This window comes from Grampus griseus (genome assembly GCF_964374135.1).
Source record: "Grampus griseus genome assembly, chromosome: 14".
Classification (NCBI taxonomy): Eukaryota; Metazoa; Chordata; class Mammalia; order Artiodactyla; family Delphinidae; genus Grampus; species Grampus griseus.
In genome coordinates, this window is record NC_139008.1 from 40,991,482 (window position 1) to 41,479,068 (window position 487,587).

At 47.3% G+C, this 487,587-nt stretch overlaps 1 protein-coding gene across 1 annotated transcript; it reads left to right on the forward strand.

The window, feature by feature from the left end:
- Positions 1-27,083: 27,083 nt before the first annotated feature.
- SLC24A3 (solute carrier family 24 member 3) lies at positions 27,084-487,264 on the forward strand (the record flags this gene model as incomplete). The annotated part of the gene is made up of 17 exons (XM_082669843.1): positions 27,084-27,534; positions 92,271-92,399; positions 296,363-296,439; positions 358,509-358,583; positions 361,787-361,871; positions 362,216-362,319; positions 429,345-429,419; positions 438,915-438,940; positions 445,450-445,503; positions 450,065-450,198; positions 452,119-452,279; positions 453,040-453,304; positions 460,878-461,044; positions 464,122-464,236; positions 465,597-465,709; positions 485,534-485,599; positions 487,115-487,264. 17 exons carry the CDS (start codon positions 27,084-27,086, stop codon positions 487,262-487,264), a joined length of 2,247 nt encoding a protein of 748 aa, XP_082525969.1.
- Positions 487,265-487,587: the final 323 nt, after the last annotated feature.

Consider the following 487,587-nt stretch of genomic DNA (forward strand, 5'->3'; position numbering starts at 1 on the left):
TCTGTTTGATTTTGATGTAATAGTCAAAGTAGTCCTTTTCTATCTTCTTACATAAATACATGGCAAAAGAATTCTTTGCGCTAGAGAGGGACTTCCAGCAGCCATCAGAGAGTAAAAGGCTTGTGTTTCCTATCACAGCAGAATACAGCCCTCAACATCCCCCTGGGGTGGAAGAAGTATCCTGCTTTCACGCCTTGTGATAAGGGCTGACCCAGCCATGTTCCTGGCTGTATATGCTGTGGTCTGGGGTGTGCCTACCCACAGTGCTGCTTCCTCAGTCCCTTCCATGCAATGGGCATTTTGGGTTACTTTTCAGGGGGTGGGCCTTTATCCAGTATGACTGGAGTCCTTATAAGAAGAGGAAATTAGGACAAGGATGTGCACAGAGGGAAGACCATGTAAAGACACAGGGAGGAGAAACGACCATCTGCAGGCCAAGGTAAAAAGATTAACTTCTGTTGTTTAAGTCAGCCAGTCTGTGGTACTTTGTTCCGGTGGCCCTAGCAAACAAATACAGTGCAAATCAATCAGCAGCTCCGAGGCCTGGGTTTTGACTGGTCCTTGTCAATTGAGGCGTTGGAATTCCTGTGAAAACAGTGGCTGGTTTACTTGTGAGAGCAATAGATTGAGTATTTAACCTCAATCTTCACCTATATTTACACCCTCATCATGGCTTCATCCTGAGCAGTGTGTACTTTCCTGCCCCTTGATTTTGGCCTTGGCCATGGTACTTGCTTTGACTAGCAACATGTGGGCAGAATGGGCACAGTGCCAGTTTCACACATAGACCATAAGAAGCTTTCTGTTTCCATTTCTCCTCTTGCACCCCTGCCATTTCTATGACAATAACATGACTCAGCCTCAGAGCCTATGAGAGTGAGGGAGGTAGAACAGAGCCTTCCTGGCTTAAAGTAGAGCCATCTGGTCAACCCAGCCTACATCAGCACACCCCCACCAACCTGCAGACGCAGGAGTGAGCCCAGATGACATTAGCAGATCTTCTTTCAGACGACTACCAGCCACATGAGTAACACTCGTTGTTAAATGGCACCAAGACGGTGTGGTTATTACATAGCATTTCATGGCAATAGCTAACGTATACGATGAACACGTGACCTGGGATTGTTCAATCAAGATAGAAACCAAAGATATTTTTTTCAGCATTGGGAAGAGTTGTTCTTTCTCAGAGGGAGCACATAGCCTGGAAATCTTTGACAGCCACCTTGTACCCAGCTTGCAGATGATACTGAGGAGCTAGAACAGAAGAATGAAAGGAATCTGTGTTCTTATCAGCGTTGTTGAGCCACGAGATCAAATGAAACATAAGTCTTGAACTACCTCTAAAATACCCAGTTACTCGAGCAAAGAAATTCCCTTGTTGTTTAAGCCCAGGTGGTTTAGATTTTCCATTACTTCAAAAATATAGACTCAGAACTTCTGGTTTCAGCTCCAACATGTAAAGAGCTTGGAAGTCATCACTCCTGTTCTTACAACAGAAACATTCTGAGTAAACTGGAAATAAACAGATTTTCTCAGACCCATCAAGGATTTGAAATCAGAGGGTAAACTACCACCCCCAAATTTGGAGAGATGGTGAGTGAACACAGAGACTCTGCTTACCTGAAGCAGAAGGTGCTGGAGACATAAATGGGTAGAAACACTTACATGATGATTTTGATGAATTGCTGGAGGTGAGCATGGACTAGCTTGAGAGTGAGAAACTTCTGGAGTCTGAAGTCTTGGTGGGGGGCCCATGCTTTTGAGGACCTACTTTCAGGAACCCTACCAGGTTCTTATGAAGCCAAGAAAGATCCCTTCATGGCTATGACAGGAGGAGGGGAAAGCATTGTGAAATACGCCCAGAGAGTTCTCCAAAGCAAATGCTTACTCTTGAGGGGGAAAGATTTTACCAGAACCTAAGGGAAGGGGAAAAAAGCTAAGGAACCCTTGTGAAGGTCACAGCCCAGGCACATAGGCCTCTGAAAAGACTGAGATTTAATCAAATGATTACAGCATGCTTCCTCTCCCCAGCACCTTAGCACCACATCAGTAGGGCTCCAGTATAACACTGGATTACAGCTGATAGAGCTGCAAGGCACAGACTCTATTCAAGGAGCCCAAAGGCCACAGGAGAGATAAAAACAAAGATGCCAGACAAATATGAAGCCTCTGACATCTACAGTTACAGCAAACATTAAACACAGCCCAACTCTTAGATTAACACAGAACCTTACACTAAAGGCTTTTACCTCAGTTCTTATTACCCAATACATCATGTTCAACATTTAATAAAATATTACAAGGTATGCTAAAAGGCAAGAAAAAACACAGCCTGTAGAGAAAAAGGAAGCATTAGAACCAGATGCTTTTTAATTCCCTGGAATTAAAAATAACTATGATTAATATGTTACAGGCTGTAATGGAAAAACTAGACAACACTCAAGAACAGATGGATAATGTAAGCAGAGAGATGGAAACTATAACAAATAATCAAAAGGAAATCCTACAAATCAAAAGCACTGTAATAGAAATGAAGAAAGCATTTAATGGGCTCATCGGTATACTCAGCACAGCCAAGGAAAGAATCAGGTTAAAAATGTGCCAGTAGAAAGTTCCCAAACTAACATGAGAAAAAAGAACAATAACAACAAAAAAAAAGGCAGAACAAAATATTCTAGAACTGTGGGGAAGTTCCAAAAGTTATAGCATATGCACACTTGGAGTACCAAAAGGAGAAGAAAGACAAAGAATAAGATGAAGATGAAATATTTGAAGTAATAATGACAGACAAGTTTCCAAAATTAATGAAAGACACAAAACCACAGACCTAGGATGCTCAGAGAACACCAAGATAAATACCAAAAAAAATCTACACTTAGATAGACCATATTTAAATTACAGAAAACCAATGATAAAGCCTTGAAAGAAGACAGGGTGGCAGTGGAGGGGTCTTACCTATAGAGAAACAAGGATAGGAATTACAGGGGACTTCAGAAACCATGCAAGCAAGCAGACAGTGTTGTGAAATATTTAAAGTGTTGAAAGAAAAAAAAATATAGAATTCTATATCAAGCAAAATTATCCTTCAAAAGTGAAGGAGAAATAAAGATTTTCTCAGTAAAGCAAAAACTGAGGGAATTCATTGCCAGTGAACCTGTCCAGACAGAAATGTTTAGGAAGTTCTTCATGAAGAAGAAAATTATATAAGTCAGAAACTTGGATCTACATTAAAAAAGGAAAAGCATCCGAGAAGGAATTTTTAAGAAGGTAAAATAAAAACTTTCATTTTTCTTGCTCTTTTTTTCCACCTTCATCCATTCTGCAGACCCCCAACCCCCAGACTGGCAATCACCAATCTGTTTCCTGTGTCTGTAAGTTGGATTTGTTTTAGAGTCCACATATAAGTGAAATAAAACAGTATTTGTCTTTCTTTATCTGACTTATTTCACTTCACATAATGTCCTCAAGGTCCATCTATGTTTGCTTAAATGGCAGAATTTCTTTCTCTTTTTATGGCTGCCTTTTCCTTCTGTTTTATCCACTTGTCACTTAGTTTATTTCCATGTCTTGACTATTGTAAATAATACTGCATGAACATGGGAGTCCAAATATCTTTTCAAGGGACTGATTTTGTTTCCTTCAGATAAATAACCGGGAGTGCCAATACTAGATTATATGGTAGTTCTATTTTTATTTTTTTGAGGAACTGTCAGACTATTTTCCATAGTGGCTGCATCAATTTACATTTTCACCAACACTGCACAAGGGTACCCTTTCCTCCACACCCTTGCCAACACTTGTTGTTTCTTGTGGTTCCCCACCCCTCCACCTGCAACCTGTGGCTTGTAGGATCTTAGTTCCCGGACCAGGGATTGAACCTGGGCCCCAGCAGTGGAAGTTCCAAGTCCTAACCACTGGACCGCCAGGGAATTCCCACGTTTCTTGTGTTTTTGATGATAGCCATTGCATTGTGATTTTGATTTGCATTTCCCTGATGATTAGCAATGTTGAGCACCTTTTCAAATACTTGTTGGCCTTCTGTATGACTTCTTTGGGAAAATGTTTATTCAGTTCCTCTGCCCATTTTTAAATCAGATTATTAGGGTTTTTTTTCCTATTGAGTTGTGAGTTCTTTATATATTTTGGATATTAATGCCTTATCAGATATATGATTTGCAAACATTTTCTCCCATTCTGTAAGTTGCTTTTTCATTTTGTTGATGTTTTCTTTTGCCATGCAGAGGCTTTTTAGTTTTATGTAGTACCTATTTGTCTTATTCTTAATTGATATTAAAGTATAACTGTTTAAATAATAGTAACAAAGTATTGGGTGATTATAGTATATGGATACATGAAATGAAGGACAGCAATGTTATAAGGATGAGAGGGAGGAATTGGGAATATTCTGTTATAAAGTAGCAGCACTACATGTGAAGTGATGGTAGCGTTATTTGAAAGTGAACTTAGATTAATTGCAAATGTTTATTGCAAACTCTAGGGCAACCACTAAAATTTTTTAAATAACATAATCTGTATGCTAAGAGAGGAGAGAAAATGGAATAGTATAAAATGCTTAATTAAAACCAGAGAAGGCAGGAAAGAGGGGAAGAAAGAAAAGAAACAAAAACAAATGTGATGAATAGAAAATAGTTATAAGCATGGTAGGTATTAATCTAACTATATCAGTAGTCAGTAAATGTGAATGTTCTAAATACCAAATCTAAAAGACAAAGATTGTCAGAGTGGATAAATAAACAAGATTCAAATATACCTTGTCCACCAGAAATTCTCTTTAAATACAAAGGCTCATAAAAGTCAAAAATAAAGGGATAGAGAAAGATATATCACGTTAACATGAATCAAAAGAAAACTGGAGTTAACTACATTAATTTCAGGTAAAACTGACGTCAGTTCAAGAAAAAAATGTCAACTATAAATAAGGGCATTACAAAACAATAAAGGGGTAAATTTCCCAAGAAAGCATAGTAATCCTGAGTGTGTATGCATCTAACATCAAAATATGTGAGGCAAAAATTAATGGAATTTCAAGGAGAATAGAAAAATCCACTATTACAGTTGATGACTTCAGCACCCCTCTTTCTGTAATTGATAGACAAAGCAAGTAGAAAAGCAGTAAGGACGTAGTTGATCTGAACACCACCATCAGTCACCTTGACATTTATAGAATACTCTTTCCAATAACAGCAGAATACACAACCTTCTGAAGCCTACGTGGCCCTTACACTGACTGACCATGTCCTATGTCATAAATCACACCTTAACACGTTTAAAAGAATATAAATCGTATAAAGTATGTTCAGACCACAATGGAATTAAACTGGAAGTCAATAACAGAAAGATAGCCCCCAAATCCTGTAACAGTTGGAAATTTAAAAAAAAAACCAAAACACTTCTGAATAACACACAGGTCAAAGAAGAAATCTCAAGAGAAATTTACAACTATTTTGAACTAAATGAAAAAGAAAATACAACTTGTCAAAAATACACATTCCTCACTGTCACAGCCATCATGCTAGACTCCGAGAGAGTAGCCTGTGCTCTTCCAAGAATAAGGGTACTTCTTCAGTAAAGCTGGCATCTAATCCCCATGTAAGGATCTGACTCAGTCACAGAAATGATACGTTCCCTTCTGAGGTGGCTAGGGCACACAGACGGTCCTTGGTAGATCTGAGGGTCAGGCACACTGTGGTTGAAAAACTTCAGAGAATAAGCTTTTGGAGAGCTTGTTCCATACAGAATCTTCAAATGCTGTCTCGTTTTTTTGTTTGTTTGTTTTAATAGACACCCTAACAAAGCTATAAAACTTTTCAGATCGTAAATTTAAAATATTCTAAAAGTGACTTTGCATCCCCCAAAGGTCTGAGCCTCTAGTCTGCTAGTGCTTACTTAGGCATTTTGAGTTCATTTGGGTTTCACAGGAAATGTGGGCACAAAGTGTAAGGATACATCAAAGTTTAGCTTTGACCTCAGTACTAGGCTCTGCTTTGCTTTTTGGCTTTTCCAGGTCGTAATCTTCGGAGGTCTAATTCATCTATTTCACCACTCTATTTTGTAACCCTATCTTGTGTTTGATCGATGATCATGTGATTGTATAGAGACCACATATCTAATCAGGAATGATGCCACTTTTCCAATGCTGATTGGAATAAGACACATCTTTTAGATTTATCTTTCATATTTGAATATTTTTTTCCAGATATAGACAAGCATTTCAGATGTAGCTGTAGCTTAGAGCGAAAAGTCTCCAAATTTTGAAATTCTGTTGAAGTATAAATACTTTACTTATAAGAAGGTATTAATAAGAGAAATAAAATACTGCCTGCCTTATCAGTAAACTAAAGATGTCATCACTAGCCATTGCAGCCACCCTCCCACCACACCTCAGGGTGAGCCCTGAGGGAACTCAGGAAGGAAACAAAGAATACCTGCCATCTAGCAGCCATCAGACTGCAACCACACTCCAAGGGTGCAGCTTGAGGAAACTCAGGATGTAAAAACATAGATAGCTGAGATGCATATCAAAAGAAAGATTTCAGTGAACCCAGGCTGTCGCATCTTCCCATATATAGAAAAGTGCTAAATTCCTTAACTTGAGATGTCTTGTTTTCTTTAATTAACAGTCATCTTTTGATGTTCAGACTACCTGCCCTTTGTTGCAAAACTCCCATGTATCCTGGCTCCCCCATTCCCCTCCTCAAAGCAGTTTTCTCAGGGTTACTTGAGAAGTTGCCTCCTGGGCTTGAAGTCCTAAGAATGTCCACCGAATAAAACATATGTCCGCCGAATAAAACATAACTCTCAGATTTTAGGTTGTAAATTTTTTTAGTCCACAAATGTATATTTATTGTTATAAGAGTAAAGTGTTGTAGTGATTAACGATCACTGAGAGTCATTAAACTTATGTATAAAAGTAATTAGTATTTTCAGACATTTTAACAAGAAAAGAGATTGGTAATTATTTGAATTTTTAAAAGAGAGGGTTTTAGCTAAGTAACTGTAATATGGCCAACCTTTTTATCCTTTCTGAGCAAATGTTTATAACAATTTGAATAATAATTGTATTAGTATGTTTGAGCTGCCATAACAGGATACTAAAGACTGGGTGGCTTAAACAGGAATTTATTTTCTCATAGTTCTGGAGGCTGAAAGTCCAAGATCAAGGTGCCAGAGGGTCAGAGCTCTCTTCCTGGCTTGTAGGTGGCCACTTCCTTGCTGTGTCCTCACATGGCCTTTCCTCTATACATGTGTTCCTGGTGTCTCTTCCTCTTTTTTTTTTTTGGTGGCACCATGTGGCATGTGGGATCTTAGTTCCCTGACCCCGTGCCCCCTGCAGTGGAAACTCGGAGTTTTAACCTCTGGACCACCAGGAAAGTACCTCTTCCTCTTCTTATAAGGACCCTATTGGATTAGGGTCCCACTCTTATGACCTCATTTAACCTCAGTTATTCCTTAAAGATCGTGTCTCCATATACAGCCATACTGGGGGTTAGAGCTTCAACATGTGTATTTGGAGGGACACAATTCAGTCAATAATAATAATATAATGTAAGGGAAATAATAATAATAAAATGTTGTACCAGCATCCATAGCATTAAATGAAATTAACTTTATGAACTGTATTCATTTTTAGTTACTTAATGCCATATAAACTACAAGAAAAAGTCTTTTATGGGACTTCTCTATTTCTTATGATGACAGATTAAAAGCAGAACTTTAACTTTGCTACCTCAAGATTCACAGGGAAGAAAAAGATTCAAAAACTGTGATAAAACATCTTCAATCCAAATGTAATAAAAAAGAAAAGAAAGAAGAAATACTTTGAAGATTGTGAGACACATTGTTGTTACTTATAAAAATTCAAATCAACAGAATCCCAAGTGCCTTAAGAAGAAAATTCTTTAAATTTTTGAGTTAATAGGAGCTTAAGTTGTAAACAAAATATGTTAAGATAATTGTTTTAGATTGCAGTCATTCTCAGTAACTGTAGATGAAGCCATGGATCCTATGTGCAAAGTTCCTTCAAGAATATTATAAAAACCTTTTACTGAATTAAAAAATGCTATACTCAAAAAGATCAAAAATTATTTAATGTGCCACTTCTATATCTTGCATCAGGCATTTGAAGTTGAGTGGGATCAGTCCTCTGAGTTTATTCTTCTCTTTTAATATTGTATTGGTTATTCTGGGTCTTTTGCCTCTCCATATAAATTTTTTTGTTGTGTTTTTTGCGGTACGTGGGCCTCTCACTGTTGTGGCCTCTCCCATTACGGAGCACAGGCTCCAGATGCGCAGGGTCAGCATCCATGGCTCACGGGCCTAGCTGCTCCGTGGCATGTGGGATCTTCCCGGACCGGGGCACGAACCCGTGTCCCCTGCATCGGCAGGCGGACTCTCAACCACTGCGCCACCAGGGAAGCCCTTCTCCATATAAATTTTGAAATCAGTTTTTCAATATCCAAAAAATAACCTGCTGAGATTTTTGATTGGAATTGTATTGAATCCATAGATGAAGTTGGGAAGAACTGACATTTTGACAATATTGAGCTTCCTATCCAAGAATATTGGAATATCTCTTTATTTATATAGTTCTTTGCTTTCACCAGAGTTGTGTGGTTTTCTCACATAGTTCTTATGCATTTCTGTTAGATTCATGCCTAAGTTTTTAATTTTTTGAGTGCTGTAAATGCTACTGTATTTTGAATTTCATATTCTACTTGTTCATTGCCGGTATATAGGAAAGTGATTGACTTTTGTATATTAACCTTGTATCCTGCAACCTTACTATAATCATTTTTTCCAGGAGATTTTTGTTGTGTATCCCTTCAGATTTTCTACAGACACCATCATAACATCTGCCGGAAAAGACAGTTTTATTTCTTCCTTCCCAATATGTTTACCTTTTATTTCCTTTCCTCTTTTTTATTGCATTTGCTAGGATTTCTACTATGCTGAAAAGTGCTGAGAGTGGTGAAAGTGGACATCCTTGCCCTTTTCGTGATCATTGTGGGAAAGCTTATCGTTTGTCACCATGAAGTATGATGTCAGCTTCGGGGTTTTTTGTAGATATTCTTTATCAAGTTGAGGAAGTTCCATCTATTCCTAGGTGGCTGATATTTTTTTTATCATGATTCGGTGTTAGATTTTGTTCAGTATTTTTCTGCATCTATTGATATGATCATGTGAGTTTTCTTCTTTAGCTTGTTGATGTGAAAGATTATATTTATTTATTTTTGAACGTTGAACCAGCCTTGGATACCTGGAATAAATCCCACTTGGTGATGGTGTATAATTCTTTTTATACATTCTTGGATTTGATTTGCTAATTTTTTTGAGGATTTTTGTATCTGTATTCATGAGAGATATCAGCTTGTAGGTTTCCTTTCCTGTAAAGTAGTTGTCTGGTTTTGGTATCATGGTAATGCTGGCCTTGTGGAATGAGTTAGAAAGTCATCCCTCTGTTTCTATCTTCTAGAAGAGATTGTAGAGAATTGGTATAATTTCTTCCTTAAATGTTTCATAGAATTCACCAGTGAATCCATCCAGGTCTGATATTTTCTGTTTTGGAAGGTTATTAATTATTATTATTTAAACATTTAAAAAATAAATTTATTTTATTTTTGGCTGCATTGGGTCTTCGTTGCTGTGTGCGGGCTTTCTCTAGTTGCAGCGAGTGGGGGCTACTCTTCATTGCGCTGCGCGGGCTTCTCACTGTGGTGACTTCTCTTGCTGTGGAGCACGGGCTCTAGGCATGTGGGCTCAGTACTTGCAGCACACAGGCTCAGTAGTTGTGGCTTGTGGGCTCTAGAGCGCAGGCTCAGTAGTTGTGGCGCATGGTCTTAGTTGCTCCGCAGCATGTGGGATCTTCCCAGACAGGGATCAAACCCATATCCCCTGCGTTGGCAGGCGGATTGTTGACAACTGTGCCACCAGGGAAATCCCAGGTTTTTAATTATTGATTCAGTTTCTTTAATACATATAATCATATTCAGATGGTCTATTTCTTCTTGTGTGGACTTTGGCACATTTCAAGGAATTGGTCCATTTCATCCAGGTTATCAGATTTGTGGGGATAGAGCTGTTCATGATGTTCCTTTATTACCCTTTAATATCCTGGGATCAGTAGTGATGACCCTTCTTTCATTTCTGATGTTAATCATTTTTCTTCTTCTGTTTTTTCTTAATCAACCTGGCTAGAGGCTTATTGATTTTATTGATCTTTTTGAAGAGCTCATTTGATTTTGTTGATTTTCTCTATTGATTTCATGCTTTCTATTTCATTGATTTCTGCTGTCATTTTTTTTCTTTCTTTCCTTCTGCTTCCTTTGGATTAAGTTCATTTTCTTTTCCTAATTTCCTAACGTGGAAGGCTTTTAGATTATTGATTTTAGATTTTTCTTATTTTTTAAATGTAAGCATTCAGTGCTATAAATTTCCCTGTAAGCACTGCTTTCACTGTATCCCGCAGCTTTTAATAAGTTGCATTTTAATATTCATTTCGTTCAAAGCATTGAAAAAGATTTTTTTCTTGAGATTTCTTCTTGACTCATGTATTATTTGGAAATGTGTTGTTTAATCTCCAGATATTTGGGGGACTTTCCAGCTATCTTTCTGTTACCAATTTCTATTTTAATCCAGCTGTGGTCTGAGAGCTTACTTTGTGTGATTTCTGTTCTTTTAAATTCATTAAGGTGTTTTTTATGGCCCAGAATGTGATCTTTCTTGGTGAATGTCCATGTGAGCTTGAGAAGAATGTGTATTCTCCTCTTGTTGGATGAAGTAATCAATAGATGTCAATTATACCCAGTTGACTGATGGTGCTGTTGAGCTCAACTACGTCCTTACTGATTTTCTGTCTGCTGATCTGTCCATTTCTGCGAGAAGGGTGTTGATGTCTCCAACCGTAATAATGGATTCATCTCTTTCTCCTTACACCTCCATCAGTTTTTGACTTGTCTATTTTGACACTCTGTTGTCAGGCACAAACACATTAAGGCTTGTTACATATTCTTGGAGAACTGACCCCTTAATCATTATGTAATATCCCTCCTTATCCCTGATAACTTTCCTTGATCTGAAGTGTGACTGGTCTGAAATTAATACAGCTACTCCTCTTTCTCCTTATTAGTGTAATCATGGTATATCTTTCTCCATCTCTTTATTGTTAATCTATGCATATCTTCATATTTTAAGTGTGTTTCTTAGAGACAACATATAGTTGAGGATCCACCCTGACGATCTCTTTTATTTGTTATATTTAAACCATTGGCTTTTAAAGTGATTATTGATACAGTTGGGTTAAGATCTACCATATTCGTTATAGTTTTCTATTCGTTGCTCTGTTACTTTGTTCCTATTTTTGTTCTCCTCTCTGTTTCTGATGTTTGTGGGGTTTAGTTAGCATTTTATATGACAATTTTTTTCCCTTTCTTGGCATATCAGTTATACTCCTTTTGGTGGTTGCTCTAGAGTTTGTAATATACATGTACAACTAATCCAAATTCACTTTCAAATAATGCTGCCCTCCTTCACAGTTAGTGAAGATATCTTACGGTAACAAGATGATCCTAATCTTCCTGTTCATTCCTGTATCATTGCTCATTATGACAGTAATTCACATATATATTAATATATCTCACAATCAAGTACATTGTCGCTGTTATTATTTTAACGAACTGTTGTCTGTTAGCTCAATTAAGAATAAGAAAAAGAAAAGGTTTTACTTTACCTTCACTTATCCTTTCTCTGGTGCTCTTCCTTTCTTTATGTAAACCCAAGTTTCTGAACTATATCATTTTCCTTCTCCCTGAAGAACTTCTTTTAACATTTCTTGCAGGGCTCATCGACTGGGAACAAATACTCTCAATTTCTATTTGTCTGAAAAAGTCTTTCTCCTACACTGCTGAAGGATAATTCTCTAGTGTTCAAAATCCCAGGTTGGAGTATTTTTCTTTCAACAATTTAAATATATCACACCACTCTTGTCTTGCTTCCATGGTTTCTGAAGAGAAATCAAATGTAATTCTTATCTGTGCTCTTTTATAGGTAAGGTGTTTTTTCATCTGACTTTCAAATTTTTTCTTTCTTTTTGATTTTCTGATATTTAAATATGATATGTCTTAGATGGTTTTTTGGCATTTTTCCTGCATGGTGTTCTCTGAGCTTCCTGGATCTGTGATTTGGTGTCCAGCATTAATTTGGAGGAAATTATCAGTCACCATTGTTTCAAATATTTCTTTTCCTTTCGCTCTCTCTTCTCTTTCTGGTATTCCCATTATGTGTATGTTACACCTTTTTGTAGTAATCCCACAATTCTTGGATATTTGGTTCTGTGACTTTTTCCAGTCTTTTTTCTATTTGTTTTTCCATTTTGGAAGCTTCTACTGACACATCCTCAAATTCAGAGATTCTTTCCTCGGCTGCATCTGGTATACTAGTGAGCTCATCAAAAGCATTCTTCATTTCTTTTATTGTGTTTTCAATCCCTTGCATTTCTTTTAGATCCTTCCTTAGAATTTCCATCTCTCTGCTCCGTTGCCCATCTGTTCTTACATGGTTTCTACTTTATACATTAGAGCGTTTTCTGTATTAATCATGATTGTTTTAACTTGGTCTGAAAATTCCAACATCTTTTGTCATACTCAGTTTGATTTTGATGTTCATTCTGTCTCTTCAAACTGCATTCTTTGTGTTTTAGTATGTCTTGTAATTTTTTCTGGATAGGCACGATATCCTGGGTAAATAGAACTGCCATAAATAGGCCTTTAGTAAAGTGGTGGTGAGGTGTAAGGGGAGGGGAAGCATTCTACAGTCCTGTGATTAGGCTTCAGTCTTTCAGTGTCCTGTGTCTCTGACCTGTGACCTTTGTAAGTGCTCCTCAGTTCCCGCCCCCCACTCTCTTAGGTGGGACAGATGGCTAGAGTGGGGTGGAGTTGGGTATTTCCTGAGTCGTCTAGGCTCTGATAAATCCCCGATAGTTTAGGCTCTGATAAAATCGTTTCTCTTGAGGACAAGCCTGATTAAGAAGAACAGAATGCTCTGTCATATTTCAAAGGGCTCCTTTTCCCCTCCCCATGCTAGAAGCATGAGGAGATTTTCATTTAGTATCACTGTGAAGATCTAGTCAAGCCCCAGGAGGTAAAAATCACGAAAGTGTAAGATCCCTCCTGTGACTACCCCACCCCCTGGACTTTTTAACTCTCAGACGTGTCCACCCTGAGCCTCCAGTGGTTCATCAATTACAGTTTGTATTTTCTACCTCGGTACTGGGTCCCTTCGAGGTTTGTGCTCAGGGATTTCTGCTCTGGTAAGTTGTGATTTTCTATATTTGCCTGTCTGTTTCTTTAATTTTGAGGCCAACAGTTTGCCCTGTGACCTCACTTCTCTTAATGGTTCTTAAAAGAGTTGTCGATTTTCCAGTTATGTTATGTTAAAAGACGTAAGTCAAATTGTTAGGAAAGAGTGACAACTTCCAATCTCCTTATATGCTGAACTGAAGACTGGAAGCCCATATCCATGTAGATTTCAGGATCAACTTGTTTTTCCTTTTTTTAAAAATAGATTTATTTATTTATTTTCCATCTTTGTCTGTGTTAGGTCTTCGTTGCTGCACGTGGGCTTTCTCTACTTGCGGCGAGAGGGGGCTACTCTTCATTGTGGTGTGCGGCCTTCTCATTGTGGTGGCTTCTCTTGTTGCGGAGCACGGGCTCTAGGCACGCGAGCTTCAGTAGTTGTGGCTCGCGGGCTCTAAAGCACAGGCTCAGTAGTTGTGGCACATGGGCTTAGTTGCTCCACGGCATGTGGGATCTTCCCAGACCAGGGATTGAACACGTGTCCCCTGCATTGGCAGCAGCTTCTTAACCTCTGCACCACCAGGGAAGTCCAGAATCAACTTGTTAATTTCTGCAAAAGGGCAGCTGAAATTTTAACAAGTATGGCTTTAAATCTGTAGATCAATTTAAAGAATACTGCCATCTTAACAATACTAAGTTTTCCAATCCATGAACACAGGCTGTCTTTCCATTTCTTTAGGTCTCTTTAGTTTCTTTCAGTGATGATTTGTGGGTTTCCAAGGACTTGTTTTGCTAAATTTATTCCTAGTGTTTTATTCTTTTTGAAACTATTGTAAATGGAATTGTTTTAAAATTTTATTCTCAAATTGTTTATTATGATGATGGAAATTCAATTGATTTTTGTATGTTGATTTTGTATCCTGCATCCTTGCTAAACTCATTCACTAGCTTTAATACTTTTTGTGCAGATTCCTGCCAATAGAGATACTTTGCCCTTTTCAATCTGGTGCCTTTTATTACTTTTTCTTGCCTGAATGCTCTGGCTAGGACCTCCAGTATCATGCTGAATAGAAGTTTTGAGGGAAGATATCCTTTTCTTTTTTCCCAGTCTTAAAGGGAAAGCTTCCGTATTTTACTATTATGATGTTTCATAGGGTTCTTCATAGATGCCCTTTGTTGTTTTGAGGAAGTTCTCTTCTATTTGTAGTCTGTTGAGTATTTTTATCATGAAGGAATGTTGGATTTTGTCAAATGGATTTTTGAATGTCAAACCAATCTTGTATTCCTGGGATAATTTACACTTGCTCATGGTATATAATCCACTTTGTATGTCAATAGATTCAGGTAGTTAGTATTTTGTTGAGGATTTTTTCATCTGTATTCATAGATTTTTTTTTTTCCCCCGGTGATGTCATTGTCTGGTTTTGGTATCAGAACAATACTGGCCCAGGGACTTCCCTGGTGGCGCAGTGGTTGAGAGTCCGCCTGCCGATTCAGGGGACGCGGGTTTGTGCCCCGGTCTGGGAAGCCGTGGAGCGGCTGGGCCCGTGAGCCATGCCCTCTGAGCCTGCGTGTCCGGAGCCTGTGCTCCGCAATGGGAGAGGCCACAACAGTGAGAGGCCTGCGTACCGGAAAAAAAAAAAAAAAAAAAAAGAAAGAAAAATACTGGCCTCAGAGAATGAGTTGTAAAATTTTCCCTCCTCTTCTATTTCTGTAAGAGTTTGTAAAGCATTCATTAAAATTCTTCCTTAAACATTTGGCAAAATTCATCTGTGAAGCCATCTGGTCCTGAGCTTTTCTTTGTGAGAAGTTTCTTCATTACTAATTTTACCTCTTGTTATAGGTCTATTCAGATATTTTATTGATTCTTGAGTCAGTTTTGGTAGTTTGTGCCTTTCTAAGAATTTGTGTATTTCACATGGATTATCTGATTTCTTGGTATACAATTGTTCACAGTATTTCCTTATGATTTGTATTTCTGTGGTGCTTGTAGCAGTATCACCTCTTTCGTTCCTTATATTAGTAATGTGAGTCCTCCCTTTTTGAGTTTTCTGGTCAGCTTAAAGGTTCATCAATTTTGTTGATCTTCTCAAAGAACTAAAAGAATCTTTTAGTTTTATTGATTTTTCTCTATTTTCATAATTTTACTTATTTCCACTCTAATCTTTATTATTTCCTTCCTTCTTCTGGCTTTGAGTTTAGTTTGCTCTTTTTGCTTTTTGTAGTTTCTTAAGATAAGATATTAGATTATTTATCTGATTTCTTTATTTGTTTTTAAAAAATATAGGCATTTACAGCTGTAAATTTCCCTCTAAGACTGCTTTAGTCGCATCTCATAAGTTTAGGTATGCTTTTGTGTGTGTGTGTGTGTGTGTGTGTGTGTTTTCATCCAAGTGTGTTTTCTATTTTGTGTGTGCGTGTGTGATTTCTTCTTTGACCAGTTGGTTATTTAGCAGTGCCTTGTTTAATTTTCATCTATTTGTGAATTGCCCAATTTTCCTTCTGTTATTGATTTCTAATCTCATTCTATTCTGGTTAGAGAACATACTTTTCATGATTTTAATTCTTTTAAATTTGTTTAAACTTGGTTTTTATCCTAACATATGGTCTATTCTGGAGACTGTTCGACGCATAATTGTGAAAAATATATTTCCTGCTGTTGTTGGGTGGAGTGTTCTATAGATGTCTGTTAGGTGTAGTTAGCTTATAGTGTTCACATCTTTTATTTCCTTGTTTATCTCCACTATAGTTGTTCTATCCATTATTGAAAGTGGGCTACACAAGTCTTCTACTATTATTTTTGATTTGTCTACTTCTCTATTCTCTTATGCCATATTTTGCTTCATGTATTTGGGGTACTGCTGTTAAGTGCTTATACCTTTACAATCATTATATCTTCTTGAAGGATTGACACTTTTTATTATTATAATATGTCCTTTGTCTCTAGTAATAATTTTTTTGCCTTAAAGTCTATTTTATTTGATATTAATACAGCCACTGAGCTCTTTTTCTTACTTTTGCATGGTAATCTTTTTCCCACCCTTTCAGTCTCAGCCTGTTTGTGCCTCTGAATCTAAGGTGTGTCCCTTATAGAGAACATATAATTGAAGGATACTTTTTATTTCATCCATTCTGCCCATCTCTGCCTTTGAACTGGAGAGTTTAATCTATTTCCATTTAATGTAATTAGGTAGGATTTATATCTGTCATTTTGCAATTTTTTCTCCCATTTTTCTATTTTTTATACTTTTTGTTTTCTATATGTCTGATGTTTTTGTTTCTCTATATTTTCATTATTGGAGTATTTTGTGTTAAATAGATATTTTCTAGGGTTTCATTTTCTTGTCATTTATTCTACTTTTAGAAAAAGTTATTTTCTCAGTGATTGTTTTGGGGACTATAATTAACATCTTAACAATATCTCAGATTCATACCACCTTAAATTCAGTTGTATATAAAAATTTTGCTCTTATATAACTCCATTCCTTCCCCCAGTGCTGTTATTACATCTTTATACATTGTGTTACCTTCAACACAGATAGCTATAGCTTTATACAGCTGTCTCTTAAAACATTTAGTATAAAAAGGTTACAAACATACATTTATAGTGTCTTATATATATATACCTATGTAGTTATCTTTATCATGCTTGTTATTTTTTCACATGAATTTGAGTTACTCTCATGTGTCCTTTTATTTTAGCCTAAAGGAGTCCCGTCAGTATTTCCTGTAGAGCAAGTCTGCTAATGAAGAGTTTCCTGTTTTGTAAAAATCTGGTAATGCCTTAATTTCTTCTTTATATTTGAAGGATAGTTTTGCTGGTTATGGAATTCTTGGTGGACAATGCTTTTCTTTTAGCACTTTGAGTTTGTCATCCCACTGCCTGCTGACTTCCATGATTTATGATGAGAAATCAGTTGTTAATCTTATTGAGCTGCCCTTGCATGTAATGAGTCACTGCTCTCTTACTGCTTTCAGTATCCTCTTTGTCTTTCAGCACTAGGAAGTTTACAGCTCTGACTTATCCTTCTCCTCCTACTTGCTCAGAGCCTCAAGTCAGCCAGAAGTGAGAACTCAGGGCCTTCTTGGGTCATTCCACAGCATGGGTACAGCCCTGGGCATGCACACTGTCCTACACATGTGTGTGGCTTTCCATAGTCCCAGGAATACTGGAAGTTTTCAAAGCCCTCTATGAACATCTCATTCTGTATTTTTTGTTTCTAAGCTTTTGGTTAACCTAATGTTTGTCCCTTCTGTTAGTCACTGCCATAGGCAGCTATGATGTTAAACAATTGTCACTGATTGTTTTCAGCAAATTTCCACAGGTAGGAAGCTGTTTGTCTTTAATGAACTCTAAGTCAGGTCAAATAAAGAGAGGTCTTCTCTGAACCACCAGGCATGTCCAGTAATGACAACTGCCCCTTCCACTGGCTGCTAGGCTGCTTGTTCTCACTGTGACTGTGGGCTATTTGTTTTAAGGCTACAGTGGAGCTGAGACATGGGGGTGGGAACAGGGCAAGTTAAAAGGCTATGAAACTTGCTCTTCTTATTTAGCTTCAGTCATTTTTTCTTGACTAAATGCCCCTCCCCCAAGATTGCTGGTTAATTTTCAGAGTCCTGAAAAAGTTGATTTTAATTATTTTCCCAGTGTTGGCATTACTGTTATGGAGGGAAAGATTTTTGGACATATTCCCTTTACAATTCTTCTGCTCATGGAACTTTAAAGAGCCAGTGAAACACTGCCCAGGTGAGATTTTGCAGCACAGTAGAACATCTCAGTAATCGTATTACATGTGATGATTACTATAATGAGGAACTCACAAAGATCAAAAGCCTTTATGCTGTGACCACCATGGGAGAGGTTAGCAGTTCCTCCTACCAGAAAGTTGAATTTCCTGTTAACTGTATACCACTATGAGTGATGATATAATAGCTCTCTATCTTAGAGAGAAGAAACTGAAATTTTTATGATTAAGGAAAAAGGCTCCTGGGGGTTTTGACATTCTCCTAATCCTACATATCATTGGAAAACCCAGAAATATCTCCTGGTTCCTTTCAGCCCTGTTTCTAGCAAAATATTCACTCATAGTTTTGGAACCAGAGATTGTTGCTTAGGAAGGAATAAGCATGATTGACATGTGGAGCAAGGAGCCCTTGTTGTAACTTCAGTGCCTCTGAGGTTTCTCTTAAATACAAAGAGAGAAGAATGCATGTTTTAAGAACAAAACCAAACACCTTTGAAGCATGAGGTTTTCAAATTGGTCACCAATAGTATAATACCCAGTAAGTCTGACCAAAGACTTCTCCAGGAAAACTATTTCAAGTGATCAAAGAAAAAAAGGTGTCTATCAAAAGAATTTGTTAATACTAAACAAAAAAATGGATGACTTAAAAATAAAAAATGCCATCTATTTCATTGTAAATAATTACCTCAGCTTGACTTACGCACTTTACTAACACTAGGTTTGGGATCATGTAGGCAGTTAGTTATTAGATTTTCCCACTCTGAACAGCATTCTTGTCCTTTAAAGGCACAATTCTAAGCCTTATAATCCTTGATTCCTTAACTGGTAGATTCATATCTATGGAGAGGTTGTGAAATCTTATCTAGGAGATCTTGAAGTTGAGTGTTGCACTTGCAGCTCCCTGGGATTCCAAGATAGGATAGAACTACAGCATGTAGAGGGGCCCTTTTGTTTTTCTGTCCCTGCCCCTCATTTATTATTTGAACATAGCTCCCCTCCCTTCTCAAATTCCCAGCCTGCTCATGCACACTTAAGTCTCCTCCAGTATTTATTAAATACCTCAGGGAAATGGTAAGTAACTTTTTATAAAATGGTTGAATACCACAATAATCATTGATAGGGACAAGATCCACCAATGGATGCTAAAATTAATGGGTGAAGTTTTGAGGAGAAACAAGTTCACATAGTTTCAAAGTCTTACCTCCCTTGATATAATGCACTGAGAGTTCACCATCATTTCATTGCCAAAAATGTTTGACCTCATGCAAATCACGAGAAGACATTAGACAAACCTAAATTGGGAAACAGTCTACAAAATAAACCATCAGTACTCCTCAAAAGTGTCAAGATCATGAAAGATAAGGAAAAACTGAAGAACTGTCAGAGATTGGAGGAGACTAAGGAGAAAAAAAATAACTGAGTGGAATTTGGGAGACTGGATAATTCTATCTGGAACAGAAAAAGGATATTAGAAGAAAGAGTAGATAACATTTGAATAAGGTCTGTATTTTAGTTAGTAGTGTTATACCTGTGTTAATTTTATAGATTTGATTATTGTACTATAGATACCCAATGTAATAACCTTAGGGGAAGTTCAGAGGGGTCTACAAGAACACCGTACTATTTTTGCAACTTTCTGTAAGTTTAAAATTTGTTCAAAATAAAAAGTTAGAAAAAACATTGCACACAATTTTTAGCATGTCAAAGGACTATTTTTTCCATTCCTTTGATCATTTTTTGTCATTCTACTCAAAAACTTGATATTTTTGGATATAATATTCTAATGAGAATATAACTAATGCAGACGATGGGTGGAAACATTTTGAAAGAAACTAAAAAGTATTATACCAACGTAAGGTGGTATTCTCAAATTCTTATGCTGCTTTTTCAGTTTAATTTACACCCTGTTTTGTGTTTAAAATGCATTGTGCACTGGTGGTGTTGTGAACTCACATAGTTTACAACAGGCGTGGGATTTAACTTAGAAATTCTTCTTTGGAATACTTTCCAGATTGGAGGGACTCGCTATTCACAGCTGAACGTTTAATGGTGTAGCTGGAATTTTTATTCCTTAGGGACTTCAGAATCTATTGCTTGTAGACTAATTTAAATGCTCAAACATTAGGAATTTGGTTTTGTTGGTTTTGTATAGTTAAGAAGTGTTTAAAAGCAAATGAGACATGGAAAGTTGAACAAAATAAAATGGTACATGCCATCTTGAGAGTTATAATTTGTAGTTAGCCATAACTAGGGGAAGTTATGAAGTCCCAGTCATCTCATCTAAGAGGAAGTACCAACCGAGTCCATGCTTCTCCATCTTAACGTGTACAGAAATCTTCCGTGGATTTTGTTAAAATGCAGATTCTGACGCAGCAGGCGCCCAGTGGGCTCCGGGATTCTGCATTTCCAACCAGTTCCCAGGAGATGATCCTGCCTGTCGTCACAATCCTGACGACATTGTGAGTGGCAAGAACCTAAATGGCTGGAAAGGACACGCTATGTATGAGTCCTGTCTACTGCAGGTGTACATTTTCAAAGTGGATTTAGTTTTAAACAAGTGAAACGTTTAAGTACCTTCAGGCAGTGCAAGCGATAGCAAAATTTTGAGGAACTCTCTCCAATGAAACAAAGTCTGGAGGAAGGGAGTGCTGCGTGTGACGCCCCAGTCACCCCAATGTCAGGCGTTGCCTGAGCAGAAACTCGGAAGGAAAGAGACTGGATTCAGTCTGAGATGAAGCTGAACCAGTCCACGCCCTACCCGTAGGGTGGAAGCAAACACATCCCCAGGAGCATGTCTACCACCGCCACCAGGGGGCGCGCCGCCACAGCTTTTCCAAGCCGGCGGTGTGGACCGTTAACCTCACCTTGGGCGGCGCGGGGACGAACCGAGATAAGGAAACGGATACAGCACCTTACGGTGGTGGTGGGGCCATCCTACTGTCTCAGAACCTGACTCTGGGTTTCTCCGGTGACAGGGACTTGGTGATGGGTAATGTGTGAACAACTCTTAGGATGTTACACTGGCGTTTGAGCTGGGCATGAATTGAATCCAGTTCCAATCTGCGGTTAGATTCCAGGTGTAAGGGAGGCGGGGTTTGCGGTGGGGACCCTCACGCGGATAACACAGGGCTGTTAAAATGAAAAGAGCGACTGACTTCGGCATGTTTTTCTTTTGAACGTTGTGTGTCTTCAGAAGGCCTCCTGGCTGCAAACATCCTGCCGAGGAAGGGCTGCCATCATCTTTCTAGTTCTCATCGAGGGAAGAAACGGCCTGCACATAGATCTGTGGACCAATTCGATGCACAGGTCCGGCTTCCTGAAAAGGCCGACCCCCCCAGGGTGGGCTGCTCTCCTCGGCCATCTTCCGGCCCCTCAGAAACCAGCAGGGGTGTAGGGCAGCCAGAGAAGCGCTGAGAGCATGGCTCACGCAGGCAGACGGGGCCAGTATCAGACTGTGTCAGTTCCCTTAATTTAAGTCAACTTGTCTTAACTACTTACACATGAACAGATTCTTTTAATTGTTCCTTATTTTTTAAATTAGAAAAATAGGACCTGCTGATGCCAGAAAAATAATTCTAAAAATAAAAAACAGTATAAAAGTGAAAGTCCCTCCTCATTCACTAACCTCCACCCCAAATCCTGAAAGCCCACCTCTAGAAGTAACCATTACTGCAGACATACACTCAAGTGATTTTGCTGAACTTGGCAAAAATGACATTATACAATTCATAAAGCAGCTTGCTTTTGCCACGTAAGATGCATATTGTAGTCTATCAGGATGAGTTTTGAAACTTAAAAATGATCAAACGTTTTACAGATCTGTCTTTTTGATTGAAAACAGGATTCCTAAGCCTAATGTTTATATGTTAACAAAACTATGCCCCCAGGGCGCTTCTTAGCTCCCCCTGCCACACTCAGCATCCTGTCTGCCCTAGTTTACAGTGACAAAATAAAATGAGTGGGGTTTACATACATGTTTTCTTTCCGAATTTCTGATAGAATGAGCAAATTGCTCAAATTGTGAATGCTTAATTTTTGTCCTCTGAGGATTTAAAATTTTAATCTCTTTATTATTTTCCCTGGCTTTGGATTTTTTTTTTAATAGGACTTTTTTTTTTTAATAGCACTTGTGTGAAACAGGAGACAGATGTAGCCATAGCTATAGGATATGCTTATTTACTCTCTGTTTCTTCCAAATAACCAAAATAAGTCAATTAAAAATATTGACAAAAAGGGGGAAGGTAATATATTTTTCCTTTTTAGATTTTCTCTCCAGGATCCACCAAAAGAACATGCCAAGCTGTCCCTTTCTTTTGAACAACAGAGCTCAAACTTGAACACAGAAGAATCCCTGGAAGCTTCTGAATGATGGAGGTTTCCAGGCCTCCTGAATCCCATTTCCTCAGGATGGCCTGGGAATGGATGTTATTAACAAGATCCCTTGTACTTTTTATGTCTGCCCACATTGGATTGAAAGGATCCTTCATGGCTCTGCCCCAGCGGGGGGCGGGGGGCAGGGGAGGGAATCTTTCCTGACGGTACCTTAACTCTACTTTCCTCCCATTTAGAAGAAACAGGGGATGGGAAGAATGTACATGAACTGGGTTGTGCTTTTTCCATTAAAAGCTGTCTCCAAATTTTATGCTCACCTTAGGAATTCCTCTAGGCTTGTCTTGAAAAGCCTAACCCCCTAAGTTTGCCAGGTGACCGGCTGTCCTGCAGTTACCCCTGGGTGGTGTAACCGGTTTGAGAAGCAGTCCATGACTGTTTCAGTTTCAGCTGACGTTCCTTCTAAAACGAGCCAGTCTAGGAGGTCACTTGTCTCTGATCCAGAGGCAATGGTTTGGTTATTCTTGGCTTACGATGAACTTGGAAAGGAGCTGAAGCATCAGGTAAAAAACAACCTCCACCTACGCAGCGCGAGAAAGAAAGAATCACAGCTCTCCGCACCGCGTGGAAAGATCCCACAGAAACAAGGCTGAGCAAAAGCTGCCTCCGTTCACCTGAAGTTCAAGGACAGGCACCCATGACCCAGGGTGAGAGAGAGGCGGGAAGAGGCGTTACCTTCAGAGGGTTATCGCCTGGTGGGGGGTTGGCACGAGGGGGACTTCAGGGGGGCAGAGAACGTCCTAAGTCATGATCTGGAACCTAAGTACATTGTCCATGCATAGATAAAGTCATTGAGCTAAAGGTTAAAGCTGTGTGCAGGTTATTATACATAAATATACTTCAGTAAATTAAAAAAAAGATGGTGGGCAGCTCTGACTATGACAGTGGTCCACTAGGAAAAAAGTATCTACAGTCACATCCACGTAGTGAGTCAAAATCACTCAACAAATGCCAGTCATTGGGAAAAAAAATAAATAAACATTGGAAACAATTATAAAGTAACTGATGCACTTTACTGTACACGTGAAACTAACACAGCATTGTAAATCAACTATACTCCAATAAAAATTTAAAAAAATAAAGCAGTTTCTTTTAAGTCCGTGTCTAACTGAACTATTAAAAATCCCGTGAGCCCCACCTTGCTGAGAGGGTGCTCTCACACACCTCCTGACCTGGAGTGTGGACACATGCACCCACAACTAGGAGTGAACGTTTTGTGCTCTTTGAAATGCCGACAGCTCAGGAAGCGGCTAAAGGAGCAGTTTTACCAGCTTTTTGATGAGGGCATCAAACAAGGATGGGGAAGGGATAAGTGGTCAGGCGCCCCTTGGTGAAGCTGGGGTTTTGTTGGCATCTGAGTGACTGATGTTGACCAGACCAGGCCTGGGATGGGAGGCCTGGGAGTTTGTGTCTAGGCAGACATGAAGGGGGTGCCACACCCGCGGGCTGTCCCAGGGTCACCCATGCAGGAGTCTCTCCCTGTTCTCCCATCCACCGACAGTCGGCCTTATTGTGTTTGGAGGTGTTCTATGAACACTTAGCGTCTGTCCTCTTTGCTCGGGTTTTGTCTCCCTGTGTGAGAGGCGGCCACAGCCAGGAGGCTGACTTGTTGCCTCACCAAGCAAGTGGCTCCCCTGATCTTCTCCTCTCCTCCGTCCCCTCCTCCATTGGTGGCTTTGTCTGGTGTTATAGAGGCACAACCCTGCCTTGTGGAAACTGCTCTGTCAGGTCTGGGCGCTCTTGGCAGGGGAGGCTGGAGCCTGGGAAGGAGGCCGGAGGGCACAGAAGACCCTGGTGGTCTGGGCCTCACTCACTGGGCTGACATCAGCACGTGCATGTGGTCCTTGGTGACCGAGGCAGAGCGATGAGAAAGACAAACCCTTCTGTGCCCTCGTAACCGGTCCAAAGTCTCTGCATGGAACTAAAATTGGAATGATTTTAGGAGGTAACAACCGGGGGCATGGACGGTGACCCCAGCATCCAGCCCAGGGTGCCAGGCCGAGGAGGCGCCGTGCATGGCTCTTGGAAGGGTGCAGGCCCTGGCACATCTTGGGGTGTTGCTTCTCTTTCCAAGCAAGCGAATTCTCAGACTAATGTATCAGGGCCTGGAATTTTCTCCCTGAGGCTCTTTGCACAAAATGTGAGATCAAATGCAAACAGATTAAGAAATAAAAGGCAAAAGCTGCCGCGGGATTGATGAGGCTCCTGATGGTGAAAGATAAATAGCACATGAGTTATTTCAGCTCCCGTTCCTTCCAAAATTCCGTTTCCTGGGGGAGCTTCCAGAGACTGGGAGAGGGCAGGGAGGACAAAAATAACTGTTTTCCTGGGACGAGGAGCCCACGGGGGGTTCTGTCTCCCTCCTCCAGTGCTGCCAGAGGACTTGACAGCCTGCTGCCCCCAACCCTACCCCCACCCCCCAAGCATGCCTGCTGGAGGGAGGGGGTGCTTCCCTCCTGCGTGGGGAGCCATCCCTGTGCCGGGTGAGGGACCCACCGGCCGAAGGTGCTGTCAGGCTGGGGACCGGAAGTGCCTATTTTTCTTCGCTGGGTGGTTGGCTTCTCAGGGGTCTTTGTCTCTGCTACACCCCACTTTGCTCTGAAACCTGTCAAAATGAATATGAACTAAAAATCATTACTAGGCACCCCGGGAGTGATCTCTCATCTCTCTGTCTCCCTCCCCTCCCCCAACCTTCCTCCCTTTCTTCCCATCAGTGCAGGTGCGGAGAGCATTTCCAGGGAATTGCCAACTCCTGGTTTCTCCCCTCCTCCCTCCTGCTCCCTCCCCCGACACCTCTCCCACCCCCAGATTACACAATTCCTTGTGCCTGTGGCTCATTCCCTAACCCAATTAGTTCCAGATTGCCTCTCTCACTTTTAGTTTTCCTATTTACATGAGAAAAAGCGATTTGAGTGTCTTTCCCGGTTAGTTGAATAAAGGATAGTATTCCAAACTCCTAAACTTTCCTGTCTATGTCTCTGAATGTTGACGGAGAACCACCCTCCCCCACCTTCAGCCTGGGCAAACTTCCACGGTTTAAATCCTCCTCGGTACCTGGTAACCAACCAGAGTGGGAGTGGTAACCAACCAGAGTGGGAGTGAAGGGTCAACCACAAGGGGGTCGTAGGAGAGGTGCATCCCGGAAGACACCAGGCCGAGAAAGGAGTAAAGGAATGATACGCCCAGGAAGCGAGATCTTCCAGGCTTGTTGGGTGAAATGACCCCTCTGTGGTAAGGAAGCCACCCAGGAAGGACTGTTTTGTGCTTTGCCATCACCTGCTGTCCCCAGATGCTGTTGGGTGTCATCTGGGAGGCGTGGGCCAGGAGGTCACCCACAGGTGGGAACACACTTGGACTCTGTGGGTCCTCCCAAGACCTAGGAGCGGAGAAACCTGTACAGAGCTTCCCTCCTTCCTCCTCACCTCCCTGACCATCTGCATGCAGCTAGATTTCCTGATGTGACCGGACTCCATGGAGAAAGTCACCTGGATTTCAGTGATCCTCTTTTGAACAAGCCCTTCTGTTTTCAGCCCTACCTCCTCCTTGGGGCTAGATCCACCATCCCAACCAGCAGCCCAAGCCAGGTACCAGGGAGGAAGCCGGAAACCCCAGGAAGGAGGGTGGGTGTGCCTGAGACCACTAGGTGTCCTCTCTGCACAGGGCACCTTCTGCAGGGCTGCAGGTGACGGCTGGAGCAGAACTGGGGGCAGAGGAGTGGGGGGATTAGGGCTCTGACCTCAGGGGTGGGGGCAGGCAGGGGCCTCCTCCCGAGGTTGGCTGGGGACCCTAGGGCCGCCTTGACCCGGGACAGGGCCAGCTGCCCACCTTCCCTCAGCCACAGCCCTGGGCTTGGTCCAGGACGATCGCGAGTGAAGTGTGAGCCCGGGCCAGAGGGGGGAGCCAGGACATCCTCAGTGAGCCAAGAGCCTCCGGGGAGTCCTGTTCCAGATCCCGAGCCGGGCGCGCAGGGGGATCCCCGCAAGGGGGCGGAGGGAAATCCAGGAGGCCCGCGGGAGGAAGCGAGCCCGGCGGCCGGGCGCGCGCACCCAAGCGCACTCGCGGCGCCCCTCTCCGGGCACAGGGTTGGGAGGGGGCCGGAGAGACCCTCGGCTCCTCTGAAAGTTTCGGGCGAACCCTTTTTCCCAGAAAGCTGCCTCTCGGCTGCGCGTGTGTCCCGAGAGGGGGCCTCCCGCGCCGGCACGAGCGCAGGACCGCGCGCGGGGGCTCCCTCCCCGGCTCAGTCTCCTCCCCACGCGCCCCCTCTCCGCCGAGCTGGCCAGCGCCGCCGCGTCGCCGCCGCTGCCCCCCGCCCGCGCCCGCGCCCGAGCCCGAGCCGCCGCGTCGCCGCAGGCTGCCGCCTTGCCCCGAGCTCCCGGCGCGCTCGGCCCCGCTCGGCCCCGGCCCCGCGCGCGGACCATGGAGTAGGCGGACGGCCCCGCGACGCGCTCCCGCAGCCCGCGAGGCCGGAGCAGCCCCGGTGGCCTCGCCCGCCGGCCGCGTTGGCCCGCGGCGGGTCCTCCTCCCGCCGGTCCTCCCCGCTCCTCCTCCTCGGCTGCCGCCGCCCCCGCCTCCCGGCCGCCCCCGCCGCCCCCGCCGCGCCGCCGCCCGAGGCCGAGCGCGGACGCCGAGCGTGGGAGCCATGGAGCGCGAGGAGGACGGGGACCCCGAGCGCCGGGAGGCTGCGGCGCGGGCCGGCGGCGACAAGGAGGAGGAGGAGGAAGAGGAGGGACTGAGCGACAGCGACGACGAGGACGAAGACCGGGAGACCCGCGGCGGCCGCGAGGAGGAAGAAGAGGAGGCGGCGGCCGCCGGGCGGGAGCGCAGCGAGGACGCGCCGCCGCCGCCGCCGAGCGCGGAGCTGCCTCCAGCCGCCGTGCCCGCCGCGGCCGCCCGCGACCGGAGCGGCCGCCGCCCGCCAGGGCCCCAGCCGGGGCCGCTGCCCTGCCGCCCGAAGAGGATGCCGTCGCCCGACGAGGAGGAGCGCGAGCGTCGCCGGAGCCGCCGGAGGGACCTTCTGCTGAGCCAGATAGGCTTCCTGGCCCTGGTGGCGCTGCTGCTCTGGTCGCTGTCGAGCATGCAGGACCACGACGGTGAGTGCTCGCCGCCCGCCCCGAGTGGGCGCTGCGGCTCCGGCGGTGCCGGGCTCCCCGGCCGGGCCGGCGGGCGGGGGTGCCGGGCCGAGGACGCCCCCTGCCCCTCGGAGGGGCCCCGGAGGCGAGGACCACGCGGTGGGGCCGCGGCAGGCACGCTGGGCGCCTAGCTGCCCTGGGAACCCTCACCTGTGCCTCCCGGCTCTGCCCTTCCTGCCACGAGCTGGAGGGACTGGGGGCGGCGGCGGGGACGGTTCCCCTAAACGAGTGCCCGGTGGCCAGTAATAAAGTTGTTCTGGTGAGCTTTGGGCCCCTGTGCGCCGTGACCACCTGTGTACTTGGCTTGTGGAGGGAGGGCCGGTTGACTGGTGAGCATACAGTTCTCGAAACCTCTCAGGCGGGATGGACCGGGTAGGAAGCTCCATCCCCGCCTTTCCAGAACAGGTGCGGGGAACTCCTGATAGGAACAAAGTGCTGGCCCCCGGCTAGGGTTTGGGACCGGTTCTCTTCCATTGACCACTCGCTGGGAAGACGGATCCCTTTTGTGGACTTGCAGCCGGGGAAGAAGCCATTAGGCTGGACTGTCCCTCATTCTGTTCACTGCTCTGAGGGTGCCCTGCGGTGGGAGCCCCCTTTACCCACAACTTTTGTCTTATTTTTGTCCTTGGCCTTTCTTGAGCTGAAATAGACCTGGTGGAGGAATGTGCTCAGAACAGTTGTCCACGGTAAAGAGTTTGGACCCTGGGTGTGCAGCTGTCAAAGAAACGGAGGAAAGTCTTGGAAGAATAACTGTTGTAAAACGGTTTTATGTCCCGGCCATTCAAGTGGCACGGTTCCTGGGAAAACAGCCATGGAAATGGTCGTGAGGAAAAGCAGTCCCAGATACAGGCTTTGGTGTTAAGATAGACGGAGCTCCAATACAAGGTGTTATGAAGTGCAGAATGAAGGCATTTGGACAGTGATGGTCAAATATTTTTAAGGGTGCTATCAGTTAAAATAGGGACCTCCCCCAGTTGAGTGTCTCGTGCCTGGTGGGGAAAGCAGATGGTCGGTCTTGGTCCAGGTCTTAGCCGACTTCAGCATATATGGTAAAAGGAGAGAGCCTGTCCTGGTCTTCAGTGGAGCCCTTGAGACTCCCGGGTTCTCTCCACTTCTCCTGGATCCCAGACTCTCTGGCCATGAGGACTGCCATCAGGAAGGTGACCGTGCCGGGTGAGGGAGGCTCGACCTCTCCAAGGGCAGAGTCTGACCTGTCGAAAGCAGTTCCTGGCCGATTCTCAGAAAGAGGCTTTTCATTAACCCCCTTTTCATCTTCTCAGTTTTGATGAGTGCAAAGCCAGTCGGTACTTCATGCCACCTTTGGAAAGGGGAGTTCTAAGTCACTTACATGCCGGCCATTTTTCTGCAGGTTGGGGTTCTCTGAGCCATCGAATTCCACCACTTTCAAGGCTACAAAAGACATTTTTCTGGATAGAGGATGTGACCCAGGTGGTTAAGTCCGTCAGTGGCAGGGGGCTGCCTGGGCCCTGGGAAAGCTGGGATGTTCGGAGGGAGGGGGTGTCAGACACTCAGCAAGCTTGAAACTTGGTGACTAGATGTCATTTGGAGACGGACAGAAATGTTCCTGTTAGGGACTCATGCACAGCCCTTTCCTCCATACCTTCCCTTGATCTGTCTTCTCCTTCCTTCCATCCACATTCTTTTTCTTTAAATTTTATTTTATTTTTCTTGGCTGCACCATGTGCTGCTCAGCATGCGGGATCTTAGTTCCCCGACCAGGGATCGAACCCGTGCCCCCTGCAGTGGAAGCACAGAGTTCTAACCACTGAACTGCCAGGGAGTCCCCATCCACATTCTCCTTCTGCCTCTCCACCCTCTCCCATAAATGTGGCGCGTGAGAAGACCCCCAGCCCAGTAACTGAAGATAACAGTGAACGTCAGTGGGGGGAGTGTGTACCATCGGGCCGGCGGATGGCATACTAGTTGTAATTCTGTCTCAGATCACCTTTTCTTCCACTAGATACTGATAATTTCATTACACGATGCACAGCAAGATTTCGCAAGGCCCAGGTTTTTCGAGATAATTTTTTAAGAAACTGATTAATGTGTGTGAATCTGCAAGTGATTATTTTGCTTGAGGGGTTGCCATTCAGCATACTTAACCATGTGAATAATGACTTTTACCCCGGAAACGTGGGGGATGCTGTACTTGAGGGTCCTTCAGTATGGCTAAAGTGTTTGGAATTTAGCCTTGTATTAAAGGCACCGTGACTTGGAGAGGCCAAGTGATTCGCTTAAGGTCACACAGCAGTTGGGGAGCAGAGGAAGAAACCAACGTGAGGTGACCTGGCTCTTTGATCCCACCTGTGTCCCCTGGTATTCATGCCACCATCTGGGTGCAGCTTTGTAATATTTATATAACCACATGGGGGGGTACCTTCATAATTATCAAAGGTGATATTTTTATTTATTCACCTTGAAAACCATGCAGTGATTAAGTGTTATTTCTCAGAAGCCTCTTTTGTAACATATATTGAGTTTTCTTTTTTTTTTTAATAAAAAGGACAGTTCTTTTACCAAACCAGAATAGAGATGTGTGGAAGTTATGTTATATAATCTTGTATAACATTTCTAATTGTATGGAATCGGAGATCCCTTTCAGGACATCTAACCAAACTCAGTATAGATTCTTTCCTGCTCAGATGGGACAGGAGCATTGTTAAGCTTAAGTCAGGAAGAATTAGCGCTGGAATCAAGAAAAATGTTAATTCTCACAACAACAAAAGCAATAATAATATTAACCAGAATTTGGCAGGCTCTTAAGTGCCAGGCCCTGGGCTAAGTCCCCTTTCTATGCGTTGCCTCCTTGAAGCTGCAGACACTTGAGCTTCCAGTGGTGGACAAGGAAAGAAGAGCCCTCGGTGCCCTATTTAGTTGTTGTTGATGAAGATCTTGGTTTTGATCTGTTTTCAGAGTCAGTTGAAATAAGGTGTCAGATTTGCTAACGCGATTTTCTTTTATTTTTTTGCAGTGTGAATGGATCACTTTGTATGTTTTGAGTAGTTTAATAAAAGTGTTTAATTTTTCTTTGCAGTAAGAAACCTGGTCCTCTTTTTCCGTAAGTGGTGTGGACAAAGCCCAGAGGTCCTAACTTGGGAGTAATTAGAGACATCCCCTCCTAAAGGTCCCTAGGGTGGTGAATAGTGAAGAAGGACAGTCGTACACAGGTACATACGTATAAATTTTGAGGTACTCTTTGGCTCAGCTGCTGTTGCTACATAACATCACCCCCAAATAGTGGTGTAAGACGACTCTTTCATGTTTTTACTCAAGGATACTTTGTGTCAGGGACTTGGTCAGGGCCTGGTGGGGATGCCTCTGTTCCGTGATGTCTGGGGCCTCAGCTGGAGACACTGAGGGCCTGGGGGACTTGGCGGCTGGGTCTGCAATCGTTTGGAGGCAACATCACTCCCGTGTCTGGGGTTGATGAGGGTTGTTGGCTGGACCCTCAGCTGGGCTGTCAACCGGACACCTACGTGTGGCCTCTCCACGTGCCTTGGTTGGACTTCCCCAGAGCGTGGCAGCTGGGGTCCAGGAGAACAAGGTGGACGTGCCTGGCATTTTTATGTGTCAGCCTCAGGTGTTGCGTAGTGCCACTGCCACTATTTTCTGTTGGTTAGGGCGGTGACATGTCAACCCGAGTTCGAGGAGAGGGGACATTGATGCCACCACTTACTCCATGGAGGATTGTCAGGATACAGGGTAAGGTGAGCACATGTGATGGGAGATGCTGTTGTGACCATCTTTGGAAAACCAGGATCTTAAAAGGATGATAACTTAGGAGTGATTGTAGACATTCCCCAAGATGGTAAGAGGCAAATAATACATACATACATACACACACACACATATACGTGTGTGTATGTATATGCGTGTATGTGTATGTACGTATGCTTATATGTGCATATGTGTATTTATGAGTGTGCATGTGTGTATATGTACGTGTGTGTATATGTGTGCATGTGTGTATGTGTATATGTATATGCGCATGTGTGTATGTGCGTCTTTGTACGTGTGTGTGTGTGTGTGTGTGTGTGTGTGTGTGTACAATTTCTATTGAAATACCATCCAATCATGCTGCTCGCCTTACCTGGTTGGGTCCAGAGATGATATTTGAAGAGCGGCTGCAGTGGGGATTTGAACTGCACATTTCAGTGGCAGAGCTGAGAGCTCGCATTTAGCTTTGTGGCTCCCCGCCCCTCAGAAGACCCTGACCATGACCTTTCGGTCCCTCCTGTGGCTTCCTGGGAGGGCTGGCTGGACTCTCCAGCTCTTTCTTCCCTCCCTGCCCTCCCCTGACCGTGCATCACCACTAAGGCCTTTCTTCTGCTCCTCAGAAGGGGGATGCTTCTGGCCCTAGACCTCTAGCGCCTGCTGGTCCCACTGTTACCACCCCAGCTAGTTCAGCCTGCATCCTTCACTTCCAGGCCCAAGAGCTTCCGGACTAGACCTGGTCCCCCACTGGCCTGTTTGCTCTCTGAACACACTCTGTTTTACCTTTGTAGCATTTTGTTGGCAATTATGTGTTTCTTTGGTTATGATTTGAGTACCGTCTCCTCTTCACCAGAGTCTAAGCTCCAGGAGGTCAGGGATCCTGTGACCTTTCCTCACCTTTGTCACCCCATCACCCCACCCAGAGTAGATGCTCAAAAGGCATTTGTTAAGTACGGAAGCTGCTTTGATGTCTGAGCGACAGTACCTGTGATAAAACCTAGCGACTGCATATCAGAGGCCCACTTACAGGCGCACTGTATTTTCATGACTTCTAGTTCTGCCTCCAATCCAGCAAATTCAGTGTTGTTACCCATTTTTCATGGACTGACCCTGAGCTGAGAAAGGTGAGAGCCTCCATCAGAGCCCCTTCATTAAGTGGCAGGGTTTGAATTCAAGCCTGCCTGCATCAGAGCTGCGTGCCTCTGCGTCCCTAGCCCCAGCCTAGGAGGACTCGAAGAGAAAATGGGAATCACACTGCCTTTTTCAGTTGACTCGGGAGTAAAGGAGTAACAGAAGGTTGCTTTCATAGAAGCAGTATTTTAGAAAAACATTCCTTTTCAACCTTTTCTATTTTCTGCCTAAACATATATAGATGTGTCTCCTTCCTCCTGGCTTTTCTTAGCTGCTCATCAACCCAGATTTTTCTCAAAGATTTCCTCCCCTTGTGAGCCTTAAATCCTTGTGGGAAGATTTTTTTTTACCCTGGAGGGTTGGCAAAGCCAAAAGAATTGCAAAACCAGCCATTTGCTAAGGATTCCAAGGCCTGGTGGAAGTTGGCTGATAGGATAGGATTTTGGCAACGCTCTTTTTCCTTAAGGAGATTTCTCTTCCTTGAGCAAAACAATTTCAGAGGGGGAAATAACAGTATGTAGACTTTTATAATGAGGGAACTAAGGTCCGGGGAGTTCAGAAAATGTCCCTGAAGTCGCAGAGCCAATGGGTAGTCCTGCCAAGAAGGGAATTCGAGTTTTCTCGCCTCTTCCTGCCTTCAGTTTCTGTAGAGCTTATTTGGCAGTGGTTTTTGTTTCTCGTTTGCAGTGGTCTCAAACATGGTGTCCTCGTGTGGGATTTGAGAATTTCAAGGATTGAGGATTCAGTGGAAGAAGGTTTTCTATGAGTGAAGCGGTGGTGGGTATCTTTGGGCAGTTTAAACCATGGAGTCATGATTTCCCAGACTTGGATGGCATCTTCCAGACTTCCTCCTCCTGTTAGGTCTCAGTCTACCTGCTGTTCTCTCTTCATCCTCATCCCTGGGCTGGTGATGCTCTTCACTGTTGTGCGTCCTGGGGGCTTCACCCTCCCTCACTGGTCTTCCCAACCCTGCCCCCACCTTTGTAAACGGTCCCTTATGAAATTCCCTTAACAGCAGCAGTTTCTTCCCAGACCCAACTGGTGTAAGATACAGGGACCTTCTCTCCTTCATTCAGTAAACATGTGGCTGGGGTGACAGCTGTGTCTGAGACGGATACCCAGAGTATCCTCGTGGTGCTCAGACTTTAGTGGGAAGAGAGGCATTGAACGACTAATTTTCAAGAATTATGAGAAATACAACATGGCATGGAGGAGATGCTGGTGATCAGGAGAAGCTGGAACCTGGAAAATAAAGGAATTAGGTTGGTGAAGAATGGAAAACAAAAACAAACTTATAGAAAAATAGGTAAAGGAAATGGGAAGGGAATTTGCAAAACCAACCAAACAAATTGCAAATGGCCAAGAGGCACAAGTAAAAATCCTCAGCCTTGATAGTAACCAGAGATATCTAAATTTTAAAATTATGGGTTATCATTTTTCAATATCAGACTAGCAAAAATGAAAATGAAGTGTTGGCAAAGGTGCAAGGGAGACCACTTCTCTCATTTACTGCAGGTGAAGATGTAAATACATTGGTACCCAGCATGGTGGGAGACTGCAGCAGGTTGATCAGGTGTTAGGCACAGACCCTCCATGAAGCCTCAGCCTTTTAACGAGATCCATGTGTAGAAAGGGGAGAGGTGGGATGAGAATGCTAGTGCAGGGGTATTTGAGACTTGAATAGAAATGCAGCTTGCCTGGGCCCGTCCATGACCATGGAGCAGGTTGGTCCTGACCCTGTGAATCTAGAGCGTAGAGTTTAGCTGAGTGTTCCAGGGAACAGGGGAAGGGCCCTCGTCATTTCTGGAGCTGTCCAGACCCATACAAGTTGCTTATTCAAATGGTGAGATCCAGCCATTATTCTCGCTTGTCAGTCACTCTTCATTTCTGGGAGAGGGGGAACAGATAAAGTCAGCTCATCAGTGACCTAGTTCAGGGGAATTTCGCATTGCAACTTTGTATTTTTCTTTTCATTTTTCTCTTTGTGCTTTCTGCATTGTTTGGCCTGAGCAGAAGTCATTTTCACTTTGGTGACATGAAACTGAACTTGTGAAGGACAGGAAGTAACAAACAGGTTTCTTGTGCAAAATTTTGACCTAAGAACAAAGGGCATGGGCGACCAGTAGAAAGGGGGCGTCACAGTGGACATCAAGAACTCACAAGCACCATTTTTTTATATATTCTTTTTCAGATTCTTTTCCATTATAGTTTATTCCAAGATATTGAATATAATTCCCTGTGCATTACAGTGGGACCTTGTTGTTTATTTTATAAATAGTAGTCTGTATCTGTTAATCCCATACTCCTAATTTATCCCTCCCCCAGCCCGTTGCCCCTTTGATAACCATAAGTTTGTTTTCTGTGTTTGTGAGCCTGTTTCTGTTTTGTAAATAAGTTCATTTGTATCTTTTTTTTTAGATTTCACATATAAGTGATATTAAATGATACTTGTCTTTCTCTGTTTGGCTTACTTCACTTAGTATGATAATCTCTGAGTCTATCCATGTTGCTGCAAATGGCATTATTTCATTCTTTTTAATGGCTGAGTAGTATTCCATTGTATATATCGACATCTTTATCCACTACTCTACTGGACATTTAGGTTGTTTCCACGTCTTGGCTGTTGCAAATAGTGCTGCAGTGAACACTGGGGTGCATGTATCTTTTCGAATTAGCATTTTCTCCAGTTATATGCCCAAGAGTGGGATTGCTGGATCATAGGGTAACTCTGTTTTTAGTTTTTTTTATTAGTGCCATTTTTAAGAAAGAACATGAAATACACATTTTTGGGCATTTTGACTTCGATTACTGGTAGGACATCTAGGTGGAATATAGCTGATGATTGAAAGTCAAGATGATAAGTAGTTGCTACAGATAAAGGTCTGTGAGGTTATGCATGGGGGTGAAAATCGTACCTTTGGTTAGTTCTGTGGGTCTCAATCTTCTGTGCCTGTTGTAATCACCGGGGAACTGTAAACCTCACGTCTGGGTCCTGCCCCCCCAGGGATTGTGATGTTACGCTCCAGGGTGTAGCCTGGGCATTGGGATTTTCCTGGAACTCACACATGTGTCTTTCTTGGTTTATTCCTTTATTTTTGGTATGCAGTTTTGGGATCACACACTCATGGTGCCTCCTAAGACAGGGGGTGTGGAAATAACAAAACAAAGGTTTGAGACATTGTGGACTTGAAAATATATTAATTCTATCCCCACACTTAGAAGATCTTTAGGTTGCATCAAGGGTTTGGGTTGGAGCACATTTGCTTTAGAATTTTGAAGGCATGGCTCTTCCAGCCTCTGGTGTTGCCTCTGAGAAGTCTGACGCTGTCCTAGTTTTTAACTGTTTTGTATGAAACCTGTTTTTTCCCCTCTAAAAGCATGTGTGCTCTTTGCTTTGTTCCTGATGTTCAGTCATATCACAATTAGATGACTGTTGAGGTTCTGTTTTCACGCATTTTCCTGGGTACACTTGCTTGGTTCTTTTAATCTGGAAACTTAGTCCTTCAGGTCTGGGAACTTGTCTTTTGTTATTTCCTCCATCCTAAATTCTCCCTTTACTCTTTCTGGATTACCTATTATTTGGGTGTTTGACTTCCTGCATTGATCTTCTGATTTTCTTATCTCTTCTCTCCTGTTTCTTTCTCATCCTTTTACTCTAATTTCTTTAGGTTTTCTTAGCCATACCTTCTAATTCTTATGCTGAGCTTTTGATTTCTGCTGTCATATTTTTAACTTCCAAGAGCTCCTTTTTCCTCTGAAAATTATTTTTAGTACCATCCTGTTCTGCCTCATCAATACAGTATAATTTCTTATATCCCAAAGTGTTTGTGTGTCTGTATGTGTGTGTGTGTGTGTATATATATATATATATATATATACACACACACATATATATATTTATTTATTTATTTATTTTTTGCAGTACACGGGCCTCTCACTGTTGTGGCCTCTCCCGTTGCGGAGCACAGGCTCTAGGCGCGCAGGCTCAGGAGCCATGGCTCACGGGCCCAGCCACTCCGCGGCATGTGGGATCCTCCTGGACCGGGGCACGAACCCGTGTCCCCTGCATCGGCAGGCAGACTCTCAACCACTGCGCCACCAGGGAAGCCCCCCAAAGTATATTAATAGTAGTCTTCGAGGTTTTCTTTTCTTTGTATGGACTCTCTCCAAGTTGCTGTTGTCTGTTTGTTGTTATTTTTCATATTATGTGCTTTCTTCTTATGTCAAGGGATCTTTGGCCTCTACTCATATTTAAGTGAGGCCATTAACAAGAGGATTGGGAACTATGCACATAGGAGGGTCTGCTCATGGTGCCTCTGTAAGGTGATCTGACTGGGCCGTGTCACTGGGCAATGCTCCTTTCTCTAGTTTTAGATCTTTATCATGGGGTGGTGAGATTTCCCAGAGGAGGGTCACCCAGTGCCCTGTCCTGTGGGCAAAGACCTGGTTACTTCCGTGAATCCAGTGGAGATGAAGTGGGGGTTGTGTGTATGTAGGGGGTCGTTCAGCAGAAACACTTCTATACTCAAGGGCAGTTGTGAGTATGAAGGAGCTGACAATTTATTTTGATACATTGCAGGACCATCCCAAGCTGCTTGAAGTCTCCCTCCCTCCCTCCTCTCCTCCCTTCCTGCCCTCCTCCTTTTCTTTCTTTTAACTCTTATGCACATGAAACTGGTAAGAATTGTTGCCTCCTGGGATGGCTAATGGTCAGGGTAGGGGGAAGGCATAGTTTTTTACCATATCCTTTTTTATTAATTGAATTTTCTGTGTAGGGATAATTGTAGACTCACTGCAGTTGTAAGAGAGAATACAAAGAGATCCCTTGTATGTTTCCTCCGATAGTAACATTCTTGCAAAACTTGAGTATAATGTCATAACCAGAGTAGCAACAGTGATGCAACCCACGAACTTTATTCAGATTTCCCATTTCTTTTTCCAGTGCATGTGCGCCCACGTGCGTGTGTGTATTACATTCTATCCAGTTTTATCACCTGTGTAGGTTCCTGTAACCAACCCAGTCAAAATATTGGACTGATTCAACATCACAAGGATAACTTGTGTTGCCCTTTTATAACCACACACACTTCATGTACCTTTTTGTACAAAAGGAACAGTCATGTTAAGTAACTCCTATCACCTACTCCCAAAATAAAGCTAATTAGAAAATTATAACTTTAATAATTAAGGGAGAGATTGAAGACGGCAGAGGAGTAAGATGTGGAGATCACCTTTCTCCCCACAAATACATCAGAAATACACCTACATGTGGAATAGTTCCTACAGAACACCTACTGAACGCTGGCAGAAGACCTCAGACTTCCCAAAAGGCAAGAAACTCCCCACATACCTGGCCGTGTGGCTGACAGAGTCTTGGAGCTCCAGCCTGGTGTCAGGCCTGAGCCCCTGAGGTGGGAGAGCCAAACTCAGGACATCGGTTCACCAGAGACCTCCCTGCCCCACGTAATAGCAAACGACGAAAGCTCTCTCAGAGATCTCCATCTCAACGCTAAGACTCAGCTGCACTCCACGACCAGCAAGCTACAGTGCTGGACATCCTATGCCAAACAACTAGCAAGACAGGAACACAACCCCACCTATTAGCAGAGAGGCTGCCTAAAATAATAATAAGTTCACAGACACCCCAAAACATACCACCGGATGTGGTCCTGCCCATCAGAAAGAAAAGATCCAGCCTTATCCACCAGAACACAGGCACCAGTCTCCTCCACCAGGAAGCCTACACAACCCACTGAACCAACCTCACCCACTGGGGGCAGACACCAAAAACAACGGGAACTACGAACCTGCAGCCTGCAAAAAGGAAACCCCAAACACAGTAAGTTAAGCAAAATGAGAAGGCAGAAAAATATACAGCAGATGAAGGAGCAAGGTAAAAACCCAGCAGACCAAACAAATGAAGAGGAAATAGGCAGTCTACCTGAAAAAGAATTCAGAGTAATGATACTAAAGATGATCCAAAATCTTGGAAATAGAGTGGAGAAAATACAAGAAACGTTTAACAAGGACCTGGAAGAACTAAAGAGCAAACAATGATGAACAACACAATAAATGAAATTTAAAATTCTCTAGACGGAATCAATAGCAGAATAACTGAGGCAGAAGAACGGATAAGTGACCTGGAAGATAAAATAGTGGAAATAACTACTGCAGAGCAGAATAAAGAAAAAAGAATGAAAACGATTGAGGACAGTCTCAGAGACCTCTGGGACAACATTAAATGGACCAACATTCGAATTATAGGGGTCCCAGAAGAAGAAGAGAAAAAGAAAGGGACTGAGAAAATATTTGAAGAGATTATAGTTGAAAACTTCCCTTATATGGGAAAGGAAATAGTCAATCAAGTCCAGGAAGCACTGAGAGTCCCATACAGGATAAATCCAAGGAAAAACATGCCAAGACACATATAAATCAAGCTACCAAAAATTAAATACAAAGAAAAAATATTAAAAGCAGCAAGGGAAAAGCAACAAATAACATACAAGGGAATCCCCATAAGGTTAACAGCTGATCTTTCAGCAGAAACTCTGCAGGCCAGAAGGGAGTGGCAGGACATATTTAAAGTGATGAAAGAGAAGAACCTACAACCAAGATTACTCTACCCCACAAGGATCTTGTTCAGATTCAACGGAGAAATCAAAAGCTTTACAAGCAAGGAAAAGCTAAGAGAATTCAGCACCACGAAACCAGCTTTACAACAACTGCTAAAGGAACTTCTCTAGGCAGGAAGCACAAGAGAAGGAAAAGACCTATAATAACAAACACAAAACAATTAAGAAAATGGTAATAGGAACATACATATCGATAACTGCCTTAAATGTAAATGGATTAAATGCTCCAACCAAAAGACATAGACTGGCTGAATGGATACAGAAACAAGACCCATATATATGCTGTCTACAGGAGACCCTCTTCAGTCCTAGGGACACATACAGACTGAAAGTGAGGGGATGGAAAAAGATATTCCATGCAAATGGAAATCATAAGAAAGCTGGAGTAGCAATTCTCATATCAGACAAAATAGACTTTATTAAAATAAAGACTATTACAAGAGACAAAGAAGGACACTACATAATGATCAAGGGGTCTTTCTAAGAAGAAGATATAACAGTTGTAAATATTTATGCACCCAGCATAGGAGCACCTCAATACTTAAGGCAAATGCTAACAGCCATAAAAGGGGAAATCGACAGTAACACAATCATAGTAGGGGACTTTAACACCCCACTTTCACCAATGGACAGATCATCCAAAATGAAAATAAATAAGGAAACACAAGCTTTAAATGATACATTAAACAAGATGGACTTAATTGATATTTATAGGACATTCCATCCAAAAACAACAGAATACACTTTCTTCTCAAGGGCTCATGGAACATTCTCCAGAATAGATCACATCTTGGGTCACAAATCAAGCCTTGGTAAATTTAAGAAAATTGAAATCGTATGAAGTATCTTTTCCGACCATAACGCTATGAGATTACAGGAAAAAATCTGTAATAAATACAAACACATGGAGGCTAAACAATACACTACTAAATAACGAAGAGATCACTGAAGAAATCAAAAAATACCTAGAAACAAATGACAATGAGAACATGACGACCCAAAATCTATGGGTTGCAGCAAAAGCAGTTCTAAGAGGCAAGTTTATAGCAATACAATCCTACCTCAAGAAACAAGAAACATCTCCAACAACCTAACTGACACCTAAAACAATTATAGAAAGAAGAACAAAAACCCCCCAAAGTTAGCAGAAGAAATCATAAAGATCAGATGAGAAATAAATGAAAAAGAAATGAAGGAAACAATAGCTAAGATCAGTAAAACTAAAAGCTGGTTCTTTGAGAAGATAAACAAAATTGATAAACCATTAGCCAGACTCATCAAGAAAAAAAGGGAGAAAACTCAAATCAAAGAATTAGAAATGAAAAAGTAACAACTGACAGTGCAGAAATACAAAGGATCAGAGAGATTACTACAAGCAACTCTATGCCAATAAAATGGACAACCTGGATGAAATGGACAAATTCTTAGATAAACACAACCTCCTGAGGCTGAACCAGGAAGAAATAGAAAATATAAACAGACCAATCACAAACACTGAAATTGAAACTGTGATTAAAAATCTTCCAACAAACAAAAGTCCAGGAACAGATGGATTCACAGGCGAATTCTGTCAAACATTTAGAGAAGAGGTAACACCTATCCTTCTCAAACTCTTCCAGAATATAGCAGAGGGAGGAACACTCCCAAACTCATTCTACGAGGCCACCATCACCCTGAGACCAAAACCAAAGATGTCACAAAAAAAGAAAACTACAGGCCAATATCACTGATGAACATAGATGCAAAAATCCTCAACAAAATACTAGCAGGCAGAATCCAACAGCACATTAAAAGGATCATACACCATGATCAAGTGGGGTTTATCCCAGGAATGCAAGGATTCTTCAATATATGCAAATCAATCAATGTGATAAACCATCTTACCAAAATGAAGGATAAAAACCATATGATCATCTCAGTATATGCAGAAAAAGCTTTTGGCAAAATTCAACACCCATTTATGATAAAAACTCTCCAGGTGGGCTTCCCTGGTGGCACAGTGGTTGAGAGTCCACCTGCCGATGCAGGGGACACGGGTTTGTACCCTGGTCCAGGAGGATCCCACATGCCGCGGAGTGGCTGGGCCCATGAGCCATGGCCGCTGGGCCTGCGCGTCTGGAGCCTGTGCTCCGTAACAAGGGGGGGCCACAACAGTGAGAGGCCTGCGTACCACAAATAAAACAAACAAACAAAAAACTCTCCAGAAAGTAGGTATAGAGGGAACTTACCTCAACATAATAAAGGCCGTATATGACAAACCCACAGCCAACATCATTCTCAATGGTGAAAAACTGAAACCATTTCCAGTAAGATCAGGAACAAGACAAGGTTTCCCACTATCACCACTATTATTCGACATAGTTTTTGAAGTTTTAGCCACAGCAATCAGAGAAGAAAAAGCAATAAAAGGAATTCAACTCAGAAAAGAAGAAGTAAAACTGTCACTGTTTGCAGATGACATGGTACTATACATAGAGAATCCCAAATATGCTACCAGAAAACTACTAGAGCTAATCAAAGAATTTGGTAAAGTAGCAGGATACAAAATTAATGCACAGAAATCTCTTGCATTCCTATACACTAATGATGAAAATTCTGAAAGAGAAATTAAGGAAACACTCCCATTTATCATTGCAACATAAAGAATAAAATAACCTAGGAATAAAGCTACCTATGGAGACAAAAGACTTGTATGCAGAAAACTGTAAGACACTGATGAAAGAAAATAAAGATGATACAAACAGATGGAGAGATATACCATGTTCTTGGATTGGAAGAATCAACATTGTGAAAATGACTCTACTACCCAAAGCAATCTACAGATTCAGTGCAATCCCTATCAAACTACTAATGGCATTTTTCACAGAACTAGAATAAAAAATTTCACAATTTGTATGGAAACACAAAAGACCCCGAATAGCCAAAGCAATCTTGAGAAAGAAAAACGGAGCTGGAGGAATCAGACTCCCTGACTTCAGACTATACTACAAAGCTGCAGTAATCAAGACAATATGGTACTGGCACTAAAACAGAAATATAGATCAATGGAACAGGATAGAAAGACCAGAGATAAACCCACACAGATATGGTCACCTTATCTTTGATAAAGGAGGCAAAAATATACAATGGAGAAAAGACAGCCTCTTCAATACGTGGTGCTGGGATAACTGGACAGCTACATGTAAAAGAATGAAATTAGAACACTTCCTAACACCAAGCACAAAAATAAGCTCAGAATGGATTAAAGAACTAAATATAAGGCCAGACACTATAATACTCTTAGAGGAAAACATAGGCGGAACACTCTATGGCTTAACATCACAGCAAGATCCTTTTTGACCCACCTCCTAGAGAAATGGAAATAAAAACAATAAAAATTGGGACCTAATGAAACTTAAAAGCTTTTGCACAGCAAAGGAAACCATAAACATGCCGAAAAGACAACCCTCAGAATGGGAGAAAATATTTGCAAATGAAGCAACTGACAAAGGATTAATCTCCAAAATATACAGGCAGCTCATACAGCTCAATATCAAAAAAACAAACAACCGAATCCAAAAATGGGGAGAAGATCTAAATAGACATTTCTCCGAAGAAGATATACAGATTGCCAACAAACACATGAAAGGATGCTCAACATCACTAATCATTAGAGAAACGCAAATCAAAACTACAGTGCGGTATCACCTCATACCAGTCAGAATGGCCATCATCAAAAAATCTGGAAACAATAAATGCTGGAGAGGGTGTGGAGAAAAGGGAACCCTCTTGCACTGTTGGTAGGAATGTAAATTGATACAGCCATTATGGAGAACAGTACGGAGGTTCCTTAAAAAACTACAAATAGAACTACGACCCAGCAATCCCACTACTGGGCATATACCCTGAGAAAACCATAATTCAAAAAGAGTCATGTACCCCAATGTTCATTGCAGCACTGTTTACAATAGCCAGGACGTGGAAACAACCTAAGTATCCATCGACAGATGAATGGATAAAGAAGCTGTGGCACATATATACAATGGAATATTACTCAGCCATAAAAAGAAACAAAGTTGAGTTATTTGTAGTGAGGTGGATGGACCTAGAGTGTGTCATACAGAGTGAAGTAAGTTAGAAAGAGAAAAACAAATACCGTATGCTAACACATGTATATGGAATCTAAAAAAAAAAAATGGTTATGAAGAACGTAGGGGCAGGACAGGAATAAAGACGCAGATGTAGAGAATGGGCTTGAGGACACGGGGAGGGGGAGGGGTAAGCTGGGACGAAGTGAGAGAGTGGCATGGACATATATACACTACCAAATGTGAAATAGATAGCTAGTGGGAAGCAGCTGCATAGCACAGGGAGATCAGCTCGGTGTTTTGTGACCACCTAGAGGGGTGGTATAGGGAGGGTGGGAGGGAGATGCAAGAGGGAGGAGATATGGGGATATATATTTATATATAGCTGACTCACCTTGTTATACAGCAGAACCTAGCATACCATTGTAAAGCAATTATACTCCAATAAAGATGTTAAAAAAAAAAAGAATTAAGGGAAATTCCACCACCAGTAATGTTGTTCTACTCCAAAGACTGCTTATAAGTTTTGGGAGGGGAGACAAGTGTAAAGAAGGTCAGTTTGCATTAGTGAAGTTAGGTCGGACTTTGGTGGGTGGTTCTCAATCCCTGCAGTTCGATTACTTTCAGGTACAGTAACCTGAGCTAACTGCCAGATAAAGGCCATGCACGGCTAGCTAACAGTTTCCTTGATGAATAATTTTTTCTGTCATTTGCACAATATTTCCGAATGAATGCTCTGTGAAAATAGTTCACTCAAGTACTTTGTTCCTCCAAGTAGTTTAGATGCTCTTTGAAACACTGCTTTCACCATTATTTGTTGGCTGTTGTAGAATATTGGAGATGGAAATCTTTGGGACCTTGTATTTTCACATCTGATTTTATGTTTGAGGAAACTCATGTGAAGGAGAATTTAAATTGGGGCCAGAACCCTGGTTTTCTGACTCGTTGCTTAGTAAATACTTAGGAAAAAAATAGCAGAAAGGTCACATCAGAAATATATTTAATGCAGATTGCCTGGGTGAAATTATTTCAAATTCAGAAATGTTTTTGAATTGCTGGCATTTTGCTGGGAATTATATGGCATGCAGTGTGGTCACTAAATGGGGAAAATGAGGGAATTTTTGCGTGAGCTACTTCCTGTAGCAAATAAGAGACTTGTTTACTCAGAAATATTGGTTCTCGGGGCACTCTTAGCTTGCTTTAGGAGGCAGTTAACATTTTGGCTTACCTTCTACCTGGGTAGTCACCTCATATAGCCGTGAGAATGATTGGTCGTTTTGGAAATTAGTATCCATTGATTTTTCTTGTTAGGGGTCTTTGAGTTTACAAGATTTCCACTATTTTCATCCCTGATGTTGTAATTCTAGTCTGTGATCTGAACATGAGTTCCAAAGAAAGCAAAGTTTCCTAGGACCTTAACAACCCTGGCTTTGAAAATCTGATAGTAATGACCTGCTGTGTGGGATTTTATGGTTTGATCCTTTGAAATCACAAATGTTTGTTGGCGTATGTGCAGAAAGAAAACTCATTGAACCTACTTTTGATAAATCTGGGCATGAGGACAGGTCAGTTTCAGTGTTTTCCAACATTGTGGTATACTTCCTCTCTTACATATTTTAAAATTGATGTAATACTGTACATAGTGTCTTGAATCCTGCTTTTAAAATTAAAAGCAACTAACATATAGTGGAACTGACTGACAGGATGCAGAACAGAAATATCACCCCTCAAAACTCCCTCAAACTATCCCTTTGTAATCACACCCTCCCCCATCCCTAAACCCCTTGTTTTCTGTTCACTATAGTTTTTAGAATGTCATACAAATGGAATTCTACAGTATGTAATGTTTTGACACTGGAGTCCTAGTTTGTTGAGACTTTTTATCAGAGGTGGGTATTGAAGTTCATCACATGCTTTTTCTGCATTAAATGGTTTGATCCCATGGTTTTTCTTCTTCAGACGGTTAATATGGTGACAAGGGTGTGTTTTTCATGGTATATCTTCCTGGATTTGAATTGATCATATTTTCTTGAGGACTTTTGCATCTGTGATCACCCAGGATATTAGCCTAGTTTTCTTTTCTTGTACTATCTTTATCTGGTTTTGCTGGGCCCATACAATGAAATAGGAGGTATTTCCTTCTCTTTTATTTTCTGGAAAAGGTTGTGTAGTGTTGGTGGAGTCTGCTTTTTAACTTATCATAAACATTTCTCTATGGCATCAAACTTTAAAATTAATTTTTAATGTCTGCATATTATTAAAAATCACAATATTTCTTAGTATTATGTGACATTTATTATATATTATATATTTATTACATATAAATATATGTGTATATATATAATACTTATTACATATTAAGTGACATCTATTGAACACTGTTCAGTGTTTGGGGCACTGTTCTAAGTGCTTTACCTGTACCAATGGAGTTGGTACAATTATTATCTCCATTTTACATTCAAAGAAAAGTAAGGCACAAAGAGTTTAAGTCAGTTGCTCAAGCTCACAAAATTTCTATGTGGCCAAGTAGGATATGAACTCAGGCTGTTTGATTCCCCATCTCATGGTTTTGACTATGACATTGTACCCTCTGATTATATCAGAATTTGTTTTTTAGGCCTCCCTTAGAGATATTTAGGTATTTTCCATGTCCTCACTGTGATGAATCTTCTTGTCCTGACGTGTTTGATAATCTCTGACAGACTCTTTAGGTGGGATTCCTAGAAGTGCTGTTTCAGTGTCAAAGTGCGTGCCTGTTGTAAAGGCTAACACACACCGCTGTATAACTTGCCAGGAATTTGAACGAGTTAGAAATTCCAACAGCCCTATTTGAGAGTGCTCAGTTTAGTGTTCTCTGCCAGAATTATTATGGTTATTTTATGTATTTTAAATTCAGTTTGATTGCAGAGAGACAGTATCTCATTGCTTTAGTTTGCCTTCTTTACTAGTAAAACTGAATATTTTTAAAGATCATTATTGGTCATTTATATTTTTTTCCTTGTGAGAAAAATTTGTTCCTGTCAGTTCTCCATTTTTTTTCCTAGTGGAATAACCGTGTTTTTCTTAGTGATTTGTTTGAGTTCTTTATATATTCTGTATATAAATCTTTTATCCTATCTCATAAGTTTTGCCTGGATTTTTGGCATACAGAAGAAATTATTTTTATCTAGTGAAAATGCTCTCTCTTTTCCCTTGTATTATTTTCATTGTTTTATTCTCAGATCCAGGATCTCAATTATATATATATATTAAAAAAATAAATTTATTTATTTTACTTATTTTTATTTTTGGCTGTGTTGGGTCTTCATTGCTGTGCGCGGGCTTTCTCTAGTTGCGGCGAGATGGGGCTACTCTTTGTTATGGTGCGCGGGCTTCTCACTGCGATGGCTTCTCTTGTTGCGGAGCACGGGCTTTAGGCACGTGGGCTTCAGTAGTTGTGGCACATGGGCTTCAGTAGTTGTGGCACGTGGGCTCAGTAGTTGTGGCTCACAGGTTGTAGAGCACAGGCTCAGTAGTTGTGGTGCACGGGCTTAGTTGCTCTGTGACATGTGGCATCTTCCTGCACCAGGGCTCGAACCCGTGTCCCCTGCATTGGCAGGCGGATTCTTAACCACTGCACCACCAGGGAATTCCCTCAATTATATATTTATATCACATAATCCTTTATGTCTTCCCCCCTATTTTTATGGTTTAATTTAAAAAAAAAATTAACCCTTTACTTCATTTGAAATTTATCTTAGCAGAAGATGGAGATTTAAACATATTAACAGTTTTAACAGTCAAATTGTTTATTGAATAATACTTCCTTTACCCACACGTCTGTGGTGCCCTCTTTATTCCATGCTTATTCTCTTATGTACCAGAAGCAGTTTTTGTGATGTCTGTTTGGTTCTATTTTCCCATTAATTGTTGTAGTTTATTCACATGTTAATTATCTGATAGGGCAAGACTCCTTGCCTCTTGTTTGGGGGTAAAAAATCATTTGCTATCATCACTCGTTTATCCTTCTGGGTGAACTTTAGAATCTCTGTTACATTTTTTCCAAATGCCTCTAGGTTCTGACAAATCTATAAAAATTTGTGGAAATATGGCATTTTATGGCATTGATTCATCTCATTCATAGTGTGCTTCTTTATTCAATCAAGGCTTTAAAAAATACCTGTCAAGATTCATGGTTATTTCCCTCTTTCTTACATTTATTTCTGCAAGTTATTCTGGTATTAATTACTTACTGTTGCTATTGTTTTATTTTTATATGTTTTTTGGAAATATTTTTTCTTTATAATTTCTTCTTAATTTTCTTCTTTATATTTTATTTTTAAATGTTAAGCTACGCAAGTAATAATAAAACTTATAATTTGCTCTTATAGGGAATTTTTAAGATTCATGCTGTAGTTGAATAGTTTTTTAGTGTTGGCTGTTGGTTAATCTAGTTATTTTTCATTATGCTATGGAAGTTTCCTTTTATTCCTAGTTTTCTAAGGATTTTCAAAAAAATCAGCCGTGAATGTTGCAGGTAGTCAAATGCCGTGTTAACATTTATTGAAGTGTTTAAGGTAACATGATTTAAGTAAATATCCATATTAAGCCGCTCCTGAAATAAATCCTAGATAGCCATAATATATTTTTTCTCTTAAAATGATGTTAGATTTGATCATATTTTCTATAGATTTTTTGCTCTTATATTCATGACATAGTGACATATAGCTTCTTTGTCATGATTTGGTGTTATCATTACACTTGCTTTACAGACCAAATGAATGATTTCCATGTTTTTCTACATTCTAGAATATTTTATGAAGCAGGGAATGATCTGTAACTTTAAAATTTGAAAGAACACTTTGTAGTACTGTCTGGCCTGTAGTTTCTTGAAGATAATTTTGTACAGACTTTTCAATTTCTTCCATTGCTACTTTTCTGTGTAGGTAATTTGTTTTCCCAGAGAAATGTCCGTTTCATAAAGATTTTTTAAATGAACAGAATTATGCATTGCATTTAAAATTTTAACTTGCTCTGTTGGTGATTATGTGACATTTTCTCATTGCTAACTTATATGTTTCTCTTTTTTCCTTGATCAAATCTGACTGTATTTGGTTTATTTTATTATTTTTGGAAGATCCATCTTTGTGTATCTTTATGAGTATTGCTTTTTCTCCTATTTTATGAATCATCAATTACAGCTTTAATAGTTCTTTAAAATCTTCTGTTCATTCCTTTGGTTTGTTTTCTAATATCTCGACTTCACGTGTTTTATTTCTATGTTTTTATTTTTTGCTGCTAATGATGTATTTGCCTCTGAGAGCAGCTTTAGACTCATCTTAAAAGTTTTAAAATGTTATGCAGTCATTCCTGTACTTTTCAAATAGCCTTGTAATTTTATTTTTTCCATAATTAATTATTTGGGGGAGTGCTTTTTAATTTCTAAGTTGTCAGGGTGCTTTTATGTATCTATTTTTAAATACCAGTCTCTAATTTTCCTTCATTTTGTCGAGAGAATAAGACCTTTGACTGGAATATGACCTTCTGCTACCTGGTAGTTTAAGTGTTTAGGTGGATCTTTATTCATATAATTTTGATCAGCTGATAGTTCTTCCCAGGGGCAGTAAAACCTACAACCCCAGTTTGTATCCTTCCCATGATTCTTCCTGTCTCTCTTCTTTTCTCTTGTTCTCCAGGAGGCAGTATACCTTCATCCCTCCCTTCTTCCCTGGTTGAGTTGCATTTCCAGGAATTGGGGGTCTGTGAGTAGATATAGAAACATGTATTCTTGGGATGGGGGTGCCCTTGAAAGCAGTTCCTTTCAGCAGCTTGTTTCTGAGAGAGAGGCTCACACCTGGCGGTCCCTGTGCTTTTCCAGGTCCACCTGTCACGTCCCATTCTTGTGTTTCAGGGGCTCATCCGCACTCATCGTGCTTTATGTATCGCTGTATTTTTTTTCGGTGGGAACTCAGGAAAGGGTGAATCACATGACATTGACTAATTACCATAATATCCCAGAATGCCTTTCGGATTTTAGCTTAAAATTTCTAGTTTATTACGAAGAAGTTTAATTCATGGATAGAGGGCTGCAGCAACAGGTAGCTTGATATATTAACCAACTGGTCATTGTGTTTTCCAGGTTCACACCTCTTTCACATATTTTACCTCACTTAATTATTTCCACAGAACCCTGGGTTAGGTACTAGTACCCTCGCTTGAGTCAAAGTGACACGCCCAAAGTCTAACACACAGGCAGAGGTAGTTTCCACTGTGCTAAACATCTCTGAAGAAAGAGGTTATTGAAGATTCCCTGTTGGGGAGTTCAACCAGAAACTGTCCCAGTGTGGTGGTCAGAATAATTCCCCCTCCCTCTCAGAGGTGTCCGTGACCCAATCCCCAGAGCCTGCGGATGTGTTCCGTCCCGTGGCAAGGGGGAATTAAGGTTGCAGCTGGGGTTAGGGTTGCTCATCAGCTGACTTTGAGCTGGGAGATGATCCTGGGTTATCCAGGTGGACCCATTGTCATCACAGGGGTCCTAATCCATGAAAAGAGGAGGCAGGAGAAGTCAGGGAACGTGCTAGGATGGTGATACCATTACCGACTTGAAGGTGGAAGGGTGCCAGGAGCCAAGGAATATGGGCAGCCTGGGATCTGGAAAAGGCAAGGAAAGGATTTCTCCCCTAGAGCCTCCAGAAGGAGCACGGCCCTGTCGACACTTTGAACTTAGCCCAGTGAGACTCCTGTTGGACTTCTTACCTCCAGAAATGCAAGCTTTGGGTCTGTTTCAAGCCACTAAGTTTGTGGGAATTTATTACTGCAGCGACAGGAAACTAATACACTCAGCATATCAAATAATGGCCATGATCTGACTTTCTGAAAAGTGAACAGGAAGTCCCGGAGTGGTCGACTCTGTATGTACCTCACACAGGCATTTACCTGAGCAGGTGCTGTGTCCTCATTTGATGTTCTATGTAGGTGTTTTCTCATTATGTTGTGGCCACCTCTCCCCCTACAATGGGACCGTCAGCTTTCTGGGAGCAGGAAGAGCCTGGTATGGAGGAGAAGCTCCATAAATATTTGTTGGATTATTTCTTTTTGCCCAAATGATATTGTACCAACTAAATGAGACCTGATTTGCATCCCAGATGGAATATGGCCAACTATATAAGTAACAAGTAAAAAGAAAAAAGAAATTGAGTTAAAATTATCCAGGATCAAATGTTAATTTCCATGCTCTTTCTAGTATTCAGTCATATGCATAAATATTTTTATATATTCCTCACACGCTGAATGATCCTCCCATACAGTAAGATAGGTGGTCATCATAAAATAAATACAATGCTGTACTTTGCATTTTTGACTTACAGATACGATGTTTCATGTTGCATTTTTGGGACTTAACATACTTTAAATAAAGAGAACTGTCAATTTTTTGTAATTACCGTTTCACAGACTGGTTGACATTCCATTGAGTGTGTAGAATAGTCCACTGAATATATACATATATAATTAATTTATTGTTGGTTATTGAAAATGCACCGTTTTGCATGAGTCTGTGTCAAGTCAGTGTGACTCGCTAGTTATTACTGTGGTTGTAGTCGTCCGGTAGGCCTGGGCTAACTGGTAGACCTGCGGACAATGCTTGTGGAGTTATATGCCTTCCACATGTTTCTGTATAGAGCTCTGTCCACAAGGGTCCCTGTCTTAGAATGCTTTGAATGGCTCTTAAATTTTTGTTTAATTTATTCATAAGGCATTCTCTGCCTGGCATCAAGCATCCCCACTTGTCTCAACCTCAGATTGACCTTCTACCGAAAATTTTCCCTCATCAGAAGTCCCCAGAACCTCTACAGGAACTGGAGGCAAAAGCAGACTGCTAATGGGACAGTGATGACAAAGAAGAAATACCCACTTGGAACGCACATCGAGAGGGTTATGAGTATCAGATGAAGGCATCGCCTTAAAATATGTCACATGATGACCTTCACTTTTTTAAACAGACGTTTTGTTTCCCTTATCTTCTCTTCTTGACAGTTGCTTTGGTTTTCCTACATGCCAACTGCTCCTCTGATAACAAAATAAGAAGGAAAAACAAAATTTTAACTGTTGACTCAATTTCGCAAGAGCAGTGAACAGTCCGGGAGTGGGGGAGGGGATCTCCCCAGGCTCTCTCTGGTTGTACACGCCAGCAGCGTGCACTGAATTACAAACAACAGCTCTAAGCCTGTGAGGAGAAGGATGTCTCCTCCGAGGCAGATCTGGACAGTTGTTTCGCCTAAGATGGCAAGAACATCATCTTTCAATCTCGAGCCAAGAAAGCCGTAAATGAGCACATCTTGTCCTGCCTGGGAAGGGATGCTCCTAAAGGCTTCTGGGGTCCCACAGTGTCTCTTGATGGCTCTTTCACTTTGGTGTTTGGTTTATAAACGTTTTTGAGTCCATCGGGAGGTGGGGTGGGAAGGAAAGAAGGAGGAAAGGGAGGTGAGAGGTGTGCTTGCCTGGGAGCACTCTTCTGATGAACCTTCTGAGTGTCAGCACAGAATGAAGGTTTATTTTAGGAGACAGCAGGAATGAAATCTTTTTTTTTTTTTTTTTTGTGGTACGCGGGCCTCTCACTGTTGTGGCCTCTCCCGTTGCGGAGCACAGGCTCCGGACGCGCAGGCTCAGTGGCCATGGCTCACGGCCCCAGCCGCTCCGTGGCATGTGGGATCTTCCCGGACTGGGGCATGAACCCGTGTCCCCTGCATCGGCAGGCGGACTCTCAACCACTGCGCCACCAGGGAAGCCCGTGCATTCACCTTTTTAAGTGAATTGTTATTACTGAAGAAATTCATGGGTTACTTCCTGCTTGTGAAAATTTAAGACATCACAGGTAATGCTGGTGTTGTCTTGAGCCCCCTGGGTCTGTCCCCAATATCTGCAGCCGTGTCCAGAAGCCACACCGTAATTGGTTGGGCATGTCTCCATTTATGTACCTTTTTCTTTCTCTGTAGTAAATGGGTGGTATTTCATTGTAGTTCAGTGACCTCAGTCTGTATTTCATTCTGTGCCTGGCTTATTCTCATTCAACAATGTTAGAGATTGGTCTACCTCCTTTTCCATGGCAGAATAGCATGGCAGGGTATCCTGTGCAGGCTGGGACGCCTTCCTCACCCCTCCCTGCTCTGCTCTCATCTCAGGGAGCTGCACTCCCCAGCTCCCTGGCCCTCTCCAGGCAGGTTGGGCAGGAGAAAGTGCAGGAGCCAGCGGAAAAAAGAGAGAATCTTCCCCTACCGGCTCGCCTCCCCTTCCCCTCCCCCACTCAGGCAGCCTCTCTGGCTGTGACTTTCTTCCTGCTGGAAGCTCCTCCCTTCCTGGCCGGGCTCCTGAGCTCTGATAACACCTGCTTCTCCCTCTGCCCCTCCCACCCTACGGATGCTTCAGCCCCCAGCTGTTGCTAATCTCTGGGTGCCCCACCAGCCCCTTCAGCCTTGTACGGCCAATTCTCTGTATTAAATTCCCTCCCCTTGAAACACCTGGTGTGGCTTGTTTTCCTGTCTGTTCTGACTCATTCATCCGGATATCACAGAGATGATTTTGCCTTTTAGCTCTTCCCATCGTGTTGGACATTTGAGTTGTTTCCATTGTTTCTTCCCATCACAGTGCTGGAGGTGAACTAGGTGACAGCAAGCAGTGGGGTCGCCAGCTCAGTTATTCACCTTTTCACAGGGAAGTCTATTCAGGTAGGTCCTGGATCTCAAATGCCTCCACGTCCCTGCAGTACATAGTGAGTTACTCTGCAGAGAGAAGAGTTGCCAAAGTAGCTGTTGAAAGAATGAACGAATTTCCATTTGCAGATGGAGCAAGCATTGCCTAATTGACCTCAGATGAAACACCCCCAGGCCTTTGGCTCTGTTCCATGGCCTGGTCACCTTGAATGGAGTCCAAGGGCCCCTTGCCCTAGAGAAGCTGATCCAGGACCCAGGGTCTGTTGCTTTGTTCGGGATCCAACACTGTGTCTAGGGACAATGGTGTGGCTGGTGTAAAAAGAGAGCTACAGAGAAAACGCCTCCATTTCTCTACGACAGGGCTTAGGAAACCAGGTGTCTACCGTGATTTGGGAGAATGTTGTGACTTTGAGGGCGGGTGTGGGTGTTAATAGTGAGCGATGTGGGTTAAGACCAAAAAATAACTCACGGGGGCAGCAACCAGCTCATGCCTCTAGAAGCTTTGGGTCTCCGTCCCTCTCTAGAGAGGCAGTAGGCTGGCCCGTATTTCATGGTAAGCTTCTCTACTCCACCCCCACATATTTTTATTGATAAGAAAAAAACTTACAATGAGCATCTAGGGCATATTGAAAGGCCAACCTATGTGACAGAAGGCCCATAGCCAGGAAAGCAGGTGAGGAGAAGGAGAGAGGGAGAGTCCCTTGGGGATGGTAGGTGCTGTGGCTCAGTGTCTGCAGGTTAGTAAATCTTACTTTTTTTTTTTTTTTTGCGCGGGCCTCTCCCTGTTGTGGCCTCTCCCGTTGCGGAGCACAGGCTCTGGACGCGCAGGCTCAGCGGCCATGGCTCACGGGCCAGCCACTCCGCGGCATGTGGGATCTTCCCGGACCGGGGCACGGACCCGTGTCCCCTGCATCGGCAGGCGGACTCTCGACCACTGCGCCACCAGGGAAGCCCAGTAAATCTTACTTTTTAAACATAGTTGAGCCAGTAGAGTTTTCTGCTGTTCGTCCTTAGGCTGTTATTCCCCAGGGAGCTCCCCAGACAGTTCCAAATCCTACGATTAACTTTAAAAACGAATATTATGTGATGCTTGGCCTGAAACGATGATAGTTAAGAAATTATGGCAACACGACAAACACTGGATGAGCTCAGCCCTCATACCCACCCAGGGCAGTGATCACACGGGGTCCCCTTTTGGGGAGGATTCTTTAAACTTTGAGTTTAGAGCCCTCCAGGTTTCCAGAGCTGCAGGCGTTCATTCCTTTTCCTTGTAAAGCAGAGTTCTTTCTGTGGTAGAAGGGGAGGGTGCGGGGTTAGGAATCGCGGTGTCCAGTGTTGCTGGCCCGGCAGCGGTGAGTTCTGGCTTGGTGGTGGATGGGGTATTGGTTTGGTCAGCCGGTGATACCGTCTGCTCCTCTAACAGCTCGGCCACTTGCCTTCACCCGCCTGGTCATCTGTAAGTCATCCTGCAAAGGGATTTCATGAGAATTACCTTCGGAGAAGGCCTGGCATGGGAGTCTGTGTTCTCCGGGTCCAGCATCTGCTCAGGTCACTTGCGAGCTCAGCTTTTCCAGTCTCTATGAGGCATCCGGAAATTGGCGGGGCCAGGCTGGAATTTGGGGTGCACCTTTGACCCCTCACGCATTCTCCTCTTGTGGTACCTCCACCTCTGGTTCTGTGTCACCTCAATACACATGCAGGGTAATTTGCACGAGAAATTGATGGCGGAGCCTCCGTGTGTGGCCGAATTCAGTTGGGTTGAGGTCTGCCCACATGAGAGGAAGACTGGGCAGGGTGGAGAGATGTGAGTCACCCAGTTCTCACGTGGGGCTCTGATTTCGACCCCTTCTCACCCGTTTCCCACCGCCACCCCTGCTTTCCCTCCCAGCCTCACTGCGCCTGAATTAAGCCCAGGCCTGAGTCTTGCTTTCCTTGATTTCACTTCCAGGGTCTAAGCCCCTCCCACATTTCCTTCACTGCCTTCTGTGTTCAACCCGAGTCAGAAATGACAAGGATGGTTTCAGTGCAGAGAGAGTGTGATTCATTTTGTTACTATTAAAAACTTTAAAAAGTATATTAAACTTCAAAATACGTACGGACACACAGAAAAGTGTATCTACGTAAGTGTATAGCTTGATGAATTTTCACAAACTAAACAGCAGCTCCCAGATCAAGAAACAGAGCAGGAACTGCACCCCTGAAGCCCTCCTTGTGGACCTTTCTGGTCACCCCAAGAGTCACAGCTGAGCCAACTTCTAACAGCATAGTTTTGCGTGTTTCTGTGTTGTTTCACTGTAGCCTGTGTATATATTCCTTTGCTGAACGTTATGCTTGTGAGATCCATCTACATCACTGTGACTGGTTGTAGATTATCCATTATCATGGCCACTTAGTATTCGATGGTGAGAATTGGTGGGCATTTGAGTCATTTCCAGCGTTTGTCTCTTGTAAGTCGCGCTGTTCAGAACATTCTTGTATGTGCCTTTCTGCCTTTCTGTGGTCACCGTGTGCATTTTGATGAGGTCTGTGCCCCCCAGCATGGAATCATGGGGTCTTGGGACGTGCCTGTGTTTGGCTTTTGTAGATCCTAATAAGCAGGTTTCCACAGTGGATGTGCCTTTGTAACGTGTACCTTGGATTTTAAAGCAAAGTGGACAATTGAGCTTGAACTCTGTGGTCCTGTCTGTTGGATTGAAAGGCTTTGTGGGCAAAGCAGAGCCAGGAGGGGTTGGAACTTTGGGATGGAGGAGTCTCAGAACTTCTCAGTTCTGAGAGTTGTGTTCCTGTCTCTCTCTTTCTCTCTCTCTCTCTCTCTCTCTCTCTCTCCACACACCCGTGTGGGAGGACAGCTCCTGAGGTTGGGATGCAGCCTGGCAGCCACAGTGTGGAGTGGAGTGTTAATTACACGGGTGCCCCTGTGATTGAAATCACCGGAGCTCTTCAGGGAAAAGCTTATTTAAGGAGAGAAACAGTAGAGTCTTCCCAAGGTCATGGCGTCTGAGATGGGAACTGCCTGGGCACCCTCAGGGGAGTTGACGGGGACGCCTCCTCCTCCCCTGTCCCCCCCACCCCATGTCCCTGCTCAGGGTCCCAGGGTGCTCCCCCGGGACACCTGTTTGGGGGCGTTTCTCTGGGACTGGAGGCTGCACCTCAGGTGGGTGACTGTCCCCACGCATGGGCTGCTTCCCCGGCGAGGTCTGCAGAGGCCAGCTCAGACCCTAGGGGTCTCGGTCACAGTGCTGTGTGTCCTGGGGGCCCACAGGCCATGTGGCCCTGGCCCAGGGCTGGACACGGGGCTGTTCTGGGGGGTGGCCCGGCTGGGTAAGCAGGCCCTTCACCTCTGCCCTTGACCTCTGCAGAACCCAGGACTGGAAGCTGCCCCTTGGACGCTGGGAGGCACCTCAGTCCCTGGGGTGGGGGGTCCTCGTCCACCTCCTCCGTCTCCTTTCTGCCCCTCCCAGGACCTGAGAGACAGTTTAATGAGGCGTGAAGATGGTGGTTTTAAGTGCCCGTTTTACGTTCTTCCACCCATCCGATGTCTGAGAAGATTCTGTTGACTCGTGTTAATAAAGCACGAATCTGTTCATTTTCCCCGGAAAATCATCAGAGGCCCACACGGCTGCTTTTCGGGGCTTTGGGTCACCCCATGATGACTGCTGCTGCCACCTGAGTTTTCTATAACTGCAGCTGAACGCAGAGGCTGGTGGCATTTCCATTGGTCACCGCGGCCCTAACTGGAGTGGATCTGAGGCTTCTGGAACTTGGAAGCAGCATGCAGATCCTCAGAACTGCGTCGACCAACCCCTCGGTGAGCAGACGCTTCCAGGGCTCTCCTGGTTCTCGGGTGCTGGGAGCTCCAGGGACGATGGTGGCCTGAACACGTGTGTGAAGGCCTGCAGCCAGGCTCCAGGACACCAGGGAAGCCCGCCCGGGTGCCGCCTGCAGTAACATCCTGCTCGGCGCGGAGTGGAGGAGTTACAGGGTGTCCGCTCGCTCTGGTCGTCAGGGCCCGATTCCCGGGCGAGTGAGTTATGAAGGAGGGAAGTAGGTAAAGTGGAGTGAGGGGGGAGGCAGGCTGAGCTGGGGTCAGCTGATCCCACAGGGAGCTCCAGAGCAGCTACATCCAGAGTCGATCCTGTCTGGGGGCACAGGGGCTGCCTTTACAGCTCCCATCAGCCACTCACTGGCCCCTGGTGGCCCCTGGCATGGGGCGCGGGCTTACCTGTCAGGTGAGGCAGCTGCTCTGGAGAAGGGGCAGGTGAGAGCCATTCACCGCAGCTGGGGTGGTGTGCAGGGGGCTGGGCAGGTACCAGCAGTGAGCCTTCACCCCCCATGACCTGGCCGGCGATGGGCCATTGCCTCTCCCAGCCCTGTCCCTGGGAACCGGGCCTCCTGGACCCGCCAGCCTGGGTCATGCCACTTGAACGTGTCTCTGTGAGGCTGCTAGGACCTCGCAGTACGTTTCCAGAAAGCAAACCATGTGGATCCAAGAAGCCCATGCACGGGGACAAAGGAGCGGATGAAGTACGCGGGCCTGTCACAGCTGACAGCCCTGCATTCTGCTTAGTCCGTGGGCTCTGAGGCACAGGGATCTGTGCAGACACCCAGCGGGCCTTGGAGACTCCATCAGGTACCACCAGGACCACAGCTCTGCTGCCGGCCCCCACTGCCCCCGTGTCGCCCCATCTCAGGCTGGGGACCCTCTCTCAGGAGGGCCTGGCTCCCCTTCGGGCCGTTCCACCGTTGTTGCGATCTTGAGGGTGGGGCTGGTGGTGAGGAAAATCTCTCCCAGGTCTCACTCAGGTCCGGGCAGGTCTGAATTCCAAAAGCTGAGAAAGTGTTCGCAGGTGGGTTTGCTGAGCCTGCCTGGGGTTCCCAGGGCCGCACTGATGAGCGGTAACAGCTGCATCCCTTCTTGGCTAAGATGCTCCTTCCAGACTCACCTGGTGGCTCTGAATTCAGGGCTTTTGGCGCAAGTAGCTCTCATTGAGTGCAGTCGGGATGAATAGTGAATCAGCATCCTGGACGGTGGGGGTCATCTTACTGCAGAGTGGCTGCCCTTTGTCTCTCTGGCAAAAGGGTGCTGAGAAATGAATGTTAAGGGCTGTAGAAATGCTGAATAATAAGTGAACTTGATCCCACCAGGCAGCAAGCTCTGAAAGGCTCCCTTTGATTGACCCAGTTATACCGTCAAGGTCCTGAGACCGGTGCTTTGGGAAAAGTGATTGGCTCCAGCATCTCCCTGCGTGCCATGATGCTATCAGATCTCCTCTGCAGACTTTCATCTCAACTGGGAGTTTTAGGTTTTGAGAATTAAAACTCAAAGGATTTCCTGGAAAAGGAGGAGGAAGGGAGGTGACCTGTGGGATTGGGAGTGGGTGTCCTGGAGTCCCAGATCTGAGAGGAAGGTTAGTTTACATCTCAGAGGGAGCGGGGGACAGCTTAGTCTAGGAGCCAGTCTGCATGGGCCCTGATGGAGTAAATAAAAACCCCAGTTTTTGTAGGTGTTCAGCTTCATTCATCCATGTACTCACCTGTTGAGTCAACAGACAGGTGTGGGATGAGGTCAGTTTTGCTAGCGTTGTGTTCAGGGTGTCCCAACAGATGGGGGTTTGGACGACAGAGGCCTGGGCTGTGGGGAGGAGCCGTTCTTTCCCAAGACTTTGTTGCCAGCAGCTGGGATTGCAGCTGACATTTTCTGCACAGTCCAGTGTTCAGAAAGGATGGGTCGGTTTTTAATTTTCTTTCTAAACTCATGGGCTAAGTTCCATCACTCCTTGTTAAATAATAATTTTCAGAGATGGTAGACCTCTCATACAGGTATAAAATGAACACATGTTAAAGATTTGATTCCATTCCTTAGGAATGAGGAATCTGGTAAGATGTTACAGACATTTCAAAGGAGAATCCACAGAGCAGACGCAGGGATAGATCAGGAAGATTGGAATGAATGTGCAAAACTGGACCCTTCCTCAGTCGGGGAGAGAAGTCAGGTGAACCTAGTGAACAAATTTGCATGTGTAGGCAATAATTATTTCGCATCACTATCAATTTACAGAGCTGTAAAAGAACTCAAGGGCAAAGAAAAGGTAGGATCAAACATCCAGGAAAGGTGTGTACTAGACAAGAAGTGCAAATTTTCCCCTATACTATTCTAAGTGCAATTTTTAAGCATTAAACTTACTCAAAAAGTGCCTTTATTGTTCCTTTTTAATGTATAAGTAGCAATAATAAAAATTTTTTGTTTTTCATTTGGGGATGCTGAATGTCTGTTTTTGTGATACTAAAGCAAGGTTATTACTCTCCAAATAACTTGAAGAGTTATCTTGGAAGAGAATTACTGAACTTACCCTGTGTGGTTTCCTGGGACCTAAATTAATGAGTAGAAAGTGTGATTTATAATTTTACCTATATGATCTATAAGATACTGGGTATATTAATAACGTTGGAATGGTGAATCTGTGAAACAGAAATGAATTGGCTCAAATAACATAGAAGGTTTCGAATCATAGTTGTTGGGGGGTCGGAGGTGGGAGGTGGGAAACATCTATATAATTCCAGAACACAGTTCTCCCCCAAATAATTGAGAATTTCTTCATCCATTAATTTTTAGTCTCTGAAAACTGTAAGTATAATTTAATTGAAACCAACACTTTTCACAGTTCAAAAGGACCCGGGATCCTATATGCTTCTATCTTGTCTGCCTTTATGGAGTTTATCCTGAAAAGCTGTGTATTGTTATGAGAAATGGGAGTACTGGGGCATTTCAGGCAGGATTTTGCTTGCACGGCCTCTTTTGGCTTATTGTGAAAGCATTTCTTCTTGACCCTCTACTGCAGCCCTTGACATTGCTGTGAGAAACCCAGCCCTTCTTTTCTTGACCCTTCACGGTCCCTGTTTTTCATCTTGGGGGCTATTCTCTGTGTCTTTCATTGGCCTCTCTTCCACCCTCCTTCCATTTGCTCCTAAGATGCCACCCCAGGTGCTGTGTCCATCTCTCCCAGCCACCTCCCCCTGACGCTGCATCCTCCTCCAGAGAGCACCTCCCCACCCCAGTTGACATGATCACAATCTTCAATCTGCTCAGGAACCCCACGCCAACATTTCCAGCTGCCACTGGACATTTGCACCTGAATATTCTTACACTTCATACTCAGTATGTCTAAAATGCAGATAATCCAATTTGTTCTAATGAAATGTTGCTCTTCTTTGAAAGTATTCTTCCACCCACTTACCAAACGCTGTCAATTCTTTCTTCCCAGTGTCTCTCCTACCTGACTTTTCCTTTCATTACCTTGTTGAGCCCTAATCTAGGCCCTCCCTTCCCCGGTGAGTCATTGCCATGACTTCTGCGTTGATCGTCATTCAGTCAGTCTTCCTTTAGTGCCGTGAGTGGACACCATGAGCCAGACCCTGACCCAGCTGTGAGGGCTCCAATGCTCAGGGTCCACTGAGGAGACAGACACCAGAGAGATACACTGTTAAGTGTGTCATCATAAGCCGAGATAAGAGCTAGGGGGTGTCGACGAAAAATGAATCAGTCCATCTAAGAAAGAAATGGAAAAAATTTTTTGAGCCAAATTTGAGGATTATAGCCTGGGAACAGCATCTTAGAAAGCTCTGAGAACCGTTCTGCCTGTTAGAAGTCAAGGTGCCGTTATAGAAGTTTTTTTGAGACAGAGGGCATCAATGACGTATTATTGACAGTTTACATAATCCAGGTTTAAGCATCATCGTGGTGGGTCATGTGACCCTGTACAACATCAAGGAGGAACGTTATCTTTTAAGGAGCGAGTTGTCTTGTGGGTGCTGGGAGAATGTTGCGCTTTATGGTTGAGCAGGTGTGTCTGCTGATGGTGGAAGTCTGGTCGATGCATAATGCAGATCCACAGTGCACAGTGGGGGAGAGAAGAGGCCAAAGGGCAGAGAAGAATTTTTTACGTGTAGATTTTTCTCGTCTTACCATAAAATATGAACTTTATTTCACAAAGGAAGTTGCTGCAAGAGCATGTAGTGGGAAACCCTGAATTAGCCTGGAGGGCCAGATAAGGCTTCTCTGGGGAAGTGATCACCGAGAGCATCTAAGAAACGGGTCGGCACTGAGTTCATGAAGGCAAGGAGCCCAGTGTTTCCCACGTCCTTGGGGTGGTTGGAGACTGAGCATGAAAGACCCACGTGCTGCATTGAAGCGAGTGGGGCAGAGGGATGTGGGGGAAGGCAGGGCGGGCTGGTGCTACGATGCAGCAAGAATTCAGGTGTCTACATGGATGGACCTTGAGGGCATTATGCTAAGTGAAATGAGACAGAGGAAGACGAATACTCTATGATCTCACTTACATGTGGAATCTATAAAAGCCAGACTCATAGAAATAGAGAATAGAATGGTGGTCGCCGGGGGCCAGGGGGAGGAGGATATGGGGGGATGTCGATCAGAGGGTACAAACTGCCAGCTGTACGATGGATAAGTTGCAGAGAGCTAATGTACAGCATGGTGACTATAGTTAACAATACCATATTACATGCTTGAAAGTTGCTGGGAGAGTTCTCACCATACACATACCACACACACACACCTATGTTAGGTAATGAAGGTATTCACTAGCCTTATTGTGATAACCTTTTGCAGCATATATGTGTATCAAACCATCCTCTTGTGCACCTTAAACGTAGTGTTATATGTCAATTATATCTCAGTAGAGCGGGAAAACAGAAAAAGAATTCAGGTGTCTGTTGTCAGAGCAAAAGGGAGTCTTCGAACGGTTTAAAGCAGGAAGGAAATGACACGCCCAGAGAAGCCCTTCATTGTGACTGCTGTGTGGTGTCCAGAAGACACGAAAACCTGAAAACCCTCCTGATCCAAAACAATAGGGAATGCTGGATAATATTATAGGCGAGCTGAACTTATTAGGAAGTAAGAGATGTCATTGGAACTGTCCATAGAGAGACGGTGGAATACTCAGGGAGCATCCTGGCCCTGACGGCTTAATCTTCTCTGCTGGCGTTGACCTATCTCAGTAAACAAGGGAGAAGGCAAGGCTGGGGGTGTAAGTGGATTGGGGAAGTTTTCTGAGACCCTGACATGAAAGAGGAACCCTGTGATTAGTACAAAAGGGACCATGATACGTCTCCCCACGAAAGAAAATGCTAGGAAGTTTGTCTCTTCTGACCTGGGCTTTGGATGGGGCTGGGACAAGTCTTCTCCAAGAATATCTTACCATGGAAATACCCCAGATTGGTTTGGGACTCTTTACATGACCTGGAACCTCATGCCAAGAAATTAGCAAAATAATGAGTCTCACACTGGTAATCACCCTGGGATTTCTAGAAGAAGCATCACAGTTTTCTCTGAAATTCGAAGTAGAATTAAACCCTAAAGAATGTCATATGACAGAACGTGTGTGTGTGTGTGTGTGTGTGTGTGTGTATAAAGAATTTGAAAATGTTTTAGATTGTATAAAGCAATATTGACCCTGTAAGTAGATCAATTTGGGCAGGTAATCAGAAAAACATTTTAAGTCTTTGTACTTTTGCCAGAAAGAGTGACTATGTTGATTGATTACAATGTTATTAGTTTATTAAGTTAAATGTGCATGTTAAAAGTTATGGGGATTACTAAAATGATAAGAGTAGGATATATGATTTCCAAGCCAATAGATGTAGGCACACACTACCCAAAAGACACCATTGGGTTGGATAAGATTGGGTATTATTATTCATTAAAATAGATTTTAAGGCAAAAATTATTCTTTGGGATAAAGAGTCAGTGTTTACTGGTGATATGGTTAACTGAGAAAATGTAATAATTCTAAACTTCTAAGCACTTAATAGTCTCAAAGTAACAGAGCAAAAACTGATGGTTTTCAAGAAGAAACTGAGGAATCTGATGAATTTAGAATCACATTGAGAGATATTAATACAATTTTCTAAGTACAGGAAGTCCCCTGCATACAAACGAGTTCCATTCCGAGAGTGCATCCTTAAGTCCAGTTTGTTTGTAAGTCCAACAAAGTTAGCCTACGTACGCAACTAACACGATGGGCTATATAGTACTGTACTGTGATATGTTTATAATACTTTTCACACAAATAATACATTAAAAAACCACAAAAAATAAAACATTTTAAATCTTACAGTACAGTACCTTGAAAAGTACAATAGTACTGAGCTTCTTAGCAGGACTAACTACATCACCACTGCTTTTATGCTTGCGTCTGGACATCCTGGGCTTGAAATAAAGATACTGCACTACTGTACTCTATACAGTACTGCACAGTAAAGTACACAAAAGCACAACCACTTGTAGAGGATGCATGCATGTGACAGTGTACGCCAGACACGTGAACTAACTTATGTGATGGGACATGTGAACGCACGTTCGCATCTTTGAAAGTTCGCAACTTAAAGGTTCGTGTGTAGGGGACTTAATGTGACTCATTGATCAAATAATAAAAAAGTCATTAAGGATAGGGAGGATTTGAACAAAGGTTTTATCTGATGGACATATATAGAGCACTATTCTCAAAATATATAATACACATTATTTTCAACATATATAAAATAGAACATATATAAGAATTTACCTTGTATCAGGCCATAATAAAGGTCTCAAAAAAGGTCACAGAATTGACATCATGTAGATTAAATTCTTTGATCAGGGAGACATGTATAACCTTGTTACATATAGTATGTTACATTATATTGTATTACATTGTATTTTATTATATCAGAAAAAAGGGAGAGTAAAAATAAATGAGTTAATTTTCAGTTTAGGAAGTTAGAGGAAAGAACAATAAATAAACCCAAAGCATTATAAGGAAGGAAATAATAAAAATAAGAGTAGAATTAATGAAATAGAAAACTGAGCTATAATCAATAGAATTACCAAAGCCAAAATTTGGTTCTTCATAAAGAACAATAAAATACACAGACTTATTGACAAGCCTGGCCAGCACAAATGAATAATATTAGGCATGAAAAGGGGTGCATAGATACAGCTATAGCAGAGATTAAAAAGAGTGACTCTCAAGATATTAGGAAACTCAGATGAAATTAGCATTTTTCAAGAAAGATGTAACTTAACAACTTGACTGAAGAAGAAACTGAAAACCTCAAGAGCTGTGTAATATTAAAAATGTAATCAGTAGTTTAAAATATATTTATTCATGTGTTTAAATGCATTAATGTGATTTTCCTCACAAACAGATAAGAGAAACGCGATCATCTCCACAGATACAGGAAAATATTAAAAACTTCAAACCTATTGCCTGTTTCTATCTTTATTTCTGTTTCTAGCTCTGCACACCAGGATTAACGGCAGGTAAAAAGTATCAAAACCTTAAAATAAGTATGTAATCATTAAGAAACATTCAAAGCTCTTCCTTTAAAATTAGGAATAAGCAAGAGTTTTCTTTATCTCTTATGATCAACTTTTTATCTGAGATTATAGCCAATGTGATGTCAGGAAAACAGTCAAAGGTGAAGGCATTCTAATGCAAGAAATAAACTTAGTTACAAAACTTATGGTTACCAAAGGGGAAAGGGTCGGGGGGTTAAATTGGGAATTTGGTATTAACAGATACACACTAGTATATAGAAAACAAACAAGGACCTACTATATAGCACAGGGAACTATATTCAATATCTTGTAATAACCTATAAGGGAAAAGAATCTGAAAAAGACTATGTGTGTGTGTATATACACACACATACATATATATATGTATCTGTGCGTGTATAAGTGACTCACTATGCTGTACACCTGAAACATTGTAAATTAACTCAACTTCAATAAAAAAAGAAGATTGAGATCAACTTGGAAATCACTTCAAAAAAAGAAAGAAACTTAGTTACAAATATTGTGATTTTCAGATTATTAGAATTAATGAGAAAGGACTTCCAGATTGTTGGATAGAAGCTCAATATACAAAAATCAATTTCCTATCTATTCATCATCCACATATAAATAGAACAACATACACCACTTAGAAAGCAAAGCCGATGCCCACACTCAGGTACTGTCTCCCTCTGTGAAGTTTCCCTGACCAGGCCACCTTCCTGCTTAGATGCAGAAACTGTTCCTTGTACATCTTGATGCCCATCCTCACCAGAGTTCCTTCCTCAGTTACTTGGCTTCATAGTTTTCTGACTAAAAGAAAATTAAAAAAAAAAAAAATGTAAATCCAATTTCTGCAATGTCTTCAGCTCTTTCTAGAGATCTGTGACTTTCCCAGTACACTCTTTAGGAGGCAAGGGTATAATTGCCAAGGCAGTAATTTTGTGGATGAAAATATGAGGCACATAGCCACAGAAATGTTCGTTCCTGGAGGCAGAAGATGATTCCCTGTCCTGTCCAGCACGGTAGCCAAGGGCCACAGGCAGCTAGTCAAGCACTTAAATGTGGATTGAGGGATCTGTAAGTGGAAAACGGCCACCAGGTTTTGAAGACTTGGTTCAAAAGAATGAGAATATCTCCTTAATAATTTTGTATTGATTAATGTAATGATAATACTTTTGATATACTGGGTTAGTTAAAATGAATTAGTAAAACTGATTCTGTTTTCTCTTTTACTTTCTTAATGTGAATACTAGAAAATTTGTTACCTGTGTGGCTTGCATTTGTTTTTTTTTGTTGTTGTTCTAGGTTTCTGATTCCTGCTTGTGTGGTTTGGGGTTAGTGCTTCATTTTCTCTCAGGCTTTTTTTCTCTTTTATTAATAGGGGTGATGAGCGTCTCATGTACCATAGACAGTTGAGAATATTCAGTGGGAGAAGCCCATTCCCCAAATGCGTACTTGATAAATGGTAAAGGTTTATACCTGCACCGAATGGTTTTGTTTCTTGTTTGTTCCTTTTTGTTCCAGAGCACAGCTTAGTCCCAGAATGAGGGGGCAAAAAAGGTCCTGGAGAAAATTGACCACATTGCTGGCATCTTGCTTATTTATCAGAGGCAGAGATCAGGACCAAGCTCTAGGCAAAGTTTTGCTATTTGTCTTCTTTATGAGCTACTTTTAGAGAGAATTCTGTGTGCCTGACATCCTTTTAATCCTGCCAGGGTTGTACAGAATGGTAACAATGACCATGCAATCTTAAAACTCAGTGAGAAAAATGATGCTGGTTTTGTGAACTTTGACGTTTTTTGTCACATCGTGAAAAACTGTCTTACTGTTGGTTATAGATGTATAGTGAAATGAAGAGTAAAACTAGTATTTAGTACACTGAACTAAAAATATTAGAAATATCAAGAATTAAAGTGTTTCATTTCTTTGTAAAGAAGCATAAGAGCCGTTGAAATAGCGCTGACAGTATGGGCTGAGCATCTTTTCTACGCCTTGGTGAGCTGTTCCACCACTTCCTGAGTTTGGATCAGCCCCCAGTATTTTATCTTCTGCATGTTCCGTGTCATGAAGCATCTCCAAGAGTTCCTTTAACGTGAAGCTTTTCGCTGGCCTCGCTGCCTCCAGGACACCTTCATCCTTTTTGTCCCAGCCACTCTCTTCCTTTGTGCTGCTGAGTTTGTCTTCTCTGCGTTCCTCTGGCTGCACCTCTAGAGTTTCTCCAGCCCCATGAGTGTCAGCATCCCCTCGCTCAGCATGTCTCCTTCGGGGCCTTCTTTTGATTATGCATCTTGTAAAACATCACATGGGTTTATCACTGTGAGACAAGGGGCAACACCACCACGCGATGTGCGGTCTGTTGGTGGCCCGAGTCACTGATGCAGTGGCTGATCGTGGTGGGCTCTGAAAACAGTGACGTGCTGGCCGCTGAGCATGGCATGCCTGTTAGTTACATACTGACTGTGGACCCAAGAGCTAGCAGTGAGTTTGCGCTTTCAGCAATTCCTCATGGCTAATACATCGTGGTAACGGAAACTCGAACTGTGTTGTTGGGTCACAGGTGTCATTCAGCTAAACTGTGGCACCTGAAATTAGTGCCTCTGCGAACCATGCAGAATGAGGACTACCTGTTGCTGGCATGCTCAGAAGGTTATTCCTCGGGGGAGAGACACACCGTGCCCTTGATCTTTGCCTCTTGTCTCGTCTCATCTGGAAGGCCATCCTTCCTATTTATAGTTCTCAGACCTTATCTTGTGGACATGCCGTGTGTGCAGGGGGGATGTGTGGGGGTTGGTGATCATTAAGTCTTTTGACAACTATGTGCTCCGTGTCCATCTGTGCTGGGTGCTGTTAGGCGCTGGCGTGTTTTCTGGCAACTGAAAGTACCTTAAATTGCTCTCATTTTTGGTCTTTGGCAGCTAACTTTCCAGCATATTTTCCGAGCACCACTTACACCATTTGCTCTAGGTTTTAAAGTGACTTCTCACTGGCACAGGTGCCCACCGTCTTGATGCCGGGATGCACACACTGTAGGAGCATCGCGTTCCTGAGGTGGGGGTATGGTCTCGGCATGCCAGATGGGATGGTCCCCTTTCTAAATCCAACAATCAACTACTGGACACAGTCTCAACTTGCATAGTTGATGGTTAATTATTCAAAGTATGTGTCATCCAAGCCAATCACATTTCTCAGCATCTTCTTTCTTGTGTTTTTAATTGAGCTGGGAATTATGGCTACCACACTCTAAAGGGTGTGTTATGGTTTATTCAGAATCAAATGTCTTTGTCTGGAGAGTTAAATTCCATGGAAAAACTACTTCAACCAGAGCAAAGGTGTGGCCAGAGGGAGAGGTTTATGATCTTAGAGCTTTAAAAAAAAAGTTTCAATCCTTTTGAGAGTCTTTGCCATTAAATACATTAAGTAGTTTTGACAAATAATGTATTTGCTTAAGAAATTGAAAATACGTTTTATTAAACATAAAATAATTTGGTTCCCTGCACCGCTGGCTCCCAGTGGTGCAGGGAACCAAATGCTTATTGAGTTAGAAGGGTGCCAGGAGCTTTTATGTATCATCACGTGCAATCCCCGTAAGAGTTCTGTAGAATAGGAACCACGATCTGCATTTATACAGTTGGGGAATCTTTGAGACCTGGACAGGTGGATTAAGATGCCCAAGATCTTCAGTGGTAGAGCTGAATTTTCAGTTTTGAGTTTGTCTGATTCCAGAGTCTTTATTTATACTTTTCCATATAGAAAGGATTGTAAATGTCTAGCATACTAGTCACCATTCTCTCATCCTAGTCACATTACAGACATCACTAATTGAGAACCGATATATTCTGCCTGCCTTATGCCATGCTGCTGCCCATGAAGATGCTGAATGGTTCTTAGAATGGAAAATCCATCTCGGCCCCTAACTGAAGGGTCATGTGAGCAGAGAGATTTTAGGGATGTCCAGACTAGGGAGGCACTAGCATAGCTGCTGGTGGGCAGCTTTCAGGCCAATTTGGTCTCTCACTACTATTGAGACAAAGGTGTTCCTCCCTCCTTCTAGTATTTTCCCTTTGCTCACTATTTCTATATTTGGAAAACTAAGGGAGAGCTAAAGTGCTCCCGGTGGAATAAGCCACAGACAGGAAGAAAAACAATTATGAATTTAAATCCTGTCTGTTGAGCCTGTGTCTTGATTTGGGTTTCCCTAAAAGCAGACCCTCAGACAAGGACTTGGGCACAGGAGGCGAGCCAGGACTTCCTCCAAGAGAGGGAAAGAGGAAAGTGAGACAGAGCGGGAGGACACACTGATAAGAGGTGCTGTCTTAAGCAGAATGCTGCCGTGGACAACTGGTCAACCCTGGACGGCTGGTAGGCTGTGTGAAATACGCCTCAGGGACAGGAAGCAGGGGTGTTTAGCCACCATATCCAATCTCCTACTGGGGGAGGGTTGCTCACATTCCTCCCCTTCCCCAGAATTAAATCTTCTAACACTTGTCCCTCAGCATCAGCGGGGGAGTCATTCCAGGACACCCCTGATACCAAAGTCCACGGACGCTCAAGTTCCTTATCTAAAATGGTGGAGCACAGTCAGTCCTCCGTATCCAAGGATGCAGAACCCGCAGATTCAGCCAACTTTGGAATCCACAGTTGGTGAATCCGCGGATGTGGGGACCTGTGGCTACGTACGGAGGGCTGACTGTACTTCTCAGCTGCTTCTGTGTTGATTAACCTCCCCTGGCACTGGAGAGGGCCCTCAGGCAGAGAAGCGGCAGCTGCAGGCAGTGGGCGGGGAAGCCGGGGGCCATTGCATCAGGGATACTCACCTGGGGGCCTGGAGGGGTGGGCTTTCCCAGTCTGCCCTAACTGGCTTCTGTTGGGCGATTTTCCCACAGAGTGGACAGAAAGTTAAGCTGATCCCATTTCCCTTGTTTTAGAAAGTCACGCAGATTCTTTATATTTTGAACCCTTAATGCCATGGGATGTACAGACCCCAAATGGCCTTTCTGTGTGGCCAGGCTACATTCTTAGTGGTTGCAGCCCAGCAGAGTGGATTTGAAATTTATGGTGGTGGTTGATTCCATCAAAGACAACACAGAGCGCTCCTAATAAATTCCTTGTTATCTTTTACAACTATCTCGGGCAAGCATTGTTCCTCTCAACACCATGTCAGCCAGAGTGAGTGTTTCCCCGGACAACCATGAATTGAAGGCTAAAGAGTTTTGGGGCCAACGTAACTAGCTTTGAAATGGAGCCAAAGAGTCTTTCACCAGTGGAAGGGGCAGATCTGAGGCAGGGTGAACTCAGATGACCTTTGCCTTGAGGAGACCCTTAGCTTCGGGAAGTCCCTGAAATTGTGGGTGACACAAAATCTTAGCCACCAAAGCTTGGAGGAAGAAGAAAAAGCAGTGGTGGTGACAGGGTAACGATGTATTTGTGGTAATAGGCGCTAATTAACCCAGAGGGCTGATTTTAATCATTGCTGTCATCTGTTGAAATCAGCTAGCTGACAGAGTGGTACAGATTCATCTTTTCCAATAGGCAGATACTCAAAAACTGCTCTATTTTTCCTTTCTACCTCTCCTCTTAGATTAAAAAAAGCCTAAAATTAGAATAGGGACACATTTTTTCCCAGAATCCCCTTACAGTTTCCCTTGAGTTGTCTTGGTACATTCTCCTGTGTGTGGCTTTGCTCACTGCATTGGGTGAACTAGACAGAGAGCAAGTCCAAATTTCTTAGGTGACAGTTTTTTTCATGGCTGCCATGATAAACTTCTCCGGATCTTCTAATAGAGCTTCAAGCATGGGGGCAGGGTCAACATACACTCAGCATTGTTGATAGCTGTGTTGATAGCTCTGTGTTACATGCTAAAGAGATGCATGAAGAGGTGGTACTTGATGTCACAATCTCATGGGAGCTGTGTGTGCGTTTAGATTTATAGAATTAGGCAATGGGTCCTTTGCCTCTCGGAGTGAAGCAAGGCCATGTGGAAACATCTGGAGCAATGCCTGGATGCTTGGTCTCCCCCCGGGATTAGGCAATAGTGCTGGTCCAACAGGCACCCCGGCAGTGGACAGAATGGTATCATTTATGGACGGCATCCCAGCATTTGCCCCTGCGGTCCACGGGCTCATCCGCCCTTTCCTATAAGAGTGGGTGGAGGAGTGGGACAGACCTGAAGCTTCCCCTCCCCTAGGTGTCCGTCCAGGTGTCCCAGGGTCCAGGTCATGTCCTGGGAAGTTCAATCAGCGACCCCACATGTTGAGCGTAAGTGATCTGCCTTCGTTCGTTTGAGGACTTGGTCGTTTTTAAGGCCTTCTCACCGCAGGAGAGGCATGAAATGGTTTCAGACTGCAGGGTCTGATGAAGGCGTGCAAGACGAATCCCGTGTCAAGCGTCTCCCTGGCACAGCCCCAGCGCTACCCCTGGGGCCTGAGCTCTCTGAGCAGCTGGGTCAGAATCCTCTGCACTTCTCAGACCCTTGAGGCGCACCACCTGGCATCCACTTCCTCCATTGTCTCATGGTTGGTAATTTTGAGTCATCGGCATCTTTGCTGATAGGAACCGTGTCTGTTCATGCTCCGTGGCCTTCCAAGGTCTTGGTTCAGGTTCCACCAGCAAGAAGCTGTGTGACGTCCTGCGTCTCTGCCCCAGTCCTCCTCAGTTTCCCCATCAGACTCTTCTCCTCAGGCACGTCACCTTGTCAAGTGCGTACCATGGGCCCAACCCAGGGTGGCAGGAAAAGGAGCCGAGAGAAGTATGTGAAATGTTCTTTTCCTCAAGGCTGCTGGAATGGATGGAGAAATGAGGTATTCACATGTGAGAGAAACACAGGCTCTGACTCTCCAGGATAAAATAGCGAGAGCGGCCCGGAAGTGGGAGGGCAGAGAAGGAAAGGCCTCGAGTGCAGCAGGAGGGATGCAGGCTGCCCCAGCTCCAGGTGTGCTGTGGGCTTGGAGGGATGCAGGCTGCCCCAGCTCCAGGTGTGCTGTGGGCTTGGCTTAAGGGGAAAGATAAGCCAGGGCTGCTGGATAAGCCGAGCTTCACCGTCATCCTCCCTCCAGTGCACGTGGTCTACGTCTGTGCCCAAGGGCCTGGAGGGACAGTATGGAGCGGTGGGGAATGGGGTGAGGGCAAGAGGGCTTTCCTCGTCCAGAGGGGCAGAGGTGCCCCGCTAAGTGCCTATGTGGCAGGGACTCAGGCCTGCCTTGCCAGGTCTTCTGGTTTTTCCAAAGAAGCTGGAAATCTGGCTTTTTGTATGAAATCGGGGAGCTCTTGCGACACTGTATGAACCAAACTAAACGTATCTGCTAATCTTCAGCAGGATTGTGACCTTTGGCTTTTGCTGTCCCAGCGTGTCCTCTTACAGGGTGACATCGCCGGGGCAGCCTGATATCCATCTGCTCTTTTTTTTTAAACATCTTTATTGGAGTATAATTGCTTTACAATGTTGTGTTAGTTTCTGCTATACGACAAAGTGAATCAGCTATATGTATACATATATCCCTATATCTCCTCCCTCTTGCATCTCCCTCCCACCCTCCCTATCCCACCCCTCTAGGTGGTCACACAGCACCGAGTTGATCTCCCTGTGCTATGCGGCTGCTTCCCACTAGCTATCTATTTTACATTTGGTAGTGTATACATGTCAATGCTACTCTCTCACTTTGTTCCAGCTTCCCCTTCCCCCTCCCCGTGTCCTCAAGTCCATTCTCTACGTCTGCGTCTTTAACTGGACACCAACCAGCCTGCCTTTGTATGGTCACCCCAGATGCCCCGGATCCCAGGGGGAGGTTAGGTCATGGGGACCCCACTCCATCCTCAGTGAGTAAAGGCTGGGGAGAGATGGTTCACCTGTGGGGAAGCTGCCTTTCCCGCCTGCACTGGGCTGCTTGCTGTCTTGGGCTAGGATTTCAGGCAGTTGGGTGGGGGGGTGGGGAGCATGGTTTTGGGGACAAAAGCAGTGAATCCAAGTGTTGTGGAGTCTGTCATTCCTCAGCAACAAACTCAGCAGCTCTCCTTCCAATTTAATAAATCTAGACCCTTGTGGCTCATACAACAAGCATGATGACAAGTAATAATAACTCATAAGGAACATTTTTTTTGTCTTCCTGACTCATGCCTTTAGTATGGGAAATCTAGGCAGGAGTGGCCACAAGCGAATGTTCCCTGGAGCTGGAAGGCGTGATTCCAGAGACCGTGCTGCATGGGCGGGGAGATCTTCAGGGGTCCAACAAAGAGGAGGAGAAGTCGTGGGGAGAGACCTGGGCTCCCTGGATGTGCCAGGTTTCTCCAGGGAAGCGTGGTGTCAGGAGGCTGGATTCTGGAGCCCACTGCCTGGGTTCAGATGCCTGCCATGCTGCTTACTAGCTCTGTGACCTTGAGCAACTTACTTAACCTCTCTGTGCCATACTCCTTTCATCTTCAAATGCAGATAATAATTTAAAAAATCTCTCTCTTTTTAAGTTTTTTGAGGAACCTCCATATTGTTTTCCATAGTGGCTGCATCAATTTACATTACCATGAACAGTGTACGATGGTTCCCTGTTCTCCAAACCCTCGCCAACAATTTTTATTTGTGGTCTTTTTGATAATGGCCATCTTGACAGGTGTGAGGTGATAGCTCATTGTGGTTTTGATTCGCATTTCTCTGATTATTAGCGATGTTACGCATCTTTTTATGTGCCTGTTGGCCAACTGTGTGTCTTCTGTGGAAACAAATTATTCAGGTCTTCTGCCCATTTTAAAAATCAGATTTTTTTTTTGATACTGAGTTGTACGGGCTGTTTATATATTTTGGATATTAACCCCTTATCAGTCATATCATTTGCAAATATCTTCTCTTATTCAGTAGGTTGTCTTTTTGGTTTGTGGGTGGTTTCCTTTGCTGTGCAAAAGCTTTAAAGTTTAACTAGGTCCCATTTGTTTATTTTTGCTTTTGTTCCTTTTGCCTTAGAAGACAGATCCAAAAAATATTGCTACAGTTTATGTCAAAGAGTGTTCTGCCTATGTTTTCTTTTAGGAGTTTTATAGTTTCTGGTCTTATATTTAGGTCTTTAATCCATTTTGAGTTTGTTTTTGTGTATGGTGTTAGAGAATGTTCTAATTTCATTCTTTTACATGTAGCTGTCCAGTTTTCCCAGCACCACTGATTGAAGAGACTATCTTTTCTCCATTGTATATTCTTGCTTCCTTTACTGTAGATTAATTGACCATAGGTGCATGGGTTTATTTCTGGGTTCTCTGTTCTGTTCCATTGATCTATGTGTCTCTTTTTGTGCCAGGACCATATTGTTTTGATGACTGTAGCTTTGTAGTATAGTCTGAAGTCAAGGAGTGTGATACCAACAATTCCACTCCTGGGTATTTATCCAAAGAAAATGAAAACACTAATTCAAAAAGATACACACACCCCAATGTTCATAGCAGCCCTATTTACAGTAGCCAAAATATGGAAGCAACCTAAGTTGTCCATCAACAGATGAATGGACAAAATGATGTGGTGTATATATACAATGGAATATTATTCAGCCATAAAAAAGGATGAAATTCTGCCATTTGTAGCAATGTGGATGGACTTGGAGGGTATTATGCTCAGTGAAATGAGTCATACAGAGAAAGATAAACACTATATGTTATCACTTATATATAGAATCTAAAAAATAAAACAAATGCATGACTATAACAAAACAGAAATAGATTCACAGATATAGAGAACAAACTATTGGTTACTAATGAGGAGAGGGAAGTGGGGAGGGGCAATATAGGGGTAGGGGATTAAGAGGTACAGGCTACTATGTCTAAAATAAGCTACAAGGTTATATTGTACAGCACAGGGAAGATAGCCAATATTTTGTAGTAACTTTAATTGGAGTATAATCTATAAAAATATTGAATCACTGTGTTGTACACCTGACACTAATGTAATATTGTAAATCAACTCTACTTAAAAAAAAAATACCTCCCACAAAGGGTTGTGAGAATGAAAACTGCTTAGAAGACTACCTCATGCGTAATAACTGCCACAGAAGTATTTGCTATTAATTATTATTAGTGTGCATCTACAGAAGAAAGAATGCATCTGCTCTTTCCCATCAGTAGTAAATGCCTTTGATTCACTGGGTGGGGATCCACGGGCAACATTATTTCTAAGGGGTGGAAGTTCACCCACTCTCCTTAACCCAATAGACTCTCCTCCTGGTGTGTATGTATCTCCTCTCATGAGCACCCCATAAAGTAGGGGATGTATGTATTGTCCCTCTGTCATAGGGTCTCAGGGAAGGTGAGTGGTTTATTCATGGTGACCCATCACTTTAACCTTTGTTGCCTTTCAGCAGCTACTTCTGCTGGGAGTCAGCTGGTCCAGATGGTGGAGAGGTGCTTTCTTTAGGGTGACTGTGGGTGGTACCCCACCCTTGCCCCACTGGGCCTGTCCACTGGTTGAAACAGAATGATGGCCAACCAGGTAGGGAGTGTTGTTGAGGAGGGAGAGTGGACCTCCGTGGATGTCTGTCTAGCCTGTTCCTTTTCATCTTTATCCTCGCTACATGGCCCAGTGTGTAGGTGAGGAGAAAAAGCATGGTGCTGTCGGATGGGGCCAGCACTGGGGTTCGCACTGAGATGCAGCCACTGACCAGCATGCGGCCTTGGACAAGTAATTGTCCTTCCAGGGTTTTATTTAATTTTCTGAAGAAAGATGACAGGATCTGCAATAATATTGGAGCCGTGAGCTACACGTGGCCACTGAGCAGTTCAGCTGTATGCCACGTGTACAAGACACAATGGCTTTTGAAGGTTTGGTACAAAAAGAGAGTGTAAAACGATTAATTGATTATTTTGATCCTCACAATGGGCTATTATTCAGGCATTAAAAGCAATGAAGCACTGACACTGCTTCAACATGGATGAACCTTGAAAACATTAAATCAAAAAAGCCAGTCCCTGGACTTCCCTGGTGGTGCAGTGGTTAGGAATCTGCCTGCCAATGCAGGGGTCACGGGTTCGAGACCTGGTCCGGGAGGATCCCACATGCCACTGAGCAGCTAAGCCCATGCACCTCAGTTACTGAGGCTGCACTCTAGAGCCCACGAGCCACAGCTACTGAGCCCGCGCGCCTAGAGCCCATGCTCCGCGACAAGAGTAGCCACCGCAATGAGAAGCCCGCGCGCTGCAACGAAGAGTAGCCTCCACTCACCGCAGCTAGAGAAAGCCCACGCACAGCAGTGAAGACCCAACGCAGCCAAAAATAAATTAAAAAAAAAAAAAAGCCAGTCCCCAAAGACCGCACAGTGTGTTATCCCAATGATATGAAATGTCCAGAAGGGGCAAATCCATAGAGACAGAATGTAGATTAGTGGTTGCCTAGTGGGCAAGGGGGCGATGGAGAGTGACTGCTAATGCGTGTTTTCGGGGTGATGAAAATATTCAAGAATTAGATTATATTGATGGTTGCACAACTCTGTAAACATATGGAAAACCGTTTCACTGTACACTTTAAGTGGGCGAATTTTATGGTATGTAAGTTATATCTCAGTTAAGGTGATGAAATAGTTTTTATACTTACTGCATGGCGAAATGATATTTTGGATATATCAGGTTAAGCGAAACATACGATTAAAATTAATTTCACCTGTTGCGCTTTACTTTTATAATGTGTCTGTGAGAAAACGTGCAATTGCATACGTGGCCTGCAGTGTATTTCTGTTGGACTGCACTGCACTCACATTCTCAAAGGACCTTCCTGGTTCCAAAATTATTTTCTTCCACGAAACCCTCCCAGGTTTGGACTTCTGATGACTCATCTAGTACCATGGCTAAAACCCAACTTGAAAAAAAAGTTCATTTGGGTCTTTTTTTTTAAACCATTTGCAAAAATAGGTTTTTAGAGAGAAATCCTGGAAGGAGACGCAGAGTCACGTAAGGTGAGCCAGCGAGCCGGGCTGTCACTTTCTCCTGCCCCCCGTGAGCCTTCCAGAGCCATCTGTGACTGTGGACAGGGCTGTTGAAAAAAATTTACAGTCTGAGCCTCAACAATGGTTTCCTCGATCGATCCTCCTCTTGGAAAATTGACTCTGGGACCGCCACTGCCCAGAGGAACAGGCAGTAAATCTCTGGTTGGCAAAAGGGCTTAAACAGTTGCCTGGCTGAGCCCGTGTGCCTGGTTTCCTCACGTCCTTATGGCCCAGCTGGAGACCCCCAGAGTGTTCTCTATCCCCTAAAAGGCTCATTGTCAAAGCCCGAAACTTGACCTCCAGTCTCACCTCCAAGGAGGGCTGAAGATGATCTCGGGAAGTGTCTTTTTCCTTTAGTTGTGTCCTCTGGGGATGATTTATTGAAGGCCCATTCTCTCACCCGCCTTTTGCTGGGTGCTGGGAAATTCAGAAGTCAGAGTTATAGCGCTTCGTGGAAAGACCTGGCTCCTGCGAGACCTGGGAAGTATCAGTGCAAAAAAGCCCTTGTGCACGGCCTGTATTTTCCCCTGTGAGCTAGGTCTTGCCCCTTTGCTCATTCAATGACCTCTTTAAGACTGGAAGAGTCTCTGAGCCCTGCGGCCACAGGCCCTGTCAGCTCTGCCTTCTGCAGCCTCTGCACAAGGGTAGGTCCCTGTTGGGAGCGTTGAAACTCCTTTACCCTCTTTGTACCTGTTTTCATTTAAACAAGGGATGCCAGTGTTCACAGTTTTGAGCTCCTGGAGACCGGCACCCCTGTGCCACCTGCTCCCACCAGCTGTCACCCTGTGTCCTTTGATGGGCTGCTTCCTGCATCGTGATCTGTTCTCGCCCCTTTCAAAGTTTGGGCAGGGGCGTGGGGAAGTGAAATCCTTCTGTAAAAACCACTTTTAACATTTCTTTAGGGAACAAGGCAAGAGGAAACTTCTTTAGTTCCTGGGCTTCTTTTGAATTAATTGAATTCAATGACAGAGAAAGAGTCATTGAAACAGTCATGATGAGGAAGATAGGAGGGTGAACGGTTTCCTGTAGCTTTTCCACTAAGTCTGAGCTTTCCAGAGACCTCCAGAAAAGAATAAGCAGGCCTGGAGCTTGCACAGGGGGGTAAAGCACAGGAGCAGAAAATTCTCCAGAGGCTAGGGTGGTCTGTGGGATGCTGAGTGACTAACGTTGAGGTCCTATCTCGTCCTGGCAGTAATTCACCAAAGGAACATGCCGTTCCTCTAGATTTCCATTTTAACATCCGCACAGGGATAGGACCTGTTTCACAACTGAATTAGAGTCAGGTACGTTCTCCCGTCAGGGTGATATCCAGAGGAGGGCTTGGAAATAGAGCTGTTCAAAGACAGTTGGGCTCTGAGCCGAGTCATTTCCTGGCTCTCCCAAGACACGACACTCTGCTGATACAGCTTTGCTACTGAGGGGAAGCCCTCCAGACCCCTCCGATGAGAAGATAGGTCCGGCCGAGGTTCTGGAAGAGGAAGTGAAACAAGTGTGGGGCTTGGGAGATGACGAAGAGCTGGGATGTGTTGCCTCAGGTGGCAGGCGCGGAGGCTCAGGCATCCACGTGTGCTGGTTCCGGAAGGGACGCTGCCTTGAGACTGTCTTCTCAACGACGGGTGTTTGTGATGCACTCGCCCACGGTGTGGGTACCATGCCACCCGGGGCCTTTTAGGCGTAGTAGATACGGTCTTGGAAGCAGAGCACAGCAGAGCCGCAGGACCCCAGCCGAGGTGCTGCCTGGCCGGCCCCCTCTGGAGGGGTTCCCTGTACACATGGATCTTGGCCGCGTTGCAATAATCTTTCTTTTTATCACTCTCAGATACTATGTAGGGGATGCCATGAATATTCACGTACCTCTGGGACCTTCTGCAACATTACTTTCGCCTCAGCATTTTAAATGAAAATACCCGTCCATACAGACACATGGAAGGAACTGTGCAGTGAACACTCGCGTACCCGCCACCGAGATTTCCCCGTTAACGTTCTGCTACACAGTATTTGCTACTTTTCCTTTGCCACAGTAAAACCACGATTCTCCCACCATGTTTTACTTTTATAAAACCAGCCCTGTCCCTCCCATGTCTCCGACGGAAACGTCAAGGGGAAGATTATACAAAGCAGCATCTTAGTGAGGCTGAGGCAGGAATCCAGGCATCCTGAGCTTAGGGCGGTAAAGGGAAAGGAAGGATTCCCAGCGTGGGAGCTACCAGGCGAGGTGCCAGGCCAGGCTTTGCTGCTAAAAAACCAGAGGGCATCTAAGATCTGTGTCCTGCCTGGAACGTCCCCAGGCCGACCTTGGACTGGGTGCTGCCTGCCATCTACTTCAGGACTGGGACCTTGGGCAAGTCGCTGGCCTAGGGTCCAAGAGATTGGTTTCTCACAGGGGAAGTGGGAGTAAGAACACCCACCTCCCAAGACTGTTGTAAGATGAGTGAGGCGTCGAGAAGCAAGACAAGGGCCCCGGTGGCACCTGGCAGGAGGTGGGCCCGCGCAGGAAGTCAGACATCCCGAGTCCGGGTTCACGTGCACCTCTGTGTGGCACCCCGCGTGCTTTGCTCACGGAGGGTCCATTCGTTATGCTGCGGAACTTACAGCTGTATTGTGTCTAGAGATAGTGATAGTAGCAAGAGCAGTAGTGATTGTAAGGTTAAGGAAACCTGAAGCAAAGACAAAAACAACCAGAGATTTTAAATGTCCCACTTTATAGCTCGGGCTTTCTCTGTAGACATTTGTGGAAAGAGCTGTTACATCTGACTCCGGAGAAGAGAATTTTCTGGTTTATTGCTTCTCATAAAAGGTGGAAGCATGGAAGCTACGAGAGCGCTGCCCTCTGCAGCCCTTTGGAGACTCTGTGGGCCCCAAGGCCCCGGGCTTCCTGACTGTGGAGGACACGGAGCCAGGAGCTCTGTCCTCCTGAGTTAGGTGACCTCCCCAGCCCGGACGGACACACTTCTCTTACTCGGTGACTTCCCGCTGATCGTCTGGCAGTGGTGACAGCTCACACCTGTCATCAGAAAGGGGAGGGTGGGAGGGAGGGAGACGCAAGAGGGAAGAGATAGGGGAACATATTGTATATGTATAACTGATTCACTTTGTTATAAAAAAAAAAAAGAAAGGATGGGATGAGCTCAAGTCACAGATGCAGTGTTTCTAATTGAAAATCCCAGCAGGGTGGCCCCGCGAGAATAGGCTTCCCGAGCACCTGGGAGGCTCTGTCCCCTCCCGGGGCTCGTCCCAGGCTTCAGGCGCCTTGTAAGTCAAATGACACCGTTCAGGGTGCCTTTTGTGGCTTCGAGGAACTCTTCTGAGGAGGAGAATCCTCTTGGAGAGATGGGGATTTATTTTGGGATCCTCATCCTTTTCCATCCTTCTCTATTGCAGTTTTGAGCTGAGGGCTGCTCGGGCGGGCTGTCAGCCTGCCGTGGCGGGGGGGACAAGGGGATGTGTGAGAACAGGTGCCGTCACTCACGCCGCAGGGTGATGCTGAGGTGACCTGACGAGTAGTGGATCCCTGAAGAGGGGGACAGTGAAGAGCGCTCACTGCCTTTATTATTTTTAAAAATTTTTGGTTTTTTACGATTATTAAAGGTTACTTTCCATTTATAGTTATTATAAAAGATTGGCTCTCTTCCCCGTGTTGTACAATACATCATGGAGCCTGTCTTATACCCAGTGGTTTGTAGTTTCGGAGGTACAAACTATTGGGTGTGAGATAGGCTCACCACCTTTACTAAAAAGCTTTGGTCTAGGTAGGCTGGTATTTGGGACAGGTCTCATGTGTGTAAGGCCAGCTTCTAGGAAGAGGTTCATGCAGTATGAGGTTGGAAAGCTGCAGAGCCAGAATTTGAACCGAAGTCCGATGTTTCTCAGGACAATACTTAGATCTTAACACAAGGTTTCATCTGATACGTCAGTCATGACACTTCTTGCTGTCCAAAGCAGAAGACAATTCAAAATGCCTAAGGCATTGGGGGATTTATTGGAGGCTGTTTCTGCAGGTAGGCTGGTGTCATCAACGGACCAGCAGTGTCACCAGGGGTCCAGTTTCCTTCCCTCCCCTTTCTCCCTTACGTGAGTACACGATTCCGGAAGAGATGGATATGGCCCTTGGTCCCAGAATCCCTTGTTGCATCACCCCTTCTCAGCCGGTGTGCGTGTGTGTGTGTGTGTGTGTGTGTGTGTGTCTTTTTATTGACCGCCTCTCCCTTGTTCTCTGCTTCCTTCACTTTTAGAAACAGTGGAAGAGGACTTTCACTTTCCCGTTTTCTCTCTGGCTCCCTGACAGAGGACTTACTGGCCTTGGCTGGTGGTGGCTGAGATGGACGGGATCTCTCAGGCTTTGGGACAGAGAGTGGGCCGGAGGGGGAGACAGGCGTGCGCGGTGCCAACCGCACAGAGTGGGATGGGGAGCCCTCGGCTGGAGGCACGTAGCGGGTGGGCCCCCAATACTGAATGTTGATGATCATTTTCTGCTCTTCTTAGGGCTCTAGAAAATAAAGCCTGATTCCTTAGGCAAATCCTGAATCAACAGAAATTCACTGGGAGGGAGTCACGGGATGAGAGCAGGGGAGGTGCTGCCATCGGGCTGAAATGACAGAAGCAAACCGGCCCTCGCTTAGGTGGCAGGCGGTGGCCTGGAAGGTGGTATGCGTCAGCCCATCCCCGTCTGGCCATTCGTGGGATCGTTCCCTGCCTTCCCCTTCCTGTTGGTGGGTCTCTGACTCGTGCTGGAAACCAGGGGCTGGGGGGCGTGGATGCTGCTTTCTCTCTGCTCAGCCTTGTTGCGCTCCTGAGGTGGGCGTCAGTTTCCAACTTGGAACGCTGCGAGCAGTGGGCTGAAGAGTAGGAAAATGTGAGAACCAAGTGACTCTCCACCTAAAAGAAACCCACGCTGCCTGTCCCCTCTTTAGTCCTGTGCTCTCATTGGGAAGCGTCCAGAGAATATTTTAGTTCTGGCGTCAAGTTCCGTGGTGAGAGAAGAGGGAGAAAAGGAAAACATCATTAGGAAATCTACACGTGGCCCTGGACCAACCACATCTTCCCACTTGCTTCAAGAGAGACTGTTTCCAAGATGAGGCCAAGGTTACCTTCGGTAGCTGGCATCACTGGGTGTCCCTCGAGACACCCCCTCCATCCCCCTTCGGGTTCAAGCCGCAGCTGCAGCAGGCAGGGCAGTGTGGGTTCAGACTCTGCTGCAGTGACGGTGCCACCTCAAGCATGGGCCACGTGTCTCTCCGGCTCGGGGTGTTCCCGGTAGGTGGGAGCTGATGTGGCCCACCCAGAAGTGCAGCCTGGAGTTTGGGAGAGTTCATGCTCCTGGGGCTACCCTCAGGGCGTGATGCGAGCCACAGCCCTCATCCTGCTGGAGGACAATTTTGGGAGGAATCTTGGGTGCGCCTCCGAGCTTCCAGTGGGATCGTGCCCTAGTTGCCATGGCAGCAGCCATCATATACATCCTCCATTTATAACTTCCCTTATAGCTCCTGTTTCCCTTTCCCCATCTTGCTTTCCACGTGCCCTCACTCCTTCATCCTGGGATCCCCTTCAGAATAAACTACTTGTGCTCAAGTCTTTGTTTTGGACTTGGCTTTAAGGAAACACAAACCAGGACGCCTCCCAACGTGGCAAATGCTGCATTGCAATCTAAATCATTACTACAATTTCACAGTGACATTTGAGGGTTTCCCTTGTTTGCCTGGGCCGGCCTCTGGGTATTTGGGGGGGGGTTGTTGCACAGACTCTGTATCTCCACCATCAGGGGCCAAGCTTCACTCCTTGCAGAGAAAAGAAAGCTCTGGGTTTGGCTCTGCTCACCTTTGCGTGCTGGCTGCATTCCTGGACTCCCAGCGTCCATGCCCTCCTTCCAGTTTCAAGCTCACTGGGAGAGAGTGGGCTAGGCTCTCTCCTGGGAGCTCTGTTTTGATTGGCTTGTCTCGGTTACAGGCACACCTGGGAACCAGTCATCATGACCTGCAGGATGTGGGGCTTTGATTGGCCAGGCCCTTAGTGAATGAGTGAGAGATGCTCCACTCAGACCAGGAAGACAGGGTATGGGGGAGGGGTCGTTCCCCAAGGAAATTCCGAGGTTGATTCAAATTAGGGGAGAAGGGATGTCGGCAGGGAGGGGTGCAGGCACCACACTCCAGTTTAGCTTAAAAAATTAATTCCGTGATGGAGATATTGAATCCCTCCTCTATGCAAGTACTGGGGGCCAATAAAAAAAATGGGTGTCATCAGGCAGCTTACAGTCTAATGGAAGAAATAAGAAACGTATACAGGTGTTGGAACAGCATGTGTCATCTGAAGCTGCTATCTCCAAACTATTGGAGAATGGATATTGATTTAGAAATTATGCATCATTAATACTGTAATATATATTATGTATACACATACTTAAGCCTTGTATCTAACTTTGTATTTTTCTGTTTAAAAGAGGGAATTCCCTGGTGGTCCAATGGTTAGGGATCCGTGCTCTCACTGCCCAGGGCCCAGGTTCAATTCCTGGTCGGGGAACTAAGATCCCACAAGGTGTGTGGCCAGACAAAAAATTTAAAAAAAATTAAAAAAATAATAAAAGAAAAGAGGGACCTCAACATTACATAAGCTTCAGGCTCTACAAAACCTGGATCTACCCCTGACTTTTTTTTTTATTTGCGATACGTGGGGCCTCTCACCGTTGTGGCCTCTCCCGTTGCGGAGCACAGGCTCCAGACGCGCAGGCTCAGCGGCCATGGCTCACAGGCCCACCCCTGGCTTTTATATATCAAGAAACATAAAGTTAAGAGGAAGAAAATAAAGGTTTTATTAATAGAGCAAAACATTTCAATTTTACTGGAGTATTATAATTATTAATATTGTTACGGTCTGTGAGTACTGTTTTATTGAGGACAACATGATTGAATATATTTAGATCATTTTTGAAAATATTAGTTCCACATTTTGAGGAACAGCCAGTTGGAAGTCTGTTTATTTTCATTTAAGGTTCAGTTCAATATTGACATTTAATGGCTGTCCTAACTGAAATAGATAATTCACCAAGATACATAGATGCAAATGGAAGAAAAGCATCATAGACGTACCTACTAAATCAGGACATTAATTTTTCAGTTTCACCCACCAATTATACAAAAACTTTCGTTCACGTCTTCGCATTTTTCCTGGTTTCAATCCATTAATCATGCTACTTTTCAGAAGGTGTTGAATTTACATATTTTTAACAAATGGATTCAGAACTCATTGAAACTCTTTGTGTGTGGAATGTTTTTCATCAGGTGACGTACTTCTGCTTCCACGTTTTAAGGTGGAAAATATGATTGCTTTAGACGCTGATTTCTGTCAATTTTGGAGGGTAACACAATTTCTTGATATTTGTTTTCAGAATGTTCTCTCCATAAAACAAATTTCTTTAGGAAAGTAGGTGCTTTTTCACCTGGTTGTTAAAATGTCACCTTGAAGGGTGTGTGTGTGTGGAATATACCTGCGAGGTGCACCCTTAGCTGGTGGCCACAATGTCTTCTCGGAAAAGGTGGGCATCTTTGCAGCAGTTGTCTTATTGTAAGAGAGAAATGTGTAATTCATCTTTAAGTTCAAAGAATTTTTTTGAACTTAAAACTTTAAGTTCAAACAGTTTAAAAGAATTCTTTGCCAAAAGATAGTCGGTGAACATCCGTATGGTAGAAAAAGATTGCATGATTGTGCCCCCATCTCATTTCAACATAGTGTTGTAAAGATTTTACTGTCTCAAATAATATCTGTGAATCTGCTCCACTGAGTACACGTACAGGGCCCTATGCCGGACACTCTGAGAGCAAGTGAGCCCGGAGGGCCCCACGTCCACCCTGCGCTGTGCCTTCACGCCCCTCGCCTACCCTGGGTGACAGTGCCCTTCTATTACATTAATTATGGGACATGCTGGCACAGGGGCTCAGTGGTGGTGCTACTGTCAGCCTGCATTATAAATATTAAATATGTAATAAGATTGGCACGTGATACAGACGTGGGGCTTCTCATTTTCTTCCCACTCTTCAGCAAGTCATATAGCCCAGCCTCCTGGGGTACAAAACTCTCCCGGAGATTTTTAAAAAAATCCAAGCTCAAGGACTTTAGTGGTCAGATTATTCAAGCCCTTCAGTTTTCAGATGCAGCAACTGAGTTAAAGTGATTCAACTTCCCAACAGCCCACAGCTAGGGACAGATCTGGCCCTAGAATCCCAAGTCACCAGATGCCCAAGATGGCGAAGTCCTGAGACCAGAAGCCCAGTCCCCAGGGTCCTTGGAACACACCCATTTGCTTTAGTTAGTAGAGCAGTGAAGAAAGATGGAGCTGTTTGGAAAAGAGGAAGCTCTGAAACCTGGCTGCTGAGAGCTGGTCTTCTCTCGCTTTTCGAGGCAGATGCAGGAGGAAGCGTCTCAGGGCGGCCAGCCAGCTCCGTTGATGCCGGAGCACGCCTCCTGCAGGGGCTTGTGCTCAGCAAGGGGCCTTCCCGCTCCCTGAGGACGGAACTTAGAGGTGGAGAGATCAAGCAGAGCGCTGTCCTGGGAACTTGAAGGTGCTCAGCGACCGATGTCTGAACAAATGGGAAAAGAAACACCCAGCCCAGCAATGGGCTGCAGAGCTGCCTGGACCCTACTGTGCACACAAGTCATCTGTTTAAATGCAGAGTCTCACGCGGGGGGTCTGATGCCACATTTCTAACAAGCTCCCAGGGAAGGCTGATGTGGCTGGTCCAGGGGCCACACTTTGAATAGCAAGACTATATAACGCAAACAGTTTTGTCCGGGAACTCCGAGCACTTGGGTTCTGTTTTAGGTTTGCCACTAAAATTCCCAGACCTGTCATTTAAACTTAGCCTCAGATCAAGGGGCATGACCCCTGAGGGAAGACGTAGGGGTCTTTCCTGGGAATTGGGCAATGACTCCCCAGCCCCACCTTGAGGCAAGCGCTGTGCCATTGTGGCTGTTGGACACCCACCGGGTTTCAGGCAGGGGTCAGGGGGAAGGGGCACAGGGAGGAGAAAAGCCCAGACAGCCTGAGTCTCCTGGAGCCTGGGACAGGTCGGGGTCGCAGGGCGGGGGGAGCAGCGGAGACAGTCAGTGATGCGTCCATCTGTGATGCAAGCTCTGAAGGAGAAGTAGCTCTGGGGCCTTGTGCTGAGGGGACATCCTGGAAGGTCAGGAAGGCTGAGTGGAGGAAGGGGTTCTCCCTGGGCGCGGCCGGGGTCTCTCTGGGCTCCCCTACCTTGGCCTCCAAGTCTCACAACCAGACCTGCTTTGTTTTGCCCGACAGCCATGGCAGAACCTGCATCCGGGGCCAGTTCGGACTCTCGCCTTTGGGCTGGGTGCTTTGGGCTGCCCTTGTTCCCAAGGCTGCTCTGTCATGGGCTCTGCTGGCCTCTGTGTCCCGGGGAGGGTGTGTGGCCTGGGCTGTGAGGGTTGGTGTCAGGAGGGAAGGGGAGGCACAGCAGCAGTCAGGACTTCTTGGGCTGCCCGTTCCCTCCCGTCGGGGGACGGGTCATGGGACCGGCCCCCTCGGATGCAGGACACGACTGGACAGCACTTGGTCCACAGCGTGACCCAGAGCCCCGGCAGCCTGCTCCCGTTCGCCATCGGGACCCCAGCAGTGCTGGGCAGGGACCTTCTGCCTACGCCCTGCAGCCTCTCTCTGCCTCTTGTGCTTAGAAACATCGTCCTTTGGCAAATAACACTTGAAGCTGTTTCCTGGGGCCTGGGAGCAGCAGCTCAGACTCCACTGTGCTCCGTGCAGAGTCCTGCTCCGCGGCTGGGCGCTGCATTTCTCACCAGCCCCAGGAGATGCTTTTGCTGCTGCTGACCTTGCGCTCTGTGCAGGAGCCCTGCAGAGGGCGGACATGGGTGGAAGGGCCCATATCTGTGTGCAGGTGGCCAGGGGTTACTGTTCCCTCTTCCCATTAGAGGGACCGAGAAACCTCAGCCTTCCAGAGGGTTTTCCTCGAGTGGAGGTGCGGCGCCTTGATACTGGGATGCGGTTTAAGTGCAGCCTGAGAGCTGCGGCTTGTGATTGCCATGGCGCAGCCGGAGGGCAGGAGATGGGGGACCCGCTGGGCAGGGCGTGAAGATGCAGAGAGAGGAGAGGTTTACCTGGAGTCTGTGGCCTCCCCGCAGCTTCGAGTTCTCTGGATCTGCCCTTCTCTGTATTTCTGGAAGCTTTGAGGCTGTGGAGGGACCCAGTGCCCAGGACGTTCAGCCTCCGGCTTCTTCCTCTCCTGGCGGGTTTGGAGAGCTCGCAGCCTCTCCACAGTCTGTGCTCCTTTCCAAGGACCCAGAACCACTCAGAGCCACACTTTTCCTCCAGCTGGAGAATCCGTGTGAAGATGCACAGGCAAGAGCCAGCCCTGCCCTCCTCCTCCGCTCACCCACAGAGGGTGAGAACCTCGGCGGGCGGGGGGTCAGGATGGTGGCCGTAGGGAGAGGCCGCTGGAGGGGCAGCTGCGCCCCACACGTTTGCTGGAGAGTCTGCAGAAGGCGGTCTCAGGGCTGCAGGCTGATGCAAACCCGCCCTCTGACCCCGGGGTGAAGACCCGGGGCGCCCAGAGTGGGGACAGCTGTGTAAACTGCCGGGTGGGGTATTTATAGCCCTGCTGCGCACTCTGAGCCTGCGCCGGCCTGAGGGCTGCAGCCGGTCCTGCCGCCATGGGCTCTGTCACATGTTCTGTTCACTGAGTTTTCTGGACCTTCTGTCCTCAGGGTTGCATTAGGCTCTGCAAGACTCAGTTTCCTCACCTGCTGCCCTGATCCTCTGGGTGGTTCTCTCCATCCCAGTTTTCAAGAAGAAATGCTGTGTTCCAGATCTGGGGGAGGGGAGAGCTAACACGACCCTTCAAGGGGGCGTGGTGACCCCAGGAGGCCACTTCCCCTGGGCTCCTGAGCTCTGGGACGAGGTGGGACGCGCACAGCTGGGCTTTGGAGTCAGATCTGGGCTTGAGTCCCAGCTCGCTGCTTTACCCCATCAGTGAAATGGACGAAACTCTGGGGGGAGCACGGAGTGAGAAGGTGCAGGACGACTGCGGGCACACGGGCAGGGGCACAGTTCTGATGCTGCTGCAGCAAACCTGCCTGTCTGCAGACCCTCCTCTGAACGGGGTCCTTCCCTCCTCAGAGGGTGGCAGCTCCACCTCTCCCCTGGGCCTGGGACCCTATGTGGGACGAGGGTGCACATGGGAGAAAGCATGTTAGTCTTAGGGTGAAGCTGGGACATGGGGCACTGAAGGAAATCCATTCTTGGGGTCAGAAAGCCTTGGGCTTTCCAAGCCCTGGTCATGGAGAGGCGGAAGGGGACAGGGAGACAGAGAGAGAGAGAGAGAGGGAGGGAGGGAGAGAGCAGGAGAGGACGAGGGCACAGCTCTGTAATGGAAACTTGGCTCCCAGCCTCACACTCTCTCCTTCCTTAGCGCGTGTGCTCGAGTCTCAAGTTGAGAGCCTCTTCCCCTCCAGCAGGCACCCCGCGCTATCTCCACGGCCCACCCCTGCCGCCCTGCTCGGAGCTGGTGACATGTGACATGTGAGCCCGCTGCCTCCCTCTTCACCGCCCCCACCCGCTCCCTGACTAATTAGGCCAGCTCGCCACTTCCAGGGCCTGGCGGGCGGAGCCAGGCACGCGGTGGATGGGGGCCAAGGGCTTTTGTTGACATTGCTCAAGTGTAGCTTCGAGGAGCATCTCCTGCCGAGCCAAGAAGTCCAGGGAAGCCGGGGGTGATGAGGGGAGAGCAGCGGGCGCCTCCTCCAATGCCCTCTGCCTTCCCCACTGCCCACCCACTCCTCCCTAAATCCAAGACTGTGAGCCTCCATGTTGGGACCAAGGGGCCAGCTGAGTCTCTGAGAAATCCACGCTCAGCTGAGCATCCTGCATCCAGTGGGGTTTCAGGACTGTTTTCTTTTGTGTGTGTAATGCTTTCACGGGGTGACGCTCCTGACTTGCCACTGTTCCTAATAGTTTCTGGGGAAGTAGGTCCAGTGAGACTGTCTCCACCCCTCACCTCGTATAAGGTGCAGGCTGCATAGTGGATCTGTCTTGCTATAGCTGAGTAATATGGCCAGACGGATTTCATCCTCTGCAGGGATCTACCAAGAATGTGGGTTTTGGGGTCACTAGACCTGGTCAGATCCTGGTCAGATCCCCATTCTGCGCCTCTTTGCTTGCTGTGTGACCTTGGGCAAGTCTTTTAACCTCTTTTGTGCTTCGGTTTCCTTATTTGCAAGTGGAGTTAATAGTTCAGAATAAGATGTTAAGATGCAACATGGCGAAGAGTGGCAAGTTCTTCGCACATAATAGACACTCAATAAATGGCTGTCATGACACTCAATAAATGGCTGTCATGATGATTATTAACTGGCAGTGGCTGTGGCCATGGGTGGGTTCTGAGTTTAGGCAGATCACTTCTACTCTGACTTATTTACTCCAAAGGTAAGTTGACCCAAGAACCAACTGCCCTTTCCTACCTTACCAGCAGTTTTGTTTTTTTCTTTTGACTTTTTTTTTTTTTTTTTTGGTCTGCGTTGGGTCTTCATTGCTTTGCACGGGCTTTCTCTAGTTGCGGCGAGTGGGGGCTACTCTTCGTTGCAGTGCTCGGGCTTCTCATTGTAGTGGCTTCTATTGCGGAGCACCGGCTTTAGGCGCATGGGTCTCAGTAGTTGTGGCATGCAGGCTCAGTAGTTGTGGCTCACGGTCTTTAGAGCACAGGCTCAGTAGTTGTGGCGCACGGGCTTAGTTGCTCCGCAGCATGTGGGATCTTCCTGGACCAGGGCTCGAATCTGTGTCCCCTGCATTGGCAGGTGGATTCTTAACCACTGCGCCACCAGGGAAGTCCCTCACCAGCAGTTTTGTGAGGACAAAGAGAATGCGGTGTAATATCGTCACACGGTTCTCAGTGGGAAGTAAGTGAATGCAGTGCTTTGCTTTCATCCTTCTCATTTTCTCAGACTCTGGTCTCCACATCTGTATATCAGTGGTCAGTGGTCATATATATTTTTTTGAGATAAAAGTTTGTACGTTTTGGAATCCAGAGGCGCTGCCTTAATAGTCTCTGATTCCTGAAGCTATTGAATCATCATGTAAAAAAAATCCTCTAATTTTCTGCTACAATAGCTGGCTTTATTTTTATATCTCTTAATTGGTATCAGCTTTTCTCTCAGAATTACAGAACCATGGAAATTTGGCGTAAGCAGAAACTTTGCAAGTCACTGGAAGGGATGCTTTTGCTTCTTTGCAGATTTTTGGAATCTTCCTGGAAGGCAGCTATGCTCACCACTATACAAACAATGCACATTGGGATCTTCCTGAATGTTAGGATTGCAGCACCACAGAACACTTTTCTTTACCCCAGATTACAAGAAGAGCAGAACGGCCAATCTGTTGGTCTCGTGTAGGCTGGAAGATGCCATCGGCATCCTGCCCGCGTCACTTTGTCCTCATGTCTTCAGTGCACGTGGGCACCGTCCAACTTTCAGCACCTGCGTCTCATTATCTAAGGCCTTTTGCTGGGTACCAGAGCCCACTTTGGTTGGAAGTGCCAGGGAATTAATGTCCCCTGGGAACAGCCTACATTCAACTCATGGCAGACCAAGAGCAGGTGGATAAATACCCCAGCTCCCTCACCCCTTGGGTGTCTGAGTTGCATGTCTCCACTGGCCCCACAGAGATTTCCAGAGGGGTCAAGTGCTAGTTCACCCATTTTAGCAACTTGAAACTTGAAACACACCTCCACTGGCTGGCTCCCTGGCCCTGTCCCACCACGGGTGCTTCCCGAGATCACCCCCCCATGTAAACCACCTGTGCTCAAATCCTTGTCCTCAGGGGCTGCTTCTGCGGAAACCCAACCTGAGACAAATGGGGTGTCCTTCTCCACACTCTTAGATCCTTTATGATAATATGGTGTAATATTAGCATTTTAGGTCTGCCTGTTGAATTTTAAGGCAACTGACCTTATTCCTTGTTTATGAGTTTTTTGCAATTTTTTTCCTCTGCTTGTCGCTGTCCTTAATCCTAAGAATTAACCATTCAGGTGAACAGGAGTACACAGATGCCTTGCTTTGACCTTGAAATATCTTTGGGATTGTCCTCACAATTATGGCTATATCTGGCCATCATGTAGGTTTCTGTATTTCAGAGTCTTAAGTTATTGCTTGTTCTAGTTGGGCCCCACGTTCTACATTTTTTTGAGAATAAACCTAGGGGCTGTCCTAGCTAATGTGTAAAAGTTGTAATTAGCTACTTGATGATTTTACATGTGGAGCAGGTTCCATTTGACTGAGGAAGACCTCAGTTTGTGAGCTACGGATGTTACTGTGTGTCCTGTTGGCTTTAGGTGAGATGCCTACAAGCACTGTGATTTCCAGAAACTTCCATGAGTTTTACTTTATCCATCCACGAAGTGGGAATGGTTACTCTGACACATACTTACTGAGTACCTCCTCTGAGCCAGCAGTGATTAGGTGTCAGAGAGACAGCAGTGGGCAGAGAGACAGTGCCCAGGCTCCCTCTTTCTTTCCTGAGCATTGTCATGAGGTTCCAGTTATAAAATGAAAGTGGTATCATTTAGGAAACTAAAATCCCCATGGAAATTGAGGAAAGGGTATGATGACCTTCAGCTCTTCATTGACCAATTCAGAACACTGCTGGTGTGGCTCGGTGGGGCGCACCCTCTGGCCTTTTGCGAAGGCCGCTGGGCCCATGAATTAGAACCTTGTCTTGTTCTTAGATCCATTTTCTGACCACAGCAACTCTGGACACTCGAGAGGTAGCCAAAGCCTCATGTCACATCTTTCTTGAGTTCCAAGCCACTAGAAAGAGCCATCTGTGCTTGGTGTTTCCACATCCCAGTGACCCTCTGAGGTCCCGCTCTGTTGTGTCTTTGCATTTGTCTTACGTGACTGGTCCACGGCAGTCAAGGCCATCGGCCACTTTTTCCTTTTTGAAATTCTCTTTCTGCTTACCTTCTGTGACACCACTTCCCTTGCTCTTTTCCTTCCTTTCATGATCTTTTGCTGAATGCTTTGACTCTACCTGCTCTGAAGGAATGCTGAGTTTCCCATGGTTTCTTCTTCCATTCCCTTCTCTTTAGGAAACTGCATCCGTACACATGCCATACTCTTCCCTATTTTCTTAGGATTCTCCTGATGTTCTGTGTAGCTTAGCTATCCACCCTGCGGTGTCTGCACCCACATTACCCGGGCAGCACGCTGCCCTGTGGATGGTCCACAGACACTTCAGGTCCAACACGTCCTAAGCAGAAGTCACCATATTCTCCCCCGACAGGCCCTTCCGTCTCTGTTCTTTCTCCTGGCACGTCCATCCCCATGGGCATCTCAGCCGGAGACCTCAGCCCTAGTCACGCATTCAGTGATCGACTTTCCCCTTGTTCACGCTCTCATCTCGTATTTACTGAAATCTTGTTATGTGGGATGCACTGGCCCAGGCTCTGGGCGTGTTGTTGTGGTGTCTTAGCCTGGGTGACCCCGAGAAGCAGATCCTGAGCAGGTGGTCAGTGGCAGGTGGTGTATTTGGGAGGCGGTTCAGGGAAGTACTGGTCAAGGAGTAGATGCTGGTGTGTAGGTGCCAGTCACCCTGACTTAGCGGACCCAACCGTGCCCTTTTTTCCCAAGTCCACGTTCAGTGAGATCACGTTGGTAGCTCGAAATTGGCCATGATGGGAATATTCACACCATGGAAGTTGTCCAGTGGATACAAGACCAGGACTTTTTCCCCTGGAGAGTTGGTTGTTCAACATTTCTCAGCATGTTATTGGGTGCAGGGAATTAAGACAGGAAAGGACAGCGACCAATAAAGTGCGTTTTATCAGGAGAGTCACCTTGTAGACACCTGGAGAGTCATCCCAGTGGGGAAAACTGGATTCTAGGGTAGAACACACACTTCAGAGTCATCCCACTGGAGCGTGAGGTGTTTATACACCGCCCCCTCCCAGCCATTGGCTGAGGGCTGCCGCTGTGGGAGCCAGTAGGATCCAGGAGCCGAGGAAGCCCTTGGGAGGTGGGGGCAGGATGGTGAGCGACGGTGGTGAGAGGTCTAAGGGGTGTTGGCCGGACTGAGTGCCGATGGCTGAAGGCGCTGGGCACCCAGCCTGGGGACAGGTGACACCCAGCTGTTAGTGATGTGTGGCTGTGACCTTTTTCTCCCCAGACCTTGATTTCATGGACCTCATTGGGCAAGACAGACAGTGGACCGTGGGCAGGAAGTTAATGCAGGTGAATGACTCGCTGACTTCAGAAGATGCAGGGCCGCGGAGCAGCAAGAACTGCACTGAACCAGGTAAGACGGTGGCTGCGCTGGGGGCTTTGCGCTGCGGGCCGGGCCGCCGTTCTCTCTGGTGGAAGCCCAGGAAGAGCTGGATGCTGTGTTTGTCCTTTGGGTTCTAATCCAGAGAGACTCTGAGGATATTTAGGGGCAGGTGTCTAAGAAACTCAAAGGCAAGATCCCAGGGGACAATTCAAGTGTGTTTCTGCCTCTGTTTTCTTTCCCTCGGACAGTGGGGGAGAAGGTGAGTCAAAATACCGTTATCAAATGTGGATGCTGGGGCTGCCCAGAGGATCCCTGAGTCAGCAGCAGGATGGGTGAGGACGTTCTGTGGCATCTTCGCTTTGATGCCTGGAATCGTCTCTGGCTGGTTGTTAATCGGAGCCTTGTTTCTGTCACAGTCAAGGCACAGGTGTTGAACCAGATCCTCACCTGTGATGTTGAGCTCCTTGGAAGAAGTGAACGTTTGTTTATCAGCTATTATGTTTGATAGCTATTGTGCCTTTCCTCGGAACATTTGATATCTGTTTCTGAACTTAAAGGGAAAACTAACATAGGGGGATGAAGAGGACCTGGAATGTTGAGGACTCAGCTCAGGAAACGGCAGGTACCCTCTGGACGGCTGAGGTCCTGCTCATTTAGACCAGGGGTCAGCAACCTTGTCCCGGGAAGGGCCAGACAGCAATATTTTTGGCTTTGCAGACTCGTTACTGCGTCTATAGTATATTTTAAAAGATTTTTATAATTCTTTAAAAATTTAAAAACCATTCTTAGCTCGCGAGCTGTGGGATGTACCAGGCCTGTGGCCACTTTGTCAACCCTGACACGGAGTTCTCAGATCTTGGGGGGGGTCTTCCTTCCCTGGCTGGTGGGGTCTTGGGTCTCAAGTGTGTGGTGAGCTCGACCACACAGTGATCCCACATGCAAAGGCCGGCCTCGTTTTGAGTGTCATCTTAGAAGGACATACACCATCTTCATTGCAGCCCGAAGAACCTTAGTCCTCGGAGGACAGAAGGTGAAATTGTGTGTCTGCGCTTTTTTAGGAAGGTAGATAGAGGTTCCCTTTCCCACAGTTGGAAGAACTAAAAAGAGATGACCCCCTCCCGGCCAAAAAACAACCTACAGCGCTACATGATCTCTATCCCTTAAGCTAGAGAATGTAAGGTTCCTGCGGCTGTTATTAATGCTTGGGAGGAATACTCTTGGAAGTGAGTGAAGCGTGTGGCAGCTGCGTGAGCTAGAAATGAAAACTGGGGACAGAGGTTTCAAGTGTCCCACTGTGCAGACAGAGCCACCTGTCTTCTGAGAGCTGGGCATGCAGGGGCCTGGCCTGAAGGGCAGGTCATTGCTGTGCCGGGAACCCTGTTTGCTGATCTGGTCTTACAGCCGAAGAGTTGTCAACATCTCTGCAACTAGTAGGCAGGCGGTGACTGGGATGTCAGAGACAGGAGATTCAGTACTAGGGGGCCCAGCCGTCGCCTTGGGTGTACCTTCGTATGGGAAAGAATGGAGTCAGACAGATACAGTGCCCCGCTCTCGGGATTGGGTCCAGCACTGCACAGGGCCAGTGGTGATGGAGGGCTTCTGCTTCCTGTAGTTGGGACTATGTGTTGGGGTGGTGGAGCTGTCTCTCTGTGAGTGGTGCTGTTTACTGTTTCAAGACATGCCATTCTCAGAGTGACAGGTGTAAGAGAATAAAGCACGTGAAAGCCATCGCAGGAGAGCAGTGACTCAGCCCACAAGTAGAACAGAAGATGTCCAGGTTTCTAAAGAGAGCTCGAGCCCAGCACCTACTGGTGTTGGCAGGGAGGGCACAGGGCAAGGAGGAGAGGAAAGCCTCCAGGAGGACAGTGGCGGGGGGCGAACGAGAGTTCCTCATGCTGCCGCGTAAGGCAGTTCCAAGAAGAACAAGGACGCGGGAGGAGCGTCCTTGCTTTCCTCATCTGTGGACCATGACCACGGGCACTGGGCTTGATTTCTGGGGTCCTTGACTCCAAACCAGATTCTACAGGGAAGATGATCATGCCTGAGACAAGGGTCCTGTTCAAATCCTAGCACATCAAGGGCCTGCCTGGAGCCTCTGTCCTGCATGAAGTCTGCTGTGACCGTTCTGTTTTCTGAATGTTTTTGGTAGAAAGTATCTGTAACTACGCTGTCCGATATGGACATTCAGTGGCCCCTTAAGTTCAAATTAATTTAAATGAAATACAATTAAAAATTCAGATTCTCCGTTGCCCTAGCCACACATCAAATTAGCCGGTGGCTGTGTGTGGTTCCTGGACAGCACAGGACATAGAACATTTCCGCCATTGCAGAAAGGTCCATTGGACAGGCTGGTCTAGAATGTCCATTTGTCTTTGAACGTATCTCCTGTCTTTCCAGCTCAGTTGCAAACATCTTGAGGACATACAGTGGATATGTAAATCCGAGAGCCCGTCTCTTACCTGGGTCTTGGGGTCGCACTCACCTGGGTTTGAATCTTGGCTGAGAAGCTGAGGGCAAGATAGTCAGACTCTCTGAGCCTTTGTGTGCTTCTCTGTGAGATGGAGATGATCATTCTGACCTTTCGCAGCTGCTGTGAGGGTTGGGAGTGACGTCATCAGGTGTGTGTACCCAGCTTGGTGCTGCGGATGGAGGGTCCACAGTGGGACCTCACTCCCGAATTTCCCACTGTCTGCTGGGGGCACCCGTCCCTCCATCACATGAGCATCAAGGAACTAAATACATCCTCCAGCCCCTCCTCTCGGGGATGGGCAGATGTGGCCTGTCTGGGTCAGTCCTCAGGCGGCCCAGGCCCGAGCAGTGGCCCGCTGGGTGGAGCGACTCAAGCACCATCTTGTAACAGAAGATCTCCCCGTGTTGTTGAGCTCAGTGCCTCTGAGGAGCCCTCTGTTTCTATAAGAACGTCATCAGGTCATCGGGACGTCCCCGGTGGTCCAGTGGTTAAGACTCCACCTTCCAGTGCAGAGGGTGTGGGTTCGATCCCTGGTTGGGGGAGCTAAGATCCCACGTGCCTCGCAATGAGGCCAAAAAAAAAGAGAACGTCATCAAAACATTGTCACCCAGTTGCCTCGGTGCTCTTTCCAGAAAGCTGTCAGAAGTCTGCTTCTTACCCTTGACTGAACAGATCTTTTATGAAGAAAGTTGAGCGCACTCAGAAGATCCTGATTTTGAGTTGAAACGGAATGGGATTCATCTTCTCTACCCCTAACCCACTGGAGGATGAGGGGACCAAGCTGGTGGGAGCCAAGGCCCAGCCACAAAACATTGCCCAGCTGCCCTGAAGAGGCCGGAGCGCCCTGTCCGTGGTGGGTGTTACCCGTGCTGGGACGGCGTGGGCTTCTGCTCCCAGAGGCTCCGGTGTGGGGCTGGGAGGCGAACCATCGGGACAGCCTCTTTCCTCTTGGTGACGGTGTCGCCGAGCGGGGCACGCTCACGGGGATGGTGTCAGGGCTCTGTCTGTGCTGAAGGCTGAGCGTTTCCACGGGGACCCGAGCGTTTGGGGGCCAGGCTGGCCGTGGGGGCAACAGTGTCCGGGTCACAGATGGGAGTTACTTTGGCTCTGGTTGTAAAGCGTGCCCAGTGCTGTTCTGACGTCACAGGGCTTCTCAGGCTGTGTTCTCGGAAACCCTGGCTGGAGAGGCCGTGGGTGTGAGTGAGGTTGATTTGGAGGCTGGCGATGGGGTGGCCTGTGTTCTGGGCCTGAGAACGGTTGGGGGATGGGGCTGGCTTGCTTCGCAGACGTTCATTTCCTCACCTGAGAAACAGACCTGGGACTGCTTTATCCCATCTGTCCCTTCTGTTGCACAACTGCAATCATTTCAGGCGATTTCAAGAATAGGAATTCACAAAATCTTCCACCCCCGAGATGCCCAGCTCCACTTCCCTTGGTAAATTACTTCTTTGCGTTCCCAGAATCCCATGTCCTACCGTCAGCCTCGTTTTATCCTTCTCCCCCATCCACTTTCCTCTCGCTGTCCATCTCCCTCCCCCTCCCCCTTCCCCTCCATCTCCTTCTCCCCTCTCCCTCCCCATCTCCCTCTCCCTCTCTTTGGTAACCAGGAGCCCTGCGGGACAGGGGCCTTATTCAGTGGCAGTTCTGTCTTTGGTGGGTGTGGCAACCTTGAGATGGCTCACTCTTCATATGACAGCTGCCACTTTAAAGACGTGTTGGCTGAATAATATTCCGTTGTATATATGTGCCACAGCTTCTCTATCCATTCATCTGTTGATGGACACTTAGGTTGCTTCCATGTCCTGACTGTTGTAAATAGAGCTGCAGTGAACATTGTGGTACATGACTCTTTTTGAATTATGGTTTTCTCAGGGTATATGCCCAGTAGTGGGATTGCTGGGTCATATGGTAGTTCTATTTGTAGTTTTTTAAGGAACCTCCATACCGTTCTCCATAGTGGCTGTATCAATTTACATTCCCACCAACAGTGCAAGAGGGTTCCATTACTCAACCATAAAAAGAAACGAAATTTGTAATGAGGTGGATGGACCTAGAGTCTGTCATACAGAGTGAAGTAAGTCAGAAAGAGAAAAACAAATACCGTATGCTAACACATATGTATGGAATAAAAATAAATAAATAAATGGTTCTGAAGAACCTAGGGGCAGGACAGGAATAAAGACACAGACGTAGAGAATGGACTTGAGGACACGGGGAGGGGGAAGGGTAAGCTGTGACAAAGTGAGAGAGTGGCATGGACATATATACACTACCAAACGTAAAACAGGTAGCTAGTGGGAAGCAGCCGCATAGCACAGGGAGATCAGCTTGGTACTTTGTGACCACCTAGAGGAGTGGCATAGGGAGGGTGGGAGGGAGATGCAAGAGAGAGGAGATATGGGGACATATGTATATGTATAACTGATTCACTTTGTTTATAAAGCATAAGCTAACACACCATTGTAAAGCAATTATACTCCAATAAAGATGTTTAGAAAAAAAAAAAAAGACATGTTGGGTTTTTTTGGTTTTTTTTTTTAAATGGCATTCTTCCCTTGCCTCTTCCAAGACATGGTTTTGGTGAAACTTTGTAAGTTTTTCCTCTAGATCCGTATGAAAAAGACTGAGCTCCAGGCTCTAATTTTTCTGCCATCGTTCCAGCCCTCTGTGAATTTTTAAGGTTGTTTTCTTAGCCTGACACTGCGATTTCATCTCAAGCCTGGAAACATTGTCTTTTGGCAAATAACATTTGAAACTGTTTACTCAGATGACCTATCATGAGAAACTCAACTTTGAATAAATTCGATCCATGGAAAATTAAGTTAGCTAAATGTAATACTGAGGGTGGCACACAACTGTAGCGGAGGTGGATTCTTGGGAATATTTATTGGTACACTCTGCAGAATTTTCTTTCTACACTTTTCAGTCTGTTTTCAGAAAAAAAATCTATCATCTTTTGGTTCTTAGTTCTTTGATATTTTAAGGAAATGATCTTTTCCTCAGAGTGCCTCTTTCAAAGAAACTTGGGAAGAAGGAAGCTATTTAAAATGATAGCCTTTGGGGCTTCCCTGGTGGCGCAGTGGTTGAGAGTCCACCTGCCGATGCAGGGGACACGGGTTCGTGCCCTGGTCCGGGAGGATCCCACATGCCGCAGAGCGGCTGGGCCCATAAGCCATGGCCGCTGAGCCAGCATGTCCGGAGCCTGTGCTCCGCAACGAGAGAGGCCACGACAGTGAGAGGCCCACATAACGCAAAAAAAAAAAAAAAAAAAAAAAATGATAGCCTTTGGCGTGGGCTTCGCTCTGAGATCACTGTATTTTCTTTCTTTCTTTTTTTTAAAATTTTATTCGAGTATAGTTGATTTACAACATTGTGTTAGTTTCAGGTGTACAGCAAAGTGATTCACTTATACATATACATATATTCATTCTTTTTCAGATTCTTTTCTCATATAGGTTATCACAGAATATTGAGTATAGTTCCCTGTGCTATAGAGTAGATCCTCTTTGGTTGTCTATTTTATATTTAGTAGTGTGTGTATGTTAACCCCATACCCCTGATTTATCCCTCCCCCATGTTTCCCCTTTGGTAACCATAAGTTTGTTTTCGAGATCTGTAAGTCTGTTTCTGTTTTCGTTTTCTTCTGATAAAGTGCTCGGCTCTCTCCCTCTGCCTGGCTTGTAGGGTTTGAGGTCTCTGGGGGTGGGGAAGCCACCCTGAGCCTTTGCTGCAGGACAGAGAGGCTGGTGGGCACTCGCCCCACGGGGCTGTGCAGGAATGTTTACTGGATCAGGTGGTTGTTTACCAGAGTGGCCAGAAACCACACAATCTAAGAGTCACATGTGAGCGTCCTAGAGGAGGAAAGTCAGAGGTGGGGATGAGAGAAGCAATACGGGGTGAGTCCAAGGGTAGGTGTGGACCATGAGCAGAGCCTGGAGGCCAGGCTCGGAGTGGCAAGCACGTGCAGGCTGGTCCAGGTCCAGGTTGTGAACAAAGGCAGGGTTGGGATCCTGCTGTTCTCGAGTTTAAACCATAACATCAGGGTCAGCTGGTTTAATACCACGGGGCTGGGCATGACCAATCTACAGAGCACTAAAGGTCCAAATCGCTCACCTTTTGCATGAACAAAATGAGACCCAGAGTGCATAAATGACCCCCAACTGTCCCCTGTGGATAATCAATGCATGTCAAAATAATCATCTAGAAAATATGACCTTTGCATGATCTAGAGGAACACGGTCCTGTAGAAATATAATGCAAGCTACAGATGTAATTTTAAAATTCCTAGTAGCTACATTATATACTTGAAAAGAAATAGGTGAAGTTAATTTTAATACTATATTTGATTTAATCAAATATTTCCAGAATATTAGGAATGACAATTTTCAGTCACCTCCGTGTTTTATCCCTGGGTTTGAACCCAGGAAACAACGAAGATTTTGTTTTTTAAGTTTTAAAGTGTTTACTTTATTGTACTAGCTCATATAACTTTCACTAACTTCTCTCTGCAGTTATAATTTTCATAATGATTCAAATAATTGCTGTTGACATTCTTAAGTGGAACATCTTAGAAACTCATTGAGATCTGCTTTTTAATCTGTGTCACATTCTTTACTGGATTAGGTTGTCGTAGCTGCTGTAACAAATAAGTCCTGCAGACCTTGGGGTAATATAAAAGAAGTTTCTTTCTTTCTTATGTGAAGTTCTGGTCTGTGGGTGGCCTTGTTGCTAGAGGTGGTCCATGGACTCTGGAACCTTCCATTTTGAGGCTCCCTGTCCTCACACTTCGCTGCTTTAAGGGGAAAGAACCAGGAGGGCTGTGCATAGCTGAGTTTTATGGACCAGACCCTCCCTCCCGCTCACATTCCATTGGTCACGACTCAGTCCATGACCATTTCTAACTGTAAGGGAGCCTGGCACATGGATTTTAGCCCAGTGCCCTGGAAGAAGAGAAAGCAGTTTTTTCCCCCAGACTTGTTTCTTATTGAAAAAACAAACCTCTCAATTCTCCTTTATGCCTATCTTATTTCAAAAGCAGTATACCCCCGTATAGAGAAATCGTAACCCAAACTTACATCTTCTGAGGCTGGCCTAGCTCTTGGTTTAAGCTTCATGATTCTCACCTGGTTAGGTGACACAATTCGATTCTCTTTTCACCTTGAGAGGATCACAAGTCAGGTAGAAATTGTCCCAGTTGTGTCTGTTTGCAAATTGCATCTTTTCTTTGTAAATGCAAGGAGCCTAGGAAAAACAGTGAGTGTTTGAGAATGCGTGAAGTCATTGGCGGTAATGTGGAAAGAGCTTGGGTTCCAGAGTAAATCGTAAATCTCAGTTTTGTCACTTTCGACCTATGTGATGCCAGGTGAGTTTCCTAAATTCTTTGAACCTCATTTCCGCCATCTGTAAAATGCAGATTAAGATGCCCGCGCATGAAGTGACATAGGTTTCGTAAAACAGCAAAACCTCAGTCCTAGTAGGTGCTCAATAAATCGTGGCTCCGTCATCTTTGTTACCAGAAGGATCCTTGGGGGTCTTGTTTAAGAGAAGAATGGATGTTCATCCTCTAAAAATGCTTGAAAACCCCTGATCTGGACTAACTCCTTGTTCCAGAGTGTCTGGGGTGTCCAGACCACCTGTCCAATCTTCCTTGCACCTTGGAATTGCTTCCCCTTGGGTCAGAGGGTGACGCATTCGTGCAGGGTCGGCCGCAGGTGAGCACGTGGTGACAGTGAGCACACCTGTGTGTGGAGGCCGCAGGCAATGGAATGGGGGGTGCTGGGGACACCCGCCGTGGGGTCGGCTCAAGCACCAGCCAGCTCCTGGCCCCACAGCTCTCCTCGGCTGCACCCTTGTGGTCTGTGGCAGCAATGGCCACTTCTTCCTTTGTGGCCAAGGAGCACATGTGGCCCTGGGTGCGTCTCCAGCCCTCTGGGGTTCATTCTTGCCTGGTCCCCACTCCTGAACTGCTTCTGCAGCAGCACCATGCCTGGGCTGACTGGGGGCTCTTTCCTTGAATTATGCATTTGGAACTTATCTTGTTCCACAGGTAATCTCGTTTCACTGATGAGGCCAGGACCGAGGTCTAGAGGCGTGAAGGGGCGTCTCTAGGGTCCACCTCTGGCTGGCAGCAGAGCGAGGACCAGCATTTGCATTTCCTGCCTTTTCTGACCTCTTGCCCCAAGGCTGGGCTGTGTCCCCTCGCCTTTTTGTGAGCGGAGTCAGCCTGAAGTCACATCTGCGTCTGGGGGTCCCCAGGAGGGCACCACTCTGTCCTCACCTGAGTGCTCTCAGCTGCCTGAGGGCAGCGGTTCTCACGGTGGGGCAGACCAGTGCCAGCAGCAGCCCTGGGAGCTTGTCAGAAATGCCCCTTCCCGGGCGCCACCTGAGCCCTGCAGGTCAGAACCTCTGGGGAGGGGGCCCGGCCATCCGGATTTCCTAGGCTCCTGTGGCGTGGCATGTGCACTGCGTCGTGAGGAACCTTGAGGAGACTTCAGTCCAGGCCCCACCCCAGGCCAAGGAAACCCGAGTTTCTGGGACTGGGAGCCAGGCATCGGTGGTTGGAAAGCTGCCAGGGATGCCAGGGTGCAGCTGAGGCTGAGAGCACGGCCTGAGGCCCCCTGCGTGCCCTGGACAGCTCTGGTCAGCCGGCCCTGGGAGTCTGGCCGAGGGGAGGGGAGCTGGGCCTCATCTCCTCCTGCCCCTCAACAAACAAACTAACTAACAAACAAACAAACAGACGGAGGGTGTCTGCCGCATTTAAGGCGCCAGGCCTGTCTTGTGGGGGCTCCTCACCCGTTCAGCAGTTCTCGTGAGTCACACGGATAGTCATTCATTAGGAGACTCCATCTCGGGGGTCCCTGGGTTTTCTAAGAGATCTTCCCCTGAGAAACACCAGGGTGGAGGTTTACTTGGCAGTGTTTTAAAATGTGTGTTCTAAGAGAGAAGTTTATAGCAACACAATCCTACCTCAAGAAACAAGAAAAATCTCAAAGAAACAATCTAACCTTACACCTAAAGGAACTAGAGAAAGAAGAACAAACAAAACCCAAAGTTAGTAGAAGGAAAGAAATCATAAAGGTCAGAGCAGAAATAAATGAAATAGAAACAAAGAAAACAATAGCACAGATCAATAAAACTAAAACCTGGTTCTTTGAGAAGATAAACAAAATTGATAAACCTTTAGCCAGGCTCATCAAGAAAAAGAGGGAGAGGACTCAAATCCATAAAATTAGAAATGAAAAAGGAGAAGTTACAACGGACACTGCAGAAATACAAAGCATCCTAAGAGACTACTACAAGCAACTCTATGCCAATAAAGTGGACAACCTGGAAGAAACTGACAAATTCTTAGAAAGGTATAACCTTCCAAGACTGAACCAGGAAGAAATAGAAAATATGAACAGACCATCGCAAGTAATGAAATGGAAACGGTGATTAAAAATCTTCCAACAAACAGAAGTCCAGGACCAGATGGCTTCACAGGTGAATTCTATCAAACATTTACAGAAGAGCTAACACCCGTCCTTCTCAAACTCTTCCAAAAAATTGCAGAGGAAGGAACACTCCCAAACTCATTCTACGAGGTCACCATCACCCTGATACCAAAACCAGACAGAGATACTATAAAAAAAGAAAATTACAGACCTATATCACTGATGAATATAGATGCAAAAATCCGCAACAAAATACTAGCAAACAGAATCCAGCAACACAGTAAAAGGATCATACATCCAGGGAAGCAAGGATTCTTCAGTATGCGCAAATCAATCAGTGTGATACACCATATTAACAAATTGAAGGATAAAAGCCATATGATCATTTTGATAGATGCAGAAAAAGCTTTTGACAAAATTCAACACCCGTTTATGATAAAAACTCTCCAGAAAGTGGGCACAGGGGGAACCTACCTCAACAGAATAAAGGCCATATACAACAAACCCACAGCAAACATCATTCTCAATGGTGAAAACGGAAAGCATTTCCTCTAAGATCCAGAGCAAGACAAGGATGTCCACTCTCACCACTATTATTCAACATAGTTTTGGAAGTCCTAGCCACGGCAATCAGAGGAGAAAAATAGAAGGAATACAAATTGGAAAAGAAGAAGTAAAACTGTCACTGTTTGCAGATGACATGATACTATATATAGAGAATCCTAAAGATGTCACCAGAAAACTACTAGAGCTAATCAGTGAATTTGGTAAAGTTTCAGGATACAAAATTAATGCACAGAAATCTCTTGCATTCCTATACACTAACGACGAAAGATCAGAAAGAGAAATTAAGGAAATAATCCCATTCACCATTGCAAAAAAAAGAATAAAATACCTAGGAATAAACCTACCTAAGGAGGTAAAAGACCTGTAACTCAGAAAACTTTAAGACACTGTTGAAAGAAATCAAAGATGACACAAACAGATGGAGAGATATACCATATTCTTGGATTGGAAGAATCAATATTGTGAAAATGACTATACTACCCCAAGCAATCTACAGATTCAGTGCAATCCCTTTCAAATTACCAATGACATTTTTTACAGAACTAGAAGAAAAAATCTTAAAATTTGTATGGAGACACAAAAGAATAGCCAAAGCAACCTTGAGGGAAAACAGTGGAGCTGGAGGAGTCACACCCTGACTTCAGACTATACTATAAAACTACAGTAATCAAGACAATATGGTACTGGCACAAAAACAGAAATATAGATCAATGGAACAGGATAGAACGCCCAGAGATAAACCCACGCACCTATGGTCAACTAATCTATGACAAAGGAGGCAAGGATATACAATGGAGAAAAGACAGTCTCTTCAATAAGTGGTGCTGGGAAAACTGGACAGCTACATGTAAAAGAATGAAATTAGAGAACTCCCTAACACTATACATAAAGATAAACTCCAAATGGATTAAAGACATAAATGTAAGACCAGACACTATAAAACTCTTAGAGGAAAACATAGGAAGAACGCTCTTTGACATAAATCACTCTTTGACCCACCTCCTAGAGTAATGGAAATAAAACCAAAAATAACTAAATGGGACCTAATGAAACTTAAAAGCATTGGAAAGCAAAGGAACTATAAACAAGATGAAAAGACAACCCTCAGAATGGGAGAATATGTTTGCAAATGAATCAACGGACAAAGGATTAATCTCCAAAATATATAAACAGCTCATGCAGCTCAATATTAAGAAAGCAAACAACCCAATCCAAAAATGGGCAGAACACCTAAATAGACATTTTTCCAAAGAAGACATACAGATGGGCAAGAGGCACATGAAAAGCTGCTCAACATCACTAATTATTAGAGAAATGCAAATCAAAACTACAATGAGGTATCACCTCACACCAGTTAGAATGGGCATCATCAGAAAATCTACAAACAACAAATGCTGGAGAGGGTGCGGAGAAAAAGGGAACCCTCTTGCACTGTTGGTGGGAATGTAAATTGATACAGCTACTATGGAGAACAGTATGGAGGTTCCTTAAAAAACTAAAAATAGAAATACCATATGACCCAGCAATCCCACCACTGGGCATATACCCAGAGAAAACCATAATTCAAAAAGACACATGCACCCCAATGTTCACTGCAGCACTATTTACAATAGCCAGGTCAGGGAAGCAACCTAAATGCCCATCAACAGATGAATGGATAAAGAAGATGTGGTACATATATACAATGGAATATTACTCTGTCATAAAAAGGAATGAAACTGGGTCATTTGTAGAGATGTGGATGGACCTAGAGACTGTCATACAGAGTGAAGTAAGTCAGAAAGAGAAAAACAAATATTGTATATTAATGCATATATGTGGAATCTAGAAAAATGGTACAGATGAACCGGTTTGCAAGGCAGAACTAGATGGATGTAGAGAACGAATGTATGGACACCGAGGGGGGAAAGTGGAGGGGTGGTGGTGGTGGTGGGATGAAGTGGGAGATTGGGATTGACATATATACACTAATATGTATAAAATAGATAACTAATAAGAACCTGCTGTATAAAAAATAAATAAAATAAAATTCAAAAGAAATAAAATAAAATAAAATGTGTGTCTATGAGCGTCAGGAGGGAATGTCTCTGCCTGGTCCTTAAGTGGCTCTGACCTTGCCTTCCTCACCCGGAGCCTCCCCAGCTCCCTCCCTCCTTAGCAGGGGCTGACCCAGGGGTAGGGCTGACCCACAGGCAACCATGGGCCTGAGGGCAGGGCCTCGGGGCACAGACTGCCTCTCCCTGCGGCCCTCCCATCCAGATCTGGATACCCTCAGGCCTGGGATGGCCTCTGGGAGCTTTGGGGTAGGAGGTGGCCCGGGGAGGGCCCAGCCTCTCTCCCCAGAGGCTCCCAGCAGCCTCCCAGGCCTCAGACTTTTTAAACAAGCTCCCAGGAACAACCGGCAGTGTGGCCAAGGGATGGGGGAGGGTGTGTCCGAGTTAACCTGCTGAGTATGGTTCCCACTGACCGCACACTTGGGCATCAGGCAGTAGCCTGTTTCTTCCTCCACCAGGGGCTCCCATGGCCACCCAACAGTTTGCATCCCCCGGGACTGGCCTGGGATGACAAGGTTCCCTTCCCACCTTGGAGAGGAAGGTTAAATGAGTCCACGTCTGGGTTATCATACTGGCGCTTCTGAGGTTCCTGATATAGTGTGAAACCATTAGTGTGGCTGAAATTTCTGTCATAGAACAAGAAAATCCCTGAATTAAAGATTAGCAGCCTTTTTTAGAAGCTTACTCAGAACGAAGTGGATGTGAGCCCAGCCCAGTGGCTTGTCCATCCTGGCCAAGACCTTGCACCTCAGCCCTGAGCCTGCAGCGGGATCTCAGGGCTCATGCCACTGGGGTCGGGGACGCTGGGCTGAGGAAGGGAGGAGAACAGGCTGCAGACCAGTGGGTCAGGCCACGCTGGCAGGAGTATGGGGAGGGGGTCTAAGGTCACTAAATAGGCACTCAGAGTACCCACCCTGCCTCAGCGTCATTGTGAGAACCAGAATGTAAGGGATACCCACGTTCTGTAAGCATCAAGTACCTCTGGGTGGAGTTAGGGATGTGGTCCAGGATCCTACAGACCCGGAGAGGAGTCCTGCTTTGACATCCATGGGCTGTGGGGCCCTGGACCAGTCATTTAACTTCTCCAAGCCTGGGCTTCCTCCCCTGCGAAGTGGGGATAATTCATGGCACAAACAGAAAGGGTTGCCATGGAGAGTCAATGGAATAAAGTGTGTGAAGAGCTTAGCACAAAGCAAATACCCAACTGTGAACGGATGCGCGTTTCTGGAGCACCCACCATGGGCTCAGGGCCTCAGTTAGTCATGCATAGGAGGATGTGATTATTACTCAGGCACTGATCAGGGCATGGACACTTCTCCTCTAGGAGGAGAGTAAAGTCAATCTGGCCTGTACTAATATTGTAATACCTAGGTGGAAAGTAAAAATATTCTTAATTTTTAAAGCATACATGTTGGGCACATGAACAGCCTGTTAGCATCAGCCTCTGCGTCCCAGGGCACCTTTCTTGGGGAATGGGAATTCCACTTATTCTGTAATCTTGTTGACTGCCCTGGGAAAATCCATAGAAAAGTCACCAGTGATGGGAATTTGGGTCTTAAGACTGAGTATGCAAGGTTGGGTGTGCAGAGTGGATATCAGCGGATAGAGGAAGAAGAAATAAAGGGCGGTGAGAAGGTGGGAAATCAGCTGGGCTTGTTCTGTGTTCATTTCTCTCCCCTTTCACCGTGGTGGGTTTGCCCTTTGGACAAGCCTTAAGTCAGCTCATCCAAAACAAGGTGATCTGTGTCCCATGGGAGACTGTCCTTCCATATTCCACAAACATAAAGTTTCCCTACTGCCTGCACCATTTAACCACAAATACCAGACCAATTCATTAAGTTAAATTATAATTTAATACTGAATTTAAAGGAAGGAAAGATGTCACACAGCAGGATCCATCCTTCTGCCAGGTGTTTTTTATCATTGACACTAGTTTCACGCAGAACCTTGGCCTCTTTGCAGGAATCATTGTGTGTTTGTGGCTCACAGAAGGATGTTTCCTTTTATGGGGCCCAGGACAAATAATGTGGTGCCTGGTGGATCTGCTTAGCGGTTCCCAAGTGTACACAGTCTCTCAGCAGTAGCTGTTATGAATCTAGAATTATTGTCTTTTCAACGCCACAGTGTCATCTGTTGTTAAAATTTTGCATCCTTTCTCTCCCCATCCAGTCTCAAGAATCTTGCCTTTAGGTAGTTTTTTCCCTCATTCCAGCATTTTATTATGAAAATTTGCAAACATACAGAGAAATTGAAAGAATTTTACAGCGAACACCCACAGACTCAGCACCTAAGTTCTATAATTTGCATTTCACTCTACCGGCTTTATCATGTTTGTTCATTTCTCCACCCCTGTATCCATCCATGAACCCATCCTATTTTAGTGAATTTTGAAGTAATTTGCAGAAATAGATACACGCCGTCTCACATAGGTTTAGCACGTGTGTCATTAAGTAGAGTTTATGATTTATTCACCCCTCTTTTTGGGTAACATTTATACACAGTGAAGTTTACAAGCCTTAAGTGTACCACCAGTGAGTGATGACATATGCAAACTCCCGTGCCCAGCTTCCACCAAGGTATAAGACATACCATCATTCCAGGAAGTTTCCTCATGTCCCTTTTCAGGAAATCCCCAGCCCAGCCCACCCCAACACAACCACTCTTCTGAGTTCTATTACCATAGCTGAGTTTGTGCTTGTTCTACAACTTTCTGTACATGAATCATACGCTATGTGCTCTTTGATGTAAGGCTTCGTGAGCAGCACACGGTTTTTGAGATGCATCCGTGTTTCTGTGTGTAGCTACGTCCTTGACTATACATGCACACACACGTACACACCATGCAGATAGACATGTATGCGTATAGATTACACATACACGTGTAACACACTTTCCACGCAAATGTTAATATGTTGGGTACATTTCTCCCCAGGAACTGCCTTGTAGGATTTTGGTCACTTTTCTTAGATACTTACTTTAGTTCCACTTTCAAAGAGACTTTTGTGATGTCTGGCAAATTAGTAAGAGCTTCGGTTGGCCAGGGGAGGTTAGTTATCGACAGGGCCAGTCGTCCCTAATGTCCCCTCTCACTTCCCTCTGGAGCAGAACCATGAACTGGACTCTACAACCTTGTGGTTGTAAGAAGGGAAGTGGGGGGGGGAGGGGAGGGGCCATCTCCCTCATCCTTAAGGCCTTCTAACCTCTCCAGAGGCAACACTGCACATTCAGTTATTCAGTGATAATAGGAGGTGGGCGAAGAAGGGCCATGAAGGTCCACAGAACGGTCTGATTCATTGAGTCAACAGCCATGCGTGTTCTGCTGTGGAAGCTGCTTCCCGGGGACCAGCATGGCATCCTTCCTTGCTGGAGCTGGGCATGCTTCTCATCACAAACAGCATCAGAGGGAGAAAGGGTTCCCTCTCTAAGCACCTGCACGGGGAACTAGATGCCTGGTTAGGGAAGGGGACCAGCTCCGCACTCAGGTGGGAACTGTGTGGGTGTCAGGGTCTTTGGAAAGGCCGAGAGCCTTGTTTCCCCAGACAAGCTCTGTCCCAGCAGAACCCTTTGTTGGCCTGGATCTTCGTTTGTCTCTTGGTGTTCCTTGTTTACTTGTCATTTCCTGACACACAAGTTGACTTGGAGTAGGTCCTCTGAGATGCACACACGACTATCCAGTGCTGGCCTACTCTGGGCAATCATTCATTTCTTGCTGTAACCGTCAAGTACCTTGACTCAGTCCTGGTTCTCTTAGAAGCAAATGCTGAGGCAAGGGTTTTGGGTGCGTGTAGTTTATTTGGGAGATGAGCCCAGGAAACACCTGGGAGCAGGGAGTGGGGAAGTGAGACAGGGGAGGGAGGGCAGGGTGGCCAGTGCCTGGCAAGTCGTCAGCCAAGTTACCACTGTGGCCAACGGGGTTAATGACCTGGGATAGAGTGTGGAAGACACCTCGATGTTCTCCCGCCCGGGGGTATTGATACACCGGCTCCTTTCAGTCACTGGTTGAGGGCTGTTCCCAGGTGCAGTGAAGCCCTGGTACACCCGACCTGCCCCTTACACAGGTGGAGCAGCGCCCAGGAGCAGAGACAGCCCCAGGGGAAGGAGGGCAGGTACTGGCACTTAGAAGTTGGGCCAGTGAGCACCCAAGAGCTAAGGAGATGGAAGGTGAGCAGGGCAGCAACAGCGATTGCTAAACTCCTACTTCCCTGTTTCCAAGGACATGGTTTCATGTTGTTGAACGGGTTGGAAAGCTCGTCCTAACCCAGCAAGGGCAAGTAGCGGCACTTTGCACTTCCTCTGTGTGTGCATGGGTTTGTCTTGCTAGGAGAAGCCCTTGGATTCATCCCATTCATTTTTACTGTATCTTAATGTGCTTGTACAAGTGCTGACTGCTTGCCAGGCCCTACTGCCACAAGCAACAGCTTAGGTGGACCCAATAAGGAGCCTTTCAGGCCTCGCCGAGGGCAGAGGGCTTTCGAGAAAACCAGGAGACATCCTTCCCTTCATCATTCATCTGACTGCCTCCGTGCCTGCGTTGGCCTTTGGGGGACCTCAGGGAAGCTCAGGACATGTCAAAATTGATAAAAGGGGAAGCCAAGAAATCCTACTTAAGCTCCTTCTGCAAGAAAACAGAGCCTTTGCCCACCAGGCAGACCTTTTCCTTTTGCAATCAACTAAAATAAAAGAATTCTTGCTAGAAGTGTTGCTGGGGCCTGAGTGCTGGAACGTATGTAAACTTAGGGTCGAGACTGAATGTGAACCCTGAATGGAAATGGGGAAATGTGGTGTCACGGTGCACGTGGGGCCCGTCCTTCGATCTCTGGCATATGTGTTATTTTAGGGGCATTCACTGGCTTTTCTGGCTTCAGAGTCAGAAGCCAATGTATCCATATCCCCAGGTAACCGTTTAATCCCTCACTGGGCTCTATCTTGTGTGAAATGGAATCCATACTTTGCACAAAATCATCTTTCAACGTGACTTGATATATTTAAAGTGGGAAACCCTGTAGCCCTGGTATTTGGGTCCTACGTGCTTTCGTATTCCTAGAGCCCCCCAAAGGTGGGACTTCCAAAAAAATACATCCAACTGAGTGATGTTCTTCAGCCCAAAGCCTGGCACAATGAGAGGTAATTCCTACCTGGAATTTGAGGTGTCTAGGTCCCTCGAAGGCTGAGAAATATTGCTTGTAGCCCCCGAGGAGGAAGGACTGTACCGTATGGTGTTTCAAAACATGCCCACAGGTGCTCTGATGTGTCTTTCAACATGAAATGGGCCTTATTCTCCTCCTCTTGAATACGACTGGCCTCCGTGATTCACTTCTAACAGATGGACTGTGGCAGAAGCTCTGTGATCTCCAAAGCTGGACCATCAAAGGCAATTGTTTCCACCCAGCTCATTGTCTTGGGCTGGTGGCTCTTAGAACCTGGCCACTATGCTGGGAGGAGTGCAGGCATCACCGAGGCCACGGGCAGGTGCTCCAGTTTCTGGCCCCGTCAAGGGCCTTGCTGATACTGGACAGCCAGTGCTGACACCAAGACGTGAATGGAGACACCCTCTAGATGACCCCAGCCTCCATCAGATGCAGACCCACGAGACCCCCGCTGAGGGAGAGCTGCCTAACTGAGCCCAGTCACCCCAGAACCAGGAAACATAATAATAAATGGTTGTTGCTCTTTTAACCTGCCAATTTGGGCTGGTTTATTATGTAGTCATAGTGACTGGTACCCGCGTCACTCTTGGTCATTATGTGAAAGAACTCCTGCTAAAGAACTTCTCCACTGTTGATCACCTACTTCTTTTGTCTGGGGCAGTGACTCACTTCTTGCTCCCCAGGATCGTGTCTTGGTGTCTGGGGGGAAAGAGACAAGGACAGGCGTGTTTCTCGGATTCCCCGAGTCACCAGCCGGCCACCAGCTTGGCGACGTGGAGGCGACATGAGGTTTCCAGCTGTTCCGACCTCAGCAGGTTGGGGGTCAAGGGCCTGGTTTGAGTCTGGTTGCAGGGGGTGCAGCAGCTGCTGTCTCTCTCCATCACTCGAGATCACAGCAGTGGCAGCTGCCATGGGGAAGCACCCCTCCGCGTCGTCCCAGAGCTCTGGGCTCCTGGGTAGGCTCTGCACACCTAACTGGCTTTTGTGTGGTGACCTCCATGATCTGGCCTCTGCCTGGGGAACAGCCGGCTGGAGGGTGTGCAGCAGTGTGGCTCCACGGCCCCATCTAGTGCTTCAGGCCTGTGGAGTGCGGGTCCCCATGCACCCAGCCAGGGGGCTTCTCTCTCATGTGCCCCCCCGCCGTGTGCCTCTCCTGGTTCAGCCCAGGAATGACTCCCCCATTTCTTCAGTGTCTTGGGGAGAAATGTGAAAATGCATGGGAGAGAACGTTGACAGTCTTGCAGAGGTGTTGCCACAAACAGAAGGTACTACTGAGGGATTAATAAGCAGGTCCTGGGTCAGGCAGGAGCAGCACACCTACGCGGCTGCTTTATCTGCTCTGAAAACCGTTAAGTTAGAGTCACAAACTCTCAACGCTCAGAGACTTTGAAAAATCACGTGGCCCAGCAGCCCATATAAGGCCTGAGTTCCCTTTGCAGCATCACTGGAAAGTGGTCCTCTGTCGTATCCTCGGATGTCCCCAGTGACGGGGAGCTCACTCCCCTCCTCCTGTGAGATGCCTTTTATTCCCTGGGCAACAGTGATTATTACAGTTGTCTTCCTTGTGCTGAACCAGAGCCCTCTTCCTTTTAGCCATTCTGACTTCTAAAAAATAAATCATATTCCTGTTCGGCATGGCATACCTGTAAGGTCAGCTTCAGGTTTTCCTTGTTTGGGTTTCCCTCCCTTCAGTTCTTCAGCTGCCCCCATCCTGCCTCCAGCCCCTGTGTGACAGGACACCCCCCCCTTCACTATCCTGGTTACCTTCCGGGCCAAACATTAATCTCCTCTTCAACTCTTAAAAGTTATGTTTGAGCAACACGTGAAGAAGTTGAACCTGATTCAGTCACGCTCAGGTGTTGGATATAATTATTTCAGATGCAAACCCAGCATCCCTGAGCTGGGGTTTAAAGCCATAGGTTCTTTCCAGAGACAAGGGAAAGGGACCGGGCAATGGTCAGGCGCCTCCTTGGAGTCAGGGCTGGGCTAAGTGTTCTACCTGCAGTGTCTCTGTAATGTTCCTACCATGCCCGTGAGTCAGGTATCCCTTGGGCAGCAGGGAGAGGGTGGCGGAGCTGGAGTGAAACCCACCACGCCCAGGTGCCCCTTCCAAGCACCTTGGCTCTTCACGGTGCTGACCTCCAGCTGGGAATGTCCTGTTGCTGCATCATTTCCACACGTGACGGTCCTTGCCTGAGAGAGGTAAACACTGTGTGGGCAGGCAGCCGGGCTGTCTTGTTCACTGTTACCTCCCCAGCGTCTAGAGTATTCCCTGAATGTCTCAAATATTTGCTGATGTTAATTCTTAGTTGAACAAATGATTGAATGAATGAACGGATCCTTGGAACTTCTTTGTGATGGTTGTTGTTTTTTTTTATATTTTATTTTGAAAGAACAAAAATTTTTAAACTCTAAAGGAAAATATAACAAATTTCAATGTATTTGTTCTGGGAATGAATAAATGTTAACATTATTTGCTTTCAGTTTTTTTCCACTTATAAGAAATACAACATTGCAGACCAGGTGGACGTTCTCTTTATTCACCTCCTCCAGACTTGCACCTTCAGAAGCAGTCATCAACCTTCTTTTGGTTGACCAACGTTTAATTTTTTGCCTCGTGGAGTAGTACATATGAGCAATAAATAATATTGTTTGGTGTGCTTTCACATTTACATAAATGTTATTTTACTAGACTAATAGTCTGCGATCTTTCTTCCATAAATCTATTTTTGGGATCTCTGTGTACGCACTAGTTCATTCATTTGAACTGCTGTCTTGTTTTCCATCATATGACTCTGTTGCCATTTATTTGTCCATTCCCTGGTATTACAGATGTGCGTTGTTTTCAGGTCCCTGCTGGCGGTAATTAATATTTTCCTCACCCTAAGTTTCAGAAAAGGGACCTTAGAGCCAGCAGTTAAGTGACCCGTCTAAGGCGTCACGGTTTTAACAGGCGCTAGAGGCAGAGAATGAACCAGACTTGTCTTCCGTCTCAGGCAGTGATCTCTCTCACGGTTCCACAGCTGTGTCCCTTCAGGAAAGGAGATGATAAAGTTGAAGGAAGTGAAAGAAAAGCTCCAGAGAGGAAATGACCATTTTTAGAGAATAGTGTAAATGTTTGACGCCAAATGAGGTCACCCCACGTATTTCAAGGCAGAGAACTGACCTTTGTGTGGTAGGAGGGTTGCCCCGGACTCGGGATCTTGTCTGTACCCTCCAGGGTGGCTTCCTGGGCAAACAAGACAGGATGAGTGTTACCACCACCTTGAAGCTGGCCCACATTTCACAAAAACAGCAAGAGGCCCTGGTGACTTTTATCTTCCAGCTCAGAGGGTCCCTGAGAGACCCCTTCTGTTTTGAGGGGCCCCATCCTTTTCTCCATTTTAACTGACTATAGTGTCACCGTAGAGTAGGTTTTGGAACCAGTTAACTTAAAAAGAGACTAATCATGTCTCTCCTCGTTGCCCGTTAAAAATGAGGGCTTTGAAAACACTCCTGAAGTTTTACAAATTTACCAAAAGACGGTCGAGTTTCTGAGACAGTAATGACCTTCTTTTCCCTCCTCGAGGATGGCATCACGGCCTTGAAGCCACCTGGCTCGGTTACTGGCTTTGGAGAGGTCCCGGGGCCATTTTCGTAACTTCCTGGAATTTCAGTCTCCTTGTCTTTCAGCGCAGATGCTGTTGATAACCACCTCCCTGCCAGACCAAATGGACCAGGAATGTGAGCCTCAGGGTTCCTCACTCGCTGGGGCCCTGCCAAGATCTTCTATCTTAATTTTTATTCATAATTTGATACGCTATTTTTTTATAAAGAGGGTCCCCCAAATTGTGTAAGCTTCGGCCCCAGAAGCCCTGGACCCGCCTCCTTGCATATAGGTTGCTGTCAAGACGCCTGTTGCATAATTAGTGCACAGTAATTGTGAGCCGTTGTCGGGATAATTATTTAATGAATAGTGTGTGCCGTGAGGGTAACCCCATTCCTGGAACTGGGTCGGGGCTCAGTTAGTGGCAGCTTCGGTTCGTCTGTTCTCAAGTTCTGCCGAGTTCAGCTTTCCTAGGGTCTCCATCTTTGAGAAGTATGTGAGAAGGACCAGAGTTACTTTCTCAGGTCTCTGCCACAGATTCTCCGTGATAGAATAGATGAACATCCTTTCATTCCTTAAGAGTTTCCCGCCTGTTTTCTCTCTTCTTTTCTCCATCCTCCGGCTCACCTGCGGGGTCCAGTTGATCCTGCGCCCCACGGGGAGGCAAGGAGACAGCTAGACAGGAACACCAAGAGGCTGAGTGTCATCTTCTTCCGTGCTCTTCTCTCTTCTTAAAAGAACGTGAGTAGGGCAATGCCTCATCTAAAAGCTAACGGCAAAACATTTTACAGGAAAAAAAAAAAATTTATGAGACAGTGCCAATTACCCAACAAAAGAGCGTTTCTGGAGAGGATGGGATTGTCAAGGAGGGTGCAGCAGTGATGAAAAGTTTATGCTTGGGCATCCTCAGTGCCTTGGCTTCTTAACTAATCCACACCCTGCAAACTTGGACCAGGATCTTTGGGCCCCGACTGAATTTTAAGACCTGATGAGTTATTTTTCTCTTTACTTCTTGAATGCAGTGTGACAGTTGTGTTTCTAAATTTAACTCTTCCTGTTTTGGTTGCTTGCAATATTTGTTCACAGAAGACCTGTGTGGGATGAGAGCAGCTCTCCACGTAGGATCAACACTGCCAGCGGCTGTCACATCCCCGGGGAAGGAAGCCTGGGGAGGGATGGTCCCAAGGGCCTGGGGATTAGTACCTCTTGGATGTCAACTTTCTTTCTTTACAATGATATATATATTCCCCCCCCACCCCGGGGTTAGTTCCTCACGCTCCCCAGTGCACCCCTTTTTCTTAGGGGGTCCTGGACACTGCCTCTTTCATGAGGAAACGTGAAGGTTGGTTGTTCTTTCTGTGTAATTCCGCAATGATGAGAAAAGATGGAACCTCAGTGAACAGGGTGTCTTGTTTCTCAAGCACTTTGCAGAGGAATTCACCCCAGGAAACGTCCTGAGGGCAGGTCTTGGTCTGGCAGTTCCTGCTCTTTTCCCAGAGTCCGCACCAGGCCTTGGACAGAGTGGGCTCGTCTTGGATGTGTGGGAGATGAATGAATGGACAGCATGCCTGTCTTTGGAGGCCGTGAGAGCCCAGCGTCACCTGTGGTCCCCAGATGGGATGGGTCAGAGGAGGGCAGCTCCGTGGATGAGGAATTGCCTTCGGTTGTCCGTCTTCCTGCTCGAAGACTCATAGGGCTAATTTAAATAAAACAAATAGTAACACTTGCCTGAGAAGTAGGTGCAGCCTGGTACATACTGAAAACGTGTTCCGTTTTCCAGCAATCTGGCCTGACTTGGAAAACAAACCTAGGGGGAGGGGCTCCCACGAGCTGCTAAGCTGAGGAAATGGGCCGCCTGTTCTCAGAGACTTTCATGTCGAAGCCTCTGAGAACTTCAGGAAGAAACCTGTTTGAGTTTAAGCCCACATTTTCCAAAACAATTGGGTAACAGAACCCCTTTCTGGTAATTCTTGTTAGCTTCCTTGGAGTCCAGGATTCCATAAAAAACACTCGGGGAGGTGCCCATCCAGGTGAATGTGAATTACGTTGCCAACTGTGCTTTTCTATCCAAGATATACAGTTCCAACTGTTTCCAAAATCAGGTTGTGTTCCTCTGGGATGTCTCATTCTGGACAACTGATTAAAATTATAGAGGTGCATGTCTTTGGTGCCCGGGAACCCTCTGAACTAATCACGTATCTGTGGTGACCAAGCAGATGCTGGTTTACTTACCCTAACTCAGCACAGGAATATTTGCATTTTTGTTGTGCCTGATTTTAATGGAAACCGAGAAATTTTGAAAGTGAAATGTCGTCATCTTTGTTTGTCATGATAGCTGTGTGACACAGAGTTCCCTCCAAGGGGTATAAAGAGGGACCTTGGGAAGCAGACAAGTGTTTCCCAGGTGGATGAGGGCCTGGTTAGTTCTCTTCCCTTCAAACGGGCAGACCGTGGTCTAAATTGCGGATGGATCATGTTAAGCAGATTTTACTTCCACGCTATGAGGTTTTCTGATGGACAAATAAACGCTCTGAAAGGGGAAGGTCTTTTCGAGGCGTGTTGGCCAACCCGATGTTACCAGCTCCTTGACTTTCTGTTTCTTCAGCTCCACGGCTGTAAGCATTGCCACAACCGCCCTTGCAAAAAGAAAGCTATTTAGACCGGGCGTGGTTTCATTTTGAAATTGCAGAAGGCTAAAGACACTTTTATTTCCATATGCATTTTGAGAGTCCAGAAATCAACCTTGGAGTTCAGCTTTGCATTCTCCAGACCACTAGCTGGGAGGGGTGGCATCTGGTTTCTTCCAAAAGCAGATGTTGGAGCCCCCATTGGCTGAGGGCTTGTTGGGATAGATTGTTTTACTTGATGCACCCTGCAGACCTTCGTTGAGCTCGTTTTTCATTAAAATGTCTGAAATCAGCTGTGTCATTTGGAACGTGGGGTGGGGTGCAAAAATACGGAACTGGGCTGCAGTAGGGACTTGATTTCATTGTCAAGGAGCCTGTATCGTGACCTGACTACCTCGTTTATCTGGTATCATCAAGGCATCTTTTCGAGCCTTGCACATCTAGGAACTCAACAGGTGTTTGTTGAATACTGTTGAATGAACTAAATGAAACATCCCATCAAATGTCAGACCATTTTAAAACGTGATAAGCATTTGATTGGTCTCTTTCTAAAGTAAATTCCATACATTCTTGCTTTGTGAGACCCAAGGCACTGAACGTAGATTGGACTTCCTCGGGATAAACTGGGGCCCTCATTTTGTTGAGAAAAGAACGTAAGCATCGGTGAAGACTTGAAATCCAGACACCCCCATATTCTAGCTGCAAAACTCAATCAGATTTCCTAATCTCAATGACTGTTGACGTCTTCATCTGTCAGGGGAGTGTCGGTGCCTGACCCCATGGTGGTGCTAGTAGATTAAATTAACTAATGTAAATGAAGGGCCTCACCGGGTGGCTGGCACGTTTTCTAGTCTTTTGCTTCTCAAAGTGAAGCCCAGGGACCAATGGAACAGCGTCATCTTTTGGGAGCTGGTTAGAAATGTGGAATCTCACACCCACCCAGACCCGCTGACTCAGGGTCCGATATTAACATTTCCCCAGGTGATTCTGTGCACATCAGAGTTTGAGAAGCACAGGCCTAGAGCTGCTCTTTCCTCTCCTATTTGGGAGAGAAAGCACTGAGCCAGCTTCAGGGAGTCAAGGGGCTTTCTGGAAGGGGGCAGGGTCCTGAGCCTCCTGAGAAGTGGCCTACGAAAGGAGAGTGGAAAGTGGGTTCTGGATTCTTCTCCGTGTAGGTGGGCTAAACTGAGATGGCCCTTTCTTGTTCATTTCTCAGCTGTCCACAAGCAGATGTAGGGTCATCGTTTGGGGGGTGTAGGGACAGGGACGCCCCTCCCTCCAGGAGAGCTGGGCTTCCCACCTGTGCCCCGTGCACCCTGTGCTCCGGGAAGATCCCGGGTCATCTGCCAGGTCAGGGGGGTGGGGCAGAGCATCACCCTCTCTCCGCTACAGCATCCAACCTGCCCAAGTCCTGACCCTGCACAGCGGGAGAGCCCAGCAGGTCCTGAGGGCCTGAAGCAGAGCCAGGTTCAATGCCAGAGGCAGCCCCGGGGGATGGGTCTGGCCTGCTTGGTCCTGGGGGAGCTGGTTCCACCTCCCGGCCACCTTACCCAGGAGCCTCGGCATCTAATCGCCGATTTTCTGTTTCTTGAGCAGGTGGGCCCTTGCTTTCACGCTGCCTCTTCTAACATTGTTCTACCTTGTTCTAAACTCATGCTTCTCAGTGTGGTCTGAGGACGGAGACGTCGGCATGGCTGGGGGTTTGTCGGCCACCAGAAGCTCAGGTCCACCTGGACCCACTGAACCTGAACGTGAATCTCACTCGTTCCTGACGATTCACGTGCACAGGAGAGTTTAAGCACCGGGCTAGTGTGTGCTTAGCAGTTACTAATTCTCTCTCCCTTTGTTAAACATTGTGTTTCAACAGGAATAAAGACTCAGAAGTAGAGAATGGACTTGAGGACATGGGGAGGGGGAAGGGTAAGCTGGAACGAAGTGAGAGAGTGGCATGGACATATATACACTACCAGATGTAAAATAGATAGCTAGTGGGAAGCAGCCGCATAGCACAGGGAGATCAGCTCGGTACTTTGTGACCACCTAGAGGGGTGGGATACGGAGGGTGGGAGGGAGATGCAAGACGTAGGAGATTACGGGGATATATGTATATGTATAGCTGATTGATTTTGTTATAAAGCAGAAACTAACACACCACTGTAAAGCAATTATACTCCAATAAAGATGTTAAAAGTATATATATTAAAAAAAAAAAACCAAACATTGTGTTTCAAATAAAAATGAGCGAGGAGGCTCTGCTTGAGAGCTTGAGGAACGAAGTGCAAGATTTCGGGGAAGGGATTTCGTGGATGCCGTCTCCTCTGTGTCTGGTCCAGGCCAGGCTGCTCCAGGACCGACCCGTGGTTACCTGGGAAGGAACCGTGCTGCTCTGGCCACTTGTTCCTCGTGCACGGCTGCCGCCCTCGGAACCCTGGCTGGAGACAGCCATCACCCATGTCACAGTCTTGGGGCCGCAGGAGTATAAACAGAGCGTGATGCCACCGTCCACTCTTACATAACCACCCTGCAGTCCTGCTCTCCAGATGTTGTAGATGGACCCACTGTCTGCCACTTAACTTACCTGTTTCTATAGCCGTGTTCAGCTTCTCCGGGGAAAGGTCCAAGGCAAGCTCCAAGGACAGCTGGGGGCTTTAAATCTTCCGGGAAAATGCCTTTTTTGAGTTCATTCTAAGCTGTGTTTATTTGCTTTCCTGGACTCTCTCTGAATTTTTTTTCTTCCTCCCTCTGTAATCTTTCTTCCCTCCCTCCCTCCCTCCCTCCCATTCCTGCCTTCCTTCCTCAAGTCCACAGTTTGGGGCCATTGGAGCCTCGGTTTTGGTTGCTCACGTATGCTCCTGTGAACTTGAGTTCAGATCTCGGAGGACTTTGGACGTGAACCTGACCCATGTTCAAGGGCTCAGGGCCAGAGGAGAACCGGCTGCACAGTGGGCAGCTTTGGGCTACCGGGTCCACCAGTGGTTTCTCCCCATGCGATGCATCACTCCAGGGCCACACACAGGTAATCAGGACGAGGTGCTGACTTACAGACAGACCCACCCCCTCCTGACTTTGGGGCTGGAGGGCCGTCTCCTGAGGGTGGGGGGCTTGGTCTGAAGGATGGGGGACATCTGGCTGCTTCCCTGCAGGGTGATGATCACTCTGCTGAAGGTGTGTGTATGCACGTAGCGGCCCAGAAGAGGGTGAGGACCACGGCAGGGGCAGGGGAAGAAAGGCTTCCAGGAGGAGGCGTCTGAGTTGACAGTCATCTCCAGAGGAGAACGATGGTTACATTCTGTCACCCCTGGGAAGACAATGGCGCGTGCAAGGAGGTGGGCGGTGGGATGAGCGCGGCCTGTTTCACATTAGCAACAGCACGCATTTCCCTTCTCGTTGCCCTGGTCAGCACAGAGCTCATTCTGCAGCATCGTCTTTCAAAAGGATGACACCGAAGAAAGGCAGTTACAGTCGCCTGGGGTAACCTTGGCCCATCTGAGAATGTGGCTGCCCGGGCTCCGTTTGTGGCATGAGGACTTTTTTCTCTGATTCTCTCTCTTTCCTCTGTCTTGAGTACTGAGTAATTTTGCACCCATTTCCTGCTCGTGTTCTAATGCACATTCCAAACACTGGAATAGCAAATGGACGTGATAATCTAAGAACAGTAAATTCAAGGTAGCCTACTGTCAGGATGGAAAATTACCCTGTGAACCAGGGCACTCGATTACTTGATGAAGGTGATGAGGTTATTTTTAAGTGGCAATGGATGTCTGTCCTTCCATTAAGTCACAGTATTGGAAGAGTGCTCTGGAGGCTAAGACCCAGGGCTCCGTTTTCCCTTTAAGCAAAGGGCTCCTTTCCTACTCCTGATGTATGTGTGGGACGCCGGCCAGCTGCCCGGCATGTGGACAAGTGGAGGGGAAGGCGTTCCAGGAATCCATCCAACGGTCCAGTAATATGGACGCTTAGAACAGCTTAAGTATATATAGCTTTTATATCTTTGGCTTTTTTATTTATTTTTCTTTGGCTTTTTTAAATTGTAAGAGTCATTTAAGAACACACACTTAGCCTAGAAAATCCACACAGTATCGGACCCTGTAGAGTAAAAGTTAAATTCCTCTTCGTGCACGTGTCATCTCCTCCACCTGAGCTCCAGGGAGACAGTCGTTGCGAACAGGGCGGCCGGGAGGGCAGGATCCTTCAGGACCTCTTTTTGTTAATTCACAAGTGCAGAGAGAGAGATTATTAAAACATAGGCGGGACACGTTTTACACTTTATTTTGCTGTTTGCTGAACTGCTACCCCTGATGGGTTTGTTTTCTTTTGTTTTCTGCTCGCCTTTTTGTCCAGACCGCGTGTGACACATGTGATGGGGAAGGGCCTGGGGTGCTGGTGAGCTTTATTTCAGCCCTTGCGTGAACTAGGAGATGCCACATACTTATACCATCGCTCAGCATCTCAGCGCCCCGCGGGCCACCCTCCGAGGTGGAAGGCAGTCAGAGCCTCCCCAGGAAGAGCTGGGGGGAGGCTGGTTTCCCCCATCCCGGGCATTGCACCTGCCTGGCACTGAATAGGCCCCAGGAGCCTGGGTGAGCCTGGAACCCAGCCCCGTTCTGGACCAGGGCCCATCTCAACTCTGAGGTGAGGCCTGGACTTGCCTCTTGGAGGCCTTTTCTTAGTTAACTTGACAAGTCCAGTTTTGAGATTGAACTGAGAATCGGGGGCGTGAAGTCTCCTGTGGCTGCGGTGTTCCGGCTGCTGGGTCCCAGTGGACACGTGGCAGCTTCTGCCCTCAGAGTCGGTCCTGGGGTTACGAGACGTGGGGCGAGTCGCTTTTGCGCTTGAACCTCTTCTGCCCTTTTCCAGCTGGCGACAGGGAGATGCCTCGCTGACAAGTTTAATCCCTCTGGGGCTTTAGAAACTTGCTGGGTGACCTCCCTGCCCCTCACTGGGAGATTCTATTTTGCAGAGGGTGGGTGGAGGGTGGGCAATGCTGCACAGGTGGGCCGAGTGATACAAGTTCAGGTATCGGGGCACAGGGAGGAAACCTCTTTCTGTGAGCATTTCCTGATGGTGTGCATGGACCAGTCACCTGTGCAGGTATCCAGCTCCCCTTTATAAAACCAGGCGCTGTTGAAGGACGACAGAAGCTTTTGACCTGAAAACTCTTTGCCCTGAGTTTTCCTCTGGTTTTGTTGCAGGGTCAATGGTCACAGGGCTGCAGACAGGCAGGTGTGCTTCCAGGGCCAGTATTTTCCGAGGAAGGCTGGAGTAAGGGAGCAGCTGTTGTCTGATGCTGTTCTAAGCATCTTCACTGGTGTTCTGGACACTTGAGTTTCCTCGCTTGAGTGAGGGTTTTCCCTGTCTGCTGGTTGAAGGGTGTTGCTGTGGAAGGTTTTTGACTGAGCAGGCAGCCTCGTCCTCCCACTGCCAGGCACACTGCCCATCCCACGGTCTCCCAAGAGGAGTGCCAGTGAAGGCTTGTCCTGACACAGTTTGGCGTTTGCCAAGCTGTGGCCTGTCGGTGTGTCTGGACACGGGCAGGAGGCTACATCAGATGTGTGATTTACACGTGGTATCTTCCCTGTGCAGAATCACGCGTCATCTGAAAACACTAACTACATGTTTCGGCCTTTGGTCAGAGGCCGCACAGGATAAAATGCTGAAGGAGAAATTTGCTTTGATTTTATGGGTTATGGGGCCAAGCAGGCTGGCAGTCAAGTCACCTGCTTTTGGGGCACCTACATTGTGTCCCAGCTGGAGGAGATCGTCTGTTTCGTTTTTGCCTTTTTGCAAAGAAAAGGGCCTTTGTGTCACTGTACTCATACCTGCTCACCTCACGCCTGTATCTGTTTCCTGCAGTTTTACACATGATTGGTTGGTTCCCTCTGTGCCCAGTAGACCTGTTTTTCCCTCTTTTCCACCAGACTAGGAATGTTTCAAATGAGAAATAGAAAGTAGGCCCTGGGCAGCCGCCTGGCAGTGGCCCCAGGGCTGGTTTTCCAGAGCGTGATGCTCTTAGGACCAGTTTTCAGGGCGGAGGGTGTGGTGAGCATCAGAGACTCCCACTCAGGTACAAAGTAGGAGGCATGCATGGGAGGGGTTTCCCATGTAGCACCAAATAGGAATAAGTGGAACGCTCTGGAGAGAGGTGGGGTCACGGTCCCACCCCAAGTAGGTTCAATGGCTGGGGGCGGCTCCTTGACCTTGCAGGGCTGAGGCCTCCCCTCTCTTCTGCTGTAGGCATGGTGATCTCACGGGAGGGGCTCTGTGCTCATAGTTTTACCATGATCACGCATGCTGGTGATTTTTTTGTCTGTGTGGATCCAGTGGCTCTGCTGGTAGGAGGGTTGCTACTCTGCTGGGTAGCACTGCAGCCAGAATCCCCAGTCCTCTTGTTCACGTGTGCACACAAATATTTGGAAGCGTGGGTGTAAGGGGTCCTACCGCTGCACGCTACCTAGGTAGCTGGGGAGAGAGGTGAGATGGAGGCTCAGAAGCAGCCAGAGGAGGTAAGCAGGTCTCCAGGGTTTATGTGAATCAAGAAAGGGAGCCTGCTGGGCTTCCCTGGTGGCGCAGTGGTTGAGAGTCCGCCTGCCAATGCAGGGGACACGAGTTCGTGCCCCGGTCCGGGAAGATCCCACATGCCGCGGAGCGGCTGGGCCCGTGAGCCATGGCCGCTGAGCCTGCGCGTCCGGAGCCTGTGCTCCGCAACGGGAGAGGCCACAACAGTGAGAGGCCCGCGTACTGCAAAAAAAAAAAGAAAGAAAGGGAGCCTGCCTGGAGCTGCCTTGGGGGTGGGGGGTGGAGCGCAGAGGACATCAGAGTCTGGCCTCCCGCGAGCGAGGACGTGGTCTGTTTGCAGGACAGGGCTTCCCTGTGTAATCTGAGCTACGGTTCATATATCAGTCAAATAAAAAAAATCCAATCTTGAAAATGTTCAGTAGTTCAGAAACTCTGAGATTAAGTCACCCCGACGGGAGTCGTAAAGCAGCGGGAAGCTGAGTTATCCTGACTGCCGGGAGGGGGTTATGACCCAACCTGAGGTCAGAGGAGGTTGCAGAGGAGAAGGTGAGGAGGACTTAAGCCTTTTAGGGACCCCAGCTCTCTTAGCGACATTCTGAAATGCGGACTTCCCTGCATCTTCTGGGGAGCGAGTGAGGCTGGGCAGACGCCTCCTTCACGGGATCAGAGTCACCTTGTTTCTGTGTCAGTGATGCTTGCGTTTCTCCTCTGCTCCCACGGTGACTCCTCCCTGACCTGCCATGTTTACAGAAAAGAAGCACAAGGGAAAAGGGCTCTTCGGGGCCAATCAGCCCCGCAAGGCCACCACCCTCACTGCTGTCAGCTGAGTGGTAGGAGAGACCTGGGTCCCGACTCACACCTGCGACCTGCCGGGAGCACCTGTCCATAGAAAGCAGACCGGGAAGAGCCACCGGGGCTGCCTCTCCTCCCTGAGTCACTGTGATGGGCTCACACCCCTTTCGGGGTCCTTCTTGCCCTTCCCTTCTTGTCGGGGAAATAGGATTGCTTTTCTGGGTGTGTGGTCCCGGCCGGTGTTTCCAGGACTCCTTTCTTCCTTTACGTTCCCGTGACCTCAGGCAGCCTGGCAGGGTGGTCAGAGCTGCTCTGGGTCTCAGGGAGCAGAGGCTGCCCGCCCCACTCAGGGTTCCTTCCCCCGTCCACTCCATCTACTCCAAGCACTGGGCCCCGCGCCTCGCGCTCACTCCTGCCCACTTTCCCTGGAGTCAGAGCCCACTTCGCTCCCCTGGTGACAGGCCAGAAGGTCAGGGGCCTTAGCGAGGGCAGGACGGCGGTGAGAACCAGGGGTGAGGGGCGGTCATGCCACAGCCACTCAGTTACAAGCCACCTCGAGGGGAGAGAGATACCCCATCTCCAAGGTGGTTTCTTTTCTCCTTTTGGGGCAGCCCCTGTGCTTACATATTGACCTTCCCTTTGTTTCCAGCCTTGTCTGGACCTCAGGGCGCAGCTGTAAAGGGTCCTGGTCTGGGGACATGAGTGTCCTCACAGCTGTTCCAGGGGCCCCCCTCGTTTGCTGTCGAGGAGTTCACCCCAGGGTTCTTCTTGGCCTCTTCCTGCCCTAGACTTGCCAGGTAGTTTCAGCTTCCTTTTGGGGAGTGGGAGATACTGGGAGGGACCGAAGAGGCTTAGTTCCTCATTCTGTGTGTGTGTGTGTGTGTGTGTGTGGTATTGTTAACATTTCTCTCAAGTCAGCACTTTACAGCAGAACCGCCTTAGAGAACAATCAGGGCTTCAGGCTTAGTGCCTCCTGGGACCCGCTCCTGAAATGCGGGTGTGGCTCTAAGGCAGGTTCAGCCTCAGCAGGTGCGCTCCCCCCAGCCCCACCCCCGCCCCCTCCTGCAAACCTGCCCCGTTGCAGGTGCTCCGCTGTATCTGAGGATGTGCTGCACTCACTGTTGAAAGTGCTGGGATGCTTTGCGGAAATGAACAAAGTAGGCTCCTTATCCTGGAAGCACTGATATCTGGAAGGCGAGAGGGGTTTAAAATACTCAGCAGTGACAAAGCGCGGCCCTGACAGATCAGAACTGGCTGCTGTGTCGGATGGAGCGAGAGCCCTGTTCTTGTCATTTGGATCATGGGGATGTGGTGCTGGGGGTGCTGGCGGGGTTTGGGGGAGCAGTTATGCACCACGTGGCACAGAGTGTTTTGATATTTTCACAACAGGTACATCAATCCATACCGTGTACACAGCCACCGGTGCCCGTTTGACAGTGGGGCATGGGACCCTGACACCTAAGGAATTGGTGCACGGGGCTCGCCAAGGGCAGCAGCAGCCCGTGGGTGGGGGGTTGCATCAGTGGGGACTCCCAGAGCTTCAGCCCACCAACTCCCGGGGGTGCTGGTTCTCCTGGGCCTGCCTGGCTCCAGGGCAGCAGCAGGGACGGACTGGAAAAGCAGGGTCCACCCAGCTTGCTCACCTGTAATTACGTTCACTTGAATCTGCCGGCATGTCAAGGCTGCACCTGGAACCCAACGTGTCTAAAGGAAAGCTGGCCCGGGGAAGTGCCGACACGCTGTCCTGTGCTGCAGCCGGTTCGTGGCTTTGTTGAGTCTTGTCGGGTGCAGAGAAGTCAGGCTGTCATTTGGAGAGGTGGTGCATGCGTGTGTTTTGTGTTCCAGTTAAAATATGGTGATTTACTAACAGCATAGAGGCCGAGTTACGAAATTAATGTGAGGGGGTGCCCACGTGGAGCTTCAAAGATGATTTCCACCTCATTTGGGAGATGGTTGCAGAAGCGCTATTGTGGAGCTCCTGGGTCTGGACATCTGTTTGTCTTTCTGGGAGGCATATTGCCCCTCATTTAGTCCGTGCTGTGGTCCTTCCACCTCGAGTGTGCTGCTCTTACGGATGCTGAGCATTTCTGGCTGTGTCCACATCCTGTGTCGGGGATATCACACGCGCATGATCTCTCTCTGTGTGTCTATACGTAAGTGTGTATATTTCCTCTGTGTGTTTTCCGGCACCATGAAGCAGTTCTCTAATTCCAAATGGATACTGACTGGGTGTCCTGCAGATTTGATCCAAATCCTGACACTATCCACCTGGAGACCGTCAGATCCCACAGGTTAAGGGCTCAGTCCACAAGACTGCCCCGCTTCAGACACAGGTCACAAGTCAGGGGTGTCACCTGTGCTTCTGACCCACTGGCTATAAATTGGAGGTTCCTACCACCCCCTTCTTGGGGAAACATTTACTTACGTTTACCAGTTTATTTTAAAGGATGTTGTATGCATCAATTATATCTCAACAAAAAGTGGGAAAAGGCTATTATAAAAGGATACAGATACAGCCAGATGAAGAGGTACACAGGTGAGGTCCTGCACAGAAGCTCCATCCCCATGGGACTGGGGTGGTACCACCCTGCCATACACGAATGTTTTCACCAACCTGGAAGCTCATCAACTCTTGTTGGAGTTTTGATAGAGCTGAATCTGCAGACCCCGCCTTCTCTTTCCCAGAGATTGGTGGGTAGGGTTAAAAGTTCCAACTCTCTAATCACTTGGTCTTTCTTGTGAGCAGCTCCATCCTGAGATTCTCCAGGGGCCCCACCTGACTCACCTCATTAGCCCCAAAGGGGCTCCTTAAGAGTAAGAAAACCACCCCCATCGCTCAGGAAATTCCAAGAGTTCAGGAGCTTTTTGCCAGGATAGGGACCAAGACCAAATGTATTACATTGAACATGTATTATTATTATTATCTACACATATGTGTGTGTGTCTATATATATATGTATATATACATATAAAACTTATTTGTTTGGCAAAATCATTTGAAAGTAAATTGCAGACAAACATCACGACTCTTTGTCTCTAAATAGTGGGGGCTGATCTTCTAAGAATGTACATCCCCATCCACGAACACAACGCCACTCAAGAAATGGAAGAGCCACCTCAGAACCTTTTAAAACAATACAAATAAAGTTTTGATCAAATTAAGACCTTGAGTCTCAGAAGCATGCAACATTATTAGTAATGTATTGAGCAGACATTTACCAAGTCATTGGTATGCGCAGGTCACTACACTAGGCTTGGAACTAACGAAGCAGAGGGCAGAGGAAAGACTGAATTGATAGGTACTGAAAATATGTGAGGGGGGGAAAAATTTTGAGGCTCATGCTAATGACTTCAGTCTTGGAAAATTGAAAGCCATGTGTATTTCCAGGCCGTCAGATCATCCAGGAATCAATACATATCATCTTAAGGGGTTAAGATTATCTTATTCCTTGGGTCTCTTAAGACATTTGTTACATTTAAATGTGTTTAAAATAACTAAAAGTGTGTCAGAGGACCGCAGAGAAAAGATGCCGTAGAGTTTCGTGTGGCTCCCTTCCAATATGTGAAACAAACACAGTTCCATTTTCTGGTCAAAGAAATCATGTCAATAATATCTAATATTTACCCATATTGATATTTTTCACAGTTGTCCCCAAAAGCCTTTTATTGTTTTATTTTTAAAATCAGGGATCTAGTCAAGCTTCACATATTGTGTGTGGTTGAGTCTCTTTAATCTACCTTATTTTTTTTTTTTTTTGCGGCACGCGGGCCTCTAACTGTTGTGGCCTCTCCCGTTGTGGAGCACAGGCTCCGGACGCGCAGGCTCAGCGGCCACGGCTCACGGGCCCAGCCGCTCCGCGGCATGTGGGATCTTCCCGGACCGGGGCACGAACCCCATGTCCCCTGCATCGGCAGGCGGACTCTCAACCACTGCGCCACCAGGGAAGCCCTAATCTACCTTATTTTGAACAGTTTCTTTCCTGCTGTTGACATTTTGACGAGTCTGGGCCTGTTACCTCATAGGGTAACAGGCCCCATGCTCTGGATTTGCCTGATGGGCCCTGATATGACACAGGGTGGACGTTTCTGACAAGAATTCTGCATAAGTGCCCTTCCCATTGCATCTCATTGGAGGCATGATGCCAAGGTGTCCCGTAATTAATTCTGATCGGTTGGTGATGGTGCATCCCCTGGACTGACATGTGGCATTTGTGTCACTGCCCTGCTTCCCAGTAGCCTTTATCCCTGTGGCTTTAGCATCCGCGGATCATCCTCACCTGGGTCAGTTACTATATCAGGGTCTGCAAAACGGTAATTTTCCTATTCAGTCACTTCTTCTACATGAGCTGGCCTTCTGCCCCAAAATGAGCCCTTCCCCCTTTAGCATCACCATGGAGTCTTTTTTACCGCCTTTTTTAAAACATTCATTATCATAGTTATTTTTAAAATATTTTTATTGGAGTATAGTTGATTTGCAATGTTAGTTTCTGCTGGATAGCAAAGTGAATGAGTTATACGTATACCTATATCTACTCTTTTTAAGATTTCTTTCCCATATAGGTCATTACAGAGTATTGAGTATTGACCTGTGCTATACAGTAGGTCCTTATTAGTTACCTGTTTTATATAGAGTAGTGTGTATATGTCAAGTCCCAATCTACCAATTTATCCCTCCCCCTCTTCCCCCCCACCCCGCCCCGTAACCATAAGATTGTTTTCTACACCTGTGATTCTTTTTCTGTTTTGTAAATAGTTCATTTGTACCATTTTTTTTTTTAGATTCCACATATCACATAGGCAGAACACTCTCTGACATAAACCACAGCAAGATGTTTTTTGACCCATCTCCTAGAGTAATGAAAATAAAAACAAAAATAAACAAATGGGATGTAATTAAACACAAAAGCTTTTGCACAGGAAAGGAAACCATAAATAAAACGAAAAGACAACCCACAGAATGGGAGAAAATATTTGCAAACAAAACGTTCGACAAGGGATTAATCTCCAAAATATACAAATAGCTCATGCAGCTCAGTAACAACAAAAAACAACCCAATCAAAAAATGAGTGGAAGACCTAAATAGACATTTCTCCAAAGAAGACATACAGATGGCCAAAAAGCACATGAGAAGATGCTCACCATCACTGATTATTAGAGAAATTCAAATCAAAACTACAATGAAGTATCTATCACCTCACACCGGTGAGAATGGCCATCAACAAAAAATCTACAAACAATAAATGCTGGAGAGGGTGTGGAGAAAAGGGAACCCTCTCCTGCACTGCTGGGAATGTAAATTTGTGCAGCCACTATGGAGAACAGTATGGAGGTTCCTTAAAAAACTAACCATAGAGCTACCATATGATCCGTCTTTTTTTTTTTTTTGACGAGCAAACTGCCCCAGTTTTGGCCACCGAGCCCATTCAAGCTGACACGTCTGCTGATAACTTTCCAGAGTCCCCTCACCCTGCTCTTTCCTCCAGAGGTTTCAAAGACCTGGGATTTCTCTCCACTTGCACCTACCTGTTCTATGAAATCCAGCTAGACTATAACAATTTTTTCTGTGATAACTGAGCATTGGTCTTAAAAATCTGACACCATCCCCAGGGCAGACCTGAGCCAGCAGCCATGAGCTCGTGGAAGTCACAGAGGCAAGCAGAGCCCTTCTCTGAGCTTGTTGGGATGAACCCTCCTTGTCAGCTAGAGCTGATGAAATGACAGTGAGGCACAAAACACGGGGGCACAAAGACCCCTCTTTGGATGAGTGACATGTTCCTTGGAGGAGGAAGATCATCTTTATTCTTCCAGCTATGAAGCATTGAGAAGAGTGTTGTAAAAAGAATGACCTGGAGCGAAGTTTGACTGTAAATTGCTAACTGGTGGGTGGAGGGTGAGCAGGTCGGTGACACAGAAGCCTTTGGATGGCCCAGCCTGGAGATGTTTTAGGAGGTTTCACCCAGGTTCGGGGTTTTTGCCAGGGTTGTTCATTTTTTTTATATCGAAGACTTTCTCTGGTCAGGGCACCTCAAGAAGCAACGGGATCAGGTCCTGTAAAGCCAACAGGACTAGACGTGCATATTCACGTGACAACATGCCACGATGCCAGCAGCATCTTTAGGCCTCTGTCGGTGCTCTCACTCTGCATCCCCCACCCCGCGGCTTTACCAGGAGGGTAACATGAAGGCTGAGGCCTAAGGGGGGACTTTTGCAACCACTTACACGTGTTATGGAACCTTCCATCAGAGGGGTCGTGGAAACCACACTTACCACGGGAGAAGCTAGAACCGGGGCCTCATTTGCCCAGAGGGCCGAAGAGTTGGCTTAGCTGGAAAATTACTCCTTTCTCCTGCTCTGTTCTAAGAATTATTTTTTACAGCTCAGCCAGCCATTTAATTGATGTTATTATCATCAACACCATCATTAGCATTCAAACAAGTCTACTAAATGAGGACCATTTGCTTTCTAGTATGTCGGAGGCAAGACCACCTTGCTCCCAAGATCTCTCAGCGCCAGATGAGACCAGGCACAGCGGGTTCCCCACATGATGCCTGGTGCAGGATCGGAGCTCAGAAAACATCGGTTTTGTTTATTGAACATATTTGGTTGCTGTGACAGTCTGGCTTTGGAACACTTCAGAATAATAAAAAATGCTCTTCCCAGGTCACTCAGTGGTTCCTCTTTTTTCAGTCATTTGAAATCTGGCTGTCTGCCCTGGTGGCTGATAACTTACAAATTGATGTCAGAGGGCTAATTTGACTGCCCCTCCTCCTCGTTAGAGGAGGGAAGTCAGCTGGAATGCTGCTTTTCTTGGTGTTAAGACTCCACTCAGATCCATTTGAAACCATTTTTAGTTTTAATGTTTTCCTTGAGGACTGATAAGATCCACAGTGAGACTGGGCAGCAAACATATCATCAAATCCAAGTTAAAAACCTTTTGACGTTTACCATGGGGCACTTTAAAAATACTTTTTTAATTAACTAATTTTTTAATAAGTTTATTTTATTTATTTATTTTTGACAGCACTGTGTCTTCGTTACTGTGCATGGGCTTTCTCCAGTTGCAGCGAGCGGGGACTACTCTTCCTTGCGGTGCACAGACTTCTCATTGTGGTGGCTTGTCTCGTTGCAGAGCATGGGCTCCAGGTGCATGGGCTTCAGTAGTTGTGGCTCACGGGCTTCAGTATTTATGGCATGTGGGCTCAGTAGTTGTGGTGCGTGGGCTCTAGAGCGCAGGTTCAGTAGTTGTGGCACACGGGCTTAGCTGCTCTGGGGCATGTGGGATCTTCCCGGACCAGGGCTCGAACCTATGTCCCCTGCATCGGCAGGCGGACTCTTAACCACTGTGCCACCAGGGAAGCTACCATGGGGCACTTTTGAAAAAAAATTATTTTATTCAAGTATAGTTGATTTACAATGTTGTGTTAGTTTCTGCTGTATGGCAGAGTGATTCAGTTATACATATATATATACATTCTTTTTCATATTCTTTTCCATTATGGTTTATTACAAGATATTGAATACAGTTCCCTGTGCTCTACAGTAGGATGTTATTGTTTATCCATCCTATATATAATAGTTTGCATCTGCTAATGCCAAACTCCCAATTCATCCCTCTCCCATTCCCTGCCCCCTTGGCAGCCACGAGTCTGTTCTCTATGTCTGTGAGTCTGTTTCTCTTTTGTAGATAAGTTCATTTGTGTCAATATTTTAGATTCTACATATAAGTGATATCATATGGTATTTGTCTTTCTCTTTCTGACTTACTTCACTTAGAGCATTAGAGTATGATAATCTCTAGGTCCATCCATGTTGCTACAAACCCATGGGGCACGTTCATTGCTCCAGTTGGTGGATGGGAAACTCTGCTTTTGAGAAAAGTTTTCTCTGATTCACAACAAGAGGTGTTACAGACCCACAAACCGAGTTCACAGTCGCAGAGCTCTGTGGCCCCGGCTGCCCTGGTCATCTTCCTTTCCAGACTCCACACTGTGCTGATTTGACATCTCCACTCATCCATTTAATCAAAGAAAACCAAGTTGTGGATTCACTAAAGGGATGCCCTTAGGCTATGTCTATAGAAGGCCCGTTATGCAGCTGGACATGGGGGAAAGTCAATGATCTTATTCTCCGGAGGATTTGAACACAGTCAGATATTTGCATTAATATTGTGACACATGCTGTCCCAGGGAACATCTCAGACTTTGGTTCAGTGAGCTCATCCTCCCTGTATGTTCACGTTTCAGTCTTTGCCCCGGCAGTTGACAGCCCAGGAGCACACTTTTTGGTTTTGACAGCTAGTGGAGGTGAATGGAAGGTGGGGCTTTTTTTTTTTGAGATGACACTGTCTCATTCTTAGCCCTGGGTGTCATCCTCTTGCATTCCTAAAATAACTTAGGTGGCCTTGAGGTCAAAGTGGGGTCCACCCCATCAAGAGAGGAGCCCAGACAGCAGCCTCAGCCCGTTTTCAGAGTCCACAGCCAGTCTCTAAGCCCTGCTCCCCCCGACCGCCTCCGTGGCCAAGGATGTGCAGCTGCCAGGACTGCGGGGGTTGGGGGTGTCTTTCCCTCTGAATGTGGTGCCCCTCCCTTGGAACATGAGCTCTCCCTTCAGCCTGGGAAACAACAGATGGGATGCTCCAGAGAGGCGACGGGGATAGTTTCAGGAAAGATCCACTTACCAAGAAATGGGCAGGACGAGAGGACCAAGAGATGGTGCAGCCCCCAGAGTTGCCATAATGAGGGGCCATCACTGCCTGGGCCTGAGGAGCAGAGGAGGGCAGGGCCCCCCAGCACTGGGAGCTGTGGAGGGGCTGCTTGACGGGAGATCTGGGCTGGGAGGGCAACAGGGAATAAGTGCCCTGGATGCTCTCCTTCCACTTTAAGCCCCTGCCAGTGGCCAAATCCACCTAGGAGCCAGAGGCCCTGGGAGCGGGGTCTGACCTTCTGGGGCTCAGAGCAGGGATGGGGGCCTAGGGACAGTGGATCGGGAGGGGCAGAGGGAGAATCTCCACCACATTCAGTTTTCCTTTTTTTTTTTTTTTTAAAAAAAGGAACACAGGGGCTTCCCTGGTGGCGCAGTGGTTGGGAGTCCACCTGCCGATGCAGGGGACGTGGGTTCATGCCCCAGTCCGGGAAGATCCCACATGCCGTGGAGCGGCTGGGCCCGTGAGCCATGGCCGTTGAGCCTGCGCGTCTGGAGCCTGTGCTCCGCAACGGGAGAGGCCACAACAGTGAGAGGCCCGCGTACCGCAAAAAACAAACAAACAAACAAAAAACACAGAACAAAGCTTGTTTCCTTTGTTTTATAGAAATGGATTCTGTGGGAAGCCAGGAAAAATAAATCATGCCAATAATTAGGTTTCTGTTTAGAGATTCACTAGAACTGGACTTTGCACCAGGAGAGAGCGGTGGCCTAACCGTTTCGTGAAGGTTTACTGTTCCCTCCATTTATTTTGATTAACATTTCTTTATTTCTTTAATTTTATTTTTTAAATATCCTATTAATATTTCAGTATACCAAGTATCAGATCATTTTGTTCTGTTCTGATTCACGCGATGGGAAGAGAATTTCTGAAGCCCTGCCCGCTCATGGTGGCTGGAGTCCGGGATCCTTGGAGATACCTTGAGCGGATACCGTCAGCTTCTCCAGCTTCTGAGAGGGTCCTGGTTGCCTCCCTGCGTCCTCCCACTCTGTGGCTGGGCTGGAGAGGCTGCAGAGGCAGGTGGCTACAATGGCTTTGTCCCCAAAGTCAGGGCACACGGGTCACCAAGAGAAAGACCTACTTTTTTTTCCCTGTGCAAGAGTCCTCCCAAGTAGAGATGCCACGGGTGGAAGGCACGAGATGGCGTGGAGGTCACAAGATTTGTTACCTGCACAGAACATGTTGTTCTGTCTCCATGACTGCTTATTCCATTTATATGTGGGTTTTTTTTTAAACTGAAGTAGAGTTGATGTACAATGTTGTGTTAGTTTCAGGAGTACAGCAAAGTGATTCAGGTATACATATGCATGTACATTTACTCTTCTTCAGATTCTTTTCTAGGTCATTATAAGATGCTGACTGTAGTTCCCTGTGCTATACCGTAGGTCCTTGTTGTTCTGTGGGCTTCGTCATCATCCTGTCCTGAGGATGGTACTGATTTGCACCTGTCTGCATCTAGCCTCGGGACCCTCTGCGCATTCTTGGCTCGCCATACTTTAATGGTCTCCTTGTGTATCCTTATTCTGTCCGCTTTTCTACAAGGTTGTGTAGAGACACGTTCATTCATTCCATCTGTATCTATTGGGCGTCCACCATGTGTCACCGTTATGTGTTCTGGGACCTATGGACAAGGAAGAAAAATTCCTACTTTCCTGGAGTGTCCATCCAGGGTGGGGGAGGAGCCGTGGGGACAAACAAAAAACAGATACAAGTAAATGTAAAGGATGCTAGAAAATGGTAGGTGCTGTGAAAAAAACCGAACCAGGTAAGAGGTTTCTGTGCGTCTTCGAGAAGGTGACTTTCGATCGGTCTCTGAAGAAGGGGCAGGAGGGAGCCTTGGAGACATGATGTGTCTGAGGATGAGCATTCCAGGCAGAGGGGAGAGCCCAGCATGCTTCATGCGTCCAGGAGACGGGCGGGGACGGGGCAGAGTCAGTGTGACAGGAGCGGGACGAGGTGGGAGGGAGGCGGGAGGTCAGAGGTCCTGACAGAACCTCATCACTTAGTGCCTTGGAGGCCAGTGAGGTCTTTGGCTTTTACTGTGGATGGAAAGCCACCTCTTACTCCAAGAAGTGACAGGACCAGGCTTATGTTTTGAAAGGATCGACCGGAATGTGGGTTGATTATATAGTGTAGGGGGCAAGGGTGGAGAGGGGCAGACCTGGGAGATGATTAAAATGGTTTTGGCTCTGAGCAGGGTGGTGACCAGGGAGGGTGTCAGGAGACATTGGGCTTTGGCTCCAGCTTGAAGGCAACAGGATGTCCTGAAGGGAGAGATGTGTGTGTGGGCGAAATAGAGAATCTGGGGATTCTTGACGTAAGCTGTTGCAGGAGTCGGGGAGCATTGGGGAGCAGGCTCTGTGGGGAGATGTTAATTTTGAGGCGTGTACTAGGTGTTCAGGTAACAGGAATGAGGAGGAGGCTGCGGTGTGCACCTGGGCAGGGCCAGGCTGGAGGTAAGAACTATAGGAACCCTGCAGCGTCTCCAAGCCATGGGATGGAGGAGGTTCCCCCCGCGGAGCGACCATGGACAGAGGGGGCCCCTCGGGGAGCCTGAAAAGGAGACTGGGAGCCAGCAACAGGGCAGGAGGCCCAGAGGATGTGGTCAGTCCTGGCAGCCCAGCACCTGGGAGGTAGGCGTGAGCAGGGGAGTTGATCATGGCTGATCCATCAGGTGACACCAGGGCCATCGGTGATGTGCACGAGAGCAGTCTCGCTACTGGTGGGTCCGAGTTCCCGAGTCAGTGTGTTCAGAAGTGGACGGGCGTGGGGAGAATTGGAGGCAGATCACATAAGTCACTCTTCTGAGAAGGTTTACTACAAAAGGGTGAAGGGAAAGAGTCTAGTATCTCATAGGAAGAACGGGAATGAGAAGAATTCTTACTTGCTAGAAAAAACCCAATATCCTTGTCTGCTGGTAGAATAGTCCCTGCTCACCTGGATGTAAACGTGTTGACTCTACAGAATCTTTTTCTTTTTCACTTAATACATTTATTCCTCTCTACGTCCTTCCACAAGTGTGCCTTCCCTCTCCTCAGCAGATCCAAACCGTCACCATTCCTCCAGGAAATGCACAGTAAGACATCCTTGAGTTCCAGTTTTCCAGATGTTCATCGGGTATATATAAACCATCTGACAGTGCTCAGCAGATAAGCCTGTTCTATTACTTTGATCATTGTAATATTTGATTGGTTGTATTCTATTATATAGCCACGAAGCTATTTTTTTTAAAAATTTATTTATTTTTGGCTACATTGGGTCTTCGTTGCTGCGTGCAGGCTTTCTCTAGTTGCGGCGAGCAGGGGCTACTCTTTGTTGCAGTGCGCAGGCTTCTCATTGAGGTGGCTTCATTGCAGAGCTTGGGCTCTAGGCGCGCAGGCTTCAGTAGTTGTGGCTCATGGGCTCAGTTGCACCGCGGCATGTGGGATCTTCCCGGACCAGGGCTTGAACCCGTGTCCCCTGCATTGGCAGGCGTATTCTTAACCACTGCGCCACCAGGGAAGTCCCTCACAGAGCTATTTTGTATGTACTGTTATTAAATTTGTTTTTTAGTATACAAGGCAACGGGAGCTATAGAGTCATTGTTTGAGGAACAGATGAGATCCCTTTTTCTAGATTTTCTACTCCAGAAATGGTTCTTGGACACAGCTGATTTACCTAGATCTGTTAGTTTGTGGTTGAAACCATGTTCATGAGTCCTGAGTCTGTTGTTTGGCCCATCCTGTCCACTCCATACACAGTACGTGCTGTCCTTTTACCTGTGGCATTTCAAGGTCAAGATTTTGACCTTGGCAGCTTGCAGGGACTTCTGTGATCTGACATATGTGAAATCTTGCTTGCTGTAGCTTGGAGGCCTGTCACGTGGCTGGACATCCCTTGAGCTGGTTGAGATCTGTGCTTTAGTAATCTGGAGTCTCTAAACATGATTTTAATTGAAAAGGGCTCCTTAACACACATCAGAAACCATTTTATCCTGCGTTTGTTGTAGCATGATTCTTGGGCTAACCAGATCACACGCTCGTATTTTGAAACATAATTATGCCTTCGTGCGGAACCGTCTTAGCTGTTTGCAGGGACAACGTGCTGGTGTCTCTCAGCCAAAGATTCCCGTGGGCAGGGCTGGCTGAGGAGGGTCTGTTGGGCTCTGGGTTTGGACATGCTAAGACTTTGCGGGGCTGGTTTCTCTTCACCCCAGAGGAGTGAAGGAACTTTGCAGAGCTGTAGCTTGGCCAGTTAGATGGCCCCCTATGGTCCAGAGCCTCAGAGTGGGTTGCTATAGACTGTAGTGCTGTGTCCCCAACATTTATATGTTGAAACCCTAATTAGGTTTAGATGAGGTCATGAGGTTGAAGCCCCCGTCATAGGATTAGTGCCCTTATAATAACAGGAAGAGATCAGAGCCCTCCCTCACACTGAGAGGGTGACTGTCTACAAACCAGGAAGAGGTTCAGAGGTTGCAGATTCTAAGTGCATGGCACCTTGACTTTGGACCTCCAGCCTCCAGAACTGTGAGAAATAAATATCTGTTGTTTAAGTCACCCAGGCTATGGTATTTTGTTACAGCAGTTTGTTATACCAAACTGACTATGACATGGGGGAATGCTCATTTTCCCCAAAGTCACACTTTAGGGAAAAAGGGCAACCAGAATCTTATGAATGTACTTAAAAATTAGCTCTCTTTAAAAACAAACAACCCAACCGAAAAATGGGCAGAAGAACTAAATAGACATTTCTCCAAAGAAGACATACAGATGGCCAACAGGCACATGAAAATATGCTCAACATTGCTAATTATTAGAGAAATGCTAATCAAAACTCACACAGGTAACATCTCACACTGGTCAGAATGGCCATCATTAAAAAATCTACAAACGATAAATACTGGAGAGGGTGTGGAGAAAAGGGAACTCTCCTACAGTGTTGGTGGGAATGTAAATTGGTAAAGCCACTATGGAGAACAGTATGGAGGTTCCTCAAAAAACTAAACATAAAGTTGTCATATGATCCAGCAATCCCACTCCTGGGCATATATCCAGATAAAACTGTAATTCAATGAGATACATGCACCCCTGTGTTCATAGCAGCATTAATCACAGCATTAATTAGTCAAGACATGGAAACAACCTAAATGTCCAGCGACAGATGAATGGATAAAGAAGATGTGGTACATATATACAATGGAATATCACTCAGCCATAAAGAATCATGAAATAATTCCATTTGCAGCAACATGGATGAACCTAGAGATTATCATACTAAGTGAAATAAGTCAGACAGAGAAAGACAAATACCGTATGATATCACTTATATGTGGAATCTAAAATACAGCACGAATTAATTTATCTGTGAAACAGAAATAGACTCACAGACATAGAGAGCAGACTTGTGGTTGCCAGGGGTGGGGGTGGAGGGATGGAGTGGGAGTTTGGGGTTAGTAGATGCAAACTGTTACATATAGAATGGATAAACAGCAAAGTCCTACCGTGTAGCACAGGGAGCTATATTCAATATCCTGTGATAAACCTTAATGGAAAAGAATATGAAATAGAATGTGTATATGTATGTATAACTGAATCACTTTGCCGTACACCAGAAATGAACACAACATTGTAAATCAACTATACTTAAATTTAAAAAAAAATTAGCTCCCTTTAAATAGGACTCAGCTTGAAGGGGCTCCAGTGGGACAAATCTGGGACAGTTTGAACACCAAAATATATAAGGACAGGAATGAAGTATAAACAATAAGAATCCATGATTCCATACTTACAATAAATAGATAAGCAAATAGAGAAACAGATGGAGAGGTAGACGCTAAACACTGACTGGTAAATGTAGAGAAGGTGCTGGGCTGGGAAAAATCATAATTTTGCAATCATCACAGTAAGGATTGGATCAGGTAACGTCATCAAATCTGGGATGCAGAAGCTGGGGGAAAGTTTTGATGAGGAAGAGGCTATTTACATGGTCTTAAAATGTACCCCCCCCCCGCCAGGTTGCTTATAAATAGCAAGAGAAAATATAGTAACTCTGCAGTGAATAAATCCAGTAGAATGTTTGACTGGATTACTGGAATTGACTGGATCAAAGTCAATGTCACCAATGAGACCAGGTGGTCCAGAGGTGATGCTCCAGAAGGAACGGTGACTTTTGCCTCCAACGTATTCTGGCCAGGAGTCCACAACCTGAATCTAAGTATGAGGAAGCGCCAGAAAGCCCTGAACAAGAAACATCCCCTTTAAATGAGGAATTGTGTCCTTCACAAAGGTCAGTGTTATGGAAGACAGAAAGGCTGTCCCCCGTGAGAGGAGACAGGGCAGATGGGGCAGCTACGTACAGATCTTGACCAGATCCTGTACTGGAGGAAAAATTGCCAAAGTTTGAGTATGGACAGTAGATTGGGTAAAAGAATCATATCAGTGGTAAACTTACCGAAATTAAGTGTACCTTGGTCATGTCGAAGCATGTCCTTATTGTCGGGAAAGAAGCATTGAAGTGTTTAAGGATACAGGGCCGTGATGTGTGCAACTTACTCTGGAACAGTTCAGAAATACTGATGGATGGATGGACGGATGGATGGATGGATGGATGGAAGGAAATAGATGGATATTGATAGAAATTATATAGATAGATAAAGTGATAATGCAAATAGGGAGCATATTAATAGGTGAATTTGGATAAAGGGTTTATGGGAGTTCAAGGTACTATTCTTGCAATTTTTCTATAAGTTTGAAATTACTTCCGGAATAAAAAAGTTTAAAAAAGTGCCCCTTTGTTGATGGGTTGATTGAGTCACCCATTCACACAGGATTTACGGAGCATCAGTCAGGTCCCATTTCCCGTGCAGTGAGCCACCCACGCAGACAAGCCCCTGGTTCTCATGAAGCTTCTGTTCTGGGGGAGGTGACAGAGTAAAGGAATATATAAAGAACACCAGAAAGTGTCAGGTGGTAATTGGTGCTACGGGGAAGGGAAACAGGGTCATGAGGTGGTGATGGGGTTGATGGGAGGGGTCTCGTTTAGGTCGGGACCGCCAGGGGAATGTAAACCTGCTATGGGAAGGAGTTGATGCTGTATCCACCCAGGGAAGAACTTTTTAGGTAGAGGGACCGGGCACTGCGAAGACTCACCTGTAGGACAGAGATGTCTGTGGGACAGAGAAGGACATTGGGACTGGGGATTAGGGACAGGCAGGAGTCAAAGCCTTGGAGGGCTGACCATCTGAGGCCTCACCAGCCATAGAAAGGAGTTGGGACTTTATTCTAAATAGGAGTGGACGCTGATGGCAAGTCGGAAGAATGGAGGTGACATTAATGAATTCATGTTTGCAAACATCGCTCTGGTTACCTCCTGGAGTACGAATTGTAGGGAAACACTGAGCAGGAGAGGAAGCCCGGGGGCCACATCTGCGGCCCCCACCAGGACCAGGAGAGGCAGCCCAGGCGTCCCTTCCCTTGTCCGTCCTCCCCACCCCGACTGGTGTGACTGTCTTGGAATACAGGGTGACTGTGTACGCACACGGTGTCGTTTATACCAAAACATGTCTTTAGTGCAGTCACTCAGTGCCTCTCAGCAACTCTAAAAATTGACCAGACTTCTTTTTCCAACAAGACTTTGGCAATGCCAAGAATGACAAGAATGCATCTCTCTCCAATTTTTTTTTTTCTCTTGAGCTACTTTCAGGCCAGAGTGTTGGGGAAGAATAAATAGAAACCCAGAACATGACTAAAGAGGCCCCGTTCCACAGGGAGAAAACCACCCAAGATTCCAGAGAAGTATTTGAGGGATCACGGGAGCCCCTAAAATAGGAGGGGTGACAAGGTGACATAAGTCCCGTGGGCACTCTGAGGCCTCTTGGAATATTTTAAAAGAAATAAAGGCTTTTAACCTGCTTCTACTGTGTACCATCAGCAACACTTTTCTAGAATCTGGAATCCCGAAGTCTGGGAGCTGGGACCGTTTAGGGAGGACACTCTTAAACAGCCCTTGTTTTTGCTCCCGGCGTCAGATATACCGGGTTTTTTCTTTAGCAGCCGCAGGTGCCTGGAGGACTGAGTTCCTGTGGCTGGTGGATGGCTGTTTTGTTGAGATGCGATCCTGTCAGCAGGTAGAAATGGGAGGCCTGGAGAAGGGGTCCTCCAGGGCAAGGGTGGTTCTTCAGCACGCGCACCTCTTGACCTTTAAATGTCAGGCCGTGTGTTTGTGGTGAGCGTGTGTATGTCTAGGGGGCAGGCAGATACATACCGGGACGGTGGATGTCTCTGGGAAGACATTTTCCTGGGACGTCAACAGTCCTAGTCAGATACTTTGATGGTCATGAAGAGTGGTACCCTTTTATCTTCCCTCTGCATTGGTTTTCTTGTTCTACAGCACTCAGTCCCCCACTACAACCAGGGTGCCCAAATCTGGGTGTGTGAAGCAGGTTCTGGTGGGGGCTTAAAGGGCCCCAAATGGATGCTGTATGTGTGTCTTGGGGGAGGTGGGGACTTGGCCTGTTGTAGAGCAGTGTGGGACGAAAAGAGAATTATACATTTCACCAACACGGTTTGTGGCATCAGTAAGAATCAGAGAACTCGGAAGGAATGGAATTTTTAAAAAAGAATAAATTTGTGTGTGTGTGTGAATTTGCATTTTGTTGAGCAAAGTATAACTGAGTCCAGTCTTGCTAATTTTTATTTTTAGCAGTATGAATAGGTGAATCGATAACTGAACGTGGTAATTTCAGAAGGATGGGGGGGAAGAAAGCAACGTTAGCATGACTACTGCTTACTCTTTTGTAACCCTTCAGTGGTAGTAAGTGATCCTCCAGGGAACATGACTTTGAGTTTTGAATGTAGTCACAAGGCCGTCGAGAAGGAATAATGTGGGATCTCACTGCCTGTTACCATCTATGGTGAAAGAAGACAACAAAAGAGATGGTTGCACAACCCTGTGAATGTACTGGTGGCCGAAGGGGATCGGTTCCAGGACCTGCCTTGGGTACCAAAATCTGCAGATGTCAAGTCCCTCATATAAAACAGTGTAGTGTTTGCATGTAAACTATGCTCATCCTCCCTATACTTTATTTTTTTATTTTTAAACTTTTATTTATTTTATTTTATTTTTTTGCTGCACCGCACAGCTTCTGAGATCTTAGTTCCCCGACCAGGGATTGAACCCGGATCCTCGGCAGTGAGAGTGCTGAGTTCTAACCACTGGACTGCCAGGGAATTCCCCGTCCTCCTTATACTTTAAATCATCTCTAGATTACTTATAATACCTAATGTAATGTAAATGCTATGTAAACAGTCGCCAGAGCGAGGCAAATTCAAGTTTTGCTCTTTGGAACTTTCTGGAGTTTTAAAAAAAAATTTTCAATCTATGGTTGGTTGAATCTGTGGGTGTGGAACTATATTAAAAAGGTTGACTTGCACATTTTAAATGGGTGGATTCTGTGATATGTGAACTGTGTTCGAATAAAGCTGTTAGGAAAAAAGGCAGCAAAAGAGAAATAGGTTTGACGTGAAGAAATCAAATTTTTAAAGGTCACACTGGGGGGCTTCCCTGGTGGTGCAGTGGTTGAGAGTCCGCCTGCCGATGCAGGGGATGCGGGTTCGTGTCCCGGTCTGGGAGGATCCCACATGCTGCAGAGTGGCTGGGCCCGTGAGCCATGGCCGCTGAGCCTGCGCGTCCGGAGCCTGCGCTCCGCAACGGGAGAGGCCACAACAGTGAGAGGCCCGCGTACCGCAAAAAAGAAAAAAAAAAAAAAAGTCACACTGGGGACAACACACACACACATGGGTGCGTGTAGTCTTCCATGTGATACAGTCTGCTTATTGTAAAGATTTGATATTGGCTGAAAGGTTCTTAAGCTGGACTCTGGGAATAGCTTTCAGAATCAGGGACTTAATGTCTTCGGTTTTCTCAACGGGGTCAAATGTCTTTTGAGGGTGGTTTGATTTTTGGAAACAGTTAAAATGATTCAAAGGTAGGTTTGGCAATTAAGCAAATAATCAAGCTGAGAAATTTCAACACAGTAAAATTAAAAAGTGCTATAGAGTAGAAGCAGATATCTTCTTTTGGGAGATCACATATACTGACTCCATAAATGAGAATCTTTTTCTCCAGTGAAATTAGCTGGTTTCCGAACACTGAGATCGGATGTCAAGATAAATAGGACCATCTTATGATTTGTGAACGACCCAGGCAGTTGTCTTAGTTGGGTTCCTCTGGAAGCCCACCCAGTCGAGCCAGTGCGGGGGGTGTTCCCAGCAAGTGAGCAGCAGCAGGTGGGCAGCTGGGGCTCACTGTCACCGGGCATATCTGGAAGCCCCTGGGGAACATCCCCAAGTCACCCGAGCCAGGGAGTGAGGAATCCACTGATTTCCATGTGTCGTTTGTTGAGCGCTGCCAGACTGCCCTGCACGTGAGCCGAGGTGCTCTCCCAGCCAGAAACAGAGCCTTCAGGCAGAGTGAGAAGTGCTAGTAGCAGTTACTAGTTTATTTCAGTCTCAATCAGCACTGTCCAATAGAACGAACTTTGATGAGCGACATGTTCTGTAACCTGCATTGCATGGTAAGATAGCCACTAAACACTTTGAAATAAGACTAATGTGACTAAAGAACTGAACTTTTAATTTTATTTAATTTTAATTAAAAACACATTTAAATTGCTACCTATCGCTAGTGGCTACCATCGTGGACAGTGCAGGTCTAAATAGAATTGTAGGAAACAAATCCATCATGGTCTCAAAGTCTCAGAATTAGCCATTAAGATTGGCTAGAATATAATGAGTGGTTCCTAAAGATGTATTTTCAATGCCTCTTAAATCTTCGGTCTTTTGCACTTTAGCTGGATAGGTTTTCAGCATCTGTTAGCTGACACAGGTGGTACTTTGTGTGCTCAGCTGAAGAGAATTGCTAATTAATGCAATTCAGGTCTTTCAATGACTGCTCTAGGAAGGTTCTATGTCTCTGCATCCCAGCTCCGAACACAGAGAAGGGTCACACTTGAGAGCCTCCGCTGATGCCTATCGGACTGCCTGGTGCTTGACTCCGCCCAGGTCAAGGCTGCCCAGGTAGATATTGTTGCGAGGGGGTTACTGGAATTATTCATTTGGTTTGACGCCTATAATTGAAAACAGTAGTGGTTTGGCAATTTTGTTCAGTCCTTTTTAGCTTCATTATATTGAGCAGCTCTTGACTTTGGGGATGGTGTGATTGAATATGTTAATCAGATCCCTGGGTTAAGGGCATTCAGAAGACTGTTCACACCTGTCTGAAAAGCAGACTGAATGGTCAACAATTAATTTTTATTGGAAACAGGCAGCAACAATACAGACCACAAATGACAAAGGTGAGGGATACCTAACTTCATGCCATCTTTCTCCCCTCCCTTGCCCAAGGCAGAGATTGCTAGTCAGTGCTCTTTCTTGTGGATCCAAGATAGAACCTCTGGGTCTTTCTTAACACTCCTGGCAGACACTGCAAGTCAATCAAGGTTAGTATCTTCAGTTAAGAATCAATGAGTCTCATACCTGACGGAAAAGAGTGGGTGATTCAGAGGTCACTTATATGTAAGAGACTTTTAATACACTTTTACTTGTTTTTTTTTCTTGACTCGGGGGATGGAGGGCACTAAATAGCCTATTTCCCCTGCCCTGGCCCTACCCCCTAGGCTAGAGCTCAGCAAACTACCCCTGTTTTTCTAAGTGAAATTTTACTGGACGTAGCCACGCCCAGCTGTGTATGTGTTGTCCATGGCTGCTCTTTTGGTACAAGGACACATTCAAGACCACATGGGCTGCAAAGCTTAAAATATTTACTGCCCATCCCTTTATAGAAAAGTTTTCTGGACCCTGACTTAGATTCTTCTTTTGAATTTTTTACGGGGAGAAAAAATCTCTGCTTCCTGTTGGCACGGGGAGGAGTTCGAGGAGCCTGTGCTTATTCCCTCCTGGACTGGGTGAAGCTGGTGAAACTTCCAATCTGCAGAATATATATAACTTGATACAATGGCCCCAGTGCAAACTTTTTAACCCCAACACATTGCTGTTAATGAATTACAGAGACAGAATTTCTGAGGCACACTCTGGAAGCTTGTGAGCTTGGGAGAAGTTGGCCTTGGGGTCACATGTTGGATCTGCCACTCAGTGTGTGGCCTTGGGCCAGTTGGCCCATCTGAGTCTCTGTTTTTCATGAATAGGAGAATGTTACATCACAGTCCTTATGAGTGGCTGTCGAGAGAACTTTGCAGGAAGGATTAAATAAGAAAATGGACTACAAGTACTATCCAAGGGCCTCACACATAGTAAAAGTCCATAAATGGGAGTTCTTCTCGAAGCAGCATATTTTAGTAAATAAGATGATGGCCTAGGAGAAATGGCTTGCTCCGAACAAGCTCATATCTGCCATGTGAGTGTCTTGGGGAAATAGTCTCCCTTCATACTTTGGGAACCCTATTGTATCTGTTAGCTATAGCTGTGTAACAAGCCACCCTAAAGCTCAAGTGTTTAAAATAATAAGCATTTACTGTGGCTCCTGAGTCTGTGGATCAGCTGGGTGGTGACACTGATCTGGGTCAGGCTCGACTGATGTCAGCTGAGTTGGTTCCTGGGCCTGTGGTCAGCTGGTGGTCAGCTAGGGCCTGGATGGATAGGGTGGTCTCATGTGTCTTGAAGCATCATTCCCACCGCATTCTCTCGGCCAAATCAAGCCCCAAGGACAGGCCAAAGTCAAAGGATAGCTCCCCCCAAAGATGGAATGAGTTGAAGAATCCTATTGGGAGGGGCATGGACAGGGATGAATGAGGAACTGGGAACATTTTTTGTAATGGATCATATTGGCTCCTTCACCAAGATGATAAAACGTCAAGAAATGGCAGACATTATGCCTCTCATCCAAACGAATCGTTTTGTCAAGCATCCAGATAGTTCAGCTACTACTGTTTAGCTTTATCTTAAGACAATGAGTATACAATCTCTGCCTTTAATAGAAAGAAGCTATGAAGGGAAGCTTTTGATGAGGAAGTTCTGCATGGCAAACCCCAGTTCTCCCTTGCCCTGTCCTCCCTCAGACTTGGGCCAGCAGAGCCTTTGATGGGACGTTAACTTGGGGTCTGCCTCCCGCAGTCTGTCATGTCCTAGGGCCGGCAAACCTCAGGACCCATTGGCTGGTTGCACAGCGGGTTTCCCTGACATTTTTACAAGCACCCCAGCCCTTGGATTCGTGTGCAGAGGAGCCCTCAAGCCCCCATGGCTCAGCCTTGTGCAGCTCCCTGAGGCTGTGTCTGCTCACTGCCGCCGAGGCCACTTGAGAAGTGAAAATCGTGGCTGGATGGGGCACCGTCTTGACCTCTGGGACCAGCCAGTCCTGGGTGACGTGCTGGTTTGATCTTACTGACTCTTCAGTTTCAGCCAGTTGTTCGGAGTTGGACTAACTCTTGAAAGCATGAGGGGCTCAAGAGCTTGGACTCTGGAGTCAACAGAACAAGGAAACCTGGCTCCACCACCTGCAGGTGTGACCTTGGGGAAGATGTTGACCTTGAGAGGCTGGGGGTCAAGACCTTGGGCTCTGGAGCCAGTAGAACAAGGTAACCCGGCTCCGCCACCTGCAGGTGTGACCTTGGGGAAGATGCTGACCTCGAGGGCTTTGGGTTTTACATTAGTAAGCTGGGAGCAACAACAGGGCTTATGATCTGGGGCTGCAGAGATGCCACGAGTTAGTGCTTGGGATGCATCTGACTTCAGTGTGTGGGGTAAGCACTCACTTGATGACAGCTCTTATTATCGAGATTATTTTTATGGGTCTGACTCCAGTGTAGTGAGCCCCTAGGCGATTTTTAAGTCTGTGTTATATGCCCAGTTTTGCCTCTTTGAAGGGGTCTCCACCTCCTTTCTTAAGCCGGGTCTGGGAGGCCCCATTTGAGTGGAAACATCCGTGGATTGCCATGAAAATGTCATTTTTGATTCGCACAGGGACTTTTGGGAAGGGGGTGGCTTCTCTTCAGCAAAGGGACGGCTGCCAAGCTTGCTGAATCGTGGAAAGGCATCCTTGGACCTGACGCTCCCAACAAACCAGACCCTGTTTGTCATTAATTTGAATGCTTCCAGAGCGTCGTATCAAACCCGCCCTGGTGTATTCCCGTGGGGCGCTCATCGGGCAGCGGCTACGGTTTGGAAAACCCTCTGCAGTCCTCATTCTTATCGTGTGGGCCACGCTGCGGGTAGGGCAGTTATTTTTTGTCTCCAGGTAGCTGTTTCATTTATTTTTCTCCCTGCTCAGCATCTGTGTGGGTGTTTGCATTGCAGAAGGGAGCTCGTAACTCAATATACTTGGTGAAAATCCATGGGGATATTTATTCCTACGCTGTCTCTGAAACCGTGTAACAATTTATAGGAGAACACAGTGTCAGTTCACTTAGTTAGCTGTTCAGAAATTCTGATATTTCCTGTTTTCTAAGGAAAACTAAAAGCAGGCTAGGAACACGGAAGCTACGGGAAGGGGTGGCCATGTTAGAAAAAACAGAAATGGCTTAATAAACATTGGTGTTCACGTTGCACTTGGCTTCCACGTGGTGTTTCAGAGAGACCCCGCCCTGACCTACCTGCTGGGTAGAGCTGTGTTCTTAACCCAGGGCTGTGAGGTTTGCCAAGCCCTGCGGGCTGAGGATCAGAAACCGTCGGGGGTGGGGACAGGGCTGGGCTGGAGACAGACTTTGTCGGGTCCTGACCTCGAGCTGAGTCGCTTGGACGAAGCTCTGAGTTAGTAACACCTTAAGTGTTCCATCCATCATGTGTTACCCGTGGTAGGTTGGATAGAGGAAGACAGAGGGATTCCACACAGAAATAAAGTGAGTTGTGAATAATCCCCAAATGAAGTACTTGTGACGGTGCAAGAAGCAACGGATGTTTGATGAAGCCACCTTCTAACCAGGACCCCCACCCCTGCATGTACTCTGCAGCCATCTCTTGTCACTGGGACATGGGGCACGAGCAGGACCCAGGGGGTGATCTCAGATCTTTAGGGTTAGGATGGTGTCTGTTATGGATTGAATTGTGTCCCCCAAAAAGCTATGTTGGTGTCCTAATCCCCAGCGCCTCAGAATGTGACCTTATTAGGAGATGGGGTCTTTGCAGACGTAATCAGGTTAAGATGCGGTCATGGGGGTGCACCCTAATCCAGTATAGCATGTGCCCTTGAAGAAGGGGCCATTTGGAGACGATTCGCTTTGCCACACAGCAGAAACTAACACAACCTTGTAAATCAATTAGACTCCAATACAAATTAAAGAAAAAATTCTGTACAACCAGCAAGGATCTACAGTGTAGCACTGGGAACTATAGGCAATATTTTGTCATAACCTATAAGGGGAAAGAATCTGAAAAAGAATATATGTATATATGTATATGTAACTGAATTACTGCTATACACCTGAAACTAACACACTATTGGAAATCAACTATACTTCAATAAAAATAAACAGGTAAATTAAAAAAAAATTAACAAATTTTAAAAAAGAAGGAGGCATTTGGACACAGACCCAAGGAGACGCCACGTGAAGGTGAAGGCAGGGATGGGGTGATGATTCTACAAGCCAGGGATGCCGAAGATGGGCAGCAAACAGCCGGAAGCCGGCAGAGAGATCTGGGACAGCGTCTCCCCACAGCCTCAGATGGAATCAGTCCCCCTGATGCCTTGATCTTTGACTTCTAGCCTCTAGAACTGTGACACCTCCAGATACCAACTTTGATGTTCTTCTCGTTGTCTCTGTTTCTGACCCTGCAGCCATCGGCTGCAGCTCACGGACACAGCTCACTGACCACTGTGAGATCTGTGCTCTGGATGGGGCCCTTCCTGCAAGAGTCACTTTGATGTGGTGACCAGCAAGGCTACTCTTGGCTAGAACCTAGGCTAGAACCCAGGGAGTCTGCCCAACGGGAGCCAGAGCACCCTCCACGCTGCATGGCTCAGAGCAGAAGGGGTCAGGGCTTCTGCTCAGGATGCTCTGTGGAATGAATGACACGGCCTTCTCTGGAAGGTTGTCCACACCACCCTAATTCCGCATCCTGTAGACCTGTGCATGTCATCTTGCACACATCGGGGACCCTCTGTTCTGGGGGGTGCTCGTCATGCTGTGTGGAAAAGAGACCTTGGAGAAGGAGTGTGATGTAGTGGAAATGAGCACAACATCTGGGCTTGGACTCCTGAGGTCTAAGTCTCAGCTCCATCCTTAACTGCATTAGATAAATTCATCTAACTTATGGGCTCTCTGGACTCTCATTTTCTCATCTCTAATAATATCTACCTTTGGGGTGTTTGTGAAGAGTACACAAGATAGTAAGTGTCGAAAAGCACTGTAAAGCTTTATATTAGTTATTACTGTTGTTATTATTATTGGATTATTGGTCTGCATCAGGTCGATATGGAAACTCAAGATGGGGCACCAACTTTACTTTGAACCTTCAAGAAGAGTTAAGTACCGATTTCTCTTTGTGGGTTTGGTTTTCTTTTGCCAGGTTTCAGATAATTTAGAAATATAATGCCCTATACAGTAAGTTAAGCTGATTAGCTCTCTGTTCTCCTGATGCTTAAAATCTAAGGCAGAAAATATTGGCAGTGACAAAGGTGATTGGGCCATTGGCCAGAGCTGGTTCATTAATTAATCTGCCTTTATATCTTGCTCAAGTACTCTGGGAAGCTGGGACGGAGCCATGGCGCCTATACCCTGCTCTAGGTGTACCCATCAAGATAAATTTCTGCTGAGTTGGCAGTGTTAATCTTTGGACATATCAGATAAGATCGTATTCAACTGTAGAACAAACATACATTGGAATATTGGTCAATTATTAAAAATTAGGTTGTTGAATGTTGAGTGACATGGGACCATATTTACGATAAATGTTTTAGGTGCAAAAAAGCAAGTTACAATATGGAACTATAGGTACCAAAAATTAAGAATGGGTTTCTGGTGGCAGAAAGAAGGTATTTCTGTTTTCATCTTTGTATCTGTTGGCATTTTTCAGGGAAATACTAATTCTGCCTCATGGTGGTGGTTTCTCTTGAATTGGGTCTTTTTTTTTTTTTTTGGTTTTGTTTTGTCTGTTTATTTTTTTTGTTGTTATTGAATTGAGTCTTGATGGATGCATAGGAGTTGAAAAGGCAGGAGGACCATCCTGAGGAATGGGAGTAGCGTTTGTGGAGGCATAGAGGAATGAAAGCCTATGGCCGGTTCTGGAAATGGCTGGGCCACATGCAGATGCTCAGCCAGTTAGGGTTTGCAGCAAGGTCTGGCTGGAACAGAGAAGGACTAAGGTGCATTGGGAAGCAGTGTTGGATAAGTCAAGTGAAGCCAGATGACGGAGGGCCTTCCAGGCCTGGTGGTAGATTTATCACCCATAAAGGGACAGGGGATTAGTATGTGTTGTATGCTTGTTACAAATGTTAGAGCATAAGGGGCCTTGGCCCTGCCATGTTCCCTAAATCACTGGGTCATGGACCTCACCTGGAACCAATACTGATCTTGAAGTATTTTGGACCTCAGTCCACAGTCATGGAAATAAGCCCTGGTTTCTGAGCCTGGAAGGAATCATGGTGGACTTCTCTTCTGAGCATTGGTTTCTGGGTTGGGGAAATCAGCTGAGTATCTGTGGGCACTGCCTCCTTCGGTGAATAAACAGGACATTGGTCGATGGTAGGGAGAGCAGTAAACATGTTCAGGCCACAATAAAGGGTATTGCTACATTATTGAAAAAGTTTTTGTGTGCCGTTTTATTGTTTTAAATTTAATGTTTTGCTCCCTCATTATTTTTGAAATTTAGTAATAAGGTTGAATTATATATCTGGCTGAGTTTCTAGCAGAACTGCCATTCCATCTCTGAACAGTATGTGCAAGCATTCTGAATCCTAATTTCTACACCTGTGGATAGAGTGAAACCAGTGTTACCAGTTACAGCTTTGCATATGCACAAGGTTTGGGCTTTGGTTGGGTTTTCCAAGAATCAGACTCTAATAGTAGGATTTGAATTTAACTAGTTTATTTAGGAGGTGATCCCAAGAAGCACTGGTAGGGGAGTGGGAAGTGAAACAGACAAGGCAAGGAAGCCAACAAGCAATATAATTATGTGTAGGTCACTTCTTTGGGCAACAGGGTTCAACCCCCCTGGGGACCACTGGGAGCCTGCAGAGGTACATGCAAGGTTGTCCCCCTCAAGGGGTGAGGACACTGGGGAACATTTATCAGCTAACCCATGTCCACCATTGGTTGAGGGTTACTTCTGCGGAATTAACTCCCCAGCACTCTTGGCCTTCTGCATGTAATGGGTTGAGCCTGCTCTGTGGCCAGAGAAAGCCCTCAGACAAGGACAAGTGGGTGCCAAGGGAATACGGGTGGAGTATCTACTACTCCATGTCACATGGAAGGCTTAACAATAAAAGTAATGGCCAGAAACTAGGTGCTTTTCCCCTAAGATTGGGTACAAGGTAAGGATGTCTGCTCTCACCACTCTTATTCAATATCATACTGGAAGTCTTAGCCAATGCAGTAAGACAAGAAAAAGAAATAAAATGCATACGCATTGAGAAGGAAGAAATAAAACTGCCTTTGTTCACAGAAGTCATGATTGCCTATGAGAAAATCCCAAAGAATCAACAAAAAACCTCATAGAACTAATAAGTGATTATGGTTAGTTTCAGGGTACAGGGATTCAAAAGCCAATTGCTTTTCTATATACAAATAACAAATAACTGGAATTTGAAATTAAAAACACAACACTATTTACATTAACAGCAAAATAATGAAATACTTAGGTATAAATCTAACAAAACATGTACAAGATCTATATGAGGAAAACTAGAAGACTGTGATGAAAGAAATCAAAGAACTAACTAAATGGAGAGATATTCCATGTTTATGGATAGGATGATGCAATAGCGTTAAGATGTCAGTTCTTCCGAACTTGATCTTTACTAGATTCAAAGCAATTCCAGTCAAAATCCCAGCAAGTTATTTTGTGGATATCAACAAAGTGATTTTAAGTTTATTCAGAGAGGCAGGAGACACAGGATAGCCAACTCAATATTGAAGGAGAACAACAGAATCAGACTGACACTGACTTCAGCCCTTACTATACAGCTACAGTAATCAAGGTAGTGTGATATTCACCTGAAACTAATTTAATGTTGTACATAAGTTATACCTCAATAAAGAAGATTTAAGTAAATTTCTGTTGTTTATTAAAAAATACACTGTGATATTGGTGAAAGAATAGGCAAATAGGTTAATGGAACAGAATAGAGAGCCCCCAAATTGGAAGCAACCGAGATGTCCTTCAGTATGTGTATTAGTAAGCAAACGGTGGTCCATTCACATGGTGGAATATTATTCATCAATAAGAAGAAATGAGCTGTCAAGCCACAAAAGAACATGGAGGAATTTAAAAGCCTATTGCTAAGGGAAAGAAGCCAATCTGAAAGGGTTACATACTGTATGACTCCAAGTATATAGTATTCTGAAAAAGGCAAAATTATAGAGAGAGTAAAAGATCAGTGATTGCTTGGAGTTCCAGGGGATGGAGGAAGGGAGGAATAAATAGGTGGACCATTTAACCCCATATATAAGATGTTTAGAGTGGTGAAACTCTTTTGTATGATACTATAATGGTGGATACATGACATCATTTGTTGAAACCCATAGAACTGTACAATACAAAGAGTGACCCCTGGTGTAGATTCTGGGCTTTAGATAATAATAATATATCAATATTGGTTCATCAGTTGTTATAAACGCATCATACTAATGCAGGATATTCATAATAGAGGAAACTGGGCTGAGGAGGGAATGGGGGGGCACATAGGAACTCTCAATTGTACATTCCACTCAACTTTTCTATAAACCTAAAGCTTCTCTTAAAACAAAGTCTATTAATAAATGAAAAAATAAAGCAAACATTTTATAGTCTGGAGTTTTAAAAGTATTACTATTTGTGAGTGATTAACTTATAAAATAAGTTAGAACAGTCCTGATCTTGCCCATAAAAAGTGATTCCAGGGTGAAGATGCAAGGGTGGCGTTGTCAAAATAAAAAATATTGTGGGCATGTATATGGTGCAGGAGTGACTTATGCTGAGCCCCATCCCAGCCTGTGCCTTAGAAGCAGACTTTAGATGAGTTAGAAATTGGCTTCATATGGTAGTGCTATTTTTAGTTTTTTAAGGAACCTCCATACTGTTCTCCATAGTGGCTGTATCAATTTACATTCCCACCAACAGTGTAGGAGGGTTCCCTTTTCACCACACCCTTTCCAGCATTTATTGTTTCTAGCTTTTTTGATAATGGCCATTCTGACCGGTGTGAGCTGATACCTCATTGTAGTTTTGATTTGCATTTCTCTAATAATTAGTGATGTTGAGCATCTTTTCATGTGTCTCTTGGCCATCTGTATGTCTTCCTTGGTGAAATGTCTATTTAGGTCTTCCACCCATTTTTTAACTGGATTGTTTGGTTTTTTGATATCGAGCTCCATGAACTGTTTGTATATTTTGGAGATTAATCCTTTGTCTGTTGTTTCATTTGCAAATATTTTCTCCCATTCTGAGGGTTGTCTTTTTGTTTTGTTTATGGTTTCCTTTGCTGTGCAAAAGCTTTTAAGTTTAATTAAGTCCCATTTGTTTATTTTTATTTTTATTTCTGTTACTCTAGGAGGTGGGTCAAAAAAGATCTTGCTGTGGTTTATGTCAAAGAGTGTTTTTCCTACATTTTCCTCTGAAAGTTTTATAGTGTCTGGTCTTACATTTAAGTCTTTAATCCATTTGGAGTTTTTTTTGTGTGTATGGTGTTAGGTAGTGTTCTAATTTCATTCTTTTACATGTAGCTCTCCAGTTTTCCCAGCACCACTTATTGAAGAGACTGTCTTTTCTCCATTGTATGTTCTTGCCTCCTTCGTCATAAATTAGGTGCCCATATGTGTGTGGGTTTATCTCTGGGCATTCTATCCTGTACCATTGATCTATATTTCTGTTTTTCTGCCAGTACCATACTGTCTTGATTACTGTAGCTTTGTAGTAGAGTCTGAAGTCCAGGTGCCTGATTCCTCCAGCTCTATTTTTCTTTCTCAAGAGGGAGGGGAGGGCTTCCCTGGTGGCGCAGTGGTTGAGAATCTGCCTGCCAATGCAGGGGACAAGGGTTCGAACCCTGGTCTGGGAAGATCCCATATGTCGCAGAGCAGCTAGGCCCGTGAGCCACAACTACTGAGCCTGCGTGTCTGGAGCCTGTGCTCCGCAACAGGAGAGGCCGCGACAGTGAGAGGCTCGCGCACCGCGATGAAGAAGAGTGGCCCCCGCTCGCCGCAACTAGAGAAAGCCCTCGCACAGAAACGAAGACCCAACACAGCCAAAAATAAAAAATAAAAATAAATAAAAAAAAAAAAAAAAGAGGGAGGGGATATGGGGACATGTGTACGCATATGGCTGATTCCCTTTGTTGTGCAACAGAAACTAACATGGTATTGTGAAGCAATTATACTCCAGTAAAGATCTATTAAGAAAAAAGTCAGCTTCAGACTTCTCATATGCCAAGTAAGGGTGGGGCTGTGAAGGGGAAGGGAGATGCTGTCTGTAAAGAGGTTAGACGACAGCCATTGGCACTCGGCTCCCTCACCCCTCGCCTTGCCTCCAGACCTCTCAGGGTGCTGTACACTTGCTTCTCTTTGATCCAGTCAAGGGCTGTCCATCTTTGGCAGCTGGGCTGCCAATTGACGACAGACAGCAACTCTGACAGGTCACAACAAGGTGGAAATGGATCTGGCTCCTCAAGGACATCTGTTCAGGCTCTGCTAGAAGCCAGGTTCTCCCCATGTGGGGCTTCAGTTTCACACTAGCACTCCAGACTTTCTTTACGGGTGGCAAAGGCGTTTCACACTTCAGACCGACCTCTTGAGGATGATTTGCTTTCTACAAGGAGAATTGGGAATTCCCAGCTGATTGGAAGGTTCTGTTCACTCTCATTTTAGCGCTTGAGGTAGAGTCTCCCGTATGTGCAAACGCAGCCGTATGTGGACGAGCAATCAGTCTGGGGTAGGGGCTGAGCTGTCACTGGGTTCGATGGTGCAGATATGGATGATTTCCATCATCTCAGAAAGTTCTGTCGGTCAATACAGATAAGGAATATTCCGTCTCACTCAGTAACGGCCTTTTTATCTCCTGCTTGCATCCGCTTCTTGCTGTGTGTGTGGTCACCACCCCAGTTCTGGCCCTCAGTGCCCATTAACGTGCTGATTGATGGATTGACAGAGCTGTCCCTTAGCAAGGCTGGCAAAATGCTATACCTCTGGCTTCTCAGATGGCACAGCTGTGCCTCTGCTGGGCACTTGAGCCCTTACCAGGACCCCAAATCATTTGTACCACCCTGTCTCCTCCCATTCCCCAGCATGTGCCTGAGTGCATGGCACGTGCACGCCAGGCTTCCTGCTGTCCTGTGAGCTCATCCTTCCCCTCCATGCCCCTGTGCAAGGTCGCATGTCACCCTCCACTCTTGGAGTGGTCTCCCTTCTCTCCACCTGTCCTGTGAAAGTCTCCTCCGTTCTGTGGCACACTTCTTAAATATCACCCCCTCAAAGAAGGCCTTCATGGCCACCCAACAAGATAGTTCCTTTCTCCGGGAAATTCTCTGACAATTTATTTTCCCTCCCTTGAGATACTGAGCACATCTTGCTTTAGGAAATTTATCTGTTTCATTACCGATCCTCACTTCCTCCTGGAATATACATCCCTTTGAGGACAAGTGCTCTGTCTCCTTCATCTGTGCAGACTAGCCCTCCGCTTTGCCGAGCAATACATATTTGGTGAATTAAAAGACCCTCTGGCCAAGAAACAATCTCCAGAGTTACTTCTCCAAGAAGCTGTTTCCTAAACCACCTTAGGAACAAGCCAGCACACTTCCGCGGACCCCACGTAGGGAGACCCTGCAGGACTCCTGTCTCACCCTGTCTCTCTGCCCCTAGACCAATATTTAGCCACACTGGTCATGTGTCCCCTTCTGCACACTAAGAGGATTAGCTTGTGTACCAGACACTGTTGATGCCCAGATTATGTCTCTCAGGCCTTATTCCTTACGTGTGTATTGCCCATGCTTCTCATTGCCTGAACCTGAATCTCTTTGCCTGAGGGTTTTTGGATGTTCTCCAAAGCCCGAGAAGACCACTCTACCTGCCCCACAAAGCAGACCGGAAGCTCCAGGGAATGAACATCCTTGGGAACAGTGCTCAACCAAGAACTGATGAGAGGTGGTGTGTAGATACCCCAGCTCCATCTTCTGTTGTGTGGACGGCTCTGAGCTAGTGCTGTATGTGGTTTCCAGGAGGATTGAGCTTCCATCCCCACAGCCCAGCTGGCTTGATAACTTGACCCTTTGTTGGCTGCCTTCCTCCCCCATCCTGCTTCCCCACTATCAGGGTTCCCTTTCCCTCCCAGTAAACTAGCTGCCTTGAATCTTTGTCTCAGGTTCTGCTTCCGAGGAACCCAATATCAGATTGAATGACTGCAAAGTCACCTTCATTTCTGACATTCTGGCTTCTTTGGTTTTGTCGTCCTTCAGTGGGCTCTGGTTGGTATTTTGTCTACACTGTTTGCTCCCTGTGAGGCATACGTCCCTAAGCTCTTAGCTGGAATGATTGCTTCATTCATGTCATAGGGCTAATCCTTGGGAGTGACATGTTCAACTGGGGACCCAGCCGGATGAGGAACATGCCTTGAGGCAGTGAGCACAACTGGAGGTCTCCAGGAATTCCAGAGAAAAGGGTGCGGTGACGTTCTTGGTGGCCCTAGCTCTACCTTAAGCCACGGATTATTGAGCATTACCAGCTCTGCTGTTTCTAGGGAATGAATTTATAGCTGGGGAATTGATATATGAAAAATGTGAAATGGTCTTTTAATGTTAAATATCTTTTTTCCTGTAGTTCACAAAAAGAACATTTAATTGAAATAGAACTTGGTGGAAGAGATTGAAGTTACTTTGCAGAATTTCTTTGACAGACTTATTTTTATCTGAATTTGCTCTTTCCTGAATTCATGCCCTTCTGTCCTCTCTTTTCATTCTTTTCCTTCCTTTTTCTCTGCCTCTCCTTTTACCACTATTATTTGTGCTACTGTATTTAGATGATGTTAAAATGTTTTCTTTTTAAAAATACATATACAAGTAACTTGATCTAACTGTTGAGCATTTGAACTAATTAGAACTTTCTAAACAGGACAAGGCCCTATCTGTGGCACACGTGCTGCTCTCTGACCTCCAAGGCTGTTGCCAGACATCAATAATCGATCACCATACCCTTCTCAACCCAGAGCTTGAAGAAGCCATTGCCGATTGATTGGCATTTGCACAGGAGATGAAATTTTCATGATTTAGTATAAATGATTAGAATAGGGAGACCAATTCAGGCAGATACTTGATATGCCTGTTCCTTTCATGTATCCTTTGATCGGAAATTGTCAGAAAAAAGGAGGGTTCCAGGACAGCTTCTCCTTGAGTTCTGTGGGTTGTGAGTCAGTCTTGGGTGCCGCACGGCACTAACCTGTTCATCACTTGGAGAGAAATCCAAGAAAGAGGAGAACTGTGAGCTGAGTTTTCCACTCTCCTCTGTCCCAGCCCCAGTGGCAGCTTATTGAAGATGTTTAACAATAAGTACAGATGGGATTCTTGCCCTTTCTCTCCTCCCATGGGTTTTATACATACTAATGCCCCCGGCTTTCCCCTTGATCAGGTCATCCCAGGTCCCTTGATCACTGTCATCACCTCCCTTGGATGCTTTCACGCTGGGCTCTCTGCGATGGTCCCCAAGGGCTCAGGCCGGGGCTGGCCTCCATAGCGTGTTTTGAGACATTTTCCCTGCATCCGTGCCTCATCGGTCTTCCCCAGAAACCGGGCCTTGGCGTCAGGAGCACCTCCCCCTGCTGCTCTGCCAGCCCCACTGCAGATGTGGGCTGACTCCTGTAGATTTGGGGGGATCGTGGCCTGCTTTTCAGAAGTCGCAGCTCACGCCTGCTCTTCCCTGTCTATCTCATCTCTGCATCGCGGGTTAAGCAGCATCTGGGCTGACCCACGGGGCTCAGCTGCTTGTTCTCTATCTGAGTCCAGACATGACTCAATGGGATCCTGGGCCTCTGACTTTCTGGCCACCCCCGTCCCTTCCTGCTTCTTCTCCCAACTTGTCCTTGTGTCCCAGCCTGGGAATCAGCTTGGAGAACTTCTCCAGTGTTTGCTGTGTCCCTGAGTTAACTGATTAAGCTTCTCACCAGCCCTCGTCCGGACATCAGCGCTGGTCGCTCGCAGCGCCCCCCAGATTCCTCTCCTGGGGTATTTGTCAGGGTCTTTTATGCCACTGACACTGACCAGAGGTTTGTCTTTGTGCAGCCCTCTTCTGTACCTCTCCCGAGGCTCCGGGAAGTGCCTCTTGTTCAGTGGCTCCGTGGCCGTGATTTCCCCTGGGTGATTGGTTGAACACTGTAATACCCAGAGATTCTGTGGGTTTTAACAGGCACAGAGTGTATGGAAGACTTCTTCAGACGCTTCACGCTCCTCTGGCCAGAGAGCGTGGCTTCAGAAAGTCGTACCCTTGGCATCAGTGCATCAGGAGGAAATGGTGCCCCGCAAGTTCCTGGATGTCTCGGGTTCCTGGAGGGCAGGAAGATGGGGATTGACGAGCACATGTTTTATTGAGGGAGAACTCTCGACAGGACAGGGCAGGGGAAGAGGCCAAGAGGGATGCTTTCTCAGGCCAGGCTCAACCTTGACCTGATGCAGGGGCAGGGGGGGAATCCGGTAGCTCAAATCACACCCAGGATCGTCCCTGCTTGAGTTAGGGGTCTGAGGGTACTTGTATCAGTCAGTCCTTGGACATCCCTGGGGCTGGGGAACGCAGCCTTCCAGGGGGCAGTTCTGAGGACAGAGTCCCAGCTTTAGCCCTGGGAGCTGGGGGCTGTGGTACTAGCCACCACGGCCACGGCAGCTCAGGAGGAAGGAAGCTAGCAATTATCGCGAGGCTGCTGTGAGCAGGTGTGTGGGGAAATTCCACATCCGTCCCGTCATTTCATTCTTAAAACGCCCTACAAACACAACGTTGTTTTCCCCTTCGTGGGATTCAGGAGCTTTCTAAGGTCTGAGAAATCAGGAGTGGAGGAGTCGGGATTTGAACCTAGATCCCTCTTTCTTGGTTTCTTTTCCCAAAGCCCCCAGTTGTCTATGCTGGACCTCACTGCTGAATTAATGCTGCACCAGGGACCCCAATTTCAACATGTGGATTCTCAGCCCTTGATGAGGAAAATCATTACATAGGAATCTCCTGGACACTTTTCCCAAAAGTCATCTTTTAAAAGTCTTTAAGGCTCTCTTTCAGACCTATTTGCTTTTATTTATATGGTCATCCATGTAGAAGTCAAAGCAAATTTCTTTGTCTGCTTCCCAAACAAGCCCACAGTATATTCAAATCACCAGTTTGGGAGGTGGGTTAGCTACAGGTGGGGAGAGATGGTTTAATCACAGCAATCAAAAAAAATTATTAAGTCTTGGGCCATTCAGTGTAGAAAACCCTACGGTTTAACACTCTGTTAGGCCCTGAGAATGTCATTATATTACATCCCAGAATTAACTGGAATTCATTTGCTCAGTTTCTCAACAGACTTAATTTATTGAGTACCTACCAGGTGTCAGGTACTGTGCTAGAGAGACACAAGGATTACTGACACATGGTCCTTGTCCATAAGGAACTTACATTGTAAAAACTGCTTAAAGAGGAAGCAAGTGTCTCCCCTGAGCAGGGTCCTTTATTACATTAACCTGACTAATATATATAAGCTGATAAGCTCATGAAAAGATGCACAGCATCGTTAGTCATCAGGGAAATGCAAATTAAATCTGCAGTGAGATACCACTGCACACTCTCTAGAATGGCTCAGATTTAAAAGCTGATAATGCCAGTTGTTGACAAGGATGTGGAGTAACTGGAACTCTAATCTGTGGTTGATGGAAATGTAAAATGGTGCAGCCACACTGGAAAACAGTTTTGAGTTTCTTATAAATTAAACATACACTTGCCTTATGACCCAGCCATTGTACTCTTAGGTAGTTTACCCAAAGAAATGAAAACATATGGTCATGAAAAGATATGCACATGAGTATTCATAGCCGTTTTATTCATAATAGCCCCAAACTGGAAAAACCCAGATATACATCCACTGGTAAATGGATAAACAAATAGGGGTACATACACGTAATAGACTACTACTCAGCTCTTAAAGGAATGAACCACCGAAACACACAACAACGTGAATGGATCTCAAAAACATCATGCTGAATGAAAGGAGCCAGACACCAAGGGGTACGTACCGTGTAATTCCATTTGTATAAAATTCTAGAAAATGCAAACTCAGAGGCAGGAAGGAGATCAGTGATTACGTAGGTGCCGAGAGGGCCCATGATGGAGGCACCAAAAGGGACACAAGGGAACTTTGGGGCTGATGGAATCGTCCACTTTAAGTGGCTGCAGTTTATGGCACATAAATTATACTTCAGTAAAGTTGATTTTTAAAAAGCACCTAGCAGCATGCCTAGCTCATAGCAAATGCTCAATAAATGGTAGATTTAAGGGAAAAAAATATATATGTGGCCCACCACCTGCCAGGTTCTCGCCAGCCTCACTCCTAAGATAGGCCACTTCTCCTTCTGTGGGCAGCAGTGGGATACAGAAACCCCCCACCGTCTTCCCGGTGGGGCAGAAACACTGACCCAGCTCCCCTTTTCGGCGGCTCTGAGTGGCGGACAAGGCTGCTTCCTCCCAGAAGCAAGAGTGTTCTCTTCCATTTTGGCATCCTGTGACTTGGAGTCAGACTTCCCAAGGCCTGGCCACAACCCCAGCCAGGCTGAGTAGGGAAACCAGCCAGCCCCCCGAGCCTCTGCCCCACCCGGGCATCCTTCCGGCCTGAAGGGAGGAAGCTGCATATGGTTCTAATCACCAGATTACAGACTCAGCCTTCACTTGGGTTGCAGTTCATTCTGGAGGCTCCCTCAGAGACTTATCCACTAGTTGCATTTCAGTCTGAGTTCAGAACAATTCACAAGCTAGGCCCTGGGTAAAATCCAATAGAAGGAGACCGAGAGGAGACGGAATAAGGGTGATGGCACGTTTGAACATAGCTCATCTGGGCTCTGTTTTCTTTACTGCTGAGATAAACAAGTGCAACTTGCCTTTCGTCCTTATAATGGGATCTGACCTCTCTGTCCTGAAGCTGCGGGGACCCCCAGGGACCGTCTGTAGCCACTGACCCAACTCCTCGGGGACCCCCAGCCCCTCTCCTCCTCCAGGGGTGCTTAACCCCGTTGGCAGTCTGGTGAAGGATCTTGTTTTGAATACACAGGATAAAATACCTAGGGCAACAGAAAGTATCAGTATTTTACCTATGTTGAAATACAGTTATGGGCATAGTGAATAAGCAACCTGGTGATGGAGTAATAATCTATGTGCTTCTTTATTCCCACGTTCAATAGCGAGATCTGGTGGAGGGTCTGATAACTACTGTCATTTTGAATTGCTGACGAGCATAAATGCTATCTTGAGATATCTGCACACTGTCATGGGCTGAAAAATACGTGACAGCTATTGGTGATAAAGGCAAAGAAATTGCTAATATACCATGTGGTTTGCTGCCCACATTCATAAGTAGAAGGAAATGCTGCATTTCAGGTAGAAGTTAGTTAAAAAGATATATTCCCCATTCCTGTTCAGGGTCCCCGACATTCCCTCCATAGACCCCTTGGTTAAGAACCCCTGGGACTAGGACCAAACTCTCCTACCTGCCAGGCCTTCCCACTGGTCTGCCACCACTCCAGCCATACCTCACCTCCTAAGTTAAAAAAAACATTGTGACAAAATATCTCAGACATAAAGATGTATAGGGAATAATATAATGAATATCCACGTAGCCATCATTCACCTAAGAAGTAAACTATTGCAGATACATTTTGAAATGCCCTTTGGATTTCTCACTGCTCACGTTTGCATTCAGTTCCCTGCCTCCCAGGGGCCACATTGTGTCTAGAAATGGGTGTTTGTGAACCTCCACATGTACCTCCAGGCTTTTACCACAAGCGTACATGTCCAGAAACAGCATCAAGTATCAGCGGCATGTGTTTGAACTTGGTATATAAGTCACTTCACACCCTGTGTGGCCTTCTGCAAATGCATTTCTCCCTCGATGGTACATGCGTGAGATTTGTCCATGTCAGTGTCTGAGGCTCTAAGTCACCGACTTTCAAAGCTGCATGGTACCCGTGGGGACCACTGCATCATGGTTTAGTTAGCTCTTTTCCTGTGGATGGACATTTGGATTGTGTCCAGCTTTTTGACATGACAGGGCCACACCGAACACTCTTGTGGGTGTCTCCTGGTAGGATCAATTTCTCGAGCAGTGGAATGGCTGGATGGTAGGGTATGTGCCTCCTTAGTTTTTATAGATTCCACCAAACTGGTCTCTGGCATGGTTGTATTGATAGATTTACACTGTCACCAGCAGGGGATGTGGGTTCCCATTGTTCTCCATTGTCATAAGTGCTTGGTATTGTCAGACTTTTTAATATCTGCCAGTCTGGTGAAGTGTCTAAGTGTGGCTTTAATTTGCATTGCCCTGGTTACTGGCTGGAGTGACATGAATGGTGTCCCCCAAAGACATGAGGTTCCAACTCCTGGAACCTGTGACTATTACCTTATAGGGAAAGGTTTTTACAGATGTGATTAAATTAAAGATCTCAAGATGAGGAGATTACCTTGGATTATCCACATGGACCCTAAACGCAATCACAAGTGTCCTTATCAGAGAGAGGCAGAGGGAGATTAGACACCCATAGGGTAGAAGGTGATGCAAAGATGGAGAGAGTTTGGAGTGATGTGGCCACAAGCCAAGGAGCACCAGCAGCCTCCAGAAGCTGGGAGAAGCAAGAAACAGATTCTCTAGAGTGAGGCCCTGCTGACTCCTTGACTTTGGACTTCTGGTCCCCAGAACTGTGAGAGGACAAATTTCTGCTGCTTTAAGGCACCTGATTTATGGTAATTTGTTATGGCAGCTGATCAAGTTCAGCTTCTGCTTAAAAGTTTATTCCACATTTGTGTGGTCTCTTCGGTGAATTGCTTACTCATAAATTTTTCCTGTTTGTTTCTTATGAACCGTAAGAGGACTTTACATAGTCTGGATATAAATTCTTTGTTAGTGTTATATTTTGTCCACGGCTTGTCTTTTCTCTGTTTGATGGTGGTTTTGATGCACAGAAGTTTTAAACCTTAATGTAGTCAGATGCATCATTTTTTTTCCTTTGTGGTTTGTGTTGTCTTTCTAAAAATGTTTTTCTTTTTAAAATGTTTTTCTTCCAGTTTTATTGAGATATAATTGACATGCAGCACAATGTAAGTTTAAAGTATACAACATACTGATTTGACTTATATACATCATGAAATGATTATCACAGTAAGTTTAGTGAATATTCATCATCTCATATAGATACAAAATTAAACAAATAGAAAAAAAAGTTTTTCCTTATGATGAGAGCTCTTAGGATTTCCTCTCTTAACAGCTTTCATATATAACATACAGCAGTGTTCATTATATTTATCATGTACATTACATCCCTAGTACTGATTTATCTTATAAATGACTCTGTTTCTGTTTGGTTATATTTGTTCATTTGTTTTGTTTTTTAGATTACACATATAAGTGAAATCATACAGTATTTGTCTTTCTCTGATTTATTTCACTTAGCATAATACACTCTAGGTCCAACCATGTTGTTGCAAATGGCAAGATTTCATTCTTTTTTATGGCTGAGTAGTATTTGTGTGTGTGTGTGTGTGTGTGTATCACATCCTCTTTATCCACTTATCTATTTGTGGGCACTTAGGCTGCTTCCATATCTTGGCTGTTGTAGATAATGCTGCAGTGAGTATAGGGGTATATATATCTTTTCAAATTAGTATTTTCATTTTCTTTGGATAAATACCCAGGAGTGAAGTTGCTGGATCACATGGTAATTCTATTTTTCAATTTTTTGAGGCACCTCCATACTGTTTTCTGTAGTGTCTGCATCAATTTACATTCCCACCAACAGTGCACAAGGGTTCCCTTTTCTCCACATCCCTACCAATACTTGTTATTTGTTGTCTTTTTGATAATAGCCATTCTGGAAGGTGTGAGGTGATATCTCACTGTAGTTTTGATTTGCATTTCTCTGATTATTAGTGATGTTGAGCATCTTTTCATGTGCCTGTTGGCCATCTGTATGTCTTCTTTGGAAAAATGTCTATTTAGGTCCTCTGCCCACTTTTTAATCCAGTTGTTTGTTTGTTTTTTGATGTTGAGTTGTATGAGTTCTTTGCATATTTTGGATAATAACCCCTTAATGGATGTATCATTTGCACATAGCTTCTCCCATTCAGTATGTGACCTTTTCATTTTGTTGATAGTTTCCTTTACTGTGCGAAAGTTAGTTTGATGTAGTCTCATTTGTTTATTTTTGCTTTTGTTTCCCTTGCCTGAGGAGACATATCCAGGAAAATATTGCTAACAGAAATGTCAAAGAAAGTATTGCCTATGTTTTCTTCTAGAATTTTTATAGTTTCAGGCATTATATTTAAGTCTTTAATCCATTTCGAGTTTTTTTTTATGTCTGGTGTGAGAAAGTCCACTTTGATTCTCTTGCATGTAACTGCCCAGTTAGTCCAACACCATTTATTGATGAGGCTGTCTTTTCCCTATTGTATGTTATTGCCTCCTTTATCTTAGATTAATTGCCCATATAAATGTGGGTTTATTTCTGGGCTCTGTATTCTCTTCCATTGACTTATGGTCTATTTTGTTGCCAGTACCATACTGTTTTGATGACTATAGCTTTGTAGTATAGTTTGAAATCAGGGAGTGTGATACCTCCAGCTTTGTTCTTCTCTCTCAAGACTGTTTTGGTTATTCAGGGTCTTTTGTGTTTCCATACAAATTTTAGAATTATTTGCTTTTAGTTCTGTGAAAAATGCCACTGGTATTTTGATAGGTATTGTGTTGAATCTGTAGATGGCCTTGGGTAATATGGTCATTTTAACAATATTAATTTTTCCAATCCATGAGCATGGTATGTATTTCTATCTGTTTGTGTCACCTTCAGTTTCTTTAAAAAAATTTTTCTTATCGTTTTCTGATACAGGTCTTTTACCTCTTTAGTTAGATTTATTCCTAAGTATTTTATGGCTTTTGAATTGATTGTAAGTGGGATTATTTTCTTAATTTCTCTTTCTAATAATTCATGGTTAGTATATAGACATCCAACAGATTTCTGCATATTAATTTTGTATCCTGAAACTTCACTGAATTCATTGATGAGTTCTAGTAGTTTTTTTGGTGGCGTGTTTAGGATTTTCTATGGATGGTATCATGTCATCTGCAAACAGTGACAGTTTTACTTCTTCCTTTCCAATTTGGATTCTTTTTATTTCTTTTTCTTGTCTGATATGTTGCATCTTGTTTAGGAAGTCCTTTACTACCCTGAGATCAGAGATACAAATATCCTGCTATTATCTTCTCAATGTCTCCTGCTGTTTAGGAACCTGGATGGCCCCTGCCTTTTGGGTGAGAGACACCAGCAGGGGAAGCAAAGCCGCCCGACATTCCCTCAGCCCATGGAGCACTGGCCTGGAAACTGGTGTAGCTTGCCTTTTTCACACCTTGATTTTGACGAATGCCCATGCAAATTAGTTTGATGTTTAGCTTTCAAAGCTATATCTACTTTTGTACTTTTTAACCATCACTTGTCATTTGCCACTTTTCAGTAACCACCACCGTAGGTCCAACTAAGGCAGATTTGCCCCTTCTTCTCAGCTGTGAGTCGCCAGTATTGTTCTCCCCCTCGCTCCAACTGTATCATCATTTTTGTTTATTATTTGTCATTTCTAAAATTCCAGTAATGACAGTTTTATTTCGTTTTTTCCTGTTGGTAATCCAGACCAAGTGCCATGACGTCAAATGCCTTCAAGGTGAGGCATGTGGTGTAAGAGGAAGGAGGTGGGTGTGTGAGCTCAGGGGTGGCTGCCTGGGGATGAGTCCCATCTGAAATCTGATATTGGCCACACACATTCCACCTACCCACCTCACCTGGGCACATCCCACCCACCCACCACACCTGGGCCCATGCCACCTGCCCATCACACCTGAGCTCTGGCTCTGTGCTTGATGACCTGTTACAGATCGCCACCATGTAAACTGTGACCTCATTTTGGAAAAAAAGAGAAGTACAACCTCTAGCACATAAGGTGACTCCTCTCGGTTCCCTTTGTAGCCTTAACCAAGTCATTAACTACTCTGCATCCTTTGTGAGCGTTAAATGGGATTAGAGACTAGCTTGCTTCTGAGGCCCCTTTCAGCTCCTAAAAGTGTCTGATGACCCTTAGGAAATCCAAAGGCGTTCACGTTCACAGACTTCTATCTTACTTTTGCAAAAAGTGTGGTAAAATATGTATAACATAAAATTTACCACTTTAACCGTTTAATGTATACAGTTTAGTGGCATTTATTCCATTTATAGTGTTGTGCGACCATCACCTCTTTCTAGTTCTGAAACATTTTCATCAACCTAAAGGGTGACCCGTACCCAGTCGCAGTCACTCCCTACCCTTCTCTGCCCCCAGCCTCTGGAAAACACCCATCTGTCTCTGTGGATGTGCCAATTCTGCATATTTTATGTAAATGGGATCATTTATATAAATATGTGGCCTTTTGTGTCTGTCTTATTTCACTTAGCATAATGTTTACAAGATATAATCCATCTATAATCGTGTATCAATATATGTATATATAATCATGTATCAATATAGGTATATATATTATCACGTATCAATATATCATCACATATAAATATCAGTATTGGCATGTACCAATACTTCATTTGTTTTTTTGGCTAAACTGAACAATATTCTGCTGTGAGGCTGTAGCACATTTTGTGTATCTGCTCATCTGTTGATAGACATTTGGGTGTTTCCACCTTAAGCCTACTTGTCAGTGGTGCTGCTCTGAACATCATTAGTGTACAGGTTTTTATTTGAACATCCCTATGGCCCATTTATTGAAGAACTGCCAAACTATTTTCCACAGAAGTTTCACCATCTGTATCTCTTTTTTATCCTTTCTCCCCCAATAAGAGATTCAGTCAAGTCGCCCCTGTTCTAAGATTCCTCTGTCTCTGTAAGCATCCTTCATGCCTGCCCACCCAGAGACTCTAGGAGACATCTGCTGTGAACAGTCTACATGGAGCTCCAGCACCTCCTCTCCCCATGGAGGGACCCATCGTGAGAGCCCCCCTCCCCACCCCCTACCCCAAAGAAAGCTGTCAATTCCTGTTGCCACTGCCTCACATGGGCATCTCGGGGGTGGGGGAGAGAACCTGCCCTTCCCTGTGATGTGGTGGGAGGTGAGCTTGTCCTCCACCCAGGAGGGATGTCATGGATGTGAGGCAGCTCCATGGATTTCCGTCATTGGTGCCCCTTGTCCTCAAGGAGCAGGTCCCACGCACAGGCTTCAGCAAATATGCAGTGAGGAGGTGGTGACCTGGTCACCTGTGGATGAGGATGTGTCCCCTCCGATGAGGTCCTGATTCTGCTCTCCGACTGTCTGCTTGGAGACAGGACTGGTGCTTTGGAGATGGCTTAGTTAGGGTTCCCACCAAAATCAAGGATTTGGATACAAATAGATTGTTTAGGAGGTGATCTCAAGAAACACCAGTCGGGGATGTTACCATTGAGGAAGCTGGGCTTAGTTCCAGTGAGGATCCCCTGGGAGATGGTGTCGAGCCACTGACAAGTGAGGAAACTGGGGTGTTTATCCCTCAAATCTTGTCCACATAGGTTGAGGGTCACCCCAGCATTTCTTGTCTGCCCGTGTAGAGGCTGCGCACCCACCTGGGCCCAGATAACATCCTCCGCCAGGGAGACGCGGGACGCCATGGGCATGGGTGGAAACTGTCCATGGAGACCTCCTGGGTGGTGCTGGCACTGCTGTGGGGAAGGGATGTTGAAGATAGTGCCGAGAGGGAGTCCATACCTGCGTGTTGGGACTGGCTCAGGTCATCATGTTTGAAGTCAGATGAATGAGAAGGTCTTTACATCTCAACCTGTGGCTGTTTCAACATCTCAACATGGGACTGTCTCACCAGGTCCTGTAAATGTCTGTACATATCAACATGTGAGAATCTCAACATCTGGATCTGGGAACGTGTCAGTGTGTCAACCTGAGACTGTCTCAACGTTGAATATCTTGGCATGTCAGTGTGCGAATGTCTCAACATTTCAACATGTGAACGTCTCAACGTCTTGACATGTGGATGGCAACCTGTGAACGTTTCAACAGTCTTAATGTACCCATGTCTCAACATCTCACCATGCAAATGTCACAACAGATCAGTGTGTGATGTTGACATGTGAACCTGTGTATGTCTCAACATGCAAATGTCTTGCAACGTATGATTGTCAACATTAACAACACGTGAACGTCACAGCACCTCGGCTCCAAAGAGTTGAGTGAGCCATTGTCTTCCTTCAAAACCCAGTCCCTCAGAACCCTGGTGAATACTAGCACATGGAAATCTTAACCCTTATGGAAGTTCTCTTCTTGTACAAACCAGCACTAGATTTTACAGGTGGAAAGATACTTGGTCAAGCTTTGTGACAGTCCGGTAGCTCTCCATGTATACAGAAATCAGGCTGCCGGCAAAATCACGTACTCCCAAATCCTTCTTGGGGGAAATGCCTTTCAGCCTCGTGGAAGAGACAACCCAAAGACCCATGCACTTTCCTGAAAGTGGCTGTAAATTGCTCTCACGATCCCACCCAGATAAGTGCAGATAAAATGAGGTCACAGATTAGAAGCAGAACCTCTGACACTTTAAAGCTGACCTCAGGGGGAGGAGAAGGAAGTCCTGTAGAAAGTAGACTCCCTTGGGAGGGAGAATTGACTAGGATGGGGGCCAGGGAACCTTCCGGGGCAGTCATAATGGTCGTCATCTTGATAGAGCTTTGGGCTACAAAGGTGTATTCATTTGTCAGAACTCAGCGAATGTTCACTTAAGATTTGTGCATTTCGTTGTATGTGAATTGCATCTTGATAGAAAAGTACCATAAACAAATATTGATTTGATATACATGCTGCAGAATTCAGAGAGAAGTGTGCTAATCTCTGCGATATAATTTGAAATACATTTTTTAAAAGACAGATTGGTAGATGGATAGAGGAATGGATAGATGGGTACCTGTGTGATAAAACAAGCCTTTTACGATGTTATGTTACAGGCTAGGTGGTGGGTAACGTTTCTCTCAACTTTCTGGAATATTTGAAAATTTTCATAGTAGAATATTCTGGCAGAAAGTAGGCTTGTTAAATGAACAAGTCCAGCCGTTGGGGCTGCTTTAGTCACATCACAGACTTCGAGAACGTTGCTCGATTGTGTCTCATTTTTATGCCTCATACTCATTAATGTCCTGAATTATTTTTAGAAATCTTAAAATTCGGATCCATGTGTATTTAAGATAGCAAAAGAGAATGTAATTACTATTGGAAATTTTCCATTAAAAATCTCTGCAAGGTCGATTCATCATGAGGGGTAACCTTTAGATACCTGGAACGTTCCACTTAAGTGAAATTGCTCATTCCCTGACAGTACAGGATGCATGAGATGCCATTTTAATTAGCATTTCTGCTTCATGGAGGATCACATCGTCTTATCTTTGACTTGGCTTCAGCGTTTCCAGGGCATTTTTACACGTACAGTTTCAGGGTTTTATGGAAAGGGCTTTGGGGCTAGAGTCGCCCGAGTTTGGATTCTATCTAGGTTGTCCACTTGCTCTGTGTGTGGCCATGGAGGCATTTCTTGATCTGTTTGATCGTGCTGCTTTTTTTTTTTTTTTTTTTGGGGGGGTACGCGGGCCTCTCACTGTTGTGGCCTCTCCCGTTGTGGAGCACAGGCTCCGGATGCGCAGGCCCAGCAGCCATGGCTCACGGGCCCAGCTGCTCCGTGGCATGTGGGATCCTCCCGGACCAGGGCACGAACCCGTGTCCCCTGCATCGGCAGGCGGACCCTCAACCACTGCGCCACCAGGGAAGCCCGATCGTGATGCTTTTACGTGACAAGCACACGATGAGACCTAAAATACAGGTTTCTCCTAAGACATAAGTCACATAATGCAGGCAAAGCCCATTAAGGAGCCTGACACGTAGTAGGCTCTTCACCGGGTGGAGCTGTCTGCCTCAGTTCCGTTCCCGAAGTCCCCATGACATTTCTGTGAAGCAGAACGAACACTGTCTTATGCGTTTCCCAGAGAAGACGGCTAGCATTTGGAGACATTCAGTTACCTGCAGACACCCAGCCATATGGGATCCCAGAGTAGAGGGAGGACTCGAACTTGTGTCTCTTAGTCCACTGCTGTTTCTACTTCAGCCAGTCTTCCCCCAAATCTAGTGAGATGATAAAGGAAGCAGAGGGAGGGTGTGAGGATGAAGTGAACTGGAAACTCCTGTGGTCTCAGGACACAGAGGATGTTGCTCATACTGCTGACGGTCGAAAAGAATTTTGTTGAAAGTTATTAACATCCATGGGGGAATGGTAAAAAGGCAGAGGCTGAAATTACACAGCAGACTTGTGCAGACTTTTCCAAAATGTTTAAACATTTGAGCCTCACACGTGTCACCCAGGTAGCTTGGTCTGGGACGACTACCGATCATTTGAAGTCACACTGTTCGCACCAGCCACTGTCTTCCCATCGTCGGGAGTATCCTGGGTGTGAGGACAGCTCCCACATTGTCACATCCGCCTGCTCTTCACTCCGTCCCCCGGGACCTTCACTGTCCTCCACGCCCTGCACTTCCCACCTGGGACCAGGCAGTGGTGAGGAAGCCGGGGGCACAGCTGAGGGCACTGGTGTTTGGAGACGTTCAGTGACCTGCAGACCCCGACCCTGTGGACGTAGACCTTCCAAAGGAGACGGAGGATTTGAACTCTCACCTCTGAGTCCACCACTGTTTCTGCTTTAGCCACTGGCAGTGGGTCAATGGCACCATGATGGCCTTCCAAAGGGCCCTGGGTCCTTTCCAGACGCCCTCTTCTTTTCTTCCTTTCCGTTGGCCAAAGCTGTTGAGTTTCCACACACAGCGACTGAAGAACAATTGTGTTACATACCAGACCATTCCCCTGGGACATCGCATCTGCCTTAGACCTGGTCGTCTTAGACAGCTTTATGCCAGACATTTCAGGGTTTTTTTTTTTTAGAATGTAAATTTTTTTAATTGAAGTATAGTTGATTTATGATGTTGTCTTAATTTCTGCTGCACAGCAAAGTGACTTTGTTATACATATATATATATATATATATTCCTTTTCATATTCTTTTCCATTATGGTTTATCACAGGGTATTGAATACAGTTCCCTGGGCTCTACAGTACGACCTTGTTGTTTATCCATCCTATACATAATAGTTTGCATCTGCTAATCCCAACCTCCCAGTCCATCCCAGACGTCTCAGTTTCAATGGAGGTTTGCCTATCTTCTTAAGTTCATCACCCAGAATTGGCTACTGGCTTTGTTTGCCGCGTAAAGGAAGAAAAAAGTGTCTACTTGAGAACGACGTCAACTGTTTGAGGGCCCCACCAGTGCTGAAAGGAGAGCCTGGAGCCCAGCGTGTGTGTCTGGTGGGGATGCCCATTCAGGGTGCTCTGTGGCATCACAGAGACCATGGAAGGAACAAAGTGAAACCAACCCCGGGAGAGGAGCGATGGCCAAAGAACACACACCCTCAAGGGGCTTATTGTTCTTAGAGCGTGCTGGGGAGTTATGACAGACTGTCTGGAGCCTGAACAATCGCTTATTTTGTATTGGATGTTTTAAAAAAGCAAAGGATTTTTTGTCCTTGTATATTACACATATGCCAGGAAAAATAGTTCCTGCAGAATGAAAACACCTCGAGGGTCAGTTTGCAACTTGAGAGGGGCCGTTGGGCCCTGTGGCCAAGATGCCATTTTCTCCTGAGTGATGCATATCCGGGGGGAGCACAGATGCGGCCAGGAGGATGGGCTGATGTGGGAAGGTCTCCCGTCTTCAGAGTGGGTGCTGCGGGTGCGGTCCTAACCTCACGCCTGGCCCGGAGGGACATGGGCTGCAGTGTAGTCGGCGTCCAAAACCTAACGGGCAACAGGACTAGTCAGAGCCACGATCTCAGGCGGGCCTGGTGTCCGCGTCTCAGGAGCAGTTAACGTGTAAAGCACACGTTGCCTCAGCGACCCACCCAGACTCCAGACCCCAGGCCCCAGACCCCAGGTGTTCTCTGGGCAGTGCTGCCATCTGTGGGGCTGAGAATGGGCCAAGTGGCGGGCTGTTGGGGGCATGGCACAGGGAGCAGCCAGTGGAAGGAGAACGGAGGAGCAGCCCACCTTGCCATCTGCCCGGGCCTCCCCAGAGACCATGGAGGGGCCCTTGGGCGGGTGCTCATGGTCTCCTGAGAAGGACACGCCCACACGGCACGCGGCAGGGCTGCTGCTGACACATGCTCTCCTGGGAGGCCTTGCACTTGACACCGGCAGCAGACGAGAAGGCTGCTCCCCCACTGGCTTCTTCAGCCTGACTTTCCTTCCAGCAGACTTGTGGGAACCACGGGAATCACTCAAGCAGCGAGAGTTTCTCAAAATGCAGTTTTAGGACCAACAGTTCCCTGGGAGTGTGGGAGAAATGCATGTTCTCAGGCCCCGCTCCACCCCTCCTGAGTCAGGAGCTCTGGGGCGGGGTGGGCCCAGGAATCTGAGTTTTCCCATGCTCTCTGGGTGAGCCTGGTTGCACTTCCTAGTTCGGGATCCACGGATGGAGAGGAACAGGTACGAGAGGGCCTTTAGGAAGAGTTGGGGCAGAATCTGGCTGGAATTGGGGGCACTGGGGGATTTCTTTTGAGTTGATATACAGAAAAGCACAAGGCTGCTTCCTAGATGATAGGTTATAGGTCAAGACAAGCAGTAATGTCTTTCTAAGGATGTTTTTGTTCACACTTTACATAAGAATGAGAAGAATTCAGTGGTTCGTTTCCAAGGCTAGTCTTAGTAACCCTGGTCTGTGAGGGGTAGTGCTAGGGCCCCGCCCCCAGCCCCTCCCTGAGGCTCTGTCACGTCCATAGCAAAGGTTGCCTGTTTCCTGATTCAGGGCCTACCTTGTGAAAATGAAGATCCTTTTTTTTTTCTTTATGATTTTTCCCTGACACATGGGTCCAGGTATTATTTATGATCTGGTTTTGCTCCCTGCCTCCAGGCAAGGACTACATTTAAGCCAATTCAAACGTTGCAAGTCTTAAGAATCACTGTCTCTTTGCTCACCCCTTCCAGGTTTGGCAGGGGCTTCTCTGGAACAGAAAATCCATCTCTTTCTACCTTCCCAGGCCTCCTGCTTAACTCACCCCATGATCTGTTCTTACTTTTTCAAACTACAAATTGACAGGGTCATCGTGTGTGTGTGTGTGTGTGTGTGTGTGTGTGTGTGTGTGTGTGTGTGTGTATTTATAGCGGGGCAGGGCTGCGGGGCAAGGGTGGGGAAGGGTGTCCACTTTTCCCCTTCCATTGCCAAGGGTCCTGATGTTCAGTGTGGAAGGTTAACTTCTTTAAGGCAAAGCAGTCATGGCGACCCCTTGTGATTAGTTGTGTCTTCTGTTCTTCATCTAATTGTTCCTAAAAGTTATCCCAACCTTCCAGAAATGAAAGTTACTGTGACTGTTTTAAAGGACAACTTTTAACTACCGCAGGCCCATGGCATACGTTTAAGCCAATAATTATCTCCAACGTGAATTACTTTCATACAGAAAGACCACCTCTGGAGATTTTTCTTGTCCTGTAGTTCCTTCATTTTAATGGGCTGTTGGGTGTGATTGTGGATCGTGGATTCAGATTCTCTTCCCCTCTACTGCCTCCCCACACATCCCTCATGACTAGACTTTTTCTGTCCTTCAAAAACCATGGTATTCATCAACTCTGCAGTCCTGGAGGGGACCCCAAATTACATATGCCCCTCTCTTCATGAAACCCTGAGTAATAGTGATGGAATCATTGGTCGCAGAGAGACCTTTGGTAACATCAGACTTACTTTATCAAAAGTTAAGGAAAACAACAGGAACCAACGATCGGGTTCCGTATTGAGGCAAATGTTTCAACTTGGTGAGAAATGAAGTGGGAAGAATTTGGAAGGTGAAAGGTCAGTAGAAGAAAGATAAAGGTCAAATGCCTCCCCTTCTTACCTGCCCCCCACCAGGTGTACACCCTGCACCCACCACCGTCCGTGGGTGTGAATGGAGAGGATGCTCTGTGAGGTCCCGGCGTGGCTCTGACCCAGCTCCCTCTCCTTTGACATGGGGGGTGGGCGTCGGCCAGCCCCCATCCAGGAGAACTCCCTGCAGAACAGAATGTTCTCTGCACTGTTCATCGCACAGAAGGTACTTGCCATACGCGTCCCATGAGCACTTGACCTGTGGCTAGTGCAACGGACGAGCTAAATTTTGACTTTTATTTAATTCTATTTAATTTACATTGAAGTGGCCCCAGGTGGCTAGTGGTTGCCACTCTGAGCGGCACAGAGCCTGAGGGAAGGAAGCAGAGCGGCCGGAGCGGTGCCAGCTCTTCCTCAGCCCCTGGATAACTCCTCGGGACGGTGGTACCAGAGCAGGCTCCCCACAGAGGAGGCTCTCCTCCATTTATGAAACCTGGAAGCTGAGAAGGGAAAATACCATGCTTTTGCAAAGAAATTGAGATAATTGAGGCTTGAAATTTTCACTGAGGTGAAACAGAGCTTTCCTTCATTATTAACAAATAGTCTTGGAATGAAAGCAGGGGACTCAACAGAAAGGCCTGCTTTGTTTTTCTTTTTTTAACCCTTCTTCATCCACTAGGGACAAATTGGAGAAAACTCTGGGAGTGTCCGGGAGCTTTTTCTTTTTTTTTTTTTGGACTAGGGAAAGGATGGGGCAAATAGTCGTCTGATTAGACACCCAGGTTCTCGGAGTGTCTGTGGTCTACCTACCTTCCGTTTTCCCATCTGCTGAGCTGCACCTTACCTGGGAAGGGAGGGAATGAGCACCAGTTGGTTTTGCCCTTGTTGGCTGTGTTCGGGAGAGGGTCTGGCGGGGAGAGGTGTGAAACATCCCCAGATCTGGAAGATCGAGGTAGCCCTGTGCCCATACCACTTGGCATTGGTGAGTTCAGCATGTTTGTCTAAGAAAACTGCTGTGCTTTGGAATGTTCTTTATCATGATTAACCAGCATCCGTCACTGGACATCTGCTGAGTAACAGGCTCCGTGTTTCATGCTTTGAGGTTCAGAAGAAGAATTAGTTATTACCACGGCACGTGGCACCATAGAGTAGGAAAGGTAAAATGCACACTCTTGGAATAAATGGCGGAAGAGGTAGCTGTCCAGGTGTTAGTTTTTCAGTAAAGAATAGGAATGTGAATGCGTGTGTGTGTGTGTGTGTGTGTGTGTGTGTACACACACATACATTTAACTAACACATTGGTGGCAGTCAGTGGGACAAAAATGTTATTGGAGGGAAGTCGGATTCCTTTTAAACTGAGAACCATCTTGGCTGGTATCTCTACTGAGAACAGTCTTCTAAGTGGTGATCATGAAAGCTGATAGGCAAGGTCCAGCCAGAGAGAAAACGGGGTAGACAGAGTTAAAAGTAGCCAGCTGGGGTCCAGAGACTGTGCTGGGAACCTGGCACCCTGCTTGCCTGTCCCTCCCTCTGACGTTGGCTCGCATCACCAGCCTTCCTGGCACACCCCTGTGGCCAGTGTCTGCACCGGCAGCCTCTCCAGCTTCGCTCTGGCTGCGGGGCTGGTGTGTGCCCTGTGTACACACCGCGGGCCACCGCCTTCAGCCGAAGCCGGGCCTCGGCCCTCCTCCTGCGTGCTAAGTGGGTTCCCACCCACACCCTCCGCAGTCCCAGGCCCCCCGCTATACCTCTCTCCCCGGACAAGCAGCCATGACAACCGTTGGCCCCGGGACCCAACCGTGTAGCCGAAGGATGCTTTATTGAAAGAAGAGCACTTAGTAAAAGTTAAATCTCTTCCGAAATAAAAATGGGGCCTGTGGTCTCTCAGTGTCCAGAAATTTCTCAGTCCTGACGTGGCAAAAGGACACAGCAGCCAGCTTTGGAAGGAGCTCTCGCTGGCCAAAGCTGGGACAATTTGAAATCAAAATAAATCATGACAGTAACAGGTTACAATCCATAGAATGAGATAGGAGTCTGTGAGTTCACATTTGAATAAGTGAATGGATGAATGAGTGAATGAGATGGAAATAACCCTTCCTTTGTGTAGGAGAGATGGTGGAATTAGAAAAATCACCATATGGCAAGCATCATCATTGTTTCCAGCAAGAACCATAAATAGTACTACAGCTAGTGACTAAATGCTTGTTAAACAGGATATTTACATAGTCTTAAAGTCTATTTCCACGGGATACTTACTAATTACAAAGGAGAAAATGGGAACTTGATAGTGAGGAAGCTGGCTGACCCTATCCTAACCGAATGTAGGGACAGGTTGGCATCGTGCCTCCTGATGGGATGCCGTGATGGGATACGCATCACTTCCGGGGTTGTCTTGTCACAAGAACTCATCAGGCAAACCCAAACTGAGGGGTAATCTACAAAATCTGGCGTGCAAGGGCATGAAAGCCCAGCAAGACAGAGCAGCCGTCCCAGTTTGGAGGAGGCTAAGGAGACAGTCCAGGTGAGTGCCCTGTGTGATTCTTGATTGAATCCCGCGCAGAACTTTTTCCTTTTCCTGTAAGACGCGAGTGAGATAATGAGCAAGATGAATCAGGTCTGTAGATTCGATCATAGCATTGGTATCATTGTTTACGTCCATATTTTGACAGTTTTGCGGTGCTTGTGTAAGAGAATGTCTGTGTTCTTGGGAAGTACACTGAGCGGTGTAGGTGTAAAGGGCATGAGACCTGCATTTGACTGGAAGGGGCACAGGGGACCTGCTGGGGGTGATGGGGTGCTCTGTCCCTTCGTTGGGTTGTGGGTCACCAGGGTGTCTGCATTTGTCGAAACGTACTAACTCTACACTGAACTTCTGTGCACTTTCCCATGTGCAAGGTATGCTTCACTGAAAAATTATATCAGAAAAAATTGAACACTTTTTAAAAGAGACAATTCCAAAATGTTTTAGTACGTAAAGCCATTGAGGTGGGTGAAAATCCTTCCAAAATTGCTACGTTAAAATTCTAGAGTTGTCCCTGATCCAAGCGTGTTGATTTTTAAAAATAATTCACCACTTCATGGTCATGTATGATTTCGCCTCCTAGCATTCAGCACAGTGGATATTAGCCAATTGTGATGATTGCCATCTTGACACTTCATCCTATTTGAGACCCGGAAGACGGGAAAGACATTTGTGATACTAGGGGAGGGACAGAAAGCCATCCCAGGTCAGAACTTTCCAGGTGCTCCCAACCTTGATGGAAACACTTCCCACCCTAGGAAACGCTCCTCCATCTGCCAGGCCAGCTGCGGGGCCTGTGGTTTGGAGCCTGACGGTCTGCTTATTGGACTTTCCTTTTAAGGGACCCCAGCCAGCTCCCCGCTTTGATTGCAAAGGTTGGAGAATGTATTTGTTGCTTTTCAAATCACCCTCCTGTGCCAGGAAGCTTCAGGATGGTGTCATCTCTCCACCTCCGAGTCAGATGGAATAAAAATTTCATGTCATCCTCGCCCAACGAGAGGACCGGGAGGGCGGGCGTGAAGTCAGGACTCTGAATCAGGAGCAGAGGAAGCAGAGTCGGGATCTCACCTGGACAGCACCTCACCTCCCTGTGCTCTGGCTGCTCAGAAAGGGAACCCGACTCCCACGTCCAGCCAGCACTCGGCTGCCGGGAGCCTGACAGCTCACTGTGGTGGTCCCTGTCCTATAGAACACGCTGGGGTTCCCAGCAGCATTTGACCCTCGTGACAGACGGTGACACTTGTTTCAGAGGCTCAGAGAGACCTAATCACTAGAGTCTGGGCTTTCTTCCCTCTTTTCTGAGGTTCTTCCTGGTACGTCACACAGCTTGTCTTAGCTTGGGTTCCCAGGAGCAGCCCTGAGCAAGGACTTAAATGTGGTCCTTAATTTGGGAGGTGAGCCAGGGAAGGCAGGGAGGCCCTGGAGGAGGAGGGAGCAGAGGTACATATACACCCTCTCCCTTAGTCATTGGTTGAGGGCTGTGGGGAGGGGAGTGTACATCATTCCATCCATCACACAGTTGGGCAAAGAGGTGTTGATGTTGATGGTGAATTCAAAGGGGCAGGGACTGAGGAGGTTGGGGGGGGGCACCCCAGGCTGTCTGTCAAGGGCCAGACCACATGGAATAGGCTCTGAGAGCTTTGAGGGGGAAGGAGCATCACGGCCTGGACTCTGAGCCAGATCTTGGCATCGGATCCCTCTGCCTGGCAGCCAGTGACTGAGCCGTGGCTCAGAAAGGCAGTGGGAGGGGAAAGGGACGGAATTCTCTGATTAATTCCTTAAAAGGGGCCTAGGCTTCCCAGGTGCCTGCGGTGGGTGATAACCACCCCCCACCCCCCAATGTGGGGCAGGCTCCCTGACAACACTCCTTCCCCTGGGGGGAAAGCCTCAGGCTGCCCCTGCTTTTGAAGGTCCTGGATTTCCTTACCCTTGAGGGTGGGACCCAGGACCCAGTTCTAAGTCCATGTCTGGAAGCCCAGGCGCATGACACTGACTGAAGTCCGTGGCTCTGCATGTCAGATCCCTCCTGTGCTGCGGTTGTATTTGCTCGGCACCTTCTACTTCCTTGAAGAGCCAGAGACTGAGGGCAGGCAGGAGAGAGCACAGAAGAGGCCCTGGAGGAGGCGAGCGCATGACCCCCTAGCATTCTTAGTCATTGCCACGTTGCACCCAGCCAAGGCGGCCCTCTGAGGGTGAGGGATGCTTTTGGAGGAAGAAGAGCAGATCGAAAACAAACAAAAAAAGGCTCATGTGTGAATAAAGGTCGTGACCTTGGCCTCATTGCGGTCCCCACCCAATTATGTCATGCGTATGTTTATTAAGAAAATGGTGAAACGAAACAAGGAACAAAACAACAGTCAGACATACCCAACCTCCCGCCTCAGAGAAGCTTCCTGTCTGTTTCCCAGCAGTGGAATCTCCTGGAGAAAATGGGCATTCCCTTCTCTGAGTCCCACTGGCCCCTGCGACACTTAGACCAGGAAGGATGGGCCCCCAGGGAGAATCAGCGAACGTGGGGCTTTCACTCCACGCGCTCACCACCACCGAGCAGGGGACTTGGGAACAACTAGCAAATTTCCACCTTTCTCCTTGGCAGCCAGAATCACAGATTTAATCAGGTGGCATCAGAAGGCAAATATTTGGACCTGTCTATGGAAAGTTCTTGTGCTGCACCATTTCCTGTGGTGGCCCAGGGCTGGTTGGGACCACAAGGGAAGTGAATTACCTAGAGAGGGCACATGCCTGACTTAGTTCCCAAGAAAGAGAGAGAGAGAGAGAGAGGGAATGAGAATGAGAGAGAAATCCTTTAGCTTTGTGACTTTTTGTCCCTTTTCATTAAAGGGAGATCCTGGCACCCGGCTCTGGTCGGGGGCCTACAGATTGGCTTCCTGCCCTTGTCCCACTTTGTCTTTTCAAATGGATGCTTTTCGGTCTGGTTTTTGTTTGCTGCTGGTGTTTAGTTCCTGAGAGAGGATCTGACTTATACAAGCTAATTTTTCCCTCCGCGAAGGCCAAAGGGAAGCCAGCCAGAGCAGAGGCCTCTTGCGGGGGCCCCTCTGGGTCTCGCCGGCCTCAGCCCCACTGTCACCTCCTCTGCAAAGGCAGGGCCTGAGCCGGGCAGTTGGATGGGGAGCCGGGGGTCTGGATGGAGCAGTGCACCATACTGGTTTATGGCATCAGAAGTTCTGGAAACCAGAAAGGACTGGGACTCAGAGAGAGACACAGAGAGGATGGACTTTGGCTTCTCAGAGAAGGGGGCCAGCCCTGGAGGGGACTCATGACTCTCTGACCCTCATCTCCAGCTCACCACGTGCCTTTGGAAAATCTGGACCTTGTTTCCTCATTGGAAGAAGAGCATGGTGCGTTGTGACCTCTAAACCCCAAAAGCAGAACCGGGGGGAAGACAAAGCCAGGGGCCCCGGGCAGAGGGCCTGGGCTGGATGTGCTGCCAGCCTAGGGCAAGTCACTTAACCGCGCAGAACCCCGTTGGTCCCCCTTGCATCTTCCCTGAGTGGCAGACGCATCTTGGGGGACCCTCGGAAAACCACCACTGAGGCCACGAGGGTGTCTCAACCCCCTTGCCTCCAGGGTTCTCTGCCCGTCCCTCATTGGGTATGTGTAGCCAGTAAACTCAGACAGCCTTCTGAGCGATCTGATTTATTGGAAGGTTTGAGGGAGGAGAATCACTTCTGAGGCTAAAACAAACAGGAGTAGATTATGCTCTTCATCTAAACTGTGTTTGAATTTGAAAGATGATACTTTGAGAATAATGCCTGTAAATGGATTCCGTGCCTGCCTTAAACCACTTGTGACAGGAGCCTGGCCACTGGTGTACCTGTTCTTCATCCCTCTGGTTGGGGCACCTGGGTGAACATTAGTTGGTGTATAAATACCCCAGCTCCCTCACCCCTGGGGCGAGAATAACGCTGAGGTGTGTGGTCTGTGCATTTTCCCGAGAATTCCCCGGGAACTGGGGTTAGGCCCCACTTACCCACAGTGATAACTGGCTTCCCGGCACATGCTTTACTGGCCACTCTCCCTTCCTGGGGTCACGTCCCCAACTCCTGCTGGCCCTCCTCCACAGGTTAGTCACTTGCATCGGCATCCTTGTCTCAGGGTCTGCCTCTGTGAGAACCTGAACTGAGACCCAGATTCTTGGGCACCAAATCCTGGCTTCTCCCATCTGGGCAGCAATGTTTCCCCCACTACCTTCTGGGTGCAAAGTCTCACCGAGCTCCTTAGAGAGAAGCCAAGCTGTCTTCCAAGGCTAGGGCCCACCAGTCTTAATAATACTGTGGTGCAGACCATGTAGCTAAGGTCGGGGAATTTCCTTTCTTTCTTTTATTCTGAACAGAAAGGAAAGTGACTATACTCCCTGGCACACGCCCCATCCGCCTCCCAGATCAGCACTGCTTCTTATCCATAAAGGGAAGCTGGGGAGGGCAGAGACCCAGGAGGAAACCCCACTGTCAGAGCTTCTGGCCTCGGAAGACCGGGCCCAGAGAGGTGACGGAGTTCACCAGGTTACTGCGGTTACTCTGCATGTGGTGTCACATTCTGTCAGGAAGGGCTGTATCAAACTCAGCTGCAGATGTCGCAGAGCGTGGCAAGTGTGCCGAGGCCACCTCTGTGCTGTGGCTTGGAAATGAAGCCATCTGTCAAGCCAGGAGGCCAGGCCGCAGGCCTTACTCCTCTGGGCTGGGCCTTGGCTGGGAGAGGGGGTACTACTGAGACAAGGGCTGGTGGCGGGTTCTGCACCACCTTGAAACGCTCCTGAGAATCAGAGAAGTTGAGAAAAACGCGTCAAAGTCTCCTGAGAAATGTTTTCCACGTTTGGCGGAGATGAACTAGGATTTGCCATGCGAGGGGGGAGGACCTTTTTAAGTAAAGCAAGGTCTCCAAAATTCTTAGGCCTGTTTAGAAGCTTCTCTTGTGTGTCTTGAAAGAGGTTGAAACAAAGAGAAGGTGTTGAGGACAGCCTGGCTTTCTTAGTTGAAACTGATTATTAAAGTGGGATCCTTCTAACCGAATACAAGAAGCGTATATGTGTGCACGTGTGAAAGCAAACGTTGGAAGAAAATATATGAGGGTGAGCGAAAGTGGGCAGATAAGGAGATCTCATGGAATACATTGTGGAACCCAATTTATATTTCCTGTCATTTTGTTTGTAATCTTATTTGTTGTTCATGAACTACCAGCATAGGAACAATGTTTTGGGTGCTAAGTGCAGTTTCCAACAAGAAGCCAAAAAGGGAAAGGAAAAATGGAGGCCTCTCTGCATTCGAGATTGCTGCTTGCTGGTTTTCTGGTGAATGATAGTCATAGAAAAATTAGGAAGGAGAATAAATTGGAACCATCATACACAACAAGGGGCCAGCATCCTGCCCGGCTTGCCTGTGACCCTGTTCTATCTGTGGGTCCTTAGCGTGGATAATTGTGAGCAGGCTGTCATTCTAGCCTTGCTGGGAGCCTGTTCCCAATTCATTATTTCACTCTCCTCCAGGAGCAAGCCAAGGGAAAGACTGTGCCCAGAACCAGAGTGTTCCAGCTTTTCTGAAAGGTCACGGCTGCTTTTTTTTCCCGGTCGCACCCAGTTCAGCAGAAATGCTTGGACGTCCACCCTGTCCCTGTCACCGGGGCTTCTAGCTGACTCCGTTTCTTTGAGATAAAACTTCCCTCCTGGTCCAGTAGCATTCACGGCTGACTTGGCCACGAGACAGAGGACCCTGTGTTCCTCATTATTGCTGGATGAGAAGTCCCGCAGGCCAGTGGCGATTCAGGGCCAGGCTGTCTAGGTGGGGCAGGCCTCAGTGTGCAGAGGATTGTAGAAGCAGAGAGATAATTAAATTAAGAGCGCCAGGTGCAGGCATTGAAAGATAACCATGAGTGTTAATTATGCAGCCCGGTTTCATAGGCCAGTGTCTAGCGGAGGAAATGCCATGGGCCTGTCTGTCACGTGGCAGTTTGAAAGGCTTTGGGGGAGAAACATTCATGGTTTCTAGAGAATTTGCCAGGGCTGCCTACTTGGGATTCTGGTGAAGCAGGGATTATGTATGAGTGGGAATGTGTGTGTTTTTTTCTATTTCACACTGAACCAAGGTGGTCCTTTGGTGTGGGACGTAGGAAGGGGGGCTTTGATCCACATAGAAATTTGAGTGTAGCAGGGAGAATGGTGGAGTAGGTTGTTTCTGATTTAGGCACTTCTGGAAGTATTTATTCTCTCTGATTTGAAATGAGTTTGGTCGTAGGGATCTGGGGCAACGTGTCCCCATCGTAGACGAAGCGATACATCTCACCGTGGCCTGCGACACACCCACTGTGTGGACAGTGAAGCGGCAGCAGAAGCACGGCCACGTCAGACACCGAATATTGAGCAAAAGAAGCCAGACCTTACGGTCCCTTCTGCCTGATTCCATTTTGGTGCCGTTCTAGATCGGTTAAACTGAGCTCTGGTGATGGACGTCAGGTCTGTGGCTGCACCAGGGAACTTTACAGGGTGACTGTATTGCTCTGTCTCTTTCTTGGACTGAGGGTTAGTTACGTGGATGTAAACATGTTTCAGAATACATTGGATGTGCACTTAAAATCTGTGCATTTCATTGCATGTAAGCTATTCGTCACTGACAGAAATGTGAAAAGACCTTCCAGTGCTTTGCCCTGACGTGGGTTTTGAACCCTGATCCGTCTTTCTCAGATTTCATGTTTGTGCTCCGTCCTCACCACGCAGCCTTTCCCTGTTCACTGAGTTGTTCAGAAAAGCCTTTCATTAGATGGAAGCAGAGTCTAATGCCTGATGCCAAACTGCAGCCTTCGGGCCAAATCCATTCACCTCCCATTTGTGTAAATACAGTGTATGGGAACACGCCCATTCGTGTGTGCTGCAGAGATCCCTGGTCCATGAGCCTGAAATATTGACTGTCTGTCCCTTTCCAGAAAAGGTTTGCAGCAGCTTGGTCTAAAGGATGGTTTCTTTTTGGAACTTCTCACTTCAGCCCTGTGTGGGCAGAGGTTCGGGACCGAGAACACTGGGGAAGAGTCAGGTACAGATGCCACAGTTTAGATCAGTGGCTTCTCACCCCCTGGAGTTTGCTGGGCATGCTGGGTGCCGGGGACCAGTAGTGGAGTACAGCTTGGCCTATATAAAGTTTAAAAAAAAAGTTGTCTGTGTTGCTTTTGTTAAGGAGGGAGAGATAAATAAGGCCTGGAAGCTGTCCATGGCCAGGGCAAGACTCCCATTTTAAACCCTCAGCCTTTGCCTGTAAATGATCCCTGCAGGGAAAATAGAGCTCAACCAACTGCTTTTGAGAAAAGTACCTGTGGTCTGGGTGAGACCTGATCGACGTGGTTGGCAAGATTTATTCAGCAAATGAAGTAACACGTTGAACAGATGACCTGATGTCAAAGTTTAGGTTTGAATTCGGGGCCCCATGAGTCACTTTGTTGAAGATGCTCTTTATTGTTGTCGATTGTTTACAAAGGTTTAAACTTCCTTTTCTGCTTTACCTTCTCCCCAAGATGAATGCTCGTGCCCAGGCGGGAACTCTCTGGCGGGCTTGGTAACGTGGCACACGGGTCCCCAAGCTGAGACTTTCTTCATTTGGCAGTTATTCTGTATTTCCTTCATCTGCCTGTTTCCTCCTTCTGTAGTTACCAGAAATAAGGTGTTAGGTCTTGGGGAAGAGGCATCAGTAGTTTTTTTAATGAAAAGAACTAAATGTGATCAGTATCACCTAAGCTTGAGGTTCAGATCTCTGTTCTCCTTAAGAAAGGAAGGAAGAAAGACAGAAAAAAAAATGTATATATGTGTGTGTGTGTGTGTGTGTGTGTGTGTGTGTATGTGTGTGTGTGTATATATATATATATATATATATATATATATATATATATGTATGCCGGGAGCTAATTATAGACCCCAAGAGTCCACCTAATTGGGGACTTAAAAAATCAAGGCAGTGTTTTAGTGGTACATTAGCCTGTTCCTTAATGGCTCCGGGTTACAATGGCTACAAGCAGGTGAGGCATAATTGTTGGAACTGGAAAATTACTGTCTAACTGAGAGACTTTCAGAAACAAGCAGATGAGTCATGCGTGGTGGAGATGTGCTCCACAGAGTGGAGTGGTACTGATTTGATCATGTGTCCTGTGCCTCTTAAGTGGGACCCATTCTTTTCGTCAGTCGCGTATACATAGAGCCTCTTATGTGTCGGGTGCTGTGCGGTGTCATTTTTTACTTCTTTAGAAATGAGGGGTTCCAGGGCATGTGCTCATACTCACACACCTCTCACTTACCTTTATTAACTGGAGCATAATCAAGGATTATCAGGTGCTCAACAGAACTCAGCCAGCACTGCTTCTACTGCATGGTAGTGTCTAAAATAATTTTTAAGTCTATACAAAAGCCTCCCTTCTCCCCCGGGGCCACTGCACCTGACAACAACAATAGTATCAACGGCCACTACACACACACACTCACATCATAATCTGATGGTTTTTTCCTTATGGCTTTCAGGTATGGGGGAGAATACGATATTTCAGATTTTTATAAAGTATTTCTTTTGTTAGTATTTGTTAGTGTTATTATAGAATTGCTAACAGTAACCCTGTGATCCTGTGATCCAGATGCTGGCTGGGTAGCATTGAATATGCATTCATTCATCCGTCCATTCATTAACTCATCTTGGTGGGACAGGTTGCCTTTTGCCAGGTGCCATCCTTGGGGCCAGGGAGTAGTTAATGAGCAAAACCAAACCTGGTTCTTGCCCACAGGGAGCTCACAGCATTGTCATAGGGGAGATAGGTGGTCATCAAATAATATTCAAATGTCTCTTTACCTGTTTACTATTGTATAGTATTGTGACACAGTACCGTGAGATCACACAGTGGTTTGGGGTCAGGAGGGTTCATAGAAAAGAAAGTGACCCTGGGGCTGGAACCTACAGGAAGAAAACTGACCAGGTGAAGGTTGAGGGAGGTTGTGCAAAGGCCCTGTGGTCAGGAGTGCGGCACATTGGAGGAACTGAAAGAGGGCTGCAGGGTGGGGAGGAAGGACACGGGTTCCAGGTGAAGCTGGAGGCTCGGCCGTGATGCGACAGTGCAGGTCTCTGTGGGTCGTGTTCGGGAAGCAAACTGGATCCTGAGAACAGCGGGAGCCGCAGAAGTGCTTTCACAGGGTGGATTCACGTCTGGACAAGGTGCATTTGGAGCCACATTTGGAAGGATTGCTCTAGCCGCCGTCTGGTGTGGACTAGAAGAGAAGGCTTAGCCTGCAGTGACAGTGATGACTTTCTGCCCATCTGTTTTTCTTCTCTCGCTTTTCCCCTGGATGGTGGGCTTTGGGCTGACTTAGTCCCTGGTGGTCTCTGAGGAGAAGGACGGGTCATGGGTATTTATTAAAGGAAGGGTGGATGGAATATTCTGGAATAGTATTCCTTGGGATCCGGAATGAGTAGCAATATCATATACAGCATTAATGGGTGAAACAGAGTAATTATGGTGCTGACAGGTAAACTGATGTCTGAAATGATTCCATTCACCAAACCTTGGCTGTGAAGGTTAAGTTCCTATTTTAAACCGGTTTTTCCTTTGACGTCCAGAATCAAGTGTAAGAGGTTTTACTTGGCAGCAGATCTTAAATGACAGAGCGCTGGGGAAGGATTTCCAACTCTTTGTAATTATGAGCCAGGCTAAGATCAAAATAGGTTAAGACACCCAGGTGATGAAAAGACCAAGGTGTGGGGGGAGGGGGTTGGGGGAGGGGAGGATAGAAGTACTTAACTCATCAGTGTCCTGCATAGATGTTGGCTGTTATTAACATTAGTACCACTATTACCAACAGGAATGTGCTGCATCGCTCTCCCACCTATTGTGTTTACTTATTCATTCATTCAATTCATCCTGTCACCAAATGTTTATTGAGCACCTACTATACCAGGTGTTATTATAGGTGTTGGAGAAGTAACACAGAGCAAAACTATCTTCTAGGTGCCATTAAGCTTATGTTCTGGTTGGGGGAGGTGAATAAGTAAATAAACACCAAATAAATAAATGCATTATCTGGCCAATGGGAATAAGAGCTGATTAGAAAAATAAAGCAAGAAAAAGGAATGGAGAATGATGGATAAGATGGTCCAGGAAGGCCTCTCTGAGGAGACACTGTTGAGCAAAGATGGGAGTAGAGGGCATGGACTATGCAGATAACCAGGAAGCTGGAGCAGCAGGTGCAAAGACCCTGTGGCAGGGGGTGCTTTCAGGACTTGAGAAGGAGGGAGGAAGCTAGCACGGCTTGGGGAGTGCTCTGTCCTTTGAGTGCCGAGCTTCTGTTGTTGTATAAGCACAAATCCTTAATAACAGGCGTGGGCCCCTCTTCTGGGTGGAGGAGGTGGGCAGCTCTGCTAGGAGTGATTGGCTTCCACTTTCAGTTTTCTTTCTTTGTTCCTTGGGGCTCTGATTCCACCTCCCTTCCACTGTTTTCACGCGGCTTAGGTCAGCAGCCATTCCTATACGAGGTGAAGTTTCCAGAAGAAATGTCTTGAGAGTTCTAGCAAGTCAAAAAATTATTGTGTCTCCTTTTTGACAATTTTCAAGATTGACGGAAGTCCCTATTTGTCTAGCGACATGGTGACAGGAGGGGCAGGCGTCCTGTTGAACACGGAACACAGAAAGAAGCAATGGGATTTGACGTGCTGAACTAGAAATGCAAGGAAAGACATCTTTGGAGGAAATGGAACCACCCAAGTGACATTTGAGTTGGCTGCTCTGCCTTCAGTAGATGATATTCCTGCCACGAGCTGGGTTTCTCCTGGGGGCCCAGAAGCATTCTTCAGTGTGTCAGCATCTCTGTAAACATGTCAACGATGTGTGTGATTCACTCCACGTGCATAAAGGCTGTGATTCTGGCTGATCGATCGGGATGCCAGGGCCCGCAAATGTGGGAGAAAATGCCACTTCTTATCTGTGGGTGGAAATGTGAAAACCAGAAGCTCTCCCCAGGATGGTTGTTACACAATGAACGATTGGAGTCCGTGAAAAGTTCCAGAAACTCGATTACTGTTGATGATGATAATATGATTAATTAAAGCCACGTAGAGATTAGTCTAATTTACCGCAGTGGGAGGAGGAAAAAAAATTGGTTTAAAAGGAAAAGAAAGTGAGTTTTTTTGTTTTGTTTTGTTTGGGTTTTGTTTTTTACCCCTGAGAGTCATAGTGATTAAAATTAAGCAGCTTCCTCATCTTTTTTAGCGGAGAACCTGGAGAGGCTGTTACCTGTGCCCTGGGGGCCTGCTGGCTGGTGGACACGTGATGTGGACTCACGTGTCTTTCCTGATGGGGACTGCCCAGGGCCTCGGTGTGACCAGAGTCTCTCTGTGCAGTGCCTTTCCCTCTGACCTTTCCAGGCAACGTAGAAATCTCTGGAACACACTAAGACAAGATAACTAAAGTGCACAAATGTGGAGGGGGAAAGAGGGTTTAATTACAGCCCCCCTCCGTCACCTGTTCTGTCTTTTCCCACCCGGAAATCCAGTGGTGAACAAACACGGCATATCGGGCCGAAGAGGACCAAGCCGGAGCCTCTTTGGCTGCAGCCAGTCCAGGCAATGGAGCTGCCGTTTGCTCGGGGCTCCGATGCTCTCAGTCGAGCAGCTGCCCCACGTCTCTGTGGCAAAGCCTGCAAAACTGTGAGCATTCAGCTCTTACAATTACCACTGACTCGGCTGCCAAAACATATTTTCCATCCTTTTCTGACAGAGGCTTCTGTTTAAATAGAGAGGGGAAGAGAGATGATGTCTTTTCAAAGTGATTCCAGCCCGATTCTCTGAGTGCAAGTGGTAAAGTCACCAAGTCCAGTTGGAATGAATTGATTTATCTTCTTTGGCAGCCCTGATCAGCACCCTCCCAAGAGGCTGGTCTATAAATGGGAGGTAATCATAATGATATACATATTTCTCTGGATGCTGCTTGGCTAATCCGGTTCATTTTTCGTAGATATTATCACTTCAGGCAGCTGCTATTCCATTGCTGGTCTTGAGTTCTTTGTTTAACCCTGTCCTTCAGGGAGAGAAATCTGGTGGTATTTTGAAGGCAGTTGAATTCAGAAAAGATACAGGAGGAGCCCACTCTCCTGTAACATTTTTCTATGGAAGTTGAGCATTTTTTTTTTTTTTTACTTCCACCTGGACAAAAATAGAATGATCGTTTATCCTGTGAAATGACATAAGCATGTACATAGCATATACATAATAATCAATTCACATGCGGGCTTAACATACCCATAATAATCAGTTCCCATGCATGTACCGATACCGACGTTCTCTGTCTATGTGTTGGATCTACGGGACTTCCAGTTGCATTTTATCTGTTTCGCCTGATCCGCTGGGTTAGGGTCTTCATTCGGGCGAAACCTGGTGTATTTGCATGACCTCCTCATTACCCCTGCTGACTCCTGCGTAGAAACCTTGAGAACCATTTCCCTCTTGACCTGTTTTAGCCACCAACCGCTTCCACCCGGAAGCTGACAGCTTTCTGCAGGTGTTGCTTATTAATTTCTTATGACCTCAGCACTTTCAACTGTTCAGTGCTTTGTCTTCCCTTTCCTTCGCGATTGGTCAGACCTCAAGGTTTCACTCGGTTTGGGATGGTGTCCTCATCCGTCTCTGTACTTTGCCCCCTCCCCACAGCATGCTTAATACACAGTCATTAAGTCAAACCTTTGTCCTTCCCCCAAATGGCCCGGTGGTTCTGTTAACCTTATCAGGGGGCCGTCCTGATCCAAGACTGCAGCCCTCACCATCACAGGCACCTTCTGCTTTGTATTGCCTCATGCGATGTGTTGCAAGCTCTGATATCAGGTATTTACTTGTTAATTTTTCCCCGTCCCCAGCAGAAGCTTGATGAGAGTAGGGATTTGATTTGTGTATTGCTGAATTTCCAGCTTAGGACAGTGGCTAACATAGCAGATACCCAGTACATTTTATTCAATGAAAATATAATAGCTTAACTACTCACAGACATAGATAACAAACTTATGGTTTCCAAAGGGGATAGCGGGGTGGGGGGATAAATTAGGAATTTGGGATTAACAGATATATACTACTATATATAAAATAGGTAAACAGCAAGGATCTACTGTATAGCATAGCGAACTATACTCGATATCTTGTAATAACCTACAATGGAAAAGAATCTGAAAAAGTGTGTATATATACATACATATATATATTCAGTTATATATAACTGAATCACTTTGCTGTACACTTGAAACTAACACAGCATTGTAAAGTAACTATACTCCAATAAAAAGAAAGTGAAGGACAGTACCAGACACTACTAGACTAAAAAAAAATGTATATAATAGCTTAACTAAGAGAAAAGAAAACATAAAACTTACCATATGCACAGCTAACATCATACTCAGTGGTGAAAGATTGAAAGCTTTTCCTCTAAGATCAGGAAAAAGACAAGGATGCCTTCTTTCACTACTTCAAATGAACATGACACTGGAAGTCCTAGCCAGAGTAGTTAAGCAAGAAAAAGAAATAAAGGCCATCCGAAGTGGAAAGGAGGAAGTAAAATTTTCTTTTTGCAAGTGATGTAATCTTTATCTAGAAAACCCTAGAGATTTTACCAAAAAAAAGGAATTCAGCAAAATTGCAGGATGTCAACACTACTCAAAGTAATCTACAGACTTAATGCAACCTCTTTCAAAATCCCCACAGTGTTTTTTGCAGAAATAGAAAAATACTTCCTAAAATTCATATGGAATCTCAAGGGACCCTGAAGAGCCGAAGTATCTTGAAAAATAAGAACAAAGTTGGAGATCTCACACTGCCTGATTTCAGAACTTATTACAAAGCTACATTAATTGAAACAGTGTGGTACTGGCATAAAGACAGGCATATAGAGCACTGGAATAGAATAGAGAGCCCAGAAATCAACCTCTGTACATATAGTTAAATGATTTTGACAAGGGTGCCAAGATCATACAATGGGGAAAGGAAAATCTTTTCAAAAATGGTGATGGGAAAAGTGAATATCCACATGCAAAAGAATGAAGTTGAACCTGTACCTTATACCATATACAAAAATGAACTCAAAATGGATCAAAAACCTAAATGATGTAAGACCTAAAACTATAAAACCCTTAGAAGAAAAGAGGGAGGGCAAAAGCTTCACAGCATTGGATTTGGCAGTGGTTTCTTGGATATGACACCGAAAGCAGAGGCAACAAGAGTAAAAGTAGATACACTGGACCTGTGCAGCTAAGGACACAATTAAGTGACAAGGCAACCTACAGAATGGAATAAAATATTTGCGAATCATATATCTGATAGAGGGTTACTATCCAGAATATATGAAGAACGCCTACAAGTCAACAACAACAAAACCCCCAAACAACCCAATTAAAAAATGAGCAAAGGACTTGAATAGACCTTCCTCCAGAGATGATATACAAATGGCCAACAAGCATATGAAAAGATGCTCAATATCACAGATCATTAGGGAAATACAAATCAAAACCACAATGAGATACCACCTCATACCCATTAGGATGACCGCAGTTAAAAAAAGCAGAACATAACAAGCGTTGGTGAGGATGTGGAATAATTAGAGCCCTTGTGCACTGTTGGTGGGAACGTAAATTGGTGCAGCCAATGTGGAAAGCAGTATGGAGGTTCCTCACAGATTAAAAATAGAACTACCATATGATCTAGCAATCCCACTTCTGGGCACATATTTGAAAGAATTGAATGTAGGCTCTCAGAGAGATATTTGTACACTCCTATTCATAGCAACGTCATTCACAGTAGCCAAAAGGTAGAAGCAAACAAAATGGCCAACCGTGAATGAATGGATAAACAAAATGTGTGTATCCACATAGTGGAATATTTTTCAGCCTTAAAAAGGAAGGAAGTTCTGACACCTGCTACAGCATGGATGAACTTTGAGGACATAATGCTAAGAGAAGTAAGCCAGTCATAAAGAGAAAAAGACTGTATGAAGGTATTCTAGAATAGTCACACTCATAGAAACAAAGTAGAATGGTGGTTGCCAGAGGCTGGGGAAGGGGGTGTTTAGTAGAGACAGGGTTTCAGTTTTGCAAGATAAAAGAGTCCTGGAGATCTGTTGCGTAACAATGGGACTAAACTTCATGCTTCTGAACTGTACACTTAAAAATGGTTAAGATGATACATTTTATGTTATGTGCATTTTACCGCAATTAAAAAAAAATCACCCATAATTCCACCACCAGAGTTGACCACTCAACATTTTGGTGAGTAACTGCATTGGGTTTATAGATTTTTCTTTCCTATGCAAGTGCGCATGCACACACACACACCATTCACTGTGTTGGCCCGACAATGTTGTAGGCACTTGGAAAGGGACAAATGGAAGGAGAGCAGACAGAGAAGTAATTGAATCATTACAGGGAAACCCGGCTGTGCTCTAGTAACTAAATGCTGAGAATGTTCTGCGGGAGCAGAGCAGGAAGGGTTTGCAAAGGAGGAGGCATCTGAGTTGGGTTTTAAAGTATGAGTAGGAGTTTTACGGGCAGAGAATGAGGATCAGAGCATTCCAGAAAGATGGAAAGGCTGCGAAGAGTTTGGGAAACAGTGAAAAGGTCTGTGGATGTGCTGAAGTATTGGGATGAGATGGGCAGCAGTGGGGCTGGGCCCAGTTTGGGGGCTCCCATCTTCTAGCTGTCAGCCAGGGTGGTATCCCCGCCGTCCCTGCCCCAGAGGTGGTTTCTTTCTTTTTTTTTTTTTTAATAATGAGAATGACGTTTTGGCTGTGACATGACATTAAAAGGATCCCCAGGAACCAGTTGTCACCGCATAAGCTGCGTAATAGCCTGTGATGGTGACCATTTACTGCTCTGAAAGAGGAAATTACCCATCACCTGTTGCTCCCAGAGGATTAAACTTTAATGTGTGTGGTATTCACCGAAAGGATAGTCTCCCCTTTTTGGTTGCTTTTCAAATCTACATACTTTAAAGTAGACCAAGAAGTGAGTCTATAGGATATATTAACCTTTATTGTCTAGAATGGTGCTACCTGATAGAGACATAATGTAAGATACAGGTGTAATTTTAAATTTCTAATAGTTACCTTAAATAAAGTAAAAGAAACAGGTGAAATCAACTTTAATATTTAACCCAGTTTATTACTTGTTGAAATAGTATTATTTCAACATGTCATCAATGTAAAGTCACTAATGAGGGATTTACAATCTCTTTTTTATTCAAAATCTCCTACACTTAACAGCACTTACCAGCCACAGTGCCGGCACTCAGGAGCATTGCCATTGGACAGAGTAGGTCTAGAACACGCAGTGGTTTAAGAGAAAGAAATCAGTGCCGTGCATTCTCTAACCCTTTGATTGGAATAAAACATGATCAGTAGCGGCATCCATTTTAGAGACTTTGCTCACAGCGCAGATCAAATTACTTCCCTGGCATTTAGGAAGGTTTAAGCTGATGGAGTATAATTTTCACTGACACTTCCGTTTGCCAGGATCATATGGTGTCTAAAAAATAGGCAGTCATGTCAAATCATGGTAATTAGTGCCAGAAAAAACTTGCCAGGGGTAGGCATGCAGACTCCATCACTTCCCCTTGGCAACCCTGCATATGGATGTTCTTTTGCATTTTCATCCCAGTCAACAGAACTGAATTCTGCTTCAGGATACATCCACGTTGGCCTGTGTGAGTAAGGGTGGGATTGAATTTAGCAGGGAACTTGGCCTGAAGGGTAAATGAGAAAGTGATCATTACTGTCACTGTTGGAGGTAACAAGCACGAGACACTTCGATATGTACTGTATGTCATGTGTGCATTTCACCCCAACTCAATAGAATCAGTGCTTTTCAGTCACAATGTAAGCACATTATCCCCGCTCTTCAAAACTTCCCTTGTTCCATTTCTTGCATATTTTTAACATACAGATTTGGAACTCTTAAATCATACATTATCCTTTTCTCATTAGCAAAGTTTCTTCTGCAAGCCGTATGTTTTTCTCCCCGCAAAATACAAATGAGTTGTTTTTCATCATAACCAGTTAGGTTCTTGCCAAAGGTATGAAATAATCATTTGAGATGCAAATCTTGACGCTCAGCCTTCCAATCAAGATAACAAACTAGTTGGAAACCACAGCATTTGGAAAGAAAATGAGACCTAAGCCCAGGAGTTTAGCAGTGTTTTCAAACTTTGAACAAAAACAAAATCCTGAAAACAGCTTATTAGACAACAAACATTTATTGTCTTCCAAAGAAGGACTGACTGGCTTTGTCTTTATCTCTTATTTCATTTTACCTTGAAAATATGTGCCTTTTTCAAAATGTTGGTGGTTATAAAGGGAAAGATGGTGCTTTTTAAAAAAGTGGTAGTTAAATAGATAAGGGAAACAAGGTGAAGACTGTCAAGTTTGAGGCTGGAGAAAACAGTGAGGCTGTTGCATCTGTTATGTAAGTTGGAAGCTTCAGGTAAAGAGCATAATTTGGAACTATCTTTGTGGTGCTGAAAAGGCTGTTCGTTCTTGATGCAATCTTATGAGAGCTTGAAGAAGGAGGAGTATTGCAGCACAGGCTTTGCTGTCTGAGGACCTCGGTCCACAGGAGGTGAGATTCCAGTAGGAAGTAAGACGCTAGTAGGAAGTGAGAAACGTGGCTCATTTTCCCTCACCTACAGAGGAAATCAACACCATTTTCTTAAAATATTGCTTTAGAAGAATGTAACCTACCTTACAGGCATTTTATACTTCTTTATTCTTTCTCTTAAATCTTTCCTTTATGCTTATTTCAAGAATTGGAGCCTTTTCTCTTCTCCCATTGGTAATCATTTCCTTTGGGCTTATGATTTAACTTCTAAGACTCCTAACTAACATGGCTTCATTACTGAATTTAACTTTAAAGTGCCATAATTTTTTTCTTCTTCTTCAAAGAGCCTGTTGGGATTTTGTTGAATCTGTAGATAAAGTTGAAGAGGATTGACATCTTAACAATAATCAGTCCTGCAACACATGAACGTGGTATATCTCTCTATTTATTTAGTAGCTTAATTTCTTTCAACAATATTTTGTAATTTTCAGTGTACAGATGTTTGCATTGATCTTGTATTCTGCAGCCTGCTAAATTAAATATAAATTTTAGTAGCTGTTTATGTATTACAGCTGTTTGTGTTAGTTCTCCTATATAGCGGATTGTGGTGTCTGCAAGTAAATACAGATTTACTTCTGTCTTTACAATGAGAGGCTTTTATTTCTTTTTCTTGCCTTATTGCAGTGGCTAGAGCTTCTGTAACATTGAACAGAAGTGGGGAGAGTGGACATCCTTGTCTTGTTCTATATTAGGGGGAAAGCATTCCAATCTTTCACCATTTACTAAATGTGAGCTCCAGGATTTTTCTAGATATTGCTTATCAATTGAAGAAGTTCCCCTGTATTCCTAGTTTGCTGACAGTTTTTTTTTTTAATCAAGAAGGATATTGGATTTTGTCAAGTGCTTTTTATGCATCTATTGAGATGATCATAAGATTTCTTGTTTTAATTTATTAATATGGTGAATTGCATCAATTGATTCTTGAATGTCAAACCAATCTTGACTCCTAAGATACATCTCATTTGGTCATGGTATTTTATCCTTTTTAAATATTGTTTGGTTCAATGTGCTAAAATTTTCTTTATAATTTTGCATTTATGTTTATGAGGGATATTAATGTATAGTTATCTTTTCTTATAATGTCTGTGTCTGGTTTTGGTAGGTAACAGATTAATACTGGCCTCATAAATTAAGTTGTATGGGAGCTGGAGGAGTTTGTGTAGGATTGGTATTACTTCTTTCCTAAGTGTTTGGTAGAACTTACCAGTGAAGCCATCTGGGTTTAGAGTTTTATTTATATTAAGGTTTTTAACTGTAAATTCAATTCATTTATTAATTATCTATTTCTTCTTGAATGAGCTTTAGTACCTTGTTTGTCAAAGAATTTTTCATTTCATCTAAGTTGTCAAATATATTGGCATAAAGTAGTTCAGAATATTTACTTAGTATCCTATTAATATGTATATAGAATCTGTACTGATGACACTTATCTCATTCCTGATTTGTAAATTTTATTGATAATCTCTAGAACCAACTTTGGGTTTCACCGATTTTCTCTATTGTTCTTTTGTGTGTTTCTTTTCTATTTCATTAATTACCACTCTGATATTTATTATTGTCTAACTTCTACTTACTTTGAATTTAATTGTTCTTTTTTAATCACTTTATTGAGGAATGATTGACATACAGAAATATCAGATGTACACAACTTGATGAGTTTGGAGATAGTTAACATCTGTGAAACAGTCACTACAGTCTATGTCATCAGCACATGCATCACCTCCAAAAGTTTCCTCCTGCCCTCTTTATTTATTTGTTCTTATTTTTTGTGTGATAAAAATACTTAACATAAGATTTATCCTCTTAGAAAAATTTTTAGTGTACAGTACAGTATTGTTAACGATAAACTCTATGCTGTACAGTAGATCTCTAAGACATACTCGTGTTACGTAGCTGAAACTTTGTACCCTTTGACTCATACCTCCCTGTTTCCTTCTCCCCCCAGCCGCAGGCAACCACTCTTCTACTCTCTACTTCTGTGAGTTTGATGTAAGTGGTATTACGTAGTACTTGTCCTGTAGTTGGCTTATTCCACTTAGCATCTTCTCCTCCACGTTCATTCAGTTTCCACAAATGGTGGGATTTCCTTATTTTTTAAGGCTGAATAATATTCCATTGTATGCAGATACCACATTTTGTTTATCCATTCATCTTTCAATGGATGTTTAGGTTGCTTCCTTGTCCTAACTATTGTGAATAATGTTGCAGCAGACATGGGAGTGCAGCTATCTCTTCAAGATACTGATTTGAGTTCCTTTGAATATATCCTTAGAAGTGGGATTGCTGGATCATATGGTCATTCTTTTGGGGGACCACAACAAACTAAAAAGCTGCTGCAAAGCAAAGGAAACAATGAACAAAATGGAAAGACAGTCTATGGAATGGGGGAAAATATTTGCTAACCATATATCTGAGAAAAGATTAATATCCAAATTTTATCCCAATATAAAGGGAACTCCTACAACTCAACAGCAAACAAAGAACAAAACAAAACAAAAAACAAACTACACAAATAACATGGTTAAGAACATAGGTGAGGGAACTGAACACACATTTCTCCAAAGAACACATACAGATGGCCAACAGGCACGTGAAAAGCATCACTAATCATCAGGGAAATGCAAATCAAAACCACAATGAGATATCAGCTCATACTTGTTAGGATGGCTACGATAAAAATAAACAAACAAGCAAAGTGTTGGCGAGGATGTCAGGAGAAGGGAACCTTTGTGCACTGTTGGTGGGAATGCTACATGATGTCACCACTGTGGAAAATAGTATGTAGGTTGTTCTTTGCCTACTTTTTTAAAGGTGGATGCCAAGGTGGTTGATTTGAAACTGTTTTCTTTTTCAGTATAGATATATAGTGCTACGATCTCCTCTTTGTGACATTCCACAAAGTTTGATATGTTTTTATTTTCATGAAGTTCAAAATGCCTCCTATTTCTCTGTATTCGTCTTTAACATGGGGCTTATTTAGAAATGTATTATTTTGCTTCCAAATATTTGGGACATTTTTCAGATATCTTTCTGTGATGGATTTCTAATTTAATTCCATTGTGGATGGGCAACAAACTTTGTATAACTTGATTCCTTTTACATTAACTGAGACTAGTTTTATGGCCCAGAATAGGGTTTATTTTGATAAACGTTCCGTGTGCTCTTGCAAAGAACATGCTTTCTGCTGGTGTTGTATGGCATGTTCTGTAAATGTCAATTAGGCCAAGTTGGTGGGTAAGATTAAGTCTCCTATCTCCTGACTTACTTTCTGTCTGCTTATTATATTAATTATTGAGAGAGGGGTGTTGAAATATCTTTGTTCTCTGTTTTATTTTAGATCGTTTCTATTACTGTATCTTTAAGGTCACTCATCTTTACTTCTGAAATGTCCAGTCTGCCATTAATCCTGCCCAGTGCCTTTTCACCTCAGACATTGTAGCTTTCATCTAGAGAAGCTCAGTTTGACTCTTGTTAATATCTTCCGTATCTCTCCATAACTTTCTGAACTATGGAAAGCGGTTTTAATGTCCTTGCCTTCCAGTTCTAACATCTGTATCAGTTTGGGGTTGGTTTTGACTGATCGCTTTATCTCTTCAGTATGAGTCCTATCCTCCTGCTCTTTTGCATGAGTGGTAATCTTTCACTGGTTATTCAGACATTGTAAATTTTACCTTGCTTGGTGCTGGGTATTTTCGTATTCCTGCAAATATTCTTGAGTTTTGTTCTGGGATCCAGTGGTGTTACTTGGAAACTTGACTCTTTGTCTCAGTATTGGCTTCTGGAGGAACCCAGATGAAGGCCAGCAGCTGCATGAGATCATTTAGAAGCATCAGGAAGGGCAGAATCAACTAAGACAGAAATCCCCCCCCCTTTTTTTAATTTATTTATTTTATTTTTATTTATTTTGGGCTGCGTTGGGTCTTCGTTGCGGTGCGCAGGCTTCTCATTGAAGTGGCTTCTCTTGTTGCAGAGCACGGGCCCTAGAGCGCAGGCTCAGTAGTTGTGGCTCGTGGGCTCTAGAGCGCAGGCTCAGTAGTTGTGGCGCACGGGCTTAGTTGCTCTGCAGCATGTGGGATTTTCCTGGACCAGGGCTCGAACCCATGTCCCCTGCCTTGGCAGGCGGGCTCTTAACTACTGCACCACCAGGGAAGCCCCTAGAAATCCATTTTTAATGTGATGTTATGAAAGAGGAAAGAAAGAATTACTGCTCTAAATCTCTAATCTAAAGATTAGACAGGGCTTCCCTGGTGGCGCAGTGGTTGAGAGTCCGCCTGCCGATGCAGGGGACACGGGTTCGTGCCCTGGTCCGGGAGGATCCCGCATGCCACGGAGCGGCTGGGCCCGTGAGCCATGGCCACTGAGCCTGCGCGTCCGGAGCCTGTGCTCCGCAACAGGAGAGGCCACAACAGTGAGAGGCCTGCATACAGAAAAAAAAAAAAGATTAGACAGAAGCCTTGAAGGAAATGATCACGAAATAATCAAATCCATGATGAACTCAGTAGGAATAAAGCCCAAAATGAAGAGTCCATTTCAGGAAAACAGATTTGCTTAGGTTTTCTCTCCAGGTATCTTTTTCCCGAGCATTATATGAAAAGTGAGAGATGAATCCAGATATCGGAGCTGTTATTCAACAACCTAAACTTTTCTTTAGAAACAAATGAGCCAGAGTACCAGAAGGACAGAAATGATGAGAGACCAGGCTCCAGAGTTAGGCCTCATAGGGAATGAGGCCAGATCCTCCAGGAGTGGCCCAGCGACACCAGGGGCAGCACTGAGAGGGCCAACATCCAAAGGAAGTTGTTAGCAAAGGGTGTGAAAATAAGGAAAAAAAACAAAAAACAAAAGAAAAGACCTAGAACATTGAAAATCTATGGGGTAGAAGGAAAGGATCAGAGAAGCTAGTTTCTTTGACAGATGAAAGCTTTTAAAATCTCGCTGTGTCCTTTCAGAGAAGGCCAGCGGTGAACTAGTTCCAGTTACAGTGTTAGGAAGGAAGGTAAAGCCCAGATAGGGGACCATGTGGTCCAGGATGACCCAGAAATGTGGCGTGTGTCGGGCTAAGCAGAAGCTAGAACAGTGCTGGCCAAAAAATGTTCCACATCTTCTTTATCTCTTCATCTGTCAATGGACATTTAGGGCGCTTCCATGTCCTGGCTATTGTAAACAGTGCTGCAGTGAACATTGGGGTGCATGTGTCTTCTCGAATTATGGTTTTCTCTGGATATATGCCCAGGAGTGGGATTGCGGGATCATATGGTAATTCTATTTTTAGTTTTTTAAGGAACCTCCATACTGCTCTCTATAGTGGCTGTACCAATGGGATTGACATGTACACACTACTATATATAAAAGAGATAACTAATAAGGACCTACTGTATAGCACAGGGAAGTCTACTCAATACTCTGTAATGACCTATATGGGAAAAGAATGTAAAAATGAATGGATGTGTGTGTGTATGCGTGGGTGTGTGTGTATATATATATAACTGATTCACTTTGCTGTACCGCAGAAGCTAACACACATTCTAAATCAACTATATACCCCAATAAAAATTAATAAAAATACAACCTCCCCAAAAAAAGTTCTGCAGTGGTGTAAAACGGTCCGTATCTGCACCCTCTGGGACAGTAGCCATTGGCCACATACGGCTATTGAGCCCTTGAAAGGTGACCAGTGTGACTGAGGAACTGAATTTCTCGTTTCATTTCATCACTGTGCTCTTAAGAACATGTGGCTAGTGGCTTCCGTATTAGACAGCCCAGATGTGGAAAGTGCACCCAGGGTAATTTGAGCTTTGAGACATCACACAAGACAGAGGAGGGACCAGAGGACTGGGGAAGGCCTGGTGTGGTTTCTCTACTTTTACATGAGAAGTATGACCTTGGCCCTGGCTTGTCCAGTGTTTTTCAAGTACTTGAGATGGTACCCCCACGGTAATGAACTTACTCAGCATCTTATGCAACATCTTACTGCCTGTTAAATTTGTCATTCATTGCTTCAATAAGCAGTTATTGGGTAAGACATGAATTCAGCTCTGTATGAGGACAAAGTTGTGAACAAAATAGACCCAGTATCTGTCCTCGTGGAAATGATAATTTAGCAAGAGGAACAGACATTAGACCAAGGATGGTACCATTTAGTTCATTTTAACTGTGAGAAGTACTCTTAGTACATAGGACAGATGCTGTGAGAACAGAGAATAGGGTCTCAGACTCATCTGAGAACAGCAGGGTGCTTTGTTGAGGAAGTGACCTTTAAGTAGGAATTAGTCCAGCAAAGATGACGCCGTGGGGGGCTAGGGAAGGGCATTCCAGGTGGAGGGAACAGCATGCAGATGGGTTCTGGGGAGTGAAGAACTTTGGGGTGTTCTAGGAACCATGAGATGCCAGTGTAGCCAGATTTAAGGAATTATAAATATTGTCAGGTGGTAGTGTCTTACCGACAAAAAGACCAAGTGGTTTTTACTGCCTTTTATCATTAGCAGTGGAATTCTTTAGTCAAACGAAAAATTGTGGGAAGTCTCCTAATCAAACAGATGAAAATGAAGGCAGCGTTCCTGTGCATCTCCTACACAGAAGCATCTCTGCAGAGCTTTGGGGCTCGACGTAACAGAGTTAGAAACACTGCAGAGTCAGCTCCTGTCTTTTCACAGGTGAGGAGACCGAGGCTCAAGGCAAGTGTGTAACTTGATTAAGGCCCGGCAGCTTGAGGAGGGCAGAGGAAACCAGCACCGTGGTCGTCTGCCTCCCGCGCCAGCCCTCCCCCCGCCCCCCCACCGCTGCTGTGTGTTCTTTTTGCTTTACTGCAAAGGAAAACGTTCTGAGCCTGTCACCGGGGATAACGTGGAACCCCTTTCAGAATTCAGTTCTATTCAGCAACTAGTTTTGAGGACCTGTTAGATGTGCCTGTGTCAGTTAGCAAAACAGGCCACGGTCCTTTGTGGAGCTAAATTTCCTGAGCTTGTGTTTAGACAGTGAAATCCTGGGCTGGATAAGCCCCTGGCCATTCTAGTGGTAGCAATCCTTAGGTTCTTGTGACACAGCACTGTGGGCAGAGAAAGATGCCCTTATCCACTTGCCCTGGTGAGGGTAAAAGTGGAGAAGTCAGTGGTCACCGAGTGGTACTGAGTCCAGGGATTGAGTAAGTAGACTTTGGATGGGCGTTACCAGGAAACAGGAGCGTATGGGGTCCCAGGCTTTCCCTGCCCTTCCACTGACCCCTCCCCATGCATTTGTTCATTTGCATCAGCCCAGGGTGAAGACTCAGGCATGAGTTTTAATCCAGTTCCAGGCAGGCTTTGATGTGTTGCCGCATGGTATGATGGGGCCCAGGGGTCAGGTTAGACAACCCATGGACAGTCAGGGGTGATCTGTTACAGGTATGAGGCAGTCATCATGCAGTGTCTGCCACACCTCACGGGAGTGATGACCGATGACCAGTTGAAGACGTGAAGGGCTGTCCCCCTTCATGGAGCTGTGGTTCTTTCCCCTGGCATCCAAGCTAGGTGGCCTCCCACTCCTGGTTTCTTCAAAGCCTATCAGGGTTGACATAGTCTTATTTATTTATTTTTTTAACATCTTTTTTGGAGTATAATTGCTTTACAATGGCGTGTTAGTTTCTGCTTTGTAACAAAGTGAATCAGCTATACATATACATATATCCCCATATCTCCTCCCACTTTGCGTCTCCCTCCCACCCTCCCTATCCCACCCCTCTAGGTGGTCACAAAGCACCGAGCTGATCTCCCTGTGCTATGCAGCTGCTTCCCACTAGCTATCTATTTTATATTTGGTAGTGTATATATGTCCATGCCACTCCCTCACTTTGTCCCAGCTGACATGGTCTTATTTTTAAAAGCCCACTCATTTTCTTCCACTTTCTCTCTCAGGGTCCTTAGGACAGAGATAAAAGAGGGTACAACACACCCCAAAGTGGTCCCCCCACCCCAGTGATTACTAGCCAGTGTCCCAGGCCATCCTCTGCCTGTGGGGTGCACTCTTGGCTGTACGTGACTCCCTCTGGGAGTCAGGAATCGCCTCTGCCCCCAGCGTGTCTGGAGTCTTAATTCCAAGGTCTGGTGTATTTCTCCATCACCTTGGTCACTGTGTCGCCCAGAGGCCCACTCCTGGCATCCTCTCCAGCATGGGGGCAGGAGTAGGGAGCTAGTGTGGATATAACTTAAACCAGGCTCCCAGTTCAGTGCTTCTTCCATCAAGCTCTTCAGGAAACCAGGACCCACCAGTACTACCAGAACATCAATCTCTAATCCATCTTTCCATTTCTTCTGTAAAGTTTACAGCTAGGAAAATCAGTTCATGTTTGAGAACACAAAATTTTGGTGAGCCTTCTATCAGACCTTCTGTCCTAGCTACCTCAAATTCCTTTTCAATTTGAGGTGGGCCAGACACATGTAACCAAAATGCCATTGGTACCCTGGCCACATCGATGGAAAACATAATTGAAACATAAAAGGCAGAGTGGCACCTTGGGTTTGACCATAATGGTGGAAGCAGAATTTCAGCGGCATATCACTTCACAATTGTTGTTTTCTCTACATTTTCATCAAAAAATCATCCTGACATAAATTACCTGATTTCTAGTAGTACGTTTGGCATCAGCACTGTTTCCAACTGGTTTAAAACAACATCCCAAACCTTGAAGTATTTGAAGAATTTAAATTTTATTTCTACTAAGGAAAATTAGGAGTGTGCACACCAGACAGTACATAAAATTTAGGTGTTTTTTCTTTTTGTAGAGAGAACTTCGGGTGAAATAATGAAATCGTTTTAACACATGGATTTGCAAATATATTCATGTTTGTTCAGCGAATGATTTCCTGTGCTGAAAGTGTGTATTAATAAATACAACGACAGCAAATGCAATTTCAAAAAAGAACCTCTGAAAACCTGATTTTGAGTTGCCTCATGGAACTTGCTGAAATCTTGTACCTGCCCTTCCTTCTTTGTTTCATTGCTTTGGAAAACTTAACAGTTCAGACTGAGAGGCTTACTGGCCTTCCACGATATTGGGGTGACATCACCCAAAGCACTCAGTATTTTAGCAGAATATCAGTGTTCTTAAATATATATGATTCGTGTGTGTGTGTGTGTGTGTGTGTGTGTGTGTGTGTGTGTGTGTGTGTATGAGAGAGAGAGTATTTGAATGTTGGTACCAAATCACACCCCATCCGGAAGATTCCATTCTCTTTGAAATTCCACCTGAGTATTCTTGTATTTGCTTACATGTGAGAACAATGGTGAAATGATAGAGGACTGGCAAAGTTGATTTAGAAACTGAAGGACTTGGAGTTCAATTTTAGAGCTTTTCTGCCTCTTCCTTTCATGTCCATACAAAGACTAAGAGAATTGACTTTTTTTTTTTGGCGATACGCGGGCCTCTCACTGTAGTGGCCTCTCCTGTTGCGGAGCACAGGCTCCGGACGCACAGGCTCAGCGGCCATGGCTCATGGGCCCAGCCGCTCCGCGGCATGTGGGATCTTCCCGGACCGGGGCACGAACCCGTGTCCCCTGCATTGGCAGGCGGACTCTCAACCACTGCGCCACCAGGGAAGCCCAGAATTGACTTTTTAAATTAATTTTTATTGGAGTATAGTTGATTTACAACGTTGTGTTAATTTCAGGTGTACAGCAAAGTGAATCAGTTATACATATACATATATCCATTCTTTTTTAGATTCTTTTCCCATATAGATCATTACAGAGTACTGAGTAGAGTTCCCTGTGCTATACAGTAGGTCCTTATTAGTTATCTATTCTATATATAGGAGTGTGTATATGTCAATCCACTTTTAGATCTTCATCCGGAGACCCAGTTGAATTCCGTTCAGAAATGTTTACTGAGAAGCCATTCTTTGCCTGTCCACTCTGCAAAATCAGGATGTGATGTGATTCCTACCTTAAAGGAATCTTGCATCTCACAGGGGAGAAAGACATGTGACAGATTTACTAGAATGGAGTGATGGCTGCGGTGAGCAGAGGAGGGTCGAGGTCCAGGAGTGTGGCAGAAAGAGCGAAAGGCAGCACGAAAGGGGCATGATTAAATTTGAGGGCCTAGGGCTACAGCAGGGTCCGTGGCATTCCCCATGTTCTCCGCGGCCAGTGCAGTCCCCCTGGCTGGAGTGAGGCAGTGCTATGGCCTCCCAGTGCGTGGGTGAGGTTATTTTGTTGCTTTATCTATTGTATGTGAGAAGAACCTCCCACCCCACTTCTAAGGTATGAAGTAGCAAAGATACAAGCACAAGCCTTGGGGAAGGCGGGGGATGGATCTAGTAAGAGATGGCAGCCGGCGGATGTGAAATAGTCCCAGATCCCCTCCACGGCCGTCACAGACAGCCACCACTAATCAATCATGGCACTCTTTCCTGCTCATCTCTGACAAGATGGTGAACCGGGCACTTTCTACCAGCCAGTGAGGTTGGTACCAGGAAGATACCTGTTGACTCTTACAGAGGGTCTGTTTCTGAAAACAGTAGAAAAGTGGGCGTTTATTTGGTTTGTTGATCCAGGGACAGTGGAGGCTCCCAGGGACCAGGGCTGGTTCCTGTCAGCGACTCCCTGGGTAGAGCAGCTTGGTCGTCCTGGGAGAGCCTTGGGCAATGGTGCCGAGAAGCTGCTAAAGAAGGTCCAGGGCCAAGAAGCAGTGACGGGTCCCTGTGGTCATTCCGTGAGATGATGGAGGCGGGAGATTTGGGGAGAGTGGAACGTGCCCTTCAGACGGCAAGCATTTGTCATTCTTTAGTTTCTCTGCGCCCCACTGTCCATCTTCCTCGTGGGAGTGAAGAAGGGGCCGGCTGTGCTCTGACGGTGCTCACTCCAGCTGCTTCAGGCATCCAGGGAGGCCACTTGGCAAAGGGGGGCTGCCTTTCATGTCAGAAACAAAGAAGGGACAACACAACAAAGTTGTCCTGGCTTGAGAAGAAAACTGCAGAAAAGATGCAGCAGAAAAAGGTCTTCCAGGAGAATAAATGAGTCGCAAAAGTGTCTGTTTTAGGAGTCTGGTTACTGGTAATTATCTCAGGCATGGGAAGAAAAAAAAAGGAGAAATCTAACCTACAACAGCACCAGTAATAATGAGAGTAATCATTTAGATATGTCAGTTCCCGCTGTGGTTCCCTTTCTCCGCCATGTTGAACCATATATATATGGATATATACTGAACCTTCTATAGTTTAGCAAGGAGATGTTGACAATGCTGTGTTTCTGTTGTGGTGTCTACACCCTGACTGACTCGGCAGAGGGTGTCAGTGAGATAGAGTAAGTCCTAGTGCCTCTTTCCACTTTCGTGGGGTTAGGGCACAGCAAGGCTGAGGACTGCTGATGCTTCCAAGGGAACCTTGCAGGTTTTACAGGATTAAACCTGTAAAGCCAGGTGCCAGGACGGGCCCAGGCCCTCCAGGTGTGAAGAATGAGGAGACGATCGGGGCAGGCCTGCAGGGGCAGCCGGGCCAGGCTCAGTGGGCTGAAGGGAGCAAAAATGTGAGTGTACATGTTGACATTGAGGGATCTGGGGGCAGGGTGGACCCATCAGGTGCAGGCTGGGCTGTGCGGCTCTTGGACAGGACAGGTGCCCTAAGGAGGAGAACGTCCGGTACCTGCTCTGACCAGTAAACCGGAGAAAGTTCAGGGCATGTCTGTGGTTGAGCCACTGAGTCAGAAGGATGCAGCCCAATGAAATCCAAATGTCTGCTTGGAGAAGAGGTTGAGGGAGAGACATTCCTTACACAACTACAGCCCCAGAGGGAAAACAACCCAAGTGTCAAGTTAGGAAATGATGCAATAAATTAGATCCATAGTATAAAATATTAGGCCACTAAATCATGGCTGTGAAGAATTTTAATAACATAGGAAAATGTTAATGATACTATATTAAGGTTTTCTAAAAAGAGCTAAAACTTTTTTTTAATAGTGGTACCATGATGTAAAAATATATATACATGCACACAATATATACAGAAGAGAGTGGTCTCGAATGTTGATGGGGATGTCTCTGGAAAGTAAGATTATGTTTCATTTTTATACTTTTCTGCGTCTTCCAGTTTTTGCATGTACGTGCATTATATCTCCAATCTGAAAAATAAAATATATGGACCCTTTTTTGAATGCTGGAATTAAGATGAAATTCATTGCACAGATACTCAATTATAGAACAAGACAGAGTGGTGAGAACAGGGACATTCTTTAGAAGAATGTTGAAAGGGGCCGGGGAACAAAGCAAGTGCCTTACAAGGAGCCAGGAGACTTTGTCAGAAAGCTTGTTAAGGCCCAGAAAAAATACTTACAAAGAAGCAAGCGATGTGGTCCCCCGAGGGGGAAAAATTAAACCACGCATTTGCCAAAAGGCATTAGACAACGTCCTTGAAGAAACTGATCCGCTGTGCAGTTGTGACCCCAAAAGATAAAAAAGGATGGAAGGAAAAAAAGGAAGGCATTGCTTTGCTGTGCGTCTCAGAACAGAAACTGCTGTGCTCTGTCCTGAGATGCTGTGTGAGACTCAGGCCATTTCACTGCAAGGACAGTCCGCGGAGGAGAAAACGCAGGCAGGGGAGTGGGAAGGAGGCAGCTGGGGGGCGGGTACTTTAATATTTAGCGCCCCCTCCCTGCCAGGTGCACACGCTCTCCATCTTTAACAGGTGAGTGGTCTGATTTCAAGCCTGAGTCAGCCCCCCTCCCGCCTGGCGCCCCCCCGTGGATCAGGGATGCAGAGGTTTTGTTGTAGGAAGAGTGATGGTCATTTGAAGACAGACTTAAAAGAGGAACAACGTTGGATCTGGAAAGACTAGAAGAATGTGTCAGATCGTGAAATGATGAAAAGGCGGGACAGCGGGAATACGCCACTTCCTCCCCTACGAGGCAGAAGATTATACGTCAGCGTTGCCATCGGGTCTGTGGCTTCCATGAAGGCAAAACCACATCCCGCCTTGCTCTCCATTGGAGCCCCAGCACCAAGGATCTTGTCTGTCACATAATAGGTGCTCAGGAAACACTGAAAATAAAGGGATAAAAGCATCCAGTGAACCATGAGTTGAAGGTACCTTAAGAGGTGACGCTATGAACAAATTCACTTATTCTTTCTACAAATATGTATTGAGTGTTTTCCTGTGCAAGACACCATCTTCAAAACCGATATGAGTGCATTACAAATTTGACATTGGAATGTGAAAGGGAGCGGAGGTGGGTGGTGTTTCTGGAAACACCTCTGCCCTTTTGAGGTGGAGTCTGGGAGAAGCCACGTGGTTCCTTCCTGGTTCCTTGGTCCCTCACGGTGGCCACGCATTGACTGACTTGCTTCTGAATCCCTTCCAGTTGGGTCGACTCTTGGGGGGGGGCGTGTCCTGGACCGAGCAAAGGTGGCTTCTCTGCTGGCTGGTGTTGGGTAGCCTGTTTGGCCCCGGGGTCATCATGGTGTGAATGACGTGACCCTCAAGCACATTCTTGCATCAGGGTGCTCCCAAATCCCTCTTCTCCCAGATGTGGTGAATCACCCCTGTGTCCCCAGCCAGGGCCTGGAAATGGTCCTTCTTCAAATTCCTCTTCAACAGAGAGTGTGGTGTTTTTAGGGGAACAGACACCACTCGGTAGCAGGAGTCTTCAGCATCCCCTGGTGCCATGTTCGTTGGCAAGAAAATGAAGTCGATTGTTTGGGAAACGTCAAGATATCATTGGACCTGGCGGCCTTGGCCATCACCAAGCAACTCGATGATGGCTTCGGCCCTATTTTGGGGTCTGGATCTTTCGAGGGCGTCAGTGGCGAGACGTGAGTTGGATTTTGCAGGGAGGGGAAGGCTCTGGCCATTGGAACGGCCTCATTTCAAGGCAGGAGTGAGTCAGGCGAGCTTGAAGTAGAGGGGACTTAAGGAAAATAAATAGGGAGCAATGGAGGAGTCACTGGGGAACATCGCATTTGCTTCACCCTCAAAGCTTTGGTCATGTTTCCATCAGCTTGGATGACTGTGGCTTATGGTTTTAAGAAGTGAAAACCCAAATGTTCTGCTTAGTGGCCTCCGATACAGGCTCTCTCTGGCAGCTGCGCACCGTGGCTTTGGGCTTGGGGGTGCTGACATTCCCTTGACACTTCCAAAATACCCACATTTTGTTTCTCATGTATTTGGTGAACTTCCTTTGTGTTCATCTCAGGATCTCACAGGGTGTAAGAAATGCACAATGTGGGCTACAGCAGGGTTGCCTTATGGCCCCTCCCTCCCCATACCTGTTCTTGTCGTGTTTTTAGCTGTGGGCGTGCATAGGGTCATAACCTCTCCTTCTTCTGCAACAGTGGGGGACACTTTTGAAGATATTAAATGACAGTATTGTTGAGTATAGCACTAGGCAGACTTCATCCCCCAGAAAGTAGGAATTTAAAGTATTTGGCCTGTGAATTTATCTCATGCTATTTTTGTTCAGACTCATCCAAGGCATCTTTGTTTCACGCCTAATGAAATGATTCAGGCAGAGGGAGTGACCCAGACAAAGAAAAATGCGCTCGTTGGGATGGCAAGACAGAGCCGAAAGCTCACAGACAAGACCTTCCTATAGGACAGAGATGGGGAAAATAATGAAGAAGATTGCGACCATCGCATTTCCCTCGTGGGTGAAATGCCAAGTTGGAAAATATAAAGGGGTGGGGGGAGAAAGAGGCAGGGAGAGCCACCCAAAGGCGACAGCTTGGCCATCCTGACCAGAGGAAATTATTTCAAGATCGCTCATGGCACAGTGCAGGGAGCTCACTTTGGATACTCTATTGGCTTAATATCTTGCAGAAATGGTTCACTGACTCACAGCCTGAGTCCCCTGCACTTCCCTGGGTGTGGAGTAACAGCTGGACAGCTTGCAAATCATTACCTGATCGGCTTCTAGCCACTCAACTCTCCCAGAAACTGGCCAGTTCATTATTTTGTAGGTGTCCTTCTCTTCAACTAGCCTCTGTTGAAGACACTGCAGTGTTTTCAGGATAAAAATAAGTGATAAGCAGGATTGAGCACAGTAGCTGATATGGGAAGGAACTTTCTAACTTGACGCGTGCTGTGGGAATGCGCCATCTTGGTATGAGAGCTCGATTTAGGGAGGTCAGCAGATGGCCAGCTGGGACCTTCCACAGTCTGTTAGCGCCTGAAGCAGTGTTCAACCCTGTTGCATTTTGGCCACCTCCTTAGTCATTGAGAGCAGCCCAACCCAGAGGCCTGAGGCTGGGGGAATTGGCCTGGACCTGTAGGTAGTGATGTTTTAAGTCAGACCCTTTTCTAAAAACACAAGAAGAAAATGGAAAAATGCAAACACGCGTTTGTGATGCTTCATGGGGTGTCCTGGGGAAAGCTAAGATGCAGTGAATATTTGTTGTCTAAATAAATAAATGGCACCAGACACTGAGATTCCCTGGTCTTTATGACAACAGGACAGTACAGAAGAACTGGAGAAAATACTGAAAGTTTAGAAAAATTTCCCAACTCCTCTTCAAAGGGAGGATTGCCAAGTTCCAGGTGGGCCCTTTGAGTTGCCCGGCCGTGTGTCCAGTATTTTAACAGAGTCCTGTCCAGGAAGATTCCTGAAGGTGCAGGTTCCAGCCACACTGATTGCCTCCTCTAGTTCCCGGCTTTGGTTTCTATCAAGGATTCGGACAGCCAATAATCACCTTTTACTTGTCCCTCAACCCCTCCTTCGCAGTACAGACTAACGACTACGTTTTGATTTGCAACTTCCTTTTCTGAAGCAAGTGAACAGAACGAAAAACCAAAGTCTCTGTGACATTCTCCTGTAGCTCCCTAGAACAGGAATAGTTTAGTCAGGTTCCCTGCTGGGATTGTTTAATGTAAATGCTTTAAAAGAAAGCAAGGTGGAGGCAATCCATAGGTGTGACTTCATAATATTTTAAAATTTCTCTTCGTAACGCTATTAACAAAATGAACCAGCAGATATCAAGCTGGGAAATGTTTGAAACAAATAGGACAGAACAAGAAGATTAATATTCCTAATATATAAGGAATTCATACAAATCAGTAAGAAAAACATTAAGACCCAAAACAGATACCCGAGTAAAGGACAAACACATCTTCAAAGAGGAAATGCAAATGGCAAATCAACATACAACAAAACGTCCAGGCTCACTGGTTTTCAACAAAATGCAAATTGAAATAGCCAGGGCACATCATCTCCCCCATCAAATTAACAGAGATGCTAAGACGATGGTCCAGAAAAAGGTGCAGTCAGGTAGAATGTTTTGTGCCACTCAGGCAAAGAACAAGACTTTCTGGAAAACAATTGGCTCGTACACATCAAGAGCCTTAAAATATGTGGATGTCATTTGACCCTAAAAGTCAGCTTCTTGAAATGTATCTTGAAGAGGTCCTCGGAAATGTGAGCCCTCGTTGGTGTGCAAAGACATTTGTAACAGACACGTGGTTTATTAAAACACTGATTACAAAAGACCTGAAATGCACCAAATTATGAGAACGGCTCAATAAGTATGGCTTTTCTGTTCCATGAAATATAGAGCCTTAAAAACGATGTGTGTGAAAAGTTTTTCATGGCGTGGAAAGACTCAGGATAGAACATGAATAGAAAAAAATAGGAAACTATCACCACATATGATTTCACCTATACTTTTAAAATGTTCCATGTAGAACAGAAACCTCAGGCCACATCCTTTCCTGCCGTGAGGTGCTTTTTCAGAACCGTCGAGACTCTGAGCCTGGGTCATGCAGCCAGTTCCTGGATGCTGTGAATGGCGCCCCCCACCCCACGACCCCCCCAGGGAGGCTGCTGTCAGCCCTTTTCTTTCTTCTCAGGAATTCCAGCTCTGTTCACATAGTGCGGGCAAAATCTTATGACAGACCCCAGGGCCCAGTCCCATGGAGCTCTACCTCAAAGTAGAGATGGAAACAAATATTTTAGCCATATTATCCATTTCCCCTTATTAAAAAAAATGTAAATAGCTATTTGAAATTCCACTTAAAAAAACAAAACCAGAAACACTTAGGATCAAAACGACCTTTCAAAACTAACTCTGGGGCCCTGTCCAGGGTCTTCTGCTTTCTCCTGGCATGGGGTGTTGTAACCCTGCACACGTTTCAGAGAATATGCTCTCATTTGTCATCAGATTCTGTTTCCAGGAGGGGAAACCTAGGATATATCATTTCAGCCACAAGTTCAGCTCACGGCTCTGTGAGCTTGGAGGTGACGCTTAATTCTTCTGAGCCTCCGTTTTCCCATTCGTAAAGACAGACAAACACAATAGCTAACGTTCTGTGTATCAGCCCTGGGCTGAACGTCTCACGTGTATTCACTCACCTCACCTCTCACCACCGCCCCGAGGTGGGCTGTGTGTGGAGCCCGGTGGCAAATGAGGAGACAGGCGCAGATGAGCAGAATAGTGTGCTGGGGTTCACACAGCTTGTTAAGTGGCAGAGCCTGGATTCTCGTTTAGGAAATGAGGCCCCAGAGCCTGTGTTCTTTTTTTTTTAAAGATTTTTTGATGTGGACCATTTTTAAAGTCTTTATTGAGTCTGTTACAATATTACTTCTGTTTTATGTTTTGGGTTTTGGGCCCCAAGGCACACGGGATCTTAGCTCCCATACCAGGGATCGAACCCTCACCCCCTGCACTGGAAGGCGAAGTCTTAACCACCGGACCGCCAGGGAAGTCCCAAAGAGCCTGTGCTCTTAACCGCCGTGGCCTGGCTGGTAGCATCTACCTCAAAGGATCCCCTGAGGATTAGGTGGAAGGTCATGTGACCCATTTCCCACTCACCCCCAATTCCAGACAATGATATCGGGGGAAGTCACACCTTGGTAGGGAAATTAACACTCCCTCCCTTTGACTGAAAAGACTTTTGCTGATAAAAGCCCCCCCTCCCCGTTTCACAGGTGAGGAAACAGAGGTCGGGAGAGTGGACTTGGCCATGGACACCTGGAAGTTGGCATCCTGTCCCAATGATTCCTAATCATGGCTCTTTGCTTGGTGCCATGATGCCTTCTTGATTACAGTAAATTGATAGTGCAAGAGAGACTTAAGCAAAAGATGGGATTTGAACAGTTCACTGATGAGAGCCTAGACTTAAATAGGAGGAGAGGAGAATAGGAATTTTAGGTTTGGAAATAAGAACATTCACTCATTCCCCTGTGTGGTGATTCTATTAATATTGAGCATTTACTGGTTCCTGAGCTCTGCGCTAAGTTTTTGAGAAACAGACACAAGGAGTCTTGCAAGGAGCTTCCAGACTAATGGGAGGGACATACAGATGCTGCACGGGGCAACAAGTGATGTAGCAAAGCTTTGCATAGGTGCCATCAACCCAGAATCCACAGGAGTAATCTTGGAGGACTTCTTGGAGTAGGTGACATTGAAGCTTAATTTTTTTGGGATGAATAGGAATTAGACAAGTGAGCGGAGATGGGAAAGAGCACAGTCTGGAGGGCAGCATGCACAAAGGCCTAAGGCTGGAGAGAATGTTAGGTGTCCAGGGAACTACAAGGAAATTCATGTGTATTAGACTGGAGAGGTAGATGGGGAAAAATACGTGAAGGACCTTAAATATTAACAAATCAGATTTTATCCTGAAGACAGTAAGGAATGTCCAAAAGGAAGTAAGATGGTCAGATTTGCTTGCTATAAAGAATTCCTCTGGCAGAAGCATAGAAAGTAGATCAGAGATGACATTTGACTAAATATGGCACATTATATATTCCTTCACAAAACCCGTGGATGTGATAATAACATAAATTAAAAAGGCATCAATGGAAACTAATATAATGTCATATGTGAAACATACCTCAATAAAAAAGAAAGGCATCAATCCACAAGTCCTAAGACGGCGGAAGCAGATAAGATGGGTCAACATGGTTCTGCCACCTGTCAAGTGGAGGGACGAGCGATACCTGACTTAGCAGACAAAGCTGGACCCCCCCACCCCTGCAGGATGGGAACCAGAGGGAGCCAACCAGAAAGCAGCTGGTTCACTTTGAAGAAGCTTTGAAAGGCTCAGGTGTCAAGGTGCCGAGTACCTATGAAGGCGCAGACTTGAGGAAGGGCTGGAAACAGAAGACTCGGCTGGTTCTTTGTCAGAACAATGATGTAACCTTGTAAATATCCTCACCTCCCACACCACACAGTCAGGAAACCAGCCCCACCCCAGCCCCAGCAGAGAACAGAGGGCACCTTCTCTGAGATGACCTTGAGACGCTCTGACTCAGGTATCAGCTGAGCTGAGGGTGCTGGATGTGGCCCCGTATTGCAGCAACGGGGGGTAAGTGAAAATCTGCATACTGAATGGCCACATCCCTGCTTGCACTCAGCAATGGGAGCCAGACCTATACCCTCCAGACAGGAAGTTGGAGTGGGGGAGCCTTTGGGGAAACTCATCAGCTAAAAGACCTACAGTATAATGTGGACATTGGAGGTCCCCTGAGAATTTGCTAGATCCCTGCCTGGTCAGTCTGCACTGAAGCCCAGAAGGAGACAGCCTCTTCCTCCCCAGAAACAGGGCTTTCCATCAACACTTCAGCGCCTTACTCAGATATGAATGAACAACAAGGGGTCATCAGGCATTCAAAGGGGAAAGTCAGAAACCAAAGTGAGAAAGTAGGACAGAAAGGAATTGGATGGACAGAGAGAGTATGGAACACATACGAAATATCCAGAAAATGGTGAGTGATAGCCTTGAATGTAAGAGAATTTATTGCACCCATAGAACAAGAACAGCAGGCTATAAAAAGGGACATTCAGAGAACATGAAAGAAATCCTGGAAATAAAACATCTAATAGCAAAAGCGAAAAGTTCAACAAAAGAGTAGTAACATAGGGTTGAGGAAATCTCCCATAAAATAGAATAAAACAAAAGTGGAATGGAATAAAGTAGAGGGAAAATATTTTTTAATTCAGGGAATGGGTCTATGACATCTAAAACCCAGATCAACATGAGTTATAGAAACAAAACAAACAAAAAACAGAGAATATGGAAAAGGAGAAGAAATTATCAAATAAAAAATACAAGAAAATGTCCAACTCACAGGTGGGAGTTGCCCACTTTGAAAGGACCCACTGAGTGCCCATTACAGTGGATTTCAAAAGATCCTCATCTCTAAATACCATTCCCCTTTAAAAGAACCAGAGATCCTTGAGGAAGTGGTTGATTGTAGATCTGGGGTAGGAAATATACAAGATGGAACTTGGGTCAAACCAGAGAGCAAAGCAGACATTGAAATCCGGGTCATGTCTGTAGGACTCAGGAGCCACTTTGGAGAGGTTTCCCCTGGCCAAGGATGTGATGACTTGAGCCGCACTTAGAATAAGGACTGCACACATCAAACCACAAGTCCATCATGACACATAAAAGGAGAATTCATCGGGTCACTTTTGGAAGATGCTAGGGAGCCAACTCCTTATTCTGAAAGCTGGTAAATAACAAGAAAGAATCAAGCATTTATTTTGTCTTCCTTGTGAAACTGTCTCTCAGGTAACCAAACAATTGATGAGAGAAGGGTTCTCTATAAAACTATTTCAGCTAATGAACAAAAAGGAAGGGAAAGAATGAGAACTTCACTGTTGCGTTCCCTAGTGAAATTCAGGATCCAGGTAAGATCAGTGGTTGTCACTGACAACACAAAAAGAGTGACGCAAAGAGTGACGTGTGCCTCCCAATAGAAGTACACACCACCGCCTGTTGGCACCAACCAGACAGTAAAAGGCCAGTCTCTCCTTTTCCCGGCTCCCTAAGACAGAAGAGAAAACTTGAGGCTGAGGCTGAGTTTATTACCCAGTTTGCACAGGGACTGGGGATCTGGCATAAAGGCTTTTGCAGGTGATTGACTTAATCATTTAAATGAGTACTCTGGTGCCTCCAAGCAAAAGTCCCTGAACCTCTGCCTAGAAGGGATATTGGAGGTTTAACCCAGCTGTCCGTCCACCAGGTGGGACAGCGCTACAGCCCCTCAGGACCCCATGGGGAGGGGTGTGAAGGAGCCTCGCTCGGGGTGGCATAGTCAAAGCTGCTCACCTTTCCTACCTGTCCACGCCCCCCACCCCCCCCAGGAAACAGCGAGCCAAGCTCCTTATGCAGTGCCTCTGTCCACTTCTGCGGCTTTTAGAGAAGCCTGGGCTCAGAGAAGTGACCTCAAGTCCTCCTGTTGTCTTAGCTTGGGTTCCTCCAACGGCTGAGTGTAAACCAGGGCTTGTGTGTAGGAGCTGAGCCCAGGAAGCAGGATGACAGAGGGAGGAAGGGAAACGGGAGCATCAGTGCAGGATGCATCAGGGGTCCAGTCACTGTGGGCAGCGGGGGCTTGGCCCCACTGGGGACCTCCGGGATGACCCTCCAAGGGAGGAGGGTCATCCACCCATCACTTCCTCCATTGGCTGAGAGTCTCTGGGATGCTCACTCTCTGACCCTCTGGTTGGTCCCACTGAGCCCACTCTCTGGCCAGAGACCTCTTGCAGACGGGGGGACATGGGACACTGCCTACCTGGAGGGAACTGCCTGCAGGTGACCTCCATGGTGAGTCAAGGTCAGCAGAGCCAAACTTCCTGGCTCCCGTGCTGTGCTTGTAAGCACTGCACTGAATTGGTCTTGGGGTCTTTTATAAGGTGCAGACCTGGAGCTCGGGGAGAGAGGACAGGCTGACATGGCTGAACTTGCTTAAGGCCAGTAGGTGATGACTTGCAGGTGTCACACGTCAGGGGAGCAGGCGCTTAGGTAGCTAGGGCTGTGCGTGGGTGCCTCTGGCATGGTGCATCCCAGAAAGAATCAGGGATACTCTTCTGCTCCACGTCCGGGACCTGGCTTCTGACCTGGGTAGTCCTCCCAAGTTTGGCATCTTTAGCAGCCATCTCTTAGATGGGGAAATTCTGCCCCTTGCCTGGCAGCTTTGGTGAAATGCTTCTGGCAGTTCTCAGCCTTGCAACACATTACGATCACCTGGGGGTCTTTCAAACGGATGCCGCTGTCCCGTCCCCAGAGTGACAGAAGGAAGTAATTGGTCTGTGGTGAGTGCTGGCGTGGGGAGCTTTTAATGCCCCCCCGCCCCAGGTGTTTCTAGTGAACAGCCACAGCTTATGAGAAAGTTCTAAAAGCTTAAGCAGGAAGTCCCTTTTGCAAGCAAGTATTATTTTAGCAATCAGGAAGGAATTTCTCACTTCTTTATGAAACCCCACCCACTAAGTGGGGGGACGGTGGGGGGGCGGGGTTGGGAAGGAGACTCAGCAGAGGCGTGTGTGAGCAAGTCCCTTTTTCCTGCAGGCCACTGGTAGAATCTGGGAGTTCCTACATGAAATTGATTAGTGATTGATAAGTGATTTGGAGAGGTTCACCATTCAGAAGCCCCTGCCTCTGTCACCTCCTGGCTGTAAAAGCCTGTTTACTTTCTGCTGTGCCTCTTCGACTCCCAAGCTTGGTTTACACATCTCTAAAATGAGGATGTGCACGCTGCCCGAGAAAACGCACATAAACTGTGTGCCGAGCACGCGCAGGGCAGACGCGGGCAGCCCCCGCCCACGTGCAGCTGGATGGACCGAGGGTGGTGCTGTGTTCTGGGCCACAGTGAAGTGGCGTGAGTGGCGCAGGGGATGTTCGTTCCTCTGTGTGGGGCCGGGCAGCTGGATGCCATGCCAAGGAGACATTTGAGGAACCAAACTCGGGAGGGAAGATCGCCCTTCCTCCAACTTTTCCTGCTCCACCCACTCAGCCCCAGCTGCAGAAGCTGGAAGCCAACAGGAGTTCGAGTGCGATGTGATAAAAGACCTCCAGTCAGCCTGAAGGAGGTGGCTGGCTGTGGTCGGTTGGACAGAGGCACTTACACACTTTTGGGGTGCTTTCCCTCCCCAAGAGCAGTGAAGCAGGAGCCCCCAGAGGTGGGAGGGATTTCCTGGGTGTCAGTAGCAGGAGGGTTTGCAGAATTGTTACCTCTGCTCCCAGGGTTCGCTTTCTGACGTGCTGTGGGCACTGAACGGTCTTGGCCTTCCAGAGCCCCGTGTGCTGTTATTCACAACCCGGGATCATCCAGAGCTTGAGCAGAGGTGGGCAGTCAGGGAAGCAGGCATCCTGCTATGTACAGAGGCCAGTATATTCAGAGACATCCCTGTCCGGCTCCTGCGCTCGGTCAGTTCTGTAGACATTGGGGGCGCCGGGTCCTGATGGTACCATCAGGATTTGAAGCCACTTCCCCCTGGGGAGCCTACTGTTTAGTGCAGGACACAGGTCCAAGGGTTCATTTCTATGCACCGTGATGCAGGGTGTGTTAGAGGTAACACCGGAGCCTGGAGCGGGGTGGGGGGATGTGCAGAAAAGGCGTTTGTCCAACAAGGAGTCTTGTCTGAGATGAGTTTAAAGGAGCAGAAGTTATAATGAAAAGGCAGGAAGAAATCCTTAATGGTGGAGGGGACCACATCAACCCTGGCAGAGTGGGGAGGAGAAGTGCGATGTGACAGAGGAAGTGCACACAGACGGGCGTGGATGGGGCGACAGGTGCTAGGGTTTGGGAGGTGGCGGGGTGACAAGAGATAAAGCGGGGAGAGCGGGCGGAGACCAGACACCCAAGACCTTTTACTGGGTCAGAGTCTAGACTTCACTCTGTGAGCGATGGAGGCGAGGAAAGACTTTCTTGCTCTCCAACTTTTTATTGTGAAACTTCCAAACCTGCAGAAGCGTTGAAAGAGTAGTACAATAAATATCTGGACACCCTACACAGGGATTCCCAAATTGTTAACATCTGCCCATTGGTCTTCTCTCCTTCGCTCTGTATTATTTTTCTCAGATTCTTTGAAAGCAGATTAGAAACGTCATGACTAAATACTTGAGCGTGGGTCTCTGGGAGGAACGCACGTTCGTTTTCCTACACGACCCCGATGCCATTATGCACCCAAGGACTGAACTTTGATGGTACGTTGGATGTGTTATCTGACATCCAGTCCATAGTTAACTTTCCTCCATTTCCCCCAAAATGAACCTGACAGCTCTTCTGTTCCTTAAGTAGAGTCTGATCAGGGAGCCATGGTGCATCTGGGGATGTGGCTCTCAAGTCTCCTTCAACGTGGACGGCCCCCAACTTCTTCTTGTGTTTGGTTTTCCCTGGTTAACGTTTGTTGAGAGGAGCGTGCAGGCCACTTGTGTATAGACTGTCCCCCAGTCTGGACCTGTGTGATTGTTCACTCATAATTAGACAAGGGTTAGACATTTTTGGCCAAAGCACCGCGTGGAGAGGCATGGCCTTCCCGTTGCCTCGCCGCAGGAGGCTCGTGGTACCAGCGTGTCCCCACATTGCCCGGTTGAGTCCTTCCCTTGGTGTCACCAGGCCCCTCCATTGTGCAGACACATCGTACCCTTTACATCTAAGGGTGGGTCTGCAGATCTGTCCTTCCTTCTCCATTTGCAGATTGGCATCCTCCCAGGAAAACGCCACACACCCCACTTTTTAAAAATCATCACTTTAGACAAGGGATTCATTTTATATTCAATGTCTCAGTGCCATTGTTAATTCAGTAACACTCTTATGCTCGTGGATGCCCAGATTGTCGCAAACTGGGCCCCTGGGAGACCCTTCAAGCCAGCTCCTGGGTCCTCATGGATCCCCGTTTGATTGAGCACTTCCGGGATTTCCTCCTAGGTTGGTACTTTCATGGCCCAGACTTGGAATTAACCTCTTCTCTGAGGAGCCCTTGTTCCTTTTCGTGAGGAATCATTAGAAACCATGGTTTGGGCACCAACTCTGCTCCATGACTACAGAAATGTCATTGCTTCCAGGTCTTTGGGTAGAGAGTGTGAGGAAATGTATATGTTCTAAAACTTACAAGTTTATGCCAGTAATACCAATTCATCACAAGGTTCTTCCCCCCACTTCCGTTTCCTCACTTTGGTTCCCAAATATATTAACACTTTCATTTATTTGCTGCATTCTACAATATCCACAAAGTCATTCACAGATTACTATACCAATAACACCACCACCACCAGATTTACTCAGTGAGAGGTAAGATTTCTTTGCAGTTATTTTCGTCTTTAGAATATATTCCACCAAGGGTGTACAGTCCGAGTACCTGAATTTATTATTTGTGTGTGCAATTATAAATGTGTACAAATAGATTCATCTGTATATAATTAGAGTTCACTTTTTCATCTTCAGTTTTACCTTTTGGAAATGTAAGAAACTTACATTTCAAAAGTCAGTACTTAGGAAATGGCTTATATAGCCAGTCTCCGAGGGATGGGCATTTGGTTGGTTCCAGTATTTCGCTCTTGCAAATAATGCCACGGAGAATTACTTCAGTTCACAAACGTGCGTCGTCCAGGTAAACTCCTAAAAATGGAGTTGCGTGCTGATGGGCAGAGGCACGTGTGATTTTGTGAGATGTTGCCACGTTCCCTTCCGTCCGGCTGCACCATTTGAGTTTTCAGGAGGTTCTGTTGGACAGCGGGTTTGAGAGGAAGCGAGGTCAGACATAGGAGGTCCCCATGGCCGTCCAGGCAAGTGATGGTTCAGGGTCTGAACTGTGACAGTGGGACTGGGGTGGGGATGGGGGCCGACTGAGGGCTTTAGCTCTTGATTGGTTGCGGGTGGCAAGGGAATAAAGAGAACAGAAGGACAAGGGAATGAAGACTCCCAGGTGTTTGGGCTGAGGTCCACACTGAGACAGGAAACAGGAGGAGGAAGAAGATGTGTGCATCTGTGTGGACCTGTATGTGTGTCTGTATGTGTATGCGTGTGTATGTGCATGTGTGTGTGTGTGAGTCTGTCTGTGTGTGTGCATGCACACATGTGCACATGAGTTTGGGGTAGAGATGTGCAGAGCCTGGAGCATGCATGGTACAGCCGGCAGCAATAAGCCCCTGGCACGAAGAGGACCCTGAAAACCACGATTATGGCTGAGGCCAGTCCATGCACCACCTAGTGTCCCCAACCTCTGGACGCGCATGGAAAATGGTACATTTATTTTACCTTCCTCAGATGCACACATTGACCCACTGCTTTAAATTTACAGGTCCTTCACCCAGAAGGGCGTCTGGAGGTTGAGGAAAAATATAGTGAGCACATTATGTAAAAATGTAACTAACTGCTGTTAAAAAGTAAAGGGAGGGCTTCCCTGGTGGCGCAGTGGTTGAGAGTCCGCCTGCCGATGCAGGGGACGTGGGTTCGTGCCCCGGTCCGGGAAGATCCCACATGCCGCGGAGTGGCTGGGCCCGTGAGCCATGGCTGCTGAGCCTGCGTGTCCGGAGCCTGTGTTCCTCAACGGGAGAGGCCACAACAGTGAGAGGCCCGCATACCGCCAAAAAAAAAAGAAGTAAAGGGACTTGATGTTTCCCAGACCACACGTGGTTTCATAGCCCCCTTGTGGGCAGGAGGATGCCCACTGGTCCCAGTATGAAGCATGATGACTCTGATTATGAAACAAGCTGCTGGCAGAGGGCCTCGTGGGCAGTTCCTGTGGTGCTTCTGTCCGGCAGAGACCTGTCCTTGTCCTTGTCCCCTGACTGGCCTGTCCTGGGCTGACCCAAGGGTGGTAAAGTGTTTGCCGGAGGCGGTGGGGGTCATTTCAGGGATGTGCTCCTTGGGGACCTACACAGTCTCCCTGGAAAGGAGCCCTTATCTTCCACCTAGAAGTGTGTCTTCACGTCCAGTGTAGTTTATGTTTGGCTAAAGGTGGGGCCCCCTGTGTTCACGCACAACTTCACAGTGGATGAATCCCACTTTTAGAAACTTGTCAACAATTCTGCTTTCCGCACACACGTCAGCTAGCGTATTTGCAGGGACACATCAGGGATCCGCATTGCCGTCCTCCTCATATTTGAATTGCTCAAATAATTGAGAAATTCCTTCAAGCACCAATTCAACAACGATAACTTGGTTTATCGTTTACTTTGGTTTTCATTGATTCGAGTGCAATCTTTCTAAAAGCTTTCTCATCTCCTCACCCTGCCTAGCGCACGTGGTGTAGTCATTTCTTAATAACTCAGTAGAATTAAGAGAGAATTCGCCTGGCCTGGTTGTGACGATTGCAGGTTCTGTCTGCTGTCTTCAGGGTTGGCTGCCAGCTGCTACCTCTGCTGCTGACAGCTCTTTTCACACCCGTATAACCTAGTCACCCTCCTTTCTGTTTGCTGACTTGAACACGCAGTGGACTTGGACGCAGTGACCCATTCTCTGTAGTGTTAATACTCTGTGTTGAAGAGGAGTCCTGAGGCCCTGAGAGACTTCTCCAAAATGAGTGCCTGACCAGGCTTCCTGGCACCACTAGCAAGGACTGAGGACTTCTCCCTGAGAGTGAGGAAGGGCAGGAAGTTCTACGTCTGGATGGTGGAGTCCTACCTCTGCGCTGGCCTACAGATGTTACTTTTCCTCGAAGTGATAAAACCTCCAATACTGCTGACCCCAAAGAAGCTTCCAGTTTAATCAAGGCTGTGAATTCTTTCCTTTGAGGGGATGGGGGCAGTACGGGCAGCCCTCAGTCTGTCTCTGGGAGGCAGAAGAGAAGAGAATGGCTTCTGAGTTCGCATCTACGAATGGAGCTGTTACCTGCTTTGCCCAGATGGTGAGCGTGGAAGGTTTTTACCGGAGCCGCACGGCTACTAACACAAAATACCCTTATCTACACTTTGGGGCTAATTTAAACGTATGAAAGAAGAGGTATGGTTTTCCAATTGTGATTTTTCTCAGCTACAGCAAGTGTGCGATGTTTTCTTTCCATCTTCGAGTTCCCCCTCCCCTCTCCAGGGCTTCTTTTACCCACCTCTACCCCCAAAGAATTTTAGACGGAAATATAATGCTGTTTGAAAAAATCTGAAATAGGGTCTCCCCTGGAGGGCTGTAATTACCAGCAGCCAGAGTGTCACCTCTCTGAAGGTCGTCACCCGTTGTGGGAAGAGGTGTGAAGCATGTGGACAAAAGCAAACACATCGGCCGTCCCCCGCTAATCTCACCTTTACCTCTATAATCACCGAGAAAGGAATCCAGGGGCTGGGGTGTGAGGCTGACCCGTGGGAAGCTGCCAACATTTGACCACTTTTAACACACAAAAAAATGCCAGTTTCCGGTGGTTTCACCTAGTGATTTCCAGGAAAAGAGAATCATCCTTGTTGTTCAGGGTTATTCAAGCAGTATTGCAAGATAATGCTGCACCTCTCATTTTTACGGTGAAAAAAATCTAGGAAATAAACGTAGGGAGTGCTGTGTAAATGAATGCAAAGGTAATAAGTACACACAGTGTCTCCACTACTCTGTTTTCCCCCATATCCAGGAGCTACTGTTCTTTCTTGAGTCTGGTTCAGTCCGGGATGGAGACACACATCCATGTGGAAGTTGGGAATTGAACTTGGCTTTATTTTGTCATTTTAATATGCCGTTCCCTTTACTTGACTGTGGGTTTCGATGAGCACCGTCTTCGATGTACCGCTGATCTGCTAAATAAATACTGCCCTGGGCTGGCGGAACCTATAGACAGTGCCTCGAGGAGGCTCATATATGTGCCCTCCCAGGAGCGCTGCCCGGCAGTCACTCCGTCTTTATTTCTCACTGACCCCTAAAAGGCATCGCCTGTGTGGCTGGTGACCGCCTTGTCATCTGATTTGAAGTTAGGTCCCCCTAAAGCAGGGAGAATCTCCTCACAGCCCTTCTCTCATGTTTAATCCAGAGCTGCAGTGGGGAAGCCTGTGTGCACAGCTTAGAGAAAGAAACCTGGTCCTGTGATTAAACAGATGGGGGATGAAAGCATTCCCTGGGGGCCCTGGGGGCCCTGGGGTCCGAGGCCCAGGGAGAGGGGCTGTGCTTGGTCTCTTCCTCCCCACCCCTCCCACCCTGCCGTGTCCTTTGCTCTAAGCTTCAGTTAGGCTCTTGCTGGGGTAAAGCCTGTCCCTGGTCGGGGTCCTGGGGCTCTCAGCTCTGGGGCATGGGTTTTCTCCGGATGTGGCAAAGACATCGTGGGCTCTCTGGGCTCATCGAAGAAGAGAGGACAGAGGCTGAAAGCAGAGGGGACAGAGTGTCTAAAGACAGTCCTCCCTCAGCTCTCCGCTCAGGAGGTCCTGTCTCCAACCAGACAAGGGGGCCCGATGCCCAAAGAAAGAAACCAGAGGAAGGAGGGGAATGGGGAGAGAAGGAGGAAACGGAGAGGGGGCAGGAAGGAGAGGGGGTGAGGGGACAGGGATGTGGAGGCTGGAGGGGAAGGAGAGGGGAAGGCCGCTCTCCCAGGTGATTTGTGTGGAAATTAAAAACAGGCCCTGGCCTGTAGGGTTTCCGCAGCCTTCATGGAGAGCGTTAATGGGGAAAATAGGGCAGAAAAACGCAGCTGATCCATGGTAGGCAGCCCTGCTCCCTTGAGAGCCCCCTACCCCAGCCTGTGACCGTACACACATACGCCTGCACACGTGCACAGGCGTGGATGTGCACTCACACGGGGACACGCGTGCACAGGCTCACACACGCACACATGCAGGCGTGATCACGCCCTGCCCCATCCCTCCTGTTTTGAGTCTTGGCCTCTGCCCTTGACTCTGACCCTGGTCCAGAGGTGGGGTCTCCACAAGGTCCTGGCCCTTACCCGCTGCCTGCCCTTAGGACCCCGCTTGTCAGCTACCTCTGCCAGGATACGGGGCACACCACGGGCTTTAGGGTCAGGGCGGAGCAGCCTTTATACACCCGTGAAGGTTTCACTGGCTGGTCAGCCGACAAAAAGGGAGTGTTGACACGAGTCTGGTGAGGCCTTGGGTTTTGCCCTTGGCTCAGCTCCCATGGGGCATCCGAAGGTCATCGTGGGAACCTCCGAGGAGGGACGGAAAGTGCAGGGACTTTGTTAGGGCAAAGCCTGTAAGGAGGGGATCTGGGGAGGCAGGGGGGCAGCGTGAAGGAGGTGGGGGAGGAAGGCTTGCGGGAACCTCCTCCAGGAGGGTTGCGGCCTAGGAAAGGTTCCTCGGGGCCATCAGGGAATTACCGAGCCAAAGCTGGCCCTCAGGGGCACCCCACGTCTCCCAGGGACAGGCCTGCCTTAGAGACCCTGCTGATGTGGCCGTGCATCCCGCCTCCCACCCTGTAGTCAGCGGGCGAGGTAGGTCGGGAGCTACCGGCCAGGTGCGCGGCCCCAAAGCAAACAAGTCGACTGGAACTGAGCCCCAAGGAAGAAGCAGTCACCTGCTCTCTTTCATACTGACTTGAAACAGAAAATCAACAATTCAAGAAAGATGTTCACGTAAAAAAATAATTTTAGTCAAATAATCATTTGCTAACAAGGTGTTTTCTCCATCTGAATTCGGGGCGGGGGGCGGTCTCTGCACGGCCAGCTGGGCAACATGCAGGCCCCCTGTTCCCAGCACCGAGAAACGCCAGGATGGCAAGCTGAGTCAGGGGGCGGTTGACCTGGAGGTATGGAGGACTTGCTGGGTGGCGAGGGGGGCTTTAAACATTGCACAACGTTGTAGAATCATTTTGTTTTAGGGTCTTTAAAAATCAGGTTCGAATCCTGTCGGTTTCAGATCAGTTGAATGACCGTGTCTGAGGGGAGAGGCCTTGTCATCCTAACTTCCCTGACGACCTAAATGCCCCTCTCCCCTGGCATTGGGCTGGGGTCAGCAAAAGGCATTGATGGGATGATGGGAGGTCAAGGTCTTCCCATTGAGGCCAAGGAAACATCCATAGAAACACAGCACTTAGCAAACGCCAACCCCCAAAGCAGGTAGTGTGAGAAGAGTTGTGGTCACCTGACATCATGCTCACGAAATCAAACAGGTGTATATGTAATCTTAAGGATCATCCTGATAAACAATGGAAAATTTCAGAGTTAAAAAAAGCGCCCCGTCAATCACAGAAGGCAAGACGGTGCCTGACTATTTTTAGTTTGTGGTTGCTCTTTTCCCAAGACCATCTTTAAGTTTGCCCATCTAGCTTTCTCTGCTGCCCACAATAATTCAGGTAGAGGCAGATGACCCCATGGAGAATTCCAGGCTGAAATCTGATTCCACCACTGCATGCATATCTCAGGCCCAAGACATTCATAAGTGAAGGAAAAATGGGAGCAACGAAAGTGAAAGGAAGTCTTCGGTCAGGAACGGGGTCTCTCATCCGACTGGGTAAATGTCACTGCAAAGACCCGTTCAGCTCTGCTGACCCCCGTAATAGGGGGAATGATTTGCCAGTTCTTAGTAGCCAGATGCGTTATTGAGCCTGTGTTCACCAAAGCATCGTAAAACACTGATTTCGTGCTGTAAATTGCAAGAAGTATAAATCCCTGTGAATGTTTCAAGCTTTCAGTGAATTTTCTTTAAATGGTGGTGGTTGTAATTCTCTGTATCTTAACTAACCTTAAGACTATAGTTCCATTCTTCAGGTAGCTCCAGTTAAGATGTAGATATTTTATCCAGTGCAAGAATCTCAGGATTCTAATCGGAAGTCCTCCCACCCAGGGTTTAATGGCATATGGGCTTTCTCCATGGTGTATCATCTGGAGGTATTTTAAGTTATGTGTGGGGCACTGTGGCCCCCAAATTTTATTAGTAGATTAATGACACATGACCAAATCCTGATACAGAAAACATTTATATTTTATTTTTAGACTTTGGGAGTTGAAAGTGGGTCAAATCCCAGAGAGCTCTTACACAAACTAATGAGGTTACAAAATCCAGCTCCTCAGAAATCATGCTTTTGCAGTGATTTTAATGAATTTTCCAGAGGGAACGCGCCAAGAGTTTTCCTTCGAATCAGGCAGTGGTAAAGTTAGGCCACTTTAGGTAAATTTTCTCCAATATGCCAGAGTATTAAACTTGCATCTGCATATCTTTGATTCTTTTTTCCACAACTGTTGGTTTTCTTCTTTGAAAAGCACAATAAAGATGAAGCCCTCAAATTTTTCTGCCGTCTTGTGGGAGGTGGATGTGGAGTTTGCTGAGAGTGACTTAGTAGAGACTTCTATCTTGCTTTAAACTAAAAGGTATATTTACAGAAAATTTGAGGTGTGATAAAACCAACAGATCAGGAGATGACTGCTATTGAAAACACAGTTTGGTTCTCACAGTTCCCCGGAGAAGGGGGCACGCCAGGCTCGCAGGGCCACATGGGGAAGCACCAGGGTGGGTCAGGAGTCAGAGGGTGAGGGGCGTCTGTGGACGAAGCCTTTATTGTGGTCTCCACAGGAAGGAACAGAAGAGGCAGAGTGGGCAGCCTCGGGCTTGGCCTGTTTGGTTAGTCTCAGCAGGCTCTGGGGTGTAGTGACTCTCCTGGTTGTCTGGTACCTGGCCCTGGGTTCCAGATTAGGGCAGGTGGATAGTGGCCTGGAGGGTAAGAGCTCCACAAAGGAGGGGGTCGGCTGTGAGCTCTGGATCGATTGGCTCGCATTTGAATAGTGTGCTCATTTTTACTATTTATTACCCACACGTTTGCTCTAGGAGTTGGCTGACCCTGCGAGAGACCCTACCTCCTGGGCCGGCAAGGCCCAAATGGCAGCCCATTAGCATTCAGAAAGTAAAAGACACGATTCGTACACGTCTCCAAGCTGAAATTCCAGTGGTTTATCAAACAAGAAGAGTGAGGATTTAGAGCTACATTTGTGTTCACAGAAACCCCCATATAAGGGAAATTTTCATGGGCATTAAAACAAAGAAATCACAGAACTTTATTCTCCCGTGGAAGCCGGCAAACCTGGTGTTCATCAGCCTCTGCTGGTCACTCTGTCGAGAGGCCTGGGTGGCTCCGCCAGCTTCGAGAGAAGGGGGTACGGGGTTGAGCTCCAGTGCACAGGGTGGAGCGGGGGAAACAAATGAGTAAACATTTTCCAGGCAGCCTCAGCCCAAGAAGGTTTACGCTGCAGGAATAACACTTCAATTGCTGGATGAGATGGAGAGTATCGTAGAGCTGCAGCCTGTACTGTTGGCTTTGGGGATGAATGACCTTTTTTGGGAGAACTTGCCGTTTACTTAGGAAGAGGGAAGGTGGCTGTCCATGGTTCCTACCGCGTGGCTTCCTGCCCACCCTGCTGCCTCTCCCTCTGCACACCTTGCACGAGTGGCACAGCTGCCTCTTGGTGGTTATTTGTTCTTGGCTAATTACAGAATGAAGGGATTTTACAGTCTTTACAGCTAAGAACCCACCTTTCCCCTCTTTTCTTAGAAAAAATGGAGCTCATGCCTAATTAGAGAGTCCTGTAGGCAGGGAATCGAAAACACTGATGCCCACGTGGAGGGAAGGAACCCCTTCCCTTTGGGCCGACAGCATGCAGTGATTTCATTTTTTGTTTTAGAAGCTACATAAGAACCCAGAGTTCCCTTGGCCGCAGCCAGGAGTCCCCTTTCCTTTGCGTTGCCGCTCACTCTGGGGTACTCAGCGCAGCTTTCAACAGGTACTTTTTGATCAACTGATCCAATTACTCTCGCATTGGATTCTGCCAAAATGACCGTCCCTCTGTATTTGGGGACAGTCTGTAATGGAGAGAGAACAGAATTCCACACCATGCAAGTCCAAGTGCAGATTCTGGCTGAGCCACGTACCAGCTGGACACAGTTGGGCCACTTCCTCACCTTCCCAATACCAGAGTTTCCTCCTCTGTAACATGGGCCCGCCAGCACCACCTGCCTGCAACAGGAGGGTCAGATGGTGCTGTTTGTGAAAGCCCTCGAGGGGGCAGACTTGTTTTTCTTTCTTTCTTTTCTTTTACCATTCACTTTATTTATTTTAATTTTAAATTAATTTTTATTGGAGTATAGTTGATTTACAATGTCGTGTTAGTTTCAGGTGTACAGCAAAGTGAGTCAGTTATACATATACATATATCCCCTCTTTTTTAGATTCTTTTCCCATATAGGTCATTACAGAGTATTGAGTAGAGTTCCCTGCGCTATACAGTAGGTCCTTATTAGTTATCTATTTTATATATAGTAGTGTGTAAATGTCAATCCCAATCTCCCAATTTATCCCTCCCCCCCCACTTTCCCCCTTGGTAATCATAAGTTTGTTTTCTCCATCTGTGACTCTGTTTCTGTTTTGTAAGTAAGTTCATTTTGTTCCTTATGTCTTTTTAATATTTCTACATCAAACAACACAAAAGTATTTTGATTAAGAAAGGCACTTGTGGGCTTCCCTGGTGGCACAGTGGTTGAGAGTCTGCCTGCCGGTGCAGGGGACACGGGTTCGTGCCCCGGTCCGGGAAGATCCCACATGCCGCGGAGCGGCTGGGCCGCTGAGCCATGGCCGCTGAGCCTGCGCGTCTGCAGCCTGTGCTCCGCAACGGGAGAGGCCACGGCATTGGGAGGCCCGTGTACCACAAAAAAAAAAAAGAAAAGAAAAAAAAAGAAAGGCACTTGTTGTCACCATTTATTTTCTATACTCTAACAGTGAGTACAGTTTCAAGCAGAAATATTTTAGAAGGAGCTCCACCTGCCCACTGAAAATGTTAGGAATACAGAAGGATCTACTTGCCCAGAGGTTGTGTTCACAGCCGGGTGCTGGGCCTTTTGGGGGTGTTTCAGGGCAGTGGTTATGTGAGGAAAGGGCTCATGGTCATCTTTAGAGAGCTGTTTCCCCAGGCACAGGGTGACCCAGTAGGATCCCCCTCCTGCCAGGTGCCAACGTGTGGACTCAGAATCCGAAGGTGATGGTAGTTTTCTCGTGTGTCCAGTGAGAGTCGGTGACACCTTTCTTCATCGTAGGGTCCCCTCCAGCTGGGACAGTCAGTGCTTATAGGAGAAGAAGAACAAAGAGAGGTTTATCCTCGTACATCGTAGTGGTCACCCATACTGGTTCCAAGGATGAGGGCAGTGGTGACCCAGACGCTTGTTGCCCCGTGTCTCGGGTCTGCAGCTTGACCACCTGAAGCTCCTTGTCCCGAGTGACCTGCTGCCATCTCCTTGCTACCAGTGCTGACCCGGGCTCGGTGAGGAGACTGGCTTGAGGTCTTCCTCCCAGTACTAATAAAGTGATAACAAGAGCTGACATTTATGGGGTATTTACCATGTACCAGATATTGTCCTGAGAATACGACACAGTCAGCTGAGTCCTCATCCCCTGTGTGAGGTGTGGACCATTATTATGGGGGCGTGTATGGACACACCACATTTGTATTCGCCCCGGGGACGAAGCTGAGGCCCGAGCGGTCTGGTGCCTTTGCTTGTGGTGGCTCTTCTTTCGTGATGCTCACGCTTTCACGCTGAGTGGAGCTGCCTCTTTTTTTTTTTTTTTTTTTTTGCGGTCCGCGGGCCTCTCACTGTTGTGGCCTCTCCCATTGCGGAGCACAGGCTCGGGACGCGCAGGCTCAGCGGCCGTGGCCCACGGGCCCAGCCGCTCCGCGGCATGTGGGATCCTCCTGGACCGGGGCACAAACCCACGTCCCCTGCATCGGCAGGCGGACTCTGAACCACTGCGCCACCAGGGAAGCCCTGCCTCTTTTTCATCCTTCAGATCCCAGGGGGAAAACACCTCTTCAGAGAAGCCGTTCCCAAGCTCCTGATCTAAGTCAGGTCCCGCTTTACTTTTCTCCTTTAGAGACCCCTTTTTCCTTCAGAACAGATAAACCTTAGTCGTTCATTGAAGTGTTTGCTTATTTGTTCCTTGCCTCTGGTCTCTGGCTGTTGGCTCCCCTGTATATTGTCAGTGCCTCTGCAATGCTTGTCAATCAGTAGGCGCTCAATAAATACTGGAGGAATAATGTCCCTGTATGAGTGATGGTTTTATGGGGAGATCAAAAGCAGATGGGCTATGCCAGTGCGGGGAGGAGAGGGCAGAGGGAAGACATGGAAGAGGAAGGACCCCGGAGTCAGAGGAAAGAGCGAAAAGCGATCAGGGCAACAGGGTGCCCCCGAGACCCCCAGGAGGTGGTGGGAAGGGCCCCGGGCCCCCCTTTCGTGTGGGGGGAGAGTTCACGTCGGCAAGGCGAACATCCAAGGCGGTGATGGGCGGTGGGAATCTGGGTTGTCACGGCTCGACCTGCTCTGTGTGCTCTATAGCAGATGCACGTGTCCGAGGGGAGGCGGGTTTCAAACACAGGCGCTGGTGAGCCCTCGTGCTCTGTGTGCTCGGGGTTCTGTTCCCCATCTCCATCCTCCTGCCCCTGCCCGCCGCCCTCCCCGCACCCCCGCTGCTGTTGGGGCCCAGCTGCAGACCATGCCTGCCTCTCACACCACGGTTCCAGAAAATTCCCCACTGCCGCTTCCCCCCACGTCGGTGAAGCCACCTTATGGAGGTCAGTGCTGTATTTTCAGAACAGTGTTCTGTGTGCAAGCCTCACTCCCCGACGAACCCGAACCCGTGGAGAGCACAGTGGTATCCCTGACCAGCTCTGGCGTCCGTGCCCCGAGCACTCTCCTCGCTTCCAGGTTGAACCGAGTGGCCCTGTGTTTTCAAAACGTGAACTGATCATTGAGAAAAGGAAGTCGATTGAGCTTGGCGGGTCCCCACCGTCTGGGCACCGTGCTCTCAGCTGTGAAAGGACAGTGCTGGCCTTTGAGTGTACAAAAGGCGTCTGACAGAATGAAGTGGCTTTTCGTCACTTTCAGGAGGATAAATTAAACCTTTAAAAGGAGGCCTTCATTTCAGGGAGGCCTGGTTTAGACAGTGACTGTTTCTGAGTGATATAGCAAGGTGACCTTGGAGGCCCTTAAAGTTGGTTCCCCCGACCCATTGCCTGTTTGGGGGGCAGTAGGCAGTGTAGACAGCAAGCCCTTCCTTGGCCTCTGTGCCCCACGGAGTGATTTTCAGACCTCACCCGTGGCTGACCAAAGTCGTTTGATCACGCCCAGAGCACAGCCAGGGCGAAGATGCCCTTTGGTCCTGGCTTTCTGGAATCTGAAGTAGCTTCCTTGCAAATAAGGCTTCTTGCCCCCTCGTTGGCCCTCTCTCCCCTGTACAGACGGTCCCTCTGCTGCTGTTTCCATCTCCTCCCTGGTGTCCACGGTTGCCGGCAGACCTGAGGGCCCCGAGCACACGGAGGCGCCTGTCTGGACCATGACCCCGTCGTTGCGTTGATGTCACAGGGCAGCCATCCCTGCCTTGAGGGCCAAGCCTCCCCCATCCCCAGCAATGTTCTTGTAAGTTTAAGGCCTTGTAGGGACATGGCAGCACATTTTTATCTTTGTATTTTTCCTTGGTTTTATATCATCTTTTTCTCCCATAGAAAACAAACACACAAACAAAATCATATACTGGGAGAACAGAGTGGCCTCTCCCTGTCGATTTGACTGGATTTCTCAAACTCAGAGGTGTACTTGTGGAACATTTGTGAGTGACTTGTATCTCCTGTCATTTATGTAATTTTGTACAAATTTTGTGGGCACATGTGACTCCTCAGGACCTCACAAAAATAGAGTTATTAGTAATAGCCTGAATTCACCAAAAGCAAACCAAACTGATTTCCTTCCAGATCTCTTGCTTTTTCCTTTTCTTTTGTTCATAAATTATGTCTACGTAGGGTCAGAACATCTGGTGGATTTGGTCTTTGTGGTGGGCAGTTCAGAGGTCTCTGAATGAATACGAACTTCCTAAAGGGAATGCCTCATGGTTCAGAGTGTCTGACTGGGCAAAGGACTCAGTCTTTCCATCCTCCTGGGCATCAGAAAGGGAGAGAAAGGTTGAGCCATCATTGGTTCCACATTTAGCCAGCTTTGGGTGGGTGGTGGAGGGGTGAGGGTGATGTTAGTGGCTGCATTTCTGATTGGATGCTGGCATTTTACTCCTGCCTAAGAGGAAGTACATGTTCCTTTAGACTTATTATATTTCACTCTTTCAAATATGCGGAAAAGAATCAGACCTAACCTTGAGAGTTTTCTTTGCTGAAATACAGTGTTCTGAGAATCCTTGGGCATTGAAATCAGACATTACTCTAGCATTCATAGTTTCTTCCCATGTGGGTAAATTTAACTTATTACAGAGCTCAGAGATACCAAATGTGAATTGAAGAGCAAAACCATACTCTATGCTATACTTTTATCATCCTAGAGCCATCTGACCATCCACTGTACCTGCCAAACACCTATTCGTCAGTTTGGTGCTGTGTGGCCTTCAGAGGTGAAGGCTTTTGTCTGTAGTCTAGGGAGGAGCTGGTAAGGAAGGGGGCAAGGACAGAGAAAAAGGGATACCCACATGTCCACAGAGCTGTTATGTCTGATTGTGGCAAGTTCCTTCAAAGTCATGTGCTGCAGAGCCGTGAGGATAATAATGACCCAGCCCCTTGTGGTCCCCCTAACGAAGGGCAAGCTGTGTTTGGCATCACTCACTTGGCTCCCAAACCGTGAAGTCGGAGAGGGATGCTGACCACACCGCCATCCCCAGACTGATTTAACCAGGAGAGGTTGATTTACTTGGAAACATCCAGAAACAGTTCCCGGAGGAGAGGCTGGCTGACTTACTCTTTACAGAATGAGTACAATTCAGTAACGGGGGCAAGTCCAGGTTCGAGAAACCGGGTCAGAAGGGAGGAAGGAGGCAATGGTGATGGTGACCAGGGCTTTGGCGGGTGTCGGAGGAGGATGCGTGGAAGGTGAGGCCAGGTGGGGGGGGGGGGCTGCCGGAGCAGGCACAGCACTGGGGAGGTGGCAGCCGGGCTGTGGTTGGACTCAGACAGGACTTTCCTCAGATGTGGCCCACGGGCCGTGTGACTTGGATGCATCAGAAGCCAAGCTCTCGGACTTTGGCTGGATTCCGAGACTCTCATCTTAGGAATTTCATACTGCACCCCTGCAGTGTTCCAGACGGGACTGGGTAATGAGGCCTGGTCAGGCCACTTTGGAAATCGCCTCTGCGATTAGCCTTCCTGCGGCCCCAGCGGGCCGGGGACTGGCTGACCTCCTCCTGGGCTGTCCCTTTCTAATCCCACCTCTGATGCTGACAAACTCTGTGACTTTGGTGAAGTTATCTATCTTCCTGGGCCCCTGGTATCCCCACCTGGGTGCTGGAAGTAATGACAGCCGGCATCTCAGTGCCAAGTGCAGGACCTGGGCGGCCTGCTCTGGACACACTGCTCTTGTCTCCAGGAGAGGGACCCTGTGCATCAAGAGCGAAGGAGCAAAGGTCGGGGGGCAGAGGGCCGAGGGAGTGTTGTCTCACTGTTCACAGTCCCTGCCCTGCCGACTGGATCATTCTGCTTAGAGCCCCAGGAAAGAGAAATGCATTTACAAACTAAAAATAATATGTGTGGATACGTACCTATGTATGTTTGGTGTTTGTTTAAGATATCTTACATTTTAGAGCAGCTTTAGGTTGACAGAAAATGAGTGGAAAGTGCCCATATACCCTGTCACCTCCACCTCCCAGTTTCCCCCATTGTTAACATCTTGCATTGGTGTGGGGCATTTTTTACCACTGATGACGAAATAATGATACATTATTATTAACCAACCCCCATAGTTTACATTAGGGGTCACTCGTTGTGTTGTACAGTTCTGTGGGTTTCACCAAATGTGCAACGCCATGTATCCACCACGACTGAGACTACAGAAGATCCTCTGTATTCTCCCTGTGCATCCCTCCCTCCTCTCCAGCACCTGGAAACCACTGATCTTTTGACTGTGTCTATAGTTTTGCCTCTTCCAGAATGTCATACAGTTGGAATCCTACAGGCTTTTTAGACTGGTTTCTTTCACTTAGTAATATGCATTTCAGGTTCCTCGGTGTCTTTTCATAGCTTGATAGCTTATTTCTTTTTATCACTAAATAATATTTCACTGTCCGGATATTTGTGTATCCACTCACCTACTGAAAGACATCTTAGTTGCCTCCAAGTTTTGGCAATTAGGAATAAAGCTGCTGTAGACATTCACGTACAGATATTTGTGTGGAGGTAAGTTTTCAACTCATTTAGGTAAATAGCAAGGAGTGCAACTGCTGGATCCTATGGTAAAAATATGCTCAGCTTTGTAAGGAACTGCCGAACTGTCTTCCAAACTGTCTGAACCACTTTGCATTTCCACCAGCAGTGAATGAGAGTTCCTGTTGCTCCACATCCTCACCAGCATTTGGTGTTGTCAGTGTTTTGGATTTTGGCCATTCTGATAGGCGTGGAGTGATATCTCACTGTTTTCAATTCCCTAATGACATAGTGTGTTGTGCATCTTTTCATATGCTTATATGCCATTTGTATATCTTCTTTCGGGAGTTTTGCCCATTTTTAAATTGGGTTGTTCATTTTCTTATTGTCATGTTTTAAGAGTTCTTTATATATTTTGCATTAACGGTCCTTTATCAGACATGTCTTTTGCAAATATTTTCTCCCAGTCTGTGTCTATCTTCTCATTCTCTTGATGATATCTTTTGCTGGGCAGAAGTTCTTAATTTTAATGAAATCTAGCTTATCAATTAATTATTTCTTTCATGGATCATGCCTTTGGTGTTATATCTAAAAAGTTATCACCAAACCCAAGGTCACCTAGGCTTTCTCATATGTGATGTTATCTTCTAGAAGTTTTATAGTTTTGCATTTTACATTTAGGTGTTTTATCCATTTGGAGTTAATTTTTGTGAAAGTTGTAATGTCAGTGCCTATTTTTACTTTTTGTGTGTGGATGTCTAGTCCCAGCAGCATTTGTGGAAAAGACTCTCTTTTCTCCATGAATTGCCTTTGTTTATCTTGTCAGATATCAGTCAGCTATATTTGTGTGCATCTATTTATGCATTCTCTATTCTGTTCCATTAACCCATGTGTCTATTCTTCCACCAAAATCACACTTTCTTAATAACTGTAGCTTTATAGTAAGTGTTAAAGTCAGGCGGTATATCAATCCTCTCTCTTTGTTCTTCTTCTCCAATATTGTGTTGGCTATTCTGCATCTTTTGCTTCTCCATATGAACTTTGGAATCAGTTTGTTGATATGCACAAAAGTATTTTCTGGGACTTTGATTGGGGTTGTATTGAATCTATAGATCAAGTTGGAATGAACTGATATCTTAACAATATTGAGTCTGTCTGCCTATCCATGAACATGGAATATCTTTCTACTTATTTAGCTCTTTGATTACTTTCATCAGAGTTTTCTAGTTTTCCTCGTGTAGACCTTGCACATATTTTATTAGATTTATACTTATGTATTTCTTCTTTTTGATGCTAATATAAATGTATTGTGTTTTTCATTTGAAATTCCAATTGTTCATTGCTGGTATGTGGGAGAACAATTGACTTTTGTATATTAATCTTGTATCCTGCAACCTTGCTGTACAGGCATCCCTCAGAGATATTGTGGGTTCAGTTCCAGACCACCACAGTAAAGTGAATTTTGCAAAAAAAGCAAGTCACATGAACTTTTTGGTTTCTCAATATATACGAAAGTTATGTTTATACTATACTGTAGTCTTTTAAGTGTACAATAGCATCATGTCTAAAAAAACAATGTACATACCTTAATTAAGAAATAGTGCCATTGGAAAAATGGTGTTGATAGACTTGCTTGATTCAGGGTTGCCACAGATCTTCAATTTGTAAAAAATGCAAGATCTGCAAAGCACAATGAAGCAAAGTACAATTAAATGAGGTATGCCTGTAATCACTTATTAGTTCCTCGAGTTTTTTGTTGATTCTTTGGGATTTTCTACATTGACAATCATCTAATCTGTGGGGGGGAAAAGGACAGTTTTATTTCTTCCTTCCCAATTTGTATGCCTTTTATTTATTTTTCTTGTCTTACTGCATTGGCTTGGACTTCCAGCAGGATGTTGAACAGGAATGGTGAGAGGGGATACCTTGCCTTGTTCCTGATCTTAGGGGAAAAGTATCTAGCTTCTCATCATTACTTTTACTATGTCCTTCATATGACATGGTGTGTGGGTACTCTATTCATATTCCCTTGGCACTCACTCCTCCTTGTCTGAGGGCTTTCTCTGGCTACAGATCCCAGGGTCAAGGACTCAAGGGCAAGTTGTTTGTTTGGCAGTGCAGTTCAGGGAATGGGAAAGTGAGACAAGGAAGGGAAGAGCACCGAGATAGGTGCATCACCAGGGAAGTTATGACCCACAGTTGTAGCCACAGTTATAACTTCCAGACAATGCAGCCTCTCTTGGCACTCTTCCCTTCCTTGTCTCACTTTCCCACTTCCTGGACTTCACTGCCAAACAAGTGGCTTGTCCTTGAATCCTGTGGGTGACTGCAGCTTGGTCCCTGTGGGGGACATGGGAGGTGGGGTGTAGAGCACACACAAGAAATGAGGAAGTGGACGTTTATCCACAACTCCCATCAGCTGTTGGCTGAGAGGGGCCCTGGGGGACATTGAGCCCCTGGAGTTTCTGGCCGAGGACAAAGTTGGCTTTGAAGTCAGAAGGAGCCCTCGGGCAGAGGTGCCAGTAGGTGGAAGTCAGGCAGGTGTGTGCTGCATTGGTCAAGGTGAGCGGGTGTGAGCGGCCCACCAACAGCATCTGCTAAAACCTCTTATAAAAATGCCTTTTCTGAGGCTTAACTTATTTAGTAAGTATGTAAAAAGGAAAAAAAATAGAGCACCTGCTGTGTACCAGGTACTGGGATCTCGTTCTGTCCGTGTAAGAACCCTGTGAGGAGCTGTTGTGACCTTTATCCCCACTCTCCAGATGTGGGAAGTGAGGCTGGTGGGGCTTCAGCACTAGAACTGACTCACCAGTCCAGGACCCCAAGCTGCCTCTCAGAGAGTGTGGCTCAGTGACCCTGGAGAACATTCCGGAAGGAAAAGGCTGTGGGGGCAAAGAAAGCTTATTCTGAGCCAACTTTTGGAGGGAGCTACAGAGAGTGCTGGGAGCCTTTTAATTAAACATTGGAAAGCACAGGAGATTGAAAGTAATCTGCTTCAATGGGAAAGCTAATATTTACAAATAAAAAAAGTATAAAAGTCTGGAGATCCAGGTCTCTCATTAGGTGCAGTATAATTACCAAGTTTCTGTTTCCTAGCAATAAGGACAAAGATGTTAATTCTGGGTCCACAGTTTGCCCTGGATTTGGTCACTGGCTGAAGACTGTTGCCAAGGGACGTGTCTTCTGGTGTTTGATTGGAGGCTCGTGTCCCAGGGAATTGCTGTGGGAAGGACGGAGTTACTTTTATCCTCTGCCTTCAGGTGACTTGGACGAGCCCTTTGAGCAGTGAACGTCAGAAAGGGAGAGTGCCCTTCATGTGACCTTGACTCATTCTGTCAGCATGTCTGCCTCCGTTGGGGATCTTTGGGCAACAAACAAAGAGACTTCAGCTTTGCCACCAACAGGCTGTTGGGCTTTGGACAGATCCATAGAACTCTCTGGATTTAGTGATTTTCTGTCAGGTCCTGTTGAGCTCTCTTAAGTGCATACGGCAGACAGGCAAACGCATGGACAACAGAGCCTGTGTCCTGAGGCCCACCCTGCACCCACAGGGCTCAGGGTCTGCTGCCAGCATCTGCCACCAGCTCATGCCACCTCTGTCGTTAAGTGGCATCAAGCCTGGCGGTTTACTGCAGGGCGCCATTGTTCAACATCTCTCCGGTGACTTGGATGAGGGCCCTGAAAGCATCCACACCCACCTTATGGATCCCATAATGCTGGAAAGATGAGCAGAAAGCACATTGTTGAATTACTTAAGGTGGCTGTAGCTGCTGACATAGATAAGACCCCAAATTCCAGTGGCTTAACACCATAGAAGGTTACTTCTCACTCTTGCAAGGTCTGATGCAGTACTCAGCAGGCACCTTCCATACAGTGACTCAGGATCCAGGAGCCCTTGCGTCCAGCTCCTCCCGACCTAGCTCGTTCTGAGTCCTAGGGGAGGCCCACGGTAGCAGCCGCGCCCTCCTTCCAAAATGCAGGATCCAGGGTCACCAGCAGTCCTGCCCAGGCCAGGAGGGCCAGACCTGGTCTCCAAACGCCCAGCCCCAGCTCAGCGGCAGGCACACCACCAGATGCAGTGCTTTGAGCTTATCTTAGCATCACTGATCACCCCATTGGTCCTGATGGCTGCCATAAATAGGTGCTTGTTATGCACAAGTCACTGATGCTTACTTTGCATAATCTTTTAATCTCGGGAATACGTGTAAAATTGTCTTTGTAACCCACATTTTCCAAAGTGAAAACAAAATCTTGGGTTTCAGAGAAGGTACATGGCTGACGCTCGATGCAAGCCTACTCCTGCCTTACAGCAGTGTCATGTGGGTGGCGCACGACTTCTGTGAACCCTGAAATCACGGCACCGGACAGGTGATGATTCGTCCTTTCTCCCCAGAAGAAGCCTTGAATGGTTCCGCACGTCCATGTTGTATCCCCACGTTTGTGCCAATGATTAATTGGATGAGGCCCCCCCGGTCACGGTCAGGGATGTGAGGTTGGACCTCACACCACCTTCAGGTCAAATCTGGGCCCCACCATTTGGTAGCACATCATCCTGAAGCCTTAGTACAGGGTAGGTGACACTTGAGCCAATCTCACCGGATGTTGTCCATGATTCAGTGAGATAAACCTGCAAAGCAAATTAGCACGGTCCTGACACCTAGTAAGCGCTCTGTGAAGTATTAGTATTAGAGGGAGAGCAGAGGCCTGCAGAGCATTTCTCCTCTTCCTTTTAAATGGGGGTTGGGGGGAACCTCACATCCTGGGCAGGGAGAGAGAAGCTGGAGGCAGTCCCTCGGCAGCCCCTGTGTGCACAGCCCTGGGGTGGGTACCTTCAGGGACCCTGCCTGTGTGGTTCAGGACCCCCTGAAGCAGCAGAGTCGAGACAAGGGCTGGAGTAGTTCACTGGGGGAACGATGGCAGGAAATAGAATTGGGGACCGGGTGTGGGAGGTGGGAAGGAGGAAGCAGAGGAGGCTCCGTGGCATTAGAGCTGCATACACCACTCCTGGAAGCTGTCTTGCAGAGATTACGGCAGGGAGAGTCCTCCACCAGCCGTGCCCTCTGTGCAGCATCACTGGCCGTGGCCTGCATCCCATGGTTGTCATCTTGGTACCTGCCTGTCCCCTTCAGCTTGTGGTGTGGTCTTGAGGGTAGTGGCCACTTTTCTCGGGACACCACTGGCCTATAGAAGGCTTTTGTGAGCACTTGGGCAAAGTGTCCCTTGCCTGGTCACAGCCTTGGGAGCATTGGCTTAGTGAACAGGGGGCACCTTGGTTCACATTTTTTAAAGGTGCCCTTTGGTGGCGTACTTCTGGGGTCCTTCTAGTGTTCTGTTTCTGGACCTGGATGATGATGAACTGGGTGAAAATTTGTGAAAATCAGTCAAACCTGGAACATTCAATTGATGCCCTATTCTTATATATATGTAATACTTCAATGACATTTACCAAAACATATTAAAGGAATTAGAAAATATATTTTAAAAAATACCACTTCCTCCAGCTTAGCTTGGCCAAGGCACCCAGTGGCCTCTTCAGCCAGGGGCCCTTGTGCACTGCACATCCTACACAACTGTGCATGACCACCCTGACCTTACTCAAGGTCGTGTCTCTGAGGGGCTTCCTGTAACTGTGCCTGGCCCCTGGCAGGTCATCTTGTCCATGGGCGTCCACTTGGTCTATTCATCAATCGTGTTGGGTCTCTCCAGCCCTATGAGCAGAGCCAGCTCTTTGTCGCCTGCATTGCTGATGACAACTCAGCTGTGTGGCAGGCTCAGTGGAGAGGTCTCTTGTGCAAACTTGAGAGTTTTGACACTCGAGCTAATCCCCTGCCTTTGTAAGAGCAGATGAAAGGCTGGCCGGCAGCCCCTGCGGGAAAGACGCTGTGAGTGATGGCTGCAAGTGCACGTGGGACCGGGAGGTTCTCAAGGTCATCAGGAGCTTACATGTTCAGCTGTCGCTAAATAACTTTCCACTGCTTTCTTAATGACTCCATCCCTTTATGGTGCTGTTTCCCTCTTCCCTGCCTCTGGAGGGGACCACAAGCCACTGGATTCTCAGATCTCAGGCTGTCAGAGGAAAATCAAACTTTTCCTCTGTTTCTTTTTTCTTCCTAGCATTGCTAGAATGGGCTTTCAGCCCCAATAAAGGGAGAGAAGGAAAAATTTACCAAAAGCCTACTTCCCCAGCCTTTTCTGCTTTTCCTGACACGCCCCTGTCTGTCCCCACGTTATAAGACAGGATTGTCTCGGTGGCTATTTTCAGGAGCCCACGCCACATCCCTTCCCAGCACAAGGACATAATTCAGAGGAGCCCAGCTCCACTCCAGGGAAGCATTGTGGGTGAGAGATAAGGCACTTGGGGCTTATCCCACATGTGCAGTAGTTCTATTTCAGCCGCAGACCAACGTTTGAGATGCCAAGGGGAAGAGATGGAGTACTTTTTAAAGAACAGGGTTAGAATTCTCCGAGGGTGGGGTTACAGTTTATCAAAGACCTACTATCGGGCCATCAGGCTCCCAGCAGAATTTCTGTTCTAATTGTCAGAACTCATCAGTGGCAAAGCTTAAAAAAATGGAAAGCAGGTGGCTAATGGGGCCTGAGGGTGCGTGGGTGGGGGAGGGGGAGGCGGTGGGGAGAAGGATTATTAGGGAGGAAAGGAGGGTGTGGAGAGTGATGGCACAGTCTGGGATGCGCACTGGGGATGACTGAGGTGCTTGGCTGGGAAACGCCCAGAGGACAGCAGCCAACCCTCCTGCCGGGAGTGTTAGGCTCCGCCCTTCCGCAGGGCATCCTTGAGGGGCTGTGGGGCGTCTGTTTGATCCCAACCCTGATCCCACCCTTTGGAGAGGAGAGTGTATTGATGGACACAAGAGCACACTGTCAACCACCGGTGTCCTTAAGGAGCCTGAGCAAGTTCTGGAGGGCCTTGGCTTCTAGTCTCAAAGGAAAAGATTCCAAGGAGATGTGAAGAGTGGTTGGGGGTGGTTAACGCTGGAGGGGAGGAGCCTGGGGACGGAGGTGGTGAGTGTTGAGGTTCTTTTCTTAATTGAAATATAGCTGATTTACAATGTTGTGTTAAATACTGCTGTACAGCAAAGTGATTCAGTTATACACAAATATAACATCTGTTTTAATATTCTTTTCCATTATGCTTTATCCCAGGATATTAAATATAATTCCCTGTGCTATACAGTATGAGCTTCTTGTTTATCCATTCTATATATAATAGTTTACATCTACTAATCCCAAATTCCAATCCTTCCCTCCCCCGCCCCCCTCCCCCTTGGCAACCACAAGTCTGTTCTCTATGTCAGTGAGTCTGTTTCTGTTTCGTAGATAAGTTAATTTGTGCCGTATTTTAGATTCCACATATAAGTGATATCATACGGTATTTGTCTTTCTCTGTCTGACTTACTTCACTTAGTGTGATAATCTCTAGGTCCATCCATGTTGCTGCAAATGGCATTATTTCATTCTTTTTTATGGCTGAGTAGTATTCCATTGTATGTATGTACCACGTCTTCTTTATCCACTCATCTGTCTATGGACATTTACAGGTTGTTTCCATGTCTTAGCTAATCTTAATAGTGCTGCAATGAACATTGGGGTGTATGTGTCTTTCTGAATTATAGTTTTGAATGGATATATGCCCAGGAGTGGAATTTCTGGATCATATTGTAATTCTATTTTTAGTTTTTTAAGGAACCTCCATACTGTTCTCCATAGTGGCTGTACCAACTTACATTCCCACCAACAGTGTAAGAGGGTTCCCTTTTCTCCACACCCTCTCCAGCATGTTATTTGTAGATTTTTAAAAAATATATCTTTATTGGGGTATAATTGCTTTACAGTGGTGTGTTAGTTTCTGCTTTATAACAAAGTGAATCAGTTGTACATATACATATATCTCCATATCTCCTCCCTCTTGCGTCTCCCTCCCTCCCACCCTCCCTATCCCACCCCTCTAGGTGGACACAAAGCACCGAGCTGATCTCCCTGTGCTATGCGGCTGCTTCCCACTAGATATCTGTTTTACATTTGGTATTGTGTATATGTCTATGCCACTCTCTCACTTCGTCCCAGCTTACCCTTCCCACTCCCCGTGTCCTCAAGTCCATTCTCTCCGTCTGCATCTTTATTCCTGTCCTGCCCTTAGGTTCTTCAGAACCATTTTTTTCCTAGATTCCATATATATGTGTTAGCATACGGTTTTTCTCTTTCTGACTTACTTCACTCTCTATGACAGACTCTAGGTCCATCCACCTCACTACAAATAACTCAATTTCATTTCTTTTTATGGCTAATATTCCACTGTATATATGTGTCACATCTTCTTTATCCATTCATCTGTCGATGGACACTTAGGTTGCTTCCATGCCCTGGCTATTGTAAATAGTGCTGCAATGAACATTGTGGTACATGACTCTTTTTGAATTATGGTTTTCTCAGAGTATATGCCCAGTAGTGGGATTGCTGGGTCATATGGTAGTTCTATTTTTAGTTTTTGAAGGAACCTCCATACTGTTCTCCATAGTGGCTGTATCAATTTACATTCCCACCAACAGTGCAAGAGCGTTCCCTTATTTGTAGATTTTTTGATGATGGCCATTCTGACAGGTGTGAGGTGATACTTCATTGTAGTTTTGATTTGCATTTCTCTAATAATTAGTGATGTTGATCATCTTTTCATGTGCCTGCTGGCCATCTGTATTTCTTCTTTGGAGAAATATCTCTTTAGGTCTTCAGCTCATTTTTCGATTGGGTTGTTTGTTTTCTTTTTTGCTGTCGAGCTATATGAGCTGTTCGTATATTTTGGAAACTAAGCCCTTGTCAGTTGCATCGTTTGCAAAATTTTCTCCCATTCTGTAGATTGTCTTTTCATTTTGTTTATTGTTTCCTTTGCTGTGCAAAAGCTTGTAAGTTTGATTAGGTCCCATTTGTTTATTTTTATTTCTCTACCTTGGGAGAGTATCCAGGTTCTGGTTGAAGCATCTTCATGATGTCTGCCTCACATGCTCCCCATCTCTTTGTGCTGTCTTTGCCATGTGCTCGGTCCCCTGTGCCGTGCCCAGCGCCTCCTTTCCTTTATGCAGGACCCTGGCCCGCACTCACACCCACCTGAGCCTGCTTCCTCTCCCTCGATGACTTGCAGGCCCTGCCCACTGATAGAACAATGAGGGCATCCAAAAACAAATGCCCAGGAGAGGGCTTTTGGGGGTGGAGAGCCTTCTCAGGCTGCCCTTAGAAAAAGACTAAAAACGTATCTGAAGACTTCACTTATTGCGATCATTTGGGCAAAAGATCGCCAACACTACGGACAGAGCCATTTCCATGTTACAAACTGCTGTCTCCAAATTTTATGTGAATTACTCCTTGCAGAAATCTGACTAGCTTGGTGACATGGCCATTTCATAGTTCAGGAGGTGGAGATGCTGGGGGTTAAGAAGTGTGCTCAAAGCCAGGGATTCAGAGACGGGTCTGATGTCATTGAATATTTACAGACCCAATGTTGGGGGAGAGGCTGGCAGCTGGTCTGCTCACTTCCCGACCATCTAAGGAGTCAACCGTTATCAGGCCAGCGAGGGGAGGACATATAGGTGTTGTGTGGTCCCCGACCTGTGACCCCCTGACCCATGATGGATTTTAGGTTCATGGAGGGCGTCTTTTGCCCTGGTCCTTCATTTCCTGGTTTGTGATAGGATTTCCAGGGCAGTGATTAAGGACTATGAGGTGGACAGAAGGGGTCTTGGATAGAGTACAGCTGGTGTGTTAGCAGCTGGTTGACAGATTGCTTCAAAACTGTGATTAATGGCCTTGGGCAGGGGAGGAGTCCTCTCTCATGGCCCTCTTGACTCCAGCAAGTTCATCATTTTTACAAATGATAGTAAATGAGAAAAGGCAAGCCATAAAGAATTTCGCTGAAGACATAAAAGGCATAATTATCACATTTGCAAGAGACCCAAGGGTTGTAGTCGTAACCACAAAGCGTGAGGGAGAACCAAGGTTTGAGACTGTCTCCCCAGCCTGCAGATGGAGAAGATGAAATTTAATCAGGGTAAGTGCAAAGTCCCACACCAACTATGCTCCCCAAACCAACTTCACAAGTGCAGGGTGGGGAACTCTGGCTGAAAAGCAGTCTCTGTAGAGGGCTCGTACCTTCCGGTTTTCTTCGTGTTCCTGTGATCAGGTGGGGCTGAGGGTGTGCATTATTAGGAATGGGGTGTGTGTGGTAGCATCGCTCTCACAACTCCCTCTCTTCTTCCTTCCCTCCCCGCCTCCTGCTCTGTCTCTTTTTCTCAGCGAGAGACGGACTCTCAATGCCCCCTTGAAGACTTCCCCCTCACATCTCATGCCCATCCAAGTACAATGGAACCACCGTTACTGGTTCCTGAATCCCTGCTTGTGAGGAGAACTCATGATGCGAGCAGAATCGGGATCTGGAGAGGAGGGAGGGGAGAGCTGGGTGTTGGGGAAGCAGCCAGAAATGTCAGCTACTCTTTGATTCTCTGGTTCTTTTTTATCTTCCATAGAGTCTGGTCCAGAGTTGGGTCATCAGTGGGTTGGTTAACTATCAGATTTTTCCCCGGCCGTGGCCGTGCGCTCAGCCTGAACATAGAGCAAGCCGAAAATGCCTGGAGGTTAATACCTCGGTAGCAGTCTTCAACCCGTGACGTATAGGAGTTAGGAGGTAAACACCAGCTCCCCTGTCTCTTTGTGGAACTGTTCCAAGGTGATTCAGCCTCGTCTCTCAGAGCCTCCTCGGTGGGATTGAGCTCCAGCTGCCCACTGAGGTCACAAGCTCACGACCACACCTTGGACTGGCTTCCTTCCCTCCCAGGTCTCATGCCCCCACTCCGTTACTGCTTCCTGGGACCACTCCCCAGATAAACTGCTTATCTTGGGGTCAACTTCTGGAGGAGTCCAAATGAAGGTAGAGGCTGAATAATTCAAACTACTTGGTTGGGAGACTGAAATGACGCGTGTCACCATAATACATAATCAGTTCCTTCAGTGACATTTATTAGACTCCGATTAAACATACTCCATATTAGACATTCTTACACAAACGAGTGAGCTGACAGTTTACAGTGTCCTGGGGAAGGTCGAGCAGGTGTATCGCACCTCACAGGTTCTCTCTGCACCAGGCAGTGCAGCGGCCCCCGTGAATCCCTTCTTCCCCATCTGTACCCGTAGCACTTTTTCTTAACGTTGAAAGACCCTTTAGAAAATGAGATTTGATGGAATGCTGCTGTTTGGGGCCCCATGATTGGGTAGCCTTGGGAGGAGGGCTATGGCCAGAGAAAGGCATGTGTTCATTTCTTCTTGGAGCGAACATCCATCCCCTTTTTCAAATCCTGCCATCTTGTCTTGAGATGGCCAGCATTTCAGTGATAGACTCTCTCCCAAACTGCTGCTCTGCAGCACGCAGTGGCTTAGAAATCCTGTCACCCCACAAATCCCAAACCCCGGTCGTTGGGCAAGGCAGGCCGGCAGGGCCAAGAGAGGGGCTGTGGGCGGCCCTTCAGCCTTGGGGGGCCTTTGACCTGGGCATAAAGCGCTCCACAGCGTTCACTCTGGCAGGCCCACTGTGTTTGCAGTGACAAAAGATGATACTGCGAATTTGGGCAGAGCCCCCGTTAATGTCTTGGAAGCTTAAATATTAGATCCCCAGCTTTCTCTGGGGATTAATATAAGGGGAGGCGTGTGCCAGATATGGCTTCTCCGTGAGCTCTCTGATGCTATAAAAAGAAACACTGCAAAGGGCATCCAGAAAAACGTCTGAACTCAAGAAAAAAATGAATAATGTAGTACTTACCAACATGTGGTTTGGGATGTAAAGGGAAACCGTAGTGGCAGGATCCCAGATCTTCCTGGAGCCTCACGTTTTATGAGCAGAGTCTCCAGGCGTGGTGGTGGAATGTCCAGAGGAGGACAGGCCTCTGGGGCTTAATTTGCTGGGTGACCTGGGGCAGATCAGTGTACCACCTTGGGCTTGAACTTTCAGATGAAGGAATTAGACTGGGTCATTTTCAAGCAGCATATTTTTTTTTCATGATACAAATTCAGACTAAACTAAAAATTATTTATGGCCTACCTTTTTTAAGCTCAAATGAAAATGCTTGATTCGATTCTATTTGAGAAAAATGTGTATTTAATTAGCTGATTTCCTCGACTGAATCAAAGAACTCCAGGGAAAGAGTCAACGCTGCTTTTCACCCTCTGAAATGTTCATGGCTGGGCGCTTTGAGAAGTGGTGTAAAGGGGGAAGCTTACCAGTGTTCTGTCCTGACCTTGTTCTCTGGGCTGTCTGGGGAGGCCAGGCAGATGCATGCGTCCTGACAGCTGCACATCACTCATCACAGGACCAAGCCTTCAACGCAGGCTCCCTTTGAGGACAGACACACTCTGGGCCTGTGACTCGGGCCTGCCGTGTGTCCCATCTGGAGGAAGGCGAGGGAGTCAGCTGGGTGAGCACGCAGAATGGTCCCTGGAGAGGCCCACGTGGCTTCTCCAGGAATTAATTACCTCCAGCCCATGGTAATTGAAAGTGGCGGCTCCAACTATTGGGCTTGTAGGCAGCAGAGTCTTGGGATTAGGTGCCCCCAGGCGAATCACAGAGCTTCTGGGGGGCGGCGATGGATCCGTTCCCCAGATTTGTCCTTCAGAAAGTTCAGATCGTACACACTCTGCAGTTACATAAGTATCTTTTTCTTCGTGACTTCTGGGTTGGCAGGACTGGGTGGGAGCTGCACTGGGTTGTAGGTCTGGACGAGTTCTGGATTCACGCGTCCTACATCTTGCACAGAGAGTGGCTTCCAGCCCATCTCACGCACGTGCACACACACGTACACACATCACATGTACGCGCATATACATACATAGAAACACCTATATACGCATATACATGTCTCTCTGTGTGTCTGTCTGTATCTCAGGGATGGTGGAAACAATTGCTGAGTTTTTAGCTGTATGAATTTTGTCAAGTCACTTGATGGACTTAAGAGTTGTTGTCTGTAGGTGCTCGAGAACTGAGGACTAGTTAACACGAGAACTGAGGACTAGTTAACACGCTTGCCTTGACTCATTAGAGTGGTTAAAATATTGGTGTTATCATCGGACTCACTCAGAACTCACTTCTCCCCTCCAGCGTGGGCCTGGGGGTCCTTGGACTGTCCTGCATTTTTGGAGGACAGGTCCCAGCACTGGGCTGTGGGAGGCTGTGAGCATGGTGGGCGATGGATCAGTCTTGCTCGACTTGAATTGGGTGATTGACACGGCTTATTGAGTTGGGTTGCTTTTAATGGAAAGTACATTCCGATATATTTTAAGAGCTATTGAGCATAACCCTGAGCATCCCAACCAGTCTTGTGATAGTCACCAGCATCTTCTTCCCAGTCACCAGCATCCCCTAAAATCACCGCATCCAAGGCTCATCAGATAAAACGGTAGAGTCGCCGTGGATTTCTTGCAAGACCTCCTCGTATTAGTAACCTACTCATTGCCATTCTTCACATCTTTCAGTTGTGCCAGGAGTGGGAACTTGGGCATGTGCCTGATACATTATTCTTTAAGTTCTGGGTACATTTGAGACACCATGTAAGTATGGATTGATTTTTATTGCACAGACCGTATTGACATCATGCAAAATTAAACAAACTCTTAGTACTGGGTAGAACCTTATAGGGCAGTGGTTCTTCCATCCAGATGCAACGTGTGAGCTTTGTTACATATTTAATAAGTGGTCAATAGCTATTTTGATCTAATCAATGTGCTGTCTCTCTGGGAGCTGAGTGTGGATTTGTGATCTTCAGGTGTCTGAGAGAGACCTGGGAACCCTCAGAGTATCTTCCTCCCTAACATCAGTCCCCCCACCCCGCCCTGCCCCCCAGCACCAGCACGGCTGAGAGACAGCAAATACCAGGCAAGCCGCAATTTCTGCCGTTCCTCAGCCCTGACAGCTCTCAAGCTTTAATTTTGCCCGTATGAATCGCCCGGTGTCGTGTTAATATGCAGATGATGACTCGCTAGGTCTGGAGTAGAACTGAGGTTCTGCATTTCTAACATGTTCCTAGGCGATGCTGATGCTCGGGTCTGTGGATCACTGCAGAGCAAGGCTTCCGGGAACAGGAGTGTGGAAGGAGTGGGGCCAGGGCTGGGGTCAGCGAGGAGTATCCGGGGCGCAAAGACTAAGGAGGCGCTTGCCCTCAGTTATCCAGGCGCACCCAGGGCTGCTCGCCCTCTCTTCGTGCGCACGTGCAGGCTGCCTTCACCCCGAGGGCCAGCGCCGTCTTACGTGCTGTGCCTTGCTCTCCCTCGTTCAACGAGCCTGGTGGAGGGGCAGGCTTTCCAGCCGGGTTCTCACGGCTCCAGCTCCCACCCTGACATCCGCGCGCGTGCCTCGTACTCCCTGAAGCCGGCTCTCACTTTGACCCCTCCCCCACCAAGGATGACCTTGACGCTGATGATTTTCTCCGTTGTAGCCCCCGACCCTGGTCGCACACTCGGGGGCCTGCGTCTTTGGCAGGTGGCAGCCACTCGGCCCGTCCTACCGCCCACGCCGCTGCCGTCTTATAGTGACTGCTCTTCATCAGAGCCCCGGCCCTCCTACCTGTCACATCCCACGCCCTTGAAGCCAGGGGTTGGCACGTGACAAGTTTTCCGCCAACGAAACGTGGCAGAAGCGACGTGTGCTGTCCCCTGCGGGAGCTGTAAGAGCTGAAGGGGATTCCTCACGTCCTCCCCACCCACCCCCGAGGGGGGACCATGGGGGCGGAGTTGAGATGGAGCCTCCCTGAGTGGTTCCCAGGGAGCTCAGCCTCCTGCCACCCCACGCCAGGCACGTGTGAATGAGAACCACCCGAGGTGTGTATTACCGCAGCGTGGCCTCGCCCACCCCAGTGATGCTGCCTGCTTAGGTGTGGGTTACCCGTCCTCACGTAGGCCCATCACGCACCGTTATGCAGGTTCAAGTTGCTGATTGCTCCTCTCAAGGTTTTCACAGAGGAACCTGCCTCCTGACTGCTTTGAGCTTGGGTTTCCTCCCGCGGTGTCCGGACTCCTCCTGGGCACTCCACACATTCCCTAAGGCGTGTTTGGAAAAGTTTTTCAGGCTAAGTCTGTTCTCAACATCCTCTTCCTGAAAAGGTCCCCTCTTGTTGATTTTCAAGCAAATGCCTCTTGCCATTGCCTTGAAAACAGAAAATATCAGTGAATGGAGTTGGGATGCTGGTTAAAGAATTCCATTGTTAGTCAGAGGGAACCACTGACAAATCCCCTACGCCCTCATTGATGACGTTCCAAGTAAGTGGTGAGACCCGTGGGACCATCCTCCTCAGTGGACCGCCCTCGAGCTCTCCAGGGGTGGCCACTAAGGGTCTTTGTTCAATTAGCCCACGTGTTATGGACGCCTCTCCTTGTCAACGTAAAGAGAAGTATTCCATGGCAGTATAACTGCGTGCCGTTGCCCCACATGGATGTTCCATGTTTATTCCCCTAGGTTTCTCTGGTGAGGCACTTAGTTGACTCCCAGTTTCTCTGCATCGTAAACAGCACTGCATCCTTGTGCATTCACCTTTCCTGACACCAGATTCCTGGAGTGTATTTGCTGGGTCCGGTCATGACGGTGTTTCCTGAGTGAGCTCACGTGCATGGGGCTGGCTCTTCTCTTTGCCCGGGCGAGGGTGTCCTGCACAATCCCTCCACCAATTAACGCTTCAGCCGTGATGACATAATGTTGCAGGTGTCTGTTCACGTATTTGTGTGGAGAAACACCCCCAGAACCCCTCCACTGAAGCATTTATCCCTCATCGTCCTCTTTTTCTATCAACAAAGATCAAGATACAGGAGAGCTTTTTACCATCTTTTCCATGATCTGATCTGAGACAGCTCCCCAGGCAAATGCAGAGCATGAATTAGAGGTGGTGACAGGAGAGGGATAGACAAGGGGTCGTGGACCATCACAGATGGTGGGCACCGTGGTTGGGCTCGGCCAGGACAATGAGGGCGGGAGTGCCTCCTTACGGCGCTGGTCGCCCTGCTGGGAAGCTGGACCGAGCAGACGGGCAGCCTCTCCTCTGCTACGTGTGCAGACTGAGAAATTCAGGAGAAGGTCCGTCTGGCAGGGGTGGCCTAGACGTGGAATTAGGGCAGAGAAGGGCATGGGGAAGGGAGGTAAGGGGCTCCTCCTGGCTGGGTGGGGGTTCTGTGGGGAGGGGTCGCAGCCCAGGCCGCACTTGTCACCCACCAGGCTCTCCCAGGATTGCTGGGGGGCAGCCCAGGTGGAGGTGGGCCGTCCTGTACGCGCAGAGCTGCTCTGTGACATGCCTATGACCTACCCACCCTCCTCTGTGACCGCTGGCTCCTGAGGCCCTGAGTTCACATACATGTGCATGCACGTGTACGTACACACGCATACACACACACACATGCATGCACATACATACACTGCCATTTGGGGTGTATGGGAGTGTGGCCCATCTGAGCGTGTGCTCACAAAGAGAGGGGCAAAGAGAGGGATGAAGACAACTGGGAAAGGACAGACCCTGCAGATTCCTGTCTGGTCTCAAACCAGGTGAAGACCTCTCCTCGCTCATTTGCTCCCCGTCATTTTTCCTCCTGGGCCTGGTTTCTGGGGGCTGTTTGTTAGTGCTTAAAGTTGTTAAAATGAACAACAATAATAGCATATTCTATGTTCAGAGTACATTTCTCAGGAATTTGTCTCCCTTTTGGACAAGCCTTCATGTACATTGAAGCTTAGAGAAAAAAGGAGAGAGTGTGCCCATTATACAGGTTAAGAAACTAAGGCCCCCAAACACACCATGAGTTCTTCTTTTCCCAGGAGATCGTGAATGCTATTTAGACATTTGATCTTCTTTCACTTCTTCATTCCCTACTCAGTGTTTCTGCGGGGACTTTGGCCGGGATGCTGTAGGTCCAGAGCAGTGCCGCCCAAGAGAACCTTCTGCAGTGACGGACATACTGTGCACCAGTCCTGTCCAATACAGCGGCACCCACCACACCGGCTGTTGAGTGCTTGAAACATGGCTAGAGCAACGGAGGACCTGAAGTTTTAATTTTATTGAAATTTAACTAGTTTAAATTTAGCTAGCCGCATGTGGCCTGTGGCTGCCGTATTGGACAGGCCTGGAGCATGTACAGGAAAGCGCACTTAGGAAAGCAGAGTTCGTGGAGTAGATGGTAGGCGTTCCTGGACGGCCTTCCATCTGGGATTCTTTCCTGGGAGCAGGTCAGGAAGGCGGAACGGTGGAGAGCTGTGACCAGCCAGGGCTCATTAATAGCGTGGAAGCATCGGCAGTGTCCAGTCCTCCGAGAGAAACTTCCCACTTGGAGCACGTTCTCCCATGAGGGACTTGGCCATATTTCTTTTTCCAGAAATATAAGATGTTTACTCACATTGTTTGCTAGAATGCATATTTGTTTTCTGTGACCCGGCAAATAAGCAATGACATTTAGTTAAGACACGTCCCGCCAAAGCCAGAGTGGATGGTGTGCCTGTGATATTACTGATTCTATCCATATGGTCAGTTCATGCTCGATCCTGGGGTCTTCCAGGAAAACAGGAAATCTTATCTCTGCAGAACAACTTGCAGTCTCCCCCAGCAGAAAATGAAATCAGTGTGGCACAGCGTGTTTCCGTTTTGTTGTCTTAAGACAGCCAAGCAGAGTCACTGCCCTGTCGTGCTCAGTGGTTTATCTCTGAGATGTCGTAGAATCTAACCGTGTGTCTTCTGGACAGGCCCTTCTACCACTGGAAGCATATGAGAATCACCAGAGAACTTTAAAAATAACCCACTGAGGCCCAGACTCCACCCTGGGCCAATTAAACCAGACTCTCTAGATGCAGCCTAGGAAGTCACATCTTTTGAATCTACCGGGGAGCGTATATCGTGCCCCCGGGCGGTGCACCTGGCTTTCGGTGGTCCTTTCTGTGTTCCCCTCGCTTGTCTAATGTATTTCATTTCCTTGTAAGCTGCTGCAGGTCCATTAAGAAGTAGACTGGTAAACCTTAAATAAAATTCTCCGTCCTACCGGTGAGAGAAAGTATACCATATTTTCACCATATATAGAAGTTTAGCTTTTCTTGAATATAGGATCCCAAATGATAAATTCGAGCAGAATTGCTGTAAATGTCAAGTGATTGCGTTATTTCAGACCGACTGTCTGCTACAACTCCCTACAGTAGTTCTTCTGACCAGAAAATCTCATTGCCCCAGGAAAGATGCTTCAGACTTTCCCTATGCGGGGATTAAGTCAAATGCGCCTGAGAAAAGAAGGCAGCGAGCAGCTACGATGCCTGCGGCGACATGGGGAAGGGAGACCCAGCCAGAGCCACCTCTTATCGTCCATATGCGGTGGAAGTGGCCCGTGGGTGTGGTGTGTTTGCATCAGAGGGCAAAGCATACTCTCTGCTCCAGAGGGAAGCCTCTTGTGCTTCTGGAATATTGCCCTGGTCCTCCTTCCCTCAAAAGGTAATAAAGTATGTGCCTTTGCTGATTAGGAACAAATGTCAAGTGTCTACCATGATGGAAATCTCCGATTTCCATGGCTCTGATCCATTGCAGCGAGAGCTCATGAATCTTTAATGGCTGGCCTATATTTAGGGGCTTTCAGTGTCTGAGGGCGATAAAACGTCCCGCAGAGATAGACTTCTCCAAGTGCCCTGTCTTCTGCCAGGACTGGGGCCTATTTAAAGCACATCTTGTCTTTCTAATGCACAGAGATTCTGCTGACCACGAGAAGCTGTTCTGGACTTGAGATTAGATGATAAGACCTATCCCCCCAAGTGTTTATTAATTTTTCCAAAAAATATGATAGTGACTGTACACTACGTGTCTGGCCTTGTGCTGGGCACAGTGGTGAATAAGACAGGGCCCCTGACCCCTGAGCTTATATTCTAGTTGGAGGAGGTAGACAACAGACAAGAAAACAAATAATTGAGGTAATTACAGGCTGGGATAATTGCCGTGAAAGCAATAAGCAGGGTGGTGTGACATGTTTTAAGCACAGAAATGACATGACCTGATTTGCATTTTGAAAGACCACTCTGGTCACCGGGGGCCGGGGCAAGGGAGAGATGGATTGCAAGGGGCACAAAAGTGAAAGCCAAGACACCAATAAAGATGCCATTTCAGTGGTCCAGGAAAGAGATGGTAATGGCGGTAGGGGTGGAGAGAAAGGGCAGACTTGTAACCTATGTGAGAGGACAGTGAAGAGGACTTGCCAGTGATTTGCATGGGAGAGCAGAAGGAAAAGAAGCAAGAAAAACTCCTGAACACGTGGATCAACAACTGGGTGGATTTTTGTAACTTCTCCCAAGACAGGGAAGATGGAGGTGTGGGTAGAAGGGACAGGCCTGGGGGGAAATAGCGAATATACTGTCATCTAAATGGTCTATGTATGGATGTCATCTAGGTGTACATGTGCCTAGACTTCTGGCATATCTAGAGATGCATTTTGGAAACGTAGCTTATAGGTGGCATTTAGAGCTATGAGCTGACCTGGACAGACGTTGGAGATTGAGCCATCTGGTCCTTCACCATGCAGATCCAGTAGAAGAAGTACCAGTGAAGGAAGCCAAGATGGAGTGGCCAGTGGGGAAGAAGAAAAAAAAGAGCACGGCATCCTCAAAACCAAGAGAGGTCAGGAGGGTGGTCACCAGGGAAACAAGGTCAGAGAGCATTCATTGAGATGCCTGACACCGTTCAGTCTATAGCAACCTGGCAAGAGCCATTTTAGAGGGAGGTTGGAGGGTGGGGAGTGGATTAAATGATCAAAGAGTAGCCGAGTCCAAAAGTAAGATGAGGAAGTTGAGTTTACCCTTTTGCAAGTTTTTCTTTAAAAATGGAGCACAGAAATGGGGCAGCAGCTTGTAGGATGTTGAGCTGGGGAAGGCTTTGTTTTTAAGATGAGACACTTGTGGTTGGAGGTTCTGGAACCTGTTTGTTTGCTGATTGAAATGATGGAGGAAAAAGGGAGAGTCAGTGATTCAGGAGCAGAGGGGAGACTAGGTAAAGTTGTCGACAGTCTGGGAGGGGATGAGACCCAGAACACGCATTCCCCGACCTCCTTCTAAAGCAGCAGGGACACTCCACTTTAACAGCAGGAGGAGAGAGAGGATATGGGTGCCTCTGGGATCCGGTGGAGGAAGATGAGAGCCTGATTGCTTCTAATTTTTCTGAACATAAGGCAGAGTGATGAGCTGATGGAGAGGATGCATTTGAGGAGAGAGAAGAAAGTATTAAGTCATGACCCCAAAGAGTGGGGAGCAAATTACATAGAAAACATAGTCAGATTGCCTGCTCCCTGGGTGCCCCTTTGGGTTTTGGTGACCCCGTTTGAGGGGAGCCCTTCTAGCCCAGGTGTGTCATTTTTCTCTGGTCATGTCAGTTGCTCAGGGGTGCCCATAGGAGGTAGAGGGTTGGCTTTAACCACAGTCTGAAGTTTTGTCACTTGAGTACCACACAGGACGAGAGGGGCCAGGAGGCTAGGAGATTTGAAAAAGAGTGATTAGAAGGACAGACAGTGGGACCTGGTGGGCCACAAGGGCAGTGAAGAAAGGAAGATGATGGATAGTGAAAAGGGGGTTTGGGCCCTGGGGAAGTGGTTCTAGAGTAGGTGGCCTGGACTGCTGGGAGGTGGTGGTCAGAAAGGATGCTTGTAACAAGGATGTTGGATGTTAGTGATGTCATTCATGATCAAGTCTTAGGAGGGACAGAGAACCTGGACATTGGAAGTGATAGGATCAGGAAAGTGAGAGGTCAGGGCCCTGAACGGCTGTCCCAGGGATGCTGAGGTCATCATGATGACGCCAGGACCAGAGATGGAGAAGCAGGGACCGAGCTGGGAGCCGAGGAAAAGGGAAGAGCAGCAGAGGGGAGCTTTGGTGGAAATTAAGACTCTCTGGGATGCTTGAGTTTCCTCACTGTCTGGGCTGGGAGCTGGGCTTGTACTTAGCGCTGTAGAAGCTTTTTGGAGAACGCGTCCCCGACCTTGAGGACTCCCAGCTGCTCCTGACCCGACGTGCTGTGTTGAAGAAAGTTCAGCTCAGGGCCGAGCAGGGGGCGCGCCCCGTGGCTGCCTTCCCTCCTGAGTGGTCAAGTCCACATAGTAAGTGCGTTCACCTGGGGACGTCAGGGAACCTGAGGACCAGCTGGCTCTGCCAGACCATCCCTGTGTGACTTTGGACATGTGATGCCACCTCAGTTTACTCATGTGTAACCTGAGAGAGTAAATGTACTTCTTGATCTAGATTTGTTCTTGCTCTGGCCTTCTATGTCTCTTCATGTCCACACCTGGCCTGGGGTCTCTCTCCATTAAGTCTTGAGAAGAACCAACAAGCCTCAATTTGTTGAGTTTGGTAAAGAATGCCATTAGTTTATGAGTACTGATGAATCAAAGTGCTGTTGTCACAAGCCCATGCATGCATGTCGCCTTGCCAACTCCAACTCTTTGAGCCTAAAAAGATTCCCGTGCAAATGGGACACCCATCTCAGTGCCAAGGGGGTATCTGTCCACATAGACCTCCTCTCTGCCACCTTACAGGTGCTCTCAGCCCACCAGGGACCTTCGGGTTGCCTGTGTGTGCTCGGAGGGGCCCCATCCCAACCCTACCCCTTCAGCACCTTGGAGAGTCCAGCGCGACCTGCCTTGTCTGGTAGTTGGGGATTCAAACTGGGGCTCTAAGCCCTGCCTGCAGAGGTTCACCCAAACATCCTTCCTTTCCTTTCTGCTGTAGGACTAGTGATATATCTGGCTTCCCAAAGCGGAGTGGCTTGGCCTGTGGCTCCGAGTTTGAGACAGCAGGCCTGGCGGGTCCCTGAGCAGGGCTCTTATCTCAGCGACTCTAGTGTGGGACTTTAGGGTTGGCCTTCCTTCTCTGAGAAGGGAGTGGATTGAAACAGGAGACCAGGCCGCACCATCCAAGTGCAAAGACAGGGCTCTTCTCTCTCCAAAGTAGCTTTTGCTCAGACGCTAAAGTACGGATCATATCATGGGCTGGGAGATGACTGCGTGAAGTTTGCACACAAAACTCTTCCCCCTCCTTTGTACATACATGCACGTGTACACGCACATGTGCACACACGCAGACAAGACCACTGTTGGCTGATACACTGACAGCGCCAAATCCCAGAAATTAGACACGAGGGAAGACTGACCCACTCCTGTGTGTCCCCTGTGCCTACAGGTAGATCGCAAATGCAAGTGTCAGTTCGTTTGTTTGTTTATCCCTCATCCACGTTAGTGATGGGAAACCCACATCCTCCCCCCACACTTTGGAAGGTGTAGTCTGGTAGAGGTGAACACACACACACACACACACACACACACACGACTGTATTGCCAGTGTAGTAAGTGACATAAGATACCTAACAGCCAAACACCATGGAAGTTCAAAGTAGGGTACATTTCTCCTAGAAGGGGGATTCAGGAAGACATGGGGATACCTGTGAAGGAGCAAGCCCCCAGCAGAGCAGGTGTCGGGCTCGGAGGGCACGTCAGGTATTCTGCACCTGGTGTGATGTTCTGGGGCCAAGATGTCTTTGAAGAAGCAGAGGGAGAAGCAGAGTAAGGCGGGGGGCCTCCGTGCCGACACTGCACGTGGCAGTCTGGCGGACAGCTCTGGGTGTGGCCGTGACTGTTGGCCCCCTGCTAATGACAGATCCCCGATTTTCCCGATCTTCGCTCTAAACTACTATTTCAGTCACTCCATGAATGTGGTCCCAAAACATTCACAGAAATGGCTTCAGACTTCATCCTTAATTAATATGCCATTAAGATCAAGTTTGGTACCAGTTTCTTCCCTAGGGTTCATTGCTAATGCATTTCTGGTTTTGGTCTGGAAGCCAGAAAGCCAGGCGCTATCTCCGTGAACATTCCAGGTTGACTGAACGTATCTAACTATGTATCTACTATCTAACTGAGATGCGGGATGCCTGGTAAACTGGCTCTGGGAAGAAAAAAAGCCCCCGTTTGTGATTGGGTAGCCTTTGCCGATTCCTTGGTGTAGATACTCCCACAATGGTCAATGTCATGGTCATAACAATTTAACAAGTGGCTTGTAGAATTTTTGAATATTTAACATGTGGCTTCAGAGCTGGTCCAGGGTGGAAGAAAGGGTGGGGATGCAGAAGTAAAAGCAGGAAAGTTCGAAAAGTTTCCTTGCCTTGTGGCCTGCTGTCTTTGATAGCACTCCCCACCACCAGCTGCTATGTTTCAAATTTAAAAAAAAATAAATTTAGGGCTTCCCTGGTGGCGCGGTGGTTGGGAGTCCGCCTGCCGATGTTCGTGCCCCGGTCCGGGAGGATCCCACATGCCGCAGAGCGGCTGCGCCCGTGAGCCATGGCCGCTGAGCCTGCGCGTCTGGAGCCTGTGCTCCGCAACAGGAGAGGCCACAACAGTGAGGGGCCCGCGCACCGCAAAAAAAAAAAAAAAAAATTAACTGATTGGATGCAACCAGTTTATGTACCTATACCAAAAATTTCACTGTTCCTTTAAAATAGAGCAACATTTGAAAGTTTGAAATATAAAGATAGGGACTTCCCTGACAGTCCAGTGGTTAAGACAATGTGCTTCCAGTGCAGGGGGAAGTCTGCATGCCTCGCAGCGTGGCCAAAAAAAATATATATATATATATATATGTATATATATATATATTAGTATATAAAATACACTACAAAATATCTATATAATAGTCTGCAAATCTCTGCATAACAGAGAGATTGTTGCTTTACAAAGGAATTTGCCATGTAGTTCTTTAAATACCAAGTAATCTCGCGGTTTACATACGATTCAATTTTGCAAATATTTAGCTTACTGTTTCTTAAAATATTTGTCTTATATAAAGCAATGGTTCTTCATTTGGGGTCCATGAATCCCTAGAGGGATGCCCTGGGGTGAGAGTTTAGGGAGTTTGTGGATGCTTTGCATTCATGCACATATGCTTTTTCTGTGGAGATGGTGGAGCTTTGAGCAAATTCTTCAATATGTTTATTACTTAAAAGGTAATGGGCTCTGTCGCCTGCCACGGGGCCCCATGTCATGAACATCATAAATGTATGGGTGGTCATGTCTGTGGATCCAACAAGGCATTTCCGAGTTGAAGGCGCATTTAACGTTGGTGCAGACTTAGTCTGTGTCACGGTCACCTTTACCTGCTGGAGAAATTGTCTTGTCCTGAAGTGAGAGGCGGGCCATGGACTTTTCAAGGAAGGGTCAGTCTGATGGTGACGGTGACAATAATGATGCCACCTCAGCTTTACAAATGTGGGAACGAAACCAAGCCAGAAGCCAACGCTCAAGACCTCCCTTCTCCATGGATGAGGCCACTCTGCCTGTTTATGCGTCTCTAGGGTTAAAACACATGTGCTTTTCACAAGGGCTGTAAGAGACAATCTTCCAGGACAATATTAATCACCAGGGGGTCTTACAAAAAGTTGATCTCAGGCTCCTGGCTCATTAGGGGAACCAAGACCTTCCATCTGGCCTTCCCAAGGACTGGGGGATTTTCTGCTGGAGAAAGGGGATTGTAGCTGGGTGCCCCCTGCAACTCCGCACTTCCCAAGATGGCAGAGCCAGTTAAGCTGGGGCACTGCACCCCTTTCAGTCATGCACGTTCCTGCCTGGGAAACCCCAGACTCCCAGACCCTGGTGGGGTCTCCCTGTCAGCTTCACGCTCACACATCTGTATAGGCCCAGGTGTCAGCAGTGGTGGGAGATGCTCCTAAGGACCCCAGGAAGGCTGAGGAGGGAACATGGAGTCTTCAGGCCATGGTCTGGAACACTCAGCCTGTGTAGACGCTCTGTAGGTGTTGGGAGCCATGGGTTAAAACGGCTTGACCGCCATGTGGCGCCCCTACAGCATCTGGTCCCAGACTTAGCAACGGGCCTCTTTCCACCTCTCTGACCCCCAGAAGCCTAGCTTTGCCACAGATATTTTCTGAACCACAGATATTGCTCCTGAGACATGGTGGGTCAGGGTTTTACTTACCCAGGGGCTCTAGTTTACACATCCAGCAGCACAGAAAGCCACACAACCACCAGACTCTTCAGGACATTATTTAATATTTTTATGTGCAGGTGGTCATCATTCAGTGAGCAGGATTAAATTCAGTTTGTAAATCACTGCTTGTCACCGGGAAACTCACTGAGAGAACGCAACACTTCGCTCTGTGATGACCACGTTGGCTGCACCTCGTGTGGGTGGAATTCTCTCAGGCTCCCCCATAGTGGGGTCAATACGAGTTCTCGTCTCAAACTCGGTAAACACCCCGTGTGGTCAGACGGCCCATCTCCACTTGCCCAGCTCCAGGTGTGTCCCCGAACCACCTGCAGGTGATACTTTTGCACACCTCTGGGCAGGCATCTCGTCATCTGCAGAAGCAGTGCTTTCTTTAAAAAATCATGAGCAAATGGTACATCTTCACAGGATTCGTATATAAATGAACGCTATTCTGAGCATATGAGTATTTCAGTCTCAGTGTAGCTGCTGTATAGGGAATGTTTTTTCTCCATGAAATTTGTTTGAGAATCCATGGGATAATTTCTTTTTCTTTTCTTTGCCTTTAGGATTTTAAAACACGTGTTCCTTAGAACTCTGTAGAACAAGCTAGACAAATACTACTTATTTACATTATAAAAGTAAGAGAACTGAGGCTGGGAGTTTATGGAATTGGCTAAGGTCAGAGGTCTAGATTCCTGGCACACAGTCCATCCCCCTTTCTGCCAGGGAGAAATAATAATAATAATTAAGCAGTGGTGGCACTGGTCATCACACCAATGACAGCTGACCTCCCATGGGCATTTCCTGGGACTGTGCCTAGTCCTTTAGTTGGCTTTTCTTCTTTCATCCTACACCAACCTGTGACATCTGTAGGCACTAGCATTATTCCCATCTCCAGGGTCACCTGGCAAGTCACTCACCTGCATCCAGGTAGCTGGGGTGCTGGGGTGCCGGGGTCTGAACTAGATCTCCCTGACCTCACTAACCCCTTCTAGTAGAATCTGTGCAGCCCACACAAGACCCTCTCCCCAGGAGCCGTCCTGGCTTCCACTGAGGGCCTGGGAGCTCCTTTGCAGATGTGCTGAAGAGCTCCGGGCCCCCGGGTGGTATAGGAGGGATGGGCAGATGGGCTGGCGCAGGCCTTGGCACCAAAAACCTCTCCCTATTCTTTCCACGCAGATCAGTCCTTAATTTGGCAGTTGGGTCTGCAGAGACTTCTAATTAAAAGATGGAATTTTTAAATGAACTTTTATTAATTGAGCAATTGGCCTGGATGCTGAATTGTCATTTTTGCTAATAGAGAAAAAGGTTGGGTTTATTGTGCAGAACAGTGAAAGTCACTCAACTTAATTAAACTGTCGGAGGAGATTTTCTCCTTGTCTCACTGAGCTCGGGCCTGTCAGCCACAGTCGAAACTCGAGTCCAGCTTTTCTCCCGAAGTTGGGGTGATTTTGGTGTCAGCTGCTTCTGAAGTTCCCAGCGTGTTCTCCATGGCACTGACCTGAAGCAAAGCACATAGGGTGATGCGTTTGATACGCAGGGTTAACGAGAAGGACCCCAAGTCCTCAGGGGACTCTCCCACTGCCCCTGGGCGGGGTAGCCTGGCAGTGGTGGAGGGAGGTGTTTTATTTCCAATGGCTTAGAACTTCATTATAACCCAGAGTTTAGACTCTAACTGAGAGCACCCTGGAGGAAAATTAGGAATTCAGAACTGCTAAAGGAAACACTAACTAGATTTGGCAGGACATTAAAAGAAGTTTCTCTTATGAGCAGGTAGGAGTTGATCTCAGTGATGCAAAGATTGATTAATAGTGGAATATCTATCAGTGTCCTGTTTTGTACAGATGGGTCCCCATGGGGGAAGAAAACATTATATGAAAAACATGTGATGTTAAAGGGAAGGGTATCCCCCCATGTCGAAAAGACTCCCTCTCCCTGATCCAACAATCATCAGTGGAGGTGACCAGAAAACACACATGGCCCATAAAAATCACAGCCGTGATAAAGAATGGCCACCGTGATCATGTTTATTTAACATGCTCGCTTAAAAGGCGCTGGTGAGTAGCTATTGTCAATAGAAGAATGAATGTTATTTGAGGATAATGTAATTATATACCTAGAAAATCATAAGAATCTATTGGTTATCTTTTTTTTTTTTGGGCGGGGGCCATGTCGCGAGGCATGTGGGACCTTAATTCCCTGACCAGGGATCAAACCCGTGTCCCACTGCAGTGGAAGCGTGGAGTCTTAACCACTGGACCACCAGGGAAGTCCCTACTGGTAATCTCTTAAAATTAGTAAGAAAGTTTTAAATGGTCAGGTACAAGATAAATATGCAGACATCAATAGCTTCCCCAGATATTGATAGTGACCATTTAGAAGATACACCAATCTATTTTTTTTTTCTTTTCGGTACGTGGGCCTCTCACTGTTGTGATCTCTCCCGTTGCGGAGCACAGACTCCGGACGTGCAGACTCAGCGGCCATGGCTCACGGGCCCAGCCGCTCCGCAGCACGTGGGATCTTCCCGGACCGGGGCACGAACCCGTGTCCCCTGCATCGGCAGGCGGACTCTCAACTACTGCGCCACCAGGGAAGCCCTTTTTTTTTTTTTTTTTGACACCAAATCTTTTATTCAGATAACATAAAATTAGGAATATAATAACTAAGATTGACTTTAACAGTGCACAACCTCTATAAAGAAAATGTCAACATGTGTCTAAATATATATTAAGATATTTTAATAAATAGGTTTCTTGGGGAGAAGATGGAAACTTATTTTTTAATCATCTTTCCAGTTCAGTTTAAAAATCTGCAAGATTTATTTTTGGTTTTACCGGAAGCCCTGAAAATATTTTGAAGAAGAGCAATGAAGGAACATTGTTTTCCCTACTCTATATGGAAATGTGTTTAACATTTTATTAAAGCCACAGCACTGAACCAGACAGGTAAATGGTACCCAGGAGATAGCCTGAAACTGACATTAGGATGTGAGCCTAATCTCTAACAAAGCAAACAGCCTTGACCAAGGCAGAGGGGAAGGCTTTTTAACAGTGTGTGGGAAGGTCGGCAAATTACTTGGGAAGACTCCAGTTGGCTTTATGCCTGAGCACACGTGTAAGGTCCTCCTTCCTGTCCCACTCCTCTGTCAGACCCCACACTCTACTCGCAGACGGCAGAGTGAGAGCTGGCTGCCCTCCCAGCCTCTTTCTCGCGGGCCTTGCCACTGGTTGCGTGAATGGCTCTTGGAGGTCCATTTTGACGAGCAATTGCTATGACCCCAAGATGTTGGTGGTTAAGTCATGATAAGGCTGAGCTCGCCTCGGGCGCAAATCCTGGACCTGATAGAAGACAGAGCTGAAGGCAGTCCTGGTGTTCAGACTACTTAGCAAATGACTTTAGTTATAAAATAGAGGCCTGAATGTAACATGAGGAACTCTTAGAATGTAACATGGGAGAAAATCTACATGGCCTTGGGTTTAGCAATAACCTTTTAGATGCAACTCCAAAGACACAAGCCATGGGGGGAAAAATGGTAAGTTGGGCTTTATGGGAAAAGAGTCTAAAAAAGAATGGATATATGTATATGTATAACCGATTCATGGTGCTGTACACCTGAAACTAACACAACATCGTAAATCAACTATAATTTTAAACAAAATAGAAAACTTCGGCTTGGCGAAAGCCACTGTTAAGAGAATAAAAAGGTAAGCCACAGACTGGGAGAAAATCTTTGTAAAACACAGATATGATAAAGGCCTAGTATCAAGAATATGTAAAATTGTACAACGTGTTGTTGGAGAGAACTGGGTGAGTGCTTGGCGGTCGTCGCTTCAAAGAAGGAGGGAATTGTGGTTGTGAACTTGTGACTTTGGTCGGGGAGGGTTTGGGGTGTCGTCATCCATAATTACGGAAGCCTCAAGGGGTCTCTCCCAAAACACAAAGAATTCCATAGGCGGTCCCTGGAGGAGAGATGCCAGCAGTGCGTGCTTGTTAATCCCCCTTTTCTCTATCTGTATCACTGTCCTGACTCTTCTGGGCTAATCCCGTATGGAATTTCTAGGAGCTGTGAGTTAGGCACAAATAACACTGCAAGGTAAGGACTCACCTTCCTTGTAGTGGATGAGCGCACAGGGCATCTGCTGAGGTGCGGACTGGAGCGTGTAGAACATCACAGTAAGGACTGTGGTCCCCACTCGGTTGGCAGTTGAGCGGGGGCAGGGTCACCACGTGAGCAGAAGTGAGCAGGAGAGATTGGAAAAGGAAGGATTAGAGCTGGAGAAACATGCTTGTCACCAACACCCAATGACATGGACCGCCAAAGGGCCTGCCCCCGATGGTCATGCGGTGGAGAAGAGCTGATGGGTGAAGGCCCTGGACATGAGCTGGGTCCGGCATAGGGAGGCCAAATGATTCCAGATCTTCTGTTCGGTGCCTGTGTAGGGGCTGCTATTTATAGAAATAAAGAAAGCAGGAGAAAGAGGCAGGTGTTTGCAGCTGGAGAGACCTGCAGGGAATAACTAGATTGCCAATTTTAACTGAAGGCAAGCTAGCTCCACCAGAAGGAGGGATTTTAATTGCAGATTAATTTGCTACCTGGAGGTATTTTTGAGTTACAGAGTTTCTCTTCTACTGTATACGTGTGTGTTGAACTCTTTAAAGAAAGAACAGCGCTTAACCCAGAGTTAAGAATCACAAGTACCCTAGTTCTTGGATGGGGGCGAGTTCTCAGCCAAGGGGTCACCAGCTCTCCCTGGCCTCACCCGTCAGGGGGGACCCGGTGTCAGTGACACCACGGTAAAGGCAAATGGCTTGATTAGCGTCTCTGATGATTTCTCGCATTTGCCAGCCTGGCACGTGAATACAGTAGAAACTCTGTATATACTCTGTATCAGACCATTTAGACGTGAGGCCAAAAGGAATTAAATGACCAATATTAGGCTTGGAAGGTATTGGAAGTGAATGAAGTAATGTGGTTGTCATTTTCACAAAGGAAATAGCCTCTAGAGGGAGATAGAAAACTCTACAGAGAAATAGAAGGCCCGGGTCCCTGGACATTCACTCCTTCCCTTGGACGGCCTTCAGAAATCCCATCCACGGTGTCAGCAAGAAGGCCTCAGTCATGCGCATTTACTGCCGTTTGTCATCCTGATTATTCGTAGGCATTCCATGTAGTGGTCTGAATCCAGAAATCATCTGTCCGGAGTCAGGAGCCGGAGGGTGACCTTGTATGGCAGCTCTGGTCTGTCCCAGCCTTCCTGCAAATGATCAATGACACACCCCTCCCCCGACCCCCAGGGAGAAATGAAGTGCAGGCTCAGGGCCTTATTGATTTTCCGTAACAACAGATGCATCTTTAGGATTCTATTTTGATTTCAGAATTGGCCTTCGGACCTGATTCAGGTCCGTAGATCAACTGACAGAATGTATTGCTGCTGCTCTGCTTGGCATGATCCTTTGTGCCATGGTTTTTTCTTATATTTGACATGGAGAATATCCATGGGGTTCAGGTACACCCCCTTCTCCACTGGGGGGCTTTCCTGATTTGTTTTTAAAAGGGGAGTGTCGGGCTTCCCTGGTGGTTGAGAGTCCGCCTGCCGATGCAGGGGACACGGGTTCGTGCCCCGGTCCGGGAAGATCCCACATGCCGCGGAGCGGCTGGGCCCGTGAGCCATGGCCGCTGAGCCTGCGCGTCCGGAGCCTGTGCTCCGCAACGGGAGAGGCCACAACAGTGAGAGGCCTGCGTACCGCAAAAAAAAAAAAAAAAAAAAAAAGGGAGTGTCAGGGCCACAACCCTTGATCCGTTTGGTTTGACAAGTCAAGCTCAGAAAGCTATGGTGCGCCCCAAATGTGGCTGCGCTCCCGGGGACCAGCAGTGTTTCTCAGCCCCCCCGGGGGGAGGGGGAGCATTTCCACCAGCAGGAGTCTGGGCCCGCAGCTACTGTGGCCGTGTGTCACTGCAGAGCTTTTATGCTCATGTAAGATAAAGGTCAGGCCCGTCGGGCCACTCATATTACATGACAAGGAACCATAAACTGTAAGCACTTTGAGGGCAAGAACTGTCTCAAGTTCATCTCTGTCCCAAAACACAGCCCAGGGCCTGGCACAGTCAGCTCCCGTGGCTGGATAGGGACTGGGCGGCCTTGGTTACCAGTGTCAAGTCTCCTTAGAAGGTAGGCATTGCCCAGGCACTGTCTGAAGAACTTTTTGTTTCCTCCTCTGGAAACTCACACTGTTGTCTCTGCGTGAAGGTTCCTGGGGTGCTGCAGAATTCTCCCAGGCCTCTGACAAGCCCAAGCCAGGTTCGCTCAGCGGCTACCCCTGAGTGGAAAGGTCAGCGTCCAGCAGTCACCACCCCAGTCCTCTGAGTCTTCTGGAGCTGACACAGGCACCTGTGGCTTCCTTTCCGCCAACCCCTGATTGGTCTCAGCCCCCCCTTGTCAGGAACGGCTGACCACGGGCAGGTCCACAGGTTAATTACTTGTTGCCAAAGTCTTTCACTTGATTCGCGTCGCATGTGGCTCTTCTTGGCTTTGTAATTGTTCCTCGTCTGCGTTTGTGGGGGAAGCCACCACCTCCCGACCGGCTTCCCTAACATCTCTCTTATGCTCCCCGTTCTCACAGACATGGAGAGAGGACGGCCCTGCCCTTCTCTCCCACTGTCTTAGCCTGGGCTCCCCAAGGACAAAGATGCAAGTAAGAGGTTTATCTGGGAGGCGATGCCAAGAGGCATGGGCGGGCCAGTGGGGAAGGGAGGTGGGCGAAGGAAATCAGTACAAGGTGCGTTAACGAGCAGGTAGCTTTTGTGGGCAGGTGGGGCTCAGCCCCACTGGGGAGCTCTGGGACACGTGGCGGAGGAGGAGGCTGGGGTTTGTTACCTCCCGCTCCCATCCCTCAGTGGCCGGGGCTGCCCCGGGGGTCATCCAGCCCCGGCTCTTCTGGTCTGCTCCACGGTCCCACCTGCAGGATGGGGGAATGCCCTTGGGTGGAAGGTTTCTGCCCCTCGCATGAGGACCACGCGTGTGCAGGGGACACGGCTGGGACACTAACAGCATCTCAGGTTTTGCAGGAAAATTCAGCCTGGGGCTTAGACTCCATACGTGCTTGCTAAGCGGACTGGGGCAGGTGCCCAAACTCTATGGGAGGCAGTTCTTCCCTCAGTAAAACAGGGATGGTCGTGGCACATAACTGATAACAGGGGTTGCAAAAACTGGGAAATGCATATAAAGCACTTACCATGGGGCCTGGCTGAGAAGGTACAAAGACATCTTAGCCACTGATGGTGGTGGTATCATGCTTGTCTTTTGCCACTTGTTTTAGACTGGAATTTGTTCAACAGCGTGATCTGCAAAATTTGGAATTACTAGGAGATGCGAGGGTTTGGGTGTCTGGCCTTAAGATGAGTGAACTAAGAAGTCGTTTCACGTCTCTGGGCCCGTTTTCTCATTTGGAAAGTTTGGACTAGAGTGGAGGCGGGGGGGCTCAAATCCTTAATGATTCTCATGGGAAGCCGTACTTTACTCCCCACTGTTCATTTTGCCTCTCAAACCCGTTTTTGCACACCTTAGCGACCTTGAACTTAGGACCCACACTTACACCTTTGGACACACAGCTGCCTGAGTTTGGGGTTTTCAGAAAAATGGTACCAAATGTGAGGTACCCTTGCAGTAACTAATTAGGGACTGGCCCCGCTGGTGGTCCAGCTGACAGGAGGTGGGGTCCTCCACTCCAGACTTGGTTCTGTGCCTTTGTCAAAAAGCTAGCGCGTTTAGCTCCTGAGACCCCACTCACAGAAGAATCCAGAACGTTCTGTAGACCCCGTATCCGTATCCTCACACTCAGCTGGGGGAAGACTCTGTGTGATGATTTTGGAGAAGGGAAAAGTCCCAAGGGGACAGTTGACTTTGCTGAGTTCCCTGGGGCAAAGGGCTCAGTCTGAGAGCTGAGTTTACTGCTCAGGAACATCTGGGTCCCGGGAGACCTGTCTCTCCTGGCACCAGGGCCTTGGTGTCCTCCTGGGAGGCTTCGAAACAGCAAAACTGAGTTACGGGGGCTTCCCTGGTGGCGCAGTGGTTGACAGTCCACCTGCCGACGCAGGGGACACGGGTTCGTGCCCCGGTCTGGGAGGATCCCACATGCCGCGGAGCGGCTGGGCCCGTGAGCCATGGCCGCTGAGCCTGCGCTCCGCAACGGGAGAGGCCACAATAGTGAGAGGCCCGCGTACTGCAAAAAAAAGAAAAAAAAAAAAACTGAGTTATGTAAGAAAAATCCAGTAGGATTCAAAAAATGCATATTGACTCCATTGAATAACAAGGCTCTGAGAGTCCTCTGTGTTCTCGGCGGGAACGTTATAAATGCTTGTTCTTCCCACTGCCGACAAGCTGCCTGGACTTGTCCGATGCCTTGTAGACTGCACTTGCGCAGGAGGAACGGCCACTTACGGAGCATCATGTTCAGGGCGTTGAGCGCGTTCAGGGGGAGCTTGGGAGGCAAATATGAATGAGAGACAGTCCCTGCCTATGAGGGGTTGGAGTCCAGAGGAAAAAATGGGTATTTGAGGCGCCACTCTCAAGAGAAGGCACTGCACTGCTATGATTTGGCTGTCAGTGTGTGCAAAGTGGGTTGAAAGAAAAAGTAAAATAATGATGACGAACACGTATTGAGCGATTACTGTGTGTCCGACAGTAGATTTAGGACTTTACGTGCCTCCATGCTTAGCTAGGAGGCAGTGGCCACGATTTCAGGTGAGGACTTTGAGGCCCAGAAATGCCCAGCCGGAGGCAGAGTGAGAATCTGGGAGGCCTGGCTTCAGACCTTATTAGAAATCCACGCACCAGGGTGAGAAGAGTCTGATGGGGTGGAGGGAGCGGGGGCCTCAGAGGTCTGGGTCTAGGGCCACCAAGCGTCTGGAGGATCCAGGCAGACTCGGATGTTTCAGCTGGGTGCCTGGGGAAGGAGCGGTCCTACCCGTCCATAAAGAGAATGCGGGCTGAGAGCGCAGCGTGTCTCTGAGACAGGAGGACAGAGTGAGCCTGGTTGGGGATGGGTGGAGTTAGGTGTTGGTGGGATGGCGGGGGGTGGGGGCGTGCAGAGGGCTCCGTGGGGAGTCAGAAAAGTAAGGCCAGTTCACTGGGTGACCTTCCCACATGACCTCTTCTCTGCAGTGGCTTCGAGGGCCTCCCCTATTTGACCTCTGCCCCGGAGTTCTCCTTTGAGCTCTAGACCCAACTGACACCTCCTCCTGGAGAGCCATGGGGTCCTCACACTCCACGTGTCCAAACTGACCCCTTGACCACCCCCAGACCGGGTGCCCCTCCTCTCTTCCGGTTCTCTGTGCCCCACTCAACCAGCCGCGCACTGCTGAAGCCAGAGACCCGGACGTCCTCCTAGACCCGCCTCTCCCTCACACCCCACACCAGCTCCCTGCCCAGCGCTGCTGGCCATCCCTCCTTGCAAGCTCTCGAATCTTCTGGCCACACCTCCTCGCCGGATGCCTGCCCTTCTTCCTCTCTCCTGGGCTGTGCTGTGGTCCACGTGGCTTCCACCCTCCCACGCTTGCTCCACATGACGGCCAGCGTGATCCTCCCACAGATGGAACCTGATCAAGCTCCCCCTTTTAAAAAATGCACCAAAGGCAGCACTTCCCACCTGGCCCACCTGGGTGCATGGTCTAGCATCGCCCCGCCACCTCACATAACCTCACGCTCCCCTGCTTCTCCCCCCTCCAGCCTCACTCTCCTTCAGTCGCATAAACACCAGGTCGGTCTCCCTGCCTCCCGGCTGCACTAGGCTCTTTATCTTCCTGGACAGGTTTCCGTCTGCTTACCTACCTCACCCCTGCTCTTCTTCCTCCCTGCGTAGTAAGGGGGGGGGGTCACAGCCCCCCTCATACGAGCTCCTAGAGACCCAGGGAGCGTTCTCTTGTGCTCATCCTAGTTGAAACCTTACCCTCATTAGTGAAATTAAATGATCAGTCGCTAGGCAGGAATCTCTCCGGATTTAGCAAACAGCAGACAGGTAACAGGTGCTCAACTGATGTTACCTGAGTGAACGAATGAATGAATGAAGCAAGCCCGGGAGAGTCTCCCTTCTTTCCCATTTGGAGAGTGTTCTTGCCTCTGTGAGGACAGAACCCATCCCTTGCTGGAATGTTCCAGACAATGAGAAACCTTTGCTGAAATATTTCCTCCAGCCGCTGACTTGGAGGGACCTCAGAGATTTCAGAAGGGAGCCCCGGGCAGAGTTTGAGGACACCCCGAGCATGGGCTCATTCGGTACCAGCCTCTGCCACCGTGTGCATTGAACTGAATCGCAGGGCTCATGAGGCAGCGCAAAGACCGGCCCAGCAGAGGGGAAGTGTGCTGGCTTACGGGAATGGGCCATGGGGTGGCCCCGGCCTTTCCCTCTCTGAGGCATGGCCTTCTGGCTGAGCTCACATGTCAGCACACCTCCTGTGTCCACTGCTGCCATCAAGGCTCTGCAGCAGTAAATGACCTACTTAATGATTAGCTTGTTTGCTTGTGATCAATGAGCGCTGAGCCCGGCAGATCAGAGCCAGTGAGCAGATCAGATCTGACTCATTGATCAGCTCCCCCACTGACCAAGGCCTCCAAAAACACCTGCCCTCAGTCACCGATAAGCCTCCTCCTACCCGGGCAGTGGAGGTTGACGTCTCACAAGCAATAACTCCTTGGCAGGTTTCTGACTGAGCTTGGCTTCCCAAAGCAGTGGGAAGGGGAACCAAAACAGAAAAAGTTCTTTGCCATTGAAACAAATGGAAAAGAAGTTCTAGAGGCAGCCAGCCTGGGATGCTGGACACAGGGTTTGGCTATCACGTTTCAGTGGCTTGTGGGGTTGTGGAGTAGTTGTGTGTGTGTTTGAACCAAACCTAAATTTAGGGTTTGGGATATTTGGATCTGAAGGACAGATGGCATTTGTATCCGCGGTACCAGCTGTTTTTCTTGCCTCTGAGGTTAAACGATGTTCCAAATGCCCAAAGGCCCCGCCTCCTTGGTGCAGGCACTGGAGTCGCTGCAGCTGTGAACAGGAGAGAAGCTGGCAGGTCTACGCAGCCAAGGAGGCTGGGGTCTACGCAGCCTAGTGCCCCGAGGCCTGAGCAGATGCGGCCGCTGTGTCAGGGGCTTCGGGAAGGGCCGCTCTGCTCATGGCCAAGCTTTTTGCAACTGCAGGGCCAGCTGCTAGGAGTTTACCCTCCAGATATACCCGTCCAGGTACACAAAGAAGTGTGTGTAAGAATAGAGCAGCCCGACTTGCACAGCTAACAACTGGGGGCGGTGTAGGCGCCATTACCAGGGCCCTGGGGAGATGGGTCACTCCTGCGCCCCAGGCAGTGAGAAGGCAGCCGACTTGATGTGCCCACGTGCAGAGCTTTCCAAGATATGTTAAAGGAAAAGAGCAGCACACAGACCATGCTACCATTTATGGAACAGGAAAGGAGGCCTACGTGTTTGTAGATGTCTAAGAATATCCATGCCAGGGCCCCCGTTGGGCACCTGGTTGTCGCTGGGCCTGGCGTTGGGTGATTGGAGGACTTCATTCCTTCTAGCAAGATTACTTTTCACGAGCTTTTATTACCTATTCCAGACAAGTGCATGCACGCCTAATGTAGGCATCCGAACAAACGTACACTTCTTCAGAGTTGGCTGTGATAAGGGAGGCCCAAGGCCACGCAGCTTCTCTGAAGCCTCTTTGGTCCACGGCTCTGCGGACCAAACCACCAAGATTCACCCACTTGTAGAGACCCCCGCCCTCTCCAAAAGCCCTCCTCACATGGCCAGAAACACTCAGCCGGGGATGGTAACAATTCGAGACGCCTGTGGTCGCTGAGGGGCTTCCATGGTGGCACAGTGGCTAAGAATCTGCTGTCAATGCAGGGGACATGGGTTCAAGCCCTGGTCCGGGAAGATCCTAAAAAAAAAATAAATAAATAATATCTTTATCTGTTACTTATAACTTCATCTGTATTTATCGAATCAGCTTGCTTTCCTCTTAAGACTTTTTTGAGAGTTTTCCTACTGCAGGAAGATGAGTTTCAATTGTGAGAGAAAAAGAAAAAAAAAGAGGAGAAGCAATTTGGGGGCACAGGTGCTTGGGGGCACAGAGCAGGGCTCATGCTGAAGGAATCTGGGGCTTCAGAGGAAGCTGCACCCCAGCTCCCACCCAGAGGGGAGAGAGGAGGCCCCAGAAAGTGGGAAACAGGTCAGACTATGGAAGGGGCCCCATGGCCACAGATCTGCTTTTTCCCCCCAAAACCCCGCCTCCCTAAACCCACTTCAAGAGAGAGAACCCCGCTTCCAGGACAGACAGCATCCCCTCCCTCATTCTGTTGGTTTGGGGCCAACAGTGCTATTTCTTTTCATTTCATTTCATTCTTTTCATTCCTATGCTTTGTCAATCCAGTGGCTTAATCATGGGGAGGTAAATATCTAAGAGAGACAACTTGGGTGTGGCTTATGTTGTGGCTGAATTGGAAGAGAAAACCTGGGTTCCAGTGTCCCCCCTCCAGACCCCCTAGGCCTTGTAGCATCAATAAAGAATGTGATTCTGGGGACTTCCCTCGTGGGACAGTAGTTGAGAATCGCCTGCCAATGCAGAGGACATGGGTTTGAGCCCTGGTCCGGGAAGATCCCACATGCCACGGAGCAACAAAGCCCGTGCACCACAACTACTGAGCCTGTGCTCTAGAGCCCGCAAGCCATAACTACTGAAGCCCGTGCGCCGAGAGCCCATGCTCTGCAACAAGAGAAGCCACCGCAATGAGAAGCCTGTGCACCGCAACGAAGAGTAGCCCCCACTCGCCGCAACTAGAGAAAACCTGCATGCAGCAGTGAAGACCCAACGCAGCCAAAAATAAATAAATTTTTAAAAAAGGAATGTGATTCTGCACTGGGAGCCTGGGAACTGAAGAGACTCCTGCCTCTTTGGATCGTGGTTAGAGTTATAGACGCTGGGATCAGTCAAAGAGGGGATTGAGTTCTGGCTCCAAATCCTTGAACGCAATTGTTTAAATGCCTAAACCTCAGTTTTATTCATCTATAAAATGGGGACAATAATAAGAATACCTTCAAAGAAGAATTTGGAAGACCCATTCAGTAAATGCAGAGCATTAACTATTTTTCACAGCTTTTCTTTGGCATCAGAACCAAGGGCTCCGATGCTAAATAGATTCCTCTTGGACAGAATTAAATGCCCTGTGATGTGCTAAGAGGTTCTCAGAGTCTGGAGGCCTCCGGGCCACTGGGGATCCTCCTGCCTTTCTCCCAGGAGTACAGGAGGGCTCTCTATTTTCTCACCACCTTCACTCTCCCTCTCTTCTTTTCACAGTCTATTGTGTTCATTTCCATCATTCCTTCTTTTTCACTGCACTCTGACTAGATCCGATTGGTTTCTTTTGCACCAGAATCAATGCTTCTGAGTAATGATGACAACAGCACCTTATAATTTCCAAAGCAAAAATACCTTTTGCGTGATTTGGTAGATGAGGAGACTGCAGCTCAGAGGAGATACACGACTCGAGTGGTAGACACAGAGCTCTCTAGAGAACTGCATCCCAGCTTGTGCACAGCTTAGCCTCAGTATTAGAAGACTTCAAGAAATTTCATCTTGAGTCGATCACACCCCCTAAACCTAGTCAGTCCCTGGGTAGAGAAGGTGAAGGCAAAGGTCTGTACACCACACCAGCTGCCCAGCAACTTTACCCGGCAAGCCGTTAGCTACTGACCTTTAAAATGCTCTCTGACCGCCAAGATGCGGGTGCCTCTCGGAGGTCAGGAAGCTCTGTTCCAAGCCTTCTTAGAATTATGTCTCTTTGTGGTTAGCTGCTGCTTCAGTTTTGTCATCAAATTCCCCACTGAGTTTTGTTTAGCTTGCTTATTTCCGATAAGGCTATATAGGTGGGATGCTTCCTTCTTTAAATTCGGGCTAAATTGGGAAAGGTATCGCTCATCCTCTCTGTGTGTTTATGTCACTACATCCCAAACAAACCCTTCCATCATCGTACTCCCTTCTCCATAGACTGATGGGGAGGGGACAGCATCACCAAGGAGACTTTCTTACACGAAGGAAGAGGAGGTAATGTGACTGTGCGTGTTGACTCTGGCTTTCCTCCCATGGTGACAGCTGCAATCACAGGACCTTGGGCAGTCCTCCGTTCCCTCCTCTGGGCCAGGCAGAGGCCAGAGGGCAGGGGCTTTGGAGCAGAGCTGGACCCCTAACCTCAGCTCTGCTCCCTGCCCACCTCTGAGGGTTGATCACACCTCCTTCTTCCTGCCTTGAGTGCTTCAAGGATTGGGCTGAGAAGTGAGGGACTGACCCTCTACTTGGAAGATAAACCAAAAACAGGGCGACGCTTTGTTAGAGAACTTCACAGGTTGGGTTCTGTTCTCCTTCAGATCGAGAGAAAGATCTAAGAAAGTACCTCCTGTAAATGAGTGAGAAGGGCAGCCCAGCCCCACCCACCTCATCCTCCCAGAGGAGCAAACACCTGGGACGCTTGGCGCTGCATTCCAGGTGCCACCAGGTGATGCTTGCTTTCCTAGACTTCTCATTTCCGAAGTCTCTGCGGGCGAGCTCATTGGGAATTGGCCAAACTGCATGTCAGCCTAGTTACCAGTGGGCAGAGTAGTTTAACTAAAGTGCCGTCGCTGAGATCAGTCGCAGAGCAGAAACCTGGATACCTCATAGCTGTTTTCGCTCTTTCTGCACTCAGAAAAATGGAATAGTTCAGCTGCTCTTAGGATTTCTGTGGCGGATGCATGGCCTTACACAACCCATACATCCAAAACTCCTGCTTCCAAAATCTGAAAAAGAATGGATATATGTATGGATATATATATACGGATATGGATATATGTATACGTGTATATGTATATGTATACGTGTGGCTGATTCACTTTGCTGTACTACTGAGCCTGCGCGTCTGGAGCCTGTGCTCCGCAACAAGAGAGACCGCGAGGGCTTCCCTGGTGGCGCAGTGGTTGAGAGTCCGCCTGCTGATGCAGGCGACACGGGTTCGTGCCCCAGTTTGGGAAGATCCCACATGCCGCGGAGCGGCTGGACCCGTGAGCCATGGCCGCTGAGCCTGCACGTCCGGAGCCTGTGCTCCTCCAACGGGAGAGGCCACAACAGTGAGAGGTCCGCGTACCACAAAAAAAAGTAGGGTGTTCCAGGTTTCTGTCAGCCAAGAATCACTATTCAGAGACACCAGCGTGCTTATCAGTGACGTTTTTAACTTCTGTTGAGCTTAATAGTGGCCCTGAGGGTCTGTGGGTCCTGAACTGTCTTTTGAACTTGGAAGAAAAATCAAATTATGTTCAAAAATGGTGGTGCTGGGTGTATTTTGTGGCATGCGGTCTTTTTCATCAACAGGCGGTGTGTCAGCATCCTGACGGTGGCTCCCGCTACAGTGCTCCATTCCCTTGACCATACTGAATAACAGAGCCAAGTGTTGCCCCATGCTCTTTCTGAATCCAGCGCACAATCTTGGAGGCTTTGGGTAGAAGGAAGTAGAAACTATCTTTGGGAATAGAGAGAGGTCGTATCATTTGTGTGCGTCTGACCTTGAATTGCTTACCTATCTCTAAATCTGTAAACTTCCAAAGATCCCTCCCAAAGAGATCCCAGAAACCACGCTTTCTGCTCACTGTTGGCCGTATGCACTGTCCTCTTGAGCACAAGGGGCACGTTTCTCCCGTCTGTCCCCGGGGACAGTAATGAGGTGGCCATCAGTCTTGAGCCCAGGGTAACATCTCTTTAACGCACAGCCCGTGGCCCTTCGGGAATTGAGAGAGTGGCACCTGGTCGAGTCCCCACGGAAGAAACTCTTCTCAGACTCACAAGAAAGCTGGCAGTGGAAGCTGTCTCCCGACCCTCACTGCATCCTCCTCCAGCCACTAAGCCCAAGAGAGAGGCAGGTCAGAGCCCAGGGGTCCCCCTGGTTTGCTTTGTTGCTAAACCACCTAGTTTTCTGGGGAAAGAGATGTCTGGGTGCTCCCATGTTATCCTTGACAGAATTAACTACCTTAAAAAAGCTCTAAAGACAGCTGTTTGAACCACTGAAAAAGACTGAGCGGGACATTTGCCAAAAGACAATAGTGACTCAGTGATTGATACAATTAGAGCTGTTATTAAGATTGACAGGTTAGGTACCCGTAAACAGAGAGGTTGCGGCAGGTCCCCACTGTTGTGCACTGTGCACCACATCTGAAAGTGTCAACTGAGATGAGAGGAAACTCTGAAACCTTCTGACCTTGACAGAGTCATATGCGTCTTCCTTAACCTCTGGGCCAAATGCTGGCTTCCTGGTGGTCAGGACAACATCTTGGTTAAAGCGTGGGCTCTGGAGTCAAAGGAAACTGCGTTTTAGGTCTGACTCAAACTCTGAGGCCTTGGGCAAGTTGTTTGCCTTCCTGAGTCCAATCTTTTCATCTGTGCAATGGTGACAATTCCATTCATCTGCCAGGCTGCATGCATGGCCTGGCACCAGGGTCCAGCCCACCATACCCGATCAATACGTGGCAGGGCTTATGGTCATTCATCTTTCTCATCTGGGAGCCTGGGAATCCGAGAGGTCATTGCTACCATAGGACCCCACTCACTGTGGACATTTGACCCTTTACTCCCCAGGCCAAGGTGCCTGTACTTAGTTGCCTGCATTCCGTAGTTATATGTTTGCCATGTCCACATACTTCGTGGATAATTATTTCCTTTACATTTTTCTTAAAGTAAACTCACTTTCAAAAAAATCTATTTCTTTTTAAAGGTGATTCTTATATCCCTCTCTTCTGTAAATGAACGTGGGTATTTTATACTAACATGAAAATAACTATTAACATGAAAAAAAGTTTGTCCTTGAATGGCCCAGCATCACCTCACACATCCCTGGAAACACACCGGCGTTCTCGCCGTGCACACTCCCTGCTCTTTAAGTGTCATCCACCCCCAGCGATGGACTTCAACAGCCCTATAGCTTGGAGGGCGTTTACGAGTAAGGTATTCCTGATCTTTCCAATAATGTTTATATTTTTGATGGCCAGCGTCTGACTCTAGGCAGAGAATTCTTTCTAGACGCTGTGGTTGCTGGTGGAGCTGGCAGGTAGGTCTGAATTAAATGGTGGGTTCCGACCTCATCGCCACGGTGTCAGGAATCTGTACCAGCTGACCAGGTGACCCAGTGTGTGGGGCTGAGTTACAGGTGTGAGCCATTTCTTTGTCTGTGGTCTCAGTGACTCTCATTCCCATCGCCTTGGGCGGGTCACACCAGCAGTACCATCCCGAATTACATCTCTGGCATCTCGGTTGGGAGGACCTGAAACCTAGGGAGGGCCCCCTGCTGTGCATACCTTGGAAGAGACACATGATGGAGTGAGGTGTATATATGTTAAGAAAAAAAAAAAAAGTGAGAAAGCTAAGCAAACAGGGTAAGCATTGCCTATTTACTTACAGATACAGTGCCTGGTGCAGAGTATTTACTCCAGAATTTGTATCAAATAAGTTAACCAGGTACTAAAAGCATACTGTATAATAGCCATGCGTCTCCTGCAACCACCGTTTACTGACTGTTTTCTGCACTTTAGGACCAGGTTCAGGATAAAAGAGCAGAATAGTTGAAATGCAAAGCGCTCGTGGAATGTGAGGGGGTGGGTGGAGGGGTGGAGAATGTGGGCGTTTCTTAGGGAAAGAGGACCAAGCAGAAAACGGGAACACTGAAGGGGTCAGCAGTCGGTGTCAGGGATCCAGCACCAGGAGCGCACCTGTACCGCCCACCGCCTGCTCATCCACTGCCTTGACAGATGGTCCATCCCGCCCCCCCCCCACGCAGAAATGTGGCTGATTCTCCTGGGGCGAGCTGCGGGCAGACCACGGTGCCTCCTGCCTCTCTGGGTCCTCGGAAGAGACCTGATTTGTTGGGAAAATGCTCTCTTGGGCGTGCTTGCTGTACACTGTATCTCTTGGCTGGGGCTCCGTTGGCCTCGCCTGCCACATTCCAAGTTAAAATAGCTCACGCTCCTTCCGGGCGGGACCTAGCGGAGTCCCCAGGGCCTGGGGTGTAGATCTGTGTGGAGAGAGGGAGGGTCTGCGGTTGCCTCGCTTCCTTTGGACGGGCATCTGTCCGCACCGCCTCAGCCGCCAGGCCTTCGCGGGACCCGCAGAGATGCCAACTGTGTCATCTGAACATTTAGAGCCTGGGGTTAGCCATCTGCAGTCCCTCCTGCCCAAATCAGTCATGTGACTGGAACTTTCTAGACATTTTAAATCCTTGCCATGGAGGAGAGCAGTGCCTCCCTCCAATAGCGAAGTACTCCTGCGGTGACGGGGCTCAGACTGCAAGAGGACAAGAGGTTCAAAATTAACCAAGGAAAGTGATGCGAGCACTAATCTTTGGGGCATCTCAGCAGGGATGCCTGGCTCGTCCAAATTCATTACCTTCCAAGTGATGGAATCATCTGGGAAATAAATTTCTTATTAAAATATAAAATCTCCCCAGAATCCCACTTCAGAGGGAGATTTGGGGGAAGGAAATCCTACCCAATTTTAATTATTCCAGGGATGTTTGTGGTAGGGGGGCGGCAGGAAGCAGAATTGTTTCTTGGTTCCAAATCCAAATCTGCTTCTGTGCTATCAGTCGGTTTCCAGGGCACACAGCTTGGACTGCAGCTTTGCTCAGGCCTGGGGCTTCGCTCAGAACAGAAAGAGTTAGAACCACTGGTCCAGCTCTGGGCTGCAGTGATTCGGAGGGAGAGAAAGAGGCGAAGCTTGCTCTGGTCATCCCTGAAGGCACGGGCACTCACCTCTCCCCTGGGTGTGCAATTTACGTTTCAGTGAGAGACCTCATTCCCTTGGAGACTTGAGAGCAAAAGCCATTCAAGAGGCTGTCTTGGGTTGGGTCCCTGAAATAGTGATTTTTTTTTTTTTTTTTTTTTTTTTGCGGTACGCGGGCCTCTCACTGCTGTGGCCTCTCCCATCGCGGAGCACAGGCTCCGGACGCACAGGCTCAGCGGCCATGGCTCACGGGCCCAGCCGCTCCGCGGCATGTGGGATCTTCCCGGACCGGGGCACGAACCCGTGTCCCCTGCATCGGCAGGCAGACTCTCGACCACTGCACTACCAGGGAAGCCCCTGATTTATTGATGGACAGTTCTTATGCAAAGGGGAGTGAGACAGGCTCAGGAGGAAGAGTCAGCCAAGGCGTATTCTCAGCTGCACGCTGGCCCCAGCCTGACCTGGGACCAGAGGGCATGGATGGCATCATGGAGATATCCCACCTTGAGGCAGGGGTTGGCTGCACACTGCTCTTGAAGCAAGGACTTCATCTTCCAGGCGTTTAGGGTGAGGGGTCTCGCATCAGCAGAGGGCAAGTCTCAGGAGAAGGATGCCCTCAACCTTCATGGAAGTGGGTGGTGGGTGCCCCAGCCCAGTGGAGGACACCTAGGTAGCCACCGAAAGCGTCCACCACAGGAATGCTGTCCTGCTTGATTTCACCTGGACTGGTTATAGTAAAACTACAAGTTCTTGTCACCTGGGCAAGGAAGCACCACTCATCTGTCTGTGAGAGGTTCACTTTCCTTTCCAGACCATCATACCTTAGCAGGTTTCAGATGGGTTCTATAGAGGAATGGGGAGGAAGGTGGATACACAAGCGAATGTAGCTGGTCAAACATTATAGTTTTTCCCTCGGACCCAGCACCGCCAGCCACGGACGTAAGCAGTCAGCTATTCATCCAGGCTTGTTAAAAATCAGGGCATAAAAAGAGATGATTTCATTCACTTTATAGCAATGCAGTTTCCCCCAGGAAAGGCAAGACTGGCCAAGATGTGTGTGGTCCATACCTTTTGTGTGAAAGATGTTTTCAAGCCTTTTCTGCCTTGTATATGCCTGGCCCTCCCCCTGACCGTTACCATGGTTCTCGCGTAATACCCACTTGCTTATACTATGCAGCGTTAAGCATACTTAGGCTGTGTCCAGCACTTGCCTTTCTGTTATTTGGAAATGGTCACCAAAATTTACAACTTTTTACGTTCCCAAACCCAAGTTGCCATTTCCTTTCACACCATGAGGTTCTGACACCCAGATCCTCTACACACCCCAGATTTGGGGCTGGGTGTTCTGTTGTCACCTGAGTCTGTTCCTGCTTCTAATAGACCAAGACAGAACCAGAAATCCTATTCTGTTTGGCTATTTGGATCTGAGCTTCCGGGTAAGAAGTTTTCTTTTTTTTTGATGATGTGACAGGAGAACGTAGAAGTGTCTGGAAAGTGTTCAAGACCAGGGAAGACACTGTGAGAAGAGATCCCACTGAGTCCTCATGGCTCAGACAAGTCAGATGTGCCCCTGGCTCCATCAGTGGCACCAGCCGTGGAAACTTTGGCCACTGGTAGCTGTTTCCGAGGCTTCTCCACTCGCTGCCTCACCCCATCCTGCTCTGCTTCTCCCCGCCCAGGTCTCAGAGCAGGTGCATCTTCAGGTGGCAAGGACCCACAGGCAGGCTGGGGTCTCAATGAAGAAACGCCTGTCACTGAACACGAACAGGCCACTTCGGAGCTGATGGGCAGACAGGCGAGGTGTGTGGCTCATTTGGGATCCCGTTATTTGTAAGGAAGGGACGACGGACTGCCATGCGCACAGCCAGGGACGTGGGAACAAGGTGCCCCCCCCCCGCCCCTGCAGCCTGCACTCGTGTGGCCTGGATCCCATTCCCGCGGTGACTGAGTGCAGGATTCCTTCGGGATGATCAAGGGGATGTTTGTGGGAGAAGCAGCGTTCGTGTGGTTCCCGGGTTAGCCTGGCTTCCCAGAAACGGAGCCTCATGGCATGAGCGCTCATGTGAGAGTAATTTGGAAAGGGCTCCCTGGAAAACTGGTGGGAGAGCGAATAGTGGGACCAGGGAGGGTGGGGACGCCGTGCCAAGCAGAGACTTTGGCTCAGAGGAACCCTAGATGCTGGCTCTTGGGGGTGGAAACACCCTGGCAGGCCGGCGTGAGGAAACGGTGACGGATCCACGGGAAGGCGGGTGCAGCACAGGCAGGGCTGGCTCGGGTCCCTCCCAGCGACTTTCCGTGGAGTTCACGCGAGTGGTAGCTGTGCCAGGACAGTGCTTCCTCCATGTCAGACCTCGCTCTGTTGTAAGCTGGCATCTTCCGGGAGCCCTGATACCAACTCTTTGCGTCTTACACTGTGGGTCCCAACACACCAAACCAGATATGGGGGTACCAGCATCCCATGGCCAGAAATGTGCAAAGCATAAGATGGCGCCCTGGGATGGAGCTTCTGCAAAAGGTGCCAACATGCCTTCCATCAGGATGTAGCTCAGGTCCCAGGAGAATCTCGGTCGACTCCTAGCTCATTCTTGGCCGATGACAAATGTCAAGATGCAGGTAGACTTTCCCAGCACTTACATGAGGTAAGAACGCTGGGCCGGTCCCTTTTGGCACTGGAAGGGGCCAGAAAATTGTTCTGTCTGAATAGGAAGCCCTGGATGCAGAAAACTATTCACTGCAAGGCGCGCGGTGGAGCAGAATCCCAGACTCGACACAGTCCAGGGTTCTGTTTCTCTAGCCCGAGGCTTAGTAAACAGCTAATCAGGAAAGCTGACCAATTTTTGTCTTGGGTCCCATTCTGGGTTCTAATGTACCATGAAATTCAGTGCAATTCCACATGCTCTTTCAGATTCTGGGTGAAGTCTTTTCTTTTGGAAAAAACAAAGCTAGGGTTTGCATAGGCATGTGCTTGATCCCTGTGAGCCTGGGGAAGTGTGAGCTGAGCCCTGGCTCGTGGATTCTGAAGAGGCTACTGTGGTGAAGAAAGGGCGCCGGCCTTAGAGGGCCTGCCCCGGGGGCACGCTTGCTTTATGAACCTGGCCTCGGTGTCCCTTTCTGTAAAGCACAGAGCTGTGTGGGTAGCCGTGAGAATTAGGAAAGGTCACATTAGGGAAGCAATGACCTCGTCATGCATGAGTAGCTCCTACTGTTTCCACTGGAGAACTTGGCTTTCATTCAGGGAGAAACACATGGAAGAGTCCCCACGTCATTAAAACCCAGACAGCTGTGCTCCTTCCACCTCCACACCTTGGTCTCTGATTCCTCCCCACCTGGAGGGGCATCCTCAACGGCCTCCCCTTCTTCAAGGGTCCACTCAGGACTAATCCACCCCGTGCAGCCCTTACGCACTGCTCTGGTTCACGCGGGTGCTTTAGTTCCTGACCCCAAATACCACCTACTCTCTAACCCACGTTCATGTAGATACAGATAAATTATTAATGTAGTTATAGGTAAAGTTATCGTTTCAGACAGAGGGAAATAGTGGCAGAGTTCCTCTTCCCAAATGGCTGCAACAATTACTCCAGGACCACGTGTGCTTCCAGAATCTTGTCCGTCCCCCAACCCCCCACCAAAAATCTAGACAGAGTCTGCTGCCCCATCCCCATCAGGGCAGTCAGACCTTTGTGAGCACCTGACCAACAGAAGGTGGTAGAAAGGCTCTGTGTGACTTCCCAGGATCCGTCATAAAGGGCCGTACAACTTCCTCCTGGGTCTCTGTCTTGAAACACGTGCCTTGTAGCTCTGAGCCTGTGTAAGAAGCCCTCACGCTGAAGGGACCCTGAGGAAGAGAGAGGGGTGCCCAGGAGCCCTAGCGGTTCCAGCCCCTGCTGTCTGAGTCCCCCCAGCACAGGTACCAGAAAGGCAGTGAGGGAGGGAGCTTCATGCTTCCAGTCCCAGCCGCTAGGTCATTGCAGTTGTGTGAGTGGGGAGGTAAGGACCACTTACCTGGGGCCAGTCAACCCCCAGAGTCCTGAACCGTAATGATAAAATGTTCTGCTCGTCTTGGACGGCTACCTTTTGGTTAGTTATTATTCAGCAACTGATAGGTATCATATACACATACACATATGTGTGTGCACATATGTACCTACATATACGTTTGGGGATATAGCCTGCTTTCTATTGTCCTCCAGTTTGTGTGTTTGCACACTTAAATCTGGCTTCCTCAACTGGGCTGCAACTCCAGGAGGGCAAGGCTGTGTGGTCTGCGCCCTAGTTACCCTCTGCCGGAGTTAGACCAGCACAGTGGGTGTAACAACTACGCCGTGCATTGTTGAGTTAAATGGATGGAGAAACGTCTGTGTGTCCCTGAAAAGTCTGCTAGCGTTACAGGATGCATCTGTGATCATAAAGAGATCAGAGTCTTTTTGGTCTTTGAATCATTCTCAGAGGAACCTTATACCCTTGGAGAGAACCATTTGCTTGAAATCACTGAGAATAAGCCACTTGATTTGCTCTGCTTCTGGGTCATAGATAACGCAGCTCTCGCCAGCCCTCCCACCTGTAGGCACCTGACCACCGGCCTCTTAGATTAGCCGGCGATTATGCCGGACCTTGTTTCCTTGGTCCAGGACCCCCAAGGAGTTTGCCATTTCCATCTTCAGATGAAAAAGCATCTCCTCATCTTCATGTTACCTAGGACATCAGAGATCTTTATGCAGTTAAGTTTGACAGTCTGGTCATATTTATTTGAGCGATGCAAGAAAAATAAACATCAGAGTCGATCCTAGAGTAATATCATTTGTTCCCTCCCACCCCCCAAAAAATACATATCTCAAACATCAAACGGGTCTTTCCTTTAAAAAATTATTTCAGTAGATTTTCTCCATCGATCTATATGAAATGCTCCCAAATTCGGCGTTTACATGAGAAAAGGTCAAAGAAGTAATGATACGAACTTCTTTTTCATCCTTTGAAAGTCTGCTAAGTCATCCCACCCTACCCACCTGTCCAGTGTGCCAGGTGAACTGCAGGCCCACATCCTTAAGTACGTGTTAAAACAGTCCTTGGACGGTGGGGGTGGAGAGAGGACGTTCATTGCCTTTGATTAGCCTTTGCCTCAAATGGGCCCAAGATATTTCCTGGTTTATGACAGTAAATGCATACGTTTGCCTCTGGCCTCTGTGACATCATGATGAAGCTTATTACATCACGAAGTTTATTGCATCACAAAATTTATGCCACCGCCTCTGCATCTTCCTGTCCCAAAATAATCATGTTGATTTCTTTAAGTTCTTTGACTGTTTTCAACTCCAACCAACCCTGTAATGAAATATAAGCACATAGAAAGACACAAGCTAACCAGAAAAGACAAAAAATCCTAGATTCTGAAGGGGGCAAGCAATCATTGACTTGTCACGGGGCATGTGAGGGAGTTCTGACACCAGAACAAAGTGAAACCTGTCCTTCCGCCTTATTTTTTTATTTTATTTTTTTTCGGTACTTGGGCCTCTCACTGTTGTGGCCTCTCCCATTGTGGAGCACGGGCTCCGGACACGCAGGCTCAGCGGCCATGGTTCACGGGCCCAGCTGCTCCGCGGCATGTGGTATCTTCCCGGACCGGGGCACGAACCTGTGTCCCCTGCATCGGCAGGCGGACTCTCAACCACTGCACCACCAGGGAAGCCCCCGCCTTATTTTTAACACAGGTTGTGCTATGTATGAGTTTGGTCTCAACCAACTCAGGAACTGAGCAGAATTTTCCTTTTCTTCTTTTAAAAAAATATTAAACATTACTGCTTGTATGTGCTTTATGTAATGGCTTGATTTAGTCAAAAGTTTGTTTGCTGCCTACCTTTCTTTTCTGTTTCTGAAGCTTCATAAATTAGTCTGGACTTGGAAAGCCTTTATTAAACACCTGCCTTCTATTGCTGTGAATTCCAGTTTGCCAGCTTCATGTGCAACATCAGAATCTGACACTTTGGGGAACGTGTATTCCTCCAGACTCCAAAAGGAAAGCGGGATGTGATTTCCCTGCCTTGGCTGTTAACTGGGTTCTGACAGCACTTTGCCTCCTAACACACTTTCTTGCTTCTGAGCCTTCGGGCATCACCTTCAGAGACGTCAGAACTGCCACAGATGCGTCTTTGGATGGCCTTGAACTTGAAATATTTATAGCTGAGGGCTTTGGAAGCCTGCAGGATCTCTTCGTGAATCTTTCACTGTACTGAGTGCGCTATGTCCAATCCTTGGTTTAACCATATGAGTTGGTATGAAATTAGGTCACCTCCCAGCCCTTTCATCATAACTCGCCAGCCCATCCAGTGACCTTCACTTTCCCCAGCGTGCTATTTACCAGTGGGTCACACAGTTATTTCGGGCTGCGTTAGTTCCATGGAGGACTTAATGCAGCTAGTAGCAAGTTTGGGGAACATGTCACGTGCATTTAGTTTACTGGAAATTTTCTGCAGCAGGTTATGACCTAGGATATATTCTGGACTTGACTTCCCATCATTGGATGCATTGGATTAATGCTCCTGTAGGAACAGTTATCAACTCTGAACAGAATAAAGAAAAACAATTGTTTAAAAGCTCTGGAAAGTGAATAAATAAAGCAAGCCAGAGACTGGAGTGTTTATGATGTTTCAGAGAAGGGAACCACACTGTGCGAGGACCACACCCATTGGCTTTTCCCAGTGCAAGTTCCCAGGATGTGCACTGTGTGGGGATAGAGCTCTAGCAGAGCTACACCCATGATCTTATTGGGCTGAGACATCAGAGATTAGAGTGAGGAGCTCCCAAGCAGCTGAAATTTGGGGGACATCCCAGAAAGGAAGAATTCACAGAGGGAGAGCCCAAAACATGAATATAAGTTCCCCTGAAATTCTTGACTGACCCCAAAATTGTGCATGCCTTCGGGGCAACTCCAGGCACTTTCTGGGGAACAGCAGCTGAAAGGCTGGAACTGCCGAGTAGAGATTTCAGTAGCTACCAGCGCTGGGGAGACAGAGTTTGCAGTTCAAGTCGCCAAAGTTAAAGAGGGTTGCTTAAACAGCTCAGACTTTCCATTGAAAACCTAAGGATCGTATATCAGGACTAAGAATATAATAAAAATAGCCTTTATTAGAAAAAAGACTAAGACCAGCACCAGAGATGACCCACCACTAATTTAACTTTCTGCTCCAACAAAACTCAGCACTCTTCAGAGGAAGACAGCAGAGTCCAGAGTCTCCTCAGTGCATCTGTACAGTCGAATATACGGTCAAACATTACTAGACACACCTCGGGTAGATTCTAGATCCTCTTGCTCTGATCTGCCTGCTCCAAACTGTGGCCAGTTTTGCTCTGCTAAATACAAGACAGCACAAGGCTTTCTTAAGATATCTTTTTTGTCATCAGTTCATATATACCCTTGGTCTGTACCCTGAGAGCCTAGTTGGAGAACAGAGTCCATTGTGGAATCAAAAGGCATTTAGTCTCTTTCACTCAAAGCTGTAATGTGCCGTTACTTGAGCCCAGTGATGGGCTAAGAAAATGGAGAGAAATGGCTATAAGAATTACTTTTTGTTTAGGATTAATTACACTCTTAATTTTCATTCATATTCAGTGACAGATATTTTCCAAAAGATGGATCCGTGACAGTTGGAATCTAGACTTTGGATGCACAAACTTAATGATGCAACAAAAAGAGCCTTGAGTTCTAGTCTACGCTTCAAAGAGTTTCTGGTGTAACTAGAAGATCCTTGAGTGTTTTGAGCCCAAACCATAGGTAAATTGTCAAAAGTATCTAATGTATGATAACATAAAGGGAAAATGGTTTCCTCCAGGTAACATCTTCATTTTTCCCTCAAGGAGAGTCCAGGGGTTGCCAAATACTAAATTAAGCTTGTATTTTGCCAACTGAATTAGCCAATAGTTTTTTATTTATTTACATCTCTTCCTACAACTAGCTGTGAGTTTTCTTAGATATTTATTTCATTATTATAGACTAGATTTCAAGATAATATTTTATAAATGGGTAACCACCTAATACATCTGCTTGAATATATTTGGCATATTTGGCGATCATACTGAAACATTTTTTTTTCAGTATGTGTTCTGAATATGTTGTTTTTAATTGAGATATAATTGATTATTTAAGCACTTTTCATCTCCCTCCAGCTTTTCAATGGATTATACTCAAAATCAGGTGCAGATCAAAGGAAATGACAGTTATCACTATTACCAGGAGTAACGAGGGCCAGTTATTCTTTCTTTTTAGGATTTTGTCAGCAAAGCTTCAGTGCAGGGAAATAAGAAGCACACATGCCCCCGTTTCCTTTCCCATAGCCATGGCAGACATTATTAGCAGATCACGATGCTCTACCACAATGAACCCCATCTAAGATGCAGCCAAACATTCAGTCATTACCAATCAACTGATGAACATATGAGATGAGACCTACTTTCTATCCCTGAAATTGATGATCATGGAATAACATCATGGAGAAAAAGAAAGCAGGTTTTAAAAGGGGAAGCAGAGGAGAACTTTAACAGTGCTTCTCGCCAAATCCTTCTGCTAACTACCTTTCCATCTATAGACCAATAGAACACTAAAGGTTGCTTCTAGCTCTGAAATGGGATGAGTTAACATTTAAAAAAATCACTGATTTTGAAACCAGCAGTCATTTGGCATGCACACTTCATCTTCAGTAGAATAAATGCTTAAAGAGTGAACGTTTTCAACATAGATTCCTGTAGGGAATTGTTACATTCAAAAATAACTATTTTAATGACATTTCTCCTAAGAAAGTTTTTCACATAGGCTCATCCTCCCCAAGGGTGCTGAGAAGGAATGGACATTCTTTCCAACCCTCGTGTGTCAGAGCCGTGTAGTGGGTTTCTGCATACATCAGAAACCCACTTGTTGGTCTGTATTTCTCTGGATCGAGAAGCAGACATGGGAACACAAGAGATGCAATACCTGGGTCAGACCCCAGTTCATCCATCCAAATGTTCTGTCTCTGCCATTAGCACCAAGGGCACCAAGGGACATTTTGAGGAACAGAGCAGCCCAAGGAGAGCATAAAGTTCTGAACACCACAGAGCTATTTACCATAAATGTTTCATTTCCTTTAATAAGAATTCATTACTGACACAGCTGTGATGATCCCACAGGAGCAACAACTGCGAGTGGTAGGCTCTTTTCTCTGCAAAGAGGCCTCCTTCCCTCTGCGGCCATGCCTGTGGCCTGAGAACACAGCACTATTCATGGGATCACTGTACTTTCTACAGTAGCTGCTGGCTCAGGCACTTGAGCAGCATGGGTGCCTTGGTGTTTTATTATTGATAAAGAAATATGTTTCTAGTTCATCAAATTACATTTCAGGGCCCTGCCAGGCCAAAATTCTACGTAAGTAATGACTGGGGTTCTTCAGTTGCAAAGAATGTCTGTTCCCTTCCAGGAGAAAAGCTTGTGGGATGATTGTTTAAAATCTTTTGCCAATATGGACATGAGAAAAAGAGCTCTGGAGTGGAAATCAAGGAGTTTGTCATGGGTGTTGGATCAACTTCTGTACCATGAAAAAGGGGCAAAGACCGTCTCCTAACCTGCGTTCAGGAGGGAGGTGGTTCTGTGCTGCTGTTGACAATGCAGGATGCATCACTTCTCTGTAAATGCATGGAAATGAGGCCATTATTGGAGGTAAAATTCACCTGAATATGGATGAATTCTCTGCTGGAAAGACTAACCTTTGTTGAAATGGAGGGGTGCAAGAGTGCAAGATTCCTAGCTCCCTCTGTCTAAATGTGGATTTGCCAGAAGTAGGCCCTCAGGCAAACTCAAGTACAAGTTTATTTTGGAGATGATTTAGATAGGGGAGTCAGGAAAGGAGACAGGGAGGGGAATGCAGCCAATCAAAGGAGTGTTACAAAACCAGTTGTCACTCTGGGTAGCTAGAGCTTAATCCCGCTGAGAACTGTAGCAAACAGCACAGAATACACCTCAGTTCTCTCAGCCAAGCGGTGAGGGAGCTGGGGTACTTATACACCCACCTCCCATCAGACTTTGGTGGAGGGCTTCTCCTGGGGCAAAGAGCCATAGAGATTCTCCAGCTCATCCAGCCTGCAGGATCTGGGCAGAGCTCCCATCCTCAGCTTTGGAGAAAGCCCTCAGGCAAAGAGATGCAAGTGCTGGGGGTTACCCAGACTGAAAATGGCAGGACCCCAGGAAAGTGGGCAGGGCATTGATGCCTTGGGAAACACCTCCTGTCCCTATTTCTCCTTCTCCATTATTTAATAGAGTAAAAGGACCTATCATTTAATCATTACTTACCTGATTCTAGGTACTGCATATTTCATAAGTATCATCACAATTAATCCTCATAATAACTGTAAACTGCTATTGTTTTCATTCTCTCATTTGCACATTAAGAAATTAAGACTGGAAAAGGTTCAGGAATTTTTTCCAAGGCGACAGAGCTCATGAGTGGTGAAGGAGGGCTTCAAATCCAGGTGTTCAGGCTCTTATAAAACCCTGGCTTCCTGTGCTAAGCAAATGTCACCACATAAGCATTTGGCTGAGACGACCTTTGTCAGTGAATTGGACTCTGCTACCTTTTTGAGTAATAGTTTGAGGGGCCCTAGATTGAGGCTTCTGGTTACCATGACCCGTGTTACATCCTTCTTCACAGAGATGTTATCCACCATCTTGCTTCCACACACACATCCACCCATTTGAGTCTAGGACTTCATTTCTGGCTTTTGAAAGGGAGGACTGGCACCCTTAAAAGTCAAGGGAAAAAAAATGGTCCATTTGCCTTTTCTAATACAGAGGGACCAACATGCTAGACAGTCAGACCTCAACTATGACGGCTCCTCCATGAACATGGTGTGAACATGGGCTGGTTACTTGCCTTCTTTGGGCCTTGGTTTGCTCATCTATACGTTGAGGATAATGATTCCTGTCCCATAGAAGCAATGAAAAAGTGGTAAATACATATTTACAGTACTCCATAAAGATTAGTTCTGTGCTTCAATTCAGGACGCTTAAATTATTGGTGTGATTTCAGAGTTGAGGCTTCCCTTGCTTCCAGCCTAACCTTTTGTTCACTCATCTGTTAAATCCTCAATGATCAGGACTGTGCATCCTTTATCTTTCTGGGACTGGGGTTAAGTACAGTACCCAGAGTATGCATGGCAAGGGCTAAATAAGTACTTTTATTTTTTGCACAATTTTGATTTGTTAATAAGTTTTCCATTGTTATTGACAGTCCTTAGAATGAGACGCAAATTCCATTGATGACCTCATAGCAGCCTGCACCCTCCTGTTGCCATCAGGCTCCCCCTTGTACCCCTGTGTTCTGCTCAGCCTCACTGAGCCTGAAACTGTTCTTCTTTTTTTTTTTTTAATTTTTATTGGAAAATCGTTGATTTAAAATGTTGTGTTAGTTTCAGGTATACAGCAAAGTGAATCAGTTATACATATACATGTATCCGCTCTTTTTTATTTTTTAGATTCTTTTCCCAATTAGGCCATTACAGAGTATTGAGTAATTCCCTGTGCTCTACAGTAGGTTCTCATTAGTTATCTATTTTATATATGGTAGTGTGTAAATGTCAATCCCAATCTCCCAATTTATCCCTCCCCCCTTTTCCCTTGGTAACCATAAGTTTGTTTTCTACATCTGTGACTCTATTTCTGTTTTGTAAATAAGTTCATTTGTACCCCTTTTTTTAGATTCCACATATAAGCAATATCATGATATTTGTCTTTCTGTGTCTGACTTACTTTACTCAGTAAGACAATCTCTAAGTCCATCCATGTTGCTGCGAATGGCATTATTTTGTTATTTTTTTATTGCTGAGTAATATTCCATTGTGTATATGTACCACATCTTCTTTATCCGTTCCTCGGCTGATGGACGTTCAGGTTGCCTCCATGTCCTGGTTACTGTAAATAGTGCTGCAATGAACATTGGCGTGCATGCGTCTTTCTGAATTATGGTTTTCTCTGGGTATATGCTCAGGAGTGGGATTGCTGGGTCATATGGTAGCTCCGTTTTTAGTTTTTTAAAGAACCTCCATACTGTTCTCCATAGTGGCTGTACCAATTTACATTCCCACCAACAGTGTAGGATGGTTCCCTTTTCTCCATACCCCTCCAGCATTTATTGTTTATAAATTTTTTGATGATGGCCATTCTGACCGGTGTGAGGTGAGCCTGAAACTTTTCAAGTGGTGGATACATCCACTTTCACAGATTCTTTTGCAGGTAATTTTGTTCAGGGGCCTTCATTCATGACGAATGTGTTCATTTGATCAATCAACACTCATTAAGCAACTGTCTATTACAGGTGCTTAGGTAGGCATAGGAGATACAAAGAAGAATAAATTTCCTCCAGCCTTACCCACGCTTCCCCAGTCTAGTGGAGAAGACACGAGAAACCAAAGGTTGCCTTGAAGCCTCATGTGCAAAAGGCTGTAGGGATGCTGAGGACATGTTTGCTATTGCATTGCTTGGATACGCTGGGTAACAAACAGCCCCAAATCCTAGTGGCTAAGAAGAATACAAATGCTGTTTATTATTCATACTACCAAATGTGCACATCAGGGGTGTGGGATTCTGATATCAGTTACTCAGGGACCAGGCTGATGGAAGATTCATCCTGACAGATGTTTCCGTGAAGGCTTAACCAAGAACGCGCAAGGTAGTGAGTCAGACACTGGCTGTGAAAGTCTGCCTAGAAAGGGCAGACAGCCTGTTGTTTTGTTCACATTTCATTAACCAAAGCATACATCATGGCCCCATCTAACCATGCAGCGGGCCTACACGTGTGCTCCTTCCAGGTCTTGGAACAGGAAGAAATGGGATATTTGTCCACAGGCTGAAAGGCCATCCAAGTTGGAATCCAGTTGTTGGGTGTTTTATTGAATTGTCTCTCCCAGTGTCCTTTCTCAGCTAATAATTCTGTCCTGGGTGTACACAAAAGCTGTGTCCTGGGAGAAGCGCTCTCTGAGTCCATTCACTTGGTATTTGTCATTCTCTTTCGTGGACCCGGACCTGGTGGGTGCTGCCCAGAGAGAGGTCCTGCCCTCCGGGAGCTCACAGGGTGGTTGAGTCCAAGCTACGACTGCAGTTTGTTGGAAAGTCACATGTTGGGTACACACACAGTATGACAGGGCCACCAAAAGAGGGTCGGGAAGGCTCTGTGGGAGGCTGAGTGTTACCACACCTGGCAGACTGCGTTTCCCAACGTTCGTGCCAGGGGACCAGGGAGCAGCAGGCATCACGGGGGCGAGGGGTAGGGGAGTACCAGGACAGATCAAAGCATCTAAAAGAGAAGCATGAAGTCATCCATTGCTGCAGGGGAGGAGTTGGGCAGTGTCAAGACCCCAATTCTTGGTGCGATCCCCAAGGGGCCAATCAAGATGCTCTAGGTATTTTGTGATTAAAAAAATAAACAGGGGCTTCCCTGGTGGCGCAGTGATTGAGAGTCCGCCTGCCGATGCAGGGGACACGGGTTCGTGCCCCGGTCCAGGAAGATCCCACATGCCACGGAGCGGCTGGGCCCATGAGCCATGGCCGCTGAGCCTGTGCATCCGGAGCCTGTGCTCCGCAACGGGAGAGGCTACAACAGTGAGAGGCCCATGTACCACACACACACACACACACACACACACACAAATTACAAACAAAAAAGTAAACAAGCCCTGGATGAGAGAAGGGCATTGTGTTGGTTGCAGCCGCACAGATTCCTTTCACTCCGGTGTTTTAAGGGAGCCTGGCCTTTTCAGGTGTGTTGGTCTTCACTTTGGGCTGCTCCATTGGATCAATACATAATTAGTACGTCTAAAGATGCCGTGAAAGCCCCTGCTGTATTAAAAAAGAAACCCAAAAAACTCTCCATCCCCTTCAAACCTCCATTTAGACTCATCAAACTCAGGCCTCAGGAAAGCGGCCAGGAGAGAGAAGCAGGCCGCTGATTGCCGTTGCCTCGGTAAGGGGAATCCGCTCCCTCCAGGCTCTGTGGTTTCCATGGGAACAGCACTGCTTGCCTCTGCCGCCCCAGGGCTGGCAAGATGTGCTGGAAAGAAAATTGGGGGAGAGAAAGAGACTTTGAGGATTTTGAAGGTGTTTGGGGGAACCCTCAGCTGGATGCGTTGCTGTTCCTAGCATGACAAGGGAACCTCGGGCTCCCAACAGCCCGAACAGGGAAGCACACTTACCAGATGCTCATCCACTCACACGGCTCCTTCAGACTGGACGCCACCCTGGAGAAACAGACGCAGAGGCCAGGCAGGCAGGAGTTGGTGACTGGTGGATTTTAACACCAACACTGATGCCGGGCAGCATCCCACCATCATTATAATTAGGAAGAAATGCAATAGGTACCCGGGAAGCACGGTGGGAGGTGTTTCACACACACTGTCTGTGCTCTTCCCAGCAACACTGCATGGATGGCATCCACACCTCATCTCACAGACGAAGGAGGTGGACTCAGAGAGGAGAAAAGATAACGTGTGAGTGGTGTAGGTGGGATCTGAACCCAGCCCTGATTCTGCATGGTGGGTTCTTACGTGGAATCTAACCAGCAGTCCCAGGATGACGGTAAGTTCCCAGCAGTGGTGAGCATCCTAGCTCAGGCCTTAAGAAACGCCCTTGGTTCTTTTGGATTTGGATGCAAGAAGCACCGGCGAGTGGAGGGCGGCTGGGATGGCATCAGTACCGCCATCAGCTCTGCGGGACGCACTGCAGGCCCTGCCTGGTTTTACGGATGAGGAAACGGAGGCCAAGAAGTGCTGGGCAGAGTCTTCCAGTCCAGCAGGCCACCCTGTCTCCGTTCACTCTTCTTGGGCAACTGCAGCTCTTCTGAAAGCGCCGTTTCTGGGGCGTGCTCCGGACGCGCAGGCTCAGCGGCCATGGCTCACGGGCCCAGCCGCTCCGCGGCACGTGGGATCTTCCCGGACCGGGGCACGAACCCGCGTCCCCTGCATCGGCAGGCGGACTCCCAACCACTGCGCCACCAGGGAAGCCCCGGCAGCTGTTTTCTTGAACCGTAGGGCCAGCCGGGGAAGGCTGACTCACTCCATCCCCGGTCAGTGTCCCAGTCCCCTCCCTTCAGAGCCCTTCATCCTGCTGACACTTATTAGGCACCTGCTGTATGCACTGACCGTACTGTGTGCGTGGACCAGAGGCAGTGGAGACGAGGAACCACAGCCATTTTTCAGATGGGCCAACAGGTTGATTGAGGCCCGCGGAGGTGAAGTGACACGTCGACAAAGGCCACACAGTGGGAGGCCTGGGTGTGAACCTCACAGCTCCAGATGCCCAACTGAGGGCGCTTTCCGGGGCCCAGGCTGACCCCTTCTTAGGGAGATTAAACACCATCATACCAAACTGCTTTAGAACCTGGACGAAGCAACGCTGCGTGAAATAACCGCGTGTGTACTGGTAGACGCTGTGTGGGGTGCATAGGAGGGGCTGATGAGATAAGTCATGAGCACTGGGGGCGTCCCCCCAACAAAGCTGCTGCCCCCGTGGGTCTCTGGTGACAGGGCTGCTCCCGAGACACCTCCTCTGTGGCCAGGGTCGTCTGCTACTGCCCTTTGCAGATGAGCCAGAGAAGATTCTAACGTGGTGGATTCGATGCTTAACATAAGAACAGGTTACAATGCAGCTCACCGCGGTGCGCTCTGAACACTCAGGCACTGCCACGCTGGACTCGGAAGGCACAGCACAACGGCAGTTTACCCACACTTTTAGGCCTGGGCCCAGGGTCTTCCTTCTGCCACCTCCACCCCACGCCCCGCCGCTCTGTCAGCATGAGCAAGTTAGGGGCTCTTCCTCCTATTCATAGAGACACCCTGTCCCTATTCCCTTGCATTTCCTCACAAGGGCGCTTGGAGGATCATGGAGATCATGGGCGTCCCCTGCAGACACCACGCAGACCATGCAGGCATCACCACGCCACGTGCGAGGATGGTTTCTTGATGTGCCTGTGACTCTGTCTAGGGCCTTCTCTGTTCCCAGGAACACACCTGACTTGGCCAGTGCAGAGGTGTGCAGAAGCGTTAAGGGTCTGCCCTAAAGTGTTGAAGACAGCCTTAAACGTGACGGATGGGGGTCCATGTATAGCCCCGGGGCATGTTCTGCAGTGGCTCCCAGAGGGGCCCTGGCAAGTCTGAGCCTAGGTGTCAGCTCCTTCCCTTTCTTATCTTACCTCTCCACTCCCCTCCTGGGGTCGCCTGCTGGCCTTCAAACTGTTGTCTGGGGGCCTGCTCTGGAGCGACCCGCCTATGAAGGAAGCTCATCTCTTGGAGGGCAAGAGGAGACAGCCCCAGCTCAGTTGTTAAAAGAAATCTCTTTTCGTGACGTTTTTCCAAAAGATGATGTATCTCTAAGAGGGAGCGGGAAACACCTGCACTATTCTCTGCAAGGTGTGCATTAGCTCTTTGAAATCATTGTAGTAATTTCCTCGGCAGCCCAGTGCATGTTTTCAGAGGGGCTGCCGTGAAGGGGCGGTCGGAGTGGGAACCGTGTCAGGTGAGGCTTCCCGGGCACACTTCTCCTGGCCGCTCTTCCCACACGCCTGGGATCCACCAAAGAAGACTTCTGTTGCTGTTCAGAAGCAAACCAATTGGAAAGCATTTAATTAACTCTCCGCTGCCTTGCATTCCCCCCCCCGCTGACCCCCTGACACACCCACGCTTTGTCTCAGCCACTGCCCAGCCACCTTCAGCTCAGTGAGGAGGTCCCTGCTCTGCTCACAGCCCCCAGCCCCCCCACTGCTACACTGGGATCGTCTCACGGAGAATTTCACCGATTTTCTCGTGGCCAGTCATGGGTTCCAACAGGAGGAGACACCCTTGACCGGGGACTAGGAGTTTCCAGCTGGTGATGAACCAGGCACCAGGCCAGGAAGAGCAGATCAAGACGGGGACACTGCCAAGCCTCCCACTCCCCAGAGAGAGAGGAGGGTCCCTGAGCCGTCAGGAAAGAGAAGCCTGAAGGAGAGTGCTGTGGTCCCCACGCCCACTCCCCCCTCCCATCCCCCTCTCACCCCCACCCAACATGTGCTTGGCCAGGACTTTGGACAGCATTCAGCCCCTCCGGCGTCAGCACTGGGCTCTGTGGGTCCTTCCCCTTCCAAGGGCACAGCCCTCAGCCTGGTCCTATCCAAGAGCCCCAGCCAGGTCCCAGGGTTGGCTGGGCATCCAGACCTCTGCCGAGACCCTCCCCGACCAGAACTCAAAGCCCGAGGCTCCGCCTGGTCATGGTCATTCCACTCACTGCTGAGTGCCAAGAGGATTTAAAAACCAAAATGCGTGGATTCGAGACATAAATGTGTCACATACTGACATAGTACCCTTGATCAAACCATTCCTGCAGGTCCTGGTAGAGAGGCAGGGATGATGGAGCTGGCACAGTGTGGGCGCCTTGCAGATGCGGACCGGTAAGGCTGCCTGCACCGTGACCTTCACTCCCTTCACCTGCTGCCCTCAGCCAGGGTGGGGTAGGAGGGATGAAAGTAGCTGCTTCCATAGATCAGCACCAGAGGTACCTCGAAGCCCCCTCACTTTTCCCACTTCCTCCTCGCTGACGGTAGGCGGTCCCCACGCGTGATGTTCTGCGTGGCGCCCATCACAGGGCAGACCCTGGTTTCAGTTTCCCCAGGATGACGGCTGTCCTGATCGATACACTAACCAGGCCAACCAACCAGTCTCCACTTCTGGGGGTAGGTGGGCAATGGGATGGTCACATTTACCCGGGAGCTGCCCGGCGCTGAAAAGCCCCGTGGCAGCTGCACAGAGAAATGCAAAGGAACAAACAGCCCACCTGCTTCCCTCTGGTGTGTGGAGGTAGAATTTAGATCAGATCAGGTCCCCTGCTCGGAGGGGCCCCCAGAAGGAAGAGGTCACCGGGTGGAGTAAGATGGTTAGTAGATGCCGGGAGCCGGGATCACAGCACGAGGGCGGCCCCGGCCCGTCTGCTGGGTGCGTGGTCCTCGTCGTGGACCCTCTAGCATGGTGTCCAGTCCGGCTGCGCCTCGGGTTCCTCGTCTACAGCACGGGAGCAGCAGCTTTCCGTCCCGGGTCAGAGGCGTAGTGGGTGCCAAGTGCAGGGCCCACGCCTGCCAGGAGCTGAGCTCACTGCGTGCACCGTTGTCAACTCTGCACAAGTCTGTGTGGCCATCCTGCCCTCAGAGCCTCCGTCTCTGCCCATCCCGGCCTGTCAGCAGCCAGCCCATCCCACGGGTGCTGAGAGTTCATACAGACGAAGGGCACATCAGGAAGGACCTGTGGGCGGGGCTTGTCATCTTCAGAACCACGGAGTGGGGCTCAGGGTTGGCCAGGTCCAGGCACCCGGTGGGCCGGACGGTGACAGGAAATCTGGGCTCTGGGTGCCCGAGGGTGAGAGACAGGCCTGCCCTGCAGGGTTCCCTCTCCTTAGCTTTGCCCCACCGCGGCCATGATCAGCGTCCTGGGTTTGGAAAGTGGGCAGAAAGGATGATTTTTCTCGTGGTTTCTGCCCTGTACTGGACTCCCTGGGGAGGGGAGGGCAATGTGTTATAGAAGTGAGAGCCGGGAGGGAGTCATAAGAGGCCCAGGCCCCAGGCCAGGGCAGGAGTGGGACAAGGAAAGGAGGGACAGAGGGACCGTTTAGAGCAGGGACTTAATCCTGTGTGTGCCACGGACCCCTGGGTAATCCCTGAAGCCTGCAGACCTCTGCTCGGGAAGACGTTTCAGTGTTTGCAAGATGTGTGAGGTGACGGAGGGAGACTGGTCCACTGAAATGAAGTTGTCACTGGGTTAGAATATAGACCTGCATGATCGTGGTTCCCGTGTTTTCTCACGAGCCCTTGGTCACAGGTGGCGGTTTGCAAGCCACCCTCACTCTAAAGTGATGAGTGATCCATGAGGATGGCAGGACAGAGGGTCATGGACGTGTCTCCTGGGGGCAGAGCCCGGGTGCTTCTAGCACAGCTGCAGTTTGTTGCCTCCATTCTTATCTGGAGGAAACACCAAATTCCAGTTAGAGATTTGTGAACATAAAGATGTAATCTTTCCTCATCCAGGTTCGTGGACCCCGTATCGGAACGAGGGTGGCGGCGCGGTCCCAGACCTTCCGCCCTGAATGTGTTGCCACCTGTACTGAGCTGTTTTTCTCTCTCCCTTCTGTAGCCCTGCACGAGTTCCCCAATGACATCTTCACCAACGAGGACAGAAGACAGGGGGCGGTCGTCCTCCACGTGCTCTGTGTAAGTACCCCTCCGGTGGCCCTGTCTTCAGGGCCGGAGGGAAGGCCTGGCGGGGGTCTGGGGGGCGGGGTGCAGAGAGGTGCTCTCAGAGGAGTCTCCCCTCCTGTTTACATACCTGGTAGGGGGCCTGTGAGCCCCATGGAGGGCGATCTCCAAATGTACTTTTTAAAAAATGTTTTTATTGAAGTATAGTTGATTTACAGTGTTTCAGGTGTGCAGCACGGTGATTCAGTTACGTAATATATATGTGTGTGTATATATATACGTGGACCTATTCTTTTTCAGATTCTTTTCCATTATAAGTTATTACGAGATATTGAGTATAATTCCCTGTGCTTTACAGGTAGTCCTTGTTGTTTATCTGTTTTATATATGGAAGTGTGTATCCAAACGTACTGTTTCTAAGAGGCCACAGGTGTGTACACTGGAAGATACCTGGATTTTTCTTTCCTTGATACCCATGCCCAGGGCGTGGGTTCTGAGGTTGCGCAGAGCATGGGCTCTCTCTGCCGAAATGCCACCTTCTCGGGGAGGCCTTCCTTTTCCAACCAGCCTTTGTCAACTGCCTGTCTTTCCCCTTACCCGGCTTTACGTTTCTCCACAGCACCGAGCACTCTGTGACATAATATTGTAGAGTTATTTGCTTACTGCCCGTCACCCTCACTCACACATCAGCCCCATGAGAACAGGGACGTAGTTTTGTGCGTGGCTTCCTTCCCAGACCTGTTCCTGGCACATGATGGGGCCAAAGTATTTGTTAAATTCGTGGATTAAATGTAATGGCACGTAGTAGGTGGTCCACCACTGCCCTAGCACTTCATCCACAGGCCCAGTGGCTTGAAGGCCTTTGATTTTCCTTGTCCCCATTCGGAGAGTTTGGGGAGGGTGCAGGGGTGAAGCTGTCTCGAAGGAGTGGCTGCAGAACCAGAAAGACCCAGGGCAGAGGCTCCACTAGGTCCGTCACCGTGCTTTCCCATCTCGGCGGCATTCACTCTCCCCCGGAATGCTCTTAATTCCGTTCTGGTTACTTATTGCTGGGAAACAGTCTCCAAATTTAGTGACACACCCAAGAACCACTTTCTGTTTCTCATGGGTTCCAGGGGTCAGTAGTTCAGAAAGGGCACAGAGGGGATGCTGTACCCCCGGATCCGGGGCCCGGGGTGGGACGATTCGGATGGCTGGTGGTGACGCCGATGGCTGGGGCTGGAGCCCTTGCTGCTGGAGGAGCCCTTGGAGAAGGCTCGTCCACTCCCTTGTTTGCTGTCCGTGTCTGCGGTGCCCAGAGGACTAGGTCGGCTGCGACCGCTGACCAGAGCACCTTGGTGTGGCCCCTGCAGCGTGGCTCCACGTGGCAGCTGAGGGTTTGCAGAGGGAGGGTCACGGTGACAAGGGAGTAGCCCTGAATGGCCCGGCCTTAGAAGTCGCACACGTCATTTCCAGCGGCCTCTATTGCAGTCACACATACACCATGACTCAGGGGAGGGGACAGAGACCTTACTTTTCCAACCACACCTGACCTGAGTAGGTCAGTGGGCACACCCTGGGCTCTGGAGTCAGACCAGACGTGGGCTGGGGCCCAGTTCTGTGCTCCCTGCTTTGTACGTGGCTTCCGGTAAGATATTTACCCTCTGGACGCATAAGCTGCCCTCAGCGTGACCCCCTTCCTGGTGAACTTTCCCCACTCACCCCAACCGGCCAATACTCTGCCTGAAAAAAAGGCACGAGGGATCTCCTGTCAGCAAAGACATTCTCTAACGATACCGAACGATAGAGCAGACTCTGCAGCCTCCGGCCCTTCAGCGCAGTTACAGGCACAGAGCAGTTACTGTGGAGGGCAGCTGCCACCCCTGGCACCAGGGAGCCTTCCCGGTCACCGGGCTGAGAACGCCCTGGCAGCCTTAGCGCCCTGACGCCTCGGCATCTGAGAGATGAGGCTTCCCCTCTCGGCCCGGGCCCGAACAGCACGAGCTTCCGTCTCCCAAGGCAGTGCGGTTATCTGCCGATGGCGGGGCTCCGCCTCCCACCGGGGTCCTGAGGAGGGTGCGTGCGCCTCGTCCTCCGTGAGCCGAGGGTCCCCGTAAGGCCTCTGCCCTCTGGCAGTGCATCCCAGGCAGGCATGAAGGGTAATTCTCCCCTTTGCTTAAAGGTGCTTTTTTTCCCCACGTGCCTAAAGGGGTGGACATAAGCCTGCAGCTTCACACTTTGTCATCACTGGCTCTGACCCCCATCCTCGGCCCTGGGCCCTGCATCATAGAAACCACAGGGCAGGGAGTCCAGGGGCCAAGGTCAGCGTCCACCCCTTCAAGACCACGCTCCAGGCACCCGGAATTTCAGAATTCTCCACCCAGGCAGCCTGTACCTGTGGCCAAGGCCTGCGCAGGCCTCCTCCCGGACCCACCTCACCGAGAGAGGAGACCCCGGTGGAGAAGCCTGACCTCCTGCCTAGGGGGGTCCCCGTGCAGGCAGGTGCAGGACGGGGCCAGGCTCGGGTCAAGAAGGGCCCCTCTTCTCCACCTGTCAGGGTGGGCCTGCTGGTGGCCTCCCCAGGGTCAAGGAGCAAGTCTCGGTTATCCTACCCTTGAGAGTATAAGCCCCCTGGGGGGACCTGAGCATCCCGAGAAACCCTTACGCAGCGTCTGACGAGTCGCAGAACAAAAGCTGCTCAGTCCCTGATTGTTCAGCACTGAGACAAACCGTTCTTTTTACCCCTCCACCCACTATGACACCCAACACATCTAAGGCACTCAGAAATTGTCAGATGAACGTTGTTGGTTGTAAGAAAGGCTGCCAGGGCTAACCTGAGCCGTTTCGGTGGCCAGTGAACAGATAAATGCATGAGTCAGAGCTACGGGAGCTACACACAGGTTCCTGCACTCAGCCTGCTGGAAAGCACCTCCAAGCCCCTGCAACATGGTGGCACCGGGCTGGACCCTTCTAAAAGCCCGGACACAGCTCACCCTGCAGGAACCCGCTGTCCTGTAGGCAGGCCCACCTCTGGACCGCTCCCACGGTGTGTGAGCGTGGCCGTGCTCCCCCCAGTGCCGTGGGAATGCAGTGCTGAAGGGCAGCTGAGTGGGTTTGAAAAGTGGGCAGGCATTTTCTAAAGGAGAAGGGGGAAGGGATTCCAGACAGGAACCAGAAACCCGTGATCGAAGATGTAGGCCCTCGAGTCCAGGGGTTCTGGAGTGAGCGGAAACTAAGGTGGGAGGGTGGGAGGTACCAAGAGGTAACTCGACTGCTGGCTTGGAAGTGCGGGGAAGCAGCCCCCAGTCGCCATCCCTCCTCGCCTGGGGAATTGGATCAGGCATGGCCAGAGGTGACCCAGAGCAGTCTGCTCCCCAGCCAGGTGACAGAGGTCCAGGAAGTCCAGTGAGGAAGGCTCAGGGCCATTTGGGTAGGGGTCCCAGAATCCAGGTTCCTGAGGAACACCTCTCAGGACATCATAAATGGGATGTGGGGACTCATCTGGCCTCCTCCAGTGAGGGGAGGGAAGCCCTCTGTGGGAGGGTCCCAGAGCTGTGTCCTGTCACCCCAGGCCGCCCCAGGGAGAGGGCCCCAGGAACCGACTGGCAGTGATTTGGGGTCTCCACCGGAGTGCCTGAGCCTTTCAGAGTATAACCCAAAACCTGATTAAACTTTACATTTGCACCTAAACTCACATACCCCTTTCCACACAGACCCGGTGCGTTTGCTTTTCACGGGAGGCTTTTCGCGTAGCTGCTGTGCTCAGCCGGGTGCTGGCCTCTGGTCACAGGTGGTTCCGAGGACTCCCCGAAACCATCCTTCAATCTTACTTGTCAAAAAAGCTTACCTCTCTTTTTCTTTTCTTTCACACAAATACGTCCCTCTTTTGTGTGAGCTTTGTGGAAATCACGTAGCCATTTCTGGTTAAAACTTCCCCACACTGTGACTTCAACTTTCCCTTGGCTTTTTCTGGTTTTGTGGCTGTCAGAAATGCTCAGGCCTGAGACTGCACTAGAAAAAGAGTCCTTCCGACTTTCTTTCCATATGGGTTCCTTCCTAGAGTGCAAATCCGTCGTCTGTGTAACTTTATCAACAGTGACTATCCCCGAGGAAACACACTTGTCTGAGAACTTGCTTTACAGTCAGCCTGTTCTAACGTTGAGATGCGGAAAGCAGTGTTCCTGGTCTGTGAGGAGATGTGCACCCTAGAAACTCATGGGCCCTGCCCCAAATGGACAAGCAAGCCTGGAAATAACTTTGTGGAATCATGCTTTGTTGATTTATAAATACCTTGTGACGTTTTGCTGCGCGTCCTGCGTGTAGACAGCTGAAGCTCTGCGATTGTGAGCCGGGCTCCACATTTTCTCTTCCAGTGAAGAAGCTTTAAGTCATCAATGTTTGAGATTCTTTCTCAAGACTGGTCTGTCTTGAATAAATCAGCCTCCACAGCAGAAGTAAATGCCCCCTGTGTACCTTGTTAGCTTTCGAAGGGATTCTGCCTAAGTTTTGAGCCTTCCTTTTGCATTTTTAGTGTGATTCCTCTCTTTCGGCGGGCAGAGATTTCTACATGCTTGGGTGTGAGGTGGTAAGGTATCGCACTCCTGGAAATGAACGTGGAGGCCTTACAAACGCAAATTCTGCTAAGTGAGTCTGGAAGATGGGCTGCTAGCTGGTCCAGTGACTCAGACCCACCCATGGACCAGCCCAGGAAAGAAACATCAACGAGAATGTTTCTGACATCCATCCTTATATTCTAAAACCTAGACACTCTGTGCCCACGGAAGAAACTTCTTCCTCCGGGAGCTTTTAGGGTCACATCAGGCTTCCCAGGGTGGCCAAAGGGGTGCTCAGGCCACCAGGAGGTCCCTGACCGTCTTCCTTCAGCCAGCTCTGTCCAGTGGGGGGACTCCCTTGTCCATATGTCCATCCTCACTGCATCCCAGTGTCCAGTGCCCATTAGTGGCTCCCACATGAGGAGAGGAGGTGGGCTCCCAACAGCGTGGGTGTTAGAGAAGCACAGGCAGGAGCCGTGTGCTGGGCCATTGTGCGAGGGCTCCCGCCCAGGGAGGTGCTCCAGGAGCAGCAACGGGGACCATTCATGTCAGTCCCTGCAGCATCCCCATAGAATGGTGTCCAGGGCTGGATCCCCAAGGTTGGTGGTCTCCCCAAGCCCCCAGCTCCTGTCCACATTTCTCTCCTCCTTCTCTGCCCCGGAAGTTTTTAGTCTGGTCTAGGAATTGGGGAAACTCACTCTGTGAGCCTGCATCCAGATTCTCCCTTATTCCCAGATCAGCTTTTTGAACTCAAGAACTTGCTCATTTCTGTCTCGTGATTCCATGAAGACCTCCTGTCTCCCCAGAGCTGCAGAGGAAAACAACTGGCACTGGAGGAAGGCCCCTGGGACAGAGGTGGTGAAATGTGATTGGAATTCGAGGGTGAGGCTGTTCAGATATCGTCCTCCCTCTGCAATTGTGGTTTCTCTAGGTCCAGAATGTATTTCCTTGATGTCGCGGCATTGCCCGCCTAGCCCAAGCAGAGTGCCTGCGCGCCCTGGCTCTCTCTGTCCTGCCCCCTCTAGGCCATCTCTGCCCCCGAGCTGCCCCCGGCTCCCCCTGGTGTCCTCTGCCTCTACTCTGCTTGCTCACTCCCTGCCCCACCCGCACTGTTCACTGTCCCTTAATTCACAACCCCCAGAAGCCTCGTGTTTTTTCTGCCAGACCATGGGTCACCCGCCGACCTGACACTTGGTCAGGTCTTCATCAGTCAGGGAGACTGAAGCACAGGAGGGTGGGCGGATCCTGAAGGGGGACTCTTGGCTTTGCAACCTGCACCCTAACTCCAACCTAACCCCCCACCCCGAGCGAGGTGAAGGCTACTGTGGATGTGCTCCCTGGGAACCCGGGGGAGAGCCCCATCTCGGGTGGGAAGGACTCCCTTCCTCTCCCTGACTCCTCCGAGCTCCAGTCCCCTTTCAGTCCTGCGGGAGGGGGCTCTCTGGAAGGGGCCTCACTCCGTGGATATCATTTCCTTGTGGGCTGGGCTGCTTCCAGTTATCTGTTTAATTATAATATCTGGAAAATAGTTTCCCTGGATCCACTCCCTTCCCTGGGGCCTAGATTGCTTTTGTTAAGAGCCAAAGAATAAACTAATTGATGCCCTAGCCAGTTCTCAGGGGATGGAGGGGCCGGGGTACCAGCAGGAGGTGGAGGGGGCCCTTCCTGCCCCCCCCACCCCCACCCCCCACCCCGTGCCGACTTGGAGAGGCAGCTCTGCATGTCAAAGCGCCACCTCAGCCCCAGGGGTTATTTTTAGCTCTCCAAGGCCAGCTTTTGCTTTTTTGGGCCTGAGACTCAACTTTACTTGCATAGACCAGCGCTATCTAGTAGCACTTTTTGTGCTGATGGAGGTGTTCTCTCTCTGCTCCTTCCAATACGGGGGCTGCTGGCCACCTGTGGCTACTGAGCATTTGAAGTGTGGTTAGTCTGACTGAGAGGTTAGTCTGATTTTAAATTTTATTATAATTAATATAGGTTTAAATAGCCACAAGTGGAAGGGGCTCCCCTAGAAAGCCTAGAGATGAATTCTAATTCAGCATCATCCCTCCCTTTGCTTATGTTGTCAACTCAAAATCACGAAGCAGAGGTGGCCGGGAATAAAAGGTCACCAGGAAAGAGGCGCTGCTCCTTTACCCCAGCCTCTGATGGATTTAGTAGCTCCAACAAACGGGATGCAGAGAAGGCACTGCCAGGCCACCAGGACGGGATGTTTGATGAGAGAGTAGGACACCGAGATTAGGAGTGAGAAAGTATATCACCAACATGCTGGGGGCTTTGGAACAAGTTACAGAACTTCTCCTGGCCTCAATTTCCACATCTGTAAAGTGGGAGTACATAGTAGATACTCAGGAAATGTTAGGTTCTTTAGTCTTCACCTTCTCCCCACCCCACATCCCTCTAAGGGCAGCTCACCTGTGCTTAACCCATCACAAAGGACCAGAGACAGACCCACTGGGAGACAGCCCCGTCTTGCAGGCCACCAGGATAGGGGGTGTCCCAGAGACCTCTGTGCAACTGGCATTTCCACCCAGGGCCCAGGGCTCTGGGAGAGGGGCTGCCTCAGGGGTTTTAACATTTAAGTGGACCCACAGGATCTGGTCAGCAAGGCCCTGGCACAAGCTCACTGGTGAGGTAGATGTGTTTAGTTAAGGGATTTCACCCTGGAAGAGAAAAATGATTAGAGGAGCTTGTGGAATTTCCTGTTTACTCTTGGAAAAGTGCTGAGCATGTCCTTAATTTGTCAGTGTCAACTCAAAGCTAAAACTGTTGTCCAGAGAGGCTTAGTACAAAGAGGGTAAATTATGTTCCGATAGATCTTAAGTTACTCACTCCTCTCCTCGCATGAGACCCAGTTCAGACGACCCAGGGCTGACCATTAGGCACCATGGGCTGCACACAGCTTGGCTGGTGGTTGATTCTCCAGGACCCGGAGCTGGATATAAAGCCTGGAGGTTAAGAGCACGCACTTTGAGTGACGCCCACCTGAGGCTCAGTCCTGGCTTTTCTACCGATGAGCCGCGTAGCCATGACAAGCTGCTTTACCTTGCCACGCCTCCTTTTCCCCGTCGGTCCCTGGAGGTAAATGCACGCCCATCTCATCTGGCTGCTTTCAGGAATCATGAAGACAGGCGTGCAAAGCTCCTGGCGGAGCATCTGGCGCTGCCTGGATTATGCCCCACCTGTACCCACTTAGTATTTACAGCGGGTGTGTGCCTGCCTGACCCCCATCATCCAGCCCCCGTGACTCTGGGCTTTTTCTGGTCCCCAGAGCCCATTCTACCAGAATGCAGGGCAGCACAGATGTGCCAGGAAGTCACCAGCCCCCAGAAGTAGCCCTCAGACAGAGAGGGGTTGGGGAATAAGTAAATACCTCGGTTCCCTTGTGCCTCGGATGTGCTCACGGAAACGCCACCCTGTCTCCCGCAGTTGTCCAAGCAGGGATAAGCTCTAGGTGCCCATCCAGCATCTTGCTGGATAACACACCTTGACGAGCTGCCCGTTCTTCCCCAACTCAGTTTCCTGCTCTTCTCCGGAGGGCTCTTCCTGAGATTCCCCCCTCCCAGTTAAAAGACTTGCACTGGAATCCTGGAATCCAGTTCTGCTTCTGAGGCAAAGGCTGAAGAGATATCACCTACCATTATTATTATGCACATCCGTTCCCTCTCTAAAACCCATGAGGCTACAGGAGAGGCAGAATTCTGAGACTCCAGCCCCTTCTGGACAGGCACACACTAAGGTGCGACACGAGTTGATCTACTGTGTCTTTGGTTCACGTCCTGAACGCAGCGCAAGAGAGAAAGAAGCTTTGGGGGGAATGAGCTTTGGAGCAGACAGTGTCACATTGGATCTTATGAGGAGCCCCAAATGGTGATGGGAGAGAGCATGCACATCGCTTAGATACCAAACGTTTACCCATGGGGACTGGACACCCGCAGCCTGCTGTATGCTTCTCTTCACCTTATTTATCTAATTTATCACTTGCTCCACCCTTCCCCACTCTAATTATTTTATTTTCCTTTATTTTCTTACATACAAAACAAACTTAATTTCTGTGTTCCTCTGAGATGACATTGCCAACAGTCCCAGTCTGTGAATAATAGTACTATACTGACTACAATTTTGTAGTACTTTTTCCTCTGTAAAGTGTAAGTTCAAAAGCTAAACACACAATGAGATACTGATACTTAGCCTAAAGAACTAGTCTTTAGCAAACATTGACCAAATCAATCTGGAAAAAATAGCCCGTTACATGCTCTAATTTATCAGAAAACACTCCATGTATTTTTCTTTTTGAATTTTATTTATTTTTTTATACAGCAGGTTCTTATTAGTTATCTATTTTATACATATTAGTGTATACATGTCAATCTCAATCTCCCAATTCATCACACCACCACCACCACCCCCGCCAATTTTCCCCCTTGGTGTTCATACGTTTGTCCTCTACATGTGTCTCTATTTCTGCCCTGTGAATTGGTTCATCTGTACCATTTTTCTAGGTTCCACATAAATGTGTTAATATACGATATTTATTTTTCTCTTTCTGACTTACTTCACTCTGTATGGTAGTCTCTAGATCCATCCACGTCTCTACAAATGACCCAATTTCCTTCCTTTTTATGGCTGAGTAATATTCCGTTGTATATATGTACCACATCTTCTTTATTCATTCATCTGTCGATGGACATTTAGGTTGCTTCCATGACCTGGCTATTGTAAATAGTGCTGCAGTGAACACTGGGGTGCATGTGTCTTTCTGAATTATGGTTTTCTCAGGGTATATGCCCAGTAGTGGGATTGCTGGATCATACAGTAATTCTATTTTTAGTTTTTTAAGGAACCTCCATACTGTTCTCCATAGTGGCTGTATCAATTTACATTCCTACCAACAATGCAAGAGGGTTCCCTTTTTCTCCCCACCCTCTCCAGCATTTGTTGTTTGTAGATTTTCTGATGATGCCCATTCTAGTGTGAGGTGATACCTCATTGTAGAGGTGTGAGGTGATACCTCATTGTAGTTTTGATTTGCATTTCTCTAATAATTAGTGATGTTGAGCAGCTTTTCATGAGCTTCCTGGCCATCTGTATGTCTTTGGAGAAAAGTCTATTTAGGTCTCCTGCCCATTTTTGGATTGGGTTGTTTGTTTCTTTAATATTGAGCTGCATGAGCTGTTTATATATTTTGGAGATTAAACCTTTGTCCGTTGATTCGTTTGCAAATATTTTCTCCCATTCTGAGGGTTGTCTTTTCGTCTTGTTTATGTTTTCCTTTGCTGTGCAAAAGCTTTGAAGTTTCATTAGGTCCCATTTGTTTATTTTTGTTTTTATTTCCATTTCTCTTGGAGGTGGGTCAGAAAGGATCTTGCTGTGATTTATGTCAAAGAGTGTTCTTCCTATGTTTTCCTCTGAGAGTTTTATAGTGTCCAGTCTTACATTTAGGTCTCTAATCCATTTTGAGTTTATTTTTATGTATGGTGTTAGGGAGTGTTCTAATTTCATTCTTTTACATGTAGCTGTCCAGTTTTCCCAGCACCACTTATTGAAGAGACTGTCTTTTCTCCATTGTATATCCTTGCCTCCTTTGTCATATATTAGTTGACCATAGGTGCATGGGTTTATCTCTGGGCTTTCTATCCAGTTCCATTGATCTATATTTCTGTTTCTTTACCAGTACCATATTGTCTTGATTACTGTAGCTTTGTAGTATAGTCTGAAGTCAGGGAGTCTGATTACTCCAGCTCCGTTTTTTTCCCTCAAGACTGATTTGGCTATTTGGGGTCTTTTGTGTCTCCATACAAACATTAAGAATTTTTGTTCTAGTTTGGTAAAAAATGCCATTGGTACTTTGATAGCGATTGCATTGAATCTGTAGACTGCTTTGGGTAGTATAGTCATTTTCAAAATATTGATTCTTCCAATGCAAGAACATGGTATATCTGTCCATCTGTTTATGTCATCTTTAATTTCTTTCATCAGTGTCTTACAGTTTTCTGCATACAGGTCTTTAGTCTCCCTAGGTAGGTTTATTCCTAGATGTTTTACTCTTTTTGTTGCAGTGGTAAATGGGAGTGTTTCCTTAATTTCTCTTTCAGATTTTTCTTCATTAGTGTATAGGAATGCAAGAGATTCCTGTGCATTAATTTTGTATCCTGCAACTTTACCAGATTCATTGATTAGCTCTAGTAGTTTTCTGGTGACATCTTTAGGATTCTCTGTGTATAGTATCATGTCATCTGCAAACAGTGACAGTTTTATTTCTTCTTTTCCAGTTTGTATTTTTTTATTTCTTTTTCTTCTCTGATTGCTGTGGCTAGGACTTCCAAAACTATGTTGAATAATAGTGGCGAGAGTGGACATCCTTGTCTTTTTCCTGATCTTAGAGGAAACGCTTTCAGTTTTCACCATTGAGAATGATGTTTGCTGTGGGTTTGTCATATATGGCCTTTATTATGTTGAGGTAGGTTCCCTCTATGCCCACTTTCTGGGGAGTTTTTATCATAAATGGGTGTTGAATTTTGTCAAAAGCTTTTTCTGCATCTATTGAGGTGATCATATGGTTTTTCTTCTTCAGTTTGTTAATATGGTGTATCACATTGATTGATTTGCATATATTGAAGAATCCTTGCATCCCTGGGATAGATCCCACTTGATCATGGTGTATGATCCTTTTAATGTGTTGTTGGATTCTGTTTGCTCGTATTTTGTTGAGGATTTTTGCATCTATATTCATGAGTAATATTGGTCTGTAATTTTCTTTTTTTGTAGTATCTCCATCTGGTTTTGGTATCAGGGTGATGGTGGCCTCATAGAATGCGTTTGGGAGTGTTCTTTCCTCTGCAGTTTTTTGGAAGAGTTTGAGAAGGATGGGTGTTAGCTGCTCTCTAAATGTTTGATAGAATTCACCTGTGAAGCCATCTGGTCCTGGACTTTTGTTTGTTGGAAGGTTTTTAATCACAGTTTCAATTTCATTACTTGTGATTGGTCTATTCATATTTTCTATTTCTTCATGGTTCAGTCTTGGAAGGTTATACCTTTCTAAAAATTTGCCCGTTTCTTCCAGGTTGTCCATTTTATTGGCATAGAGTTGCTTGTAGTAGTCTCTTAGGATGCTTTGTATTTCTGCGGTGTCTGTTGTAACTTCTCCTTTTTCATTTCTAATTTTATTGATTTGAGTCCTCTCCCTCTTTTTCTTGATGAGTCTGGCTAGTGGTTTATCAATTTTGTTTATCTTCTCAAAGAACCAGCTTTTAGTTTTATTGATTTGTGCTGTTTTCTTTGTTTCTATTTCATTTATTTCTGCTCTGATCTTTATGATTACTTTCCTTCTGCTAACTTTGGGTTTTGTTTGTTCTTCTTTCTCTAGTTCCTTTAGGTATAAGGTTAGATTGTTTATTTGAGATTTTTCTTGTTTCTTGAGGTAGGCTTTTATTGCTATAAACTTCCCTCTTAGAACTGCTTTTGCTGCGTCCTATAGGTTTTGGATCGTCATGTTTTCATTGTCATTTGTTTCTAGGTATTTTTTGATTTCCTCTTTGACTTCTTCATTGAGCTCTTGGTTACTTAGTAACACATTGTTTAGCCTCCATGTGTTTGTGTTTTTACGTTTTTTTCCCTGTAATTCATTTCTAATTTCATAGTGTTGTGGTCAGAAAAGATGCTTGATATAGTTTCAATTTTCTTAAATTTACTGAGGCTTGATTTGTTACCCAAGATGTGATCTATCCTGGAGAATGTTCCGTGAGCACTTGAGAAGAATGTGTAATCTGCTGTTTTTGGATGGAATGTCCTATAAATATCAATTAAATCTATCTTGTCTATGTGTCATTTAAAGCTTGTGTTTCCGTATTAATTTTCTGTTTGGTTGATCTGTCCGTTGGTGTAAGTGAGGTGTTAAAGTCCCCCACTATTATTGTGTTACTGTTGATTTCCTTTTTTATAGCTGTTAGCAGTTGCCTTATGTATTGAGATGCTCCTGTATAGGGTGAATATATATTTATAATTGTTATATCTTCTTCTTGGATTGATCCCTTGATCATTATGTAGTGTTCGTCCTTGTCTCTTGTAACATTCTTTATTTTAAAGTCTATATTATCTGATATGAGTATTGCTACTCCAGCTTTCTTTTGATTTCCATTTGCATGGAATATCTTTTTCCATTGCCTCACTTTCAGTCTATATGTGTCCCTAGGTCTGAAGTGGGTCTCTTGTAGACAGCATATATATGGGTCTTGTTTTTGTATCCATTCAGCAAGCCTGTGTCTTTTGGTTGGAGCATTTAATCCATTCACGTTTAAGGTAATTATCGATATGTATGTTCCTATTACCATTTTCTTAATTGTTATGGGTTTGTTTTTATAGGTCCTTTTCTTCTCTTGTGTTTCCCACTTAGAGAAGTTCCTTTAGCATTTGTTGTAGAGCTGGTTTAGTGGTGCTGAATTCTCTTACCTTTTACTTGTCTGTAAAGCTTTCTCTCACTTTTTACTTGTCTGTAAAGCTTTTGATTTCTCCATCGAATCTGAATGAGATCCTTGCCAGGTAGAGTAATCTTGGTTGTAGGTTCTTCCCTTTCATCACTTTAAATATATCCTGCCACTCCCTTCTGGCTTGTAGAGTTTCTGCTGAGAAATCAGCTGTTAACCTTATGGAAATTCCCTTGTATGTTATTGTTGTTTTTCCCTTGTTGCTGTCAATAATTTTTCTTTGTCTTTGATTTTTGTCAACTTGATTACTATGTGTCTCGGCATGTTTCTCCTTGGGTTTATCCTGCCTGGGACTCTCTGCGCTTCCTGGACTTGGGTGGCTATTTCCTTTCCCATGTTAGGGAAGTTTTCAACTATAATCTCTTCAAATATTTTCTCAGGTCCTTTCTCTCTCTCTTCTCCTTCTGGGACGCCTATAATGTGAATGTTGTTGCGTTTAATGTTGTCCCAGAGGTCTCTTAGGCTGTCTTCATTTCTTTTCATTCTTTTTTCTTTATTCTATTCCGCAGCAGTGAATTCCACCATTCTGTCTTCCAGGTCACTTATCCGTTCTTCTGCTTCAGTTATTCTGCTATTGATTCCTTCTAGTGTATTTCTCATTTCAGTTATTGTATTGTTCATGTCTGTTTGTTCTTTAATTCTTCTAGGTGTTTGTTCTTTAATTCTTCCACGTCTTTGTTAAACATTTCTTGCATCTTCTCGATCTTTGCCTCCATTCTTTTTCCAAGATCCTGGATCATCTTCACTATCATTATTCTGAATTCTTTTTCTTGAAGGTTTCCTATCTCCACTTCATTTAGTTGTTTTTCTGGGGTTTTATCTTGTTCCTTCATCTGGTACATAGCTCTCTGCCTTTTCATCTTGTCTGTCTTTCTGTGATTGTGGTTTTTGTTCCACAGCCTGCAGGATTGTATTTCTTCCTGCTTCAGAAAACACTCGCTGTATTTTAAATGTTGGTTCTCAGTGGTTTTGCTCTTTGTCAAGTTTCATGACGATTTCCCTCTATCATCCTGCCCCTGGTGTAACATGGAGATTCCAGATAGGGGGTTCATGTTTAATCAAAAACCTGACCTTAAAGTCCAGAAGCTTCTGCACCCCAGGGACCCAGATCTGCAGCCAGTTCTGAGGACCGTCCCTCCTTGCAGATCTTCACCAGAAGAGCTCCGATGGCCCAGACATGTGTCTCAGGCGGGGGCCCCCCAGAAGCCAACCCTGAGACAAGGTCCAGGGAAGCGCTTCACTGGTGGATGACCCCACCCTGGGGCATGAGGCAGAGAAGGAAAGCAGCCAGTGGAGGGTATGTGCTACAGCCAGTTACCCTGTGGCAGGCGCTGGAACTTATCCCTCAGGGACTGGCAGCTGATGGAGAGCACGGGCCTCCGATGACGACCCAAACTGAGGCGAGAGGGAGCTGCGGTATTTATCCCCCACCTCCTGTCAGGCACAGGCTGGGGGCTGCACTTCAGGGGGAGACGACTGCTCTGAAGCCCTCAGCCAATAGATGCATGTTGTCGGGATGGAGTTCCAGGAGCGTGGGTAACAATGATGATGGCGGACACTCCCTGTCTGCCGAGACCAGTGCCAGCCATGCCACCCCAGATGGGAGCCAACTGGCACCTGTGCCCACACCTTGAACTCACCCTCAAGATCTTCTCCCCAGCCCCACCCGGCTGGGAACTCCTGAGGCTGGAGACTGTCCTGCAGCTTTGCACAGTCTTTCTGAACCAATGGAGGTGTGTGGGTGGAGTGGAAAAATGATGTTATCACTCATCCAGTGAACGGAGAGGAATCTGCATGCAGCTCCCCAGTCCCAGCACCTGCCATGTCCCCTCAGGTGTGCTGTGTCATCCCGCCTACCCCGCCCCAGCCACTTTCCTTTCTGTTCAGCCCACACATTTCCTTTCCTTCTGGCATAGCAAGGCTCTTGTCTAGTCCGGGCTTTTGTTTCCTTTGGTGCGTCTCCTCTGGCGCTGCGTCTGACTTTGGACTTGACAAATTCTGTTAGTCCTCCTGTCTCTCAGGATTCGTGAGAAGGTCGAGAGTGTAAACCACATGCTGCCTGTGTGGTCTTTAATGCTCGGGGCCTCCGTGTCCGCATCTGCGTGTGGGGCTAAGGCTAGCCACGCCCTCATAGGAGTTCCGCTGTGGGTTAAGATAAGGCGTGTGATGTGCTTGGTCCAGGGCCGAGCACGGAACATTAACCATCATTTTCATTGCTCTTCCCTGGATCCATCTACGGTCACCTCTTGCCTGGACAGTCACCATCACAATGATCTTCCAGCCTCCTTCAGGCCCCTCCCTTCCAGTTAGAATTAAGCACCATAAGCATCAGACTGACATGTCGAATGCGATGTCCAGGTCCTGCTTTGCTCAGGACTGTCCCGCCAGCAGCGTCCCCATGGCCAGAGGGCCAGCTTGGCTGGGGCAGGGTCGGGTCACAGTCCGAGAGCCTGAGTTCAATGCCAGCTTCATGGCTCTTTAGGTGTGTTGCCTCGGGCCAGTTACTTCGCTCCCCTTAGTTTTCAGTAACACGAGGATAATGACAGTGTCTGCGTCAGAGAGCCCTCTGTGTGGGGCGGTGAAAGAAATCCATCCTCCCAAGCGCTTAGATCACAGGCTGGTGCTAGAAAGGGCTGGGTAATTGTTAGTCATTTTTCTTATTCTTATTTCAGAGTGTCCCCACCGTCCATGTGCCAGCCATGTGTCTTTTTTTCCTTTCTTCTCTGCACTCATATATCAGTCTCACAAAATCAGATTCTTCCTCACCCGCCAAGGAATGCCAGGGCCTTCGTGCCCCCAGTTCCTGGCCAGGCCGCTGTCACCTTTGGTCTCCTTGGAAGCCTCCTCTGAGCTCCAGCTGGATGCCGTCTCCTCCTTGAAGCTTTCTCTTACTTCCCATAAGGAAAAGTGGGATTTTTCACTGGCTCAGATCTGCCCCTGCTCTGAATCCCCACTCTCTTTGTCTCCCAAGGACTGTCACGCAGGCCGCCCTCTTACAGTGCGTCTTACCTCTCCCCCTCCCTGGATGAGTGTGAGCGACTGGGGGCCACGCTGCCTTGACGGCACGCAGGGACAGCTTATCCAAGGCGTGGGGTGTGCACGAGTGAATGAGTGACGTGTGCTTAATATCTTGGCTACTGAGTGTAGGGTCTGCCCACTAGGCTAGTGGGTAAGAGTAAAGCAATGAAAATAATATGATGCTTCTTAAGGCTGGGCGATCCATCAGTCCTGAGTATAATGAGATGACCTTTTGGGAATGGACTTTATTGAGAGATGTGTCCTGAGTTAAATGCTCAAGATACCCCAGAGCACAAGGCAGGAGAGAGTAGATTAAAGCAAAAACACCGATGCCACCTACCCCAGTTACATGCCTTGCCTCTCTCCACGATGTCAGTGGCGCCAGGTAGCTTGGGCTTTGCAGAGATCCAGGAACAGCAGAGACTGTCCCCTGCAGAGCTGTGTCTGTTTCCCAACTTCACAATGAGTCAGCGTCCTTTCTGAACATTTGTACCAAGATGTAGCATCTAAACAAACATGTCATTGATGACAATCACAGTGTTCTCTTACGCTATTAAGTTAAATTCTTTCCCTGAAGTGTTGGCCTCTATCTACCGAGCTATTATTTCAGCAACCAAAGCCAGTGCCTGCGTATGAAAACCACCCGAATGTGTTATCAGTTAAGGAATGGGCAGAGGTGGGGTTTGGGATGTCGCGGAAGGAGCCAGGCCTGTGTGTCTCAGACACCAGGACTCCACTCCCCTCCCTTTCCCTGAGATCCAGAGAGTGTCTCACCCTCTTCAGAGGCTCCTGAAGATTTTCCGGAACTGTTCCCGTTGCTAGTGCTCTCTTGTCCTCACACTTTAAGGAACCTCAAGGGCCCCCAGAGATAACTTGCCCTTTCAATAAGCACCCCCTCTTTTGCTGGGGAATTTGGGACCCGTTCCCAAGGAGCTGGCTTAGAGGCTATTTGGAATAAACTGTCAGTCATCGACCTTCCCACTCACTGTCAGCCGGGGACCAAGATGGTGCCCACCTACCCAACTCCTAAACCAACGTGTGTGTCCTCGGCTCCTGGGACACCTGTGATGCTTTCTTTGAGAGTCTTGTTTCCTAAAGCACGCTTCACCTTTGTCCCAAGGATACTAGCAGCTGTTTAAAAATAGATTTCTTGATGCAGTGCTCTTTCACCTGGAAATCACAAAGCGAGAATGCGAGTTAGGTCCAACCGTGGCCTCATCCTTGGGCCTGTGGCTGGGATGCTCTTTGTGTAGCCTTGTGATGTACCCTCAGAATACTGAGGACTTCCTGCTCCGTGCCCGGGAGTGGACTCCAAAGGTAATCATGGAATCTGTCTTGTGAGCTATTTCATTAGCGCTCTGTACAAGGGTAGAAGCCTGAGGATATTTTTTTTTTCGCCTCTTGAACTTGTGAGAGCTGTCTTTTCCTCAGCGCTGTGGACTGCAGGGCTGAAGGCAGATGTGTGTGTTGGGCAGTTAGCAGAATGCTTTTCAGCATCTGAAGCTGTGATGGGCTCAGCAGTCTTGGCTCGTGCTGGGTCCTCTCATCCTCTCCTGGACACAGGCCCGGCTTCATTTGACTTCATTGCTTTCCTGTTTTACAGAGTTGGCTTGAGGCAAAACCCATTACTCTCCTCTGCAGAGGGCGGGTCCCAGAGGGTAATTTTATCCCCAGGCTCATGTGCACATACAGCACATCTGAATGCACACGTGACACACACAGATGCTTATCTATGGATACCATAATCCTCTTTTAAAAGACAATAGGAAAGAAATTTTAACATCTTAGGCAGGATTACTTAAAGTGGGATTCTGGATAAATAAAGGGGTGTGTGTATGTCTGTCTGTTTTTAATCTCTCCCTTGGCAAGTCAGAACTCCATTGAAGAGGGAGCGTACGTTGACATGGAGTCGGAATACAGTTTGAAATGGAGCTGTGAGTTTTTAAAAGACAGCAACCTTTCATTCTCCCCTGCAAACCCACGTGCCCCTTGGCTTGGCCATCTCAGAAATCGTTGCCGACGTCCATTGAGTGGCTCAGGTTGGAATCTTAGGAATCAGCTTTGGTTTCTTTCCTTCCCACCCCGCCCATCAGCAAGTCCCGGCCATTCCATCTCTAACCTGTGACTCTATCCCAGTCTCCCATCTATCTTTGCTGGCATGGCCATCATCATCCCTCCCCTGGACCAGCATGCCCCGCTCATGTCCATGTTCCACGTTACAGTCCAGGCAATGCTTTAAAGACATACGTGGGTATCGGGCTGCATGTTCTGGGTCTGCCCACCTCTCCAAATTCATGTCCCCCCACCTGCCCGCCACACTTCCGCCCCACAGACCTGCCTCATGTTCCTTAAACATTTCAAGCTCGTTCCACCTTGGGTACCTGGGTGCACCCCTTCCTTCGATTCCACGTTGACCATCTCTCCTACCATCTTGTGCGTTTTTTACACACTCCTCGTTTCTCACGTGCGAACACTCCCTAACCACCCGCCGCCTGAAAGTTTTGCTCCACTGTTTGCTGGCAAAGGAACCAGATTTTTCTATACCAAAAATGGCAAAAAGTGGATCCTCTTGTCTCCCTTCCTATAGTAAATAGACAAGTCAGTTCGGAGAGGAATCTGTCCAAACTAGAAAGAACTCAGTATGACTAACGAGATGATTTACTGTGTCATCCCTAATAAAATTAGCTGGCCCTTGTTTTAAAAAACAAAACAAAACAAAAAACTGTTAGGAAGGAGAAAGCTCTTTTGTGAGTGTGTCTGTCTCTACGTGATGTAGTGACGGTGTTGGCATGGAGACGCAGCATGGGAAGGAAAGGAGATGTCCTGCACTGTAAGATGCGGCAGAAGCTAGAGTGTTTCCCGTTGTGATATTTCTAATAACGAGGTGCAAAGAAGTAGCAGTTGCTGGGCATCAACAGGAGAGCGATGCTGCTTTGAATGTCTTCAAACCAGTTGAGTAGTCTCTGTTAGTCTGAGTAGTCGAGGGTCTCTCTCTATTTGTCTTTGGGGTAAATGGGCGATGGTACCGTTCACCAAAGGAGAGAGAGTGTGGCTGGGTGAGGATGTCAGTATCTTAAGCTCGTCGATTTCCATGACGGCTCAGTGCTAGTGGGTCATTCTGTCCCAGAGCTACCACTGTCCAGCTCTATGACCTTGAGTAGGTCACTTGCCCTTCTCAGATCTTGGCCTCTTCACCTTTTTTTTTCTTTCTTTTTTGCGGTACGCGGGCCTCTCACGGTTGTGGCCTCTCCCGTTGCGCAGCACAGGCTCCAGACGCGCAGACTCAGCGGCCATGGCTCACGGGCCCAGCCGCTCCGCGGCATGTGGGATCTTCCCGGACCAGGGCACGAACCCGCGTCCTCTGCATGGGCAGGCAGACTCTCAACCACTGCGCCACCAGGGAAGCCCCTCTTCACCTTTAAATGAGAAAAATGTTCTCAAGGTTCAGTCCAACTCCAAGATCCACAATTGGTGCAGAAAACAGTGAACGGGCTCACGAGTGACTTCAAGCGTCCATCCCTGGTCAGCCGCAGCACTGTCTGATTCCCTGGGACTCAGCCCCTTCCGAGGAGCCTGGGCTGCCTGGAAACACAAAGAAGCGTTGATATTATTGTCCAAGTGACACTCGCCAGGCGGTGGCTGGGAGCTGCAGCACGGGGGTATAGCCAGGCACTCTTGGAGGCTCTGTACCTTCTTGTCACAAGAGAACAGGCTCATCTCCATGACCCTGGCATTATATCAAGTCACGTGACCAGTGTGGGCGGAGCAAAGGCCCACAGCTGCTTCATATAAGGAGCAGGACTTCTGTAGAGAAACAAGAGCCACTGCCCCCCAAATAATATTCATGGCTAGAGGCAAGATGCTAGACAACTCCAGAATCAGTTTGCCGGTGGTCCGTATACTGCAGTCCGTTACCTGTGCACGAGCCCAAGGCATCAGGGTGGGAGCTGGACAGAAAGGTCCCCCAGTAAGGCTCATCTGAAGCTCTGCCACCCGGGTAACAGGCCACTAATGCCCCCGCGTCATTTTTCAGCCATCAGTGGACCTGGCAGTGGTCCAGGTGCATCAGAGAATTTCCCAGAAGCTCAGAAAAACAATCAACCAAGTAGGTACGAACTTCTTCTCTCCCATTAAGATGCTGACAAGGGAGAGCGGGAGAGAGTACCGCTGTACTTGTGAATATACAATGCACAAACACAGCATCCAGCTGGTCTGCTCCAGGCTGTGAAGGGAAGGGGGAGGGGGAATGGCATTGGCTGGTGGTCTACCACATGGGGAGGAGCATGCGGAGTCTTCCTCACACCACCTCCCTTAATCCTCCCATTTTATACATGAGTAAACTGAGGTTTGGCAGAGTAAACTGTCCAAGGGAGCAAATTGCTGACATCGTGTTTAGACCAATGTTGTGTAAATATCTCGGGTTGAATCAAAGAAATAGTTATGGAGACGTTTGTAAGGACGGGGACGTGGTCCTCACCTCCCAGGGGTCGGACATCTTGTAAGACGTGAACTGAGGAACATCACACGGTAATGGAAGGTGAGATGCTCTGAGAGCACTGTGTGTACATCAGCTTCTCCTCCCGTGAGCTGTTCTCGTTTCCGTTTTGGTGATGGGTCAAGGCTCTGAGAGGGTCAGTGACATAATACCTAGGATGTAGGGATTATTTCCCCATTTCACAGGTGAGGAAACTGAGGCGCTGAGAAGTTAGGCAACTTGCCCAGGGCATAGAGCCCAGGAGTGACAGCTGGGGTTGGACCCAGGTGCACGGCTCCGGAGCAGAGGCGGTGGGGAGAGAGGCCCCCTTCCATGGCTGTGACCTAAATGATGATTTTGGAAGGGACTCCAGGCATGGTCAGTGAGCACGTCGTTTGCTCAGTTTTCAAAGCCTTTATTCTGGTCACAGCTCTAGAAACCTCCCAGTTCCTGTAAGCTGCCAGCGGACCCGGGGGTTCTGGGGTAGCCCCGGGGACTGTGGCCATGCTGCCAGGGCAGTGTCGCCAGCCTGGAGTCCAGCGCCAGGGCAGGCTGGGCATTCTGGGATGGGCTTCACATCCCTCTGTGTCCAGACCCCTGAGTGCCTGCAGTCTGCCCACGTTACTCCCCCATCCACACCCCAAGGAGAGGGGCCATCAGGCCAGACCCTGGTTACAGCTGCAGCCGGGGCCCTGCCCTGCCCTTTGCTCTTACCCGAGCAGCCAGGCCGTGTGAAAGAGCAGGAGCCCAGGGCACGGGGTTTGCAGGGCTCAGCCGACTCTATCTGTGACCCTCGTGTGTCTGAGATTCCGGAAGCCTTTGAAGAGCACTCGTGATAATTACAGAATTCCCACATATATTGATGAGAAACAGCTACATAAATAGCACAGCTTGGTATTTACAAAGTGCCGGTTTTCTGTAAATAGAGGATTTTGGCGACCTCTGCCAGGCAGCGCGTCCACCTCCCGGAGGCAGCACTTGTCTTGTTTCAGCTCTTTCCAGAGGCCGCTTCACATCACCTCTTGGTGGCCAGTCCTGTGATCTCAGCAGGTACATGGAAGCCTCCACGTGGTTGGGAGCCAAGAGCTGAGGTCTGCCCCCCATCTATTCTGTAGTGTGGGGATGCCTGGTTGCCATCTGAGGGGTGTTGCGACCACCCTGCCACCACCTCTGCGTAGACACCTGACCCCCTTACAAGCACTCGGGCTTCTCAGCGGATCTGTGGTCTACAGGCTGGGAATCAAGACTCCTTTATTGATCTGGAACAGCATTTTCCAAACTGTTTTCTCAGGACACTGCAGAAAGAAAGATATCCATAGGTGTTGTGTGGACAATAGGATTCTTTAATCAAGTGTTCACGAAATGCTAAGTGATTGTCTGATTATTTTCTAAATGCAGGGTTTCTCACAAACTTTTAATGTGCTAATTTGGACCATGAATCTCCATATGGAAAGTATAATAGCAGGGTTTTCAGAACTGACCACAGAACTCTCCTTTTCACAGAGTATTTTACAGGAGTTTGCTAACATCCTACTTTGAGTAACAATGACTAACCACCCTCAGGGATCATTAATGATCTCAGCACTAAAGGAATGATGTTGTATCAGTCAGCTTCAGCTGTGTAACAAAGGACCCTCCATTTTAGTAGCTTAAACCAAGAACACCTTATTTAGCTACGGTTCTGTGGGTCAACAGTTTGGGCAGGGCTCCACCAGGTGGTTCTTCCGGTCTGGGCTGGACTTCCTCGTGTGTCTGTCATCAGTTGTCAGCAGCCAGGCAGCTTGGCTTTGGGCAGATGACGGGCTGTCAGCTGGGGCCACCTGTTGTGTCATCCTCCAACGAGCTAGCCTGGGTTTAGTCACATGGCAGCTGGACAGGGTCCCAAGAGATCAGTCAGTAGCGGCCCTCGGCTCCCCACTGGCATGGTGTCACCTCTGTTGCATCCTATTGGTAAAGGCAGTTCACAAAGCAGCTCCCGTGGATCTAAAGCCAAGGAGAAATGAGCATGAGAAAATGAAGACTTCCAAATTTCTAGGCAGGAGGGTCTTCGGGGGAGGTGATTTGGTTGGGAGAACAGGGCTGGGGTTCCTGTTGAAGCTCTGTGTGCGGAACAAAGAAACAGAGTTTTGGAACTAGATGGCATGTTTGTTTGGGGTGTCGGGAGCGGGAGGGCCTGCTGATGGAGATTACACAAGACTAAAACCACCCTAGAATCCACTTTTCCGTGCCCCCACTGGAGGTGAGTCTATACTTCTCCCTCCCAATAAAATGGGATTCTCAGGCATCAAAGTCCAGCAATCAGAGATGACCAGGAATTCTCCTTCAGTCACTCCAGGACAAAGTTCAGTTCTTTTCATCGTTGCAGCAAGAGGACTGGGGAGACAGGCCCAGAGGAGCTTCCAGAGCATCTCTGGAAGGGGGAGGTTAACCTGGGCCGCACGACTCTGAGGAGAGATAGTGGGAGGAGGCGGAGGATGCCTGGGTTGGATGCGTCGGAAAGTGGGTACTGCTGGTGATTGGATTTCTCCGTGGTGTCTGTCCAGGAAGCAGGAGGGTGTGAGCAGGGATGCTGGTGTCACAGGTTGGAGGCACCAGCAGTTGCCCCACAGGCAGGATGGGGGTCTTTTGGGACTTGGGATTTGTCTTTGTCTGCATCCTGTTAGATACGTTGCTCAGGATCTGTAGACCAGCGTGGAAATGACAGAAGTCTGTTGGGAACACTGGGCTTTGGTCACCTGTGGGCAGATCTTTACATCGTCATAGGCCAGGATGGAAATTGGTCTGTTAGAGACTTGACCATGTGCCAGCCTCAGCCAGCTGCCATCCACGGCCCTGGGCTTCTTCAGTTATGGTGGAGACATGGCAGCATCGAGTGAACCCCCAAATGGGGAAAATAGTTGAGCCGGCAGGTGGCAGCCTTGGCCCTCTGCTGGTCCGTCCCATTGCCTACAGGAAACACGACACAGATGGATACTGCCCAGAGGACCCCTTGGTTTGTCAGCCTTGAAAGGAGCACGTGCGTTGGAAGAGTGACTCTTGGAATATCCCAGGACAAACCACTTGACTGCCAACAGGAATACCAGCATGCGGCTACCTGTCCCTGCTCACCTCATAGGCCTCCAGGGGAGTTTGTAGAAAATCATTCAGGGAGCACTTCGAGAGGCCACCACTAGCATGTGTAGAGTCTCTGGACGCATGACAAAACAGCGCCCCCTCCCGGGCAGAGCAGCCCAAACAGGGTGTAGAACTAAGCCACTGGGTAGAGGCTGGGAGCTCCCTCCCCTCAGCTGAAAGGCTTGTGCAGTGCACACACTGCACGGCTGTTCCCAGTGGTCTCTGCAGTCTTCGGAAGAAAGTTTTCTCTTCGTGATCTGTAGCAGCGTGAAAGCATGGTCATTGCTCTGCCTAGTTCAGTATTTTACTTGAGATCACTGTTCGCTCAAGCGCATAGCACTTAATAAAGAAGATTCTTTACCTTGGATCAGTCAACCAACAAATACACAGTTGGTCTCATTATTCACAGATTCTGCATTTGCAGATTGGCCTACTTGCTAAAATTTATCTGTAGCCCCCAAATCAATATTTGTGCGCACACATTCTCAGCTTAGGTCGAGCGAGGCAACACTCGGCCTCCCGCCTGGGCTCTGATACTGTCAACGAGCATCCTACTCACAGCCCACTTGGTGCCACACTTTCCTCATTTCTGTGCTTTTGGGGAGTGATTTTGCTGTTCCCCGTTGCCTCCAAGCACAGTGCTGAAGAGTTGTCTAGGCTTCCTGCGCGTGAAGGCTGGGATGTGCCTGACGGAGAAAATACACGTTAGAGGAGCTCCGTTCAGGCATGAGTGACAGTGCTGTCGGCCGCGAGTTCAGTGCTAATGACTCAACAGTATATGTTAAATGAGGTGTTTTTAAAGAGAAACACAGATAAAACAAGGTTCTGGGTTGATCCTTTGATGAAAACATTATGACTCAAGGCCCACAGGGACCTGGTCCTGTATTTCCTCTTGGAGGAAGGGGTCCTCGCTCTTTGGTGTTTGTGGCAACTTGATGGACCGTGACTACTGTGAACAGGAGGCTGGGTGGTGTCAGCATGGTCCCCTTGTACCCACAGCGGAGCAGCGTGGTGGACCACCCATCTCACCACAGCGGGATCCCTCATTTCAGGACGCGCCTCATGTCAGCGGCAAGGTGGGGGCAGGACCGCACGGTATGAGGCGGGTGGGCAGCAGGAGACCTGTGCTGGGATTCTACCTCCCCCGAGGAACGGGGCGAGACCGTGTACCTGTTACGTGGCCTTCCTGAGCTGAGTATTGCCTCCTCGAAGACAAGAAGATAATATAACCTACAGCGTGAGGATTAGATGGAAGATGTATATAAAACACTGCCCGGCGCTGGACTTCCCCAGGTCCTCAGTGAGTGTTGGCTGTTAAGAGAGAGATGACCCTGGCTTTTCTCGGGAGGAGCCAGAGAGCAGGGGTGGATCAGAAGAGAACCAGCTGAGACCATCCTTTTCTTTCCAGCACTTTGGGTTTCCCGAAAGGCAGAGATGCTGTGTTCATGTGCTAATACCAGGACCCCTTCAAGAGCCACATATTAATGCATTGGGGACTATCTGTGTTCATGTCCCTCTACATCAACGCAACGTTGAGAGATAATGGTCTTTTCATTTGCATTGCTGTTACTGAGTCCAGCTCGTATGCACGACAGGCCAGTAAGTTTGAGATAAGAGTTTTTGGGGCAAGGAATAGCGACTTTATTCGGAAAGCCAGCAGACCGAGAAGATGGCTCCCCAAGAAACTTCTTGCCTGCGTTAGAATTCAGGCTTCTTTTATGCTAAAAGGGAAGGGAGTAAAGTCAAACGTTTCCTGGTTCCTGTAAGTCTCCGGAGGGGATTGTGAACTTCTTCCTCCCCCCGCCAAGTCATTCACAGGTGGGCCTGGTCAGGATGTTTCCTGTGAGCTAAACAAAGGTATTTTAGCTTACTGTTCATTACCTGGGAGGCAGGGTTCCCAGAGATGGGCCATTACGTGTAATTTAAGCTTATAGGCAACATCCTTTTAGTGATTAACTTGTAATAGAATACAAAATGTTCTTCCATATTACACTGTAAGTTTTGAAACTGGGTCTCTCTTTCGTTAGCACAGCCTCACCCCCTGCAGAAGCCCCATAATGATGAGGGATTCTTATAAAAATCAGACCTTCTATACAAGGAGGACATTTCTCCTTTGTTCCTCATCCTGATCGTATTTCCAGGCACCTGAGAGACAGGGCCCCTCGGGAAATGTGGCACATGCTCTGCACAGTTGCTTGCCCTCCTTTGGCTAAGGTTGGAGCACCTGTATTTTACAGATTATATGAAATTTTCTGGGGTTCTAATTTCTCATGACTCTGGGTCTCTCCACTTTCCTTTCTAGTTCCTTTTATATCCTTTCTCTTCTTGACTGGCATTTTCAAGGAAGATTGTTTTTCCTTGTTTTTTGCCTACTTGACTAGCAAGAATTCCATTAGCCACAGACGAAGACCGAATTCCCTGTGTCTGTCCCAGAGACTTCCAGAACTGTCACTTCTCCTCTTACTCTTCTCCATGCTTTTGTCCTCCTCCAGGCTAAGGGCTTTATCCTAAGCAGAGAATCGAGTTCTAGCCTCATTCCCCATCCCTTCCAGGCTTATCCCTTTATTTCCTTTTTACACTTCATTACCCAGCGTCACATTCCCAAGCCTAGTGGTATTTTCAAAATACACACACACACACACACACACACACACACACACACACAAAGCAAATGATGCTTATTCAGAATCTATTAAAAATCTGTTACAAATCAATAAGAAAAAAGACAGACAGCCCCATAGAAGAAAAAGAGCAAAAGAAGTGAACAAACACTTCATTGAAGAGGAAATTCAGATGGCCAGTAAATGTATGAAGAGTTGCTCAACTCCATTAGTCATCAGGGAAATGCAAATTTAAAACGTGGTGCAGTACCAACTCCACATCCATGGGCACGGCTGAAATGAATGACTGGCAATCGCAAGCGTTGACAAGGATGTGGAGCAACTGGAACTCCCATCTGCTGCTGGTGGAATTATGCATTAATGCAATCACTTAGTAAAATTATTAATATTTGGCAGTAAGGACTGAAGCTGAACAGCAGTGTGGGGTTGCTCTGTGACCCAGAAATCCCATTCCTGTGCATCAAGAGAAATGCACATTGTGTGTGCACCAAATGTACTAGAATGCCCACGGAAGCACCGTTTGTAATAGCCGAACGCTGGAAACTATGCAAATGCCCATCAGTATTGGAAGGGATAAATAAATGGTGCTAATGTCACACAGTGGAAGACTACACAGCCATGGTAATGATCTACAACGACTTGCAACAGTGTGGCTGAATCTCACACCAGAGTACTGAGCCTCACACAAAAGAATGTGGACTGTATGATTCCACTTATATTAAGGTACAAAAACAGATATAAGTCAGGATGATGGTTAGTCTTAGGCGTTAGGGACTATGAGGGGCTTGTGGGGTACTGGTCGTGTTCTGTTGTTTCTTCATCTGGTTACTGATGCCATAGGTGGATTCAAGTGTCAAAATTTATCAAACTCTTCGATTATAATATGTTCATTACAATAACAAAGGAAACATAAATCAGAATCCTTGAGTCACTGGTGAAATGCGGCCTAAGCACAGGGACCGCTTCTTGCCTTCTGCAGCCCTGGACGGCAGCCTGGAGTGCACACCCACGCTGGATCTCAGCTGGCCGAGGGTGCTCTTCACACCAATGGCCCCAGAGCTCGCGGGGTCTGCTACTCACACTTTTCCTCCAGGAGTTCAAGCTGCCAGGGTCACAGCTGTTAGCCTCACAGTGTGGGTAGGTGGTTAGCGCAGACCCTGGACCCATCTTCTTTCGATACTGGTGGATGATGGACATCAGTACTCATAACACAGACACAGTAAAAAACGTATACATGGGCTTCCCTGGTGGCGCAGTGGTTGGGAGTCCGCCTGCCGATGCAGGGGACACGGGTTCGTGCCCTGGTCCGGGAGGATCCCACATGCCGCGGAGAGGCTGGGCCCATGAGCCATGGCCGCTGAGCCTGTGCGTCCGGAGCCTGTGTTCTGCAACGGGAGAGGCCACAACAGTGAGAGGCCCGCATACCGCAAAACAAAAAACAACAAAAAAACCCAAAAACGTATACATATTTGCTATAATCTGCTCCATTTTACAAATGAAGAAACTAAGGCTCAGAGAGGACAGGTAGCCCATCCAAGGTCACTCAGGAAACATGTTCAGAACCAGAACTGGGGTCTCCCACACTCCAGAATCTGCCTTCTAAGTGGTGGTCCCTTCTGCCAGGAGGAGGAGTGTGGGAGACTCAGGTGGTCCTGCTCCGGCACAACCTGCACAGCCCAGAATGCTCATTTAAAATGCAAACTCATTCTCTAATCTGCCTTGAAAATGCAAAAGCTGTTCCTTTACAGAAATGTGAAACCAGAAGGTTCTCAGAGGCCGGTAACACCAACTCCTCCACATTGTACGTTCCAAACAGTATGGAAGGGATGAAGCCAGTGCCAAAATGAGGACTAAACATCCCATGTGTTACGTGTGGGTGGTTAATAGTGCATGAAGACTGGCGAAACGGATTTCCTGACATTCTGTGCTGCAGGAATGGGGAAGAGTTTGCATTCGATTTGCTTTATTTCCAAAATTATTTTCAGAAATGGTAAAGGAAGCTGAGAGGAAAAAGCAAAACATCTCTGACCTTCCTTTCCTTTATAGTGTAGTCCTAACTCATCTGTTACAATCACCAAAGATCAGTGACAAGTGTTAATAAAAAGAAAATCTCGGGCTTCCCTGGTGGCACAGTGGTTGAGAATCTGCCTGCCAATGCTGGGGACATGGGTTCAAGCCCTGGTCTGGGAAGATCCCACATGCCGTGGAGCAACTAGGCCCGTGAGCCACAACTACTGAGCCTGCGCATCTGGAGCCTGTGCCGTGCAACAAGAGAGGCCGCGACAGTGAAAGGCCCGTGCACCGCGATGAAGAGTGGCCCCCGCTCGCCGCCAACTAGAGAAAGCCCTCGCACAGAAACGAAGACCCAACACAGCCAAAAATAAATAAATTAAAATAAATAAATTAAAGTAACTTTCATCTTAAAAAAAAAGAAAATCTCTTTAAATAACAATGTCACTTTAAATGTATTTGAAATGTATAAACATTGAAGTAATTTAAAAATTACAAATAAGTTAGTACTCTCCCATGCCCCTCCCCTGCTTCTTGTGGAATAACCCTGAAAAACCATGCTTGGTAAGAGCGTGAAATGGTGAAGACCCGAAAGCTGGCTGGTATAAGAAACCCCATACAATTAGCTCACGCATTCTGATTTAAAAGCAATTTTTTACTCTGTTCTCCCTTTTGAGTGAACATACTTTGCTTAAACCTTCCTTTTAGACCAAACTCATGATGACTTGTGTGAAAGAGTTGATAATAGTAATAGCGCTGACAGTGGCAGTGCACTGGGAGACGTCTCTAGATGTTCAGGCTGCCCTAATCCTTCTCCATCCCAACACATGTTTTATGCTCTGGGGGATAGGAGAGTCTCCTGCTCCACCCAACCATCTCCTTTCTTTCTTTCCCGCTTCCTTCCCAAGTCAATGTAAAGCTTTCATTCACAAGTATCACTGTTTACTTTGTGATGTCCCTGGTTATGACACATCCTGCAGGAAGACGGTTTGGAGGTGTAATCCAACGATGTGGAAACCTCCCCCTCCCCCTCCTCCTTCCCCATTTGCCTGGAATCCCAGCATCCTTGCCCCTCAGAACCAGTCTTAGGATGCGTGGTCTCATTCCTCATCAAAGTCATTTCTTGGGAACTTGGTCATTATTTCCAGAATGTTCCCCTTCAAATATAAAATGCTCACCTGAAATATAAGGAACATTAGCATCATTAAAATAAAAGGGGTGGGGGGGAGGACGTGCTTACCAGTTGGGACTTTAGCAAGCAGGCCTGTGGGAGGTGAGCTGTGTCCAGCTGGTCTATCCAATTTCCTCTTCTCCCACATCCTCCTGGTTTTCAAGTCATCAGCTGTAAGGGATGAGTCAACACGCATTGTGACACTCTTACTACGTGCAGGCAACCAGCCCTGCCAGGGGGTGGGGGCGGGGGCGGGAGAGTAGGGAGAGAATGAGGATGAAGCCTCCACTCCTGCCTCCAGGCGTGTACAGTCTGTCAGGGATCCAAACCAATGGCAACTCCAAATGAGACTCCAAGGGATCCCACCTGGCAAAACATTGTCAAATCAACCAGTCGGTTTGGGGGACCTGTAGCTGGGCTGGAAGGTGGAGTCAGAAGGGGAGAGATGGGGGCAGCATCGAGAGGCAGTGCCCAGAGCAGGCACACCTGAGCTGGCTGTTGAATGCTGAGGCCCAGGTGAAATCGCACTTCTATCTCTACAGAAACCCTGGAGCAGTGAAGTCGGCGGATGGTGCCTGTGTCACTACCCCTGGAGGGGGCCCTGACAAGGAAAGGGAAAACTGGACACTGGTGGATTTTTGCAGAGAAAGAGAGTGGTTTTTTGAAGTGCGGGGGCATAGAAAATGTTGAGACTGGGCTGTCATTGTGAGCCTCTGAAGGACCTGGCCCACAAAGTATTCATTCAGCAAGTCTTTATTGAGGTCCTATTATGTGCCAAGCAGGTGCTGGTGCTGGCGATGCAAAGGCGAGTAACAGAGAGGTGACCCGGAGGCTCCTGCAGGAGCCCTGGGGAGGGAGCCCTGGGTGGGATGGGAAGTCTTCAGAGGCCATAGAGGAAGCACTGCATCGTGTGTTCTGGGAAGAACCAGGCACCACGCTTTGTAGGTGGCCGGCAACCAGTAAGTGTTGGTTAAGTTGAAAAATAAACTAGGTTTCCAGGGACAGCTGGTTACCTAAGGGTAGTATCTGTGCAAAGAGGACGGCAAAGCTCTGAGCTTTAGAATCCAGTGTTGTCTCAGGTGAAATTCCTGGTGTAAACAGCACGGTTTGCCTTTACATAGATTCCAGAATGTACTCACTGAACTGAGCCGTGCCCTCTGCAGAACAGTGTCCTGGAGGCCACACATTCATTCCAGTGACCTGCCCTTATCCCAGGCGTTTTCAGAGCCCTTCCTTTTCGGGGAAGAGTTTGGGGTGTATGAGTACCTCTAGAAAATCAGGGTCCTTGTGTTACCTTCCTTCTTTGTTTCCATCGCGAATATGGTTATGTAGCCTGGCCATCCGCTGGGTTCACACATTTTACCTCCAGAGAGTTTGGACCACTTTCCAAAATCAAAACTACCTACTAAGGACCTCATCTACCACATCTGAAGTTGTCAGAAAGGACCAGCCGCAGGCTGGGAGAGCGATTCCAAATGACAGTGGTGACATCTCAGGCTCCTCCCCCAAGGGGCGCTGAGAGCTGCCCGGTGTGCACCTGGCCCCCGTAGAAACCCAGCCCCGTGAGACGACGCCCTGTCTTCCTGCGGAGCGGGGAAACTAGAACAGCCTGGAAGGTGGACGGTTCTCATTCCTTCTCTTTGTTCTGAGATTCTAGCCATCCAGGCAGGGCGCACAAATAGCGTCACCAGAGACCTCAAAAGAAAAAAAAAAGCATAGAAAGAGCACCTGGGACCCTAGCGCTTGTGCATAGATGTGCAACCGGAAGTCTGCCCGAGCGGTGTCATTCTTGCCCCCAGGATGAAATTCCCCCAGGAGGAGGTGATGGGGGGTGCTTGGTAATCACCACACCTACTCCGCCTGTCTGGGGGCATCTCCTAGCAAAGGACAATAGCAAAATGAAGAACTAGGTGAGCATCTGACAACCACAGCACCAAACTCTGATAGTTTGGTGGAAATATATGCACAAGGCCGAGGTGGCACAGTCGCCACTATGGACCTGATACGCATGTGGGACAGAAAGAAAGGGAGCAGGCACACACGCAGGTCATTTTGAGTGAAGCAACCTGCGCACTAGTAACTTGAACTCTGACCTCAGATCAGCTTCCCTGCAGGACACCAAAGGGAACAGGCAGGGGGATAGGAGCGGGAAGGAGGGATGCCGCTTCCTCCTAGCACTGGGTCTGAGGATAAAGGAGGAATAAGGCTGTGTAGGTTCCTCATGAACACAAGACATAGCGGGAGCGAACTCACGTGGTGTTCAGGAACCACACAGCTCCCTTGTTAGGCTCAGGGTGGTGACGGAGGTGTGAGGAATACGCATGGGGAATAGGAGAAGGGGTCGTTCACTCGAGATGCTTACCGTGCAGGTGGGAAGACCACACATTGCTGTACACAGTTAGTCAGCCCTCGGGAGCAGGTCTGAATTGGTGAGTAGCTCAGACAGGAAGGGGGACAAATGCAACCCTGGCAGGAAGGACTCCCAGCTTCCATACAGGTACCAGGTATGCCTGAGCTCCGCATCAGAGCTGCTACCCTGGGGTCAGCTGGCTTTGCTCCCACCCTTGTTCAGAGCAGCTCCCTCTATGCAGACTGTGTTTAATTAAGACCAGATAAAAGGGCTTCTGTTTTCCGACTTCTGCTCCCATGTGGAGTTGAAAGGAAGCAAACATCTAGGTCAGCCGTACTCCCTGGCCCTTCCTGGGAAAGAAGGGATGTTATGACCGAGTCCCTCAGAGACAGGATTGGAGATGCAGAGTCTGGGTCCTGCTGCTTGGCCACCTCCCTTCCCCATCCCCCCGTGTATCCCGAGGCCACCTGCCCCCACCGAGGGACAGCCTGCAGCATGTCCACGGAGCAGGGGTGAAGTGCAGTTTGGAGGCATGTACTTTTCAGGTTCCTGGAAGAGATAGAGAACTGTGTAAGTTCCATTTTCCCTTTTACTGTTACAAACCGACTGATTTGTAGGGTGCTTCCACTTCCTTAGAAGTAAACACCATTCCTTAAAATCCTCCAAGCAGGTAGCTGGCCTGAGCCTTTCTGCCCTGGGCCTTCCCCAGGATGTAGCTGTTGAGGAGCATTTTGTGGCTGGGGCGGAACCAGCCACACCCTCCCCACACCCCTGAGCCTGTGGAGGAACCTGGGGCCAAGATGACAAGAGGGCTTTTCTGCGACGACCAACAGTCAGGCCACAGTCTCTTGATGCTGCATGATACCAAATCCTCTCATTCCTCCCCCTATTTTTGTTTCTTGGTTTTTTTAGAAATAGATTGTAAACCAAATCTCATCAATATATATAACAGAGCTGCTTTCCAGAAGTTACTGGAAGAACCAAAGCCCTGCTCCCCTACCTCATCACTCTTTATCCTCCATCCCATTCCCGCCCCTGCCCCCCCACAAGGCAGGAAACACCAAGAACTGGGAAGCATGGTCTCCCTTCGTTTTCAGGAATGGCAGATGAATCATTTTGAAGGTCTCTTCCAGTCGGAGATTCTCTTCTCTGTGGCACAGTCACAAGCACTCACTCTCAAGCTGTCTGCGCAGAGGAGTAAATCCAGGCCTTGCCTCCCAAACCTGGCCCCTTTATGGACTCTCCTTGCTCTGAAATTGGAGCTGTCCTTCATGTAGTTGCACAGCCTGGAAACCTGGTACCATCTGCCTTGCTGAATCCACTACCTGGCCTTCTCCGTCCTGGCTGCTCAAAGTGTGGTCCATGGACCACCAGTACGGGTGTCACCTGGTGGCGGATGGGATGCAGAATCTCTGCCCCCCCGTCCAGATCTACTGAATCAGAATGTACATTTTAGCAAGATCTTCTGGAAACTCGTATGCACATTACAGGGTGAGAAGCAAGGGGTACCCAGCTCTATTTACTTTCCATTTCTACTGCCCATTAACCCATGGGCTCTTGCCTCTGGGTGAGACAGCTCTCTGGGGCCATTCACACTCCAGAGTCCTCCTCCGGATCAGGCTGAGGCTAGCATCCCCCCATGTCCTTCCTTAACCACCCACCCATTGCACCCCCGCCGTGTGCTCCCACAGCTGTGACCTCCTTCCATTCCTTTAGCTGTAGCTGTTCTCCCTCTTCGTAAGGTTAATTACTGTGTATCCCTAAGATCTCAGCTAAGACATCCCCTCCTCTCTGTAGCCTCCTCTGACCCAGATCGGATCACGTCTCCTGTCTGTGTGAGCTAAGAGGGCCCCTTCCTCTGATAGCAGTTATCAGAATGTGTAATTATACAGCTATTTGTGGGATCGTTTGATTAACATCTGTCTCCCTGCTGGTCTCAGTTCTCCATGAAGGTAGGGACTGTGTCAATTTCACTCATCACTCTATCCCACGGCTGACACATCATGGATGCCCCACAGGCATTAAGCTGAGCAAAAGAAGCCTGGTACAAAGGACTAGACGCTGTGTGATCTGTTATGTGAAGTTGGTAGAAAAGTCAAGCTAAAGGTATAGGAAGCAGATCATTGGTTGCTCGCATATGGGGGTAGAAGCAAGGACTGGCTACAGATGGACTTGGAGGAACGTTGGTGGGGGTGGAAGTGTTCTAAAACTGGACTGTGGTGATGGTCGCACAGTTGTGTACAATTTGACAAAATTCATCAAACTGTACAGTTACGTGGGTGAGTTTTATGGTATGTAAATTACACCTCAATAAAGCTGTTCGAAAATGAGTGAAATGAAATGAACCAGAATCTCACAGGTGACTACATCGACATGGCTGCTGCCATATTCCCTCCCCAGCCCCCTTCCAGTGCAGAGATGTGCTTGTTCAGCACAGCTGGGTGAATGACCAGGCCCAAATCAACTCCCTCCCCCACCCTCCCTTCACCCTGAGCCGAGCTCGGATGCAGGTGCTGAAACTGCAGTTGCTTTGATGGTGCCCAGAGCCAGGGCAAGAGAAGATTCATGATTTCTAATAAACCTCAGCCCTCGTGGTAGCTCCAGCCTCTCTCTAATTGGATAAATCTGCTTTGGGCACAGCCCAGAAATCAGGACATCTTTGTAGCGATCGCTGCAGAGTTTAGCAAAATAACCAAGTATTGGGAGCTGTGGTACAGTCAAGGATTCCCCCTTCCCTCCCAGATCATCAAAAAATGCCCAGCCACTTTTAGTCCTACTAGACTTCTTCTGACTGCATTCTTTTCTCCTCTGAATTTGCATGGCTTTCTCAGTCATCCTGCGGATTAGTTCAAGCCCTGGTACGTGGAAGAATGTGGCTCTAGCATGAAAGGTGTTGGCTTACAAGCCAGGCTGATATTCGGCCCTTCTCAGCAGCGCCGATCCGGCCGTATCTATTCTGACCCGCTGGTGTCTGTCCTTCCCTGGTGTTGCATAGTTAGAATGGCCCCTCTGCTTTCAAGGAACACGCTGGTCACAAATTAGAAGGCTTGGCCTGCAATGTAAGGTATTTGTTTTCACATACACTGACGCTATAAATAACGGCTTTGGAAAATCTGTGTCATTAATTAGAAGGTTTCTTTATCACTAATTTTCTAAAAATTTGACAATGAGATGTTACATGGAGTCCACTGCTAAAGTAAATAGGCCAATGTGCCAGTTAGGGGAGGTTAATTACAGTGACAAATAGATCCTGTGTTAGTTTCCCATTGCTGTGTAATAAGTGGCCACAAACTTAGAACTTTACAACAGCACCTATTTATTTTCTCACCATTCGTAGGTCAGATGTCCAGGCACACTGTGACTGGCTTCTCTCCTCAGTGTCTCACAAGGCTAAAATCAAGCGTCAGCCATCACGGGGAATATCCTTAAGGCAGGTGCCTGTCACGCTTTGAATCTCTCTCACCAGGAAGAGCTCACCTGTGTAGGTTAGCCCCACCAAGAATTATCTCCCTGTCTGAAAGTCACTTGCTTAGAGATCTTAATTATACGGGCAAATTCTGTCTTTAGCAGCAACTATATTAGTGTTTGAATAACTGCAAGAAAGCGTATGTGTATCACCAGGGCCATCAGAATTCTGCCCACCACAGACCCCTAAACGCATCATGGCACAAACCGAACAAAAGACACCTCCTCCTCACACAACATTCTGAGGAGTGGGGTTAGCCCATTTCCAGGTCAGCCAAGGGCATGGACCCATGGGGCCTCTGCCATCTTCTACGTGTGGCTTCCAAGATCTTCCTGACCGTGACAGCAGCCAGCAGAAGGGGTCAGACATGGAGGAGCATGATAGGAAAGGTCTTTATGGACCAGGCCTGAGAGCCACATGTGTAACCACAAAATCACAATTCGAGAAGCTTGAGGTTTGGTGTGTTGTGTGTGTGTGTGTGTGTGTGCCCATGTGCACATGTCCGTGTGGACAAGAAAAGTGGACATTCATTTCTACCTTCTATTTTGAACTTGAAGCCTAGCAGCATGATGTCAAAATGAAATTAGGTCTTTGCCCAAGGAGATGTCACTCCGAGCCTTCTCTCTGTGTCTGCTAGACCCGTACGTTGTACCTGTGTAGAATGGTAATCGCTAAGTATGGTTGAGAGAGGAAGTGCCTTGAAAGTCATGAGCAGTTTAAGGAACTGGACTGAAAAACTTAAAAAGAGGCAGTAATTCAGAGCAAATGAGGGTAAAGGTGAGCGTGGTAGGTACATTTGAACCAAGTTGTCAGTGAGGTCTGAGAGCAAATGAGAGTGGGGAGGGGACAGGAGAACTGGAGCCACGGCTCAGGTGGGCCCTGCACCACTGGAGTTGTGTTCAGTTACAGGGGATAGAAAACTCAATGAAGAGTGGCTTAAACTCACAGGTGCCTATTTATCTCCAGGGAGGGATTTCCCAGGAGTCAGTTCAAGGGCTAGCGCGTGCCTTTGCAGTGTAATTGATGCGCCATCTTTCTGGCTGGCAAAGCTTCTCTTTGGTCCTCGTGGTTTCAAGATGGAAGCTCTATTTAGGGAAAGGACTGTTGGAGTTGGGATGTTCGAGGAATACACTGGGAAGGTGGAGGAAGTGATCAGGGTGGAAGGGATGGCTTTGAGGTATTAATAATGACAAAGTCTACCATGGTGTGATTCCCCAGGTATCTGAGGTAGGGTGGAGGATAAGACCCTTGGACGGGAAGAATTCAAGAAACGGAGAGTCAGGATGTTGAGATCATCCACATCTATAGTATAATGAAATCTCCAAAAATTAAGACAGAAATTGTATTATTTTTTAATTAACGATCACTCCCTCTTCCCCATCACACATCCATACGACCTTCCACTGCCCTCGGGTTGGGCGTAGGAGAACAAATTCCTTGGTGCAGTTGCTATAACGCACCATGAGTCTTGCTTTTCTTTGTACTCTGCGTCCTCCTGGTCTCCTCTAGAGACCTCTAGAGACGCACCGCCCTTGTTGGTGGGACAGGCGACCTTTAGCCTGGGAACCCTCCGTTGCTTTGGCTCCTGGGGACTAAAGGACTCCAACGGAAGGCCATTCTCCTGCCGATCCCCCACCCTGTGCGGCACACTCTCAACTTTCCTCCTAACGAATCCTAGGATCGCTTTTGAGACACTACGTTATTACCTTCTTTCCTCCTTCCCTTCACTCCCTAGAGGACCAAACAGCCTGACCTCAGCTGCCTGATCCGCTCTTGGGGCTCAAAATATATCAAAATCTCAAAAGCCAAAGCATAAGACAAAAACTAGAAAGATGGTTTTGCTGACTGTGTAGGAAGCTACTCACTTCCCTGCTGCTGGCTCTTTCATTGGCTTGGAAACAATTTTCAATTTAGTTACCTCTCACCTAAAAGACTTCCGTTGCCTTAGAGATTTATCTTGAGAAAAAATTCTTTCTTTCTTTGAATGTCTCATTGTTAGTACATTCTGGAAATAATCCTCTCCCCGTAGGATACAAAATTGGGGCTCAGGCTTTAGCCAGGAATAGAAAAATTCCGCTAAGCCTCTCCCTTTAGCAGAGGAAAAAGCAGATAGGAACAGCTCTCCTCCCACATCCCCAGATCTCTGCAGACGGCTTTGGCATCTGCAAAGTAAAACTCAGCCCTGTCGTGTTGCTGTCTCCACAGCTGCCTCCCAGCTGAGGGAAAGACCACCCAATACATCCTACTGATGTGGACATTATTCCAACACCAAATTGTTGAGGTCTTTAGAGCATAGCTGCTCCTCCTGCGGCCATCTCCTTAGAAGTTTAGGAAAATAGAACAGGTCTCCCTACTTTCCCCCAGTAGTGGCGTTTCTTTCCATTATTTTATGCCTCAATAGGATTCATTCCTTCACTGTTGACCAGCTGGATCTCTGGGCTCCAGCAAAGGGGCCTGATATAATTTCATTATGAAACAGCATCTGATTTCAGCTGATTCCATTCACTTCTGACCTGGAGGTTAAGCATTTCAAAAGATCTGGTTTTCTTCCTTCTGCCTCCTCTTGAAATTCCCTGTTTGGATTTGCTCGGCCGCCTCCACTCTCCTGGGCTCATAACTCTCACTGTTGGGGAGGTTCCCTCCCGACTACCTTGGGTGTCAGTTTCTATGAACAAGAAGGGACAAGATTGGGTGACAGCCTACACCTGTCTCATCTTGCATCCTCAGAGGAAAGAAGGGGGACATACTTACCAGAGTCCATAAATGCATACTCAGTAGGACTTTGTCATGTCCATGTGGTGGGCGAGAGCCAAAGTGTACAGTTTTTAGAGCTTGCAGAGACCCCAGACCGGCTTGCCTCTCCCTCTCTCCCTTCCTTCTCTTTTAACATCTAGAGAGTTGTTCTGCCACATCATATGCAATTTACAGCAGACGGGCAGCCTGTCCACCTGTGTGTGCGTAATTGTGCATACCTGTGTGTGTGTACCTGTGTGTGATGGATGGCAGTGGTAGTGGGTATTGACAGAACGCTTAAAAGCTGTGGGGAGGGGGTATGCAGATTACAGATACTATAAGGTGACTGCATCGCAAGAAACTGAGGTGACTTTCACAGTGAGAGGGATACACTCAGCTCAGAAGCTGTGAGCTCTCACTCATCAGAGGCTAGAATGGCCTCTCTGAAACACAGCTGTGTAAACTTCAACAGGCTGGAGTCCAGATGGGAATAATCCTTACCTCTTCCTCAGCCCCTCAGGATGTGTCTCTGACATTATTGGTACTCGGTAAATATTTAATAACAGAATGCCTGGCGAGGTGTGTAAAAGGACCGCGGATGAAACCATTAACGTGCAGTGATGCCGTACCTGAGCTGACAGTGGGATGGCCACCCCAAGCCTCTTAAATGATCTTGTGCAAGTGAAGACGACACCCAGGACCAGGGGGGTGGGGCAGAGAGAGGGTGTGTGTTGAATGGGCAGGTCTGCCTTGGGATGTTTCCAGGAACGTACACCATGGAAATATAAAATGTTGGGGTATAAAAGAGAGGGCGCATTCAGAGAACCAGACAAGCCGGTGCCCCTTTGGGTGATGTCGTAGGGAACTTATGCAGGTGGGCGGAACACCTGAGAACAGCCAGCAGTGTGGGAAAGCAAGGAAGATGATTCAGAAAAGGCAGGCAGTGAATCCGAAGTGTTGATCACAAAGGCAGAGGAATGGGTCCAACGGCAACAATGCGATTTGAGAAGAAATAACCCAAAGATGGAAAACGGGACATTCTTTGTGCATACCCAGCGTGGCTGCCACCAGCCATAGGTGTCTCTGGAGCCCTTGAAGGGTGGCGCGTCCCAGCTGAGGTGTGTGGTGAGTGTGGAGCACACCAGATCACAAACCCTTAGTGTGGAAAAGGAGAATGTAAGATAGCACATTAATACGTTGATATCAATTGCATGTGATATAATTATGTGATTATCGTGGATATATTCAGTTTTTAAACACATTAAATTAATTGCACTTGCTTATTTTTACTTGTTTTCTTTTTATTGGCGTATAGATGACTTACAATGTTGTGTTAGTTTCTGCTGTACAGCAAAGTGAGTCAGTGATACATATGTCCACTCTTTTTTAGATTCTTTTCCCATAAAGGTCATTACAGAGTATTGAGTAGAGTTCCCTGTGCTATACAGTAGGTCCTTGTTAGTTATCTATTTTCTGTATAGTAGTGTGTTTATGTCAGTCTGTCTCCTCATTTATCCCACCCCTCCTTTCCCGCTTGGTAACCATAAGTTTGTTTTCTACATCTGTGACTCTACTTATGTTTTGTAAATAAGTTCATTTGTACCATTTTTTTTTAGATTCCACATATAAGCAATATAATATTTTACTTTTTTTTGAACTAAAAATGTTACTTCAAAAGTAGAAATTTGGGCTTCCCTGGTGGCTCAGTGGTTGAGAGTCCGCCTGGTGATGCAGGGGACACGGGTTCGTGCCTCGGTCCGGGAAGATCCCACATGCCGCGGAGCGGCTGGGCCATGGCCACTGAGCCTGCGCGTCCGGAGCCTGTGCTCCGCAATGGGAGAGGCCACAACAGGGAGAGGCCCACGTACCGCAAAAAACAAAACAAACAAAAAAAAGTAGAAATTTGTAAATTGTATGTGTAGCTCACGTTATATTTCTCTTTGCTAGCCCTGCTCTAGATGCACTTGCAGCAGAGCTTAGGGAGAGGGGAAGAGGAAGGGTGGGGAGAGAATGTCATGGGAGTAGCAGTCGCGCTGGGCTTGGGGTGAGCTTCCTGCTGTGGGCCGTTGAGCAAGTTACCTCATATCGGTGAGCCTCAGTTTCTGCACCTGTAACACGGCGCTTGCTGACGATGTCAGTTTCATGGCGTTGCTGTTACACCTGAGTAGGAAACCATGCAGAGCCTCTCACAGGACACCGTGCATACAGCACGGGGTCCTCAAATAGCAGCTCCTATCCTCCCAGAGTAACACATCAGAGCATCCAGAGGCAGCGAGGCAGAGCTGAGATAAAGGTTAGCAAACTCTGAACGTGTCTCGACTTTCTCCATGTCCTGGTTTTGCAGCGGACTGGGCTAGTGAAGAGAGGAAAGTCCATTGGAGAAACCAAACGGAGGCAAGAAAGGACTTCCACCAGCCCACGATGACAAAGCCAGTGTACCTTGTTTGGAAGGAGATGGCAACACAGAAAGGGTCCTGAGAGTTAGCTGGAGAGCTCAGGAGGGCCCTGTCCAGTATTGCTAAAGGCTGCTCTCTCATGTACTTGGATTAAGCAGATACTTTTGCTTCTGTTAGGTAAAGCAGTGTGGTTTTCTAGTTCTGTACAATTTTGGAAAACTGCTTTGAGTTCGACACAGCCTTGGCAAACTCTGGCATTAATAAACGCCCCAAACAGCTGTTAGCATCCCCGAAAAAGACAGCAAAACCTGTGCTTATTGTTCAGCTCAAAGACTCACAGGAGGAGAGGAACCCATGTACTTGCTGCTAATAAATAAGAGACATCACCTCTCAGAGAATGTCCCGCGATCCTGGTGGGGCTCGGCGGCAGCAAAGGTGAATTCTTTCGGAGGCCCCTGGTGGTGACTGGACACTTCCTAACTAAAGGCAACTGAAGCCAGAGAACACTGATGGATGAGAAATCCATCATCCAATTCCGACCTGTCAGATTCACAGTTCAAGAATGGTCAATATGTCTTCTTTCATTAGTCTCAACGAGGGGAAAGGAAAATAGATGTCTGGCTAACTTAGGACAGCAGATAATCACCAAATTACTCCAGGCGGTGTCCCGAAAACCACTAGTCTGGAAAGAGTTCACGAGACCTGCTTCTCATGCAGTGGCACCCAGGACTTGGTCCATCCCCCCAGGAACATCAGTTTCTTATTTATAAAATGGAGATTATCAGCGCATCAAAGGACCTCCTCAGACCAGTTCTCTTATCTTATGGGAAAAAGAAGGCCCCCAAAGTCATTCTGTAAATGACTGGAGGGCATCGTGAATTGCCCTGAGCTTTCAGGGACCCCTCTCCTCTGGGTGGCAAATACACCACACCCATGGTTTCATCAACCCAAGCCGAGGAAAGGCCGACCGCCTGAAAGGTGCACAAAAAGACACACCACGTGCATTGAACATGGCCCACCGCGTGTATCCTTCACTGTGCGCCTTAGGCATAAAGAAAATTCCAGAATACACCTCCTTTCTCACTCGCAGCATGTTCTCGTGGGGAAATGGGGCTTGGCGTTAATAATCAGTTGTCTTATTAAATTGTCCTCTTCCCTGCCCCATCACCCAAATGGGCAGAGAATTCCAAGTCAGCTGAATCATTTCACCACTGAGTGAAGCCACGTAATAAGTGTGGGCTTTCTACTGGCAAACCTAACTAATCTTGTCGCATTGAGAAGGAGGCAGTGCTTTTAGCCAGAGTGTAAACATGGTGCTTTAGTAGCCAATGTGTTGAAAGGAAGGAAGAAAGGGAGGCAGGGAGGAAAGAAGGGAGGGAGGAAAGGCAGTTTCAGCTTGGCAGCTCGGACGACTCAGATGTAACTCGCTTCTCCCACAGGTCTGTGACACCTGGTTGGGATACTTTTCCCCAAGACTCCCAAGCGGTTAGGTTCATGCCGTTCTTCCTCTGTGTTGCATTTTCTCTCTTAAGGCACAGACAGGCCTGTGCGACATCCTTACTGACCTCAAAACCCAAAATTATAGAAAAGGAGTCTAATTAGAAAACACTACATGTGAATATTCCCCACACCTCTCCAAACCCAGTTTTTAAGTCTTCCTTTCACTCCCAGTGGCTTGAGATGTAGGGCCTTCTCCACCATCTGATTGGTTCTTTGGCCTCTGCCACGTGCTGCCAACGAGATGCGCAGGCCTCTGGGCTTGTCCAGAGCCCTGGCCCTTTGGGGTCTGCAGGCAGCACGCTCTTCCTTGCCACAGCATCCTCGTGGGGCTCGGGTCCCTGGATGATTCCTAACTCTGCAGCTCACACACTCGTGAGGGCAAACTGTGGTTCTTTTCTCCCTACGTCTTCTTTGCTCTCCTGGGATGGTGACAACGTGACTTTTCTATGGCTTTTATCAGCCAGATAAAGAGGACTCTTCCACCTCCAAACACTCGTGAGATCCTCTTTCCCAGTCACCAATATACTGAGTCCTGCCCCCTTCACCAGCCACATCTGTCCCGTGGTGAGCTGGCAGTGGCTCCACCTGGCTCACAAGAGTCAACCATGCATGTCTCTTTATTTATTTATTTTTTTTGCCATGTGGGATCTTAGTTCTCTGACCAGGGATCGAACCTGTGCCCCCTGCAGTAGAAGCACAGCATCCTAACCACTGGACCACCAGGGAATTCCCCCATGCACATCTTTTCCTGACTTCATCACGGAGGTGGCCTAACATTGGCCATGGGGGTGATATTTATACCATGGAAATCGGCAAATGCTGCATATCAGGACTTCCCCTGCACCCAGAGTGTCGGTTACTAAACATCTACCAGCTCATCATTGTGGCCACGTATTGGCATCACCACCTCAAACTCAACAGACATCCCCAAAACCACCTGCCCACTTCCATTTTTCTTAAAGATGGGTTTCTTCCCGAAAAAAGTTAGACCTAAATTGAATGTTTCAAAATATCCTATTGTTGAAAAAGTTTAACAGTTCTTAGCAGTAACATCCCCCCTTTTTGAACGAAGGCATAAGCAGAATAAATGTGTCTGTATGTGTCTGTATGCATGTACATATGTATTTACATGTGTATCTAAAGCAGGGAAAAACAGGTCGTGCTTGATTAAAGCATAACATAAGGTAGCAGATGGGTCGGGGGAGACATGAGGATGGAGCTTCCCGTGCTTACCGTGTCCTCATTTCAGTTTCCTCAAAGAAACAACAGACTCTCTAGGTCACATTTTGAGAAATGGGAACTGCTTATTTTTTTGATCGCCTATATTGAGGTATAATTTGCATACTAAAAATCACCATTTTTAAAACTTTTTATTTAAAAATAACTTTAGACTTACAGAAAAATCTGCAAACATAGCACAGAGAATTCCCACATATGTTTCACCTAGCTTTCCCTAATGGTAACCTCTCCTATAACCAGAATACAGTTATCAAAACCAGGAAACTAACACTGGTATGGTACTATTAACTAACTACAGAACTTATTCAAATTTGACCAGCTTTTCGTTTTCTAGTCCAACCCAGGACCCCACATTGCATTTAGTTGTATGTCTCTTTAGTTGCTTTCAATCCATGACACATCCTTAGTCTTTCTTCATGACCTAATTTTGAAGAGTCCAGGCCAGTTTGAGTTTGTGTCCTGTTTTCTCATGATTTGGTTGAGGTTATACCTGTTCAGGTGAAGTACCCCTGTGACCTGGTGCTCTTTTCAGCATGTCCCATGGTGGGGGGGGTGGGGATGACATTGGTATGTTTTATTACTGGTGATGTAACCTTCATCACTTAATGCTTTTGAGATCCATCCCTGTAGTCGTGTGTATGGGTTGTATACAGAGGGAGTTTATCCCGTGTTATTGCCAGGTAGAAGCCCATTGTACAGATGTACCACCATTCTTATCCAACCACATCTGGGTTGTTTCCAGATTAGGGCTCTTATGAAGAAAGCGGCTATGAACATCCATGTACAAGAGTTATTTAGTGTCTACAGATGGTCTCATTTCTCTTGGGTAAATACCTGGGTGTGGTATGTAAGTGTATGTTCATCTTTTAACATTTTCCCAACATGCGTGTACCTTTTTGTATTCCCACCAGCGATGTATGAGAGTTCCTGCCTTCCCACCAACACTCGATACTGCTGGTCTTTTAAATTTCAACCATTCTAGTGAGTGTGTAGAGGTATCTCATTGTGGTATTTACTTGCATTTCCCTAATGACTATTAATGTTGAGCATCTTTTTTTTTAACTTTATGAAATTAAAGAGTCGTTATTATTTTTTTATAAATTTATTTTATTTATTTTTTGGCTGCATTTAGTCTTTGTTGCTGTGCACGGGCTTTCTCTAGTTGCGGCAAGCAGGGGCTACTCTTCGTTGCAGTGCGCAGGCTTCTCATTGCGGTGGCTTCTCTTGTCATGGAGCACGAGCTTTAGGCGCATGGGCTTCAGTAGTTGTGGCACGGGGGATCAGTAGTTGTAGCTCGCGGACTCTAGAGCACAGGCTCAGTAGTTGTGTCACATGGGCTTAGTTGCTCTGCGGCATGTGGGATCTTCCCGGACCAGGGCTCGAACTCATGTCCCCTGCATTGGCAGGCGGATTCTTAACCACTGCGCCACCAGGGAAGTCCTGTTGAGCATCTTTTAATGAGCTTATTTCTCATTCATTTATGTTCTTTAAGTGTATGCTCGAATATTTTGCATGTTTTTAATTGTGTTGTTTGTCTCCTTATTTTTGAGTTCTAAATGTTCTTTATATATGTTGAATACAAGTACTTTATAAATATATATTTTGCAACTTTTTCCCCAGTCTGTGGCCTTCCTTTTCTTAACAGTGTCTTTGAAGAGCAAAGTTTTGTTGTTTTTTTAAATTTTATTTTGATGTGGTCCATTTTATCAATATTTTTCTTTCCTGGTTTTCCTTAAAAGTTGAGTGTTCTATCTAATAAATTTTTGTGTAACCCAGGGTCCCAAAGTTTTCTTCTATACTTTTGTCTTGAATGAGTTTCAAGTGGCAGTAGCTTCTGGTGTTGTTTTTTTTTTTCTTTCAGTTTCTCTGCCTACTTCCTTAACTCTTAATTTAGAAGCCAATCCTCTTCCAATAGTTGAGTGCATGAAGAATCATTAATTTGGCCAGTGAAGGAGTGCTTGTAATACTCATGGCAAATTTGATTCTTTTGTTCCATAAATGCTCACGGGTTGGTTCAGTGGGGCACCTGCTACTCGCGCTCTTTGCTTCCAAAGCAAACCCGGAGGCAAGGACCAGGCTGAAGACTGTGGTGGACTGTCAGACATTTAACAGTTGGCTCTCCTGGGGAAAAAAAGCTGTGGTTTGTAGCGTTTGCTCATTTCCATGGTGTAAATACCTACACCGTGACCAATTTTAAGCTACCAATACATCAGTGAACTTACAACACTGCTGAAAGTTTAATAACTGGCCCTTGTGAGCTGACACGAGCCTGCTTCAGCACACCGCCGGCTGCAGGAAGTTTATTTGAGGTGAAGCCCTGGAAGCAGAAGCGAGGGAGTGGAGAGGGGAGACGAGACAGGGAAAGGAGGGGAGCCAACCAAGGGGGTATGAAAGAGCTGGTTAACACAGTGAGCAGCTGGGCTTAATCCCACTGTGGATCTTGGGGGAGCAGTATAGACCCAACTCGAATTGTTCAGTTGGGGCTGAGCAGGCTGTGAGTGGGGGTGGTGACCCCGACTCCTGTCTCTTGTTGATGGTTGTGCCGTTGTTATCCTGGGCACCTTCAGGCAGCTCTGCCCATGGGCTGAGGAAAGCTCTCTAGCACTGGAGGTGGCCTCAGGCAGAAACGCATGGAGCCACTGGCCCCAGGTGAGGTAGGAAGCCATCCTGGGTAGGAAGCTGCCAGGGTGTCTTAAGTTTTCCAAGGGGCATCAACAGCACCTGCTCCACGTACCACACGCTTCTTTACACACTGGATTACCACTAGTAAACAACCCCCTGGGTCCCTCTAGGTCCACGGTCAAAGGCACCTTGTTTGGTGCAAACTGGCTGATGAAATACAATGGAGGAGAGGTGCTTTCCGCGTCCATTAGGTAATGCTTTCTCTATCAGCTCCTATCAGTGGATTCAAAGTGCCCACCTGACCAGACCCAGGGACACTGGCATTCCCTACAGGAGCCATGACGTTTATTTTTCTTCCTTTCAATTAGTAGATTTTGTTTTCTTCAAAGAAAGGGCAAGGGAAAATTACTTCTTTGTCAGTTCTTAAAAAGACAGGTAATGGAAGTATGAGGAATAGAATCCAATCAAATAATTCCCTCATCCAGGCCACTTAATACCTGGAATTATATCTGGGGTGGGTGTGGGGATGTTTTACGAACCAGAACACAAGTCACATTCAAATATTTTCTGATGTCCAAAATGCTTCACTTGTGGTAAGATCTTGAGCTTGGGAACGCGGTCTGCATTCCTGAGGCTGTCCCACTGACCTGGCCTTGTTGGCTGTCTGACCTAACGTTTCTGTGGTTTTCTCTGTAGATCAGAGACAATCTTATCATGACAAACAGTAAGATATTTTCTTAAATGCAAAAGTCCCGTCTTTCTTGGGGCAAGAGGAAGTTGTTTGTGGCTCTGTCTTCTCTGCCGGGGAACCTTCCCACAGACGGGGAACAGATGGGCCTCGATTTCCACACCATCTGCTTTTCACTTGTAATTAACATCGGATCCAGGGGTGGGTTGGATATTACCATTGCGTTGGCCATCCCCGTTGACCGCTGGGGAATCCTAAATCACGTGTTTGTTGGAATATGAAACTTGGGTTGCGTTTCCGTGGATAGGCAGCAGCTCTTATGAGAGGAGGAAGGAAAAGGAAACCCTTCCTGAGTGCCTGCTTCCATTTAAGTGGCCCCCAGATACAGTTGAAGAGAGGAAGATGCCTGCTCATCTTGCCTTGTGTCTGTGTAAAGAACAAAGTGTGAATGAGTCCATTTCAGTTCAGTTGGTTCCACTTTTCTTACAAGTTAATTGAAATAATCATGACCCTGGCAACAGTAATATTATCCAGCATTTATTGAAGGCTTGCAGCATTCCAGCTACGATGCTAAGAATTTTGCATGCATTATCTAGTTTCCAAACCACCATATGAGGTAGGTACTGTTATCTTTCCCATTAAAGACAAGGAAAACTGAAACCTTAATGAAATTGAAATCCTCACCTTGGGTCACACAGCTGAGATACGGACCAGGCTATCTGATTCCTGCTTCATAACCGCGGTTCCTCACAGCCTCCACCAACTTCTTTACCCGGAGGGAGCACAGGAGCAACTGGCCAGCAGCTATCTTCCATTCCTGCTTTGTAGGTTCCAGGAGAGAATGCAAAAACTCAAAGCTGCCGCTGTTCTCCAGTCCCTTTATAGCCTCAGGGGAATTTCTCTCTCTTGTACTTCAGCGTGCTTTACCCCATGCCTTGGGTTTTTAGTTGCAACTCTGCATCTTGCTTTTTCTGAGCCCTGGGGGAGGTGAGTGAAAGCATGATTCAATTTTACCTCTCTGCCTTGAAGCCCCAGCTCCTAACGTTCGTGTCAGCATCTACAAACTGCAGCAAAAGTCGGGCCCCTTCTCATTATCAGTGGTATTGTTCCTCCGGCAATGGGGAGGATTTTTAGCAGAACATCTGAGAGCATCTCTGTTTTGACACCTGATGCTTTCTTTCTTTTTTTTTTTTTTTTTTGCGGTACGCGGGCCCCTCACTGCTGTGGCCTCTCCCGTTGCGGAGCGTAGGCTCCGGACACGCAGGCTCAGTGGCCATGGCTCACGGGCCCAGCCGCTCTGCGGCATGTGGGATCTTCCCGGACCGGGGCACGAACCCGCGTCCCCTGCATTGGCAGGCGGACTCTCAACCACTGCGCCACCAGGGAAGCCCAAGCCCTGATGCTTTCTAAGGGCACACCACATGAATAGAACACAAGAAGGATACCCAGGACCAGCAGTCATTCGTGCTGTTGTCCAGGTACAAAGGATTCCTTGGAATACCCTGCACGTCAGCCCAGGGGAAGGACCCTCTGTGCCCAGCTAAGCTAATTGTCTGGCAAGAGAGGTTTTGAACCTCCTAGATAAAAGTCCATAGTAATCACCTGGGAGTGATTTTAGCGGCTTGTCATTGAAGTGTGAAACTGAAGTACTGTCATATGAAGCTTTGGTCTGGCTTCGTTAACTGCACTAGATCTTAAGCGATAAAACGAAGGCCAGAGTTTAAGCCCCACTTAGACACACAGCCCCAGACTGGACCCCTACCCACAGCCATCCAGCCAGTTGGCGCTTTATACCAATCACAAGCGGGACGACCCAGAGTCACCCTCCACCACTAATGGGAAATCTCCTTCCACTCCCGGAGCACATGATCCTGGGTCAGTTCTGATAAGAGGACACAGTAAAGACACGCAGTTAAGGAAGTGGTTCCAACCTGGCACATCACCATGGCTTTCAGCTGGGTGCCCAAAGCTAGATTGTGGGGTGGCCACCTGAACACCTTCTCAAGTCACTGACCTACCAAGAGCACTAAAACAAGATGGTGCCGCGTAACTCAGGTTCCCGCACAACGCAACTGAAGACAGATAAGCTGATTCCCTCCACCTGAAGCAAACAGCCACCTATAATAGAAATAAAACAGATCTTCCTGCTTTTTGCTACTGCCAGCCTATTTCTATCACATGTACTTTGCAAGCACTCACATCATCCCACCAACTGAAATTTTATTAGTTTTTTAATTTTAGTGACGTATAGTTGACTTACAATGTTGTGTTAATTTGCTGTACGGCAAAGTGATTCAGTTATACATATATATTTATATATTCTTTTTTAATATTCTTTTCTATTATGGTTTATCCCAGGATATTGAATATAGTTCCCTGTGCTATGCAGTAGGACCTTGTTGTTTATCCATCCTATACATAATACTTTGTATCTGCTAATCTAAAACTCCCAATCCATCCCTGCCCCACCACAGTTCTTCCTTGGCAACCACAAGTCTTTTCTCTACATCTGTGAATCGTTTCTGTTTCATAGATAAGTTCATTTGTATCATATTTTAGATTCCACATATAAATGGTATCATATGGTATTTGTCTTCCTCTGTCTGACTTACCTTCTCTTAGTATGATCATCTCTAGGTCCAACCATGTTTGCTGCAAATGGCATTATTTCGTTCTCTTTTACGTCTGAGTAGTATTCCATTGTATATAGGTACCATATCTTCTTTATCCATTCATCCGTCAATGGGCATTTAGGTTGTTTCCATGTCTTGGCTGTTGTAAATAGTGTACCCAGCTGAAATTTTAAAGTTGAACAATGCCTAATATGTTTTACTACCTAAATATTGGATGTTAAAACTTTGAATTTACCAACAAGAAGTTGCCTACTTAAGAGTAATCCTTTTGCAAGGAGGATAGCAATTACGGAAAAAAATGGGGGAAGATTTTGCAGAATACTTTTCAGAATATTGACTATGCCTGAACCAGTGGAAATGCATTAGTAAGAGGCTTGATTTCTATACACATTTTTTTATTAATGGAAGATGAGTTTCTCCTCCCCTCTCCACTAAATAAATGTTGAGTAAATATTTAAAGAGCATGGGTTTGAAGAGGCGCCAGGTGATAAGCCCGCCTGAAGCACCCGTGTCTCGGGCCAACTCTGTTTTTGGAAGTCCTGGTTGCCTGCCCAGGATTCGCCTGCCATCCACTGTTTGATGTTATCTGGCAGCTGTGGTGCCCACCAGTTCCCAAGACTGCGTTTGGACAGAGAATAACAAAAAAAAATGACAGAAGGGCAAGAATGCAAATATCTTGATAACTTTAACCAGCCTGGTATCTTTCAAAGGCTCCGCATTGCACAGTAAGCTTAGCTCTGACTCCGGCATGGAAATTCCTGCTGTATTGTGGTTTGCCTCGGAAAGGCTCGGCTTGGGTTACTAATAAAAACTTTAAGGCAGGAAGCAGGTTTCTCACCAACCTTGAAGTGAAGAGTTCCAGCATCTTGCAGATAGTTGAGTAAATGTTGGAATTTCAAAGTCCTCCAGAAAAGAGCATTCAGACCACATCTCTTCTCTTGCTGCTGAAAGCAATTTGGGTTCAAACCATGACTGGCTTGGGTTGGAGTCATACAAACGGGGTTGAAGTCCACTTTCTGTTTTGTATTGGTGCTATGACCTTGGGCATATATTCTCTCTGCCTCAATTTCCTGTCTGAAAAGTGGGGATAACAGCAGTACCTACCTCATGGGCTAGTTGAGAGGATTAAGTTTTAAAGCAGTTCTGTGCTTAGTCATATGGTCAGTATGCTCAGTGGTCATGTGCTCAATGGTCAATATTCAAAAACTGTTAGCTGTCATCAGCAGCAGCATCATTATCTTTCTCATCATCACCACCATCATTATCATTGTCCTCCTTATCATTACATCACAGTCACTATCATCAGCAGCAGCAGCCTCCCCATCACCATCACCGTCATCGTCATCGTCACTGTCACCATTCTCACCACCACCACCATCATCATCATCACTGTCATCACCATCCCCACCACCACCACCACCACCACCACCATCATCATTGCCATCCTCCCCATCACCATCATCATCACCATCCCCACTAACACCGTCATCATCACCATCCTCACCACCAGCACCACCAGCACCACCATCATCACCGTCATCATCACCATCCACCCCGTCACCATCACCATCATCATCATCATCACCATCCTCACCACCACCACCACCACCACCATCCTCACCATCCTCCCTATCACCATCACCGTCACCATCATCATCATCATCATCCACCCCATCACCACCACCACCATCACCATATCATCATCCTCACCATCACTATCATCACCATCACCATCTTCATCATTGTCCCCATCGTCATCCCATCAACATCAACATCATCACCATAACAACCACTATCACACCATCAAAAACACCTTCATCATCACCATCATCATAAGGTTTTTTCAGTAGAGTCAGCAGTGATTCCTGATCATCACAGATGGTCTGCACCTGTGCATCCAAATATCTCCGCCTAGAGTACAGGAGCCTCTCCAGACTGACCTTTGCCTATTTCTGCAGCCTCATGTGTCTCTGCTTCCTCACTCACAATCTGCACTCCAGCCAGAGTAAATAATCTGTAGTTTTCAGCACAAACCATGTTAATTTATGACACCATGTTTTAGTCATCCTGTTCCCTTGCCTGGTCAATTCTGTCCTGGTTTCTTTGCTTGTCTAACTCATGTTCATCTTCTCAGATGTGATATAAGCATCAACTCCTCCAGATAGCCTTACCACACCCTTTCCCTCACTCTCTGAAACCTAGGTTCCGTACCCTTCCTTTAAGCTCACAGAGAATCCAGTGAAGAGCTCTGTGTTTAGCTTTCATACCAAATACTGTGCTGAGGGACTTCCCTGGTGGCTCAGTGGTTAAGAATTCTCTTGCCAATGCAGGGGACACGGGTTTGATGCCTGGTCCCGGAAGATCCCACATGCCGCAGAGCAACTAAGCCCGTGCGCCACAACTACTGATCTTGTGCTCTAGAGCCCGAGAGCCACAGCTACTGAGCCTACGTGCCAGAACTACTGAAGCCCACGTGCCTAGAGCCTGTGCTCCACAACAAGAGAAGCCATCGCAATGAAAAGCCCACGCAACTGCAACGAAGAGTACCCCCCACTTGCTGCAAATAGAGAAAGCCCGTGCACAGCAACAAAGACCAAACGCAGCCAAAAAATAATAATAATAATAAAATAAATTTATTTTTAAAATGCTGTGCTTACATATTTAGCAGACACGTTGGTGTTCCATTTTCCTGATCAAAGAATTGGGCAGTTGGACCCGACCTGAGGTCACAGTGCTGACAGTTGACAGGTTTCGTGTGGTTGGCTGAGTGCTTTACAATTGTTGAATTCAACCATTCATTCAGGAAGTATTTATTGAGCATATACTATGTGCTAGCCCTGTTCTGGGCACTAGGGATACATCAGAGGACAAGACAGACAAAGACCCCTGTCCTTGTGGAGCTCACATTCTAAGGAAGGAGACATCCAATAAAATAAGCATCATAATAAGAATTATCTGGTGTGCTAGAAGATGATCTGGGTAATGGAAAAATAGAGGAGGTGGAGCAGGGTCAGAAGCAGGAGTGGGGGCGTGGGGTGTGCAGGAGAGGCACATTGAAGGATCAGTGGGCTCCACAAGGGTGAGGTTTGAACAAAGGCTGAAGGAAACGAGGGACGGAGCCACGTGGACAGCTGCAGAGAGAGTGGGGCAGGCAGAGAGAACAGCCAGTGCAGGGGTCCGGAGGCAGAGCCAGCCGAGCTCATTCAGGGAACAGCCAGGAGACCTGTGTGCCTGGAGCAGAATCAGCAAAGGGAGAGTCGGGGCGGCAGAGCGTCTGTACTCATTACTCAACATCAAGAGATGTTACCTGAGTCCAGATGTGCAGCTTCTCTCTTGGCAGAAGCTCTGGCCGTACTAAGCGCATATTCTCATGCAACGTTGGTCAGGGCAGAGCACAGCCTGCCCACCTGAGATGGGCGTCCACCGTCCAGTGAGCCACAGACCCTGCCCCATGCATGTGTCTCATCTCCACACCCTGCGGGCCCCTGTGAGCAGCTGAGGCCGTGGCGCTGGGCAGTAGCCTCTGGCAAGGACGCCCAAACCCGCCACCAACTCCCTGCCCTCAGCCCTGCCTTGACTGTCCTCCTTTCCGTCTGCCCTGATCTGTGCCTCTTCCGTGTAAGCCCAGTGAAGACTTCTGCTAGGCAATACTCTGAAAAGGAAGGAAGCCTACATAGATGAAAGGGAGTTTTCATTCCTGATTCTGCAAAGGAGGCTCTTCCTTTGGAAAGAATGAATGGACTTCTTGAAATGTGTGCACATGCCTGTGGGGAGGGTTGCCGGGGGACCCGGGAGGCATTGCTCTTGCACTGTCATACTTGTCTCCCGTCCTGACAGCAGGGCTTCGGGGGGATTTTATTTACCTTTTCAAAAATGAACTTATTAACCAAACCCCAAACCGTGTCTTGATCATACCACCTCACACCCAGTAGGATGGCTACTATGAAAAAAAAAAAAAAACCCAAAAAACAGAAAATAACAAGTGTTGGTGAAGACGTGGAGAAATTGGAACCCTGTACACAGTTGGTGGGGATGTAAAATGGTGCAGCCGCCATGGAAAATAGTATGGCAGTTCCTCAAAAACTAGAACATAGAATCACCACGTGATCCAGCAATTCCACTTCTGGGTATCTACCCCCAAAGCATTGCAAGCAGGGACTCAAACAGATATTTGCACACCATGTTCTTAGCATCATTATTCACAACAGCCACAAATGTGGAAGCCACCCAAATGTCGAGTGACAGATGAATAGATAAACAGAACGTGTGTATCCGTACAAGGGGATACTACTCAGCCTTGTAAAGGTAGGACATTCTGACACCTGCTCTAACATGTATGACTCTTGAAGACATTATGCTGAGTGAGATAAGCTAGTCACAAAGGGACAAATGCTGTAAGATTCCCCTTATATGAGGTCCCTAGAGTATTCACATTCATGGAAACACTAGGGCTACTTTCTACGAAAGTAGAAAGGTGGTTGCCAGGGGCTGGGTTGAGGGGGAATGGGGAGTTAGTGTTTAATGGGGACAGTTTCAGTTTGGGATGATGAAAAAGATCTGAAGAGGGTGGTGGTGATGGTGGGACAGCAGTGTGCACGCAATTAATGCCATTGATCTCTACACTTAAAAATGGTTAAAATGGTAAAGATTGTGTTGTACATGCTTACCACAATAAAAAAATTAAAATGAAAATTTTAAAAATCAAAAAATATCGAGAGATATAGGTATCTCTTTATAATATATATCTATACACATCTATATCTTTGTATCTGTATCTATATCTATCTATCTATATGTATATAGACAGAGAGAGAGAGAAGCATGTAGTAGAGAGGTGGGTCACTGGGTTCACATCTTGCCTCTGCCACCTAGTAGCTGTGTGACCTGAGCCAAGTTAATGAACTTGGTCCCCTCTGCGAGGAGGCGGGATTAACCCAGTGCCCCGTCCTGCAGCCGTTGTTGTGAGGGTCATTGGAGCATGTGTGTGCCCGGCCCCCAGGGAGCCCCTGTAAGGCTCACGTGGACATCAGCCCAGCTACAGAAACCTGTCCCCAGACCCTGCCTTTAGTGGATATTGAGGAGAAATGGCAGTTGTCACCCCCACTCCCTTGAGAAACTGACAACCAAGCGAAATAAATGAGGTCCTCAGGGACTCTGGAAGCACTCTCAGAGTGGACCCTGTGCGAGAGGGATCTGGGGCGGGAGGAAGAGAGAGGAGAGAGAGACAGTGACCCCAGTTGTGCTGACCTCCGAGAACACAGTCAGCCATGGGCTTCATCTGGGCACCGTGAGAGGCTTCAAGTAACATAGTTACAGGGTTTATGCCAATGAGCAGGTATATTAACATATACTCACTTCCTTTAGCATTTGAGTCCCTGCGAGAGAATCATCTTCAGGTGGAAATGGTTCCAAAGACCTTTGGATGCCAACTACAGAAGGACTAGGGGTGGAACTAAGGGGGAACGTTCCCATGTTCTGTTGGTCTCAGCTTTGAGAGCAATGCCCTGGCTGGGAATACACTCACCTGGGCCGGACGGCTAGTGCCGGCTCCAGTGGACGTTTCCCCAGTCCAGCCTCAACACTGGCTCTATCACAATTGCAGGACACAGCAACAACCCGCAGGGAAATTTGAAAAGACAAGGTTTATTACTCACAGATCCTGGTGGGTCCACGGCATGTCCGGGGCCACACAGTGAGGTCACGGGGAGGGGGTGGAGGGAGAGAGGGAGAACAGTCCTGAGGTTCTGCCTTTATTGAGGTCAAGGATGGGGTGTCTAGGGTTGCTCTGGGTCGCTCTTTACTGGCGAATTTAAAACATAAGAGCAGGAATTATGGTGCAGGTAGGGAAAATCAAGGTCACTCAAGTGGTCACTTATCTGGGTCATCCAGGATTTCTGAAAAGGGAACTTCCAGGGTGGGGTCACCTGTCTCCTCATCTAGCTGCGTAGCTGGCGATGTGTTTGCTGAGGTGGATGCCTTTGGAATGGATGCCGAATGGGGGCATCCATTAGGGGATCAAAGCCTAATGTCGGGCACTTATATTACAGCCAGGAAAGCTCATGGCCAGGCACATACACTACTGTCCCCACTAGACTTTGGGAAGACAGTTGTGTCTGAGAGCGTCCAGCTTGATTTCATACTGCGTTTCGTTGCTTCCACAGTCTTCCTTAACCCACGTCCCTCTTGTTTTAATTTGGGCTGTCCTAGAAGCAGACCCTGAGACAAGCATTAGAATTCAGTGGTCAGGGACTTCCCTGGTGGTCCAGTGGCTAAGACTCCGTGCTCCCAATGCAGGGTACCCAGGTTCAATCTCTGGTCAGGGAACTAGATCCCACATGCTGCAACTAAGAGTTTGCATGCTGCAACTAACACCTGGTACAGCCAAATAAATATTAAAAAAAAAAAAGAAAGAATTCAGGGGTCACTTGGAATGCAGGAAGTAAGACAGAGAAGGGACAATTGCTAATAAAAGGTGAGTGACGGAGCTTACAACACTATGGGCACCTTAAGCTTAATTCACCTGTGGGAACCCAGGCAGACAGTGTGGAGGGACCCCACCCAGGGGGCGAGGGAGCTGGGACTGATGCACCAACTCCCATGGGTCAAGTCTTCGAGGAAATTGAGGCAGATTCTGACCATTGAAAGGCAGTAGAGTTCTCTAAATTAATAACACCTGAATAATATGGCAGGCCCAGGGGGGCACTCCTAGCCATCTGCTACCTTCCTCTTCCCTGCAGCCCTCACCCCCAGATCCTCCTGGTCAGAACCCAAGTCTGGCTTGAGGCTGTATTTCTCTCTCTAGTCACCAGGGAAGTGAGCACTTTCAGAACGATGGCTGTGGTGGTAGCAGAGACAGAGAATGGGCATGTGAGTCAGTCCTGGGGCCACTGGACACCAAGCTTGTCAGTGGGGAGAATGATTTTTAAAGAAATAACTTTTTTACCAAGTTTAATCATATATGATCACTTGAAGCTATGAAAAAGGCAGAGAAGGAAAGTAGGTAGATATTTTTGGTTATTATTCTAACCGTATTCCCCGGGAGATTTAGAACAATTTCCACCAAGGCCAGAGTTCTATAGATCTTCCCTGGAAATTGCTTCTCCAGTACCACCTTCACTGAAATTAAAGACAGAGCAACACGAGTGCAGATGATATAGTACAAGGAAATTGTCTGTGAAAATCCCTGACTGTGGATGCCACATAAAACAGCGGGGTTAATGTCATGCTGTTGGGATACATTTGCCCTCACAGTATGGAAGTCCTTGTGTGTATCGACATTTCAGCTAGAGCCTGTTCACCTCCATTAAGCCACAGGCCATGACGATTTCCTGTTACCTTAGGTATTTTTCGGTTTAACCGTTGTCACCAAAGTTCTCTAGTTTTATTAGTCCCAATCAACCTTTAAAATTGCCTGATGAGATAGAATTTATCTTTCAAGATCCCAGTTCAGTAACCACTTTCTCTGTGAAGCCTTCTCTGACCTCCTTCTCCCGTGCCCAGCAGAATGAATCTTCTCTGCCCTATATTGGTTAGGGAGGCACATGACTGCAAGTACAGAAACCCCAACTAATGGTGACTGAGGCAAATAGGGGATTCATTTTCTCACAGAGTAAGAAGTACGGAGGGAAGTGGTTTCTGGCATTAGATCAGCTGGTGAATGGCGTTCTCAGGGCTCTGCTCCCCTTAACATGTTGGTGTGTATTGTCATGCTTATTGTGTCATGGTCACATAATAGCTGCTGGCATTCCAGACATCACATCCGAGTTCAAGGCAGGAAGAAAGGGTGACTTTAGTTGAATCTGTCCCTTATTCTCATTGCCCAAAATTGTGTTACATGAGCATGGCTAGTACCAGGGAGGCTAGAAAAGCTGACTGTATTGTCATTCAAAGCAACAAGAAAGTTTGATTTCTTGGAAGTTACTTCTCATTATTATTGTTTTCACTCTGGCTCTTTTTATCACCTTGGTTGTAGCTGTTACCTGTTGCCACAATAATGCTGTGTAACAAATGGCCTCAAAACCTCAGTGACATAGAACAATAAACATTTATTTAGCTCATGGGTGTCTGGGGTTCAGCAGAACTGGGTTGAGCTTGGCCAGGCTCAGCGGGGCTCGCCCATGTCTGAGGCCGAGCTGCTCGCCAGCTGACCTCTGACAGCCTCAGCTGGGAGAGTGCAGATGGCTGGCAGCAGCTGCCGTGCCAGTCGTGCTATTCGGCCACTTCCCTTGACAGCTTCCGAAGGTGACACCAGCTACTCTGTGAGCACCCCCCGTCTTGGAACCCATTCACTCCAGGTGAGTGGGGCCCTCATTCTATGCAAGCTTGGAACGGGGTAGAGAGGAAGGTGTGAAGGACACAGATGCTGCCCTTCAAGAGAAGGGAGGCAGATACATAAACCTGAAACAGGGCCCGTGGTCGTGGCAGCACGTGGTCGATGTCAAAGTACAGATGCCCTGTTAGGTTCCTGGGGAGGAGAAGCCCCTGTGGTCTGAGACTTGAGCTGAAGCTCACACAGGTGCCCCTCTCCTCTCCAGACACCGTCACTCATCTTTAGAACATGGCCCGCATTGGCCTGCCCTGGTTGCCGTAGCCGGGCTGCAGTTTCCACGTGGACCAGTTTCCATGTGGGTGGCCCCAGGGTACTGGGCCAGCTCAGCCATTTTTGAGACTTCCAATCTGTCTTGTGTTTTGTAGCGCACCTTGTAAAAATAATAACATTAAAGAACATCATCTAACAACTCCCCATCTGGAAGTTTATCCTAGAAATGCAAAAGGATATATGTTTAAAGATTTTTATTGCAACACTGGTTGTGGTCCATTCATTTATAAAGGAAAATAGGGATTCAATCAAAATACAGAGGTAGCGAGGGTTTACCCATATTCATGCTGATCACATTTATACTTGTATGTAAATGGTATATTTATGGACGTAGAGAATGGACTTGAGGACATGGGGAGGGGGAAGGGTAAGCTGGGACGAAGTGAGAGAGTGGCATGGACATATATACGCTACCAAATGTAAAATAGATAGCTAGTGGGAAGCAGCCGCATAGCACAGGGAGATCAGCTCAGTGCTTTGTGACCACCTAGAGGGGTGGGATAAGGAGGGTGGGAGGGAGACGCAAGAGGGAGGGGATATGGGGGTATATGTATATGTATAGCTGATTCACTTAGTTATAAAGCAGAAACTAACACACCGTTGTAAAGCAATTATACTCCAATAAAGATGTTAAAAATAAATAAATAAATAAGGACATCAGTGACTCCGAAACGGCAGCCCCCAAAAGTGGATGGCTAGGATTCTGAAACCGTCCCTCCCTCTGTGTGGTTGGAGAAGACAGCTTATTAGTAGGTGAGCTGAAAATAGAGAGTGGAAATGGGGTAGCAAATCAGAAACGACCTCTGCAGTGGGCGGCAGCTGGGCCCCGTGGGAAGGCCTGGAGAGGGTGCTTGGATGAGTTACGATGCTCTCTGAGGTGCCTGGGAGACGGGTCCGTAATGCCCTGCCTCCCATGGGAATTAGAAGAACTGAGTGAGAGAGTCCTTGAGAAGGACCGGAGGAGGCCTAAGTTTCTGGCCCCACGAAGAGTGGCAAATATTATTAATAGTGATGGTATTATTATATCCTTTGGAAATATAGGAATGGTCAAATTAATCCCCAAATGCCTCATTCTCTAAACTACGTGGACCAGTGGTATTGATAGCACCATCGATATCACACTTCCAGTAGGCCCTCTGCCTCTTCAAGTTTGACTTTGTCCATTTGTTTTGTTCCTTGATGCTGTTTTGGTTTTGTGTTTTTATTAGTAGTAGACCTTTTTAAGAGCAGTTTTAGGTTCCCAGCATAACTGAACAGCGGATACAGAGTTCCCACATCCCTCCGCCCCCAACACACACGCAGCACCCCCATCAGTATCTTGTTCTGTTTCGTTTGTTCTTCCGGTGGGAACCCGATTTCCAGTGGGTAACACGGTTAGAAGAGAGTTTCCTGTAAGCAAAGTGGCATGCCGCCCTCAGATACCAGGAGGTGCTCTGCAGCTGGAAAGGAGCCCCATGGCCTGGCAGGCCCCTGGGTGTCAGAGGAGCTTTGTCCCAGGGTATCTGAGGGTTAGCGTCCCCACCTCACGCTGCCTTGTGCACGGCACTAACTTGGCTTTCGACGGCCATCACCCTTGAAAGCACAGAGAGCCTGGCAGATCTGTTCATTTCTGGTCCTAATCCAGGTGTTGACGTTGCCATGCATTAGCTGGAGCTTCTTGCCTCGAGACAGGATCAACACATAATATTGGAACGTGGTCTTGGAGAGAGAGTTCGTGGACTTGTAAGCGGCCTTGGGGGTTTTAGCCTGTTGAGTATGTCAGCTACGGACAGCTTGTCTAATTCTTGGTTAATCCACAGATGTGTGTAACTCTGGATTCCAATTACTGCATTTGGCTGTCCCTTCAAATATAATGATAAAGCCTGCATAATATGGGATTGGCCACATCATACGGCAAAAGAGGGTTTGAGTCCATTGCAACTTGGGAACGTATATTCTGACTCACCCACAGAGCTATAAAATACAGCACTAATTTTTTTAAAATTGACATTTCCACTTCCCCCACTGAAAAAACACCCCACAGGCAAAAAACTTTGTACAGCTTATGAATAGACCAATCAGTAGGAAGTTCTTTTAAGGCTTCTCGGCATGGCTGGCTTTCCAGGGCTCACCAGAGATTAGAAAAGTGTAAGAAAGAGTCCTGACCTTTCAAATCTCCCACCACCTACAAAACTCACATAAGAAACACAAATTCAAGGTGGACAAATCAGAAAATATGGATAGGAATTATAAAGTACAGATAGAGTTACACCAACCAAGGGAAAAACTATTTTGATTTATGGTCTTACAAACTCTTATATGCAAAATATCAATATATAAGTGTGTGTATATGTATGCACTCATATACATAGATAATTTAACAAAAAAGAGGTTGTACACAATGTTTTATAGCATTTTTTATTTAACAAGGGATCGTAAATGCCTTTCCTTGTCACTAAATATGAATTTACATAATCCCTGTTAACAGTATTTCCTTGAATGATGAATCATTACTTCTATAACCCATCCCCTGTGGTATATTTTGTTAGGCTTTGATAATTTATTATAATCAGCATTTTGGAATGAATATCCCTGTTGCATATGTTCCTGTGCTCTTGTCTGATACTTCCACAGAATCAAGTGTTAAGATGCACTTTAGAATCTTACAATCTGGTTTAAAAGACCAAGCACACAGATGTGAAAAAGAGAACCAGTTCATAAAGGGGGAGGAGTGTCTAAATGAGTACAACAGCTAAGAGTCAGAGGCCAGAAAGATCGTCTCATGCTTGAGTTGCTCCAGGAGGCTTCTAGAAGGACAGCTGCAAGTGACAGAAATGCAAATCAGCTTAAGTATCAAAGGCACATTATCAGCTCATGAAATTGGAGAGTCCACGTTGGTTTCAGGCTGAGCTGGGCCCAGAGTCCACATGGTGTCACTGGGCACGTGTGTGTGTGTGTGTGTGTACACATGTGTGTATCCACCTGTCTTACCACTTGGTTCGGCTCCTTGCTGGGTGAGCTCACTCTCAGGCCGGCTCTCTAGGGCAGCTGCAGACTCAGGTGGTGCTTTTATCTCCAAGGGGAGAGGCCCCCTTTCCCAGCTTCTCTGTTGACCCCTGCCCGGCCCCTTGCAGACCTCTTGCCCACCCACCACTGCCTGATGGAGAATGGCGTGTTCCAGTGCCCATACCCTGTGGTGGGGCGGGTGGAGTATGTGATAGAGGCCCTTCCTGCAGAGCAGTTAGCCAAAGGAAAAGATGCTGGGAGGTCAAAATACGAGAGAGGAGTGACTCCTGAGGACGCTGGAACTTGAAGGATGAGCAACCACGCCCATTAGAGGTTTGGGGCTTCAAGTAACAGGGAAACTCCAAATCAAATGGGCCTGTTTGCCGGTGTGTTATGCTATGAAGTCCAGAGGCAGGGGGTGGCTCAGGGATCATGTGATCAATGGCTCAGTGACGTCATTACATTGACTCAGGGTCAACTTCATCTCAAGTCAGAGTTCTCTCAATTTGTTGGCCAATGGCAGTCAGGACTCCCAGCTTCCTGGTCCACAGCTGGAGGGTGTGGACCCACTCTCTGTGGCAAGGACTGTAAAGCCTTTCCTGCCATCTGATTGGCCCAGCCAAGATCATGTGCCCACCCCTGAACCAATAGCCATCCCTGCGGAATACTGCACCCTGATTGGCTCATCAGGGTGATCTACTCCTGGAGGAAAGGGTGGAGCCACCTTCCACATGGGAGCAAAACTGGGGTCCTATTAGGAAGGAGTGGAGGATGGATGCTGAGTGGTCAACCAACAATGGACTGCAAATAAGATCTCATTAATTAGAGAGGAGACATAGAGTTGGTTACGGTAGAGAAGTGATTTGTGGCCCAAAGGTAGAATTCCAAGGAATGCCTTGGTTACGGTTGACCAAGGGTATGGAAGCAAGACTGCAGGGGCTGTCCTGCAGGGAACAGGAGCGTGAACAAGCTCAGTAGGAAGTATTCATCTATTTGTTCCTTCATTGCACATAAATTTATTGAGCACCTACTATGCACCAGGCCCTGTGCTGAGTGCTGGGGATCAATGAGATAAAGTTCATACCCTCATGGACTTTTAGAGGGGGAAAGAGACAACAAACAAATTAATCAAACATAAAATAGGTCAAGAAAAACAAAGCAGAATAAGGGGGGTGAAGAGAAAGGGAAGGGAGGGGAGTCCAAGGCCCCTTGCTTTGATTGACATTAACCCAGGGACCTGAAGGACATGGAGGACGGAGCCAAGTTGATGTGGGGGAACGTGTTCTGGGCAGAGGGAACGGCACGTGTAAAGGCCCTGGGGCAGGCATCCGTGGTGTGTTTGGGGACCTAGGAGGTGGACAAGGTGGGAGGGTGGGAGGTGGCAGGCATTGCAACGACTTTTACATGGTGTCATGACTCTGACTTTAACCCCTTCCCTCCTCTCTTCCAGGCCATGTACATGTTCTATGCGCTGGCGATAGTGTGTGATGACTTCTTTGTCCCCTCCTTGGAAAAGATCTGTGAGGTATGTGTCTGAGCCCCGGTACTGCTCCATCCTCCCCCACTGAGGTCCTGGGGAGCCCTCCATGCAGCTGGGGTGGGAAGGCCAGGCACCAGCATGCTTCAGAGCCATGGGCAGTATTAGTGCAAACACATCTCCAATCTGCTTAGAGTTTCAGTGTGCAGATCCGCAGTTGGGCTTTAACCCTCACGGCCAGTGGTCCCTGCCCCATTGGGCGTAACTCAAGGTACTGCCTGTGTTCTGCTCCTGCTTTCTAAGCCTGGCTCTTCCTTTCTCCACTCCTCACTGCCCTTTCCTTCTGCCGCTGCCGTAACCCTCCCTCATGATTCGATTCGTGGGGTCCTCACAGAGTGAGAAGTCTTCAGCCATACCTCCACTGCCCTTCCTCTCTGTGTATGTGCAGAGACGCTCCAGGCAGAGGCCTGAAAGGCAAGGCGATGAAAGAACTGGCCACAGAGACCAGGAAATCAGCCCGGTGAACGCCAGGCTGAACACCAAGTTACACCCCTTTCATCTGAAAACACTTAGCATATCTAGAACTCTTTCATTCTCTTGCTTCTTTCATCTCTTTTTCTGGTTTGAAATGTAGTTTGCTTTATCTGGAAGCGTTCTGTTTTATTTTATTTTTAATCCAGAATCCGCTTTGCAGAAGGGGTCTCTTCCCCAGATGCACTTCCTGTCCATCCAGAGCACCTGCTCCTTCACGTAGCCTTCAGCCTGGGCTGACCCTCCCTTTCTTCCCTCCCTTCCCCCCAGTGTCCGATTCACTGGGTCTTGGGGGACAGTGGGGAACAGAAGTAGCATTTCTATTAAGTTCCCAGGTGATGTGGAGACTGCTGGTCTGGAAGACACGCTTCGAGAACTGCTAGCTGAAGCAGTTTATTCCACGTTCTGAAGTCTGTTAGTTTTGTGTACTTAAAGCAATAAAAGAGAGTCATGCCACAGCAACCGTGGAGAGGCCCCGGGAGTGGAGGTGGGAAGTGGGAAAGGAAAATCTGTGATCTGGTCTCTGAGATGGACGCAGGCCAGCGTGGAAGCCTTTTGTCCAAAGTGATTGAACGTGAGCACAGGGTCGCCTGATGGAGAAGAGGAGAAAGCACGGAAGCACCTGTAATCGGGCTCAGCTGTGACCTCTGAAATCCACCATTTGGTAGTTTACTCCTCATGCGAAGCGAACTACGCTCTGTCCCACACGTTTTTTTAATAGCAATGTTAAGACCTCGTGCTGGAAATGTACATACAATTGTCAGAACGCGTTCTCCTCATTGAGGAGACCCATAGCACCTGTGAGCTCAGCCCTTGGGGAGGAATCAGGGTGAAACACAGCGTCGCGGGGCCGTGGGACGCGGGGCAGCTCCAGAGTGAGACACAGGGGCAGGTGAAGCGCTGGAGCTGGAGATGCAGAGGGAAAAGGAGGTGAGAGAGTGGCTGGGCCTTGGGATCAGGGAAGGGCTTGTGCAGGGGCAGGATGGGAGCAGCGGTCTCAGTGGCAACATCTTACAGGGACGGATATTTAAGCCGAGAAGAGTCTGAGCCGGTGAACCAAGCCTGGAGAACCCGGGGCGGGACTCAGCGTGCCTGCGTGTGGGGAGCCCTGAGGACGCCAGGCTGGGGCATCAGGAAGGAGCTGGGAAAGCTTCTGAGGGCTGTTCCGATAGATGGAAAGGGTCCTGAGGCAGGAAGACCCCCCAGCGGGTGACTCTGAGCACCCAGTGCCAGGTGGCCAGGGCCAAAGTGAATGAGGGGTGAAAGGGGCGGGGAGGTGAAGGAGGAAGAAGCAAAGTGAGTGAACGAAGGAGTGAGAGGAACAGGAGATCAGCCCGGCTGTGGAGTCCACGGCTAATGCCCGAGCTGGAGCGGACGCAGCAGGGAGAGGACAAACCAGCCACGGAGTGTGAGCGCTGTTAGGGTACCTGCCCGGTGAGACGGGATGCCTGGCACCGCTCACAGCCACACCTTTCACCTTGAGGTATCAGCACCTCCATCTTAGGGTCTCCTCAGAACCACATGCAACGTTTAGCTTTTCAGTCAAGATCTAGGGAACCCAGGTTTCCAGGTCAAAATGCTCAGTAGGGCTCTGGCGGCAGCTTCTTGATGGTCATTCGAGCTGGTGGCCTTGGCCGAGGCCATGCTGCCCCTCCATGGCTGAGCAAGGAAGTGCAGCTGCGGTGCCGCTGGGAAGAGGGACCAGGGACTCTTAGCTGGGATGCCCGGAGGGAGCTGGCTCTTTCCTGACAGCCAGCAGCTTCCTTTCTGCATCAGGACTGGATGCAGAAAAGCTCCCCACACTACCCAGCCTCAGTGTCACGTGTCTTCTTGCAGATCACCTTTCGGATCAACAGACCGGGTAACCTGGACAGTTCATTGTGTAGCTTATCTTGGCGGGGCTCATCATCTCTTTGTACTCATTCTCACCACCCCCCATATTCCCCCTACCCCGGGATTCAAGACTGCATTGCGAATGGGGGTGGGTTTCAGGAGGGTGACCCTCCCCACTCCCAAAAGCCTCCATAGCCTCCTAGACTCAAGGCTTTAAAACTGCTTACCAGGAGCCTGATGTAGCCCAAATCGTCAGCATAGTAATGAAAAAAATCAGAATGTTTTATGTAAAAATGTGTATTTGGGGGTCTCTTTAAGTAGGGATATTTTGCAGCACAGAGGGCACTGAGCTTTTAAAAAGGAGGTGGGGCTTCCCTGGTGGCGCAGTGGTTGAGAGTCCGCCTGCCGATGCAGGGGACACGGGTTCATGCCCTGGTCCGGGAGGATCCCACATGCCGCGGAGCGGCTGGGCCCGTGAGCCATGGCCGCTGAGCCTGCGCGTCCGGAGCCTGTGCTCCGCAACAGGAAGGGCCACGGCATTGGGAGGCCCGCGTACCGCAAAAAAAAAAAAAAAAAAAGGAGGTGAAGTCCCGCTTGCCTCACATGGCCCGTGCCCATCCCCCCGTTATCTGTGCAGCCCCGGGGGCATTTGACTTAGGATCCCTGGATCTTGTCAGAGCCTTTAACTGGAGGGAATATGTAGCCCCCTCCCTGATACTGCCCCAGAGAGGAGGTGTGGCCCAGAGCGGGGGGGGGGGGGGGGGGCGGAGAGGCTGAGCTGGGGAAGAAGGGGAGGCTGAGGATGGACTGAGCTTGGGACCCGGGGAGTCACAGTCACCTCCGTTCCAGGAAAATCCCGACTCACCTGTGCTTTTGCTCCTCTGCAGCGCCTGCACCTCAGCGAGGATGTGGCTGGGGCCACGTTCATGGCAGCAGGCAGTTCAGCTCCAGAGCTGTTCACATCGGTCATAGGTAGGTGCCCACCTGGGGAACGTCTCAGCCCTGCTCTCCCTGAAGGACAGGGCCTCTGGAAACGAGGACCCTGAGACCCCAAGGGGCAGAACACCAGCCTCCCACCCGCTGGGGTTGCTGTTATTATTTTATTAAAGTGATGCTTTTGCTTTGCATCAATGGGTTCCAGAACCAGTACCAATGGTTCTGTGGGACAGAGGGCCCAACAGACATTAGCAAGCTCTCTCCAACCCCCTGCTGTTTCCTGTAGATCCTGAGAACAGTCTAACGCTTACAGAAACTCCCCTGCACCCGCCTCGGGTGCAGCCCCTCCAGGAGGCAGCTGATGTTGGTTTGTGTTTCAGGCGTCTTCATCACCAAGGGTGACGTGGGAGTGGGGACCATCGTGGGCTCCGCCGTGTTCAACATCCTGTGCATCATCGGCGTCTGCGGGCTCTTCGCCGGGCAGGTAAGACTGGCGGCAGAACGTGGCATGGGGAGGGGGAGGGGCAGCGCGGAGGTGAGGCGGGGGCCTGTCTCCCTGGAGCGCACCCGTGTGTGGGCCAGAGGCCTTGGGCAGGGCGACGCGGGGTCTCACACCCCAGGAGGCTGGCCCAGCCGGGACTGGAAACCCAGGCACCATGATTTGGTCTCCGTGACGATGGGTCGTGGAGTGCGCGGATCCATGTGAATAAGTAACCAGCCTGCGAATCTGAACGGGTCACACTCATTTTGATGTGTTACTGAACTGAACTAGAATGATGTAAAAATAGTCTTAGGAATGGAAATAGAGTAAATGAGAGAGAGAGAGAGAGAGAGAGAGGAAACGACAGATTTTCTTTTTCTGCTAAAAACAGTTTGCGCTTGTCACAGTTTGGGGCGAGTTCTCTCTTTTTCGACAACGATCAAGCATTTGACTTCTGTGTCCACTTTAGCTTACTTTGGGGGTCATGAGGGGCTTTGCGTGCCTGCCTTGTAACTACAGAGACTATTCCACTGCCAGGTGTTGTGGGGCCTGTGTCCGTCTGGTGTCTGTCTTGGAAAGTCTTGGGAAGACACCCGAAGTCACCAAAGTAATGAGGCTGCTGGGCACCTGCAGCATTGCAGTGGGTAGCTGGGGGTCTGCAGCCACCCTGGCCAGCTCTGATGCCCTAGTTTCTTCGTAGGGAGATTATTCAGAAACACAGTCCTGAGCTCTCTGCTCAAACAGCCAGGACTCTGTATCTTCCAGGAAAAGCGAGTCCTAGTCACTAGCCCACGAGGGTCCCCGACATGGAGTACTGAGGCACCGGGTGACCCCACCAGCCTCCTGGCTGTGGAGGGAGGATGCAGGGTCCTGCTAGAAGCAGCTGATTGGTTTGCAGGGCTAAGGAAGCTCCTGCAAACCTTCTCCCACATCCTTTTCCAGCCCCTTCGTCGTGTGGTCAGCTGGCCAGGGGCACCCAGCTCAACCCAACCCTCAGGCAGACTCCAGAGTCTATAATGCCGGCTGCGCCCCAGCACCACTGCCCTCCGCATCACCTGCTTTTCACTCCTGTCTGTCTTCCTTATGCTGACTGATTTGTCTGGGTTGCCTGGTGGGTTCGATGCTTCTGGGCAGCAAGGCAGAGCGACACCTTGATCTCGTCAGGGGTCAGCTCCAGAGCCCACAGTTGGACGCTTACTTCTGAGGGGAAGCTGCTGGGCAGCTGGGTCCACACACGGTGACTGAGTTCCACCGAACTTGCAAGACTGAACATTTTCTTTCTTCATCCTTTCAGTCGGTTATCTCTTATCTTAGATTTTGTGGACCCACGATGTGGCGTTTTTTTTAGATCTCCTATAAATGTGGTTAGTATCGCAAAAAATGAGTGTCCGTCTTTGCCTTCGGGGCCATCTGTACTTTCTGATTCTCACCTGTGAGGGCCGCCCTCTCATTGCCTCCCAGAGATGAAGCCACGTTCTGCAGAGCCTGTGGCTGTCAGCACTGTCTTAATTAGCATCGTCACCATTAGCAGTATGAGTATTAGTGCTGTCACTAGTTCATTAGTCATTGGTACCTGAAGCCTGATGCAAAGTCAGACCCAAAGGGGGAGAAGTAACGTAAAGAAAAGAAACAACTGGCTGGAAAGTGCCGAGTAAATACCACGCAACTAATTACATAGGAGATGGGTTGAATGCATTTGTGTTTCATAAGTTACTAGCAATGAGGGTAATCACTGGCTTGGTTAGAACAGAAAAGACACATTGCTTCTTGAACTTTAGCAAGTGCTGGTATCAGTCAGTTCACCCCACTACCACCCCGGGAAGGTCTTTGCCAAGCTCATCTCACGTGATTGTGGAGAGAAACACCAACCACCACGATGGTGTTAGGAGCAGCCCATGGGATGATTCTGGGGGCCGGCCCTCCCTTCTGACTTTCCTTGTCCTGTGTCCAATCAGAAAGCTCCAAGGCCACCCAGCTCTCTTTTTCAGACCTTTGTAGAATCCCGGAAGTCTTCGCAGAGGGAGAAAAATGATGTTTTGGGAAGAACATGAGGCCGGGGATCAGACTGGCCTGGGTTTGAATCCTGATTCTGCCATTTGCTGACTGTGGAGCCTTGGAGAAGTTACTTTACTTCTCTAAGCCTCAGTTTTCTTGTCTATAAGATGGGTACAAGGGCATTTACCTCCTAGCATCGCTGTAAGGATGAAACATAACAGGTTCAGCATCAAGCAACACCTGGCCCACATGGTAAATGCTCAATAAAACTTAGACACCATGATCAGCCCTCAGAAGAATAAGGTTCCCTGGGGTCCCTGCCACTAGATTCCACCCTAGGTCCCTGCAGTAATTTGACCCAGCCGTTGACAGAACTTTTTAATGAAATAGTGGAACAGCCACAGGGTGCCTGGTGAGGAGGGACACGAAAGTCAGGGAGAAGGTCTTCTAAATGAGAATCAAGAGGAGGACGAGTTGGTAGAGCAATGAGCTCAGAGGACTGGTCCTTGCCTCTGTGTTTTCTGATCAGTGGGAGGAAAACAAAAATCTGTGAGACACAGGCACTGCCTTACCTATTGAGAAGCCTTCCCGGGCAGTGACGTTGGTGCAGAGGAACGTTAGTTACAGTGAACGATGGATACGGGGAATTGAGCTGATTAATCAGTCTGGTCGTGGGTCTCACTTAGCAGTGTTATTTACATTGCTCCGCGCTTTCATTTGCTGGGAGAATTACCAGTGGGTGCCCGTGGGCCTCTCTCTAATGTATCCCGGCATGAAGGGCTGCTTGTGACCAAGTCTGCTACCCATCTGAAATTAAAGTAATAAAGCCATAAGGTTTGAGTTCCTGTCTCAATTAGGGTTTTGATGAATTCGATGGAATTAAATGTCTGCTGTATTTGCAGTTTGCAAACATAACCAGTGCTTTGGTGTTCGCCTGAGGTACTTTGGGGAGTTTTACGGGACAGGAAGGAAATTGCTTCTTAGAAAGTGGCTTTTAGAGAAATGCTTGGCATCCTGCCAAGACGTTTACAGGGCTGTGGTCCTGCAAGGTTTCTTTATTTAAGAGCAAAAAATAATAACAAAGAGAGAACCCCAAGCTCTGGAGGCAACCTGCTAATGTATCTCAGGGATTATATTGAAAGAACTTCATGCCAGTTTTGCAAAACAACGTACTTATGAATTTAAATCTACCATTCAGAGTGTATTAAGCTTTAAAAGCATAACCACAGACAGACAGTAAACAGTTTAACTGAATCCCAGATACCGGACTTTCATATTCCGGTTATTACAGGCTGTCATGAGCCCCCTCGTCAGCTCTCCTGGATCCTAGAAACGGGCCTGGTGTTCTTTGGTGAGGTCCACCTACGTTTGGCTGGGTTTACCTTTCTTCAACTAACACCCTGTCCGTGCCGGCCTCTTTACACAAACCCAGGCAGCACCCAGAGGTTGTGCCTCTGAATGGAAACCTGCCTTGGATTGGGTTTCCCCAGAAGAGAATCTAAGCCACAAGTTCAAGTTCAAGTAGTTTAGCTAAAAGGTGATCCCAGGACAGTCCAGCCAGGAAGTTGGGGAGTGAGATAAGGAGGAAAAAGCAGCCGAGGAAAGTGTGTTCCCAGCAAGTCCCCATGTGGGCAACTGGTTTGACTGCTCCTGGGGGGACTGGGAGACGGTGTAGAACACGACCTCCAAGTTATCTCACCCAAGGGGGAGGGAGCAGGGGTGTTTACCCACCAGCCTCCCCCATCGTTGCCTAAGGACTGCCTTTGAGGGATGTGAATTCTCCTATGTTCCAATTTTCTGGGCATAGGCAGGATGGACTTTGGGGTCCAGAGAAAACCCTTAAGCAAAGAGACGTGTGAGGCTGGCTGTTGGAAGGACCTGAAATGGTAAAGGTGGGGAGATATGAGTGAGGTCCATAAAGCATGGCTATAAACTCAAAACTCAGCCTTCAAACATAAGCCATCCGGTGGGTCTCATGTCCAGCTCCCTGGGAGAAGACAAGCCTCAGTGCCAGGCTGCCTCCCAAGAGCTCAGGGCCAGGATGGCTCGCACATAGGGAAAGCCCTTCATGTTCAGAGTAACAGCTGCCGTTCTAGGTACTTTTGCTTCCACTTGGGATGCAGTAGACCTGAGCTCCCATGGGAGCACAGAGAGAAATCTGGAGAATGTAAAAATCCTCCTTATACATGGATATCAAGGAACAGTGGAGACAAGAAAGTCTTGATGAACTGATTTCCAGAGAGAGGAGCCCATTGTACGTGAGCTCTGGTGGGTCTGGATGCAGGCGAGAGGCAGGACCCGGAACTTCACTGGGTGGAGACAGGTCAGCTGAGCCTCAGCAAGGGTGGCGAGAGGTGGGATGCCCTGGAGTCTGAAAGATGATCCAGGACAATAATGCTTTGATCCACCCGCCCCTGTTGAGAAAAAAAACCACGGAAGTGAAGGCAGGGCCCACGACGAACAGAAAGAAGTCATTCCATCTGCCCCATCTCCCACCTTCTCCTGAGACCTGAAATTGAGGCACCCAAAGGGGATTGGGAATTTGGAATGCCAGACCAAACCCTGATAAGAACTGAGACTGGCCCTTCCTTAGGAAGCTGAATGCCATTGGGCTGAGCCGAGGTGAGCTGACATTTGAACCCAGGCTGACATGTGAATAATCACCTCCTCCCTTTAGTCAACAGAGGAGAGAAGAGCTGGAAATTTCCAGAGGGAAGAGAACCAGTATTATTCTTCAGTTCTCACTCTTCCATACATAATTTCCAGGATGCAACGGTAAATTACAGGACCTGTGAAGAGGCAGGAACAAACTTATAACCAGGGGGAAACAGCAGCAGAAGTAAACCACAGATGATCCAGATACAAGAATTGGCAGAAAAGAATTTAAACTGTCTACCGTCTATCTTAAATAGGGAAAGGTGGGAAGAATTAGTGAGGATGGGTGATTTCAGCAGAGAAATGGAAAAAATAAGAAAAACCAGATAGATGCTATATATGTTAAAAAATAATAAGTTACTATTTATTGAGTTTCACCAAACTGCAGGTACCATACTAGGTGCTTTATAAATATTTATAGAAATACACCCCCTGACTTTTAAGATAGTACTGTCCTCATTTACAGACAGGGAATTGAGTATCTGGGGACAGAGGGCTACCATGAAGTAGTTCAGCCTAGATTTGAGCCCACATCTGCTGACTATAAAATCCATTCTCTTTCCACATGGGAAGCTTATGACTTAAAAACCTCCAGATGTTATTATTGGGTTCTTATAATTATCCCTTAGCTCATATGTGTTCCTTAGAAATGTTGAGTGTAGGAGCTCGGGACAAAGTGAAGAATAGATATGTCAGCATGATAGTGGTGACCCAAGCTGGGTGATGGAAGCGCTCGGCCCAACAAGTGCTCAGGGAGAAGCTCGTCTTGTAATCAGATGGCATCGTCCTCTGCTGGGCTTACACTTCCACCAAACAGATGAGGGATTCAGGCTAAGAAACACAGTGAGAGGTCCACAGACCACCCCAGTTACCTGTACCCCTTGGTTCCTGGCTTATTGTTCCCCAGACAAAACCCAACAACAAACACATCACCTATCAAGTTCCAGTTCTGAGAAGCATCCAGTTTCCCCAAGAGACCAGGGACTGAGGACAGGGGAGGCTGAAGACCTCACCTGCTAGTTGCCAAATCTAAAAATGGGAACTGGAGGCCTGCCACCGCCACTAGCGTGGGAGGAAAGTCACAAGGAGGAGAACGAGTGATCTGTGGAGAAAGGAAGGGGGCAGGTGCGGGTGGAGGCCTCACCTGGGAGGCAGGGTGCTATAATATTCGATCTGGTGAGGAGCCGGAGAGGAGAATTTGTGGTGCAGAAGTAGACCAAGGCCAGGGTCAGGTCCAGCTGGTGCAGTCACTGGATTCTCCCACATTCCAGGAAAAGGGAGTTTCTCCCAGTGTCATCTGCAGGCCGCCTGCCTCAGGAGGACCTTGTTGAAAGCAGGATCCCCTGCCCTAGTCCAGACCAACTGAATCAGAAGAGCAGCTGTACCTGCTTGAACCCCATCTACAGGCTTAGCTCTGCTCAATTCTCAGACCAAGCTTGACCTTGGGCAAGAGGCAGCCCTCCTTGGGCAGTTGGCCCAGGCAGCATAAATGGTCCCCTCTTGATGCCCCCATCCTATGACTGGCTGTCTGCCTGAGGCCATCTCCCTCACTGTTCCCTGGTGTCTTTTCCCTGGCCGGTCCCCCACAAGGCCAGGTCCTGACAGAGCCCCACACCTGATCTTTCCCTGATATATGCTGTTGTTCCTGGCCCAGGGTTCCTTTAAGGTCACCCGCAGCTCTGTGCTGCTCCGTCTCGATGGCCTCTGCATCCTCATCCCAGATCCCTGTGCTCGCTTTGACTTCGGCTCACAGTACTTGTTCCTGGTTTGTTCTACTTCCTTGAAATGATCTCTGGAGATATGATCCCACATCTAGATTAGGTAAGAGGTTTTTGGTTTCAGGTAACAAAAAATCCCCAACTCTAACTTGGCCTCTTAAATGATGGAAATTTTATTAGTGTCTGAAAAATACAGAAGAAAATGGACATCAGGCATGGTTTGATCAAGACTCCAGCACCATTTTCTGTGATTCTCTTGTCACTAACCTCCTCTGTTCCCTTCCTCATACGTGTTTTCCTTCATGGTGCAAAAGGAGGGGGGGGCTGTAGCAGTTTCAGGCCTCATATTTCACACTGACCAGGAAGGAGGAGAATATCTCCCCACCCTTCATCCCTCACCTGGCATCATCAAACAAAAATCTGATTGGGCCGACTCAGGCCACCTGACCATCCCTGAACCAGTCACTGTGGCACGGGAACTAGAGTTACCCAGTTGGCTTAGATCACTCAAGAACCACCCACCCATTTCCTCCTTCTCCCCAGAGGTAAGGATATGATTGGTTCCACCTCAGATATATAGCTTTTGGTCCCTGGTTATCATAGAAAACAGGTAAATGACTACAGAACAAAGCCTGTGCAGTATCATGTGCTGCCTCACTGGCTGTGTTCCCTGGGCTGATGTAGCATAAATGATCAAACACATACAGGTCCGTCACAGGTCTGTGTGTGGACATATGCTTTAATTTCTTTGGGGTACATAACGCAGGAGTGGGATTGCTGGGTCATATGGTGAGTATGTTTATAAGAAACCACCAACAGTTTTTCAAAGTGGCTGAAGCCCTTTTGTATTCCCACCAACAATATGTGTATTCCAGCCGCTCTGCATCATGATCAGCACTTGGTATTATCAAGTTGTTTTGTTTTGTTTTGTTTTTTTGCGGTACGTGGGCCTCTCACTGTTGTGGCCTCTCCCGCCTCGGAGCACAGGCTCCAGATGCGCAGTCCCAGCGGCCATGGCTCACGGGCCCAGCCGCTCTGCGGCATGTGGGATCCTCCCAGACGGGGGCACGAACCCACATCCCCTGCATCAGCAGGCAGACTCTCAACCACTGCGCCACCAGGGAAGCCCGAGTTGTTTTGTTTTAATTTTAGCCATTCTAGTGAGCATGCGTGGCACCTCGTTGCGGTTTTAACTTGCATTTCCCTGATGAGTCATGCTGTTGAACATATTTTCATGTGCTTACTTGCCATGCATATATCTTGTTTGGCAAGAGTCTGTTCAAATCTCTGCCCATTTTTAAGGGGGGTTTTTACCCTCTCATTCTGTGGTCCAGCAGTGTCTGTACCGTGACACTCAACTACCCTCCTGAGACATTCTGTCCAATTCATTTCCACCTCCAAATCAGCAAAGACTAGGGCTGTTACAAATGCTTTAAAGTGATCGTGGCAATGTTTTGTTAGTTTTGTTGGATGCATTTGGGTTTGCAAGAGAGGTCCTCTGAAATGGCGCTCTTCAGTCGTGTGGGAGAAAATGGAGAGGTCATTTCCCTTTTGTCCTGCGAAGCGTGTAGCAGTAACGAGACCTGAGATGCATCGTTCCAGAACATGAGGAGGACAGCAGGAGTCTCTGTGGCTGGGGATGAACCTTCCTTCCGTGTAATTAAGTCTCACGTTGCTCCTCGAAAATGAGCGAAGGGGATAGAGTTTCAGGTCACCGTCTAGGTCCTTGGAAATGCTGCCCTCGGTGCTGGTGAGGGCTTTCAATGTGCAAGGAGCCCAGAACCTTAGAGCCGTCCCAGCTGAGCACCACCCCAAGAGGAAGGTCCATCTTTAGGGCACAAATGTCATTTTCTTGTCATGATCATGCCCAGACAGACGCCACACCCCCCATGCTGCCTCTGGTTACAGCCAGACCCCAGCCCCACGAGCAGCTGAACCGGGGGCTGAAGGGTGAGTGGAGCGGGGACAGAAGCCTATCTGGCTGGCAGATGCTTGTTTAATTGTTTCTGTTTAACAGGCATCCCTAGTCGTCAGTCTGGCACTACTCTCACGGCTTTATACGTATCAACCCCTTTGGTCCTCACAAGAACTCTCTGAGGAGGACAGTGTTTTTACAGAAGAGGAAACTGAGGCTCTGAGAGGCCACGTAAACTGCCAGTCGTAGAACCGTTAAGTTGGGAGGCTTTTAGGGCTGTAGGGGTCCTAAAAGCACAGCAATGGGAAGATCCCCCTCCAGACCAGCTCCGCCGGGAGATCTGGACCAGAGGTCTCATACATTAAGCTCCCTCCATACCACAGCCATCCTCCCCATTCACAGCTCAGCACCTTCCCATCCCAGTAAAATCCGCCTCGCCAAAGGAAGCAGAAGGGCGTGACCCGGTGAAAAGGGGAAGGTGGGCCATCAAATGCCTCCTTCACCCCAAGGTAGCATGTGTGGCATCTGCTGAACTTCCGTTCTGGTGGGTCTGGCATCTTGGGCCCCGCAATCCACCCCTGAGCTCCCTGAAACTGCCAGGTGACCCCAGGCACCCCCAGCCTGGGCACAGAGACCAACCGCCCCAGCACACAGGCCCTCTTAATTCACAGGTAGAGCCTGCAGAACTAGGGAAGGTGAAGAATTCCAATCAGGCCCTTCTAACTCCATCCCAGGTGGAAAGTCACTGGGAAGCTTCCAGAATGTTAGCAAGTGGTGACTGTGCATGTGCAGAGGATGAGGAAGGCTACTGCATCTCTTCCTGTAGCCCGGTGTCCCCCGGAGTCCCCATCTCCCCTCCTGTCACCCCGCCTCACAGGGCACTGCAGGGGCCATGACAGAACAGACCACATTTCACGCTTTGGGTATGACCGGCCCCCAAGGCCTGTGGCTGTCCAGTACCTGGAATCACAAGCCCGTTTTTGCATAATAATATTAACTCAAGGTGGTTTGTTTCTTCATATCATCATCTGGGAATTTAAACCTATGGTAGTAATCCATGGATTGTGTTCTGGGGGAAATGTTTATTATATTTCTTCTTTGGGCAGTAAGTCCATTCATTAATTCAACAAATGTTTTCTGAAAGCCTGCTGTGTACCAGGCACTGTTCTAGGCCCTGGTGAGACACCAGTGAAGAAAGGACAGAGTTGGAGCAGGCTGTGGGGTGTTGAATATCCAACAGGAATGATGAATGGGTGGATGGGTGGGTGGATGGGTGGATGGGTGGATAGATGGATGGATGGATAGATGGATGGATGGATGGATGGATGGATGGGTGGATGGATGGATGGATGGATGGGTGGATGGATGGATGGGTAGATGGATGGATGGATGGGTGGATGGATGGGTGGATGGATGGATGGGTGGATGGATGGAGAGAGGGATAGAGTCTGAGATAGTGGGATAGTGAATAGGGAGAGGGTATACATGTCCAGGGGTGGTCAGTGCTGTGAAGAAAAATAAAGCAAAGTAAGGATTACAGAGAGTGGGTGGGAAAAGAGATATTGATTTATAAAGGATTTCCAGGGAAGGTCCCTCTGCGAGCGTTGATAGTGTAATGGAGTGAGAAAATACTACTAAATTCCACTCCATAAAGAAAATGACACCAAATAAAATTAAATTATTTTTGAAAGACTCTGGTTCCAGCCACTTTTTCAAACATTTGAGTTCCTCTTTGAGCAGAAGGAACATGCCGGCCAAGCAGATAGACTGCCATTGCCCCTGGGATGCTGTAAAAGGTTGGTGGGCTAACCTCACAGGCTAGAGGGAGGAAAGAGCAGTGCCAAGGGCAGCAGGAAGAGGTGTGTGCACTGACCACCCCCAGCCTGGCGATGATGGGATGCATGAGGAGGCTGCAGAAGTGAGGGAGATAATCACGGTGCCAGGCTGTGAACTCCCTGAGAGCTCAGCCTCCCTCCACTGGTTCCCACTCTGTCCGCAGTGCCGAGAGTCTTGCCCGCACGTGGGGAGCACGCGGTCAATCTTTGATGCATTTACTAAGTGATGCGATACCCTTGATACCAGAGAAGGGGAGGGTTGTTGTTTGGATCAGAGAGAGAGTTCACGGTGCCCCACAGCTGGACACAAACACGCCCAGGAACTATTTGACCAGTGCCTGGGGCCTCAGAAGATGTGTAGGTGCATGTCACAACTTGCCATCAGGTGCCCCAAAGACCAGGTGGTTTGAAACAGTGGATTGAAACAGAACTTGAGACACAGTCTTGAAACAGATTGATTGGTGTTCTGAGGATCTCCACTCACTGCCTATTATGTGCAGAAACAGGGCGTACAGAGTTGAGCAGGATGGGAAAAGTCCCGGCCCTCCTAGAGCTCCTAGACCAGTTGCGGGACACAGACAAAGAGTGTGGAAACCAATAAATGATCACATAATAGTATGAAGAAGAGACCTTGAAGGAAGTGCTTTGGGCAATGGGATGGGGGACCTGCAGGGGAAGGGGAGGGGCAGCTTTAGGGAGGTGGTCAGGGAAAGTGTCGCAAAGGAACCCCAAATCACGAAGGTAGCACCGTATGGAGACCTGGGAAAGAGAGTTCCAGGCGGAAGGACTAGTTGGGTGTTCAGATAGGAACAAGCACAGTGTGTTTGAGGGTCAGAGAAAAGGCCAGCTTGGAGCTAGTGAAGAAGCGGGGAGGGGTGTGGCTGGGAGAGAGCTCTGGCAGGGACAGATCATGGTGGGGATTCGGGTGCTGTGGGAAGCTGTCAGAGGGCTCTAAGCTGTAGAGTAACATTATCTGATTTATCTTCTGGGAAAGTTCGCTCCAACTACCCCGTGGAGAAAGGAACCCAATGGTGACAAGATGGTAGTGGGGAAACCAGTGGTGAGGCGTGAGTTGAAATCTGGGCAGTAAATATAAGAAGTGGTTGCTGGATTTAGAATACTTTTGGAGGTGACACCAAGAGGATTTGCTGGTGGATTGGAAATGGGGGTGATCGAATGAAATGAATCAGGGAGGATTCTGGGATTTTTGTCCTGAGTGATATACATGGGTCCTGACTGCACAAATGAGAACAAACTGGTCATGAGAAATTTGGAGAGTTTGTTTACAGAGAATAGACAGCCCTTTATCTAACATATTCTGAAGTCTCCCATGGTGTGTCAGATCCAGACACATGGTAGGGTCACTGAAACACACTGTGAGATTGTTTTTAATTGAAAGTTTGGTTGGCCATCGGTTACTCACTGGCCACTTGGCTGGGTGGCTTCTGTCACCAAGAGCCTGGCTCAGCCTTACCGAGCAGCCCCCCAGCTCTCTCCTGTTGGTGTCACTTGTGGGGAAGGACCTCATTAGCTCCTTCCAGGATCCCAGACACAGGGATACCTGAGTTCTGCACAGCAGGGCCCGTCTCGTGCCAACCAGCCTTTGTGAATTTACAGTTGGCACCTAGGAGCTCGTAGTTGTGATTTTGCATATGGTGAAGCTGGATCGGAACAGTTGAAATCCACAGCAGGTAACCTGGTGTGTCTTGACCCATCATAATTTCCATTGTCCCCTTCCCCCGCCAACCTCGGTCCAGATAAAGCAGGGATATTTCATCAGATCATACTAGGCTGCAGTACCAGGGGGTTGTCCAGGCTCTCTGAGTTCCTGACGAGCCATATCCCTACCCGCGAATTCATCAGGCAATAGGGACTCGGAGAAGCAGGGGAGGCGACCAAGGAAAAGTTTGTTCTTTTGGTTTGGGGGGCTTTTTTTAAAATATAACAAAATACTTTTCTGGTCCTTTCTTTTTTATTCTGGCCAATCTCAATTTATTTATGTGAAGTAAGAATTTATTCCCTCCTCAACCTGAATCTCCAAGAGAAGGCAACAATAGTCATTAACCTTTCCAGATAGTGTACGGACCATCCGGGGCAGCAGGTGAGCTCATGTACCAAACGTCTGGCTTTTACAGGCAAAGTGAGATGGAGCAGAGGTGGGCCTGGGGCTCTCGCTCCCCTGACTCAACCACAGGGGATGCTCTTTCCATGGCAATGAGGGGAACTCTTCCTTCCTTGTAGTGGGCAGACATGAGTGCCGCTCCCCGGGAGACGGGAAAGAAAACAGCCTCGTGGGCTTTATTTGTTTGTGATTATTTTTCCAAGATCAAGCTATGGCTACAGTTGTTAGAATTAAGGTGCTCAATATGGTAGCCAGCAGCTGGGAGATTCAAGGGCTAGGTCAACTATCAGATAACATTAGACCCTTGGCTTTAATCATTTTAAGATCTTGGTCATCATACTGTAAACCTTATTTCTTACCCCTCTTTCTCTACCTTTGGTCACTGCAACGTGCAGCTTCTAAAAACAGGTGTCCCAGCATCCCATGGCATCTTCGTTTCCTCCCCACCCCTTTTTTTAAACAATATACAACTTTCTTCTGCCCCCTATCTATTTTTCTATTTACTTTTATTTTAAAGGAAAGACAGTTTTCAGATTAATAGGTAATCTTTATTGGGATCTCAGCTGAGTTGATACAAGATTATACGTATTAACTTGTTTTAATACTTATATCTACCATGGTGTAGATATTGGTTTTCTTCATTTTATAGATGAGAAAACAGAGCCCACAGAGGGAGGTGGGGAAACTTGCCCCAGACCACACATCCAGGAATAGCAGAGTTGGAGCTCAGAACCAGGCAGGCTTGTTCTAGAATTTGTGTCCTTAATCTCTATGGGACTCTGTAAACCAGCAGAGCAAAACAATGCAGAGCACCGCCCCCCCCCCCAGCCCCCGTGGAAGGTCGTAGAACTTGTCTCATGATTGGAGGAAGAGGCAGTCCTAGATTGTCAGACAGCTCTTCTGTCTGGTCTAGATGTCCAGGGCATGTCCAGGACATCCTTGAAACCTTTTGTTTTAGAACCTGTTATAGAAAGTGCTGAGACGGGTGACCCGGGGGAGGGTGGGTATTTCCAAGTGAGAAACAAGATGTCTCCCTTTGGAAACTGAGACTCTTTTCCGAACGACGTTCATACCTGCCCTGATTATGGAGGGTCCTGGATGTGGTGGAGTACTAGATGGATTTTAAGGCTCTTTCTATCATCAGCTTCTAAAACCAACCCAGCCCCGTGAGCTTCCCTAGCACGAAGCAGTGGAGGGCAAGCCCTTCATTGTACCACGTTGGCTGGCATTGCCCTGAGTGACGTGTCCGGCCCACCCTGCCCTTGTTCTCCATTCTCTCTTTTTTAAGGGAATCAACTCTGTTTCAGGGACGAGGAGGAAAGATCGAGGGGACAGCTAGATGGGTTTTCACTCATGTAAGGGAGGCAAAGGTCAGGTGTGTCTCTGGTGAAGTGTTTGCTTTCCTTTTTGGCATCTCTCGCACTGCCTCTAAGGCCCCCGTGAGCCTTCCTGAGAGAAAGCCTCAGTGCCTTCCCCACAAAGCTGTGAACAGAGCGGGGACAGGAACTCTGTTGCTCTTACCCCAGCGGTGGGTCACCTTCCGCCCTCTCTGCCTCTCCCTGCCCCCGGCTCCAGCCTCCAGCCCCCGCCAGCTCCACCTCGACAGACGCCAAGTGTGATTTAGAAGGAAAAGAGGCCTTACGAATAATCAGGTCTCTGGCCCCGGTTTGTCCGGGGCTGGGGCTAAGTGCACCTCCTACCAGTCCTGGGCTGAAATTCTGGGGGGTTTTGGTCTGTGTGTTCCTGGCCACCACGCAGCATCTGCCCACGGACTGGCCAGGCTGCTCAGCGGGAGATGAGGGTGTGCGCAGACTTTTTACTTCTCCAGCTTCAGGGTCCCTGATGTCTCTGTTTCCAAAGAAAAGAACAGTGTGGAAGCGGGGTCCACAGTGGCTATTTCTGAGGTCGTTTGCAGGCTTTTGGTGCTCATGTGTCCGGCAATGGAATCAATAGACTCTGTAAATAGTTCAAAATGGCTTCGTATCTGTGACCAAATCCTTTAGGGGTCGGAACACCTGTTTGCCCAGTAGGTTGGCTGTTGTCAGACCACTTAGCCGTTGTTTGAGAGGAGGAAGTCCTTGAGCCGTCAGAAGAAAGACGTCTCCTGGAGCTGGCACAGTTTGGGTCCACGTTTTCCCTTCCGTTCTGTTTTCAGTTTTTCATTCATTAAATTGCTTGTTTGCTTTGGAACCAAGGGTTCTGGCACAGCCTTGGAGCCATGCGTGCATACGATCTGAAAAAACTGCTGTAACTTCCTGGGGTGCCGGCTCCAGCTTCCTCGGCGCCCTGTCCACAGAGCCTGGTGCAGAGAGAAACACCCAGCCTTCGCCTCTGTCATTCCTGGGTCTGCACTGAGCCCTGTCGCTCCAGGTCTGTGTGAGGATTTCCAAGGAAGGCCTGGGACTCCAGTGACTGTTATTCTTTGAAGGGCAGCAGAGGTCTTTACGAGCCCCAACAGCGCCAGCGTGGTCTAGTGATTTACTCCATCAGTGCGTATTCCCGGAGTGGTAGCTCCAGCGTTCGGGGAGGTGATGGTGGCAGCACAGGCCCCTGAGTTCTCCTGGTGACTATAGGCTAGCGGAGGGAACACCGATGGTGAACAAGGCCAAGGACCAAATACATCAGCAAGGTAATTTCAGACAGAAGTAGTCTGACGATTTCCTCTTGGATGTCTTCAGTGCTCACTTGGTTATTAAGTAGTGTATTGTTTAGCCTCTATGTGTTTGTATTTTTTACAGATCTTTTCCTGTAATTGATATCTAGTCTCATAGCGTTGTGGTCGGAAAAGATACTAGATACAATTTCAATTTTCTTAAATTTACTGAGGCTTGATTTGTGACCCAAGATATGATCTATCCTGGAGAATGTTCCATGAGCACTTGAGAAAAATGTGTATTCTGTTGTTTTGGGATGGAATGTCCTATAAATATCAATTAAGTACATCGTGTTTAATGTATCATTTAAAGCTTGTGTTTCCTTATTTATTTTCATTTTGGATGATCTGTCCATTGGTGAAAGCGGGGTGTTAAAGTCCCCTACGGTTATTGTGTTACTGTCGATTTCCCCTTTTATGGCTGTTAGCATTCGCCTTATGTATTGAGGTGCTCCTATGTTGGGTGCATAAATATTTACAATTGTTATATCTTCTTCTTGGAATGATCCCTTGATCATTATGTAGTGTCCTTCTTTGTCTCTTGTAATAGTCTTTATTTTAAAGTCTATTTTGTCTGATATGAGAATTGCTACTCCAGCTTTCTTTTGATTTCCAGTTGCATGGAATATCTTTTTCCATCCCCTCACTTTCAGTCTGTATGTGTCCCTAGGTCTGAAGTGGGAAGCAGCCGCATAGCACAGGGAGATCAGCTCGGTGTTTTGTGACCACCTAGAGGGGTGGGATAGGGAGGGTGGGAGGGAGGGAGACGCAAGAGGGAAGAGATATGGGAACATATGTATATGTATAACTGATTCACTTTGTTATAAAGCAGAAACTAACACACCATTGTAAAGCAGTTATACTCCAATAAAGATGTTAGGGCTTCCCTGGTGGCGCAGTGGTTGAGAGTCCGCCTGCCAATGCAGGGGACACGGGTTCATGCCGTGGTCTGGGAAGATCCCACATGCCGCGGAGCGGCTGGGCCCGTGAGCCATGGCTGCTGAGCCTGCGCGTCCGGAGCCTGTGCTCCGCAACGGGAGAGGCCACAACAGTGAGAGGCCCGCGTACCGCAAAAAAAAAAAAAAGAAGAAGTAGTCTGACGATAGTAAAATAGGGTAACGTTAGTGACCAGCAGGGAGCGAGGGGGCTGCAGTGGAACCACGGCAAATGGTACAAGGCCACGCTGGGGCTGAGACCTGACTGGTATGAGGGAGGAGCCATGTGACAATCTAGAACGTTCCAGGCAGGTGAGGGGAGCAGAGAGAAAGCCAGTGCTGCTGGAGAGCAGGGGCCAGGGGAAAGGAAGACCTGGGGGCCAGGCGGGCCTGGCGTGGGCTCCTAAGACCTGGTGAAGGGTTTGCTTGCAATCAGGACCATGTTCTAGGGAAATAATTAGGGGCACTTTCCCTGGGGAGACGTCACAGATGGTGGAAAGGAATCGGAAATTCGGGTGTTACCCGAGATCTCTCCAGGTGTTAGATGCCATGTGCGGACCTTGCTAACATCACCCAGGTGTGGGTCTCCACCACAGCCGTGGATGCCGGGGGCAGCGGAGGAGGGTTGGCTCCAAATCCCCAGTTGCTGGCCCTGAGGAATTGCTCCCCACGACGTTCCTCTCCCTGCCATCCCTTGCGAGCTCCATGACTTCCATTCAGTGCCCCTCCCACCCCCTCAGCCTCTGTTCCATTCTTGAATGATGAATACATTAACCTTGGCCGTCTTCTCCTCACTGTCTTATTACCAATCTTACCTGTTTTTCCTTCAAATTCTCAGCATTACCATCTTCCTGGTGAGCATCTTGATCAGCTGGTCTCTGGCTCTAGTGATTGCCTCCCCAACTCGGGGGCCCGTTCTCCTCTACTCCCTTGCCCGCATCAGAACACTTGGTCTGAACAAGGTTTGTGGTATTTCCAGGTCCAAGAGTTAAATCGGGAAGTCCAGTTTGGGTGTGGAAATATTGGAATTTGGTTGGGCCGTAAGGAGGTTTATTACGAGCAGCAGGTTGGAATATTTGTCCACGTCGGGGGGGCACTTCGTTGGTCCACCTTCCACGGTTAAGTAGCCACATCTCTTCTGAGTTGTGATTTGTCAGATTCCTGTTAAAGCTGTGCTTCCTCTACTTCCCAGACTCTGTCCATGGTGCCTAAGCTGAGTGTCCCCCAGACCAGAGTTGCCCCAAATCCTAGTGCAAGGGGCCAGGCTTTATTGAGAGCAAGGCTCTGCTCATGCATTTCTGTATTTATTCCTTGTAATAACATCAGGGTAAATTTAGTCCAGTTTGGAAAATGAAGACATTTGACAAAGGTGGTAGGCAGTCCACAAGATGGTGTTCCATTGACCCCAGGCTCCTGGTGTTCAGGCCTTTTGGTTCCCTTCCCACATTGAACAGGGATCATCCATGTAGCCAGTAGTATATTGTGGAAAAGGCAGTGTGTGTCATCTGAGCTTGGCCATAAAACGATAGCACTAGAGCTTCTGCATCCCTTTCTCTCTTGGGCCACTTGCCATGTTGTGAGGACACTCAGGCAAGCCTGTGGAGAGGTCTACCTGGAGAGAAACTGAGCCTCCTGCCAACAGCACAAACTTACCTGCCGTGAGACTGAGCCACCGTAGAAACAGCTCTTCCAGTTTCTGTACGTCATCGGATGACTGTGGCCCCAACGTAGTGAGACCGTGAGCCAGAACAACCCCACTTCCAAATTCCAAACCCTCAGAAACTCTGTGAGATAATGTTTATTGTGTTAAGTTGCTAAATTACGGAGTAATTTGTTACGCAGCAGTGGGTAACTAATACAGTAAAAGTTACCCCCATTTGACAAATGACAAAGCAGACATCAGGGATTTCCAGCAAATGACAGAGCAGGGAATCATGCCCACATCCATTTCACGGACAAATCCATGCTCTTACCTCCCTGCATAGCTGCCTGTGGCATCAGACTTTTGACAGGCAAGCAGTATCAGGAAAAAGCAACAGACCTCATTGACTTCATCTCAGTCCTGAAGTGGTCCTAGATTTTGGGAACGCTGAGATAGCATGGAATGAGCAAGGGGATGATGTCACAATTTATATGAAGTGTTTGATGGGTCAGATTTAATTAAAGCTCCGTACTCACCCAGTTCAGCCACAGCTGGTTGATGTTTAAAGACTTTTTCACTGTGTTTATTTCTATTTCTTTCTCTTATAATTTTTAAAAATCACTTTAGTCCACAGTTTAAATAGTCTGTTTCCAATTAGGACTTCTACTAAGCTTTCTCCACAAAAGAGGTCTTTGCTTTCTTTTCTTTTCTCTTCCCCTTCCTTCCTTCTTTCCTGCCTTCCCTCCCCCCACCCATTCTCCCTTCCTCCCTTCCTTCCTCCCTCTCTCCCTCCCTCCCTCCCTTCCTTCCTTCCTTCCTTCCTTCCTTCCTTCCTTCCTTCCTTTCTTTCTATAAAACGTAGCCTTGCTGCTAGAATTTCATAGCAATGTATGAGTTTCGGAAGCTATCGTCATCTGATTCTTAGGATTTGCAGCAATTTATATTCACTGCCGTTAAGAGAGGAAGGTTCAACCGCATAGCCTGCCGTTCACATTATTGTCAGATTTGCTCATCCAGAGCTGTCATACGTGCCGTGTTCTTTGGGGGAGACGTTCCTTACAGCATGGGCTTTCTGATACCTACCTGCAGAGTCTCTGTTTAGTGACTGATTTTTCCACATCTTCCTGGCAAGTTACAACCACCAAATTGTTAAAGCTTCAGTTTTCCCCACAAATCAGTCTGTTGAACTTGCCAAACCAAAATAAAACAGTACAACTTAAGAGCTTTGAAAGGAAAACAGAAATTCTACCTATTGGGCTGCTTTTGTTCCAGCTCCTCCATTCGATGACGGCTGGAGGCAGCAGCTAGAGATTCCATACAACTCAGAGGAAGAGACTGCCCCTCCCTGGTCCTCCTGGTTCTGACCAGCTGTGCCCACTTTCTGAAGCCAGTTCTGACACCCAGCTCGCACCCCTAGACTGGGAATAGTCGTTTCTAAAGCCTGGAATCCCCTTTGGGTGAGGCCTCATGACGCCCCTTACCCAGACTTGCTGTTTGGCCCTGGTCAGCAACTCAGCAAAGGAAAGTCGTCCGAACTAGGCAGCCTCACACTTCGATGTCCTGAGATAAAGCAGGCCTGTGGCATCATGCCCGGAGCCCCGTGCTAACAGACTCCTCAACTGAACGTGGTTCTGGGGTGCAGGGGAGAATGACTGCCCGCTTGGGTTCCCCGTGAATGAGCTGCTCACTGGGGTGTGTGTGTGTGTGTGTGTGTGTGTGTGTGTGTGTGTGTGTGTGGACTTGTCTTGTTTTAGGTACTGCTTGCTGAGGCCTTAGAGCTCCCAACGTGGGGTAGGGCGACTTATATCATTTAACTGAGCTTCTTACAGCAGGGATGATTCTGGCAGAGATTGGTTCAGTGTCCATGGAAGTAAGGGCAATTGGTATTGATTTTATATTTTATTCCATAGCTCAGAGTATTTAAAAATTATTTGGTGCTGAAATGCAGAAACACCCATTTAACTGTAGGGAATTTCAAGCTCCAGGAAAGCTCCAGGACCTCTCACTAAATTTGAATGTGAACGACTGCTTGGCAAATGGTACTCATCAGACTCTGATGAGTGAATTTTTAGAGCCCAAGGAAGGGTGCTAACTGCCCTCCTCTCTGTCCACAAACGTAAATAGAGGGCATGTGTGCACCCCTCACGTGTGGGAGGGAGAGCAAAGGGGCACCGAGCATGTAGGACTGAGACTGTAGAGAGAAGAAAGCCCGGGAGGGTCATGAACCACAGAAGAACGACCAGGGGGACGGGTGGACCGATGCTCAGTGGGGCAGGGGGTGGTTGTGTGGCCCACGCACGTGGCTAGTTACTACCCCACTGTGAATGGAACCGTGCAGCCGTGCTTCGAGCCCAGCCCCCTTCGGCCATTCCGTTGTGTGTGGCCAAGCTGGGCTTTATACGTGGTCCACCTGTTGGTCCTGCCCTCTGCTGCCCCTCCGGGCCCTTTCTGAATTAACAAAGAGATGCGTATGCACCAAGGAGAGAGGGACATGCTGCCTGGGTCCAGACAGTTATCTTCAAGGAAGCCACCAGAAAGAGGAGTCAACTCAGAGATATTCTTGCAGAACCTATGACCTGTGACATGCCTGTTCTCCTGCCCCGACCCCCTTCAAGCTCCTCAAACATCTCCTCCTGGACACAAATCCAGTGAGCTCTTCCCACCAGGCATCCTCTTCACCTGCTCTGCTCTGCAAAATGCTTTCTTCCTCCTGAATCCTCACTTCTCTCATCCCAGTGCACACATCCCTCCCCAACAGAGCTGCCCTTAGTCCCATCCCCCTCATGTGGGACAGACCCATCTGGTCTCGGGACCTCAGCTTCCTCTGCTGGGCACCGCATTCTCCATCCCTGGCCTTGACTTTTCTCGCAACCTCAGGACTTAGTTTGCAAATGGGCTGGCAGACCTTCCCAATCTGGGTCCTCTGGGACAGCCTCCAAATCAAGGTCTAAACCTTGGACTAGACTCTACCCATTGACTATTAGTATTAGTCTGGGTTCTCCGGAGAATAGATGTATATATATAAACAGATAAATCATATACACTATATATGCAAATATATATATGTATATGACTTACCATAAGGGATCAGCTCACACTGTTACGGAGGCTGAGAAGTCCAAGAGCTGCAGGGTGAGTCAGCAAGCTGGAGGCCCCAGGAGAGCTGATGGGTAGGGCACTCAGGTCCAAAGGCCTGAGAACCCTCAGAGCTATCGATGGAAGTTCCAATCCGAGTCCAAGTCTGAAGGCAGGAGACCAACGTCCTAGCCCGTAGACAGGCAGAGAGAAAGAATTCTTTCTTCCTCAGCCTTTTATTCTCTTCAGGCCCAGGCACCCACCCACACTGGGGAGTCTCATCCGGAAACACCCTCACGTTCATGCCCCGAAATAATGTTTAACCAACTAACTGGGTACTTGTGACCCAGTCAAGCTACGTGTAAAGTCAGCCGTCACACCCTCCCACCCGAGTTCTTCAGGTGCATTGAGTGCATCCCTTGGTTTCTGTCGCTCACAATTTAAGCCTCAACCTCATGGCAGACTCTCCACGTCCAGCCCATTGTCAAATCTGATCGATTCTTCCATCACAGCATTTCTTGTATCTGTCCTTTCCTTTCCAAGTCCACTGACACCGTCCAACGCAGACCTTCACTCTTGGGCACCTGAACTACCAGAGGCCCCTCACCCCGTCTTTCTACTCTTTTTCCTCTCTTCCTCAAATCCATTTTCCCATTGATTAAACTTTGTGAACCTCCCCTTGACCTCATCTCTTGCATGGTCATTTCCCGTTTCTGGCTGGCTTTAACCCATCCACACTTAGAACAGAACTGAACCACTGCTTATTGTGCCTCAGAGTCTTACCTCATTCAAGTGCCTCCTTGTGTGCTGTTCCTCCTGGCTGGAATGCCCTTCCTCATCTCTGTTCATGCCACACCATCCCCCAGTTTTGAAACTGCATGTCATTTTTGTTCTACAAGTATATATTCGATGTCACCTCCTGCAAGAAGCCTTCCCTGATTTCACCAGGTGGACATAATCTTTTCTTCTTCAAACTCCCATAGCAGTCTTTTCAGTTTTATTTTGTTATTCATGTCTGCCAATGATCATCTCTAACAGACTCCTAAACCTGTCTGTCCAAACTGATTCTTCTGGTATATGCTTCTTTGATGATGGTGATACAGGGGTGAGAGTGTCGAGAAATACATCAACATGTGAATATTAATTAGCACTATGAAATGTAAATATGTGTCAAGACAACAAACAATGCGAAGTTATAGGTTGGTAAATGATTACCAAATGAATGGTACAGTTTTCAAGATCCCAACACATTTCTCTACAGCAGGAGTTCAAGACGGTCCTTCGGTGTCTGTGTCCCATCAGCACACGCCGTTCTATGAAGAAGCATAACTCAGTAACGTTTTTTGCAAATTAGCAACACTTGCTGCATGTTTCAGGTGTCCTTTTGTTGTCTCTGTAAAATCACCATGTCACAATAAGGCTTCAAGAAAGAAGAATGATGATGTGCTTCTTTTAAGTGCCAGAAAGAGGGTATCATGTATGATGGAGCCAGGGGCCCTCGTTGATCTGCATCCGGTATTCATTATCCAAGCCCCTGCTGTTAGCAGTTTGCACAGGGAGGCAAAGTTCCCAAAGCACCAATATTCACTAATGAGCAGAGCACTTGAAAAAACTGGCCTCCCCCGCATACAACTTTCCCTACTTAACAATAGCATCTTTTCCCACCCATTACCTCAGCCCCTGTGTCCAGTTTATGGGTATTTGTTGAACGTTCTAACATCGCATAAAAATGCAGATTTCGTGAAGCTCATGTGTTGGAGAATTGTTCACACCCCAGTCACAAAGACGTTAATACTTGAGGATCTCACAGTTGCAGAAGAAAATGAGACAAAGATGATGACACAGGCCCCATAATCCTTCCAAAATAAATCATTCAAATATTAAAGGATTAGGACAGAGACTTGGAAAACTTGATAAAACTCTTGAATATTTTCCCCCAGACTCTCTCTATGACTAAGGGAAAATAAAGCATGGGGGGGTGGCGTTGTAATCCCATGTCCTTCTGCCATTTTATGGGGAAATTACACCAAGGGACAAGCAATGCTTGATTCCAATTCCGTTCATTATAGCAAGCAGGGCGTGATTGCTCTTAGAACATACATTTTTAGGGAAACATTAGGTCCATAGGTTTTATTTCTCAAGATAAAAAAAAAAAGAACTTTTGGGCTTCCCTGGTGGCGCAGTGGTTGAGAGTCTGCCTGCCAATGCAGGGGATGCGGGTTCGTGCTCCGGTCCGGGAGGATCCCACATGCCGCGGAGCGGCTGGGCCCGTGAGCCATGGCCACTGAGCCTGCGCGTCCGGAGCCTGTGCTCCACAACAGGAGAGGCCACAACAGTGAGAGGCCCCCGTACTGCAAAAAAATAAAAAATAAAAAAAGAACTTTTTTTACTTATGCAACTTCCTCTCGTTTCAAGTAGTTTACGTGTTTACGTGTAGGCATATTTTTCCTCTGCTAGCTTTCCGCATTTTTATTATCTTTAAATAATGGGAGAGGTTTCTTGCTCTGAAAAAGAACTTTGAGATCCGGAAGTGTTCAGTGTGGGTGTCTCTGTATTCTCGGGAGTTGGTGGAAGTGATAGCAGTAATGAACTTTGCAGTGTTTGCCATCAGTTGAGGGAGCATTTGTTCATCTTGGTCATAACCACTCACCACATCAATATGCCAGTGTTGGACTGCATACTGGGAACCTGGGTAGAAAACTGGGTACTGCATACTGGGTAGAAAACTGCTTATTTGTTCTCCTTGTGGACTCGCTACCGTCCGTTGCTCCCGTTCCAATGAAATAAAGCTCTTCCCGAAAGTTGGTGCTTTTTTCTTATTCTTTCTTTGCTTTTTCTTCTCTCCTCCTCCACTTCCTTTTTCTCCCTTTCTTTTTTTTCTTTTTGGTTTTTGTATTATTTCACTTACACAGGGGTACCTTGGGACCTTTCAGCGACACTTTCTCTTCTTCAAGATGTAGAACATTCATGCTGATAGACCTTACCTCTAGCCCACTTCACTCAGTTGACAGATGAGGAAACTTGGGCTGGAGTCAGGAGGGTAGAGCCGGGTGGAGCCCCGCCCATTTGTTCACACATGCACCTCCCCACCCGACTCATCCACAGCTCAAAGCCCCGTACATCCCCCAGGCAGCTGCCTATCCTCCTCCTGGTAAGGATGGCCAAGAAGAGGAATGACACAGACCTAGGGGACACCGGATATTGAAGACTTCCCCCCAAATCCACTTTTATATTCCCCAGAAGTAGATCCTCAGACAAAGATTCTAGAGCAAGTAATTCGTTTGGGACCGGATCCCAGGACACTCTGGTAGGACGGCGGGAAAGAGAGACCACAGAGAGAAAGAAGGCACCCACACAATTCCCTAGTGGCGCAGTGGTTAAGAATCCGCCTGCCAATGCAGGGGACACTGGTTTGAGCCCTGGTCCAGGAAGATCATACATGCCACGGAGCAACTAAGCCCGTGCGCCACAACTACTGAGCCTGCTCTCTAGAGCCTGTGAGCCACAACTACTGAAGCCCGTGCGCCTAGAGCCCGTGCTCCGCAACAAGAGAAGCCACCGCAATGAGAAGCCCGCACACTGCAACGAAGAGTAGCCCCCGCTCGCCGCAACTAGAGAAAGCCCGCACACAGCAACGAAGACCCAACGCAGCCAAAAACAAATAAATTAACTAATTAATTTTTTAAAATAACATTAAAAAAAAAAAGAAGGCACCCAAGGGTGTGCTATCAAGCAGGTGACTGCTCTGGACACTGGAGACTCAGTCCCACAGGGGACCCCTGGGAGGGCATGGGGGTATGTGCACATCAATTCCCGTTAGTCCTGGTGGAGGGCTGCCCTCCCGGGGCCGGGGTGGGGGACTCCCCAGCACTTCAGCCTGCTCTAGGTGAGGGCAGAGCAGGCTCTGGCAGCTGGCGAACCTTCAGGCAAAGTCACAGGTGCTGGAAGTTGGGAGGCCAGCCTATGTGCGTGGAAGTGATTGGCGCAAGAACCAGCCGTGATCTCCACGCACCACATCCCAGAAGCTCACCGCAGAGGGGCAGAGTCCACTGCTACTCTCATGGAAAGATACTGGTTTTACAGGTGCTCAGTTTCTTTTTCAAGAAGGATAGGAGGAAGGGGAACCAGAATGCATGATAGACCTAATCTAAGTGACTCCCACCCGGAAGGAATCCTTTGGGGCAAATCTCATCAACACACAAAATGCTGCTAATTCCATAAGTTTGTGGACTAAGTTTAGGATAAAAGATGCATCTTTTTACGCATCCAGCCTGTCTCCACTGCAAGATTCTACACTTCTCTGCCTGTTTGTCAGTCTTGACAGTGAAGGTTAAATCCATCGCTGATGTGGTTCCTGGGACGGAGAGAGGAGAGGCGGTGGCTGTAACTGTTCGAGAGATTCTTTGCAGACAGTCATCCATCTGATACCTTAACTAGGATTCCTGATTCCTCAATCAGGACTCTGAGCAGAAGAGCCTCCATAAGTGATTGATGTCCTTTTCATCCATAAAGCGGCTGGAGGAATGGATAGACTTGGGGAAATACATCTGACTGCTGCTGAGCCTTTGGTCAAGGCCAGACCCTCTTCGAAGTCTTTTTGATGTTCAGGAATTGGGGTCATTTCTTCCTTTTCAACGGCCCTCCACAAATCAGAACTTCTTCCAAAATGAAAACATAAGAGTCTAGAATCTTCGGGTTCAAAGGGGACATCAGGGAGTTTTCAGGCCTCATTTTCTCCCAGTAGAGTAGCCCTCGAGTGGGCTCCTAATTGCACCCGAATCAGGCCTGTGCCCCTCGCTTCCCCGTACCTGCTCTCACCAAAGTCACAGTGACCTCCAAGTACCTGATCTAAGCTGGCTGTTGGCCCTCTTCTTACCTGATGTAACCGCAGCACTTAGCACAGTCCTTCACTCCTGGAAGCACTTTCTTCCCTTGGCTTCTGGGCTGCACACGTCCTGGCTCTCCCCCATCTCCCCGCTGCCCCTTCTCAGCCTCCTTGCTTGCTTTGTCCTCACCCTCACCCCCCCCCCACCAACCCTCACTGGACTGAAAACCAGAGTGTCTGCCGTCTGACCATTTCTCTTTTCTCTCCACAGTCGTGTCCAGGCTGTGGCTTTAAATACCACCCCATGCTGATGACTCCAAACCCCTGTCCCCAGTCAGCTACGGGACATCTCAGACATGTCCATGCCTGGGCTCTGGACTCTTTCTGCAAATCTGCTCCCCTGACAGGCTCATCAGTAAAGGGTGTCTCCATCTTTTTAGGGGCTGAGTCATCCTTAGTTGACTCCATACCCCATATCCTATGTCCAGATGGTCACGAAACGCTATTGGACCTACCTTTAAAATACAGCCAGGATCCAACCACTTCTCACCACCTCCACAGCGGCCACCCTGGCCGAGTCACCATCGTCCCTCCTCGGGATGGCTGTGGCGGGCCCCACAGTGGTCCCCCTGCAGCCAGAATGACGTTTGCAGGTCTAAGGTGGAGCTGTCACCGCTCTGCTTCAGCCCCACCTTCGGGCCCATCACACTCAGAGGAAAAGCTGGACAGTGGCTTCCGGGGCCTCTGCCCTCGTCTCCCACATCCCTCCCTTCACTCCGTTCTGTCCAGCCTCACTGGGCTCCTCGCTGATTCACAGACACACCCCAGCTCCTGCCTTTGCACCTGCTCTTCCTTCTTTCAGGACCACTCCTGGCCCAGACAGCCATGCTCACACTCCCACATCCCTCATTCGTTATTCAAATGTCACCTCTCATGAGATCTTCCTGTCATCCCGCTGAAAAGGTCACACACATCACCACCCAGAGCTCTCAATTCCCTTTCTCTCGTTTTTCTCCACAGTAAGTATCATCACAGGATAGGCTATATCATCTACTCTATATTCATATGTTAGAGACCTTCCTCCCATGGGATGTGAGTGTGATGGGGCAGGTGAGTTCATCAGTGTTACTTCCTGCTGTGTCCCCAGTGCCTTAACAGCGTTTGGTATCCATTTGGCAACTGGCTGATGGAAGGACACATCTCACAATCAAGTGTCCATCCATCCTCCGTGGCTTGTCATTCAGTGATGCCAAGCTCACCGTTTTGCAAGATGCTTCTATGAATTTTTGGAAGACTTCTTCTTTATGCTGCTGGGCTCAAATCTCCCTCCTTCCTTGGTCCCATTTCTGCCTTCACTACCAAAGTGAAATACATCTCTTCCCTGTTTAATCAATAATGAAACCCCGATCTCAGATCAGCCTCAGATCCCTCCACCTGGGATGGGAACTGTGCCCCAGCTCTCTCAATTCTCCCTACTACTCTTCCGGAACTTGGCCTCAAGACACCTGTTCCTCCTCGGGATGTTCATGCATTCATGCATGGTCAACGTCTCCATCCCAGCGCGTGGTCCATACCTGGAGGATATTGTGCACTAGGTGTGTCATGACCGATGCTGGGCACGGGGAGATGTTGACCTCTTACCCATCACATGAAATGCCCTTTCATGCACCTGGAGGCTGCATCAGTCTGTGTAGCAGTTGGGTCTCATTCTTGGCTCATGGGAACTTTGGAACGGCTCCAAGCTGGTGCATGGGTAATTTTCCCACGCACCACCCTGTTCTATATTTAGGTGCGAGAAGTTTTTGCATTCATCCCTCTCACACTGCCCTTGTTTTCTTAGTACAGGCTGTTGACATCTTTTTAAATCTTGATTCTCTCACACGGTGCTCTCTGTCTCCCAGTTGTACGTGTCCATGGATCTGATAAGCAGTTTCAATAGTGTGATGAGGGTGGAGGCATTTTACATCTGGTGTGTTTCCAGTGAAGGCTGGTCTTTCTCCAAATGGTAGGTATGAGTGCTGGTGAGAATAGGGCCAGAGCAGGTGGCCCCCCCGACGAATGTCGATCATCTTCGGATAAGTGGCGACCTTGAGAACGCGCATCTCAGATTTCTGACTGCAGTAGGAGTACAGGCGTACCCCATTTTATTTCTCTTTGCTTTAACACACTTTCTTGCATACTTTGCAAACTGAAGGTTTGTGGCAACCCTGCAGCGAGCAGGTCTGTCAGGGCCATATCAGACATGCTCACTTCATGTCTCTGTGTCACATTTTGCTAATTCTTGAAATATTTCAAATGCTCCACTAGCAAAAAGATTACAGCTCTCTGAAGGCTTAGATTATGGTTAGCATTTTTAGCAATAAAGTGTTTTTAATTAAGAAGTTTTAGACATAATGCTATTGCACACTTAATAGACTACAGTATAGTGTAAATATAACTTTTACATTTGCGATATCTCCGAGGTGGGCCTGTAATTGACTGACCGCCCTGGCAATTGTGTTCTGAGATCCATCACAGCATCTGGGCCGGGACAGTGCTTGCCCCAGGCTGCTCCCAGGGGTGCTAAATAGTCCTGGGAGACCTGGGACTCCTCTAACCAGTGACTTTGATTTGAGGTCTCCCTGACAGCCAAACTCTTAGAACTTAGACTTAAACTTAGAACATAGACTGCCACCTAAGACACTTTTACATCCCAAGCTGTCTACCATATTCCCCTGAGTCTGGTAACCCCCATCTGGCTCTGCGGTCAAGCAGAAAATCGCCCTTTGTAGTCTTTGCTGATTCTGCAGAACTGTAGGGGTTGGTCGGAGTGGCGTCTTGAAAAGCTTGCGATTAAGAGTTTGGAATTTGGAGTCACACTGTTGGGACTGAATGCCATCTCTGCCACTTGCTACCTGTATGACATTGAACACATTACTTAAATTTTGTGTGCCTCGGTTTCCTTGTCTGTTAAGTGGGTTAATAGTTTTTACCTTGTGGGGTCATTGTGACAGTTACATGAATGAATACATGTAAAGCACTTAGAACGGCACCAGGTGTATCATAAATATTCAGTAAAGGTGACCTCTGACTATGCTCTTGCCCAGGCAGTATCTTTCTCCTAAATGCACTTCCTGCAGGGCCAGGCCCAAGCCCTTCCTCTCCAGGCTGTTGTCCCTTTGTGCCGCCGGCCCATCAACTCCCCTTCACCCAGACATTGGTCTTCATCTCAGAACCTTGCTCTGGATCCCATTCTGCTTTTCTTCCCCACTTTGCACATGTTCTTCTGGGTCGCCCAGCTCGCCTGTGGGCACTGGGCGCACACGTGCACTCCTATATTTCTGTCTTCCACGCAGTGCCTGATGCATGGCAGGCTCATGTTAACCAAGGACCAGCTCACACTGTCAAATCGGGAAAGCGTGGTCTGTGGCTCTGAGGCCTCTTGGGCTGCCGTGTGGATTCTGATTAAACTTCCTCCAGCTGTGCAGCTGTCTGTGACCTGGCTTCTGTTGACCCCCATGGATCCCTGACTTGGAGCTCTCTGCTGAGAACACCAAGACCGATAATGAAGGCTGAGGCTGACTCCCTAGGAGTGTTCAAGGAAGATCAAATGATCCCCTGGGTTCCAACAACCCAAATTGAAATTTGCTGGGGGCGTGTGTGTGTGTGTGTGTGTGTGTGTGTGTGTGTGTGTGTGTTTTGATTAGTGAATCCTCTCATTTGCTCATCATCCAAGCCATAATCCCTTTTCTAAGCCATAATCTTTTAAGCTTTAATCTCATAGATTATGTGGTCTTTAGCTTCATCTTTGAACAGACCTCTGTGGGATAGAGGATCTTTCCCACCAGGGGGTTTAATTCCTTTTCCAGTTGGTTTTATTATTGTTTGGTGTAGTTTGGTTTATGTTTGGGTTTTGTCTCATTTTTAAAAAAAAATCTATCAGGGAGAGATGAAATCAGGGAGAGTCTAGACATTTTAAAGGAATTAATGACATGCTATCACCCGTCGGGTTTTCTCAAGGAGACACCCACCAAGACGGAGTTCTGGGAACAAGATGCTTTTAGGGATCAGTACCTATGAAGGGAAGGGGGAGGGAGATGAAGTCTGGCTGCAGTGCAGGTTCTCCGAAGCCTCGGCCGACCTGGCAAAGAGCTCTGGAACAAACACGGCCCACTTTGTACACCGCGTGTCTCTCAGTCAGTGAATGAGTACCACCCAGGAAGGCCGTGACCTCGGGCAAGGCTGCTGTCTGCCGCCCAGGGGAGCTGCCAGCTGGAGGCCACCAGATGACCTCACCCTGGAGCTGGACAGCAGGTCCCTCCGACCCTCTGGACAGAGCCACCCAGGACCTCTGAGCATCCACACGCACCTGGTCAGGGGACAGCATGGTAGGGGAGGTGGGGTGAGTTCTCGGCAACATTTTAGCAAGTGCCATGACCCCCCAGTTCTCAGACCGACTGTCCATTCTGCGACGGCTGGCCTAGATCTGCCCACTGCGCCACTGGAACAGTAGGCACTTGAGCTAGGAATGCAGTTGCTATGCTCAAATCACCCTAAGAAAACAGGTTCCAGGAAGTGTCTGATTATTCAGAGGGTATTGGAAGGCGTAGGAGCTGTTGAGGAGTTTTGATCAATCAGTGCTGAGCCCCACCCATAAGGATGCCAGCACCCCTCCGGCATGGCAATCCTCCTGAAGACTGCTTCAGCCGAGTTGCCCAAACCTGGTTCTGTCCCAGGTGCTGCATATGTAGCTTAGAACTCCCTCCCGGGCCTCTTCAAGGAGTGAGAGAAAGGAGAAAGCCAACCACCTCTGCAGGTGCCTCAAGCTCCCCACTGGGTGGGAGATCTATGGGTCTGTCACCTGCTGTTTCATTCATCCGACATTTATTGAGTGCCTGCCTGTGGCGGACCGTGCAGGGGAAGCCCATGTCCTCGCGGGCCTGGCAGCAGGGGAAACGTCTGGGCCGCCCATCACCACTCTGGATTGCACGCAGGTCAGGTGGACGTGGCCCCAGCCCGCAGAGCTTACAGTCTTAACGGGACACAGCTCCAAATGAAGCAGGTGTCATGGGCTCCTCTAGAGCAGACCCTTTGTGCCACTCCATCCGGACTCTGTCCTCTGATGCGGTGTGGGCATCTAGACCGTGCCAGTGCATCTGGGCACGCACACCCGTGGGCACTTCTGAGTTTCCAGAGATGCTGGGACAGAAGCCCCTGGGACTGTGGCAACCAAACGTCCAGGTCCTTCTTCCCGCTGCGCTCACCACCAGCCAGCAAGGAACGTAAGCGGCCCCCGGTCTCAAAGCTGCGGGACTCTGAGATGTCCAGTGGGGCCCACTTCGTGCCTGAGGTCTCTTCTTCTCACCATGGTCGCCATCCATGGCATTTGTTTCTGGCAGATCTGGGAGGACAGATGGGGGTGGAAACCTGCTGTTCTAACCAAGCCTTACTGTGGGGGGTGGTTCGGGGTCCCCTCCGAGGTCAGAGCCAGGGGTTGTCCAGGCGAGGGGTAGGGTGCGGGGGTCTGCCAGCCAAGGTCTGAATCACAAACCACCCGCATGCCCACATACTCTCAGCACCGCCGCCGGGCCGGGACACTTTCTGCCTGTGTCACAGCAACAGCTGTAAAAAGAGAGATTTAATCAAAAGAGCGGTGGTGCCCCAGCGGGACTGTTTGGTCCCCGGTTCAGCTGAGGCTTCACGTTACGTAACCGCAGGGTAATGAAGGCTGGGAAGCTCCGAGGGGCCATGGGATTTTTCTTTTTGATCTCGGACTTCCAAGCCAGATCCCAGGGAGCTTTAAGTCTCCCATCGTCCTATTTTAAATGATCTCCTTTCAGGTGTTCTTTTTTCCTGCCTCACTTGGATTGGTCTTCTTCCAGCATTTGCACTGAGCATCCTCCTTGAAATGTGCAGGGGAGAAGGGCCAGCCTGTCTTAAAATGCATTGGTTGCTGCAGGGGGCAGAGGGAGGAAACTGGGAAGAGGGTCACTGATGGAGACCCCCAAGGAATGCTCTTCCAGTTTCCAGCCCCACCCGAGTGGGCTGGGTAAGAATGCCCAGCAGAGGCAGGCTGCCTGGGTCCAGATTCCAGTGTCACCACTGCATTCGTTTGCTGGGGCCACCATAACAGAGCACTGCAGGCTGGGGGCCTTAAACAGCTGAAGTTGATTTTCTCACAGTTCTGGAGACAAAGTCCAAGATCAAGGTGTCTCAGAGCTGGTTTCTTCAAGACCTCTTTGGCTTGGAGATGGCCGTCTGTCTTCTGCATCTTCACATGGTCTTCCCTCTGTGCGTATCTGTGTCCTAATTTCTTCTTAGACAGACACCAGTCATATTGGGTTAGGGCCTATTCATATGACCTCATTTTACTTTCATCACTTCTTTAAAGGCCCTAACTCCAAATTCAGTCACATTCTGAGGTCCTGAGGGGTAGAGCTAAAACACGTGAATTTGGGAGACACAATTCAGCTCATAACAACCATGTACTAACTAGGTGATCTTAAGCAAGTAATTTTTATGCTTCTGTGCCTCTGTTTCTTCATCTGAAAAATGGGCACAGTGATCACGCCAGCCTCATGGGGTTTGTCTGAGGATTAACTGAGTTAATAACTCATGAATTATGTATGAATTAGAACAGTGTCAGGAATTGTTATTTTGGGGGGAAGCAGAGCGAATTCCAAAGGCACATCCTTTTCACTCTAGAGATCCATTGGGAAAAGACATGCCCAGCTCCATCCTCAGATAATGGAAAGGGTCTGTGGTCAGTTATTTTTACTGTTTGAGAGTACTGAGTGGTTCCAGTTCCTCCAAACCAAAGTGGAAAGCCATGGCAGGTGGACCCCCGGGGCAGCACTCCTGCCCCCCTGCAGTGGCTCAACATGTGGCAGCAAATCCCTTTACTTTTCTCGCATCAAAAAATAGAGTCTGGGGCTTCCCTGGTGGTGCAGTGGTTGGGAGTCCGCCTGCTGATGCAGGGGACGTGGGTTCATGCCCCGGTCCGGGAAGATCCCACATGCCACGGAGCGGCTGGGCATGTGGGCCATGGCCACTGGGCCTGCGTGTCCGGAGCCTGTGCTCCGCAATGGGAGAGGCCACAGCAGTGAGAGGCCCACATACCGCAAAAAAATAAAATAAAATAATAGAGTCTGCAAATAGCATTATTTCATTCTTTTTCATGACTGGGTAATATTCCACCGTATATATATATACCACAGCTTCTTTAATGCCATTTGCAGCAGTATAGATGGACCTAGAGATTGTCATACTGAGTGAAGTAAGTCAGATAAAGACAAATATTGTATGATGTCGCTTATATGCAGAATCTAAAAAAAAATGATACAAATGAACTTATTTACAAAACAGAAACAGACTCACAGACTTAGAGAACTGAACTTATGTTTACCAAGGGGAAGTGTGAGGGGAAAGGATAGTTAGGGAGTTTGGGATTGACATGTACACACTGCTATATTTAAAAGAGATAACCAACAAGGACCTAATGTATAGCACAGGGAACTCTCTGCTCAATATTCTGTAACAACCTAAAAGGGAAAAGAACTTGAAAAAGAATAGATACATGTATATGTATAACTGAATCCCTTTGCTGTACACCTGAAACTATCACAACGTTGTTAATCAACTCTATTCCAATGTAAAATTAAAAGCTAAAAAAAAAAATAGAGCCTGGTTACCTTCTCCTTGACTGTGGGCTTGCTGGTTCTTCCCTTCCAGCAAACACAGTGAGACAGAGGTGACATTGCATGGCTTCCCAGATGGGTCCGAAAAGGCAGTAGGGCTTTCCCCCGGCTCTCTCTCAGTTTCTCGGGACATGGACCTTTGGAGTCCCGAGCCACCGTGAAAGAAACCAGCTACCCTGAAGCTGCCATGCTGGAGAGATGATACAAGGTTAGAGAGAGATGCCCAAGGAGCCCCAGATTTCCTGCCCCAGCCGTTTGCATGTGTCCAACCCAGAAGCCAGACATGAGAATAGCAATCCTATTTCATATGATTCCAGCCCCCGCCCCGATCCTCAAGCCACCGCATCCGATGCCCACTAGAGCAGAGACAAGTGGTCACCGTGGACCCACGGGGTCTGTGAACATGGGTGTGGCTGGTTTATGCCGCCACATTATGGAGTAACCCGTTATACAACTGACAAAGCTGGAGCCCCAACTTAGCTGAAATCCAGCCACTTCTGGCAGGCATTGTGGGGTGCTTCTCCCGGCTGCAGCCCCTCCCTTGGATCACTGGGGTGTAGATCTATGATAAAGAGCTCTACAACCTGTTAATGTTTGTGTTTTGTTGAGTTTATTGAAAACTGGCAAAAGGAACTTTTGTTTACTGGCCATGACAGTTGGTCTTAAAAAGCCAGTTCTCATTATAGCTTGTCTTGGGAGTAATAAATTATGGGTGCAAATTAAATGATAGCAAGGGAAAATCTTAAGTGATTGGAAGGTTGATGAAGAAGGAAAACACAGAGGGTGGGGAATATCTATGGTTTTAGGACACTTTATTCTGAAGGAAAAAAATCACTTAGGACCCACCAAAAGGTCACAAAGCCCGTCCCCCTCTCCCCCCAAAAGGCCCTCCTTTGCATTTTCAGAGGAACTAGACCACTTTTCTCCCCTGGTTGACTCACTCCGTAATCCGCAACCTTAACTCAGTAACTGGGAGTTTCACCAAAATCTGCCTCACCTGAGGGTCTCCCAGCCCATCTAAGCTATAATCCCGCAAAGCCTCCCCACGTCACCTCAACTCCTCAGCAGATCATTTTATCATCAGGGCAGCTTCCAGCATGTTAGAAATAAGAATAAATGGTGATTCCTTTCCCTTTGGGATAAAAGAAGGGATGAATTGGGGATGCTTAAGAGTCTGTGTGCTGGCAGTCCTCTTTGGGGGAGAAGCTTGATGAGATAATGATCGCACTTCAGCACCTCAAGTTCAAAGCTCTTTCAAACCAGTACGTTCTGCAGTACTCTATAATGGGAAACCTTATAGATGTTGAGAGATTAGGCATTCTTGAGGGAAAGAGACGGGAAGAAGAAGAACTGACATCGCCAGAACGTTAGCTGTTTGACGTTACAGCTTGACCACGGGCTGAGGTTCACCGGGGTGGGGTGGGGACAGGCAGCTGCAGGTCCACCCCAGCTGTCATCGGATGTCACTGGGACGCCCAGCACATTGATGAGACCCCGCCTGCTGCCACATTACTGGGTCTTCTGTCTTGTTTTGGCAGAGCAGCTGGATGGGTAGTTCATTCACTCCTCACCTGAGAAATGAGTCTTGAGCTTCTGTCCTGGGTGAGAGATGAGAAAGGAGAGTGAGGAAGGAAGGTGAAGGAAGCTGCAGCTCTGGCCTCCTTCTGAGCCCGTGTTGCAAAGACAGACAGAGAGAGGTAGGGAAGGCTGGGCTTCCAGCTCTCATCGCACCTGCCAGAGTAAATGCTGACATTTTTCAAGGGCCCTACCTTAGTGTCCTGCAGAATAAAATATTACTGGCCCTGAAAAGGTCTCTTACTTGAAAAATAAAACTTTCTGTGCTGCCAGTCTCTTTCTGGTTTGGGTTTGATTTGAAAGGTGTCTTTCAGATTTTCTGTTCTCTTCCTTCAGTGGCCGTTTTAGAGTTCGTTTTCCAGAGTCTTCACCCTCAGGAATTCCCTGAAGGTCCAGTGGTTAGGACTTGGTGCTTTCACTGCTGGGACCGGGCTTTGATCCCTGGTTGAGGAACGAAGATCCCGCAGTGCGGCTAAATTAAAAAAAAAAAAAAAAAAAAAAAAAGAAGTCTTCATCCTCACAGTCTGGAGGTAACAAAAGAAGCCAAATAACATATTTTCTAACAACCCCCCCCAAAATTCCAGCAAACTTCCTGTCCTTAAGGGTCCCTCTTGATTGACATCTGTCCAGATGTGGCTTTCTCTGTTCTGACAGCAGTCCTGCAAGGATGCTTAACTGGATTTCCTGAGGTTGACATTATCAACCCAATAGATTCAAAATAGGTGCATTTCCCCTATATCTCTTAGCTTCTTAAATAGTTAGCCCCACTCATCCCCTCAACAGTACCCCTTAGCTCTTAAACCTCACTTCCTCAGGCTGTGTTTATGGACCAGAGGGGTTTGTTTTGTTTTGTTTAACTAAGGCTACTTCATATTGTTCACCCCATAAGGAACTGGATCTTGACATTCTTTTACAGAAAGTTGTTGTCCTGGACCAGTTGCCCAGTGTTGGTCCTGGTCCCTCCAGGAGTAATACCTAATTCCCAAACGTGAAATGAAGTGTTCCTTTTTGTAGGACTCCTATCCCTTAGGTATGTCCCAAGTGTCTGTTTACTTCTAAACCAGTGTTTCTCAAATTTTAATGTGCACGTGGATCCCTGGGGGTATAGTTAACATGCAGCTTCTGACTCAGGAGGTCTGGGGTGGGGACTGAGGTTCAGCATTTCTAGTCGGCTCTTGGTTGGTGCTGCTGCTGCTACTGTTCCCCAAACCACACTCAAGAACAAGGCTGTAACTTAATTCTTTTACATGTAGCTATCCAGTTTTCCCAGCACCACTTATTGAAGAGGGTGTCTTTCCTCCAATGTATATTCTTACCTCCTTTATCAAAGATAAGGTGACCATATGTGTGTGGGTTTATCTCTGGGCTTTCTATCCTGTTCCATTGATCTATATTTCTGTTTTTGTGCCAGTACCATACTGTCTTGATTACTGTAGCTTTGTAATATAGTCTGAAGTCAGGGAGCCTGATTCCTCCAGCTCCGTTTTTCTTTCTCAAGATTGCTTTGGGTGTTCGGGGTCTTTTGTGTTTCCATACAAATTGTGAAATTTTTTGTTCTAGTTCTGTGAAAAATGCCCTTGGTAGTTTGATAGGGATTGCATTGAATCTGTAGATTGCTTTGGGTAGTATAGTCATTTTCACAATGTTGATTCTTCCAATCCAAGAACATGGTATATCTCTCCATCTGTTTGTATCGTCTTTAATTTCTTGCATCAGGGTCTTATAGTTTCCTAACACCATACACAAAAATAAACTCAAAATGTATGAAAGACCTAAATTTAAGGCCAGACACTATAAAACTCTTAGAGGAAAACATAGGCAGAACACTTTATGACATAAATCACAGCAAGATCCTCTTTGACCCACCTCCTAAAGAAATGGAAATAAAAACAAAAATAAACAAATGGGACCTAATGAAACTTAAAAGCTTTTGCACAACAAAGGAAACCAAAAACAAGACGAAAAGACAACCCTTAGAATGGGAGAAAATATTTGCAAACGAAGCAACTGACAGAGGATTAATCTCCAAAATATACAAGCAGCTCATGCAGCTCAATATCAAAAAAACAACCCAATCCAAAAATGGACAGAAGACCTAAATAGGCATTTCTCCAAAGAAGACATACAGACTGCCAACAAACACATGAAAGGATGCTCAACATCACTAATCATTAGAGAAATGCAAATCAAAACTACAATGCGGTATCACCTCACACCGGTCAGAATGGCCATTATCAAAAAAATCTACAAACAATAAATGCTGGAGACGGTGTGGAGAAAAGGGAACCCTCTTGCCCTGTTGGTGGGAATGTAAATTGATACAGCCACTATAGAGAACAGTATGGAGGTTCCTTAAAAAACTAAAAATAGAACTACCATATGACCCAGCAATCCCACTACTGGGCATATACCCCATATATAACCATAATTCAAAAAGAGACATGTACCCCAATGTTCATTGCAGCTCTATTTACAATAGCCAGGACATGGAAGCAACCTAAGTGTCCATCGACAGATGAATGGATAAAGAAGGTGTGGCACATACCTACAATTGAATGTTACTCAGCGGTAAAAAGAAACGAAATCGAGCTATTTGTAATGAGGTGGACGGACCTAGAGTCTGTCATAGAGAGTGAAGTAAGTCAGAAAGAGAAAACAAAACAAATACCGTATGCTAACACATACATATGGAATCTAAAAAAAAAAAAAAAAAACGGTTCTGATGAACCTAGGGGCAGGACAGGAATAAAGACACAGACCTACTAGAGAATAGACTTGAGGACACGGGGAGGGGGAAGGGTAAGCTGGGACGAAGTGAGAGAGTGGCATGGACGTATATACACTCCCAAATGTAAAATAGATAGCTAGTGGGAAGCAGCTGCATAGCTCAGGGAAATCAGCTTGGTGCTTTGTGACCACCTAGAGGTGTGGATAGGGAAGGTGGGAGGGAGACACCAAAGGGAGGGGATATGGGGATATATGTACACGTATAGCTGATTCACTTTGTTATACAGCAGAGACTAACGCAATTGTAAAGCAATTATACTCCAATAAAGATGTTTAAAAAAAAAAGAGCAAGGCTGTAGGGCATTTCCCATCTTCTGCTCTGTCTGTCTTGCCCAGCACCACCTGCTCCACCCCCTTTCCTTCAGAAACCCTCCTCTCTGCTGGTCTGCTCCTGCTGAATCATTACCATGAGGCGCTGAAGCTCAGAAATGCCACATCTCCTTGTTGCAAATGCGGACCTGTCACTTTCATCAGACGTCAAGCATCCGTGCAGCCCCTTTCTTGCGTCAACATCAGGGAAGATGCACTAAGGTGCAGGGTCCCAGACACCTCTCCTTAGGGAGCTCCTGCAGAGCTCCTGCTGTGCACTTGCAAGGTCAAGGGCACAGAGAGAGAACCAGATGAGAAAGCAGGAAGGGTTCGGGGCTGCGCTGGGCCAGTGCCACCAGCCTTCAGGAACTTGAGAAGAGCAGTTGGACTGGGTGCGGGCTGGGGCACTGGGGCTGGATGCTGAGAAGATGCCTCAAGCGGCAGGTGAGATGGTAAGTGAACACAGACCCACTGGAGGGATGAGATGGACCGAGAGGAGGCTGGCCTGCTGACAGCTGAACGTCGACCAGGCTTCAGAGGATGCCAAATGGGGAACCTGAGACAGCGTGTCTGGGTAACGTCCAGGGTCTGTGAGTGACCAGTGCCTGGAGAGAGCTCTCTGCTTGTCCTGAAACACAGCCACAGTGCACACCCTCGAGGAAGGGTTTCCGATCTGAAAGAGCTGAAAAATGAAAACCCGTTTGAGGGAGCGGGATCCAGAACGTTCTCACTCTCCTTCTTGACGTCTGTGTAGACACCACACTTTTGGCTCAACTGGGGAATAGAGTCTCTGAAGGCCGACATCACATTCCAAACATGCTGTGTTATTTTCCAGCCCCGGAGCATAAAGATGAGCTCGCTGTAAGTTTTCTGGGGGGCTTGGGGGTTAGGTTTGCTTTCCTTTTTAAACAAGAGAATCTACCAGATGCACTGAGTTGAGTTCCGAGTCTTCGTCCAACAAGAGAAAGGGGTTCCCATCAGCAGCATTGGCTGCGCTCTCTGTGCTCTGGGTAACTTGCCCTGGAGGCTTGAAACACACAGGCCCATTTGTCCATTTGATTTTGATGGCGGCAACTCTCATGCCCTAAAACCTTTCTCAGAAAGCGTGGTTCTTGGCACTAGAGATTTGACTTTTAACTTTCTGTGCTGACTGCCAGGCTCGGTGTGCTCAGCTCTGAAGCAGGAGCTGCAGCAGAGGCAGCAAGCCCGTGGCCCCCCTTTGCCGAGGCTGAGCCTATCAGTAGGCTCCCTTTTTTAAAATAATTAATTAATTTTTGGCTGCGTTGGGTCTTTGTTGCTGCACGCGGGCTTCCTCTAGTTGCAGCACGAGAGCTACTCTTCCTTGCGGTGTGCAGGCTTCTCATTGCGGTGGCTTCTCTTGTTGCAGAGCACGGGCTCTAGGCTCACGGGCTTCAGTAGTTGTGGCACGTGGGCTCAGTAGCTGTGGCTCACGGGCTCTAGAGTGCAGGCTCAGTAGTTGTGGTGCACGGGCTTAGTTGCTCCACGGCATGTGGGATCTTCCTGGACCAGGGCTTGAACCCATGTACCCTGCATTGGCAGGTGGATTCTTAACCACTGCACCACCAGGGAAGTCCTAGGTTCTCATTTTTAACGAGTAATATTCATTAAAGGTTCACGATGTCCTGGGGTTGGTCAGCACACTGCCCTCTAGAATTGTGCTGTCCAGGATAACAGCCACTAGCCACATTTAAAATTTAACTTAATTTAAATTTAAGATTCAGTTCCTCAGCCATACCAGTTCCATTTCCAGTGCTCACGAGCCACTCGTGGATAGCAGTGACCGTATTGGACAGTGAAGATTCTAGACTGTTTCCGTCATCACAGAATGTTCTGTGGGACAGCTACTCTAGGACTTCTGCACACACATTGCCTTGATACCCCGTGCTGGATGGAAAATGGGCCTATCCAAACGTGAGCCAAATATCTGGGGAAGAAGAGCGAGTATGTGCCTAAGAAGAGGGGATACACCTGGATCAACCCAGGTGGGCTGAGCTACCTACCAGGTGCAGACCCCTGCTGGCCAGTCACATTCCTGTGTTTTGGGAGGAAGAGACAGCGCTGAAGAGTTTACTTAATTCTCCACAAAAGCCCCCCCTTTTTAAATTTTTATTTATTTTATTGAAGTATTGTTGATTTACACGGTTATGTTAATTTCTACTGTACAGCAAAGTGATTCAGTTATACATATAGATACATTCTTTTTAAAATATTCTTTTCCATTATGGTTTATCACAGGGTATTGAATATAGTTCCCTGTGCTATACAGTATGACCTTGTTGTTTATCCATTCTATAGATTACAGTTTGCATCTGCTAACTCCAAACTCCCCCAAACCCCTTTTTCTGAACTAACTTAACAGCGCTTTCTCTTGTCAGGAGGCAGGACATAGACCTCCCTAAAAATAGCCAAGGCCTCAGGAAGTCTTTTCGGGCTTCACCTCCTATTATTTTTCTTCAGGAACTTACTTGCTTTGACTAGGTGCCTCCAGCTCTTGATTTGAGGCCTCTTTACCTGGCATCTGCCTTTCCACCCATCCCTACTCTCTGATGCTTTGATAGGACTCTGCACGGTTGATCTTGCCTTAACCTCGGAAGAGCTTTTTCTAAACTCACTCAGTGACTGCTATGCAGGCCGTGGGCCCAGAATCCTGGAACCCAGGCCTAGAATGGTGCCTCACTTATCTGGGAAGGAGGTTGACACAGACATATTGACTGTGTCAAAGTAAAGTTGTGTTTGAATCAGCTATTGCTGTTTAACAAGCAGCCCCTAAATCTCAGCTGTATGCAACAATAAGCATTTATTCTCACATATCTGTTCATTCTGGGGCCACGATTGAGACAGCAGCAGCTACTCAAGGGAAGGTCTTCTCATGGTGATGGCAGAAGTATAATAGGGTAAGAAAAATATGCCAGACCTCTGAATTCTAGGCTCAGAACTGATCTCAGAACTGATCACGGGCTTGATCACTTCTGATCTCATTCCAGTGTCCAAAGGACTTGGAAAGTACATTCCACCTTTTATAGGAAGAATTGCAAAGTTATGTGAAATGGGGTGTTGCTCCAGAGTGAAGAATCGGGGTCAATAATTCAGTCTGAGACACTATGCTAGACCATTTATCCAGATCTTCAAAAGAGAAAGTGAGCTCATACTCACTGAATCCTGATTCAGTGTATGGGTTCTGGATAATGTCCATTCTCTATTGCTGTGTAACAAACTATCCGAAAAGTTACAACCATTGTACATAGTTCATAATTCTGTGAGTCAGCCATTAGAGTTCAGCTCAGTGAGATGCTCCTTCTGGTCTGGGCTGCTCGCAGCTGCGTTTGTTTAACGTCTCAGGCTGGGAAGGCTGCACATCACATTCTCCAGCAGGCTAGCCCCGGCTTGCTGGTGGAAGCGTTCCTCCTGAGAGCCAAGCTCAAGGCCTCTAAGGACCCAGGCTTGGAACTGGCACCCCAGCACGTCTGCTGCATTCAGTGGCACAACAAATCAGACCAGATTCTGGGGATGGAGGAGGGAGTAGAGTCTGCCTTTTGATGGGAAGAGCTTCAAATAATCTAGGGTCATATGTGCACTTTACTACATAGATCCAGGATATATATTCCACAATTGGAAATAAAAATATAAGGTTTGGTCCCCATCCAAAGTTTACCATATAAAGTCAACCTGAGATGCAAAAAGTATAAGTGCAGGTAGAATTAAGAGAAAGATGAGTCTCTTTCCTCAATTTCTCCCTATGCAGTAGGGGCGTCACTGCATGGCCTGTCTTACTTGGTGAGTCAATGTTTAAAAGCATTTGACATTATATAATATACTATGATGGCAGCCGGTCATTATTAATCCAACATCACTCCAGCAACAATTCACTGGGTCTCATCCAAGACAATTTCCATGAAAGTCCAGCCCCAGCCAGTACCACCTGTCAGGTCTTTCCTAAGGGTTGGAGTTGCAGCTGCTCATAACAGCTGTCAACAACAGCTGCAACAGTAACACTAAACTACACGTTACTACACTTTCATTTTTTCTAGGAGGCCAAGTGATTACAAAGATATATTGTGTCCTTTATTCCAACAGGAGTATATTTATTCAGGAACAGTTGGCATGCAAGTAGTAACTCCTTAAATTATATATCTTTTCCATGGAGTCCCAGTTTTCCTTTTCATCCCACCAAGAGTTTTAATGCAACACTCTCCTACTTCAGATATTTTTAATCTCTTCATCTGGTTCCGATTTCTTTTGGATTGCCCTTTCTCCATATTTGCTGGACTCTATTTCTCTTCCCATTTATCTGTGGGACTAGTTTGTTCACTTTCCATACTTTAGTCCACCATAGCTTTGTAGGGTGCTGATGAATTTGTTTTAGTAACGGTTATTATTTTTAATGTTACTTGGATTTATAAAATATTTCAACTTAGTAATAGTCACTTAGTCCAATAAAAAGCCATCAGAATTCAGAATGAAAGGTACGTTAATGTTTCTTGATTGCCAACTACATCCAGACTCCACAGTAAGGCTTGATCCTATCCATCCTCATGTCAGTCCTGAAAGAGGAGGGTTGTCATTTTCACGTTTCAGCTGAGAGATCCGAGGGTCAGAACAGTGAGCCTTTCCTAAATTCTTGGAAGAGAGTGAAGAAGAGCAAGAATATTATTTATGTCACTTTTCCTGATGACAAAATTGTGACATAACTGAGACATAGAGTAAGTCAGAAATTCCAATTTTTTCTCAAAACCATCCACTTTTGTACTTTGTTCATCATAGGTGATGAAAGATGGATGTTTAATTGAACAGAACCAAATCCATCTTTAGGGTACCAGTACAATTTATGTCAAGAGGAAGTGATTAGTTTTGGGTCTTATCCTCCTGGGTTCTGATTATGTCTTCCCAGGGAAATATAAGAGACATGAAGCTGAAGTAATAAGTGCGTCCTTGTGAACTGTCAACGCCAGCACTTTATATGCTTCACATAAAACCTGAAAACTTTACATAAAATTACTCTGGGAGTCTTGCTCCACCCACAAGTATTCTAACCACCAGACATCAGGAGAAAGAATAAATAATATTGATGTAGAGGGAAAAAAATTAGCTTCCAAGGTCTGTCTTCCAATTCTGACAAGGCTTTGCTTATTTCAGCTACTAACAACATGCCTATTTGGTACTTCCCTGGTGGCGCAGTGGTTGAGAGTCCGCCTGCCTATGCAGGGGACACGGGTTCGTGCCCCGGTCCGGGAAGATCCCACATGCCGCGGAGCGGCTGGGCCCGCGAGCCATGGCCGCTGAGCCTGTGCGTCCGGAACCTGTGCTCCACAACAGGAGAGGCCACAACAGTGAGAGGCCTGCGTACCGCAAAAAAAAAAAAGAAAAAAAAGAAAAAAAAACTAGACACAACATGCCTATTTGATCCTTCTCCCTCCCACCCACCTTTCAAAATGAACATGGGCTGTCACGAAGAGCCAGTTGAATACAGAGAAAAGGTCATATAGAAGGTCTTAGGGGAGATCCTAGAGAAGAACTTGGATCCCAGACTCCTAACTGGGGACTCTTCCTACAGGTTATACAACCAGGTTATACAGGTTATACAACCAGGTTATATAGCCTACAGGTTTTATATATATATATACAATATATATATATATTATACAACCAGGTTATATAACCTACAGGTTATATATATATATACAATATATATACAACAGGTTATATAACCTACAGGTTATACAACCAGGTTATACAACCAGGAAATGCCTGACCCACTGGAGACCTTCAGGTCGACCAGGAGTGAAGCCCATTAGAGCCGTTCAAACTCCCTTGTTACCTGCAAGGCAAGGGTAAGCCGGGTCAGTGTCAGTGTTGGAGTCTGAATGCAACAGGCACTTAAGGAAGGTCCAAGGGAATGAAGGCACTCATATGGGGTCCCTTCTACTGAAGGATGAAGCTACCCGTTCCCGTTCTTTCTAAGAAGCGGTACGGTTGCACACAATCCATTCTTCCCAGTCACCATCTCCCCATTTTTCCATGTAAAAGTATTGTTATTGTTATTCCGTTACGTCTGGGTTTTCTGCTTTGTTAGACCACCTCTCCCACTATCACCATAGCATCTCCACCTTGCAAGATTTGGGCTTTTTGGAAGAGGAGAGAATTGCTTTACAGGCAGACCTCAGAGATTTTCAGGGTTCAGTTCCAGGCCACTGCAATAAGGGGAATATCACGATAAAGTAAGTCAGGAATTTTTGGTTTCCCAGTGCATATATAAAAGTTGTTTACTGTACTGTCGTCGATGAGCGTGCAATAGCGTTATGTCTAAAAAACGGTGTACATACGTTAATTTGAAAATAATGCTGTGGGGGAAATGGCACCAATAGCCTTGCTCAACGCAGGGTTGCCACAAACCTTCAATTTGTAAAAATCACAATACCTGCAAAGCACAATAGCAAAGTTCAATAAAACGAGGTATGCCTGTACTTAGTTTCGGCACTCATAGGCTTAACATGATTTTTGACCATTCTGCTTCTAGAAACCTCAAGGCCACTTATACCTTTTATGAACATAGAGGAATCCTGACTCTTGTGTTTATGAGGCAGATGGGTTGAGGATGGATGAAAAGGCACAGAATGAAAACTGTTCAATATTCTTGGGGGAGGAGGATTATGATAAAATAGATAAAGGAACCCCACACTGTAAGATACAAGGAAGAGAGGACTGAGTTGTTCCTGACCAATATTATTTTAATCGTTCTACTACGTTAGTGAGCAGTGGAAGGAACCCCACAGTGCCTTCCCTTGAGAAGAATGTTCAGTTGAGTGATTTGTGAGATATTTATCTGTCACAGTCATTGAACAAGTCTAAACACTGGGTAATGATAAGAGACGGGATTTCGTAAGGAGACATGGATTAGAACAGGTAGCAGCAAATTTGAAGTCACTTTAAAGGACATTTTAATTAGCTTCCAATTAACAGATACCTTAAGGAAATACCTGCAAAAGTGGAAATGCTCTTATCATTGATGAGTAGAGAAAGCATCAGAGTGACAGTAGCAAGACGGTGGAATAGGAAGCCCAAGGCACTCCTTCCCCCATGGAGACACCAACTTAACAACAATAACGTGGACCAGGCACCCCTTCCCCTGTGGAGACACCAACTTAACAACATAATATGGACCAGGCACCCCTTCCTCTATGGAGACACCAACTTAACAACTATATATGGTGTATGAACCATATATTGTCTTTGTGAGAACTTCAAAAGCCAGTTGAAAGGTCACAGCGCCCCAGGTGAGTGCAATGCTAAAAAGAGGTGCATTGGGGCAGGCAGGAAAGTCCATTGCACTTACCTTCCATACTCCATCCCCCTCCAGTGCAGTGCAGTATGATCAGGAGAAAACTCCCAACGCACTGCCCCTCCCTCTGGAGGGAAGAGGAAGGTGGAACGTGTGTCCAGTGTTCTGGCTTTTTAGGGTGCTGCCCAAGGGACCAATTTCTGTCTTACCTGATTCAGATCACTGACAGGGAGAGCAGTAGCGACCTTGGATGTCTGGGGGACCACTGAGAAGGAAGGTGACCCCGCTGACTTACCACAGCACCCGAGAGATTGCAGCATCACACACAGACACCAGGGGGAGCTCATGAGTAGAAACAGGCACATTTCTTCAGCTGGGGAAGTACACATACAAGCCTAGAGAAGATGCGACCCCAGAAGAGGTTTGAGAAACCTATAGATTTTCTCGCGGGGCTGCTTGGTGACGATTTTTCCCTGTGTCGAAACAATCTGTAAAGACTGGGAGGAGTGGCTGTTTTTTTCAGATGCCCAAATCTCAACAGAAGATCAAAAGGCACACAAAGAAACAGGGAAACATGGTCAAATCAAAGGACTAAAAAAAGAAAAAACTCCAGAACCTGACCCTAAAGAAATGGAGACCTATGAATTGTCTGACAAAAAATTTAAGACAACTATCACAATGATACTCAATGAGCTAAAAGAGAAAACAGATAACTAAATGAAATCAGGTAAATAATACATGAACAAAAGGAGAATATCAGCAAAAGAGAGAAACTATTAAAAAAGAACCAAACAGAAATTCTGCAGCTGAAGAATAAAGTAACTGAATGGAAGAATTCATTCAATTCACAGGAATGTTTAGAATAAGCCAAGATACAGCAACTCTCCTCTTTTTTAAAATTACATTTTAACTTTTATAGCGTCCTAAGGCCTCTTGCCTCTCCTTCTGTCCCATTTTGACAATCAGGAAGAGCAGAGGAAGTAAGTGTGGTAGAAACATCATTCTGTGTACTTTTGCATCAGTGGGATTTGTGGAGAGGGAGGGTAGGTTGAAATTATGGGCTTAAAGAAGGATTTTGCAATTATCTTTCATTCCGTTATAATTAGTAAGCCTCTCTGTGGGCAAGGCAGGGACTGTGTGACCACACTTTAGTCTCAGAATTCAGTGTTACAGCATTCTTGAGGACCAAGAATGGGTCCCGAGTTTCTGTAAATTTGGACTCTGCGTACTGCCCAGTCCACTCAGCCCCACCCTCAGCTGTGCTAAGGCTTCTCTGTGCCTCAGCAGGAAATCATGCAGGAGTTAAAAGCGTGAACACGGGTGAGCCTGGAGAACATTATGCTGAGTGACATAAGCTAGACACAAAAGGACGGATGTTGTATGATCCCACTTACATGAAGTACCCAGCGGAGTCAAATTCATAGGGAGCAAGTAGAAGGGCGATTGCCAGGAGCTGGGGGAGGGAATGAGGAGTGAACGTTTAATGGGTACCGAGTGTTGGTTTGCGAAGATGAAAAAGTTCTGAAGGTGGATGGTGGTGATGGTCTTACAACATTGTTCTTTTTACTCTTTCAGTGACTTCAAATTGATAGTCTATTCATTTACAAAATTCACTTATCCCGTTCATTTGCTTAATAGCTAGGATTCAAAGTGTTAAAGATGTGATTTACCCAAGTGGAAAAAAAGACTAAGTAATCATTTTTAAGCGCCGTTTCTGAAGAATATGCCCCATGTTTCAAAATTATTGTTTGTGCCTTTAAATGACAATACTAACATCCTACTAACGACAACATTATTCACTAATGCCACTGAAAAGTGGTGAAGATGATAATTCTTATGTCATATATATTTAACTGCAAAAAAAAGAGTTTAAAAGAATACAAGGAACATGGGCTTCAGACTCTGACAAATGTGGACCTAAGTCTGTCACTTTCAGCTGCGGACCTCGGGAGAGTCCCTCTGCTGTTCTAACCTCAGTTTGCCCCTCTGTAAAATGGGAGTGACCACAGGCAACCACACAGGATTGTTAGGAGAGATGGAGGGTGAGACAGGTTCATTAAAGACACCCACTCCCCAGGCACTGCCTCGGGTACAGGGCTTTGGGACCCCAGCTGGCCTAAGGAAAGCAGGACATTTTTATGTCAGGAAAAGAATTTGAAGCACACTCTGATTTGAACCCTTGCTGGGCGTGGAATCGGTCGAGGTCAGGGCCGCCTGGCACCTGGCACGTCGAGGTTCACGCTAGGACAAGTGTATTAGTTTCCTACCACCACTATCACAAAGTACCACAAACTTAGGGACCTCAAACAACACACATTGATCTTCTGACAGGTCTGGAGGTCAGAAGTCTAAAGTTAGAGCATCAGTAGGTCTGTGTTTCTTCTGGAAGCTACAGGGGAGGATCCAGTGCCTTGTCTTTTTCAGCTTCTAGAGGTACCTGCATTCCTCGGCTCAGCCCCTTCCTTGTATCACTCCAGCCTCTTGCTCTGTCATCATGTTTCTCACTACACCCTCTGACCCCCCTCCTTCCCTCTTCTTGGGACCCTCGTAATTACTTTGGACCCAACCAGGTCATCCAGGAAAATCTCCCTATCTCAAGATCCATAATTTGACACCTGCAAAGTCCCTTTTAGCATGGAAGCTAATACATCCTCGGGTTCTGGGATGCTGATGTGAACGTCTCTGTGGGCCATTGTTCAGCCGCCACCCCAGGCAGTCTGTTTTTTCAGGAGACCATCAAACAGCCCCTTGTGTTGCCCCTGAGCCCAGCCCAAAGGGTGAAGGGCAGGACGGCTCTGGGCACGCTGTCCTAGACGGTCTTTTAAAAACGCTCAGCCTGGTTCTGGAACTTCTTAGGTTGTTTGGATTTGACAGCCGGGCCGGGTAGACTCTACCTCCCACGTGGGAGTTTGTCTTCCCTGGGCGGTGTAAGCGCCTACAAGATAGGGGCCCGCCTTCCGTTTTATTTGTATTCCTTGAGGCAAAAACAGTCTTTTATATAATGCTTACAAGCCTGGGCTTTGGAGTCTCTCAGCTGGCTCCACGACTGGGTACACAAGCTTAGCAGGTGACCGTGATCCTCGGTTTTCCACATCTGTAAAATGCAGACAACATCACGTAGCACTGCATACGTCGGCCAGGGCTGCCTTAGCAAAGTACCACAGACCCGGGGGCTTAGACGACAGAAATGTATTTTCTTAAACGTCTGGAAGCTAAAAGTCTGAGATGCAGGTGTTGGCAGGGTTGATTTATTCTGAGGTCTTTCCTGCTGTGTCTTCAAGTGGTCCCCCCTCTGGATTTCCTTTTTCTTTTCTTTTTTTTTTTTTTTTGGCCACGCTGCAACGCATGCAGGATCTTAGTTTCCCAACCAGGGATGGAACCCGTGCCCCCTGCGGATTCTTAACCGCTGGTCCGCCGGGGAATTCCCCAGATTCCCTCTTCTTCTAAGACACCAGTCACGTGGCATTAGAACCCGCCCTAGGAACCTCATTTGAACTGAATTACCTCTTTAAAGGCTGTATCCCCAGATACAGTCCCATTCTGAGGTCCTGGGAATTAGGGCTACAAAATGTGAATTTGTGGGGCGAGACACGACTCAGCCCGTGACAACCCCCCGCCTTCAAGAGCTGCGTGGGAACAAAATGCACTAAAGCCTGTAGAGAAGAGTCATTAGGATGGTGCCCGGCACTTGTAAATATTCAGTGAACGGCTAGTGATGCTGTTCTTTTCAAGGAAGTTAGCCAGCACTCCCTCCCACCCCTTTCTATATCTGCTATAAAATAGTTCACATGTTTATAAGAGGAAAAAAAGCCTCCTTTGCCTTCCGTTTCCTTTGGAGTTCCCTACTCAGCGTTTCTTTTTATGCTCATAGCCGGGCCTAAGTACTGAGTTGCTGCCAGTCAAAAGGGATGTGTGTTGTTTGCTCCACGGTAATGGAATTTATATTCTGTAAAAGGAAGCTGCTTATCTCTTTGAAATGTTCATTATCGAGGCATGCCTGAGTCACCTTCTTCAGTGCAGCAACGCTGGCTTTGCTTTTCACAGACCACTTTTGGTGGGCTCACGCCCTTTCACTGCTGGGATCTAGAGTTTTGTCCTTCATAGAAGAATTGAGAAAATGAGTCTCGCATTGACAGATCCCTGTCGCCCAGCTGGCACCAGGAATTCTGCCGGGGAGACCCTTGGCCCTCTAAGGAGGAAATGAAGGGCTTTGCACTAGTTGGATCCAGATACTCACCTGTATCAAAAGACTTGTGCCAGAGTAGTCAGAGCAGCTTTAATCATCATACCTCAAAACATCCCAAATACCATCGACAAGTCAGTCGATAAACAAATGCAGTAACGATCAACGATAAAAAGGAACAAATTATTGATACACACAGCATAGACGAAGCTCAGAAATATGCCGAGTGAAAAGAAGCACATGCAAAAATGCACACACCGTGTGATTTCACTTATACGAAGTTCTAGAACTGTGGAAACTAAACTGTGGTGATCGAAACCAGATCAGCGATCGACTAGGTAGTGATCGGCTGGAAGGGGGATAGGAGGCACTTCTGTGGGTGACAGAAATGTTCTGTGTCCTGACCGGGGCCGGGGCGGGGGGTGTTACATGGACGTACAGATTTGTTTATAACTCATTCAGCTGTACATTTTAAATGGATGCATTTTATTGCTTGTAAATGAAACTTCCATTTTTTTCTTTAAAAAGCAATCAACAAATAAAACAACATCCAACCAAATAGAAAAGTAATCTCATCAACTTCACAGCCCATGAAGTTAGAAAAAGAGACATTTGACTACATTTTTCATATTTGTGCATATGTTTATCTCTCAGGCACAGGCTGTTTCTAATTCACTGATGGCTGTGGAATATGCCCATTTTTGAGCAGAGGATCTGTCTCTTTATCTGGTTGGTTCTCAGGAGGGATGCTTACCTCCCCTGTCTACAAGCTTGTGGAAGTAAAGGTGTGATGCACAGAGGGAGTGAATCCATCGTTTCCCGGACACCAAGAATAGTCTAGAAACTTGCATGAGTTTCTACAGGACAGAAATCAGATGTGATTGTTTTGAACCAGAGCAGGGAAAACTTTCATTCAGAGCACATGTAGGAAGGGATGAAGGTGGAGATGGGTGCACTTGAGGGATGTCCTTGGTCCTGGAGGAGATCTCAGAGCTTCCAGCACAGAATCAGAGGGTGTGGTGTGTGAGTCAGGTGGTGGGGAAGGAGTTATCAGGGTCGTTCATCAAAGGACCCTGTTTGCGCCTCGGACATCTATTGCTCTGTAACTAGCCACCCAACTTAGTAGTGTGAAATAACAACCATTTAATTCTCAGTAAGTCTGTGCTCCGGGAACTTGGACAGATCCCAGGAGGGATGGCTTGTCTCCGTTCCACAGTGTCTATGGGAACACTGGAAATACTAGGAAATACTAGGGATATGCAGTGTCACTGGAAATATTGTACTGGCTGGAGGTGACCTGAATGGCTGGGATCATCTGGAAGGTTCCTGGATGGGGTGACTTGAGGCTGGGCTCAGCCGGAACCGTCACCTGGAGAACCTGCCTGTGCCCCCCACCCACCCACGTGGCTGGGGCCTCCTAACACCATGGCAGCTCCAGGGCCTCAGATGACTTTCCCGGCAGCTCAGGGCTCTGAAAATAAAGCAGACACTCTATGGCCTCTTGTGAGCTATCCACTTCCGTTGTACTCTGTTGGTGAGAAAGCCACAAGCCCACCTGGATTCACAAGGAGGGGTCGTAGAGCTCAACTCCTGATGAGAGGCGTGTCCAAGGACTTGTGACCATGTTTGAAAACCACCCTAACCCTAAAACAAGTGAATCAGTTGGCCCTTTCCCATCTTCATCCACTGACTACTGGCTTTCCCGAGGCAGAACCAGAAAAATGGTCTTTAAAGCAGGGGAAGATCTGTCTAGGGAGACTTGTGACTTGTGGCTGAGAACGCCAAGTCTGAGCTAACACTGGACCTTTACAATGTCCAGGATTATAGAAGACTCATCAAGTAAGTAGTCAGGTGAACACACTCAGGTATTACATCCCCTCTTTGGGGCCCTACAACACTGACCACACACCCTGAAGTGAAGCTTGCCTTACCTGCACACCCTGTGTACCTTCACAGAGCTAGCAGTCAGCTCTCCCATTTAGAGGAACTGGGGGAAGTAGGCCCGTTCACCTGCAAAGAAGACTCAGGCTAGTTGTCATATGACTCGGCTGTTAGTTCATGTGTATGACCAAGCCTCCAAAGGCCATCAGGCATTTGAGGATCTTTCCCAAAGGAAGGATCAAAATGGACAAACAGAACAGCTGTCCGCCAAGTGACTAAAGATAATTCAGGTGACAGAAATGAACTTTAAAAAATGTGATTCGTATCCTCATGAGTTTCACAAGGATATTGAAGCCATAAAACCAGAACAGGCTGGTATTTAAAAGGTGTGGGGTTAGGCAATCAATAAAAAGGTAAAAAGAAATTGTTTTTAAAAACTTTCTTCAAGATTTTACATTTTTTTTCTTTTACATTATGGTTTATCACAAGACGTTGAATATAATTCCCTGTGCTATACAGAAGGACCTTGTTGTTTATCTATTTTATATATAGTAGTTTGTATCTACTAATCCCAAACTCCTAATTTATCCCTTTCCCCTTGTTTTTAAAAATTTCAATGTGATTCCCAAATGTTAAGAATATGAAAAGGACTAAAATAAAAAAAATTGATATACTGCTGATCAGAACAGACTTGAGAGACACAGGAATCATTCAGAGTAGGAAGAAAAAGTGATGGGAAATACGACAGAAAAATTCAGAAACATGGAAGATCAATCTGGGGGCTCCAGTATGAAATCTAACTGGAGTTCCAGAAGAAGAGAGAGCAGAAACTGGAGAGGAAGTCAACAAGTATACAATAGTAGGAAATTTCCTCTCAACAGAAGGAAAACATACATCCACATATTGAAAGAGCTGACACAGTGGCAGACACAAAGAATGAAAGTAAACTTGTACTTAGAAACATCTGCATGAAATGTTGAAATATCCAGCCAAAGATCCTAAAATTTTCAGAAAGGAAATAGGTCATGTACACAGGAATGGAACTGGACTAACTTCAGACTTCAATTGGCAACACTGAATGCCAGAAGACAACAGAACTATACTTTGAATGTTAGGAAAGCTAATGAGTTTGGACCGAAAATTCTATAGTAGCTAAACAAACAACCAAATGGGAGATAAAATAAAAATATTTTCTAGCAAAAGCTTCAGAATTTTACCTCTCACTTAACCTCTTTTAGGAAGCTGCTGAAGAATGTGCTTCAGCAAAATTAGGGTAAAATCTAAAAAAGAAGTCGGCAAAATCAACACAGAAGTCCAATGAAAAGAAATCCTAAAAAGCCAACTGAGCAAGCAAGTCTAAAAAGGAAATGCTCCAGATTTTCAAAGAAAGGGTTCGAAGGTCTCCAAGAAGATGAATGGAATTAATTGCAAGTCATATAAAAAAAAATGTAAGCGTCTTCACATGCTGGTAATATGGGGAAGAAGGCACATGTTGAGTCTCCCAACAAGGAAAGAAATATAGTTTCCAACTCCAAGACAAAAAAATCTATGCAAGAAATGTACTGTGAATATATAGTGCAAACTAAAATATGGAATAGTTGATTTTTAAGGTAATAGATTCTACTTTATCTTGACTAAAGAATATTATCTTTTGAATGGCAAGTGGGTCGTGGCATTGACCCACAAGAAAAAATTACGTTCTGAGCACACTATTTGAGTGGGAGTATTCACTCACTAGTAGTAATAATGTGACTGCTATTTTTCTACATTTAGACTCAACCTTTAGATAAAACATAGACAACTAAAAGATGGTGGTAGACTAGAATGTAAATGTTTTTCACATTGACAACGTAAAGATCGAGTTATACCTGAGAGAAGTTTAGAACGTAGAAGGTGGGTGAGGAGGTTGCTGAAGGGGGATGTGAACACTCTTGCTCTACCTAATGTGGAATGAAGAAGTACTTCCAAAAGCTAATGGAATGTGAAATAGAGGGAAAAACCTTCAGATATATATTAGCCCGAATAATAATAATATGCCTTTCAAATATTAAGAGAATAAGGGGATGTAAGGAAAGATATAAATGAGTTAATCTTTATTTTTCATAGTGGGATTCAATAGATGATATCTAAAATGGATAAATCTATAAAGAGCTATTGTGATCCTTTTATTTGGCATTAGGAAATAAGAACAAAACAACTAAAAATGAAAATAATTAAAAGTGTACACTGCTGGCAAGAAGGAGGGGTGAGGAAGCTGTTTTTCCTTGTAGACCCTTAAGTACTTATCTAATTTTTTTGTGCAATTTAATTTTCTTAATATGGAGATAAAGTCATTAAGATAACCCCTAGAAGAACTAACTCAAGTATAAAGGCGAGAAGGAGGAACAAGGGAGAAGAGAAACACCACGAGTAGCTGTCTCTTATTACATAGGCTTTAATCAGAGTTCTAAACCTGTCACATAGATCGATGCATTTGATCCTCATAATACCCTGGAGGGGGGATGCCGTTATTAGCCCCATTTTCAAGATGGTAAAGCTGAGGCACAGACATAATAGCTTGCCCACAGTCGTATGCCTGGGAGTGTGGGGGCTGGGATTTGAGCTCAGAGACTCTGGCCAGGGGTCCTGGTCTTCACCATCTGCCCTACTGCTTTTCTCGTGTTTCATAGTGAGATGTCAATAGAAACCGATATACAAAGGTAGAAGCAAGTTAGTTGGTATTAGTTTTGTGACACCTAAAATAACCCAATGCAGAAATGTTTAGAATGGTTACCTCTGGGGAGTGAGACGGGGGTGAAGGGCAAGGGCAGGCAGAAGATTTTTATTTTCACACACAGTCAGTTGTACTGCTTGATTTTCTTAAACCATAATCATCACTTTTATATTTGAAAGTTTATCTTACACAAGACCTACAAATTTCAGTGGATTGTTAATTGCAAATCAGATAGAAATAGGAAGAAGTCGATGGAAACAGTGTATGACCCTTCTGTCTCCCAAGATTGGAAGTAATTTGTATACATGTGCATGACTTAGGCAACCAAATGCACCCTTAGGAAATTTGATTTAAACATTTTGGGACTTCCCTGGTGGTCCAGCGGTTAAGATTTTGCCTTCCACTGCAGGGGGTGTGGGTTTGATCCCTGGTCAGGGAGCTAAGATCCCACATGCCTTGGGGCCAAAAAACCAAAAAGAAACGTGAAACAGAAGCAATATTGTAACAAATTCAATAAAGACTTTAAAAATGGTCCACATCAAAAAAAATTTTTTTAAATAAACATTTTATTAAGTATTTGTTTCGTTTGAAGGGAACTATATTAAAACTTTCTTGCTAATACTTTTATCCAACTTTAAGGCTCCAGACAATGATTAGACTTTATCAGTCTGTGACTTGGTAAAAGTGAAGCTATATGACCTTTGAGACCAGCTCATAAAAGGCTATGCAGCTTCTGCCTGTTCTCTTGGGACACTTATATTTGGAGCCCAGAGCCCTCATTTAAGTGGTCCAACTGCCCCGAGGCTGCCACACTGTGAGGAAGCCCCAGCCACAGGGAGAGACCATTGGTAGGTTAGGCCAGTAGCCCTAGCTGGGAACCCAGTTGACAGCCGACGTCAGCCACCAGCCCCGCCAGCGAACAAAACTTCCGATGATTCCAGCCCCCCGCCTTTGAGTCTTTCCAGCTAAAAGTGACACCCAGCAATTCCGCACTTCTTCTTTTATCCTGATGTGACTCTCAAAGTAAATTTTTTTTTTTTTTTTTTTTTTTTTTTTGCGGTACGCGGGCCTCTCACTCTTGGGGCCCTTCCCGTTGCGGAGCACAGGCTCCGGACGGGAAGGCTCAACGGCCATGGCTCACGGGCCCAGCCACTCCGCGGCATGTGGGATCTTCCTGGACCGGGGCACGAACCCGTGTCCCCTGCATCGGCAGGCGGACTCTCAACCACTGCGCCACCAGGGAAGCCCTCAAAGTAAATTTTTATTCTAAATCTAAAAGAGATATTAAAACAGATCTACTTTTTAAGCAGACTGATGGATGGCAACACTGCTAGTGTGTGGGCTCTGAAATATTCATAAGGAATAGGTAAAACCTATTGTTACTTCTCAAAATCTCATACACGTAGGTGGAGTTTCCTTCTGCGCTGTGTGGGACAGGGGATGCCTGGTAGTTTCTCATTTCTGATTATCTAGACATCCTTCAGCCTAACAGGTGGTAGCAGGATGGGGCAGTGGTCTCAACCCCTGCTGGATGTTAGGAATCACCTGGGAAGCTTTGAAAAATCCCAGTGGCCCAGCCAGAGCCTGGCTCAGCTAACTCAGCATCTCCGGGGGTGGGACCCAGGCATGAGTGTTTCCTAAAGCTTCCAGGTGATTCCAGTGTGCAGCCACAGTTGAGAGTCTGATTCAAAAAGCCTGGGGTGGGCCCAGGAATCTATTATCAAACAGACCCAGGTCATTCTTATGATCAGCTAAGTTTTATAATCCCTGGCAAAGGTGTGACTGTGTGGGCTCCATAGGTATTCAGACCTGGTTCAAGGTGTGGCTCAATCACTTTCAAACTCTGACCCCTGGGCAGATTATGTAACCTTGCTTAGCCTTGGTTGACTCATGTGTAAAACGTCAAGAGTAAAAGATTGGAAGGAAAAAGGCGGGAAGAGTGCTTGGTGCAGCGTTTGGCACATAAGAACCAACTTTTAAATGTTGGCTGTTAAGGAAGGGACTCCATCGCGGGCCATGGCATCCTGGGAAACAGCCCAGTACCGGGTCCCTGAAAGCCCCAAATCGTTCTGAGGGGCTTTTTCTTTCCTGGGAACGAGACAGGGCGCTCCAGGTAAAGCCACTCTTTGTTCCTAATGCCTCCATGGACGGCCTTCCGCTCACCCCGGAGTCTTAGGATCTTCTCAGACACTTCTGCGTGGATCCTTGCACACTGCTGAGGGGCTGGTGTGGGTAACAGTGGTCATTCCAGGTGGAGACGTGACGTGAGGATGAGCACAGGCCGAGCTTCGGTTCACAGCACGTGAAGGGCGAGGCCGGGGAGAAGCTCAGGCCTGCAGGCCGTGCGTTGGGAAGAGTCGGGGGACGGAGAGGAGGCACAGATAGAGGGGCGAGGTCCCACGCCCACCCCAGCCCACCTCATGTCTCCGCTTCCTCCAAACAGGACAAGCACCGTATCCTTACTGCTTTACTTTCCACACCGCACTTGATGGCACTTCTGATCCTGGGAACAGCTAAGGCACTCACTGCTCTCCATTTACACGGTCATTTGCAAAGTGAAATTAACATAAATACTTAGATAACCTCTCCCCGTGATTTTGGCTAAAAATTAGTCCGCTCTTTAGGGAAGAGGCTTTTGTCAGCTGGCAGGTTTTACTGGCTGCCTGAGCCTCTGCTTCACTGCTTAAGGCAGATCAAGTCTAGATGTGTTTTGATGTTACCGTATTTTAATTCTCAAGATCTTTAATGCAGGGGGAAGTTATCTTCCAAGCATCCGTTAAAGAAACCTTCTTGTGTTCAGTTTTCCGTGGCTGCGGAATTGACTCATGGGCGTCCTGTTCTCCCTACCCTGAGTCACAGAAAGTACCTAAAATAAATTGCCTGATGGATCTACTGGCGCCGGATGAGCCACACAGACGCAGCAACCAGTGTTTCTTGGTATGAAAATATCACTGCACACCCCCGAGATCAGAGTGTGACCCTGAGTCCACACCTGAGAGGCGACAAGTGCTTCCTTTCCAACCTGGCGCTCCCACGGTGGCAGCCACCCACGTTTCCTTTGGACACAGAATAGGTCAGATGAGCTCCCGATATGACGCAAGCTCCAACCGTCATCAAACAGTAGGTAGGAAGCTTCGTTTTAAAGTACACGGTCCACATTTCCTGTCCTCTGTAACTTGATGAAGCCAGAGAAATGTGGATCCTTCCAGGTATGAAACGGACCCTTTCAAATCCATATCCAAGCCTGTGGACTGGGAAGTAGCTGTCTCTCCTGTCTTTCTATCCCCCTTTGCCTCCAGCATTTTAATTTCCAGAGAGACGAGAAGGAAAAGGAGCATCTTCCCCTTATGCTTACATTACTGGTTTTCTGACAGCCTGGAAAACATCGTGGTAATGTAAACACCAAATGCTAATGTAATAATGTACTTTTAGCCAGGTTCTTACTTCCAGAAGCTTCAACTCAAATACACGGTCTTAGCTGTCTGATTTCTGAACTCACAGGATATGTCTTAGCTTCCTTTTCTATCAGCACTTCAAAGGCAGAGAAGCCCCACCCCATCTTGGAGACCCTAGTCCCACAAGACTGTGTTACAGATCGGGACAGTGAAACGATCCCTCAAGCTTGACATTGTCCTTTTAGGCTTCATAATTGATAAAATGAGGACATATTTGCCTCCTCTGTGTACCTGGCTACTAACCCAAATGGTATAAAGTTTAAAATAACTTCAGCACCACTGATTTGGATTTCTTTATATTGTCTTTTCAATAGGTCGAGTACGAGAGCTTGGGAGGGAGCAGGAATGTTCTGGCCTGGTTTGTACCAAAGGGTGGTTTCCCCCAGCATCTTAAGCCGAGTTGGTGCTAGAAATTGATGAAGTAGGAAACCCCACACAAGCGGTGTTTCTAGTTTGCAGCTGCAACTCAGACACACCCAGTTGCTCTCTAGCGCAAAGACCCTAAGTGGCGACCCATGCCCACTGCATCCTGTCCAGACCTCCCACCCCAGGGTGAGGGCTGCAGGCCCCAGTCTCTTGCTGTTTATACTGCAAGGTCACAGGTGTGACTCAGACTCCAAAATTCTGCATCCCCTAAGCCAGCGCTTCTCACACCGTAACGCACATGTGGGTCCCCCGGCGGTCTTGTTAAGAGGCAGATTCGGGTGCAGCGGGTCTAGAGTGGGACCTGAGAGCTGCAGTCCTAACAGGCTGTCCCGACCACACTTGGGTAACTAGCGGAGATGGCACTAAGCCGTGGAGGGAGCATCTCCTCAGTCCTCAGCGGAATGACTTCCACTTGGCACTTACCGGGCTGAGATAAGAGACTGCATGTTGTAGGAGCCACGTTAATTCTTCCAGGAAAACTGTAAATGTGGCCAAGTTTCTCTCTGTGATAACGGATGAAACAGAAAGCACACATAATGGAAATCCACAGACAGCCCCAAACAGTGTTTTTGCTGTTAGCTTCAAGCTCTCCCCCTAAGTTCTCATCGGCGCAGCCAGGATGGACAGAGAACCACCTTACCTCCCGTCCCCCTTCTGGTGGAGGGACAAGTAATTAAATGTCAAAGAGCCAGGGACTGAGAAAGGGCAGAGCCTCAGGGCTTCTGTTGCCAAAAAGTAGATTAAGGGGCCTGTGAACTTGATGAGAAAAAATACATCTTTCTTTTTGCTAACCACTTCTATTTAACATTTCACTTCATTATTCATGAGGAACAGGCCATGGTAACGTGAGCTGGGATTTTGTCTCCAATAGACACACAAGCTGTTTTCGTGCTATGTTACAGTTACTGCAGGTACTCCAGACCCTTCCCACTGATCACTACACTTAAACAACTGATTTCTTACAATAAGGAAGTTTACTGGCTCTTGTTAATAGAGAGGCATGTATTACGATATCTTGAGTTCTCAATGTTTTGATAACTGGATTTCAGTGAATCGGTTTCTTTATAGTTCTTTGTTATTTTTTTTTTTGCCTTTTAATACACAGTTCTGAAAAGGGGTCCAGTGAGTGCAAAGGAACACGTAGCACAGAATGTTTAGAATCCTGAGCACAGCGTTGGTTGTAAAGAAATGGCCGCTGGTGTGTTCAGCATTGTCAAGGCTAATTAAAATAATTCTTCTAGATTAGGGATCACAAATGCCTGTCCTGGCAGCGCCCAGGTATACAGAATAAATGAGTGAAGGGGTCAGGTCTGAGGACATTAGTAGCAGAAAGGAAGGAGTACATGGTGGTTGACTCTTGCCTTTGCAGCTGAGGAACATAGAGGGAAGGGGAGGGGTCAGTGAGGGCCGAAGGATGCACATCCACCTAGAAAGGGCTCCCCTGACAGCTCCACGGTGGCACGAGAATAACCCCCTGTTGCCAGGTCTTCAGGCTTTTTTCAAGAGAAGGAAAAAGTCTTGGTGTGGTAGAAATCTCCCACAAAATTGTAATGAACATGTGGGCAATTCCTACAATTAACAAGAAACAAAGGGGGAAAGAAAAAAAACTCTGAGCAAGCCAAATGGCTGGAATAAAACAGCCGTCAATATCCAGCATAAGTAGACAATGTAGAAAAGGTTCAGCTTTCCCCTCATCCTAAGAATATTTATTCCAAAATCACTAAACTTCCAATTTTGTGCTTATCCAAAGAAAGTCAAAATAGTTATCTCAACCAATGCCCAAAATCTAATACATAGGGTTACCAGATTTCACATAACATAGGGCATCCAGTTAAATTTCAGTTTTCAGATAAGCAACAAATATATTTTCAGTATATTCTTCCAGGTGATACTTGAGATCATACTTTTAAGTTAGTTATCGTTTACTTGAAATTCAAATTCAACTGGGTGTCCTGTATTTTTTCTGGCAACTCTACTAATAAGCCAACTGCAGGTGTGATGGAGTAGTTACTGTTAAAATAAATACGTAAAATTCACGTTAACAACTAACCTTGTAATTGCATTTTTGTTTTGTTTGAATAAGATTTTTATTGAAGTACCACGTAGATTCAGAAAAGTGCACAGCAGTACACAGAAGTACATCATAAGTACAGCTAAATGACTTTTCACAACTGAGCACACCCCAGTCACCAGGACCTGATCAAGAAAGAGAACAGTCCTGGCCTCCAGGAGCCCCTCGTGCCCTTTCAGACTCTACCCCCGGCCCCAGGGGAACACTATTCCAGACTTAAAACAGCACAGTTCATATGCTCTGCTTTAGAACCTTATGTAAATGGGATTGGTTTTTTTTTTTTTTTACTGAAGTGTAGTTGAATTTACAATGTTGTGTTAGCTTCAGGTGTACAGCAAAGTGATTCAGTTGTACATATGTATATATTTATTCTTTTTCAGATTCTTTTCTTTTGTAGGTTATTACAAAATATTGAGTATAGTTCCCTGTGCTATACAGTAGGTTGTATAGTATATATATGCTATTTTATATATAGTAGTGTGTGTATGTTAATCTGAAACTCCTTATTTATCCCTCTCCCGCTTTCCCCTTTGGTAACCATAAGTTTGTTTTCTATGTCTGTGGGTCTGTTTCTGTTTTATAAGTAAGTTCATTTGTATCATCTTTTTAGATTCCACATATGAGCAATATCATATGTTTGTCTTTCTCTGTCTAACTTCACTTTGTATGATAATCTCTAGGTCCATCCATGGTGCTGCAAATGGCATTATTTCATTCCTTTTTTATGGCTGAGTAATACCACTCCTGGGCATATATCTGGAGAAAACTATAATTTGAAAAGATACATGCACCCCAGTGTTCACTGCAGCACTATTTACAATAGCCAAGACATGGAAGCAACCTAAGTGTCCACCGGCAGATGAATGGATAAAGATGTGGTATATATACGAGTTGTATTTTTAGGCTTACAAAACTCTGTGTGTGTGTGTGTGTGAGTGTGTGTGTGTCTAGGAATGCTTACTCTGATTATTGGATTATTATGTAAATCCACGTTTAGGGTTAAAGCAGACACTGCTGGTGCCCCACCCATGACCCTCGCCCTTACCGTTTCAGTTCCCACTGGCCTGACTTCCCCCTGCCAGAACCTGTGTTTCTCTGTCTGAGGGCCCTCCTTGGCCAGGGAATCAATAATACAGGTGCAGCCCTGAAGCAATGACTGGTGGGAGTAGGTGGATAAATACCCCAACTCCCTCTCCCCTTGGATGAGACAGGAGAGAGGCATGTTCTCCAAGGTCCCCCAGAGCGCCCCACCAGGATCGTGCCCCAGTTTCCTGCTGCTGTGACTTGCTTATTACATTTTCATCACCTGCCTCACTTCCCCCAACAGCGTTTCCTAGAATCACCTCTCAAATAAACCATATGCATTCGAATCCTTGCCTCAGGCTCTGCTTCTGGGTACATCCAAGCTAACACGTCCGCTTACATGAAATTACCCTAAATGCCCTACTTTTATTCAGCAAACTTGTACCTAGTGCTGGTCCCTAGGGTTGGCACAGCAATGCCTGGCAGTGAGTGCAGACCCCGCACCTGGTCCTAGGTGACTAGGCAAAGGGCTCCAGGAGCACAGCTGGTGCAGTCCTCCCCTAAGACGGAACTGACCCCCCTTAATTCTGATGTGTGCGAGAACAGTCCGAGCTACCAAGTTTTGAAGGCCTAGCAGGCAACACTTACATCCAACGTGAAAACTCCTGCACCTGCTGTTTTGAATGATTGAGAAGGCACTGCTGCATCCCAGGCACTTCAGGTCATTAGAGCCTCTGTGCTTATTGTTCAGCCTGACCAATGAAGAGCATTCGGGAGATACTGTGTGCCTGCACGGTCCTGATGTGGCCTTGTTTTTATTTAAATGTATCTCCAGTAGCAGCTTGGTTACTTGTCATTTGTCTTCCTTAAGTAAAACTAGAGCTCAGAATGGGTTTTCTTAGAAAAAATAAAGTTTAAAATATGACTTCATTTCCTCTTCCTGTTTGCAAAGATTAATAAGAGGACATTAAAGCTTATTATTGCAAAAGCTTATTATTGTCTTTTTACACAACCTATTTTTTAAATTTTATTTATTTTTTTATACAGCAGGTTCTTATTAGTTATCAATTTTATACATATTCGTGTATATAAGTCAATCCCAGTTATCATGACCTATTACTGTCCATTCTCGGCTGTAAATTTCCAGAAAGCAGGAGCCATTTGTATTTCGGTGACTTTTCCCAGGATCTAAGTGTTTTGAAAGTGTACTTGAATAAGGAAAAGACAGTAGCACCAAGACCTCTCCCTCACCTGCTCTGACCCCTAGCACCACTGGTCACCCTCATACCATGTGGGGGACACCCCAGAGCCCCCATCCCTGCTCCACATCGCATGGCTGTCTTTCCTGAGATAAGAATTGGCTGTAGGAACTGTGTCAGCTCAAAAGCTTGGAACAAAACTCATGTTATGATTTTCAGATCCCTTTTCCATGAAATTTGTGTGAAATAACATTTCTCTGAAACGATAGCAGTTTTATGTTTTATGTCATGTAACCATTATGGTGTTCTGACTGCTTCAATGGCTTTTTAAAAAGGCAAAGTGCTCACAGGTTGAGGGTATTTGTTCCTTTTGAAATGTGTCTGCAATGTCAAATTCCATTCTCCATCAAGAAAAATCATAAATATTAAATCCTATTATATATGCTATCTGTTCATATGTATGTGTGTATATTAGCATATATATCAATAGCTGTATATAGATTTGCAATACAAATCCATATGCAGAAAATATATCATTTTATCATGAATAATTAATTTTAACCTCCTGGAAGGAGTGAGAATTCCGGATTATCACTCAACATTTGAATAAAGGAGAAGGTATTTTCCTCTGTTTTGGAAGTGTGGATTGTTTTTTTTTTTTCTTTTCGCCTCATGCCACTCTGAAGCTACATGAAATTATAAGAAGGAAACTGAAGCTGCATATATTCAATAGAAAAAGAGTGAAATGCACTCCAGAAATAGAAAAGAAATAAGATGAAATTCCAGCTGGGAGGGATTCCTAGAGCTATAGGGGAAAACAGAGCCTCTGGCTTTAATTTCTGGAGGAGTCTGCCGGCGGATGGCCTCTCATAATCTGTGCCATCTGTATTATTGATTAATGAGGTCAAGGGCAGCATTACTCACTGTTGGTTCTCTCCCAGGACCCCTGTTCACTTTGCAAAGTGCTCAGGAAGCACTGTCTTCTCATCACCATCTCCCCCGCTCTGGGTTGGGTGACGCCTGCCAACAGATACCAAAGAGCCTCCCTCCCATGTTGATGCAGGGGTGCTGACAGATCCCTCCCTGCCAACGAATGAGTCACATGGTCGCTGGCCTCTTCTCGAGATAAAAGCCCCTTCACCAAGAAGCAAAGAGAGTGGCTTAGAACCAAGCATCAGTGTATCCACATCTGTGGCAAAGTAAAATATTCCATCAGCAAACAATGAACTGCATTGGTGTTTTTTTTAAAAAAAAAAAAAAAACACTAGCTAAATGGAGTAGTTTCCCAGTTTTCTAACTGACTCTCTCCCTCCTGGAATATGTCCATACCCTATCTGTATCCCTGTCTATTGTCACTGTGGTCACTCCTTCTGCCTTGATAACTTGCCCTGAGTCTCTTTAGAGCAGTATATTTTTAAATTGAGCTGTGGTAGCTGCTTTTTGGTCTCTCACCTCCAACTCTTCCCTCCTTTGGCTGCCATCTCTAACGCACCTGCCTAATGGCTTAATGTCATGGAGAAAAAAATATCTCCATGGGAGGTGTCACAGATGGGTATCTGCTTTTACCCTGCCTCTGTTTACGCATTGTAGCATAGAGTGTCGGGTCAGGGCCGTGAGACCCAGGCTTCTGGGTTCAGATCCAAGCCCCCACCCCACTGGTAGTCGTATGACCACGGTCAAGGCTTCACCTTGGTCAGGTCCAGATTGCAGGCCAATGAGGGTGACACTGCCCACCTTTTGGGGTTGCTGTAGGATTGAATGAAATAACTCTTCCAGTCCTCTTGTTTGCAGGAAGTGTCAGGTAAATCTTCACTACTGTGGTGAGTGGTGGTCACAGAAAGGGAAGGTAGAGGTGGACATGAGGTCATGGTCACAGCTTTCACTATAGATATTGCAGAATCAACGATGCTTTAATTCCTTCTAGAGTGTGGAGAAAAATTATTCCCTAATTTGCCTCCTTATTTGTCCTCCAGTTCATTGCTTCTATAGAAAAAATTGGTTTTGCATAAATAGACTCACAGACATAGAAAACAAACTTATGGTTACCAAAGGGGAAAGTGAGGGGAGAGATGAGTTAGGAATTTGGGATTAACAGATACACACTACTATATATAAAATAAACAACAAGGACCTGCTTATAACACAGGGAACTATATTCAATACCTTGTAATAACCTGTAATGAAAAAGAATCTGAAAAAGAATATATACGTGTGTGTGTGTGTGTGTGTGTGTGTGTGTGTGTATATATATATATATATATATATACCTGAATCACTTTGCTGTACACCTGAAACATTGTAAATCAACTATACTTCAATTTAAAATTTTTTTAATAAATAAATAAATTTTTTAAAAATTGGTTTTGGTAAATGTAGGCTCTGAATCTGGAGCTGAAATTTGGAGATAGTCTGTACATTGAAAACTATTCTATTTATAAAGAGATAAAAATAGATCGCTATCCATGCAGATTTGACATCTAGGCTCAGCGTGAGGTGCATTTCTTGCAGGAGTAAATCTAAGTGGATAACTTGTATTATACTTTCTTATTTTAGTTTTTATTTTCATTAAAGTTATATGCACAACCACTTCCAGAAGGCTTATGAAAGACGGCCACCTTCCCGTCCCACCCTTCAGAAGCAACTACTTTCCACTAGTTTGGTTGTTCCTGACACTTGCTCAGTGTCTCCAAATAACGTGCTTCTATGGCAGTTACTTGACTTTTCAGTTTCCAGAATGCTCCATGGCTTCACAGTAGTGTGGAAGAGGAAGGTTAAGGTCTCTTTCAGCCCTGCCCACCCCGATTGCCCAGCCCTCTGTCCTCCCCAAACAATTACACCATAAATTTGCTTAGACAGTGGTTTATGCTGTGTTTATTATGACTATGTGACCACTGTTTATAGCTGAGCCAATAATGGGTAATGATTCATCTTCCTTTCCTGCACAACTCTGTGTTTTCCCCATGGTTTAGAACTGTCTTTCTTGTTGTTGTTTGTTTGCTGAGGTATCTATGCTCTGTTCCCAGAGATCTCCAGTCTCCTTTCTGTGGGTTCAAAATCATAAGATTTTCCATCAGTTTTGTCCTTCTGGCATCATTTCGTCTGAGTCTTCTGACCTGCTGCAAAAATTTCATCTTGGATTCTCCTTTTACCAGCATTTTGGAATCTTCCTTCACCACCATCTTGGAAATCTTCTTCACTTATTATGGTAGATTTTTATTGTTTGGTTTAATGGTTTATTGTAACATAATTCTCTCTAACAATTGTTTTACTCTCTGATTTTAGTGGAGCACATCCTCCAGTAGCTTTCTGGGAAAAGATACGTAGGAATTACATTTTTTCTGAGATAACTAAACTTTTATTTTTAGTCTTCTCTCACCCTTAATGAACAATTTGGTTGAGTGTAGAATTCCAGGTTGAAATCATTTTCCTTTCTAATCTTGAAGGCGTTCCTCCATTGTCTTCTAGCTTCCAGTGCTTTGGTTGAGAAATAAAATGTCATTCTGGTTTTGATCCTTTGTATATATTCCTGTTTTTCTCTCTTTGGTAGTTTCTAGGACCATTTTTTGGTCCTGGCCTTTGGAAAATTCACAATGACGTGCATTGGTATGCATCATTTTGTCCTTTGTGCTGGAAAATGCACATCCTTAACTTCTGGGAATCTTTAATTATTTATTTGATTATTTCCTCTCCTCCTTTTTCTGGAACTTCTCTTCTTTAAATGCCAGGTCTCCTGTTTCTGATAAGGTGAGGGATGTGCAGTCACTGGTCTGCTTGAAGAGAGGGAGGAGGTTTGGGATTGAATTCTTAAACAGTCTCACGGTCATCCCGTTTTCAGGCCACATTTACCATCACTTCTAGAGCTTGGCCCACTGCCTGCTGAATGACCAATTGTTCTTCTGCTTTCAGCCTCCAAACTTTCGTTGCTCTGATCAGCTCTTCTATTCTCCTTTCCTCCCAGGTTTATGTCTTGTTAAAAAAAAAAAAAAAAAAAAACAGTCCTTTTGCTGTTACCCTGTTATAGTGCAACAAGAAAGAGCAAAGGTACACTGATGTGTGTTCAATCTGCCATCTTTAATTAAAAGCCCAAGTGATTTTTTAAGAAAATTCAGAATTGATATTTGCCACATGTTTTAAGTCCATTAGCCTAACTATAATAAATTTTAAAATATTCACCACGTTTTATGACCTGATGGAAAATGAACAGTCTAGTCCAATTTGTTCTGTTCCATAGACGGTAAGTGATGGTCACAGGTTCTAAGAGTATACGGTCCAAGGAGAGATGATAAAAGGGTAAAGTTTGTTCTAAAGTGATTCTCGTGGCACAAGTTCTCTTCTTGACAACCCTGTCATCTGTAACTTAGATCTGCAAATACACATCCATATAAGGCAAAATTAGCAACAGAAAATACCTCAGTGTCCCTACAGCAGTGGAAGAATGCGTTAATGAAAAGAAGCTGGCCTCATTATTCATTTATGGTTCTATTTAAGTCATATCTTTCATGTTATTTGAATCCAGAAAGCCCTCTCTGGTTTGACTTTGCCTGATCCTTTCTTCATAGCCGCACACAGCAGTAGGGGAGGGGAGAGGCCAAAGGCGGCCTTGTCCCTGGAATCCCTTTTCCTGTTGTCTTTGGTGCACCGTGTGCCTGTCACTGTCCCAGCTGAGAGGTGGCATTTGCTGTGTCCTTTTCCACTTATGAGGCCAAGGGCAAAGGCAGCTAGAAGTGTCCTGTGGCCCTGGGGTGGCTGACACTTTTCTAGGGAGGTGGGAGGGACTGTGAGTGACAGCCCAGGAAGCAACTCTGACAGGGCACTGGGACTCTCCCAGCCTCCTTTGGGAGCGTCTGCAAAAATGGACCTGCTCTGCAGAGCAGAGGAAAAATACCAGCTTTTGCTCCAAAGGAGACTTTGAAGGACTTGCAGAGGAGAAGTGACTCTTCCTCCAGAGCAGATATCTTAACCTGGGCCCCTGCCCCTCTCTCCTCTCCTACTCCAAGGAGCCAGGCTGTCTCCCTCGCACAGTCGATGTCCTGTTTCTCACCTCCTCTCCCCTGTTCCTCCAGGTTGTGGCTCTGTCCTCCTGGTGCCTGCTGAGGGACTCCATTTACTACACGCTGTCCGTGGTCGCGCTCATCGTGGTAAGTGTGTGATGGGCACCTCGCCTGGATCCCTGGCCTCTTATCTCCCAATCATCCTTCTCAGCTTGGGGTGACGTGTGGCTCCTCCAAGTGGAGCAGGTGCGTGGAGGCGGCTACTTTGATCACTCAGAACCCCAGCCTGATGGTCCGGTGCTCAGAGCAGGAGCTGGCTCTGGTCCCCCAGCTCCATGAGCATCCCCTGCTGTTTTCCTACGATTCCCCCGACGCTTTGCACTCACTTTCCTCATGGGCTCCTCTGTAACTCCCTTCAGCATCCCTGGGTGTGGACCTTCCTTCTCCCCCTTACTCTGTGCACTCTCCCAGGACACGCCCTGCCCGTCCCACAGTACCCGTTGCCATTACCGCCTTCACGCGGACACGCCTACACTGTGTCCCTAGCAGTGGGTAAGCAACTCTCTACTAGACACCTTCATGCCCCAGACCCAATGTGTCTCTACACTTGGGATGATTTCCCCAAGACTGGACCCTCCTCCTTTATTTCAGCCCCCGTTCCTACCCTAGCTACCCAGCCTGGGAATGATATTAAACTGACCTTCCCCCCAACTCCCAACATACGCATTTGGCGTCAGTGTCCTGTGGATTTTCACTTTGTAAAAGTCTCCCCGTGTGTCCCCCGTAGCCTGTTTTCCTTGAGGCTTTTTGCATCTCTGGCCTGCACTGATGAAGCTCATTGCAGATTAATGTAACGAGTAGCATCACAGCTGCCCACCCCCTCCCCCTCTATTCCCCCCTCCCTGGTCAGTCCTCAGAGCTGTCCAAACGGTGTCTCGACAAAGAACACCTGCAAATGCCAGTCCTGTGTTTATATGATCAGCGGCTCCATGTCCTGTGGGGACAAACCCAAATCCCTTAGCTTGGCAAGCCGAGCCGTCTAGGAGAAGGGCAGGAAGTCAGAACAACACACGGGAATCGGGAGACCTGGCTCCTAGTTCGGGTCCCCTTCTCGCTAGCTCTAATGACCTTGGAGAAATCAGTGTCTCCAGGTCTTAGTTTCCTTACGCACAGAACGGAAATAGATCCTCTGAAGGATTTACTTACCTGTTTACAAAGCACTTACCTGTATATTATTTAATTATAAATAATTTAATTATAAATTAGATTTAATTATAAAGCTGTATACAAATAAGTCAAAAGTGATGTTTAATACAAGACTTTCCCCAAGGAATGAGATGGGTCAGTTAAGTCAACAGCTGCTCCAAGTGAAGAGCTTGGGTTTACAACCACAGCACCCTCATTCCAGGGGCGATTGACGATCAGGAGGGTTGAGACCAGCCCCCCAAGGGCAGAAGTGCTCCGACGTACACGTTGGACTGAAAACACAGTGTGTCTGTTGAATTCCCGGTCAGCAGACTTAAGGACACCTATGAGCTCTGTGTTCTTGTACCTGTGGAAGAGGTACTATCACCCCCAGATCTAGAAGCCTCTGTTCACCCAGCCCAGACTGCTCAAACACGCTCTGCAGAATCTTTGTCCTGTGATGCCTGATCCCATACAGCTCACATGCACTCTGCTCTTCTGCTGTCAGGGTATTTTAGGATGATTTCTGAAAATTACATTTTTCAAGAGACGTGTTAGTGGATGGTGTCAATGAACGCAGTTCTCCATTTTACTGAATTCCAGAAGGAGGTGTCCACCCTCCTAGAGACAAGGTGATGAGCCAGAACAACGCAGTCCAAGACCTCCTGGGAGGGACTTCCCTGGAGGTGCAGTGGTTAAGAATCCGCCTGCCAATGCAGGGGACACGGGTTTGAGCCGTGTCGAAGATCCCACGTGCTGTGGAGCAACTGAGCCCAAGAGCCACAACTACTGAAGTCCATGCGCCTAGAGCCCGTGCTCTGCAACACGAGAAGCCACCCCAGTGAGAAGCCCGCGCACCGCAACAAAGAGTAGCCCCTGCACGCCGCAACTAGAGAGAAAGCCCATACACAGCAACGAAGACCTGACACAGGCAAAAATAAATAAGTAAATAAACTTATACCAAAGGAAAAAAAAAAAAAACAAGACCCCCCTGGGAGCACGGACTCGGCAGCGTCCACGCCCGTCGGCAGATTTGCCGGTGTCAGTTTCACTGTTTTCACATAGACACCTCCTGGACCTGTGTGAAATAACCTGTCTTCTGTCACATTTATCTGGCCGTGTTCAAGATAGAACAAATGTAATTGTTGCTAATGACGTGTGAAGAAACAAAGCGGTTTTGCATCCTCAGGCTGTGGGCGACGCTCACCCGAGCGGGGTCTTTGGGCAAAGCAGTCACCTGCTGAGGATGAATCAGAGCTGACTCAGCGCTCGCAGGATGCCAGCAGCTCTGTGTTCCCTCCGATGGCAGCAGAGTCAAAAGCAAGTGATTCTTTGCTGTGACCTAGAGATTGGACTGTGTATTTACCGCCCTGACGTCAAGGCTAGATTTTTATGATCTTGAGAAAAATTACCTTTCTCCACTGTTAGGAAGTAATGGAAAAGAGAACGTCTGGGTCCTCAGGGTTTGGTCTCGGTTCTTTCTACTTTAAGTGGCGTTCCTCCAAATTCAGCAGCACAGGAAACGCTCAGCATGCCTCCTGGGAACATGCAAACCAGAGATTTTAATTCAGTAGATCCTGGGGTTGGACCTAGGAAGCTTCACTTCAAGCAGGATCTTCCCCCGTGATTCTGATGCCAGTGGCACCCACTGCGCTTGGAGAAACTCAACCTCAAATACGGTTGGACACCATTTCCTCAGATGTTCATGTGCTGCAGGCAAGGATCGTCTCGAAAGGGGAAGCATCATGGCAGCTTGGTTGGCTGGATTTCTGAGGGCTGTTCATTCTTGGGGTCATTTTCACATGAGACTTAAAACCAGCCTGAAGAGCAAAACAGCCTAATACCCGAAGAGCAGCGCTTAGCAAAGGAGGTTCGTCCATGTCCACGGATCTCTTCCATGCGCCAGCCCCAGGCTGCTGCTCCACACGCCATATCTTTTTGTCAAGGTTTCCTAGTCTCCTCTTTCTATGTTTTCCCTAATGTCATGGTAACAGCATCACTTTTCTTTGGGTTTTCCTTGTATAACACAAAGCTTCTCCATCGGACTCTGCAGTGGGCACTGAAAAGTCCTATATTTAGAACCCTCCTCCTACCCACAAATAATTACCAATAATTATCTGAATAATTTATTTTAACTATTAGGGTTTTTTTTACCCTCTCCCCCTTTTTATGGCTCTGAAATGTTCAGAAGGCAGTCCCTTGAGGTGCCACAATGAAGAGCTAATGCACCCGGAGGGCAAGTCCCGACTAAAGGGGACCAGAGGCCACTTCTAAATACATCTGCCCACAGGGAGGAGCCCCGAGGACAGTCCCTCAGGGCTGGGGATCCAAAGAGCTGGAAAGACCACGCCTCCAGGGAGGCTTGGGGCCGCGGGTCCAGGGAGTGCTGATGGGGTCGTTACTACCTGGATTCTGAAACAGCTGACATGGACGCTGCTGCAGAGGCCCAGGCCAAAAAGCAGAAACACAGCACGGGTGTTCTGAAACCAACAGAGCTTCAACCGGTTAACTTAGAGACAAGGGACTCAGTTCACGTCGATATCTGGGATTTACCTGACCTTTGCTCTCTGCTATTTTCTAGTTTGTTTGTTGTTGCTGTTTTTTAAAGAGAGAGCGAAAAAATAAATAGATAAATAGAGAGCGGAAGAAATTAAGAACATGCTCTCATCTAAAGCAGTTCTAATTGCAAAAGCGTACAGCGCCTGTCTCTCAGCGCCCTTCCCCCGCCCCATCAGGCATCCCCCTTTAGCCCAGGTGACATTCTCTACAGTGAAGCATCAGGCCCTGGAGAAGCTTGACATGGCCTAGGAAGCTCACCCCATGACTTGGGTCTCTTTCTGCAAGAGAAGTGTCGCTGTTTAGGTTCTGAGAGCATCCTGGGTCCTTCGGAGCATGTCCTGTGTGCAGCTACACGATGGGTACTCCGCAGACCCTCATGGACTCTCCCCAAGGACCCACCCCCACCTGACGATGGCAGCTCCAGCCTCCCCATCTTCTTTCTCCAAATTCCAGCAGACCCGACAGTCTCTTTTATTGAAATGTTACTGTAATTTACATAATCATGTAATTTACATAAATGCAAATGATTCATTACATCGTCAATCTAACAGCTGCCCTAAAAGGAATACTTTATTTTTACCCTTCATCTCTGCTTCAAGATGGGGGATTTTGAGCACCAAGAGAAGGGAAAGTTCCAGGGGGTATGGAGCGGCCTCTGAGACAGGTTCCAGATAACAGACAGGCTCACAAATGCAGCTTGGGGGAGGAGGGGCTGCCCACCTGGAGAAGGGCCGGGTGGGCCATTGGCAGTGGGGGGGCCCCTCAGGGCAACCTGAGCACAGGCACAGCAGCAAGGCTCATCCGAGGTGACACTGCCCTCTCACTCAGTGCAGCCCCCCACTCTGATAAAGAGAGACAACTCAGCACTGTCCAATATGATAGCCACCAAGCACGTGAGCCTTTGAGCTCTTTTTTTTTAATTTTTATTTTATATTGGAGTAGAGTTGATTTACAATGTTGTGTTAGTTTCAGGTGTACAGCAAAGTGATTCAGTTGTACATATACGTGTGTCTATTCTTTTTCAAGTTCTTTTCCCATTTAGCCGTTGTACTCTTGAAATGCAACCATTGCAACCAAGGAACTGAACCTTATTTCATTCATTTCAACGTATGAGACCACATGTGGCTAGTGCCTATCAGCTTGGAGAGCACAGTGGTAGAGAGCAAATCCTTCCATAGAAAGTATACCTACATTCTCACGGGCACTTTCAACAGGCATAGACTCCACGCTTCCTACGGGACTGAGTACAGTGTTGGGTCTGTCGATGGAGATTTCCTATTCAATACTCACCACTGCACAAGCAGCTGTGATAGGAGTCCCATTTTACAGATGGCAACACCAAGGCTCCAGAAATCCAGGGATTTGCTCAAGGTGAGCGAGCTGCAACCTCTCAGGCCAACCAGAGCGGGAGGAGAAGATGTACAGCTGCATCAGCCCAGCAAAGAATTCAGGTTTTCCCGCCAACAAAACCTGCCTCGTACAGTCTGGCTTTACCCCACCTACCACGAAGTCCACCTTCACAGGGGCACCCGGAGGAAGCGCTTACTTTACCTTTGGAGACTGAACGTCTGCCTCCCTCTCCTGGAAGTCTTTCATTAAGACGACTCATCTTAAATCTCCTTATCTCGCCCTTTCTGTGAGAGGAAAGTGCCTGACATGTACCCTGCTGACTGTCCTCTGGTACCCGCTGTCCTCCAAGGCCTGTTCCCCTCGGACCCTTCCTCCTTCTCCAGTTTGGAGACCCTGAGGCCCTTCTGCTCACGATTACATCTCAGGGCCCCAGCAAAACGGGAATGACTCTGGCAGCCAGAAGATTCTCACACAGAAGGATGTGAGAGAACATTCAAGTTCCTCAAACAAACCAGGGGGTCCCCTGTTCCCTAATCCCTGCCACAGTGAAGAGGCAGGGCTGCTCTTAAGTGGTGTTGGGGTCAGGGAGGGAGCCGGGGCATCCGAGCATTTGCTCCTAGAGCCGGGAATCGGGTTGGCTGGACGGGATTCCAGGAGACTTGCTCTTTCCCGAGGACAGCAACTTGGACATTTTAGTTCCTCGCCTGTGTTTTTGCGCTGCTGAGCGAACGTAACCTTTTGCTTTAACAACCGTCATCTCCTGTATCCTAAATTGGTCCTCTCATCACTGTTTCTTCGGCTGTGGCCTGCCCTGCAGGTTGATATGGGATGTCCAGCTCTGCTCAAGCTCTGCCTTTAGTTCCTACCCTCCTGTATCCCCAGCACCGTCAGGTCGGCCAGCTGGAGATGCTCATGTCAGAATCACGATTTACCCTGCAATTGGAAACCATATCTGTGCCTCACAGCTGTTTTCCAATGTATTCCATCTGACTCCTCCCCTCAGAGGGAATCGCCGTGGGCTCCGCTAAGCCACCCGCACCCCTGTCCCTGAAGCCGGAGGAATGCAGGACGCCGAGTAGGCACGTCTCCTGAGGGCATCTACGCCGTGGGGGGGAGCAGTTTCCCTTCCCAGCAACGCGGGGAAGATGTTCAAGGTTTCAGCCTCTTGAAAGAGAATGATGGTGTTGATTTTCTCCTTTTACCTTCACTGCTTAAAATTCTGATGGTGCCAGAGATTACTGTACAAGCTACGAGGTCTCAGCTCCAGCACAGCAGCCGCCCAGCGCCATGGTTACCGCTTACAACCAGCCAGCCCAGGGCCGCCGTGCGCTGCGGGGCCAGCCTGGCCTCTCCTCTCCTGCCCACTTGCCTGCGACTACCGGCTGTCTGTTCCTTGCTGTTCCGCCTTGAGTTCCCTGGGTTGCTCGGTCATCCAGGGATTCACCTGCCTGATGGAATCCTGTCTCTCTCGGAAGAATTCTATAGCAGACACCAGCACTGAAAAGCTGGTTTCCATGGTACCCAAACGTTTCGCGGAGGCCTGGAGGAAAAGAGGGTTTTTTCAGATTCACTCCTGTGAGTTCCCATTTAGCTCGTCTGCGAAACACGTGGAAAGCTTAGCGTGAAGCGGGGGGTTGCTCTGGAGGAACCAGATATGGGTCAGAGAGCAGGTCCCTGACCAGCCATGCAGCAAATCTGGGGCCCAGAGATCAGCGCACCCACGCGGGCCCTGGCGGGGGGTGGGGGTGGGGGGGGTGGGGCAATAGCGGCCTCGCCCCAAACACAACCAGCAGAGCACAGAGAGCTGCTTTCCCAAGGCTCCTCTGCAAAATCCCACTTGGGAAAAGGGTGGGGCACCTCCGACCGCTGCGCTCAGGTCTGGGGACTGCGTGTGGGTGTAACTGAGGGACCCACCCGGCCCCATCTCAGAGCACCGGGCAGGAGCTGCCTCCAGAACGTCACCCCGCCGCGTGATGGCAGTGGGCTGGCCGCAGGCCGCTGCAGGAAGCGGTCTGTCCAGGGGCCCTTGCCCACCTCCCAGGAGATTTCATGGAGCCGCCAAGGGGACTTGGTCCAACTTGATCTCAACATCTCTGCCGGGGCCGGGCCGCTGGGATGCGGGGCCGGGACGTGAGCGCCACCTAGTGGGGACCGGCTGGAACTGGGGGCGCAATTTCTTGTTTCAGGTGGGGCAAGGCGTGTGATTTCAGGTTCTCTTCTACCCTAGTCACCCAGCCAGCAGGGGTGGGGAAGTTGTTTTGTCTTTTACTCACCGAGTGAGCATGAAAATACAGAGGGATGTGCAACACTTGTCTTAGGAGAATCAAATGAAATAAAATCTGTAAGGAATAAGAAATCCGCTCTAACCATCAACAGCACCAAGTGAGAGTCACCATCTTTGTCATCCTACGTTTTCAGACAGGCCGGTTCCATGCTCTGTCGGCGTGGTCCGGAGATGTGGTCTCCCAGGGGAACAGTCTGTGAACAGTGCGGGTTTCCTTCTGGATGGGTGACAGTCAGCTGGCGGCCCCCTCCAGGCACCACCAGACTCTGCAGGCAGGTCTCTTTCCTCACCACACACAAGCCTCTTTCCATTCAGGTTTTCTCAAAGGCCTGATTTATAGTCCGTTTTATCAATGTTACTGTTCTCTTTTGGAGGCGCTCATGTTTCCACCCAATCCTCTTGAAGCAGTGGGGTCAAACCCAGACCGTGTTCACTCGTGGGCCACAGGGTAGCTGAGGCCTCAGGGCTCCAGGTGGGCAGGGACCAGCAGCGCTGCCTCTGTCGTTAGGAAGTTTCTGGTTCCCTCCCCCCACCACGTTTGCATCCAGGCATGCCTCACTATTTCTCTGCTATTGTGTTCCCTGTAAATTCTGCTCGCACTTTGGAATCCTTTGTACAATTAAGCCCATTCTGATTTTTTTTTTCGCCTGTCAGTTAGGTGGCACAAAATAAGGCTTCTTCAAGCTGCTTGCATATTGCGGAGTGTTAGCTGCCCTCCCCAGAGAGGAGCATTAAATTGGTGATCTAATCAACTCTTTACTAGTATCTTGTGCTCTCTTAAGTGGCTCTGAATTGATTGTTCCAGCCTGCTGCCCAAGACTGATATTGAATTAACTTCAATTAATAGAAAACATTTTCCAACTTAAATCACTGCTTCTGTTCCATGATTTCTTGGATTTTTTGAAAGCTAGCAATTATGTAACAGCGGCTGGGAATGCCTTCCTGGGAATGAATTCCACACCATCCAGCCTGGATTGTGGGGCGGTTTCCTTTACTTCTTTATTTCTCTTCCCACTCTGGTCTGACATTTTCATCCAAATGCCGCCCTGTTGGATCCGATAATGACAGATGACAAAGCGGCAAAAACTGATGAAGCCAGTGTCTTTGTCAGTGTCTTGTTGGGAAGAGTGAGTTACAAAGAAAAGGGTGGCTCCTTTCTCCTCATCCTTCTCTATGCTCCTTTGGGGCGATTGGAGGGAGGTCCTCTTGTGCGCCTTTTCAGCTGCACCTGCTGGTCTTTGAGGTTTTCTCTGTGTCTCTCACAACTGGTGGTCGCTGTCATCGCCGGGGACTGAAGCGATGTCCCGTTGTTAGCCGAGTTTACCACCTGGGTGCAGTAATCACCCTCTACACCCAGATGCTTCTGCCTGAGAGTCTCCAGAGAGCCCCTGAACGAAAGTTGCTCAGAGATGATCGCGCTCAAATCAGTCGTGTCCTGTGAGTGTGGGAAGAAACAGCTTCCTACTTGAATGAAATAGAAGGGCATTCATTTGGTTTCAGCACCGTACCATCTGGGCAGATAAGGGTGTCATGGAAAGAACATGAAGTTAGGAGCCAGGGCTGGGTTCTAGGACCAACTCTGCAGCTAATTGGGCGACCCCAGGGAAATTACTCATGTTCTCTGCAGCTCCGTTTCCCGTATAAATCAAAGGGCCAGAATTATACCACTTTTTCCCCCAAAATGAGAAGTGATCTTAGATGCTATGTGGAGTAGGACTTAAACTCAGTCCCGTCGTGTGTTTTCTTCGGCTCCTAACTGATCAGGGAGGGTCTCTGTTTGGCCCTTTGCACTGCTTCTGACCCTCGCTCGTCTCCATAGAAGCGCAGGTGCTATCATAAAAGCTCGAAGGTGCTGTACGATGCGCAGAGACATACAGACAGCTTCCAGGGGGCCCGTAAGTGACTCATGTTTGCAAGCACCCACCAAGCTCCGCATCCCTTCCAGATCTGAAATTCTACAAATAACGAGGTTGGGCATGCTTCCCTCTCGCTCCATCCTCTGACAGAACTTGCAGGAAGGCTGGGATGGCCGGATGCCCACCCGAGTTTGCCAACAAGACCTCCTTCCACGAACACTGACGAGAGACTAAACCAGCACAGAGGGGAGTTTGCCCACAGATGCTTCACACCCCAAACCGGCCCCAGCCCCAATTCCCACCAGCCAGCCACGAGGGCGGATAACATGCAGTTATAAAGCATGTGTGTGCATGTGTATGTGTGTGTGTGTCTGTCTAATCTTCTCTCCTTTTTATTTTTTTTCACAGTTCATTTATGATGAACAAGTTTCCTGGTAAGTACCTCTTTTCCCCTTCCAATTTCCCCTTGCTATGTGGTAGAGACAGTACAGTAAAGAACAAAGTCAGCGTCTAGGAAAGAAAGGGAAATGTCGGGGCAGCTTGGAACAACTAGCGTTTCTCAGGAACCCTCTGTCCATCTCAACAAAGAAATTAAATCAGCTTTCACGGAGCAGAGACCGTTTCCCTTGGGTTGGCCTGGTGGGCTTCCTTTGGGGACCCTGTTATCTTGCTGTCTTTATCATCCAGATTAGACAGTGTAAGGCAACTGTGCCTTTCCACAGTCAGTCGTGGGCAAGGCCATGGTTAAAATTTGATGAACCTTTTCCAGTTGGCCAGACCGCGTCGGCATATTCCGAACAGCATGTATTCAGTATATCCCAGGAGCCAGAGGTGAAGACATGTCAGTGACCTTTAACCCATTAAAGTTCTGCCTAACATTCAAGATCTTAGAGCTCTGAAAAATCAGTGATTTTTTTTGATAGATTAAAAAAATTGCCCAAATTAAGTATACGGGAACATTTGCATTTGGGTCAATGTCCAAATCACCTTTTTTGAGGTGGGTTCTGAGCATGTCTGCTGTGTTTGAAATGGAAATAGAAATGGGGTGTGTCATGCATTCTTGTTACATTTTTCAAATATTTGATCTGCGGAAGTAGAGTGATGTGAAAATACACCTACTTCTTCTGAAAGAACATCTCAGAAACAGGTAGTTGTGGTGCTGTAGGTAAACGACTTGCGTGGTATTATTTAGAGCTAAGAACGAGCTAGGAAAAGAAGCACAAACAGCGAGGTCCTACTGTAGAGCACAGGGAACTCTATTCGATATCCTTTAGTAAACCATAATGGAAAAGAATATGAAAATAATAATAAATTATACCTTTAATTAAAAAAAGAATTACAGAGCCCAGCAGTCTTCGTTTTCAGCAAAATGAGTGCTAGCCCTTTGCTGGAGCGACATGTCTGTGTCCTAGGATGTCTCTGTGATTTTCAGAATTTGGGGTGGTGGGGCGCATATCACATGGACCATAAACGTGATACACTATCCAGGGTATTAAGATACTTTTGTCGCCTCTCTCTCCTCTGTCCAAGAGGGCAAGGGGGGAGACAGCTGGGGGAACTTGCTCTAAGACGCATAGGCCCTATACTGACCCATAAAAATAAGAAGGAAGTCTTCTTTGAATAACAGTGATCTGGAAGCTGAAAGGGATCAAGACGCCTGGGAGCAGCACAGGTCAGAGGCCAGAGGTCAGGAAGAACCTCCTCGTGGGATCCACCTGGACCTGGTGGCCACGTGGAGTGGTGACATTTTCCCCTCATGTCCTTGGGGATTACGTGCAGCACAAGAAGACTTGCAGAAGCGTTCCCATTCAAACTCATGGCGTGGTGGGCACAACCAATGCTCTGCCCCAGCAAACAGTAGGTGCCTAAGTGTTGCTCGGTGTTCCTGCTCTTTGCTAACAGTGCTGCCATAAGGAAAAGCAAGTTATGATCCCAGTTGACCTCAGAAATTTTCCTGCTGCTTTTGTGCAGAAAACCTGAAAAAAGGAGACCCGCGGTGGTTTACCGTCTGTCAGTCTTAGAAGGAGCCCTCTCTCCACATCTCCTCGGCTTTGCTCGTGAAAACCACAGCAGGAGGAAATGAAAGCAGGGTCATGACAAGCCTGTGTCAGTCCTTACCCTCAAGGTGTCCTTTAGGATATTTCAGATGGGAAGGAGCAAGAACTGCAGAGTCTGTATCCTCTCCTTTCCAAAGGCTGACCCTCCTACGATGTCAGAGGAGAGAACCTGGGTTCCTAGGCTACTCCCCGAGCCTGTGCTGAAGGCCGGATTCTGAGGTCATCCGCCCCTCAGCCTGGGCACCCGGGCTCCCACAGGAGGGAGGAGGCGGGAGGGCCACGGATACACGGGTCGCAAATTCCCAAGCGGGTTTTGGTCCAGCCTGGGGTGGGTTGGAATCATAACTCATGCACAGGTGAAACTGCGGGAAGAACTAGGGGACGCTTTCACGGCACTGAATATCATTCTCAGACGGCCGACCTGTTGCATAATCATGGTTATTATGTGGATGGGGTGACGGAGACGGTTTTGCACGAGCGAGGCTGAGAAGTTAAAGTCTGCACCACTACCTATCACTGCTTTGGGATTTCCAGGGATTTCAGCTCCTCACGTGACTGCAAAATATACTGAACTTTAAGATATTTTTTACTGTCCACATCTCTTACTTTCTCACCCAGCCACCCATGAGCATTTATTTTGCTGAAAGAGTGAGTCTAGGAGCTGATTCCTCTGATTTCTGTCCTAAGAGACAGACTCTTCAATCTGTGCAATTAAAGCACAGTAGTATTTCAATAATTCCTTAAACAGTGAATTCCTTTCCTTGTTGTAGGACATTCCAGCATGTTCTAGCAATGTCAAGGCAGGTAACCAATTCACCCCAAATCCTTGAAAGGAAACTAATGTCAGTTGGGCTTATTTTGAAACTAAAGTACTCTTTAGGAGCAAAGGAGCCTTGTCAAATACAAGTACAGAAGGGGAAGGGGTCCCCACCACGTGTGGTTTAGATTCCTTTACCGTTCCTCAAGCAGCATTCCACAGCAAGTCCCATTCAGCCAGGAAGTGGCCACCAGAAGGCTTTCAGTAGCAGGTAGTAGAAAAGCCAGCCACAGTGGATTACAGAAATAGTGGTTTATTTTTCTTACATATCAAGTACCCCAGATGTAGGTAGTACAGTGGCTCTGCATTTCTCTTGACCTTTCCCTCATGACCCCAAGATGGCTGCTGTGGTTCCAGCCATCAAGTCTGGATTGAAGGCAAGAAGGAAGAAGAAGGGGCTATGTCATTTCATTGGACACCTTTCCACCTTATATCTCTTTGGTCACAACTGGGTCTGCTTTGATCAATAAGTGTCCGGGGGGACTAGAATTACAACTTTAGACCAATCATTTATCCCACCCTCCTTGAGATCAAGGGTCCCCATTTACTGCCTCAACATAGTGGGGTTCCATTAGCAGGAAGAGGCAGGAGAATATCCGTCGGCTGCTTTTCCATCAGATTCCTGCCCCAAAAGACATCTGACATAGATAGCATCAGAGAGCCACCTAGTAGGGTATGTGTTCACCCTGCCCAGCAAGACCCCCACTGTTGCCAGAAGGAATTCAGAATGTGTCTTCAGTGAGTCTGAAGGCCTGACAAGAAAACGAAAGGATGCAGGGTGCTGTTTTTGTCTCTTCTTTGAGTGAGTCGTGACTTTGGGGGAGAAAGGAGAGCCTGGGACACGACCTGGACAGTGTCCATCTTCATGGTGTTGGAGACCGGCTTTCGTGGTTCTGGACCCTGGTTAGGAAGAGGAGACGTGCCCTCTGGGCGAGGGGTGGGGGTGGGGGTTGACAGGGCGTAGCCCTCCAACACGGAAAAGAACAATCTCTGGCAGGAGAATCCAGGGCCAGTTGTAGGTGGTTCAGTGTGGAAGTTTGTGGCAAGGGAAGAGCACACCCAGATCACACAAGCCCAGGTCCTTGGAGGACAGCGGCAGGCTGTGGCTGGGAGGGGCAGATGGGAAGAGCGTGTGACATCAGGGTCTGCAGTTGGAGTCGCTTCAAGTCCCAAACTGTTCATTCCTGAGCACCTCCTGGCTGCCAGCCTCCGTTCCAGAACTGGACACAGAATGCAAAACCCAATTCTGCCGTGGCCTTGGGGATGTCTGAGACGAGGGGGGAGCAGACACGTCATCACGGTGTCATTTGGAGATACTCATGGCCCCGGGGGCAGGAGGTTGGGGGGCGACACCAAAGAGCAGGAAGCCAAGATTTGATGCTCAAACACGGAATCAGGCCACAAAGCAGAGGGGCCTCAGAGAGCCTCACTTGACGAGGAGGAAGCACTGGGTGGACCCTGAGTCTGGGTGCCAAGAAGGCAAACCTGAAAGGCCAGCAGGAGAGGGAACCCCGCTGCCACAGGCACCCCTGAAATGTGACGGCAGAGACGCTTACTCACATATTGCAATGGAAGGGCTTGCTTTGAGTAAAAAATCAAAAAGAGACAAAGGAGTGAGAGAGTATAAATATACCTGTTCACCAAGTGCTGGACGTAATTCAGCCTCATGGGGATGTCTCTTTGACGTTGGCTTGTTTTCCAATGACCCCTCACCAAGTCTGTAAAAGTGCGTCGAAGCAATCACATGACTTCCCTCCAGCTCTTGGGTATCTCTTCCTTCAGAATAAAGCTGGAATAAAAATTCGCTTTTCCCAGTTACGCTTATGCCACGTGTACATTGGTTTCAACGAGATAAGGACCACGCTCAGGCCCCTTGGAGGTGTCTTGCAACTGAAAATTGACATTTCGAGAAGTCTCACCTCTGCAGATGAGCTGCGTGCTGCTCTGTGCTGGGGAGGGCGGGGTGCCTGCTTGGGGGGCGCTCTGTCAGGGAGGCTGATCTAAGGAGAACAGATCGCTCAGGTGGGAATCAGATGTGAGGAGTGGTGTCGAGTGACTGCTAGAAACAGGCATTAGATGTGAATAAGTAAATGAAGAAGATAATCCCAGACTGGTCAGAGGTTTAAAGAACACAAACAGAAAGTGAAGGAGGAGTAGGCAGGGAAGACTCCATGGAGGAGGTGACATTTAAGCTGATATTTGCAGGATGAAAGGGACCAGCGAAGGAGTGAAGGGAAAAGCATTCCTGGCAGAGGGAACATTAAGTGCAAAGGCTCTGAGGAGAAGGAAGGAGCTTGCCGTGTGCAAATGAAAGGAGGCCAGGTTGGGACACAAGAGGATTGGGGGGAGAAGGAAAAAGAACCGGGGTTTGCAGGGAGGGGCACCTTTGATTTTTTTCTCAAGTCTTTTGGGAAGCAATTGAAGAGTCTTAAGCAGAAGAATGACAGGATCCAGAAGCATTGAGGAAGGCAGTTAAGAGGCTGAAATTAAGGTGGGGGAGGGAGGTAGCAGTGGAGCGGGCAGACACCCACAATTCCAGAGATATTTTGGACACAGAGTCCCGACGGGCATGGGGGAGGGTAGAGAAGGGCTCCACTTTTATTTCCAGATGTGGGGCTTGACTGTGCAGTTCACTGACATGGCAAAGCCCTGGAGAACATGAAGCTGGGGTGTAGGAATTCGGAATTCTGTTCCGACCTGCATCTAGACGCCACGTGGGGAGGCTGTATTGACAAGTGGATCCTGAACCTGGAGCGGGGAGAAGTGTGGCGTGGACGTGTCTGTTGGTTTTCCAGAAATAGGACAAGAGGACATCACCTAGAGAGAACGTTAGAGGTCACACTGAAGAAGTGGAGGGGACACCAAGGGAGGGAGAAGAAATTAGGGGACAGGAGGAAAACCAGGAGTGTGGCCCTCAGAAGTCAGGAGAAGAGAGTGTCTTCTGAAGAGGGTGGGCAATCAACTTCAGATGCTGCAGAAACACTGAACAGGATGACAGAGGACCATCTCTGTGGTTGTGCATATCTGCAGAATCATTCTCAGCTAATGCATGGTAGCTCGTTATCCTGTGGACATACCATAACTCACGTACCCACTCCTTCATCTGATAACCGCCTTGCTTCTTTCCAACACTTCATTTTTATAAAACAGCACTGCAACGAAAACCCTGTGTGTGCCTCCTCTTTACATGTGATCACATATTTCCCCAGGATGAGTTTCCAGACATGGAACTTGAAAAAGCGAAGGAAAGCCATAACCTAGAATTTCTTTATAGACCATCCTCCAGGAACCTTTTCTTAAAGTCAAAATTACTCCCTCAATTAACTAATTAAATTCTACAGCTAAAGGGGAACCTTCACGTTCCCTTGCTTTTTAACTGAAAGTTACTAAACTAAAGAAAATAGAGGAAATATTCGAAGTATCAGAAGTTCAAGGTACATTCCAGAAGGTTTCATTATTTTTCTTTCTTGCTTGCTCTTGACCATTTTCCCACTCATTCACGCTAATCCTCCCTGCTAGCACCTTCCCTGCCCAAGGTGTCTGTCTCTCTCCCCCTCTGTCCCTCCCTCCCCCTCTCCCCTCCCCCCCAACTATTCTTCCTTTCCCTCTCCGTCTCCCTCTCTCTACACATGCCTTGCTCTGATGTACCTAACGATCCCTTGGTTGCCCTTATCAGTTCCTCTAGTTTGCCCTTTGTAACTGTATCTGAATAGTTTCAGTGAATGATTAAGCTGTGGTCAGGTTTATACACATAGCCGTATATTCAGCTACATTATAGAAGGCTTGCTGGGTTCAAAATATTCTTTGGGGTGAGCGAATAACAGAGAAGAGGGAGCATTTTCCTTTGAAGTAGGGGAGGAAGAGAAGGATCCCGAAAACCTGGATAAAGCCTAGGAAACGTCTGCAGACCAGGAAATATGTGGAACTTGTTTGCACGTCTGCTTCATGCTTGCCGTGCTCGGCAGGTTGAGCTGCCATTCGCATCACACACGTGTCTGAGAGGACCTGGAGCATGGCACATCTGTCTAGGGCGGCTTCTGTTAACTGACCATTCTTGGTTTGTCCACAGGTGGGAGTCTTTGGTCCTCGTGCTGATGTATCTCATCTACATTGTCATAATGAAGTAAGTAAAAGACTTTCTTAGTTTCTCTCCCAAAACTCTTTCCTACACTCAGCATTATGTGATAATGTGGGCAGAGGAACAGGGGACAGGGCGGGTACCTGTCATCAGAGGCTCACTTGGCTCCCTGGGCAGACTGCTAGGAATCAGTGCAATCTCGACTTACAGCAAAAGCATAGACCCTTCCAACCCAAATGTATGATAGAATCAAAGCTTCGTGGTTTCGTTTGAGAAATCTCTCAAACCCTTGCCCCCTCTTCAGGACCTGGCAGCCTAGCTTTTGGCTGTTTTTTTGCTCACTTTCATAACAAGAGAGGAGGTAAAGCTCAATGTGTTATGTTTCCATATAGGTGGAGGGAAGATGGGGCCAGAGCTGGATAAGAGATAACTAAAACCATGGATAAGATATCTACAGACTTCTGTTATTTGTATTGTATTAGTCAGCTATTGCCACTTAACAAATGACCACAAAACTTAATGGCTTAAAACCACAAACGTGTATTATCTCATCCAGTTTCTGAGAGTTAAGCATCCAGGAGCAGTTGAACTGGAGGGTGCTAGCTCAGGGGCTCTCTTGGGATTAGAGGCAAGAGGTTGTCCAGGGCGGCTGTCATCCGTTTGGGGCTCCAAGACGGCCCACTCACACTGCTAGTGAGTAGGTGCTGGTCGTTGGCTGGAGGCCCCAGTTCCTTACCATGTGGGCTTCTCTTCAGGGCCACTCTACTGTCCCCACACCCGGGAGCTGGCTTCTAAAAGAGCAGGTGATTAAAGAGAGAGCAGGAAGGACCCAGCAACACCTTTTATGATCTGGTCTCACAAGTCACACACCATCACTACTGCCATGTTCTGTTTATTAGAAAAGAGTCACTCAGTCCAGTCCTCACTCAACGGGTCTACTTTGCCTTTTGAAGAGAGGAGTGTCACAGAATGTGGGGATGTATTTTAAAACCACTACATTATGCGTGCTTGTTCCCCTTGGAGTCTGGACAGCTTACCACCTGTATCAAGAGTTATGTCGCGGGCTTCCCTGGTGGCGCAGTGGTTGAGAGTCCGCCTGCCGATGCAGGGGACACGGGTTCGTGCCCCAGTCCGGGAAGATCCCACATGCCGCGGAGCGGCTGGGCCCGTGAGCCATGGCCGCTGAGCCTGCGCGTCCGGAGCCTGTGCCCCGCAACGGGAGACGCCACAACAGTGAGAGGCCCGCGTACCGCAAAAAAAAAAAAAAAAAAAGAGTTATGTCGCTGATGTTTCCCGTACTCTAATGTAAAATGTAAGCACCGTGGTTGGAACCTGCCAGTTCATCTTTTTGCTGAGTGCCATGGAGTTGAGGAGGTTGTCAGTGGTGCAGAGATATTCTGTGCTGCAGATTCCTGCCCCACGGGAGCTGTTTCTTTTGCTCTAAGTTAGTCCATACTCTCCCCAGCCTATGTGACTGCAGGAGTGATCACCTTCTCTAGGGGGCAGGACAGCAGACCGCTCTCAGAAACTGCCCATTTGGACCCGTCAGGTAGCAGTCTGCAATTGACATGTCAAGTTTTCCTTGCTGTTGAGGCCTGACAAAGATTAATTCTGGTGGCCGAGAGCCCGTTGGGAGAAATCGGCGTGGCCACTGACAAACGTCACAGGAACAGTGAAGGTAGGAGCTGGCTTGACCGATGGCCAGGGTGGGCTGTAAGCCATCTGCTGCCATTCCACTCAATGTAGCACCCAGTTTCCACCTCAGGAGCTGTCCCACAGTCAGTGTGGACCCAGTAACTGGGTCGTGTGACTGGAAGAGGACATTTCTACTGATAGAATAGAACCTCACCCAAACTGATCCTGGTGTGGAGTTACCGTGAGGTAGCAAACAAAGAAACCAGATACTTTCACCACAAATCACCTTGCATTTAAGCATCCCAGTACATCAGCTCCCATGAAAACCAGAGCTGGCCCAAAAGTTTTCCACGGTTTCTAGATTCCAAGGAAAAGCCTTTAAAGATGGAACGAGCCAACTTGTTCCTCTTTCTCTCAAAGAACAAAACTACTAGGGGATCGGTGCCACAGTCAGGAAGCCTCACCATTAGACGTCTTCTTTCAGCATTTTTTGCTTCACCTTTTTTTTTTTTTTTTTACATTTTGATGCTTTGAGACCCCAAAGAGTCAAGAGCGCTCATATTCCCTTTTGAAAAGGGAATCCGTCAATTATTCCAGAGAATTGACTGAGTGTCTGCTGTAAGCCCAACGTGGATCTAGGGTTTTAAATCTGAATTCAGATGAAAGCATGTCCCATACTGAATTCACCAGGGGCTACACGGAATAAGGAGGTCTTCAAAAAGTGTTTTTCATCTAAAAAGAAGGAAGATTGAGGAATTTTGCTAGCGTGCATTCTGTGACCACAGTACCCCTCTACGGAGCCATCGTAATGCCCGTGAGTTGCCGGCGGGGCACGAGGTCATAAAGATAACACAGTGAACAATCTCCCTACCCCAAACCGTGCCCAGTGTGGAAGCTGATGAGGTGTGTTTCTGCTGATGCCTCAGCTTCACCAACCTCCCAGCTGTTCAGACCGGCAGGATACAAATAGACCGGGGAAAGGCAACTACTGTGCTCGTGGAATTTTCTGCATAAATTCTAGTCCTAAGTTCTAAATTGAAATCTCTGCTCTTTAGCCATCCCGCTCCATAATCAGAGGCTTTAATCACTGGGTTTTATAAAATCTGATTTATAAAATTGCATGCTGCACAATAAAATAGCTTCAGGGTGCAAGCACAAAATTTAAAACATTCAATTAAAAATATAAAACAGAGCAGCAGCCGTTAAAAACAGCATGTATTAGAGCCATCAGCTGCCTCCTGGGTAGACGGCTTTAAAATAACTTTAAACATTCTGTCTGAAGGTCATAAAGCAATTCCAGTTTGGCCCAACAGGTAGAAACCTTCCCGGAGCCTGAGGCATACCCGGCCTCAGCGAGGGTTGATTGCTGTACCGCTATGTCACTTCCCTGGGGTTTGGTCCCCAGATGAGGCAGTGTGGTCTGGTGGTTAAGATCAAGTGCTTCCTGTGCAGCCCCGGCCATGGGACCTGGGCCAGGTGATTCAGTCATTTTGAATCTCAGTTTCTGCTTCTAAAAACAGAATGAACGATGCTTCCTACCTGAAAGGGTGTTTGTAGGATGGAACATGATTGGAAGAGTTAAGGAATTAACCAGTATCTGCTTCCAGGAAAGCGCTTATAATACTACGATACATAGTAGTATTATCCTATTATCCAAATCCAAATAAACGTATAACACACAGTTGTTAACTTTTAAAGCAAACACCCAGGTGAGTCAGTATTTCTGTGGGGAAAATGGATTCTGAGTCAAGGTGCCAGAAACACTACGTCTCCCCTAGAACCCCATCAGGAGGGGAGAGAAAGAAAGTGGGGAGGTCTTTCCATTAAGAAGAACGTTGACCGTGCAAAGCAGTCGGCAGACTAGCGTGACACACCCCGCGTGCTTGCCAGGAGCCCTACAACCATCAGCTAGCTTCCTCCACCCACACCCCTAGCAGCTTCCCTCTCCCCACGTGACCTGAAGCCCCAGACATCATGTCAGTTCACCTACCCAAACGTCAGTGCGTGTCTCTTAAAGGACTCATGTTTCACCTAACCACCACGATCACAACTAAAAGAACGCTAATGCTTTGATACGAGTAAGTATCCAGTCAGTGTTCAAATTGTCAATGGTCTCAGAAATATCATTTTTATAGTTTTATTTTCATCTCATAAATGTCATAAATATTTTAAAAACCAGTGAGTTTCCTAGGATTCCTCTATGGGAGTCTTCTAATACCAACGATAAAGGGACCGGGACATTTACCTACCAGAACATCCTAGGACCTTGACCAAGCTCCCTCCCTTCCAACACACGTGGAAGAAGCACTGCACAATGTTTTGATTGTTTTCCACTCAATCGTTCTGGAGAATCATAGCCCAGAATTTTTTCATAAAGCCAAGGGCGCAGCAGACCTGGAATTATGGCACAACAGTGACAGACATTCGCAGGCTCCCAGCCTATGACCTCAGGAAACCAAAGGCAGGCAGAGACCTCGACAGCCAGCCCGCCTATACACGTGGACCGTGATGCAGAGCCCGGGGTAGCAGCAGAGACGGACGTGACGCCTTGACCTTCCTCCACCAAGCATGCCCCTGACAGCAAAGGCCCTGGGGACGTGGCCCAGAGGAGGGAGACCTTGCCCATCCCTCTGAGTCTCACAACAGCCCTTCCACGCACACACAGACCCCGAGTAAGGGAACTCAATCCCAGAGGTCCCCCTGCTGACATGGAAGACTCTGCAGAGAAAGCAGTGTGTCACTATGTATCTATGTGATGTTGGCTTTATTTTCACTTACCGTATATTCTCAAGTTGGGAAATGGGCAGGTTGTATATTCTGGGGGGAACAGGATGATAACATAATAACCTAATAACTTAAGGCACAGGGTCCCCCACAGGCCGTCCAGGCTCGGGGAGCTGCGGGGAGCTGGGAGCCGGGGAGGCAGGTACGGCCGTGCTGATGGGCTCTTTCCACTCATGGCCGTGTCCAGATACAACGCCTGCATACACCAGTGCTTCGAGAGGAGGACCAAGGGTGCAGGAAACATGGTCAACGGCTTGGCCAACAACGCTGAAATCGACGACAGCAGCAACTGCGACGCCACCGTGGTGCTACTCAAGAGAGGTAACCCTGGGGGGCTGCGTACCCCGCCAAGCCCCAGAGGGTGTGCCTGCCCCCAGGGAGGCCTCCCCCACTCGCTGCATCGGGCAGGGAGCAGGTTCATCCTGGTGATGGGCAAACTCTGAAAGCCAGTGGAAGTTCTTGGACCAAACTGCTGGGGTTGATATAGGGAAAGTGGGGAGATGGTAAAGGAGAGGAGGCCATGGCTGTCAAGGTGCTGACCCTGTCACATTCTGACTGAGTGACCGTGAAGCAAGTTACTTAACCTCTCTGAGCCTCAGTTTTCTCTTCTGCAAAATGAGGATAACTTTTGTAACAAGTTAAGGAGATAAAGTCTGCAGAATACTCCATTAATTATAGTTGTTATTAGCGTATTATTATATCCAAATTCACTTTCAGGCTACATTACCTCAGTTTCCGAGCTGCAAAATGACAGAGGAAATTACCCTTTTTTCCCCAAAGTAATGCTTACATTCAATAGATACTTATTAAGCAGCTGATACACAAAGCGATAATACAGTGCTCTCTAATCATTTTCTTTCTTCGAGGAACATGGAAAATTATCATTTATGTTTGCCTAGAATGCCTTTCATTTTTCATTTAATTTCTTTTTAACTTTCCCCTTGAAATGTGTGGGTTTATTTCTTCACAGTCCCATTTTGTTTGCTTTTCAGGCAAAACAAAAGAAATTAGAAAATCTATAGGTTATTTTCAAATACATATCTAAGTTTGAAATCTGTGGGTACTTATTAGAATTTGAAAATCAATTATTTGGTATACTTTTCTCACTAATTATATGCATAGTGAACAAAAGACTTACGAGTATTCAATGCCATCCCACGTAAGGATTTCATTTAGTTTCTTCTCTTCAGGGTAGTTCGTAACCATGAAAGGAATACTCTTAGGGAACCAAAGAGCACTACCTATTTTATTAGTCAGTGTTTCCAGAGATCATTTCGTGGTTTAGTGGCCTGGAGAACAGGAGTGAGGCCTTGGCCAGGTACCCATGAGCTGTGTGCTCGTACTGCAGCATCCACAGAGAGGGCCTTGGGCCATGACGGAAGTTATTTTCAGGCCTGCCAGCAGATCCTGACGCAAGATTTGCCCTAAGCCCCCTCTGGACTCGAGCCCAGCTCCCCACCCCTAGCCCCCGGGCAGCGCTGCTCACAGGCTGGGCCGCAGCAACGCGGGCATCCCCCCACCATGTCCTCCACCCGGACTAATGTCAGTTCTGCAGCTTTGAACAGCTCAGAATGAGCACTGCTGACATTTGAAGGGCATAAAGTGTTACGAAAGACTATTGGGGTCTTTCCCATGCCCCAGATATGAGCGGCAGGAAAAGAATCCTTTGAGGACAGAGGGGGATTCTCTTATGTTATCACTCATTCTCACCATGTTCGTGAAGGACTCTTAAATTGTTTCAGGTCATTTCAAAGAGGTATCGATGAGCCCCGTAGAAAGCAGATTTTAACTCTTCTTCCAATTTTGATCATGACAACCCTTCCAGGATGGATGAATAGTTGGATGGATGGTTGGAAGGAAGGAGGAGGGAAGGGAGGAAGGAAGCGGGGGAGGGAGGGAGGGAGGCAGGGAGAGAGGGAGGAAGGATAGATGGGTAGGTGGGAGGATAGATGAATGGATGGATGGGTGGGTGGATGGATGGATGGATGGATGGATGGTTGATTGGATGGTGGATGGATAGATGATGAATGGTCGGATGGGTAGATGGATGGATGGATGGATGGATGGATGGATGGGTGATTGGAGGGATGAAAAGGGAGGGAAGAAAGGAGGGAGGGAAGGAAGATAGGAGGAAAGAAGAGAGAGAGCAGGAAAGAAAGGAATGGAAGGAAGGTGAATGAATATCTCTTTCCTGCTCCTAGTATCAATGTTATTTTTATTTTATGTTTTTAATTTTCCCAGCCAATTTCCACCGCAAAGCGTCAGTGATCATGGTAGATGAGCTGCTGTCAGCCTACCCACACCAGCTCTCTTTCTCTGAGGCTGGTCTTCGAATCATGATCACCAGCCACTTTCCCCCCAAGACTCGACTCTCCATGGCCAGTCGCATGTTGATCAATGAGGTATCTGGGAAAGCACAGTCCATCTGCCGTGGACGGGGTGGGAAACTGGGAAGGGGAGAAAGTTTCCTGGTCTGAAGGTAGACGCACCTACCTCAGTGTTTCGCACAGTAATATCCCGCAGCCATTTCCCAACATCTTCGCTCTCTGGACCAGCTGTGCATCTTGGTCCTTGCCCCTCTCTCCACATGTCCAGAGACGTGGTCCAGCTCCCAGTTATCCAGAAAAACTCTTCTATCCCTTCTACCTACCTTCTTCTTTTTATCTTCCATCTGAATAAAGCCCTCCGATGTGAATGCACAGTAGTTGCTAAATCAAGGTTACCCTAGTTTAAAGTAATACAGAGTCTCTGACCTGAATTTTCCTGGGTGTTCCTTTCTCCAGAACGGCAGCCTCATTGACCCAGTAATCCAAACACACGTGTATGGCTTTCTCACATGTGGACCGAGGAATTCCTACAATCCGGAGGAGAACGTTAACACCCCAGCACACAGGGAATCAAGAACCCTGATAGGAAAGCAGTGCCCACCTGAGACATGGGGATTCTCCTCTGAAGGCATTTGCAAGTTCCAGTGGGTCAGAAAGATTAATCCTTCCTCCCAGAGTTGGTTATCACTTTGAGGAGTCCCTTAGAACTTCTCTGCAGAGTCTTCTGGAAGCACCTCCTTGCCAGCTGACTGGGAAATATCCCAATAGCTGGTGTTCTGGGTGTGAGGACTTGCAGCCCCTCTGGCCGTATTAGAACATGCCTTTCTTTTTCCAGAGACAAAGACTGATAAACAGCAGGGCTTATGCCAATGGGGAATCTGAGGTGGCCATCAAAATCCCGATTAAGCACACGGTGGAGAACGGGATGGGGCCCAGCAGCGCCCTGGACAGAGGTGTGAACGGGACGCGGGGGGACGACGTTGTTGCCGAGGCTGGCAACGAGACGGAGAATGAGAACGAGGACAACGAGAACGACGAGAACGAGGGCGAGGAGGACGAAGAGGACGAGGAAGGGCCGTACACGCCGTTCGACCCCCCCTGTAAGAGGTCCCGCGTCTGGGCTGGGCTGGGCTGGGCTGTGGGGTCTGGAGCTATTTTGAGGCTGCTGAGTTGATGCCCTTGACTTGGGTGACCTCTCTGATTTTAAATTCAAGGAAATATCTCTGTATGACGTAGAAGTATTTATGTTAATTTTTTTTTTTTTTTTTTTTTTTTTTTTTTTTTGCGGTACGCGGGCCTCTCACTGTTGTGGCCTCTCCCATTGCGGAGCACAGGCTCCGGACGCGCAGGCTCAGCGGCCATGGCTCACGGGCCCAGCCGCTCCGCGGCATGTGGGATCTTCCCAGACCGGGGCACGAACCCGTGTCCCCTGTATCGGCAGGTGGACTCTCAACCGCTGCGCCACCAGGGAAGCCCTATGTTAATTTTTACAGCGGATAAGACTCTATTGTAGGGGTCCAAAGATGACCAAGATGGTGACACTCGGTCATGGGCTGAAATGTGGGCATTTCGAGGAGTCTCTCCCTCAGCTGTTCCTCAGGGTCGCCTGGAGCTAAGGAGGAAAGCCTGTGACCCCGTTGGCCAGGCACATGGTGCTGGGGGGAGAAGGGCTTCACCCACCCCGTTGCAGTTGGTGGGAGGCTGTCCTGGCAAAGCCAGCCCTGGGGGCCCAGCAGCCCTCCCAGGCGGCCTTTGCTCTTCCCTCATCCCCATTCAGGCCCCACCTGTCCCAGGACCTGCTGTTTCCAGGATGGGCACCACAGGGGATGCACACCTGGGTAGACAGTGCCTAAATCACACCGGGGGGCTGGCCCAGGGAATCCCCCGGCTCCTTGACGGGTGGAGGCACAGGCGGAGGCTGGTAAAGCTTTCAGGACCCTGGCCACCAGGGCAGCGTCCTTCTCCCCGACTGCGGCCTCCAGCAAAGACTTGGCTGTTCCCGCAGCCTTGTCCCCCAGCCCTACCCATTAGGGGAACGGGTGGACCAAACCCAAAGAATTCTGCTAGACCTTCCGGAAGTTTCTGGCTGTTTCAAGAAAGAGTGCGATGGTCCAATTCGCATTCATTGCCAAGTGTGTGAAGTTTAATTAGCCTGTGTGTCTTCTCTAAGGTGCTGGGATGCATGGCGGCTGTAGGTTTTCAGGCGGGAGTGCTGGTTCCACGTGAAAGGCCGTTTAATGGTGAGGCGTGGGCACAGGGTATCAGAGTCGCATGTTACTTTTGGACGCAGGCTCCTTCTCTACCCCTCTTTGTGTCCAGGGACAGCAGGTAAAGCTCAGGGGGGCACCGGGGCCCCCTCAGGGCTCCTGAGACCTCAACCTGGTCAAGGGCTGACCAAAACTAACTAGAAAATACCCACCCAGATTCCTAGACCCCAAACTCCAGAATCGCCCACCCAGAATTAAATCATTACTTGTTAGTAGCTTATCTTGCTAGAAAAAACTATCCTGGTTCTTTATCCATTTTGCCACCTTTGGCAACATTTCTTAGCAACCTTCCTATCGCCCAGGACAAACACATATTAAGGATGAAATGACCAGACCCCCCGCTCCTCCTTCATAAGGCCTTGTGTTCATTTTCTACTGCTTTGTAACAAATGAGAACAAGCCTCGCGGCTTAAACCTGTTGGTTTGCTCGGGTTCTGGGGGTCAGAAGTCTGGCGTGGCCCGGCTGGGTGTTCCGAGGCTCACAGGGCCGTGATGGAGGTGGGTGGACAGGGCTGTGGGCCTTCCTAGAGGCCCCGGCACACTCGGGTTCCTGGCAGGAGTGGGTTCCTGGTGGCTGCAGGGCTGAGTCTGTCTCTTCCTCGTGGCTGTCACCGGGGCTGCTCCCTGCGCCAAGGCCACCGCCTTCTGCTCCCGTGGCCCCTCATCTAGCAAACCAGCACCGTGTGTTGCATCTGGTCCTCCCCACACTCCCCACCCCTCTAGCCTCCCCTTCTGCTTCCAAGGGCTCCCGTGATGGGTCATGACCTGCCCGTCTGGAGGTCAGCTCTGCCCTAGAGCCTAGCACCGTTAGGGCTGGTGGTTCATCCTTCCCGCAGGCTGTGAAAGCTGGGGCACAGACCTTGGGGGCCACACCTGGAATTCCGCCTCCCCCAGCCCATGTTTTTAGAGTTCACAGTCAGCAGCCCGCAACCAAGCTCCAGGAGCGCTTACTTGGCTAAAGTCTTACCCCGACGAAGGAAGCCGTGAGGCCAGTTGACGAGTTTGTAAGTGGCTGGCGCTGTGCTGGCCCTGGAGCCCAGGAGCCCACGTGCACCCCTCCGGGAAAACATCAGAGCCACGTGTGTGAGAGCAGACAACCCTCATCACTCAGTGAGACAGAGGGGCCCCCTGTGGGTCACGTGTTCCCTGTTCCTCACCTGGACGAGGTACACCCCAGACCTAACTGTGAGGCTTCGGGGTATCTTGCACTTCTGCTCCCCACCCTTGCCCCTGGGATTAGCATGCAGATGTGGAGGCCCCAGGGCCTTCTCACGTGTTGGGAGACATGGCTGCAGGTGTGGGCTCAGGCACCCCCCTCAGGCACCCTCTGTCCTTTGGAAGCACAGGTCTGCAAGGAGGAGGGATGTTGTGCGTGGTCCTGCCACCCCAGGGGTCTCGGCTTCACCCCAGGGCCCCAAGGTGCTGAAACCAGAAGTGGGATCCTGAGTCCCCCTACACCAGCCCTTCTCACCTGGGCATCCTTGACAAAGGGTGGGCTCTGATTCGGGAGGGCCGGGTGCGGCCCGAGATTCTGCGTCTCTAACAGGCCCTCAGGTGATGCCGATCTGCTGGTCCATGGGCCACCGCAGGTGGCGGGGGCTAGAGGCCCACGGTCCCACCAGCCATCTTCACGGTTCCTCTGTGTCGCCGGGAAGCCTAGGTCAGGGCCTGGTTCTGCCTCTGAAGTGGAGGATGGGCTTGTCCGATTGTGGCCCCCTGTCCTCCACCAGCTGCTGAGAAACCCCGTTCCCGGGCCTGGAACCTCCATTCGAGGCTGGGGGCTGAGTGTCCGGCCAGGCCTTCCCCTGGGAAGGGACGCTTCGTCCCAGTGGTGAGTGGGTGGAGGCCCTCAGGCCAGCAGAGGGCCCTTGAGGGTCCTCTCAGGCCAAGTTCCTTCGGCCTGAAAAAAGCCCCTCCACTGGGTGAGGATGTGTTTCCCTCCCACGGGAATCCTGCAGGGGCCTGGGTTCCCTGTGTTTCTGCCACCAGTGCTTGACTAGAGTGTGTATAATGAACAAGTAAGTAACTGTGTGGGAGTGTGTAAACAGACGCATATATAGGACATGTGTGTCTATGTGTGTATGTGCATATATGTACTCTGTGCACATGTATGATTGAGTTAATGTGTGCATGTAACATGGTTTATATATACTGTATACCTTTAATATAGTGTATATTAATACACGAATATTTACACATAGTTAACATATCGTGTATTATATAATAAATACACCTATATTAACACATGTTTATGTGCATATAACATACATATAGGTTGCATACATGTATTTATTATATATACCTATGCATAGTGTATGTATCTATATGTCTACATACATATAAATTGTACTTATATTCTTACCTCTTATGAGAAGAAAGTCTTCTTACTACTGACTGACAGAAAGAGAAACAGTTACATGTGTATGGAGGTAAATACACTTCCCTGGAGCGCAAACTGAAACAAAATACACCAAAATATTAGTATGTTTATCCTAGGTGAAATTATTTTTTGTTTTCTCTACACTTTCCATTTTAACACAATGTGCATTTTTATTGCCTATATAATTAGAACAAATGTATATACTTAGTTCTGGGTCTGCAATACTGAGCAATGACTTTTCCTCCGTCTGACAGTATTAAGCTTCCTAAAAAGCTTGGTCAGCACTATATAACTCAGTATAGTCTCAACTGGTCTCAAAGCAGTGACCATTTCATAATACATAAAAATACTGAATTGCTATGTTGTGCATCTGCAACTAATGTCATATTGTATGTTAATTATAACTCAGTAAAATTAAAAATTAATAAAAGTTTTAAAATAAATTTTTAAAGGACTATAACTTGGGAACAAGTTCTCTGCTTTTTAGGAAGAGTGATGCTCAACGGGGTGCTCTGTGCTCAGAGTCCTAAGCTCACGCCCTTGCTTCATCCCCTGACTTTCTGGCTGATTTTGAAAACATCACATAATCGCTGCGACATCAGGTTCAGGTGCAGGGAGTGGTGTTTTGTTAATTCGCTGCTATGTGCTCAGCACCTGAAGCAGTGCCCGCACAGAGCGGTGTAGTGGGCGTTCACTAAATATTTGTTAAATTGATGAATAGACCTACCCACCACAGACCACATGACAATGGAACAAAAGATGGGAAAATGTCCAGAAATACTGGCTGAAAGAAGAAGGGATACAGTTTTTACCCCTTTGTTCAGAAATAGAAATTTCGACGATCCTTACCTGAACGCTCCTGGTGCTCGAAATCACATAAAAAGCACATTTCTGCATCACTTGGTGTGTTTGAGGAGTTACACTTGTTATATTACATTTAAAGGCTTGTTGCAGAATTTCTGTTTTGTTGTTGTCAGAGTGGAGCTGTAAGTTAAAGAAAACATATCATTTTTAATGATAGTGAAAACCGTTTTCTAGATACAATGCCCTTCCAGTGTCAAGTCAGAATTTTTAAAGCAGCTGTATTTTAAATGAACCAAGTGTCTCTCTCTCTCCCTCCCTCCCTCCCTCCCTCTCTCTCTCTCTCTCTCTCTCTCTCTCTCTCTCTCTCTCTGTCTCTCCCTCCCCCTGGGAGGGCATTAGGAGGACCGGGTGGTCAGTGAGGGGATGCCGAGGGCCCCAGGTGCATCCATCCCTTATCACCACAGTGCAGGCTTTAGGAATGTGTGGAATTCCAGGAAGCATTTGGGATCCTAGGATCTGGCTGTGTTCTGGATGGTGCAGCATTTGAAAGCCCCTCACAGAAAGCTCCCAGACAGCCTGGTTGCTTTGTAATCCAGCCAGGCACAGCCAGTGTTCTCATTGTTCACTCACCACCTCCAAACCTTAAATCTAAACAGATGCATAGCAGCTAATGGAGAGACACTCCTCCTTTCTTACAAATGTGTTCTCTTTGCTTTATTGCGCACCTGTAAGTGGGATGCCCTTAGATTCTCAAAAACAGATAGTTTCCTTTGGTCCGTCTGATTAGATTGTTCGTAGTTATGTCATTACTGTTGATACTAATACGTATGGAGCATGTGATGTGTGCCCTGCACTGTTCGTGGCATCAAAACAGAGTGATGAACAAGTTGGAGAAAACACTCGTTCTTATAGAGTTTATATTCTAGTTTGGGGGCAGCTGAAAATAGTGAGGAAACAAATAAACCTGTTAATTTCAAATAGAAAACATTTGCTATGAAGCAGATAAATGCAGGTGATGGGAAAGCAAGGAGTGGGGTGGGAGGGGATCTCAGACTGGGTGATCTGAGGGGTCTGGTGACATTTGTGTTGGGAGGTCACCTGCTCAACAGGACAGACACAGCCACAAGCTCTATCCAGAGGGAACCACAGATGCAAAGTCTCTGAGGCAGAAGGAGGCTTGGAGCCAGGGGAGTGTGTAAGCAGGGGGAGTGGCGGACAGGAGCCAAACCAGTCAATGATTTGCCTTGCGGGAAGATGTGGTTTTACTCTGAGGGCACTGGAAGCCAGTGGAAGGTTCTAGAACAGTTTGCTTTCTGAGACTCTGGCTGTCAGTGGCACGCAGATGGAGGTGGGGCAGGTGAGGGAGCTGGGAGTCCCCTTAGGAAGCCAGGTCTTCAGCCAGGTCATAGATGGAGGACCTGGTCCAGGGAGAGGCCATGGGGATAGGAGGATGCAGACGGATCGAGTTCCCTGGGCAGGTGGCCAGGGTTGAGGTGGGGAATGAAAGAATGGAAAGTCAGGAAAGATTCTGAGGGTTTTGAGTCCAGTAACGTGCAAACTTATGTTGCCCCAATCCCTGTCCTAATGGTTCATTTAATTCTGCCAGCAACCCTCAAGCTCAGTGTTTCTGTGTCCACATTTTACAGATGAGGAAACTGAGGCTTAGGGAATTTAAGTAACTGAGGTACTCGACTCCGGCAGAACGGGTTCTGGACCCAGCGCTGTCTGATGAGAAAGCCCCCATCTCCCCCTAGAGACCACCCTGCCGTCCAGGGAGACCAGGGGCCAAAAGTGGTGTTGTGTAACTTTACTCTGCAGTTTTCCTCTTAAATAGTTTTAGGAACCTGTTTGGAGACTGGTAAGAGACGTATGAATAAGTGCTGGATGCTAGCATAAAATTATAAAATAAATTGTAAAATTATAAAATAAATTTTATTCATACTGTTCAAAATGTAATTTTAAAAATACCTCCTTAACTCTGGAGGGAATATAAAACGGAATAATCATTTTAGAAAACAGTTTAGTGTTTCTTACAAAGTTAAATAAACACCCACCCTATGACTCAGCAATTCGACTCCTGGCTCTTTGCCCAAGAGAAATGGAAACAAGCCCGCAAAAAGACTCCTACAAGAAAGCTCCCTGCCTCTTTCCTTGTAATACCTGAAAACTGGCAACAACCCAAATCCCCTCCACGGAAGAATGGATAAACAAATCGTGGTGTATTCACAGGATGGGACACTACAGAGCAATTAGGAATGAATTGCACATGAATGAAACTCAGAAAACATTATGTTGAATAAAAGAAGGTAGACACAGAAAAAAATACAATATGATTTCATTTATTTGAAGCTGGAGAACAGGAAAAACGAATCTATGGTGGTAGAGGGGTGGGATGTTGACCAGGATGCACACAGAGAACTTTCTGGAAGATGGAGATCTTGATATTTCTTTTTAGAGGTGAGTTAGCACTTAAGCAGGACGGTAATAATGGCCAAAGGAGAACTACTGTGTTTCTCAAATCTGAGGCTACAGGAACTCGTGGTAATGTTGTCACCAAAATAAGCATTTATGGGTGTCTTTGATACTCAGCACTCAGGCAGCACTCAGAGATGGTAGGATCAGGTCATCACTGACAGATCCATCATCTTGTCCATGGCAGTAAGTAGTTAGAGCCAGGCAGCAATTATGGATTTGCAAATCCATAGCAGCTTGGGATGTGGACACTCAAGTGGTGTTTTGACAACCTTGAGAGCTTTCAGATGGTCTTTCAAGATTTCAGCAAGTTGACAGAGGATGTTGATCAATTCCACTAGGTGGCGCCGTGCCCGCTGACGCCTTAGAATCTGGGAAGATGTAGCTGCCTGTCCATGGGGAGAAGGACCCAGAGACAGCTGGCGGTCTCTACCTCCCCTCCCCCACCTCCACCCCGACCCCTCACTCTCCCCCCACCCCGTTTGTATCCTGAGACTCCTCCTCATCCTTTTCCACCTGGCTCCAGTTGCCTGAGTAGCAGGTGGCAGTGGATAACTTTTTATTCCGCTTGGTTTTGTTGCTGGTGGAAAGCCATTTGAGTCTACCGGGAAAAGAGCAACATGGTCGGGCTTATTTCACAGGCCTTCCGTTAGGATGTAAATGTCTGGGGACAGCCGTGCAGAGGGTGGAGCAGAGACATGTAGCTCGCTGATTTATTTTTTTTTCTTTTTGCCTTTGTTGTTTTCCCAGCTGGCAAACTGGAAACAGTGAAATGGGCGTTCACCTGGCCCCTGAGCTTTGTCTTGTACTTCACTGTCCCCAACTGCAACAAGCCCCGCTGGGAGAAGTGGTTTATGGTGACCTTCGCTTCCTCCACGCTGTGGATCGCAGCCTTCTCCTACATGATGGTGTGGATGGTGAGTCCAGGACCCCGTGCAGTGCCGGACCTCTTCAGAGAGAAATACTCTCAACCAGAGGGGAGTAGGCGCAGGGGTTTCAGCCCAGTAACTGTATCAGTCAGCTGTCGCTGCAACACACTGTGTAACAACCAGCCCTAAATTCCGTGGTTTAGAATCACAAGACTTTATGCGCCTGCTCACATGTCGACAGGTAGACCATAGAGTAACTGATCTTAGAGGGCACTGGCTAAGCAATCTGCTTCCAACTCCAGTGTGGTTACCTTTGATTCAGGCAGCAGGTGGGGTTCATGTCTACTCCGTGTGTGTGTGCTCATTTTCTTTGGACCAGTGGCTACCTGGGGAATGTCTTCTCACGGTGGATCATTGGAATGCAGGAGGGCAAGGGCAAACACAGGTGCCTCCCAGGCCCTTGGCTTGAGACTTCCACCCACACTCCATCAGTCAAGCCCGACATCCATGGAGTGGGGGAAATATACTCCACCCGCTCTAGTGGAAAGACCAGCAGGGTCACAGGCAGCCAGCGTGGAGGAAGGGTGGGAGGCATGGGGGGGCTGACAATCCCATCCATCATAGTCACTCCTCATCTCCGCTCAGTTTCTTCAACCAGAAAATGAAGTCATTGGACCAGGTGAATGCTCAAGTGTCCCTTCTGAAGCTGCAACAATGATTCAAGGATTGGCATGGATTGAGGGACCATTGCTCAAAAGAGCCTCTGCCCCAAAGCCCTTCCAGGAAACCCAGCCACCCAGAGTGCACTTCCCGTCTATGACTCCGGTTTCTAACTGAGGAGTGAACCTAATTCATTAGAATTGGAGTTGGGCAGAAATTAAAAGCCATGACAAAGTTATGTGCCTGTAATCATGCTTGAGCATCAGGTAGAGATGCAGTATAAATTCTGGAGAATTACACTCAAGAGCTAAAAAGAGGTTCTGAAAAGATTATTTTAGAGGTAATAACAAATGTGTAAACCTGACCCAATTAACTCGTAATTATCCCGTGCCTTCAACATCACAGACAAATAATTATCCCGTGCCTTCAACATCACAGACAAATAATTATCCCGTGCCTTCAACATCACAGACAAATAATTATCCCGTGCCTTCAACATCACAGACAAATAATTATCCCGTGCCTTCAACATCACAGACAAATAATTATCCCGTGCCTTCAACATCACAGACAAATAATTATCCCGTGCCTTCAACATCACAGACAAATAATTATCCCGTGCCTTCAACATCACAGACAAACAGATAATTTTTTTTCAACCCAAGTCTTATAGCCGGGGGTTTCTCCTTCATCCTTTGTTCATTGAAGTTTTTATTTGACACATTCATTGGGTGCCAGGTTTGGGGAATAGCATTGGTGTCCCTGAACTCCGGGTGGCCCAGTGGTTTTCTCTGAAGTCCACTAACACGCGAAGTAGCCGACAGATCCGAGGTTCGCCCTCCTTCTGTTTGCCTCCTTCCACTCTGGGGGAGGTTCTGAGAAGCCCTGAGAAATGGCCAGGAGTAAGCGGGAAACCAGGAGAAGCCCCTGAGAGTTGGTCCAGCCACCCGGAGAATCACTTCCCCCAAACGCCAGCCTCAGCCGTAACCATGGTAACCACAGTAACAACGGGGCGAGGGCAGCGGCCCCTTCCCAGGCCAAGCCCCATGGAGCCAAACCAATTCCTGCAGAGACCCCGCTGAGGGTGAGAAAGGAAATACAAGGATGCTTGCAGCTCCATTTCACAAAAGGCTCCAGAACAGACAGAAGAAACGCTGTGTTTCTGCTCTCGCTTTCCTCCCTGGAGAGGGGAAAGCAGAGAACCCGAGGCCACCCCAAATTCAGTTCAGCACCGGATGGAAATGACATGCATTCCCTGTTTGAAAGGGACCAAGCCAGGCATCCCTACGGATTTAACTAACATCCCCCAAACCTTTGGACGGGGAGGGAGTGAGGCCAGGCTCCAGCGCAGGGGTCCCAGAGGAGCTGGGAGGAGTGGGCTACTTACCATAGCCCATTTGCATTTCTTGTAATTTTACAGAAAGTGAGGGAGGGCACGTGGCATCCCACAATGACCTCGTCGGTTCGCCTCCTGCAAGTTTTTCTCTCCTGAAGCCTGCGGACCCGGGATGGGTCTCTTTCCACTTACTCACTTTTGCCACTCGCCCCTCCTCACGCCTTCTCACCCACTGCTTTCCTCCCAGTTTGCCCATCTGGAAACTGGGGGCCAGAATGGGCTCATTTAATGGGATGGAGGCACTGCCTCCTCGTCAGCTGTTCTTCCTCCAGCTAAGCCCCTCCTGTGTAAATAGAGGTGCTGCCGGTGCCAACGGGCGCAGCCTGAATGCCCGGGTGGGAATGTCCCCCCACCCCGGGCCACTCCCCAGTGCATGGGCCTTGGGTGATGCCTCCGTGTCCTCGTGGGAAGAATGCAGATAAGCACCTACTCCCTGGGGTTGTGGTGAGAATGGAATAAGTTAAAGCCCAGGAGCATCACTCAGCACTAACAGAAGTGCCTGAGTACTAGATAAACGTAAGCCACTGTGGGGCAGAGGGCGACGTGGGCAGAGGTGACATCCCCAGGCTTCCAGCAAGAGAGGAAAGGAATCAGCTGCTTATGGCTTTTCCTACAAGGCTGGATGGTGTGAGTCAGCCCCTTCCCAGCTCCTGTAAAGTCTCATTATGCAGCCAGCATGGGACGTGGACACTTGCGTTCCCAGCACAGCATGGCAGCCATCCGTCTGGGTTTCCCAGGAACATCCTGAGTTCAGATACTGTCCCTGTATTGCCTTTTCCCAGAAACCCTGTTTCTCCTCCCTCAGGCCGCCTGCCTCACCCACAGGAACAAGTATGAGAGGCCAGTCTTTGGTTGGAGAGCATGGGCTCCGTAACTGCACCCCGGTCCCCTGCCAGCAGCCCCGTCTGCGCCCTGAGATGTTCCTCATCCGTCTGTCTTGATACAGAGAGCAGACGTGGCCCCCAGAGAGACTGCCCAGATTGCAGACTTTTCAGCTTTTTGCTGGGAGGGTCTGCGGGCAGGTGGGGCTGCTGCCAGCCCTCAGCTCTCCTCTTCCCGCCTCTCCCAGGTCACGATCATCGGGTACACGCTGGGGATTCCTGACGTCATCATGGGGATCACCTTCCTGGCAGCCGGAACCAGCGTGCCCGACTGCATGGCCAGCCTCATTGTGGCCAGACAAGGTGTGACCCCGAATGGGGCGGGGCTGGGACACGAAGGCAGGACTTCCTACTTGGGGGGCGGGGGGAGGTCACAGGGCAGTTACCAGGGCACCAAATCCCAGCTGGGAAGGAGCACTGGGCTGCTTCAGTGCCACGCTGGTCAAAAGGCTTCCTGGCATCAGAATAACAAGGAAACAAGCCAGAGGTCTACCCTCAAGGAAGGCAGAGACGCTTCCTGGGTCGCACCCACATCCTCTCTGGAGGTTGTATTACTTCTGTTATTAAAAATAGTAATAAAGGGCTTTCCTGGTGGCGCAGTGGTTGAGAGTCCACCTGCCGATGCAGGGGACACGGGTTCATGTCCTGGTCCAGGAGGATCCCACATGCCGTGGAGCTGCTGGGCCCGTGAGCCATGGCCGCTGCGCCTGCGCGTCCGGAGCCTGTGCTCTGCAGTGGGAGAGGCCTCAACAGTGAGAGGCCCACGTACTGCAAAAAAAAAAAAAAAAAAGTAATAAAGACAATGTTGGCCAACCTTTGCCATCAACTGAACAGAGCAGTTTAAGCACATGATGTTACTTCATAACTCTATGAGATAGAGACAATCATATATGCACTTTGTGGATGAGGAAACTGAGGCTTCAAGAGGACAGACCCCATAGCCTAAGGTTTACCCACTGCAGAACCCCTCAAAGTGCCAGCTGCCAGAGGTCACTCTTCAGTGTATGACAGACCCTTCCTCCCTCAAAACCAAGGTCCCAGTTCACCTGCCCCGCCCTAGGTGGATGCCCCCTGGATGGCCGTGCACCTCCCAGCCCCCACTCTAATTTATGGGCCTGATTTGTGCGGGAGGAGACTGGTTTTCAGCAAACACAGCCTGTGGCTCCCGGCCTTAGCACAGTGCCCTTCACTGGTCCTTGTGGAATTCTGCTGGTTACATTATTTTCCTTAATGTTGCTCAGTTATTTAGAAGAAGAATTGGATACAGCGTAGAGCAGATGGGTGATGACACTGAACCATGGGTTCAGTGAACCGTGGGTCGGTGAACTCAGGAGCCCTTTATAGACTGCTGAGTTTATTTCTTTCTATAGGATGCTTCAGAATTTTTGGAACCATAGTTGGTTTTCAAATTACATTTAAGCTCAGCAGTTCAATAGAATGTATATTTCATCCTGTTCTATTGAAAAAATGCACACAAAAAAAGAAAATGTGTATTCAATAGACTATTTTACAATCTGTGTCATCCTACAGTGATGGATGGCCTGGGAGAGACCCGGGCACGTGGGTCTCTGGCTGTCAGACCAGGGGCTCGAGAGAGTCATTGGGGGCCAGGGCACCGCCCAGGGACCACCTCCCTCACTCAGGTAATCTCTTGTCCTCGCAGGCATGGGGGATATGGCCGTGTCCAACTCCATCGGGAGCAATGTTTTTGACATCCTCATTGGCCTCGGGCTCCCCTGGGCCCTGCAGACCCTGGCTGTGGATTACGGATCCTACGTAAGTGGTTTTTCTGCTTTTCGTGGCCTCGGCCACTGTAACTGTGTCTCAGGGCAAAGGAGGTGTGGGAACTCTCACGTGGAGGGGAAAACAAATTCTCCTGGCCAGGTTCTCGCGAGGTCAGGCTCATGTGGGAACACTCAGGACTTGAGAGCAGAGCTGGTAGGCGGTTTCTGGGGAGGGACTGATAGTAGATATTTTAGGCTTTGCCACCCGGACGGTCTCTGTCACAGTTGTCATCAGCTCTGTTGTGGTGGCCTGAGGCGGCCACGTATGATGGCAAGTGGATGAGCTTGGCTGTTTCAGTCCAACTTTATGTATAGAAACTGAAATTTGAATTTCAGATAATTTTCACATGTCATGATACATTATGATTCTTTCGAATCTTTTCAACCAATGAAAAACGTAAAAACCCTTCTTAACTCACGGGCTGTGCAGAAACAGCCAGGGGGCCAGGTTTGTCCCATGGGATTTGTTTGGCATGCAAAACATTTTTATTCATGAAGGAAGGGCACAAAATACCCGATGCTGTCTCTGCCAGGGACCTGGCAACAGTCAGACCCCACAGTGATGGCCCCCGCGCTCCTTCTCAAGGCTAAGCCGGCTGTGACTCCAGGTGGATTTGCAGGTGGGTGACACGGGCGGTCCAGGTAGATTTCAGGGCTCTTTCCCAGCTTCCCAAAGTGTCCCTCCTCTGCTCATGGGCACTTCTCTCCCAGACACTGTCCAAAGATGGAAGGAGAAACTACAGTTTCTCTCTGTATCTGGAAGAAAACAGTATTATTTATGCCTCTGAAGTTTTCACACCCAGCCCAACGTCGGGTGCTACTCTAAATGTGTTACTGAGCGTTGCTTCAGTCTGTCTGTGTAATGTGTTGTCAGTAAGTGTATTTTCTGAAGAAAATATGGTGGCTCATTTTATCAGATGATGTTTGTCTCCGAGTTGCGTCACTCATGGCTGTTTCAGGTAGGGAAGGTGTGTCCGGTGATGAAATTGAAATCCATGCAGAAAGGCCGCACGTTTTTGGTTCATTTGAAGCTACCTGTTGGCAGAGAGGTTTCACCAAAGGGTAAAGATAAGCACAAGAAGTTGGAAGGAAGCAGAACGTGTCCTAAGAGGCCGAGATCTTTCCTCTGCTGTCTATGAAATTGCGGGATGACGTGGTGAGAGAGGACGCATTACATTACCTCGGGGGGTCTGGGAAGGCTCCTTACAAGAGGTGACTGTGAGTTAAAGTCTGAATAACTAGAGAGAGACAACCATGGGAAAATTGGGGCAGGGCAGAGCAAAAGCATTGCAGGCAGAAGGAACAGCCCGTGCAAAGGCCCTGAGGCAACAGTGCACTTGGCCTGTTGGAGAGAAGGAAGGGATTCAGGGTAAGTGGAGCAGAGTGAGCCTGGGGGCTCGTGGCCTGAGATGCGCTTGTGGGACAGGCAGGCCCAGATCATGTGGGTGCTCGTTTGACAGTTAATAAAAAATAACAACATTCAAACTGACGTGATATATGGATTTACAAAATGATGTTTTTGATGACTTTTATGAGAGATTCAGCAGCATGAGTTTTTTTTTAACTGTGTTTTAACTGATCTTTCTTTAATTACCAGAGAGACTGCGTATTCTTTTTTACATGTATTGGCCTTTTGGGTTCTTCTTTAGGATAATTATCTCTTTATGCGCTTTACCCAATTTTCCATTAGAGGTGACTGTGTTTTTTGTGGGTGAGTTGATTTTTTTTTTCATTTTTTTCCCTTAATAATTTTTTTAAAATTTATTTTATTGAAGTACAGTTGATTTACAATGTTCTGTTAGTTTCTAGTGTACAGCAAAGTGATTCAGTTGTACCTATATATACATTCTTTTTCATGTTCTTTTCCATCATGGTTTATCACAGGATATTGAATATAGTTACCTGTGCTATACATTAGGACCTTGTTGTTTATCCATCCTATATATAATAGCTTGTATCTGCTAATCCCAAACTCCCACTCCATCCCAACCCCGTTCTCCCTCCGCCTTGGCAACCACAAGTCTGTCCTCTATGTCTGGAGTCTGTTTCTGTTTCATAGATATGTTCATTTGTGTTGTATTTTAGATTCCACATATAAATGGTATCATATGGTATTTGTCTTTCTCTGTCTGACTTACTTCACTTAGTATGATGGTCTCCAGGTCCATCCATGTTGCTGCAAATGGCATTATTTCATTCTTTTTAGTGGCTGAGTAATATTTCATTGTATGTATGTACCACATCTTCTTATCCATTCATCTGTTGATGGACAAATGTCCATTGGGTTACTTTCATGTTTTGTCTATTGTAAATAGTGCTGCATGAACATAGGGGTGCATGTATCTTTTTGAATTAGAGTTTTGTCTGGGTATATGCCCAGGAGTGAGTTTTAATCCTGGGCCCTAAGCCCAGGAAGAAGGACCACTTAGCCTAGGCTGACTGTAAGGTAAACAGATGCTCACCAGAGGCCAGCCCTTCAATGGTCCCCCATCAGTGCTCCCAAAACACCATGCCCCCCCTGACCATCTGCTGTCTCGGATATTACACAGAGCTATGCTAGCACCCTTTAGACTCACAGCCCCTGAAGGTGCCCTGCACTTCCCCTGCTGGAGTCTTTCCTCCTGCAAACTCTGACTCAGATGCACATACTCCCCGTCACTCTTCCCACTTGAAATGATGTTCCTCCCTCCAGGTCTGTCGCAAATGCCACTTCATTCAGGACTCCTCCCTGGACCCTACCACCCCCCACCGCCGCCAAATGGGATCTCTCTCCACAGCCTTTATTTCTGCCTCACTCACGGCTCGTCCTAAATCTGTGAACTTGCTTCATCTTATCCCATGTTAAGTGGCATGTAAGAGAGACACTGAAGAAATGTCATCCAGGTTGACACCTGAAGGAGCATCAACCATTGGGTGGTCACAGGATTCCAGATAATCTTTCCAAGATTCCTAAGAGTGCCATTGTTGTCAGTCAGAATCTGATGAATGGACTCACATCAACCAAATTCACGAGAGTTTGATGTATATGCTAGAATGCCAGCAGATGGTACTAACATACCCAAGTGCCAGATAGAAAGCATACTTATTCCCGATGACTTGCGCTCTGTTTTCCTGGAGAAAGATCTTATGGGGGAGGTATCTGGGGAGCCCCATGACCACCTTCAAGTTCACTGACTCACCAGGAGTACTCATGGGACTCAACAGCAGGTCATAGTCACAGCTAAGTTTTATTAGAGCAAAGGGTTTAGAGTAAAAGCCACAGGCAAATAAGATGCATCAGGAGAAGTCCAGAGAGGTCAGGTGCAGGCTTCCAAGTCCTGCCTCACTACAGGGCCACGTGCAGGAGATGGAGTCTGAGGCTCTCTGGAGGGCTGATCAGGTAGACACACTCCTGCAACATGTACAGCCGTGATCACAAAACTCAGATTCCCAGCACAGACACCAGGTACACATCGTAAAGCTTGCCGAACATCCTGCCAAGCTGGTCCAGTGTGCCCCGTCGCTTCCAGTGTGCACACCAACATCATCAGTCAGTGACATGAAGAACATTCCAAGGGCCTGAGAGTTCTAGGCTCCACTGGAGGCAAGCAGGATTGAATAACCAGACCTGTTACATTGATACCTTCCCCACGGAAGGTCAAGTTAGAATTTTATTTCTCAGAATAAGCATTGCTACTACTCTATTACAAATAACCACAGAATCTCTCTGGGGTAGCCCAACGAAGGTTTATTTCTTGCTCAAAATCTGCTGCAGTTGTTTCTATCCTGGCAGCTCCCATGGACGCTTCAAGCAGAAACTCAGGGATTGAGGTTTATTCCATCAGGTGGTTCTACCATCGTGGAGTCCTTCTCCAGCGGGCACTCAGAAAGCCGAGAGGGCAAGGGCACGGAGGATGGCGCAGATCGGTTTTGGATGAGGCCTGGAAGTGGTCCATGTCCTGGCTGCCCCTACCCACTGTCCAGATAAGTCATACGTTCCCGTCTGGCTATAAGGGAGCTCCAGGTTATTAGTTGAACTGTGTACCCAGGAAGGAGTGGAGACGCGGATGAGTCCTGCAGTCCAGGGTGTCCGGTTGAGAGTGGAGTCCAAACAGGAAGGATTTGCTGGATAACCTTCTGCTGGGGCTGCTGAGCTGCTGCCGTCCGAGCGTCCACCCATATCGTAGGGCCTGTCTCTCTGCCGCCCCGAGCTGCCCCCTCCACTCCAGCCATGCTGAGTGCACTGACTAACCCTGCCTCTGAGCTCCTTTTCCTGGGTCCCGTGTGGACCACCTCCCTTCTGGTTAACACATCTTTTCTGTACTTAATCTGAGAACAGTATTTTCCACAGTGTTGACACTCTCATTAAAGCCTCGCTGCTTCCTTTCAGTGCAAGTCACCTTGATTCTGTTTTGCCATTCCTAAAATAATCTCTCGGGTTTTTCCTACAGTCCACGAATCTGAACTTTACGTTTTTCTTCCTTTTCTCTGATTATAAAAATAGCTCATGGTCTTCATAGAAAATTAGAGAAACTTTAATTAGAGAAATTCTAATTAGAGAAAACTCTAGAGCAGTACCTGCCCAATAGAACTTTCTGCGGTGATGAAAATGTTCCAGCCATACTGTGGGATATAGTAGCCACTAGCCCCATGAGACATTTAAGCACTTGAAATGTGGCTGGAACAAGTGAAGGCCTGAATTTTTTCATTTTTATTTTATTTTAATGAATTTAAATTTGTATAGCTACATGACTTGTGGCTGCCGATGAGACACTGCAGCTTTAGAGGATGAAATAAAAATCATATAGTCCCATCCAGAGATATCAACTGTTAACATTTCTGCATAGTTTTCTCTTTCTAGGCTGGTTGACATAGCTGATGTCACGCTACACAATTTTGCACATTGCTTTTTAAAATACTTCTTACACACAGCAAACATACTTTCCTTTAAAATCTCATTAAAGGGCTTCCCTGGTGGCGCAGTGGTTGAGAGTCCGCCTGCCGATACAGGGGACGCGGGTTCGTGCCCCGGTCCGGGAGAATCCCACATGCCGCGGAGCGGCTGGGCCCGTGAGCCATGGCCGCTGAGCCTGCGCATCCGGAGCCTGTGCTCCGCAACGGGAGAGGCCACAACAGTGAGAGGCCCGCGTACCGCAAAAAAAAAAAAAAAAAACCGAAAAACAAAAAAGAAAACAAAAAAAATCTCATTAAAAACATCATTATTAGGCAGTTTAGTATCCTCGTTATGCCAAAATTTACTTAATCATCCTGCTGCAGTTGGACACGGATGCTGCTTCAAGGTTTTCACTGTTATAACTAACAATGCCACAGACATCTTAGTACATCAGTCTTATAGAGTTTAAAGAGCTACGGAAATTAACCACAAAACTGTATTTACATTTGCGGCTATTTCTTTTGATTATTTTCCCGGAGTTGGAATTGCTATAGAGAAGACGCATGTTTTGGAGCTCTTTACACATGCCTCATTAGTTTTCAAAACGACAATATCCATTGCATTTTATTTTATCCTAATCTCATTCCTGCAGTTTAGGGGCAGCTTCATGGCACCTGCATATTCTTTTCCTTTGTTATTAATGCAGCCTTTCCCTTCACGTTCTCACCACGGGAAGCTCGGTGAGGATGAGCATCCTCAGAGCACACAGGATGGGGCTCGTACATACCTGAGCCACGAAAAAGGTGTTGAATGTCACGGAAGCCTTGCGTGAATTGTCCGCTGCACTTGCGCTAGCCTCACCAACAGCTGTCTTTCATGACTTAGAGGGAAGCTTCAGGTCCAAGCTGAGACCTGGGGGCACGGAAGGTGCCCCTCCAAACCAATATTTTTTTAAAAAAATTGGTTCAGGGACTTCCCTGGTGGTGCAGTGGTTAAGAATCTGCCTGCCAGTGCAGGGAACACGGGTTGGAACCCTGGTCTGGGAAGATCCCACGTACCACGGAGCAACTAAGCCCGTGCGCCACAACTACTGAGCCTGTGCTCTGGAGCCTGCGAGACACAACTACTGAGCCCATGCGCCACAACTACTGAAGCCCGTGTGCCTAGAGCCCGTGCTCTGGAACAAGAGAAGCCACCACAATGAGAAGCCCACGCACCGCAACGAAGAGTAGCCCCCGCTCTCCACAACTAGAGAAAGCCTGCACGCAGCAATGAAGACCCAATGCAGCCAAAAATAAATAAATAAATAAAATTAAAATTTAAAAAATAAATGCCATTTAAAAAAAAAAGTTGGTTCAACATTTATTTTTGAGGCGAGACAATGCTGCCTGAGCAAGGATAGAGAAAGGTTCTGTCATTCAGCCTTCCCCGTTATCACCCAGTTCAGCTCAGGCCTCAAGCCTGTGTATCCCACTCCAAGCAAGAGCCCTGCTGTGAGCACACCCTGACTTCCCTAGGACGCACTACAGGTGAGCCTCTGTCGTTACATGGTCATGCTCGGTCTTGGATGTCTCCTTCCTCTCTCCAAGGGCTCCGCCTCTTCTAAATGCAGTGCACTGTCTGTCGTTTCATCTCCTGATCCATCTTTACATCCCATCTTTATCGGCACCCCAGACTCCGCCTGGCTTCTGTGTCCCTGAACCCAGCTCGGAGTGCTGGGTATTGGATCCATTGAGTTCGGCAACAATCCACCTGGTTGATTCCTGTTTGTTTCACCTTCCCACATTCCTCTTGTCAGAGTTGTGAAGAAGTAAACTTCAGCCCTACATGAATTTCAACTACTTTTTGTTTTCTCTAGTGGCTAAAAAGCATGCAGCAAAACGACGAGAAGAAACTATGCTCTAAATAACCTGGAAAATCAGTCCATGAATAATAGATTTTTACCACCTTAAGTCTCTCCAAGGAGGGATGAACAGGCAGGAGCAGGGGACGCAAATCCTTCCAATGTCCCAAGATCCATGATGTTTATTTTTTCTTTACTGGGATTACAGGGTACAGTCACGGAAGGTGAAATGAAAACCATTGAAAAACAAAACTCAGAGCTCATCCTGGAGGTAAACCAACCCCTCTTACCAGCTGTGAAATCTTCCTGATTGAACATGAACTCCTAACTCCACGAGACACTTTGTCTGCCATAAATCATGCCCTCTTTTCCTCTCCTGACATTCTCCGAACACTCTTTAGAGAACAGAAAATTAAACATAATTCTCATATCAGTAACACCCGCAGCCATGAAAACACACCCTTTTCAGGTTCCAAACTCTAGTGACAGGGTGATATCATGAACACAAAAATTCAGGCCCTATTAGATGTCTGGCCCAAATTCATGTTTTCCATCTGTGGATGACATAACTGGGTCATCAGTCAGTCTGGTCATTCTTCTGGAATTGTACAAGGAGCACATCAAATTCTGTGGTTGAAGATTGCCTTTATTTTTGAAGTTGAGGGGGAAATGCAGGAGAAGAAGCAGGCCACTTCTGGTTTATAAGCAGCCGTGGCACACAAGAGAGTGCTCTTGGGGGAAAACATTTGGTTGAAAAGCCCAGAGAAAGAAGCATTTATCCAAATGCTTCTCTTTCTGTAACCAGTGCCAGAGAGATCTTCATTCTATTCCAGGGATACCAGCGTCCAATGTAGGCCTCTCTTTTGAAAGTAGAAATTCAATAATCTATAAACAGTTCATGAGCCCCAGGGAAACCAAAGGAGATTTCATTTTGCATATGGTGTGAGGTAGGGATCCAATTTCACTCTTTTGCATGTGGATATATAGTGGTTTCAGCATCATTTGTCGAAAAGGAGATTACATTTTGAACTTTTAAAATTCTCTGGGGAAAAAAACCTAGTTAATTTATTTTTCAGTACTATTCAAAACTTGGTAACTGTCAGGAAGCCCATGATTATATTGCAGTTAAAGCATTGTATTCTGGAATCCATGTTTAATAAATAGCGATAATCTTCACTGTCAGGAAAAGTTTTCATCCTGAAGCAGAGCTAAAATGTAAATGGACAAGAGGCAGGTGGAGGCAGCCAGGTGAGCTGAATCAGGGGAGGGGCAGAGTAATCAAACCACCCTCAGATCCAAGTGGCATTCTTTAAAATGCTACTTTTTACTTATTTTTCTGAGATAGTTTCATCTCGTTGATTGAGAGTGCATTCAAAGAGGGAGGAAATCTCTATGAGCAGACCCCCCGAGTCCTGCCCACACGCCTGACTTCTCTCATCCCTCCAGGCACTGCCCCCAAGTACAGCCCATGCTGAGCATCACATAAGCTCTTCCCCGCGTCCCTGTTGGCCCCCTCTCTTCCCTACTTTGTCTGACAGTTATTTACCCGGATCGGTTCCCTGTGGCTGGAGCCTGAGTGTAAAACCTTGTCCGCTTCGCGTTCGCCATCCACACGGCAGGACATTTTACTTGTTTAAATAGAGAATACATTTTACTTCCTCAATTGCAGAGGCGAGCAATCCTCGTACATCAGTAGCTCCTGAGAGTGTTGCCGTATTTCAGTCCAGTTAAATAATGTATATTCATGGTGGTCATTCGCAGTCATCCAGACAAAATTAAGAATGAAATAATTTCATCAGAAGCAGTCAAGGTGCTGGCATGTAGGTAGGCTTTAATTTTCTGGGAAACTTTACTGGTGCAGGCTACCTCTTTGTCTAGTAATGGTAGACCAAAACAGTGGCCCAATTTGGCCCAACCAAGCTATGTCTTTTGGTTTTCCTGTAAGTTAGGGATCGAAGAAAATTGTCCCCTGGAACCAGACCACCTCACAGAGCAGGGAAGGGCCACCAGCAGGGACTCCCCTTGTCTCTCTCTCCAGTTCATCCTTCGGGTACCAGCTTGGATGTCCACTGTGACCTCCCATACCTGAGTCAGATGTCGCTGCTGTGTTTTTCACCAGCAGGTACCATCAAGGCTGACTTTGCCCCTTTGTCTGAGCCTCCCGCAGAGGAGTGATCTCCCCGAGGGCAGGAACTGTGCCCGTCTTACTCGTTTATCGTTTCCTCTCTGCCTGGCACAGTGCCTGGCACTTAGAATGTGCTCAGGAAATAGTTGTTGGATGGATGGGTGGATGGATCCTGACTTTCCCATCAGCACCACCTCACTTGGGGAGGAAGACACGTGAGCAGAGCAGAAGGGAGGAACAGGCTGACCTGAGAAAAGTGCAGGGGACAAACAGAGCAGCAATGAGAATAGCTTAACATCCATCGAGTCCCTACTATGTGCCAGCAACTCCAGGGAGGCCATGCGCACATGGGCTCATCTAATTCTGACAACAGCTAAGTAAGACAAGCATCAGTGTGTATCGTGCATGTACTGTGTGCCGGGAACTTGGTGAGGAACTGGGAATACAGAGTGAACAAGGCAGGCCAGCCCCTCCCCCTTAGACCGTGTGTCGGGTGGAGGGAGACAGACTCCATGAGGGACAAACACGGGGGTACTGACTTCAGAGGAGAAGCCCGTGGAGATAGTGAGGTGGGCGTGTGACAGTGAGGGGCGCCCGTCACTCTGGACCTGCTGCCCAGGACGGTGGGCTCTGTGCTGAGCAGTGAGTGGCCAAAAAGAGTGGGGGATTTGAGGGGCAGGGGGCGCCTTGTAACAAGAGGGTACCCCGGGCAGCTGTGTCTGAAAACAGAAGGAAGGCCAGGGCGCGGGGCAAGGCGGGCCAGGGTCAGGGATTCACTGTAAGCGCAGTGCTGTGCTAGGCCTGCTTCTGCACGTCAGGCACCCAGGGCCTCAGAGCTTAAATCCCACAGCCAGAAAGAGGCAGAGAGAGGACAGTGAGGTTTCTTCTCTTCTCACTGGGCCAGGGAGAACCGTGGCCAAAGCAAATCGTGGCACAGAGGCCGCCGTTCCCGGCTGGCGCCCAGGAGCGTGAGGGTCGTCGCTGGGGCCCCTGAGTTTGAGTCTTTGCTGGGAGAGAGGACAGGGTCTGCTTATTAAGGCTTCGGTGAGCACTTCAACTTCATGTAAAGGGAGAAGGAGCCGGGAGGGAAGAGGACTTTTGACGCCCAGATTTCACAGGCGTTGGTGCAGCTCAAATCGCCTGAGGCTGCAGTAAGTCTACAGCGGTTTCCATCTGAGGAACTGCTCTGGATCCTTCCATGAAGATGATCCATTTGTCCAGGCCCTGGGTCCCTCCGCCGCTTGCATCAGGCCCTTGGGGGCCAGCCCCCGTGCCCAGGCGCACTGTAGGGTCACCCACGTGTAACTTCATGCCGAGATGCAGGAGTTGCTTGGAAAGATAGCTCCAGGTTCATGGAAAAGCGCGTTTAGAGGCTTATTGGCCAGGAGCGATTTGGTCTTCCCTCAGGTCCGCCTCCAGCTTTTCCCGGGAGAGGGTGTCATTTCCGAAAGGACACTCAGGGGCCTCCATCTATTAGCAGTTCAGTAACCACGTGACATCTTTCTGTAGCTCTGACATCGGCACCCAGCAGCCTGTGTGGGTTTAACGGCCTCCTCACCCTAGCAGGTAACCTGCTACAATTCTGAAGCAATTTTCCCATCTTGCCTAGATGGATTTCCAGGTCATAATTTTTGGATAATTACCACTGAGACAGCTGTTTCGTGCGAGGATGAGGTTCAGGCATCTGACAGCAAGGAACCAAGGCAGTTTTATAGATTTGGGGCTTTTCTTAGTACTTGTGTATTGCTCAGAAGCCAGCTAGCTACCTAAGTGCCCCCAGTAAAAACTATTTCTAAAAGTCAGTTTGGAAAATGAGTACTTCTTGTCCCATTTTGGTGACAAAGGTCTGTTCCGCCTGCTCCAACCGCACGAAGAAAGTCACCAGGCAGGCTCCGGGGCAGCCAGGGCAAATCTGATTTCTGAGCTGGGGCTTAGAAATGTAAAATAAATCTAAGAAGCAATGAACGGAGGCAGCAGAGGGTGTCTGTCTTTTTCTGTTTCCAAGCAAGAGCCCCCCTGATTCCAGAATCCACAGAGGTAAAAAGAAGTGATCAGAAATGTTCTCATCCTTCTTCTGGTCAGACATGAATTGACTGCTTTCTGTGTGCCAAGGTGGTCGCCATTGCTGGGGACACCTCAGTGAGCTGGACAGACACCGTCCTGTGCTCCTGGAGCCCCGGCCTCTGGGAGGAGATGACCACACAGGCAATTCCGAACCCAAGTGTGACGCATGCTCTCCTGAGAGCTGGTCATGCGGGAGTCATGGCAGCATGTGGCTGTGTGTGGCAGGGATCAGGGCACCTGGAATGCATGTGAGGAAGTGACACTTATTCTGAGAATCTGAGATTATCAGAAACCAAGGAGATAAAAGTGAGAGGCTTTTTCTAAACAGAAGGAACAGCTAGTAAAAGACCAAGATACTAGAAGGTTCTGTGCACGGAAGGACCCGAGGACAGCTCCTCTGCCTGGGGGCAGAGGGTGGGAGTGGGAGGCGGGGAGGCAGAGGGATGAGTGCCAGGAAGCAACTAGAGCCCAGAGAGGCCACGTGGGCAAGGACGCTGAGAGCTGTGGCCATGGAGACAAGGAAGGGGGTGGTGTGATTGTCCTATTAGGAAGAAGATTCCAGCTACTGCATGGGGAAAGGGTTGGAGCCACACAAGACAGAGGCCCAAGACCAGTTATGAAGCATTTGTAGGAAAGAGAAAATATGTGACCTGGGGAAGACAAGCCTGGGTAGGGGTGGAGGGGAGCATATCTAAGAGGCAGTGCCCAGGGTTCCATTTAGGACAGATTAGGTTTCATGTGTCTGAGGGTCGTCCTGGTGGAGATGTCAGGTAGGCAGTGGGATAAAGGCATCTGAAGTTCAGAGGCAAGGTCTCCGTGTGGCAGGCGAGAGCATTATTGTGGGTCTTCAAGCATAAAGCTCTTACAAGAAATAAGTGTAAATAGAGAAGAGAGCCCGGAACCATATCCTGATGTCCGGCAGGAAAAAACCATCCAGTGAAGGAGGCTGAGGAGTGGTCAGCCAGAAAGGGGGAGAACCGGGAGGAAGTGGGGCCCGAGAATGTTTCCAGAAGGAGGGCGTGGCCACGTGGAGGAAGGCTTTTCCCAAGGTCCTTCTTCCAAGGCCGGCTGTCTGCCAGCCATCACCTCCTCCGGGAAGCTGCCCCAGCCACGTCCACTGCCTCTGCAGTCACGTGGGCGGCCATCTCCCCTCCGCCTCTGAGAGCAGCACCGTGTCCGACTCAGCCGGCGCGCCCATAACCCGCCAGTCGGTACCCGATGCTTCTGCATCTTCCTTCTCGCCTTTTTAGCGAGCATCCCTGAATCAGGCTCCCGGTACCTGGATGCTGCTCCAGTTGCCGGACCAGTGTTTCCTTTTACTGAAAACGCTGCCTCAACCCCCAGGGGAAGAAGAGACTTACAGAGGTCTTCCCCACCCCACCCTTGGTTGGCACCTTGCACTTGACCTTGGCAGGAGTGTTGACACCATGGACACCAGCAAACTCCAGAAAGCGCTGCCAGGGCCCGTCTAAACACAAGGTGTTCCCACAGGCCTGGAGGGGTAACTGGGGGAGCGCTGGGCGACGTGGCAACGAATGGTTCTTCTTGAGGCTGTTCTAACAAGACCCTGGGGGCTACCGTGACGCCGCCCAATCCCCTGAAGGTGAACCTTGCCCTTTAGACTTCAGGTGCTGGTTCAGGAAAATGAGATGATACCTGGGGGAAGACAGGGTCTTGACCGGCCCCCCAGGAGAGGGCTGACCTGGGTCACCAAGGCCTGAAGCAGATTCAGTCCCACCATCTATCAAAGTTTAGATCCCCCAGAGACCACTGCATCCTGAGACAGGATGGGGTGAGGCATTTATTCGGGGGTGGGGGGAGGAGGAAAGCCCAGAAGGGAGCGGGGAGGTGTGACGGGAAGGCAGGCAGCAGCAGCTGGAGGGACATTGGTGGGGCGGGTGGCGCTTCCGCAGTTCTGTGAGGAGCCCTCAGGCACAGACGCCAGTACCGGCTCTGGGGAGTCAGCTGGCTCCACCGAAGTGGCAAGAGGATGGGGGCAGCACGGGACCCGGATGGGGCGGCCCCAGGCCTCTGCTGCATGGGCATCTGTGGTTCTTGCTGTGCATTCAGGACTCTTCCAGAAAGGATGGGCGCCAAAGGCCCAGATGCCACCTTGGAGAGTTCTTAGCAGGTGAAGAGAACTCTGGCTTTTCCCCTGTGCCCTGCAAGGTGCAGGGAAGAGTCTGGAATTTACAGGCTTAAGGCCGACTCTGAGCGCAGGCTTGACCCCTTTCCAGCTTCGTGGCCGTGCGTGATACTGGGATTTATGATAAGAAATATACAGTTACCCTTCGTTTCTAGCACGGGGCTCCTAAAACCCTCAGAATTTCCTGAGGAGAGCTACAAAGGTATCTTTTTTTCTGTTAATGAGGTGACTTTAGGTCAGCACCTAAGGATGAGGACTGCTTGGCAGGAGAACCAACCCTGTGATTTGAGGGTTGGAACTTTTAGTCGCAACCCCCTGAAGTCTGGGGCAAAGAGAGGGGCTGGAGGTTCAATCAGTCACCAGTGGCCATTGATTTAATCAGTTGTGCCTCTATAATGAGGCCTCCGTAAATGCCCAAAAAGGACAGGGTTCAGAGAGCTTCTCTGTTGGTGAACGCATGGAGATTCAGGGAGAGTGCCCCCCCCCGAGAGGATCTGGAAGCCCCCAGCCCTTTCCCCACACCTTGCCCTGTGCCTCTCTTCCGTCTGAGTTATATCCTTTTATAATAAACCGGTGATCTAGTAAGGTAAATGTTTTCTCCAAGTTCTGTGAGCCCTCTAGCAAACTAGTAGAACCCAAGAAGAAGGTTCCTTCCTGGAACCTCCATGGGGACGTCTAATCTGTAACCCAGTCGTCAAAAGCACAGGTGACAACCTGGACTTACAGCCTGCATCTCAAGTGGGGGGAGGCGGGTACAGCCTTGCAGAGCTGAGGCCTAACCTGTGGGAGCTGCTGCGGCTTCCAGGTAGGAAGTGGCAGGTTAAAGTGCAGGACACTCAGCTGGTGTCGCAGAATTGCTTGGATGTGCCGGGGAAACCCACACCCGCGCGCTGGTGAGCAGAATCTTACCTTGGTTAAGAGCGTCACTGCCCTGAGCCTCAGCTGTCTCACCTTTACAGGGAGAACAAGCCACCTCGAGGAGTAGCTACTAGAATTCAGTGCAATCCTGTGTTTGTGTGTGTGCTCTGGAACGGAAGGGACTTGGGCACCAGCTGCCTTTAAAGTGCTGCTTTTCTGTCGGCTTGTTCACTTTCTGACGTCATTTAATTGTTCAAGGAGAGAGGTCCCCGCCCTGTGATGTTATACAACATAAAGTCACGGCTGGACACATCCATTTGGAACCAAAGCCCAAGCAAGTGTTCAAACTACCCAAGTCAGAAAATGCAAAGGACACACCACATGTGTTCCAAGTTATAAACCAAATTAGAGAAAATCCAGGGGCTTCTTGTTTTTCTGAAAAGAATTTGCTGGTTGGGTGGAGCTGACCTCAAAACATACAGAGATTTTAAACTGTAATGTGGGGAGAGTCGGAGTCTTTGAGGCTGGGGTTTTTTAGGTCCTCAAACAAACGGTGTAGGATTCAGGGAGCTGTTTTATGAGCCACGTGCACATGGGAAACTAGGGGTGTCATGGTCTCTGTGTGCGTCCCTACTAAAAACCACACATCCACGGAGCCTAAATTCCTGTTGCCTTGGGAACAAGCCAGCCTCCTGTTTCCTCTCAAACAACTGCCAAGAGGGAATTGGGGAATGAAAATTCGTAGTTTTGAAGGCAAGAAATAAAAACAACGTTAAATGTCAGAGCTGAGCAATCCGAGTGTGTTGCCTGCTCTCAGAAGGGCATTGCCATGGGGACTCCCTGCCTTTGCACTTCCTGGGCTTCGCATCTCTGAGGCAGGAGCAGGGAGATGCCAGTTTAGGTCCACACTGTGCAGCTGGAGCTCCAAGTCTTTTCCAGAGGTTAGCATCTTAGTTAACCCTAAGATTGTCTGGCTTAGCAAGCCCCCAAGAAACTAGTTGTTCGGGAGGGTTAAGATTTGCTGCCCTCAGGGAACCTCACTGGGGTAACGAAAATGTTTTATATTCTCGTTGGGGTGTGGGTTACCTGGGTACACGCATTGGTCAAAACTCATCCAACAGTCCACTTGAGATCTCTGCATTTTACCGTATGCAAGTTTGCCTCCACTGGGGGGGAAAAGGTAATTTTGGTGCCCTCTGACTTTCCTGCTTAAAAAGATCAGGCTTAAAGCCAACCTTCACCGTGGTCAGTTTCCCCACCCAGCTCTCCAGTCGTGCCCCTTGCCATCCAGCCTCACTGCCTTACATATAACACACACACACACACACACACACACACACTCTCTCTCTCTCTCTCTCTCTCTCTCTCTCTCTCTCTCTCTCTCTGTCTCTCTCTCGCAGCATCACCAGCAGATGCTCACTTAAACATACGGTGTGTGGAGTTAGGGGGGCAGTTAGGTGCTGTGTGGAATGACAGAAAACTCAAGACCGAGGCATCTGCCCTTAGAGCACTGGGACTGGCTGGGGAGGTAAGAAGCCAGCCCCCCCGGGGAAAGTTAGGAGGAGATCAGCATCAGCTGGGGGATAAAGCCAGCAGGGGCCCAGTGAACTTGGAAGAGGCAAAGGACCTAGGGAGGGATGGGCAGAGAAGAAATGGGAAGGAGGTGAGGGCCCCATCTGACTCAACTGCATGTTCCCAAAGATGATGGACGTGGGGGGAGGCGGTGAATTGCTCCAGTTGGGTAAGGGCTACCAGGGCTGCCAGCATGTGAGCTGGTGCCTTTGAGGTCCCGGAGGAGTCCCGAGCTGTCATCATTCTCTTCATTTTCTTGTCTCCACTGTCGGCCTCTTTTCATTTTGCTTGTGTTATAAAATCAATACACACCAATAGCCCCAAACTAGAGGCAGCCCACCAAGAGGAGAATAATTAAACGATCCGTCATATACGTACGCTGTCAAAAAAGCGCTGAGCATATTTGAAAGTTGCTGAGAGAGTAGATCTTAAAAGTCTTCATCACAGGAAAGAAAAATGTTTGTAATTATGTATGGGGACTGATTGTGGGGACCATTTCCCAGTATATACAAATATCAAGTCATGATCTTGTACACCTGAAACTAATATAATGTTAGATGTCCATGATACCTCAATAAAAAAATGAAGTGAGCTATCGATGCAATGAAAAACATGAAGGGATACATTAAAAAATCGTATGCTGAGTAAAAGGATCCTGGCAGAAAAGAGTGCACACTGTGAGATGCCATTTATACGACAGGCTAAACCAACGTATGATGGAGAAGCTTAGAGCAGTGACTACCCCTGGGTGAGACTGGCTGGGAGGGCAAAGGGGAGCTTTCTGGGGTGATGGAAGTGCTCTACGTCACGGCTGGACTTTGGGGGACATGGGTGTATGCATTTCTCAAAACACATTGAATGGTGCAATTATGATTTGTGAATTTCACCATATGGAAACAGCACCTAAAAGTAAGAGCTGTGAACTACTAGTGAACCCTGTGTAGTGAGATGCAGGCTGAAGTGATGGGGGTGACATGTCCTAGGTTACTTTGAAGTTCATTAAAAAAATAAGATGCTCTGATTCTTTCAACTTTTCTGAATGCTTAAAAGCATTCATAATAAAGTGTTGGGTGAAAAAAAATAGCTATACACACATAAAAAAAGTGGGGAAGGGAGACGGAATTGGGGGCAGGGATTGCGTTGCTTCTGGAACATTATCCAGGGTCTCTCTGGCCAGTCCACCCTGCCCCACAGAAGCACTGGCCTTTTTGTAAACCACACGCAAAACGCCACTTCAAGGGCATTCCTGATCGTTCACCGATTATGTATCAAGCACGTGGTCTGTGCCCAGCCCCGTGCCAGGCGGAGGAGGAAATGCCGTGGTCCCTGCTCTCATGGGGTTTGTCACCTACTGAGGCATTGACCAGGGAGCTGCCAGGTGATGACCGTATCAAAGTAGCATCTGGGGGGCCAGGGAAGTGGGCCCAGGCAGATCACGAGTGGATGGAGAATAATGGCCCAGATTTATTGAGGACTTTATACACCGGCTCCTGTTCAAGCTGAACATGGATTAATTCAGTTAGTCCTCATAACCACTCCCTAAGGTGGGAACTGTAGCGTCCCCATTTTACACATCAGAAACCTGAGGTCTGGGGAAGTTAAGTCACTTGTCCATGATTATATAGCGAGTGGGTGACTGAGCAGGAAGCTGGGTCTGGAGCCCATGCCCTAAACCAGGGGTCGGCACACTTTTTCCAGAAAGGGCCAGAGAGGAAATACATTAAGTGCTGTGGGCCATACCGTCTCTGTCAGAACTACTCGGCTCTGCCGTTGTAGCATGAAAGCAGCCACAGACTATGTGTCAATGAATAAGCTGAGTTATAATAAAGTTTTATTTATAAATGCAGGCGATGGGCCACAACTGGCGCTTCGCCTGCATTTGCCAACCCCTGACTCCAACCACCGATAGCCTCCAGTGGCTGGAGGTGTTCATGCTGGCGCAGAGGCAAGTGAAGGAACCCTAATTCCTGACTGTCACGTCCATGGGGAAGGGGGTTCAGTAAGGTAGCAAGGAACCGATGCAGGCGTCAAGAGCCCAGGTCTCTAATTAACAATGAAAAAACAAAAATACACCCCTGGGTGCGTGTGGCAGTCCATTAGCCAAGAAAGCTGCAGAGAAAAAGGTGAAAAAGTGAAAAATACTCAGAAACCCCACAAAAGTTGGTTGTCTTTAGTCTTTAGAGACGACTTACAATTTCAGCAGCACTGTCCTTTGAGACTTTATGTGAATGCAGACAGGGTGAAGTTCCAAAGCTTTGGTTGAACCTGATTCCTTTTGAAAAGCCTTGGCCAAAGAGAACTGTCCTGCTTTGCCTTTTGCTCTCACTGGCTCTTGGTTTCTTAAGGGCAGGAAATCACTTTACTCCATCCTCGTTGCTGACAAGGATTGGAGCCTGGGGCCCATAGGGCAAGCTGGGCTGGGAATGCAATGGCCCCCTTCTTGGAAGAATCCACACAGTGTTGAGAATTAAGAGCTCAGAAGAGACTCTCTTTCAGTACAAGTCATTTGTGATGTACGCCTGGGTGCTGGCCTCTCTATACTAACACAGCCGATGAGAGGGGGAAACTCTATCCACAGCCTGGCTGAGGGTCTGCAGGAAGTTACGCCACCAGCTGGACTGAGATGGGGCTGATCTCCCATTTGTCTGCAATGGATTCACCGGGTCAACCCATTGCTTTAGTGGCACGGAGATATGATTGTGTCCATTAGTCTTTGGGAGGCATATGGTATGGGAATAATTTCCCAGCTGGGGTTCAGCAGATGGTTGGCTCACAGGGACTGTGTGGGCAGGGGAGAGTCCTGCCCATTCCCTCCAACAGAACATTGCTTAGTGAGATGTGTGAGGCTTCTGGGTCCCCACAGAAAGGGTTGGCTATTTAGGGCATGCAGTGTCCTGTCACCAAAAGATGAACTAACACACCCATCTACAGAGACACCCACAGGTTACCATACCCACACCTGGGGGTGAACTGGGGCAAGGGTGGCAAGAGGCACCTTGAACCTTGTCCAAACCACTCCTACTAATAATCACCACTTAGTTCTGTAATGACATCAATCAACCTGCCTCATTTTCCTTTCTGTGAGCACAGGTGAGCATTTGACTCCCAGCAGGACAGTGTACATTGCTGGGGGTCGGGAGTAGTCCCCCAACCTGGCTGCACATAAGAGTTTCCAAGAGAACCGGGGAAAAATGAATGTCGAAGTCCCATCCTCAGGATGCTTGGAGGTCAGAAGTGGACTGACCCTTAGGACTTTCTCTTAAACTTTCTCGTGCGTCCGAACTGTCTGGAGCGTCTATTAAAATACAGGTTGATGAGCACTGTCCCCAGAGTTTGCTGATTTGGGAGGTCTGGGTGGGGCCTGAGATTCTGCATTTCTCACAAGCCTCCTCCCCCTGCTGCTCTGGTCAGGGGGGCGCCCTGTGAGCATGGCTGCCCCGAGGCACCCCTCCTATTTCCAGGCAGCCGGCCTCAGGACCCAGGACAAAGCAGAAGGGGCATCTTCTCGACACCATGGAAGAAACTTTACCATCTTTGTCGGCCCGGTTGGCCCCTTAATACTATCTGCTCTGTCCAGTACTGCAGCCACTACTCATATGTGGTTCTTCTAATATAAATTTGAATTAATTAAAGGTAAGATTAAAATTTTTGTTCCTCTATTGTTCGAGCCACCTTTCACGTGCTCAAGAACTCCATGTCCCTAACGGTTACCATACTGGACAGCACAGATGTAGGACGTTTCCATCATTGCGGGAAGTTGTACTGGACAACGCTGTTCCCTAAGAATTCCGGAAATTGGTTTTTTTCTTCAAAGTTTGCCAGTTAACCCCACTGTATTACTGTGGAAAACAAACAAAACAAAGTATCAGAAATGGAATGTTAACTCTTTCCTCTTCTTTGCTTGGTCAAGATAGCAGCCCTCACTCACCACTTCTCATCAAGTTTGGGTGAAGGTCACAGACATTGAATGCAACAGAGATAAAAAGTTTAGTAATATTTTTCAAAATGTTGCTCCCGTGACCCATGTTATTAAATTTACCCTAAAAGTTGTGTGTCGAGCAAGCTGGAGGTCAGGTCCCCAGGAAATAAGAATTAGGCCACACAGGATGGAGAATTCAAGTGGCCGAGGGGCAGTCAGTGGACACCTGCTGGAGGCCGAGAGGGATCAGGCTGAGGATGGACCAGACAAGGGTGCACCTTGGATGTCCAGGAAATCGCCCATCTCTACTGCGGAGCTGCCGTTTGCTCTCCATCCCTGGACTCACTGGTACTCACTGCCCCGCACTCCGCAGACATGCTTTCAGGAGCCTGACTCCATGTCATCCTTTCTTACAGATTCGGCTAAACAGCAGGGGACTGATCTACTCCGTGGGCTTGCTCCTGGCCTCCGTCTTTGTCACGGTGGGTCTGCAGCTCTCTCCACTCTCCAGTTCCCATGTTCCCCCCCACCGCCACCCCCATGGGTTCTGTGGCTACAGTTTGTTTGGACACCAGATGGACGTGGCCTTCTGGTAGATGGAGACAGTCAGCCACCAGATGCCCCATCTCATGGCTGTTTCTTCCAGAAGTGGATCCTGGCAACCCATGAGAAAGCCTTCTCCCTCTCTGAAAGGAGCCAGCCTCCTCTCAGAAGCTGGGTCCATCTCATGGCAAACACAAATTTTGATCAAAAGCCAAAGGGAGATCCCACTTTTTCTGCAAGATTAGTCGACGGAAGGTTATATCCCAATTAACTGACTATTCCAGGTTACTAAACATCTTCATAAATCCATGGATTTGACCAGTACTCAAAGACCGAGAACGGACTTGATTGACAGTGCACTTTTATGCCACTGCACTACCTTGGCCATCACATCCATTTGTACAATTTAATATTCCAACTCAACTGACACGTTTGGTGGGAACAAGTTCACACCACCACACGGACTGATCCACTTGAAGTGCCTGCTAACATACACACGTTACTGAATTTCCACAATAAGAGACGCAGTGTGTTTTCTCCTGAATTTTTCAAGGAAGTACTCATTGAATCACACCTGGTATGTGAACATACATATACTAGAGAACGGGAATTCAGAAGGGCAGGAGAAGTAATTCACAGCATCAGGATGCAAGTCCAATGTCAAGGTTTTACCAAAGTAAATACTGCCTTACACAAAAGTGAAAACCCATATAAAGCCATTCTTTTGCCGTTTAGGATTTTCTTCAGGTGGGTATGACTTAGGGTTATACTTGTAATGGCCACACACTGTGCTTAACGCACATGTTCTCCCATCTGGAGCTCACCAACCCCCCACCCCACCCCGTGAGGTAGTCACTGATATCAGCCCCATTACCCAGGCCTGTAGGGAAGTTGTGTGTGACGTCGGAGTGCTCGCTCCTAGCTTCGGGGCATCTCTGTGCTTCGCTGAAGCCCTACAGTGCTGGGAGATGGGGTTCACCACTGACCAGCTGTCCAAGCTGGGCTGTTGAAGGGTTGAGAAGTAGGTTTGGGGAGGAAGAGTTCAGACATCTTAAGTCTGCAGCGCCTATCTGACATCCAAGGGGCCAGGTCTGGACGGCCGTTGGAAAGACGAGTCCCAGTTCAGGAGCAATCTGGCGTGTGTTCTGGACACGCCAGAACGTTGGAGGGGTTTAGAGCCGAGGAGTTGGAGGAGACCCGCAACGGAGTGAGTGTAGACAGGAAAGTGAGGCCTAGGTGTGAGTCCCGGCGCCCTCGGACAGTGAGAGGTCAGGATGAGGGGACAGGGTCGCAAAAGGAACAAAGAGGGAGCCACTGGGGAGGCAGGAGGGAAACCTGGCGCGCGGCTTCAAGGAGCAGGGCACGGGGGGGGAGGGGGCGGGGGGGCGGAGTCCAGGGAGAAGGACTGGGCGGGCCCCGCCCCGCGCCCTCTGACCCCGCTCTGTGCCTTGCAGGTGTTTGGCGTCCACCTGAACAAGTGGCAGCTGGACAGGAAGCTCGGGTGCGGGTGCCTTTTCCTATACGGCGTGTTCCTGTGCTTCTCCATCATGACTGAGTTCAACGTGTTCACCTTCGTGAACCTGCCCATGTGCGGGGACCACTGACCCGCGGCCGCCGCCAGCCGCGGCCCCTCCTTCTGTGCAATACGAGCCCGGCGCCCGAGTCTGGCCCCGCGGCGTGGTCTCTGCGCTGCCCACCGGCCTCCGCTCCCGCCCTCGGGTCCCCCTGCCCCGCCCCCGGCCCCCGGCCCCCTCCCCGCCCCCCACCCCGGCTCCGCCTTCCCGCCTCCTCCGCGTGAAGACTTCGACACCCGCGTGAATTTTCAAGCTCAATTTTTGAACAGTGACTGAGATTCTAGAAAAACTGGCTGCTAACTGGCCCAAGCCAGGCAAAACTTAGTACATCCCTCGTCCTTTTTTAAGTTATT